The sequence below is a fragment of the Hippoglossus stenolepis genome, chromosome 9, assembly GCF_022539355.2.
Source record: "Hippoglossus stenolepis isolate QCI-W04-F060 chromosome 9, HSTE1.2, whole genome shotgun sequence".
Classification (NCBI taxonomy): domain Eukaryota; kingdom Metazoa; phylum Chordata; class Actinopteri; order Pleuronectiformes; family Pleuronectidae; genus Hippoglossus; species Hippoglossus stenolepis.
The window spans coordinates 21603369-22077555 of NC_061491.1; the positions used below are offsets into that span (position 1 = coordinate 21603369).

Genomic DNA, 474187 nt, shown 5'->3' on the forward strand with positions numbered 1-474187 from the left:
TTTATTTTTAAGAATCACCTGACTCTACTTTACCACAGGTCCTGATAGATTTCTTTCATCTTATTATTTTGTTTTTGTGGCACACAGGCTCCTCTCATGAATCTTGTTTCCAGCAGCAACAAGCAGCTGTTTTGATCAAAAAAGTTTTTGTATCCACTGTACATTACCCGCCAAGCACCAATTAGCAGGCAGACATAGTTAGTGACTACATGGTGTACATAGTTGGGTATTTGGGCCAAGGGGCCAGATATTTTCCTTTGGGATCAAAAGAGAGCCAAAAGTAGAGTGAATATTGGACTTACATTCATCAGTAGCCAGAGACACAACTTCAAATGAATGCTAATGTTGCTACGCATATGTCAGATGTATAAACAGGAAACTGATTACTTACATATTCCACATGACAACTTTATAAGGTGATTTTAAGTCAATATTTAGATTTTAATTTGCTTGTCTGCCCTCAAGGGGTCTTAAAAATCAATCGTTGTAGCTTCAATGCAGGAAGCAAACAATAAACTTTATGATGGTAAACAGAAGTGTCATCTAACATATTATGATTTATTGTACTTGCACGTTGAAATGTTGTTTTGTGTGATTTGCTTTGTCAGTGGTGTGTTGTCCCCATGAGACTTCTCGTATCGAAACTCAATAAGATCCATGGGAAGCCATCACGTGTGTTTTTTTCCTTCCCTCCTGTCTCTTCTTCTGTTGAGCCACACAATGATACCAGCATTGGATTTCATGTCACACTGGAGAACAGGAATGGTTTTGGACCTCTTGGGCTCATCCCAGGTGACTTCACTGATTAATATATCTTCAGGGAACTTGTCATTGAAATTACCTTGGATGAATATCAAATCAACCAATGCCTGGTCAATACTTGTATGCGCCTATTATTGAGAAAATCCTTCCCTAGGTGTCTTGGAAACAAGTATCTTCTCTTAAGAAGTGATTTGTAATGATCACTGATTACTTGGTGCTGTGTGCACAATCAAGTGTGCAGCTCTTCATTTCCATGTCTGTTTAATCTGGATCAGTAATACACCACAATATAACAGACATGATGTCAAGCTACAGTTCATTGGATTTCATATTGTCAGCTAATTGGCAGCTGTTTTCAGTTTTTTGGGGCTGTGTAGCTTCTGGACTCATATTTTAAATGAATTCACTGTGTGGAACTCTTATCTGTGTGACCCTGTGCTCCTTTCAGTCTCTCCTTTAGACAAGCTTCACTTTATCTGCCTCAGCTTTATGAATTCGAATGAGAGGCATGGCCTAAATCTACGAAAGGCTTACACACAAGATCTTCACATCTGTCTCCAGCCAGACTAACATTTGTTCCTCACTGTGTTAGTAATTTTCGTGTCAGTAATTTTTCAAGCAAAAAAGCCAAACCAAATTAAGAGTTTCTGCTATGTCTCTTTTACCCTTTTCAATAACAAGGATTTTTGAGTTTTTGAACATAAATCTTTCCCTTACTATCTTTGACCCTGACTATTTGACCCTGACTATAAAAAAAAGCTTATATATTTATATGGCCTCAATGGTAATACATTTAATATTAAAATAATAATAAATAACAAAAATTATACGTTTCCTCTTATAGCATTTGTTTGTGAATTTTATTTTGAACTTTGTGTCACTTCCGGCCACCATCTTGGTTTGGGTCGTTTCGGACAGGAGTTGGTGAGCAGCTAAAACTTTCACTTTCAGGAGCAGCTGTATTTTATCCTGGAGGAAAAAGAGGAGTTTCTGAGGATACTGGAGGTGAACTGCGGTGAGTTTTGTTTGCTGTTAAATGATGTGGAGGGTTATGAAGTAAAAACAAGGAGCTGTAGTGAAAATGAAATACATGTAGATAGAAGATGGAGGAAGCTAACAGATGCTAGCAGCGCTGCTACCGACACTAACGAGAGACGCGCCATAAGACAGGTGAACACGCACAAGCTAATTGAACTTGTATGGAGAAGGTGTAGTTTGGCTGTTGTGTTTGTTTTTAAATGGTGTTTGTGGCTTATAACCTGGGTAAAGACAAGCTAAACAGTTAGCTCACGTTAGCTGCCATAGCCACGACACTTAAACATTTATTTAACTTTGGGTCGTGGATCTGGTGACACCATGTTCTCTAAAAGTCAGGTTTATTGGGTCACCTCATGGTTTTGGTGTCTTGTAAGAACAGGTCATGGCCAGAGGCTCATTCTTAACGTGGCCAATATACAGGGACTGTGACAGACGTCTGGATGGTTTCGGTTGGTTGGCTAAAGTAATTTGAAATTTGATGGGGAACTGTTTTCAAATCAATAAACTATTAAGCAAATTAGCAAAAGTGTCAGACGCAATTGACATATAGCTGGATCACAGTGAATCCAATATGTAAATACCAATTGAATGTTGCTATTGTAGAATTATTTTATGAGGACATGCAGGACAGTCATTTTGATCTTAAATCATTACAATTTAATTATGCTGAAGAGTTGCTTAAACTTCTATGTGATTATGATAATAAATCAATTGTAATATCCCCAAAGCTACAGAGGCTTGCTTAATTAGTTTTTATCTTAAATTAAAAAAAAGTAAAAGAATGTGGTACATGTGTTTTCTCATTTCATCCATTTTTAGATGATGACAGACAGTCTGGAGCTACAGCTGGCTCGGAGATAATACAACAGCTGCTGCAGTCAGTGCCGAGTCATCCTACAACTGATTTTCCTTTTAATACCTATTATGGCCTATGTTAATGGTATTCTGGAAAGCTCTAAATTACAGCACAATAATAATAATTTTTTTAAAGTAAATGAATGGTTCTCTATAACAGTCAAAGTGAACACCTGCCACTGTTGACATTAAACGCTGGATTCCCATCGTGGCGATTTTAAGTCTTCTGCAGTAGGAAGATGAAGAGATTAGTACTAGGGTGACAGACAGCCCCTATCAGTATACCTCCTACGTTATCATTCGTCCAAGGCCTGTGTCTTCACCTTCACATTACACTCACTATCGTCTTTACTGCACAACCACAGAGATGTGGAGGATAAGTTGCAAAGCTGTGACTGATTAAAAGCTCTGTCTGATTACCTCTTTCTTATCTGCTGGCTTTTGATACAGTATGTTTGAACTGAAAATATTATTCACGTTATTCTGCTTTGTACGAGCATCGACACTGACTGAGTGTAAGTCAGAAACTAGCACCAAAGCATATTGCAAAATATAGAGGTGCTCCATAGTCAACATAAATGAGGACATCTGCCATTACACATTAACTTCCGACCAGTCATGCAATATCACTTTCTTGAAGAAGATGAGTTCTTCTTCATAAAAAGTGACACAGATACTGTAAATTAAACTTGACTCACGGACTAGACACCCTGTATACTTTGGACAGTACTTGGCATTTCTTGTATTTCTTCTATGAAACAATATTTATGTGTATTGTCAACAGTGTTTCTCTGAGTATTACAGCAGCATATAAATCATTGTCATAAAAAACTACATTCAACCAAGAATAGTGGTGGAAAGAAACATGGATACTGTGACAGAATGTCAGATGTAGAAGTATCAGACTATTGTTTATAGACTGAGCAACTTTCTTGTATCATCAGATGTCCAAACTCAATCTCTTTCTGTAATGGTTTTGGCTAGACTGACAGAGATTATATATGAGAAAAAAGTATAAAACATTTACTTTCTGGTTTTTGTCACATATTATTTTTTACAGAAGAAAAAAACAGGCAGTGTCTGAAATGCACTGAGAGGCATTTTCAAAGGTTTTTCTAATACACAAAGTTTGGGCAAGTATGAATCTAATCTGGCCAAAAGCAGCGTTTCTGGAAATTATGATAAATTATGAAAATGTCATTATTGAACCATATCACAAAGCTGAACCAAATGGAACATGACTGGAGAAAAACCACAACTATCAGGGATCTGCTGAAGATGAGTTTGACTAGGCATGAAATATAATATTTACAAATATTCTTATGGACACTAAGCTTTGTTCAGGCAGAATTGTTTAATAAACAACATTAATCATGAGACGTTTAGTTAGTTGGTTTAGTTTCATTACAGTCATTGTTGTAAACAGTATTTTAACCAGTGCCTAATCAGTTTTTGGCTTTTTCACACATTATCCAGCCTATCCCATTCAAAGTCAAATATATGAAGACAGCCTGTAGTTTGGATAGAAAGCTTACGTGTAGCTGAAATCATAACTGCTCCTGCTAAACTCTGCAGAGCTTAAATTGAGTACAGAGCTGATTAAATCTATAACAGGAAGGAAACAATACTCAGCCAGTAAACTTATGGTCTTTCTTCGATCAGGACTTAATTATTAAAGCTGAGAAACAATAATCATTAGGGGCTGCTAATTTTTGTATTTTTAAGTATAGCTCAAAGAAGAAGTTACATTTATATTCATGCAATACTTTACTCACTTAAAGTGAAGCTATATTCCGTATGAGTTAGTGTCCTGCAGGGCTCTCTCTCTGCCATGTGTATGGACAAAAATGCAATGCTACTCTAATTTTATTTTCCCCTGTCCTCATAAATCTGTAGATATACATTTATACTTCCTGTGTACAGAGTTACTGGGGGTATAAATCCTTGAGATAAGCTTCCTGTTTAATATGCTGTACTGCCGCTTTAAAGAGATTGTACATCGCAATTTGACAGCAGTGTCCAGTGTATACATACTGAAAGACAAATACACACAAATTATTAGCCTCACAGAGAGAAAATATTTACAGGATGCGTTACTCCATACAGCCTCTATCCACATACATAATTATAAATAGGCTTGTGTAAACAAACATTCAGAAAATATGGACAGTTAAAGCTACAGTCAAGACTTCAACAACATTTAATCAGCATGTCAACAGCAATTATCAGATCTGATGTCCCACCTGACCTTAGATAGTGTTGCTGCCTAAAACATCGTATTGACAACACACATTTGTTAGCCTCACATTAATGGCTATATAGACTGATTGATGAGGACTTTAATCATTTAAAAACTGACATCAATGTCATGAGATCATGTAAGTAGCAAAATTGCAGCTGTGGAGAAGCGTGGTGCAAATATGCATAACAGCTTATTCTAGTATGAATACAATAGATCAGCCATTCTCAAACTTAAGAATGCCGCGGCCCAATTTGAAAACTGAAAAATGTGTGCGGCCCACCCACACCTTTAATCACAACTATATGATCCACACACAGGACTACAATCATACATATTATAAATTTTATAGCAAAAATAATTGTATATGAACGCAGGCATATGCAGTGCAAATCCAATAACATCCACATTTAAGCGTAACAATTTGCAAAGCAACCAATGTAAAAAAACATGAAGTGCAAATAGTGTATTGTTAAAAATATATTCTTACTGTTTGTATAACAGAGCACAACAAGAATATCCGGGAGAAGATAAACACATTTGAGGTGTAACCAAATATACTTAAGGCTCTCTCAGCGTATTTTTAAAAGATGCTCAAGGCTTGGATAAATATTGTCCATGTTAAGTTTCTAAATGGCGGCGCACTTTACATGGTCCCAGGGTCTCATTAGCTAGCATCTCAGCGCACAGCACACACACAGGCTTGGGGGTTGTCCTCTGGGCCAGCGACAGGTCCTCACTTGAGTCCTTTCTGCGAGTCCTCTCTTTAGTTTTGAATCATTCAGTTTGACTTTCTGATTCCCCTTCGTCATTAACAGCTTTCCTCTGCTCCATCTTGTTCGACCCAGCAGATAACAAAGTTCTCCCTCACCTATGATTCCCCCGCTAAGGATGCGTTCAAGTGTTAATGTGATGGTCAGCAAATACAACGACACCTGCTATATAGGTCAGATAAAATAAGAACAACGTGGAATTTAAATCTCTTGTCTTTGTTTCATTACCTGTGATGATTACTTTTTTTTAAATCAATCATAAATGTTTGGTGGTAATCAATGCTTACTTACAAATCTGAAACTTTTTTATCTATTTATTTTCTGATGACCTCTCACGGCCCACCTGCAGTGGCTTCACGGCCACCAGGGGGCCGCGGCTATGACTGCAATAGATGAATGTAGATGGAGCATTTTCATAACATAAACTTGCCTCGCAGAACAGCATTAAAGAGATAGTTCAAAGAAAAATTTTAATTCACTCATTATCTACTTACCACTATGTCAATGGAGGGGTGGGTGAAGTGTTTGAGTCCACAAAACACTTCAGGAGTTTCAGGGGTAAAGAGTGTTTCAGCGACTTCTTTTTCAGATGTTATAAAACAACAGAAAAAACATAACGCCTCCATACTGCTCGTGTGGTGTCATCCAAGTGTCCGCAAGCCCCGACATTCAAATTCGACTCGAAACGAGGTAATTCACACTGTGTTTTAAGCCTTCAATTGTATTGGATTCGGCTGCAGCACTGTCTACCCCTGAAACTCCAAAAGTGTTTTGTGGACTCAATCACTTCACCCACCCACGAGAAGATAATGAGTGAATTTTCATTTTTCGGTGAACTATCACTTTAAGCTGTTCCCAGAAGACATAAAAAAGCTATTTATATTGCCTTAATTAACTGATAAAACAAAATGAAGTTAAGAAGCAGTTTGGCTCATGCTGATTAATGTCACACTCAATGTTTATTTTTCCCGAAAAAAAGGACTTCACGGCAGCTGGTAAAGAAAATGTAACACCATGGCATACTGATTTAGTATAAATATATACATTTCATAAAGTTTATAAAAATAAACAGATCTGTGCTCTGTGATTGTCTCATCAGTCATTGATAGTTGTTATGATCATCATTTGGCACAAACCTACTGCAGTATCCATGATATTAGTAAAAAAGCTGCTTTGTTTTTAAATAGGTTGTATTGTAATGGGTGCAGCAGTGACGTAGTCAGACAGAAGAAATCATTTGGAAATCAAATCAAAAATGATTCAACACTGCATCACTCAGTTATTTGACACTTTCCAAGATTTCAAAAAACATTTGTTAAAAAAAAAACTCCTGATGTGTGGGTTGAGGCAAATATGAGCAACCAGTAAAAGTGAGAGACATTAAAAGCAGGACTGAGGCCTAATAAAATGTTTTTAAGCTCTAACAGGATCAGAGGTATCATGTCATTTCACCCTCTGATGGAGGGTAGAGAAGGGAAACCTGTGTGTTATGTTGGGACACGAGCTAATCCACATTTCAAGTGCCTGCATGTGTGCATGGGGTGTGTAGCAACAATTGGCAGCAAAAATTCATTTTCTTTATTAAGGGAAAAGTAATGTCCATCTGTTCTGGTTTGTTATAAAGTGTATAAATCAGTGTGTACGTCACATTAAATAGAAAATAATTTGTTCACTGCAGGCAAATGAGCTTTGACTCAGAGGTTTTTTCTCCCTCCCCTCACATCTCCCGTCTCTTCTCTCATTTGTCTTTGCTTGCTGCATTGATGTCTTCCCTATTATCTCTGATTTGGCTTGTCTGGTTGTGAATGCCTAATCATGCTGAAGATGCCACACTATCATCCCTTTAGGGCTTTATTTTTATACCCCTCCTCTCCTCTCATCAGTGGTGTGACACTTATTCCAAGCTGGGAGGGAGGATGTGCCATATCCAGCTCATGCAGCCATAAAGACAGCCAGTGCATGTCATAACCATTCACACGTCTACACATATTTTTGGTAGCAAATAGGATTTCCTAGTAGCCTTAAAACTGGACACAAAAGTACCCAGACTTCCTTATTTTGATTATTAATTGTGTTTTTCTTTTGATATTCTCCATTTTCACTCTGAGATTTCAAAATGGTGTTAATGCTTTGATATTGTTAACTAAGATAATCCTTAACTTCAAACTGTTAACATGTCCTCTATTTCTTATAAGATGGGGCTGAATGTGTAGACGCCAGTGGCCTTCATCAGACAAACCCTGCTGCTGCTTCAGAAAAAGGTAGGACAAACATCCCTATTCCTGTTGCCCACAGCGGACAACAACATCCTGAATGAGCCTTCTGTGGCTTTGCTTGGGTGTTTGTGTTCATATGTGTGAGCAGTGGATGTACTGGGGGCTCCATTGCCTTTTGTCGTTGTTCTCAAGGCCACTGTTGAGGGCCCACAGCTGTTTAACGGAAAACGTACTGAATATGTCACTTATTTGCTATTTTATAGCAATAGTACACATTCATCACAATCACAGAGAATGTGATTTCTGTATCCTGAAGAAAAAAGATCGACTGAATTTTTAGTGTTGCCTGCTGAGAGTTTCTTTCTGCGGAAATTACATGCACTCTGATATTGGATATTAGACTGGTTATTGCTGTACATAAATCGTATTTCTTCTGTAAGGAAAAAGTTGAGCTACTTTATGACACTTATAAAACACTGAAAAGAAAACTGGTGATCTGAACTCTGATGAACTTGGTAGAACAATAAGGATGCCAACCTCTTCATCACTGTTAATCTCTGTGTCTTTGAATATTTTAAAAAGAGTTACATTACAAACCTTGGACAGAGAATATGAATACGGCCTAGTTTTCAGATTTTTTCCAAACCAAGTGGGATATAGCCTATTTGATTTGCATGTGGTACTTTGAAGTGCTGTGCCTTGTGAGTGTCTTGTGTCAGGGGAACTGAAGCAGTGATTCATAGTATCTGGTGGGCAATGATCGCATCCGTCTCCCTCTCTGTGAGTGCTCCTAAGGAAATTCTGTGGTTAGTCCATGCATGTGGATGCGTGTTTGTTAGCTGCGAGTCTTCTCAAAACTCAGTTAGTACCACTCAGGGTTTCCCATTAATTACGTAGACTAATTTGTGCTGCCACAGTTTAAAAAAATGAAACCAAATAGTTTTTCTAGGTAATCATAATTAGGGTTGCAAAATTCCGGGAATATTCAAAGTTGGAAACTTTCCATGGGAATATACGGGAATTAACGGGAATAAACTGGAAATTTTGTGGGTAATTTATACTAACTGTATTTACCTTGTCATATACAGACATAAATATAAACATTTTGTTTTGTCATAAGCTGATTTGAGCCCTGAGGAAACTTTGGGCACTTGACTATATGCTTCTGCATCTTTGTGGCATTCTTAACATAGGTCTTTGCACTTTATTTGCAAATGTACACAGCCTTTCCTTCTACATTGGCTGGGGTGAAATGTCTCCACACATGATAGTGCACGTGGCATTGTTCTGTAGAATAAGATGAGAAAAAAGCTTGTAAAAAACACTAATGCAATGCCAGAGATATAAATAGTTAGCTAAACAATTGGAATCGTCTTTAAAAATATTTTACAATTGATGGATAAATGAATAGAAATAGGCTAGATGAACAGATGAACAATCCTCAATCAGCATGCTTATATATTTTCCCCAGTAATATCATCAAAACTTACCTGACTAGTACTTGGGCTAATGCAGTAGTGTGGCCTCAATAGCCCTGCTGTAGTGTGCAGGATGCTGGGAATTATCTGTGCATGTGATGGAAGAATGCACAGTGCAGGGTTGAAATTCAACGTGCAGCGTGTGCTGCATTCCATACATCTTTAAAATAGAGTTTTAAGGAACGCACACTAGCTTAACTTGTGCGGTAACCATGACGTGTTTTTTAATGGTTTTTGCAAAAGTGAGATGCATAATCAATAATTTCGCTCGCACATCATTAAAACTACAATTAAGATATTATCGTAGATGGTACATATCACACAGCCTTACAGCAATATCAAAGAGCTGATTGTGCCTCCGTCAGTGTTTGTCCACCACAGTCAACTGACACACTACCCCCTTCCTCTCTCGCTCTTGCTCTTCCTGAGGTGTCACTGACTGCAGAACCACAGGAACAGGCTTGAGGGAGACTGTCTGAATTCTGTTTCTCTCTCTTCACTTTTGCCCTCTTTTTTTAATCACCTCAAGCATATGCTCTCACACAAAGCTGGTATTCTTTCCCTTAACTGCTCATCGTGTCACACTTTAGCCTGTCAGGAGACAGTGGGTGGGCATTTACGGTCTTGTGGGTGAAGATGTATCTATAAGTATGTCTTTATCTTAACACCCCAAACCACCACTTCCACCATGTGCCATCATCCACCCCTATCTCTCTCTGGCAAAACTTGTAAACAACTATTCATCTAAAATTGTGATAGAGAAGAAAAAAAGAGAAGAAGACAGAAAGCATTCCCCTCTTTCTTATTTAGTTATTTAGTATGAAGAAAAACATGATCACAGTTATGCATTAGTATGTTCATTGCTCAACATCCTTGTCATTTATGTTGTGTGTGTGTGTATATATATATATGTATGTGTTTTATGCATATGTCTGTAACAGATAGATCACTACTGGTGTAGACATCAAACATTAAGTAATGTGGATTTGCAGCACAGAATTACTTGTGTTTTTGGTAATTACATAGTTTGTCCACTTGAGAGTACTGACAAGTTTATTTCTGCCACTATTGACAAGTCAGTGACAACGGAAGAGAAAGGGTAGTGACATGCAGCAAAGGTGCCCAGCCAGAAACGTCAAATATGTGGTGATGCATGTGGGCTGTAACCATTTGGCTACTGTCGCGCTCCACGCTATTTTAAATAAGAAATTAATATTGATCGATGCAGTTAAGTTAAGATTGTTTTCTTTGGAGCCAAATGTCAGGCTTGTAGATGGATTAAAAGTTTAAACAGTGTTGTTTTGTTTTTTTTAAGTTTTAGCGGCAGTGAGTCCTTGTTGGTGGAGCAGGGCAGGCAGGGCACCGGAGAGGATTAGAGTCCTCAGTTAACTCTGGATACAAAGGAAGGCTGGCAGGCAAACCAGGAACTCTGGGAACAGCAATCTGAGGCAGAGCAACAAGGGTTACTCTATCAAAAAACATGCGTGGATACACTGTATGCTCTTGTGAAGAATGGAGGGAAGAAGCTCTGCTTTTATCCAGTCTTTTGGTGTTGTTGATTAATCCATGAATCACAGGCATACAGGTAACTTGGGGAAGAAGTTAAAAGGATAAAACAGGGAAAAAAGACAAGACGCACAGTAAGGTTGAGACATATATTGTCAGCCCAGCAAACGCATGCGCAGGGGCGGACGCCAGTATCAGCGATTGCAATTATGGAAGAGCTGTGGCCACTCAAATCTCACTTCCCTGCTCTGTTTGCAAATAAACACGACATTTGTGTCCATGAAGATCAAATTATGTTGTTTTAACTCAGAGTTTACAGGTGTCCGATGACATAGTGTGTGTGCGCGCGCGTGTCTGTCAGCGCGAGAGAGAGAGGAAGAGAGTGAGCTGAGTCACCGGACGCTGCCACAATTTCCTGTGGTTTCTATCATTAAACAATGATTAACATGCACATTCTTCTCACATTTTCTTTTACTACATTCAAATGTGAAGTTTTTAACATCTCAGATAATGACCAAATGCACTAAAGATTGAGCCTTGGAGGTAACACATGGCTTAACATGCTCCATATGTATTTAAATGTACAGCTCTTAAATTGGGTGGATCGTGAATAGAATAATCAATCATGATTTTCAGAAATTGTTTGTAGAACAATGGATGATCAACTTTTTATTATCTTGATATGATTTATGTTTATTTTTGTTTTGATCATTTAAGTTAAGCAGTTGGATTTCAGCAGTCTGCTGTCAAACCCTTTCTATTGTCCGAAACAGGCATGATCATGTAACGCATTGTTATGGCTGCATTAGAGAAAAAGACAATGCATTAAATATCTTTAAATATTTAAAACAAAATAGAAAAAAACAAACATCTAATCTCCATTTTGACCAAGGAAACCAGAGCTTTAATTTGCAGCACAGTCTGGTATGGTTATGTATAATGCAGGTGTATGCCGACCCATGGCACTTGTCCCTCATGAACTGTCTCACAGCGCATTTGAGAGGAGCCAAATCAAAAGTGTGTCAAGGACTTGCTGACGTAAATTCACTTCCGCACTGGTGGCCTCCATAAACCAAAGGCCTTTGTGGGGCTTTGTTGGTACATTGTTTTTGCCACTTCACATTGTAGTGCCTGCAGTACTCTCACATCTGCATGATGTGGAGAGGCTTGTAGAGTGTTTATTTGTTTCGATATCCCTGCAGGAGTCTGCTACTTCAATAGTGCATGAGCGGCTTTATACCTCCACCAAATAAACAGTTTAGTGATTCTTTTGTAATTCCCTCTCATTCTACCTCGCTGTTTGCATTTTTTGTTTTACCTTTCCTCTTTGAAACCACCCTTTTACATTTATTAATTGTTGCCATCCTTCTTTCGCTCTCTGTCTTTTTCTAAATCTGAACCTCCCCCTGTCTATCACTATGCTGGCCACTTGAGGAGCTGGAGTGCATTTGCTAGGATGTTTACGCATATCACTGATAATTGTTTGGCTTGATATCGGAGAGCAAGCCTGCAGTTAAAATGGTTTATCTGATTTGGTGTTTGGGGAAACAGATTTGCAATTATTTTATGTAATTAAAGAGATTCCCATGGGTCAGCTTTTCATTTATATAGGGTTTCCTAAACTGCACGGGAGCAAAAACGATCAGTCAATTTGATCTAATCATTGATTATTTTTTTGAACGCAATTAAACAATTTTGCTCTCAGAATGTAAGCACATGATCCAGTCATTCTTTTGTTTACATTCTTTCACACATAGTCATCCACCAAACCATTATTTCCTGCCCTGGCACTGACACGTTATCCTTTTGGGGAAATTCTTGCTGTATTCCCATGATATTAATCAGCTGCTTCACAGGGCTCTCGATGTGCGTGTACACGCCTCAGTTGATACTTTTCTTAGCACACTAATGGCATTGTGCTAAGTGTCATTTTTTATAGACTGTTTTTCATCTCTGTTAGGTTGACGGTTGCTTTTTTCAGCCAAGAATCTGCTACTGTAGGGTGAAATGTTTGATTCCCAGTACTAAAGAATCAGATCTAAAAATGTAGTAGCTTAACATAAGTTAGGGTTAGGGTTAGTAGTTGATGAACTGAATAGGCTTTGCCGGTTATGGCAGTTAAACAAAACCCAATATTTAAGGTATAGCACCCTAAGTTTCCCTTTATTTCAATATTTGAAGTTATTTAATATTGAAAATGGTTGTGATTACAATTATCTCTAAATAATATAAACAAAGCTTGTTAGTAATTTTGGACAACAGACTAATACCTTGTCTACACTACTGTAGATATTTTTTTGAACCAATATTTCCCCCTCCATTTTTATAAATATCTCTGTCCACTTGACCTTAATTTTACAAAATCCAGACGGGAACACAAATGTGTCTACAAATGCTCAAACAACCAAGTAGTATTGGATGAGGCAGACACCTGTGAATAGTCATGTTGTGGTGAATGTAGCCGCAAACTTGCAATTAAACTTGGCATTGTTGTTGTTTCTGTACATGGATACACAGCAACCAGCGTTTTTGAAAAATCTACACTTTGAAAGGAAATCTCAATTTTAGTGACTTAAAACGTCTTTTGCATGTGGACAAGAGGCCAGAATTGCATTAGTGTTCTTTTCAGAGAAATGTGTGATGTTTTTAGATGTAAAACTTTATTATTTTTTTTTCTTTAGCAATTCATGGATCAATTGAAAACATAATAACAGGGACATAATTACACCATTGACAAAACATTACAAAAAAAGCTCATCTCGATAAAATATTGTGCTATGTTTTGGTTCTTCTTTTTCTTTGGCATTTTGTTTTGAACGGATTTGGGTTTAATAAGGTCTCAGTCAGGATAACCACAGATTTCCTTTGCCTATTAGATGCGTAAACTGCCTGTTAGAGACTGAGTGAATAAGTGAAGTAGTTAGGAAGGAATCTTGGATCTTTATTAACTCTGGCTATAGTGTTGGAATGAGATTGTAGGTACAAGCAGTCAAATTATGCTAGATGTAGGGTATTAATGTAGGGGTGTTTATGAGGATAAGAAGTTTACCCTGGAAATCAGACCAAACATTGAGCTCATATTTTTTTTGTTCTACTATATGGGTCTGACCCCCCCTCCCATTCAGATTGTTTACCATCCGTCCTGAAACTGGTTAATCAAAAATTGGTTGGATGACAGATGAGCAATGGGAGTGCTGAGACAAGAAACACTGTATGCTGTTCTGCTTTGCAACTACTGAAAATGCCCCCTTGAAATTAAAAATGAACTGAGGGGTTGCAAATGCAAATTGGTTTGGCGATGCCAGGCTGTAACAGGCTCAGATATCCAGAAGAATCTTTGTTTACAACCATTGTTTCTTTGCATTGAATGCAGTCAATAAAACAGTTTGGACATGGATGAGGATGTTTCTAGGACAGCTCCCTGTGGAGTTATTGTGGACAGGTCAAAATGGAAGCACACCTCGAACATCATCACATATATATTCTTGTAACGAAACATCTCAGGATCCACAAGCCCCAATGCCGAAAAGGTGGAAGAGGAGGGCGGACAAAAGGACCTGCTGCCTTCATAGCGAGGACCTGAATAAGCAGGGGTAATAAATAAAGGGATAGATGGATGGATGTATGAATGGACAGGGTCCATTTGTTCCGAAGGCAGTGCTGGCATGTTAAGAATGCCTATCATTGTCTTCTTAAGATAAAGAAAGCACAGCAGAAACAAAAAAGAACAATCCAGGCCAGTAATTGGGTTTTGCTAATCTTTGTGCTTTTGTGTATTTCTTTGCAGTAACTGTATTAGCCTTGCCAACGGTCCTATGATTGCATCAACATATTAGAACAGTCTTGCTGAAGCAAATTTAAAACTAGACACTTGGCAAATTAATGGTAATACCTGTTTAATGAGCGGACAAATATGACAAATGCAGATGCTTCTATACAGGGCACGGTAAAAGACGACCTGGCCTTTAATGTGTGTCTGTCCTGCTCCTGAAGCAACGGTGGTTAAAATTATGCAATGGCGGGAAATCGCCCAAATTAACATAGTGGAAAACATGAATCGATTATGTTCTGTCTATTCATCGATGCAGAGTCGCCAACGTCCGCATCGCGATGCATAAAAAAAAACACATAGATTTATAGGGCTGCAACAACTAATTGATTTAATCGATTATAAAAAATAGTTGGCAACTCATTAAGTAATCGATTAGTCGGGTCTGTTATAATGCACGGCACACACTGTGGCAACATCTCCTAAAGTGGGGGAAGTAAACCATCCAATCCCGTGCCTTGTTTAGCTGTAATGCCTTTGATGCAATTACGGTATCTGAACAAGCTTTTGCTATTGGGCTGTACAAGCCAGGTATGCAAGCAGGAGAGACTATTTTCCGTGGGGGGAAAGATAATGTGTGTGGCTTCGTCCTCCTACTCGGTCATTAGTCGTAGATACATGTAATTTCATGGTTAATTGGCTTTTGTTCAAATTGAACTTCATTAGTTTTTTCTGGAAAAAGTCCAAGTGTCAAACTGCCATATTCTGTTCCCTCTCTCTCAATCACACCCACATGTGAATTCAGTTCTCTATTCTTGTATGGACAGGCAGTAAATACAACACATGGGCCTGCCGATAACTGTGATGTATTCATAGCTCGACAAGATGTTTAGGGCTGTAGGACAGTCTTACTAATGATGACAAAGAGCATGGCTACTCCCCTTCTGAAGAGCCTCTCACAATATAGCTTCTAGCCATGTTAGCACACATGTGCCCAAACAGAAGTTTTTTTTAATGGCTATATATGTACTTCTAGTAACTAACAAATAATCACCACACTCCCTGTGTATCCAGCAGAGAAACAGAGTATAGCTGATTTTTCTGGGTTTTTAAGTCTGTTTACGAGCTCCACATCTTTGTCCATGATACAGTGAGCAGCTTTCTATGTTGTCCCGCTAATGCAGTCAATATTCCCCTGTGATGCCTGACCCTCTCGTCTTATAGTTCATAGCCACAGGGCTGTGACTCCTTCAGTCATTGCTCTCTCACTCTTCTTAAGCATTTTTTCAATATTCTTGGAGTGATGCTTTTATCAGCACTGGAGTGTGTATTTAACCTTTAACCATTGCAACTGAATGCCTAACCCCAGCCATTATATAACAATAACCCAACGCAAACTCTGAACTTAAACTTAAACCCAAGTCTTATCCTTCAAATGTTTTGAAGTAGTGAGGACAGGCCACTTCACTCATGCCACTGTAGTTACAGCCCTCTGAAAATAATGAATAACTTGAGCTGTATCATCTATGAGATGGATGAACACAGCAAGGTTTTAGACGGGATTTCATATTGTCCCTTATACAGAGTGTGCTGAAGAAGCAGAAAAGCTGTGTGTCTGCTGTAGAATATCCTCCAATTATTTGCTGTTGTCTCTTGTTTCTCTTCTTCCCTTGTACTGCAGTGATTAAGTTGGCTCAGAAATGTAATATCAGAAGTTTTACTTAATTTAATTCTTTGAAAACAGAGGCTGCAGGCTAAAACCACTTCCTTTCAAATAGTAAATTGATGATTGATTTTGGCAGTTTTCATCCCAATAATTTATTTTAACATCTAATGGAGGAGGCATGGTGCAGTATGAACAGCCTAAGGTAGCAGTTTTTACTCCATAGAATAGTATTGTTTTTTTTCCTTGTATTTAACAGCCATTATGAAAGCTTTTGAGGAAAGCTTATTATTCATAATATGCACAGGCTATCCTCTCTGTTGGTTAATTTCCTTTTTCTTATTAGATTTTTGTCAGATTGATATTGAAGTTGCTATTAATATGGATGAGGAATTCTCAGTTGCAGTAGTAGTTTAATTTACATACAATCTTAAGAGAATTCTCCCTTTCCAAGCTGAGAAGCAAATGTGAAAGAGTGGTGTTTGTGTGGAATGAGGGCTGGGAGAAGTTAAACAGAAGTCTATCTCAGACTAACATGTAGACAGAGCAGGGGAGGAGAGAAGCTGACGCAGCACAGATTTACTGAAGAGAGAAAGCAGCGAGGAGAGAATAAGCCTGACAGTAAGGAAGGGAGTAAATCAGAGCTGAGAGGACTGAGAAATTGCAAGGACCCAGAGCAGGGACGGGGGGGGGGCTGTTGATTGATGGGGGAATCACTAGTCTGTTGTTTATCAGTGGAGTTAAGATGGTGTTAAGTAGCTTTACGTAGCGGGGAGGGAGAAGTATAAGACAAGCAGAGGAGGGCTGGGAGGACGGTTGAGAAAGAAATAACTATGGTGAGGTGGAGGTCTGCGACTTAAAGGGGACATAGCATGCAAATTCCACTTTGTTAGTGCTTCTACAGGTTAATGTGGGTATCTGGCATGTCTACCAACCCAAAAACTCTGGGAAAAAAACACTTGCGCGTTTTGTTATGGTTCCTCTAAGTCAGAAACGTCATGCTTGAGCGACTCGATTGAGCTTCCTGGGTTTTGTGTCGTAACAAGGCACTGGAAGTCTCCCTACATGGTCTTGGCCCACCTCCCACCTCACCGTCCCCCCACACTCATTACGCCGGGTTTACACTGGAGGCTGCGAGGCAGCGCAGCGCTGTTCCCAAGCGCGCAGCCGCCTGGCTGTTCACACGGGACGAGCATTTCTCCGCTGGTCAGCCCGCGATTCACTCACATGTGGCATTTGTCTGGATCGTTGGGACTGGGAGGCTGCAGCAGCTGCTCGGGAGCGACCGCTCGCTCTCCCGTGCGTGAGCTGGAATTTGTGTCAGCGCCACACAGCCAGCAGTGTGGAAGACTTCCGCAGTGTTCAGCACTACTGTACCAGTGGGACAAACACACAGAGCCCCCCCACTCGTTATGCCGGGTTACACCGGACGCGGAAGTGCCGCCGGCGGCGCAGCGCGCCGTTTCCAGCGTGCAGCCGCCTGGCTGTTCACACGGGACGTGCCTTTCTCCGCGCTGGTCAGCCCCATAGACTGTGTATATAAGGTCAGCCCGCGATTCTACTTCCTCCGCTTACCCCTTGAATGTCGGGGTTCGGGGTAAATGATGGTCTTCAGCCCCCCACCACCCCTCTCTTTCTCTCTCTGTCTGTCTGCTTGTGTGCTTGTAGTGGATGGGCAGAGGGGGACATTTAATTATGTGATTGGGAAAATTAACTCCAGGACAACAAGGGAATACAAAGTATGGGATGCATATTTGATAATTTATATCATATAAAATATGTAATTTATATCGTTTAAAATCATGGGGAGAGAGGGGGGAGGGGGGAGCTGGCTCATTAGCATTTAAAGGAACAGGCACTCAAAACAGGTCACTCTGTGGAGGGCTGTTTTATACAGGGTAAAAAGGGTGCTGTTTTAAATGATCCTTGTGGTATTTTGACCAAAGTATGTTACAGACATTTCATTAAGACCCCAAGGAACCATATCAACTTGTGGTAAAATGGGCATGCTATGTCCCCTTTAAAGGTGTAAAGCAGAAATCACATACTCGAGAATATTGACAATAAAAAAAATGATACGGTAGAGATAAAGTGACAGAATGATCACTAGGTACAAAGCAATACATCTCCTGTGAGTTATATTTGCTGTGTTAATGTATGTCCATGTTCTGTGAAAATGTGATTGTGACTGATTCCTAAATCTCAAAATAATCCTAACTTTCGTCTATTGTTTCTTCTACACTTTGCACTGCCACATAAATCCCTGTCCACTATACATTTTTATTTTTCATACTGCCAGTAAAATATACCTCATCCTTGTGTGATTTAGCGTAAAGATTTTGCTTCTTGGAGGGATGTTTGTCTCGCTTTAAAGAAAAGGCCCACATAGCAAGTTCACCCTTTGATTTTCTAAAGCCAGAAGAGGAGCTCTGCTAACATTATCCAAGGCACCAAGCCTGCGAGAGAGAAAATGAAATGTCCCCCAGCTAATGTCAGCACAGGATGGAAACAACTAGACCCCAAACCTTGTCAGAGAGAGAGCAGAGGCCACATTAGCAGGAACAGCCAAGAAGAAAATTGATAGCACGACAACAAAATGACCAGAGAACGCTTGAGCTGTAAGGAGAGGAAGGACACCAGGGGAACACATGGAAAATGGCCAAACAGGAGGGTGAGATACTGTATCTGAGTAGGGAAATCAAGACTATCAATAAGCAGTTCAAAAAAGCAATTACTCACAAAAACAATCTTTCCTGTGGGTTTTTTGAGGTTATCTGTTCAGAACAAGAAGGGCAGAATACTCTCAGAGACTGAGAAAAGAGAAGGAGCCCAGGACTGCTCAGTTCATAAAGGATTCATGGAATATTATCAATATTCGGTTGGGTGAAGCAAGATCTGGGAGATTGACCACACCATAACACGTTTCCTTACTGAAGGAATCTGACTTCTCAAGATTAACTACTTGCAGCCCATTTTTCTCCTGAGCATTGCAGGCAATCTCTTGTTCTCTGTCTTGCCCAAAAGCCTGATGACCTACAGGGTGAGAGGACCAGGTATTTCATTACGTCTTGATCGGTGGATTTCCATTTCGATTCAATATTGTTGCAGATATTTCATTGTACAATACCAATTTTGCCTGGATGTTAAAGAAATTCTCAGAGAATTAAAGCTGTAACTGAACAAGGAAACCTCTAACTTGGTACATTAATAAATATATTAAGGTAGGCCTGACACAATCACATATTTTGTTGAACTATATCTTGTCCCAGAAATTATTGCGATAAATTATATTTTTGTCATCATTGTGAAACCATTTTAAACCACTAACATTATAGCATAATCATGCAAGTACACCATTTATAAGAGCAATTAACTTAATTCTAAAGAATATTCAGTCTGACATTTGAATGAGAATTAAAATTATTAAAATATCCAAAATAAATAAAAAATAAACCCCACACTTTTTGTCACACTCTGGAGCCCTAGCTTTTATTTAACCTTTATATAACCAGGAAAGTCTAATTGTGATCTCATTTTCAAGGGAGATCTGGCCAGATATGCAGCAGCACCGGTAAAAACACAACCAAAATGAGATCAAAAGAACCACAAAATATTCTAGCTACACAACCAGGTAAGATAAAAACAGCAACATCTTATAGAATCTGCCTCAAGACATTCCTGGAAAACATGTTCTCCTCGTGCCTTAATTAACACTTAGTATTCTGTTCAACTCCTGTTACTTTTGCTAAAAGGGCGGTAGTGTGTCCACTGTTTTCCCCCTTTGTCTTCTCTCATTCCGGTTCTTGAGTCTTTCCTTATATGTTGATTTTATCACACACGTCTTTTTCAGGGAATGAGTGTTAAAAAATAAACACGCAGTTTTAGGGTGTGTCAGCCAGTAACTACAGATAAATCTTCACTGCAGAAATGACTGTCAGAAATGTAATGGAATTGGTCCTGTGATCCATTTCCAACCCTCAGAGAGGCTTTAGCCTTGTGATCATAGAGATAACATCTCAGTTTGTCTACACAGAATACCAATGTCATACTTATCCTTGTCTCTGGCTGCAGCTCTTCTGCAGAAAACCGTGAGTTAGGAATCCAATATAGTGCAGTGTGAGACGACTTGGGAGGAAAAGGCAAGGTCTTTAAATGTATCTGAAAATCCCACAGGTTTTCCTCTTTGTGAGTTTCCTAATGAAACAGGTGTTCCCCTTATCCTCCTGATATGAGAGCTGGAAATGAGTTCACTCCTGCCTCATTTACATTTATATGGAACAAAGCAGTGGAAAACTAAAAGGCCTTTTCATCACATTTCCTGTAATTTAACTTGAAACAATGTGATTTCCTTTTCTACTTAAGTAAAGATTAAATAATCCTTACTAATAATTTAACAACTGACTGATCATGGTCAAGGGTCACATCTAAACGAGTTACTTTATGTCACAACAACACAGGATTAATCGGTATCGAACAAAAATCCTGTGAAATTTGGTTAATCTGTGTTTGTGTTAATGTTTACAGGTGATGTTTTGTCTGTGTTTGAGCTTGGAGCACTATGAGTAATATGGAGTAGAAGACTAACAGCAGGTTGTTAACTAATTTATCATGTCATGGTGTTTCTCTGTAGAAATAGCCAAGCGATACATATATTCGCCAACAAACTGAAACCAATTAATCTGAGGCTAGCTGACGGCTAGCTGGGGCTTCATCGGATCAATGGCCTATGAATCCAGGGCTCCAAGTGATAAGTAAAATTTTGGCATATTGAGTGTGTCAATTCAATGTTTTCCCAAAGTTTATGTAGAGGTTATATTGATGTTGCCACTGTGAGGCAGTTGATTTTCTCTCATCAGGGTTTAGCCATATAATGCCTCTAGTTATCTACAGTATAAGGGTCTTTATTGATACTTTTATTTTCATTTTAATTATTTTTCAATAGAAACAACAGGATTCAGTGTTTCCCCTAGGATGGAGTTGTACCATCTACTACAATGGTGGACAGAATTGCATTATTAATGAATTGTGGTTTATTTGGTAGCACTTGGCAGTGTGACTGATTTTACTCATTTCATTAGTATTGTACAAAGTTGGAGGAACGCTATTTGATAGATTTACCTTTCCTGACAGGATAACGTAGGACATTTAGGCTGAAAACATGGTGTCAATGACGCCATTTGAGTCGAATTTGAAGGTCGGGGCTGACAGACACTTGGATGACACCACACGAGCAGCATGGAGCCGTTTTATTTTTTTTTCCATTGTTTTTTTCCATTTGAACAAGTGGTCACCATTTACTTCACTTGTATTGAATTTGGCTGCAATGCTGTTTACCCCTGAAACTCCAAAAGTGTTTTGTGGACTCAAACACTTCACCCACCCCTTCATTGGCACAGTGGTGAATAGATAATGAGTTCATTTTAATTTTTGGGTGAACTATCCCCTTAAGGTTTTACATTTGTAAATCGCCTGGTGTCCAGACTGAGCCTGTGTAACCAGTGTTACCCTACTTCATCCAATAGCTCTGTCATGCTACAGTTAGATGGTGAATGTATCAGTGACTTTTCTGCACAGCAATCCGGTGACATACTCTAACTGTTGGACCCCTAGGCCTGTGTATTGTCTGAAGTATCCGCCATGTAGCCGCCTCCCATAGCCTGGCACATCTGCTACCTCCGTGACGGTGCCAGTCTCTGTGTTGCTAATGGTTTCTTTTGGTTTCTTTTCATAAATTAGACATTAAGAATGGTGGGTATGGGCATGTGAATGTGGACTGAGAGGTATATGGAGCTTGATCATTTTTTTCCTATTATTAATACTGATGTCTTGCCTCTATCATGTAGCCAATTATGTTGATTTCATCCGTCAGTCAAGTATTTTACCATGGCGATGAGTATGCATTTGTCTGCTGCTGTAGATAATTAACCAGGTCACACAAGGGTCCATCAGAGGATTTTACCTGTAATGAAAGACTACGTGGAAGCAGCATGTATCCTATTAGGCCACCAGTAGCAGATCCCAGCCAAGTGAATCAGCTTTGGCAGTCTAGAACTCTTGCCCTGTTTAATAGAGTTTAACAGAAACACAGGCTAATTGTCCACATCCCTGTTTGGATTTGCCTGCAGCCGTCACTCTCGAAAGCAGCAACAATGATCAGCTCGATAGAAAAGATAAGAGTTAAATATTAATTAATAAAATGAATGTGTAAATTGGGTGAAGAATTAAAAAAAAAACAGTATGTGTGCTGAGTTAGTTAGTTCTGACATAGAACAATTACATTTATGGAGAGTGACTTGGTGCACTAATACAGGAAGCATCTGTTTTATTCATTGCCTTCAGGAACATTTGAAGGAGCTGCTCCCCAGTATGTGATACATTACTGCCAATGTTTCACAGATGCTTTCCAAAAAGTACAATTTCTTTTCTGATCACACTGTTTCTTATGCTCAACCCTCATCATGTTATCTCACAGTTTTTCATTCTCCCTACCTGTCTATGCCACTCAGCGTGCTGTGCTCCTGCTCTCAGGACCTATGTCTCTAGACACCGTACTTGAATGGCTGATTTGAATAGGGCACATAATGACCCAGATACTACCCACAGTACTGTGACAAAGTCGGATGTGTGGCAGGCCGGAGGCAGAGGGGATGTGGTTGTCCCCTGCAGCAATAAGCTGCCCACCTGTGTAGAGGCAGGTGTTTTAGCTCAGGACATGTCCACACACACCGGAGGAGGTGAAGGATTTTGTTCCTTTCTGCTGTGCCAGCTGGCGCATTGTCCCAGGTCTTGTCAATTTCCAGTGGGGCTAAGTGATTCATTGTGTGGGTGGTATTTGTTCCCTCTGTTGCATTAGCAGATTTATCTTTTAAGACCAACAGTTAACAAAACCAACGATATATCAGTTGGCCAATAAAATCGTGTTGATATGAACCTTTCACAGAAATATCTGAACCATCGGCTATTTTCCTCTTACATATCAGTATTGGAAATCTGTTTCAGCATCACCCCCAAAAAATCTATATCAGTCTGGCGCTACTTGAATGTGGAGAATCTCACCTGTGCCACTGTCAGCTTTGCTTCAGGAGATTTTGACATTTTTAAGTTGTCACATGTTATTGCAAAGTGGTTGTTTGTGGTTGTATTGTTTCTGACATTTGGTGTTGGCAAGAGGAACTCCTTCTTTAATAATAATAATAACTTTATTTGGATAGCACTTATTTAAACAAGGTTACAAATTGCTTCACACAAAAACAATCCATGGCAAAATGAGGAATGAATTTAAATGGAAGGTATTCAGTTTATTTTAGTTTTAAGAGCCAGATCATAACATAAAAAGTTCAAGACCTTAAATTTATAGAGAGACCCAACAGCTCCCACAATGAGCAGCACTTTGGAGACTCTGGAGAGAAAAAACTCGCTCATTAACTGGAAGAAACCTCCAGCAGAACCAGTCTCAGTGTGGGCGGCAATCTGCCTCGACCGGTTGGGGGCGAGCAGAGAAAAAATGGGGAGGAGAGGTGGGTGGCAAAGAGGGAGTAGAAAAGGGAGATTTTTTTCCGTGAATGAGATTCTAAACAGATGGGAAAATATTTTGAACCTCTCAGTTTAATCAATCTTTCATTAGTCTTTTTTTGTGTGTAATAGGTTGGGCGGGCTGCTAGTTGCACCTGAAGCCTAAACTCACAGAAGTGAACACGTGTTGTGATTGATTGCCACATTTTTCAGATTCACCAAATGCCAGTTAAGACAAATCCAGTTTGTTCTATTTAATCTGATTATGTCAATTGACTGACCAGCACATCCTTTAAGAGAGCTGTAGAAATGCTCCATTTACCCGGACACACACACACACACACACACACACACACACACACACACACACACACACACACACACACACACACACACACACACACACACACACACATGCTACATAGAATTATAACAAAAGCACAGAGTCTGTGCTCAGATGTTATTGATATGTGTAATCATGGAGTGCCCCACTCTAATGGAGGAATAGTCGATGCCTCTCAGGAAGTCTGGCCTTTTGAAATGTCACAGTCGTTTCAGAGGACCGTCCTTTAAAAGAGGAGATTTCAGTCCTCCGTCTTCCACTTGTCTTTTCACTCCCTTTTCAGTCTGTCTTGTGTCTTTTTGCACACCAGTCTTCATTGTTCATCCTCTCTGTTTGAATCCATCTTGAATCTCTGAAGAATATCACCATGTGCTTTTTGATTCTGACACAGGTAACAGGGAGCAAAACTGTACTCTGGTAGTTAAAGGTGTAGTGTCACACTGACCGTTTCTGAATGCATATTAATAAATGTGTGAATGGACATGTATTATTATTTTGTCTATTAACTGTTTAATATCAGCAAATGCCCCTCATGATATCCTACTTCCTGGGTGACCTGTTTAAATGTCTTGCTTTGCCAGTTTTTAAGTGTTAACTATAATTCATGACAAAGATGACTCCTAACTCCATCATATTTGAGAACCTGGTACGAGCAAAAGTTCAGTATTTTTTACTCAAAGTTTAAAATGATTATAAAACCAAGTCTAATTGTTTTTCTCACCCCTAATTGCTGCAGACATGGTCTGTTTGTTTTACTGTACATTGGTTTTGAACTAAGGGAAGAACAAACCTTAACATTTCTTTTTGGGGACCGGTTTTTTATAAGAGTGTACAGCATATATTTCTCCTATTCAGACCCAGTGGGACACAGCTGATATGAGTCTCATACACTTGACCTTAACATAAAACCTTTAAGCACTCAGACAGGGAGTGAAGTGCTTTGCCTCACCAAAGGTCACTCCCACAGATTTCTCCCACTCGGGTGCAGCGCTTGGCAGCAAGAAGGAAAGGGGTGAACCCAGCAGGCTGCAGCTTCACGACCTCAGGCTGAATACATTCCTGGACAAATATAGCCTTGATCTCTCTAAACACTACAGCTTCAGGCCTGTGAAAGCAACTTTACAGATATAAGATTGATGTTAGGTTTTTATAGTCATTTACAGTTCATAAACTTTGACTTAAGTGATATTTAATTTAGATGTAGATTATGGTCACATTTTTAAAACATCATGCTGCATTCAGGATATGAGACAAGCCCTTTTATGTGTTTAAGAAAACCCAAAATGCTACCTGGGGTATGTGAATATCTTTTCTATCTGTATCAACATTTTAAGACTTGACATACTGTAAATTTAGGATTTTTTTCATTACGTTGATGGAAAATATAAAGCAAACTAGAGGTATAACATTTTCTAGGAGACAGCGTTGTATGAATATATTGGAGAAGCAGTATTAAAAAAGTCTAATACCATGTTATTAGTCTGCCTGAGAACATGCACATTGTTTCTGGCAGTGAGCCTCATGGGTTTAACAACATTAGCAGAATGGGATATCACATATTAATTTATACTCCGGTCTGTTGGCCCTTTGAGATTGTGCTCTTACTGATCTGTAACGTTCATAATCTGTGTGACCTCGAATGTGACTCCCTCAGTCACTCCTGCTTTGTCTTTGATTCAGTCAGGCGCACACTACGCCCTTCTTTCATCTCCGTCCCCATTGCTTGCTTGTTTTGTCTCCCGGCTGGAGCAGTGTAATGAGATGAGAACATGCAGTGTCACTGTTTACAAAGATGACTGCCAACCTGACATTCAACTGTCCATCAGCTGTCAACATGAATACTTATTACCCCCCTGCTCTGTCTTCTTCCTGTTATTTATCGCTGTCAGTCTCCAGCCCAACATGCCTTTTCCCCCCCGGTGCCCCTCCTCTTCTTTCCATTCTTTTATCAAATCACTCCATCTCAATCTTCCAAGGCTATCAGAGATGTCAGCTTTAACCATGCTTCCTCTTCTATTTCTTCCCCTTTACCTCCTTAGCTCCTACCTTTCCTCTCACATTTCTTCATCCCACTCTCCTGCTTCGAGTGAACTCCGCAGTCGCCTCAGATCTAATAAGATATCAAGATTGTTTGAACTGGAAACTGCTTTTTCTCCCTCCCCCATGTTTCCTCCTACCACTAGATCACATTTATCTTCATCCTCCGCTCGTCCCATTCTCCCTGTGTGTTTCCTGTTTCTTCTTGTGCCTGTTTTATGTTGCTCCATCTTCTGTCTCTGTTGTTTATCTTCCTCCTTTTCACTCACTTTGAAAAAATGTCCATTTCTTACTTGAGATAAATGTATCTGTCCCTCAGTCACAAATTATTAAGAGTGATTGGGGAAGTATATATACTCCAATAACTTAGAAATATCGTCCTAAGTGATGCTACTTGAACTGTTACCTGGATTTCTATTGATCTATTCTCAATTCACTACAGAGGAAGTTTAAAGAAAAGTATCTTTTCACTAGAATAATCACTTGATTATATGAGTGTACCAAAATATTTGCAGGTCTTCCTTGTGTGGACCAAAGATATAATGGAAAGGACCATTTCTACTTTTTTTAATCGACAGAAAACTGGTGTTACTAGTTCTTCTTTCCTCCCAGACTGGGTAGATGAAGACCTTCATCTCTCTGTTCATCTCTTTGTGATGCATTTTCCTGTTCTTCATCCCCCTCTCCCTTATTTTCCTCTCACCTTCTATCACCTTTATCTTGTCATGGTCATTTATCCTCATCTCATTTTCCCCTGTGGCGAATAAAATCAAAATGTCACATCCTGTTGACACATCCTTTGCCTGCCCAGACTCAAAATCCTCGCGAGAGCCCCCCACCTTTGAAAACACAAGAAAATGTTTTCATCCATACAAAATGCCCTCTATGGAAAAGAGAAGCAATTTCTAGTTTGTTTCATTTCCTCTCTCTCCCTAAAAGTGATGCATCCTCAGTTTGCTGACGCAGACAAAAGTTAACACAGAGGCTGAGTTTGAATCTTCCGGGATCCTCCATCATTTAACTGCTCCTGTCACCAGTCTTGATTTGCCTGAACTGATTTGGCACACAAATGTATGGAGTGTATGGAAAATGTGAAAGAGGCCAGGTTATTATGATATTTTGTATTCCTTTTCTGATATTTTTATGTTTTTATTATGTGCAGTTCTTTTTGTGACGCACTCATGCAAAAGTTGAAAAGCCCTACTGTTACTGTGAGCTCTCAGAACAATTACACAGGTCCCCAAACTCACAATTCATAATCAAGCAAATCACTTGTCTGATTAAGTAATTAAAATGGGCTGTGCTGTTCCTATCCCCCAGAAGAGTCCAAAACGTTGTTTGAATTGTGTAGTGTTGGCCTCTGTAATAAAATAAATATAGTCACTGTGTATTGACAGTGAATTTCTGCATTTAACAGCACACTACAATATGTAAATATCATCAATGTGAAGCTGTGAACAAGACGTTAATATGGGACTGTTTCCAATTGTGTGGTTCTTTTGTTATATTAAACGAAACCACAGACAACTCAAACAATGAAATACAATATAGTTTATTGAAATCAAAATAACTCAAACAGCCCTACTGTGTCATTGTGCTGCTTTATATTGTTTGGGAAAAGAATAATACAATGTTATATTACATCAGGACTTTGGAAGACAGGAACTGTGATAGGTTTCATAAACAAGGTAAAAGTTCCTTTGAAACACCGTCATTCAGCACAACTGCCATTTGTCAACAAGCCCAGAGAAAGGCTCCCTTGTGGCATTGGGTTGAGGTTTTTGTCCATTTACTCTGATATATCATTAACTTACCTTCCATTGTCATTGAGCTCTTTTTCCCTCACTGTTGAGGTTACAGGGTGGCAGACAGGTTTCTCACTTGTCTCTTTTTGGAAACGCCTCAGCCATCCCTTGGAGGCATATCTACTAAAAATTAGACATTTCCGGCTGTAGTTCACACCAGACTTCTGTGGTCCAGATGAAACATTTTGTGTCAGCACCCTGCTCTTTTTTATGTTTTTCTTGCCCTTGGCAGATGTGCCAGCAAGTTAATATTGGAGTCCAGTCCAATATTGGTATCTGTATTTTGACAGATTTGTCTCCCTTATCGGTGTTGATTGTAGTGTGAAACCACTTGAGGTACCCCTCCACATTTTGGCAGTTAATACGAGGTCCCCAGGAGTTCAGCAGAAGTTATTACACAGTGGTCATCATAAGCTGAGCTTTCATTACTCGGCAGATCATTTTTTTTCTGCTGGCCAAATCCCTCCGCATGTCCCTCTGAGCTCTGGACCGTCTCGTCCACAAAGTCAGCCTTTAATTTTGTGATCATAATAATGTATGACAGGCAGAAAATTAGACCATTGAATCAAATAAGGACAATCATTTCCACTACACTGTATTATATTATGTGTGATTGACAACATCTTTTTGGATGTTGGATAAAGATAAGATACTGTCAAATACTACGATATCATTGACAAATGAAACATTTTTTAAAAATATATTAAAATCAGCAATCAAACACTTTGCTCTGAGCAAAACTGATCAAGCAACAAATGCAAACTAATGTCTGACAGTAAAAAAGCATCCTGAGGAGGGAACATGCTGCAAATGGTTTATTTCATGGCAAGATGAGAAACAGTTGTTTCAGCATCAAGTCATCTTCAGTGTGAAATGACACAATTTCCAGAAGTACTTGAACGGGTACACATTTTTTGTGTTTGCCAGTAGCTATTCCTATTTTCTCTGTAATTTCCTCTATATATTTTGAGCTAAGTAAATAATAACACAAAGAGTAAAACAGGTAATAAAGAGCCTGTACTGGATTACTGCTATTAACAGGATGAGTGTAATGGAGAACAAGCAGTGTTACTCAGTGTTACTCAGAGTCCAACATTTTTTATTTTTAGTGTTTGGTCCAAACTGTGTTGGCAGCTTCAGAGAAATGAGGTTAGTTATAAAGTGAGTTAGTAAATAGGTTAACTAAAAAATTAATTAAATTTCAATTATCATATACCACCATAAAACAACAACAAGCAATACAAGGTCCTAATGGACATTTGTATTATATCATGTAAGGTTAATTATGGGGATTATTATGATGCAGATCTCAAATTTCCTGCTGTAAACAGACCTGAGTAAAGCTACAAGGCCATATATGCTCTGAAGTAAATTTTATTGGGGAAAAACACACTACAGCTCAAAATTCTTACAACTACTCTCACTCTTCTGTATCTACGCTGCAGAAAACAAATAAGTAAACTATCATTTATTGGTTTTCACAGTTTTATCCCACTTGCAGCTCAGTTACAGCAACATCCAGTAAAGTCAGGTGAAGAAACAAAAAACTGCAAGTTGCAACATATCCAATACGTGGTAGGGTGGATGCTCGGAGTTTCACATGCAACACATCTTGGCAAAGATCATCACTTCACAGGTGAAAAAAAAAAAGCACCCAGTGACTTGTGTGATGGAGGTTGCATGTGTCAGTATGCATCACTTGTGGTTCAGCTTGAGGGCTAGCAGTGAAAAGGAATTTGCTTCAAGCAAAAGTTGATAGATAAAAAATAAACAAGATAATAAAATAAAAACACATTTATCTTCAGCATGAAGTGACCTTTTTGTAATGTAATCTAATTCAAAGTAAAGAAAGAGAATGTTCAGTTTGAATCAGAAAAAATGTTTTCTTTCAGCTGCTTTCATGTGGAATAAAGTAAATAGTAAATACATTTTTTGTATTTCAGGTCGTCTGTAATACAATGCAACACCTGCCTCCAGCCTTGATGGATGTCCCTGAAATAGGCTGTGAAAGTGAATGACATATTGATTTTGTTGCATATTAAAATTTCAGAGTACTCCACTGTTGACAACTGTCAAGAATGCTTCAGGCCACAGAGGATCCCAGTCAATAAGATGCCAGGCTTACAACAGCAGGTCTTAAAATAGTACATACTTGGTAGAATTTACTCAGACATTGCAGCCAAACAACAAAATGACAGCTTAATAGAAGCCATAAGCTGACATGGCTAAAACACTTTCTGGCAGTTCCCACTTAATTCACTGAATTATAGGCTGAGCTTGCCTCTGCACACTTTTTGACTTATTTATCATGTAGTTTCAGCTGTTGGGGTAAAATGGGGATGCTGTACTTACATCACAGTTGTAAACATGGCAAGTTCTTACAGCATTTGAACAATACGTTAAAAGTTTAAGTACTTTGAGTTAATTAATTTCAAGGTTTTTCCTGCATAGAGAATTGCGAGTCGGCCGGCCTCCACCTCCCGACAAAATTCTTGTAATTGTTTTCACGGAAAACATTATAGTTGAAACCGGATATAATGATCAACCATTTATATAGATAAAAGCTTGGGACAGAATTGTCTTTGCATCGTAATTGGGTCTTTTCACACACATTTGGACTGTAAAGTTTATTTTGAACAGTTATTACCCGCTATATAAGTAATGTACTGCTCTTCTCTGTGTCTCCATCATTCGCGCTGTGCACTTCCAACCGAATCAAGTCAAACCGAGCACTCAGCCTCAGTTAACTAATTCTGTTGTTTTTACCCAGTTTGAGTTTACACTTGTGTCCGATGACAGTGTGTTGTGTGTGTGTGTGTGTGTGTGTTGGTGTGTGTGTGTGTGTGTGTGTGTGTGTGAGCAGAAGTATCAATCATGATGTGGTGATCTGTGTTGATATTGTGAAGTTATAAAAAAAATGTTCACGGCCATTGAGAAATTGCCCCCAATTCTCACTTGATTAATGAAAATCAGGAAACATTTTCCTAAGGAGTTTATGGTCTCGATCTTTGGTTTTAAGTCTTCCTCAGCACAGCATGATGATCATTTAGTAAATTATAGTCTCATTTAGACTAAAATAGACGATAAAGCACGGTTTGTATTGGGGCATGGATACTGTGTGATTAATAGGTACCACTTTCCAATGGGCGTGCAGTGTCTTCGACCTCTTAGTCAGACTCACCAGCTGCTCTTCCAAATATGGTTACTTCTGGTTTCAAAAAACCATGAAGTTCCTGACCAAAATGGCAAAACCCGAGCTTTCAAAATAGAAGCTCACACACCAGTGGGTAAAGTCGCAGTGCAGACAAGTGATGGTTGTGGTTTATCTTATTTCCTTGTCCCATCTGTTTGGAAGATAAATGGAAGCTCAAGATTAAAAAGTCACACACATTATCACTCCTTAGTCTTAAAATGGAAAACAATCTGTGACATTTTTTTTCCATTCCATTTTTTATCCTCATTTACCAGAAGAAAAGTTTAAATCAGATGATGAATAGATAATGAAACATTATGAAGATATAAACCTGTCATCCTAATTATCTAGGCCTTTGGAGCGATACCAAGCGTATGAGCACGAACAGCATGTTCAGAGCTGAAGAGGGCTCTTAACATAGACGATCAAAACAAATTTCATTCTCAACCCGCGACTAGATGCATTTAATTTTGCAGGGCAAAGCACTTCACAATTTAACATTGTGTAACAAAAAGCTTTGTGTATAGTAAAGGTAAACAACAGTTTATTAATTTGCTTTAATTCTGTCTTTTTCAGGGAGGGTCAGAACAAATGGAACAAATGGAATAGAAGTTCAGAGACCCGGATGTTTTTTTCCCCTTGTCCAAACAGAGTTAAATGGGATTGTGGGTAAAATACACTTTACCCCTGCTGTTGGATCAGCTTCCACTGGTTTGACAGCTCATGTTTTCCATCACAAGTAAATTGCATGCATTTGCCCTTTGATGCATTAAATAGAGTAAGATAAAGTGAACTGGGGTCAAGCTTTTTAGGGCACAAATGCATGGGAAATTCCATTTAGCCAAAAGCAAGTGCAGGGAAGGGTCTAGCAGGAGAGGAGGGTACAAGGATGGCTGCCCTTTGGGTTAAGCGACAGAATCCACCCACTCTGTGTTTTATTCTTGTGACTAACAATATTTTGTGTTTGGTGACTATTTGATATAATGTGATTTAAAGCATTGAATTGCTGCCTATGAAATATGGAAGAGCACTTTAATGTTGAATTATGCTTGTCTGCGTGCTGTAGGAGGACATCAGCGAGATCTACAGCATTTCTTGTCGGGGCTGAGGAGGAGGGCTGCACAATTAATTTGAATCTTGCTTTTGATTCATTGCAATCCAAGTTTTACTTGACAAGGATTCTGTTGTATTTCTATTAGCAAGGAGATCCTTGAATCAAGCCAACAGTTCCAGATTTTCTCCAGTAAATCACGATTATATGACAAGCTGTGCATGGACAAACAGGGTAGAGAGAAAAGTCCACCATCTGTGAGAAGTAAGGTTGTGTTCAGACCATAATTTTTACTTTTTGAAAAAACACAGAACCCTCGTCTATTTGAGTTGGTCCACTCCGTTACCGCAGTAGGCTCTCGATACAGAGGAAGCTGTCAAAAAATAATCCAGAAAATGTTCTACAAGTCCACTAGCCTCATATTGTACACCATGGACCCATATTTAATGTGTTTTGAGATGCTGTTTGTAAACCTGGCTTGTCTGGTCACACCTTATGTGTTAGAAAGTGAGAAAACTCGTGAACAAATAGCTACCACAGTGGAAGTTAGGGCCTTACCACTGTACTGTTACACTTAACTAGCTGTTGCATATTTAAAAAAGTGAATAAACATCAGGCTTTACCTCAACTTTCCACAATAATACTACGATAGTGGCTATAGACCTAATTTTATCTGTCATATTGGTGTCTAGATGGATTTGCAAGTCAAATCTGGTTTCAATAAATTGGTCATTGGGACCAATCCCGCAAGTGTTCCTGGCTGATAAAGCCCTCGGTCACTTGTTGCCAGCGGCCAACAAAAAGTCCATGCACTAGAGTCTCTTCAGAGCCAAGTCTCCATGGACTGCCAGCTCTGCTGAGCGAGCCATTGTCTCCAGTCAGACAGTTAAGAATGATAACTAGAATGGGCATTAATATGCAGTATCCAACGATCAGAATCGTGCAGCTGTGATATAAATCCGTATTCCTGAGTGGGTGGCACCACACGACTGGTTATACTGGATAGTACTGGCTTCTGTGAAGGTTGTAATGTCAAATGTTTCTTTTCATGCTTCCTTGAAGGGGATTCTTAATACTTTGCAACAGCATACAAGCAGCGGAATAGGGTAGGGTTTATTCCTCTAGATATTTTCTAATGTGACTAATAATAGATTACGGCTTCACTTTCCTTTAGTAACTTTCAATAGTAAGAATTTGTGGTGGCAATTTCTGTTTAATAATACACAATTACACATTGTCTCTCGGTAAGTTCAATTCTAACACCTGCAGGTGGGCTCACCCCACACAGCCACCTAGTGTAACATGTATAGAATGAGCACAGAGCAAGTTAGAATTACTTCAGTTATACAGGAAGAATCTTCTTCACTGTCTGTCCAGGGTGGGTAGACATCCTGTCTCTATCTCTGTCCCAAACCCCTGGTGTGACTTCTGGTGTGAGAACCACATCTGTTCATACATTCTTCTACATACATGTCTGTTCTTCTATTAAACATTACACAAATGCAAAATCTGCCAGTACAAATTAAAGAGGCACGATTACAATATATTTACGATAAAAAAAAAGAAGCATTTATTTATACAGCCTGTGCTTTTGTTGTTCACCACTATGTTTTCTGGTGACCAATAATCAGACCATGTTATACTTGCAATATGTATTTCAAAGCCTATTCTTTTGCTGATTTTCGACATTTCACTATATAATGAATTGAGAAATCCACTTAGCTGTCGTCTAGCTGACTTATAACCAAGTTGAAAACAGCAGCCCTTTGTGTGTGTGTGAGAGAGAGAGAGAGAGAGAGAGAGAGAGAGAGAGAGAGAGAGAGAGAGAGAGAGAGAGAGAGAGAGAGAGAGAGAGAGAGAGAGAGAGAGAGAGAGAGAGAGAGAGAGAATTGCCTGCAGGGCCTTGCTAACTTGGTTCCCTGTGGTATCTGTGTATGTCATCATTTTAAATAAGCTGTGCATCCTGTCAATCTCTATCAGAGCACAGATAGAATTGAATAAATGTGAGTTACCACTAGCATCTGCTTCACTGGTCGTTGAATCTATAGGGGCATTAGCGGACAGAGATTACCAAAATTCAAAAAAAGTCACAATACAGATTTTTTATTTGAGTTCTTTTTGTTTTTACAGTATTCTAGGTACCGACCTGCCGCTGCAGGAATGTTTCCGCCGCTGCTCCGGCATTGTGGCAGGCTCATAGTGCATGTCCAGTGTCCTTGTACCATCCTAGAAGAAACACTGTGTGTGTGCGTGCATGCATGCGTGTGTTTGTGTCTGCATGTCAGCCACTCCTTCGGAGCTGATCAGAACCCGAAAGTAAACATGATTTTTCCTCTCGCTGTGAACTCCTCCGATGGAGTTTTTATTGCCCGTCGTTGGTGGAAATAAGTGGAAATAATGTGTCAGTGGCTCGCACACACAAGCGCACTGCACATACACAAAACGTGACTCGCAAGAGGCAGGACAGCATAGTTATATATCGTAGTTTTAACAATTCTTACGGTTATGAAACCGAGACGTTATGAAACCGCTGTTATAGTAAATCGGTTAATCCCGACATTCCTACTTCGCGTAAAGCGAATATGATGCCTGAGTTAAATATTTCAACTTGAGCATCAGGCGCGTTTCCAAACGCGACGCCCAGGGCTCTGAATTCAGAGTAAAACTCGACAAAAGCTCATCATCTGCACCTAATAGCATCTGAGATAATTCAATTATCTGTGGAGTCATGCAGATGCTGTAGTTGTGAAAGAAATTTCACAGACTTCTGGTTGAGTACTGTTTGTGCAGTTATCTGATCTGACAGGCGGAACTTGCGAACAGGTCTTGGTAGTCTCAGCTCTACAGCCTCATCCATCCATCCATTTATCTCTGCTTATCTGGCTCAGGCTTGCGGTGGCAGCAAGCTAAGCAATGTAGTTCAGATGCCCTTATCCTGATCCAGAGGTGTTACCAGACCTTGTGGAAAGTACAATTCAGGACATAGGACACAGGATATAAGTACCTGCCTAGAATAACAACTTTACTGGGGCCTTGCAAAAGAAACAATATCAAACTTTTAATTGTAAACACACTAAAAAAATGAAGGTCGCTGGTCTAAATACACACTAGGAATTATAGCCTAACCAATGTGTATTTTGGAGGCCAGATGCAGATATTAATATTTGGGAATAAAAAATATTGGCCAATATATTACTCCTAACAAAAACCTGTTATATGGTAAACATCTTTGCTGCCAGTCACATAAAATTCATGCTTTCTTTGTCACTAAACATTATGACTCGGTGCCCCTAAATTAGCCACACTTTATTATAGTAGGTCGAGTAGTCAGTGTAACATGTCATGTCAAGGACCAAGGATCTGATTTGACCCTGCTGTGGTGCTTTGCCTCTGTCTAACCAGTGGAAAGGCGCTCCCTTGTGGCTCACCAAAATAAAGTTACTAATGGAGGAATAATGTGTCACCATGGTGAATAGTATACCAGCACATCTCAAATACTAATGTTAAGGGGGAGTAGTAATCCGACTTACCATTCAATAAGACTGCATGACAAATGGAAGAGTATTTTTGTACGTTGAAAACCTTAATTTAATCAAACATGAAACAAACACAAAGTAAACTTCAGTACTGTTCAGATCCTAATAACTTCTAACTAGTGTTGGTGTTTATTGTTAACATGTAAATTGAGCACAGGTCAGCAGCGGAGGGAGGACATGCTGCAGGGTAATAATGCACGATACAAGGATACTGTAGTGCCCTGGCATTTAGTTGAGTACATCAATTTAAGGTCTTGACCTTCAATGTAAAGTGCCTTGAGATAATGTATATTATGATTTGGCGCTATACAAATACAATTGAATTGAATAGCCGAATTTCAGTGGTTATACCAGAAACCTCACATTGCAGCGCTGCTGCACACACGCAGCAGAAATGCAGCCTGGGTTAACAACAGAGAGCCTCATTGCAAAAGGAAACGCAGGATAATAATCGTTTCATCATGGTCGATTACTTTGTTTTCATAATCGCTGGAATCGTAAGTGAAATTCCATTAATTGCCCAGCCCTACTTCAAATGCAAGTTTCTTGGTTTATTTATAGAGTTAAATTAATTCTCAGACGGGGTCCATTATATCAGCAAAATAAAATGACAAATCACCCACCCCCCCAAAAAACAAACAAACAAACCAAAAAACAAGTGACGATAGATTCAGCCAATCGCCGATAAACAATATATTCGTCCAATCGCCAAACCATAATGTGCAGATAGTGATAACTCTTATATTTATAATTGTGGAGCTCATCTGATCCTTGGTCTTGAGTTGATCATAGCTTTCCCTGTGGTTCTTTCTTGTGGTTCTTGGTTCTTTCTAATCTCCTGCACTCTCCTGCTCTTTACTTCCCTGAAATCAGTCATTGTCAGCTGATCAGCTGATCATAATCAAGGTCACTGCCATTTAGTTCCCCCTCCCTCCCCCCTCAGTGGCCACATACTTTATAATGTGGGCAACCCGTACTACCCTCTCTGGGCTGCACTGACATGCTTCTCATGACACACTTAGTCAGAGCAATTCACAAAGCACTTAAACCAGCTCCCCTAGTCACAAACGTTGAGCAAATAAAGCTCCATGGCTCTCACCAGGCTGCTTGATTGAGTGCTCACACTAATATGTGAACCAAAATAGATGATATGTCTGTCAGCAAGAATAAATATCAACTTCTACTAGCACTTAGAAGGTTGATGAAAGTCACAGTTCAATACACTTGACATTGTTGTCAAGTATCCAGACGGAACCCACGTATCATGTAGCCTGCAGTGTCTGAATGCATTTTAATTTTTAAACTAAAATAATCTCCATTGCAGCGTCTTAGCACTTCCTCAGAAATAATCCTTTAACATTTACTCTCTTGGACTGACAATGAGGTGGAACTGTTACTAAAAGTAAGGGTTAGCAACGCTTAGGATTTATTATCCATTTTGCATTAACCAGTGATAGGGGAGCTGTGACTGATAAAACCTAGTTAGGATGTGAACATGGGTTTCTGCGTCATTGTTTTACAAACATCTCTGTTTCTGCCAGCCCATATTAACAATGAAACCCTGGAGTTTTCAAACTAAAATGAGGTCAGCAACTTTTCAAAACTATAATACTAAAAGTCTGGTTGTAGCCTCAGGCTGCTGTTTCAACAGCATGGATGTCCCTATGGCAGGGCAGTGGTTGTCCTTGCAGGTGGTGGCTCCTCAAGCACATTAGCACTCCTCACACACCTTCTCAGTTAAAGGCAGGGATCATAGCACACCAGTCCTCATACCTGACACTAATAGAATCTTCTCTACTTCAGGAAAAAATGACTTTTCAACAGTAGCTCACTGACTATTGGGAGAACTTTAGGAGTGTTTAGCTTGCACTGAGTGGAATGGTCCTCTGAATTCCAATTTAGGCATTTGTACATCATTAGTGAATTTTAAAGAAAGTCTTGCAATGGTTTGAAGAATCAATACATTTTCAATCCTACCTGATTCGAGGGAGGATTTTCATGTATCCATGTGTTGTAGTTCTTTCTCAAAGATACAGATATTTTCCGATAACTACCACACACACCGCTCAGAATTTATCGCAGTACACTCCCTTTGGCTGTGAGAAAGACTATGGATACCCACTGTGTGAGACTGTAGTTTGTGAGATATTTTGACCTTTTTCTACAAGGCTACATCACTTTATCTTCAAATTTGAAGAATTGTAAATAATTCTTGGACTTTAATATTCTTTCATATCTGTCATACTTTAAATCGGTCTTAGATTTCATTCGTTATGGTCTTAAAAATATCTTTAAAAGTCTTGAGTTCAAAAATGTAACTGGTGAAACCTGCAGAAACCCTGAATGACACAAACTACCATTGTTTCATCTTGGGAATACAGTATTTGTGGCACACTGTGAGTGATTTCGTGCGCGACAGAATCAGCTAATAGGTTTTGTATGTCCTAATGACGCATCAAAGCTTTGAGGTTATCCAACCTGATGTATACACGCATGTTGTCTCGTGTCTTTTTTCTTTCTCTTCTTTTCATCTTACTGGATCACTGTAGTTAATGCAGCCTTTTGTTTTCACCATTTTCTCGAGGCAGTAATGTCCCTTGCAAAACTGGCCCACTTTTTTTTATGAGTTAAGAGGAATTCCATACATGGCTTGTGTCTCAACACAATGAAGAATGCACATATTCTAATATAAAGACCAGTAAGAATGAATGAGCCTACTTTTATTGTATTGAGTGTTGGCTGCAGCTTTTTTCATATAAACTGTTTCTATCATGGTAATTTAATAATGCACATGTCAACAGCTTAAAGATTGTATTAATGAAAAGTGATAAAAGAAGAATACCACAATTAAACAAGTAAAGATTTAAGTTAAAGTTTTATGTAGAAAGTTTGGCCTGTGGTGGAAAGAAATTGCCAAGATTAAGTCGGTGTATCTAAGGCTGTCATGAATTGTCAAAAAACATTTTAAAATGCCCTAGGACTTGCTTTTCGATGTCATAGCTATCAGACCCAAGGTGACTCTGTCAAAAGACCTATCTTCTTATCTTTTATCCCATTTTCTCTTATGTCACCAGTTGTTTCCCTCCACTGTATCCTCTGACTGTCTTTGACTTAAAAGCGGTTGCTTCATGATCCCTGGAGGCTGCATGCAGAGGAGTCATGTCTGCATTTTTAGCACAAGACATATTTTTGTATTTTCTTTAGGAGAAACCTGATCTTGGGATCAAAACGCCAGAAGAAATATGACAAGATCAGTCATCCATCTCAAGCCATACCTTGGTGTTAACTGAATAATCATGTATTGTATAATTGGATCACACAAAGGTCCTGCTCAGTATACAAACATGGGCATTGAAAATTATTGGTAATCTCAATTACTTCCTTACATCTATAAAAATTACCACAAATAATTGATAGGTTTCACCTACTTCATTTACCAGAATTGTTAACATAATGCTTATTATCTTTGCCCTTCTTTTTGAAGGGTGAGTCCTTAGATTTAAAGTCCCCTTGATAATGAATGAAATGACAAAGATTATTAAATAGATGGTTTTGCAGGGAAGCTGTTGAGGCCATTAATAGAGAAGATAACAGAGGTCTTTATTTTTACACTGAGAGCACATATTACTTCTAAGAGAAGCTACCCATGTGTACGATATAGCCGGATCCATGACGCACCTAATGGAGTTAATTTGCTAAACCAGCTGAGCAGAAAAAACAATTGTTGGTCTCGGTACAAGCTGTTGATCACATAATTACAAAAAAAAGTTGGTTTCTTATCTGATTTCTTTACAAAGGGACATGTTTTAATTAGACTAAGTTTCACTGCAGTTCAGCTTTTCTCTACAAGCTTATTCAAACCGATGATATTAATAAGCATTCATCAATTTGATTGCCATTTTCCATGGCGTGATAAACAGAAGAATTTGAATCAGTCAATACATTTTATTTAGTCAGTTTTAGGAAATCAGCCAAATAATGTTGTCTTGTTTTATACTCTTTGGTCATTGCTTACATGTTGCGTAGTAAATGGTAGGGAAAGCAAAGGAGCACAGCTTATCCCAACTGGGCTCACTCTCCCCCATGTTTGAATGGAACCTGAACTGTAGATGTGCAGCAGGCCAATTTCTCAAAAAAGAGGATTTTGCTCAGGGAATCGTTCGTGGCTGATATCCTTTTCACAGCAGACATTTTGACACTTCTCAGTAGGAAGGCCCAGTTGTTTCTGATTACATTAGCAATGGCTCTGTTCTATTCAAGAGTCTCAGTTTTTACTTTCTTTATTTACACCTGTGCTTTTCTCACTAGGACATATCAAAATGTCTTCTGTAAAAAAGGTCTATAAAGCTGCCTTTCAATTGAACTCATGAGCTTGTGGTTATTATGTCGTGTACACAGCATCATTGGCGTTCAAGGAGTTAAGTTGTGAGAACATTGCTGCTGGGCGCCAGCAACACGGACGCTAATTTTACCATTAATGCTTCCGAGAAGCCCCAAATTAGCAAGATAGTAAAGATAGTAGACATGTAATGTGATGCAGGAAATGCAAGGGCATAATGACAGAGGGAAAAGATGAGATTGTTGGGAATAACAACTTTTTCCTCAGACATATGGTCTATATGACTTCCATGGCCTCCGCCATTTCTGAAAATGTCAGCATACACGTCAGATGTGAACTTGGAACTTCTGGAAAAGTCTGAGTTACTCGGCTGTGAATGCCACAAAAGGGGGCTGTTCAAATGGACTCTACTCATGAACACAGTAAACACAAATCCATTTGAAGGCAGCACGTGACAAAAGATAGTGACTAATAATAAGTGAGATAGTGGACATTAGACACCTGTAGACAGCTCAACAGTTTGCTAAAGGAATAATGATACAGAAAAATATTCATGCTACCAGAATTTGTTTATCCTGATTATTGCACCGCTGTAGTATCTTCAGCTAAAGCAACAGATGCTTTTACACACCTAACTAGGTGCTGGGGGATGAGAAAACATCTGTGTATGTGTGAGTGTTTGTTTGGCTAATACTTTGGAGCCTTAAATGAGACACATCCTTTTAACTCCTGCATATCATTTCACTTTGTTTCTCACTAGTTATTTCCCAATGCATCATGGTCCCCACAGGAGTTATACTGTTGTGACAATAACAATGACAATTTACACACCAGTAAGCACTGTTGTTTGAATGGACAGTCTGAGGCTGCTACTGGAAACTGAATCGAAGTAAGTGCTGTGGTGGGTGTGTGCAATTCCCCTCGTGCCACGCAGGGACTCCCACGCCTTGCACATCTAGCACAAAATTTGACAAGCAAATTTGCACCAATGACCAATAGCAAGCTGTCATACTATTGACAACTATTTCATACTATTCATTTTTATATGACACGACTCTGCTGCAATATAAACAGCTCCATAACAACAGCGTGGTTTGCAAACAGTTATGAATGGATGGTACAAATACGTCTATTGAATAAACCATGTAATGTCACTGATTGGTTGAGAGGAAGAGTGAATACCTCTGCTAAGGGCCCTTAGTTAAAAAGAGTGATACAAAATTCCTGAAATAGCCTCTTTGTCTGGATCTGCGGCAAAATTTAATGGGTTCTTTCTTGGCCCGTCCCTCTAGTTTCCTGGAAATGCAATCAGGTGTTTTTGCGTGTTCCTGACAAATAAACAAGCAAACAAACCAACCAACATACAAATAAACAGATGGCGATGAAAACATAATCTCCTTAAACCAGCATGCAAAAATATGTACAGACACTGTTTCAAATTAAAGGTTGCTACAGCCGCAAACTAAAAACGCACCTCTTCCGACTACACCTTGAATAACATTTTTAAACTAACAATTTAGTAGCACTTAAATGGCACTTACTTATAGCACTTTGTAGTTTTGCTTTTTTGAAGAAATTGTACTTTCTTGATTCTTGTTGTTCTGGGTTTGTACCCTCATGGTTGAATGCACTTATTGTAAGTCACTTTGGATAAAAGCGTCTGCTAAATGAAATGTAATGTAATGTACAGCCAATACAACTTCGTTTGGAAAGCATCAAACGAGAAGTTCGACTGAGACTGTAATCAAAAGTTGTGCAGGTGAAAACTACTTTTTAGTCACAGGCACATTCTTTAGGGGTTGCATTTCAAATCTTCCTGCTCTCAGTCGACCTTTTCTTGGCCACAGCACACCCCCTTATCAAAGCAAGCAGCTTCACTAACCCAACAGCCGATCAGGACAGGTGGTACCGAGATAAACATCCACCACGTGGCAGATAGAAGGCAGAACAACTCCTTCCCCAAACTATGTTCTATTGCAACTTTAAAGTCTCTTTTGATTTACATGTCTCTCACACACTGGCAGGGTCAAGAACACCTTGTAAACTCAACTCTTTTATTGTAGCCTCTCAAGGTTCAAAAGGTGGATGAGCACTACAGCTACTATGCATCTCTTGCTATTTGCAACATGTTGACGTGTTGTTGAATCTATGTAAGCTCATACCAAGGTGACTGGCCTGTGACGTTTTAGGGTAACTGGAGCTGTGAAGCTGAAAGCAACATATTCCTAATTAATAAATCATAGGCAGACAGCAGTACAGGCCTTCTCAGTGGACCTCAGGCAGCTCTTTGATGTTATATCCCCTGCTGCATTGTCACTATTTTTTCTGTGAGAAGAGACCATCTCCTGCTTCTTGTGACCCAGACAGGGATGCTCAAACTCTAAGAAGGGGCCTTGGAAAAAGCTCAATATGTGGATGCCTAACATGATTTTGATCCCATAGACACTTATAAAATGTGCCAAAGGCCTAATATTGATGTCTGACATAATTTCAGACTACTCCAAATTCACAGCAAAAGGTCTTTCATGAGACATTTATTAGTTTCTGACTCTGAAAAAGTGGGAATAACAGTAAGAATCCCCAAATCGACTGTACCTCTGAACTATATCGTTGCATAATCTAAACAGTAGCCTGTACTTTATGATCTCATTTTAATAACGAATGAACCATTTTTCACTTTCATTCACTGAGCCTCCAAAGAAATTGTTTTGGGCCCCCCTAGAACCATTAGTGCCCAAGTCTGGGACAATTTATATTGTGCCTGGGTGCTGCATGCACATTTAGTACACCAGCAGTTGTAGTGTATAAATGTAATAAAACTTAATAAAAATGTATCTAATTTAATGTTAGCTAGTTAAATCTAGATTTTCTGTCTCATTTCCTCATTTATTTTTCTCCTCTCTCTCTTTTGCTCTCTTCTGCGCTCTCTCAGCTACCTTATCTCTCTCTCTCTTTATTTTTCTTGGGTGGATTCCACTCCTTGGATCTGACATTGCACCAGTACAGGCTACCACAACAAAATGTATATGCCATTTTTTATACATTTATTTTTACTTGCCGCATGGGGAAATGCTGTTGCATGTATATTTGTTCTTATCAAGGTCAATAGCCTTTGGCCCTGGGGAGAAGCTCTGGAGATGTTTGATGCTGAGATCAACAAATGCATAATTAATAAATCGTAGGCAGCACAGACCTTCTCAATGATCTACAAGCTGCTTTTTGATGTTCTATCCCCCTGCCACACTGTCACAAGATCCACTGTGGGAAGAGAACATCTCCTGGTTCTCAAATTCTGATTAGGAACACTTTGTCAAAAGCTGTGGTTTGTGTTAATGTACAGTTTGGTACTACCAGCATAGTAACAAGTGTCACTGCTCTCGTGTTTTTTCAGTTTCTTCTCAGTATACCTTCATGGGTGAGAGACATCACAATGTCGGTCTTTGTCTTATAACGATTTCTTGCCAGCATTTACATACCAGACCAATCACTCAGCTAGGAATGTGTAGGTCTTGGTGTGACTCAGTTCCCCCCAAAGCCTTGAACATTTTAACAACCATTAGAAATTGTATTGTAAAATGAAACATGGTTCTGCACCTTCAAACCATCTTTCTAGTATAACATTTTCCCATAAACTGATTCTCAGCCACAGCCACAACATGTCATGGTCGTAAACGTGGTTCTGTTCACTTCAAGTGTCGAAGTAAAACATGATTGTTTGCCAGTGAGTCAGCTAAGCATTATATTTTCTGTTTTTCTGATTTGAGACCGGTGGTGTGCCTGTTGAGTCAGGTGCAGAAAGGCTTTGTGTTTAATGGAAGATATACAAGGAATAGAAAACCATTGTCAAATATTCCTAGTATTACATTAGTTTAAAAAACATTAATCCAAGGATTTGCCACACCACAAAAAGAAAGGACCAGTTTTGGGCTGTTTTGTCTAATTGGTTCTGACAAGATTAAAACAGAATCTCTTGCACTTAAACAAACACATCAACGTTTTTGATACAGATCTCTTGAATTTAATTATTCAAGAGGGTATTGGTAGAATCTTTTTCAGCTGTTACTGTGTAGAATTTTTTTTCTAATGTTTTCTAATATTCCTCTAATATAACTATTTCTATTTATTTATTTAGAAATATGATCATGTCATTAGACATTTGTTAATTTGATTAGCATTAACCCTGAAAATCCTGGTTTCTCAGCTTTAAACTATTCAGACAAACTACTGTGATATTATTTTCAGTGAGAAAATCAGACATGTTTCCAGATGGACATCCAATTCGTGTCGCCTCTTGTTTCCACAAAACATGATGCTTACAGTTGAGGCAAAACAGTTTGTGTTAGTTTCAACAGACCAGATAATTGTTTTTCACAGTCTGAGAGTCCTTGACATACTTGTTTGTAATCATTAAATAAGGAGATGCTTCCGTCTGGCCACTCTACCATGAAGCCCAGTCTGGTTAAGTGCTGGAGTCATGCCTCTCCTTCTGGAAGTCCCCCTGGATACAACCCTGTCTCTGAGATCTGCAGGCTGTTTGTTTGACGTCAACATCAAACATCTCAAGGAGGAGTCAGAGAAATGGAAGGCACCTGAGCTAAATGTGTATCATAGCTAAGGCTCTAAATATTTATGTCTATGTGATATTTAAGTTTTTCTTTTTTTTATAATTTTGCACAAAAAAAGCTTTAAAACTCATGGGTAATCAATTATAGTTTGCTGAGGGGATTTAATTAATTTAGCTTAATAATTTGGCAACAACTTGAACCCCATTTTAGTTGTTTACATTAGCAAATTGGCGTTAAATGTTTGCTGATGAGGATATAGCAGGGACTGGGATATTGGCAGTGTTCCCATGACTGCACAAATAACAGTGAATGAATTACTTTTATATTGGAGAAATCTTGGTGAAGAAAGAAATGGTGATTTTTAGGCAGGTTCTGTAGATGTAAGAAAATATTTTTTCTAAGTGGATTAATGTGCATGTATTTAAGTCAGACATCAGAGATAACAGCCTCGGAAAGCTTAAATCACACTGAATCTAAAGATATGCGTATCGTGTCTGTGTGTTCAGATTTGTCTGACTAGCGACTCGGAGAACGAGTGTCAATTTTGCCACAAATTGCAGCAATCAGGAGGTAAGAGTTTTAAAGTACCATCATTTCCTCCATATGCTGTGTGTCACTGCTGTTGCAGTCTTACAGCCTTTGCCTCTGTTGAGGGGGACAAACTACAACAACTAACTTTTTGTTTACAAAGCACAGACACCTTAAAATCCCTCATCTGAACTAATCTGTGATGCCCCAGTTGTTGAAATATTAGATGCTAATGGTTTTATATGTCACAGTCACTGTCATTCTGAACTAGTGGAATTGAATGCTGATACTTGAATAATTCCCCTCTAATTTAAACCACACTCGGTACCACATTTGGCATTCTGATAGCATTTATTAAAAATGCAGTAACCTGTAAATATATATTGCATCTGTTTGCAAAAAGTACACAAGTCTAAGTTTTCCTCGTTTGATCATCATGCATCAGAGAGAGATTTAGAGACATTTACATTACACCCTCTTCTCTTCTCATAAAATCCGTCAGCATCAAATCACCAACTTCTTTTTTAAATTTGACTGTTTTCCAGAGTTGCTAACAAATAATTGTGGAGGGAATGAGGGTTGGAAGACTGAAGGTGGGCGACATGCGCGAAGCATAGACTCTGGTCTCAGCTAAATGAGCTGTTGCTGGTATTATTGGTCAAATCAATCTGAGTGCCAGTGACTGGCTGTCTACCTGCAGGGCAGGAGTAGGAGTTTTATGATATTGTTTTCCTAGAATGGGACACACACACACACACACACACACACACACACATTTTCACTCAGCAAAAATGTACTGATAATTAGCGTAAAAGTTATTGTTGTCTGTAGTGCATGCATTGTATTGTGATTGTACAGAAACATAGAAGTGATGAACATCGAAATTAAGTCCAGCAGTAATAAATAAGACCTTTGTACAAACTGACAGTGTAAAAAAAAAAAAGGTGTTGATTCAGCTTTATGGAAATATTGGGTGCTGTGATTTGTGGTTTTAGTCAGGGTTAGAAAATGAGATGCACATGAAACTTGAGATGTAAATGAATCAGCCTTCCGTATAACACAGTCTTATACAACACTATTACAATGTACAACCTAAAAAATTACCATATAACTGAGTCAGCAAACAAATATGTAGTAGTCTCAATAAAAGCCGGACATTTTAAGGTGGTGTGATACGCAGGGATATTGCATAACGTTGTGCAGGTGCTTAAATTTACTGGTCACTGTGTACAAATGTATATCTGCACTACCATCATCGCAATATCAACATGCGCAATATACGTATTGTATAATTAAATAAAAATACCTTAAAAGATCAATCAAAATTATTTAGATGATTCCCAATCATGTCAATTCAGTTCTGTACATTTTTACAATATATTGTTTTCGAGGTGAATATAATTTGCATATATTTTTGCATGACACAAAGTAAACATGTTATAGTTTCAGATGAGATAAAAAATGTGCATTGATGGACTGTGTGGCAGTTGACCACGCCACCGGGGTCTCGCCTCAGCAGCCAGAGACGAACCACTCAGTCTTCAACATTTTAACTTCCTTTATTTAGAGACCAGGTGCCAACATAAACTTAAATGCGAACATAAATCCAGCACATTCTGCTGGCATACAGCTTTACAGCTCAGCCCGGCTCTGTCGCTCATGAGTCCCCGAGTGTCTCTTGTGTGTCCCTGTTCCTTCTGCGTGTCTCTGTCCTCAGTGTCCCAGTGAGGCAGCTCAGCTTTAAACCTGAGGATCAATCCGCTAACAGCTCACACCTGCGCTCATTGATCCTCTGGTGCAGGTGAAGGTGCTCTCCCAGCTCCCTCCACAGACCGAAATTGATAATTACAACTGTGCACTGGCTGTTTCTGCTTACGTGAGGTGTTCCTCGTCTCTCATTGATACATTCTAACAAAATATACAGTTATTTGTCTTTAGGCCTTAGTTGTTATTGCCAAGAGTAAAGGGATTCATTTGTCAATCAGACAAATTGATGATGGGGCTAACCCTGACCATGACCTGCACCCCATCGATTAAGTTCTAGTGAGTAAAATGTGCTGAGACAAGAGGTTTGAACCACATTTCAATAACAATTGCTTTATCCAACTGTTTTCCTGCCCGTCAGCTCTTTGCAGGAAGCGGCGGGATCCTGGGAATCTTGCTGATGCTGGAGAGCCGCAGTGATTGAGGCTTATTTGATTCATAGTCTCTCGAAGGAAACTTTATGAATTACAAAGTTATGGCCTGATTATCACATAAATTGCAAGTTAAATAGATTTAACTCTGTCTACTTCCTCTGTGTGTATGCATGCATTATTGGTGTGTGTGTATGTGGGTGCATGTGACAGAGAGGGGAAGAGAGTCAGAAAAGCGAGATCAATCCAAGATAACTCGCTCTCCATTACTTGTATCAACAGTGCAGATAATGCCACTGTGGTTCTTTATTACCATCATCAGTTTTATTGGTGTTGTTAATACTATGGTTTGTTCCTCTGGCACTCTAATGCAGAAGAAATGAGTGGATCAATCACAGCTAGATTGGCTCCTGGAGCAGAGATAACCTGCATGAGGCAGAAGGAGAGACGGGCAGAGTGAGCGGCACAAAGAGATAAAAAGCACAGAAGAAATTGAAAGATGATATAAAAGAATGACCAAAATAATTGAACTAACAAATGGGCAGGCATGAGATTTAGTCAAGAGAGCAACCGAGCAAGACGGAAGAAAGATTACGGGTTGCCCTGGATTGTGTGTCCTGTCTCTAAGAAGTAACATTTTTAATTTCTTTCTATTACTTTGCTGATGACAACTGTGGCTGAAGCCTTTATGTTTTCAGGTTTTCCATCCTTGCTAAAATAAGGCAACAATTTATAAATAAAAATATAAAAGTATTTGATATGACAGTTGGTGTGTTGGTTCCACTGCCCAATCCATCATGATGGATAATCACCAGTGCCACATAAACTTAAAGATGGCGCTGTGGATACAGATGCTGTAAGGAAGGCATGATGTTTAGGCTACTAGTGGCTCACAAGATTGGGCTTCTGATTTCATATGCTACAAAATATTGGAGCACAGTTCTTTCTCAGATGAAATTAAGTTTAAAGGATTGTTTTTGCTTGTATCAGTTTTGTGTACACTGACATAATCGAGCTTGTCAATCATTTTTTGTCACATGATTTTGATCCAGTTTTGCAACCAAACACAACTGACCACAGTTAGTCTCGATATCGAAGAGTAGGGTTGGGTACTGTTCACATGTGATCCGATACTGGTACTGGTCCCGGTACCTGGAATTCGGTACCGGTAGCCATCTGTACTTTTTTGGTACCAGGGTTTTTCTTGCATAGAGAATTGCGAGGCGGCCTCCTCTGTCAAATTCCGTGCCACCTCCGCCTCGCAACAAAATTCCATTACAGTGGAAACCACTTATAGTGATCGCGTTTGTCCCAGTCCAAATTCATCAGTATAAGCAATTGCTTACTATAAAACATTGTGTTGCTTCTGTATGATAGTCCCAGAACTTGAAGGAAAGGTAAACAGACCCAAGATGATCACGCTAAGCAAACATAGTGGAGCTGTGCATGGCTCCCTGGGTGTCTCGCCATTGTTCTGACTCTGCACTGATCAGAAATGAGCTTGGCTTGATCACGCTACAGGTGTGAGTCACATGGTCTTGCTCTCTCTCTCTTTATCACTCTCACTCACCCATACATACTCTCTTACCCAGATGTGCTCACAGGTACCGAAATTGGGCACTGATTGATTTAACTTGAATCGGTACCTGTTAGTATCAACGTGATTTGGTCTGTACCCTTAAAAGTACAGAGTTTGGTACCCAACCCTATTGAAGAGTGAGGCTGCTGTACTGTTGAAAGTGAAGAAGGACTAATGACTTAACATTAAATATGACTTTGTCTCCTTTTTGACATTTTTACCAGGTGTGTGAAAGCGTCACATCAAGCAAATTTGTGATCACTCAGAGAGCCACAACCTTGGGCAAGAGACCTGACCAGCATTTTTAAGGTGAGGACAAGATTGGTGAATATAACATGATATAATTACGTCCATGTCTGTTTGGTTTGTTAATTTGTTAGCTGCATTACGTAAAAACTACTGAACTGATTTCCACTAAACTTGAATAATTATTGTCATTATTATTATTGCTGATCTTTTTTATTGTTTGGTCGAATGACACAAAATATTGAAAATGTTTAATTTCCCATAACCTAAGGTGTTGCATTCATATAGTTTTTATTTTAAAGAAAAACCCAAAATATTCAGTTTACTATCCTATTCTGCTAAAAAGCATGAAATCTGCTGAACCCTTTTTATGGTTGTATTTAAATGATAATGAAAATAACTGTGGTTAGATTTTCGGAGAGTAAATGATGGGGACAGAAGGATGGTTAAAAGAAAAAAAAAGCTGTAATGAAAGAAGGAAGGACAGGAGATGATGAAATAATCAAAAACAAAAGATTATGGAGTAAGAGGAGACAGGTGGTGATGGGAAAAAAGAGCCAATGTTGATGGGTGTGAGCAGAAGGGGTCCATGTGTTACATACAAAAACAGATCAGAAAAATGGTTCTTTAGCTCTTTGTTATGGTTGTTAAAGATTCAAGAGAGAGGCAAGAAGTGGTGCAGAGACTGAGGGGGGGCAAAGAGACACAGTGAAGGAAGTGCAGAAGAGAGAGGGGGATAGTTGTAAGACAGAAGAAGCCGAGGCAGTGTTTTGTAGTGTAATTAGAAGAGCTCTTACTCCGGCCCGCCATTGGGGATGTTTCTGTTCTCTACTTGAGTGCCTTGTTGTTTATCTGCCCAGCTGGTTGAGAGGAGGAAGGCAGCGGCGGGGGAAACAACACAAAGTGGGCAAGGTGGAGGCAGAGAAGTGAAAGCTTTGGGGAGTCGTGTTTATGAAGAAAATATGCACACACCTGTGGAGCTCACTCGCTAATGTGTTATGCTATTGTTTGTCATCAGTTGTGCAGTGGTGGATGTGCAAATGCAAATCAGACCCCTTTTAGTTACTTCAGCTCTCTTCTTCCTTGGATGTAGATCCCTTCCCGCCTCACTGCAGCCATCACATTTCACATTTTTTATTAAAAGTGAATGACGAGGTGCTTCTGCCCCCTCTTTCCCTTCAGCTGACCAAGTGACCACATGATTATATTCACATCAATCTGCATTATGCAATAGCTTGAGCACCAGTTGAACAAGGAGTCTTGCAGTATTCTTCAGCACCTCTGTTTTTCACATGCAGCACTACTCTTATTACTAATTAACAGAAATGCCTACATTAAAATGTGTTTTCAGTACATTTGCATGCACCGACTGTCTCTAGTGCTGAGCTGCAACTGTTACTCACTGAACTAAAAATTATTTTAATTATCATAATGCAATATTCTAATTATATTATGAATGTTGTTATTGCATGTTCATACACAAAATGTCTGGGTCATTTGGGGATATGGTGAATTACAGTTTATGGAGTAGTAATGGTCCGTGTGCTTATCCATGCATGGAACTGCTTGTCCAAGCCTTTGAATAATACAGACCTTCAGCAATAGATCTCACTTCAGAGCTTGTATACAGCACTTTTTTTTTATATAGTCCATTTCAACCGTTTCCTTTCGTTCATCGTGTGGAAATTGAATATATGCATTGTGGAAATTGTGGCCAGTTAATTGGAGCATAGGCTGATGTTCAAAATAGTTTTCACAGCCCAGTCCATCATGGCTGCCAGAGCCACAGCACACATTCTCAGTAAGAGTGAAGAAGAAAATGAACTGTATTCGAGCTAGAAAGACCAGCAGTAGAATGTAATAAAGTAAGTGTCAAGTTGTTCAGAGAAGGAGTGCACGGCAAAGGGAAACTGAAGCCACGGAATTACATCTCTTGCTCTTTGTTTTTCTCATCTTCTCATCTCCTCCATCTGTCTTTATGCTGCAACGGAGAAAAAAGAAACGGAAACAGATTTTTTCTAAGAGTTTACTCCAATAAGTTTAATTCCAATAGCAAGGCTTATAACTCAAAATATTTCAAATAAATAATATATCTAGTTAAAACTAAAATAGATAATGCCTGAGGTTTCCAATGTTTAAAGATGTGGAGCATGTAATGTAACAAAAGAAAACTAAATTTAAACCCAATACAGTCCATCCTAAAATTACACACCTCTATTTGAAAAAAACCAAATTACAAAACCACTCTGAAAGCTCACAAAAAACTAAAATGGCATTTGTAAACAAACTACTCATTCAGTCCGGTACCATACCCGCACACTTGTTTGTCCCTCCTGCCTCTCAAAGTGAGTGACTCAAGACAAAAATTGTTCTCCTGCTGAAAAGGAATATTTGTGTGCTTGTTTTTTTTTCCTGGATCCACATGATCCTACATCAGTACCTAATGGCAAACACAGCAGGAAAAATGCAATAAAGGTCAGTCGAAAAAGATATTTCTAGAAAAACAGTGATGTTCTTTCTTCTGTAGACACAATTGTGTTGTATTCCTTAAAACCAACCATTACACACCTCTGCTTCACAAAGACCGACATGTAGCGGCAGCTGACAAGAAAACCGCTCAGTAGATATGGACAGAAGAATCGGTTTATTCATGAGAATACAAATTTAGGCCACTAAGTCCTATAAATAATTTTAACCCTGTTAGGTCTCCTGATGTAACCCTTTGTGACCAAGAGTTTATCAGAACTATAAGTCCGTAACCCCAGGGTGACTTCTACAGATACATCCATGCTGATAGGTTTTTGTTAAAAAATGAAAGCAATCTCTTTACAGACGTTGTAAAGTGTTTCAGCTCCATAGCAGAAGAAATATCAGTCCATATAAATACACTTGAGAATGATCACATGACCATTCACGTAAACTGGACACGTGCATGCTGGTGTAAACAGGAAACAGATCGTCTACTCTGCAGTTTGTTGCTTAGTTACAGAAAATACTCCAAACGAGAAAACTGCAATGGTGAAAAGTAAGAGCAGGGATTTCTTTTCTTAGCTCGATGACAGCTACTGACTGTATTAATGTCTTGCATTGAGACTGAGTAAATCAGGACTACATTATAATTTCCAAACGTCTCAATTTCTGGACATACAGACTAAAATATAGGCGTTTTCAAACTAAAATGGGGCCAGCAGCCAAAATTCTCAGTTGTAGGTGATTGAAGTAGCAGTGGGCATGCAGCCATAACCTTCCCAGTTAGTCTTTATAACTACAACCGCAGCCTATTCCTTTAATTTCAAATGGAGACATTGACCTGAGGAATTGCAGAAATAAGGAAGCACCTTGAGCTTCCTCTCGCTCTTATTTCGCTGAAACTTGCAAGGACTTATTTCTAAATTGTCCTCCACCATAGATTTCTTATGGTCAGATGGATTTCCACTTGAAAAAACATAAATCCCTTTCAGAAACACCTTGAATCAACTAAACTTTGTTCACAAAAAAAGGGAGCAATTTGTTCGGTCTACCGCAAGGTCCGTTTTCAAATATGAAGAGACATCTGTATTCAAGGCCACTGCCTGCGCCTCAGAGCTCCATGATGCACTACTCTATAGTTCCCAGCAGTATGTATCACTACAGGCTGTTCCTACATCCAGCATTATGACCTCTACAAAAACTCCCCTGAAAAAATAACATTGATAGCTTGTGTTTTTACAAAGCCCCCCTGAGCAGGTTGCTCTTACCTTACAGCTGCTGAGGTACCTACCTGACATGATCACAGATGTGGCCGGCTCGGTTTGATTGAAGAAAGAAAAATGAGTTTAGGATCAGTCCCTTGGGAAAATGGAACAAAGTATGAGCTGTGCTGAAACTAAGCAACCTAATCTCAAAGATTGTTTAACTTTTAAAGCCACTTCCACACACAGGAGGCAGACAGATACACGTATATTACTGGCCTGAAGTTGGGTCATATTTGGGTTGAATGCCAAACAGCAGCCTTTGTTAAAGGTTGAAGAAATCTAACACTGAATACTTTGATGTGTGTTTTCAAAGCAACATCATACAGCTACTATAACAAAGCTGGTACAAGGCAAAATTATCCTCTTTCACAAATTGCAGGTTCTAAGAGAAACGCATGCAGTATATATTTTGGTGGTTGACAAATTCTGCTGATTAATTTGTATTCACAGCTTTTCATCAATGTTGTCACTGGTGACTTACTTAGCCTCTAATCTCTTTGAATTAAGTCTTAACATTATTAATTTACCTTCTGTGTTTGTTAATATTTAATCACGTATGTTTGGTTATTGATTATAGACAGCTGTGTTTTCAAATTAGTTTTCCGATGGGATTTACTTGTATAAATGAAGGTTAACACAACAAATGGGATAGGGTGTAGTGCTGAGGTTCATCATTCCATTAGTTACAAACTGGTCATTGTTGTATGAATTGGCAAACGGGAACGATTCATAGTCGTCCCCAGGTTTCATGTGGACAAGAGTAAGTGCTGTGACAGAAGACAGTCCTTGAAAATTCAATAATGTAACGCTCTTTGAAAAAAAAGTGCCCTCTTCGCATTTTTTCATAAAATCAGTCGAGCGGTTGAACATTTTTCAACCTGTGTTTGACTATTATTCATTTACGTTTACTGGCCACAGGCAACCCTGGTAGAAAGTCTATACTTTAAGCATATGCATGGTTGTGCAAGGATCCATATGAGATACAATTTTACCACAGTCCGCTGCTCGAAATCAGACCTGCTCAATAAATCTATATGCTAATTTTGTTGCAGTACTTTTTTTCACCCAATGAAAATGACTTTACCACAATGTATTTTAATTCAATTACTGCAAATATTACGTTTATACAAAAAATTCTAGTATCTACATAAAAAATGTATATGACTACCTAAGAGTATCCCCATAGTTTTACAAAAAAACTAATTTTTTGTTCTGCATTAAACACCAAAGCAGAAGTACAGAGTTCAGGGACTCTTAGCCATTATTCTCTTATGGTATTATATCAAAAGTTGGGGAACAGCTGTATACAACGATAGATATTTGACATGGTTTTTGGGAAAGTTTGTTTTAGTTTGCTTTTCTTATAATATGTAAAACTAACAGGAAACCAAGTCCTGTTAACACTCACAGAATTATTTATATATTCAGCCAACTTCATTAAACTAGGCTGTTTGAAATTAATTTCTAATCTGTTTTAATAAAAAACAAACACTGTTTTCCTCCAGTTTCCTATCTTTGTCTTTCTGCCCCCCCCTCTCTCGATTGAAAATATTTTTGCTGCGTGTGTGCTGTCCCGTTTTCATAAGACTCAAATAAACTATGTTGTTTTGAGAATTAGCCTTGGAGGAACTTTTGGTATTCTTCATTTTGCTAAGAAAAGTGATAGAGCTTCATAAAAAAGGTGAACAGTGACACCACTATGCTCCTTTAACCGTACACCCACAGTGAGAGAGAGGGAGAGGGGGAGGCAGAAAGTCACATATAATATTCCCCCTCAGCCCACAGGCTCCACATAGAGACCACTAATGACCCTCACATGTCTCTATCTCTGACTCTGACATATAACCACAGAGCCCTCAGCCTTGATTGTATTAGATTTATCTGTTGTTAAAGTTGCGATCATGAGACCTCAATAAATTGCCTTCTTTCTCCTTTTTCTCAGAATGCTGCTGAACCATGTGGCAAAATTGCATGCACATTCACATTACCCTTTTAGAGGCTATACACACAAAGGAAATAAGCAAAATTGAACCTATCAACAGATAGACGGATATCAGTGGCATTACGTATTGCATACAAAGAGGCCTTTACTCTGAGAAGGCTTCTCTACGCAACTGTTACGCAAAAATAACTGCAAGGGTAATTCATTTTGCTTTTGTTTGTACAGTGAAGAATTTTAGTTAAGAAAAGGAATAAGACACATTTTAAAATTGCAGCAAAGGAAGCTGATCCCACTCTCTTAATACAACTGGGGGCATGTCTCATGCTGGGGAGTTAAAAGTCAGGTTATTTCTGCCTCTTCTGATATAGAGGGATTTATACTCTTTGGCCATGTTGGAGGCCCTGTTCAAACCTGGTTTTAACTCCCGTTCTTAAAGATCCGATCATAAGTGGACAGCTCTAAGTTTGTTTGTTCTCACCTGGAATAACTTCCTCCCTCTATATGCAATTAAAGATGTTCTTGGTTTCTGTTCACAAAGTCCAAACGAATCATATGTGGGCACTAAGAAGAGTAAAAATTCAGTCGATACTTTGTGAATGTGTTGCGGGTCAGAGGATGTCAGCTGAGTATGCGGCCCATTGCCCAGGATGCATTTGTGTTTACACTGTGAGAAGAATGTGGCCACATACATCTCAGACCGCCTCTGAATGTGGTTTGACTGATCGGTTGAGGACACAAATTTGTACTGACAGATGGACAGATGCTAATATCTCTGCCTGAGCAGGGTCTTTGACATGAGTTTACCTCAAGCCCTTGCATATGGGACTGACCTGCAAACCAAAAATGAGAATCACAAGTCAAAACACAAACAATACAAACAACAGTTTTACCAGTTCAGATTGTAACTGTCATATTTCTGAATGCTCACTTCTACCTTGAGCTCAGGCTTCAACGTCTCACATCATTTCACTCACAAATTTAACAATTGTTGTTTTCGTTTGTGTTCTTGGTTTGATTTAAAGTTGCTGTCAACTTTTTCTTTGGACACCGTCTGTATAACTCTTGTGGCCATGAATACAAATAATTATACACCACTCTGTCTCCCTGTATTCATCTCTAGGTCGAAAAACATTGAAGAACACACACACACACACACACACACACCAGCCTGATCACCAGTTGAACTCAGGTTCTTACAGCATCCATTAAGTTGTACATCATAGTGTAATCTTTCTGTAACATCTATCACACTGTACTTGAACCCTAGTGTCTGCGTATGCGCGTGTGTGTCTGGTTGTGCGTTTGTGTGCATCCACGTGTGAGCGTAAATGTCAGTGTGATCAATGCCTTCATGCATACACAGATTATAGGTATGGCAGTGATTTGTGAGACTTGAATGCACCCCTATCATTCCGGTAAAGTATTTCACCAGCCGTATGCTTGACTAATGAGTCTGTTATTTGAATTATGGACACATCCATGGATTAAGTGCCCACATGAACTGAAGCAAGAGCCTCACAGACTCTGAACTGAACTCTAAACTGAACTTTAAAACATATATATTTTAAGATGTTACGATGGGTACTGCAAACTTGTGATTGGCATTTTATGTTATTCACTGAGATTCTGTACAGCAAACAAATGGATAAAAATATCAATCATAGTTGAAAATACATGTTTTTGTGCAGTCCTGTAGTTTGCATTAGCCATCTGAACTGAGTAATACTTGAGATGCTAGAGATGAGTAATAGTTGGACAAAAACCTAAGTAGCAGATGCTTTTTTCCAAAGAAAAAATCATTAAGTAGTTTGCTAGGTTAAAATGACAAAACCTTCTGTGTCAAACTTTATTACCATTTATTTATTAGGCTGGTTTCTTTATCTCGATTTGTACATCTGGTCACATTAAAGTGGAATTATTTATAAATAATGGTGGGAATTTTCCAAAATTTCCACTATTTTATTTAGCAAATTGGCAGGATAATGGGCAGATTATTTGGTCATTAAAAAAATTGTTTCTTGGAGCTCTTCTTTCTACCCTTCTTCTGGGGCACTCTGCTTCAATGTTTTCTTAGCTATCCTTAATATCAACTATCAATTTACAATACCTGCAAAAATGAAAGATCTAAAAGAAGTGTGCTGCATGTCACTGTTTAAGTCCGACTGTGCTGAAGTCTCTGGTAGACTGACATGGCCAGAATGATTCTCATTTAACATTGGATCACTTTAGAATTCCATGGGACGTAGTCAGCGAACGCAGTACAGTGTTCAGCAGTTGTTTGTTCTTCTTTTATATAAAAAATATATCATCCAGTTTGTTTGATACTGTCTCCATAGCCTCCACAAACATCTTCAGTCTCTGTCTCTTCAGCCTCGGATTCCATGAAGTGCAACAGTCATTCATTCTTTCAGTCTGCCTTCATACAATTCAGTGAATTCTTTTTTTAAGTGAGTCATTCATAGCAGCTGAGGAATTTGACTTACTGTACACTATATATGCAAACACATGAATGTTTGTGTCATGCTTTCAATTGGGTCAGTGTCTTCTCAGTGCTCTTTGCAGCTCATGTGTTGTGCTGCTTGTCTTTGTTGCCACAGAGTGAGGACATTTCTGGGTCAAACATGAAATACATGGTTGTTTAATGTAAATTTAATAAGTGTTTTTTATGGAGTGGTGAATGTTTGACAGATGCACAGATCACATTCACATGTTTTATTAATTATTAGTATTATTAAGTATTGTATGAAAGCTGTCAGGATGTTTTTGAATCATGAATCAATTACTGAATAGGCCAGTTGCATAAGACACCAGGTTGCATCACTCTGTTTGAAGGACACAAGCATCTGAAGCTTCCTGTCTTTGTGTTCTCATATTTGCACATGTTTCAATGCACCTGTTCTCCAATGGTTGGGTGTTTATGTGGCCAACAGCTTGCATCTTTGCTTGTTTTGGGAGTTTAGGAGAAGGTGTAATCGGTATCTCGCTCTTAACGCAATCTTTTCCCACCTGGCAGGTCAGCTCAGATGTCTTGTATCTCACAGTGGTTATCACGGCTGTCAGCGAGAGATGAAAACCTGTTTAAAGGTGGAAGACAGAAAGAGATATAGATGTTTGAAGGGAAAGAGATGATAGCTATTTGACGTGTAATTAGTACTTTTTTCAATCCACTGTAAGATAGAAACCTTTTTATCTGACAGTGTCAGATAGAATCGGCCTAATGATCAGTGTAATGCATCCGGTCCTTTTAGTCCAATACAAGATGATGAGTGTAGATATTGTCAGATTCTGTTAGTCGAAAACAATCCGTCATTTCGTTTTCCAAGCCTGCTCCTGCCTTGTTTTCCTTCAACTATATCTTGTACAGTGGTTATGCTTTAATGTTGTTTTCATGAAAGAACATTAAAAGTCACAGCAACTCACTCTTTCATCTCCACACAAACATGTTTAATCTTTTGATCTTGACCTTTGTGAATAGATACTTGGGGTCAGCCATAGGTCAGACAGTCTTGTGCAATCAAATTTGGAATGTTTATACAGCAGACCGCATTTATCAACCGATATGATCAGCCGTAATAAGTATGAGCAGAACGGACATTACTGATAACGTTAACAATGGCTCTGTTCCATTCATGTGTGAGCTGTGACAGTCGGCCTGTGTGCACAATACACAGACCCTGAAACTGAAGCTGCTGAATTATCCGGATGTTGTTTGTTTTATTATTTGCACTTTTCTTATTGTGACATGTCAAAAAGACTTGAAATCTGCCTCATTAGCTTGATGCAGGTCATGTCTGTCATGGGATTTACTTCTCACCAAACTACATATAACAAACGTAGTAGTAAGTGTTTTCCATGACCTGGAAATCTCAGTGCTGGTCAACAGGACAAAATATCACGTGTACCAACAGCGTTGTATTTCAGGCTAATAAAAAAATAAAGCATATCACATTACTGGTAGTGGCTAAATCTACATGGAAAGGTTGTGTACTGTCTCTGACAATGCCTCTTAATTAATTACTTATGAGATTAAATTAAAGTTTACCACAGCATCATTGCAGCTTTTGATTAGAAGCTGATAGAGATTTGATTTCACACCTGCTGCCTCATTTGCCTCCTGCATCCCATTCAAGTGGGTCTGTCCCCACACAACCATGACTGCAGCCAATGATCAAGGAATACATTTCCCGTCCAGACAGGTGACAAACAAACTAACAAGAGAGTTGAGGAGATGTCAGTCAAGCACGGCACTCTGTACACTGCCACACGGTACAGATGTTTACCAGAGGTAACTACTGCATGACTTGCAGTCTCTTCCAAACTGCATCAGAGAAACACATATTTTTTAACATGAAACTACTTTATTTGGTGTTTTTACTGCATTTAATAAGCAGGTCTGCTTATTTTGGAGAGGAAGAAACCTCAGCAAATAATCTGGGGTAAGGTAATTTGGGAGAAGCTGGCTGCAATGTCACCAGTCTTTCATTATTGTTTTGGTTGAGAGACCCCTTGTGACAGAAAATGACACATTGCCAGTTTGTTATATGTTTTGATAAATAAATTGAATTTGCTTAATTCTAGCACAGTGGAATGAATGTCTCTCACATATTTTGACTCCGTCACCGTCCCTTATTGAAGATTTTTATTAAATGTACCTTAAATGATGACAGTGACTGAGCTGATTTTCATTAAAAAGGAGGTTATATGTTTCTTTAAAGACATTTTGATTCTTGTATTAAAGTTGCAGTGTGTAGAATTTAGTGACATAAAATGGTGAAGTTGCATGTAGCAGCTGAATACACCTCACCTCATCCTCCCCTTCCAAACATGAAAGAGAACCTGTGGTAACCTTCAGTTTTCATAAAAACTCAAAGGGTGTTCAGTTTGTCCAGTTTGGGCTACTACTAGAAACATGGCATGGCAACCAAGCCCTAATTTAGATGAAACACACGTGAAAACATCACTAGGATTATTTTATATAAAATTTCTGTCAATAGATCCCTTTCACCTAAATCTTAAACACTGGACATTTTTAATAGTATTGCACTGTAAGCCTGTTATTAACCATGTCATGTTAAAATACATCTTTATTAATTAAAGGTTTTATGGAATGAGAGCATTAGTCATAGTTGTGTAATGGTCTGTGTGTGTGTGTGTGTCTGTGTGTGTGTGTGTGTGAGAGCACTGTACAATGGACATTTAAATAAAACATGTGAGGCTATATAGAGGAAGAGAGCAGAGAATAAAGGTAAAGAATTCCTTTTGTTGTGGTGAATCAATGATGCTCTCTAGCTCCATGACGCACAACTACTGATTCCCAAATTGATTTTCTCTCTTTCTTTCTCTCTCTGTGTGTGAGTGTGAGAGTGAGAGAGAAAGAGAGGGAGGGAGAGAAACAGACCACCGATGCATCCAGGTGAATAGTTTGTTGTCAACATTTTTACATTCTGTTCGAATAGCCTGGTTAACATCCAAACTGTAAATACAAACCCATCACGTTGACGTCCCTGTGGTATTATCTAATTGCCTGGTCAGCGGAAGCCTCGCTCCCCATTGCTTTGTTGAGGGAGGCTCATAAGCATGTCAAAGACACCCTGTTGATGCTATTCACAAGATTGCACCACTGGATTTCCTAATTTATCCCTATTTTGCACAAGTGATGATTAGATTAAAATGTTCATTTCAATAGGGGAAGACGTTCTCTGCCAGCAGCAAATAGTTGTTATTGTACTCACACATGACTATATTTGTATTCAACACATAATATAAGTAAGTGAACGATTGTTGTCATCGTCCACTAATACATACTGACAGACTGCATCATAGATGTCAGACACACACATTGAGCAGCACAGTGAAGCCCCATTGTGTTGCCATCTACAGCTGCTCAATATTGATGTTTTTACCAATGATTTGGTAACTGGTAGTTTCATGTCATTTGGCTCATATTGATGTGATTCATTTTATTACAATACCACCACATTGACTGTATATAGTAATGGATGTTGACTCTGGTTCCAGAAAGGGAAGCTTATGTGTGCGTTTAACCTGTATTCTCTCGAATGACCAGCAGAGGGGGATCAATCAATAAACATTTTCATACAGATTTTATGATTTCTAGTCTCAAGTCTTCTTCAACACAGCATGATTGTAAATTCATCATTTTGTAAATTATGGCCCCATTTAGAGTGAAATAGATGGTAAAGCACTGTATGCATTGGGGCGTGGATTCCGTGTGATTGACAGCTAGTACCGTCCAATGGGTGCAGGTCTCAGGTGTAGGTGGACGTACGTTGTCCTCAAGCTCTGTCAGTCAAAAAACCAAGATGGCACTGGACTAAATGCCAAACTCCAGACTTCAAAATGGCCATTCACACACCAATGGGTGAGCACATAAAAGCTAGTTTGTGGTAATTGTTTGGAGCTCAGAAGCGGGTGAGTTTTGCCACATGTAATTGTGAACATGGAGTGATGCCATATCTTAGTTTTTACTTTACCTTATTTACTTTGAAGATACTAGCATATATACAGAAGCTATCATGTAGCTTCTGTATCCATAACACAGATTGAAATACAGACCTTGGCCAAACCTTACATTTGTTTTCTTGTCAGTTCAGGTTGTTCTAAGGTTATTTGGTGCAAACATTAAGTTTCTAAATGTGGCTTTACACTGAGTGTCATAGCCACATATTGCTATCACAACTTCAGCTACATTTAGTTTTTGGGTTGTGACATAGAGGTTTTTCCACAGTCTTTAGGCTCTTTGACTCTAATAGAAACTCACTCACTAGACAAATCAAATTTTGTTCTAAATCACACCTGGCCAGCTTATAGAGAAAGAAGTCTCCCACACCCTTAATGTGCAATTGTGTGTATAGGCTTTCCATGTGTAGCTCCCTTTCAAATAGATGCTAAGTGTATTTAAATCCCAGACTAATCACTGAGCAGTTTTGGGAATAGATGGGAATGCACCAACTGACATATCGACTGCTGCTGTGAAATGATCCTCAATCTAATCTGACCTGGCAGCTCGTAATGGCTTCTGATTTTTAATCTTTCCTCATCATGGACCCACTTAGGTCTGGGATATCGCATTAGCCAAACTACAGCATTTTAATTAAAGATGATAATTGATCACTTAGCTTTTGAAGTGAAGAAGAACAAAGCAAGCATAAATATGAGCACAGAGGACCTTGTGGCCCAGATCCTGCCTCATATTCCTTTTCATCTGTGTGTGAAGGAATTCTTATGTTGTATAAGGACAGATAAACCTGTGTGAGGAGTGGTGTGCTGTATGTAACAGTGTGTAGTGTTATAAAGTTGATGTGTTAGCATATTGCTGTCCCTTGCTGTTTTCATGTTGTCTTTTATTCCCTCTGGTGAGGCTTATGTCACCCCATTAGAGACTTTGGGGATTCTTTAGCTGTGTAATATACAGTTTTACTCCCTCTTCTCCCATCATTTGCTGCCTCGTCTTCTCCATCACCCTGTGCACCTGCGAGCCTTGGGAACCACTTATCAATGCCTCCGTTCCCATTGGGGTTGGTAATGAATGTGGGAACTGGTGCTAGTTGAAATGGAGCATCTCCCCATGCGGAAGGCTTATGTTTTGATTAGTCATTTTAATGGGGCAGTGTGGGACGGAGATATAAAGGAAAAGCCTCCCATTGAACCTAGCGATACTCATGAATCTGACGGATGTAACACCAGAACATTTTATTTGAAGGGAGTTGATGTGACAAGATGACAACTTCATCCGTCTGTAGCAGAAACAAAGCCTTTCATAAAACTAAGGGGAATGTTGTCTTTGATGTAATTTTCTCTTTGGAGGGTGTGCACTGAATTAAATCCACAGATGATTACTCGTTTGAGATGCAACGATATCAATTAGGTAACCTTTTTTTATATAAGTCGAATTACATTGTGACCTATGTTCCCACCTCTCATTACTGAATGTCATGGGCTGGGGACCATTAGTTATATAAGAGGTTTTTTTTCATCTGATTGCTCTGTACCCTGGTTTTAACAATTTATTATCCACTGGCGTGTGTCTGCCCCACTCCACCTGCAGGTTGCCCAGCAAGGCCTCGGAGTTCCTCTGAATGTCTAACCCTTTAATGGCAGCTCTGGACAGTTTTCATTCCCACCTGCATACAGACGTGAGCAGAGAACTTTATAGCTAAAGTTTGCCAAGAGGAAATAAGAAGAAGCTAAGACAAAGGAAATCATCAGCAAGATGCTATTTTCCCTTAACTTGAAAAGAATGAGACAGAAGGTCAAGAATTTCAGAGAACGTTGTGATGGTGGAAGGAAGAAAGTGTTGTTTAGGTGGGTGGAATTGGAGCTGTAGGCACTGGGAGATAGATCGGTGAGTGCTGCTGACCCTCCGCTGCAAAGGAACAGAGGACAAAATTAATTTTATGTCCCACTGAGATTGTGTTTGTGTGAGTAGTTTTGTTTATTTTCTTAAACTGGAGTTATGGAGCCGTTTCTGAAAGCTGGGTTTTGTTTAATAATGCTCCCGAACTTGACTTCCCACTCACATTCACATGTGCTCAGAGAACAATCTCTATTTGGGCACATATGAATGTGACTGCCCACTCACACTCACATGTGCTCAGAGAACAACCCCTATTACCCAACACAATGTTCGAAACCCCTGTTTTAACATGACGCTGTATCATACGCTCTTTTCTGTGGTAGGTCTGTGGGTGAAACTGCAGGAGGCTCACCATGGTGCAGGAGAAGAATGACGGGATAAACGAAGACATGGTCCCTCTATCAATTCAACAGAACAGACCTGCAGTAAGAGCACAGCTTGCATCTCTCCCACTGTCCTCTCTGACTTACTCCCTGTGCACTAATCTCAAACTCTTTGTTCTCCACAGTCACAAGACCCATGTGCTTGATTCTGTTGTTTAATAAATCACAAGATGTGATGCATCTGCGAGACATGGAACATTTTGTTAATAGTATGTTAGTATGTACATTTTAATAAGCATTCTCTTTCATAACCAAATGTACAAAATACACCAGTCTCATGTCTTGTGTGTTTATAATGGAGGTGGACCCTGTAGGCATGTTTAGACCACAAAAGCTCACTGCATGTCACGTTGTGCAGTCTAGTACGGTACAATATCTGGTCGGGGCAAGTCAGATTGTGCAGTGAAAAAATCAGGGTGCTACAATCTGTATGTAATGTGTATGAGAGCAGAGGTTCACCATCAGCTTTTGTCATCTATCTGCACTGCTCTTGACTTTTGAAAAGGCAGCTCTGTTTGTCTTTACCAGTCAATCAAACTTTTTTTAACCTTTCATTTTAGTGGATGTGGGTTATCGCAGCTTTGATCTGGGAGCAGCAGTTTGGATTGACAAACAGAGATTTTACAAAGTTTCACTGATAGCTTTCAATGTTTTCCCAAATCTTTCAATGAAAAGCTGCCTATAGCTTGGCATGAAGAGAGAATGGCCAAAAACTCAATGGTTTTCTCAAGAGTTTGACATTTACAAAAGAAGCAGATAGACGTGAAATAACAAACATTTGATAGCTTAAATATTTGGATGTCATTTTTAATACACATCTTTTTCCTAAACTTCATTTCCTAAACATTTGTTAAAAACCAAACAAGCTAAAAAACAAACTGGCAGATATAATCACAAAGAGACTCCTTTCTAATGCACTTCCATTGTTAGGGATGGAGACTACAATTGTTAGTGACAGTACAACAGTTGTGGTGTAGAAAGTGTTTTCACCTTCTTGTCATTGTTCCTCACTGTAACATTTGCTGTGTGCTTTGGCATTAAAAGCCTCACTACTTTGCAGAGCTAAAACTTCTCCTACAGTCTTATCTTATCTGGTAACATTTTTATTCTCCGTTGAATTTTCTGACACCACAGCTCATGAATGCAATTCTTTGTGGCCACTAAACATCTCTAATCCGACCGTCACTTCAACACATGAATGCACCGCATGACACATATGACTCCACAATTTCAGCACTATTAAAACTAAATAACTTTTCACCAGTGCATTTCATTATGATGTATTAGCTACGTTGAGCAAGTTTCAAGCCTCTGTGAGCAAATTTTAATAGCTCACTAAAACGAACTAAATCCAGAGGGCGCCTGGAAGGTTGTAAAAGTGTATTTAAAAATCAATGTGCCATTTTCGACGTTTTGGACATTGTTGGTGAGGTGCTGATTCACACGGGTGCTTATCTTACCGTAATCCTTTATTATCAGTCAAACAGGAGAAGGTTTCATTGATTGTAGGACATTCATTAGCTGATTTGATCTAAACGGTGTAATTAGTCTGACTCCTAACAGATGAAGCAACAGCACTCACACACACACACATATTGTTGATGTCATTGTCATGCAGTTGTCAATGAATGTGTATCATTGCTGTTGTCACCGTGACACAAATATTTGCACAGCTGTCAAGCTGCTGTAAGAGATCTTAAGTCTTGTTGACTGGTAAACGCGCAGTTTCTCCTGTGCTTCAGTGCGTGAGCTCTTAATACCTCATGTGCACTGTTTGCCTGATACTGGGTCCCATATGGGCCCTGTATCATATTTACAGTACTGCACTGCAAACTATTACGTGCTCCCATGGATATAGAGTTAAACCAATCGCAGCAACACAGGAATCATAACAAAAATGATGAAATCAAGAGCAAATAATCTGAGCACTTAAACTGGCTTTTTTTCTCACTTTCAATTCTCCAGTGCCTTTACATCCCCTGAAGAGCCGATGAAATCAAATGTAGCGCACGCTAAGTTAGATAACATTTTATCGACACTGCCATTATTTGTCAACTTGTTAGATGGTACTTTTTCATGCACACTAGAGATCATGTTACTCGCATCATCAGAGAATGTTTATCTGCGCTTTGGCTGGCTGCTGTAAATATGTGTATAAATGCAGCAGGTCTGTGATCAGATTACCCTCTAGTATTAAATCTACTGTGAAACAACAGGTTCTGTAACTTTTCTTCACATCTCAACTCTACAACTGTCTCTTGATTACAGATCATTTTTATTACATATGGTCAATTTATTTAAAGTTTGATTTAGTGGGTGTAATTGATTTGGCTATAAGGATGCATGGCCGTGAGTAATGATCTCATTCCATTGATGTACCTTGCCTACATGGACGTGGTTGCAGTCCTCATGTTTGTACATTTCTATTTTCCTCTCAGTTGTCATGGGAATTGAAGATCAAGAAAAGGCGGATCACTGTACCTCCATGTCTTGGCAAGTACAGACCAGTGGTGGGCCAGTGTTGCCACCAGTGCACCCCGGACAGCCTGGTGAGTGTTGCTGCCAAACAAGGTTAGAGAGAAAAAAGAGAGTACAGGCAAGGCAGGAAGTGAAACTGTTGAAATGAGAGAGGTACGCAGCTTTTTTTAAATCAACCAACAAACTTGTTGCTGTTGAATTTCGTCAAAGTCCAAAATATAATGAAACAAATTATTTCGTTAACTGAACAAATACTGTCCTTAACTGACATGCTAAGCTTGTTTAGTGAATTTCAAGGTGCTTTCATAGATGTGCAACATGCTGATGTCATCCTTGAGTTGCATGTCTTTTGGATTGATGTTAATACCGATCATCTGTCTGTTTATGTTTCTTCTGTCATGGCTTAGCGTAAGAGGTTTGGACAAAACTCTTTGCTTGGCTTCCACAACATTCTAAGTGTCAACGAGACACAAACCAGGTAGTGATAAACTTTCAACATGTTTTAGTCCAAACACACTGGTCCAAGCACGTTTTCTGCCTCTGAGTGGTGTGTCTTCTCTTGTAGGTATCGAGGCTGGCTGGTGCGGAGGGTGTGCTGTGCATTGTTTGTGAGTGGGTGCAAGGTTTACGCGAGTCCAGTTACAAACAGACTGGAGCGAGTCCGTCAGAGCAACAGGTACCTGAGGGGAAAGAGGAGAAGGACAGGACTAGAGATGCCAGAGGAGAATAAATGAATGATAGGCAGAGATACAGAAAATAAAACAGACTCCTGCAGTTCAGGAGAGAGAAGGAGAAAGGAGGGGAGGAGATAAGACACAAACAAAGATATGGAAAATGTGGCTATCATGGGGTCTATGTAGAGCGAATAAAGAGAAATGTGATAAGTTTGGACTGTTATCACACTTTCCCTATCTCTGTCTGTGAGTCCTCAGTTTGTATGTGTGGTTGTCTCTCCTTAGATGTAATTGCGTTTAACCTTTATGTAACCCCTCTACTCGGGGATGATGTTGTTGTTTTACTGGAAGGCGGGTGTTTGTCTGTGTGAAGCACAAGAGAGGCTTTGTGTGGTGTTAACCCTGCTGTCCTGTGACTGTGTTTCAGAGTTAAGGATGTGTTCACAGCAGAGCATAAAGCACCTGAGGGGCAGGACAGCCAAGGGGAGCTCAAGCGCCTCTCACCATTCCTCCCCATCATTAAAACCTGCATCTCCCCTGGCCTCTTACGGTGTGTGGGGTTGTTTATGGGATAGGCACTGATGGCCAAAGGGCGGCATTAAAAGATTGTTGCTTAACCTTCCAATAAGAAGAAACAAGAAATGAAAACAGTATATCTGACATTATTTGTGCGATTTGACCAATAGAGCTCCGGGAAGTTTTTTTAATAGATTATTTTTGGATAGTTTAATGCTACTAGATGTTTATGGTGTGGCCTGCACTTAAATAATTCCCATTTCTTTTTTCATGATTCAAACCCATGCAAACAACTGAACCAACAGACAAGTATCCAGACAAAGCTTGATACAACTTATTCATCTGTGCCATAGAGCTCATTGGTTGTCCAAACACTTCATTACATTGTGGTACTAGGATTTTTAATGGCTGCTCACTAGATCACCACATCGGCCGCTTTTTGTCGCTTATAATTTATTTCTAAAGATTTACTTCCTCAGTCAAAGGTTAACAGAATTTTGAAAAAGTCTGAAAGTTTTGAGAAACTTGAGAACTGCTCTTTTGATGGGAGCTTTATCAAAACACTTTTATTATTTACAGGATACTGTTTGTCCAGTTCTTTCCCCAGGAGCTTCAGCTGCCATTGCTATGGAACAGGAGCAAATTCCGATTTGTTTTGCTGTAACAAACAAAACATCACACCATAGTTAACAGATTTGTCCCAAATGGTGCAAAAATCTTAGAATAACCTGATTTATCGTGATGAATGTGTTTTTGAACATTTTAAGCGTTTTTTTTTGCTGACCCAGGCTTTCTCCTAAAAATACCTCTACCAAGGCCAAACAGTTAGTGACACAAAAATGTTTCATGTACTGTGCTACTTGACTTGCAGGATGTTAGTGTGAAAGCCAATGTTTCATACTTGACTACCGCTTGACTCTGTGATTTATTACGCCTTTCGAGATGACAGTTGTTGAGGCAAAAAAAACCTCTTCTATGGGCAGTTAAGGGCATGTAACAGACTTTGTCGCTCCAGGCAAAGACATGTGCACTGTTGTATTTAAAATAGACATCAGGTGGTATTTCTCTATCAGAGTCTCTCTCTGTAGCAGTGCATGAAATTATGTGAATGACCGTAGAAATTGAGTGGAAACCTCTGTCTCAGACGTCATCGCTCCATCTACAGATGTCATCATCACGCACCGTTCTTAATCACTTTCTTTCTGCTTCTTCCTCTGTGTCATCAGTTTCTTTCTCATCCGAATCCCTTTTATCCCCATTTTGTCTCACATCCATCTATCTCATTTACATGTTGTCACACTTAACTCCACCCTCTCTTCCTCTTGCTCGACAGGCTATTTTTTTCTGTTCATTGCCCTCTCTCTCTCCAGTCATTAATTTTTTTTTCGCATCTTCACATCTCTCCACCTTCTATCCAGATTCGTGGGCTGGGTGATGCTGAAGATGTTTTCTTCCTTATTTGGCAGTATTCAAGTTAACCTCAAACATCTGTCTGATTTGCACAGAGTCTCGCAAGAGGTACAAGTATCAGTAAACATACACATGCATATGTAGATGAAATGTTCTCCCTTTTGTATTCATAGATATGTAAATGTGTCATAACTGCTTCCTCAAAGACTGTCATCTCCTTCTGCAGAGTATGGAAGATACCGTTTTTATTTGGACATAGTTTAGGCACTTTGATATTTTGGCTCCACACACATCCTCACTCAGGATGTGGTTATGCTCAGCCATCTGATGAGATGGTAAACAGCTACACTTCTGTTTGTACTCATCTAGAAAATGTCTCAAGTTAAAGTCTGTACAAAGAAGTACCTACAATTTTTTTATTTTTTTTTTCAATTAATGTTTTTTTCCTACTTTCCTTGTTGTATTTAATTATGTCAGTAAAGACCACACAACTCTAATTACATGGTTGACTGACCAAAAACAAGTAAATAACTGGGCCAGGCCACTGTTTCACAGGTTCAAGATGGGCATGAATGGATCTCGATGAAATGCTGTTCGTGGCATATTACAAGGCAAATTCCCCAGGAAATTAATTTACCGATGTTGATGATTTTCAGTTGGTCGTCGTATATATATTCAATGTGTCTCTGTATACTGTCCTGTCTCCTAGGTTATTTTTTATTTGTTCAAATCGTTTATCCAGCATGTCGGAATTTACTTCACTCGATATATATCTGTGTTTGCGTTTGTAGCTCTTTATGTTTATGTCTGTAATGAAAAAGAATTGAATGGTACACTAGAAAGACCATGTACACAATGACAGCATTGTTGTTGACCTCGAGGAAGGAATCACTGATGGTCTGCTTAAAGCTTCCACAGTCCAAAACACTCCCCACATATCTCTCTGCCGACATCTAACTACTTTTATTTGAGTTGTTTTTAAATTAAACATGTATTTTCTTGATCCCATCCACTGATGCTATCTGAAGCTTGATTATAATATTGATTAAATATAGGGCCACAGAAACTTAATCTGTGCACCAGTCAGCACAGTCCATCTATTGTTTGCCATTATGAAACGCAATGTGAAGAATCTAAAGCTGCCCCTGTCCTGTAATTCAGGGATCTCTGCTGGTTTATGTTTACGTGCGTCAGAGCGTCGTGGACTGTGCCCTCATCCCTCTGGTGCTCTTCTGTCACAACCTGAGAGTCCCATACACTGTTTGTCCTCTTCAGGTTTACAGCTCGCCCCTCAGGTAAAATCACACAAAGCCACATAGAGGCTGCCAGGCAAGTCGCACTGAGATAACAAAATAACACTCTGTACCCCCCCCCGCACTCACACACAAATAATGCAGACACCCTTTTGTTTGCCAGGAATGAGATGCTGAATTTATCACTTACTGTATATTCACAGCACCATATTTAGTCCAGTGGATTTAAATTTAAACACAGTGTGAAGATGCATCACCACACCAAGCTTCTAATGTAAACTCATGTCTGTGATACTGAATCCTCAATTTATCCTATAGATCAATCCTGCAGAAAGTAGGCGTGGTCCTCCTTCCAGCGTCTGCATCGACTGAGCAGGAAGCTGAGGCGGACAGACTGTACTCACCTGTCATGACCTCTGTAAGTAATCTGATGTTTATCACCCCTTTATTGGGAATCTGTTGGTGATTGGATGCTGCAGGTGATCATACTGATCAATAGATTCAGTTGTGTTACTCCCTTTTGGATTTGACATGTTTTTAGATACACAATCAAGTTAAGAAAAACATATCTAGATCTAATTAAGAAAAGAACAATTAACCATAAACTTTCTTTATTCATTAGAAATTATTTTATCTGCATTATCTATTTCTATTCCTTCCAATAGATGCTGAGATACTCGACACCTTTATCTATTTATTTAATTATTTTTTAAAGATATGAATCACACATTTTCATACTGTACATATATTTTTACTTTTTTACTTTTATGTTATATATATATATATATATAAAGTATCTTTTCTTTAACAATACCATTAATTTACATCCTAATACATTCCTTATTTGTAAAAACATACTTAGTAATATACAGGATTCTGAAATTCCACTTGGAGAAACCACATTGAGCTCATTTAAATGTCAACCTCGAATGGAGCTTGTGTTTAGTGATGCATATCAACAACACAGTTTCTTTTTTCCAATTTGTTGTCTCCAACCCCAATGAGAATGAACTTAAATACAGTTACATTTGCAAAGCTCCTTCAGCCAAAGAAGGTTTTCAACAACTGTTTTCACATTTGTAAATGTCCCCTTCAGCAGTCAAAAGTTAATTTGGGTTTCGTGTAGCGTTTCCTCAGAGTAACCAGCCATAAAAACAACCTCTTGGTACAAATCATTCAGGCTGTTGGAGCTGGAGTGTTTCCTCATTAGCTGTCGAAATGAAACCAACAACAGTCTTGTATACAGGAGTGCAACACTGGGTCATGAATCACAAAACATAATGCTAATATTTTTTAGGGTAATTGTATAAAATTGAATGGCAAGCAAAAGATACCTGTTCTTCCAATTTGCCTGTTTAGAGCATGTGCATTCGGTTCAATGGATTCTTCCTCACGTCTGCACACTTTTCTTCGCGCCCGATGGTTGAGTGTTATCACACTCAGCCCCTCAATCAGAATAGGAGCTGTCTTTTCCCCCTCTCACTCATTTCCCAGCCTCATCTAACACTCTATTCCTTCTGAAATTACCAAGGGGCTTGAGTTTCACTACAGAGATTGCAGCTTTGGAGTTGTCTGGAGTAACAAAGCAATGAGGAGAGGGCGGAGAAAGATAAATAACGATGGTTAGTTTGATTGTTTGAGCTTGGAGGGTCTGAGGAGGTTGTGTCAGTGTTTATCAGATGGTAATTTGTGTTTTCCCCGTATTTTTGGGAGGTTTTCATGTGTTAATGGCTCTCTCTTTTGAATCACAGTTTCCCTCCTTGTGCCCTTTGTCTAAGTGCCTCTATTAACTTGATTTTGTGAATAATCAAGGTCTGTTCATCATGACTACACTGCCTGTGTGTCAGGCTATGGAGATATTTGTGCTTTGTATCAGTTTTCCTGAAGATGTATATCATTTCGAGGAGTTACTGGCTTCATTAAGATCAATATTGTGCTACACAGCTCAATGAAATGTCTCAGTGTGACATTAATCTACAAGACTTCAGCCACAGTGGAACATGAACAAGTTGTTTATGACTGAAGCAGCAATTATGTTTTTTTTTCCATTGACCATTTGTGTGAGGAAGCATATTGGCTATGCGTGAGAAAGCAGGCTCGTTTATTGGTTGTATTTCAATGTTAATAGACCTTTATTGTTTATTGAGTAAAGGCCTGTTTAGCTGCTGTTCAATGGTAATTGAATTCCTCCTGTCTTTGAGGGAAAGACAGTACTTGGGGCAAAGGAAATATCTCTGAATATCATGAAGTGTCCCCCGCAGTCCCTTTTCTTCCTGCTTGTTATTCCATCTGCTTCATGGATTTTGACTTCTCCTCCCGCAGCTGCTGTTTTTTTATTTTATATTTATATTTTAAAAATGCAAGGCAGGCATTTTATGTTAATTGCTCCCCTACTGCCAGGACTTTTCAGACCTTTGCCCTCCCCTTCTCTCTCCTCTCTGCTCAGCTGGTACGTGAGCTGCTACATGAGGGCCAGGCGATTAGCGTTGGTGTGTCATCGGAGTCTGGCCAAGGTGGCCAGTGGCTGGCTCGCATCAGACAGCTCATCAAAGAAGGACATGTCCCTGATGTCTGTCTGGTCCCTGTGGGCATCTCCTACGACTGTCTGCCCAATACTAACATACAGGTGAGGCTAATACACTTAACAAGAGCCATCAAGTGAACAGGTTCCGTTTAGAGCAAGGTTTTCAAACTGTGAGATGTGCCTCAGAGGAAGAGGAAAAGACGTGAGGTAAGAATACTGTATGAGGTGTGAGGGACAGGTGCATGTTGGTGTATTAAGATCAAGAATAAGTCAGTTACTGTTGTTTGCCACAGTTATTCATCCAGCTCACTATCAAGGTTAACAGTGGCAGCTGCAATGTTTTTAGTTTTGTTCATTATAAAAGTAGTCTTGTGACAGTTGTATTTACATCTATGGGAACATTGCAGACAGAAACGGACAATACATATTATTATTATTAGTAGTAGTAGTAGTTTAAGAGGCTTAACGAAATACAGTGAACATTACTAATTTTGGAATGTATTGCTACACCTTCCCCTGTTCCCTCATAAAATTACTACTAAATCAATATTTGTATCAATATTTGTGACATAATTAAAGCTCAGAATATCCGAGTGGGGTAGTGATAGTGGCAGCTGCCAGTGGTGATCCAGTGTACAGCTCGAGAGTCTTTTGTCACAGATTTCTTGTCTAATATTGTAATATTTTTTGTAATGTTTTTTTAGTTGAGTAGATTTGCATTTCATTTTTTCAAAGTCGGTGGCCAGTGGCCTCCATTAGTGTTGCCCTCTGTTAGCTTCACTTATGACACCGGAGAGTGGGTGTTACTTTCGGTCAATTACCATAATATGGTCCTCGCTTCATCATTTTGTTCTGCCATTCAGACACATTTCACATACAGTACTGTACACACAGTTCCACTCATACACACACTCTGAGACTGGGTACATGTCCTATTCACCATAGATCTGCTCATTAGTGGTATTGCTTTGGGAATGTTGTCCCCAAAGGCAAGTACCTCATTATAATATAATCACTAACTCTGTTGTATGTATTTGTGTGTGTTTCTGTTTGTTTGTGTGTGTGTTTGTGTTGTATATCCTTGCAGGTTGGCCTATGCACTGTGTTTCAGTGGCTCTTGTCTTTTCTCTGGAGGACACCAGAAGGATGTGTGAGGATCCACCTCGCGCAGCCCTTTTCTCTCAAGGTGCACGTTAGGAAGAGCATGTCATTTAGGACTTGTCATTGGCAAAAGTGGTTCCCATTTCTTTGTCTTGTGACCCTTTAAACCCTTTATTACATTTACTTGTGACACCTCTCCACAGGTCAACAGAGTTAATGTGAACATGAGATGTGAGCAGTTCAACCAAAGAGTAATTTTTCCTTCCCAGGTTGTTTCATTTGACTGATCCCTTTAATCAACTTCTTGGGACCCCTCAGATTTACCTTGAGACTACTTGTAGGGTTGCAGTGCCCAGATTTGACAGGCAAAGATTAAACTTTGTCATAAATCACATTGACCTTTGTAATCTAAAAAAACAAATAATCTCTTAAATGAGTGTTGAAATTGTTCTTCTTTAAACTTTATCCTGACTCAGAAGATTATATTTTGGGCTCGTAAATTTAAGACGCTTCCTACTTGAATGGAGACATATTACAGTACATTTAGCGTATTCAACATCTCAGTATATACATGCAACATGCCACAAATCACAGCCCTCTAAACTAGTGTGAAGATTAAGGCATTTAGCAAACTGGCGTCTGAGTGCAGTCATCATCTGGCAGAAATAATGTAGGAATGAGCAGCTGAAGTAATATATGAAATCAAATGTTTTGAGGCAAACTTAGTTTTTAACTTATGCAAACTAACTCAGTTAATCTGATTGTTGTGATGATGCTGCTGGATGATTTATTGATAAAACTTTAGCAGCTCTGTGTATGCATTCATTATCCTTTTTGTGTGTAGGAGATGTGCGATTCAGGGAGGTGCATGGTAGATGAATGGCTCCCTCTACAGGACCTGTTGCTGCCTGTGATCCTCAACAACAGGTAGTCAAATCACCTGTGTGTGTGCACCTGTATGCTCCAGTGAGTGTTCTTACTGCCTGTGGACAAACCACAATGGGATTCAGATGTGGATTGTGTCTTATCCAACATCTGTGAAATTAAAAAGTTGCCTCCTTTTAAACTTTGACGATCAACTTCCCTCTTAACCGCAAATCTGGCACAGACATGACGCAAGCTCTGATGAGAGTTTTCATCCTCTTAGACTCGGTCCAATTACCACCAGCGTAACACAGTCAGCGCCAGTGGAAAAAGATAACCGAAAAATAACATCCTTGCTCAATGGCGAACAAAGATGCTTCTCTCTTAAAATGTTTAATTCTTCCAAGAGAGAGAGAGAGCGGGACACAGGAGAAACAGCGCCAGAGACGAAGAGAGGTAGAGGGGGATAGATGAACTGGGTTGTTAGCATGTGAGCAGTTGTGGTTCTACATAATTTACATGCACTGTCTTTCTGTTTGTCTGCGACTACAGAAGTTGCAGCTTTTGAAGCCTGGTTTTTGTGCCAATGTATTAAAAATACAGCAAATATCAGGGCTTCCGTAATGAAAATTGAAAGTCCTCACAAGTAGGGCTGGACAATTAAGAGAAAATGTATTGAAACCGACATTTATATCCTCTAACCGACCTAATTTTGCTCATGACAGTTAATTCAGGTAATACTTTCCCCAATGCTTGGATTAAGGAGCTGTTGGGTTTCCACTACGTTCCGTGCAGTTATCACCCTGCTGCCTGTCCTCCCTCCTCACTCCCTGCTGACCTGCGCTCACATTACCCATTAACAATAAACACCTACACCATTTAGAAGTTATTAGGACACGTAGGCTGCAGGACTTTTTACTTTAATTTACTTTAAGATTTAGGAGACACGTATCTAAACACATTGAGAAACAGTCCATCATTTTACACGCACACCGTTTACACACAACACGAGCCGTGACGCGCAAAACCAGGACATCAGGGTTAAAGTGACCGTAACGATCCGGATTCAGGATCCGACAACAACGATTAATAACTAATTAAATGTGATAGTCAGTTTGTGTGAGGCGCGACAGGGACGAGGAGGACACACACCACACACACACACACACACACACACACACACACACACACACACACACACACACTCCTTCAGACAGGAGAGAAGTTCTTCCCATAGATTGTGTTCAACTTCATTGTTGCAGAAGAAGCGACGCCCCACATTTATCCAGGAGCATTAATATTTATTCAGCAGGTTTTGATCAAGATCAGTTCACATGTGAGTGATTAGAAAAGAGCAGAGGAGCAGAGTCTCTTGTTGACCGACACTTAGTAATGCGCCAAGTAATGCCTCCATTGGGGGGGTGTTATTAAATCATTGTTCATTAATCATGATATTGATTTGAAGTCATATCACCGAGCCCTACTCACAAGTCTCGTTTTAAAGAGGTGCACACACTCAGATTATTTATTTTTGTTCTAGATGCAAAGTGTCGCTGTCTGTAGAACATGTGTATTAACAAGGCCAGAAATTACACACTCTGATTCCCGACTCCACAGTGAGCACTAAAGTAAGAGCACTACTACATCTGCTTATTCATGCAATTATCCAATCAGCCAATTGTTTGGCAGCAGCACGATGCATAAAACCATACAGGTATAGGCCAGGTACTTCAGTTAATGTTCACTTCACACATGAGAATGGGGGGGTGGAAATGTGATCTCAGTGACTTTGACTGAGTCGTGATTGCAGGCTGGTTTGAGTATTTCTGAAACTGCTGCTCTCCTGGGATTTTCACACGTAGTCTCTCCAGTTTACTCAGAGTGATGTGGAAAACTCAAAACATTCAGTGAGCAGCAGTTCTGATAATGCTGTTGAGAGATGTTAAAAGAGAACGGCCAGACTGGTTGGATCTGACAACAGGGCTATGGTCACTCAGATAACCACTCGTAACAACTAAAGTGGGCTAAAAATTCTCTCCGAATTTACACTTTAAACTTCGGTCTACAAAAGCAGAAGACCACATCGGGTTCACACTACTTTCAGCCAAGAACAGAAATCTGAGGCAGCAGTGGACACAGACTCATTAACACTTGACAGCTGAATCTTTAGGAGTTGCACAAATGTACATAGACGACCTGCTTGTATTACTTGAAGACGTTGTACCTCTCATTCAAGAGGCTTCTTTAGTTCTAAATGACTAGTGGGAGGTTTCAGGTATTTAACCTCTCTGGATCGTTACCTATCTGTAGAGTTGTTGACCCCCCTGGCCAACTTTCCAGGTGAAGTCTCGATAAGTGTTGCCTGGTCTGATGAATGTGGGTTTCTGCTGAGGCTGCAAATGGTATTGTCAGAATTTAGCATCAACAGCATGAATCCATGGGTCCAACATAACTTCTGTTAACAGTCCAGCCTGTTGTCTGTGTGGGAATTGTGTGTGTTGGCCCTTTATTACCGAATCAATCACAGTTTGAATGCCAACAGTCTATCTGAGTATTGTTGCTGACCATGTTCATCACTTTATGGCCACAGTTTACTGTCTTGGAATGGCTACTTCCAGCCCCATGTCACTAACTAAAGTTCATGAAAATGAGTTCAGGGAGCCTCAATCTGAATCACCACAGAAAACCTCTGTGATGTGATAGAGCAGGAGATCGGCAGCCTGAATGTTCATCTGATATATCTGATGTAATCATGTTAACAATGAAGCCGAAGCTCAAAGAAAACCTTCCGACACCTTGTGGAAACCATACGACGAAAATCTGCTGTTTTTATGAGAACAAAAAGGAGGAACAACCCAGTATTAGTATGGTGTTTATAATAAAGTGTTCTGTGAATGTCTCTCTCTCACTCACACAGTTAAGAGGCGTGAATAATACCTACTTTTACTGCAGCTAGCTTGAGAAAAATAACTCATTAAACACCTACAGCTTGAGGTTTTATACACTTGTGTGCCTCTCAAGAGACTGAACCTAGAGATTTGGTGACAAATCCTGTATTAAAAGTGAATTGATCCTTACTAAACGAATGATCTATGATTTATGACATATGATATTTTGTAATTACAAACCCTTTTTTTTTTCAGCTGGAACAAATACTTGTACTGGGACTCGCATGATTTGTTGTGTAACTCTCTTGACAATGGGTGCAATTTACTGCAACACATTCTAATGGCATAAGGCCAACTGTTGTCGTTTTTTTATTGACTTTTTTTCCGAGAAAATGTGGACCTGGTGGATTCGGTGAAAACCGTGGTAACTGAAAATGGGTTTAATATGACAGTCGTGAATAGGGCAGCAAAACAAACTGGTACTTTCCCACCATCAGTTGGGATTTGTCACCTTGCAGTTCTTCACCCAGTAACTTTGTCGTTTCATTATTTGAAACAAACAACGCAGAAAATGATGGTTGTCTTGTTTTGCTGACGTTGTTCTGATTACCTTTCGTATAAAAATCCTCGTTGTTGGAGTAATAAAGGATTTATCTTTTCTTATCTTCCTAACTGCAGTGATGAATACATTGCGTCTTCTGTGTGTGTTTCACAATAAAAGCTACCCCAGGTTTTTTCTAGTCAAATGCTTTTAATGTTATACAGAGAAGAGAGGGAAAAGGGAATAGTATGGCTGTTATTGAGATAAACTACACTGGATCAAATGGCGGACTCAACCACAATAACAGCTAAAGAATAGAAAAGCAGTCTATGAATGTAAAATCATTAAATAGCTATTGAGGGAAAAACAACATGAGTTTGAGAAGTGGGGTTTGATTTCATGAACATTTTAGGGATTACAACTTGAAGAAGGATTGAGTTTGTCTCTAAAATGAAATAACTGTAAACTCATCCTTCTCTTCCTCTTCTCATGTTTCCTCTCAAGAACTGACACTGTGTTTGGGCGGAGGAGGATGTTGTGGCTCCTGACCTCTTCTCATTATGCATCTGAACTTGAAGAGCTAACTCCTACAGAGAGAGACCTCAGCATCGCCATCATCCTTCACCTCATCTTCTGTAGGTCCAGGATTATGTACCCCTGCTGAATTCTAAATGAATTTTGATAAACTGTTATTTAAATTTTATGCAAATTGCGGCGATTATCTCTGTGTGTGTGTGTGTGTGTTTTTTCTCTCTTTCTAGCTGCAACTTCCTGCAAGGCTGTGATGTCCACCAGTCTGGTGTCCAGTCTTTTGTTGTACAAACACCACAAGGTACAGACATCATCCTTGTGTTGGTGTGTTTGTTGAGCGATTTTCCCCACGGTGCTGTCGGTGTTAAAATCCGCCCCTCTAAGGATCCATCAGTGCTCTAAGAGGCTCATAAACAGAATTGGTTTTTCGTTCTAGTTTATTAGAGTGTGACAGTGATTTCCTGAGTCATACCCAGCAGTCTCTAATTAATGTCACCAGATGGTTAATGCTCACGTCTGATTTTGGAGCTAAACTTCTCCGTCCTCCTCCTCCGCAGGGTGTTAGTGCATCTGTCCTGTGTCGGGATGTGGCTTGGCTCACGGAGGAACTATTGTTCAGGAACAAAGACGTCGGCTTTGGGGGGAGTTTAGCGGAGGTTGTCCACTATTCCCTCTCTCTGCTTGCCCCGCACCTCGTCATAGGTGCAGTGCCATCTAGGTTGGTTTTCCATCTGTGAACCCAGACAACTGCACACAGCACAACTGTGTTGCTTATCAAAAATCCAATTCCCCTTTCAGTGAAACCTCTGTCTCCATTAATGTCATTTCTTCTTCTCATAGGAAAGACCCTCTTATTGTTCCCCATCCCTCTCTCGCTGCCTCACTTCACCTTGCCCTCCAGGCTCAGATTGTCACACACACCTTTATATTAGAAGCTGTTGGTGGTGAGTGACTTTTCATGCATATATTTTCTATTGCAGAGAAAACTTTCTTATAACACTAAAGTTGAAATATCATTTGGAGACCCTGTGTTCTCCAGGCACCTTATTTTCCGTGGGAGGCCTTGGCAGTGGCTCTGACTGTTGGCATGTCAGGACGGAAAATCAGTTTAAATCATGGCATTTCAAAGTATTTCAACTCAATATTCATAATGTTTAAGGAAGACCAAACTTTGAGCCATGTCAAGGTGCTGTGCACGCAACAGATTTTTGTTTCCACTTTTAAAAAAGTGATGACAGATCATTAGTGGCACTGAAATCCTTCAGCTGGTTTGAACTCTTTGTTCTGTCACTTCTTGTTTGTACTTTTCTTCAAAATTTCCACATTTGTCAACGAATGTGACATGTAGAGATTCTTGTCAAAACCCTCATTAATGAATTTCTACACCTGTAACAGGAGAGTCATCTGTGGAAGTCAGGTAGCAAAAATATATGAGAATACAATACTTCAGCAGCAAGATTCAGAAAAAAAACCAAAACCAGCCCTTTTCCATGTTACATTAGTTTTAATGATTTGCAAACCTGTTTTATTGATTAAAAGCTCCAAAAAGATAAATATGCAAACAACACAGAGGACCTTGCCAGTCCTTTAACAACAGAAAACTCATCATTCAATCCGTACTTTGGATTTGGGCGATATTACCTGTATTTTTTTCAGACTCTTAATAAACTGTTGCCATATACCTCAGAACCATTCAATTTAACAGCTGACTTGTAATCACACTCACCAAAGGGTTATATGTAAAGGTCGGATTGTCATCTCTGCAAACCAGTATACCTGTGTTTTCATATATATACCAATGCAATCTCATTCCTGTGAGGGAAGAGGAACATATTTTAATATTTATGGCTGTTTTATTAGTTTGTCTTTGTGTGGGAGCTGTTAAATAAACGTCTACTCAGTGGATGTGGAGCTCTAGCCCAGTTTCTCCAGGAATTATGTCCATATTGGATGATTCTGCACCTCAATATTCACGTCCAGTGGCAACATTGAGATGTAACCAGGCAGAAATTAAATGCAGAGTTTGGAGTCATACATGTATAGTGAGTTAGCTGCATTTGACTTTTGCTTGTTTTTTTACAGTTGATGTTTCTGAACCTTAACCAAGTGTTTTTGTTATCTGAGCTTAACTATAATCTAATCATCGTTAATTTACCATAACCACAATCTTTTCCTTACCACGCTGTAGCTGCCACATGCAGATATTGCAGAAAATGAACAATTTTGGCGCTGAATCTAATCAAGGGATTTTCAGAATCACCCAATTTTGGCAGTCTTGTCTGGCAGAAGGTTTTGGAGAACAGCATAATACATATGAGTAATATATGGTAATGTGATGTTGGGACGCCTAGATCCTTAATCTTCACTATATATTATATTCACTCATCCTTAAAGCAAAAAGCTACTGTATCTTTTGACTAAACTACAGTCAAATGCAGTTTTGTTTCTAGACAACCTGGTAACAGGCAGATTTGGGTGAAAGCATAGAAAGACTTGTACGTCACTAGTTGAGTTAAAAATAAAGCATTGTTGTTTATGAACAGAAATCTTTTTTTTGAATTAGTCTGCTTCCGTGTGACTCATTATTCCTTGTTCGGTTTGTTTAGTGGTTTTGGAAGTGAAGCTGGTGGGCAACGGGCTTTTTATGCTTAAAGCCTCTTTGCAGTAGACTGGGGGCTAACGTCGAGTGATACAAACAAGTTAAATCAGTTCTATTGAAGCTATGAGTTGCCATAAAATAAACTCTGATTTGAGGACACTTGCCTCAACCCCCATCAGGATTTGTGTTCAGTATTCTTCTTGCAGGTTTTACATTGTGATAAAATTTAGTGTGAAGGCAGCTCTGTTTATGGACATGAATGATCAGGATGTTAAGACTTTCCCACCAGCACATCAAAGTAGGATAAAGGGGGATTTAAAGTATAAATAAAGACATAAACTTATGGCGGAAATCGTACATCACACAATATTTTGCTCAATATAGACCCACTTTTCTCACAGCATGTGCATTATGAATTAGAGCAAATGGTCAGATGTTTACGTGCGTTTCTGTCCTTAGCATGCGCGGTGTCTGCCATGCTGTGCGAGGTGGCCATCAGTGGCGTCAGCAGCGGGGTGAGGAATGACGGTGTGGACAGTGCGGAGGTCAGAGGTGACACGGACTTTGATGTGGTGCTCTGCCAGTCTGAGCTGACAGAGCGAGCCCTGCAGCTCTGCCACCTCCTGCCTCCGGGCTTCATGCCAGTGAGTTTGACTTCATGACACACACACACAGTATATCTCATTCAGTGGATGTTAAATGGAGCTGAACAGCCATTCATCCTGCTCTGCTGCCTCTATCTCAGGCAGAGAGAGCTTTTGGATTGTGTATGTGTGTGCGTGCGTGTGTGGTTGTCTATTTACATGCTCCATCAGACTGACTTCAAGGGTTGAATCTGAGCCAACAGTACCATTTCTTTCTCTGTTTGCTCATCTTTTATTTCAGCAGCAGCTCTTTCTTGTCTCTTCTGCTTGCAGCAAAGCTTCTCACCCTATTCTTTATATTGCCCCTGCTCTCATCCCCCTGCCGGCCATCTCTCATTCTCCTCGTCTGATCTCTGCTACATCTCTACTACACACCTCATGCGCTCTGCCAGCTGTCTGTTTCTGCACTCCTCTAGATGCTTGATGGACAGACTGACGCTGTTTGTGCCTCAAACCTGTCTTCTCCATTGAGCTCAGCCGTCCTCTCTCTGTCTCTCTCTCTCCAGCCCTGTCAGTCATCCCAGAGTTTTGCTCTGGACGCCATTGACAGTCTGGTACGCTGTGGCATCCTGATCATGGAAGAAGTAAGAAAACTTCTTCTTTTTTTTAAATGTCCAAACATTGTTTTTTCAAACATAACAAACTACTGTTTTTGAAAATATAAATGCCTCAAGATTGATCTAGTAAAATGTTCAGACTTTTATACGTTTAAAGTGTCTTCAACTCTTGCATACAATACCTTTTGGAAATCAAAGCATTTTCTTAAATAAATGAGTTAAACAATTAGAGACAGAGAATTATCACATGAATCTGCACCTGTGCTCATCTTTACAGAGCTTTAAAGTGAGTTTTATTCTTTATGTGTCCAGTTCTCATCTTCACTGTTTTGGTTTCACTCCAGCAGCTCTCATAGTGTTGTCTCTGGTCACAGCAGGCACTTGTTTATATTCAAGTTTTTTCTTCATACCATCGATCCTGTATAGATTCCCAGAGATGTTCCCATCTGTGACTTCTGGAAGAAAGAGGGCACTCTGACCTGGACCACCTCTGACGACCCTTATCAAAGCGACTCTGACTGTGATGAGCAGGACCTGCGCTCCTACAAGGTAAAACGCTGCTGAGCCCCTCAGGCTTCTTCACATGCCTCAGAGAAGCACCAGAGGTTACATGAAGGAAGAACACTCCACAAGGGGCAGACCCACAAAAGATTGCACCCTCAGTGACTGCTTATGAGGCACGTACAAAATACTAACCACACCACATGAAAAGGAACTTTGAAGTAACTAAATCTCCATCACAAAAGCACCTACACAAATGAGTCCCGTATCTTGAATACCAATTAGCAGTATTAGCGGTATTTGTCTTCTTTAAAAGAAGAGGAACTGTCATGACTGTTGTATGTGATTTTCCAAAGCAACACGAGACAGCTAACCAACTTCCAAAGGGACCAAACAGGCAGAGCTCAAAGTGCACGTGCATCTGTCACAATAAAGCTGCAAAGTGACATTAATGTGACAGCTTCAAGAGTCATAACAGTCAAAGTAAGACTTGAACCGCATTTAACAAAGAGCAACAATCAAAGCACAGCGACGTGATTGGATAAACACTTTAATCGAACCGCTAATAAAAGGATTAGTCACCGTTTTCGATCAGTGATCCATTGTTTTCTCATTTTCAGCAGATAAAAATGAGTGAAAGAATTATCAAATCATGAGGAGCTTTTTTTGTGAACAGATGTTATCACTCAAACGTACTGTGTTCTCGACGTTTAACAGAACTGTTTGATTTGAGTGTATTTGTTGCAACAAAAAACAAATTCAAAGCACCAATTGTCATGAAACCTTTCTTGTTTTGAATTGTCTGCCGTAATTCAAGCAAACATTGAAGTCATTTAACTTGTCTCAGCGTTCAATTACACATGACTATGACCTATGCTTTTGCCCGAAGCACTTTCATATCATGTGAGTGTAAGTGTGCAGATTGTCTTTTTGACCCCTCAAGTTGAAACGCTGCATTATTAAAAATTTGTGAGAGCTTGAAATATTCAGTGTGTGGACTACACTGAATGCTGCTTCTGTTCTTCACCTCCATCCAATTGGGGTGAGATATGCACACTGCCTATCCTCCTTTACTTACAGACATTAAAATGTAACAAACACTGCAACTGGCTGGAGTAAACTACACAGAAGAACAACCAAATAAATTCTGATGCAAACCTGTGCTGCAAGCAAGTTGATCTACCAGTCCAGAAAGAGCAATGCCACCTTTGTGCTGCATAAAATCCTTTCTTTAACTTCATCTTTGTCTACAGAGGAAGAGCCTCACCTATGTTTATACAGTTTTACTCGCTTTTTTCTTTTTCTTTTACCAACTCACTCTTCTTCTCCCGGTGCCTCTGTGCCGCTGCCCCCAGCTCAGGTGCTGAATGAGGACAGAACACACTCTCTACCAAACAATATAAAATATTCTCTCACCTCCTACTCCTCCTCCTCTACTGCCTGTTATCTGTTAGCCTGCATAAATTCACTTGGGGTGGTCTCTCAAAGCAGGTTGGTAGTGATTCATGTTAAGTTGCAATAGTATTAACTTCTCAAGAAGAAGCCTGGTCTTGTGTAGCTTCAAAGTTTGGAGATTTATGCTCAGACACCTGAACTCTAAAACTCCTTTTTGTTTTGTTCGCTGTCTTTGTGTTTCCAAAGGCACTTATCTTATTTTATGTTATTTACAATGCCCAGCAGCCTCTCTTGCCTTGTTGGTAGCTGCTGTATTTGCCCTTTTGTCATAATGTGTTTATCCTGCTCGTACAACCATTTTGATTTTAAAGTTCTACTGTGTATTGATGCTTTTAAACCGTTTATATCCACACAGTTATTTGTTTGAAGACAAATCAAATTAGGCTCAATCGACTAAATGCCCACTGCTCGTTGAAAAATTGGATGTCAGATATCACTGTATTTGTAAGGATTACAGTAGGATAAATAACAATTGGCCTGATACATTTTTTTGAGTTTATATGTGTGTAGATAGCACCGAGAAACTATAACATCTGCTGCAGACTGTTCTGTATGCTGTACTGGTATGGGCGACCATCCCTTGAGAGATGTATAATTTCATAATAGACCAAGTAATACAGGGCAATTCTACAGGAGCAGCTGCTAACCTCCGCTCTTATAGAGTATATTCCCATGTAACAAAATTATAATGGCCCCATCTACACTGTTCACTGTGAACTGTTCAGAAAGTGCTTCTATGAAACCTCTGTTTTTTTGGCCTCCCTCACAACCAAATGCAACTGTGAGCTCAGGTTTTATGGTAAATGTCTGAATACATGAACTCAGAGCAGGAATAGATTTCCAGCTTCTGAACCCTTCAAACAGAGGAAAGGTTTCTTTATGACAGAATTGTCCAGTATAAACTATATGGACATAATGGCTCATTCTAATGATCAGCTTCTTCCCCGTCCACTTTCCCTAGATAAGTCAGCCAAGCCTCTGTCCAGAAATGCTCTTCTTCCTCTGCAGTATGCTGGCTGGACATCTGAGGGCGCTGTGTTGGACCACAACAGGACTGGACCTCATAGACTCACCTCTGCCAGGTACAGTGTGTTTACAGGACAGTGTTCATCTTTTATACAAAATATCTGTTTCTTAAAAAATAAAATATCTCTGTGTGTCTATGTTTCACCCTGTGCCATTTGTACTGACCTGTTAACCACTCACCAGCCTTAAATATACAGTATATCAGCATGTTGCTGAACCATGAATACTCCATATAATAACTGTGCCGGTTGTCCAGAATAATTGCCTCTATATTCATGTATTTCCTGATGTAGAAACAGAGTTTGTGGCTCAGATACACTCTCATCTGTGTGACACGGCAAAGAAGAAGAAACAGCACTATGGTGAACTCCTCCAGACACACACACACACACACTAATACACACACACAAACACAAAGATCTATAAAAGCTTGTAAACTTGCCTCGTCCCACTGATTCCGTGTGGTGTAACAAATCAGCAGAGACTGCTGGAGAAACGCCCAGAGATTCCCCCACTCACATCAAAAACTCCTCTTCTTCTTCTTGTTATTCTTCTTCTTCTCATTCTTCTTCTTCTTCTTCTTAAAAAAACACATAAGACAATCAGAAACCACCCAAATGACACCCTTCAATAATACATAGTGAAAAAAATCCCATCAGTCCTGCTGGAAATGGCTTTGTTCTGTTATCTCAACCTGGTTCTTCTATATTGGATATCTGTCTGTTCTTTTGATTCATGTGTGCCTTTGTGTCCTATCTCACAGAGAGCTGCTCAGAGGAGGCTGTACACACTGCAGTTAGAACACTAATAGACCTGGGGGTGAGTGACAGCCTCAATATGAATGTGTGTGTGTGAGTCTGTGTGTGTCTAAATATGTTAGTCTGTATAGAATTAGTCCGTATCGACTCAGGACTGAAAGTTTAGGCAAATTCCAACTCCTAAAAAGTTGAGCTCAAACATTAATCTGTTTCCGGATGAATGTGAATAAAACCCAAACCCCCAAAATGGCAAACGATCGGTCAATTGCTGGCAGCATTTTTCAACAATATTCTTAACGTCAGCAGGAATACCACCTGATTTTAATGCAACACTCAGCCTGACTTGATCCATATCCAATCATATTTGTGGCGGAAATGTCAATCTGAACTGAGTCACTGGGCCAAGGACGCAAGTAATTTAAAACCAGAAATTGGAAGAGTAGCACAGACAAGTCAAGGTGTCTTAACTGTGGCAGTGTGATCGACATTTCATATTCATGTCTTATAAACAGAACACAGGTATTATTTGTACCATAGACTTTATATAAAGATCAAGAACGCGTCTACACTTTTTCTCTCTACCCAGAATTGAAGGTAGATGATATGAACGCTGCCATCTTGCATATTTGAAGCACGACTCTGCGCTGTAGCGATCAGGGGACAGAGCCGCTGTAGCGAGGACCTGTTGGACGCAAGCTTGGCCAATCAGGAGTCAGTCTCAGCTGTAAATGATGACTTTTCACCTCTTATAGCATCAATAACTATTTAAAACCCAACTTATATGAAACATGAAGACTTGAACAAACATCAGGGTAATAAGAACTACCTGAGACGACAGAAATCATCTTTGAGAAAAATGCATTTTTAGTTTGATCCATGACCCATCCATTAACATGGATGAGGCAGGATTTCTGACCTATACTGCAGCCAAACACTAGGTGGCAATCATGACGCTTTGGCTTCACTTTTGGGGAGCACTCATGTCTTCCATCTTTATATACAGTGTATGTTAAAGACCTATAATCCCATTATTAACATCTTTATCTATTTTACTTCCCCCCCAATGACACTTTTCAAGTGTGGTGGAACTAGATTTAAAAACATTTGAAACATAAAACATTTATTGTCTGTTATCGACATTTAGCAAATGTAGTTATACTGTGTGGGATTAAGTCTCTAAATTCTCTAAATATAAACGTAACTGGGCTCAGCGGTCTTTTGTACAAGTTTTACTAGCATGTATTTATGCTACTTTACATTTTAACATCACTACATTTCCGAATCAAATATTGTGCTTTTTACTTCACTATTTTAATTTGACAACTATTGTTCAAAGTTACTTATATGAAAATAATTTTCAACAGAAAGTATTTGATCATCAAAATAATATAAATAGCTTATAAAATATGATTTGTTGTAACGGATGAATATGCCCAACAAATCACCTCAGTGAGTTATAATATTGAGTATTTTTCAGAAAATGCATGTGTACCCAAGTAATGCATTTCAGACAGAGGACAGATTCTTGGCTGGCGTTATACAAGTAAGGTTAAATAAATATTTCTTTCTGTGGGTTGTGAGGTGACCTGAACGGAAAACAAAGAAAGAAAGGAGGCACCAAATGGTTTGTCTTGCGGAGATATGTGCATCTGTTATCGCTGTCTGCACCGACTTAGCAACCGGCAAGGGCGACCTCGCCGATTGGCACCAACTTAAAAAGCAGTGAAGAGAAATGTCACCTGTCGTTCTAAGAAAAATGGAGAAGTTCTCTCATAAATCAGAACTTTTTTTATTCATAAATATTTAAATAAGTGTTTCGGCACAAAAGCATTTTGCCACTCTGCCTTTCAACTTTGTGAAGTAGGCAGTGTCTGCACCCATCAGTCGCTATCAGTCTGCGGGTTGGGAATCACTGTCTTTAAAAATAGAGCAGCATTGACCCACATATCTGCAAAGATCTCATGAGGTACTTAACTTTCTTATTAAGGCTATTATCCGAAATGGCTGTTATCTCGTTAGTGTTTAGGATTTGACAGATGATTTACAATTCTAATCACAACGGAAAATTTGGGAAAAAAAGGGAAATTTGTTTCTAATGATGCACTCGTAAAATAAAGAATGAATGAAGTGATTTAGTATTAATTATGTTATATCTTTATTGTCTTTTTTGATTTGTTCTTGTTTGGAAAGGTCTTTTTTTATCTCTTTTATTACCTCAGTGTTTTTTATTTGGCCTTGTACAAAGGGTACTTCGCTAAAGATAAGGAAAGCTGCGTGCTCACACTGTCCAAACAAAGGTGACTGAATAAAAAGCACAGTGTTTGCAAGTGTCCTGACTGTTTGTGTGTGTTCACCTCAGGTCCTTTCGGAGGAGCGTCAGAAGGATGGCGTCTTCCTGGGCGTCAGTCCTTTGTTCCAGTCGTCAGAATACAGGCAGAAACTGCAGCGCTTCATCAAACAGTACCTCTACAATTAATGTGCTTGACTGAGCAGTCGGACTCGCGGCCTCAACACGACTCTGTGTTGTAGAGTCTGACCTCATCCTGTGTTAGTATCAGAGAAACTTATGTTTAGTGTTACAAGAAGGAAGATCTGTGCCGAGCCGGGACGCCCGAGCCTTTAGGTTAATTGCATTTTGATTTGTCAGTGATGAGACATTGATTTTAAGTTTATCTTTAGTGATAGCATTAGCATAAAGCCACAGGAGACGGGGATTATGAAGTCCCTGCAATCAGATGTGAGGACTCGTCGTAGGATGATGATGCTCAGTGCAGCTTGTGTTCCATGTTTACGTTGTAATTAAGGCTGCTGACGTTATGTTTGTTACATGTGGAAAATGTTTTAGTTCTGATTTTCAAGTGTTTGACAGATGGATCCTTTAAAATAAATCTGTATTTCATTTTAAATTCAACACTTGCAAGAGAGTGAGTTTCTTGTAATTAAGGTGAAGCATTTTAGAGGAAAATATTTAATTCCCCTTCCTGAAGATCTCATTTCTTCCAGGCAGCTCATCCTTCTGAGTGGCTCCTCTCCTGCATGCAGATCTCCGTGTGCTGACTCAAACCTCTGGAGTGGGTCTATTCCACATCGACCTTTTGACTCCAAGACACAGATACAAATCGATAAGTCTCTTTGAACAGGACATAGCTTCCTCTTTCAGGTGTTAATGATTTTGAGTTCACAGCCAATAGTTTGTACAGTGAAGAATCTCAGTGGCTGTGAAACAGCACAAAGGCTGTGAATCTCTACTGCCACCCAGTGTTGAATCTTGTATGTACTTTCAACGTCTCGATACATTTATCGATACGTATATACATTCAGGTTAGTTTATGAATGTACCCACAGGGTTATATTGTTTTGTGGTGCTGTTGAACTACTTCTGCATTATATTGAAATGTGTTTCTGATATTTTGTTCTGTTATGGTGGATTAAAAGTTTAGTCTCCTCATTATGAAGCAGTACAGTTGAATAGCACCACAAATTAGACCCTTTAAAATGACCATCCAGTGAAATCAACACTTGAATGGCTTGATGGAAAACTGAACTAAGAAACTATACAGAAGGGTTCATAGTCGATGACTGTTTCATTAAACTGTGTGAGTGTACATAACAGTCACCCGAGTGTATTTCTATAATATTCCAGTTAAAGCATTTGCACAAGTTCTTTTTTTTTTTAATTGAAAGTAATTTTATTTTTTTATGATACAAACTAAATCATCAAAATCATAAACAACTTAACTATTTTGAAGATTAAATATATTCATTTTGTTTTCACATTGGGGGGGTTCGTCGTCGATACCGAGCTTTTGTGTCCACGTGTTGTGACGTAAACCCTCATTTTGAATATAATAATTCTTCACATCATTGAGTGACTCGGTGGTCAAACGTAACTACCAGGTTCAACACGTCCCCTCATGGTTGTATAGGGTAATGTAAAGGGCTCTGTTCGGTCGTGACTAAATTAAAGCTCATCTGTCAGTGGAAAAAAATTCCACTGAAGACAGCAGCTCCATTAGTCAAAGTAATTGTATAGAATTTTCTCTCAGGCAACGGAGGACGGTATATTTCCTATTTGATTGAATTTCCACTGTCACGAGAAAACTGCTTTACATTATGAGAAAAAATATTCATGAATCCTAAAAGAGCGTAGAAAAGTTTCATAATGTGATTTATCATACTATCAAAGATAATTAGAAATATTGCCCACATATGGGAATGCGTCGAGCGGCTCATTGTCTCTGCTGTGGAGCACGAGTGGGTGGCCGCTAACGGGGTAATTTTACGGCTGCTGACGACTGTCACTATGACTCAGAACTGGGGTTTGGCTGCAAACACCACATTGAGTCATGTAATTGCACTGTTTCTAAAAAAGATGTTTCCTTCCTCACAGTGTAGCGTCAGAAATACACACAATTTTACACATATTCACAGAATCAGGCTGAGAAAGTTCACCACTGGAAATAGTCATTCATTGTGAAAAGCTAGCGATTAGAAGTGTATTGGGTTTATTGGGTTTATTTAACAGCTGGCAGTTCTTCAAGTGCTGCTGGTGTTTTCAGCGGCTCAGAGTTTAGACGACTTTGTTGATTATAGAGCCCAGCTGGTCAATCTGACACTCCACCACGTCTCCGCTCTGAAAGAAAAAAACGTTCAACACTCAGTTGGAACACACACGATTTTCCTGAAGTCAACTAAAATACTGCTACAGGCAAAACACAGTCCTTTCATCTCTGCACCAGCAGCAGTCGTTGAAAAGTAAAGCTGGAGCTGCAGGCAAACAGCAAACCAGTTCTACATATTTTCATCTGTTTCACTTAGACTGGACATTATGGCCAAAAATAATATCATGGACACTGATGTTTATTATGATAAATGTCTGTAATAAAGACAGATTTTTGCTCCTGAGTGAAGGTTGTGTTTTCCAACTCTTCTTTATGAGCAGAGAATGACAAACACTTGATTTGCATCTATATATATATTGAACTTTTGTTATATTTTTACTGATATTGTGATAATTATTGACATCGTTTTGTTGCCCAGCCGTAGTTTCACACATGACGTCACCTTGAGAAAGACGGGTGGTGTTCTGAAAACGCCCACGCCTGGAGGAGTGCCCGTCAGAAACACATCTCCTGGAGTTAATGTCACGAACCTGATGCAGGAAAAGAACATGGAGATTCAGGAGCAGGGAGGAGACAGATGCTGTAGCTTCAAACTCAGTGACTGGACATTTGTAGCTGCTGGGGAATTGTTTCTCAAAAATATACAGCGTAATTTTTATGCTCATTTAGATCAAATAAACAGTAACTTTCTCAAATGATCCTGGCGCTTATTAAAACGCTGTCACCTGTGTGTTAGGTGAGGATGTTTGTTAAAGGAAACTCAGCTCACGTTACAGTGGCAGAAAGTTCTATATTATGTTATTTATTACTGAAAACATGTGATAGGTTCTCATGTGCAGACACCAAACAGAGTGTGGACTCACTTCGAGACCCAGGCCACCAGCTGTTCCGTCTTAAAGATCATCTGGTCTGTGTTGCTGCTCTGGACTGTGTCTCCGTTAACCAGGCAGCGCACAGCCAAGCTGTGAGGATCTGGAGGGGGTACAAAACAACAGTACAGCTGATCCTCATGTTCCTCACTTTATATCTCGACTTCTCTCATGACAACTCCTCAAGAAGGTAAATGGAAATAGTTACACACTAAACCATGGACAGCAACGTTTGTTTCCCAGTCACGGAAGAAGAACATTAAACACTGCAATAGAAAACCTGCAATAATCCTATTTTAACAAAGTTAAATTGATTATTTGATTTTCATAGTGTTAAATAATTTTGAGCAATTGAAATTTTGTACAGGGATTAATTCTGTAGCACCACTTTCATAATTTTCTCTCATTGTACCTCATACTCTTGTGCTAATAGAGATACTGCACACTTATTTATTATTTTTGAGGTTCAAACTTAATGACTTTTCTTTGAGGAAACGCAATAATGTTGCTTTTAATATCACATTTATTCCCAAATTTATTAAATAAAATGTACATTCATGGGTTTAACATGGCTCATAACGCCACCTAGTGTTATTAAACCATCAGACCTTGCAGGGCCAATGCTTACATAGAGTCCATCGTTTTGGGACGTCTCTACATCATGACATTTATTAATATATATACATATGACTGCTCATGGGCGTTTCTTAGCCCCGACTCCGTGCACTGCGTTCTAAAGGAATTCTTCAGGGAGAGACACTTCTCAGACGTCCTGTTCATGATGAGGTTTTCCTTCCAGTTTTCTTGATTTTACACATAAAGCTCAGCGTGTTGTGAAATTGTCACATTAATGTTGCTTCTTAGAAACTCGCAAATTATAAATCAAACAGTCTGCAGTTATTAAAGTGATGAGTTGAATATGAGAACCAACATGTATTTAACCCACGAAATCCATTCTGACTGATATTCACTGTTATCGCACACTAGTTGCGTCCCTGCTGCTCCAGTCACAGCTTGACTGAGTGAAGCTGCTGAGATCCAAATCACAGATAACTTATTCATCACACTTTCATTTCCCCTTCCTCCCTCGCTCTCCCTGCTCCGGCCTCCCGTTCCCTCACCTTTTACAGAGTCGGTGGTTACCAAGGCCGGGCCGAGTGGACAGAAGCTGTCGAAGGTTTTTCCCAGCAGCCACTGCTTCCCGTTGCGCTTCATCTGCCAGTCACGCGCGCTGACGTCATTGGCCACAGTGAAGCCGGCCACATAGGAGAGAGCGTCTTCCTCCTGCACAACAAGAGGAGCGGAAATGGAGTCTGAATCACGGCTCTGAAAGATGTTCCACCAGATCAAAGCATCGTGGACGTCAGAGGTGATACTCACCTTGATGTGTTTTCCTCTGCGTCCAATCACAAAGGCCATCTCCACCTCCCAGTCCACCTCCTTCAATCCCACAAAAAGACCAAGATGAAGCAAATACAGCATCAAAACAAAATTGATCCAAACTACACATTCAGCATACGCAGGATTGCAGTTTGAAGTGTGCTCACAAAAAAGAAAAACACAATGTGCTTGATGTTTGAGCTGTTGCACATTATTTTCCCTCGATGCAATGTTGAAAGGAAATTCAAGGTTCTGCTCACAGCTGCAGAACTACTGGTGAGACTAAGTATTACTAGGTATTTTTAGTTTTACCATCCAAGACACGCAAACACACGTCTTTGCTCATTTTCTTCTGCAGTATGTGAGATAAAAATGTAAATTACTGCATCATCCCATAAACATGATGCTTCCTGTCACGACCGGTACGAGCGTGGAGGCGTTTAAACATCAGACATAGTTTAAAAACATCTTCAAACACATTTGTTCGCTTCCTTGCACATGACAATAAAGTCTCGAATCTTGAGTCTTCACTTGCTCTCACCTGGCTCTCTGAGGGCAGTGTAATGTCATCGTACGGCCCTGTGATGGCGCTGGGGAACTTGCTGAAGATGATGGGTTCTTTGGGGACCGGGGCGTTCTGCTCCAGGCAGTGGTCGAGGTAATTCATGCCCACACACACCACCTTCTCCGGGGCCAACACGGGAGAGAGCAGACGGATGCCTGATCGCTCCAACACACACTGACCAGACGCCAGAGCTCTGAGGAGGGAGAAGATGGATCAGAGGGAGCATGTTGATCTGGGACAGAAGATAAAAATCAAGAGTTTATAACATCCTTTATAAATGTTGCCGTATTAGAACATGTTTCCCCGAATATGACTGAATGTGAGTGTGTGTCTGACACCTCTGTGCACACTCCAGACCCTTGTCCCCCAGCTCCAGCAGCTCCCTCATTGTCGAGGGCATGGAGGGGTCAAACGCCTTCAGATCCACCACACCGAGCCCCTCACCCTGCTCCACTCCCACTCGGATGCCCCCTCCGTCACCACGGCGATGAAACTGCACCAGGCGCATGGCCGCACCGCTCAAGCTTCTCCTCTGTACGTTTGTCGCTTGCCTCTGAGAGAGCAAACTTCTGGAGATGCAAAAGGAGCAAAGAGGAAGTCTCATCTGTTGAGGAAAAGAGAAATGAAAGTGTCGAGGCAAACAAATGGATAACGACAGACAAGCAGAGAGGAAAGAGAAATCAAACAACAGGCTAATGATACTTTTTTTTTTCTCCCCAGTATCAATTAAGTAATCTCGTCAGATGTCAATAAATAATAGACAGACAGAAATTGAAAGATTACATGTTTTATCCAAAAAGTCAGAGAAAAAAGCAGCATTTAATTTGCTGGAGCCAGAATTAATTTTCCCTTGACAGACTAGAGATCGATTATCAACAAGAGATTCAGCGATTACAGTTTTGTTTAATATTAACTTCTTATGAATGCATTGGTCCTGTTGGGAAGTTCAATGACCTTAAGTGTCACAACAGAAATAAAATCACAAAGACTAGTAAGAAAGAAATGATCAGAATGTGAACTTCTTTATTTCACAAACCAGTTTGTTGAGAGGAAGCGGCCAAAATAAGTAAAGTCTCCTTTGTGTCATTAAGTCTGAGACACAAAGTTCAATCACCAGTGTGTGAGAACAGGTCTGACACATGAACACACCTGCAACAACAACTTATAAAACCCTTGGTAGTAAATATAAGTTAATGCAAAACCACTCTGCAAAAATTACTCTAATCTGAGATATCATGTGTTTTCAGGGTCCGTCCCATTCATGTGAGCGCGTTATCTCAGGAAGTTCTTGAGGGAATTTCTTCAAATTTGGTTCAAATCTTCACTTGGACTCACTGGTTTACTGATTCGATTTCTGTGGACAAAGATCAAAGTCACGGTGTTAACGTCCTCTGCACCGACTTGAGGGAATTTCTTAAACTTTTGATCAGTTGTCTCTTTGGACTCAAAAGATTAAGTGATTCGATTTCAGTTGTAAAAGTAAAGGTTGTATTCTTGTTTGGAGAATAATGTGGATCTGTGGCCTGTACCTGAAAAACCCTGAGGGCTGATCAAAGGACAGATCCTCTCCTGACCCCTTTGATCCCGCTCGGTCCTGAGTGATCCGATGACAGGAGGACAGCTCGGACTGTGAACTTCTCAATGAGTTTACAGATCTACACACTGGCCTGTAGGACAGAGGTGACGTGTGTTTATTTACATACAGAGCAGGGGGGGTGAGATCTGATCACGTGCTCACAGGAGACACATTCAGGTGAGATCAGATTAATTTAGCTCTGTGGACACCAGGAGCCTGAACTCATTACATTAGAGATCTGATGACTTAGGTCTGAGATCCTTGTATCTGTGTGTGAATGTGTCCCGAGCTGTGTTCACTCTCTGGTGCTGACGAGCCTCAACAAACACCTCATCAGCTGACTCGACACTTTACTTCCTGCTGAACTCACACTTCACTGTTTTCCCTCGGTTATTCAACACGTTAGAATTAGACTAAGTTTCTGTCGAACGAGTCAAAACAAATGAGCTTTTAGTTTCTTGCCCTCTGGACTCAGCCGGACGTACTCACCGCTCCGCTCCTGCACACAAAACACCACTTCTACCTGCTTCCGGTCTGTGTTTGTAGTCCACGAGGTCCGACCAATCAGAGGCGAGACAAATCCAACAAACGTGACTAATGTCAAAGCGTTTTTATTATTTGTTTTATTAATGTTATGTTAAACAATTTATAATTTGCTGATGTATTCATCTCGATGCTGGTTTTCAGGTTTTATTTATCAGTTTAAGAAACTACAACTACCATATTCATCCTCGAAGGCGCCTTCAAATACAATGGGAATTTAGCAAACTCGATCACTCAGTTCCACAATTTGTGACACTTTTACATTTACTATCTGAAAAATAATTTAGCCACACATGGTGTTGTCGGCAGTGTTGGAAATTTTGGGGGTTTTTTGCACTTTTGTAATGTCCCCTGGCTGTTTTTGGGCAGACTGGTCTTATGGGATCTCTTTAATGGGATAGAAAAGATGAAGAGCAATAGTTGTGCTACTCACATTTACATTCATGTTTTCTATTTGCTTCTAACCCTTTGAATTAAGAGAATAACTTGATAGTTCTGACCTCTTGGGACTCAAATTGGGATTTATAATGAAACCATGTGAGAAGCATTGATGAAACAACCAACAACTCATAGAAATCTTAAACAAATCCACAGTCATCTATATCATTTGCACAATCTTAAATTTTATATTACGGAGTCGTGGAGGGAAGAGTGCTTGTTAAACTTAGTGGTTTAGAGAGAAAGAAAAACATGAAATTTAACCAAATGTATGATACAAATACTTCAAAACTATAACCAACTACATTACTTGCATAAATGTACTTTGTTGCTCTACACCACTCATCACCTGATGTTATTATACACAACAAAGACCCTTAAATCTGACTTTTACGCTTTGGGTGTTGGTAATCACGAGCCAGGCGGGGGCCGTGAAGGCAGCACGAGTGGGACAGAACGTGTCATGTGATCAACCGGAGCAGGATCCCCGGTCACCGGCTGTAATCCGCCTCTTTCCCCTGCAGACACCGGAGGAGAAGGAGGATCACGATGTGCACCCGGTGAGAACAACCTCCGTCTTGTGTCTTTAAACCTCCTGTTCGCACTTTCTGCTTCTTTCAACCTGCAGCTTCACGCAGGGATGACATCACAGCAGCGGCCTCGGAGCCGCAGAGACGGTTTCTCTTTGTGTTTGATTTATTCATGTCATTTAACTGATTGGGCTTCATGTGTGTTATTCAGTCACATGATCTCATTCATCCCCCCCGTCTGTCACACGACTCAACGAGGAAACATCTCACTGACCTTTGCACTTTGTCACATTTTGCTCTCTGGTGTTCATCTCACCCACATCCTGCATTGTTATTACAGGATATGTCCTTTGTGCTGTTCTTTCTTTGTTGTCTGTTTGCACAATGAGCTGTTGTGCAGCTGCTGTAGCACTTTGGCCCCCGGGACAGTGTCCCCATGGGGACAATAAAAGTATATTTGATGTGATATTGCAACAGAGGTGGATCAAGTTTCTGATAAAAGTGCCTCCACTCATTTTTATTTTGCTTTCATTTCACTTTTATTCTCCTCTGCTCATTGTTTTCTCAGCCGCTGACGTGTGATGTTAGAATAATTAACAAAGTGTTAGAAAACCTGTTAAATGGACTTCATTTGCTATTTACTCTTCGAATTAACACCAACTGCAGCATGTGTGAGTTGCTCTATGTAAAGAGCACACTCTGTACAAAGTCTTGACTTATCCTGCAGTGAGAAAAGAAATGAACCTTTTGCCCTCTCACATTGAAGCAGATCTCAAAGGTCTGGCAGGTTTCCACTCTGAGCATGAACCTGCATTATAATGTCTAACTGCACCGTTCTGTCTGAGATAGCTTATCAAACAATGCTGACGTTGCATATGAGGAAATGACTTGACTTGTTCTCTGTGTCTCTCTCTCTCTCCAGCGTCCAGCCTGTTGAATGGACCACCGACCTCAAAAACCAGAAGTAAGCATGCGTTTCCTCTTTGTCTGCGAGAGCAAGCAATGCATCCTAACGTGCAGCTGTGTGAGATGATGGTGTTCCCTTCTTTCTAGTTTTGACGGCGTCGTCTTGGTGACGCAGAGCCATGACACGTTGCCCTCGGAGCTCGAGTGTCTGAAAGCTCCTCTGCAGGACTACAGCTCTGTAAGTGTCTCCTCTTCTACCTCCTGCAGCCCAGCAACCTCCAGAAAAACTACATTGTCTTTTACGCTCTGACACACACTCCATATAATACACACATCACTGCTTGTAATGGCACTACCAAGAATATCATAAACATGACACAAAATCCTTTCTGAATAGATTAAATACTCCCAAATACCTTTTTAAAACCCCAGGATTTATCTGTGTATCGGAGCCTTGTCTTTGTGAAAATTTATAAATTTGCTGCAAATGTTATGCATCAAATACGTCACACATCAATGTTAATAATAAGGAGATGTGATGTAAATTGGCTGCTGTTTGGTGGGATGAAAAATAAATTTAATTTAGTGAGTGTTTCATCAAACTAAATGTGAAGAATCAGTCTTCAGAAATTAAGATCAAAGTTCAGAATTGAGTCAAATCAGTAGATTTGGGTTAACTCGGCTAACTCGGGCTAGATTCAGATGTCCCACTACAGCAGGGGTGGGTAAGAGAGTTTGATTCAGCCTAAGATAAAAGCAAATAACATCAACTAGTGGACTAACATGTTCCCCTCGGGGGGGTCTCCTCTGGCTGTCACATCACACTCAGTGTCACTTATGGAACATGGTGCTTTCCAAGAGAAATGGATAAAAGATTCTTTGTCCACGATCCAGTGCAGAGAATCAGAGTGGACTTTTCATCTCTGTGACTCTGCGTCACAGAGATGAAAAATCATTACAGCTGAAAACATGCAGCTAAACTGGATCCTTGTCCGGACAAATGCTCTTGGATAAGTTAACGCTCTTCAGAAGAGTTTAGTGCCCGACGAGGATTTTTCACCAGATCGTACTCTGACAAAGACGATGTTATACAGTTAAGTTTTGTAGTGTTGGGACAACTCACTGCTGTGAGACGATCTTTACACTGTTTGTGAAGACTCACTGACCCAAACCTGAAAAACTGCTGCAAATAGCATCATCATCACTACCATCGGACAGCAGATACTTTGCTAAAGAGAAGCAGTTAACGTTAAATTCTCTAATGTGACAGCTGGAGCTGTCACATTAGAGAACTGTGTGATTAATGTTCAATAATATTTTATGGCCCTCGAAGGATGTTGTAAAAAAAGAAATGGACCTTGATAGTAAAAAGATAAAAACACTTATCTACACAACAGGATATGTTTTCAGTAATTTCGCCTGTTCAGGCCTCAGTGGGTCATACACTGTACAACCAGACACTGTACAACCAGTGACAACCAGACACTGTACAACCAGTGACAACCAGACACTGATTCACATAAAGGGAAAATAAGCTGTAAAGGTTTGGGAACACTACAGTAAAAGATTCAACTGTAAACAAAGATGGAGACACTTTTATTCTCTCAGCACTGCTTTGCTTCCAGTTCTCAGAAGTAGAGGTGGTAGAGTTTGTGCTAATTTCCTTTATGGTGTTGTTATGCTTCCAGGTGGACAGCGGTCTGGGGGAGGAGGTGGTCATCCTCAAGGTCCCTGGTCTCCCTGGTAACCGGCTGGTGTTTGCCAGCACCGGCCCGGTAAACCGCGACTACGATGATGTCAGGCGCTTCAGTGATGCAGCCGTCAACGGCATCAAACGGTCAGTCGATGGTCGCTGAAGAACAGAACTGGGATTAAACTCCAGGTTTCTTTGCAGTTTCACTCATCTGTGTTTCCTTCCAGGGCCTTAAAAGCTGGCATGCAGCGCCCCCTGCTGGTTTGCCCGCCACACAAGGACTATAAGAACAGCACCCTGGTGGCTGCACTCGGGGCCCTTCATGGTCTGTACATGGTGAGAAAAGATTCTGTTCACACTTGGCACTTTACGGTCCTTGGTTGATGCGATTACAAGGGACACTTTGGGTAAATTGAACTGATGAATGTTTTGTTTCCCTGTCACGAGAAGTTCTGCTGAGTCAGTGCAACAGTTGTGTAATGTCCTCTGTGGTCTGGAGTTTGAACAATTTGGCCATTGATCAGTTTATTCATATCTCGGCCTCTGCCCCTTCAACTTTGACCATTTCAAAAACTGTCTTGAGTCCGATAAGTAAATAGCAGCACAAAACGTTATCTCTGCTTCGAGTGCACAATCCCTCGTGAACCTCTCACTGCAGGCGTTTGACAACATGTGGTGTTGGAATGGAGTTTATTTAAGATGAAACACAATCGGCTGGAGAAGACTTGTTACATGTTTTATTCAAGGTCCACGCTTGAGGCAAAGCACCAGATGTTTACCACTGACAATTTCTCCAGGTGTAAAAAGCAAATTCTTTTATTTCTGTTGAGCAATTATCACAGTTCCCAGGAAAGTGAAATCTGAGCATAGGCGTGAAATATTGTAAAACTCAACACAATCTGCATGTGTGAAAGCATCTTGTGTCTTCTCTACAAACAGCCTCTTGAAGTGAGGGAGGGGAATGTGAAATCCTCCGACTGCAAGGTGTGTGTCCTGGGCCTGTGGGCTTCAGATGAGACTGAGGGCCGGAGGCTGGTGCAGTTGGCTGATGCCCTGGAGAGCGGGAGGTGAGTCACACCCTTCATCTCATTTCCTGCTGAGACTTTATCACCCACTGCTCACTCACCAGCCGGCCTGTTTTCCACTCCTCAGGTTGGCATGTCGCGACATCGGTGGCTCCGACCCCGAGCGCATGGCCGCCCCTCGTGTGGCCGATTACGTCCAGGAGCTCTTCAAAGACAGCCCCGTGAAGGTAGGAGATATTCCAGCACATGTGCCGACAGAATCACCTGTTTTTCTTCCCAGGAACCAGGAAAATGTTAAATCCCTGTCTCCGTCCAGGACAGTTTGTTTCTTCAGTGACACTTAAATCCACTGTTTAAAGTGTGTGATGTGTTTATTCCCCTTCAGGTGGAAGTGGTGAGCGACCTGAAGGTTCTGGAGAAAGAGTATCCCTGTCTGGCTGCCGTCAACCGCTGTGCCAGCAGTACGAGAGCATGTTCTGTTCTCGTCACATATTAACGTGGCTCTGGACACTGATTTCCAGGACTGTGAATGTTTTGCATACTTGTTCATAGCATCCTCCTCTTCCAGGTGTCCCCCGTCACCAGGGCAGAGTGATCAAGCTGCAGTACTGTGGAGAGGGACCCATCCAGAAGACACTCATGTTGGTGGGAAAGGTGAGAGCGACATGTCACACAAACATTAAAGGAACGCTGGTGTGTCAGTTGAGGGGCAGTTGTTTTGGTGCTGTTAACTTGTCTTCACTTGTTACCGGAGGCTCGTTTGGTTAGTTAACCTTTTATTGGCCCTTTTATTTGGGAAGTAGAAACTATCTGCGGCTCTCTGATCTTCCTGCTCGGTCCCTGACAAGGTCATTCGAAAAATCTGCAGATTATAATTCAGTTAAAGCCCTTTTACACTAATCAGCGAGGAGTTTAAGGGACAATCTCTGTTTAATTGATTATGTATATGTTAATAAATACCATGTACTGTACCTACATGTCACTGACTGGCTAATTAAACCAAGCGCTGTTTCTTGTTGTGGCGTTTCCAGGGCATCACCTACGACACTGGAGGAGCTGACATCAAGGCCGGTGGCTTCATGGCTGGGATGCACAGGGACAAGTGTGGAGCTGCTGCTGTTGCCGGCTTCTTCCAGGTAAATGAGCTCAGTAACAAAACCTCACTGAGTCAGGAATCAGCTCCCAGTGGCTCAGACCTGGAAGCTGCTGAGTCATGTTGACCAGAGAACATCATTTCCTTCTTGTTCGGGAAACGTTAAGTGATATTTAGTTCCAGATAGAGGCTGATGTAGACTCAGTGTTGTGTTTATAGATTTTCTTTAAGTTACAAATCGTAAGCATTATTTATTTCTGTCTTTCTCTCCAGATCTTAGCGAAGCTGAAGCCTAAACATCTGAAGGTTATCGGCTCGATGGCCATGGTGAGGAACAGTGTGGGTTCAGGTCAGTCTAACCAGCTCATTACTCATGTTCCTGGTTTTACGTCGCTCAGTGAGATCTGTGTTGTAGCTCTTTCTCCCTCAGGTGACTGACTGTGTGTGTGTGTGTGTGTCTTTTCTCAGACTGCTATGTGGCCGATGAACTGGTGGTTTCCCGTGCGGGTCGTAGGGTGAGAGTGGGAAACACGGACGCTGAGGGTCGTATGGTGATGGTCGACCTGCTCTGTGAGATGAAGGAGAAGGTCAGAACATCTCAGTATAATTACTTCTCAACTAGTTTCTACACACAGTCCTTTTGTCTTTTATAGAAAAATATTTTTATGACAAACAGTCACAACAATATCCAGTGACCACGTAAACTACACGTCTGACTTAGATTCTTGAGGGATTATGTACATAGCACATGAAATACTCGTAGAGATAACTGCACACACACACACACACACACACACACACACACACACACACACACACACACACACACACACACACATGATGAATTCTATTAAATATATTGAGAAACAAAATAAATATAACCCCTTGTAACACAGACATGCCCAGTGTATTTAAAGAAGTCTTACAAAAATAATCCATTTCAAATTTAAATTATGTTCCATAGGTTTTTGCTCAAATATTGATTTATAACATTGTACAATAATTCTCAGCCCTATTTGGTGAGAATCAGTAAATGAAGTTTAACTGTAAGTGAGAAGTAAACACTGAGGTTCACTGTCAACACGAACATTTAACGTTAAGTTTACCAACATTTTACTCAGCTACTTCTCAGTATGGAAACACAACCACAGAACTGAAACCTCCCACCTCCAACTTTCAAAGCTTTTCAGTCAAACTTTGATTCATCCTGAAAATCTCCATCTCCATATTTGTATTAGTGTTGTTTCATCTTTTTCAAGTCATCAGATCCACTGAACTCATGTCACAAGCAACGATAATTTCAAACCAGTGATCAAGACCGGATTTCTTCTTCTCCTTCTGATCATGTGCTGTGTTCCTGCAGGCGGTTCGCGAGACTTCCCCTCAGCTCTTTACTATCGCCACTCTGACGGGTCACGCCATCAGAGCCATGGGGCCCAACTACTCCGTGAGTTGTGTTCATACATGGACAAAGCTGTGATTTACACAGATAAGTTGATATTTCAACATTAATCATTTGAATGTAGAAAACATGCGTTGAGTTCAATTTTGAATTTGTCATTGTAGATCATCATGGATAACGGACCGGCCCATCGCAGTGGGACCGCTGCTCAGTGGCAGAAAGGTGAGTGTGAAAGTTCATGTTTGGGAACAAAATATTTTTAAATCAGTTCTTCAAACTCTCTTGGTTTCAACTCGAAGCAGTTTGACCACAGCAGCGAGACTCGCACCATAAAATCATGTTCTTGGATTTAATGCCTCTTTACACATGCAATACCACAGTTGTCCAGCAGATGTCGCAATTGTGACTATCAAATGCTTTACTGAAGCACCTGCAGCACAATCAGTGTCATAGCCTCATATTTCACGAGCTAACCCCTGGTCTTTGTTCTGTCTTCATGCAGCTGGAGAGAAGTTGGGCGACGTGTTCGAGATGTCCAGCATCAGACGAGAGGACTACGACTTCCACAAGGGCCAGTCTGAATATGAGGACATCCTGCAATGCAACAACCTGCCGTCCTCCGCTACACCTCGAGGACATCAGACCCCGGCAGCCTTCCTCATCATGGCCTCCGGGCTCGACAAGGTGCTCACACTTATATATTTACTTATAAATGTAACATGGAAGAAGAACAGTCAAGAACTTCTATCAATCCTGACTTTTCTCCACAGTTTGGTGTGGACTCGAACACTCCTCTGCCCTATTCCCACGTTGACATCGCCGGATCCAGTGGTCCTTTCCCCGGGGTCCCGACGGGAGCCCCCATCCTCGCCATGGCAACCAACTACATCCTGTCTGGTCTCTAAACTGATAACCCAAGTACAAGAAAGACTTCGGTCTCTGTGCTCACTCCAAACACAAATCTGTAACCGTCCAAATACAAACAAACCAGTGACCTGCAACATGTGCAGTATTTCGTGGCCAATACCTCAGATTGTTTTTCTGCACGAGTGTCCTCTGTTTTCTAAGATCATGTGACATTTGTCTGCAACACGTGTAAAATGTCCCTGTTCTGAAGTGGCCTGAATCCATTTATACTCAGGGGTTTAATGGCAGTGTGACAATATCATCCTTTTTTATGTGCATCTGTATGTGTGCGACAGACCTTGGCCATGGTTGTGTGCTGAATGACGCTGTGTGACAGAGAACTCCTCCCTGACCAATAAACCTAATCAGAGCTCATTGTTTTCTGTCCATACAATTTATTTTTACACTGGTTTTAATGTTTATTTAGTTAATACAGGGAATCCGAGCAGTTCCAGTTGACAGAGGAACAGAAGAGGCGCCATGGTAACAGCTTGTGTGAGACTTTAAGTACATGAAACCATCTAAGTACACACATTATTATTATGTTATGTAAAAGTCTGACATCTTGTACTTTGAGAGTTTCCACATTTGAAAACTATCTGTAATTACCAGTTACTTCAGAGATCAAGAGTTCATTTTAACATGGTTATGTTTAAAATGATGGTGCCTAACATTCTATAAAGTAAGAAATCGCTCGACCTTGACATGGCTGTAATGAGGGTTTCTGCAGAAATAACAAAGTAAAATCTGAGAATTCTGAAGACTTTTTATTCAACATTGAATACAACTTGTTTTATGATCCCGATGATTTCCTGCTACTTGACGAAGACTTGGAGGCAGCAGGGGCCCGACAGCTTTGCCTTGAGGCCCCCGAAGAGATTCATCTGGCTGTGCCTACACCACTGTCTTTAACACAAAGACCGTTACCTTCAGTTTAGTAGCTCAGTTAAAAGAGATTTTTGGTAACAATGTAGGTCTGTTATTTACTAATACTTGTAGGTTTTCTGAATGGAAACCATATAGCCTGGTATTGATTACAGCTACTTCTATGGGAAAAAAATGCTCACTTAAACTCAATAGAATTTTTATTATTGATTAATGTATCAATGGAAGATTTATTATTTGTATATATAGTGAATGTTATATGTTAACACATCTTGCATGTTCAGTTCTCTTGATAAAAGTCTCTTGGTTGTGGCAGATTAGCTTTGAGAAATAAGCGATCATTTGATTGTGTCTGGTAAACTAATTTGATTATTGGTCTTGTACAAAGTGTAAATTATACAAATGTTGCGTAGAAGGCATTCAGTGGAGTGCATAACATCTCCCAGGCCCAACAGTCTCCTTATGACACTACATTTAAATTCCCTACATCCGGATTTTTATTGTGATCTTCACCAAATTGCACACACTCATAGATACCACCTCCTAAATGTGTAGGATTTTTTTCCCCAGCAAAATACATTATTACAAAATTACAAGTGTTGTAAAATACATCATATCACAACTTTAATGAGAACCATGAAAAATACATTTGCAAAATTATCTGCAATAATATTCAATGGGTTAATTTATTGGCCCATTGTGGAAATACGTTCAGTGGTTTTTGCATAATATCGCAAACAAATAAACAAACATAACAAACATAAACATAAATTTCTCAAGAGCAATTCCTGGAGGGGAACTTTCTGTATGACTCTGAAGTTGATCAAAGGAGGATGGGTGTGTGTTGTAGAATGAAACAGATCAAAGCCAATTAGCTCACCTATTTAAGAGAAACATTTGTCAGTGGAACCAGACACGACGACCTTGAGCCAACGTCAGACACACAAGAAACGTCTCTCCTGCAACTTTGACCGTCACAAGACAAGAGAATACTCTACAAAAACTTTTGTACACAGCTACAGAAGAAAATACTCTACAGAAACCTTCTTGCTACACTGCAGCACCTGTTAATCGACATGGAGAGGATCAACAGCTCAGGAGATGAGCAACACAAGTGCGGCATCCACAAAATGCTGCAGGCCCTCCACCGAGCCCTCCAGGACTCGAAGAGGGAGAATCAGGAGCTGGTGGCTGAAAACGGCCGCCTGAAGGAGCTGGAGGCTGAAAGCACCCGTCTGAAGGAGCTGGAGGGAGTAAATGCCCGACTGGAGGCTGAAAATGCCTGGTTGAAGGAGCAGGGGGCGGAAATTACCTGTCTGGAGGAGCTGGAGGTAGAAAACGCCAGGCTGGAGGAGACAGAAGCTGGAAATGCCTGGTTGAAGGAACTGGAGGCGGGAAACGCTCGTCCGGAGGAGCTGGAGGCTGATAACATCGAACTGAAGGAGCTGGTGGCTGAAAACGCTCTTCTGGAAGTGCTGGACGCTGAAAACGCTCGTCCAGAGGTGCTGGAGGCTGAAACCCCACAGCTAAATGAGCTGGATGTAGAAGATGCCAGGCTGAAGGAGCCAGAGGCTAAAACCGACCTTCTGGAGCTGGAGGCTGAAAACGCTCGCCGGGAGGACCTGGAGGACCTGGAGGCTGAAGACGCCTGGCTGGAAGAGCTGGAGGCCATAAATGCCTTGCTGAAGGAGCTGGAGGCTGAAAACCCACAGCTGAATGAGATTGAGGCTGAAAACGGCCACCTGGAGTGGCTAGAGGCTGACAATGCCTTGCTGAAGGAGCTGGCATTGTCAGCCCGTCTGGAGGAGCTGGAGGCTGAAAACGCCTGGTTGAAGAAGCATATATAAAGTGTAATATCTTTGTTCCTTGACAAACTGCTATCTTATTACATTAATGGTGGAGCGAATGCATGTACTTGATAAATAACTGGGCCTTATTGGATACATAGATAAATAGACAGACAGAGGGAGAGACAGAGAGATGGATAGATTGATAGAATAGTGTCACACAGTCAAACACAAGAACATAAGACTAATAAAAGGTCAAAATGAGTCAAGAATAAGTTCACTGCAGTGAGATGAAAGCCTCGCCACCAGAACTACTACAAAGCTGTCACTGTAAAGAAGTTTGTGCCAATGGAAATATTGACAATACAATATTTGAAGTATAAGGTGTATATTATACATATATTATACATACATAATACATAATAATACAGATTTAAAGGTAAATAACTGAAGCAATAATACAAAGTTGTGCATTAGACTAACATAGCCTGTAAAATGATGGCCCAGCAGATGTAAGTGTATTTAACAAAAAGTGAAAACACTATAGAATTGTGCTCTATGTGGAATTAAAAGTCTTTAAAATCTTACACTCGTTTTGCGTGGGTACAGAGTGATGACTTTAAAGACATATTTCCATAATTAGTTCTAATTGCTGTATGAAGACTGTATCAGTTCACAGTCGTGTCCTCTCCATCATGGCTGAAATCCCCGCCCGTCCTATTTAGCGCTCAGGACGACGGAACCAGGAAGCGGAAATGACGCAACCAGGCAGAATCATTAAAAGCGGACGTTAGCGCGCGCTTGCAGCTCAAACCTCTGCAGTGAGTGTGTGTGTTTGTTTCCTGCTCATCTGACAACACAAAGACTGAACTCCTCCACACACACACACACACACTCTACTTTAACCCACGTCCTCCATCCTGACGCGAACAGCCACCTCTCTTGTTGAGTAATCTACCCGGAGAAGAAGCACCGCCACACGGGAACCATGTTCGAGGCTCGCCTGGTGCAGGGCTCCATCCTGAAGAAGGTGCTGGAGGCTCTGAAGGACCTGATCACCGAGGCCTGCTGGGACGTCAGCTCGTCCGGCATCTCCCTGCAGAGCATGGACTCCTCTCACGTGTCCCTGGTGCAGCTCACACTCCGGCACGACGGCTTCGACTCGTACCGCTGCGACAGGAACCTGGCGATGGGGGTGAACCTCAGCAGGTGCTGCTCACACACACACACACTTCTGCTTCTTTCTCCCTCCCGGATAACACGTTGAGGTCAGCGGGAAGTTTTAGATGAAGGATCCACCGACTCTTAAGTTTGACAGCTCGAGTTGTTGAAGTTTTGTTGTTAAATTCGTTAAAAAGTAGACTGGGTCTGGTTTGTGTGCGCGGGTTTTAATGCGTGAACACAACGTGGTGATGTGAACACACGGTGCAGCTGTTGATCTCTTGGCAGCTGGAGTTAGAAGTCGGTGTTTAATGTGTGAAGAGGGAAAAAGATGGTGAGGAGGGAAAAAGAAAGGAGGAAGCCATCTTGGCTCTTGCCCGGGCATGTCTGCGTAGTTAACTCTTCACTGTCAGTTCTCTAACGCGCAGATTCACGCGCGTGGATCCTGCTGATGTTTGTCATTGTTCACCAGGGAAACTGCGTCTTGTGTTTTAAAATTCACATTTGGCGCAGTTTTAACAGACATCTGCTGCTTTATGAATACGTAGTGACGTCATTTGAGCGCCAATTCCTCTGCAGGCAGGGTTGGCGGGAATTGTTGTTTAACCCGGGAACTTCCACTTCCGGCCAGTGCCTTCTTGTCCCGGTTCACTTGACACTTCGACTTCGATCAGATGCTTTTTTGTTATTCGACAAAATGTTGCAAAACATGAAATGAATCGATTAGTTGATCGGCACAAAGATGATCATGTTTTGAAAGGTGGTTCATGCGTAAAGTTGTCCCAATGCATTTTCCTTTTATATGAGGATAATGTATTTTAACAAGCATGTTTCCAAACCAAATGTTCACCGAACAGTTTACATAATGGTGTAGGTATTTTTTTTTTTTTCAAGCAAAAGTCATTGACCATGATTATGACACAACAGTCTGCGAGTTGTTTTTATGATTAATCTTTAACTCTGTAAAATTTCAGAATAAAAGTCAATCATACATCACATCTTTCTAGTCCCACAGAGCAGAGTGAAATTTTAGACCTTTCAAATAGAAAGTTGGCACATAGAAGCAACATTTATGGCTGCTTCATAAGGCGCTGAATCATTCCCCACTTGTCTCATCCTGAGTGTATTGATTTCTTATTTTCCATTTAGAATTCACTGCCTTCCAAAGCATCTTGAGTTTGACCTTTTTTCTTCAATCCCATCCAGTATGTCAAAGATCCTGAAGTGTGCTGGAAACGAGGACATCATCACCCTCCGAGCAGAAGACAATGCAGACACACTCGCCCTCGTGTTTGAGACACTCAGTAAGTTTCTGACTTATTACAATCAGCAGCAGCAGCTTTAAAATGATCTCCACTGATCTTCAGCATTGTCTTACTTGCCTCTCGTCGTCTTGCAGACCAGGAGAAAGTCTCAGATTACGAGATGAAGTTGATGGACCTGGATGTGGAGCAGCTGGGTATTCCAGTAAGTAATCTGTCATCCGTCCTTCGCCGTTTGTGTCCGACGTGTTTCTGAGGCCCACAGTTCCTGACCCTTTCCCGACCATCTCTTCCTCCAGGAGCAGGAGTACAGCTGCGTGGTGAAGATGCCCTCCGGGGAGTTCGCCAGAATCTGCAGAGATCTCTCCCAGATCGGCGACGCTGTCATGATCTCCTGTGCCAAGGATGGAGTCAAGTTCTCCGCTTCAGGAGAGCTGGGAACAGGAAACGTCAAACTGTCCCAGACCAGCAATGTAGACAAAGAGGATGAAGCGGTGAGCATTAACTTAGAGTTTGAAGACAACATAATATTTAGTAAATTCCAACCAAAAAAAGTCAAGTCAAGAAACATTGACTGATGTTGGTACATTGCTGATGTTTGAATATGTTTCAAGTATTCACTCACCAAGTTTAGGGATCCTTAAAGTAAATTAATTTTAATAACTCAGCATTTGACTTATTGTCATCAAGTAAAAGTACAATTCACAAGCTGTTTAAAACTTCAGAGGCAGCTGGTTCTTTCTATCGACTTAATTGAATACATTAAGATTTTAAGCTGTGGATCAGAAGACGCAAATTTACAGTTAGATTTTTATGTGCTCCTTAATTCAAAAAATGATTTTATTTAAAAGATTTATCACTGATTTAATTTGTGTCTGTTTGTCCCCAGAACCAAAGATTAAGATCTTTAGTTAGGAACTGAAAAAAAATCATTTAGTCAAGTGACATAAAATTTATCTACATCTGTTGGTTATCGTTCATTAGTTCTGATGTTGACAGTTTGAATGTGTATTTCAAAAACCAGTAACACTACTGGAACGTAAGCTTCGACATCGATAATGATGCTAATTATTCATCGTCCCTTTCTACTTGCACTGTTGTGATGACACATGTTCTGGTCCTGACCGTTTCCCTTCTCCTCTTGTTTGTAGGTGACCATCGAGATGAACGAGCCCGTCCAGCTGATCTTTGCCCTCAACTACCTGAACTTCTTCACCAAGGCCACGCCGCTGTCCAAGACAGTCACCCTCAGCATGTCCGCCGACATCCCCCTGGGTGAGTGCATCCGGCGGGTTTCTTACATCACTCGCTTCATTTGGCTTCTCATCATGATCGCAGAAGTTGTTGTGGCCCTTGCATGATTATCATTTTTTTCTTTCCTGCAGTGGTGGAGTACAAGATTGCCGATATGGGACATGTCAAATACTACCTGGCACCAAAGATCGATGAAGAGGCTTCATAGGTTGTTTCTAAAAGCCCCAAAAAAGGAGAATAGAATAAAGCGGGCGACTGGGACTTGTCCTGTGTGACTGAAGGGCTCAGTGATCACATGGTGGTGGAGGATCACTAAGATTAATGAGATTCACAGCGGGAGGTTTAATGTCAACCTTTCTATAAACTGTCCGCTGTCCACTGTATGAATGATGTCATCTGTGATGTGATGAAGCGTCAGCGCTTTGATTCTGAAGACGTGTTCGGAGCCACTGGCTGTTTTCATTCCACACTGCCCCGGCGTAAATTCAGCACTCATTCACTCTGTCTATTTTTGCCCGATTTGGAAAAGCAGATGTCACGTATCCCATTTTTCCTTGTAGATAACGCATTTGTAAATAATTTCTGTGGTTTCGCAATGTCGAGTCGACCCCAAATGTTTTTGTATTCATTGATTCAGTCCAAAATAAATGATTCAAGTTGTTTCCAATTTATCTTTGTTTTTTGACGTTTCCAACTATGGTTATGGAGACGGGTCCTACAGCAGTAACCTGATGAAGCCAGCAGGTGGTGCTCTTTCTCTACTCTAGCAGAGTGTAAATAATCCTCACCTGTCAGGTCTGGTTTGAGGAATAAATCTGAGAAATTTACTGATTTGTGTTTGGTCAGTTTAACATGAAAATAGAAGTGGATTTATTTCTGGAAAGCACTTGGCATCACATTGATAATCTCTTTATAGTTACACAACCATTATCCAGGGTCCAGGACATTTCATTTGCTGTTGCCTCAGTTATTCAACAACACCATGGGGATTTGGACATTTGACATTTCTCCGAATTCAGTTTTACACAACAGTTGCATCACAGAATCCAAAAGTCGGGCAGTTTCAGGTCGGTGGGCAAACGGAGAAACTGCTGAATATTCAGAGAATTCGGTTCATATGCAGCCAGACAAACCTCAGACATATCTGTCTGTCCATCAGTCTGTCTCTGTCTGACTGTCCATCAGTCTGTCGGTCTTTCTATTTGTCTGTGTGTGTATATGTATATGTATGTATATATATATATATATATATATGTATATATATATATATATGTATATGTGTGTATATATATATATATATATATGTATATATATACACTTTTATATATATATATATATATATATATATATATATATGTATGTATGTATATATATATATGTGTATATATATATATATGTGTCTATATATATGTCTATATATATATATATATATGTCTATATATATATATATATCTGTGTCTGCAGCTGGTAGTTGCCGGTCTGTGTTTCTGTCTGTGTGTGTGTGTGTCTATCTGTCCGTCTGTCTGCAAGAGGTAATATGCAGTCAGACAGTTTTAATCCTCACAAAGCTTTAATCTGACACATCTGGCTCTCGTCTGAATATAACTTCTCTACACGCTGCAAAATAATTTGACTTAAGTAGAAACCAGCTGGGACTTTATTACTACATAACAGTGGTGGAATGTAACCAAGTACATTTATTCAAATTGTACAAATTTGAGCTATTCGTACACTTTATTTTCTTTTTATATATTAACTGCACCACAGTTTGTTTAAATGAGCTCCCCCCAATTACAATAATGGTGCAATGAGTTATGATCTTTAATTACATTTTAAAGCATTACTTAGGATAACAATTAGTACTTTTTATTGAAGTAAAAGTTATCTAAAGCAACCAAGAAGAGGCCTTTAGCAGTCAACAGTAAATGTTTTACTGTTTCAATCTGTCAGAATTCAACCAACATAATGTCTTAATGAGTTTAGGGGTGTTGATAGATGGATGGATAGACAGATATATAGATTGACAGATAGACAGATAGATAGATATATAGAATAGACAGATAGATATATATAGATATATAGATAGATAGATAGCCCGCCCTCGCCCCAACCTCTTCCTCCTCCAGGTGTAGAAAACTACGGTGGCCTTCAGGTTCCAATAGAAGAGCACAAAAGTCCTCACTTAGTTTGTCTGTTCTTGGCTACTGTAGAAACATGGTGATTCAAAATGGCCGACTCTCTGAAAGACTGATGCCTGATGTGAATTCAAAGGTCTCATTTTAAGGTAACGAAAACACAATAATACGTAGTTTCAGGTGCTAAAACCCTTGATGTTTACGTTGTGTACGAGAAAGTTACTGTTGTTGCAGGAATAACTTAACTCTGATAAGTTTAACACAACATGTAGGATACAGTTGTCTATGTTTGGGACCCACAGCCAGTGTAGCCTACTTATATTTATTGACTTTTTTATTTCATGAAATTAGTAACATTTGATTAAACACTCATTTTCATTCTCACCAAAATATGTACCAAATATTAGACTTTAGTAAAACAAACGTTATCTGTTCATCTTTCTGTTTCTTTCTCTTCCTTATTCCAAAAAGATTAGATCAACTTTATTGGTCCCACGCAGAGGAAAGACACTTGTTACTGCAGTGGATATTAAACTAGGTAGACATAATGATAAGAGAAAATAGGCACAGTTAAGTAATAAGATATGAAAAATATAGCAATATGTACATACACCTTTCACTACAGAGAGAATATTATGGGCAAGGGAAGTAGTAAAACAAAGTGCAGTAGCACAGTGTAATTATAATTACACAGATGTGAATATACTGATATAAATATATAAGCGGGTATATGAAGAGGCATTTTCTCTTAGTCCAAAATGTGCCTCGTCTGATTGACTAGAGAATAAAAGCATTCCGAGGAAGAGACGGCGCAGCATCCACACAGCAGATTATAACTTTCAGTAGATTGCCTGCCAGTGTAATCCCAGACTCCCGTGGAGTGACAGATTCATCCGCTGAAAGGGCAGGACTCTCATGAGCTGAACCCACGCTGCGGGAAAAGAGGATTTTATTTGTTTATTCATTTATTTTATGGATTTATTTATGCCAGAGACATTTTGATACTATAATAATTCATGTCTGTTCAGGATGTCTAAATATACACCAGCTCTCGGCAGCTTTCTCCTCTGTGCTGAATTATTTCTGAAAACCTTTGAGGGAAGATGTACTCATCCTATTTTATTCTCTGAAACACAATGTACCCGCAGCTCCGCTGTGGGTTTTGTCTGATAGAGCCGATAAGAGAGGAAGTGTTTGTCCTCAGATAGAGAACGGAGAAAAAAGATGGGACTGTCATTTTCGGAGGTGACCGATAAAGCAAAGCGGCGGCGCAGGAATTTAAGATGTCTCAATATTTAATTAACCACTGCCACCCGGGTTAAGATTAATTACTTCCTGGAACAGAGCTAAGAGGATTCTGCTTGATTGGGGTGTCCGCTTCCAAATTGGCCCCGATTTCCGACGGCAATATTAGACATGCGTCATAATGACAAATCACGTCAGATAATTAATGACTTTTATTAACAGTTACAGAAGTTCCAAATACAAGCAGTCAGATAATACAGTCGGTCTTCATGTAGATGGTAGAAGCTCTGTCAAGTTTAATTCACTCACGATATTATTTTGTTTTGTTGTTTCACGTTAAAGTGTGGAATTTACCTGTTCACAATGATGGACAATATGACAGCCCCCCCAAAAAGTGAGGCCAAATCATCTTGATCGCCCCCTGGTGGCTGGCTGCGGTATTGATCACGAACCTTGCCTCTTTCATGTTAGTTGATGGACCAAACTAAAAAGTCCAAATACACAAGATTCAAAGATGTTTTCTGTCATTTTCTGTAGCTCTAATCACACGGATGTTTCTTCACGTGTTCATTTTCCCAGTAAGTTTGGTTTTATCTAGAATATAAGATTGACCGCTGATGCTGACTGGTCGAAAAACTACCCAGACTCTGGCTCCAAAGGAAATTAAATGAATTCCATTTAATCGATAGAAAAACTAACAAATGTCAGTGTGTAGTGAGGGTTATGTACTGGAGCAGTGGGTGTTTGAGTATTGGCAGGAGAACAGTGGAGTTGCTTTTGGGCAGAGCCACACTCGCTCTTCCTTCTTATTTCCAGTCTTTCATATTTACTGTACAGACATGAGAGTGGGATCAGTCTTCTGATCTCACCAAAGGCAGGAGAGCTTCTTTAGATTTTTAATGACCGACACTGGGACGGCACCTGTAGCAGTGAAGCTTTAATAGTGATTTTATTGATTTGGTTAATTAGGAACAGATCCCTCAAAGCCCCGTTTGCACCCACACGTCCTCACACACATCAAATGCATTAAGACATCTTGATGACTCATTTGCTGAGATTTCTTTGGAAAGCCCTGTTCTGCATTGAGACATGTTAACAGTCGCCACATCACACAAAAGGCTCTGGTTTAGCGGCGTCCAGTGAGTTAAATAATCACGATCTTTCACACAAGTATGCTAGTAGAAAACCTGGGAGGTCTGTCTTGTGTTCCCCACACACTGTTGACAGTCCCTCTAGTTTCTTTTATCACTGGAGTCTTCAACACGAAACACAAACAGTGATACTGTTTTTCGGTGCTGAAGTTAATCTCCATTAACAGCTCTCAGCATATGAATGCAGATCCTTTAAAAAGCTTCTTATACTCCTTACACAGACTGTGTACCTAGTAGAAAACAAAAGTATTTCATTCCCTTATTGTTAATGCATATTTTATGTACTTATGCCTGGTTTGGATGTATCCTGTTGTATAGTGAGCCTGAGCTCCACAGTGTTCAGATGAATCCCTCTGACTCCCTCCCTCTCTGTCTCTGTCTGGCCTTTAAATTGCTTTCCGGAGGCTGGGGATTTTGGCCGGGGAGATAAGGGGAATACGGATGAAACCCTCTCTGGCTGGCTGTCTATCTCAGTCTTTCTCTGCGAGGCAGGGGGAGTCTGCCGAGCGCTGTACATTTACTGAGACAGAGGAGAGAGGGAGAGAGGGGAGGGGGGGGTTGTACTCGCTCATCCCTCGGGTCAGTGAGGCCGTGGAGATGCTGGCGACATCCTTTCAAACCCACTTCAAACAGCCACCGGCCTCCACGGCAACAGAACAAACCGCTTGTAGATTACAAATGTCAAAACAAAGTGTATTTCTGTTCTGAGACGACGTGGATGTACAGCACAGATGCTTCTGTTGCTTCTCCTCTACTGTAAACGTGCACGCTCATGTGGTCTTGTCCCCTCGTGTCATTCAGCCAGGTCCCGGAGGATCGATCCCGGCCCGACTCTCAGACCTGACACTCTCTTACATAAGCCCTCTGCGCTCTGTTGTCTCTCCACCAGAGCAGGTCGCATGGATTATTGATGCCAGCGCAGAGTGAGCGAGGCAGCACATGGCAAGGACATAGCACTCAGGTCACTCCTCTGAATACTTCACATGTCATCCTCTCTGCTGAGAACATGTAGGTGATGTGTGAGGATGAGGGGGATTCCTCCTCCAAATGCCACCACTTTACTTTTTATGTGCACACAACCATAGCTCTCTGCCCACATTACATTCACATCACCCTCCTCTTCCTCCTCCTTCTCCTCCTCCTCCTCCTCCCCGATCTTTGATTTTACACTGCGTGCCTCACAGTCGACACACATGTATTTCTGACTAGGCTGCGTGTGTCGAAGTCGTCCCTGCATGGATTAGCATATTAATGGGCTGTCCTCTTTGTCCCTGTTTTCTGTCAATCAGGTTCCACAGCAGCGAGGAAGAGGGTGATGCAGATCAGGAGGAAGAGGGGAAGGAGGTGCAGGAAGGGCGGAGTGCGGTGTAGCTTGGGAGACACAGGTGTGTAATTGGCACAAGTGGGAAAAGAAGAATCAATATGGTTGTGGATTGTTTTTTTGTGCAAGTGACACCAAACCCATTTAAAGAAAAAACTAAAATCACAGTTTCTCTCCCCCTGAATCCATAAAGTATTAAGTCTCTGTATTTTTTTCCAAGTTTCATTCCACCATTTGGAAATATAAAGACTATTTTAAATGTGGTTTCCAAGGGGGATTGTAGGGCTTTGTTGAAGGTACATGATCTACGCCATTCAAATTTGTACGCGTGAAATGATTGTCCCATCAATAGATTTGAACTATTGGTGTAGATGAAGGTGTCACTTTTGACTCTATAGTAGAGATAATAGATTTTTCCTTATATTCAGAATTTCAATTTATTGATAAATCTTTGAAAAATGAATCCATTGAGGGGGAAATAATACACACACACATATATATATTTCCTCCTTTTCCCTGCACTTTGCCTCTCCTCACAATCATATCTTTGTCCCTCTTTGTCAAGGGATGCCTCGGTTCGCTACTTAGCAACTGTTTCCACGGATACAAAGTTGCTCCCCGTCTCACTCGTACCCCTCCTCCGCAATAAGTCGCCAGTGCCCTTCTGCTCCTTTATGTCCACTTCCTAAAGCCCGGGGATGCTGCGAGCCTTTTAGTTATCTTTTTTATAAGCCATCAGAAAAAAACAATCCGTCTCTTTCATTTGTCTCAGGACGTTATCCGGCTCAATATTACATTATTCCTCTGGGTGAAGAAATGGTTGTTATCTCGGTGCTTGTACCGATCTGAGGAGGGTCGGAGAAAGTTAATTGATGAATGTGACAACATCTTGCCAATCACACTCAGCCGCTTCTACTTTTCAAGTGTCACCTTGCACAGGGACCATACACCTCAGCTCCAATGTCACTGTGACAAACTGCTCTTCATTGTCTGCACTTGCCCAGGAAACCGTTCGTACACACCCCCAGGAGGAGAGCAGATGAATGTTTGGCAGTGTGATTTAGAAAAACACGTCCACAGAGGCACATTGCGATAAGAAAATAATATACTGTAAAGGCCGCAGGGTATATTCAGACATGAACGCAAGCATCGGAGCTACAGGAAGATCTATTTATATCACTACTAAAAATAGACTTTCTTCTCCATAGAAACATGAAATCCTTGTGAGCGGCGAATTACTCTCAAGCTGCTGTGTGCATGTGCGCATGTGTGTGTGTGTGCACGAGCACGCGTGTGTGTGTGTGTGTGTGTGTGTGTGTGTGTGTGTGTGTGTGTGTGTGTGTGTGTGTGTGTGTGTGTGTGTGTGTGTGTGTGTGTGTGTGTGTGTGTGTGTGTGTGTGTTATTCTTCTGTTTCTTTTAAAGGTGAAAGCAAATAACTGACTATCATCTCAGCCGTGAGGTTCCTTCTTGGGGTTTCTCTGCTCTCAGTCTACAGCAGACTGGATTTTACACTGCTTTGATGATCAACCCCCTCCAACCTCCCTGCACAGTAAGGGGCTTTAAGCTGACAGACACGGCGTGTATTCATGCATATTATTTTACAGTAAAGATGGGGGGGGAAGTGTGTGTGTGGGAAGACATTGTCTAGTGTTGAAGGAGAAAAGGCTAAATTACGTGAACATTTCAACTGCAATATCTGTTTAAAAATGGTCGGATGAGGAGAAGCCAAATTATGATGAATGTCTTCAACAAATCATTAAGACGTTTTAGCTGTTGCCGTTGGGAAGGTGAGGTTTGCACTTCTTGTGAATTAACACTGCAGTGTGTAGTATCACCCTGCAGCTGTTGAACTCCCGATGTCAAGACACTGACGATATGAATGTGGAAACTCTAATACTCGATGTTACTGGTATGTGAGTGTTGAATTGGCAGAGACACCGGCAGCGTGAGGACAGAGAGGAAAAAGCACAAAGTACAGATGCTAGAAAACACAAACTTAATGACATGCAGCAGTACAGTGATATAAATAGAGAGAGAGAGAAAAGAAGTGCTCAATGCATCATGGGAGTTCCCTCAGCAGTCTACGCCCACAGCAGCAGAACTTAGGGCTGCTTCAAATCTCACCTGAGCCAATCATAACTATGAGCTTTGAAATAGAGTTGAGTTTTAAAGACAAACCTTAAATGCAGAGGGGGCGTCTGCCTCCTGCACCCAAAGGGGGAGCTGCTTCCACAGGAGGAACGATAAGTAAACCTGCGTATGACTGTCATGAGATTTGAGACTGAAGAGGAAGTCAGTTTGATGTTTTAATGCTGGTCTTATGATAAATGAATATAAGAAAGTTGACTTGTGTTTCAAGAAAAGAATATTTTGTGTGTCGGGTTTTAGCCGGGGATAGAAGACACATTTCTTAGTTTGTAATGTAAGAAGTTATATTCATGTTTGACAAATGTATCACCACTGCAACTGCATTTTTCTTATGCAGTGTTCCCTGCCCGAGGGGGTAAGGACGGATGAATCAGATGTTATAATACAAAAGGGGATGATTGATTGGATAGAAAAAATATATTTTATATTATATATTTATTTTATTTCGTCAGGCTTCTAAAAATGATGCTGAAATACATTTGCATCGATGGTAACTGCTGTCTAAAGAAGATTTATCCTTCTAAAACATCTAAAATGTTAAACACCCTGTTCATGTAAACACGCACCTTTGAATCCTGGTGGTATTAGAATGATTCTAATCCATCGTCGTTCCACATCACTCGTCTCGATACTTTAACATCTGTCCCCCCCTCCCACAGTGGATTTCCTGGTTGCTTGATGTTATCGGTCCTCTGTGACAAATGGCTCGACTCAACCAGCTGATGTCCCTCCGTGGTTAGAGAGCCACTGTTGACGTCTAACCACAGCTGTTTCCAACATGTTTATTCTGTGATGGAACTGACTCTCGCACAGATTGTTTCTCCTACTGAGCCCGTAGGACCTTCATTGAATGCAACATGTGTGTGTGTGTGTGTGTGTGACGTGTGTGTGTGTGTGTGTGCATTGGTAAGATGGAGGTTTAAAGAAAGAGAAATTGTGTGTGTGTGTGTGTGTGTGTGTGTGTGTGTGTGTGTGTGTGTGTGTGTGTGTGTGTGTGTGTGTGTGTGTGTGTGTGTGTGTGTGTGTGTGTGTTGCTGAGGCAGAGATAAAGTGGAAAACAGAGAGGAGGAGGGAAGGAGAGGCGGAGACTGAGATAACGTTGAGAAACACAAGGACGAGGATGCTATCTGAGACTATAAAAAAAACCACTTTGTTAAAAGTCACTTTCGAGATAAGGACTTCAAGAACAAGAATTAGAACTTCCTCCTGCCCTATGCTCACATCTCCACCTGATCCTGTTTGTACCGTGTTAAACAATCGAAACATCTACAATCAGATAAATCATTTTCTTATCAAACCGCAGCAAAATGTGCAGATCTGTGTGGGTTGGAGACGTCATGTCTTGATTTCCTCTTATATATATGTAGGTGATCAGTTTGCGAAATTCTAGCTCAAGCAAAACTGAGGTGAAGAAGTGAGGATGTGGTGTTTAAATAAGAAACATTATAAACAAGCTGCAGGCGTCAATTTCTGTAGTGTGCCAGCAGCCCTGGGTGATAATTCCCCACTTCCACCACAACTCTGTAATTCTTTAATTCTGTTTTCTATTAGTTGATCTACTGTAGGCTATACCTTCAAATTTAAAGAGTGTGTGAATGTGTGTTTGTCCTCTGCGTGCTGTCGGACCCGTGTGGACACATGTGGACACATGTGGAAATATGTGGAAAGCTTTGGTGGGTTAATAGGAGGCGGCTTTATTAGACAGATGGCCTTTCCTCATTCATCCTGCCGGCTATTTACATTTTCATGGCCGTTCATTATGCAATCAGGATGATGTGTGAGGATGCTTGACCTGGCTTGATTGCACAGTAGCCCCCCTCTCTCCCTCTCCCCCTCTCTCTCCGCTGGGCAGCTTCACATGGAGACAAGGTCGCTCACACGGATTCTCCAGCAGGGCTTTAATTGCGTTTCTGTACCAATCACTCTCATGACAATTACGTACTGTAATCTAATGCAACACACACACGCGTACACACACAACCTCCTCCTCTTTACTTGACATCCCTAAATTGGCCTCAGTGATCACGGCTGAATGGAAATATTAATGAAAAAGGTTGTTTTACGGCGAAATATTTGTCTCTTTTTCAGATGCTGTTACAATAATAGGTTTAATAAAGCATATATAGCTACTTGTTGTTTAGCATAATTTACTGGCTCAGATATATCAGTCTTCTGGGTTGCCAGGTTGTAAATCACTACTTTATATTAGACCAGCAGCATATATTACTAAGTAATCTATAGGTAAATATAATTAATAGATTTCTCACAATAATGAATAAGTCTGCAGCTCTAAATGTTTGATGTGATGCATCCTAGCGTAACTCCCCCCCATCAGGCTATATGCAGTAATAGTTTATAACAGACACACACTAAATGCTTTATGTGATTAGAAGGGAGCTGTAGTGTATCGCTAATTATTTATGAATATTATTGATTGATAGTTTATACAAACACGCAGTAAACTCCAGGCTTCATATGAGGAATAATTGTTGATAAATATGTTAATATACATTAAAATCTGCTCTCAAATATAGTAGTTATAATATAATACATTGAAAATTATATACATTATATTGAAAACATGAAGTATGTATTAAGTGTGTATACTACTTATAAATTATAAATTATGTTTTCTTTTAATTGACTATTATGTAAGACAAAGACAAACACAAGAGCTTGACATTTAAGAACAAACAAATAGGTGACATGTTGTCTTTAAAAAGTCACTGAAACAATTGTTTGATTCTCAGGATGATTTCCAGTGAAATTTCTGCCAACTTACTATTTGATTAATTGATTAATCATTGCAGCTCTACTTTAAAATGCTGTGGGGGTCGGTCTGTTGAAGGGTTGAGGATCTAAAGAGCTGAATGAAAACATAAAGCTAATATCAATGTTGAGGAAGATAAACACTGTGATTTTTCCACGGTGTGATTGGTCAAACAACCCCCTGTGTCCTCGTTCATTAAATCTCTGTGTGAAGAGGCAAAAAGAGGATTTTCCACAACCTGGCAACCTAAAATATGTTCCTATTAAATATTCAGCCTATTTGACAAAGTCATTATAATTGAGCTTTGTAAAAGGCTGCCTATTATCATGCAGCTCTGTTTGTATGTGTGGAGCCAGCTGTGCAGTTTTCTGATATTCCAGATCAACATCTGTCCAGGTGTTGGTGATTTAGGCAGAAATAAAATGCTCTTCCAGCCTGTTGACTTTATCCTCATTAGGCTGTGAAAGGATGAAGGTCCTCTTCTTCTTCTCTCTCGGCTCCCATCACCCCACCCCCACCCCCTCCATGTGTGTGTGTCTGTGTGTGTGTGAGAGGGAGAGAGAGAGAGAGAGAGGAAACGTGTGTGCGCGCATTCCTTCGCATCCAGTGGAGCGGCAGTCGGAGGTGGAGGGTCCGCACAGAGAGGTCTCACTCCGCAGAAATCCAAACCATCAGTGTCGCTGCTCCAGCTCCGCAAACATGCAGGTGAGAAACACATTCAATGATTTTCTATAGAAAAAACATTTTGTGCTGTCGAACAAGAGGACAGGAAGAGAAACGATGATTATTTTCCTGCAGGTGGCAAATGAGAACAAGTTAAACCAACAAGCCTGGATCTTCTCTCCAGGCTTGTTGGCTGATATTATGATTTTTTTTATTCTTAATTCTTTAAATTCCCTCTCGACCCTCAGCAGCTCCTTCGCTCCCACTTTTACCCAGAGCTGAGTTTGGGAGTGAAGTTATGTAATTGCATCCTGTGCGCTCAGAGAGAAATCCTGAGGACGGCTGCTTCCACCAAGTGTCACTTGGCATCACGTCTTGTGCCACGACTTTCTCCTCCCTCATCGTTAATTTTTCAGCGTGGTTCATGTGTCTCTTGTAGTGTGTGTGGGTGTGTGTGTGTGTGTGTGTGTGTGTGTGGCTCCCAGCAGTTTACGTGTGACTTCATAGTCTGCCTTAACAGATGCACAGTCTAAATCCTCAGTTCTGGGAAGAAGAGAGATCGTGTTTGTAATTCTGCCCGTGCTTCTCTTCTTTACCTCTTGCATGGCGGATGAATCAGTTTAGCAGATCAGTCCCCAGCAACAAGCAGCTTCTGAGTCTGAAAAAGCCCCAAAATGACTTCTTACACCTTTCCAGCCATATGCTTATCAACGCTGCCACAGAGATCTGCTTCTGGTTGACTTTCTTCCTCCATGAATGTTTCTCAGAGCGCTGGAAAGAATATGTTACTGTCAGTGGAAATCCAGTCTCTTTAGGGAGGGTGGAAGCTCTGCCTGGTTGCAGTGTTCACAAGGCAAGAGGAGGCTGCATCGTCTGTGGGCATTATTTAATCTCACCATTGTGTGTTTGAGGACAGATGGAGGCAACAGATCACTGACAAATATTGATATTTGTGACCATGTTGGACAAGAACAACTTGTCACTTCCTGCACACACACACACACATACATTCACACACACACATCTCTTGGTATACATGAGCGTCCGGTGATGATGCTGGTGAGTGAGCCAGTGCTTCCCTGTGAGTTGTGCGACTTATCATCAATCACTCAGTGACTCGGTGAATCGATCAGTAAATCAGTTGATCAATCACAAACCTAATGAGATGGAGAGCTGGGCTCTTTGGGCTGGGTGTCTGTGTGTCTGTGTTTCTTTGGATGCATGTAGACTTGTTTTTCTGTTGTTTTAGTTTTTTTTGTTCATCATGTGATCTGTGCTGGATGGTAATGGTCAAAGTATTGATTTCTGTCAGGGCTGCAACAAACGATTGTCCTCGTTATCAATTCATCTACAGGCAGTTTGTTTCAATTAGTCAATTAACCATTGAATTGTATTGTGAGCAAATTGTAATCACCAATGCCCGGAGCATTTGGTGATGCTTTAAAAATGTCTTGTTTTGTCCAACTACCTGTCGGAAACCTAAAGATATATTTAGTTTTCCTGCACAGAAGAACATAGAAATCTCAAAATATTCGCATTTGAAAAGATGAAACCAATTATTTTTGCTTTAAAAATGACTAAAACTAGTGCAGCTCCCATTCTTAACACGCCTGTGTGGAATGGGCTGGTTGTTCGGCGCGTGGTGATGCTGGCTTCAGATTTGTTAGTTTTTTATTGTTAAAGTGACCTGCAGTAATTGAGCCGCTGCTGGACTCAGTGCTGACGCTGCTCCACTGCTGCTGCACAAAGAGCTGTTCACTGTTGATTCAAAATGTTTTAATATTCAGTGGAACATGTGTCCAAATTGCATCAAATTCGACACTGCACCATTTTGGGCCCTTGACAATACACATTTCAAGTGTGAAGCCGATGAGCAAACGATTCTGGAGATACGCGTGTGAGCCACATACAGACAGATGATTCATTGATTATCAAAATAGTTGCAAATTGATTTCCTATCAATCAACCAATCACTTGATCAATTAGTCGATGCAGCTCAAACCTACTTTAAAAATGAAGTAATGTCTGAAATTTGAGCTTGAAAAAGGACAAACAACTAATCAACCATCCGTCTTGAAGATAGATCTTCTACTGCTCCATTGGTACGAATGTTGAATTTCCGCCTGGCTACTTTTATTATGAGCGGTTTGACCGTGTCACATGCAGAGCGGCGGCTGCACCACCGTCTCCTCCAACATTTACATTTGTTTCGCTCTTTCTTTCTCTGGGTATTGACATGCCGGTGTTTAAATTCAATCATGCTATGAGGCAACTGTGTGCCGGATATTTTGGTGTGTGTGTGTGTGTGTGTGTGTGTGTGTGTGTGTGTGTGTGTGTGTGTGTGTGTGTGTGTGTGTGTGTGTGTGTGTGTGTGTGTGTGTGTGTGTGTGTGTGTGTGTGTGTGTGTGTGTGTGCTCTAGCTGTAGAATGGGTGTATGCTCAGTGGGGGTTTGTCATTGTTCATTCAGAGTCATTTTCAGCGAGATCACAGTGGCTGTCAGAAAGAGTCCCAACATTTTCATTATTTATTCTGTGTATCATCATTATACATCTGCTCTCTGTCATCATACAATGCTTTGTGTTCCACTTTCATCTTCTGCTTCCCTCAAACGATGATATTCCATATTAATGGTAGCACTGTGTGTATCCAGAATTTTATGCCTGTTCTTAATAAGATGGAGCTGGTAAACTTGGAAAGTATCTCGAGATGAGTCTTAATTTATTGTTTTTACTTTACCACGATGTGCAAAAACCTCCAAAATGGGAGTAGACATCAGGCTGCAGCAGCTACAGGAGCTCCACGTGTGGACAGCAGCAACATGAACAAGTTCCTGATGTTTAAGTGGAGATGACATTAAAAGCAGCTGACGACAGGTTCAGCAGCCTTTTCCTTTTCATACTAAATGAATTAAAGCTACTTGGATTCAACTCCAGTCGTATAAATACACAGAGTGAAGCGAAGCCGTTATATATAAACACAGACGTAGATGTCTTTACCAATGAGACTCAGAGGGAGCAGAAGCCGACATTTAAATATTTTAAATCTAGTTTGGGAGCCTGGCTGGAGGACACTCGGCTCTGTGGTCACTGAGCTGAGAGACTCAGACTCAGACTGATTATGTGGCTGGCATTAAAATAATGGAATGTCTGTTTTAATGATGTTGAGTTTACTGATGCTACCGCTAATTGGGATGTGGCGTGTTTTTTTCCTCTGTTGTTTATTTCGCGGTTGTTTTTCTTGTGTTTTTAGATTTTTCATATTAATGTTTAATCTTGTCTGTTTTTCATAGTTTAGGGTTTTAAATTCACCACAGTTATCCCACCCAGGGGCCGCAGACATAAATGAGCTTTTAGTTCCATCTGGCATAATTTATATATATAATATAAAATGCACTGTGCATGATAATATAAGGATTAACACAATGACGATTTGGGTCTTTTGATCAGATTTGTTGACGGCGACAAAAATATGGAACAACCTCATCTTCTTTATTGCATTGACCGTTTCTTAAAGTTGTAGTTTCAGTGGGAAGAGCACGTCAATCAAAGCAGTCACACAAAGTCGACCTGCACAGATCAGTGACAAGACACCAGACAGGCTGACGGCAACACACGCACACACACACACACACACACACACACACACACACACACACACAAGCATCCTTCAGTGAAGGTTACAGTGTTCATCAAACTGTGAACAGAAGATGGCCCAAGTTCAGTAATCAGTATCATCATTCATTATTTACTCAAGACCACAGTTTCCCCTTTACCTCATCCAAGTGTCTTAACACATACTGTCATTCAGTGTTCTGTAAAAATGAACATTGCACGACCTCATTAAAAACATTCCCTAATTATATTGATTAAAAAACATAATTAAACAGCGTATTGTTTATCTGCTGTTGAGGATTAGTTGTACGTCAACATAAGTTATAATAGAAAAAGTTGCATGTGTCTCCTTTACAGATACAGGACTCAAGAGACTTAGAAGAGACAGAGAAGAGAAATGGACGACACTGAAAACCCGAGGCAGATATTGATCTCATGTTTCATAATGGAGCCAATAACACTGGTAGAGCAGGGGGATTCTTAAGAGTCAAGCAGTGTAAACATGTTGGACTTATTTATATTCAATCTCATTATTAATTGTTTAATCTATGTAAGTTTATTAGTCTGTTTATATCAAAACTGTGTAATCCAAATGTAAGGTAGTCCATACAATTAAATGACATAAAGCTTAAATATCAGGCTAAAGCTTGGATCAGCTTGAATACATTTCCTGTTTCGGTTCAGTGCTCACTGCTCTCATAGCGTCATTATCAGCCGCAGCAGGCAGCAGTTTCCAGCCGACTGCTCAGCACCACACAGTCGACAGGCAGAGGTAGCAACAAGCTGGTGAACGTAGCGGAACTGATCTTTCCCTCAGGAGTCGGTAGGGACCAAAACCGGAGCTAAAAGAGAGCGAGGAATGAACCAATGTTTGTCCGGGGGCCGGAATCATGGCTAAGAATGAACGATGATGTTGTTCCAATGCTGCAGAATGTGTCAATAAACTGCTATTTGCGAACAAGTTATTTAATCATTTTAAAAGGTATAAAAAAAGTCAGTCATTGCCAATCTTTCCTTGTGATTAGTAAACTGATAGTGATGCTAAAAAGTAGAGGAAAATCCTTTTTTTCTCCCTTGACTGCCCCCAAGTGGTGGCTCAGTTGGTGCTGTACAATTAAAAATGTAATTGATTTGAATAGATTTGAATCTACCATCTTTCTCATCCACTGTCAGCTTGGATTGGCTCCAACACCCCCCCACCCCCCACCCCCCCTGGACCCTTAGAGAATAAGCGGTATAGATAAGGGATGGATTGACGGTTATCTTTTAGAGAAGCACTAAACTTTTCCTCTTTTCTGCCTACAATCATTTATAGCTCTGGGTATCATTCTACAATTTACTTTCCAAAAAAAAATCTCTTTCATGTTATCTGTGACCACACAAACAAAGTGAGCATATATATTCACACCTGCACGGCAGAGATTTGAGACCCTGCGGCGCTGGCACACAGCTGGGATCCTCGGCAGGAAATCCCCGGGTGGTAGAATTAGCGTGCAAAGGGTTTTATCAAGTATTCACTGTGTCTCTCCCTTCGGGCTGTCAGTGCTCGTCATCATGGTCCTGCAAGAGCACACACACACACACACTCACTCTCACACTCTGCGAGACTGAACCTACCTCCTTTATTTAGGTTTAGATCCCAGCAGGTATTTGTGCTTCACCTGGAGAGCAGCCTGGTGACAGGTGACATTATAGTGAGAGGTGTGTGTGTGGGGGGGGGGGAAGATGTTTGACTGTGAAATAAATTGGATGGAATGAAGAGGTAGGGCGATGGAGGGATAGAGGACAGATTTGCACCGGGTGAAAAGGGTGAAAAAAAACAATAAATATTAATGTGAGCAGCTAATGAAATGTTGTTCATGTTCTCCTGTGTGTGTGTGTGTGTGTGTGTGTGTGTGTGTGTGTGTGTGTGTGTGTGTGTGTGTGTGTGTGTGTGTGTGTGTGTGTGTGTGTGTGTGTGTGTGTGTGTGTGTGTGTTGTTTTCATTTAAACCAAAATTTGGTGAGCTCTTTGAAGTGTAGGTCGGTGGATCAATTCAATCTCAGAGTTTTTTGAAGCAGTGTTGAAACTTGGCACAGGCAGGAATGAATGTGTGTGTTTTTTGGTTTGTGTGCTGTAGGTTATGTGATAATATCTGGACCCACATGAACCGTACAGAGAACAGAGATGTAGGTTTAAATGGTTTTAATGCACAGCAGGTGAATAATGAATTGATCAGGTGCAGGGAGTCTCTGGGTTTGAGGATTTACTGAAGTCTGGCCAGGGATTGTTTGGGATTTCATTTCTTAAAGCAACATTATGCAACCCTTTAATGGCAGCTTCAAAGGGACTTAGTTGAGGTTCACTGACTTGGAATAGTGAGAATGGAATCTCTGTCATTCTCACTCCTCACCCTGAATGTCTGTTCTTTCTCTCTGTAACCTCGGTGAGTGGGTACAATCTCCTGTGAGAAGTGTGGAACTGACTGTTTCTCTCCAAACCACTAACTCACTGGGATGTGGGTTCCAGCAGGATTGATTCCCAGTTCAGTCATTGTTCGGTAAAGTTATGTAGTATTACTTTAAACAGAAGTCAAGGCAGAGCAACAGGGGGATCCAAAATGGAGCGTGTGATGAGAGAGGCTCGATGCTGTTTGGCTGTGGATGCAGGTAAAATCAAAACCCGGGTTAGGTTCAGGCAGACGGACATGATAATGTCAAGAATCTGATCTGGAAGAGAAGACAATTTCCACAGTCCGGCACCAAACATCCACAAAGACACGCAAACGACCACGTCTGTGCCCTGCAGCTTGTTGTATCTTAGTCTGTCCATCACATAAAGCACTTAGGAAATCTGAGGCTTCGATCACCTGCTGTGCCTGGTTAAAGTTGTTAAGCTGTGATTGGACAGTCTGTTGTTTGAACTTATGGAATCATTGAGCTGCAGCCTGAGTGTGTGGGTGTTGTCATATGTGTAATAGATGTAAGCGGAGGCGTATTTGTGTGTTTGTGTGTTTCTGGGTGTGCGTTTGGCTCCGGGTGTATTTATAGTCTTTGCACTGTCTGCTTTTGTGTCTCTCAGATGTCCTCACAAGGAGAGAATGTGCTCACAGTATAAAGGCAGACAGGGATCACACTGTTCAGAGACAGAAACCGAGGAACCGGTCGTTATCTCGACAATAGATACACAGAACATGAGTGAGAAAGGTGTGTGTGACTCGTGTGTGTTGTGGGACTGTGAGGATTCTCCCTGACGTTGTGTGTAATCGAACATTCGGAGCTTGAAGAATCAGTCGGGCAGAAGAGTTTGAGTCACACTGGGAGGAACATGAGAGAGAGAACATGTGAGCTGGGACATTATAGAACATGTGAGAGACATGCTGGGTATCTGCAGTGGTTGGTAGCATGCGAATCACATATTAATGGAAACTCCTCCTCCATAATAAGACATTACACAAGAACACATCTCTCTCCGATGTGTCACCTCCTTTCTATCAGTTTTCTATTGTTTCCATCCCTCACTTCCCTAAAAGAACATTCATGATGCTTAACTGCCTCTGATTATGTTGTAATTTCCTCTCATAAGTTTGCTTTATTGGCGTGAACATTATTAAAATGAAAAACAATTAAAACAATATTGCAAAAGCAGATTGTGCTAGATTTAAAATGTAATATAATATAAAATACAGAATGTAGATTTATAAAGAATTTAACAATGGGCGTACACCAGGGGAAGGGAAATACTCTTAACGCTAACACAACTTCAATTTCCATCAAAGCTTATAATATATCATAAATCTTCTCTTGTTAACAATACATAATTAAAGCTTTGTGTGAATCCCTATAAATTAGTTTTGCATTCTTACTAATTGTTTGCTTAATAAGTATTAAATAAGCTCAACCTGCACTCACTAATGGAAAAGATACATCTGCGTTCAAACCCAATTATAAAACAAACTTAAATTAAATAAAATATAGCTTATTATGTTTAAAAAACAGTTGCAAGCAAATATTTAAAGCTGCTCTAATCAATATATTTATGATCACAGTGTGACTTTTAGCGTCTTCTGACTCGCAGCCTGCAACATTACTTTGTTCTGTCACTTTCACTCCTCTATCACTGTTTTCTGTCTCATCAGCAGCAGTTTGGAATGAAATAAGTCCAAAAACAAAACACACACTACATGCACACATTTTCTTCAAAAAGTGGAAAGTGCCAACAAAATCAGCTAATTCTACTTTTAAAAGATAATCAGATATATTTTAGCAGCTGATTGGACTATAGTAAGAAAACAGAGGAAAGAGAGTCAGTGCAGTTGCATGTGATGCAGCTGGTTTTCCCTCAGGCTCTGACATATTTTCACTGCTTCCATGGTAATGTCACTGTTTTCCATAGTAAATATAGTTTGTGCTTGGAGAGTGCTGAAATCCTGGGTTTTTATTTTTAATCTGCCCGAGTGTCAGCGACAACTGTGGCAACGGAGGCATAATGTTTTCAGTTTGTGCATCTGTCCGTCCAGTTCTGGTGATAACGTGATATCTCAGGAACGTCGGGAGGGAATTTCTTGGATTTAAAGATTGTTGGATTAAATTACGGTGATCACGCCTGTTAATATAGTGATATGGTCCATTTTTTCTAACAGACTCTTAATACCTATATCACTGAATTCCTTATTCTACATGCATGTAAACTGCATTGGTTGGCTGGGGTGTACGACCACAAGGTTTTATCTTTTTCCATCAGACTCAATGGCTAAGTAGATGTCCCTCGATCCATATCAGGTTTCTGTCCATCTCTTGTATTTTCACCAGCGGTACATTAACTTTTATTTGAATACTTTGGTTGTTCCAGATTGTGTCTCTCTCAGGGCGACCTCATGTAATGAGAGTCAGATTCACGCTTCATGTAAACCAACATACATTGAACCAACAACAGGGCGACTGATGTTTGATAATTATGGCAGAGCTCTCTTCTCTGTGTCGCCGCTCCGTGTTTGCTTTGAGCGTTATGGGAAGGCCTATATGCTTTGCCTTATAGAATGTGTGTGTTTGTGTGTGGGTGAGTGTGTGTGTTTGTGTGTGTGGTTCAGAGGACGTTGCAAACATTACAAAAGGGAAGTGTTGCCCCAGGATAAAGCTAGCTGAAGCGTTAAGAAGCACAAGATATTAAAAAAAAACTAGTTTTGTGTGTACGTGTGTGTGTCCAGCGGCCCATGAATAAACTACTAATGTAATGCTGCATTTTCCCGTGTTTACACTGCATCTGTCTGCATCAGTTTGTCTCGAGGCCTCTTCTTTCCAATTTGTGACTCGCACCGAGGAGCCACATGGAAAACAAATTTCCTTTTTTTTCTAATTTACTTCTCTGGAGAAGTGATTCACCGCTGAGCTCGCTCCCGACCTGTTTTCCTATTGCTGCTGTGTGCTGTGCCACTGCTGATCTGTGAATAAGTAGATGTTGGGATGAGTAGAATTGTTTCCGTCACCTCTCTCCATTTCGGTGTGTTGTTGTTCAACCATGTGCGTTTGTGTGTGTGTCTCCATGCAGATCTTCTCGCTTCCTCATAGTCTTCCTTCATTCCTTCCTTCCTTCCTTTCTTCTCGTCTTTTTTTGCTGTTTATAATCTTCTTTTCATGCTCAGTAATAGTCTTGCGGATGAGTTCCCAGCAAAGTGCTTTCATATCTTCATCTCCTCTATCCTCCCATCCTCCTTTCCTCCGTCCTCTGGCTGTCCTTTGCTCTTCTTCTCAGATAGGCCACAAGTCATTATGCTAATTGACTTCAGTTCTTCCAGGAACACGAGTAGACCTTGTTCTCCTCACATCTTTTTTCCTTTTGCTGTTTCGCTATTTTACCTATCTTGCTCTCTTGAAGTGAGGGATTTGCATGGTCAGACTCCCGTGGGATCAAATAGCCGTTTAAAATCCTCCCTGCGTTCTCCCCTCCTCTCCCTGTGTCATCCTTTGCATTCTTGTCCTCCCCTCAGCGTAAACAGAGCCTCTGTTTGTTCTGCCTTCACCTCTTTAATCCTCTTCCTCACACTCACTCCACTGTACATATTCATGTGTGTGTTTTGCATGTGCCCAGCAAGAGCAGCCTCATCGAGCTTTGACTTAAGGCTGTAAGAAAAAAGACATTCTCTCTAAATCGGATCAAATCTGATGGAGCCCAGTGTTTGCTCCGAAAGAAACTGGGAGGACGCCAAGATGTGACAAGAAGAAATTGAAAAATATATTAGAGGAAAAAACTTAAATGTCAAATTTATCTCCAGCGATAAAGGAGGATAAACGCTGAATATGAATGAGTTGAGGAGAATGGTCTGGCATAGTAAGAGTCGCAAAATCATGAGTTGGAGCTCAATGTCAAAATGAACGAAACAGCCTTTTAATTACTCTGGTATTAAACCTTAGGGTTGAAATGGGAAGATATGCTCGTGTTTAATTCACATGTGCAGATTTAGTAGAAAGCTAATGTAACTTTCACGTCTTGGATTGATGATTTATTTATTTACATGAAAAGGAAGACACTAGGGAAACATAACAAACTATAACTCTAGGAGTATATTAGTAAAATAAAGGTGTCCTTATTCTCTCATCCATTCATCCATCCAGGTTGTTGCCATTCAGTTCATCTTATTGTAATAAGTGGGTGAAAATATAACCTCCTAATGTAAATACAGAAAAGACTTAGAGCTGCTCTGGGCTGTGATCACACATTACGTGAAAGGCGTCACTCCAAACACACACACAGAACATTTTCTCCCAACTCTGTAGCTTCCCTCACTTATTTGAGTTATTGGTATTTGAAATGTTCGATAGTCTTTCAGCTCATTGTTTAGGATTTACAACAGGAAACTATAAGGTTTGAGTTCTTCTGGTGAAAAAGCTCTGCTGAACCATGTCGGCGGGTAAAAAGCCAGATGTTTCCCTCTGGAGTTATTAGAGACCGAGTGAGTACTGGACTTAAATTCAACAGGGTTTCAAAAACACGACTCCATGTGAAGGATATATACTGTGTGACTGCTGGCTGTGTAAGTAGGCAACAGGCTCACCGTAACAGCAGTATATTAAGTCATGTTGACCTTTACTGTTTGTGTCCACTAGTGTCGAAAACATCTGTTAATGCAGCTTTAAACTGATCCATCACTTGTGTGGACACTTGCTGGAGCTGAAGACTGTGGTATTATGGGAAATGTTGGTACCCGGTTTTGACAAGGAAGATAAAAAGACAGTGTTTCTGGTTCTGCTGCTTTTAAAAAAAACTGTCCATCATTAGTACAGTGGTCGTGTCTCTGCAGGGAGTCGGGAGGAAGGAGAGGAGGCGAGTCATTTAACAGTGACGCGCTGCTGAACAACAGGCTCTGACTGATTGTTTCCCTGAAGTACAAAGTAAAAAACCTTGTTAAATACGACAGACCAGCTGAAGGGAACTCTCTCTAAACCTCTCTAAAGTGTTCCTGAAACACCCCCAGATCAGAGACTAATCATATTGTCCAGCCACATCTCCTGCTTGACTTATGGATCTCAACCTTGTTTGTTTCATTTCCATATTGACCTGAGCTCTCTTCTCTTCCTCCCTGGCTCATCGCCCCCTGTCCTCCCCCTTCCTCCAGGTGGATGGCAAGGTGGTCGATGGCAGCCTGCTCGGAGACGCCAACGGCGTTGAGCCCGCGCCGGGCAGGGTGAAGGATTCCGGAAAGTGGCAGAAGCCGCGGTTCTCTCGGAAATGTCTGATGAAGTGCTGCCTGGTCAAATGGATCATCGCCAGCACACAGCCACAGGACACAGGTGAGAGGGGGGGAGAGTGTGAGTGGGAATGAGTGTGACGTGCTGGGGGGGACTGACGATGTGGTGGACGCACAACAAAGGTGACTTACAGTGTTTGAATTGATCACTGAATTGACTGGCGGACACCTCCTGGCCTCCTCAGGTCCCTGTGGGCACGACTGACTCATTGTGCCGGGCAGTTGACCTCAGGGTCAAGTACGCAGAGATCATTTAGTTGCGTACACTCATTTATCAACCTCAGCTCCCCATTAATATGCTCTACAGAGACTTGGAATACTGACACAACCACATCTCCTCCTCTATGCCTCCAGAACTGTCTCATTTCTATGTTTCACAAGCTCACATCTACAGTAACATGCACAGTTACTGTGGAAAACAACCAGAAGAGCTAAGGAAACACTTTACAATACTCTTAATGCTCTTAATGCTCTTAATGCTTACTGGTTCATAGTGGTGCTTAAATGAAGTTACAATGGAAGAAAACATTGGGAATAAGGGAGTACAAATTTGACATTTTATTATTTTTGCAAAGACTGTGTACATAAAATACGGAGGAGCAAATCTAAAGAGGAATGAAAACCTGACATTATAACTTCACACAGCAACCATGTTAGATCATCCTTCATTTATATTGTTAACATGTTTTATTCAATTTCTCCCAATAGATCCCTTTCACCTAAATCTTACACACTGAACCTATAATTAAACAATAATAAAAAGGATAAAAAAAGATAACACTTAAGCTTTATTTCCCAGAATTCCCAGTATTATTTTTTTTTCACAAATAATTGATTTCTCTTTGCCTTTTCAAATCCCACAGTTTATTTTCCCAGTGTAATTCAACCCAGGTACCAGTAAATGTTTTATAGAACCTGAAACATACAACATGTGTTTATTTTAACTCTCTGGATCTAGCATGTTGTGGGTTTATTTCCATGGTTTATTCATCGACTTAGTGTCAGTGCTCCACCCAGTGGTCCAGCTGGGATTGTGCATGATTGATTATTTGCCTGCAGGAAGAGCGAGTGTGTTTCTGAATGAAACTGACGGGTGTTTAATCCACTGAGGTCAACAACTTTTATCTCAGTCTCTTCTCATATTTCTACTGATGTGTTATCGCTCATGACTTACAACACAAAGCCTTTCCACTGATACCTGCTTAACTGAAGAATGAGCAGAGGTGGATCTATTATGGATGTTTGGTTTAAAAAAAGCACTGATGGATGTAGAAGCTGTGGGTTGAAATAAAGGCCAGGGTCCAAAGAGTTCTAACAATAAGAAAGTTTATTTAGTATAACATTTAGTGCAAGTATTACAAATAAGCAATAAAAGAATCAAATAATAAAAACATGAGCACAACTTTCTATCAGGCATCTCCTCTTCTCCCAGACGGTCGTTTACCTTTTTAGTTTAGAAGACTTTTACCATTTGAAATCATTGCATCAAACTGATTGGATCAAATGTATTTGGGCAGAATGTGAGAGGCTGAGAAACAGGTCTTGTTCGTCTGGAATATTTAAGAAAGAGGGATCACTCGCTGTGATTCAGCGGAGAAGCTTAGAAGATTTCTATCAGTGTTGCCTCCACTCAGCTGCCAACGTTTCTCTGATGCACCTTAACTCACATAATCAGTCTGTAACAGATTCACCGAAATCCTTCAGGCCTTGCTCTGGTTGCAAAATCTGCAAAAAAGAGCTCTTTGTGCAAGTGAAACGGGAGAAGAGTGAGTAACAGAAACATTTACAGAGAGAGAAAGAGAAGCAGGGCTGCGATGGGATCTATTTCATCTCAGTGGTGCTGAGGGAAGAGGGACTCAGCACTATGTCAGCCGGCAGGCCGTCACCTCTGTAATGGGCAGCAGCTAAAAATAGCAGCACAGAGACGGAGCTGTGTATCATGTGAGAAGTGGGATGTGGTGGGGATGGTGCTGGAGCAGCTGCTGTGGTCCACTTTAGGGATGAGGAGGATGACGGCCCAGTCTGACAGACGGACATGAAGAAGTACAGCTGAGGCTTGATGAGAATAAAAGCAGATGATGTAGAGAGGAACGCTGGTGGAGAAGCTGAGAGGAAGGAAACTCTGTGTCAGGTTCATGTGACCTCTGCAACTAATGATTTTTATAATCAACTAATTGCTCAAATATAAGTTAATTAATCATGTCCTCGCTGTAGTTTCTGGGAATCTGGAAGTTTAATTACACAAGGATTTTACATTCTTCAAGGAAATACAACTTCCACATCATGATTTCTTATGAATGGTACTGATATCATCAACAGTCAGTAGTGAGAAGATTCTAGGTTTACTCCAGGTACAGACTGGTGGGACACATTGACCATAGATGAGTGTGAATGATTGTTTGTGTCTTTATGTTGGCCCTCCGATACGCTGGTGACCCGTCGACGGTTTTCCTCGCATCTCGCCCAACGTTGTCTGCTGAGATTGGCTCCAGTGTGTGTGTCTGGATATAAACTTTAAGATTTTAGAAGAAGGTTTGGTTCAGTTTGCATTTGTAGTATTTGAGTGGTGCTTCCTGTAGCACTTAGTGCTCAGTTATTTCCACTGAATAACGTTGGTGGAAGGTGTTCTCTTTGTCATCAGCCTGTATGAAATATATTTCAGATCAACCTCACACCATAATTTTCTTCTTTAAAAAATCCCACACCCACATTCCACATCTCAAATCTATTCACTTCAAAGCGAGAAAAAAACAGAAAGAAGAGCCTCGTTTGTTATTTTTCTCAACAAATAACCTAAACTATTTATTGTTTATCAAAGTAGTTCCTATAACTTATTTTCTGTTAATTGACTACTTTTTACTACCAGTACTACTTCAAACTTGCAGCCCGCTGTGTTGAATAAGAAAACATTTCATTTGATAGTAAGAATAAGCACAGAGTTTAATCTTTAAATTAAAAGTAGCTTCCACACTGTGGAAGAAGAGTCGGATGACGAAATCATATAAGAGACAGACAGGAGAGATATCAATGACTGTAATATGAAAAGTGTAATATGAGGCGGAGGAGATATGGAAGCGAGACAAAGAACGGAGGGAGGGACGTGAGATTTCTTCACGGAGCTTTCAAATATTCCTTCACCGGCTTAAAACCGTGTGCCTCTTGTCTGCCGGAGAAAGTGGGATGAACTGGGGAGAGAGCGAGCAGCCCTGTGGGCTGATAAAGGCTGAAACGGGACGAGGGTTTGTGTAGCGACTTGTGGTTTGTCAGGTTTGGTCATATGAAACGACTGCGACCAGCGAAATTCCGCTTGCTTCCTCTCAGACGAGAAGAGAGGAGGGAGAAACAAGTGAAAGAGGAGAGAAGAAGAGGAGGAAGAGGAGGAGGGAGCACCACCTGTTACCAAACTGTGACACCAGTTCATAAAGGAGAGTTGGTGTTTTTTCTAAAGGGAAACCGAGTCGTCCCCTGGACACCAAGAAAATACAAGTTCAATAGGAGGGTTTCACTTTTTCTGGAAGTTCCCTAGATTTTCCTTTTTTTGTACTTTTTCAGGTGAATCCTCAAACTCTTTTTTTCCTTGGTCTTTTCTGACTGGCTTTGTGAGACCCCCCACATTGTCCCGTTTGTTTCCCTCTGTTTGGAGCCGGTGGTGCAGGAGGTCAAAGTTTATAGAGGATGGATACGTGCAGGGCCGAGTGTGAAAAAGAGATCACCAAGCTGCTGCGCTGCTTCTTTGGCTTCATCACTGGAACATTAGTTCAAGGTATTTTCTCTTCTGTTCAGCAGCAGATTTTTCTTTCTATGCTTTTCAAAACAGATTAAATATATGACAAAGAAAACTGTATTTATTTCTCCTTCATCACAAAGGGTTCGTTCACTGGTAACAAATATACAGTTATCATTATTAACTGTTATCTGCAGCATATTGTTGTATCAATTGAATACTTAATCAGTAAGTACTCAAGTACTTTAAATTTAGTTTTCAGGTACTTAACTTGAATATTTACATTTTATGCTACTTTGTAATGCTCTTATGATACAATAAGTTGATTCCTGCTTGGAAATTCACTCTCACTTGGGACTGGCTCCAGTTACCCTCCGTGAGAGGATTTATCTAATGGATTGATAGACATTTAAAAACACGGACAAGGCATTTTATGCTTGTGAAAATGCAGTTTGCAGATTTTCCGTCAAGGAGACAGTTCCACTAAAAACCTCTTAAATCGTTTTTATATTTATATAACTTTTCCTTTTTTTTTTTACATTAAGTCTTACAGGGATTAGGCATGAAAGCAGGAGGGAGGAAAACAAGAACCGGACTTTCAGTCGCTGCAGGAGGACTCAAGCCTCTGTACATTTATATGAACATTTTACGCCTAAATATTGCAAAAAGCATAAAATCAGGAAACTTTACAATTTGTGTTGCAGAACTTAGATTTCGGGATCTATTTAACTGAATAATCAAACTTGTATTGAGTAGTTAAAAGTAATAACTTCATCTCGAGCAGCAACAACAGTAAAAAGATGCATTAACAACGTTCTATATATTTGATCAATCCTAGGGGCCAATAATTTTACTTTTTTTATTCTAAGTACATTGTGAGAATACTTATTGTTGTGGAGAACTAGTTATGAGTTGTTTTTGCTGCTTCTTCCTTTGTTTTGCTTGACTTTTTGTTCCTGTTTATTCTTGTTTAACTTCTGTTCCATTCATCTTTTTACCAGTCTGTCCTCCTCGAGTTAGTCTGTGTTTCCCTCCGTTCATCATTGATCAGATGTGAGTCTATCCTCTGTCCTCCTCCTGTGTCCTCTCCTCCGACGAACGCTTCATCAAGCCACCGCCGGCTGAATCAGCATGGTGCCCCTCTCTCTTCTATCTGCTTGCTCTTTATATGCACTCATTCCTCTATTCCCCACTGTCTTTTCTGACTGTGTGATCACCAGTCCACCTTTATCTGACATCTCCTGCTGTTTCTCCTCTACCAGAGGGTGCAGTGGTTCCTCTGTGGTGAGGCGACAGGAGACACGACTGGATTATGAATACTCTTGTCCTCTTTTCCCTCCTGATTTGTTTGGCCTGTCTGCAGCGTGCGCGCCTCTGAACAGGCAGGGGCTCATTTCTCCACTGATCCATTAGCTAAACCTAATTCTGTCTTTAGCGGGGAAGAGAGGAGGGAGAGAAAAAGAGAGATAACTGGGTGTTGGATAAAGAGGAGATAAATATCCAGGACAGAGGGAGAGGAGAGAAATGAGCTTTGATTAAGAAGTCCCTGTTTTAATTACACGGCTAAGTCTGACTTTGAACTTGCCTGGGCGACGTGGTTTTATGAAAAGGAGATTATCTCTCACAAGAAGTGAGACTGTGTTTGGATTTCACTGGAACATCCTCAGCAGTTGAGCCGGTGGGGAAATGCCTGAAAGAGCTGCCTCCCTCTCCCCGGAAGACCAATGTTTGGTATTTCTGCAGCAGGGTTTTAGTGGAGAGGCCACAGAGCTCATTAAGGTATCTGCGGTGTTGTTTACTGAATTTAGAGAGGGCCGTTCATATCGACGCTGAGTGCAACATCAAGAAAAGTTTCCATCTCCTGTCCCTGGAGCAGGTTGTTAGGGAAGAAGCATTAAATAGACATGTGTAATGAGTGTGTTCAGTCCTGCAGGCTCACTGCCTGTGCCCACTGTGCAGATTTACACTTGTGTGGATGATAACATGATGAGAATAACAAGCTTCACTGCTGCAATCCTATATTTCTTTGTGGCTTGTTTTTTTTTTTGTCCATTTATTGGTTGTTAGTGATCAATCATTTATTTGTGAAACACAGAAAATGATGATGTGACAAACCGCAGAGCTTCAACCTATTGGTTTGCAGCTGAGTTTGCTTCTATCGGAAGAAGAATCTGAAAGATTTGATCCCCACTCTCATGTTTAATTTCCTTCAGTGAATGAATGTGGGCTGCTCCGCTCTGTTACACAGTGTCCAGTGTCCTCTAGTGGTCAGGTGGGATACTTACATAGCTGCAAAGGAACAGGAATATATTCGTGTAACCAATTATTTTATCTTTCTCTGAAATGTCAGTAAAAGAGTGAGTCATCAACATCCATCACAAGTTCCCAGAGTGATGTCTTCAGATGTCTTGTTTTGTCCAACCAACAGTCCAGATCCCCAAAATATCGAATTGAATTTCTTAATTTCTCTCTATTATCGAGCACAGAGGTTGACAATTGAATATTCTATGCATAGTAATTTCAAACATTTGTTCAGTCTAGCTTCTTAAATTGTGATTGTTTACCGCTTTGTTTTGTGCTTTATAATGACAAGCTGAAAATTTCCTTAGTTCTAAACTGCTGGTCGAAGAGAACAAAGAATGTAGATATCGTGTTTTTGGCTGGGAAATTACAAAACAGAAAATAACATCACTTGATCAAGACAATAAGTTAAAATAACATATTAACTGACTGCAACAGTCTCTTTTATAGTGCTTGTTTCTGGAGCTCTCTGCATCATCAATGTTTTGATACATTGCAAATTATAACACTAAAGGTGATCAATACAATGTCAACCACAATCATTTAGCCACTGTACGATGTCACCTCAGGGTGTGAGCTCTCTGTGAAGTTTGACATTAAAAAGGAGTTGAATAAGTTGAATGGACCTGATTCAGGATTTACTTAGTTTTACACAAGCACGTTAAAAATGGATGTAATGCTGCTTTTATGTTTTTCACTATTTAACATCGATCTACATGATTTGATTTGAATTTTAGTTTATTTTCAGCCATCATTAGGCCACAGTGCTGCACGATCACAGGGACACTCTCACATTCTGCAGCTGATGTAACCAAGCTCATTTTACAATTTACTGGAAGCACAGAGGAGTCATATTCATGTGTTTATCCCTGAGAGACACTCCCAGGTCTCTGTGCCGGGTCCTGTCCAGGAATACATTGACCGTTTGAACGATTAAGGATTTATTGCGATTTCAATTTGCGGATTGTTAAAACCAGAACATCCACCACGTCCTGGTAATTACAAATGGGATATGAAGGATATTAGTCCATTTGTCATAAACTGCAGCGGTGAGTAGATCAAGATTCTGACTGAAAAGCCAAGCTGTCAATTTATACTATCAGCTTACAGAAAGCAATAAACAGCCGTGATTCAATTCCTTGTAAAACGAGAATCCCCCATTGAAAAAGGTCTTGACACAGATAATTTATAATGGTGAGAAACAGAGACTATGGCTACCCCTAAAAAAAAATTTGTGATATAGATCACTTTGGCGTGTGATGCTCTCCAGTGAGAGAGTCTATCAGAGACGTGCAGTGAAGATGGTCATGTGGAGAGCGGTCAGACGAGAGGAAGGGAGTGAGACAGACGGGAAAAAAGAGATGTGGAGGTGTGTGATGTGAAAGGTCAGCAGCTTCTGATCTCTTTTTTTTTTATCTCTCACTGTGACTTGATGTAAAAAAGTTCAAACAGATTTTCTAACGTGGCCTCTGTCAAAAGCACACACACACACACACACATACAAATACACACTCTCACCCGATGCCTTTTCCACAGTGTTGGGCAGCTGCTCCTGTCAGTACGTGAGATTCAGACTTTTTTAACACTGAGCCAGGAACCAAGAGATTTATAGAACTTCTCCATCTTGGAGCTTTTCACATTTAGACTTAAAAAGTTTGGATCCTCTTTGAGTCTCCTGTTGAATCCAAAGTGTCTCAGAGCAGCTGGTTAGCAGGGCCTGCCTCGTCGTTGTGGTGTAGTTCAGTTGCATCATGGGAGCTGTGATGGCCGCTCTCTCTGTGGAGGCCAGGAGGCGCCTCTCTCGGCCCAGCTGTCTCCCTCACTGTGGCCACGGTGCAGCCAGGTACCATCGCTCAGGTAGGCGCTTGCACGCTTTCACCCCCACGTCATTTGTCCCGTTGTCGACTCATTCATCCATCGCTCTCTCTGTTTATCACTCATTTCTTCTCTCTCTCTTCCCCTAATTAAATAAGTGTATGGACTGGACTGAGCAGTAATTCAAGCGAAATAGTATTTGTTAAATATCATGTCCAAATAATTGATGTGTAGCTACTTAGGGCAGCTGTGGCTCGGGCGATAGAGCGGGTCGACCACTAACCAGAGGGTTTTTGGTTCGATCCCTGGCTCCTCCAGTCTGCATACCAAAGTGTCCTTGGGCAAGATATGTGTGTGTGAAGGGGTGAATGTGGCTTCTACTGTGAAGTGCTTTGAGTGGACACTAGAAAAGTGCTTTATGAATACAGACCATATTCTTATTTCCATTTTTTTACCAGATAGAACAAATAGAATGTGACTTAATATTGTTACTCCAGTATGTGGAGCAGTAGAACATAGTATATTAATACTAGTATTATAATAGAGTATTATATCTCCTATATGGCTTCTTCGCCTTTGCATCTTTGTCTGACAAACAGTCCAAAACTGCAATATATTCATTTAACTTTATATGTAAGATGAGAAAAAGCAAAAAAAGGTCACATTTTAGGAGCAGGAACTTTAAAACGTTTGCCATTTTTGATTAAAAAATTAATTTAAAGACTTGAAACCATCTTGTAATGTCTTTCTGAGAACCAGTTTGAGCATAGACCATATGGAGTCGGGACGTTTTGGGAAAGTGAGGATCCACCTCTCAGTTTTTCAAAGTGCTGTTTGAGGGTTTAAACTTGCTTTTAGAAACAGGATTAGGATTAGGATTAGGGGTTCAGGGCACTTCACTTGAAACACAACTTCTTCCCACAATGCAAAATTCCTTCATTACCAGAGAGTTAGCTGCAGGAGGTGTCGGTATTCGTTAGTGCGTTTAAACATTTGAGAGCAGAGTCATTGTCGTGTGCATTCAAGAGAAGTGTCTCCCTCCTCTCTGACTGTGGTGAAGCCTGAGGTGGTCTTTGATGACGTGTCCGAATGTGAGGAAACATTCTGGGTTCTCTCTCCCTTCTCTTACTGACTGTTGTGTCAGCAGGCAGCGCCAAGCATACCTTTTAAAAAACCTGTTAGTGCCCTAATGGCCTGCCCACACACACACACACACACACACACACACACACACACACACACACACACACACACACACACACACACACACACACACACACACACGAGAAGAAACTCAAATACATCACATATTCTAACAACAGTATGCACAGATATACCTGCACGGTGTGTTGTGTGTTAGTGTGTGAAAGCCTGTCACCTAATCCACTCTCCTCCTCAAAGTGGTAACTGAAATGTAAATTTGACCTTCAGGGTGTTTCCTCTGCTGTAGAGATGCTCCACACACACTGTGGCATATTAAGAAATAGTGACAGTAGAGACCGGATAGATGGATTTATCTTTTTATTTTATGAGTAATGGCTGACCTAGTTTCTTCTGGTAAAATGTCCAAAGTGCAAAAAACGAGAGAAGCTCCACTACCACCACCGCCACCTCACCACAAAGATATTTCTCTCTCTCTCTCTCTCTCTCTCTCTCTCTCTCTCTGGCCTCCCATTTGTGTCTCCTTCTTTTCTCTAACTTTAACCTTAACTTCTACCTAACCCTTACCCCAACCTTAACCTGAACCAAAACTTGACGTAGACCAAACCTTAACCTAACCTTAAAACACGACTTCACCTTAACATATATATACGTTAAAGTATAGTGATATACATCCAGACTTGTTCTTTGTTCCCATAAGGAAGACAAGTTCCTATAATGTGAAAGATGTATGTCCCCTAAATAAGGGTAATAGATTGAACACACACACAGGTGTAATTCCATTCCCATCTTATCTTGATGCATTAGTAAGTGCAGAGTCATCAGTTTTTCTGCAACCACCCCACACTTTATCCACACTTATATTCACACATACATTTTTCTTCCATCTACTCTTTATCCAACTGTTGCACATCTTCCAGGCACTGTGAAATATTCAGAGTCCAGGGTTTAGAATTACGTTAACTGCCCCCCCCCCCCCCTCACTAGAGTCAGAGTTTTACCTGACAAATAATGACTAATAAGACGTAAAAGTTACTAAGAAAAGGTTTAAAACAAACACAAACATATACAAAATAACAAAGAGAAGCAAAACTGTTGCACCTATGTAGTAGTAGTTGCAGCCTCTGGATGTAGAAGGAGAAGACAAAGAGGTGAAGAGGTGGATGTGCTGGAGAAAGGATGGACAATTTGTAGAGGAAAGAGGGAGCCGAGCAGAGAGGCTCCCTCTTTCCTCGGTCGGCCAAAGTTATGGAATGACAGAGGAGATGGAGGGAGGAGGAGGAGGAGGAGGAGGAGGAGATGCAAAGCCCCGGGGTGCAAAAGCAAATCAGATGGACAGACGAAAAAAAAGGAGGAGTGCGGTGGAGTAAGGAGAGACCAAAAAGAACGACGGGATGGGTGGAAGGTTTAAGGTGGACTTTAGTTATTAAACCTCGGCTGGAGCGAATGTGGAAGGACTGAGTCGAGGGAGGTAAAGTTGCAACAGATAAATTAAAAAAAAGCTGCCCTGAGCAGGGAGTGATGGAAAAATATGTGCGGAGGAGGTAGAGACCGCAGGAGGAGGTTTCATTCCCCACGGCTCCTCTCAGTTTCTCAGGATTTCCCTCCCTGGACGCTGCTGCTGCTCTAAGTGCCTTCTCTCCAGGGCCATACTCTTCCATATCTGGACCTGGACTTGGACAGTGAAGCGGACAGAAGCACAACACCGATCCTGAATGTAACTGTTTATACCGCTGGGCTAAAAGGTGCTAGGATGACCAAAGGATTACCGACAAAGGGATTTCTTGCCTGACTTAAATTGTCAGAAGTCCAACAAGTTAATTTCCCCATTTTTTGTTCATCAGAGTTTTCACTTTGCATGGGAGCCTACTTTTTTGCATCATGTCTGTTTTGGAAGATTACCTCATCCTCAGTATTGCTGTTATGAATATTATCCCAGATGCCGTGAAGACTAGATAGTCAGATTGTCCTCAGTTCGCACATAAACAGTGTTTGCAGTATGATTTTGTTCCAGAGCTGAGGTTTCACAAATTGCTTGTGTGATCGGCGCATATAATGGGGTAATTTATTTATACCCGCCTATGTTGTTTTGCCATTTAAAGGCATGGAAGATAAGTATCGCATGTTGTGTTTTCTGACTTTGTGTATTTCAATAAGTCGCTTGCATTCACCTGGACTCTCTCCCACCTAATGGGAGCATAATTCTGAAAATGGACTTCGAGGCTGTAATCGAGTTCTTTGCTTTGCCCAAACGACGTTTTTATTTAAAACCAAGATGTGATTCATGAGTGTAAACTATGAGGCGAGGACTGATAATAGCTGTTTGGATTAAGACGATGAGCAGTAACTTGTGTCTTTGCCAGTCCGAGCTCCTGAGTGTGTGTATGCAGGATGAAAGTCTGGAAAGTGACTCTTAACGTCTCCTTTAATGCACTGTAATAAATGGCTCGTGACACAACCCCCATTTTCCCTCATGGGTCCGGAGAGGGAGGTTTTCCATATATGTCGACTTCCACGTATTTTCCACTTCAGCATCAGTGTTGACATTAGAGCAGCCTTCATCCAGCTCACTGGCCTGGTTCTCATGCTGCGTCCTGGGCCTGGAAACAAACCCATGCTGCCACCCACCAACCAGACTGAATCCTGTCCCGTCCTGGTCCGTCCCTGTTGAAAACCCTTGTTGTTGACTAGCCTGGCCCCTGGCTTCCTATCGTCGCTCTCCCCGAGACCAGGCCTTCTCGTGCAGGCTCGGCCCTGAGTGGGCCCCCCCCTCCCTTGTCCTGCAGTCATGGGGATCCAGGGCATGGAGCTGTTTGCCATCGGAGTGGTCATCATCCTTTTCATGGCAGTTCTCAAGCAGTTTGGCATCCTGGAGCCCATGTCCTCGTTTGAAGGTAAGGGCCCACCTGAGGCCCCTCTACTGGTTTAAGAGGGACCTGCAATTTGGTGCAACCGTTATCTACCTCATGTACTTACTAAACATACCTCAATCCCCTCCCTCCAATATAACCACTAGATAAACATTCAATAAATGGTTAATAAAACACTATAATATAGCCGACTGAGGGACAGCAGTGGCTTTACAATGACACTAATGTTGACAAATGACACTGGGTGGCCTCGGAGGTTAAATTGACAAGTATGTGTTCGTTCAAGTTGAGGAACATTTCGTGATCAAGAAAATTATCCCTGGAGAAATACATGAATAAAATAAATAGAGGAAAAGTTGTTGAAGCTGGTTAGAGTCCCGCTGTAGGGATGATTATTGCAGGTTATCTCTCCTGACTCTGTCCCTCTGTCCCTCTGTCCCTCTGTCCCTGTCAATCCTCTCCTGTAACTACTGTGTTTAGATCTAATCAAGTAAAAATGCCTTCAAACCGAAGAAACACAAACCTAAATGGATATACAATACATAGAATGAGTTTTCCTGTGTGTGTTTTTGTATTTGTGGACCCATTATTAATTACAGACTATCAGCAAATCTATGTATGGCATCGTAGTGGGAAAAGGTTAATGGGATGTTTTATTTTGCCCACTAAGGGGTATATCATAAAACATTGATGGGCCAATAGACTGTGTACATTTGGGACTGTAAATGAGACATCAGACACTGCTCTTTGAATGATGCAGCTCCCTTTGATAAGAGTTTTGGGCTGAAGGCCAGACAGTCAGAGTGGCCTGCAGTCAGTTTGCCAAGACAATTACAGCAGGAAGGCTCCAGTCGGCACATTAGTGCTTCTCATACGGCTCCGAATCATAAGTAGTAAATTCAACAAAAACACCAGTAATGCCCTTTCATAATTTATCACTCTTCTCAATCTCTCCAATTTTCAGTTCTTCAAATCGAGCCCCCCTCCCTCCTTCTCCTCCTCCTCCTCCTCCTTCTCTTCCTCCCAGTGTGGCAGGGCCTACACCCCGGTTTAGCATTACTTCACATCAATTATACATGCAGTATTGAACAGGCTTTCACTAAGGCCGCCTAAATATGGAGCCTGGAGTACTCCTCCAGGACCCTGAAGGACACTGGCCATCCCTCAGTAGCCTCCGAATTTCTCTTCATGCATCTTCATCCTCATTCCGGCCACTTCATTACCTCTCCATCTCCCACTGGGACTAATTTACCAAGTGCAGTGTCAGTAAGTCGCCGGCTTCATTGTCTTCATCATGTTTAACTATCTGGCAGCAGATAGCGGGAGTTAAAACACATCTGTTGTCTTTCATCGCCTGTCTTCATGTAGGGAAACTGAAAGTCCAGATGTTGTGCCCTCTTTAAATAGAAATAGATTCCAAATAGCAGCCAGTGGTGCAAAGTGAAGTTCACTCACTCAAGTAAAAAAATATGAACTTTGTGATTGGTTTATAAAGTATATTATATTTATACAGATCAAATGCGTGGCTCTAAACTTGCCTGTAAACTGGTTTATGCACAGCTGTGGCACCATAAACATGGAAGTTCATCAAAGACACATTTCTGATGGTTTTATTTCAATAACTGCTCAAGGCCAAAAAAGATAAGTAAGAAGTAGTTTAACAGAATCTCTTCAGAATCTCATGAGTCCTCAGATTTACTGTGTGACCCTTTGCAGGGACTCAACACAGAGGTTAGAGTGTGTGTATGTGTTTTAAGTAGCATACAGACTGCTGCCCTCTTGTGGTTTAACTTCACACTTGAACACCATACTATTCAGCCTGTTGATAACTTGACATTTTATGATTTAATTCTACACATTGGCTGATTTATGTGTAAGATTCTGCTCAGGGTTTAAAAATCCTCTAAATAAGTGGCCTCATGCTGATATAATGTCTTATTTCCCAAACATTTGAGGACATGAGACATAGAAAAGTATTTTAAAGATTGTTTGTACTAGGGGGTAAAAATATCAGACCAATCATTATTCAAGCAGTGTAATTTTATCTTGTCTGGAAACAACATCCCCTCTGCTCCTGTGCAGATAATCCACATTTAGCAGCAGTGCATTAAAGGCCATTTATCAATCACCAGGCAGATGAGGTCTGATCACTTATCTGTTGCATTATTTATGATATCAGCACTCGAGGAGTGATGCTTGCACACGTCACGCCTCTTGTGTCCAGTGAAATGGTCCGATGTGAAATAGAAGTGTTGACATTGGCTTGTTGTTGCACTCTGGGGCTCCTCTCCCCGCTCTCATGTCGACTTTGGGTTGAGTCCAGCTCGGTCCTATTTTGGGATGACATCGATGCCAGAGGTAGCCGTGTCTTTAGAGATGTATGAGCCTCATTCTGAAGCCCTGAGATACAACATCTGGTATTTTTACTCCACATTTGAATACAAGATATTTTAATGAGTCGCATCAATAAAGTGCGCAGAGAGTTGGAGAGGAAATCAGTCTGTTGTTTCCATGTTTACCAGCTGGATTATATATCATTTAACAGCTTATATTTTATGTGTGTTTTTTAGTCCTTGGTATTTACCTTTTATTGTTTATAATTTTTTATTAAGAATCAATACAAAGCATATAATAAACATAAATACAAAATCTTTGTGGTCAATTGTGAATCTCCCCCATGGGATCAGTAAAGTCTCATCCTAAATATTATATAATAAATACATCATACTTTATTATGCATTATTTTGTATTACTTATTTAAAGCTGTAAAAAAAGTTATTAACTAAACGTAGTGGAGTAAAATATACAATATTTGTCTCTGAATCGTAGATAAATAACAATGACCTGAACATTAAATGAATGATTCATTATTAATAATATCCTGCTAAAGACTCTGGATTGACCATCACTCAAAGATAAGCCAGTGAAATGACAGCACTGGTGGAATGTATCTATGTATTTAGTCCAGTGAGGTTACTTGAGTTTTTTTAAATTCAGTTTTTTATATCTCAAGTTACTTGTTTCTTTTCAGAATCAGATTATTAATATAAAATACAGATCTTTTTTTTTTTTATAGATTATGATTTTTATTACTTTATTTATCTCTGAGTTGAAATTAAATCAGTCAGGATGATTCAGGAGTTCTGCAGGATGGGTAATTTTACTTTCAGTACTCTTTAATGTTATAAGTAATAATATTTTTACTGTTAATATTTTATAAGGTATCAGGCCTCTGTTATCTATCCATCCATCCATCAATATATTTATCCATCCATCCATCTATCCACCCTCCCTCCCTAAAAATTAGTTGATGAAATGAATAAGTGTCACAGGACCTGAGGGAGCGTTTGCTCACTGTTTCCCTTTATGTCATATGGTGTGAGTGTGTGTGACGGGGCTCCACTGAGTTGATGCCGTATTCAATCTGTGCTACGAAGCCCAGGAGAGACGAGGGAGCAATTAGAAAGTGGATCACAGAGATGACTGGGAGAATGGGATTCAGGACACCTGTTGACCTTTGCCACCGCCCCCATTGGTTCCTTAAAGGCAAACCGTTGTTCTGTACGTCACATTTAGCAAAACATATTCAATCTTTGTCGATCCTGTTCACTTAAATTCACAGTATCAGGTGCACTGATGTATTTAGTGAGTTGTATGTAGTTGTTTTGATAAAAGTGGGAGAAACGTGGCTCTCCTGTGTTTCCTCAGGAGTTCACAGGTTAATTAGATGTGAGATGGAGGGAGGATGTAGACGTAGAGGAGCTCAGTCACTCAGTCAGCGCTCACTGGGAGAATGTTGGCTGTGTTTTTGGTCTTTGATGGGAGGTTTGTCTTCAGCTAGAGGAATAAGAAACACTGGAGGAATCCCAAAACCAACTTCTACATGTGTGATGTGAGAATCTCTGCGCTCTGAACTTGTATTTCCTGTGGATTAAAGCTGCGGTTCAGATTTTTGGAGGGGGATTCTTGCTCTCTCTCTCTCTCCCTCTCTCTCCCTTTCTCTCTCTTTCTCTCTGTCTGTCTCTCTTTCTCTCTCTTGAGGTAATAGGATCCACTTGACCTTAATAAAAGACCATCAGACGCCGCTATTCATCTTGGAGAATACCCTTCAGAGCAGGACGAGAACAGGGGGAGGCAGTCAATTATAAAAAAGTAAAAGGGGAGAGTAAAATAAGAATAAACGAGAAAAAAAGATGAGTGAAGATTGAGTCACGATGTTTCAGAGTCATGAAGGATGAACTGAGAGAAAGGAGTGAAACAAATGTGCGGAGAAAGTCCAATAATGTAGTAGAAGAAGACGGAAAGACGAGAACCCTGGAAGACACGATTGAAGAAGAGGGGACGATGAGTGTGAGGTGGGAGACGGAGGGACTGCAGACAGTTGGGATCGTCTGCCTTGTGATCATGTTCCTCAAACTCATGCACCTGCTGGGCCTGATCGACATCACTGAGACCGGTGAGGCAACCTAGGAGAGGGGGAATGAAGAGGAGGAGGAGGAAGAGGATGAGATGGAGCGAGGAGCGAGGAGGCTGGAAAGAAATGTTTTACTTTAATGATCCAAGTGTGGAGGGTAAAAAAAATCGTATGAGGAGAAGATGTAGTTGTGAGATCCTTCTAAAGATGAGACGAGAACAAAGGATGTAAATAACGAGATCATTTTAGTTCATCAGTCGTGAGCATCTCGAGGCTACAATGGAAAAACTAATCACTTATTGCTGCTATATTTGTTTATTGGCACCCAACCCATACAGGAAATTTGATAGTTTAAAAAAAATCTGTGAATCAATGCATCAGCTGATTTGAAACACACATCATAAACAATGGTATTTGTCAAGGATCCTTTACATTTGGTTATTTGCAGGGGGAGTGTCTGCATCAGCTCTTTCTGTAATTTCTTCTTAATGACCAGACATTGTTAAGGGGGTTAGTGTGTTGCCAACAGTGGAGTGCAATAGTGTCATCGGTAATAAAATAGCTCAAGCTCTATATTCAGCGAACCCCTGCTTTAATTTCTTTTAAATGTTCTTTTTATTTTCTTGGCCGTGATAAAAGCCATAATCGAATTATCTGCAATTACCATAAATCAGCTGATGAAACTGGACGCTGATGTTTTGGTCGGGCTCTGTCTGGTATGTTGGTGCTTTTATAAAAATCTGGATTTATCTTAATGACTTGCTGCGTTACGAAACAGTGGCGTTCCAGCTATGGATAAAAAAATCCAATATTGAAATTGAAATATTCATGCATATTATTTTGTGTCCACTCACTCCTATTTTCTGGATGTTTATTCTCATGGTCTTCCTCATGTTCAGTCATCACAATAGACTGTAGATAAAGATGGACGACATGACAGCTCCCACAAGTGAAGCCAAAGCGTTTTGATTGCCACCTGGTGGCTGGCTGCAGTACATAAATGCAGCCTCCTCCATGTTATTATGGGACAAGCTATGAAGTCAAAGTACAGGTTTTTCTCTGAAATGGTTTCTGTCATTTTAGTTTTTATCACTGATGTTTGTTAAAGTGCTGATTTTTCTGGTAAGTTAGATGCTATAAAGACGGGTGAGATGTCATGATTGACAGCTGAGACTGACTGTGATTGGTCGAGCACATGTATCGACGGGACCCCCATCCCCTGATCGCCACTGCACAGACTCCGCCTCCAAATATCTGTATCTTGGATTTTTTTAGCTTCATTTCTGGATAGTGAACAGAAGTGGAGACACATCTTTATTTACAGTCGATGGTCATCACTAAGCAAATAGGTTTTTGCTTTATGTTTCACAGTATATGATATTTCACTGCTCTGCTGGATGTGTTATCAGAATACCTGAGTTTGGATTACTCAGCGCTCGTCATATAATCCTCTGTGTCCGATCTGACTTGTTATCTTTGTTTTGCTTTTGTTTTTTTCTTCCTCTTACTATCACTCTCCCACTGTTCTCCATGCTCTCTCTTTCACTCCTTCTTGGTGTCAACACTCCTCTTCCTCATCTGTTCTCTCTTGTCTAAAGATGGTGAGTATGGAAACAGGAGAAACCCAAACTATAACTCAGGAAAACTTCCCTCCCTTTTTTTGGAATGTTTTCTTTTTCCCAGTGGTGCAGTGCTTTCTCTTAATGTGTGTGAACTGGTAACCAATGATGCTGCAACACTTAATGGTGATTGCTCCGTGCGTAAAAAAGACAACGTGGCTTTGATTGGATTTCCCAAATTCAGATTTTTTTTGTATTTATTTATTCTAATTATTTAAAGAACACTACGATGCGTGTTCAGTGACATTTCCGCCATAAAGAAAGTACCTCCTCTTCTTTTTTACTCCCTCGTTTGCCTGCCGCTTGCTCCTTTGAAGTTTTTTATTACATTTCTCTGGAACTTGCACGTTCTCCCCACCTCCTCTATGATAAAATGCCTCCCTGTTGAATGTGTGACCCCACCTCCTCCCCAAATGTTAAACCTGCATCCACACACTCAGTCTGCCCCATCCTCCCTCTTTTTCTCCTCATCTTTCCCTCTATACATCACTTCTCTCTCTTTCTTTCTTTCTTCTCAATCTCTTCCTGTCCGTCTCTCCACCCCTCTCTCTCTCTCTCTCTCTCTCTCTCTCTCTCTCTCTCTCTCTCTCTCTCTCTCTCTCTCGCTCTCTCTCACTCTTTCTCCCACAGACAGCAGCGACAGTGACTTGGAGCTGTCGACAGTGCGTCACCAGCCGGAGGGGCTGGACCAGCTGCAGGCTCAGACCAAGTTCACCAGGAAGGAACTTCAGTCTCTGTATCGCGGCTTCAAGAATGTACGTCCAGCTGCTTAATTGCTTCTTAATCTTGATTTCTTAACCACCATCGTTATGCTTTATATAGACTTAAATTATTCTAGTATATAGATCTAATTTTTTTCTCCATCTCTTGAGCAGGAGTGTCCCAGCGGGCTGGTTGATGAGGAGACATTCAAGACCATCTATTCTCAGTTCTTTCCCCAAGGAGGTTAGCAGTTTGAACAATCTCTCCTCTCCTCTCTTGTCAGAGACTGCATGGACTTTATCAGGAGTTGGCTCTGCTCAGAAATACACCCTTTCATTATATCTCAGTGTTTTTACTGATATATTGTATATAAGCAGCATTTTAAATAGTTGATGTGCGGCTAATTTCAAGTTTTTTTATATTCGGTTTTTGACATTGCGAAAGCCATTGACAATTCTGGCTGTAATTGGGTCCTAAAACTTTATTTTATTTTATTTTATTGAAAGTATTTCAACCTGTTTTTAATTCAAAGGCTTCCTGCAGCAATAAAACAGAACCGTTGTAAAGATAAATGATTTATATAGATTTAATTTACAATAAACCTGTTCCAGTGATGGATGATTTGAACATTTTATGGGACTGAAGCGCTCTTTATTTAGACAGCCGGGATAAACAACACCAGAAGTACGATCATTTTGTAGCAGGCTATATGAAATAATTGTTCTGTTAACACATCCAGATCTGGGTTTATTGGAGAAATTAGAGGGGAAGCCGTATATTCTATGACAAGCAAAGAGCCCAGAGCAAGTTTTTATAACTCTTAGTCAAGCATAACACAAGCAACCCTCCTTACCCAAGTACAGAACACTAAACCCCTCACCCCGACTCCTTTTGTCCACAGACGCAAGCACCTACGCTCACTTCCTGTTCAACGCGTTTGACATCGACAGAAACGGTTCTATCCGCTTCGAGGACTTTGTCATCGGCCTGTCAGTGTTGCTCCGAGGTTCCGTCACTGAGAAGCTCAACTGGGCCTTTAACCTCTACGACATTAATCAGGACGGCTACATCACCAAAGAGGTACTGAGAGTGTGATATTGGGATGTGCAGCTTTTTGACAATGAGAAGTGTAATGGAAAATGTTACCATTATACCACACTATATATTATCTCTGCTTATGCATACTATTTCTGCTTGTGTAACTGCCAAGATGACATCAGGGCCACAAATCTGAGACTGTGCTGGTCTCCCAAGACCTTGAAGAGGCCTTCAGCCTGTGTCTGGGTCCTGGCTTGGCCAGGAGGCCTTCAGCATGTATCTGTGTCTTATCCCCTGGGATTTTACTATTCACTTAGTTCACACACACAGTTCACATACATATACACACACACATAGTTCACACACACACACACACACACACACACACACACACACACACACACACACACACACACACACACACACACACACACACACACACACACACACATACATAGTTCAACTCTTCACACACACATCTCTTCACTGCATCTGCATAAAAAGCACACGCCTGCAACTGTTTCTCTGTCATTCCCTCTGCAGAATGCTCTTCACACGCTGTATGATTGTCTGACCTTCCTTGCAAGGAATAAAGTACACTTAAAAGACTATTATTCTCTAATCTCTATATTTTAGAAGGCTCACCAGGTAAAATTTCCATCACAGAAGTTAAAAGAGGACTTGCAGGCAAATTCTACAGGTTTACCTTTATCCTATAAAAGATTGAAGAGAATGTCCGTGCTAGCTTTAATCCACCAAAAAGGTCTTGAAGCAAAGGAAGAGTTAACAATGAAGGGATTCCACTGAATTGTTTGTTTGTGGCCTCCACCACAATATCAACACTGACCGCCACATAATGGCTGGTCGTTTTCTTTCATTGGTAAAATCTTTTTTCACATCACAGCTGCACGAGATCCATTAAGCCTCTCCGGACTCCTCTCTCTCTCTCCACCTCTCTCTTTTCTACATAGCATTCTGGGTAATATCATGTGAAGCGCTCCTGTTTCAGTTCAAAACAAAACTTAATTTAATTTCCCTCTGACTGTGCTGCATCATGCCTTCATGGGAGATCCCACGTTTAACCGTGTTTTGTCCATGTTCGTAAAGGGAGTTTCATTCACATATATTAAATCTTATCACATAGGTGAACAACGATAAATAGCTCACTTCACTTTGCTTCTGTCATCTTCTCTTCAGGAGATGCTGGCGATTATGCAATCAATCTATGACATGATGGGGAGATACACCTACCCGTGTGTGCGAGATGAAGCGCCGTCCGAACACGTGGACAAGTTCTTCCAGGTTCATGTGTACAGTGCTACCTGGCCTCTGTTTAGTCTCTCATCAAAGGAACATTACGAAGTATCTGAAAACGCCCTCACTAACGAGTCTGTTCTTTCTGTCTTTGTGTGTTTTTTCCTTTTTCCCCACAGAAAATGGACAAAAATAGAGATGGTGTCGTGACCATTGAAGAGTTCATTGAGACCTGTCAGAAGGTGACTCGCTAAGAATAATAAGGAAGTTTGCATGTTCTCCTTTTGTCTGTCTGGGTTGGTTGTGGCTGCTCCTTCCACACACAGTTCTATTTTTGCAATTGAATGTACTCAAGTTGGCTGGCACATTATCAGAATTTACAGACTGGATGTTTTTTGTGTTGCACACTATTGCTTTATTACAAAGTTTGGACACTGATAATCAGATTGATTCACTTAGTTGTGTTGAGTTTATTATTAACTTTCAGAGGTGTTTCTGTTAAACAGCGTGCTAAATTTGATCCAGAGTAAAAAATAAATCATATTACACTTATTATTGGAAACTTAATTCCTCATATATGTTGAACTGAATGTTACTTTTAAGATATTGTACAGCCTCAGCTCACTTATTGCTGACTTAAGTCTCCAGGTGGCACGAGGCTATCTTAGCATTTAGAAGTAATTGGTACAGTGTAGAAGTGTAGTGAGTCATCATTATTTACCTGACAAATGTTTGTATCTTTCTTTTTTTCAGGACGAGAACATCATGAACTCCATGCAGCTCTTTGAGAATGTGATATGAGGAATTGAGACGCTTTTTTTTCCTCCATTCGCCCTCGTCCACCACTGACACACACACCCATGCACATCAAAACTCCACACGAAGGCATGACATCCTGGCGCATGATGTAGGTGCTGTAAAGTGTTCTCTTTTTCTCACCGCGCTCTTTTAGCTGTATCTCCCACCTGCGTCTGGATTAAAAAAGGACTGTTAGAGACTGAAGAAGAGCTTCCTGGGTCAAATTCCCATCTAAAACCCAATGGGTTTTTTGAGCTTCTTGTGTTTTTATCGTCAGACAAAAAAGATCAACAACCAACCAGGAGGAGAGATACACACCAGGACACAAGCTTTAACACTTCCACACCTTGTCTTTCTCTCTGACACACACTCACACACATTGTTTCTCTGTCATACACACTCACATAGATCAGCTTGAATTTTCACACTGGATGAAGTGAACATAGAGAAGCACGGGGGGGAGAAAACCCACAGCAGACAGAAAAAAGAGGAATGAATTAAAAGCATGTTTGTCCTCAAATATGTGATGTGGAGTAAGCTTGCACTACAATTTTATGACTGTGTATTATATGTGCCTGAAATGAAGGCACTGTAAATACCTGCACCTGATATACCACTGATGGAAACCAGTGTGTATGTATATATGTATAGTGAATAGTTATATATCCTACATTGTATTGGTCTCCTCTGTACTGCAGTAGCTGATGGAATAGGACCAGAACTGCAAATCTCTGTGTTAATCAGTTTAACATTGTGTTTAGTGGCAGTTCTTCACAGAATTTAAATGCGTTATTCAAAGATTTCCTTTTTTTTGTATTTTGTCCGATTATTTTTAGCTGGTCAGATGAAGTAAAGTGAGTCTGTGCGATACAGTAAAGACACAAAGGGACTGTTAGAGTGTGATCTTTCCTGCTGAATTAAGGCTTTATCTTGGTTCCTGGGTATCTATGAGCATGCTGACTTTAAGTGCCACAGTATTATGTACAGTACAGTAAGACCTTTGTGATGTCAGTTCATTAAAGATGCTGTCGAAAGCTGCAACCTCTCCTTTTTTATGTGTCCCTTCACTATTTCCCTCCTGCACTCGCATGATAAAACAGCATAAATGTGGGTGAACAAAGAGTAAGTGAACCAACAAGAGTAACGCTCATCAGTAGGACAACAGCACAACCACAACTAAAAACAGCAAAAATAAGTTGATTTTGTAAGTGTGAAAGTGTGATATAGAAGATTTCATTCATACTTTCAGGTGATATTACCCTACTCAATACTCTGTGTATTTGACAGCTACAGTATAGTTACTTGATATGTTATATTTGCTTATTGAATACAACTTGTCAACTCTTGCCATATTTCAGATGTCTGAGTGGTTAGTTCCACCAAAGAGAAATCTCTCCTCTGTTAGATGATTTCTTTTGAATGAGAGTGAGGCCCAAAGAGGTCAGGTTATCTCATATCTCATATTTCACACAAAGCAAAGATTTGAGGAGAAAAAACGTGGAGCAGAACTTTTTATTTTTTAATCTTGTTCCCAGGACAAGATTAAAAAATAAAAAGTTCTGCTTTTTATTTGAATTAAAATACCAGACTGTATAGTTTAAAGCAGCTGTACGTGGATCAGCTGCAACAGTGAATTAGTCGTCTATGATGATAAACTGATAACACTTAAATACTTTTACTTGGGTTCATTACCAAATGCAGTCCTGATTAACTATCTATTGCACTTCAAAATTGTAGTGAAGTACAATTTTTACACGACTGTAGCTAGTGTATGGGAGAGTTTCTCAATTTTTTTGATATATCACAGGATTTTTGCACCTTTGATTACCAAATTTGAGGTTAAACTTGTGTTTGCACCTCCTTAATCATTGTTCTCTGTGACTTCAAATGTACTAATACACGTGTGTGACTATTTTCTCCAACTACAAAATGTTGTTTTGCACCAAAAATACCACCACAGAAACCACTGTCCCTTCACCCAACATGAACAAACACTGTGCAAGTAAATTTCACACCTAACATTTACTGGTGCTGCCAGCCGGGTTACACCAGGATCACTGTTTGGTGCAGCCATTCGTTCATGCACTCAGATAAAGGCAGTGCAGCTGAACACACAGCAGATGGCAGTGTTGTGGAATATTTGAGCCTACAGGCAGGAAGGCAATGAGAAAGACGCTGAAGGTCTTCTTCTTCTGGTGTTTATTGGCAGTTGGCAAACCAGTTTATAGGTGCATTACCGCCACCTTCTGAGCTGGAGTGTGGAGCAGTAGATTGGCAGCAAACAGAATTAACAAAACATTTTTTTTCTTTCGGCCTGTATCTCTTAAGAAGTTCATTAGAAGATGATGTATATTCCTTGATGTCTTTCCTAACAAATTTATGGATGTAACATTTAGCTTTTTGTCTTAATCCTGATATTAATTCCCTTCTTTGTTCATGATATCTGTTACACTCGATCAGTACATGAGTGACAGTTTCAGTTTTTTTGCAGAGTCCAGTTGGGCGCTTGCCTATTTTATCATTAAATGTATAATTTAATCCTGTATGACCAATTCTCAGATGGGTTATGATTTTCTCTCCTCCTCTTTTTTTTATTCTGTAAAAATGTCATTTAATTCCCAGAATTCTTTCTATGTTTTGTGACTTTATTCTTTAATGATAGTTTGGATATCTGCTTAGCTTGCTTTTATTGGTTTCTGCAGCAGACATGTAAACTATGCACCCATAATCTAGAGCTGCTCTCATAAAATAAATATTGTAAATATTTAACAATGCTGTTCTGCTAGCTCCCCAATCTCGCCCTGACGTACATCGTAATTGTTGAGGATTTTTTTACCATCCTCACACATTACTGTATATGCCACTATATATTATGTATATTATATTTGACACTATATCTGTACAGGAGAATAGTGCCGGTCTAATTCCAAAGATACTCCTTTCTCCATTCTTTTATTCTGGTTTTAAAGGCGTTTTGTGAGATTAATACGCTGCAGCTTTAAGTCCTTTTACAGTAAATTCCATGTCGCAGGTGCAGAATAAGCAAAAGCCCTTTGATCCATTTCTGTGTGGACATGTGAAACAGAGAGTAAAAAGTTCTGGTGATAAGTCGAAGCTTTACAATTTGAAATAGATCTTCAGGAAAGTTAAACATATGATGCTGGGCAATAGCCATATAAAGGACACAATCTTGTCTTGTCTTTTCCTTTCCTTATAAAATGTTCCTAATATTACTGAGATTATCTTCTAATTTAAAAACAATTTATTTAGTTCCCTGACAGCGCCACCATGTTACAGTTTGTGGTGGAAATCTGAAAATAAAGATCGCACAACAGACCTGTCTTTGTATATTTTATTATAAGAAGCTTCAAACCTTTGCAAAGGGGTCAGTACAGAGACAGAGTCACCAAGAGGACCGGCTATTGACGTAAATATAAAGTAATTAAAGAAAAGGCGCCCTTTCTAGGTTAAAGAAAACAACAATTCATACAATTTAGATTAAACACAATAGTGAAAACATCACAAGGATTATTTTATATTCAATTTCTACCAATAGATCCCTTTCACCCAAATCTTACATACCTAACCTTTAATTGAGCAGAAAGAGAATAGGACATCATAGATTCCATGACAAGCTCTTTTGTTTCCTTCCTTCCTTCCTTCCAGTCAGTATCCTCATCCTGAACCAGTCACGATCCAGATTATATCAAAACCAATAGATTTTAAATAAAACAGGTCAAAACACACTAATTCACTCTGCCCTGCTTTTGACGTCAGCGCGAGGGGCCGCTCGTGATTGGCCAGAGCCGCAGAAGAGGAGGGGGCGGGCTCCCGACGTCACGGCTCGACGTGAACGCTGCGTGATGACGGAGGTCGACCCCGGTGTCTTTATGAAACACAGGATCCGTCCATGAGCCTCCGAAAAGCAGCTGTCTGTCCCCCCGGTGAGAACCAACCTGCCCCGCGAGGACGTCTCTCCGCCGCGGCCCCGCTGCCCTGTGTGCCCGGGACCACCCTCCGGCTTCACGGTAGAGGTTGTGTGTTCGCTCCCCTCCGACAACACGGACCACGGGGGGACGAGCCAACGGTTAGCTGAGAGGGGAAGTGGGCTCCGCGCTCCCTTTCATCGCGCAGGTGAGTGAGAAACGTGCCATTTTTGTCTTAATCCCGTGAGAGACACGCACTTACACGCTGATAGAAGAAAGTAGGTCGTGTAGGAGAGAGCCGTGCTCCGGGTGGCCTCCTCCTCCTCCTCCTCGGCGTAGCAGCCGCGGCTCCAGCCGGCTGGCAGCGGGCGAACCGCGCAGAGATGTGGAGGTAGCTCCTCCAGTAGCTGGAGCGGGACTCCACGGGCCCCGGCGGAGTGACTGCGTGTCTGCTGATGTTCAACAGCGGCCTCGGTCCTCCTCCACTCTGGAGCTCTGCTGTGTTTTTTAATTAGCGCGACAACACAGCGTGGAAACAGACATTTCACACGCAGGGGCTGTCTGGTGAGGGGCTCCATTGTGACTCTACAGAGCTGGAGGTGCATCACTGGAGAACATTGTCCTGTGTCATTCACACCAGTGACACCTCACATGGTGGAGCTGGGGAGAAGCTACAGACACCAGGCAGAGCTGCCAGAGCCTATTTGGCTGTATAGGATTTATTGGCTCCTCATGATGGGGGTGGGGGGTGTCCTGGAAACATGGTGTATCTTTTGGGGCAGGTGTGCGTGTGATGGCATTTGTCAGAGGCAACCACACTTCATCAAAAAGGTTAAGTTCAAATGTGCAGGGTATGGAAGTCACAGCCTGATGTTGTTGGGTAGAGATGCTGCATCACTTCCCCTAATCCCATGCAGAAGTCTGTTTTTTTTATATTTAAACTGCATTCTTAAAACTTTAAGGCACTGCTACTTTTAATTACATAGAATTTGAGATGCATTATGTAACAATTCTTAATTTAAAATGTCTAGAAACAACTAGACCTACTTTATATAATTTGTGCTTGATCCAAAATGTTTCCCCCAATTTTATTCAAGATACTGTCGCTCTTAATGGATCATGATTAGTTATTGTTTGCTGCGTAACATGAATAAAACTTAAAAAACATTACTTTCCCCACGTGAACATCATTTGCACCTGAATCACAACCGGTGGGTTTTCATTGGCAATGTTGGTGAAGATAACAACGCTCATGATCGCTCGCTGCTTCACGATATCATCAAACTAGATCCTTTTCCTGGGGATTGAGAGACCCCCATCGGCTGAAGTTGCACATTGTACATTTAAAAAAGTAAAACAGAAAAAGTTAGGTAGGCATAAGTTTGGTTACTAGAAGTCTGTACTTAGTTACCTTTCATAACACGCACCCAGTCTCTAAGTGCAGCATTTTTACTGCATTTCTTCTGTAATGTGTAATGTTTTGTTAGACAGTGAATCGTAAGCATGGTTAGATCTTAGCACAACCACGGTACATGCCTATTGGCTCACTGATGCCGATGATATTTATCCCTTGAGTTATGGAATGATGAGGCTTTATTTCGATACATGTTATGAATATAGGACAAGATGTTGAATATCCCTTATGTCTTCCGCACAATTAAGGTAACCAACTACCACCAGATGTTAGCAGGTGTTAGAGGCCACCAGCGGATGTTGGGAACATAACTTCCCTTAGCACCCTGGCCTCATCTCGTGTTTTTGCCTTGCAATCAATGATACAGGCCGAACTTGAGGGTACGCAAAAGGTATGAGGCATAAGGTAAATCTGACTGGCTACTGGCTTGTATGGCACTACTATGAAAGCCATGTGGGCCGCTCAGTAGATCAGACATCATTACCTCTTTGCAAATCAAAGTTCAGCTCCCGGCTCTTGTGAACTCGGTCTAATCAATTTGTTTGACTCTTCCATCCTCAGTTTACTCGGTGTTGAGATTTCTAGCTTAACTTGACCTGCTTCCAAGATTGATTTAGAATGAAAACTAGTCTGAGGAGGTAAAAACACTACAGCTGCAGTTTTAGTATGAAGAGTAACTTCACTGTGCGTTTAAGCTTGTGGCCTTCACCCTCAGGGTCATCAAACCATTATACCTCAGATAAAGGCCTCTTTATTCTCAGTTTATCCAGTAGAAATTCTGACATTTGCAGCAGTTAAACTGGGATTGACAGATGTTTAACTGAGGAAGTTGTGGCATCTCAGAGAGTTGATCATAGCTTTGATGCTCTTCTTTTGAATATTTAGACATTTATCTGTGAGCACAAACAACTTAATTGTCTTTGCTTATTCAGGATGTTTTTGATGGAATATTGTACATAGGGAAATGAGGATGACCTTGTATCCCCAAGGCATTTCGGGAACCTGACTGTTTGCCTATCCACTAGGATTGCAGCCGACTTTTCTCATGTATTGAACTTGGACTATGAGCCTATGAATTCCGGTGTCAGGGTTATTTTTACAAACATCCTTTGGTCTGTTCAACATATCAACAGACTAGTGCAGAGTGTGAAATGATAATAGATGGTCAGATGAGTGTTGTTGACTGTATAGTGCTAGTTGTGTTGGTACAGTCTGTGTGCACCCAGTGCTGGTTTTGCATGCTGAGTATTTAGACATGCACCATGTCCATTCACTATGCACTGGACTCTGTGTTGTGAAATTTGATCTCATCTAATGGCAGACTGGTGTGTGAGAGCAAGACCAAAACTGGTACCCGTCCCTATCCACCAGTGCTTATTTTCACACCCCTCCAGCTTGAGTGAATTGTACTGTACACTAAATCAGCCAGCACAGGTAGTATGTGAAGTTAGTGCTGTCAACCGTGTGCCTTAAATTTGACCAGTTGTGGAACGAGGTGTTCTGTTGAGCTCTAGAGTTCAGTCAATTATCGTAGGCTTTGGTATCCTGTTGGAAAAACGATTGAACTTTCTGACCAAGTGTGCATCTCGAACATACAAAGAATTTTCCTCTGGTCTCAGTTGCTCTCAAGAGAGTTGATTTCTGGTTTTGCTGGTTTGATGTAGGAGCTTGAACTTGTTTTTTTTGTGCACCAGCTGAACCAAGATTTGTCATTATGATAGGTTCTGGCAAATTAAAAAGAAACCTACTAGCACAATTTACTGCCGAAGCAACAAGTGGAGACAAGGCAGACTTGAAGTCGTAGTCCAAAAAAAATAGAATAATTTAAACTGTGCCAATATGGCAAAATTTCAGTTGTTAGAAGCAGCTTTCTGCCTCCCGCTTTGTATTTAGTGTTTGTTAAGAAAACCAGCTTATAGGTGCATAACTGCCATCAAGTGGACTGGAATCCATAAACTCATCCATCGGCACTCTCAGTCTGGATCCCAATGTTCCTCTTGAGGACTCAAGGCATGAACCCTCACAAACTGACCATACATTGTGTAAGAGGCTGTAAGGGCTCAAAATGTAAACAGGAATGGAACAACATGTTGCTACATACTATGTTACTGTGGCAAGTGTTACAAGTGTGGACATTTTTATTTTATGTTTACCTTCTTTGCGGCCAAGGTACTTGAGCGACTGACTGATTCATATCATGTTCCAGGCTCTTCTTACATAGTGGATGTTTTTTTTTATATGAATAGGATAAGTAACCACCCAAATTCTGCCTGTGAACCAACATAGTGGTGACTGTGGTTATAATTGCATGAAAAACTTTTTATATTTAAAGTTGTTTGTTAATTGTTGTGTTTCCATTGTTACCCACATCACAATGCTATGAACTGTGGGTCTGTGCAGCAGCAATCGATGGATGGAGCTGCGGTGTCAAGGTCTCGCCGATACATGCACTCAACCAATCGCAAGTTAGACTCTGTTGTCAATCTTGATGTTTCCCCTGGTATTATAGCATATAATATAATACAATATTTTATTTTGGCCCATCACATCTGCTGATATGTGTTAGTCTATACAGAAGCCAGCCATCTGGTGGCAATCGAGACACTTTGGCTTCACTTTTGGGGAGCCCTCATGTTGTCCCTCTTTATTTGCAGTATACTATGGTCAAAACAAACACACAAAGTCAAAACAAACTATAATTAAGTAGGTACAAAACTCAAAGTAAAATATATGTCATAAAAATTGAACCAAACACAACAGAGCTAAATCTGTTTGGAGGGTTTGGGATTTTTATTTGGCCCAGTTATCCAGATATATCAGTAACTGTATTTGTATTGTCTGTAAGGAAGTGGATGAGACTGTAATGGTTGGATCAAAAGCTTTTGTGTCCACAGATGTCTTGGTGACAGATTTTAGTAATTTAAACTAGAAGTAATAACATAATATAATGACATTAGTAATAGCCTTTAAAAAATGATACAATTCAAGAAGTAATTTAAAGAGTGACAGCTCAGGAGACAGAAATCCTTCCCTTAAGGGCAGTAAAGGGATATACAGAGATCACCTCACAGGATGTTGGACCAGAAACTGGCTCACTGAGACAAACTGGGTCACAGAAATGGATTCTTGGCCCTGTTTACAGGAGGCAGCATGTGATTAAGATATCACTGTAGTGCTGGGTCAGGCTTTGCCTATCCAGTGTACGGTGTAAAGGTGTGTGTGTGTGTGTGGTTGCATGGTGGGTGGTTAACTGTTGGAGTTTAACAAGTGGCTCTGAATAGTATGTTCTTAAGTAACATTGACTTCTGGGTGTTTTCAGTTTTACTTGTACGTTCCGAGTTACAAACAATAACAAAACAAACGTTTGTGTGCTAGTCAGATCAGAGGCCTGCACTACGAAGCAGGATTTGCGGATATCGGGGGAATTTCAGGGTTTTCAGTCCTACGAAGCTTGTTCACTTCGTATCGGGGTAAATCCCAATGTTAACTTATGCTGAAAGGTTAACCTGCTCCGGAGCAGCTTAAAGGGATAGTTCACCCAAAAATGGAAATTCACTCATTACTCAGCACTATGCCGATGGAGGGGTGGGTGAAGTGTTTGAATCCACAAAACACTTTTGGAATTTCAGGGGTAAACAGCGTTGCAGCCAAATACAATACAATTGAAGTAACTGGCGACCATGTCCTCAAATGTTTGAAAAACTGCCTGTAAGCCCAGACATTCAAATCCTCAGCCCGAAGCCGCGTTCAAGTTGGCGGACACAAGCTTGCGGACACAAGCTTGCGCCTCTATGCTCTCGCCCAAGGGGCACGTGACGACATCCATGAGGTCAAAAACATATTGTAACTGACCAGCTTCCTGTGGCCGCTTAGCCTGATTGCGATTGTTGGGTTGAGTTCACCCGGATATCGGAAAGATATCCTGGGTATGTTGAACTTGTTTCGTAGTACAGGCCCCAGGTTTCCTATGATGACATTGGCACTTTGTTCAGGATCTATCCGGTGTCAAAATGCCCATCCATCACACAGGTGTGTCCCCTGCGTGTGTGTGCATGTGTGATGACCGCCTATGTGTTTGCAATGGGTCACATCTGGCCTGGTGTTATAAGTTACTGGATAAATGAGCATTCAATAGATCTTTCTTTGCATTTTAAAGATGTTCTCTCTATCTCTATATCTCTCTGTCTCTGTCTCTGTGTGTGTGTGTGTGTGTGTGTGTCTGTGTGTCTGTGTGTCTGTGTCGTATTTGTAAGCAAGGATTTTGGTGCATATTCAAGTGTTTGTCTTGTAAAAACAAAAAAATGTAAAGCTTCTGTATGCTTACCCAACTTGTGTGTGAGATTGTTTGCGCTTGTGGGGTTTTGTAACCGTGTTTAATAATGATGACAAAACATGTTACTTAACCATTTCATAACTTGAACCCGGAGGCACATGTTCAGCTCCATGTGAAGTGATATAATGTGCATCACACAGGGAAGACAGGCTTTCTCAGCAATCCTGTAAGGAACATTTCTTTGGGATATTTGAAGAGGTGAGTAGTAGTTGTTGGTGGTAGTAGTGTTATATTTACTCTGTTAGATTTATTTGAATAGTTGTTTCAATAAATTGTACTTCTGAGATTAGTTGTTTTGCAGAATACTTTTTACTCCTTCTCAGTTACATTAAGGGTGAAAACATTTTTTTTTTACATTGGGCCACACACTTCTCGCTACTTTTCCATGTCTATGATTTATTGAGCTTATTATCTTCTGGTCCTGAGATAACACAAAAGATCTTATTAAAACAAAACCTTGTTAAAACAGCAGAAAGAAAGTTTATGAATCCTGTTTCCGGTATAACTCTGGAAACGCTGTAAATTGACTGCCGTGTGCCGCTCACACACTAAAGTCTATTGTTCTGTTAAAACTGGCTTAGCTGCTTTTCACCTTCAATGAGACCTTGCATCTACAATGTGACCTTGCTGCACATTGAAAACCTTGTTCAAGGTCTGGGTTCTTGATTTCCACCTTCTCCTTTCTCTCGTATCAGCTGAGTCTGTGAGGAGCCTTCATATCGCTCCTCAGCAGTGTCTCCTTATCTCTCTGAGACCTCGCATTTATTTTGTCTGTCCTGTCCCCTGTTATACCAACACACACGAGACAAACACAAATTATCCTGTACTGTGTAAATGTGTTTGGGTGGTAGGAGTGATTATGTTTTTGAAAGTGTGATGTAATGCTGAGAATTAGCAGTTAGACAATCACTTGATTAACTGATTTTACACTAATCTCGCAGTATGCAACTATTAAATAGTTTCAGTCACTTTTTAATGTATTCTAAAAAGATATTTAAAAAAATAACCCCCAGTTTATCAAATGTGAACATTTGACAGTTGTCTTATAAGTGTCTTTAGCTGCTTTCAGACATGCACTGAACTTCGGTGAACCTGCGGACATTATCCCGATGGGCTGTGTGTGTGTGTGTGAATGCAAATGTCAAAGTGAGATTATCCAGACTTTCTGCAGGCTTTGCAGAAAAAGCACTACCATACATAGAAAACACAGATGATGATGTCAAGAGAGCTATTGGTTGATGTGCTGTAAACAACATGTAATGTCCGCAGCCGAATTGATGCGTTGCTGCCTGCCTCTGCCTGCTGCAACACCACTCACCTGAACGCTCCAGCGAGTTCTGTGTTGTCGTGAACGTGTCTGAATGGGGATTCCCCTGCTACCTTGTGTTAATGCTTGAAAACTGCTTTTGGGTTTTTAAACTGTCAGACAAAATAAGAATTAACTTTTTTTATTTTTTGGGAGTCTTCTTTTCCAAAGAAACTGAATTGTTGCAGTTATAAACTTGATTAGTCTGTTGCCCCCAAAAAAATTGGCTATTTTGAAATTTGTTTAGTTGTTCAATGTTATCGACTCGCACGCACGTACGCATACATACACTCATGTCAGCCCCTTTAGCTTGGAAAGTTTGTACGTGATTCTTCAACATCAGATCAGGGTCATTGTGTCTGTGAGTAAGACGTCGTCGACTGAAGACGCAACAGAGATGTACCCAGGACCTGTGGTCAGGAAAATAATATTGATAGGGCATTTTTAGAAAAATTACTTAAATATTCACGTGTTCTTTTCAGGGATCAAAATTATAAACGGGACAAATTCTGTCATGCAAACATTTTAAGTCACCGTTCATTTTTGGGACATTGAAAGTGATAAAGTTTTGCGAATTTTTACATTTTTAAACTTAGCATATTGCACAGCTCCAACCTGTTTTTAAAGTGTAATTATAGTACCATCACAACATTTTCTCTGTGATGACTCACTTTTAAAGTAACCGAGGAACTTTGTTTGCTGTAAAAACACTTTTTGAGTCAGATTACATATGTTTAACTGTCTATTACGAAACTGCTAAGGGGCTAAGGGAAGGTAATCTGTCTCCACAGTTGCTGTACAAGCAAGTAAAATTGGTTGCCCCACTGCGAGCAACAGCAGGAATGTGCCTCAGGCAGGCTTAAAAGATTTCAACAGCTTTAAGCAACATTGAATACCTTTTACTTTCTATGCTGGACTTGATGAAAAAATAATGCCTGTGGGTGGGGAAACGACCTATAAGAAAAGCATATTACTTTTGTATTGTATCTCACTTTTAACGCCCAGTCATGTGCCTTGGGTGATATGCTGTGTGAGTAGGTGTTGCTTTGAGAAAGGGATAGAAATACAGTTCCCCTGCTCTAAATGTTAATGTTTTCCCTGCTGCTTTGGTTTCTTTAACTGAGAAATGTGTTTACATAGCACAGCATGGGAGTCGTCCTGCTGCTGAACTGAAAAGCACAAAAATATTTGTATTAAATAAGGCAACTGCTCAGTGCAAGCTCATTTTTATCTGGAAGGAAATGTCCCAAAGTATAAGGACACTCATTAGTCATGTGTGTTTTGGATAAGGGGGACGATCCAGGGCTCAGTTCTTTCTTTAACATTGCGAGATCTGCAACATTTTCATTGATTTGTCAAAAATAATTCATGGATCTTGACACAAAATCTGGCATATTTATGCTACTTGCTGCAATAAAATTATATGTAATTGAATATGGATGAAAATAAAGTTCAGATACAATTAGTACTGGAATCATTCCTGTGATGGAAATCTTGTGAGGTTCTGGAGACCCAGATGTCATAAGCGGAGCTTTTCTTTTAGCTCGGTGCATTGGGGAGAAGATAGATGTGCAATACAAGTTGATGCGGTGTATTAATGCCATCCAGTTGATGGGTTGGTCCTGCTTGTAGGGAGTATTTAAAAAAAACAAAAAAAAACATCAATACATGGGTGAGGATTCTTGGGTGCCTAGAAGCAATACTCATAGGTCAAGCTGTATCACAAATCTCAAGTGTGGACAGGTCCTGGGTTATGACTAGACTGGATTCTCTCTCCATGATATGAATGACCTTTGTTGTCCTGCCAACTACCTTTGGGAACTGGGGTAGCTGGATCCTAAGGCTATTCTTGTGACAGTTAATTCAATTTTGTATTATGTGGCCTGCCTAATATGAACTGCAGCAGAAAGATTTAATTTACAACTGCCACTTTTTCTCTAGTTTTTATGTGCGGGGCTGCCTGTGAACCTGTGTTCAGTTTCAGCCTTGTGTTGTAACCATTCCACCTGTTTGTGATCAACAGAAGAAAAAGCTGAACAATAAGAATCCAGCCTAAGTCGCTCACCCAACCCACAGAGCTGCTCAAGCATAATTGAGTTGCAAAAGCAGAATAACTCGCACAGGTGCGTCTGTCTTTTGTAAGTTGTGTAAAGAATGTTTTGCAAAGAGCTATATCTGTGTGACTATTGATTGTTATTGGCACTGACGGCTGCCACAGAAATCTGGTGCTTGACTTGTGGGAAAAATGTGATGGGCTCTGTAGTGTCTTCACATTTCTTTTCCAACCATGCACCTCACCAGGTGATTTTTGTTACATGGTTCCTCTTTTCAGTGTGAAGGTGCTCAGATGGGCTAAACCCCAACTCTGCTTCTGAAAGTCCCTTCTAAAGTCGGTGTGCAATCACAGATGCTGAAACCAAGATAGAGGACATGACCTGTGTTCAGACTGAGAAGCTAAAACCAGTTCTGTGCAGTAGAGCTTGACCAGTTTATCATATTGACTGATGATATCAGTCAATGTGAGCCTTTCACTGACATCAGTCTTCAGCATCAGTGTTTTTGTTTGCTGATATGCGCTGATATAAAAACTTGCATATACTACAGAACGAATAATGCAGAAAAGATGTGCCTCTGTTGATTTTGTGTAACAAATATACATCATTGGCAAATTTTACATGTCAGCATTTTAAAAATGTTTTATTTTCAAAAATCAGTCAGCCTCTACAGTGTAGTCCCAACTGAGCAATGAGCAGATTCAGAAAGGGCCTTAATATCTCTTAGGAACTTACTGTTCTCACTCACTTCACTGACAGTGCAGATCAATCATAAATCTTTGATTAAAAAGTAACAATAGCAATAAACAAAATTTAACTTCACCTTCACCAGACTGAAGATTGACCTTAAAGTGCTTCACTAACATTTCTCAGAAAATACACACCTTTTCGATTCTTGAAATGTTACAAATCACATTCAAACAACAAAATGAAATGCAACAATACAAGGAAATGTCTTAAGTAAACCTGGTTCAAAGGGTTTGATGATAAACCCAACCCTTAACTTCAGCCAGATTGCTGTCTGTTCATCAAGTGCGGTGATGTGTGATGATGACCAAAGGCGGATATTTAAAAGTTACTGCATAAAGGTGGTAAACAATTAAAAGCCTTGTTAACCAACAATTTATAATTTAAAAAGCACGAGTGCTTAACTGTCCCAACTTTTTCCAACCTTCAATCCAAAATCCAAAGATATTCAGTATATCATCATATGACAAAGCACATTTAAGAAGCTGGTACCAGCAAACATTTTGGACTTTCGCTTAAAACCTACAAAAACGATTTATTCAATTTATCCAAATTATTTTAGATACATTTTAATGTCTTTTTGTTGTTGCAGCTCTGCTTCATATTTGCACTGTGACAGCCTGTGACTGGGCTGTTGAGACTAATTCTGTTATCTCCATTCACTTCTGCTCCACTGACAGGAAGTTGACCAATGTAAACACGACCTTGCAAGTGTTGTACAATCTCCCCCTCACTCGCCTCTCATGGTGAAATCTGAACCCCTCACGTGTGCCCTGTCATGCAAAGTGTCGCCTACTGTCAGACAAGAGCAGAGCTGCTGACGTACTTTACATCATTTCACCGTCTTTACTCTGATTTATTTCTTATTTTAAATTGTTTAACAACAGTTAAGAAATTACTGTATGGTTGATGGGTTGAACTGTTCATGAAATAATGCAGCACGTGCATGGCTTTATATCTGTTTTGCATATTATTATAGGTAAATTGATGATGCCGTGTATCCATGGAAATGAACAGATTTTTAGCAGCAGGAACCAGGAAGTCCCTTTGTTTTGTGTTTAATACAATCATAGATGATGGTTGAACAAATGGCTCCAAGCAAACTTGTATTCAAGGGCAGTTAATATCTAATTTTCAATGATGGCAGTAGTGTCTTTTCATTATTGTAAAATGGTATGATTTTTAACTGTTTACCATTTTAGTGATGACGCACAGGAGAGTTCTGAGTTTTTTATATCTGATATTCCAACCTTTTTTAAATTGTGGCATTTTAAAAAGAAATGATAAAAATACTTTAGGTTTCAGTTTTGCTGCTGAGTGTGTGAGCGAGCAAGTCGCTGTGATGACACAGACGCATTAGATCAGTGTCAACCATTGGCAATATTTACTCTAGTCATATTTATAGCATCTACATTTTTAAGTACCTTTACAAACACAGGTTATGACTTGACTGTTTTAAGGAATGATGAACAGCATAAATAATAGGGATTTGAGTTGGTACTCTGAGTTCTCTAATGCACAACTTGGTTTTATTTTGTGCATCATGAGATGCATTGTCACATTTTAGAGATTATTTTTGTAAATTGTTATGTTTTTAACGTCTATCTCAGTAAATAAACAAACAGACACGGGTGTTAACAAACTCCTTAGCGGACGTAAAGAAGAAGTTGCCTCGGCTCTAAGAAATGTTTATTTTTTTTACTTTTTTCATTAAACAAGTAATCAAGAATATACTTGACAGGTTAATTGATAATGAGAATAAACGGCTGACTAACAGTTGGAGGGGATGCACACACACAAATTTAGCATTCGAGAGGAAACCGCCAACACAAACATCTGGTGCGAAGCCACTGCACAACCAGTCTGCACAGGATCCACAGATCGTGTTATAATGGTTAACTCTGGACACCAGACTGTTTATTCTGGGACTAGTTCAAATGAACATCGCATTTGTCTTTGTTTCTACCCACTCTTGTTTTTATGTCTATTTATTGTGTTTGAGAGTTCAGATTGTCTCTTACATAATCACATGAACTTAGTTTCAGTTCTCGTCTCCTGTTCCAGTTCCCTATGATCCCCGTGTACGTGCATGTGTTGACGGTCTCCCAGTCAACGCCAACGGACAGGAAAAACAGGGAGGAGATGAGTGTTTCTGTCTCTTTGGCAACAGTGGAAAATTGCATTCGAGGATGTCATCCTGCAGAAGTATGGCTCTGCTAGTGTTAGCACATGCCTCATCAGACCTTAAGTCACCCAGAGGCTGCTGGGATACACTCTGTCACAATCCATCTCACAACTGACTCACAGCACCGAGGGCGCCACAGGCTGGACAATGTTCAGGTCAATGATTCACTGCAGCCGTATCCACCAGTTGGACATGTGGCATTTTCTTTCAGGATGATTCTAGTTTTATTATGTGTAGAGCTGCAACGTTGAGGTATTTTGAAGTACAATATAAAGATGAATAGCCACTGTTTACAACCTTTCAAGTCTATAAAGATTTACAGTTTTTCTCTGTTTATATATCATGGTGGACTTAATATCTTTGAGCTTTGGACCAGAGTTCACATAAATTCAGACATTTGAAGATGTCAACAAGGAATCTGGGAACACGTGACAGGCATTTTCCCATATTTTTGGATTTAATATGATTATCAGGAAAATCAAATGTTTGGTCTGTGCAAATGGTTTAATGAAAATAATCAGTTAGCTGCCCTAATTGTCTTATTTTTGTAGTTTGATCATATTTATGACAACATTGTATGTGCAATCATTTTAATCATTTGGAAACAATATTGGTAAAAAAGATAAATATTTAAATATGCAGCCAATTCAACAGGTTGTAAACAACTCCACATTTTAACATACAATACATTCAAGATTGTGAAGAAATTCACAATTCAGGTAACTGATTGTGATTATGTGCATCAAGTTCCTCCAACTAAACTCCACACTCCAGAAATACTTATTAAAAGCTTTCTTACAAATCGTGTGTTATTGTGGTTATCACCAGTGACCAGCTTCTTTTTTTTTATTCCTACAGTTGCACAGACCCTCTATAGGTCACACTAATAACTTTTGCCTGTGATTAAATGCTGTCTGTCAAATTAACTTATGTCTCACCTCCCTCCTCCTCCTTTACCCTTCTACCTCACTCCTCCCCATCTCTTCCTCTCTTTCTACTTCTTCTTCTACCTCCTCCTTTCCCTCTCTCTTGCCCCTTCCACACAGATGCTCCCAGCCGCCCAGCTTGACAAGAGTGATGGGATGTGTCAACTAGGTATTACAGCTATCCCAACATTTTACACTGCAAGCACGGAGTCCTTGCTAGTCCTGTCCAGCTGTAATGAGTAAAAACGCTCATGATCGGCCTTTTTAATCACTAAGTGTGACCACACTAACGAGGCACACTGACTTGTCTTTTACCCAAAACAAAAAAATAATCATTGGTCCATTTCTCTGTCAGCCCGATATCGCACATCTACTTTTTTTGGACTGTCGCCATGATGCTTTTCAGCAATGACACATAACTGCTACTTGGGTGTTTCACTCAGCCTGGCTGTGACTTGACAGGCATGCAGCCTAAATGGACCACACTGAAGGACATGCCCATTATTTTATCACAGAAAAATATATTGTACGATTTTTGTATTTCTTGGCCTTAATTGCACACGTTCTTGAAGAATAGCTTATATCTCTGACCGACTCCTAAACATGCGTGTGATCACTTGAGAGTTGCTCTTAAAATTGACTTTGCTGAGTGCAGTTATATTGCTCATGCTCGGTGAAGAACTTCTTTTACTCAATACCTAACTATATATATATTTTAGTATAGCTTTTATGAAGGAACATTTTTCTCAGCACTTTCAGTTCAGAGAAATGCAGAGACATTTAATCTGCTCACAGCTTGTTGTGTCTCTATGTTGAACTTTGAAAGGACCTCGATGCCAGTTGAGATCTTGGCAACTATTCCATTTCTCATATTTTTGATTCTAATACATTTGGTGAGTGACTTCTAATCACAAAGTGAATAAAATGCACCGACTGTTCCAATAGGTTTTTACAGTGTCGGCTAAAAGTCAGGTATGGAGCAACATGGTGCAAATTCCTCATTTCACAAAAACACGAGGACCACGTCTGGAGAGCTGTCAATCATTGGTCTGCTTCTTTCCTCATCTTTTCACTCTGATCACTTGTTCCTCTTTCAAAAATCACGTTTTGCTTTGTGCGTTATTTCTGAATTAAAATGATTATTAATAATTGGTGTAGGTCTGCAATTATCAGTTATTTTGCGATTACTTTCTTGATTAATCTGTCAATTGTTTGGCCTGTGAAATGTCAGAAACTAGTGAGAAAATTATAATATTTAAATAACGATGCGATGACTTCAGATTCATAGTTTTGTCTGAAAACCCAAATATGCAGAGTTTACTAAGAAAATGAACAAATAATTTCAACTAAGGGGAAGAACCAGTCAAATATTTGCAGTTGTCCTTAAAAACTGGCTTTGTTAATTATTAATAGATTATCAATATTTGATCAAATTTAGATAATCCCCTGGTCAAGTTTCCAGAGACAAACCAGGTGTCTTTAAAATTGCCTTCTTAACCTACAGCAGGCAAAAAAGGAACTGAAACCTTTTTGATATGAAACAATCTTTGCATTTGTAAATGTGTAAGCAGCTAAATAACTTCTCTATTTGCTTGATAAATGATAAATGTCAGTTAACAATTCTTATGGTCTAAAAAAAAACACACAAAACAAATGATACACCTGAGATAAGTTTCTCATCAACAAGAAGTACGGCCTGGCAGCCTCAGGCTCTCTGATGAGATGAGATCGTCATAGTGAAGACAGGATATTAGAACCTTTAGTGTCATAAATGGAGATATTGATCTCTCTGTTTATCTTTCCTATGTCTCCAAGCAGATGACGCAGTCCTGGACGATGTAATCGGACTGAATACTTCATCTGCATTGTTAACACCAGAGCGTGATCGAGGCGGGACAAAGATAGAGGAGGACGACAACGACATTGAATACACAAGGATGGGCGTGGGGAAAAACACCACCTCCAAGACGATGGACAGCAGCAGTGAGGGAGGAAAATATGAAGAGGAGGGAAAACATGGCGCTGATTTCTACCCTATTCCGGTACATGACTCTATTTATGGGCCTTTTTCATTGTTGTAAACCGTTTTCCCACAGACACATCATGAATGTGCCTAACGCTCATAATGAACACATGACAGACAGTTTTTGGTCAACGTGCATGAAAACACATAATTACTGTTCTGTTCCTTCACCTCCTCCAGTCTCTCTTTCTTTGACTCGCACACACAAGCTGTCTTCTTCATGGCCGGTTGCTGTCTGCTGCTGCGGTTCTGTCCATTCATTTCCTTTGTTTGTCCGCTTGGCTCCATACCAGTGCTTCTTGTAGGTCTAGTTTTTCCATAAATCCACTGGTGGATATTAGCTAGGTACGATTTATTTAGGTTATGTATTTAAGCACTACACAGAGATACTTGGGCATGTCCTGAACCACTTCAGCATTCCAATCCTCACCTGCGGTCATGGATTGTTGGTAGTGATCAAAACCGATAACAGTGAAGATGAGGGTGAATGTCAAACTGACGATTTGACATAGACACCCGCATCACACTGACTGGTCAGCTGTGTGAAGGTGGGAGAGGAGCCAAGGATTGTGCTGCTTTTTTACATTTCACAGAATTATTTGTGGCCTTTTTCATTCAACAACCGACAACACTATGAGCGTCTCAATGGAGAGGCTGTCTGATGATTCATATTAAAACGATGTCACACCTCCCCCTTTTCACTCCATCCTCCAACGTGGCAGTTTTAGAACAGCTACTAACACTTGATTTCAGACAGCACATCTTATTTTGCTGCATGCTACTACATTAAAGTACAGTACTTTGTACTCCACAACATTTATTTATACTTTGATAATAATGGTCCTGATCTCTGTGAAAGGAAATACTCACTTTCTAATAAAACACCCAACTCTCTTTTTTGTTTTCCAGCTGAGCAGTGGTTTAGTGTCACTGCTCTCAACAGTGTCGGAGGCAAACTGCAGTTTTCAACTCAGCGCTTTAATGAACCCACTGTGTGACACCTGCCCATTGTCCAAGTTAGCAGCCAGCTGATAAACACAGTGGAGCATTTAATAGTTAGAAGTTAGTGGAGATCAGAACGGAACTAAAAAGCATCTGCTGTCCATAAACATGGCTCCAAGTAAATGCTACTGGTCCCATATCTGTTCCATGTGCTAACAAACCACTACTGCTACAACATGTCTGCTTCATAAGTTGGTGTTTTATTTACAGATTGTTTCCAAAACCCCCATGTGCCCAAAAAGTCACTTAATGCCAGTTTAAATAGAGTAACTGAACACTGCTTCCACGACGGCATTAAACTTCCCACAGGGCTATGACATTGACCCTAAAGGCTGCGAGGTTCCTTTTGTAAACTAAGATGATCCCAATCCACTTTGTTAAAACAATCACAAGGCGTCGTCAACGTCGTTTTCTGAAGCTGTTTAGAGGAACACAAAGGGCAGAAAATATGATAGGAGCTTCAATTTCCTTTGTCTTTATTATGTCCCAGTGAAGCATTGTGAACAGATCGTCCAACAATAGAGACTTTCAACCCTATCATCCCTTTTACATCTATACAGCCTGCTTCTCAGTATTTTTGTAGATGCAGCAGACTTGTTTGAATGCGCTGACGTGTTTTTCCTCACATGTGAACACATCTGTCCTTTACCTAAGGTTTTTATCAGATAGTCACAAGACTCTGCAGTAAAAACTGGGCTGTAAAAATCACTTCAACAGCACGGTAATTAGACATGTTGCAGTGTCTGAGTTTCTGTGGATCTTGACTCAAATAAGCTTCTTTAAATGTAATTTAAAATTAGTTAGTTATTTGTCAGATTCTATTCGTTATGTTTTTATGAACTTCCCTTTGTTGATTGGCTATACATGACATGTACATTTGAGACTCCCATACATACTCAGACACTTGTAATTCAGCAAGTTCGCATACTCATATTTTGAACCTTACATATGTGGGTTTCTTTTTTCTCTGCAAACTAATTAATATTCTCCTGTATATATGTATTTATGTGTAGGCCTATTAAATGTCTAAATTACATGTGATTGTGTGTTTAGGTGGTGGTCAACGGAGTTGGTGGTGCAAGTGGAGACCAGGATACTGAGAATACAGAGCTGATGGCGATATACAGTAAAGATAATCAGGCCGCAGAAAAGGTAAGACGAGAGAAAACATGCAGAAATTAAGCATAATCCTTGTAATAATAATACTAATCATCCAAAGTGCCTGTTAACTCCCGTATAAGTCTCACTTTAAGCAGACTGACAAATCGTCATATGAGTCAGAATGCTTACTCACACAGTAACGGGCTTTGTGCTGCACCCTGTAATTTAGTTCATCCACAGTCAGCATCACCGTTTGAATGACTTGACATTTCTTCCCTTGACTTTCCCTTACGCCACAAAGACACACTCCCTCCCTCTTTGTTGGACTGTGTTGTGGTCCAAACTTGTCTCTTTGTTCTGATGGTCTGCCTGAGCGTGATTTAGCGTGAAGCTGGTTTTCCGAGTCAGTCTTGAGCAGAACTGAGTTTGAAACTATCGGCTCAAAGCGGTAACTTCAGTTCATGTCTCCTTAGAAAGAGACGTTCTCTAAGCTCGTCATCCTAATGATTTTGTCTTGAAGAGTGTGAGGCACATCGGAGGGGTTAAAATTTTACATCTTTTTAAATATCTACAGTTCCTTTTTGTATGTTGTAAAACCTCTTCACAAGCCTGAAGGCATACTCGCCTCACCTGCATATTCAACTGTCAGTCATGTCAGTCTACCTTTTGGTTTTATAAATGGTGTCATGGGGCAGATTAAATTGTCGAGTTATTCCTGGCTCAACAAACAATCTTGATGTAATCTTCCCTTTATTGCGAACTTTCCTCACAGTGACTGTGCGTTTTGTTTTTGCTGAGAGAATGAAGTCATGTGCTTCACTTCACACTTCCTTGTCTCCCTTTCACTGCCTTATTTTTTTATGACTCTGTTTTCATTCAGCCTTCCTCTTATCTGCTCAGGACAGGCTGTTCTCATGTTAACATTTGACATGATTTGGTGTCATGACGATTGCTGTGTTGTACTTATGTATAAGTAAAATCTTCCAGGATACATTTTGACCCTTTCCATAAAGTAAAGTCCACAGGAAAACGTAAACATGTCAGGAAAGATATGAAATATCTTTCTCTGTATGTGTAGAGCTCGATGTCTGAGACGCTGGACAGCACAGACAGTATTGACGCAAGGAGGATGGATATGATCTATACCATTGAAGACACCCCACCCTGGTACCTGTGTGTGTTCCTGGGCATGCAGGTAAAGCTTCAGACTGATTTATTGTGAAATTGCAAAATGTAACACTGAGTATAGTCCCCTTTTAACTTGTAGTACAATATTAGGGGGTAAAAAAGGCATCTTCAGAAATTTCAGTGCACATCTGGATATAGTGTAGAATATTGTGTTTTAATGCCATTATCCTGAAAATAATCTTATCAACAATGATAAAAACAATCAAATGAAGTCAACCACGCTCAGTCTCTCTTCATACCCTAACTACCAATCAACCTAATGGATCCACACCACACCTGCACAAAACTTCCTGGAAATTGTTTTGGTAGTTTTTAAGTAATCCTGCAGACAGACTCACTGACTGACAGACAGATTAACAGACAGACAAATGGCAAAGAAAACAACCTCCTTGGCGTAGGTAATTAATAATTCAAGTAACCACAAGTGGTTTACTCAGGGGAAGACTGGTCAAAAGTTAACAAGAATTAAAGAACTGGAAACAAGAATGTAGTGTGCCAGGCCTTTATTCATTTTGCTTGTGTGTAGTAGGGTTCTCATGATTTGTTAAGCTCATAACCTACCCTGCAAAATTGTACGGTGATGTAACATCTTAAAATGTTGTTATGGATTTTGCTCTGCAGAGTTTACAGTCTAAGTCAAACAAAAGACACCCACTCTGATTCTGGCTTCTTATCCTTGCAGCACTACTTGACGTGTTTCAGTGGGACGATCGCGGTGCCGTTCCTCCTTGCTGAGGCGATGTGCGTTGGATTCGATCAGTGGGCCACCAGTCAGCTCATAGGGACCATCTTCTTCTGTGTGGGGATCACCACCCTGCTACAGACCACACTGGGCTGCAGGTACACACACAAATACTTATGAATAATGAGTATTGACTGTGAATAAGGCATCAAATTTTATTCTATGTAGTATTAAAAACATCCTATATTTTACTTGTTGAAAACTGCTGAGGTTTTTTTAATCGCTCACTTTCGTCCACTTTCTGTCTCTTGGCATTGAGCGTCACTTCAAGACAAGAACCATTGCTCTGCATGTCATTCTGGAGAGGGGTCTGTGGGCGTGTAGATGTATAGGTGTGTGTTAGGACACACACTGCGCACACACACTCACTCCGCATTTCATTTTTCTCTCTCTCACTCTAAACTGATGTCTCTGACTCGCTTTAGTTAAAACGTTGATTTTTTTTTTCTTTTAAATGACGCCACAATTTCAACACTGATCCCAACATAATAATCAATACTTTTCTTAAAATGGTTAAATCTTTCTTCAAAGCTCACGTGCATTAATCAGCTCGCTCTTTTACTTTCACGCTGACACACGCGCACAAAAACAGTTTCATCAGACACATGAACTCAGACTGAAGTTTTTTAAGGTCCAAACATGTATGAAAACAGCCCAAATCATCACTGTTAGTGGACTTAGTGGAGCTGTGCATGACTCCCTGGTTGTCTGCCCCGGACTTGGTGGCGTTGTGCGCCTTCTACCTCCGTTGTCCCTGCATTTGTTTATCGCAGGTCATATCATCATCGCAACATTTAACAATTTAACATAAATATGTTTTGAAAGTAGCTGACCGTTAAAAGAAGCGAGCTTATATAATATCCCTGACTTTTTGAGATTTTTACTCTAACAGTCTTGTATGTATGTTTTCTATAAGATCATGAGTTGAAAATAAAATAAGTGGTTTTGTTCATGGCTGCAGTTTTCCTATGTAGTTGAAACCTACTTGTTGTATTTGTTAGGACCCAAAATTCAAAAGTAGAGGATAGTTTCTGATTTAAGTCAATAGAGCGGTAGCTAAATAAATTCCAGAAACTAGTGACACGGGGCATCATTCCAGTGCATGCTGTTAGAGTGAGCTTCTTGTGGTCCAACTATTGCATCATTTCTGGGCAAGCAGTGTGTATTAGTTTGAAGCTATAATTGATTAAACGCAGATTTGTCAGATATGTCAGCAGTACCTCATTTGACCTTGTTTCTCAAACACTTATTACATTCTGTCAATCTAAGACCTGTATTTTCACCTCATGTCACCCTGCTGCTGGTCAAACTCACCTCCTCCTCCTCATGCTCTTTTTTTTTTTCCTCTGTCCTCACTCCACTTCGAGCTGTGCAGTCTTACTCGCATTCCTTTAGCCGTTTGATTTTATTGGTTGCATATATTGTGATCGTGTGTGTGTGTGATTCGTAACCAGTGTTTCACCTGCTTTATCAGTTTTATCCCCCCCCCCTCATTAAACAACTGACCTGAAACATTACCTGTTGTCATAAATATTATCCAAACTATCGCAATTATGTTTTGATAAAACACAGATCATGTTGTCATTGGGTATTATTTAGATTTATATTGAATTTAAGAGGAGCAGTTCAGTGTGACAAACTCTATTTTAGAAATAAACCTAATCTTTCCATCGACAAACCCAGAAACACATAATCCCTTGCTGTTCTTTTTGACATAACGCTCTTGACTCATGCCTCAAGGAAAACTGGGTTCAGTGCTGGTTATCACGGCTGGTTTAAAAACAACAAAAAAGGGAGGAAAATGGTTTCAAGAGTTTTCCATAAAAAAGGGAACTTTTGGGAGATTATTGGGCTAAAATGTGAAAAGTGTTGCAACAACAGCCAGATGTCCTCACTTATAGTTTGTAATACAGACAGTCATAATGTAACTCAGCCATATCTGTCATTAGCATGGTAAAAACACTTCTTCAATCCCCACACATAATCCAGGAAGTGAAATATGTCGGCAGGATGAGCTGTATTTATTTCTCCTTTTAACTGACTTCAGTGTAAGCTATAATGGGGAAGAAATCAACTATATTTGCAGAGAGTTCAATTAGATAAACTTCGGTTTTCATCTGAGCTTTAATGGAGACATGGTAGTAAAAGATGGACCTTTTTAAATTACAATGGTTTAATCTTGACAGATCATCTTTATTTAACAAATTTTGATGTTTAAAGTCTCATATTAACTTCAGATAAACCTCTGAATATTTCTTAATGAAACAATGACCGTGAATGACTTAGTCCTTTGAGGAAGTTTATCAGGAAGGGAATGTTTAATGGCCGGTATGAACAGGAAGAACAGCTGCAGCAGGAAGAAAAATTAATAATTTATTTTCATACAGACAGCTGATCCTTGTTCTAAGACTAGTTTTGCCTGGTGAATAACAAGAAGACACAATCCTTTTTTTAATGTTGTGCAGGTAGAGGTTTTGTATATTCAGCAGGGCAATAAAAATCAGGTCACTAGTGGTTATTCTGATATTCTGACCCCGACACTCACATGTGACATCTGGATGCAAAACACTGATTCATTTGGAAATAAACTTTGAACTATGTTGAGGAGGTGGTGAAATGTGGTGAGGAGCATATACAGGAACCAACAGTAGTGGAGAGATGGAGGGAGGGGGATAAACATTGAGCAGTTTCGTGAGTCAGGTTTTTTCCAGGAAAAGTTGAGTGTGCATGTATTCGTCATGTTTGTCCTGTTTGTTTGTGCAGCTGATACCTGCAGACGAAACTTAAAGTTAACATAACAAACTCTTTTACAATTCCTTATTTTTTATATATATATATTTTTTATTATTATTCCAAGGCTTTATTGAAATTACGATACACTGCTAAAGTGTCTGGCACCAAAACATAAAAGGATTCTTCCAAAAACAATGATATTCATTTTTTTATTTATTAACTTAATACCGGGTGCATAAAAACCTAACTAAAATCAGTATTCATTGAGTTAGTAAAAAAAAGTCCTCATGGTAGCGTGACGATAATAATCATCTAAAGTGCCAAAACTTTTCAAAGAACTGAAGTTGCCGTGTAAAAGTGCCCGGCTCTACCTGAGCTTAACTTTCATCTTTTATTGTATCTCAGCAGAAGTGTTTTATGAAGGTGATATAACAGAGGACTGTTTCCTGCTTAGATTATTTTATGTGTACAAAGATTTAAACCACTTATCTGTGTGACTGAGATACATACATTTACTGCCTAAATTCTTTAAACGTGAGATAACCACGCGTTCCTAGAGTATCTTTTCTGTAAATATTTAACTTTTTAAAGCAGATGTATAAGCAAAGGAAATTACACACAGTATTTAGGTGACTAATGAACGCATCATAATCTCATAACCACAGATTTCTTTAGAATTTTCTAAAATCGTTTGATGTATGTACGCTCGAAATTCACTGTAGGTATAAATGCTCACTTCCTTAATATGAATAAATGTCCTCCCTCCCTTTTTTTAAAGCTGATTACATCCATTTCATTTCCTCCAATCTGACGTCATTACAGTCAATTTATTCAGTTGGAGCTATGATCAGATCATATCATATTTCTCTACTGTCATTACTCCTTGTCACGGTTGTAATTTGCAGATCAGCCACTCTGTAGAGCATAGCTGACCGTTATCTAATTTATCAAATTTGTTATTAATGAGTGATCATAAAATGGTGAGATTGGCTGGTTTGAAGTGAAAAGAAGAAAACGGGAGAAGCAGGGAAATCCTTGACCTGTATTTGACCGATAAAAGACCTGCAGGATTCTGCACTTCACACAATGATATGAAGATAGATGGGAACATTTTCTAGTAAAAAAAACTGTGCTGACCCCTGGTGGTCCTACACAGAAAATCCCTTTTTATTGCTGCTTAATTCTTACTCCCTCTGTTGTGCATTTGATTGGTTATTGAGGCTTGATAAACGTCATGTCTAACGATGCTTTCCTTGTGTTTAGGTTGCCTTTGTTCCAAGCCAGCGCTTTTGCCTTCCTCGCACCAGCCAGAGCCATCCTGTCGCTGGACAAGTGGAAGTGTAACAGTACAGGTGACTCCTCTTTGCTTCACTCTCACAGACATCCACATCTGTTATAACAAAGTTATGGAAACTGGGGATTGCTTACGATTTTATCCCCTTCTCCAAATGCATGGTATCAAAGATTATATTGCAGGGATGGGATGAGTAAGATTATTCTCATATAAAGGACAAGAGTTATGATTCACAGGTCATGTTCTTATTTTCTAACCTCTTGCCCTTTTTTACCACTAGATGTTCCCGTGTTTAACAGCACAGAGCTCCTCAACACAGAGGAAATCTGGCACCCCAGGATACGAGAGGTGAGACAACAAAGGACAAATGAACTCAGCCATGCTAAAGTAGTATACTAAGTTAGTATTGTATATTTGCAAAAATGATAATGAAATATGCCATATTAAAAGTATATATTGGCATAAAACAAATTTGCCCTTTAATGAGGTGTTGCATAATATATATATACGCACACAAACCGGAGTCGAACAGATCCTTTTCAAGATAACAGTCATTGTCCGTATATGGCTGCAGGCTTTTGTTTGTGTGACAAGAGCTGTTCATTTCTATTAACCTTTTCTGTTTGCGTCAGCCGGTAGAGTAACTGTTCTTTGTGTGACATGTGAACGAGACTAAATTCAATCAGACCGAATCAAATTGTTGAATGGAACATCGATGAGCTGCCGGCAGCAGGAACGTGCAGGTGATAAAAGTGATGGAAGAGAACAGGGAGACGGAAATAAGGCGGGACAAATGGGATTAACACTAAGAAGCATCAAATGACAACTGGATATCTGGCGATGCTGTAACCCTGTCTCCTCCAACCATGATGCAAATATACCTTATCTCTATTTTTTTATTTAGACGTTTTGTTCCACTCATTACTTGGATAATGAGGACATGAATGTTGTACAGGAGTTCCTCTGGGAAATCTGTCTGCAGCGGTTTTTGTGCCGAGTAACTTCTGCAAAGCTAAACCACAATGTGATTGATCAGTGCTAACACATTTAGTCTCATGATCAGTGTAAATGGAAAATGTAAGTGTTCGGTTACAATCGAGCTGCAGTTGCTTCTGTCAGAGTCCCCCTCAGCCTGCACTGATTCACAGACTTACTGATAATAATAAAGATTAAAAAACATTTTAAACTCCTCCAGTATTTAAGTGGGTAGTTCCTCAATGTTTTTCTTTCTTATAGTTTCTAAAACTATCATTGTCTTTTCTTCACTCTGTCAGATCCAGGGGGCCATCATCGTGTCCTCCCTAATTGAAGTGTGTATTGGAGCACTGGGTCTTCCCGGGCTCCTGCTGAAGTACATCGGACCCCTGACCATCACCCCCACTGTGACCCTCATCGGCCTGTCTGGTTTCCAGGCCGCAGGCGAGAGGGCTGGGAAACACTGGGGCGTTGCTATGCTGTAAGTGAAGACTCTCGTGAAAAGAAATATACATTCATGTGTCAGAAATGCAGCAGTGCATTTAGCTCTAAGGGTGAAAGAACCAGTGAAACCCCTGAGACTGATAGAATTCACACTGCCACACCATTGTTCTCTGTTCTTTTCGGTGTAGTTTCACCTTAAGATAAGAATAGATACAACTTTATTAGTCCTACAATGGTGAAAATTGCAGTATTACAGCAGCAAGAGTCAAAAAGACAGAAGCAAGTAATGAGCAACATGCAATAAGGAATATTAAGAAAATATATAGAAAAATATGAATGTAATTAAACTGGTATATACAGTGTAAAGCTAAAGAGTTTTTCCGCAGTAGCGTGGAGCTCTTTCACGTAACTCATTTATCGTGACTTCATCAGCAAAATTATCTTTCTAGATCTTCATTTTACACAGAATATCTTTGCTGCCCAAGAATGAGCAAATAAGATTTAGTGTGTGATAGAAAGAAAGCCTATTCTACTCAAGAAAAGAATGTATCACCTTGAATATAAAGAGGATTAAGTGATAAACAAAGATCTACAGCCACTCGGTGACATTCAGGTGGCTTGACATGCTGTGTCACGGTTGTTGACACTGTTGCTGCAGGGACTCTTGTCACAAGAACAGAGGATATGAGCCTGTAATTGCCACCGATTCGCTCCTTCTCAGGCAGTTGGGATAATTGATTGGCTCTGGGGGCCATAGTCAGACGAAAATGGAACGGGACCATATATAATATATGTATAAAACGTTCACAACAGTAACAGTCTCGTCAGGATTCAGGCGAGGCGTGTTGCAGCAGGTGGCGGCAGAATGTAAAATATGAGAAAGTCCGCTAGTAACTCCGGAGGCTGTGATCCATCAAACTCAAGAGCGTTTCTGTTTGCAGGACTATCTTCTTGGTGCTGCTCTTCTCTCAATATGCCAGAAATGTTCAGTTCCCTCTCCCAGTCTACAAAGCCAAGAAAGGCTGGACGTCCTATAAACTTCAAGTCTTCAAAATGTTTCCCGTAAGTACACAACTTCAAACATGAGAGTGAATGTATCTCAGATTGTTGCCTTTTGTACCAACTCTATCTGGGCTCCACTTCTTCTCTTCTCTTTTAATTAATTCATCTTGGTTTCTTTACAACTCTCCGTCATGTCACATCTCAGCAGAATCTAATCTTTCCTCTGTAGGAGGTTAAGAGGTTTTCACTTTATAATCCTCTATGTACAGTGTAAATCAGTCTTCTCCCGCCCTCTGCTGGTTGATTAATAAAATGATAAAAACTCTCTTAAATTCACACCGAAGTTACATACGACTCTGACTTATACACGTCTCCTCAAAAGGCTTCCTGTGACTTTTTGTATTTGTATTGGGTCACTTTTAAACTTCACTTGTCTGGAAGATAAAATGTGCTGAAAGATTAGTAAGAATTTAAAGTCATAATGAAATGAAGGCTACAGAGTCTTGAATGAAATATGCAGACGTGGTATATGTCAGAGTACAGTATGGATCCCGGTTGGGGTTTGGCAAAAATAGCCCCACTCAAAGGTTCGAAATAGATTTATTTAATAGAAAGAGAAATATATTAGAGTATGCAAATTTTTTAATTGCTAGAGATTTCTGAACAATTGACACAGGAATGCAGGATTGGAACTGGCAAAATAAAAAAAAAATTCCCTTTGTCTTTATCCTCAGATCATCATGGCCATTCTGGTGTCATGGCTGTTGTGCTTCATTTTCACCGTGACTGACGTTTTCCCGCCGGAGAAGGACAAGTACGGTTACTACGCCCGCACAGATGCACGACAAGGAATCATCAAGGCCGCACCGTGGTTTAAGATCCCATATCCCTGTAAGTGAGGTTTTGGTTGCTCTGACAGAAATGAAAAAATAAAAGCCACATTTCATAGGCTTATTCGGGCCGTTATACAATATATGATCAGTGGACAGTTTCTATAAGCTCTTGTTTGTATGTGTTTCAGCTGTAATAACATTATACACATGGACCACAGCTAAAGCACAGCCAGAAACAATGAGGCAAAAAATAATTATAAAGATAGTTTCTGTTTAAATGCAGTTTCTCTCTGCTCTCACCTCCACAGTCCAGTGGGGTTTTCCAACTGTAACAGTGGCAGGGGTGATCGGTATGATGAGCGCTGTGGTGGCCAGCATCATCGAGTCGATTGGAGATTACTATGCCTGCGCTCGTCTCTCCTGCGCTCCTCCACCTCCCGTCCATGCCATCAACAGGTAACTCCTCGGTTTCTTATACCCTTCCTTATTCGCTCCATAACTCAGGAAGCAAAGTACGATTAATTTACTGTGTCAGATATTGTAATTAGTCTGTTTTCCTCTGTCTCTGTAGGGGGATATTCATGGAGGGTATTTCCTGTGTGCTCGATGGGCTTTTTGGCACCGGAAATGGTTCCACCTCCTCCAGTCCAAATATAGGTGTCCTGGGAATCACAAAGGTATCAGGCGCCTGCACTCAATGTTTTTTCTTTATCCTTTCTTTCTTTTCGTTGTTTATTTCGTTTTTTTGTTGTTGTTTGAGTTTCTGCCTCTTTTTCCATTGTCCTTTCATCATACCCATTTAGAACTGAAACAATAAGCGTCTTTATTGATCCCCAAAACAATTGTCATACACATAAAATAGATGGTTTGATCTCAGCTCTTAATATTCAAAACCCTCCACTTTAACATGCCGATGCAGCATTGGTCTCTAACAGACTGTCTTCCCTCCTCCAGGTGGGCAGCAGACGTGTGATCCAGTACGGAGCTGCCATGATGTTGCTGCTGGGGATGGTGGGTAAATTCAGCGCCCTGTTCGCCTCTCTGCCTGACCCTGTCCTGGGAGCTCTGTTCTGCACCTTGTTCGGTATGATCACTGCAGTCGGACTCTCCAACCTGCAGTTTGTGGACCTCAACTCCTCCAGGAACCTCTTTGTCTTGGGCTTCTCCATTTTCTTCGGTCTGATGCTGCCGAGCTACCTTAAAAAGAACCCGCTGGTCACAGGTGAGCAGGGGGAGTCCCGACAAGCAAGGGTCAACATCAACATGAAGATTCATCGTTACATTTACCACAGTTGATGGAAAGTTAGCTTACGTAACATACATTCTGCAATGTTCTCCACCCTTTCAGTGAATTTGTATTATTAATTATTTGTAGTGAGCAGTAAACACTCATTATCATATTTGTGCAATTTCTGTGGGTAGCCTTTGTTTAATATATTCAGTTGTTAATACATTAGATGTGAATAACACACATACAGCTTCCAGTATGTCAGTTTCTGGAGACTGTTTTAAGATGTAGCATCATTAGAAATGACAGGAGGCCTCTGTTTCTCATCAAATGTTCTATTTCTCTTTCTTCTTGGTCATGCACACGTATCATTGTCTTTATCTGATGGTGCTTTTTTACGTTCAGCTTTCTCACCATCCTATGAAAAGATTTGTCTTGTTAAAGTTAGACTGAAGACTTATTGGTGGTTATTTTATGAACACAAAGAGGAACAATACTGACCCAACCTTCTCTGTTATGATTAAAACCACACAAATAATGTACACATCGTGATTTATCATCTTTAATTTGTCTTCCTCAGGCATTGTTGAGGTTGACCAAGTGCTGAACGTGCTCCTCACAACGGCCATGTTTGTTGGAGGCTCCGTTGCCTTCATTTTGGACAACACTATACCTGGTAAGGTGTTTAATCTTCTGTCTTTCTCGTTTGTCAAAATAATGATTTTAAAAACATAAAAAATAATTAAAATTGTGCTGTAAATTCACTGCTTCATTGAGTTATTGAAAGATATAATGGTAGTTAAAGCAAGGCTCAAGCTTTAACCTGGAGGACTGATGGGCAGACACATCGATAGATTATCTGTTACAATGGATCTATGACTTTTTGTATCTTTGTGTCTTCAAACAGATAAAAAAAAAGATTGTAACTCATGTTGTCCTTCATGGTTTTGATTATTCACTCCTCTTTTTGTCTCGTCAGGTACCCTTGATGAACGAGGCGTCAGGAAGCTGAAGCTTGGCTCTGGTCTCAGCACAGCAGAACTGGAAGGGATGAGATCTTATGACCTGCCATTTGGAATGGACTTCATTCGCAGACACCCCGTCTTCAAGTACATCCCCATCAGCCCTACATTCACAGGCTACCAGTGGGGGAGGCTACAGGAATCCTGCAGGAGCCGAATGGGACATGGAGATGCGGTGAAGGGAGGAGGAATGGGAGGGGAGGGAGGCACGGCACCAGGAGAGAGTCGGGTATAGCCAACAGGCTTATGGGAAGCAAGGGATGGTACACTGGGATAAACGGATGAGAGAGTGGAGGACGGAAGCTGTGCAGGATTTGGTGGAAGAAAATGTGACGCACCAACCCTTCGTCATTATGTGTTTTCTTTATCTTGTGTCTGTCTTTTTCTGCTTCCCACTCCGCTGTTTCTAAAGCTTGCTACAGCAAATCACAGCATGTTACAAGATGTCATCACCACACAGAGATGATTTGGTGTGTGTGCATATGTCCACAATATGCAGCAAGAGATGGCGGCGCGTTAATCCAGAACGAGAGCGATGGCTGTCAAACAATCAAAGCTGAATGTTTGTGGATTCACTGACTCGTTATTACTGCTAACTACTACTGGCCATGTCAGTTTCTGACACATTATTCTGCTGAGACGGTAGATTTGATTATGTCAATTGAGGATTATGCAAAATTACTGTTACAAATCATTTGCCTCAAGACTCATTATGCAACAGCATTAGAGGCATGCACATACACCAACAGCCTCACCAAAAACCAAGTGCAGCAATGCACGTCGGGGGTCATGCCATGCAGACCGAGTGAAGTTTTTAGTCAGGTGCCCTTACTCATGCAAAGTGATTGTGAAATTTTTGTTTTGCACTATCTGCCTCCGGAGTTCAAATGTAAAATGTCACCCCACAGCTCGCGCCCCCATTTCTTCAGTAAAACTCCTCAGAGACCCATTGACCAGCTCATCTCATCTCATGCTAAAGAAACTCACTTATTAAAAAGATATTAGTGCAGATATTCACAAGATCCACAAACCTTCCAGTTTACTGAGTCAGTATTATGCATAATTTATTAACGAGACCGAAACACTTAGTTTACCTGAACATACTGCGACTCAACAGACTCTCAAATGGGAGTTTTTCTATACTTCAGTTTGGAAGAAACAAATTATATTTATCTTATAACCTTGAATTTGCTTATTTCAAATCTCTGCACGCAAATTTTGAAACAAGCTTTTTATAATGCCTGTGCAAAAGCCACAGTAACAGACACGTGGCCTCAAAATTTAATATCTTCACTTCAGGCACGTGTCCTATGTTTAACAGTAAAGTGTGTTAATGTAGGATTTGCAAAAACTGCACCAGAAATATTAACTCACTGCCACTATCCACACCCATGTGGTTTTTCCATCATTGCATTCAGTGAGCCCTTACATAATCCTACTCAGAAGTTAGGGTGGTGATTTTGAGTATTTAAATGTAATAACAGAAGTTTGGAGAGTTGATTTATTTTGTTCTAAATCCAGGCACACATTGTGCATTGTGTGTTTTTGACGCAGCCAATCATGACTGTTACTGATGTCATTAATCATTTAAAAAATTTTTTTTTCAATAGTATACATTCCTCCTCCTCTCAGGCTCCGTACCCCTCCCACTCTCATCTCGCTTAAGTTAGTTCACTGCTGATCTTCAAGTCTGCTGTAGTTCAGACTGTGAGAGCATCAGCAGCCTGAACATTATCGACCCCAGGAGTGAAGAACAAGTCTAACTCGACTCGTATGTGTGCCTCGGCTTCTTCAACACAAACAATACCATACAAGAATTTGCAAGATAAAAATTTTAGTAAATGCAGGAATTTTAAAAATGGCTGAAAATCATCTACTAAATATTAGTAGCCTAGTCTAATTGAGATTTGTACTAAACCAAAATGCTAAAAACTCTTTATTACCACTTCTTATTGTTCTTAAACAATATACCAAAACAAATGTTGCTTAAAATCTCTTCCCAAATTTCTCAGCTTTTCATCTCGTCCGTCAAAGCTATTTATTTATTTATGAGAAAAAAGTGGATGTTTAACGATTGCTTGAAGCAGGTTTATTTGCCTCTTGTACAATGTTGAAAATATATTTATTATTTTACTTCTTAATGCCCTGTTTAAAAAAACAAGAAAAAAAAAAAAAAAGTAGGTTTGGTAATGACGTACTGCTCCTCCCGACACCTTGGCTGCAGTCGGTGCTTTGAGAAACTCTCCTAAGGACAACCACCTTTCATAAAGTTAGTCTCTACTGTAAAGTAAAAAAAGTACGCTGCTTCCATTTCATTCCATTTATATCACATTGTTGATGTAAAGAGACGCAAAGCTTGCAAACTGGATGGTTTATTCAAATTTCAGAGTCTGGGCCTTTTTACTACACGTACTGTTTGCACACTTAATGGTGCCAAGATGATCGGGGTCAGAGTGACTCATTCTCACTGACCTCAAACCCTGTTATGTCTTTATACACCTTCATCATCAGTGTGAACCTTTTTGTTTTTGGTTACCTAAGGACTTAGGGCCTTAGTCTCTGATAGCATTGTTAGCTTTAGCCACATTTAAGACCCCATCTCTCTCTGTTACACTCAGGATTTGACCATTTTTTGTGATCTCACTAATGTCTAGTGTCTGCCTGGAATGATAAAATAGACAAAGACAACCCTGACTAAATATTATTGTGAGCACAATTTTCAGTTATCCTTATCAGAATGCAGTTGCAATGAAGTCAGATGAAAATGTTTACAGTGCTACTGCAGCTAAAAATCCTATTACGGTCACAGATTAAAATAGGAATTTGTTTTAATGTCGGTATCACCACACGTGTTCTCATTCTGGGTAGACCGACCTCAGTGATGATTCCAAATCCCGGAGAAACATAAATGCTGATGAAGTCTTAAATCAGGCTTGGCTACTTCCTGACCATCAATGTGTGTGGAACCTGTAAATCTAAAACCTCTGTGTAAATGTCGGCTGGCAGCTGGACAGCTGTAGATGAGACGTGGTAAAACGTTACCACAGCAGCAGGTGTATTTAAAATCCTTGCTCACGCTGTTTAACCTTGTTCCAGGGGCGATGAGGATCACATAGAGGTCGGAGACACCACCTCCTGCACCTCCTCTCTCTGTGAGGGAGTAGATGGGCGGTGGTCTGACGGCCCCATTATCAATTCTCTTGTAGATGATATGCATACATTAGCACATGGACAACATGTAACTTTGTTTCCTTGTCATATCATGTTTGTGTAACCAGCACTTATTTCTCTCACCAACATCACACACACACACTTGTTTAAAGTCTCTAGTCCTGCAGTGAAAATATATAGGTGACCTCATGTTCAGTGTACCTGGTTTGTCCCTGGGAGTTCTTACTGTCGTTTCTGGATGTAGGAGAAGACACCGGCTGGCCATCTTATTAAGAGCCTGTTGGTCATTGGCAGCTGTGTGAACCTGCCTTATTTCTCTATACCAAGATGAACATTGGATGATTTTGTGCCTCAACACAACTTCCTCTTGATTTAACCCTCCGGTTATGTTACATTCTGTCTTCTTTTTAAAATGTTATACACAAGCTTATGTGTTTCTCACAGTCATTACAGAAATGGCTGTTACATTACAAACACCTTGGATTTCATGTGGCCGGACACTACTCCTTGATGCTTTTCAAGCTTTAGTTACAGAGATGTCGGTTTAACCAACAGATGGCTCTTGAGAAGGTGGTCATCAGGTGTGTAACACAAAGACATCAGTCCCTCTTATTTTGAAGGGGATGCTACATGAAGTATATACTATTTTGTCAAGTGTTTTCTCTTTTTCAATGTTTTTCTTCTTTTATACATAATTTTTATGTTTTTACATGTGAATATTTGTAAGAAACAAATCATAACTTTTAATCTTGAATCATGCTGGAAAGCGCACCCTTTTGTTGTACTGTTTATTTAAAGAGTAAATTCGTTTTGATCTTCTTTTAAATCTGTGGTTCGGGGGAATCGTTTAGTTTGTTTGTTAGGACCTTTTCATATTGTATTTTTTTACTCTAACATTGCTCTTTGTTCATGTTAACACATTACCAGTATATATTATAGACTGAGCTGACAAACTTTAAATAGATGTAAAAACAACAAAAAGAAATGTATATTTAATGGAGTAAAGTTTGCTAAACTAAATTGTGTAAACTAATTGTAGCAAGAAAATGTTTTATTCTTTGTTCCTAAAACTATTTAATATGATGTTACAGAATGAATGCAGTCTATTGTCTTTATTTTTTGCCGACCCCGTTAATGAAAGTTGTTTTTAACCCAAAGTGAATGAAGGGAAAAGGAAAAGTCTTAGTCTCTGTCTAAAACAAGTTTCCTCGACTGAAATGTGTTTATTTTCTGAGAAAGGTCAACGCAGTGTCGTACTATTTGACAGAAATAGGGAAATCGTAGTTTCTACAAATAAGTGAAAAGTGTTACATGAACAGGCGTCAGTTTCCATCAGCATTTCCTAGAAAGTTCCTAATAAGATGAGGAATATTCACTCGGATGCTTTAGGTTGATCTGAGGACATCTATAGCATCTATTATGTACTAGAGTCAATGTGGATTAGTAGTAGAATCTTAGTGTATTAGTATGTGTTAGTATTAGTCATAGTGTTAGTATTAGTCAGTGTATTAATATTATATTCATAGTGTTAGTATGTGTATTAATATTATAGTCATAGTATATTAGTATGCGTACTAGTATTAGAGTCAGTGTATTAGTGCTAGAGTCACAATGTGTTAGTCTGTATTAGTACTAGAGACATACTGTATTAGTGTGTGTATTAGTACGAGTCAGTGTTAGTATGTGTATAAGTACTAGAGTCAGTGTATTACTGTGTATTAGTACTAGAGTCACTGTATTAGTATGTGTATTAGTGATGGCGTCGTACTGTATAAGTATGTGTATTGGTACTAGTCATAGTATATTAGTACTAGAATCATAGTATTAGTATGTGTACTAGTATTAGAGTCATAGTGTATTAGTACGAGTCACAATCTGTTAGTGTGTATTAGTACTAGAGTCATAGTGTTTTAGTATGTGTATAAGTACTGCAGTCATAGTATTAGTACGAGGTAAAGTACTAGAGTCATAGTATATTAGTACTAGAGTCGTAGTATTCTCCGGCGCTTCTATTGTCATGTTTTCATTCAGTGTGAACAAAGGGGCGTCGGGGTCGCTCTCTGATTGGCTCTCGGCCATCCACCCCCCCTCAGTCCCCAGTTTCTCCTCCGCCCCCCTTCCGCGACGCCGCCGTGCGTCGAGCTCACGCGCGACAACAGATGTTCGTCTCGCGCTCTCCTCCCGGATTCTCAGCTCGCGAGGAGACGAACACGCGCCCGGCCGATTGTTTCCACCGGAGAGAAGCGGAGAAGAGGAGTGAATGTGACCGGAGGACTTGATGCGAAGGACCGGGTAGGAAGAGGAGAGGCACCGAGGAGGAGAACCGCAGAGCCCGCGCCCCTGGGTTTGGTGAAGCCCCGCAGAGGAGCCCCGAAAGTCGGCAGGAATCCGAGCGGAGCGTCGCTGTAGCTAAGTGTGTGATCGTGATGTGGACTGGGTGTAGTTTGATATCCTGACTGTTGAAACCAAAAAAGACTGTAAAACGCCCTGACACCCCAAAAAAACACAGACTAGGCTAAAAATTCGATATGACACATGTATGTGTAGGTAGTTGACATACATGTAGTAGACCCGCTCCACGTCTCTTCATGTGAGGATCCATCTGGAATCATGAGCACAACATGAGAGATGATCACATTTGGTGTGTGACTGACGGTCTGTGGCTGTGTTTTAGTCGAACACGTTACATAACGAGCAGTAGATCTGTTCACAGTCAGACCGAGGGAGGACAGACCCTCTGACAAAAAGTCAATACCCAATGTTTTGGCCTGTAATTCGATCCACTCAGCTGGAAGTATTGTAGTTCTATAAATCCCGTGTTCCTGGAGGGTGTAATGTTTCTTAAACATGTCCTGCATCTTAGAGTCAATCCAAACTGAACACACCAATTCCCTCAATATGTCTGATTTCATTCATCAAAGAAATCCACTTCCTGGATCCGCATCAAAAATCTCTGACTTCTGTCTTGACCCACATCGGATCCTTCCACAGAGTTTGGTAGTAATCTGTTCAGTAGTTTTAATGGAATCTTGATAACAAATAAACAAACCAATGCCAATGAAAACATCATCTCCTCTCAGGGCCCAACATTCTCCTTAAACTCAACCAAGCCACAACAAATGGCCTGAATATGACAGATTCTTTTCATCAAGATCCATGAATTATTGGCAAATAGGTAAAAATGTATGAAAAATCCACCCTATCTTACAATGTTAAAGAAAGGGAATTAAAAATTCCTTTATTCGCCCCTTTGTTCAGGTCCGTGTCAAATTTAATGAGCTCCTCTTTTACCCATTTTGATTTGTTGCACAGCTGTTGTACCGGACTGCATTAGTTTAACATGTGTGAACCCAATGAACTAGCTTTAACTTCTCACTAATAATACTAGTCAACTAGGCTGACAACTAACTTAACTAACTGCCAGGGAGGTTTTCATCTGCGTTTGTCTGTTTGTTTGTTTGTTACGCAAAAGCCACCGGGTGGATTATCACGTAACTGGGATGCGATGTGGGTCAGGGAAGAACCCATTAAATATCGGAGTGGATCCAGGTCAAGGGGCGAATCCAGGGTTTTAGTTTTTCCACTTCCTTTAACAATGTGAGATTTTTCAACATTTACACGGTTTTCCTCGGAGATTCTTGCATCTAGATGAATTGTTTAGGGGACTGATATCGAGGAGTGTGTGGAATTTGGTGCAGATCCAAATTAAAAACCTGCATTTAGTGATTTTTAAATGTGGTTTCACAAGGGGACTTTTTTTTTTAACTCTTTTAATGCCATTCTAGTTCTTCTCCAAATCGGTTAATAAACTAATCATGTTCTCAGTTGACGGTTTGGTCTTTTAAAATGTCAGGTAGCCGAAATAGAGCCCGATGTGACATGTACAGTCATAAACCTCTAGATATTCAGTTTCAAACCAAAACGTGTATATATCTATTTAAAAAGCTGCAGTCATTGGAGTTTTTTGACAGTTTTGCTTGAGTGACTCAATGGTTATGGAAACAAACCCACAGATTAGAGGCAGCAACAGCTTCAGCTGGATCTGGAGAACATGGAAGCCATATTTAGATCTAGATCCAGCCTGGCGACATGTTTGACAACCTGAGTAGGAGCAGGAGAGACAAACACACATGAACTATTTTTGGCTCAGTGTTGTGGGATACTTGCTGATCCTCAGATGTTTTTGGGGTTGCTATGACAATGCTGACAATAGAGCGACGGCGGTGGTAGAGCGGAGGCTAAAGACGAGGAGTTGGTGCTGGTGGAGGGTTTGAATGTGAACAGGAGGAGGAGAGGAGCTATTCATCATCCGTCTCCGGCAAAGACATTAACAGAGGAGGTTCACAGGCAAACAGGGCGGGGGGGCAGAACACAAGCCTGCATGTGTGTCACTGAAAGAGAGAGAGAGAGAGTGGAGGGGGGGGTGGAGTAAAGTCAGGAAGTTGTGGTCATGAGTTTTAATAGCATGTTGGTGGATGGCCACACAAGGGCGCATGAAGGAGACGGAGGAGAAAGCTGAAGATCAGGCAAAGAGGAAAGAATTCACCGATCAGCCGCGAAAAAACCGAGCCACGGTGGTGAGGAAACAACGGAGCAGATGAAGGCGAATAAAGATGCAGAGATAGAGGGCAAGATGGAGGCGGGTGATGGGCTGATCTTGTAATGAGGCACAGGGGAGTCTGTGGATCTGTCTGACTTCCTTTAGATTCTGCTGACGGCTGCTAAACTAAAATCCAAGAAGGCCTCATGTCCTACAGATCGTTTCCACAGAGACGAGTCCTTGTGGTTGCAACAGAGAACAGTTATCACTGGTTTCAGAATATCAAGGTATATATGAATACATTCACATGTTTCCAAGATTTCACAAATGTTAAGAGATTCATAAAGAAATCTGTAAATTAATTTATGAGTAAAATAATCATTAGTTGCAGTTAAGAGTATCAACACTTGGCTTCATTAGATTCCTAATTTTGTTGCTAATACGTCAGTAGGATAGTTCCTGCTTTTTGTTTTCTTAAACATTGTGAGTAGGGCAGCTTTGGTGTTTTCAATAACTTCACAGGGAATAATTCATGGATCTTGATGAATAAAATCAGGCTGATTTAGGGGACTGATTTGTGACTGTGTGTGTAATTTTGGTGTTTGAGTACATTTGATACATGTTCAGGCTTAAACTTGCTCAAATATTTTTAGACATATACTTTAAGACACGTATTTAAAAAGTAATTCTGGTCCAACCTAAACGTCACGTAGCCATCACAGTCTGGGAAAGACGAGGCTTTGTCACAGCGTTACAATAAACACAAACCCCAGATAACATCTAGGGTCATATCACAACATCAGAAAAGTCTCCCAGTGGTTTACTGTGGTTTGAAAACTCTGAGGTCTTGATCTAAATAAAAACCATTAAAATCCCCTGTGGATAAAGTCAAAAATACAAACGTTCCAAAACCCTAAATATGTCAGTTTTATTCTATGGTGACTGACAGTCGAGCAACGGCTTTAAAGATTGACTGTTTGACTTGATCTTTATTTCAGAAGGCTCCATTTTAGTTAGATCTGTCAGATAATGTGGTTGCCTTGTCAGACACAGGCGGCCCAAAATGTCAGTGTCACACCACGGCTGGCATCACCCGTTAATGAGACTGTGAGCCTGACTGCCCTTGACCACGACCACAGTATTAAAGGCTAATGATTTCCTTTGTGTAGGTCAGCGGTGACTGTTGAGCGCTTTACAGGCCTAAAATAGTTGCTGAAATATTAATAGAGCCTGCAGGGGGCTGGGCTGATTGGTGTTTAATATTTAATTTGTTCACAATAACTGAGCACACTTTGTTTCAGAGATTGACCGCCTTCGCTTATTTATCAGCATCTTTGTATACTATGTTTTCAAGACGACTGTGTGTATTGGTCTTATCAGATTCTCCACGCGTGCTCATGTACAGTATGTCAACTCTGTGCGTGCGCACGATAACTCAGCTGCGCGGCTTGAATTGAGGAAGTTTTGTGCCGTGTGAGGCAAGTGTCAGTTTCCTGTGTGACTGACTGAGCAAATGAGGAAGTGATTTAACGGAAGGGGAGCACTTCCTTTAAACGCCCCCACCACTTCCTTGTCGGCTCGCCGTCACACTCGCAAGAAAGGGCCTGGTGGACGCTTGAAATCCACACCAGGGTGACAACTGCCGGGGATAGTGTCTGATCGTCTGCTCTCTTTCTCTCTCCACATCTCCAGCTCCATCTCTCTGGTGACTCAACGTACCTCAGTCTTCACTACGGTAAGATCCCTGCTTCTCTTGCTGCAGACAGTTACCGATGTGTTGTTAGTGGTTGTAGACTTGCTGATTGTGTTATTACAGAATAATATGGAGTCAAAATGTAAAGGTCGGCACCAGTGGTTGTTTTAGGCCACAACCACAAACCAAAACCGTTCTGTTTCTTAGAAATGTTTATACCTTGTTCACTGTTCATAGCAGCCACTGATTTCCTCCTCAATCTATTTCCATACATTATGAATGAGCTGTCTAATCGAACACAAGGAGCCCTGATGTTGAGCTCAGAGTTAATTACTGTGAGGAGGCAATTAAACTTCTGCGTGGAAATGATTTAACGATTATTGATTGACGATGGATTGCACAACCTGGAGAAGTCTGCCACTTGATTTTGTCACCATAGGGGAAGAATGAGTCTATAATGGAAATAACTTTTAGTTGCAGCTATAGACATTTCACAAATATGAGCATATTGTTGGCAGAAGATCAGTCAGATTTATTAGGATCAATGTATTCATGTGGAGCCAATCTAAGCTGACATTGGGGGGGAAAGGTGGGGTAGAAGCAGAAATGATTTGGTGCAGCAGGTGGCCCACAACTGTGCATCTCTTTCAGGAGGCTTCTTCCTACACACACACACACTCACACACACACACGCTTGGCAAAGGGGGAGGTTGGCAACGTGCCATTAATAACAGCTGCATGTGTGTGTGTATATTGTGTTTCCGAGTGTTTTTGTGTGACGAGACAGGAAGACATAAATAAAAGAGTTAAGACTAAATGTATTATATTATGTAAAGTGAGGACAGCAGCCGTCTGAATCCATCACACCACAAATGTTTTGATTGTGTACCAGAAACATAGCGGTAGTTTAATATCATCTGTCTGTATCTTGAAGGAAATCGTTGACAGGAAAGTAGATATGATCTGCTGCTGTTTTTGTTTTGCTGTCTGAAGCTTTACCTCCTCCTCCTCCTCCTCCTCTTCCTGCAGCCTCTTTGCTCCTCTCCCTGTTGCTCTCTCTGCGTCTGTGCTGGTCATGAGGAGTCATGAGACTGAATCAGACGGATGAAAGTGATTAACTCTCTGTGTTGCGTCTTTGTCTCTCAGCTCCTCTCATGCTCGCTGAAAATGAATGACACACAGGACGGGGTTCAGATTGGAGAGAACAAGTTCATCAGCAAGTAAGGATTAAATAACAGGCTGTTTGTCATATGAACACATGTAACACCTGTATACACATCTTAGAAAGTGTATAAACCCATTTAAAATCATCACACTTGTTTTGAAACATGTGTATTTAAATATAAAACATCTAATCCGTGTTTTAAAATAAGTGTGTGAGGACTATCCTACTAGCAAACATGCATTTGTAGTATTAATAATATGTTAATACTTGCAGGGGTATAAGTCACTGGAACTAATTTACCAACATGAGTTAGAGCCCACACAAATCCTGCAATTCTGCAACTTGACAACAAGGTCAATTCACCAAACATTCAAAGAGCGAGAGCAGGAATCTGAGAGCAGAAGTTTCATGTGTGTGGACAAGCAGGCGGAGGACAGACTTCAAACTGGAAGCACAGGATATTTAAAAGTCTGCGACAGTATATCTGAGTGCAGACAAACTGTGTTGAACAGGAGAACAGGCGCTGTTTGAGAGAGAGAGGGCTTTAAGTGAAATAAAGAGTAGAAGAACTCACTCTTGAATAAAGATTAGAAGGAAACTCCATGAGGGGGCCCACTAAGGGGGCCTAAACAACCGGGGCCAAGGTTTTTTGTTCTACACCCCTGAGAACTATAGGCTTGCAAGCCAACATAAAACAACCAGTACCAGTTTGCTCCAGTACCCAACATTAATGAGTTGGCTACCAAAACACAAGGTTGTTTGAAAGTCAGGCCCAGGATGCAAACTGGTGGCAAACACACATACAGGGATGGATGATAAAATTATAACACAATTTATTAGTGACATGTTATTATACAAATTAAGACTAATTTGGTTGTTTTGAAGGGATTTAAAAAAATTTCCTGAAAAAGAGTAATTGCTCCGACCACAATTTATATGCTTCTGTAAATAAATGATCACTGTGATTGACGTGATCAAAATGAGCAGCGAGTTCCTTCAAACAGCATTTACCCCTCAGTGATTCAGCCTCTCTGTCTCCAGGGCAACCGTCCTCTCCCATCTGAAGACATACAATCTCTACTATGAAGGACAAAATCTACAGCTCCGACACAGAGAAGTGAGTATATATATATATATATATATGTGTGTGTGGGTGTGTGTGTCCCTGTGCATGTGTGCATTGATCACGGCATCTATCCCCGTTCACATCAGGAAGAGGAGGAGCTGATTGTCGAGGGCCTGCTGAATATCTTTTGGGGCCTGCGTCGACCAATCAGGCTTCAGATGCAGGATGACCACGAGCGAATCCGACCGCCCCCCTCCTCCACATCCTGGCATTCTGGGTGTAATCTGGACAGTCAAGGGTAAGAGGCCTGGACAGATCCAGTCGCACCTCACTGACCGGAAGTGGTGAGACGCTGTAGGTCAATGAGGGCAGATATAGATTATGTCTAGTTTTTCTAATGGGAAACGATGTTTTTTTTAATGTATCTTAAATTAGTGTCATAATTTATTGACATTTTTCAATGTTGCAGATTTAATCCTGAAATTATAAAGTTTGATAAATCACTTAATAAAGCACCAATTGGCAAAGATCCATAAAGAAAAGAACATTATTAACCAAAAGCCTCCCAACCCCAAAGCTCCTTTTTCAGCTGTTTAATCTCATTCATCAAATGAAGCGTTTCTCTTTCTCAGTATAAAGGCCTGCATGTAGATGACTTATAGGAATTTCACAAAATACCATTTTAACATTTTATGGAATGGGTAAATGATTGAATGCTTAATATCTGTTCTTTTTTTATTCTAAAACAGACAAAACTAGAATGACCCTCAGTAGAATGCAAACCTCCGCCAAGGCCCAACTGTCCCCTAATGAAACCACATTCAAATACACTAGATCCAGATTTTATTTGGATCTGCACCAAATTTCACACACTCATAAATATCACACCACTAAATATCAGCACCAAAATGTAATTAGCAGGATTTATCATCAACTAAAAGGTCAGTTTTAAATAATGTAGGGTTTCCTCAACAGTCAGTAACTGTACCTCCCTCACTTTTGTTTCATATACAGCCAATTATTATTAAATTTAACAACATTCTCTAAACAATATTTTCAGCTGCATCTTCACAGTTTGGCTCTTTTTCTTGCACAGCACGTCTCTCACTTCTCTGCTCTCTCTTGTTTTCTAATTTAAAGTTCCCCCAACAGCACAGATGGTGAACAGTTGATAGAGCAGGACCCGCCCACAGTGGAGGTGACGCCACCCGACAGCCAACCAGAGGACAACGGGGAGATGGAACAGGAGACAGACGGTGAGTGGCTTTACTGACGGTATAAAGTAAATACAGTAAACACCTTGTATCGTACCCCAATGGCTGTAACAACATCATACCTCAGTTCTTAATATGCACAGACCAAACAACTGAACTGCTAATCAGGGTGTGTCACTTGTTTTATTTATGTTGTCTCATCAGTTGTTAAGACAAAAAAAGAAAATGTTGGATTAAGTTCAATGAGATCAAATGAACTCGGCTTTAAAACACTGTGCGCCTCATCCCTAATTAACTCTCCACTGCTTTATATAAGCACACTGTAACTGATCGCCATGGCAACTTCTCTTGAGCGAAGAATTAAACCTTATTTTTTACTTTCACCAGAGTTTGTTTTCAAGCCTCTAGAGGAGTTTACTGTGAAGTTCTATTAATTTGGATAAAAACATAAAACCTTCACTAAGACTAAATTACCATCATTCTGTCCTGATCACAGCTTTAGAAATACAAATATGATTTAATTCAGTGTATAGATATCCAACATCTGAGTGTTACAGCTGTTTTTAAGATTGCAAAAACAAATACGACAGAAACTGTCGAAGGAACCGTCGTCACTGTGACGTCCTTAATTTAAAGTCAACATCCTGAAGGGACACTGAATAGTAACTGATGATCTGAAGTCATGATTGTTGATTGGACAGAGGAGAGCGAGAGCTCCGCCCAGCTCCTTCGGACTAAGAGCGATGCCGGATTCTTGAGACGGGGCCAGCGACGCTCACCGAGCGACCAGAGGAAAATACGACGCCATCGCTTCTCCATCAACGGACACTTCTACAACCACAAGGTTATGGTTTGCCCCAGTGTAGCATACATAAGCAGAATTAAAACAATTCATAAATTGTTATTAACAAGCTGTTAATGCACAGTATTCACCAGCAATTATATCTTCTCCTATTAAAACATAATGTAAAGCATCATTATCTGATTATACACCAGTCTCACTTTAGAGTGTCCACAGGAGGAGTTGTGGTGATTTGCAAACACAAATACACCATAGTGTGTCATCATTTATTGAAATGTTAATGTGCTGCTTACAGCTGTTACATGAGGGTATAATTGACAAATAACAAGTGAAGCACTAATTGATTTGGCTTAATACACAATGACTCATGCACGTCTGTATCTGTACATAAATAAATGCTCATAAATCATTAATTGGATTGTTTTTTTCCCTCCTCAGACAGCAGTGTTTACTCCTGCTTTTGGCTCAGTGACTAACGTTCGCATCAACAGCTGCATGAGGACACCTCAGGTGCTGCGAGTCCTCCTCAACAAGTTTAAAATTGAAAACAGCCCCGATGATTTCGCGCTCTACCTTGTCCATACAAGTGGAGGTGAGCGTCACTTACTCACTTGATTTATTATTGGTGATCTTACAATGCAATGGCCCTTCATACCGGATTTCTTTGATTTATTTCAGAGCGCATGAAACTGAAGCGCAGTGATTATCCTCTGGTGCTGAGGGTGATGCAGGGTCCGTGCGAGCAGGTCTGCAAAGTCTTCCTCATGGAAGAAGACCTGGGGGAAGAAGTCACATATGATGTAAATCAACACATTCACTGTCACTTCTTCCTTAAAGGGGACAAACAGAGATCCAGATGTTGCGAGACCCACAAAATCATTGCCTCTGTGTCTCCAACACCTCTTTACTTCTTTATTTCCCTCGGTTTTGTCTCTTTTGTCATGACATGCTCTTCTTGTCCACCAGGTGGCGCAGTATATAAAGTTTGAGATGCCTGTCCTGAAGAGTTTCATCACCAAGCTGAAGGAGGAAGAGGATCGAGAGGTGCAGAAACTCAGGAGAAGGTACAAGAACTTAAATATCCAACCACACCACATCGTCTTGTGTCTTTTTGTTTCTGTCTTGTCTATAAAGACCACAAACATCATCCTGTCCAACATATGTTATGAGCTCACTGACACTGTGACACACGAGTCTACATTGTTTTGTAAATATCCTTGAGTGTAACTTCACTGACACAGACTTTTCTTTCTCTGCCTGTTTGTCGTCTGCTTCCACTTGCAGATATTACTGCCTGCGTGGTATACTAGAGAAGCAGCTCCGTTGTCCTCCAGAGGGGGCGACGTGCATGTGATCGGCTCCCGTCGACGACTCCCTCCAGCACATCAAACTGTCAAAAACATTTCCCAGAGTTCAGTATCCTCCGCTCAGCTGTGACCACGAATCAAGTGACAAGAAATCAATGTACGACTCTTGAGCGATGGTCCTGCTCCTCAGAATTCCGGCCTCTGCATGGAGTCATTCAGCTCGCTGACAACACTCCGACATGCCGTGTTGTGCGCATGTTAACTGTGACCATCTCAGCAATAGTCTTGAGAGTCATGAGGACTCACGCAGCCTTGGAAAGTCTCTTGATTCCGATCCGACCAGTTTTATTTGTCTGTTTTTCTTCCTCTCTGCCGTCACGCTCCTCTTCCCCTGAGTAAAGTCAGTGTCTTCGCAGTAAAAGTACTTTGCAGGATGAGCCTAAAATGTGACCACGGACTGAAAGCTGATCCCCCAAAATCAATTCAAAGCACAAACATCCCATTATACGGTCTTAGCAAAGTGCCTGTTTTAAAGGTTTCTCCAAGCACAAAGAGACAGTTTGATAAAGATATTTTCAAGTTAGTGTGATGTGCAAGATGGAAGGGAATCACTGGGGGTTTGATCGAGGCCATGCTGCAGCCAGAACATTCAGTTTCAGTTGATGTGAAACTGACGTGACCACGAGCACAAGTTCATGTCCTCAAAACAGCGTCCAGACCCGCGTCGTACCGTGTGCCCTTATGCTCCTTGCTGTTTGAGAACGTGTTAAATATTGTGATTGAAGGGATTTATAGACCCATTCCATTTCCTTGCAGCTGATAGTTTCACTGCGGGGACGATTAAAGACCATGTGAGCAGATATATGTTGTTATCATTAGTCTGATGGTAACACCAGTACCATTATTATCTGTAGGCAGGAGTGTTTACTGTGTTTTATGATTAACGTTAAAGGAATCGTTCGGCTTTCTGGGAAAAACAGCCATTAGTTTTTCTTGTTTACACATATCTGAGAATACTGGTACTACTCTGATTTTACATTTCATTTTCAGTGAATAAAATTAAAAAATGATGAAGATGTGATCTGCACCAAACAAGCATGTTCCCTCACCGCTGTAGATTATGGTTTATAGCCCCGACATCTCTGATTTTTATCACTTTAAGTTGAAACATACAGTTTTTTAACTTCGTCAAAGAAAAGAATTGCAGCTCCTGCCGTCATTTTAGAGACGAGAAACAAGGGGAGACACGTCCAAAGGAAACTAAAGCCACCTGCCAGCACCTCTGTACAAAAACCAAAGTGTATAAAAGGATGTTACCTGCTTTAACATGGAAATGTGTCTTTTTTTTACACCTTGATTTTTGTGTTGATTTAAACAAGCACAATATCATGTCAGGATCAGAGACCTTTTAAAAGTGCTGGTAGGTGGATTAGTTTATCTTTTTTTTAAACTAAGCTAACTCCTGGATATGTAGCTCCACATGTACTTTACAGACACGAGAGTGCTACCAGTCATTTAATCAAACTCTCTCCAAGAAATCAAATGTGCACATTTTCCAAAAGGTCAAACCGATTCTTTAAAGAAAAAAAATAATCTTGAAATAATTTAACTCTTTTGAGCCTCTTTGTTTTCTGACTGGTCGGATTTTCCTCCCCAAACTTTACTGCCTTAAATAAATAAATGATGACATTTCAAGCACAGTAAAACACAATTCTGAATCCTCTGAGGTGTTGAAACAGGAGCCTGGTTGTAAAAAAAACATGTAATAATATTCACAGGTGGTTTTTATCATTCTGCATCATGAGAATGACACAAAAAGCACAAAGCAGGAGTGAAATCACACAAGACTGTGAATTATAGTGATGATCTTAAATAGAGAATGTTTTTAAATGTACGAGTGACTGAGCTTTGCATGAGTCTGCTTTTCTCTGTGCGTTGGTTTAGTGTTTCCAACATCAAATCCCGTTTTACGGCAAACAGTGGACCATGTCATCAAGCGTGTGTGTGTGTGTGCGCGCGCGCTTCTGAGAGTGTGCATGTTATATTTTTAGTGACTCTCAAGACTTGCCTGCTTTTGTATTGTGACTTTTACAAATGAATGAAGAAACGTCCGCCTTTAAAATGTTCCGAGGTCATGCCACTATGTAGAAAATGTAGTGTTTTTTTTGTACAATTGTTATTTAATAAAAAAAATTTAAAAAGTTATCTTGAGAGAAGATGCACTTGCACGTCTTCTCCCGTCTCGCTCAGGTCAGTGGGTGAAAAGCTCGTTACATAATGATGTTCAAATCTTGTTTGAATTTAAAATGATGGAATGAACCGATTTCCCCCGACAGAGGAGATGAAACATTCGTCATAGTCGAAGCTTTGTGTTACGTCGTGCCCAGCGGGGGGGTTTATATTTCAGCCACAGAAATTTTATATTTTACTTTAAATTGAATACAGGTCTTGGTATTATTGGTCGCAGCACATGATGAGTGGTCGCTCCAAATGATATGAAAACCTCCTATCGTTTAAAAAGATCAATAAACAATAAATTCCATACAAAAATTTGACTTAAACCAGATTTTATTAAAATTTCATAGAATATTCATGAACACAAACATTAATAAAAATCTCATCAAGAACGTTTAAGTGCAGCACACATTGTTGTGAACAAACATTTCATTAAACTGGCTGCTCTTGTGCTACATCTACATCAACCAGAACTGGTGGGATGTTCTCCATAGATGGCGGCGTAAGGTCTAACACAGCGTTTGCCATAGTTTTACTTTCTCTGTAAGCGCCGGATGCAGCCCTCCAGTTCTCTCTCTGATTCTTTTTCTCTCTCTCTGTCAACTCACTTGACTTGGCATATGGAATCTCTCCCTGCTGTTTATATCTCTTGTAGCTGAAAAAGATATGTAATGTCATGCCATAAATCAATAAGTTATTTTGGACTAATGATAGATGAACATTTTAATGCAAATATGCATTTCGTCCAGTAATGAAAAACACATAAGAGCAATATGTACTCCATGTTGCTTTATTTGTAGTTTTCATTTTTTAAATGTTTTAACATACCTTTCTCTTCTCTGAGTAAGGTTCTCCGCTACAGGGTCAGAATTAACACGCTGCACATGGCGAGCGGTTTTTATTTTGCTTGGAAGTGGCATCTGGTCAAATAAATTTAAACAGTTATAAATAAATAAACACATAAATAAATAATAAATGACTACTAAATTCATAATAACCGAGATAAAATTACATGTTACATTTTTGGGGTGGTATTTATTCATGATATTGTACAAAAATTAAACATAAACCGTTGTTTCTGAAATATTAGAAAAAAATACTCTAATTGCATAGAAATATTTTCCAAATAATACTAAAATAAAGTACTTTATGTATATAAATCATTAATTGAATTTAAAAAAGCCCCAAAACTCCCAATCTAAGACATATATCTGTCATGTAAAACACTCTGCAGTGGTCGCACCACATTTGGTTGCACCACATGATATTTTTCTAGTTCAGTCAAAATTTACAGCCACAGAATTGGACTCCTAAAGAAAACAAACTAGGACAGCACAAAAGGTCACTATGAAATTTATAATCAAATTATATATATTTTGAAATAACTTAGAATTCATAGTTTTTTTGAGGTCATACCACATGATATCCAAATGTGGCAACTACATACCAGCTGTGAAAAAGGTAATTTTTTTCTAAATTTGAGAGACAGTTACAAACCTGTTATGATGCAACTTCCTGTCTTTGAATGGATTTCAACATCAAAGTCCCAAATTGGTCATTTCTTGATGGCCGCACAACGTGATATTTCATAAAATGGACATCATCGGACAAAGTTTGTTTGTATACTATGATGGAAATATAAATGCAAATGCTTTGCAATTTTGTACAGGATTACAAAAGACTATGGAAATCATGCCAAATATGGCAGAAAATAAATTTGAATAGATTTTGAGTCATTTCAAAGAAGTTTTCACATCAGCAGTCATGGCCGGACGGTTGCACCACATGATATTTTGACACTTTAAATAACAGAAACATTTAAATAACTAACGGTTTTTGGAAATTTAAAGTGTGTACATATACGGGACAGGTACTACATATATATATGGTATTTCTTTATGTATTTAAACCTTTTTTTAACAGAAGAAAATGCAGTCAGACAGAAAATATAGGCGTCACGTCAACGACCCATTTATGTGTGATGTTGGCGTTGCAGCAGCTTACTGTGCACTCAGCCAATGAGCAGGGCTGGGTCTAAGTGATCCACTCCACCTGATGGAGATTGTCTGGAGGATAACAGGCTGGCCCTGAAACAAACCCCCCCACAGACGGTCCCAGGAGTCTGAGCTGCAGACACACACACACACACACACACTTTGTGAAAGAGGCTCATCTGCTGCACTGCTTCACTTCTGCTTCACACAGCCGCTCAACAGGTGAGATCGCTCATTCTAATATACTTTATCTTAACATTTGTTTCTTATTTCTCTGAAGATTTCCAGCAGGTTGAAAATGTGTTCCTTATATTCCTTTAATGTTTATGTCAGTGGATTTCTCCTTATTTCGGATGTGATGTTATTTCAAAAGCCTCTCCAGCACAAATTAGGCCCCACCTCTTGAAAAGCACAGTTTTTACTGGGAAACGGATCAGAGTGAATCAAGGTGAATCAAGTTCATAATGGAAAGTTTGGATTTCTCTGAGTTACTGTAGCTGTACGTGAGTCACTGGATTATTGTCAAACTACGTAACCCAGTGTAATTATAGCTTAACTCATCTTTTAAGAGGACGCAGATTAGAGTGTACAGTTTGTTGACTGCAGAGAAAATTATGTCATGCTGCTTACTGGAAATAAACTGAGGTCTGTGGGGGGGAATATATAAATTGTTTATTTAAGTAAAGGTATTAAAAGTCCTGCATTTAAGTTTTAACCTTGTATCAGTACTGAAGTATTTAAAACATAATAGAAAACAAGCAGAACTCATGATTATTTACATATATGACATTTCATTATGTTAATGTATAATTTGTACTTTGCAGTCAGTTTAACTGCTTCATAAACTATTGTGTACTTTAATCTATAATAATGCATAATTTATAAAATGTACAACTTTAATCTGAAAAGTGATTAGTGACTAATGCTGTTAAATACATCTAGTGGGGTATAAAGTTCACTATTTCTTCTGGAAGAATAAAGAAACACAAGCAGAAGTACACCTTTGTATAAATTGCACTTAATTATATTAATTTATACCTAAATATTTTAAAGGTTCTGTCCCCTTAAAGGTCAGAGTTAAATATTTCCAAAATTGTCACACATTTGTAATATTTGTTATTTTTAAACGAAATTATTTCAAAATGTTATATTATATCTAACACATATGTCCTTATATTACATTTAATAGTTTATTTTTATTATTGTATAGTGTTTAAATTGTATATTCTACATATTGGGTACATGTATGTCACACCATATAGTGTAATATGTTATATTTATATGACTAATATTTATTCATATTCATAAAAATGTAAATGGCACATACATTATGGCTGATGGCATTGCACAAATATGTTTGTTAATGTCTAAGATGTAATATTATGTTGTTTGTATCTTTTATGTCACGGCTCTAACTTCCTTGGTTTCATATTTTATTGTATTCATTTCATACAAGTAGTTCTTTGAGTGCGGACTAAACATTTATTCAATGCAAACAACTGTTTATCTCAAGCAGTAGGTCTGAATCCAGCCGATCCCAATTAAAGGGCATTAGAGATTATGAAAGCTATCTGATCCCAGGTCAGCTGCAGTGATGACGCTTGTGTAAGATGTGTTTGTCAAAGCTGGATTAGGAGCCGTGATCTGTTCTGCTCTAAATTTATCAGAGAAGTAAAAATACAACGCAGCAGGAACAAAAGCTGCAATGAGAACATCTCCTCAGTGAGTTAATGTGTTGAACACCACGTGGCCCGGGAACCAGTGGTGGAATATTATTAAGTGCTTTCCCTCGAGCTCTTAACTGAAGCACTTCTGCTGCACTTGAGTACGTCCATTTAATTCTACGTTTGACTGAGATAGATTGTCATAGTCCTTCACTGAGCTGACAGCTGTGGTTAGTAATTCATTCAAAGACGTAAGATTTTATTCCTAAAAAATATTATACACTTTATACATTAAACTACTCAAAACCACGTCTTCCATCACGGTCCAGAGTCAGTTGATCATTTCAAAACATGCAACAAACCTAACCCAACACCAGAGAAGACAATGAGTCCCTCTAACATGTTCACCTGCCGGTGATGGTTCCTTTGTCTTATTTTCACAGAAAGCTGTGATGTTGATCCTTCAGAAGATGCCCCTCACAGCGGCCCTGTGCCTGATGCTCCTTGCCACACTTCTACCCAGCTCTGAGGCCCGGCGTGGAGGCGGCGGCTTTGGCCGAGGTAGAGGAGGCTCCAGCCGGGGCTGGGGCGGTGGTGGTGGCCAGGCCTACAGACCCGTCCAGAGCGGTGGTCCCAGTGCAGGGAAAATAGCAGGGGCGGCTGCAGTAGGCGCCATTGGAGGATCAATGTTAGGATCTGCTTTGAGCCGCCCTGGGTATGGAGGAGGTTACGGAGGATATGGTGGAGGGTATGGAGGAGGGTATGGTGGAGGGTATGGAGGGTACCCACGATATGGAGGTGGTGGCTATGGCCGCAGGCCTGGCTCTGACCCTGAGGGCTCTGGAGATATGGAGTACTACGTTGGAGCATCTAGTGGCCCCATCTACAACAGCATCATCGTTGTGATTGGCTCCCTGATGTCCCTGCTGATTGGCCACTGGGTGGCAGTCATGTAGAGATGGAGACAGCAGGTTTCACAAAACAGACAAGGAACCCCTAACCAAAAATACCCCATGACCTGACGGTGAAGACGACTGTTCCTGGTTTCAAATTAAATATGACCCTTGATTTACGAGAATCTGTGGCCAGTTGGTTTTAGTGAGTCGTCGGTGACCCTCCACACAGACAAGAAGAGGAGCTCCACTCATTTCACCTCAGCAACATGTCGCTGGGACACCAAGCTCCCGTCTGCAGCAGCACTGGTGAACTCAGAAACCACTTCCTGTAGATATTTGTCAGAGTTGTGAGGTAATTTAACTCAATGAATAACTATCTGCATTATATCCCACACTCTTGTTTCTCCTTTTAATGTGTCCAGTGTTTTTATACTTTTGATGATTGCAGTTATGATGATTTTAGTGATGGTGACTCTGTGTATTCTGGCAAACACATTGTCCATAAACAAACTGTGAAACAAGAATAGATTAGTTGTGTAATCTGATTAAATCTACCTCAGGGACCAGAGTTTAAGAGCAGCTGTAAACTTCATTTGATAACCACCATCTCTCAGTCTATTCCATAATAACAGAATAATTGTTTTCTCCTGATTCACAGTCTACTCTGCATATGTTACATTTTCAGCTTATTATTTGTATATTTACAGTATATTTGACCTAATTAAATACATGTTTTATGCCATTTTGTAGATTATTATGTAAAAAAGCAAAATGCCCCATGTTTAATTGTTTTAAAAGTAAAAAATAACTTAGAACAAACATTTCTGTTGATTTTTTTGTGTCTATTGTGATGAGACGAGAACACGTGTTAGTATGAATGATCCACTGGGGACACACATTTAGATCCACACGGTTAACCTCCACAGATGAGGTTGATTTCACTCCTGTCCCCTTGTTTGTTTGTTTTTCAGCAGGATTACGTAAAAACTACTAAACCGATTTCAAATGAACTTGGTGGAAAGATGGGTAGAGAATTTAATTTTTTTGCACTTTTACTAATTTTACATTTTCACGTATTTTCAATGGAATAATTCATGGCTCTCATGGATCAAGGATAATTAGGGAACTAATATCATTGAATGTGTGAAATTTGGAGCCACTTGATTTAATTCAATGGGACTAATGGGTATATGCCTTTCTAGTTAGTTTGTTTTTAAGGGTGAGGGGGTTGGCTGCGTGACTCAGCCATTAACAGTCTAATTTTAACAGACTGCAGACTTCACATCATGTGCTCAGAGTTTCTTCCTTGTCACGCCTCTAAAACACAGTGGTAATCATCTCAGAGTCTGACGTTGATGTTCGCACTTCATTTCAGGCTCAGACCTGAAACACAAAGGGGCTTTGACACAGCCCTCATGTTGTTCTTCATTCTGAGAAGTTGCCACAACAGACTCGACCTATGAATCCGTGATAGTTCACACTTAACCCAGAGCTGTCGTCTGTGTCAGATGAAGTCAGAGACTCTACCTTTTAGTTTCCAAAATCATCAGTAAACTGCAGGTTGCAGAGGTGGAAATAAGATAAGAACAATTCTGATAGTACTAAGTATAGAGTACATGAGTATTTACATCCTCTGCTATTTTATATGTTTACCACTTTACATCCCTACCTATGTGTTTTACAATGAAAATTACCACTGATTCAAATTACACAAGTGTATGTTTTGACACCCCACTGCATAAACTATTGATTTGAGTGAAAAGAAGTAAACAAACATTGAAAATTAAAGAACATTTTCTCATTAACATGATCTTAGGATAACGGGATGAGATAAAAAAACATCGTAATGGGTCATTATTATGATTTTATATAATGAATTTCAAATTGCTTAATGCTACTCAGCTTTTACAGTTGCACAATTACAAAGATCTGTCAATGTCTTGGACCAAATTTCTTTGAAAGTTTTTATTTTGAATTATTTACGTCCCCATTTTTTCGGGCTCACACCATATTAGAAACAACCAATCTACCTTCCCATCAATAAACATGTTGAATTACTTCCAAACAAAAGCACACGAAACATAAACTGCACCAGGGACACAACTGATGGGTAAAAAACACAGTTAAGTAAGAGAAGACACACTAATTAAGTAAAGACTGACATTGTTTCTTTCTTCAGCTTTCCTTGAAAATCAATTCAGACAAATGAATTAAACACCAAATGTCATTTTGTGATATGGTTAACAAGTGTGAAGCAATTTGAGCTTGAGCTGTTAAAAAACTAATTTACTCAGATTATCTCAATTTCACTTTTGGTTTCACAGGAGTTCATCAGTCATCAAATGCATCTCATCAAACGCTTTTTCATTATCACGCTTGTGAGTAAAGATACGTCTATTTGACCAGGCGAGCATAATGTGCATCTCACGGGTGAGAAGACATTCACGTCATGTGCGATTTTACATCCAGACACAAGATAACACACATTTAACAACACATTAAAGCTACACTGGAGTTTTTCACCACTCGTCCCCATCCACTGTTTGTCGGTTTTAACTAAAATGTGTATATTGTTATTATAGTGATGAATTACCAGAGGATGGTGAGTGAGAGACGTGAGATTTTATTTTAACAGAAAAATCCAAGGCTGGTGTCACTGGTGCCGCTTCTTCTCGGCTGAATAATCTTAAATGGAGGAGAAATCTTCTCATAAGCAAAATGTGGATGTTCCCTTCAGCCTCATCTTTTCTCTCTGTCATGTCAAACTCACAAGTTCCATGTGACAACAGGATTTATTCCAACACAGAGGTGTTAGGTTTTTATTGGACCAGTAAATTCATATTTATTTACCCACATATCACAGTAAAAGCTTATATGGTTTTTGTACTGTAGGTTCTTAAAAATCATCCATGTTCACATTAAAATCTTGAATAATGCTTATTAAGAAAAGTTTTTTAAATTTCTGTGATGCCTGCTTGTTTTAGAAAATTAGAAAATTCTACTATGAACTGTTTGTGATTAGAACTTCACACGATACATATAAATAGTTGTTTAATCATTTTACATGATTAGAAAAGTTACTGTGCATATTTCGATATCCAAGCTTGGTGACAATACATTCAACAAATGTGAGACGACACTAAAGAAAGGCAAAAGTTGTGGGTAGATAAGAAGAGGACAAGAAGGAGGGAAGGAAGTATATCTAGAAAAAATACGAAAAAGTTGGAAATATTCATAAATATTAAGACAAAGATCTGAGCTTCTCTGAGGCCGAGGCCCCTCACTTAATATATGAATAATGTTAAAAAGCACTGTTAGAAAGATATGAGGAAGAATATTGTTTCCTCCTTTGACATTTCAAGAGTAAATTTGAAATGCTGAAAATAAGTGGATCTAATTCAGCAGTAGACATTTTTTTAACACCGATCACCACAAGTGTTTATGAGCTACAAGAGAAATAAACTCTTGTTAGGGGCGTATGTGCTGACGTTAGTAGTTTGATATATTCTCAAAAGTTCCACTTTAATCTTGAAATAAAAAAGAATACGTTTATTATCTACATTTCAACTTTATTCTGCATATGCACCTTTTTTTTTAAATCTCTTATTCAGTTGGACATTTGAACTTATTTCTTGATATTGTGACAAAATTATCAAAATGAAAAAAATAAAAAATAAACTGTGGCTCTCTGATCTAACCTCTTACATTCACTTTGGAAATTCAAACATGGAACTTAAAATTTTAATCATTTTCCATCCTCCATCACCCCCCCGCTAATGAAGGCCTCAGTGCAGCAGCGTCAGCATGTTGCTGTTCAGTAGCATCAGTAAAGCACTGGTGACCACTGCTAAAGACCCTCGATATCCCATCTCCAGTCCCTCCGCCCCTCCTGTCTCTCTCTTCATGTACCTTTCAGAGTAAATCATGTACAGCTCCAAACACCTGCGGGCCTTCACCTGCTTGATCAGCGCCGGGTACCCGATCTCCATGATGCTGACTGTGTCATCGTCCTCCTCCTCATCGTCACCGACGGCCTGTGAAGCTGGAGGCCCGGGACGGGCTTCAGGCTGATTAGGAGCGTGAGGAGTGGAAGGTGAGGGGGTCGAGGAGTTGTCCTCCGCGGTGCTGTTGGTGTCTGACGTCTTGTTATCTGTGACAGTGTCCGGTGCTGAGGTGACGACAGCAGCTGTTGTGGTGACTGTGGAATTAGCTGTGGTGGTGGCTGTGGCAGCCGGGTTGAGTTTTGGCTTTCGATTCTCCACCGGCAGAATGTCTGTTCTCTTCATGCACGAGTCCATGAAGCTGTCGTAGGTCTGAGGGGGTTGGCTGTACCTGTAGTCTCTGCCATAGTCATCGGCATCAGTAGACCTGACACCATATCTCCTGTACATGTAGTGGTTGTAGTAGTACTCCTCCTGGGGGCTGTGGAAGGGGAAGTGAGGACGAGGGAACCTCCCCAGCCCGTAGCCCAGGGCCATTCCTGCCATGGCGCCTCCAGCTGCTGCTACCACTGCACTGCGCCCAAACCCTCTGGATCTATCTTGGGGATAAACGCCCATCCCCTGAACTGAGTGGGAAAAGGGAGAGCCGCCCCTCGCACCGTGGCCCCCGTATCCAAAGCTGCCTCCATAGTGAGGGCTCAGGATTTTGTTGTTTGGGTTTTGGTTGATATATCCACCTGGATAGCCTCCGTAACCTCCATAACCTCTTCCATACGGGGAGCCATGTGCTGGATACCCCACTCCACCCTGCTGCCGAGGGTAACTGCCCGGATACGCAGGTCTGCCTGACTGCGGCGGGTGGCCTCCTTGATTGTTTTGTCCAGACTGTTTGGGGTATCCACCTCTCGAGCTGGAGCCCTGATTATTCTTGTTGCCTGTATTAGTGTTGCCTCGGTTCCATGATGGGATCTTCTTGGAGCTGAAGCCTTTCCCAAAGCTGCCGCCTGCTCTCTTAGCCAGTGAAGAATGGGCGTGAAACAAAATAAGCGACAGACACAGCACAGATAATGAATTAAGCTTCATCTTCGCCCTGCAGGAAGAGTCAGGGAGAGAAAAGGAAAATTGGGAAAAAAAGGGGAGAAAGGGTGAGGAAAATATGTCATAATACTTAACTTTTTATCATGTTACAAAGTTTTGTGCCATTTGATGAGAGCTGTCTGCCTTTTTCCAAAGAGTAAAATCCTTAAGTTGCAGCTCAAACTTAAACACACACAAGGACATGCACCTTTCAGAAGTTACACTGAGCTGATAATAAGTTCAACTTGACCATTTCTGCTTTTATATTATGTAAGCCAGGTCCTCCGTTCACCTGTTTACAATCTATATGGAAACTATATAGCATAGCATCATATTCATTAAATTTTTGAGGTGATGAGGAACTATTTTAATCATTGTAATCACAAATAATATAAATATGATGAATAAATAGTTTCATTGTCAATTAATACTTTTATTTTATATAATTAATTCCCCGAAGAAATATGTCAAATTGCAAGAAATGCTGATAATAAACTCACCGAGCACAAAGTGGCATCTCCAGTTTGACCAGACCATCAATCCAATAACCAAACATACTAACATTTTTAAAATATTCTGTGAAGCCTGCTCATACATATACACACAGATATTTCAGTTTTTATTATCAATAAAAAGTATCGATATCCATATTGATAATGGTGATATGGAATATTTTTATAGCTATAGGGTTGAAATCAAATTTGATATGACGCTATAAACTGATCTGTGTAAATCTACTCTGATTCACGTATTTTATACCCCAAATATTCCTTTTAAACTCCTTAAGATTCTGCTTTTCTGGACCCGGAGATATATTTTGTTAGTGTGGGTGTGAGAACAAACCCCTGTTAAAGCTCTTGCTTTTTTATTTTGAGAGAGGAACCTTTTCAGTTGTATAAAAGTCTGGAGTCAGTTTACAACCTATTTAAGGCCTAATTGTCTGTCAACAATAAAAACTGGGCTCTGTGTTTTAACAGTAGATTATTTACGGTCCATGCATTCTGTTTGCATAGTGCTCATCTGAATTATAACTTGTGTTTCCATCTGTCATGACCTGTAAATCCTGCCAATGTTCTAAATAAATTAATACACGCATACATAAATAAAGAGGAGTGATAATACGATGCTACGAGAAAGAAAGACATAACTCTGGCATGTTTATCATATACTTTTTCATCATATACAACAGCTGTATTGATTAAAGCCTTACATAGCCTGGGATTAAATTATATTATTATTATTGTAACATCCCCATCTCGTCCTCACGAGACGAGGATGTGATGACAACCCTGAAAAGAGATCACAGGTCAGTGTATTTATTTTTAGATCGCTCTGTTAGCACCAATACATCACCTGGAATTGGACCATTTCTACAATAGAAGGTGGTTGTCTTTTCTCTCTATGCACAAACCTGAAGATAAACACAACAGATGTGTCAGTGACCAAACAACAACAACCTCTCACCTGAATCACAGACAGCCTGTAGATAAACACAGACAGTGTTCAGGTCTGAAGCTTCACTGACAGCAGTGAGCCGTGTGCTTCCTCCACAGAAACACCGATGGCTGCTCTCTTCTTCACTCGCATCACAACTCACCGTCACAAAATCGATGGAGACGATTCCACCTCTCGGTCCAGGTGACGTAACGCCGCGCGAGGCGTTCTGGGTATGTGGCGCGATGCGAGCTGAGCTGCTAACCCGGGTAAATTCAGTGACTCGGTGGTTAACCTGTGTTACGACGGCAGGTTAAGTTAAACCCGAGATTTGACTCCATGACTGAATCTGGTCCGAGCGCTGTTTGTTCATGGTTAACGCGATGTAAGCCCCGCCCCACTGCTCACTGTCCAATCACAAGAGTGCTGCGCGTGTCCAGGAGCCAATCGGCATCAGCGCGAGGACTGTGATGCTGGATCAGCAGGAGAGACTGTTTATATAAACACATGGATTTAATCATGTTTTATATGTAACATAGATTTAATCATGTTTTATATGTAACATGGATTTAATCATGTTTTATATGTAACATGGATTTAATCATGTTTTATATGTAACATGGATTTAATCATGTTTTATATGAAACATATACTGTAGATGGAACCATGTTCTTTATTTGAACATGTGTAAAGGCAGGTGTACAAACAGAACATGTTCCTCTAGAGGAGTGAGTAAAGCCCCCTGGGAACGTGGATTATATGATCATCATCACAAACAGAAGCTTCACCTAACCATCTGCCCAGCGTCTTCAAACCACGTGACGATGTGGCAATAACAAGGACACGCCCACATTAACCCAGGCAACTAGGTCCTGCTCCTCACTCACAGCCCTTAAAGGTCCAGTGTGTTGTTTAAAAAACAAAATTACTAATACTTAATACTATTAAAAGGGTCCAGTGTGTAAGATGTTGTAATTTCATCGGGAGCTGGTCCTCTCCCACTAAGGCTGCTATGTTGCACCACCATGTCTCTACAGTAGCAAAAACCTTTTGAGTTTTTCTGATGCCTAAAAACAATTTTAGGATCTCCTTAGCTGCTGATCTCCGCAGTTTCTCCAGAAGTGGTGTATTTGTGAACATGTCACAGTGAGAGCCTCCAGAGTGGGCGGACATTCTCCCCCTGGCCCCCTGGTGTACAGGGTTGATGATTGTGGACCAAACATCAGCCACAGCGCTGGTTGTCTGTTTATTCAAAGTTTATTAAAATAAAAATCATAACAATCACAAACACTGGTCTTCAATCGGCCTTTGAATAAAATAATGTGTGTAGCTGATAAGAAGAACAGTTCTTGAGATATACAAGTCACATACTGACAGAGATTTCTGGAATCACTAGACAGAGGAAAGGTCACTGTTATTGATAGATCGTTCTTTTTTATTTTCTAACACATACAGGTAGATGGAGGGTGAGGAGGGGAGGGGAGGGGGTTAAGGTGTAAGGGAGTGGGGGAGCTGGGATGAGGGGATGATTGACAGGGCAGAGGGAGAGAAAGGATGGGAGAGGAGATTAGGAGGGTTTGAAGTTGAAGAGAAAACAGGGGAGCCTCCTCCTCGTTGTCCCCTCAATCTCCTCCTTCTCTCTCTTCTCCATCTTCTCCTCCTTCCCGCTCTTCTTCCTTTCTTTCTTCTCCTCTTTCTCCTTCTTGACCCTCTCCTTGTAGCTGTCGGTCTTCAAGGCCTGTTCCTGAAAAGACAGAGACAACATAAGTTTCACTCTTTTCTTTTTCAAAGTCTGAATCGGAAACAAATCAACAATCCAATATTATTCAATTAGAATGAGTTGGTGTAACGTACCTGAAGCACAATGTTCTGCTGGATCGGGAGTTTTATGTCGTCCTCCAGCTTGATTTCCTTTTCTAGGGACTCCTTGTGCTCGGTGGACCACCTTTCATCTAAGTCTCTCATTTTTTTATGCAGCTCCTCTATTTCCTCGGGCCTGCCCTCATTTTCGAGGATGTATCGCTGCAGCTTGTCCTCCTGGAGCTTCAGGTCTGCATTCAGGGAGACGACCTCGACCTCTTTTAGTTTAAACCTCATGTTCATGTTCCTGAGCTCCTTCTCCAGCTCCTTCTCTTTGGCTTTTTCAGACTCCACGAGCTGAATCAAGCTGGTCAGGTCGTCTTTGGACTTCAACAGAAGTGAGGCAGAAGACTCCAACTTCTCGGCCACCTTCTTCCTCTCTTCTCCCCAGGAAATATTTTTCATGGTGATCTGCTTTTTGAGAGCAACGTTTTCAGCCCTCAGCTTCTTCAGCCGTGGGTTTTCAGCCTCCAGGTCTTTCACCCGGGCGTTTTCAGCCTTCAGCAAGGCATTTTCAGCCTCCAGTCGGCCGTTTAGTACCTCCAGCTCCTTCAGCCAGGTGTTTTCAGCCTCTAGCTCCTCCAGACGGGAGTTTACATCCTCCTGCTCCTCCAGACTGGCGCATTTAGCCTCCAGCTCGTCCAAAAGGGCGTTTACATCCTCCAGCTCCTCCAGACGGGCCCTTTCAGCCTCCAGCTCCTTCAGATGGGCGTTTTCAGCCGCCAGCTCCTGGATCTCCCTCTGCGAGTCCTGGAGGGCTCGGCGGAGCATTTTGCTCAAGTTGCACTTGTGTGGCTCATCTCCTGAGCTGTTGATCCTCTCCATGTCGATTAACAGGTGCTGCAGTGTAGCAAGAAGGTTTCTGTCGAGTACTTTCTTCTGTAGCTGTGTACAAAAGTTTTTGTAGAGTATTCTCTTGTCTTGTGATGGTCGAAAGTCACTGAAGAGAAGTTTCTCATGTGTCTGACGTTGGCTCACGGTCGTCGTGTCTGGTTCCACTGACAAATGTTTCTCTTAAATAGGTGAGCTAATTTCCTATGATCTGTGTCATTCTACAACACAAACCCATCCTCCTATGATCAACTTCAAAGTCATACTTTAATCACAGATGAAGACGTAAAGAGAGTTTGTTGTGAGGATAGCCGACACCGGTGTCGATGGGGTGTCAACAAAACCATGTGATCGCTGCAGCGGAGTTATTACGTGATGTACATTACGTGATGTATATTTTGATGCAGAATAATAAGCAGAAAAACTAAGTAAACATACCTTAGTTAAGTAGATACATAGTCTGTCAGTGTCTTTCAAAATAATATAATTAAATCTAATAAAAGGATAGTGCTGCAGAGAATGTGTGTTTTCCAGCTAAATTACAAAGGAATAAAATATAAATAGATATTTAGTTTTTTTTACATATAAATGTTTGGTTTTCATCATTTTGATTGTGGACCAAACATCAGCCACAGCGCTGGTTGTCTGTTTATTCAAAGTTTATTAAAAAAGAAATCACAACAGTCACAAAAACTGCTCTTCAATCGGCCTTTGAATAAACATGTGTGTAGCTGATAAGAAGAACAGTTCTTGAGATATACAAGTCACATACTGACAGAGATTTCTGGAATCACTAGACAGAGGAAAGGTCACTGATATTGATAGATCGTTCTTTTTTATTTTCTAACACATACAGGTAGATGGAGGGTGAGGAGGGGAGGGGAGGGGAGGGAAGAGGGTGAGGAGGGGAGGGGAGGAGGGAGGGAAGAGGGGTAGGGGGTTAAGGTGTAAGGGAGTGGGGAGCTGGGATGAGGGGATGATTGACAGGGCAGAGGGAGACGAAGGATGGGAGAGGAGATTAGGAGGAGTTGAAGTTGAAGAGAAAACAGGGGAGCCTCCTGTCCGTCGTCCCCTCGCTCTCCTCCTTCTCTATCTTCTTCCTTTCTTTCTTTTTCATCTTCTCCTCCTTCTTCCTTTCTTTCTTCTCCATCTTCTCCTCCTTCTCTTTCTTCTTCCTTTCTTTCGTCTCCATCTTCTCCTCCTTCTCTCTCTTTTTCCTTTCTTTCTTCTCCAGCTACTCTAGACAGGCACTTTCAGCCTCCTGCTCCTTCAGACAGGCGCTTACTACCTCCAGGTCCTCTAGACGGTCGTTTTCAGCCTCCAGCTCCTTCAGCTCCTTCAGCCAGGCGTTTTCAGCCTCCAGCTCCTTCAGACGGATATCTTCAGCCTCCAGCTCCTCCAGATGGGCCTTTATTCTGTCAAGCTCCTTCATCCAGGCGTTATCAGCCTGTAGCTCCCCCAGACAGGCCCTTTCAGTCTCCAGCTCCTTCAGTTGGGCCTTTACTCCCTCAAGCTCCTTCAGCCAGGCGTTTTCAGCCTCCAGCTCCGCCAGACGGGCGTTTTCAGTTGCTAGCTCCTGCGAGTCCTGGAGGGCTCGGCGGAGCATTTTGCTCATGCTGCACTTGTGTTGCTCATCTCCTGAGCTGTTGATCCTCTCCATGTCGATTAACAGGTGCTGCAGTGTAGCAAGAAGGTTTCTGTCGAGTACTTTCTTCTGTAGCTGTGTACAAAAGTTTTTGTAGAGTATTCTCTTGTCTTGTGATGGTCGAAAGTCACTGGAGAGACGTTTCTCGTGTATCTGACGTTGGCTCACGGCCGCCGTGTCTGGTTCCACTGACAAATGTTTATCTTAAATAGGTGAGCTAATTTCCAATGATCTGTTTCATTCTACAACACACACCCATCCTCCTTTGATTAACTTTAAAGTCATACTTCAATCAATTACTGTACATACCAACAGGGGCGGAGAGTCAGAGGGACAAAGAGTTGTCCCCCTCAATATCATTGCAAAACAGCAATGATCATTTTAAATAGTAACACAATATGATGTCTCAGACATGTTGCTTTAATTCTACCACTTAATAGAATAAAACACATTTACATTTAACCAGACTTCATACTGTTTGTTTTACTTTAAAGTGGAATCTTGAATCTAACTTGGTCACCTTGGGGTGCAGCTGCGTCTTCTAATGCACAATTGAGGCAGGATGTTTATATATTATTAAAATTAAACATAACTCAGAAAATTCTTAACTGACTTTCAAGCCGTTTGCTTAAAGGATGCTTAGCAACTGTCTTATTAAAAACTTTCATTCCTTTTGAATGTCAATGGTAGAAGGAAGAAGGAGACAACATTATTTCCATTATCCATTTCCAGTCAATCTGAAAAGCTTCCAGCTGCTCATAGAGCTCAGATGATTCCACCTGCTGGTCATTGGGAAAGTACACCATTGAACATTTTTTGTGATGGATCTTTCAATCATTCTGTGAACCCATCAATAGGTTGTAGTGGCTTCTTTTGAATTTAATTCAGCATTTTTACAATTACAGCTCAACAGAGAGAAAAAGAACACAAAAACTGAAGGGAAAAGTATATACAAAAATTCAATGGTGCAGCATTGTTAGCACATTGCTGTTCAGTAGCATCACTATGGTACTGGTGACAAGAGCTAAAAACCCTTGCAAGCACATCTCCAGTCCCTGCACCCCATCATCGACACCAGGCTCTGTCGTTTTCTTCAAGTACTTTTCAGAGTAAACCATGTAGAGCTCCACACACCTCCTTGCTTTCATCTGTCCGATCAGTGCCGGGTAGCCGATCTCCACAATGCTGACTGTATCTTCATCATCATCCTCATCAGAAGCTGCTTTTCTGAGAGCCTGTGGAACTGGAGGCACAGGTTTGGCTTCAGATTCATCAAGAGGCCTTTGAGTTGAAGGTGAAGAGGTCGAGGTGTTCTCTGCTGTGCTGCTGTTGCTCTCTGTTGTGTTGCTGCCAATGCCAGTATGTGGTGCAGCAGCTGTTGTGGTGGCTGTGGATGTAACTGGGATGGTGGTTGTGGCAGCTGGGTTGAGTTTTGGCTTTCGATTCTCCACCGGCAGAAGGTCTGTTCTCTTCATGCACGAGTCCATGAAGCTGTCGTAGGTCTGAGGGGGTTGGCTGTACCTGTAGTCTCTGCCATAGTCATCGGTATCAGTAGACCTGACACCATATCTCCTGTACATGTAGTGGTTGTAGTAGTACTCCTCCTGGGGGCTGTGGAAGTTGAAGTGAGGACGAGGGAACCTCCCCAGCCCGTAGCCCAGGGCCATTCCTGCCATGGCGCCTCCAGCTGCTGCCATCACTGCACTGCGCCCAAACCCTCTGGATCTATCTTGGGGATAAACGCCCATCCCCTGAACTGAGTGGGAAAAGGGAGAGCCGCCCCTCACGCCGTGGCCCCCGTATCCAAAGCTGCCTCCATAGTGAGGGCTTGGGATTTTGTTGTTTGGGTTGTAGTTCATGTATCCACCTGGATACCCTCCATGACCACCATACCCTCCATAACCTCTTCCATATGGGTAGCCCTGTGCAGGGTAACCAGCAGCTGGATAGCTTCCTGCTGGGTTTCCCGGCTGCTGGGGGTGACCTCCTTGGTAAGGATAACCTCCAGGTCTGTCTGGCTGCTGGGGGTAACCTCCTTGGTTGAACTGTTGTTTACCCTTGGACTTGGTGTCCACATTGGTTTTTGTTTTGGGAGTCTTTTTAAACAGATTAAGCCCTATTCTTTTCTTGGCCATGGAAAAATGTATGTTGAAAAGAAGAAACAGGCATAATGCAGCGATCACAGTCAGTTTCATGTTTGCACTGCAGAGGAGGCAGGGAAATAGACGCGAAGAGAACAGTGAAAATATGAAGGAAAAAATAATTACATCATTAAAAAACATTCGTTCTAAAGAGCTATCGTGGAAAAAGTTATCGCACATTTCTACTGAACTGTTGACACACAATCTGAATTTTCTTGATTATTCATTTGGCCTACGAACAAGCAGTGACAAACACCCGCACAGAGTTCCCATGGCCCGATTAAACTATCACATATGAAAAAGAGTTATATTGTTAATAAAATGTGTTTTCTTCTATCAACTAAATGACCATTTGTTAAAGGTCTGACACATCGAACTACATCATGCAGCACCTGTTCTAGCCAATGGGTTCAACATGAAGCAATGGGTCTGAAATAGCTGATGGGTTTAAAATAGCACAGACTCTTCAGACTGAGCTCAGTGCCGGCAGCAAAATGTTTGTGATCCATGTTGTTTTCAAGGCTTTGCGCTTTAAACGCCTCTGACCACCTAAAGAAACACAGTAAGTAGTGTTTATGCATGACGTCATTAAGGCTGAGGGTCGATCACTGAGAGAAAGTAACATTCATAAAAATAACTGAGGGTTTTAATGACTCACTGTTAAAACATTTTCAGAAAAAAGTTCCCCTGATAAAAGCTGTGTACATGACAAATGATCTGAACAGTGAATACTCATAAACACATGGCTACATACTGACCTTGTGCTGTCGGTGCGTCGCCAACACTGCTGTTTCTTTCTTTAGATCACGTAGGTTAAAAAAATATTTAACTGCCCCCACTCCCCCTCCTGCCCCTTCAGTGGGTCAAGTATCTGCGAGATTCATTTAAGTTAAAGTAGCAGCAACATTGGGGTAAAAATACTCCATTACAAGAAGAGAAGTACTAACAACAAATTGTAACGACCATGTAAAATGGCCCAGTCAGTGTAATGTTATCAAAGCGTTGTAACTGGATTTTAAAGGGAGTTGGTCAAGGTGGTGCCTTTTTAATCGAAGCATATTTTATAAATGTGTAAATTAATCATTTAATCTGAATACTAACTACAACTGTCACAGGTCTAGTTATATATGTATATTTACACACAGATGCATATATACTTAGAAACATACGCACACTCACACAGTGGAATCAAAATCAGTGACATCTGTGACACCAGCACGAAACATCAACAAACAATATGATGCTGCTGAATGAAAAGGAAACAAACACTGTTCCATTAGTATTAGATGAGTTGTATAAGAATACATCCTGTCCAATAACTGCTGTAAGAATTTTTCACAATAGGTGTCAAAGCGAAAATATGAAAGAGTCATTGTCGTTTGCGTCATTGCAGCACAATCTTTTAATCAGGCAGTACACAGTACTGCAGCCATCAAAGAAATCAGGAAACCTTCCAGATCAACAACATGAGACGTCTTTCTCAACCGGTCGGTGACATGTGCAGTTTCAGAATAACTCAACACCTGCTGAAAATCCAGGTTTTTCTCACCTTTAGATCACAGGGACTTCACTGGTTTACTTACAGGTTTGTTTTTATGACCACAATTAAAAACCAGATGGATGTCAAATGCACTGAGTGCTGATGGCTGTGGTCAGAAGTTAAACTGAGCTGAAACTTTCAACCAGAAGAAGTAAAGGGGAAAAAACCCTGCTTTTCAGCCTGGTGTTAAGTCACCCTTTAAAAAGCACCATTTGTTTCTAAAGAAAACTGCTATAAAAGCTGCATGAATCAGTTCACATCCACTAGAATCCTCGGGAGTAATCAGAATCCAGAAAACACAAAGATAAAGCAACTCGTCATTTTTTAAAATTTATTTTCTTGATCTCCTTCACACCACGAGTGGAGATCTGACTGAAAATGTTTTTCCATCAGCATCAACACTGGCGATTATAAGGAAATAATTTGGATTTGGATTGAAAATTGGGTCAAATGGGAAAAGGAGACATTCCACTCAAGAAAAAAATGTGCAACAGGGCGCTTTTAAACTCACTGAGGCGAATGATCAAAGTGCAAACTGACAAAATAAGAGAGAATCGGTTCTTTGATGAAAAATGCAAACACGAGCCCAATCGCCCTTTAACCTTAGGCACATATGTAAAACCAATTATTTTAATCTTCATTTGCCATCAGTGTGCTTAAGAAGGATCCTTTTATTTATGGCCTCCACCTGTGGGAGGTGCCTATGGATAAATAGCAATGAGCAAAAATGGTGGAGACACAAACTTTCATCGAGCTGCGACGAAATGAGTTTCTCCGATGTCAGATGTATGAAGGGGAATGAGTGGGTTACAAACACACACATAACTGTTTCTGTACAGTACACATCTATGCGGTAAACCTTCCAAAAAATCCTGTAGGGTCATATAGTGTATTATTACAGCTTAAAGAAGGAGGACAGTCGGGTGAATCAGTCATAATGCTACACATTGAACTCTTTTAGTGCCACAACAACAAAAATAACAATCTCATGTGTGGCTTCAGGGTTTGAGCTTCTCCCCCACGTTAGTAGTTTATCTTTATGGATAACATCAAGCATTTACTCTTTTTAGATTAGAGAAATCTTAGCATCATAACATTAAAAACACAATCCATATATGCAAATAAAACGTGTCATTATTTGTTTTTTTTTTGACAGATTGTCCGTTCAGTGGTTTATCAGTGGGAGCAGACTTCACTTTACCACAGTCACCTCTGAGTTCAAGGAGTGACACCTCTATTTATAACATCCCTGTCTTCATTTGCTAATTAAAGCAGCAAGAAACTACACTATGTTCAGAGGCAGGGCCAGTCTGCATCAGCTGCTCCACCTGCTGACTAAATGAGATTATGACATTCTGCCTGAACAGTTGCAGGTTCAGAATGTGCCGTCTTTTAGCGTCTACTTCAGCATGACGTTGGGACACAGCTACTAAACCGAAATGTCCAGCAGAACCCGGGTAACTTCTCTTTCGTCCTGAACAGGAGTTAAAATTGCAAATAAAAACAAAGTAAAACGGCTAAAAGAAAAACTGTCCAAACATTTTGAAGAGACATTAGGCCTTTTCATAGCAAACTGTACAAAGCTGCAGCTGCTGCAATGTAAGACGGGGGAAATATACAAGATATTTACAAATTTACAGGAGGAGGAGGAAGAAGAGGATGAAGAGGAGACCCACTAGACCCCAAGGAGACACAATCAAACAAGACAACTGACCAGGATCAGCCATGGGCAGTTTGAACATTCCTCCTTGGACATTAAGTCAAACAAACTCATAACATCAGTGGGCTGAGTCCAGTGAAATTTCCGGCTGGTTTGTCTCTAATGGACAGTGACGGAGAACGGACTGCACAAACGTGAAAATAGATGGTTGAGGGTATGAAGAAGCCGCTGCTGAGGCGAAGCAGATCTTTCCTGGTGTTAACAGTGAGAGTGATGAGAAGCCAATGTGACTCCTGGATGAGTTGTTTCATCTGCTGTTTGTCAGAGACGCTTGAATGAGAGGTATTTTACAGAGGAGCTTTAAATTAATTGAGGTCTGCTGAAATATAAACTGTTAATGGCACCATCACTCCCCCTCCCTGAGGACACCGGTCTGAGCAAGTCCATCTCTCCTTCAGTCCTGAGGCTCCCGCTCCTCTTTACACACCGTTGGCACTCATCTTGCTCTTCTGGGACACCTCTGTCGCTGCTTTAGCCTGTGGGACAGATGTCACGTGGCTTAGTTTAACCACAATATGCAGAATTTCACTTTGAAAAACAGTCAGGGGTGTTCTGCACAGTGGGATAATATACAAACCCTCATGTTTCTCAGAGGACAGAATTCGGATGCTACTTGGCAGAAAATTTTAGTATTTTAAAATGTATTTGACCAATTTAAGTCTTTGTCTTCAGCCTTATATCTGAGAAAGAAACACACCCTAATATGAGGAATGGACGTTTAAAAGAAATGACAAAGACATAAAAGTGTCAGTCAGATAAACAACTGAGTGAGGAAGAGTGAATAAAATACCTTTTTAGAAAAACCATGGCAACAGACTTTAAATGTTATTTGATGTCATGCAGTATCTCTTTAAAAGAAGATGATGGTTGGTTTATATAAAAAAGAAAGTCACTGACAGGTCTATATTTAACAGCTATTTTTAAATCCTCACACAGTAACTTGCTGATGATCAGTTCCTATCTGGCCAACACTTTCTGCATTTGTGAGTGTGACTCTTTCAAAACACATTTCTTACATATTTATTCTGCATGGATAAATTACTAAACAGGTTCCCAACCGGTTTCTGTACATAACCCATTGTATGGGAGTGCTTAATGTCCCCAGGAATAGCTTCCGTGAGAGTTTAGCACATTAGGAAGATCACGGCCAGGAAGAACTAACTGGATTCTGAATCAGTAAATCCCTCACTGGTTTCTGTGGGTAACAGATAAAGAACAGTGGGTGCTCACCTGAAGGACTTCAGCAGCGGTCAGTGGTTTGTCTGAGACCACAGGAGCCTTGTCCCTCAACTCCTCCACCTGCAAAGATTCACAAGTTATTAACATGGAAGAGTCCTGCAGGATTTTATGGTTCTTCTACACAAACTCCCCCTCAAGACTTTCTTGTATGTAAATAAATAATAATGGATGAATATCATCCAAATTTTATATTGATTCGTTCGTTAATTTCAAACAATCCAGTTGATAATGAATAAATTAATAAATTAATAAAATCACCAGATGATTAATCGTCAATTGTTAGTTTTTATGTATTTGCTTTGTTGGGAAACTTTTAACAGTTTGATAGCTTGATACTCTATAGGGAGCTACTGGAAGCAAACCTGTTATCTTAGCTTTGTAAAACAACGAGAAAAAGAAACAATAAAGAAAGCAAATAAATGTAATTGCCTACATGCAGAACTATTCCTTAAAGAATCTGGTGAATTTCCTCAACCAAGTTTTCCAAAATAAACAAAGAACAGCTCAGATCAGTGATTGAGAAAATGTTTTGTATACGTCCGTGTTTCATGAATTTAATAAATCTGGTATGAGTCTGAGTATATGAAAATACCTCAGGTCTCCACTGTGATTAGAAACAGCTGTTCACTTGCTCTCATATGAAAAGGACATCTACTGTTATGGCAGAAATCTATTCTTTACTGCAGTTCTGAAGTTTCCCCTCCACCATCTAAACTCCTCTCACTCTGCTGTGTTTGAGGAGAGCACTGACCGATCTGTCTTTGATGATGAGAGCAGGGTCGGCCAACATGTCCGCACTGACTGAGGCTGAGCTTGTTCCTGTGATCTCCACAGGAGCAGGAGTAGCTTTCTGCAAAAATAACAACAAAACATCTGATAAGAAGACTAAACCATTAATAAACGAATGAAAATAGTCATTACTAATTAAGTGACAGGTCAAGAAACAACGTAGTTATGAAACAGCTTTTGGTAAGGAGAGCAAACACAGAGCATACAACAGTAAGAGGTGTACCAGTTACTTCCGAGCTGGAATGTTAATCTGGGTACAAGTTTCTCTAATCTGTACATGAGGGAATGTGCAGAGGTTTGTAAGATTTGAAGTACATTGTAAAGTTCAAACCTCTAGTTTAGGAACAGGTGGGATGACGGGGGGTTTTGGTTTGAGGTCAGTCAGGTACATGGCTCTGGAGAGCAGCAGCAGTGACGGAGGAACGTTCTCCTTCAGGTGCAGGTCCAGCCACTGATGGACGAGAAGAACATTTACTTAAGGAGATCATCAACAAGACATAAGAGGTTTGCCTCTTTAACTTGGCATATTTTGCAACCATGCCTGCTGGTACATTTAAAAGACATTGATTTGTTTTAATCGTATTTATCCTTTGCTAAGACACAGAGGTCGTCACTGGTCCAACAGCTTTTGGTTCGCTGAAAAAAGAAATTGCATAATTCAGTTGCTCACCTGCTGAATCTGCAGACGTAGCTGATCGGTGGTGAGACCCAGAGACCTCATCCCACGACTACGACACGCTGCCTGTAGTTCTGACACACTCATAGCTGGCACGCCTTCTGCTGCAATCATCTGTGAAGACATGAGGAGAGAGAAGTTACAAAATGTGGCACAAGTGGGACAAAAGCTTCACATCAGGAGGGACTGCAATGGCTCTTTATCTGAAATAAACTAATTAAGAGGACAGCAGAGGTGAACCACTGTTCTTTCTTTAAAGTGGTGAAGTAGTCGACAGCACAAAGTGTTACAACATATTTGCATGAATGGACTTCTAAAGCATGTTTGCCTGAAAGATAGACACAATTCTTAAAACTGGTCCACTTGTGACAATAAATAGCAGCTGTAAAGAAAAGAAAACAAAATGGGATGGTGTGACACTTCATAGTTTCAGAGGCTTTGTGTACTTCTTGTCCTTTGTCTCACCTCATCGTCTGCTTTGATGGTCCTGAGCTGCATCATCAGCTGAAAACGCAGCAAGTTGTTGGTGCCGATGGGCTGCAGCTCCAGCAGTTTGCACAGAGCCACCAGCTGGGGGCGCTCCAGGTGCTCCAGCGTCAGTTCGTCCTCAAACAGCTTCGAAAACCGGACAATGTCCTTCGTGGTGGGCTGCTCGCCTGTGCCTCGGACCTGACGGGGACGCACAGATGTCACTGACTTGAAGCAATGAAACCATCCTGATCATGTAGCCATGGTTAACCAACTGGTTACAGTTTTAGAATTAATTAATTGTTTAAGTCATTATTTTCAAGAAAACAGAACTATTTTCTAGTTTCTTAGTTTTCTGTGACAGTGAACTCAACATGCAGGTTTTCGACTGTTGCTGGCTGTATTTTACCTTTTGAACGTATGTGGAGAAGCGCTGGGTTTCATCATCTGTCTGAGCTTTAGCCTTGTTTCTTCGGGCCATCTCAGCGATGGTCTCTTGGAGAAACTTGGCCAGTTCGAGCTTCGCAGCCAGACCCTTCTTCTGCTTCTCCTCCTGCAGGAAGAGGGGAGAGGAGATGCAGGTTAGCTTTAACAATATACTGTAGTTCACATACAGCAACAGTGTGATGTACTCACTGGCTTCACAACCTCAATACATTGTGTTTATTACATATCCTCTATGGTTCGATATAACACTGTTCACGTTTTAAATGTGGCATTTCAAATATGCAGTCAATGGCTGAGCAGTCATGTACCAAAACCTGTGGGCAACGGCAGATAGTAAAAAATTAAAGTAGAAATATGATTAAATTTGTTTGAATTGCAGGTTGTCAGGAATATTGTTTGTTTTCCTTCGTGTTTAGCACAGACATACATATACTGTTGTGTTTATATGATTTTTTTAATAGAAAGGCAACAAATAAAAACTTAATTATTATAAAAAATATAACTAAAATATTCATATTTTAGATATTGTTAATAAGAATGCAGTTATAAGTCATGTAACAACCATTAATGAAAGAGGACCACATACATTTCCTAATAGAATTCATACAATAGACACTAAATTACAATATCTAACTGACATTTCTCTCTGGTATCTTCTGCTTTGTTTTCACCACTGTATTATAATCTAGTATCACAATGGGCTGCTATTTTAAGCTTCAAATGCAAAGGGGCTGGACACCTCTGTGTTGACCAGGAGCATGAAAGCATATCTGTGAATCACTCAGCCGTGCTCCAGTCCGGCCAGGGAACATCACATCTGACGGGCCGACTAGACCAAGTACAGAAACCTGCTGTTTACAGTAAATGTAAAATTTAAAAATACATAATTACTATATGATCATGAAGTTATTATAATTACAGATAGAACTGCCCAATCAATACGTTTTTAAAGGATTAGATCCAGTGTTTATAAAGCTTTGTTAAGCATTTTTGCAGGTTATTCACATCACGGATCTGTAAGTCAATTGCCACGATAAGACAAAGTCAGCTGCTTGCACGGCCAAAGGTTCTTAGTAAAGCAGCCACAGGCACTCCTGACGAGTTACATAATCATGAACCCTGTCGTTCTGGAGCCAGTGTGTGTGTGTGTGTGTGTGTGTGTGTGTGTGTGTGTGTGTGTGTGTGTGTGTGTGTGTGTGTGTGTGTGTGTGTGTGTGTGTGTGTGTGTGTGTGTGTGTGTACATATCCACATGCCTTTTTGGATTCCGTCTCAAAGGTGGAGGGCAACATCTCTGGGAAGAGTTTAAGGAATACGGGCAGAAGAAACTCCATGAAAGGAACGATGATAAACAAAATGAATGGCACCAGACGGAACAGGTCAGCACAGGTCCTCAACAGCTGTAAACACAAAAACAATAACAATGCACGTGAGCCAGTATTCACACCGGGGCAGTGCTGCCACTGCCCAAGTCTGTAAGATCCATTACACAAGCCCTGAAGATCTGCCAGTCCTCATCTAAAATAGCCCAAATATAATTTTACCATGGCATGTGCACAGCTTGAATCACTGAGCCTGCCTGCATGCACCAAAACCTCAATCAGTCAGTCAGTGACACGTACTCTAAGAGTTTGACCTTTTTCAATGAGCTACCACTGTCTTAGCGTTTGACCAGTTCACTTACAGTGGAGCTGCTCAGCAGCTTTTTGTAAAAGCAACTAAACAGTACAGGGATTAATTGTGTGAATTAAAATAAATAAATAGAAGCTACAGCTGAACCACCAGGAGATGTGTAACACTCAGCACATTTGAAATATCTATCAACCATGTTTAAAGAATGTTATATTGGTGTCCCAGAATCTGTTAGGATATAATAACTATTCAATTTTATGTATATTTCATTTAAAAGTGGGTGATCTTTCCCCAAAACATACACATTTTTATAAAACACACGATCACGATCCATCACAATTGAAGTCTTACTTCCCAGTTGGAAAATGTATAGTGGAGATCATTCAGAATTAAACCAGCCCATATCAGCTTCCACCATTTAAAAGACCCAGGCAGATCAAACAGGGAATCTAAAGTGTGCGCATCTTAAATCCCAGATCTGTGGCTTTGTTCAGAGAACAGAAAACTAGTCTGCTGATGGAACACACTGAACACACTGCTAAATCCTGAATAATAATTTACAGAAAGGTCTATTCAAACAATTCCAGACACAACTAGTTACCTGCTCTTACTCACATTTGTATGAGCTCTGGGACATAATGTGTACATTCCTTATTGACAGTCAAGGGTGTGAAACATTCACAAGGAACACTTGCGTCATTTTTACACCCTTTTTACATACATGAGTGCAAGAAAGAATTGGAAACACATTTCTAAATAATGTATGAGTATATATAATAAGGGGGTGTTAAGCTACGGTCTGCATGTCGGTTGAGAACTACATGCCCATCATGGCACGCACACAGCTACTGTGGAAACTACCAGTGTTGGGATGAGTAGTGCTGCAGGGAATGGCCCGCTGATGCTGCCAATGGCCAGTCTGACTATAACAGACGGGTAAATGTGTTTGTGTGAAAACAAGAGGGTGAGTGTAACAGCAGTGCATCAGCCCTTTACACAGCTCCAACAGGAAGTACCAGCACAAAACACCAACTTAGAGATCCTTTATATTACTGTTTGCAGTTTTTTTTTTTAATTGGTCAGGCATCTGTGACAATGGTTGGCCACCAGTCTCTAGGATAATTCACGTGAAACACTGCAGTAAAACACTAACCTCCATAATAAACATAATGGTTGAATAAACAACTCCCAGACAGTGTCAACAAAAAGTGCTGCAGATCAGTCCCCACAACAAACTCAAACACCACTCACCTACTTTAACATCTATGCAAGAATCATGTCAAACACCACAGAGAGAGTCGACAGATGAGGGCCACAAAAGTGGAGAGCTCAAAACAAAACCTTGACTCAGATGTTGCAAGAGGGTTTTGCCTCTGGCTCATCATATGGCAACAAATCATGAAGATGGATGGAGAGAACAGCTGCTGTCATAAAATCTTTAAAGTTCATGGCCCTGATTTTAATGGGTTGGTGCCAGTATTTATATAAACTGTTTATTTATCAAATGTACAGAGCAAATGCTACATGGAGCTGTCTGGAAATTAAATGACCTACTGTATATCAGGATATGAGATTTTGCTCATATCACACAGCCCTGCTTGGCACTGCAGTTCAAAGCTTAAGAGAAAATAAACCCTGTAAAATGAAAAATACTGAATAATCACACCCCATAATAAACATTAAACTTCTCTTACCCTTCTCCTCTCCCTGCGTGAGAGCAGTTGTCCATGTAACAGACTCCACACCATCGTCCCTGCTATGTTAATGTCAATCCCAAGTAACCGGAAGCCATTGTAGTAATGCTTCATCTCATCCACAATCCTCTGATACAGAGACTTTTTCGCGACCGCCTTCTCCTGCACGGGAGGAGCAGTGGCTGCTGTGGTGGCGGTGGTGGATGCTGGAGTGGGAGCTGATGGGGGCTGAGTCTGGGGAGCAGTGGACACAGGGTCCTTTTTCGTCCCAGAAGAAGCATCCTGGTCAGCAGCTAATGGGGCCTTAGTGTCCTCCTGTTTTATATCCTGGAGCCAAAAACCTGAGCTGTGTAGCGAGCGGGCGAGCAGGGCGGAGCTGTGGCCGCGTCCGAGGGCGTGGCCTCGGTAACAGTGGGGGTAGCCATAGCGGGAATGCCTGAGTGGGGATGAGGACAAGAGGTGGCGAGGAGGGTCTATGTGGAGATAAGCTTTGGAAGACAGAGAGGAGCAGCTGTTCCTCTTGGACAACAAATATGATCCCCTGTTGACAGAGGCAAGAAAAGCTGGTTAGATATTACTTCATATTCTGCAAGAAAACACCAGAAAACATGCACATACATACTCCCATATGTATCTGATTACCTGACAAGTTGATCAAAAATGCACAGTGACAGTTTTGATAATTAATGCATCAGTTAATAGAAAAGGTTAAATATTTTTTTCAGAACTTTCCATGTTTCCAAGTCATCTCTATAGATTAGTGTATAGCTTGGACAAAACAAGATATTTAACAGACAACATCTAGGGTTCAGATAAATTTCCAAAAGTCACTGTTATAAGTGCTCAAAAACTAAAAAATGTCTATATATCTAAGAGAAGTAGAAACAGACAGATATGGAGTTTTGGGGGTTGATGCCATTACCAAAATTATTTTCAATACCAATATATTGGCTGATAAATGTATTTTTAAAAAAAATAGCAATGAGTCCTAAGATGTCATCACCAAACCCTTATGACAAAGAAATGTAATTAAGTCTATATATTTTACAGTTTACCCAAAACCTTTATTGTAAATAACTATAATTAAAAAGAAAACAAATACAAAGTGTAGAACTTGAATTAACAAGATAAACACCTTTTTATGAAAAATGTGAATCCTTCCTGGAATGCATTATTCTGTGAAATACAACTTTCATATCAGCAAACGTAAACGCTGATACTGACGTTTGTGAAAAGCTCTTATCAGCCGATATTATCTCCAGACTGGTTGGGCTCTAATAACAAGTACGTTTTGTACACTGACATTAGCAAAATCTTGTTTTAGGCCAAAGCTTCTTTCTCATGAAAACATGTCCACCTGTATCCTAACACTATAATACAGGACAGCAGTACATTCAAACACAACCTCAGAAGAGTTGACCTAAAACACAGAATACAAATAAACTGCTGTCTGAACGTACTGGTGAGGTCAGAGAAGAGAAACAGCTGCTACTTAAACAAACTGAGCTTTGGGGTTGTTTCACTGTACGTGTCCGACTCTAGTGGCCCAATCTCTGATCCTATGTGTGTGACTGGAGTCAAAAGGTCTCACGGCAACAATCACAATGTAAAAAGAGACACCCTGTGCTTTTGATTCCCCTCCCCTGTAATTGCCGTCACTGAACTTTATGCAGAGAACTATTTGTACATTTTGTCAGTGTGCCCCAGCCTGCCCTGCGTGGCCAGAGATCTCCTTACATGCAGACAGGTGCGGGCAATGCGTTGCTTACTAACCTTGATCTAGTGACTGCCACGATCACCTGGTGACTGAAGACCGCCATTGTGGGGCAAGATTACAGGATTCTGTTAAAAACACATGGAGAAGGAGACAGGTGTCAAATTACAGTTCATTCACATGGGGCTGCTACACGCGAACTGGAAAAATACAGAAGCTGCGCCGCTGAGCTCAGGATCCGCAAGTTCTCCGCGTGAGAGACACAATAACACAAAACATTAGCATGTGCACAACACGTGTTCCTCAAATCTACACCAGTGTGAAGACTGATCCATCTGGATGAGTGGAGATCGAATATTTGTATCTGGAAATTAGTTTGTGAATGACAACATTTCTTGTTAATGATTCAAGCTAAATGTCAACAAGCTAGTATTCATTAGATTTAACGATTTGTTGCTTTTGACAGTTCAAGATCGTTTATAAACCAGCTTAAAAAACCACATAATCCAGAATCATGTCATACTAGCAATTAACAGTATGACCGGTACAAGTTACCATTACGTAACAACACATTGACTACTAGCATGACACGTGAATTACTCATCAGCGACGTGCATCGGCTTCGTTGCGCACAAACACAAACACAAACATTACACAAGCCTCCATGCTTAGGTTCAGTAAACGATAACACGGGAGACTTTTAAACAGACGCAACTTGAGGCTAAACTCGGGGAGGAAACCCGCAGCGTTTCGGTGTTTTTCCACTGACGCAAGCTAACCGTGTAGCTGCTACATCAACACGGTCAAGCGATCCCAAACCAGGGGGGGGGCAGTAGAGATTCTACCCACAAACAAAACACGAAACACATTGCATGTTACCGGTGCTAAATTAGCATCACGCTCGCAGCTGCATTACTAGCCTAGCTTAGCCCGTTAGCTTAGCTTAGCCTGCTGTTGGCTAAAAGCTAACCAGTGAAAATGGCAGCTCACGCACCTCCAGCGTCGAGGACCCAGCTATGGCTGCCGCTGCTGCTGCTGCTGACTGGGCGTAGTGAGGCTTCTCGGTGAGGCGTGAACACCGTGATCCATCCACAACAACCGGCCGAGGGAAACGTGAGCGACGAGAGTAACGACCGAGGTGGGGATAAACCCATTTACGGAGGGTTCATGGTGTCCAGCGCCGATCCTGAAACCTGTCGTGTTGGAGTCCGCTCGGTGTGCGCAGCCTTCGCAGGCAGCTGCACTGGAAGGTCAGGTTCCGCTGCACATGCGCGGAGGAGCTGCGCGGAGCTATCAGAGATCATCCGATCACAGGCAGAGCAGTCACATGGGGGGTTTGAAAAAAATAAATAAAGAAACTCCACCTACTTCTCATACAAGTGGGTGTGAACCTCAATTCAGACAGTTACCTGCTGTTAGTGCTGCCTGGAGCGTCTTCAACATGGGAGCGTTTGCAAATGAAAGACACACAGAGTCCAGTTAAATGATCACATGTGCACAACGAAACACCAAGAGCCACAGAAACACTATCATGAAGGAGAAAAAACAGCTGCAATGACACAAAATGATCACCAACATACTCTCAATGTGATGGGATATTATTCCAATGGGAATAAAAACACAATTACATGATTATAATGACAAATACTGGCAACAAATGCTGAAATGTGCAACAACGGATACACACAAGGTGCAATAACTATAAGATGAGATAAGAGAATCCAGTATTGGTACCACAATGGGGACATTTGAATATTACAGCAGCAAGAGTCAAAAATAGGCATCAGTAAGTAATGATAAGACATGCAATATACTAAAGTGTAAGGATAATAATACTTATATATAAAAAAACTAGAAAAATATGTGTAGTGTGAGAATATGTACAGTGACTGGATTGCACACCTTTCATTGTACTGTTGACCCTGTGTTTACTTCGACCAGACATGCAAAACAGGCACAGACACACAATTTGACATAGATAAGAGTATCTTTTGTTAGTCTCACTACAGGGAAACATAGAGAAGAAAGAAAACTACAAAGAGACAGAGAGAAACTACAGATGCAAAATAATTACAACGATTAAAATAACCACAAGGAGACAAAAAAGACCACAAAATGACTACAAACAAACAAAAAAGGACCATAAAGAGATGCAGAATGATCATAAAGCAACACAAAATGACTACAGAATGATACAACACCACTATAAAGAGACACAAAGTGACCAGATAAGCAAAACACTAGATACAAAACAATCCTTAAAAGAGGAAAAAACTATCATAGTGACATTGAAAATGACAACAAAGAAACACTAAATACTCCAAAAGAGACATAAAACAAACATAAATACATGCAAAATGACAACAGAGACACAAAATGGCCACAAACAGATGCAAAACAACCCCAAAGAGACACAGAATGTAAAGATATAATCTGACATAAGAGGGCTGGGGGACCTTTAGCCATTTTTTAATAATATGAGTCCTGTGTCTCTGTATTAAGACAAATTTAACATATTGATATTGAAAAAACAGAAATACATGTTTCCAAATCAGGACTTCTGAACTGGGAAAACACATATGGAACCAGTGGCCCTTCACATTTCACAGTGATGATCCATGAGTGTTGTGGATGTTGTATTTGTTGAAATGTTTTATTTTTGAGTATGTTATAGTGTTTCAGTTTGTTTTAGGATTGTATTTGAATGCAGATGCAGTTTTTCCACTATTGAATGAGGGCTAACAGGGCTACAGTTGCTTTCTCGAAGGTTATAATGCTCTCTTTTTATCATAATTGTTTTTAAAGAAGTGTTTGATTAATTCATCTTTCTTCGTGGGACTGAATGTTGTTGTTGGATGTTTCGATATGGTCCCCAGGCTGATATTTGTCCGCCCCTGCTGTTGGCTGCCTACAACATTTGTGGTCCGAGGGAAGAGAGACACAGTGAGAGTTTTGTTTTTAATATTTGCCCTCCTCTTGGCTTCAGATCACGCGAGGAGGCGTAGAAAACTCAGCCAGGAACTCTGGTGCCAAAAACATCTGCATCAGAGTGGGAAGAAAAAACAACAGTTATTCAATACTGCTCACAGCCTTTATCCACGCTGAGTCTAAAAATCCACTTTTTGCCTTTTTCTGGGTATCCCCCTCCATCACATGCATTTCCCTTTTCTCTTTGGAGTAGGTGTGACTTAGATTTGTTTCCCCCGCACACTTCTTCTAAATGAATTACACAATTCGTATGTAAACCGATGACGCTTGTTTGATTTCATTTTGAAATGTTTTCAGTTTTTTGCCTGAGATGTTGTTCAGGAGCAAATTCTGGTCCAGAGTTCATTTCTGGATTATCAGTGAAGAACCAAGTCAGAAAACATGGTTTCACCGGCCTCAATGAAGCACCAGTTCAGTCCGTCTACAGTTGAAAACAGCAGCAAGACTTCTTACATGTAGAGAACAAACCACACCAGTGCAAGCTGAACTTTAGTTTCTATTCGTCAGAGAATCAAATGTTGGCTTTGGTATGATTTGCTGACTTTGCACTTATATTTTACTCAGTGAAGCATCTTGTAATGCTGGTTTTGAAAGACGCTATAGAAACAAAGTTTATTATTAGTAGTATTTTATCATTTTTGTCATTATATTTTACACAATACCACACATTAAATACACACCCTGTTTCTGTTGACCTGCTCAATTCAGTCTGGATCTGTGGGATTAGGCCTGGACTAGATACCATGATACTTCTGTTATCCCAGAGGAAAATTAGGATACATTATTATTATGATTATTATTACATTTGACACAATACTACACACGTACACTACACTTCCTTATGACCTCTTCAATTCAGTCTGGATCTGTGAGATTAGGACTAGATACCAGGCTTTTGTTAAATCAGACAAACATTAGGATACATTGTGATGTATAATTATGATTATTATGATTATTATTATTACATTTCACACAATACTACACACACATACACTACACTTCCTGATGACCTGTTCAGTTCAGCCTGGATCTCTGGGATTAGGACTAGAAATCAGGCTTTTCGTAAATCAGAACAAACATTAGGATAAATTATGATGTATAATTATTATTATTATGATTATTATTAGATTTGACACAATACTACACACACAGACACTACACTTCCTGGGGACCTCCTCAGTTCAATCGGGATCTGTGAGATTAGGACTAGAAACCATGATACCTCTGTTAAACCAGAGGAAAACCAGGATACATAATGATTCATTATTATGGTTATTATGATTATTGTTACATTTGACACAATACTACACACACATACACTATACTTCCTGGTGACCTCCTCAATTCGGTCTGGATCTTTGGGATTAGGACTAGAAACAATGATACCTTTGTTAAACCAGAGGAAAACTAGGATATATTCAGATTTATTATTATGATTATTGTGATTATTATAAGATTTGACACAATACTACACCCACACACATACACTACACTTCCTGGTGACCTCCTCAATTCGGTCTGGATCTTTGGGATTAGGACTAGAAACCTCGATACCTCTGTTAAAACCAGAGGAAACCCAGGAGACATAATGATTTAATCCTGATTCTTATTCCGAGGATCATTGTTCCGGACGGTGTGCCTGTAGCAGGGTTCTCTCTCCATGCCTCAGTCACCACATTGAGGAAGAGCCGGGCTTCGGGATTGGGCAGCGGGCAGATAGCGTAACACCCCCCTCCTCCTCCTCCTGCGTGTGGAGAATTGCGTTAAAGCAGAAAAGGAAAGGCCTGCGCTTTACCCACTATCACAGGATTATTTTTTTATTTCCCTCCTTTTCTTTCCCCCCCCAGATTAAAAAACGAGGAGACGTCGCTGGCTGGTGTATGTGTTTAGAATGGGACACGCTGAAGGTACTGACATTTTTCTTTCCTGTGTAATTTCCCTGCATCTCTCGGCATCAATATCCGCGCTGCCCCTTCTCTCTCTCTCTCTCCTCTTTTCTAGCGATAAGCGTGTTTGCCTTTAGCCGCCGCTGTCGATGCCCGTGTCCGTCCTCCCCTTCCCTTTCCCCCTCCACGCACCCCGTTTTCGGTCCCTTATTCTCGGGCACATTCTTCTCCCCTCGAACCCCCCGGTGATGGAGGTATAATCACGCCAGACAATTTGATTTAAAGGGGCACAGGCAGCCATGTTGGCGAGTGAGCGTTAGCCTAGCCAACGTTAGCGCTCTCCCCTTTCATCTCTCCCTGCGCGCGCGAGGCTCCTAAAATGGACAAGCGACAACTGGAAGCGTTTATTCGCGTGAGGCAGGAAGACGAATGGCGGCGTCTCCGCTTCGTGTTTTGTTGTCTAACAGTGGACGGGGGGAAACAAAAAAAAATGGCTCAACACAGCCTCTGTGATGTCAGGTAGCTTTAGGCTAACATCGCAGGGAGCTATAAGATCATTCACGAAACAGTGTTTTGTCTGCGCAGCCGTTGAGCTGAACACAACTCCTCAGTTTGAAGAGCAGCCATGAAAACACCAGATATGATCCCATGAATAACACCACGACTCCATATGGCAAGGCTGGTGACCGTTAGCTGACACTTAATGGATGTTTACATCTCCGTTTTCCGACCTCCCCCCCGGTGCTAGCCATCCTGACTGTCCGCAAATTAAAGCACAACCACTGGATTAGTTTGTTTCTCTCCCCCCCCCTGCGAGCTCCAACACTTTTAACCTGATGAATTCCTCTTCATCACAGCTATTAAAACGTGTCAGGTGGAAGGGGACACAGCAGCCACCGGTGGCTGCTCTTTGTTTATGCTTGGGATCGCTCATCCCACCATGTGTTGGGAGTTAATGGAATTAAAAATCATCTGTAACTTGGGGGGCCTGCAAAACTTCTCAGGCCTCAGAGCAAGTTCAAGACAAGTGGTGGAGATGTTGACTGAGGATTTGTCAAAGTTTGACCATTGAAGTAAACCACACTCGCTGAGAAAATAACCCTATTAAAACGATTGAACAAGCTTCAACTCATTTGACTTCTGTGTTAGGATGAAATAATAACATTTCTAGTTTTGTCCGTCCAGGTAAGGCAGAAACCAGGGATTATTTTGGCCCCCTTTATTTTTCAAATTCCAAAGGTGATGATGACTGATTACGTGACATTTCAATCAATCTACTAATTGTTTTAGCTCTTGAGTTTATTAGAAGCTGACGTTAGATTAGACTAATGATGTATTCTCAGGACGGTGCTACAGCATATCACAAAATATCTTCTGATGAAGCTTGGTGACAACGTATCATGCTGCTCTGGATCCCCGGCAGTTTGTTTGCCACACATACAAACGTACCGACAGTGTAGATGCAGACCTGTGATGCAGCGAAGGTACCTGGCTGGAATCAATACACATATTTAGATTGTGTTATTCCTACAAGTTGAATATTCCTAAATACAGTATGTTTGATAACATTACCAAAAAATCAACTGACTCACTGAAAAGCAGAGGCAGGATCATCTCCCAGAGAAGCAGCACCGGTAGGTTTCTGGGCCTCTGGGCAAAGTATAATGGAGCCGCCATGTGTAGTCTTTAGTGTGTACTGCACCTGATGGATACTAAAACCCAAGCAAAATGTATGGACCATGTGTAGAGAGTGGTTAGAACTGGGGGTTAATATATGTCCAAAAAAGGTGACGCAAAGATACATCTCACACATGCAATATCCACCTGGTCCTTTCATTTTAAAGTTAAGGATATAAGAGATGATCTTGAGCAAAGTATTTGGGTGATTTCTTTGTCTTGGTTGTGAAAACTCAGCCTCCCAGTCTCTCATTTGATTATGTCTCTGCTAACAGGTCCAGTCAAAGAAAAAGACAGTTAAGGATGCAGGAGCCCAACAATGGATTTCTCCTTCTCTTTCATGCAAGGGATCATGGGAAATACAATTCAGCAACCCCCTCAGCTCATTGACTCAGCCAACATCAGACAGGAAGGCACCTGCGACACCGGCAGTGACCCGGGCGAGGATGGTGGTCCCTCCTATGATGCTGCCCTGGATGCAGAGTTCTCCTACCCGCCGTCAGCCTCGGAGGACATGCAGCAGGTCTCTAATGGCTTCCCGCCTGGCCTGGGCATATACGAGCCGCAGGCCAAGTTTTCCATGTACTCGCAGTTCCCCAACGGCTCGGCGAATGGCTACGGGGCCATACGGAGCTATGGAGACCATGGTCTCCTGCCCGGGGAGGGGACTGTCCTGAGAGGCCCAGGTCTCCAGGAGAGGCCTTTGTCTCCTGTGTCTCCGCCGCTGCCCACACATCACCCGCACCTCCACCACCACCATCATCTCCCCCATCATCACCACCACGCACACCACTTCCACTCAAACCCACCTCATATACAAACACTCCCGCACCCACAGAGTCCCCCGCCACCGCCACTGCCCTTACAGCACCACCTGTCCCAGACGCCTCACATCATGACCCACACTCTCCCCCTCCCCTCCATTACACCTGCCTTCCTCCAGTCCTCCCCCCTCACTTGTGGACAGTACCCCCTCATCTCAGCCCACCCACACCCCGTCCAACACCCCTGGTGGGGTGCTGAAGAAAACCAGCTCTCCAGAGATCAAGCTAAAGATCATAAAGACGTATCAGAACGGAAAAGAGCTGTTCGAATCTGCGCTGTGTGGAGACCTACTGCAAGAGCTGCAGGTAATACATGCGTATATGATTGCTTTGTCCAAACAATGGTTTTTAACCCCCAATTTTTTATAAACTTAGTTTGCTGTTAGTTAAAACCTTTTTAAAAGCAAGAAATCTCCCCATTTTCCAGGCTAGATACAATTTCATACCTTACATAAAATGATTAGGCAGTGTATACTGATCTACAGAAAATGTTTAGTTCACACTAAATTAGGTCTAATCAGTCCAATTATCAATCATATAGAATTGTTACACTGTGTGGTTTACTTTTAATGATCTTCTTAAGAGCTCCTAAGAAATTGATATCTGAGGGAGCTCTCAGCTGAGAGAGATTTTTGAATTGAGTTTGTGGAAATGGCAAACAAAAACTAACTGATGTCTCATCACCACTTTTTTTTTTACATTTTTCTAATTTTCAGAGCGAGTCTCAGAGGAACGATTCTACTCCGATGCAGCGCAGACATGAGAGGAAGAAGGAGAAGCGGAAAAAGAGTGCAAGGCTGCAGCTGCAGGTCCAGGAACAGAGCCTGGACGAGAGCCCAACACAGGCAGGTACCACGGACCAGACAGAGGACACCCACGTCCAATCCCCGCCGAGAGAAACACCCCCAGCCCAGACAAAGAAGCCTCAGAAGACGGTTATCAAAACTGAACCAAAGACTCCAAAGGCAAGAAACCGACGGTTCACTTTTCAGAGCAGTTTTAGTAGTAGCAGTAACATACTTATCATGGTTTGGAGAGTGAAAGCAGATCAGTGACTGTTCATTTTTATGTATAGGTTCCGAAGGTCCATCATCCATCAGTAATCCAAGAGACGGGCTTCTGTAAGGAGTTTTTGATAGGAGATCTGGTGTGGTCCAAAGTGGGCACCTACCCCTGGTGGCCCTGCATGATCTCATCTGACCCACAGATGAAGGTCCACACTCGCATCAACACCAGGGGTAAGGGAACACGTACGTCCAAACAAAAAAAACTAAAATAAGCTCTTAATCTGCCTGTTTTGTTTTACAAATTGAAATAGCATAAACACCACAGCTTGTTTCGCTGACTTTCTCTGTTGCTGTGCAGGTCACAGGGAGTATCACGTCCAATTCTTTGGCAGTGTCGCTGAGCGAGCGTGGATCCATGAGAAGAGGATCGTCATGTACCAAGGGAAGCAACAATTTGAGGAACTTCAGGCCGATACTCTGCGCAAGACCACGAACCTTGTAGAGAAAAGTAAAGTAAGTACAAATGCCTCAAAGAAATGTTGTCAAACTGATCCAATATAGAGATACATACTGTGTAGTCACTTTTAAGGGGAGTCATTAATGTTAATCTCACCATCAATCTGTATGCGAGCAGTGAATGTTTTTTTTTATAACTTATGCATCCAATTCTCTTGGCAGAGAAGTTAATCTCATATGTAATGGGTATCAAAAAAGTAATAACAATATATTTGCTGCTTTCTTTAAAAGAAATAATAGCAGCTCTGTAGGATTTTATTCAATCTCTGTCAGTGGAAGCCTATTCTAAGCTGCTCTCTTCATAGTACATATTTGAGTCAGCCACAATTAATTGACAGTGAGACCAGTTCTTTATTTTCATATCTTTTCCATGTTTTTCTCAAGCTTCTGAAGCCTATCCCTCAGCGGGAGCGTTCTCAGTGGGAGGTAGGTGTGGGCCACGCCGAGGATGCCTTCCTGATGACGCGGCAGGCGCGAATTGACAACTACACCTTCATCTATGTTGACCCCGATCCCAGTGAAGGCCCGTCAAGCAGAAAACCCACTGTCAGGGCAGAGAAACGAAATCGGCGCTCGAGCGGGTCAATCAGTAAGAAGGAAGGAGGAGGAGTGAAGTCACCAGACAGAGAGCAGCCACCGAGAAGGCAGCTGCCGCGCAGACAGTGTAGTGTTTCAAACACAGATGACAACACAAACTCCCAGGCCTCAAATGAAGAGAAGAACCAGAGGGGGGACCAGCGTAAGACCAGCTCCCCGAAACAGAACGCTGATTGTGATGCACAAACACGGCAGGACTCTCCACCACCAGTTCGGGCCTGGAAAACAGCAGCGGCCAGAAAGCTGCTGCCTCTTTCCATCACCATGAAGAGGCTGAATGTGGAGATCACAAAGTGTGACTGGCCTCTCTTGCAGAAAAAAGCAGTTCCATCCCCAAAAAGAGACAACGAAGAGGAGAAGGAGGAGAGAGTGGAGAGGGAGGCCAGGCAGCCTGACCTGGGATACTGCTCTCCTGAGGTTGGTGTAACTTCCTCAGACAAAACAAATTACAGAGTTATCATGTAAGGTGTGGGATACATGTTAATGCTTTCTGCAGGACAGCAGAGCTAAACCTGAGCCGAGTCCAGAGGAAGAGGAAGACGGAGACGAAGGGGAGGAAGAGGGAGAAGGAGAAGGCGAGGGAGAAGGCGAGGGAGAAGAGAGGCGAGGGAGAAGGCGAAGGAGAAGGCGAAGGAGAAGGCGAAGGAGAAGGCGAGGGAGAGAGGGAGAAGGAGAGGAGAAGGAGAGGAGAGGAGAGGCTCCCCCGCCAGTCGGAGGAGTGAGGAGGGAGGAATGCAGCAGACCTCCTCTCCTGGGTCCCACCACAGTAGTCCACATGGTTAGTAAAACACAGACACGATGAAGGATGTGTAGAATGACATCGTAAAGTTGCTAGGAGATGCAGCTCAACATTTTAATGTGTTTTCAGGTTCTCAGGAGAGAAAGCTGCAGCGACGGTCCGTCAGGAGCAGGTCTGAGTCCGAGAGAGGCAGTGATCCCGTTCCCAAGAAGAAGACCAAAAAGGAACAGGTAACGCCACAGTTAACCTGGTGTTCTGACCAAAAGAAGCACACAGGTTACACACAGGTTAAGGCGGATGGTTTTTCTAAACCTTCAGCTATCAAATATTTACCAAATATGTCCAAATATTATTTTTTTACCTGAATGTAACATGCGTTTTTATTAGGACTTAATAGGTTAGACTGGTTAGACTAGTTACACAAGTGAAAAGATACAACAACACTACACTGTAATATTGTGAGATAATTACAACATACAATATATTACAACACTGGAAAGTTACAGCTACAGTCCTTTTTCCCACCAGACAATCTTGAGTGTTTTTTGGCTGTAGCCCTCTGTGTGTGTAATCCATCAGTGAATGAGGGGGCTTCATTATATTATGCAGTAATGTGGTTGATCTGAATGTAGTCAACTAACCTGCAATCACCTGAATAAGAATGAATGAACAGCACTACAGCCTCAACTTCCATGTTTAACCTCCTCACAGGCGGAGATGGCTCCTGAAACCACACTTAGGACAGGTTCACAGAAAGGTAGGATAATCCTTCTCCTATACTTCCCGTTAACCTCTGGGATGGGACCTCTCTTTACTTCTAAGAAAGTGAAACTGATATTTTTTTACTTTCCCCTATGTCGTTCTCCAGGAGCCAGTGAGATCTCAGATGCCTGCAAGCCCCTCAAGAAGCGAAGCAGAGCGTCAACAGATGTGGAGATGGCTTCATCTCAGTACAGAGACACCTCTGATTCCGACTCCAGAGGTCTCAATGATCCACAGGTACATGTATAGAAATACCCTCATACACAAGGGTACATACATACATACATACATACATACATACATACATACATACATACATACATACATACATACATAGCTAATAATAATTTGTTGCAGCACCTGTCACATGTGCCTGGTACTTGTGAGAACTCATTTGGTGTCGGTTCTTCACAAGACTGTATTTCTTCACACAAAACACATCAACACACTAACTCTCTTTGTATCACAGGGTTTATTCGGGAAGAGCCTCGATAGTCCGGCAGCAGCAGATGCAGACGCCTCAGATACTCAGTCTGTAGACTCCGGGTTATCTCGTCAGGACAGCAGCACCGGCAAGAGAGACACTGTCTGCCAGGTCAGAACTGCTCATGATTCATCTTTGTTAAAAGGCTCTTTCTTCTACATTATGTAGTGAGTATATATATTTATAATTATATTATGTTGTAATCCACGTTCCTCTTTATGTTTTTGTGTTTGCGTGTAGATCTGTGAGGTGTATGGAGAAGGTTTGGTGGTGTGTGAAGGTGACTGCAACAGACAGTTTCACCTGGAGTGTCTCGGGCTGACGTCCCTTCATGAAGGCAGATTCACGTGTTTGGAATGTAGGAATGGTGAGTGAATCGGAGCGAGTCGACTGCATCTCCACCATCACATCGTCTTTGTTTGGCTCTTTACTATCAGAGTCTCTCTCATTCTTCTTCCAGGCAATCATCCGTGTTTCAGCTGTAAAACAGCAGGCCAGGAGGTGACGCGGTGCTCTGTGTTGGGATGCGGTTGTTACTACCACGAGGATTGTGTCCGTAAACTCCCGGGCACCACCAGCAGTCCGGGTGGAGGCTTCTGCTGCCCACAGCATAGTTGCTCTACCTGCTGCCTGGAGAGAGACGTGCAAAGAGCTAGTAAAGGTAAAAAGAGCGCCTGCTTTGTTTTTCAGCTTCTCTCAAGTCCTGTTTGAGTCTGCATTGGAAGCTGTGGGGCAGTGAGCCAGAGCTACATCAGCAAAATGTGAAGAAAATATATGAAAAGTTTATTTTTTCATTATATCTTTGGCTTCTAGCTGATTTTATTGACCAGTGGCAGTAGGAAAGAGCACCAATATGAAAGTGCGAAAGGGTCAAGGCTATGCTCTCCTGTTGGAATATGTAAGAGAGGAGCGCAAGAGGAAGCAAAAAGACGGAATGTTGAAATTCGATTCAGAAAGAGATGACCGACCCAAAGGTGCCACTTTAGGAGGAACACTTTGACTGAAAGGTACACTGCCCAAAGATAAGGTAATTTCCATGTTGCTGGAAATGACTTTAGATGATGGTGCATTATCCTGTTGGAAATGAGAGAAGAGATGCAGTTTTTATATCAAAGTGTGAGTATCTGGTGGTGTAAAAGGTGCTGAAAATGTGGTGACACCAGGCTGGATTCATGCCTGATTCTGACCACACTGGAAAACTCGACATATCAGTAGTTTAGAAAAGCTGGAAAGCAAGTAAACGCAAAACCTAAAACATTTTAAAATAGTGATGGAGAGGAAATGGCTCAAATTTTTCTTAAACCCTTCAGGAGCAGTTGTAGTGTTGTGGCTGCTTGCTGTGCTATGTATACTGTTGATTGTGTTTTTTGTTGGTACAGTCCAAAATTGTTGTGCGTGTTGTACTGTATCACAGCTACATGAGCAGTTTACAAACCTGTACCTGTTGTAAAGTGACTCACTGAGTTGTTACTGTTTCCCTCTGGTCTGCTTTCCGTCCAGGTCGTCTGATGCGTTGCATACGCTGTCCGTCGGCCTATCACACGGGAGACAGCTGCGTGGCAGCGGGTAGCGTCGCCCTCACCCATCACATCATGATCTGCAGCAGCCATGGCAGCGCCAAGAGGAACGGCCTCCTCACCTCACCTGTCAACGTGGGCTGGTGCTTCCTGTGTGCCCGAGGTAAGCTTTCACTCGTGTGCACGCTAACGGCCTTCCTCTCCGACTGAGATCCAGCAGCGACGCTGAAATGACGGAGCACAAAAATGCAGAAGTTCTGAATTTCCTGCACTTTTGCTGATTTAGCTTTAACTGACTTTTGACCTGAGTATTGTGGTAAAACAATAAGAATTGTTTTTACTTGCACTTCACACTGAAGCATCATCCTCCATGTTTGTAGGTTTTTTTATATAACCATTTTGATACATTCACAGTTGAAGTAACATCTCATGAGTGAAAAAAAACCCTCACATACTGACGTGTATATATGACGTGTTATATATGTTTGGATATTTAATCTTAGATATTACATGTTTCATGTTTGGTATTGTTGATCATGAACCCCAGTGCTGTGAAATGTAATGTTTGTTTTCCATCACAATACTAACACTACCAATGATCCAGGCTGTCACACTGCACTCCACTTAAACAAAGCCCTGGATGGAGATGAGTGGGAGGACACACGATTTAGACTTGAAACAGTTTTGATCTGATGTTTTGTCTGTTAAACAATAAGTTGAGTGCACTGTTTGGCCTTGTTGTGTTGGGACAAACTTTTTTTTACTTGTTACTTCCTTGTGTTATAACTGTGTGTGTGTGTGTGTGTGTGTGTGTGTGTGTGTGTGTGTGTGTGTGTGTGTGTGTGTGTGTGTGTGTGTGTGTGTGTGTGTGTGTGTGTGTGTGTGTGTGTGTGTGTGTGTGTGTGTGTGTGTGTGTGTGTGTGTGTGTGAGTGAACTGCGTGTTTGTTCTTTCTCTTTTTGTGAATTTTGGGTAATTTCGAGTTTGACTGCGGCTCACCCCCGTCTCTTCCTGTGTGTCTTGTGTAGGGCTGTTAGTGCAAGACCTTACTGACACCATATTAAGTTCATATGCCTATAAGTCCCACTACCTTCTGACTGAGTCAAATCGTGCTGAGTTGAAATTACCTATGATTCCCTCTCCTTCGTCAGCTACCAAAAAGAATGTTGGGAAAGGTAACTGAACAGTTTTTCTCTTTCTCCATTGTCCCACTGGTCTTTGTTTGTGTTGTGCCTGCTCCCGTTCTGATTTAGTTTAACCCCCCCTCTTTTGTGCGCATCTTTCATTTCAAAGCCTGGAGGTGCAAAAGTTAATTAACTGGTTAAACCTGCAGTTAATTTAAATGCAGAGTGGCGCTAGGTAACCTCAGCCAAGATCCCTAACACATCAACAGAAAACCGTGGGCCTCATGCAAGAACATTTCTCTTTTTGGGGTTATATGAGAAGTCGGATTTGCCAAACAGAATTTGTAAACTCTTTTTCACTAATATTTTGACATTTCCCAGCAGGAAAAGTTCAGGTGTAAATAACAAAACAAATTCATTTTAGCTGCCTTAGTTTCATGGTCCTGGTATTGTATGTGCTGCCATGGCTTACAGCGACAACAAGATGAAATGATAAAAATTGAATGATTGCTCCTCACTTCTCGATCACCTGAGAAAGAAATGGTTCTGGTCCTTCATCGTCAAGGCCAAAGCTCTTATTTCTGCTCTGAGGAGTCAGGAGCGAGAAAAGATCTCTGAGGAGCCATAAGTGAGGACACATTGGGACCGACCTTTACATTCAGCTGAACGCCGTGACTTATAAATAGTCCACTGTGCTGGTATCGCAAGAAGCAGACATCACCTGAGGTGACGGTTCAGAAGAAAGGTCGTCTCATTTCCCCAAAAAACATGTTTCCTATGTCCTATGTTTTTTGTCTTGCATTTTTCTTCACATTTCTCGTGAGGAAAAACTAAGATGCAAGTTAAGAAAACATGGATCCAATTAACTGAAATTTACCTCGAGCACCTTGGCTTTTCCTGCTGTGACAAGTTAAGGCTTGTTGCTCATTTCAAACTGATGAATTTCACTTCATCATCATTAGTATAATTGATGCCCCCAAACCGGCGTTCATGTCCGTCTGCTCCACTCCCTTTATGGGCAGTTTTTATTCAAAAGTGACAAGAAAAGCTTCAGGTCCTGCTGTTGGAAATCAGCAGACAAAAGCAGAAAACATGCAGCAGTGTCTGTTTAGTATTAGTGTAAAATTCTACAACAACCTTGTATTGAGACAGAAATAATAAAACTTTAATAATATCGTAATAATAATTTTTCCTGAACAATACATTCTCTAAAATTATCAAAAAAAAATGTCAGACCTCTCAGTAAATTGGCAAATCATGATTTAAAAAATATATATTTAATTAGTGATAGCTATTTTTGCATCATATTTAAACCTTAAATATATTTAGATAGTTACTTAATTGATTCCTAATTCACATTATAATTCTGAAAGTCACACAATAGTTTTTTTCTTCCTGTTAATAAAGACAATCTATCTGTACGTCGCTTGTACAACAAATCTGAACAGCTTTTTAAGAAAGATTCTAATTACAAGGAAACCATATTCAAGTTAAATAATTTTATAATTTGTTTATACAAGTTTTTCTTGCACGAGGCCCATTGTGAGATTGTTTTGTGCTGTGCATGAACAGTCAAAATGGGAAAATATAATTGGTCATCAAACCTCTGGCACTGAAACCACTGTATGATTCCCTGATGCTCTGGATTAGTTCAGGTTCTGTCTGTGGTTTGTGGAGCTTCTCGCTGCTGGAGGTGCACTGCTTCTCTGCTTCAGCACTCTGGGCTTGTTTTGTTTCCTTTTATTTGAAAGGCCTTTTTCAGCCTCATCTCTTTTTCTCATCCTGTTTTATTTTTGACTGGGATTTTTTCAGATTCAATAAAATTTTGGCTTACCTCATTTTCTCGAGCTTTGACCTGCCTTGGATGGAATGTTATCCCAAACCGCACTAGATTTGTTAAATGACTCTTTCAAGTTCTGATGTTGGTTCTGCATTTCATTTAAGAAAGAGAAAAACCTTAAAGTTCAATATTTTGAAAGTATATGATTCCATGCAAGCTGGTCTGTGCAGGATGTGTTATGTGTGATGGGAAACGTTTGCTGTACTGGCATGCCTGCTTTTTTGCCAGTAATTTGTTAGCCGAATATAACCCTGATTCGGTGTTAACTCGCTGGCTTATTTTACCGCTGTGCTGCCGCATGTATTTCCTTTAGACTGGTCTTGGTACAGTGCTCTGAATCTGATTGCCAGACATGCTGTTGCTGCTGCAGTGAAAGTAACCGTCCTGAGAATCAGACGCAGGCGTTCATTCCTCTTCCTGCTTTACTGTCGCAGGATCCTTCACTCAAGCAAAAAGCTCCTGGCCTCAGTTTTTCATTTCAGGCCAGGTTTTATTCTAGCAGCTTTAGATTGAAGAGTTCCCTACAAGATCTCTTATTTTAATATCGCTCTTCATGTTGAAAAACCACGACTTGCACAGAGCCCTGTGTATTGTCTGGTTTTCTCCTCAGCTTTTGTTTAGTTTATGCTTTTCTTTGGCTTGTCTGCAAATGAGATTCAGAGTTTGTCCAGGTTTTACGGTGCATCACCTAATCGTACACTCCTCCTCTCTTTGCATACCCATTTCCCACAAACGCATGCACACACTCACAAATATACAAACACACACACACCCATGTTTACATCTATACAAATGTAGGAGGCAAGTTGCTGTGCTGCGACTCTTGCCCAGCTTCCTTCCACCCGGAGTGTTTGGAGATCGAGATGCCGGAGGGAGCGTGGTCCTGCAGTGATTGCAGGGCAGGGAAGAAACCTCACTACAAACAAATTGTCTGGGTTAAGCTCGGCAACTACAGGTACGCAGAGACAACTGATCATAGACGGCTGAAACACTGCAGCTGTCAGTTTATGGTATCATTACTTTTAAAGGATAAGTCTGGTGGTATTAAGTGTGTCTGACATGGTTGTGTAGACAAAGACAATGTCTCTTCCATTAAGGAAAAAGGATTATGTGCTAATTGATTGATTATGTGGGCATAGATAAAAAAACAAAACATGAATTCTAAAACTGTCAAAGCAAAGTTAATATTTGCAAAGTACATTGAATACATGTTTTTACAGGTTGAATTATTCTTCATACTTTCTTCCTCTGCCTTGACTTTTCTATCGTCCCTTTCTTTATGAACAATGTCCGTTCTTTTTGAAGGTGGTGGCCTGCAGAAATCTGCAACCCTCGCTTGGTGCCATCAAACATTCAGAGCCTGCGCCACGATATTGGTGACTTCCCCGTCTTCTTCTTTGGCTCCCACGACTACTACTGGATCAACCAGGGCCGCGTCTTCCCCTACGTGGAGAATGACAAGAACTTTGTCTCTGGTCAGATCAACATCAACAAAACCTTCAAGAAAGGTAATTTTGTTTGTTTGTATTGAAGTTTTCTTCCGCTTCAAGTCAAATCTGTTGGCCTCAATATCTGAAATATATTGTGTTGTGTTTTAGCTCTGGAAGAAGCAGCTCGGCGGTTTCAGGAGCTCAAGGCACAGAGGGAGAGCAGGGAGGCTTTAGAGCAAGAACGCAACTCTCGCAAACCTCCACCATACAAATGTATCAAGGTAATGTCACTTTAGAATCTCTCTTAAGACAAAAAGTGACATTATATTCAGGAAGTCTTCAGTGATTTTACTGTGTGGGTCTTATTTCTTGTGCCAGTCCAACAAACCCGTGGGGAAAGTGCAGATGCACGTAGCTGACCTGTCAGAAATCCCGCGATGCAACTGTAGACCAACAGATGAGCATCCTTGCAGTCTTGATTCCCAGTGTCTCAACCGCATGCTGCAGTACGAGTGTCACCCACAGGTTTGTGTGCTTATCAGTTACTGTTCCTTTTGCTAATATTTTTGAATAAAATTGAACTTTTTAACTTATTGCCTTCATGTTGCTGTTGTCAGGTGTGTCCTGCAGGAGACAACTGTGAGAACCAGTGTTTCACGAAGCGACTGTATGCAGAGACAGAAGTGATAAAGACGGACGGCCGTGGCTGGGGCCTCAGGGCAAACCAGGCTCTCAGAAAGGTGCATGTCGACCTTAATATACATCAGCATGTCACTGTAAAGCTGGATTTGTATTCCGTGTTAGAAATGTTTTCTAATCTAATATTGTGATTCCGGGTTAAACTTGTGAAATACATGAAATATATATGAGAAAGATGTTCATCCAAACTAAGACCTAATATTACAGATTTTTGTTCTATTATTAATTAAGTGACACAGATTTAAGGTGCTATTATTTCAGCAGTTTGCAGACATGTCAAAAGACAAAACTTTACCTTAGCTCTCTTCCTGTGTGATTATACTTTAACTTGGAAATGACCTTGGTCACAGTTTCAGTGGTGCCTACATCCACGTGTCCTGTTGAATCATCCTTGACGTTAATACCTGAAGTCATATTAAATGTGAGTGTCTGTGTGATGCCTGAAACCATGTACAAATGGGATGTTTGTTCTGCAGGGTGACTTAGTGACCGAGTACGTGGGGGAGGTGATAGACTCAGAGGAGTGCCAGCAGCGAATCAAACGTGCTCATGAAAATCACGTGAGCAACTTCTACATGCTCACCCTCACCAAGGTATAATCAGTGACACTGATACACAACATTCAGAGGTGAGAATTCCACCGAGCATTTCTCAATGTCGGAATATCTGTATCGTCTCCTAGGATCGTGTGATCGACGCCGGCCCAAAGGGGAACTCGTCTCGGTTTATGAACCACAGCTGCAGCCCGAACTGTGAAACCCAGAAGTGGACGGTGAGTGGGGACGTTCGCATCGGACTCTTCACGCTTTGTGATGTAGATGCTGGTGAGTTCACGTGGAAACATGACGCACATGCTTACATATACACACATTTCTATATGTACAGGCGTTCAGAGAAAGCTAGATGATCCATTTGATGTGAGTCTTATCCCTGGTGTTCCTGCAGGCACAGAGCTGACGTTCAACTACAACCTGCACTGTGTGGGCAACAGGAGAACATCCTGTCACTGTGGATCAGACAACTGCTCTGGATTCTTGGGGGTGCAGCCGACGGTGAGGACATTTACATCTCATCGTCCTGAGTCCAGTTCCACTTCCAACGTGAGCGCTATCCCGGCTTTATGAGGTGTGTTTCATAACCAATCTCGTCTTCTTGTAATGTTTCCTCCAGAGTGCCGTGGTGATGGAAAAAGAGGAGAAGGCCAGGAACGCCAAGTTGAAGCCGAAGAAGCGGAAGCTGCGGCCGGAGGGGAAACACACACACGAGTACTTCTGTTTTTGTTGTGGAGAAGGAGGAGAGCTGGTGATGTGTGACAGAAAGGACTGTCCGAAATCGTACCACCTGCTGTGTCTCAACCTCACCAAGCCGCCATACGGTAATGACCACATGAGCGTGTGTGTGTGTGTGTGTGCGCGTAAATTCATTAAAATATATTGATGCACAACATCAAAATCTTGCTGATAAAATTTTTTGTTCATCTTCTGAGATGATGCAGGTTTATAAAATTGTATTTCTACGCGTCCTGACTTATTACTGAGTCAGGATCTGTTACTACAAACTCCCACACACATCAGTGACTCACTCACTCTTTATATCTCCATAATCACCTCTTTTCCTGTCTGCAGGACGCTGGGAATGTCCTTGGCATGACTGCAGTGTTTGTGGCTCGTCAGCCTCGTCTCTCTGTGATTTCTGCCCTCGCTCATTCTGCCGGGACCACGAGGCAGGGGCGTTCACCGCCTCTTCCCTGGAAGGCCGCCCCTGTTGCTCCAGTCACAACCCCCTCAGTCCCTTGGGCTCCAACTCCAACTCGACCCAGCAGCGCCACTCTGCTTTGAGCCCCGTCAGGGTCAAAGAGGAACCAGAGCCAGAGACGGGCCAACAGTCCGCAGAGTGACGCCGCAACTCCTTCAATACCTCATTCCCTGTAAACGTGCACTCTTGTTGGCCTCCTGCGCTCCGGTCCACCGAAGCCACGCACTCCAAAAGGGAATACAGTGCTTTTTGACCAGTGTGATGGCTGCTGTTCAGCGTCGAGACACACCGACGAACACTGTAGAGTGACTGGAGTGTCGGCATAGGAAGCGACCAGGAATCATTGTGCGCCATTTTCCCTTCTCTCTTGCCATAAAGCACCACCGATAACACTCTTCCCAGCACGCTTGCGTCCATCGGAGGGCCCAGACCACCACCTCGTTGCGTTTCCTTTTTTTTTAATTTTTTTTTTACAGCTGTGGAATTTGTAAGTGTTGTCACGGCCGTCAGTTTCCGGCACTTTGAAGAACTCATCGAGTGAGGTGGAGGGAGGTGTGAGGCGGAACCTCCCCACCACCACGCTGCTCATCTCCTCGTTTACCTGCTGTACGCTGTGGTCGGCATCTCCAAAACAAGATGGCTTCACGGAAACGAGCCGGCCTTTTGTCCATCTCTCCCTGACGTGATCTGTCATCGTATTTTATCTCTTCTTCTTCTTCTGGCAGAAAAGGAGTGGGGGTGAGGGTGGGGGGAGGGAGGGAATGATCGATTTTGTGCAATTTTTTCAGGACCACACTACATTCCAACCTTCCTTAAACACGGTTTTAGTATACTTATGGGTATAGATGAATATAATTATATACAGTATCTATGTTTGTTAATGTTTACAGGCAGATTCTCTCACTTCATCTCAGTGAGTGGTGTATTATGTTTGTTTGTTTAGGTGTTAAGCATTACGCAGACCTCTTTGTGAAAATAGTCCTATTAAGGTGAAATATAATGGTATATAGTGTAATGGTATGACATTACAGAAGTACTTGTGATTTTCATATTGCCAGTCTCACTCGCCATTGTGTACATACTTGGCTCATAATATTGTAAAGTACTTAAAGATCAGGAGGGACGGAGCCTTGCCTCTTTGGTTGTTCCTGGAAGAAGGAAAAAACGCTTTTTTAAACAACAAGACAGATCCTTTTTATTTTCCTTTTTGGATAAACGTTCCGTTCTCACATTTCCTCCGAGCAGTTACTGTTATTTGTATTGTAGATGGAGGAGCCCAGCTTGTGATCACTGGTGCTGTCTTAAAGTATTGTTAACCAGCCTTAAGTTTGATTCTGGCTGTAGCAACTACTGCCCAGATGGAGTCCATTTCAGTAACGCTGTGTACTGTGACCGCTTTAATGCTCGTTTTCCTTTTTCTTTCCTTTGTATTTTTGTTTTCTTCCGTTGGTTGTTTTGCCAAACTTTTCTGAAAAGCACTTTCACACGGCTTGTCGCTACACAATTTAGCTAGGTCATATACAGAAATGTATATTTAAAGAACATAGGACAAGTGTTTCAAAATGGATACCTCTTCTTCTTGTAGTAACGTCGGGATTTAAACTGTGTTTTTTGCTCTCTGTCAGAGACGTGGTGAGTGCTGGGCGTAGATTTTTCTTTTTCGTTTTGAGGAAAGTGGCCTAAAAGCTGGGTTTTTTTTGTTGTTTTTTGGGCGGCACAAGTAGAAATGACTGCCAGTCTGGCTTCAAACGAAAAAGTCCTCAGTGTCCTCGGGAGACGCTTCTTTCCACCTGGAGATTCTCCTCAAGGCTGGGCTTTATATAAAGACATGTCAGTATAGCAACAGTCCAGTATGATGATGTACAAAATACAAACTCCTGTACAGTGTTTTTAATCACTCATCTGTCAAATCCAATTCTTTTGTATTTATTGCACCACATTTTATACCAGTTTCTTTTTCAAACACCAGTACAGTAACCTGTCTCCTCTCCACCACGGTGTAAGTGAAATAGACTATTTAAAAAAACATGGGGAGTTTTACATATTATATCTGTATCCAGTCATTGCACATGTTAGGTTTATTTTTTTTGAAACTTTGGTGTAATGATTCCACATTTGGTAACAGCTGCTGCTCATCGACCTGTATCGTGGCTCACTGTAATCGTGAAGCAGTTCAATATTGGAATGTGAAGTTTTCAGAGCAGGTTTTCTGTACAGTTTTAGCCTGGACTCAAGTGATCATCACAGGAGGAAGTGTTCCTGTCATCATGCCTCAGCCTTTTGCTTGTGATTCCTCCTCGGTTACACAACTGCTTTTGTGTTTCTTCTCCTTCCCTGAAGTCTTTTTTTTTTTTCTTCTCAAGCCTCCCGCAGTGGTGGGTGTTTAAAGCCGAAGCCACAGGGTGAAACGGTGCCAATGTTTCCAAACCATTTCAGTTCATTCACGGTCTCTTAGAATGCATGAAGTAGATTCACTTTGTTGTCAGTTTATTAGGCACAGAACTAATGCAGTTTATCACAGCAGTCCTGCATTGAATCCTTCCTTTTAATAAGGTTAATGTTCAGTTCTTGTTTGTAGGTATTAGGTTGTTTGTGAATGCATTGTGTTATAATGACAGGTGTGTCTTTAACAGAGACACAGTTCAGCTACAAAACAAACAACGAAACATTTGCTGCAGGAGTGTTTTATTAGACTGCATCAGTTTCAGCTCAGTTTTCTTAATACATTTAATCATGAAGCCAAAAGCCTTTCAATTTAAAAAAAGAGGTGGAGCCAGTGAGAGCAGAACATAAAAAAGCTGAATTAATCAGAACTTTTCAATTAAAGTAATAATAATAAAAAACAATTAAAATTACATTTACTCCTTTACTCTCATTGGAAAATCCAGTCCACTCTTCAGTGTATGTGCATCGGTGGTTTCTTGTTACCCCATCGCAATTATGTAAAGTGTTTATTTGACATCAAAACTAGTTCATGTGTTGAATTTATCCATCAGCAAATTAATTTAAAAACATCCTGTAGTGTCCAAACTCTGCTCGTGTATTGTTTCTGCACAGTGAATGTCAAGCACTGAAGTCACATTACAATTAGCCAAACGGGTTTTTGAGATAACAGAGATTTCATTATGCCAAATATATGCACAAAGACGGACCTTTATTTGGAGAAAGAATACAAGAAAATTACTTTTTCCTGTGTCTTTCATGCATGTCTGTATTTGTGCACAAATTTAGCACATTGTATTTTCTGCGGCTTCTCTCCTTGTTTCTCTCTGTGATCATGATTTGCTGATTTCCTTGTGCAGCTAAGCCCAATTTTCCAAATCTTGCCAAACTTTTTTATTAATGATTCATTATTCTTTACCAGATAGGTGCATAATTTAGAGGTCTTTCACTTGCATACTCGAAACTTGAATTTTCTATATATTTTTCTTTTAATTTATTGATGTATTATTATTTTTTAACACAGGATTCATATACAGTCTGTGATTATCAGGGCGCAGGCATCTTTGACATGTTTGTGGCTTCAGAGGAAAAAGTCTGACTAAATGAGTTGTCATGACGAAAAACTGGTCTTAAAGTCTTTTTCAGCCCTTTTCTTTGTTCCTGCTTCCAACACCACACACTGGTTTAATCCACTTCTCTCATCATTTGGAGATTCTTTCAATGCCTAGTTCTAGTGCTGATGTTTGTTTATGTCCTTTACTCGTTTTTTGTTTTCCAGTATTGCACAGAGATTCTGTAAAACCGAATAGCCCTTACTTTTTATTATGTCTTTTTTTTGTTTGCACCTGCAGGTCGCATGATGATCTTAGTTTGTGCCAGTTCGTCCTCTTCTGCCCCTCTCAGCTGAAACAGCAGCAGTATTACAGAAGGCCTAATTTAAGTGTCCCCAGCGTTTCATTCACTTAAAATACTATCTGATGTATGTGTTTTGTTGGTTTACTCTCAGTATCGTGCCCACATTTTGATTTTGAGAAGACAGCATGCTTGTTCTCATTTAAGTGACCCTTACATTCGTCTGGGGAGTGTCCAGGAGTTTGCTAATTATAATTTTTTTAAATCTAAAACTAAATTTAGTATGTCAAAGGGTATGTTTATGTTGACTGTGACGTCTTTTTAGTTTTCGTGCAATGTCGCCAACAGTCGATGAGTTTCTAATTGACATGCTGTCAGAGGAGAACTAGTGTTGGAATAAATAAATGAATTCACCTTCATTAGCACTCATCTCTTTTTTCTCGTAGTAAAATTGCTTACGGTAACTCTAACTGGGGTCATATCTATCTCGTGGTGTTGCTTCAAGTAAAACGTGGATGAACACAAAATTACCATGTTTATTACTGTTCGACCTGTGTTACTGCATTACTGCATATTGTCGAGGAACCTGTAAATAGTTTGCATTGAACTTGCATAGAATCATGTTACTGTGGCGTGCTCTTTTTGCTTGTACAATTCTGCTTCTAAATGTGTGTGTGACTGTTGAGACGACACTCTTTTTGTACATGACTGTCTTTTTATTTGAGAATATTGATTCTGTCCTTTTTCATTTTAAAGTTGAGTTTGAAGAGTTCAGACATGCCTGAAGTTTGACTTTAATAAAGCTGTACTCGGTCTCAGTGAAACACACTCACTCTGTCATTTTATTTATTTATTTATTTGTTATCATTTGGAGAAAACGGTGATCCAGGTACAGATTGACCTTCTTGTTTAAGTGTTTGTAATGATTTTCTTACTCGATATTTACCAAACAGGTGACCGATGAGTAAAACTGACACCGAAACCTGGCACTGAATAGAGCGGACACCTCTGCCAATGCCGGACAATCCTACACATAATTATCTAGTTCTGAAAGTAGAATTATAAAAGAACAAAGGGAAGTGGTCTGATAACCTAAAGGATTTATTTGTCCCCCAAAAGGGAGAAAAAAATGTATCTGCTGGTCTATTTACAAATGCACCAAAATGTTTGTTGGAAATCTGTTTGGTAGTTGTTTTGTAATCCTGCAAACAAAAACAATCACAGGTGAAAACAAACTCTTTGGCTGAGGTAACAAAACAGCTCACATAAATTACAGCTGCAACATTAGTTGGTTAACACATGTTGATGACAAAGCCTCTTGAGGATTAATTGAAAATGTAATAGATAATTAAAATAGTTTTTAGTTGCAGCAGTAAAATAAATAAAAATGTGTATTATAACGTATTGTAATTAAGTGGTTTGTGTGGAAAGGGTGAGGGATTCATCTAAATTAAAAGTCCTACATCACTACATTACTTTATACTGTGAATTCTAAGCTTATTCAAAGATAAATGTGAGTAAGGAATAAAGCAATTCAAACTATAACAATCTATGAGGATCTGGAAAACAAAGTTTCAATGCATCCATCTCCATTTAATTGATTTTCTTTCTTTCACCTCTAGACGGCGCTCTCTAACGTGACGTGGCTGCTCGCATCCACTTGTCAAGGCGGATAAAATCATCTGGGAGACCATTTCCGGTTGTGTAAAGCGTTGCAGAGTTTCAAAATATTTTTTCAAACTCCAAATATCCTCATCAATTGAAATAGACGAAACACTGGTTCACATAAATATGTATTAATCAGACCAAAGGAGACTAGAAACATGTGTTATCATCCCACACTATATATATATATATATCAAAAAACAAGAAAATGTGTCACAACCATAAACAGTAAACATACTAAACACATTCTATGATCACAAAATAGAAAGAAAACCACAGAAATACTAATACAACTGATAATATACTCGTACATATGAAGAAAATGTGTTCAAGGCTCTGTTCGTCTCTAAGAATATAATTATTATATAATGATGTGATGAAATTCATTTGTTCTCAGCCTATAGTCATATGTAGAAAGAAAGTATAGTCTCAAGTAAACCATTTTATTATCTGTTTAGTGTCATGTACTGATAAAAAAACAGGGAATAGTCAAATTATCCAGAACAAGTGAGTAAGTAAACTATGAGTTGATATTTGTTTAAGGACGTGCCTTTAATTTGAAGGTCCTGAACCAGAAGTAGCTGTGATGCTAACAGCTAGCATCACGCAGAGCTCCTCTCCTCCGTGGCATCTCTTCGTCTCCCCGAATCCCACTGATGTGCGACTTCCTCCCGGCGGCTGAACCGGAGGATGTCCGGGCCTGTTTCGCGTTAACGTTAAGACAAAGATCCAGGAAACATCCGCATTTGTAAGGTCCGTAAGCTTCCTGAAGGTTGTCAGGGCGGAAATGCTCCAGATGTCTTATTTGACAGATGTTGCTAGCTAGCTTAGCTCAGCCCGCTATCCTCCTGTCTGTGCAGCACTCGGTGTTAGCTCGGTTACCTTTGCTGTGTCTGAACGAAGATGACAAGCTGCTATATTTACTCTTCGTGTCGTTTGAGGCGTATTTAGCTTGTAATTATCTGTATCAGCCGGAGGCGGAGGACACAGGTGCTTCATGTTGGCCTTTGTATCAGGTTTTATAAACCGGAAATATCTCAAATCCTCCACAGTGTCTTGACTCCGAGTGACAGTGGTGCGGGTTTATTGTGGGAGGAAGAGCAGCTCCTTCATTTGTCTGGTCCGAGTCGTTGATTTTCCTTCTTTCAAGAGGGATTTGAAAAACTAAGGGACAAAGGTCAGTGAGCCCAGCCGAGGGGAGGCGGTCACCGCTGGATCCCCGGGGCCCCTTCAAGCCTCCAGGTGTATATCACCTGGCTGTGCTGTGTATGAACTGGAGCCACTACAGAGCAGTAAAGACGAGGCCCTTCATCACCTCATGCTGTTGTCCTGTTCCTAGAGAGGTTTAAAGGTTCAGAGTGTAGAATCTAGTGACATCTAGTGGTGAGGTTTTGTGTTGCAGCTGAATACCCCTCACCTCACCACCCCCTTCCAAACATAAAGGAAAACCTGTGGTAGCCTTCAGTTGACATAAAACTCATAAGATGTTTAGTTTGTCCAGTCTAGGCAACTGTAAAAAAGCATGGCCTTAATATTAGTACAGGCCTCAAAGAGCCAGTGATATCCAGGCGACTCCCATCCCAACATGACTATCAGGAAGAAGTCGGATGAGTTTAGTCTATGCTGACTTACCTGAAAAACAGGTCTGTAAGGCTAAAGGTGTGAAGTGGAAGATATAATGGCTAGACAAAGGGACAGCCAGTTTATTGTTTTCCTCAGATGATTCATCAGTAGTGCACTTTGCATGCATTTCCTGTCCTGACAGTAGTGATTGCTAAAGAGCAGGGTGTGCAGTGTTTACGACCCCACAGAGGAGCCCTGCAGGCAGCCGCTCCCACAGAGGGGAGAGGTGAAGGGCTGAGGGCTGTGACACAGGGAACGAGTCCGGTGGCTCTATGACACTGTTGGATGTTTGAAAGTAGACTATTTGAAATGCAAACACTAAACATACAGTTGATGATAAGAATGCAAATATTTATGAAGACTAAGGGCATTTACCTCTTTAAAACGAGGGCACAGTCCTGTGTCTGATCCCTGCAGGCTGCGCATTTAACTTCGTAGCTGTGAGACCTCGTGTTGACCGGGCGTTTGCCGTTAGTGTGGTCCAGTAGAGTTAGAAACATCTCAAAGATGATTGGGGGAAAAAGTGTCATAGCAACATAATTTTCCAACAATCTTTGAAAATCAGTTTTCGTTTTGTCATTATTGGGTTATAAGTGAGGCAAATTAAAATATTTTAGATGTTAGCATCGGGCTGAATACATTCAGAATGATATGTATAAGCCTGGCCTCTCAGTTTGGCTTTAATTATATTTGTACTAAGTAATAGAGCTCGACTGATTTATCGGTCAGCTGATAAAATTGGCTAATATGATTCTCTCACAGACGTGTTGGTATCAGTGTTAGTGTTTGCCGATATGTGCTGATATGAAAACTTTTATTTTCCAGAATAAACAGTGCAGATAATATATAAGTAAGATATATTTATGTTCACATATAATGAAGATGTATATATTTGGTTGTATTTGTTTTTTTATTTAGTTTATGTTTTTGGTTAAACTGCAAAATTTTAAGCCTCAATTACAAGGGTTTGAAAATTACATTTTAGGAATCATTTAGGAAACATTTTTTTATCGGTATTTTTAAAGTTACTGTTTTTTTCCACTTGCACTTATCCTTCAACAAACTATCTTGTCATCTGCATATTCTACTTTAGCCCCCGTCAACTGAACACAAGGTGGAATGAGGATGTTTGCTGTGGACTGAAATCCATCCCGAGAAACAAAATGAAGCAGAAGCTGCTTCGTGGTTTCCTTTCGGAAATTTCCATCCGAATAGCGTTGTTAGTGGTGTTCCTGTAAGTATGTCCTTATTTGAAACACTTGAAACATATATGCATTTATCTGTAACATTGCTTTATTGATCTGTTTTCTGAATGTAACATATGTTACCGTTAGTGTGACGGAGCAGCTTCCTCCTTTCTTCCGTGAGATCCAGGCCGAGGAGATGTGGTTGTATAAATTCCATCGTGTGGAGAATGACCACGTTCCCACCTCGCTAATGTTTGTAAGTAATAAATTTTACGTGTTTTTGAGTGAAACTTGGACTAATAAATCCCACAGTTTAGTTTTTTTTTTATATGACAAAGAAATGTACTGAAGTGAAAAGACAGTTTACTGTCCAGGATGAGGTTGATAATATTATGGGATTGCAATGCTGAATCAGTGGAGCAACTTTTAGATTTTTTCAACGGTTTCTATGTTTTTTGTCTGGATCAGAGTGTTGCAGTTTTCACGCCACTGATTGTCATCGTGGTTTTCACCTTCATGAGGAAGTCGGAGCGAGGAGATCTGAAAGAAGCCTCCCTGGGTACGAAACCGACAGCTGCTAATGAGTTTCTTTTAAATATTTAAATATGTCAACTGTTTTTTTTAAGTTGACATGTCTTTGTTTTTAATGATTCACTTCTGTCTCTCCCTGTCATCCAGCTGTGACTCTGACTCTGGTGCTGAATGGAGTTTTCACCAACGTCATCAAACTGGTTGTTGGCAGGTAAACGCTGCACCCAACGTAGCAGTGCATAAATATTACCCATGTTACAGTGGATTAAAGCCTTCATGCTCCCTCTGTCTATGTCCTCAGGCCGCGACCGGATTTCTTCTACCGCTGTTTCCCAGATGGTCAGATGAACCTGGAGCTGCACTGCACCGGTGACCCAGATACGGTCATAGAGGGCAGGAAGAGCTTCCCCAGCGGGCATTCCTCCTGTAAGAGAGGCTCCAATGTGCAATTATGTCTCTGTAGCTGGTACATTATCATCTGCAGGCAGAAAGGAGAGCAAGTGAATGTAAAAGTAGGGCAGGGAGAATATCCTATGTTACGAATGTGTGTATATGAATGTATTTTGGCCTCTAGGCTTTTATTTTATTATATGAGAAAGCAAGTCTCTCCACCTCTAATCCCTGCTCCTTCTCTTTGTTGTTCTCTCCTTTTGTTTTTGTTCTCTTCATCCACCCTTGTGTTCTTTTCTCTCTGCTCTCAGTTGCCTTCGCAGGTTTGGGTTTCACAGCGTTCTACATCGCAGGAAAGCTGCGCTGCTTCAACGTGGTGGGCCAAGGCAGAGCGTGGCGGCTGTGTGCCTTCCTCGCCCCTTTGCTCATCGCGACTGTGATCGCCCTCTCCAGAACCTGCGACTACAAACACCACTGGCAAGGTCAGAGTCCCAGTACACGTTTAGATTTGCATTACATTTGTGGCCAACAGCAGAAGCTGGTTTAGAGGGATTTCAGTGACAGGTTCAACACAACTGATTTGAGTAGTCTGTTAACCACACTGGATTTCCAGACAGTGTATAAAAAGATGAACGACACCAAAAGTGAAGCCAAAACATTTGAATCACCTCCTGGTAGGTGGCTGCAGTAAAGCTCTCCTCAATATTACATTCCTGCATGTAGTTTCAGAACCACAGTTTCAGAACCACATTTCTAGGACCCTAAGTTTTTGTGTCTGTCACACGTCAGCCATTTTACCAAACCCAGCTCAGATTAAACAACAGCCACTTCTGAATGATGAAACTGTGGAATCAAACTCCTCATAATCGTTTCTCTTCTCTTCTCTTCTCTTCTCTTCTCTTCTCTTCTCTCTCATTGCAGATGTGTTAGTCGGTTCTCTGCTTGGTCTCGTCTTCGCCTGGCTGTGTTACCGGCAGCACTACCCTCCACTTCAGGACCCCGACTGCCACAGACCTCTGCGTCACAGAGAGATGGTTCCCGCTGCACAGGAGCGCAAGCTGGCCAACTCCAACTACATCCTGCCCATGTAGAGCAGCTGTAACCGGAGAATACTCTTTGCAGGTGTAATCTATACTAGGTTACATGGTAATCTTTCCTACTCTGGTTTTACACCCTTCAGGCCAGGCAGTAAATCAGTATTTATTGTTAGTCGTCGATCATTGTAAATGTATGGTGGCAATTTTCTTTTTGTAAGGTGACACACAGTATGTTTTCCAAACTGAATTTCCAAACTAATTTCTCTCGGGTGTTTTCTGAGACACATGAGTTGCGGAAAATAACAACAAATTTTTAACAGTCGCATGTGATGGACATGAACTATGCGGACAGCCTGGGAGTGTGTGTTTCCAAACCCTATAATGATGTCAATACCTTCTGGATGTTTTACTGGAGGTCTTCTGATTGTCATGACATCGTTCTCAATATGGCTCAGCCCCCCCCACACACACACACACCCTGTGTATTGTGCCTATGGATGACATGACTTTAAATACTCCGAACAGTTGAGCAAGTCAACGAAACAACCACTGCACTAATCGTCCACTGCCCATCAAACTCTGGCTCAGCTGCTGTGACACAGTTTCTCCTGTAGGGCCACTATTTTGAGATTCTTTTGTAAACTTGCAACTTTCTAACCAAGCAGGGTTGAGGTTAAAGGGAAACGCCTGTAAATATATCTTATAATTTTATTTCTCTGCATGGCAGTTCATTCTTGACCTCTCGCAACAATATACGATGAGTGTAATGGAAGTTCAAAAATCCTGTTTTCAACAGCGGCTCCTGGTGTCATCACGTGACCTAAATGCGAAACAGCTCCGCAAGACACTGAACAAGAGTCGAGAGTCATGAGCAGATGATATAATTTCTCTCTAAGCACCAGAGCAGCCGCAGCATTGGTTGACATTGACCATGAGTCAGTGTATGGCAGGAGAAAGGTGAAGGATGTTGCCAGAGACCAAAACAGAGTTTATGGACATCTGCCCTCATCGAGAGCCAGGCTTGTCTCCTGAGCGGCTCCATTCGAACATTTAATGTCACATGACGACACAAGAGAGTGAGATGTGATGAAAAGCTGCAAAATAAGTGGAACTAAAGGGGGAAGAGAAAATGTTGATGTGGGATGTTCATATCTGGGAGGGATGGGTGACATGGATAAATATCATAAAAAATCATGGCACATGTGACTTTATATCTTGATATATTGCAGTGATATTTTATCTTTTGAAAGATTATGACAGGAAGGTCTTTGTTGATCCAGAAAGTTATACATGACATTATATGTCAATAATGAACTACAATCGGAGCTATGAAGGAATAAAGATTGCAGTATTCTGTTTTTCTTACTGTCAACAAATTCCCTTGATTTGACCCAAACCAACAATGTGTATCCGTCTCAAAATACTTTCTGTGGCACTTTGCCTCAAACACATTCACTCCTACTGACAATGTAAAAAACAATCATGAAATTTAAGAATAATATTTTCAAATAAGCTCTGTGCCACAGAAGAATCAGCTACATAGACAGATGTAGTATTTATTAGCTTTATTGACTATAAGAAAATGTAGCATATGCTAAAAGTGGGATTTTTTTTTATCACAAGATATATTGTCACATCACCCACCCTGATCTGACATTAACCACATCAGCTGTATTTAAAGGCAAAAATAACTTCCCTGCACCTTTGGCCTCAGCAGTTTTTTTTTCTACTGCCGCCTTCTCTGTGCTTTAAATCTCTCTGTCATCCTTTGGTACATTTGAATGTTTCCACTCACAGATTTTGGTGTTCACATTTGGAAAAGGCTTCATGAGCCCAATCCTTAGTAAAACATCCCAGTGTAGCAGTGCCACTCGACTCTTCTTAGTATTTTAATGATTGTATGACAATTGATCATTTCCTTGTTCTAACTGCACATCACATCTGCTGATATCAATGTTCATATGACCCTAAAGCACCTATGAGACAAATGTGTTGCTGCCTCAGTGGATCTCAGGGGGACTGTAGGTCTGCTGCTTGTCACTGCACACTCCTCTGGCTCCTCTGCCAACAGAGCTAACGTGAGGAAGATGAAGGTGCACAGGGGTTGGGTTTTTTGTCATCACAGTGGAACCTGATCCTTGTGATGAACCTGAGTGGGGTCGGACTCTAACCTCTCCAGGTGATGGTGCTAGCCTCCCAGTTCTGTTGCTGGTCAGGTTTCCTATCCCATCAATAGTTTCGCTGGCACATTAAGATTTGGTAATTTTTTTAATTTTCCTCTGTTCAATTTCATCAACTTTCATTCCAGTCATTCCAGTCAATTGTATTTGGATTTTTACTTATTTGTGATTTTCTGTTATTTTCTTTAATTATGTGAAATTGTTGCTTTCACGTAGAGACGACGCACATTTTTACTTTGATGTGTTTATGCAGATTGAAACATGAGAGCCGACCAAACCTCCGTGTTTATTGTTTGTTTGTGAAAACAGCCAACGTGTTGCAGGGTCAAAGCACCTTCCGTTCATTGCTGTGAATCCGGCTTCAAGTGGCTGGATCACAGCGGTTTCAGACCAAACTCGGCAGAAAAAGAAAATCATGAATTTGTGCCTTTGTTTAATACATTGCTTTACGACTCTGTCCATGAATGAACTGTAAACTGCATGTTTCAGTGTCTGATCTCTGTTATTTATAGTTTGCTTTAAATTTTTACTTTTTATTGTTTTACAGTTTTTAGGATTTACTTGTAAAGATTTGGTTTGCTGCCTCCCTTTACCTCAGAAAATAACACATGTAATTTATTTCCATACATTCAACTGTTTTTGTGAAGATATCTGTGTGCGAAGTGAACAATTTACAACTGATGGAAGAGGACGAAAAAAAACCTTTTTACAGACATTTGAGAGAAATGATATCTTACCTTACTGGGTCTTTCTCACAGGTATTTATGAGATGATGTACAGGTCTATTTGTATTTTATTTTGGGGCATGTGGGAGTTTACTTGAAGTTTGAATATTCGTTTCTTTACCTTAAATGTGATAATGTAAGTAGGAACCATATTTGTTGTGGGCACACAAGATTCTGAAGGACCTTTCAGGTGTAAAAAAAAAAAAGAAGGAAATTGCATTTTCCTGCATGTTTCACAGCTACATATAAACATTTTCCTCATTATTTCCTTTTAAATCTCTACATCTCCATTCAAGTCCATTAACTTATGTAATCATCAGTACACATATACTCTATCAGGTTGTTGATCGGGTGTGGTCTTCAGATCTACTGTCATGAGGGATTATGTGAAAACCTGCCAGTTTGCATCATTGATGTCATGCCCATCCTAATTTGCCTTGGCTTCTAGGACCATTTTGATCCTGATTGTACATGTGACGCTTTAAATGGATCTTTTAATGGCACAAAATTATGTTTCTAAATTACCCTGCACCACAAAATGTCCTCTGGTTCTTTTCTGTTAATAGCGGGCACCTGTTTATAGAATATGCATTTTAGAGGATACATTGAAAAGTGATCAATAAATGATACATTAACAAAAATGTTTATCGTTAAGGTCTGAGTTTGGTTTGCAGCAATACAAGTGTGTTGCTTTTCAAATGTATTTTCTATTTCAAAGCTGCAATAATCACATTTATGATGTACTTCTTATTGTTTTAGTAACAAGGCTGAAATCCTTTCCTACTTTACCTTTTAAGAAGAGGGAATGTCAAACCTGAGATCCAAACATGATCCGGGTTTAACAGGAGGTGTTGACGGAATGTAAACCAAGAACTGTTCAATTCTTTCACTTATAATTTTGTAATTAACTTTATCCCTCTTTACATTAACAGGGACGTAGTTCATCGACTCAATCCTTTTCAATTTACAGTCCAAATTGACTGATTGTAGAATTTGTCATTGATTAACAAATAATATTACTTTTATTATTGATAAACCATTCTTCTTATAATCCTACATTTCATTTTCTTTACTTAAAAGCTGTGGCATTCACAAATGTTGGCTCTGTAAAAATATTATCACAATCTGGCTTATAACATGCACCACATTGGATTTATTTGTAACTATGTGGCCACTTTTCCATGTTGTGAAAAAATCTAAAAACAATCCCACATTTCCACACACACAACTCAAGTGGATCAAAGTAACATTAAAGCTCATTCATTTATCTTTGCATTGTTCGTGGGATCATATTAAAACCTTTAATTTACTGTTTCATTCATTTAAAATCTCTGTTGTAGCTTCTGTTTCTAATTATCCACATTACCACGTTTTAATCTCACAGGAATCAGTAGAAACCGAACTCGCGTGTTGACGTGATTGCATCGTGGCTGCTTTCTCTTTCCGTAGCGCCACTTTGTAACTCGACGTGATGACGTCGCGTGAAACGTCCGACGTAGGGCACTTTTTCCTCCACACCGATTGGTCCGATGTGACGCCTGCGGATTTGGCGCCACATTTCTGAAGCTGCGCTCCTGACAACAAACCGGAATCAGCCGCAGATCTGTTCGTGACAGTCGAGCGGCGTTTTTAAAAATCTGCCAACATGTTCGTCACGGACATCAGGAAGGAGTTTTATGAAGTCGTCGCCAACCAGGTGAGTTTGTTCCGAGGGTAAAGTTATGTTCGCTAAACCCGAGAGGAACCATGGCGGAGTGACGGGGAAGTTTGAACTCACAACCCGGAGCCGCCGCTTCTCGGTTTCCTGCTCCTCTTCCTGCTCCTCTTCCTGTTGGGAAGGAGTCAGACATCGTAGTTAAAGCTTTGGATCATCCAGGAACAACACAGGAAGTTATTATGTTTATATTAAATCATCAAATACAGAAAGAAACACCGAGACAACATCAGACCCGAGACAAACACCAGGACTTGTTACACCTGCACCCGAACAGCCTTCAACACGAAATGAACATTTACTTGTGAATGCAATAAAAATAGTACATTTTATTTGTACAGCAACTTTCATACATAAAATGCAGCTTAAAGTGCTTTACAATAAAATCAAAGATAGATCATCACGTTAGCAATAAAGCAGAGACTTAGGATAAAAACATGAAACTAGCAAAAGGTACAAAAATAAGTAATCATGGTGTTTAAAAAAACACATCAAGTTAATTCAAAGCAAGATCATAGAAATAGGTCTTGAGTTGTTTCTTAAAACTATCAACACAAGTAGCTTGTCTGATGTTTAGTGGGAGTTTGGTCCAAAACTTTGGTGCAAAGCAAGAGAAAGTTCCCCAAACTTTTAATAGTTCATTTTTGGGATGTTTGCAAGAAGACCTCAGGGAACGGTTAGAAAAACATCCTCAGATAAACAACCAGAAATGAGTGAGGGTGCTGTACCATTAAGAGACTTAAAATCAATCCTCAGTGATACTGGAAGCCAGTGGAAAGACGCTCAAACCAGAATAATGTGATCTCTTTTCCTGTTTCTGGACCTGGTCTGATGTGGTCTAGATCTGCTAAAGGATTTGACATCAGCTACAAAGGAGAGTGTGTGGTTTGTCTGGGATGACGATGATTTTTTCTTTTAACTAGACCTAGTTAGATGTGATTTAGATCCATTTAAAAACTCTAAAATCAGCATTTCTTAAAAAGGTTTGTACATTTTCGAGTTTGGGACAGTGTCAGTCTAACAGTATGTATTTTATAAGGTAACTAAAAACTACTTTGCTTTCAGAGAGTCGCCCTCCTGGTGGCATCAGACATCGACGCGCTCTGTGCCTGTAAGATACTACAGGTAGGATAACACACTCAGCCGTCAACCAACATGAGCTCCTGTTTGAGTTAAGACCTAAAGGGAATTTTATTTTGTGGAGGAAGCTCAAAGGATCGCACAGTCACTGAAGTGTTTGTATTTAAATGGGGCTCAGGAGTCTATAACATCTGTTGAAGCATGTTAGCTGAGAGCACGGTGATTATGTGATGATGATCAGCACATTTTACTGGGATGATGTAAAAGATGCAAAATTAGCATTTATAAATAAACATCTCAAGAGATCTAATAAATGAAGGCTGATAAAATGTTTATCGTGAGATTGAACGTTAATTAGAGGCTTCTTCAGTGGCTTAAGATTCAATGTTCTTGTGTCCTAATTTGTCAGTGAGGGGATAATGATTAATTTGTCAATTAAAATATGATCTGTCTCTTTACCAGGCGCTGTTCCACTGTGACCAGGTCCAGTACACACTGGTGCCTGTCACAGGCTGGCAGGACCTCGGCACTGCCTTCCTTGAACACAAAGAGCAGGTACGGTCAGATCCCACCTCAGCTTACACATGAATATATGACAGAAGCGTAAATACATTTCCTCACTGCCTCGCTGAGCTAAATTTATTTAACTGTGTCTTGTTCTAGTTCCGATACTTTGTTCTCATCAACTGTGGGGCGAATGTCGACCTCCTCGAGATGCTGCAGCCAGACGACGACTCCATCTTCTTCATCTGTGACACTCACAGGCCGGTGGATGTGGTCAATGTCTACAATGACTCGCAGGTGATTGATAATGAAGGAAGAAAATTTGTACAAAACGTAAAGAATTTCACTTTTGAATCGGCTGCATCCGTTGATTTTATTAGTTTGCATCTTTGTAAAGTTCTTTAACCTGTTTTAAGTTTATGAGCAACACCAAAATATTTAACTGCTGGAATTTACCCTTGAATAAAGTCCTGTCATGTCATCCGCAGATAAAGCTCCTGATCAAACAGGACGATGACCTTGGTGTGCCCACGTACGATGATATTTTCAGAGATGAAGACGAAGAAGGAGGCGACTCTGGAAATGAGAGTGACGAAGGCTCGGAGCCGTCTGGCAAACGGAGGAGATACGATGAGGTGCGTGTTGAACAGAATCCGTGAACTCGACTGAAATGAATCAGAGCTGTGAGGACTTGAGTGAAGTGGTTTTTATTAATGTCTGTGATAATGTCGCTGCAGGGCGCGGTGGAGAGGAGGATTGAAAGGCAGCGAGCGAAGAGGGAGTGGGAAGGACGGAGGTGAAGTGTTTTCAAGGAGATGTGGAGACTTTGTCACATTGCAATTCTTGACTAATATTAATGTTTCACTCATTTCTCAGGAGGGAGATCTTGTTTGACTATGAGCAGTATGAATATCATGGGACCTCTGTGAGTAGACAGTTTTTAAAATTAAGAAAAATCCTTTTGATTATTTTGAAATGAATTGACTTCCATTCCTTGTTGCTATTCTTTAACACAAATATTTTCATCTGTGTCTTTTGGTCAGGCTGCAATGATGTTTTTTGAGCTCGCGTGGGTGTTGACTAAAGACACCAAGGACATGCTCTGGTAAGATGTCTAATAAAAATACAAATAAGTACATTTTTAAATACCACGAACAAGAAGGAAATGCTCAGTGCGATGTTCAGACTTTGAGACGGAGGTTCTTCTTTCTGCAGGTGGGCCATCATTGGGCTGACAGACCAGTGGGTTCATGATAAAATCACACAGTAAGAATTTCTTCAGTATTTCAAATCCTAATTTGCAAAAACTTGAATAGATTTTCTTAGAATTTGACAATGGAACTTCTGCTGTAGAGAATTCATTGATATGTTTTATTTTTTTAGAAGTTTGCATCAGTTTTTCTTTACCTGCACTGAATTAATCTTGTCTTGTTACTTTAAGTATGAAGTACGTAACAGACATCGCCACAATGCAGCGACATGTCTCCCGACATAACCACCGAAATGAGGATGAAGAGAACTCGCTGTCCATTGACTGTATGAGGATTTCCTTTGAATACGAGTATCCTTAATTAGTTTGATAAGCCATCACTATTAGATCTACAGCCCATCTCTTTCCCTGCAGTGTAATCGCTACAGAAACACATTATGCATGTTTAGTTTTGTCTCTTTGCGTTCTCCTTGACCTGCTGCCTCAGCCTGCGTCTCACCCTCTATCAGCACTGGTCTCTGTATGAGAGCATTTGTAATTCATGTTACACGTCGTGCAGCTTCAAGCTTTGGACGTTAAATGGACAAAAGAAACTCCAGGAGTTCTTAGCCGACATGGGGTAAGTGCCAGGAAGTCAGTGCTCTGTGGGAGAGTTGACTTCTTCTACGTGCTAAAACTTGTTGATGTTGCTCGTAACAGGCTGCCCCTGAAACAAGTGCGGCAGAAATTCCATTCCATGGACATGACAATCAAAGAGAACCTGAGGGAAGTCATTGAGGAGTCGTCTAATAAATATGGGTATGTATCTAGGAAAAATCTGCAGAAATACATGCCGTCATTCAGTTTCCTTTATCGGTGTCACACAAATGAAAACCTGAAATGATGGTGTTGTTTCCTCCTCTTCTTCAGTATGAAAGATATCCGTATCCAGACGTTTGGTGTCCACTTTGGCTTTAAGAACCGTTTCCTGGCCAGTGACATGGTACACGCCTGTGCTGCCTTGCTGGAGAGCACAGAGAAAGACGACAGCGACAACTTCATCACTGCTCTCGACTCCCTCTCCAGGTGCGTAGAAGAAACTAAAGTTCTGGTTTGTTTGCAAGTTATTAGAGACGTTCAATCTGTGGTCGTCAATAAAATAAACTTTTCCTGGATCACTCTGAGAAACACATCCACAGATGATCGAATTAGTAAATTTCACAATTAAATAAAACAAAATTCAAACTCTACAATATTAAAAATAAATTCTCACAATCTATGTCTATTAAAGATTACTTACTACTTAAAGATTATGGACAGAACACATGTTCATACATAAACTAAACAACGGAGCCAGTAGACAAGTTTGTGCGAATGCGGCAGTGCAGTGTTTGCAGAGCTACATTTTCAAAACGTACGAGTTTCTCAGATGAACGACAGAAGCAGATGATTTGCCTCTGGTCATCTTTGTTTTTCTCTGTACAGCGTAGAGCTTAATTTGATTTTGTTTAGTCTGACAGATTGAGACAGATGTTTTATTTGAATCATCTTGGACAATGCGACTTGCAGTAAACACGTTTTTAGTTTTAGGCCACTGCCTAAAATCTAAATGCTTAGCTGTGTTTTAAAGTCTGAGGTTTTTTCTAGTTATATGTATCAGGTGTTTTTCTCTGTGCAGAAGTAACATTGATCGTCTACATGCTGGTATTGTCCTGGCGAAGAAGAAGCTGATAGCCATCCAGCAGACTGTCGCCAGCTGCATCTGCACCAACCTCATCCTGTCACAGGGGCCCTTCCTCTACTGCTACCTCATGGAGGTACGAGTGTCCGTTTGACTGTTTCTCTCTGTGTGTTGGCAGCTCATCCTTCTAAGGTTAATCTTCTGCTCCTTCATCTCTAGGGAACTCCTGATGTGAAGCTCTTTTCTAAACCCGCGGCCCTGACTCTGCTCTGCAAATACCTCCTGAAGGCTTTCGTTCATTCAGTGAGTTCCCGACTGCTCTTTGACTGTGACTGTGAATAACGGTGTCATCGCTGTCTGTTCACTCCTTCACTCATTCTGTGTTTAGACGAGGAATAAACGCTGCAAACTGCTCCCGCTCATCATGGCGGCTCCCAAAGATGTTGAGAAGGGAACTGTGATTGTTGTGGGAATCCCACCGGAGTCTGAGACATCCGACAAAAAGAAGTAAGACCTGAAACATGAGGAGCTGTGATGAAAACACACCTTTCATAACACAAACAAACAACATTAATGAAGTTCAGAAAAATAATATTTGAGCTCTTGAGTTAAATATTTCATATCTGATTCCATTTTTTGGTATTCACTTTTTTTCTGCATTACTTTCTGTTGTAGTTGTAATCCAATTTTCAGACTAGTTAAACATATCCCTTACAATTGATGCAAATTGACCAAAACCCACAAACCCAGATATTCAGTTTACTATCTCAGAGAAAAAAGAATAACCAAAGACCTTTTCTATTTGAGAACGTAGAACCCCTAAATATTTTCCATTTTGCTAATAAAGTTACTGAAACAATTGGTAAACAATCAAAATTAATGTTCTTTAATTTATTAATGGGTTATTTCCCATTTCCTCGTTGTTTTCTCTTGTCTCTATAAGTTTCTTCGGCCGAGCATTCGAGAAAGCTGCAGAGAGCACCAGCTCCCGAACTCTTCACGACCATTTCGACACGTCAAGTAAGTTCAAATAGTTAACTATGAAATTATCTGTTGACTGATTAACTGAAAAATCATTGCTGCTCCCAGTTATTCATCTGTTTATAATGAGAAAGTGTGAGTTTCATAAAAACAAATTTGGATTATTTAACTGTTTCATATATGCAAAATTTCTTGCAGGTGTCCAGGTTACATTATCTATACTATGAATTATGTTTTATGTACAGCAGGGGAGCACAGACATAAATGTAAATAAATTCCATGTGGTATTAAGTGAGTCTTAAAAGGCCGGCGGTTCGATCCCAGTCTTCTCCATCTGCATGCTGAAGTGTCCTTGGGCAAGATACTGAACCCTGAATTGCCCCTCATAGGAAAAAGTGCTGCCCATAGATGCACTGTATGAATGTGTGTTTGTCAATGTCAATAAACTGTACGGTGAAGTGCTTTGAGTGGTCATCAAGAAAAGCTGCTATATAAATACAGAGCAGACTACATGTCAGTCTCTTCTGTGGACTCTAGGGGGCAGCCTTGTATTTCTGCCATTTACAGTCCAGCTTTGACTCATCCAGACTTGTGCAGCGGTCAGGTGTGTGACTGAGGTCCAGACGTCATGAAATAGATATGACACTCATCATGTTTCATGTGTAGAATAATATTTGTGCATTAGTTCTACACAAATGTCAGCGAGCAGTGAGAAGCTCTGGATATTAAGAAACATGATGTTTGCCTTTTTTCAGATTGTTGGGGGAAATCTCCCAAATGAAAATGTGTTGCTGGGAAATGAGAGTTCTCTCATCTTATGAATGTTCTCACCTCTTCCTTGTGTTTGTCCCTCCACAGTAATTGAACTGAAGACAGAGGACAGAAGCAAGTTCCTGGATTCACTCATCACCCTCTTGTCATGAGAAACGTCAGCACTCAAAGGAACCGTGTGCACGAGTCCAGGTTCTGAACTTCAGACGTGCACAGTGTCAACAACACAAGAACTTTTATCTGTTGTCTTGTTTTTAAAGGTTTTAACCTGTTTGTGTGTAAATTGTACAGTTTCCTTTTTATGTGTTAGAGATTTTATTTTTGTGCTTTTAATGTTTTATTCATGTCTGTACATGTAATTCTCACCACATTACATTTTAAACATGTTTAATAAATCATATTCAATGACCTAAATGTGTTGATTTCACAAATATCTTGACTTTTTTTTTATTATTTGAAATGTGGGATCTCATCTTATTTATCTTTTAACTTCTTAAGTGTTTCCTAGAAAAGAAGCACATACAGGTTGATTGTAATTGTTCATTATTGACTTCGAAACGACGTAAAGTGCTTGATTTAATTTCAAGGTAATATGTAAACCTCGATCTTGGAAATACTGGGATTTGAAGACATGTAAAACTGTTATTTGTTTGTACTTTTACTTCTTAGATTTCTCAAATGAGAAAATCCCTGTTGTGCTTCACTTCAGCAGGACTTTGCCTGTTGCCACAAAAGTTTAAGGACGGATCTTTACACAAAATCGAAAGACAGAAAACCATAGTCATAGCGCTATGGATAAATGTGAGTGAGAGCTGTTAAAGGAAATTAGTTTTGAGCATTGTAATCATACTAATTCAATAGACACAGAGTGAAAGATTTCTCTTGGAAAAACTAAATGACACAAGTTTTTATTTTCACTTCATCTCTCTCAGCCCCAGTGACGCATGTGGAGCAGCAGCACTGTAACCTGACGTGGACAGAGAGGCTACAGAGACCTTCACTGAATCAGTTTGCAGAAAGGAAGTTGAAACTTTCTCTTGTGCCATAAAACAAAGCTCTGGCAGCGTGTTCGCTGTTTGGCAACAGTCCCCGAGAGGGATCCGAACTGATTACTCTTTTCATCCTCATCCAATCTATTGTTTTGCTAACGCACAACTTGGTCTTCAGAACAGAAAACGAAATGGCTCTTACTGTATTTGTGAGTTACAGTAAAAGTATTTGGGTTTATTCAACTGAACATCATCTCCTGAGGAGCTCTGATTGCTCATGTGGGACAAAGGTGAGGGCTGTGACCCTAGCCCACATCGGAAAATCTAGGCCAGGCCTCCTGGTGTTGATCTGCTGCCCGGGTCCAGAAGGGTGAGTGGAGGGTGGGGGCTGAGCTGCTCTCTGAGGGGTGATCAAGATCCTTATCGCTCCTGGATCAGGATGAGATCATGACCTTCAGAGTGAAGGGTGTTTGTTTGGGTCTTTTTTTCTTTTACAGGAAAGTGTTGAAAACGTGACCTGATCTGCATCGAGCTGCAGCAGGGGATAGAATTCTCCTCCTCTTCCTCCATTCCGCTCCTTTCCTCTTCCAGCTCTTTCTTTTGCTCGTCGAGTTGTTTCTTGTTCTCATTGAGTTCCTTCTCCTCCTCCTCCTCCTCCATTCCTCTCCTTTCCTCTTCCACTTGTTTTCAGGGGTTTTCCTCTTTCTTCTACAGCTCACTTGTGGCCTGCGTGAGCCTCTCGGACAGATCCTCCTCCTGCTGCTTCTCTGGGCTCAAGATCTCTGCGTCCCTCGGTCGGAGCTGCTCCATCAACTCGCCTGCGTTCTGCTGGTTGATGGAACCACACTGCTCCTCACTGAGTTGGACACTGGTCTCAAGGTGGGAGACCTCCATCCCATTTCTTGAGATGGTCTCATTCGCATAATCAGAACTGGACTGCTTCTCCCTGGTCACCAGAAACTGTTCAGGGCCATTTATCCTCTCAATCTTCAGCTGATTGATTTTCTGTTCGTTGGTGATCAACAGGTGGAGCTTCTGGTTCATCACAATTTGGAGAAGCCTGATTTAAATTGCTTCCTTTTGGGTCGGTTGTCTCTCCTGTGCTTGTTGCTGTGAGATGAAGATACCTTGTTGAAGATAGTTGATCGATAAAGATCTCTGTTGTAGATTGCAGCAGAGTGATACTTCACGATATGTCTGATTAAACCAAAGGTAATGCTCGGAGCGACTGAATACTGAACAAAAAGCTCTGTTATTCCCTTTAATCTCTTTCTGTCCTCGTGTTTTTTGGAAGTTTTAATATGATTTACTTCTCATGGCAAAGTCGTTGTAATAACTGTTTTGGAGCTTTGATTGTAATTGTATAATTGTCCAGTTGTCATGAAATGGTTGCTATTAAAAATATGTTTTCTGAGCTCTTTTAAATCTTTATGGGTCGTTTTCTCTGAAGCTAAATGTGGTTTCTGGGGAGCGGGGGCGATGGTCTGGAAGGACCAAGGATAGTAACTGTAAAAAATGGAAAAATTGACACATATCATGAGACTAACAGAAACGCCACCGGAGGAAAAATAGACATTATCCAAGACTCAGAATGGCTTCATCAGAACAGAGTATGAAAAATAAATCAACCAACAGGACTCTATAAATGATGTGGACAAAAGAAAGTGCACGGCCGAAACTGAGAAACTCTCTCAACAAGTTACATTTAGTCGCTGTTAAGAAACTCTCTGAGCTTTATAGTCAAAATGGAAGAGAGGTCCAGGTGGAGGTGATGACACAGACGTCACAAAGGGCAGTGGTGAGTACTGTATTTATTATTTGTGACATACTGTCTGCAGGACAACAACATCTAAACCAGACCCAGTGGAGATGTGGCATCAGAACCTCTGAGGGTGTTGAACTCAGCAAGTTTATGTTTTTTCCGCATATGAAATCAGATTTTAACAGAAAACCTGTGAAATAAAAGATTCAAAGGTGGAAATTTGAATATTAGATCACTTGACAAAATCCTAATAGTGATGATCAAAAGTGTGACAGCTACGAAATGGACATTGGAGTGAGATTTGTGTCAAGGCTAAACTTCTGTACTCCATGTTTGAGGGAGTCTTAACAAGATGTTTTCCACAACAACACTAACACTTGTATTGTCTCTGTTGGTTGTAGTTTGACGTAGGATCCAACTGTAGCTTTCAATCAGCTGACACTCCCCTGGTCAGTGAGTGGATACAGGTGTTAGCATCGTTCTGTTTGCTACTGTTCCAGTGACAGATCAACCTGTTCAGCCCATCAATCGGCCTTCTCCCCTCAGCCATCAATCTCTTTGCTCTCCATCCCCCCTCTTGCACCTCTGGTGAAGTGGGGCCACTGCCCTTTCCAGTGCTCTGCATCTGAGGAATGTACACACACACACGCACTGAGGGGAAACATGCCCCCATGGCAGGATCATACAGCCGATGTGCAGAGCAGCATTTTTGAAATCTTTACACTCAAACAAGTCATGTTGCCTCAACACAGGCGGCTGCTGAGTGGAGTTTTGAGGGGTGTTGGTGGTGATGGAGGGCTGATACAGTATCACATGAGTTTTATGATTCAGTGTGGCAAAATCATATCTAATATGTTCTGTAGTCTTTATAAATTCGAAATACTTGAAAAGTTTTTATTTTTTATGTTTAAGGATGAATTCAAAAACTTTTCACTCACATAATCAGCCACCCAATTCAAAGTATTGGAACTGCCAGGTAAATTTAACAAGGTGCACTGAATTTCTGAGAGAGATCATTTCCAAAATCAAGTAATTTTGGCCAATATACAAAAAACGTTCGGTCATAAAATCACGTTTTGTTAGTTTTAACCACAGTACAAAAATTCAATGAGGATGGAGGAGCTAGGAATCCAACCATGACCCTCTGGTCAGTGGACGACCCGCTCTACCTCCTGAGCCACAACCGTCTGCGATCGTAAGGATGAATCGTAGGGAATTTGGAGATTCCAACTTTTCACTTGATGCCACTTTCTGTACGGATGGTGATTGTTGTTTCCCCATGAACTGACATACTGCACATTTATAAGAACATTTATCTTAAGGTTTTGAAAGCTGTTATACAATCACAGTGACGATGACAACATCCCCTCTTGAATTCAACAGTCATGTCCCTCTCTTTTTTTTTGGCTTCCCTCTTCAACTGTTTTCCCCCGACTTGCCTCTGTGTCTCTAATCATCTCGGAATCCACACAGGATTAGTTATATTGAACAGCCAGAGACAAAGAACCGCAGTTGACTGCTTCTGCCGGCTGCCTGTGTCCGCGTCATGCTGTGAAAGGATGATCACACAAACACCGAAGCAGACACACACACACACACACACACACACACACACACACACACACACACACACACACACACACACACACACACACACACACACACACAAGCAAAGTACATGATCATTCTCATACAAACATAAGTTGCTCTAAAATCCACAATCATCACAAACAAGAAAATCCCTCACCCACTCACGTTTTTTATTTTCTGTTGTGCTTGGTATCTGCTGTCAGCCTACAGATGCCCTTAATGACCCCTGACCCCTGTGATCTCCAACCCCTCGCGGCCTCTCACATTTGGGGTGTTATTCCCTGAATGAGTCTCTCCTCTTCCATTGTTTTAAAGTGCTGTCAAGCAAAAGAGATTAGTATTTACTGGAAAAGATGCATGGATTTGAAATGGACTGATGTGACTGAAACTTGAAGTTTAACTCTAGTCTTATAAACCATCAGTGACGGGCATCAGATGAGTTAAAGACATTTAAAATGAAGCATTCTGTGTGTAAACATGTTTTCCATGGCTTATTGTTTCACGTATTTCAAAAGGACATTTGGGTTTGCATACACTGGAGGAGGCTGGGCTTAAATACATTAATGAATGTGTCTTTTCCTTCATCCTCTGTGGTAGGTGGCTCAGTCATGCAGGACTCTCTTTAATGGGAAACATGCACTGGGACTTTCATTCTTTGAAATACACTGGGGTGTCATGCACAATGAAACAGATATATATATATATATTGCTTGTTCTCGAACAGCCTTGAGAACAACAAGCAGACTTTTCCTGCAAGATGCAATTAGTGTGGAAACAATACACCTCAAAATCCTGATTGTGTGTGCGTGTGTGTGTGTGTGTGTGACAGGCTGTTTGTTTACTCACACACTGATTGCTATATCCTATGTTAAGAAGAGAGTCAAAATAACTCGAGGCCAAAGCTAAAAGCAGCACCACCTGTATCACAGCTCTTTAACTGATTGTGTAAATGCTGCTGTGGGTTACGGCTGCAACCCTCCGTGTTAGAGAAGGGTTTTTTGTCTCTTCGTCTCGGTCGAAGAGACAGACTGGCATTGCATACATTTTGCTCACCATGCCAAATCAGAAATGTCTCTTGATCCCACCCAGACATTCCTCATGTTGCCAGGCCCCCGCCTCATCTCAGCAGAGGGTCGTCACTCACCACTTTGTCTGGTCTGCCTTCACCTGTGTGTGTGTGTGTGTGTGTGTGTGTGTGTGTGCACGTGCGTGCGTGCGTGTGTGTGTGTACAAGTCAATACATGTTTTCAATTGTCCAAGTACTTATAATGATGATATGATGATATACATGATCTCACTCAGGCATGAGAGGAGTTGAAACTCCCAGTTTCACCTCCTCCACTCTCACATCTTGAGATAGAGCCGTCACTGGACACTCTGTTAATCACTCTTTAACGAAAACACTTCATCTGTTGCTGTAAATCTGCGGCGATCTTATCTCAAATTACATATCAATACACGAATATTGCCAGTTTTTGGGGAAAGTTTTATTGGATTTTTGGCAGCACTTATTTTAAATACATATTTCAATGTCCGGTTATGGTTAAGGTTAAAACTCCCTGTTTTGTTTCAGGTGTGATTCTCAATACTTGTGACCTTGCATTGAAAAGCAATATTGTGAATATCATTTATAATAACATTTTAGGTGGATTTTATTAAGTTATTTACACATCCAGCAGTGTTGGAAGATTATTATCATTCATCGTTTACTCTCTTTTAGCTCTGATTTGTTCTCCTCCAGCTCCTGAGAGAAATATTAGGCTCTAATCGATCAGTGCTTCACTTTACAGGGTAGTCGCTAACTGTCTTTCTGCTGTTTAGTGCAGAGCAGGTGGAGTACAATGGGTTTTGAGAGCTTTTTTTTTTGTGGAAACAGCTGAGGCCAAAAATCGTGACATAAGAGCGACAAGACTGAACCAAGACATTAAATTTGCCGGCCTGAGAGCTAAATTCAAAAAACATATGTGGATTTGTGTGTGCAGAAGTGTCCAAAGTCCAAAATGTAGACTTGTTGTGGGCTCAGAGACACAGCCCTGTTTTCAGCTTTGTGAGAGTGCACGTTTCAGAGAGTCCCATTTATTTTGTATTGGTTTATTTAGCTTCAGAAGGAAGAACATTTTTTGACCCACGAAAGAACCATTAACGGTTAAATCCCCAATGCAATGCAAGCACGTCATCTTTTGCAAGTGTTGAATCCAGCGTAACCATAAATGTGACTAAACAAATGACAACTATAGAGGCTTGTGAATGTTGTGCACAGACATATAAACTACCTTGGAAGGCGTGTATATTTTTGGGAGTGATTTAACCCAACCACCAGGCTCTCCAATATCTCCTGAGACACATACACTGCACCCTCCTCCTCCTCCTCCTCCTCCTCCTCCTCCACACCCTCCATGTTCCTTCCTGTTTCCTGTTCCGCTGTCCGCTGCACAGGATGCCTGGTCGTGCTACTGGGCTGCAACAAAAACTCGCGAGTCACCAAGCCGTAAACCTTGCGGACGTACAGGAGAAAAGAACATGTTTTTCTTTCTGATCTCCATCTCCAACCACTCGAGCTCGGACATTGTTTCACACACAAACGGCTCACGGGGTCTTTAGCTCTGTATACAAAGCCATATTTGTCCTCCACTCTTAACCACCTGCTGACTCTTGGCTTAGTTATCTGTGAGTACGCTATCCAGCTGGGGTGTCTGCAGAATGTATGCACCTGCTGACTCTGTCGCACATCTGAGTGAGTCAGTACAAACACTAATTACGTCTCCTTTGTTTTATGAATCATCCTGAAGAAATATTTTTATCCTCCATTATGTTAAGTATCAACAGGTTAATGTAGCTACTCATAGTTAAAGTGTTCATTCCATAGAGAAATTTGTAATAATCACTTTTCTATTAGCCCATATCATTGGATGGTTATTATTAAGCATTACTGTGTAGAGAAGCTAATTTGAATGATACTAAATATGTTATTACATTTATTGGATACATGACCTGTTTTGCCAGTCCCATTTCTCGGTCACCTCTAAAGTAATCTTACTGCTGCAGCAACATAATAAATACAAATGTCAAAGTAACAATTATGACGATTTAATTATCACTATATCGTTGAATCAAAAGTCAGATTTTTCTTTCTCCTTACTTGTTTAATGTATTACAATGCTTTTTATTTTAAGATTAAATCTTAATCTGTAAATTGACTGTAACTATAGCTTCCAGATAAATATAAGTACGAGCTCAACATGTCATTAAATTGGCTCAGGTAAGGTACAAGTACCAGAAAAATCTGCTAAATACAATACTTGAGCAAATATAATACTGTTGTGGTTGCTTTGTATCCACGCCATATGAAATTATATCTTAAAATCAGCTGACCGTGCAACCAGTTCTTTTTGAGTGTGACGATCTTGGGGGTTGAGGGTTGTGACCCATATCAAATGCAAGGGATTCTGCTTCGATGAGATCATGCCTGGTCGGTGAAGGGAAGAGCCTTTCGTCTTGTCTGACCTGAGGCTAGCGTCATAGTTCAGAGTTCACGCCATGAGAAACGACTCGCTGAGCCCCGCCCGACCTTCCCCCCCAAAACACGCATGACCCTCACAGGCAGCTGCACACATCTGAAATCAGTGCACAGCCTGGCTGAGGTCTGACGTGACCGTAGCCATGTGGCCCTCACTCCGCCTGGCTCAGGGAGGTCAAGTTTAGAGGTCAGAATGGGTCTCTGTGTGTTACATCACCTGTTTCTATGGGAGACAATGATGATATCAGCAACCCATTTGTTTGCATTCATGTTTTATGCTTCCTTTGGAGTTTTTGTTCCCAGTGGGCAACATTTATAGCGTCACTTAACACTTGCTCTTAAAACGAAACACAATGAAGCCGGCGTGTTTCTGCTGTCACAGCTCTTTTTGCAGTGATCATTACAGGCTTGAGGTAAATCCCTCCAGACTTCTGTACATAGGTTGTGTGTATGTGTGTGTCCATGCTGGCAGGAATGTCTGCTGGCCAGCCCTTTTATTAGGGCTCATCCATACCACCACATTATAGGGTCTCGTTACCAGGCAACAGCAGGTCCTGGCTGGTTACCATGGCGAGCACCCATTGAGTGACGTCGTTGGCCCTGTTTGCCTCCCTCCTCATTGGAATGAGGGCCTTTTTAAAGGTGCACCCCCACAACCCCACCCCTCCGCCCCACCCCGCGCTCCCAAAACTCACACACACACTCACTTAACCCCTTGCTCACACACACCCCCACACAAACACACCCGGCGCTTCGTCACCCTCTGTGCGGTGACTAGAGGAGTGGAACTAACAATCCAACAAAAACATCTCACTGAGGCGGACCAGACTGGACCTTCCAGGGAGAGTCTTTGTGTAGAAAAACCCATAGAAAGCCCAACGTGGAGACGCCTACTGTAGACAACTGAGCAGCAAGTGTGAGACAATGAAGTCTCGTGAAATTATATATTTTTCGTATTTTCAGCAAATCTCATGGAAAGACAGAAAATCTATCAATCGAGAGCAAACAGATATTGTCTGCGTAGCTAAAACCTGATTATTCCACTGTGCCATAGAATTCCATTGTTGGTCAAGAAGTATTAAAAACACACAGGTGAACCACACTGTTCGTGCTACTTCATAATGATCAATGTGATCACTATATTTTTTGTTATGAGTCAGTCCCACATACAGTATTAAGATCACTAAATGTGTATTTATCCTCTACTGAAAATAGTCCCCAAAACATATTTTATAGCCTCCTCGTGTCTGGGTAATTTTTCTAAACCACACCCATCTGCTTTAAGAAAACATAGAGCCACTTAAAAAATGAATCTCTATATTTGTGACTATCTTTTAAAGATTATTGTCTTCAGAAGGATTGGGCCTCAGGCTGAGGGCCACAGACAGGTTGAGGAACCCGTAAAGTTTTGAAAGATGGTCTGACATGTGGTTGGTTTTGGTCTTCAAATTGGATTTATTAACAATAACAGTAGTACAGAATTTCACCAGCCTTATGTTTAAAATACACGATCTCTCAGCTGCACAGCAGCCAAACATACTGGGTGAATATAGCATGTAATGTATCTTATAACAGCCAAGTAAGTTAAGCGATAGAAGTAGCAAAAAAAAACATTTCTTCTTGATAAATGTCTTGATAGTTAAAATTATTGCTGATTAATGTTTTGGTTGATCAACTAATTGAATAATCAATAGATCATTCTTGAATTCGAAAATAGGAAATGTGTAGTTTGAAATTATGATATTTTGACCAAACAATTTAGGCTCAAGCCACACTTTCAAGTTTTCTTCAGACCCATCACCTATAAATCATATGGTTATAAACGTATGTAAGTGGACCTTGAGTTGGAATTGTTGTCTGTTGTCTGAGACACGAGTGAACTTTCATGCTTCTACATGCCAAAGAGTCCTGAGGGTGGAGTGGATCCAATCATAAGAGCTAAATGAAGATGAACAAATCCATCTCCATGGCAACTGAAAAAATGGTCACTGATGAAGACCATGACATATGATTAAAAGCTCCAGAAAAGGGAGTGGAACCTTGAGTTAATTTTGTCACAGGCCTGAGTCTCACATCATACTTTGAATTTTAATTTCGTGTTCCATGTGCAGCAGCTCAAGTCAAATGTTAAACAATAGCAAGTATAGGTCCAGAGCTATTTGTTGTGAATGTATAGAATATTCTCGGGTGAATAACTTCAGCCTTGGCTGAGATTCTGACCACACTCCCCTGACTGTATGCAGATTTTCTGCGTGGCCATATTTTCATCTTTTAAGAGGCCATATGACCTGCTAAGATTCTTAAGTCACCAGCAAAACAAGTATGGATAAGCTTTGTTAATCCAGTCACAGTTTAAAACAAGAGCGCTGTTACTCACAGATTGAAATATCTTGTGTTAACCTTAGTTTTCTATTGTTTCCACCAATTAAACAACCCTGTTAGATCTTTATTATAAAACTGCAGAGCATCATCACCAGTGTTTCCATATTGTGGCCTTGAAGCAGCTGTGGATAAACTAGTTGCCTCACAGTGATGCTGTGGGCTCTCAGCAGACATGGGGTCCATCCTGATGGAGGGAGATGGTGACGCCAAATGGAGTCACTTGCGGGAAGACGATTCCAGCAGCTTCTCCATATAGCTCTAATTTGGACGCCTTTCACTGACTGCGGATGAGGAGGGTGGGGGTGGTCTGAAAGGGCTGGTGGTGGGGGCTGTGGAGTATTGTGAGCTGAACAGCAGAGCCCCACTCTCGCTGAATGGGCATTGTCATCTGGATTTCTATGGCTAACCAAAATACTTTCTCCCGCCGTGGGGGTTTATGGATTCACGGTGGGAACGGTATGCGTTACGCACAGCCGCCGGTGGCTCGCCTGCCTCTGCAGACCCCTCTGGTTGATTTGTTTAAGAACACACTTCAGATTTCAGACAATATATTGGGTTTAATCTTAATAAAAATGAAACGATATTGCATCTTCATACATGAATAATGAATCATTACATCAAACGTCAACAAACCAACAGAAAACGTTTATTCCTGCAGTGACAAAAGGTGGAAAAAGAGACATAGCAGGTTGAATGCGGTCGATAAAGGACTGTAACATTTCATGTTGTGGCCCATATGGTTCCCAGAATTTCCGGAATCCACAGGTCCAAAAATAGACTGCAAACGTCGAAGTCACCTCCATCAGCTTCTGGACAACACAAAACGCCTGTCCGGGATTTATTAGGGCTTCTCCATGCATGAACCTTTCTCCATCGTTCTTTGTTGCAGTCGGACTCTGTTGGAGTCCTCAACATGTCGGCGTGAGAGTGCAATTATTCTCAGTTACAGTAGCCTACACGTTTGTGCTGACGACGCACATCAGGGCAAGAGAACAGTGTAAATATACTTGATGGCAAGAGTTCCTCAAGAAAAAAAAAAAACTTTAGTTACAACAGTAAACAATTCAAAACACTAATAATTTCGAAGACATACAAAAGCAGGTACCTAACACAGATACTCCTTTTTGTCGTGAGCTACCTCTTGTGGTTCATAGTCTTTTCTTTAATCTCCTGTAGATACAAAAAGGAAGTGTGAAGTTGCGGTCCGAGCGTAAAAAAAAAGCAGAGGTGCTTCCATTGATTTTTCAAAGTTCATATTTCTGATTTAAAAAAAATGCTGGTGCAAAGATAACGTCTTTTAAAAAAAAGCTGCAGATCACTTTTACGCACTTTTACGCACCGCCTGCCCCGAGCCACACAGCTACACGTAGTTCCTCTTGTCATAGTCCCCGTTCGGAGTGGCTCTCTTGGTCTGTGCGTATTTTACCGAGTATCCCGAGTTCCCGCTGGAAGGACAGGAGCAGCACAGCAGCGTCCCCCCGATCAGCAGCATCGCTGTGGCCGCCCAGCCGATGTACAGCGCAGCGCCGATCTCCCTCTTCTTGGATGCGGGCACCTGCGGATTGTAAAAGTCCGATATGATGCTGTTCGCCAGCCAGCAGAGAGGCACCAGCACAAACAGGCCACTGAGGATGTAGATGACCCCTCCGGCGTTCACCACACGGGCTTTGACGTACTCGGTGCGAATGCAGTTGGTGCACTGCGCCCCGGCGATCGTCACCATGAGCCCCAGCACGCCCATCACCGAGGAGATGATGGTGAGCGCTCTGGCCGCCTGCAGGTCGTGGCTGAGGGCGAGGACGGAGTCGTGCACCTTGCACTGCATCTGGCCCGTGCTCTGCACCACACACGACATCCACAAGCCGTCCCACATTGTCTGAGCCACCACGATGTTGGCCTCGATGAAAGCCGTCACCTTCCACATGGGCAGTCCGCACGCCACCATCACCAGGAGCGAGCCAACTACGCACAGCGACAGTCCCACGATCTCCAGTCCGGCAGACACCATTTTCGCACTTTAACGTTTAAGTCTTTTAAAAAACTTAAAAACTCCAAACTCTCCCCTAATTGATCTTCTTCTTGAAAGCCAAGTGTGTTTCTGCTCTGTATCTCTTCCCTTCGTTCTCGCCTCGATGTACAATCAAGCGTCAGATGTTCATCCCTGTGCTCGGAGACTTAAGAGGCTGCAGCTCTGCGTCTCTTTGTTAGTGAGGGGATGTGAAAACAACTGGAACCACAGTGGCACCGAATCACGAATATCTGCGGGGTAGGGGGGGGTGTGTGGACTGGAAGAGAAACTTTCCTCCAATCACATGTCGCCGCATCCTCACGGGACCAATTGAAACGCAGGCAAGTGGTGAGGCTGAATAAAGCGGTCCAGAGCGCATTGTGCGTTTGAACAGTTATAGCAGAGGAGAGGGGGACGAGGCACGCGGGGGGTGTTTGATGGTATGTCGCTGAAATGCAGTGGTATGGTGAATCAGGGCGGTTGTTATGGATTTTTCAGACATGGAGTTTAATGGCACTTGTCTGCGCCGAGAATGGCCATTTCACACCCATTGCGTTAAATGTATGAGGCTCTTAATTGGCTCACACACAATGTCAGAAATAAGAATAATAATAATAGAAGAAGAAGAAGAAGAAGAAGAAGAAGAAGAAGAAGAAGAAGAAGAAGAAGAAGAATCATAATCATAATCATAAATAAAGTAGATGCATTCATTTTCCTCAGTCTCTTAGAAAAAGGTGACAAGAAGAATGGTCGCTTTGATTTGACCAAATTTACATCACACATTAGTTACAAAAGTTGTATGATGACACAAAAAAGTTTTTGTTTCAATACAAATGCGTGTTTGCTTTGATTATTCATTTGGTTTAGTTTTGAATTCATAGCAAGGATTGTGTGATAATGAATGTTTTTTGTGTTTATTATTTATTATCTAACTTTTATATTATGTTCTTGTGTATATGTATTTATTTGTGTTTTAATATTTTTTCGTAGGGTGGGCAGTGATGCACCACCCACAGTAGAATAATGATTTGTCATGACCCCTAAAAAATAAATGTGTTTAAATTTACAGTTAACTTACATTTTCCACCATTGGATTTCAGATTGTAACACATTCTGTGAATTTATATGGTTTATGGACATATTTTGGGCATATGGTCGATATCAAAACATAACAATACATAATTCGACATTGTGAACCAATACGAAATGTATTTTTTCACTTTGTTCACTCTCCAATTTAGGATTGGCAGCTGGAGTTTTCCTGTTTTAATAATACAGTTCATTAAACTTATAGTATTTAGATGCTTTAAATAAAAGCATCAATACCACAGTGTAAAATTACACCATTACAATTCAAAGATGCCACTCACGTAAAAGCATGTAAGTAAAATCAGGAAAATATACTTAAAATATCAATCACTATTAGATTTGATATAATTAGTTTATTATCACTCAGATGTTGAGAAATGCAGGGATTTGGGGTTATAGCTAGTTTAAGTTGTCCAATCTTCAACTTTCGTCCAAAGGAAAAGCTGTAAATGGTCATATTTGAGAAACTGGAACAACTGAACGTTCTTCATCGAGAACAATTATCAGCTGATTGATTTCTATGGACTATAATTGACTTATTTATTGAGTTGTGCTTATATAGACTGTTATATATCTGAGATAATGCACAATCTCTCAATATAGGAATAACAAGTCAGCTACAGTCCCACTGAAAAGAGGAATAGAAAATTCAAAATAAAAAGAATATATTCTGGTAAAATACCTTAAAAATGTGCATCCTGCTTACTTCAGTCAATTACTATATAAGGTTTTCCATGAAGTTGGCGGGCAGAGAGGAGTGCGTGAAAGAAACTGAAACACTTCAACAGCCATGTTGGATCTGACAATCAATGTGTCTCTACGGCTCATGGGCACCTGTCGTTGAGCCGTAATGGCGTCGGTGGCGCAGCTCGACGGCCGTTGGCGACGAGAAGCTTCGCGGACGAGGGGCGGACGCTCGGGAGCGGTTTCCGGGTTTCCCTTCCTGGGCTGGGACGGCGGCGAGAGTCCAAAAAAAAAAAAGCTCCTGTTGATTAAGAACAATTCCGCTGAGGTAAGACACTGTCCGCTGGTTACTCCATGTTGTCGTGTGTGTTTGTGACGGAGCTGTGAGGTTCAGTCGGAGCCGGAGGAGGAAGATTCTCCGGAGCCGAGCTGGCAACAGGACACCAGGCGCGGTAACAACTGCTGCCTGCTAAAGTTTTGACATGTCAACTTCCCAGAGCTGAGTTTCTCTCTCACTCCGTCTATTAAAAAAAAAAACACGTTTCATAGAGGAAATGGATGTTCTTCGAAAGGAACTATGGCGCGTAACTGATGGTGCAAAGTTTAATGTCATTGTCCCAGTTGTTGTTGTGGTAAACTCAGTGACAGACAGACTGGGTGTGGTGGAGCAGATCCACAGGCCTCCACACACACGTTACACACACACACACGTTACACACACACCAAGTGGGACTGAAGCTCATTATTTGTACATGTCTGACACAGTTAGACGAGTGAAGGGCTCCTCCTCTTCACATATTCAAATCCATGATCATAAATCCAGTACTTTTTAAACACTTAAAGGGATAGTTCACCCAAAAATGAAAATCCACTCATTATCTACTCAGCACTGTGCCGATGGAGGTGTGGGTGAAGTGTGTGAGTCCACAAAACACTTTTGGGGTTTCAGGGGTAAACAGCGTTGCATCCAAATCCAATACAATTGCAGTAACTGGTTACCACTATTTCAAACGTAAAAAACAACAGAAAAGAACATAAAATGCCTCCATGCTGCTCCTGTGGTGTCATACAAGTGTGCGTAAGCCCCGACGTTCAAATCCGACGCGAAACTATTTAATTTACACCATGTTTTTAGCCAGACATTTAGGCTACAAACTTTGTGTAAATGACGCTGTTTCAGGTCGATTTTGAATGTTTGGGCTTACGGCCTTTTATACTTAGTTCTTTTTACGTTTGAAGAAGTGGTCACCATTAACTTCAATTGTATTGGATTTGGCTGCAATGCTGTTTACCCCTGAAACTCCAAAAAGTGTTTTGTGGACTCAAACACCCACCCCCTCCATCGGCATAGTGCTGAGTAGACAATGAGTGAATTTTCATTTTTGGGTGAACTATCCCTTTAAGTTTCTGTTGCCTCATTGTCTCAGTTCATGTTCTCATCGGACTTCACTGGGCCCCCATATTCCCAAACCCGTTTCGTATCGAATCTGCATGAGAACAACCATTCTAAACATGAACTTTCACGAATTTCCTGTTTAGTCCTCTTGTGAAACATTCCTGGCCTCTGGAATAACTTTCTATCATCGATCAGTTCCTGACCTTTGGTTGAAAGGCATATTTGCGCAAAATGAATTTGGTGTTTGGACAACTTCACAATAACACTGGGAAACAATAAAGTATTTCAATGATGTGTCTGTGGCGGAGGGCCACCATTGAAGAATTATCATCAATCTTTGCTTGTGTTCAGTGAAAACGCACATATTTCACTTCCTTTCTCGCTGGGATGTGAACATTATGGGCACCATGGTTGACTGGGTGAGCTGTAATCTCCGGCCAGCAGTTTCCCTTTTTATTTCACAGATGAATTTGATATCAGAAGGACAACCTCTCTCGGTACTGAAAGACGCCCCATGCCTCTGATCCAGCACCTTCACCCCTCTCTGACCTTTCCCCTTCCTGCGACCTCTTCCCACAAACACTGGCACGGCACAGAAGCGCTGGGGAAGACATTTGTCTGACACTGTAAACCACAAGGGGATGTTTCCTCCCGTTTTTCACTGGGGTGTGAATGGAAAAACAAAACTTGATTCACGTCGACAAACCCAAGTGGACGTGCGCTATTGTGCCAAAGGCTTGAATGATTTTACACAGCAAGACATCTTTATTCACGAAACTATATGTGGAAAAACCGGAGGAAGAAACGCACATTAGAAATAACTTTGATCCCTCGTTTTATTGTGTTAACAGGAAAACGGTCTTTTTGAAAGTTGAGTTATTTTCGCTCCACTCTATGCTGCAGTCGGTCACGTAAATTCTGTGAATATTTCTGGCTGTCAATGGGGCTAGTCTTCAGTTTAGGTATGCAACTAACACTTTTTTTTTTTTTTAAGCTGAAATTGTTCAATTGGTGTTGATCAAATTTGAATTTTATCAACTTTTTTAATGACCACTTCGTTGTTTAAGTTATTTTGTTTTATTTATTTTAAGTAAATTATCAATCTTTTAATGAGATAAACTTCTAATTTAATACTTTTAATGGCCTTACATTAAAGTCAATTCATAGTTTGGGGTTTTTACAACATAGCTGGACAAAAAAAGGACAATTGATAGGTGCCACCTTGTGCTTGAGGATAGTGTGATAGTGTTTTTTACAGTTTTCTGAATGTTGTAAAAATCAAATGACTCTTTGTGTGATCTAACTATTGAGATCTTTTAGTTGTATCTCTACATTTCATTTTCTACATTACTGAATCATGACTGTTATCAGCCTTGGGGTTGGATAATATGAACTTAGTCTTGAGCAAATATAATTTTATTTGAATAAGGTATTGTGAGAAAAAACAAATTGTTTTCACGGAAAACCCAATGAGTAAAAACGTATAACTGTATCTAGTGATGTATGATATACAATAAAGTAAATAAATTAAAAGTTAAAGTACATCATCACATTGATGCAAATGTTTCAATATTGCTGTAAATCAGTTCAGCTCACTCTTGCTAACTGATTTAAATTTGCCTACAATATTGATATATGTATCTATGTGTGTACATATATACATGTGTATATACAGTATATATACACATATACTTCTCCGTTGGTTGGCAATAATTACCTTTTGACCAAACCTATAAATTTTACCTGACTTTCAGTTTTAGTTTCACATTTAATCATTTAACCTTTTCCACCTAAAGTCCATTGTACCAAACAGCAGCTGGGATAGAATAACAAATTGTTTCTATTCTATGTTTTTAGTCATTTCCTTTCCTGTGCCCATTATCATTAATGTTACATCCTGTGCTTTAAACTCTGTGTGAGCTGGCTGCTTTCCTCCTGTTTGAAAGGCTTTTTTATTCCGCCTATTGTGGCTTTTTTCCTCCTCTCTATGGTCTCATAATTGTAAGTGTTTTTAAAAGCACGACTTTAACACCAGCATAATATATTTATTACTGTTGACTATTGCTACTGCCTTTGGTCTCCAAGGGCGACATAATTACAGCCAAGGCCCCATATCAATGGGTATTGTTGTTTATGTCTGTGTATTTTACATGGGCCAAACATCACTTTATTATGCTGAGTAGCTCCAGGGTCCTTGTTGCCATGATCACTTGCCAGTAAATTACCATAATTGTTGTGATGCCACTGAGTTAACAAAATCTCCATGGTGTGAAATTATTGCTTCAGTGTTTCCAATAAGAACAGAAAGTTCTTAATCCACGGAGGGTGGGTGTTCGGATCCTTGACACTGCCTGTCAGGAAGGTGAATAGTTCTGCTCATACTGCTGCCCCCTTCATGGCTTCACTCCAGCCAATAAATCAACTGTAAATGCCTTACATGCCAACAACTTTGGCTTTACTAAGGTGGCATTTTTCCCTTTTGGCTCAAACAGCTTAATCTCCCCCATGTCTGGCCTGTTGATAGACGTGTGTATGTGTGTGTAAGCAGCTCAGCAGCCTGGCCGGTTAAATGGCCATTATTAAGAGAGTATTATTGAAGTGTGCCTCCCGCCTGTCTGTCCTGTTGTGTTGTCTTTGTGATATTACAACTGCGATATTTGAACGTTTTAATTAATCTGCTGCTGGACTAATGCTGGTTCCCACAGAGCCGGTCAAAGAATAGAAGGGTGTGTATGTGTGTGTGATACACACGGATAAGCTTGTGTGGGCCGTTACATTAACTTAGATGTTCATTAACAATGAAAACACATTTTTTGTCGTGTTTCAGGACTGAAACCAATGTTGTGGCTCAGAGGATCGAAATGCTGGTTGGTTGGTCAATCCATCACTTTGTTTCAGGTCGGACTTGTTTTACAGTTAAAAGTCTGAAAAACTATTGAATGGATTTCTATGAAAGGTGATAGAGATATCCATGGTGACCGGAAGATTCATCTTAATGACTTTGGTGACTTTTCCTCTCACACCAAGAGCAGGTCCAAGTTTTTATTTATCTAGTGAAATATGTTAACACTCAATAGATACATTAGCGCAGCACATTATTCTGTAAAGAGATTCATGCTCCCCAGATTCATGACTTTGGTTTTCTCTATCATGACTGTAAGGCTGATATTTTAGATTTACCCCGACATATGTTGGATGGATTGCCATGATATTCTGTCTATACATCAAAGTTCTCCTAAGAATACATTTTAATAACTTTGGCGCTGCTTGGACTTTTCATTTAGTTTCATCATCAGGTCAAAAAAGTGGTGGAAGATGATGAACATGACAAATATTTAAGCTGCCAAACATAGCTTGACCATAGACTCGTAGTCTTGTTTTCATTATTCATTTCATTATACACTTTTACAGATATATATTTCTACTTTTATCAAAAATAATATTAAAACCATTATATATAACAATTATATTTCATTGGGTTATCCCTTCGGCTGGTGTCTCCCCTCGCTGTCCTGCTTGTGGCCAGTCCTGAATGTGGTCAGGGGTGAGGCACGTGTTCTCCCTCCTCCCCAGCTGAGCTGCTCTGTATAGGAAAGGCTTCAGGAACCAGAGGGATAAACAGCCATTGTTCCACTTGTGGGCTCGATGAAACTACCCTGTCAGTATGAGAGATCTCTGGCCTCTTTCATGTAGATACAGAGGGCCCCCCGACTACTGCCTAATGAATTTAACAGTGTGAAATGGTTCCCCAAATGAGCGAGGTCAGTTCGGGTTCCCATGCCGCCTTTTTTACCATTACGTAACCAGAGTGCATCTCCGTTTGGCAGCACACTGCAGCCTGCCTCTTTCTAATGCTTATCACACTCCACCTGTCAAGGGCCAGTGTGTTGGTGATAAAATGGAGCCTGTTCTTCCTGCTCAGTCATTATGTAGCTAATTTATCAAGCGAGCTTGTTGCTCTGTCGTCTGCTCAGGGTCGTAGATTTGGGCAGGAGCAGGGGGTTCTCTAGGCTGCGACAGTTTAAATGGTGTATAGGAACAAACCTGTTGCCCAGAGCTCTTAATCTCTGCTCCTTCCATATGATAGTATTGCAGAACAGTGTCGTCATCGGCCTGAATTAACGTGGACTCGATGTGCAGAGTTGTTCAAGTCACAGTTTACAACATAAATATCCTGAGGAGGAGCTGTGCTCTATTATATAATATAGGATAATATTAAGGAAGATTAGTAATGGATAATTAACTGTGGGTCTTTTGCCTATCTGATTGCTGACTGTATGGTTGGGAAATATTATGATGTAAACAAAGAGACAATGTTAATTGGGTTGGTTGGGTTTTATTTTTGTTAAATACTGTAATTGATTTTTAGCGATTTTTACCCATTACTAATCTACTGTATGTGAAAGTTGTATGAAGTTCTCAAGTATTGCTGACAAGAATTTTCCTGAGAGTCGGATTAAATGCCTATTTTAACAGTTACCTTTAAAGTGACCTCTTGAGAAATGATTTCATCAGGATTCCTGGAAGAAGTGATTTGCTGAAGCAGTTTTTATTTTCCTTCTAGGTGTTTTTACCAGTAAGCTCGTCAGACGTCCAGTAAACAGTAACGATGTCTGAGAAAGGGAAAGTAAGTAACAAGATGAAATTGCATGAAGTAATTGCGAAAGTATGAAACATCGACAGAGTGAACAAGAGGGTTCTGGTAAAGCCGTGGTGATTAAGACTCATGGTACTTGTAATCTCATGCACACACACTTACACAGGCATCCAGGGAGGATATCCTGTATAAATGCTAGTGTTTCATAGCTTGGCTTTATTGCCTGTTTCAATTTCTCAATGATATGCATCATCATCAATCTCACTTCACCTTTACAAACACACTTTCCCTCATAAACTGATGGAAAATGTCAGGAGAGAGTTGGTTAGTAGATTTACTGAGTTAAAGACACTGTGAAATATAGAAGATGATATTAAATGACATAAATGCTGTCCCTTTTTTACTCAGTCATTACTTGTTCCTGAACTTTATTTTTAACAATATCCTTCTATCTTCTGCAGTTCCCAGATGCGACAGGTTATGTAGGTTTTGCCAACCTTCCAAACCAAGTTCACAGAAAATCTGTGAAGAAAGGCTTTGAATTTACCCTAATGGTTGTAGGTGAGTGACCACTCTTTTCTTATAATGGAGACTTCAGCTAGTGTTCTTTTGAGAATAGAGCTTTATTTGTCATTCTCTTTGGTTTTCAGGGGAGTCTGGTTTGGGCAAATCGACACTTATAAACAGCCTGTTTCTCACTGATCTCTACCCTGAACGCTACATCCCCGGTGCCGCAGGTACACTCCCCAGTACACACACACACACACACATACATGAACGTGCACAAAAACACACACTGTAATAATACAGAAATGTCTGCTGCAATGTCTCCAGCAGAGCAGTGCTTCAAGAGGAATGCTGGGAATGCTTTAGTCTCAAAATATGACCCTGCCCTTCTTATGACTTGACTTAGATTAGGACTTGTTCTGGCTTGAAAACAATTATCCGTGCCCCCCCGGGTCAGTATGTACAGATAAGAAAACATGTAGTCCTTTTTAGGTGTCAAAAACCCATGATTTATATATATATATATATATATTATGTATTATTGTTACTATTTTGTAGTTGTGTTGTGTTCTAGTTGTGTTGACTCAGCCATTGGACAGTGGATCATTTAATCATACTTTTACTTCCTTCCCTTTTCTTGAGCAATTTCCCTGCAGTCATTAATAAAGTTGAGAGATTGTGATTATTATTGTTCCTGGGCTCCACAGAGAAGATTGAGAGGACGGTGCAGATTGAAGCATCGACCGTTGAGATTGAGGAGAGGGGAGTGAAGCTTCGTCTCACTGTGGTCGACACCCCTGGATACGGCGACGCCATCAACAGCCAGGACTGGTGTGTTTGTGTACTGTGGAGGAGTGATAATAACTTGGGACGTGCTTCCTGTCCAGTGTGGAGACTCATTCTTCTCTCTTGACCTCATACTCCCTTTCTTAAGTTTCATCTTAGACTCCTCTTCCTACATCTTCTTCCTCTGCATGCTCTATGTTTAGATTTCCTTCAAGTGTGTGTGTGTGTGTGTGTGTGTGTGTGTGTGTGTGTGTGTGTGTGTGTGTGTGTGTTTACGCCCACGTGTGTGTTTGCGCCCACGTGTGTGTTTGCTTGTCTGGTATCCTCATGCCAGCGCTGTCAATGTGGCCTCCCTGTCGAAGCTCTATTTCCTGTGGATGGACCTGGTGTTGCTGTATTTTTACACTATACGCTATGCTAGAAGAGTACATAACTGAAGATTTATGGTACAACAGTGTCTTTGTGGTAATTTCGTGTGACTAATGAGGCTTCTATCCATTTCTCATCTTGTTCGCCTCTGACGTCAGCTTCAAGACCATCATCCAGTACATTGACAATCAGTTTGAACGGTACCTCCATGACGAGAGCGGACTGAACCGAAGACACATTGTGGATAACAGGGTGCACTGCTGCTTCTACTTCATATCTCCATTTGGACACGGGTAAACAAACAAAGATATCCACACACACACACTTGTATTCTTCCCAATTGAGTTTGTCATATCTACAGCAGTACTTCCAAAATTACCTGTAATAAAAAGACTGGGAAGTATATTTAGATCGTTCACATTGTGCTGTAGAATATATTACAATGATCACACGATAACACCAAGCAGATACCAAGGCAAAATCTCTGTCAAAATAAGGTAGCTGTTACATGCAAGTAAAGCTGCTGTTTAGTGCATTAATTTTCACTTGTAATGAAGAGAAGTGTGTTTCGATGAACTTTGTTCCCTAGCTACACATATACATTTGACCTTTCAACCTCTGTCTCTCAGTGCTCCCTCAGTACATAATCCAATTGACCTCTCTGATGGTTTCTTTTTTGCTGTCTCTTCTTCTCTTCTTTTTTTTCTTTTCTTTTCCAGTCTAAAGCCGCTGGATGTGGAGTTCATGAAGGCCATCCACAGCAAAGTCAACATCGTTCCAGTCATCGCCAAGGCTGACACACTGACACTGAGGGAGAGGGATCGCCTGAAGAGGAGGGTGAGTTGGATGTACACATGCACAGCTGTCCCCTTTTTCCTGGATACAGTATACCATAATAAACTTTCCCCTAGATTAGACATTTAGATTTTTTTTTTTATGTCTATGGTTTAGCCATTAGAAAATGGAAAAGCCAAGTGTCTGCCTGTCTGCACGTGCACACCCCTAAGCTTCCTACTGTTCCTGACATGAGTATCTATGAGTATCATTTAGTTGTGCTCTTGTTGTGTCGTCACTGTAAGTCTGGAAACCAGACCAATCAGGAAGATCATGTTTATTCTCTGATAGCCAATAATAAGAGTTACCATTATTTGCATCATGTCCTAGGTCAGAAGTATGTGGGTGGTGTGTGGGGCTTAAGTTGCAAATTACTTTTTCATCTCAGCCGACTCCACTGTGTTTTTTAATTGGAAGTCAGACTGTCTCCCCACCTGCTCCTACATGCCCGGACCTCCCACCTGCCTCTCATTCAGCTCTCGGAGCTGGTGGTCTGGCCGGCTCGGGCGGGTCGACTCACTGGAGTCCAGCTCTGGAAGTCTGTTTTGTTCAAAGCAGTCAACAGCCAGAATACTTAAAATGGCTGATGCAGCATTTTAGCAAAATGAGGGGTCACAGTTTAAGGTTTTACAAACACACCTTTCTTCTTGTATTTCCAAAGACAACAGGATGTCACAGTATCAAAAGCTGAGAGCTCAGTGATTAAGCCTGTATTTTAACCACCGTGAAAGTTGAAATTCCTCCGCTGCGGTGACCTTAAGAGGACCTACCAGTTTAATTGTACTCTGTAGTGTTGTTTTGTGTTTTGACCTTCCTCAAACCTTGTGTGAGTGTTCCTTTGGCACTTAAGATGAACAAAAACCATGTTTCCTGCCAGTGCTGACCCCCTCCCCAAACTATAGAAAACCCCCAAGCCTGTTGGCTGTTTGATCCAGCTGGCAGCGTGCAAGCAGGTCAGCTGTGTTGATTGGACTTTTGGCACACTTTTTGTTTAAATCTGTCCATGTTTTGCTTTTCATTCAGATTATTGTTGGACATCATATACTGTAAATGTGTAGCCAATAACAGCAGAGTGGGAAATTACAGTGTGGCAGCGGAAGACACTGCAACAGTATCACTCTGATCTGACTTCTTTGCTGCCGAACTGTCCACAACACTATCTGTCCAGCAGAGTTTATCACGTGCACTGCTAAGTGTACCCTTAACAGACATTTCCCAGTGTACACCAAGAAGCAATTAGCTGCCGACTTCAACAAAATGGACACACACACACACATACACGTACATTTTCCATAAAATTCTCTCTGGGAAGAAGACATGATTATTTTTGAACTACATTTTGAATTTCTAGAAGTACTGATGCACATTCAAAGACTTGTTTGAATTTAGTTTGACTGTATTTAATGAGTTCCTGGACAAACAATTATTGTCAGGAAATACAGAGGGTTAATTGAGCAATCTGCCCCCACATTTAGGAATGGCACTGTCCCCTCAGGAGTGTATATTATTCCTGCAATTGCTTTCTTAGTCACATTCTTGGCACACACAACTTTTATCTTCATCTCAATTTGTTAAAATAAGTATCCTGCAACGGAGCCTCTGTGAGGATTAACATGTCTGTCAGTGTATTTCAAATACCGTGCAATTTATTTATGGATATTTTTAGTTTTTAACAGTAATCTAGTACAGATAGGAGAGAGGTGTGACATTAAAATATTTACTTTACTATTCAGGTACATTCAGAATTGATTTATCCCAGTTATTTATTTTTACATGTTAACATAGTTATAATCCCCATTCGTCTTGTTAAGTGTCTCTCAGGAGAACAAATGTATCTGTCTTTAGTATTCGTTGGTTCGATCAGATTAACTGAAGTGGCTCTTAGGTGTACGTGCCTGATTCCTGCCATTCAGTCTCGTACAGTGCACTGAGGCACCAGGCCTTCCTTTGAGGTCAGAGCAGCCAAGAACCTGCCAGAAAGCATGATTGATATCCCCCTGTGTTTCTCCCATAGTTTTCAACAGTTTGTTTTTTGTAGGTTACTTTCTCACCGTTTTAAGCCATTTGTCTCCCAGTAAATAGGTCCCCCCCCTCCTCTCAGGGCTCGTCCAGTCTTTTGTCTTATTATTAAGGGGGAAACAGCTTTTACAGAACAATAAAAGTTTCCTGCAAAGTGTGAAGACTGTTCCACTAACTAGATAGAACCTGCTGTCCCGTATGGCTCAGGCTCTACAGGACACCGTTCAGCCTTCATCCCCTTAGTTCTGCTTTCTTTATCCCCCAGACCTTCCTCTGCTGGCAGCGCCTCACTCAGCTACCTCTTACTTTCTTCCTCTGCCTCTTAGTGTCCTCTTTTTTAATTTTCTCTAATGCCAATTTCCTTCACCAGGGTCTCTGTAGTCACCGGCTCATTAAATGCCCCGAGGAGGGTATATTGAAGGGCTGATCCTCTCAGTCTGGGACCTTTCAGTCATATCCTGTGTGAGGCTTTACTCTCAAATTGCTTTAGATTTTTGTTTTGTATCTCAGTTTGAACATAGATGACAATATGCAGCTGGTTTATACTAGAATCCCAATGGAAGCAGGTAAACATTATTGCTGTTGTCTGAACTAAAGAGTTGTTTTTTTCAAATAATTCTATAACTACAACAATCAAATCAAATCATATCTTTTGGTTTGGGTAAAAGTACATTTTCCGATGTGAGATTTTCTTACTACAACTTAGTTAACCCATGTTAATTTTTCTCATGCCGGTGAAATGCATCAATAACAAATAGCCACAGCCTACAAGTGGGAAAAAGCATCTTCAAACATCTAAAACCCTGCTGTGTGGTTTTTAAAATGATCAGCAGTAAAACAGCTGCATTTAAAGCAGTGTAATACGCCTTAATTCTGATGAAAAGTTTGCAGGCTGTTCTTTTAAGCCAGAGGTCAGTAAGGGCTGGAGAACCCAGCTCCTCCTCTGTTCTCGCACCAGGCAGCAGACAATAGTCCAGACCCTTTTCTTCCCTCCACTCCCTTCTGTGTTCCGTCTGAACCTCCTCCCCACATCTCTTGTTGCTTCCCTCCATCTTCTGAATCTCTTCTCCCTTCTTCTGTTGTCTTTCCGCATCCATCTCTGCTCACCGTCTCCCATCCACAGCCCCATACGTCCCCTATGTTTGTCTCCTCAGCGGCCATATTTCACCCCTGGCCGAGGCCCTGTCATGTTTTCCCCTCATTGTCTGACTGGCTGTTGTCTCCCCCAGCCGCTCCACCACATTCCCGCTGTGTGAACCAGCTCTCTACGACCCCACTGGGACACATTATCCGTGGACTGGACTGCTCGAACTGCCCAGTATTGTCACCAGGTTTTCTTAAATGGAATTAACAGAAAGCGAAGCAGTTTTAACAAGGAAGGTAAACAGAGGGTAAAAGTCTGTGGTCGGATCTGTTGGGCAAGGACAGGAAATGATAAGGCAGGTAGAGGCGACGGATTAATGATATGTGAGCTTGATATTCATTTTTTCTTTGTACATGTCTCCACTGGTGCCCCATGAGTAAAGGTGTTGACGGTCATTACCTCAGTTCTCCCTCACTGCTCCTGTGTGTGTGTGTGTTTGTGTGTAATGTGTATGAGTCCCTGGTCAGCTTGTGCTTTTCCTGCCTGTGTTTCAAACACGCGGACATATTTATTTTTCTGCCCCCCCAGCAGTCATTGTGCCAGGGCATGCTCCAAGTCCCTGCAGATTTTAAAACAACAAATATTTTTGCCTCATAGAACAAGCAGCTCTATTACACACAATCATCGGCTCCCACTACACTGTGAAAACAGGGGGGGGGGTCCTTGTTTGGAGACCGACCTGTAGCTATGGTTTCTGGACTTTTGCCTCGCTGCTAATGAGTCACTTTTAGCTGTTGGGTTTACCGTTGAGACCCTTTTGATTGCCAGCTCAAGTCACAAAACGTGGTGTGTGTGGATGAAAAAATCTTAAACTCGCACTGTCCCCTTCTAAATCGTACTTAAACACAAGATTACATGAATAGCCCGATTGTTCCTCTCCATGCTTTTTGATCAGTGGGAGAGGTGGGTGGTCTTAACTGTTCTAATACTTAGCCGAGACAATAGCAGTGTGGGTGTGTGTTCATATGTGGCTGTGAGTGTGTTGATCAGCGTTACTCATATGATGCCTTCTCGTTGCTATGGTTGTGGGACTTCCTCTGCTGTTCCAGTCAGGATCGTCCACTGGCAGATAGACCTGGAATTCCCGTACATGTATCCAAGTATCTTTAATCCTCTAAACAAAAAATGATTGATTTTTCCATGTGCCGCTTATGTGTATTGGTTCTTTTAGTAGAAGATTGTATCTGAGCAGCCAGAGGGAGTCGCTCTGTAGACTCTGTGGACGTCACAGTGGCTGAAGATGGGAGCATATTTTTGACCTCTCCATTGTCCTCCTGAAGCAACAAAACTCTGCACACTCAACACCGAAACACTTTTTTCTTCTCCTGGCACCAGATGATACCAATTCACCAAGCATATGAGAGTGTGTGTGTGTGTGTGTGTGTGTGTGTGTGTGTGTTCGATCGTGTAGGAGGTGTAAATCCTGCCAACCCCCTTAAATTAGGTATTGCTGGGGCTCTCTGACCCCCTCAGACTCCCTGCAGGCAGGAGTTAGTTGAAAATGCATGTAAATGTTTTGTTGATAGATGATGGTGGAGCAACTTTCCAATCGTTTCCCACTGTGAGAGTGAAAGAAAGCAGCCTGCGCTTGAAGCTTTAAATGCTTTCTACCATTCAGGACCTAGATTTACAACGGGAGAGGATGATATATCTCTCTTCTAAAGGGATTGGATTTCATGTGGGATGTGAGGCCATATTCCTGCTTGTCCAGAACTCATATTTCACATAGTTTATTGGCTTGGCACTACAGTATTGACTTACAGATAAATTCACAAGTGTAATTTTTATTATGTTGACCTGAGGTGATCTTTTGTATAAAACATTGTGGGGAATCCATATTGTAACTAGAGTTGTGTTCTTCTACAGATTATTTTTCTTATTTTAGGAAGTGGGACGCTATTGGTCACGTGGACAATGCTGCATGCTAAACTCTCTGGAAGTTAGTTTGGGTGGTTTTATGCAGCTGCTTAAATTCTGTGGTTGCATCACATCTCATTTTAGCTCTTTCCACTGTAGAACAATTCTGCATCAAAGTAAGGACATGAAAGAGGACAGAGTAATCACTTTTTATCCACTGGATTGGAGACACAGTTTGACCTACAGGAATCTCATAAAAGGACAGAGAGCGCTCAGGAAAAAGGACTTAATGCTCACCGTGGTCAATTTTCCTTTAATAATAAACTCTGCAGTCTTGGAAAAAGAGGGCCCCTGCCCCTTAAGGTGTTTTCTCAGTATGGAACAAGGTTTAAAACTGACTGAAAGCTAATCAGAATTACTACTTCTAATTGCAGCGATGCACCGTTTCAGTCCCCTGGCCGTTCTGCAGAAGCTGGCAGGCAGCAGTGAGGTTACATAAACGTTACGTAAAAGGGCCGCTGCTCTCGCCCCCCTGTCCCCCTGCGTCCCCCTGCGTCCCCCTGTGTCCCCCTGCGTCCCCCTGCGTCCCCCATCCCTGCTCTTCTCAATCGGAGTTGATTAGGTGCAGTTGGATTGTTTTGTTTTGTAGATGTTTTTTTTCTCTCTCACACTGCATTGTTGATTTCCTATGACTGTTCTGGTACATGTTTCTACTTCCAACTATTGTTCGCGGTTACAGTTTTGGTCCGCTCTGTCCTCAGCTGTCACTGTGTAATTGCGACTGTGTGTGTGTTTGTGCACGTGTTCACCACAATCCCCTCCTTTTGTCCCTATGCTTTTTTCTTGGGCGGCTATTTGTTTTCTTGCAATGTTGTTTGTCGAACATTAATTTCTCGGTGCTTAGCAGGTGTTTGAGTCATTCATATTTTTGTGGGTTCGCTTGTGAGAATGAACAAATCCTGAAAATATTGTTCGCTCGGCAGGTTGACGCGATGAAACGGTTGATCCCTGTAATGATGGGTTTGCAGCCCGCTACATTATGATTTGAGGTTATGGTGCAACTGTAGAGAAAATCTGCTTAGCCATGTCCCCCATGACTTCACCATGTGTAATTATATCTATGTATAGAACCACATGTATGCTATATTTGGGCTGCACATAACCACCACGGTATGTTTAATACAGCTATTCCTGGAAAAGAATCAGTCCGACTTTTCACTGGAATCACACGTCTGACATGATTCACCTGATCTCACTCCTAACCCATTTTCTTACTGGACGGCATCAGCCTCCGCCCTCACACTCACCGTAACTGGCCAACATGACGAAACATTTCCACAAACAATGTTTCGAACCCGACGATGTGAGCCAGAAACATAAGCCGATAAATCTCAGGCTTCCTTTTCTAATTAATACTGAGGCAGAGTGTTGTGTGGCATTGTTTGTCCGCCGCCCTGACAGCCCTGAGTGGACCCTGCATGGCCAACCATAACAGCACAGGGAGGGGTGGGGGTAGGGGGGAGGTATTATAGCCCGACAGGATGATCATAAAGTCAAAATGGCCCCCACTGCCAGCATCTCTGTGCCAACAAAAACACACAACTACAAGGAGGAGGAGAGGCCAGTGTTACATTAGGGATTGAGGCTTACATTGTGTACAGTAAATCAGAAGGAGACAACAGGGATTTGAAGCAGGCAGTGATTTTGACATGGGATGATCCCTGAGAGGTCTTGATTATAGGTGTCAGGCCGTACTAAGCACACGTTACCGAACAGAGTACTTCAGGTAAACAGCCATTTTGAAGCTTTTGGCTTAGTTAGGTCTGGAAACAGATGATGGCAGACAGACTCATATCTGTGCAATGACCAGATGATGTTTCTGGATGTTTAATAGTAATTTGAAATATGTTACTGCTCTCTCAGTTAGCTACGCTTACAAGGTTATATTTTCAAACGTGTCCGGTTTTCTTTTGATTGTCGGCTCGATTGTTTGTCAGCAGAATTACTCAAAAACTACTAAACAGATTTATACACAACTTGGTGTAAGGATGAGACATGAGCCAAGAAAAACAACAAATAAAGTAAAAAGGGGCAGTTCCAGGATTACTTTGGTGAGAGGTGGTTTTTAATATTTTCATCGATAACCCATGGAACAAGTCATGAGTAATTTCTCTAAAGATGTTTTTTGTGCATTTCACCTTTATTGATAGGTCAGTGAAAGTGTGTAATGCGGAGATAAAGTGGGGAATCAAAGGGCCAGGTCGGAACCAAACCTGCGGCAGCACAGGATGACTCAAGCCTCAGTATGTGGGGCGACCACACTACAATAGTTATGAGAGAAAATCAGGCACATTAAGAGAACTGATATGTATGAATCTGTGCAATTTTGGGGCTTCATCAAATGTAAGGGGACTTTGGGCCTTTGCTCTGGTATCCGCTCTGCTGAGGGCCAATCCAGTTAGTTGTTCATTTAACTGATTTCTCAGTGTCCTTCCATTTAGGTTTTTCCTGTTTCATTGCATTTTATCTGAATTTATCAGTCTTATCTTCATGTGCGACTAGATTTGTTGTTTGCTTAGTTTTTTCCTGCCATTGTATCTCATGTGTTTATTTTCATACAACTTCCCAAAATTCTCCGCGCTCTGCCCCGCCACAGTGATGTTTATCCAGCCCCCATGTTAGAGGGATCTGTAAATTGTGTTTGAGCAAATGAAGGAAAAAGAGGGTCTGGTCTTAGGTCACGTTCTCCTGTTAGTCCTGCGAAGCCTGTTTGTTTTTAGACCTGCCCCACAACAATACCCGACTCTCCACGGCAGACACACTATCTCACACACACTTCGCACAGAGCTCACTGAGAAAACAAGCAGCAGCCATAACAAGGGCTCAAACAGGAGCTGTGCTCTGTAGGAAAACCTGCGCTCACTTCCCAGGCTCCTGGCTGACTCAACACTGTCCTATTATGCACTACAGTACATGAAAGTCCCCAAAAAGTCAGGAAAACAACATTTGACATTTTTGGGCTGCATTACACAAGACTGCATTGTGGATTTAAAAAGTCTGCTCTGGAGAGCACAAAAGAAAAATGCAGCTTTGATGTTTAGAATAATAAATACTGACATCTGTCCCTGAGGGTCGCAGTGAAGAAAGCTCCTTTGTTTTAACTTGTTTCTTCACCGGTCGGCCTGCGAGGGAAGCAGGGTGAGAACTCTGCTTCTGACTGTTTTAGAACTATTTCAGAACATACACACACACCTACACACACTCACACACACCTACACACACACAGGCCGTTATTATTTTTCACCTGTCTAACCTTCTCTGTCTCACCCCTCTTTCCTCCGTGGGGTGCTTTAATTAAACGTGTTGCTGCAACAACAGGTACTCACTCACACCCTGCCATTAGTCTGTTGGGCCATCTTACTTTCTGTTTATGGGTCAGAGCGGCAGCTGTCATTTTGTCCGTATGACACAGGTTACAGCGAATGCACCCATTTTACGAGTATACACAGTATTTAGATAAATTACAGACGTCTCTGACATGTCGGAATTAAAGCAGATGCACATAGTGGATATAGAACTTTGTGAAAACAGAATACAGGGGCCCACATGATAGCTGTTAGAGCGCACGCCACGTGGTCGTACCGCAGGTCCCTGGTTTGATTCCCAGCCGGCCAGAAGATTTACTACACCTCAATCCTCGTTTCTCTCCAACACATTTCTTGTCTCTCCATTTTCGCTATCGATCAAAGGCAGAAAAAAACCCCAGGAAATGAAATACTTTATGAGCATCTACCATACACAGAATTAAAGTTACAAACAGAGACTTTTAGAAGGAAAATAGACCTTAGTGGTAATGACAGTGACAATGTTTTACTGTTACAGTTTTTAAGTTAAATGGTTTACTGATCGTTTGTCTCTAGACTGTTGGAATCTGGACTGAGAACAGGGTTCAGGACTCGAGTTTTCCTCGTTCAGTGGGACATGTCATGGAGTCTGTGATGAGGTCACAACACCGCCTCCCTCACCCTTCATGTCTCTCTTGTTTCCATTTCTCAGATCCTGGATGAGATCGCCGAGCACGGGATCAGAATCTATCAGCTGCCTGACGCAGACTCCGACGAGGACGAGGAGTTCAAGGAGCAGACAAGAGTCCTGAAGGTGAGGGAGGGGCACACAGCTGATGTCAGCTGCTCAAGGGCTACGTCAGACATCTTTTCTGGTGTAGTGATGGATACCATTCTCTCCCCATTCATCCTTTCTTCCTCTCTGACACCTTTCTTTTTCTCTGTATGTGTTTCTGTCTGACTTTCTCTGACCCCTTTGTTTTCCACATCTCTTTCCATCTGACTTTGTTTCTCTCTGGGGATCCTTTGACCTTTATCTTCCTTCCCCAGGCGAGCATTCCCTTTGCTGTGATCGGCTCCAATCAGCTGATTGAGGTGAAGGGGAAGAAGATCCGTGGTCGTCTCTATCCCTGGGGAGTGGTTGAAGTGGAGAACCCTGAGCACAATGACTTCCTCAAACTACGCACCATGCTTGTGTGAGTAACCCCTTAGTGATAAAACTGCTTCAGCAAAAGGGTAATCTGAAGGGAAGTCTTCTGAAACCTCCTGAACTTCTTGCTCATTAAACTGGTTTTAAAGGTTTGCTGGAGAAACAGATCTATACTGCCTTCTAGTGTGTGAGGATAGGATTGCGTGTCTGTGTGTTGCAGGACCCACATGCAAGACCTGCAGGAGGTGACTCAGGATCTGCACTACGAGAACTTCCGCTCCGAGAGGCTGAAGAGAACGGGCAGGTGAGATGTGAATCTATATCAGGGAAACGGCAGATGATCTGGTCATGATTTAAGCAAAGTTAATAATATTTCATGTTTTTTCCTGCAGGGCTGCGGATGAGGAGGTGATGGATAAGGACCAGATCCTGCTACAGAAAGAGGCCGAGGTAAGAACTCCCACACACCTCATCTAAATTTTTGAAAAGCTGCAAAAACAGAGGTTTAAAACATACAAAATGATAGGTTTGGATTTTTAAACTTGGTATTATTGAAGTTCTCACTTGCCATAAGAATGTTAAGGGAGTTATTGGTCACTATAATCAATTCCCCTTATACCAGGTGCTCCCTTCTTAATGCAAACACTACTGTAAGAAATGAGGGATAAAATCTACAGTTCTTCAATTGTTCTGTGTAAGAAGAGCCAAGCTGCATGAAGCTGCGTCACTTTGAGTTAGTTTAGTACACAAATCACTTTTTCCCTGTGTTTTGTACAAGGCAACAGGAACATACTGGTGCTATCGTTCAATCAGCCCAGTAAAAACCACTTACATCTCTGACAACCGGTTCCCAATTCATGCAAGAGGCACTGTAATTATTTTAAGTATATTTTTCTGGCATTTTGCCTTTATTATGATTTCAACACTGGATAGAAACAGGGAAAGAAAGGGACATAGACTGGGAATGAAATAGCAAAGTTCCTGCCTGTGCTGGATTGGACCTGGCTGCTGTTTTAACAACTCAGTCTTACTAGAGAGTACATGCTTATCAGAGTGAGCCCAGTGCTGTCAATAAGAATACAATTATTTATTTACCTTTCAGAGACTCATTGGTTTCTGTTCATTTAGTGAGATATCAGAATCAACACAAAGAAACTTAAAACCTGCTCTTATAGCTGATGTGTCTGAAACACACATCTGCGCAGGTTTTTGTTAAAGTTATGGATTTACACGGAACAAATGTACATCTCTGCCATTGAAAGTAATCAGATAAAAGATTGTATTACAAGTAAAATCATAATTAGCATCAGCTACATGTATATTTTCACAGGTAAAATATCTCAAAAAGTTAAAATATGGGCGATAATGACGATACAAGCATTTATTCAACGTGTGACCCATTTTTGCGTTTGCATTTTTTTCTTTGTTCAATGCATCTAAAAACGTCAAGGTCAATCCAGGCAAGCTTTACATTCTTCAGTTTGCTTATGGTCTCTTTCACTGCACTATCTTCCATATGCATTGCTTTCCTGTTGGGTCATGGACCCTGCACGTCATTGGGCAATAACCAGCTTCCTGATTGCTTTTGATTGCCCTGTTTGTGTTGCTGCTGCAGCTCACCGTAGTGAGTGGGCAGGGTGCGGAGGAGCTGTTTGTAAACACTGTGCCCAGGCAGGAAACGCCATCACTTCCTGCCTGGATGTCCTGGCCCAGTTTTTATGGTGGGAATGACCTCAGTAATGTGAGGATCCCAAAACACAAGGCTGCAGAGACAGTGGTCCATTTGTTTTTATCAAGGTCTTGAGTAGGAGGAAATATTACTGCCACTTAGACCTGCGCAGAATGACGTCACGTTTTATTCTGAAAGTCCCTAGTTTACAAACGATTTCCTACAAAGGAAATAATTAATGAAAGGGAAAACACAGACTGTTCAGTGTCAGTTCACAGCAGGTCAGCTGAACCTGTCATTATGTCGAATCTGTCTTTCTGTGTACATGTAAATTACAGACAAAATAAAACTCTGTAAATATTTAGGAACTCTGCACATTAATAATCAAACGGTGCCAGATTTGGTGAAGAGGCCAATTTTCAGCTGCTGTTTTCTGGTCAGATGTTAAGAAGTCATTGATACATTAAAAATTATGAAAGACTAGAGTCTAAAAACAGTTTCATTGGTTTTAAATTGATATTCATACATTTTTCCAGCCATTAAGATTATAATCGTTTAGTTAAAAAAGAGATAGTATTGTTCTCAGGAAATCAAACCGTTAAATGTCCTGTCTCACTGTCTTATGGGTTAATGTCTCTGTAATTAATGGCAAATTACAAAATGTTCATGCAAACACATAAAACCATGTGAAAAACGGGGTAAATAGTTTAATTGAGTATAATAAGTACCTCAAATGACCCGTGTGCATTTATATCTGGAGCCACAAGATGGCAGTAGACATCATAGAGAGCAACGTTATTGTTTATTAGTCTGACCTGTGATGGCTTTCAAATATAAAAGCTTCCTGTTAAGTTGAATCCTGTAAATTCTGTCTTATGAAATTTATATGCAAAGGTATGAAAATATAAATTAAAAAAAATATATATATATATATATATCATATAAATTAAATTAGTCAGACTTGATTTAATCTGACATCATTACCGCTGAGTTGGCTTTATGAACCCGATTAATCTTGATTATGTTTGTATTCTGGGAGATCTTCTGTTTATTAGAGACATGAAACAAGTCTCCTCCCAGCAAAGGAATTTTCCCTGGAACGATCTGCCTACTTCTATATTTTCACCACATATAAAGTTTACTGGGCTGAGCTGTTTCCAGCTGGTTCAAGTTCTCATTACTCATCAGCCATTAAAGCAACAAAACACTGAGCGAAGAAATAAACACGGAACCTTGTTTTTCTTCTTTCTTGTAGCTGAGACGCATGCAGGAGATGATCACTCAGATGCAGGCGCAGATGAAGATGAAATCTGACGAGTGAAAAGTTCGAAAGGAGCAGAGAAGAAAGCACAGTGATCTTAATAAGCACACACACACACACACACACACACACACACACACACACACACACACACACACACACACACACACACACACACACACACACACACACACACACACAGTCCTCCTCTGAATCCGTCACTGCCTGTGGCCCCCTGCAGACCCACCAGGAGCCCAGGATCACATCATCTTCATCTGCACACCCAATCATCATCATCATCTTCCCTCCAAACATCCATCAGGTGTTCACAAGTTCACCGTATTTTTTTCTATTTTTAATTTGTTTTCAAAACCTCAAGACTCACTTTTCAAAAGTACGACCTCAATAATATTTGATTACTTGACAACATTGACATTTATTCATCATTTAGTTGTTGACCTTAATCGTGATCCACAGAGCTGCCAGTGACAACGGTATGAAGAGAGGAGACTGTTTACAAACAAATATGCAATAATCCTGCATTTTGTTTAAGTCGAAGTCTCAGTTGACACATTTTCCAAGTATTTTGCTTTCATTATAAGTCTATTTTGAACATTTTTTAACTTAAAAGTGAAAAACAGTTTACTTATCATGCTTTTTATTGGATTGTGAGTCTTTGAGAATCCATCTTTGAACGGTTTCAAACTGTCAGAACGTGTTGGCTTCAGTCTCATCACGCGAAGCCTTTTAAATATCACCACAGTGAAATGTAAGCGTGGTTGTGAACGAGGTAAACTGTCCATGTTTAGAACGAGGAATCCTCTAGTGTCCGGGTTTCTGGGCAAAATATTTGCATGTAGTTGCCTTAGATTGGAAACCTTTATTTTTTTTAGAGACATTCAATTTGAGGTGAATGTTTGTCTTTTAGTTTGAAAAGCTGTTAAACAAATTTACACTCCGTGACACAGAGAAACCACCATTCTGTAGGATCATGCATAATTAAATTAAAGTGCCATGTTGTTAATATTTTTTTTATTTATCATCAACGATCTTAACGTCGGTGCCAAACCACAGACTTAAAACTAATCAAACAAGTCCAGTGGTTTATTGTGTATTTGGTTTAGTAACATTTGTACACTACATGTGCAGTTCTTAATAATACTGTGTGTAGCTTCTCCCATTTAAATATCCACTACTATAATATTTAACTGCTATTCGTGTAGACTCCCTCCAGCCTTCTGACTGTTCTCCAGCGGTGCCATCAAACCGTCGTGGACGTTCCATCAGCATTATTTTGTTTCTGTATTTTGCTCTCATGCATATTTGTCTGTTGTACTCACGTAGAAAACACAATTATTATTTCTTAATCAAATGTCAGTAAAGTCTTGTTTTTTTAAATGTCAACATTTTTTACATTTCTCTCTGCAATAAAAATGTGTTTAGAGAAAAAAAGCTTCAGGTACTGTCAGTTAATTTGTTTTTATCAGGTTCGTCTGATAGAAAGAAAACAAAGTTCACATCTTTCTTGCTGAAATCTTCCTTGTTGTCCTCTTCAAAGAATCTAAATATTAGAGTTTAGCAGATATTATTTGTTTTTTATTAATAAATTCCATGTTTAATGTACAATAGAAAATGGACCAGTATCTTCAGTGCAATAAATGGCACATAGTGACTTGTGGTTTATTTACTTCGGCTCATCAGACTTGTGAGCACATTTGTTTCTGATGTTTTTATCTTGACATTTAGAGATAAATATTTATCAATTAGCTGTTTACATGTATTTCTGTGGGAAAGATTTTTACTGTGTGTAAACTTGAAGCTTGGCGAGAACAGCACAATTTAAATGAAGAGAAATTCAAGATGTTTTTATTCATGTTCTCTCGTGTTGAGCAGCTGAAATCACCACAATATCATCTCAGCATCAGGGTTTTATTACAAAGCCTTTTCAAAAAGCAACGACATCTTTGTGAGAACATCTGTAAAGTCTGTGATCTGCTCTTTACTGTAACGACACCATGGTTGATGACATATTACCGAGGCTCCACGTCACTAACTTTCTACCAGAATCACAATTTGACATGTTTGCTTTAAGTCAAAACGTGTAACTGTAATGTGCCTGGGCTGGTGGTGGGGTTTTACTGCCTTTTACTATTACAGTTTGCACTTTGCTTATAATTTGAATGCTAAAATAGTGGTTAGGTGTCATGTGTTTCTTTTGGGCGGGGCGACACAGTCCCTTGAAACGCTGCACCGGCTTTGTGGAAAAACTAGAAAAGTAGAAACCCCACAAAACAACTCAGTGGAGCGCATACCTCTACACAAAAGTCCCCTTACACTCAACCAGACTGCACCAAAATGCACACACTCGTCGATATGAGTCCCCTGAATATGCCTTGGTGTGTGGGGAATCAGTAAAAAGTTCTCTGACCCACATCCACCAAGTTGTGTGATAATCTCTCCTGTATATTTTGCATCATCTTGTGTACAAACAAACACACAAACCAACACAGAAAGGGACAAAGAGAAACTTGAGCAGGATGAAGCTAAGTGGTGAATATCATAATCCAACAGATTTATTAGATTAATAAGTAGAAGCAGATGTTTTGATGATTTTAAGTCAAATATGTGATCGACGTTCATACTTTAAGTTTTGGGACAAACCTCTGTCCTTCAACACGTCCATGTAAACCTTGGACAATAAGATGAAGACAGACAGTCAGTGAGGCTGCTGTGGACCCCCCCACCCCTCATGGCGTCCTGTGACAGCCTCAGCTGGTGGTTAAACTCTGCAGTGTGATTGGCTGAGTGGAGGAGGGGGGAGTTCCCTGTCGGCTCAGCCCGCCCCCCCACCCCCCCTGCTCTGTGTCCGGGCTCTGGAGGCGAGGGGCCGCTGTCAGTGAGCGGTGCGACCCAGGGAGGAGCGCGGAGAACATGACGAGCAACATCAGGTACAAGAGCCGGATCCCGGTGAAAACAGGTGAGGAAGATGATGGTGAAGAAGATGCAGATGATGGTGTGTTTATCCGTGTTGCATTGACCGCTTCATGTTTCTGTGTCTCTGGGCGTCGCTGCGCATCCCCGCACCTGCGCCTCCTTCTCTTCTTCCTCCGATTCCTCCTCTTCCTCCTCATCCATCATAATGGCCAACAGAGGACAACGCGGAGGTAAGAAACGCTCGTGTGCTCATTTTCTGTGTTTTGGGGAAATATACGTGTTTCTTGTGAGGTTTTGTCTGAGATCAGCGTCGCACAGCGTCGCGTCTTCTGCAGCATCATCGGTGGTGTTGACGCTTCTGAGCTGATGTATTCGCGTGTGTTTTTATTCGATGTGCTCGTTTTGTGTGAGAGATGCATGGAGGCTGCTGAGAGCAGCCATGCCACCACAGACTGAGCCCTGGTCTCCACACTGACAGGAGGAGGAGGAGGAGGAAGAGGGGGAGGAGGAGGAAGAGGAGGTTAGATTTCATTTTTAGACGCATATGTGGAGCAGGCCGGCGTCACAGCATCAGCATCCCTCCACCCCTCCCTCCTTTCCTCACTATCCATCCCTTTCTCATCTCCATCCCTCCTCTCCTTCCTCTCCATCCTCTCCATCCCTCTTCTCCTCCATCCTCTCCTTTCTCTCCATCCCTCCTCTCCTCCCTCCCCATCCCTCCTCTCCTTCCTCTCCATCCCTCCTCTCCTGCCTCTCCCTCCATCCTCTCATCCTTCTCCTTCTCCTTCTCCTTCTCCATCCCTCCCTCCTCTCCTTCCTCTCCATCCCTCCTCTCCTCCCTCCTCTCCATCCCTCCTCTCCTCACTCTCATCCCTCATCTCCATCCCTCTTTTCCTCCCTCCATCCCTCCTCTCCTTACTCTCCCTCCTTACTCTCCATCCCTACTCTCCCTCCTCTCCTTCCTCTCCCTCTTCCTCCATTCTCTCCTTACTCTCCCTCCTTCCTCTCCTTTACTCCTCTCCTCCGCTCCCTGACACAAATATTAGCCATTATCTGTCCTCAAGTTGATCTAATTGTCAACGCTACATCAGCACGACTTCAGCATTATTTCAGTCGTTGCTGTTGGTTGAATCCTTCCTGGTGAAGGTTCAGCAGAAAAACGAAGCTGCCACATGAGCCTTCAGTGGAGGTGATGCTCACTGATGACCCCGGGCCTTCCTCCTCCTCCTCCTCCTCCTCCTCCTGCTCGGTTCATGGTGTCTGGTGACAGTAGATAAGTGGTTGCATGTGGGTTTGTTTAAATGATTCAGTGATTCCTATTATTTTGATCGGCTAATAATTCAACACATTTAAATACAACAATAGATTAAATGTCTATAACCATTGTAGCTCTAAATAATATATAATAGTTAATGTATGAAGTAAATACAAGTACCTTAAAGCAAATGTAATACTTATACCTGCGCTCAGTTATTTTCACCACTGGTATTACAACATGCTTTACAATAAACCTAAATTAAAAAGTTAAACAGCAATAAGAAGCATAAAAAAATCATTACTAGCCCACTTTATTTAATTTAATGTTGTAACTTATTTCATTTTTGTTTCATCCCTTTGTGAAGCATTTTGTTAAGAAAAGTATAGAACATTTATTATTATTATTATAATATACAATATATATATATATATATATATATATATTCATATTGGTCCAGTATTTACTCTCCGTTGTGCACGTTGTCCATCTCCTCCCACATATAAACTGGTCAGGTTGACTACAAATTAATTTTCTCACACAAATGTACTATTGGACCAAATCCAGGGGCTGAAATCATTGTGGTCACATGCATCATCACCACACACACACACACACACACACACACACACACACACACACACACACACACACACACACACAGGCACACAAGCTTATGAGTAGATTTGCTGGGAACCTGGATTAGCATGATTCTTGTAGAGTTGTGGTTTGCAGCATTTTGCGCGGAAACAGAAAAAAAGATCTAACATTACAATCAAAGCAAATGTTTCTCTCTTCATATTCATTTTCATCCACGTATAGTGGTTCACTCACGCTCAGATTACTACACAGTTTTCACACCTTGTGGGTTTTGTTGCGCTCTGTGAAACGTTCGTTACTCCCACATACTCCACTGCATCTGACCCTGTTGGACACTTTGAGAAAAATATTTCATATTCTGGACCATCCAGGCGGAGGAGGAGGAGGAGGAGGAGGAGGACTGACTCAATGATTTGATCATAGAGTTAAAGCTGATAATCATTCCTGAATCAATATTCTCACAACGTTCCCAGTCTCTTCTCTTCTCCTCTTCTTCTTTCCACGTTTCCCTCCTCCTCCTTCAAACTCCCATCACTTCATTCGCTGTGATTTTGCGTTGCCAGGCAACAGTCTTTTTTTAATCTGTTTTTATCACTTCTCTGATACGAAGGACTGGACGACACCATCTGCCCTACCCACAATCCTGTGTGGTGATTATTCTCGGTGTGTGGGAGGATATTCATGGAATATTTTTCATCACAGAGAAAAATCACAGTTTTATGGACAGTTAGCTTGGATATTATATCACCTCGATATAGGGATCAAACGATGTAGCACCTCTAAAATAACAGCTATAGCACTGTAAGAACATCCTGACCTTTATGACCACATGTAATGACGGCACGCTCCGGTATTTCCAGTGTTGCTGCCGTCATCTCAAAAAGTAAACATTAGTTAATAAATGAGTCTCACATGATGAACTGAAAACATTTTTCTGAGCACTTCTCCGCATCAGATTAAGATTAGAATAAAAACACTTAAATCTGTCCTTGATCCTTGTAACAACATATACAAATGAAAAGTCTCACCATAAAGTCCATTAGTGCTTAGTTTATGAGCCTTTGATCAAATCACGTGAATTTCAGTTTTCGTGAGCTTTTCTCCTTCACGTCAGATTAAGAGTTGAAGGAAAACTGTTCATTCTTGATCTTTGAAACAATCTCAGCACACGGTCCAAGCTGTTCAACTTCACATTTGTTTTTTAAAAATAAGAAATAAACAACTGCTGCCTGGTTGTAGTGTTTTTGTTAGAATGTTATAGTCATATAGGCGTGCAGACCTGATGGCTAATTAGAAAGTGAGACACTCTTTAGTAATCACAGAATCTGTTTATTTGTATTAATCCAAAAGGCACAATGCACATTAATTAACATGCGTCCAACAGATTTAGCCATGTAAATTTTCTCCTGCTTGTTTCTGGCAGTTGTTTCTATTAAAAACATACAAAGACACACAGAAGTACACACACTTATTATGGATACTTAATAAATCAATGATATAACTGTTTGACATATGAGAACGTAGACAAAGTCACATGAAAGGTCACAAAAGTACAAATAATTTAAAAAACAGTGTAAAGACAGGAGGTGAATAATATATAAACACAAAATAAATAGTAAAATGAGGAGTAATACAAAGACATAGTCTATAATCACTACTCCAGATGATGACATGTTTGAGTGTCTAATATCATTGTTTAATAAAAATTGTATCTTAATGACTCGGCAGCCAAAAAGTTGCCAGTACAAACTTTTATAAAAGTGTTTTTAAAAATTAAAGGTAATTGATATTTTCCACCTTATCACACCTTGTTGTCTTCATCGTCACTTCCCAGGATGTCTCGCTGCAGCAGTGAACAGATGTCAGACGTATAAAGCACATGTGTAACTTCACTTCAGATACACTCACTCCTCCTGTCACACCTCCTCTCACTCCTCCTCTCACTCTTTAAACACACTCTCGCTGCCACAGATGGGACCGTCACCGGCTCCTGGTGAGGACCAGCTGCAGAGCAGGAACAAGCGCGTCTCGGGGGGGATGGGTGGGGTAAGGAAACTGGGGATTTGAGCCCCCTGTGGCTTTGTCTCCTAAACAGAAAGCAGAAAGAGTGAGTGGCCGACCCAAGAAGTTTTGATCTTCTTAACTTTTTGGGTGGAAATACTGATCCTCATTATGGTGTGAAGTTCGGTTCAAGCTGCAGCCAAAAGCAGGTCCCAGTCACCAGAGGGGTGGTGATCCTCGCAGGCGTATTGCCCAAAAATGTGGAACTATTGTTTCAAATGATCTTATTCTACACTTTGAGAAACTGACACAGTTTGAACACAGTGCGTGACTTGTTCAAATTCAGAGTGAAATTTTAAAAATCACTCTTTTCTGTTGCTGAAGTTTGGAAAAGCAAAAGAAAAGCAACCAATGAGTCTCCAGTGGTAAACAATATTAGTAGTAGAGCCCATTAGAAATAGACAAATAACAATACAGATAAAAATCCATAGATTGTGGCTTCATGGTTCTCATCCATGAGTTTGTCACATCTGTGCCTTTAAACATGTTATTATCCATATGAAAGAGCAAAATGAAGTAAAGAATCACAAAAGACAAAAACTGAGCAAACTAGATGTTCTGATAAAGACTGTGTGATATGGTCCAAATAGGAACAGGATTAGATTTAGAAACTGTATTAAACCCAGGGAGACCCATCTGAGAATAGAGCAGGAAAATGTGACAGACACAAAACTGGTAGAATACAAATATCTCCGGATGAAAAAGAGCTGTCGTACACATAGAAGATGCCGATAAAGACGTCAACGTGGAGCGACAACTGGATTCAGGAGGTTTTAACGATTAGTGCCAGCGCCATGTGGATGTGCTGCAAACAAAAACAATGTGCTTTCTGCAGTGGAATTAATACGTCACGTGCTGCTCCGCCCAGGCTCCGCCCCTCGCTTGGTCCTGTTGCTGTGAACATGTCTGAGCCGGAAAATCTCCTGCTGCATTCTACTAATGAGAAAAAAAAATTCCGATCCAATTTTCGCGACATTTTCCAGAGTTCGTGTCTGAAAACGGATCCGGTGTCGTCAAATCCCAAGAAGAGGCCAAAACTAACACAGAGTTGGTTCATCTCCTAAAACCATGACGTAATCACTCGACCCAAAGCCCGTTCAAACCTCCTGAAAATGTTAACCTTTCGAAACAGGTCGTAAATATATTGTTTCATTAAAGAAATCTAGATAATTTCCTCTAACAGCTGGCGACTGTACTTTTAAACAAACAGGAGTAAATGGTGCATTTGGCTGAAAACTAACTAACAGTGAAATCGGCTAAAAATAAACTTCAGTGCTCCTGTTTATTGTAACGAAACAACCAGAGCAGCACTGTCGCTGTTTGATGTGTTTTTAGATTAGAGATCTGTGACACAGACCAATAACGAATGGATCAGTTTGTTTGTGATGAGAAAAATCTGTTCCTCTAACTTCCGTCCTCTCGACACACTTTCTTCTGCCTTTTGTCCGACAGACATTTAACTGACTCGTTTGTCTCATTCAACATTGAAAAGCCTTGTTGTTCCCACCAGTGTCCGTCGTCTCTGAGTGGGCGGATGCTAAAACTGGCCTCTGATCGCCAAGTGTCCTTCACTGAAGCTATTTTATTGTTGCCTGAGCAATTACATGCTGTCAGATTAGCATGTTTAAGAGCCAAGTGCACGCAGGCCTCTGCATCTCCAAGGAGAGAAAACACAGGGGGGAGGAGGGAGGAGGGAGGCCAGAGACTTTGGGTCCATTTATGTTGTTTTGACACCCCCCTCTCCGTCAGTCCCTCCGACCCTCACCCCTCCCATCACCCCTCTACTCTCCTGCCTCACTCACTGTTTGCAATGTGGAGGAAGCGGTCAGGGTTAATGGTGTGAAAGTGCCAGCTGGAAGGCAGGGAGATGCAGAGAAGTCGTCGGTAAAGGTCACCGCTCTTCACCGCTCTTCACTGCTCTTCACTGCTGCATCACAGGACGTCTGGCTGCTGCTGCAGAGACTCCACATGATTCTAAACCCACCATTTTATACCACTTGATGATTGATTTTCAAGATCATGTCTCCGTTCTGAGGAAGGGTGGAAAGCAACTGAATACAGATGTTCTTATTTCTCTTGAAGTGGAGAGGATTTGTCATGTACATATTTTAATATTACAGTATTTTAACTTTTCCAACTACCACTAATTCCTCTTTCAGTTTCACTTTTACTCACACCTGTGCTGTGGCTCTTGGGGGAACTAAGGGTCAGTAGGTCTGTGATCGTCAGCCGAGAACAAAATATTCCAGCAACTTTTAGACATTTATATTCACTTCAGGATAAATTGTAATAACTTCAAATCTCTTATTAACCTTTTGTCTCTCTCCATCATCAGGGTAAATTTTGGAGGATTATGACCAAATATCTGCAAAACTAATGATACTCTGACCAGCTTTAGCTTTAGCTACACTTTGTGTTTAGTTATTTAGCAAATGCTACAATTTTGACACACTAATCTATGATGGTGGAAATGGTCTGTACAGCTAAAGTAAATGTAATGTGTTTGGCGACATGTTTTTTTGTTTTGTACCAAGCACATAACGGTCACAGCAGAGTGTAAGTTTCACACCCACAGTCACTTGGTCTGTGGTTTCCACGATGGAAGCAGCAGGTTTGAAAATATTGTCGTCGTTTTACTGCAAATAGATTATGATATTTTCTGTCACAGTTTAGTTGTACAGGAACTTAATTAGAAGGAGACAGGTTTAGAACATAAAGCCTTCAACATGAAGATGTCAGCTGTAGAATCATGTTGATATGAGCATTTAGCTCAAAGTCATAATGAATATAATTCACTTACAGTTAATTTAGTTAGATTTTTGAAACATTTTCATTCAGGAGGCCCCGATTACAGAGACAATAAGATACCTCATTCTTTCACATTTTCTAATTTGTAAGGAAATAAAACCCTGGACAGATCACCAGTGCATTGCTGTACCGACATAAAGAGACCAACAACCTTTCACGCTCACATTTTGCGAGAAATTTAGTCTCCAATTATCATAAGCCCAGTCTGCATGTCTGTGGACCTGGAGGAAACCCCCACAGACACGGGGAGAACATGCAAACTCCACACAGAAAGGATTTAAACCCACAACCTTTCTTGCTGTGAGGCGGCAGAACTAACCGTTGCACCACTGTGCTGCCTCAGCCTACGTTATCTTGTACAAACATGTTCAGCAGTGGACCAGTCAGTTGATCCGACAGAAACCTGAACCCGGCGTGTTTGTCTGAGACTGTTTAGTGTGAACAAGCTGGACTGTCAGATGTGTGATTCTTCTCATGCTGAGTTTAGATTTTTAAATTCTCTTTCCGCCCGTCCTCTGTGTTTGGGTTGTGGTGTCTTGAAACTGTTTGGCAGTGAGGAGTGATGTGTCCGCTGCTGGACCAGAGTCATTTGGATATTGTCCTGTATTGTGTGTGTGTGTCTGTGTCTGTGTGTGTGTTTGTGTGTGTGTTTAGCCTGGCGGTGAAGTCGACCGCTGTGGCCTTTTGAGAGTTGCTTCCTTTAAGGCCGCAGCTTTGTAAGAAGTGAGAGGAAGAAGCTGAGCGCTGCCCGCTGCCCGAGTGGCTGATCTCTGGATCTGTGCCTCTGCAGAACTGACAAACAAACACGGAGAGAAGCGCAGACTCATAGTCACATAGTGAAGAACGGAGTTTGAAGATGCTTTTAAAGTCGCCCACACATACAGCAGCTTGTGTTTCCAGTCATTAGTCCTGACTCATGGTTCCTCCTCGATGTCTCTTTGCACCTGCTGTTCTACATCCGACACTCTCTCTCTGTTTGATCAGCTGGAAACGAGCAGAGAGGTGAAGCCGACCTGCAACTTTGAAGCTCTTTATACAGATGTTTGGGCAGTGAAAGCCTCAGAGTGCATTGATATTTCATGAGTTTGACCATAATTGTGTTCACAAATCAAGAGGGAAGGACATACTATAGTATTTAATTATTCCAAATCTCTTCTGGTACCTTAACATTTCCCCCATTCATCCTTTTCCTTCGTTTTGGCATCACTTTCATTCATCTCCGTGTGGGTTTGAACAAAATAACTTAAAAGCTCCCTGATGGATTCCCACTAAACTTGTTATAGGAACATTACTTGGGAGGGCGTCTCCAGGCAATTCATTTTTGGAGCTGATTGGTCAAAGGTCAAGGTCAAGGTCAACAATATGGTCTGAAAAGCACATTTTCCAAGATATCTCTGCAAATGATTGGACCAGAGAGACGATCTAGAGCTTTTATGGATCAGAAAGCGATTCCCCATCATAATATATCACATGACATCATGAAGAAGTCACAAAGAAGTCACAAAATGACATCATACACAGTTTAAAAAAGACATTTTCTGAGGGATCTCTGCCTCCTATAGGATTATATAGACACGACCTGAATCTTATATAGACCGTAAAATGATTCATGATGATATGGAAGGAATTACGTCATCACAAAGCGAGAAAATTACATCACACACTGTAGTAATGCATCAACTTCTGCGACCAATAAGATTGTATGAATGGATGAATCATGATGACGTCATCGTAAAATGGCCTCATTACAATATGATAGCTTGCATCCCTTCTTTAGGTTACATATACGTCCCCTAACCCTCTGATGCTGTTCATTGAACATAATGATCTCATTAGACTTGCAGATTATATTTAGTGCATCTGTGTGTGTGTGTGTGTGTGTTTGTGTGTGTGTGTGTGTGTGTGTGTGTGAATAGACAGCTGGTCACAGAGAGGTGCTGGAGGTGGGGGTTTAGTCGGGGGTCTATTGTAATACCATTTCATGGCATCTGTTCCCTTTTGCAATTCAGATTGACCCTCCTCCCCTCCCCTCCACATACACCAACTCACTCTTTCATCACCTCAGCTCTTCTTCTATCATCAGCCTCACTGTCATGGCTGAGAAGAGCTCAAGTGTTTCTTCCCCAAATCATGAACTTTTTTAAAATCCGAGTTGAGTCCTCTGTCTCCCTCCTGTGGAGTGACGTGGGGACGTTTGCATCCTGTACGTGGCATCACCGCGGGGTGTTGCCTAGCTGAGGAGCAGGAAAGAGGGAAAAAAAAAACAGCTTCAGCTTCTTCTATTTCAAAGAGCATTTAAGCTCTGCTGCCCACATCATGTATGAGGCGGACACACCCACGTACACACACACACACACACACTCACACACACAAACCACCATCACATCTGGAAGTTATCAAGTTCAACCTCTGCCATGACATGTACCTCATTCACCTCTACACACACACACACACACACACACACACACACACACACACACACACACACACACACACACACACACACACTGAGAGTAACCAGAGTAGACAACATGGTGGCTGATTTCCTTTGCATCCTTTTCATCAAAGTCTCGAGCTGGGCTTTCTAAACTTTAAGTGAAATGACATCATAGATATCCGCTATAAGAATTTTAATGACCCAACAAAACTGATTCACGTGCTGTAAGTTATAGTAAATGTGTTAAAAATGTTGAACTATTACTTTTGATAAAGGTTATTCCTGACGTGATCAAAATAAAACAACAGTTAACTGTGTTGTTGAATGGGTTTATATAGAGAAATATTAGTTTCAAAATAAAGCATAAATAAAAACCAGCATGCTGATTAAAGCTTTATATATGTTTTAAATTTGTTCAAAAGTAGAATAAGCGTATCTTGGTCATCTGGAGGAAAAATATTGGAAAAGAAATGAACTGGAAATGAAAAGAAAAACAACCGTGGCTCATTTTTGAGGTTCTCAAAACGAATAATACACATAATACATTATAAATCAAGACACGAATCATTTAAGTAAAACCGAAAGTTAGGAGACACAAACACTTTTCAATACAACACATGTGACACGAGAATATGAAGCTCAGGTGAGGGCGCGTGGACAAACACTCACAGCCGTCACCAAACATATTGACATGTTAGTTCACTTGATAACCTGATTATCTCACTGCTCAGGCCTGTTCCTGCAGCCTTTTGTGTCTTTATCTGCTGCGACTTTGTCACAGTCAAGTTCAAACCAGCTCTTCTATTGTTTCATATCTTTTAAAAGTGAATTCCACACTTTCTGTCCGTCCGTCTGCTCCTCCTCGTTACCGTGGTCACTTCACTCAGCGCAGACTTTTATTTTTCAACTGTCGCAGCTGGGGGAGGGAGCACAGGCCGAATGAATGAGTTTCTTTTAGACTTTCGTTGCTTCCATCCCTGCCCCGTTTCCTCCCTCAAATTGCCACCTCTCTCTCGTACTCCCTCTCTCCGCGTTTCCCTCCCTCTCAGACAGAATTCCTCTGTACCTGTCTGGACAGGGAGAGTCGGAGCGCCACAGGGCAAAGGAAAGAAAGGGATCGGAGAAAGGAGGAGGGAAGGCAGGGGAAAGGAAAAGAAAAGGGAATCCAGAGAGAGAGAGAGAGAGAGTAAGAGGAACAACGGGGTCCGATTTAAAGAGCACAAACAGGAAAGAGGTGCATCAGAGACATTTGAGGAACAGAGAGAAAGTGACAGACGAGTTTATAAGCTTGTATAGTCTTTGCTGCATCCTGTTTCCTGCTGGGTTTATTTTTTTGACTTTCTGAGACCCGTGGCTATTTTGGTCCGTCAGTGTCGGAGCGGTTTGGGATGGATGCCATCATGCTGCAGGAAAAACTGGTGGAACGGCTGCTGTGCCCACGAGTGAGAACAGCCAGACAGAAGGTAAAGGTTTGGATTCGTCGGAGGAGATAAATGCAGGATAAACAAAAAAAGAAGATCTTTCAGAATACACTGAAATATAAAGTCTCAGAGTTCAGGATTAGTTTCGGAAATGCAGAAACAAGAAGTCCTCACACCTGTAAACTCACTGTCAGCATCTTTCTACTGACATTCTGGCTTTTCTCTGGACGTCTCTGAGTTCAGTTTACTCTTGGGAAATTTCTGCAGGGTGACAGATTCACTGCTGGGATAATTGAATGCTCTATTTTTATGATTACACACTGATTTATATGCAGCATTCCTCATTCTCACTCAGTTGGCTGTTTGAGCAAGTGTGTATGATTGCACCATCTGAGTGTGTGTGTCTGTGTGTGTGTGTGTGTGTGCGTGTGTGGGGGTTTTTATGAAAGCGATCCTCACACGAGGGGGCTGTCGGAAATGCCTGTGACAAGTTATGACAGCGTATATGGATTCTGACTGCGTGTTGGACCCGTGTGTTTGCAAAGTTTAAAAAAGAGCTTTTCAGTTCTGTTGAATGCAGCTTCTGTGTTGTGTGTGTATGTGTGTGTTTGTGTGTTTGTGTGTGTGCACTCGGTGGGGGCCTCCAGTGTGTATTTCTATCTCCACTTGTCAGCACTGCGGGGTAAAGATGACGTTCTGCCAGATGCGGCAGTGAGACCCTGCAGGACTGAGAGCTACTGTCCGACACAGTGAGAGCCTGGCATCCTGTGGTTCCCTTTGTGAGAGACTTAGTGGAAAATCTGAGACGCTGGTTATTCTCAGCTGGGAAGAGGAGGAATGCTGCTGTTCACGTGTTTTTCCACGCAGTTGTAGATTTTCTGTATTTTAAAGGCATCCTGTCTGTTGTGGTCATTTTTAAAGCATCAGCCGGAGCCAGATTCATGTTGTCTCCACATTAAAACGGTTATTTGGCGTCTGCGTCTATTTTTAAACTGCTGACTTTTGATGTTTTATTGTAGAGCTGAAACAATGAGTCGATTCTCCACTTAGTCAAATTACCTAATAACTTCTTATAACTCTTTTAACAAGAAGACCAAATAATCCCATGTTGTTGTTTCTCAAACGTGAGCATGTTGTGCAGTGGTGGAAGAAGTAGAGTAGAAATACTCTGATACAAGAAGTCCTGCTTTCAAACAATTGCAAAACGTTTATTATTGGTTTTGAACTGGTCGTGAAAGAAAAAGAGAAATTTAGAGACAGTAATTTAAGGTTGCAGTTGATTATTTTTCCTATTGATGGAATAATATTTTTTTCCTAAAGCCTAAAGTGAAGTCCTCCTATGAAGCTGTAACCAGAGAATGATTTGCCTTTTTCTGCTTGAGAAAATATTGGGAAAAAATCTAAGAATTTATCAAAATAGCTGCCAGTTACTTTCCTGTGTGATCCACTCGTTGTTTCAGCTCAACAGCAGCTGTCAAGTGAACTGATTGAAACATCACTGATTCTTTCACAAAGTATTTTTTTACTAAAACTAAAAACCTTCTCCTTCCTCTTCTGTGTCTTTTGTTTCCGTCTCAGGAGAAACAGTATGTGGGTTTTGCAACTTTGCCCAATCAAGTCCACAGGAAGTCGGTGAAGAAAGGCTTCGACTTCACACTGATGGTGGCAGGTCAGTCTGGAGCTGAACGAGCGAACGTGACAGAAAACGAGTGTTTCTCCTGTAAACATTGGTGGACAAGATTTTAGAAAAACAATATAATTCAGCTGCACCGCGAGCTGCAGCCTCTGAAAAGACCAATGAGGTTAAATCAACACATCTTTAACCAGAATGAGTCTCAGTACAGCACATACTTCACATACCTCCACCAAGGCCCAACAGTCCCCTTAAATTAAATCAAGCTGCACTAACTTAGACACACTCGTAGATATCGGTCCCCTGAATATAACAGATTTTGTTTAATCAAGATTGTTGAATTATTCTCTGTGAGATCAGTCAAATGTTTTTGGGAAATTCTTTTGTTGTTGTGTTCCTGTAATCTTGCTTCCAAACAAACATTCAAAACAAACAAACAGGGGTGAAAACATAGCGTCCTTGGTGGAATAATAAAACAGCTTCAATACAAACTGATGGATTTATACAGGAACATAAGGTTAATTTTCTATCACTACAAATAGTTAATTTGTATCTGATATACACACATTATATTTGTGTGTCTGTGTGTTGCAGGAGAGTCTGGAATGGGTAAATCCACCCTGGTCAACAGCCTGTTCCTCACAGACCTCTACAAAGACAGGAAGTTACTGAACGCTGAGGGTGAGTCTTCCTGCTCTTTATCGTCTCACTCTGATGTCTGTTATTTTGGTTTTTCACATCAACGTCTGACCTACATCTGCAGCGACAAAATCTATTTTTGTACATTTGTACTTGATTAACTGGCGATGTGTACCGCTGGTGATATTTAAGATTTTTGTTGTATATGAGAAAAAACTGATAAATCTCTATACAAGATTGTCCTCTATATACTGTTAAAAACACATGTGGGTGACGTATCAATTATAAACATCTAAAGATCTAGAGCTAATTTCAGACCAGTTATTTATTAAATCAGAGCACAGAATGAAAACTTAGCTTGTAAAGATTTCATATAATGTGATGCAAGGAAAAATCTGCCAATCCTTCATGAATGTAGATGTGATGTAAGTCTGTTTTAATTATATCCTTGTATTTATACAATAGATGTATGTGTGTTTCATGTGTTTCATGTTTGTGATGATATTCATGGAGTTTAGAGTTTACTCATTTTTGTCAAATATTTCTGATATCCTCATATTTCTTATAGTATTTACTCCTAAATTTGAAATATAATCCCACACTTCCCAGTTTTCATGAGAATAACAGGTCAGATGTGTAAACTTTATTGGACATTAGCTGAACATAATAACTAGTGTGTTGTGTTGTGTGTGTTGTTGTGCAACCTGGGTTAACATGTAATAACAGGTTTGAACCTATGAACAGTTGGTGCAGCGTCCTCTAGAGCTGCAAATGTGTATTAATCCATCATTAAAAATTGTCCCCATCACATGCACTAATTAGTGCTGTTAAAGTCATTTTTAAACAGCTTTTTAATAAGTTGCATAATGATAATCAATCATGCCACCATTGCTTAATGAATAGAAAAACCATCAAAATCCTCCATCCATTATCTTCCTTCATCTGTTGTATCCCCTCATTCCCTCCCTGTCACTCACTCACTAACTCTGTGACTCCTTCTCCGTGCCAATGCTTTTCAGAGCGAATCAACCAAACAGTGGAGATCATCAAGCACACGGTCGACATCGAGGAGAAAGGAGTCAAGCTCAAGCTGACCATCGTAGACACGCCGGGGTTCGGAGACGCCGTCAACAACAACGAGTGGTGAGCCTGAGGATCTGCTGTGTCCGACTCAGCCTGAACTCACAGTGTCTTGAGGAGCTGCTAATGTCGTCTGTTTCTGTGTGTGTGTGTGTGTGTGTGTGTGTGTGTGTGTGTGTGTCATAGCTGGAAGCCGATCACAGACTACATAGATCAGCAGTTTGAGCAATACTTCAGGGATGAGAGTGGACTGAACAGAAAGAACATCCAGGACAACAGGGTCCACTGCTGCCTCTACTTCATCCCTCCATTTGGGCACGGGTAAAACACACACACACACACACACACACACACACACACACAAAACACCACACACACACTGAGGCACCTTTTCTGACTCATGAAGTCAACGATTAAAACAGTATTGAACTTCTCTCCACAGGCTGCGTCCGGTCGATGTTGAGTTCATGAAGGCGCTGCATGAAAAAGTCAACATAATTCCACTCATTGCAAAAGCTGACTGCCTCACGCCCAACGAGATAAAGAAGCTCAAAGACAGAGTGAGTCACGGATCTGTAGATCTGCAGCTCGGCAGAGAATTCAAGATGTTTGCAGTGTGTTTTATTATTCACTGTATAACACTGTGTGTGTGTGTGTGTGTGTGTGTGTGTAGATACGAGAGGAAATAGACAAGTTCGGGATCAAAGTGTACCAGTTCCCTGAATGTGACTCCGACGAGGATGAAGAGTTTAAACAACTTGACAAAGAGCTGAAGGTGAGTCGGACACTTCTATTAGGAAATTCACTGATTCACTGTGAATGGAAATATCTGTACGTTTTGCGACAGATTGTGAATCTAAGTAAATAAAAGTAGGAGAACAAACAATAATTTGCATTGATAATTCATTTGACATATTTCACAGTCTTTTTATTCTGTTTTAATCCCTGTTTTATATTTTATCTAACATATTAAATGATTATACATTCAGCTTGATTAAAGGATTAAAGAAAACAATGAGATGCAATGGAAAGCTTAAAAAAAAGTAGTAGTATGTGAACCTAGATGATTTCTTATTTTCTTATTCCTACCACATGCAGATAGTTTCAGTTTCAGGTAGAGAGATTGTAAGATAAGATCTAAATTTCACACCGAGTTTAGTTTTTGTTTCCTCACGTTGTGAAAACCTGAACAGGAACGTGTTTGTGCTGAAACAATGTCCTCGTTTCACAGGATAATCCACCGGCTTCGCTGTGAGCCACTTTCACAGGGAATTAACTTTTGAATGCAGCTGTAGTATGAAAGCTGTTCAGTGAGGTCTGTGGATTATCCAGACTAAACGCTTCAGTCTGTTTCACCTGTTTCTGAACTTTTGCAGAAGTTCAGGAGTTTACATGTGTTCTGAATGGCCTCATACCGCTGATTGCCCTATTGTGTTGTGATGAACAGAATGAAAAGTCTGAAATGAAGGGGTAGTTTTGTGAAGCTATGAATTTAAATCTTGACAAATGCTGCTTATTTTGATTCTGCTGTCGGAAAGAGGGTGTCGGAAACTGACCGGCACATTTTCTTGAAACACACTGAAGAGACTTTCACTGGGAAACTATAGAAAGATGAGTTGAGTGAGGTTTTAAATCTCAAAACCTGGATTAATAAAACTAGATTTGTCTACATGGCGAGAGACAAAGTCAATAAGGTTAAGTGTCTTTTTGTAATTTGGGTGAACTGACCCTTTAATATTTGCTCTCTTAAATTGAAGCGTAGCTGCAGCTCAGAGGTGATGAACGCAGGCCAAGGCTTGTGATATGAATCCTCTGATCAGCCGGGAAGATCAGATCAGATCAGATCTTTTACGTGTCTCAACAGTTACAGTCAGGTTCGTCTCGAGCTGCTCAGCGTTTCTCTTGTGAATGTGTGTAACTGTGAATGTGTATCAGGGCTCAGTTTGCTCAGTCAGCTTCCTCTGGGTAGACAACAGTTAACGCTGCCCTCGTGTGTGTGTGTTGCAGGAGTGCACCCCCTTCGCTGTGATCGGCAGCAACACGGTGGTGGAGGCTCGGGGGCAGAGGGTCAGAGGACGACTGTACCCCTGGGGCATCGTAGAAGGTACGATGATCTTCGTGTTTCCTCTCCCGTCAGCCTGAGCATGAGTCCGACACAGTTTGTGTGTGTGAAACTGAATCTTTGTCTTTTGTGTCTTTCAGTGGAGAACCAGTCGCACTGTGACTTTGTGAAACTGAGGAACATGCTGATTCGCTCGCACATGCACGACCTGAAAGACGTGACCTGTGACGTCCACTATGAAAACTACAGAGCACAGTGCATACAGGAGATGACCAGGTACGTGTGTGAGGGAACACTGATGGAGTTTTGTAAACATAAACTGCTGATGTTGCTGATGTCGTCGCTACAGATGTCAGATCAGATTTGTCTCGTTGACACCACCTCCGTTTCCTCCTCTTCTCTCAGTAAACTGGCTCAGGACAACCGAATGGAGAGTCCCATCCCCATCCTGCCTCTGTCCACTCCAGATGTGGAAACTGAGAAACTCATCAAAATGAAAGACGAGGAGGTACGAAGCATCATTTGCTGCTTCAACAGACGATGAATGACCATTGTTTTTATATCTGATACCACTGACAAACCCTGAATGTATCAAGGTTTAAATCTTTGCCTCAATCTCTGCACTTTTATACATCTTCTCTTTAATCTTTACAAACCTTGATAAGTTTTACCTTCAAGCTCCAAGTCCTCTGTCAGTCTTTCCCGGAGAATTGTTGAATCAAACAAAAAACAAATCCTTAGATGCATAGAGAGGAAAAACACGAGGTGCTCAGAAATGCAAAAGCAGCAAGCAGAAACGATTCAAAACAATAACTCAACACTTTTATTGTAGAAAAACAAGCTGTGTAACCTAAAACCTTTGCAAAAATTGGTCATCATGAACTTAGCAAGCATGATTTGACACTTTATCATTCCTGGTTTGGAGAAAAATGTCCCCATGGCATCATCATGTGGAAACTTTGCCACTAGATATTTCGTTAGTGTTATTTAGGGATTCAAGAATATAGAGCAACAAACCAGCAGGGAGGAGTAGGATATTCAGATCCATGCCAACATTTTATGGGATCTTTTTGGCCCATGTCCCATCCCACAACGTTTTGCGTTTTCTTCTTAAGTAATCACATAAAGCATGAAACATCTTCTCATGAGCAAAGAGCTGCCTCATCAGCCACGTGCATAAACCAACATAACAGGAAATCCCACATTTTCCTAAATGTTTAATCTGTTTATGTGTGAAACCAGTGAGAATTTTAAATGCATGAGTTGAACCGTCCAAACCTTCCTCTCCGCCTGCAGCTGAAGAGGATGCAGGAGATGCTGAACAAGATGCAGCAGCAGATGCACGACAAAGACCAGTGACATCTCCCAGAGCAGAGCTGTGCTGTAGCGCCACCTGCTGTTTCCCCCTGAACGACAGTGAGAGACACCTCCAGACAAGGGAGCGATGGACGTCAAGTGTCAGTGGCAACTCTGGTTGTACATTTATCTTCAGTTTGGTGCTTTGTATAGTTTGTTTGCCCGGAGACTTGTTTCATCAGAGTTGTATTTTTTATTTTTTTTTGTCTTCTCTGAAAGTATTTGTTTGAGACCTCCCTCCGCCCTCCACCTTCTGTGGTTAAACAGTCTTAACATATATAATATTAATGTGTAATTTAAATTACTAGTCAGTGTATCTAATTTATAAATGCAATGCTAGACCTTTTTCAATATTCTGTCAGGGTATGAACATGTGTGACATAAGATGTTTTGTAAAGAAATTTAGGTTGTTGGTCTTGAACCTGGATATTGTTTTTTATTATGTGTTTGTGTGTGTGTGTGTGTGTGTGTGTGTGTGTGTGTGTGTTTGCGTGAGCGAGTGTGTGTATTTCATGAAATTTCCTTAGACAACACCAGGTATCCATCCATAAATCTCCCATTTGTTTGACAGCTGAGGTACAACAGTGACTTTACTTTTTATTAAGATGTTTATTTCCTCTCTGATCCTCATTAATATCTTCATGTAACCTTTTTTTTTTTCTAACATATGGCAAGTCAAAAAAATCCTCCTCCAGCATTTTTTTTACGTGTGCTGGTGGAGCTGAAAATGCACTTATTGCCAGTGGCTAACTGTGAATGGAGAGCCTTTGACGTAATGAGAGGGTTGGTACATGTGCGAGCATGCTGCCGTTACTCGTATCCGCTGAATGCTGTGGACCTATTTTTACTGCTTTATAGCCAATGCCCCTGTGCTTGTATTAAAATGCATCATGACCCACAGTTTGCTACTGTGCTACGATGAGGTGTTGAAAATAACGACGAGCAAATGCTGTGTTTACGCTTCTGTTTTAATAATTCTGCCCTCGTCAGTGAAGGTGTGTATCCTATGATTGCTTGAGTGTGTGTGTGTGTGTGTGTGTGTGTGTGTGTGTGTGTGTGTGTGTGTGTGTGTGTGTGTGTGTGTGTGCGACCGTGTGTGTGTGTTGACTCTGCTGATGCTGAGACACAGAACATATTTTGCCTGAAGGCTCTGAGCTCAGCCTGTGCCCCTCTTATATAAAGGTGTGACAAATAAACCCTTGTTTCTCGTCAGTCCGGCTCCGCTGCCTCTGTCAGTCCGAAGTCCCAGAGAAGAACGCAGCTCAGCATCCTCTGTCACTTCCGGAGTCCGAGCAGCTTGGGGCTGGAGCCGCTGCATGGACATTATCTGCTGATTCATGTTTATCTCCTGCAGACATTCTTCCTCTGCACGGCACACAACATCTTCTCCCTGTCAGTCAGAGGAGACACACGTAACGTTAGTATATGAGCAGTGGTGGGAAGTAACAAAGTACAATTTCAGAGTACTTGTACTTCTCTTGCGTGCTTGTAGATTTTTGCTGATACAGATAATTAATACAAACAAATAAATTATAATGTATTATTACAGTTTAGGCAGTTTTAAATGATCTCCATTTTCACATGAAGGCATCAATGATCATAATACAATGATATCATTCTGGAACTAATCTGCATAATGAGTATTTTTACTGCTATTACTATTTCTGCTATTATTAAATTAAATATCTGAGTAGGAGTAGACGTTTTGCATTCAAACTTTTACTATAGTAACTAAAGTTGACAAATAAATGTAGCTGAGTAAAAATAACAGCACTGTGGTCAAGCACTTAAATACAGTTCCGCACATCTGTGTACATTCATATTTGACAGTGGTCTTTATCAGTGAGTGCCAGCCGGCAGAAACACACACACACACACACACACACACACACACACGCACACTGCTCTCAGAGCGTCAGTCAGAAACACAGTCTCTCTCTCTCCTGAAGACGCGCAGCACTGAAGGTAATTCATTCTCTTTATTGAGACTTTTCTGTTCTGTAACTTCCATTAACATTCATTATGTTATTTACATTAAATCTAAATATATCTAAATATAAATTGGTGTGCAGACTACATGCTATTGAGAAGTGAAGGAAAGTGAAAGAGAGTTTTCATGCTGTTAGTTTACTGCACCAACAAAATATGTTGTATGACGCAGAATGTCTACGCTATGTGAATGCACAAACTACTTCTATGTTAATTTAGTAAAAATCACATGTAGTATCACATATGTATTTGTATAAAATCTGTGTGGAAGTAGCCTTAAAAATATATTACTTTAAGACATATTACCCAAATAATGTGTACTCATATACAAGGCTGGTAATGTAGTTGTATATTTTTTAATATATAGACCAGAACAATAAAAAAACTACACATTCTAACACACCACATTTACAGTGTAAATTAACACTTAACTACCTCAACACCACAAAGTTCAGACACACAACTTACTACAGAGCTGAATCAACTTCTCTCAGACATCCTGATAAATAAAGATACGTAAGCATTCCTGTCTATATTCTTGTAGACAGCTCTTGTAAACCATTTGATTTCATTTATAATATAATGTTTTATTAATGTTAATGACGTATTAGTTATCATCATGAAATTTATCAGTGTTTAAAGAAAGCAGATACTTTTACAATATTTATTTTTACTTGCATGGCAGTTGTCAGTTTGGAATAAAGGGATTTATCTATGTTTATGGGCGTGTTTTAAAAACTTTAAATGTTTAAAGTTTATTTTTTCCTGTAAGAGTTGAGTGACCTTTTGTTTGGAGGCTCAAATTGAACCAGACAGTAAATTGTGCGAGTGTCTGTATTATTTCGTTTTCCTACAAATTAATATGGTGTGTGCCAAAATTCCTCTCCTCTCCTCTCCTCTCCTCTCCTCTCCTCTCCTCTCCTCTCCTCTCCTCTCCAGCATGACGGGGCTCCTGCTCCTGTGTCTGCTCCTCCTGTGTCAAGGTCAGGGGTCATCAGCCTGCCCTCACCTCTGCTCCTGTCACGGTGGTCTGGTGAACTGCAGCAGCAGGTCTCTCACCTCCTCCTCGCTGCCCACCAGTTTCCCTGCTGGGACCACCTCCCTCCGTCTCCACACCAACCTGCTGACCACGCTCCCTAACGGCCTCCTGGACAACTTGAGCTCCCTCCGCTCTGTCTCCCTTCATGGTAACCCCTGGGTGTGTGACTGTGGCGTCCTCTACCTGCGAGCCTGGCTGCTGCGTCAGCCCGCCAGCACATCCCACCTGGGCGTCAACTGCAGCTCCCCTCCCAGTTTGAGAGGGCGACTGGTGGTGTATTTAACTGAGAAGGAGGTGCTGGAGTCCTGCCACTACTGGTACTGTGACCTGGCTTGGGCCTCCCAGGTGTGTCTGTTTGTGTTTGTGGTGGTGCAGGCGATTCTGCTCGTGGCCCTCATCGTGTTCCTGAGGAGATTCGAGAGGTTGTCCAAAGAGGCGAGGAGAACCAAAGAGGAGAGCTTCACAGCCGGGGAGGATCCGAGGGAGAACGAGTACTCACTTATGAAGGACAGCAGCATCTGAGCATGTTGACATGCACAACTTCCCTTCTTTTTTTCAGTCTTATCGTTTTTCCTCCGAGTGTTATCATGTGGGGAAAACGCTTCCTGTTCTTCATGTGAAATATTCGTCTTATCATATACATAATGATATCAAGAATAATATTTGGTGAATAAAATGTTAAATATGTAGTGAGTGGTACATTTAACACTTCTTCTTCTCTAGTGAACAAACTATGTAAGACATTTGAGAACTTAATTTTTGTCATTAACCAGTCAAAAATATTCTTTAACAGCTGATAATCGTATTACTGGGATTGTAGTCACGTCAATTTGAATGCAATTATACAGTCATGCCTCTCCTCTCTGTGACATGCATTTAACATGTTTAAAGCAACATAGTAAATTTAGACATGTACAGTAAAGTCTATACATTTGAACTCATTTCACTCACTTCCATTAATATATTTGAATTCAGATGTGAAATATGTAATACCACATGTTAAGGCCACACAATGATCACACAAAGAAACAACACTGAAACTTTCTACCTGAACCAAAACCCACGTGTTTGAATGATCAGATTTCGGTTTTCTTTCTTCATAGGATGTCTCGGGTTAAATTACTCTTTTTCTGTGCTCCTACTCAAGACTTTCAGTTGCTTTATTAATGGATGTAAGAGGAATTCAAATAATAATTTAAGCTTGAATAAGAAATGGTTATGTCAATTTTATGTTTTTCTGACGGCCCTGTATTTTATTTCAGATCTAGTCATTTGCAATTTTCTATTAATCTTTTGTGTAATTTCTTCATCATAAAAATATCAACTTATATTGACTGTACCATGTTTTAACGTTTCCCACTTATAATATTACATATTTGAATTCGAAACTGTTTTCTAATCGATTTCATTGCATTATGGACTAAATCAATAAAGATATTTAACAGAAAATAAAATGGATTCTTTTGTTTCATCTAAATCAAATTGATATATTTGCTGGTCGGCTGATTTTTCATTCTTCATGTGCTACATTGTTATTTCCAACACATAAATACACACTAATCCATAAATTCTATATTAATGATGATTATGATGATTAAAAACCACAAAACCAATATGTCACGTAGGAGGATTCTTTTGTAATCATTTGTGTTCGTACCGGAACCTTTCTTCCAAGACGACGTTTCATCGGCGGACACTTTTAACTGACGGACACACGTATGTTTACACGTGATATTCGTGCAGAGCAGGATTTCCACACATGGGAAGTTTAAATTTGTGAACTTGTTGTTTGACCTGCTGAAAAACTAAGGTTTGTGTTTTATATCAATCACAAAGATTCACTGTAGCGTGTGAAATCCGTTAAAAGACATTTATAGCTGGAGTTAGCTCGTTAGCTCGTTGCTTTGTTTGACAAAGTGTCAGTTCAGCATTACTAGTTATTAAGTACGTGTTGTTTTTACGTGTTAATTTCCAGACGTCGGTGTAAAATGGGTAAACTGAGGAAGAGGCACAACTGGAAGGGGAGACAACAGACTGACAGTCCACAAGCAGCAGAGGAGGACAAGGCTGATGAGGTTGTGGTTGAACTACAGGGTAAGACTTCATCCATAGACCTGTCCAAACATCTGGGACCTGAACTGAACTGAGGATTGATACTGTGTGTTTAGAAAAATATATATAATATTTATAAGTTCTATTTGTGAAAACAGATTTATTCATAAAGCACCTTTCATACACAGATGTAGCTTCAAGGTGCTGTACAGGGACATTCAATAAAAACAACACAGAGACAACATTTAAAGAAAAGTATAAACAATCAGAAAGCACAGTTTATAACAATTTCAAGCAAACTTAAATATTAAAAAGAGGTAATAGCAATGAATCTGTATCAAAATCTAGTTGTAAGGGAAGAAAATACAAATAGATCGAGGAAGGGGATAAAATTAAAAATAGAATGAAATACAATGATGACTTTATAAAATAGCTTAGTTAAAGGCACTTATGAATAATAAATCGTTTTAAAAATTGCTATGGGTGAAGTATTCCTAAGATCATCAGGCAGTTTGTTCCAGATCTGTGCTGCATAGTGACTGAAAGCTGCTTCTCCAATTCAATGTACCGGGTCCAGATGAAAACCCCAGAACTTTGACGTGTAATATCATGTTGGATTAACAGGGAGATTTTGATTACACGGTGTCATATGTATGTTTATTCTTCAGATGGAGACAGACGCAAAGGTGTAGATAAGAGCAACGCTTTGGTCCTCCCATCCAACAAAGCCAAGAAGAAGAAATCCTCAGTGACGCAAGTTTCCAGAAGAAAGCCCCTCACCAAGAAGCAGAAGAAAGAGCTGCAGAAAGTGCTGGAGCGCAAAGAGAAGAAAGCTCAGGTGAGAGACAGATTTAAAACAGCAGGTTCCGACAAAACTGAGCGGCTTTAAGAAGAGACTTGTTTCTTTTACAATGGTGTACAAGCAGTATTGTGTTGTTTGTAGTTGTCCTTAAATTTCACACATCACAACTGTCTAAAATACAGGCGCAAAAATGTACAGGTTTGTGGTTGAGATCAAAATGATGATGTTTGATGTGTGGTTTGACCTTTGACCTGTGACTACTGAGAACTTATGTAATAATGTTGTAATGACTAGTTGCAGATTGTGTGATGTTTTCTAGATATTTATTCTTTGATCATAGTTTTAAGACTTCAGTTAGGAGTTTTTGTGCTTAGACAACCTACCCATGTGTTTTGTAGAGAAACATGTATTTTCTATTATTTTTGGTAGCAGTTTATAAATGTGTTACAGAAAATGAGAGATGATCTGAAATGAGTGAGAAAGAGAAACAAAGATATAGATTTTCGGTGACGGTACTTAAATTCAGGTGTAATTATTATGTGCTACTGTAGAAAACTTCTTAAATCTATTCCTACTCGGTTATTCACTGTAACTCACTCTGTGTAAGATTATCATACATTACTGGAAATGTTAAAAATGTAGTAATACGATCAATTCAAATGACCAGATCACAACCAGCTAATGTGTCGCTCTGTGTGTCCCGTCCAGAGAGCAGACATCCTCATCAAACTGGCTGAGGTGCAGATTCCAGAGTCTGAGATTAAGCTGCTGTACACCACGGCCAAAATGGGAACAGGGGACAAAATCTACCAGTCTAAAAAGTAAGTGCATGAAACCAACATAAGCAGGAGGAGGATGTGTTGAAAGTGAGGTCGGTGTTTTAAATTCTTTGGGTAATTTTCAGTTCACTGGATGAAATAAAAGAAGGAGACTCAGGTCCAATGGTCAGCAGCGTCAGTGGAGCGAACAGGAAAAGAAAATGGAAAATAGAAGAGGAAGATGACGAAGAGGAACAAAAGGCCGAAGAAAGCAGTGACCTGGACACTTCCTCTGATGATGATGATGTGGAAGGAGCGGATGAAGACGTGAATAAATCTACAGAGATGGATGAAGCTAAGGAAACCACACCTCCATGTCAGGAGCCAGAGGACAAAGAGGGAGCGAAGAAAGAACAAGCAAAACCAGAAGAAAATGGACAGAGTGAGAAGAAAGTTTCAGATCAAGAGAAAGTCCAGAACAAGATACTGTCGCAGCCAGCAGTCTTCATTCCTGTTGACAGATTACCAGAAATACAGGTGTGTGCTCATTGTGTGTGGGTTTGTTGTCTGTGTGTGTATGTGTGTTTTGGCTGATCGCTTTATGTGTGTTTCTATCTGATTCTGCAGGAGGCTCGTCTGAAGCTTCCTGTGTTGGCAGAGGAGCAGGTCATCATGGAGGCAGTGAAAGAAAACCCCTGCATCGTCATCTGTGGAGAGACAGGAAGTGGAAAAACCACTCAAGTGCCTCAGTTTCTGTATGAAGCTGGTTACGCCAGGTAGTTTATCCTCTTAACCGGACAATCCTTCGATGTTTCACTGGGGTGTTGTATAGAAAAAGTTTACATGTGGATATATTTGAATTTAAGTGTGACACATGTGGTCTTCATATTTTTTATCTTGTTTCCTGCAGTGAAAGTGGGATTATCGGCATCACAGAGCCGAGACGAGTTGCAGCTGTCAGCATGTCCCATCGAGTGGCCAAAGAGATGAACCTGTCCACACGGTAACAAAAATAATGCAGATTTGAATCAAATGTATAAAGGAAAATCTATTTAATAGTCTTTAATAACTGTTTATTCTGTGCTCAGCGTTGTGTCTTACCAGATTCGATATGAGGGGAATGTGACGGATGAAACCAAAATCAAGTTCATGACAGATGGTGTTCTACTGAAGGAGGTCCAGAAGGTACCATCTTTACTCTTTAGTTATTTAAATAAAATATGGTGATCACATGGTGGCAGATTATTGGACCTACTGATATTTCTAACTCTAAAGGTGCATTCAGGTAACTACTGTTGTCCTGCATTTCTTAGGAGAATAAGTTTGTGTTAGATTTCTCAACATTCTCAAGTGTATATATCCAGAAAACAAATCCCCTAATATCTTCACCAACATGGTACATTGATATTCATTTATCTAAAAAGGTTTTTTGTGTTTCCTGTGAGTGTTTGTTTTATTGTCACTATCATAACTTTAATACTATCTTGTAAAAAATCAAACAATGTCCTGACAGGATAGTGACGCAGTAGTAGCTTAGTTCAGGCCGACTAGTTTAAGTAAGTTAGTCAGTTTGACCAGTCACCAACAACAGTAATAGACTTTGTTATAATACACTGTACATTACATCTATGTGAGTCTTTTTACTGCTTTGATATTATTTCTTTCTTGTCTCTCAGGATTTCCTGCTGAAGAGATACAGTGTGATCATCATAGATGAAGCTCATGAGCGGAGCGTGTACACAGACATCCTCATCGGACTGTTGTCTCGCATCGTCCCACTCAGAAACAAGGTAAACCACAGTCTGACGTGTGAAAGCTCAGACTCAGACTCACAGATTTCTGTTTCATCAACTGGTTGTTTCACTCTCCGCAGAAACAAATGCCCATGAAGCTGCTGGTCATGTCCGCCACTCTGCGGGTTGAAGATTTCACCGAGAACCTGAAGCTGTTTCGGACGCCTCCACCCGTCATCAAGGTGGACGCTCGCCAGTTCCCCGTCGCTATCCATTTCAACAAACGCACCCCGCTGGACGATTACACCGGAGAGACTTTTCAAAAGACCTGCAAGATCCACCGCATGCTGCCTTCAGGTGCACATACACATGTTCACTTTTAACAGATTTTGTAGGTTTTTTAACTTTCACGTTTGTTTACTACAAAACTCCACCGACCTATGGAGGTAAAATTACAGAATCTGAGAATAACAAACCTCTTTTTTAGTCTTTTTTAAATGTAGTCAGGACAATAAACAGGAGTAAAGAAGTCAAATAGTTACACACACTAACTACCACCCTGATGTTGGCGTCCTTCAGGTGGAATCCTGGTGTTTCTGACAGGTCAGGCAGAGGTTAACGGTCTGTGCAGGAGACTGAGAAAAGCTTTCCCCTTCAGAAAGAGTAACACAACCACTGGTGAGTGTAACACACACACACCTGTGTCCTTTCACGATCTGACATATCTGTGGGCAGTTATTTATTGACTTGTTTTTGTGTTCAGGTGAAGATGAAGACACCTCAGAGGCCACGGGGAAGTTTAAGAAGAACAAACAGAAGAAGAATGTCGTAAGCCATCTTTTAATAGAATGCCATATAAAGTCAAAATTCCTTTATTTGTGTTTTTTTTTTGATAAATATTGGTTGTGTACATATCTTAAGAGTTCTCTCTGTCCCCAGTCTCTGCCCCGTATCCACCTGGATAACTACTCTGCTCTGCCGGTGGATGAAGGGGACGAGGACCGAGAGGCGGGGATCAGAGACGAGTACGACTCGGACCTAGAATACGGAGACGATCCTGACAATGCAGGTGAGCTCCTCCGGTCCAGAGCGAACATTCTTCCAAGCCAGTTGTTTATATTTCACATCCTGACAAACTCTGCCCTGTGTTTTGTGTCTGCAGAGGAGAAGGCTGACCCGTCCATTCCTCTCTATGTCCTCCCTCTGTTCTCTTTGTTGGCCCCAGAGGAGCAGGCGAAGGTGAGATGAAACTTTTGGAACTAAAACATGAATGATGAAGATTTGAAGAGTGAAAATGAGAACAGAAAGATTGAAGATATTAAAGTAATGATGTAATGTTACTGATAATCAATAGGATACAATAGAAAATGTGTGTTCTTCTTGACTGTAGGTGTTCAGGCCCCCCCCTCCTGGTACTCGTCTGTGTGTTGTCGCCACCAACGTGGCCGAGACGTCTCTGACCATCCCTGGCATCAAGTACGTGGTTGACTGCGGTCGAGTTAAGAAGCGTTTCTACGACCGGGTGACTGGAGTGTCATCCTTCAAAGTCACGTGGACCTCACAGGCCTCCGCCAATCAGAGGGCAGGTAGATCGGGAAGAACAGAGCCGGGACACTGCTACAGGTTGAGACTTTGAAACCTTGTCATAACACAAATGTTTTCTTTAGTTGAGGAGGATTCACAAACCTCTGTGTCTGTTTCTGCAGGTTGTACTCGTCTGCAGTGTTTGGAGATTTCAGTTTGTTCTCAGAGGCAGAGATCACCCGCAGGCCTGTGGAGGACCTGGTTTTACAGATGAAGGACCTCAACATAGAAAAGGTCAGTAAAACAACTCAAACATACCTGCAGGATTCAGAGTGAAATGCTGCTGGCTGATTCAAAGACGGCTTCATATATTCTGTTTGTGCAGGTGGTCAACTTCCCGTTCCCCACGACTCCCTCCACTGAGGCTCTTGTAGCAGCAGAGCAGTTGTTAATCTCATTGGGAGCTTTGAAAGAGCCGCCTCACAATGAAAGGTGGGTCTGTTCAAGATGATAGGATAGTTGTGTGGCTCTTACAGAGAAGCGAAGTAATATCAACTTTGTCCTGATCAGATAAATTGAGCCAATTATTCCTCATATCACATGTCCACACTTTCTTTTTACGATCAGGGTAAAAGAGATGCAGCGAGCGAGGCTGAGCTCTCCCATCACCCCCCTCGGCAGAGCAATGGCTTCATTCCCCGTGTCACCCCGTTACGCTAAAATGCTAGCACTCGGGAAGCAGCAGGATTGTCTGCCATACGTCATCGCTGTGGTAGCAGCCATGACAGTCCGGGAGATCTTTGAAGACTTTGACAGGTGAGGACACACACGAAGGAGTAGGCACTTCCAGTGCCTTGTTAAATTTTAACCTGGAGCTTCAAATGTGTATAGATTAACTGAGTTAAATATGAAATGTCATATCATGCAGCCTTATCTTGTTTTTATACTCATGTCAAGTTTCTGTTTCTCAGACCTGCAGGAAGTGAAGATGAGAGCGCCACTCTCGCACAGCGTCGAGCTCGGCTGGCCCAGATGAGGAGGCTGTGGGCTGGGCAAGGAGCCTCACTCCAACTGGGCGACCTCATGGTCATGCTGGGTGTGTTTGCTAGTGTGAATTGTCCTGTAACTTATGAGAAACTGCATCAGGTTATCTGTTCAGATGTAAAGGTTTTAAAGGAGGATCTTTGTTTTAAATGAATGAACTGAGACTTGATTGAGGAACAGTTGTTGGGAATTCATAAAAATCTATGATCAGATTTTATTTAACAGAAGTTTGTGAAATGGTTTCGATTTAAGTGAGATATAAAAAAATCTATATATACCAAAAAGTTGTCGCTGTTCATAACTTTTTATAGTATGATAATGTTGTTTAACCTTATGTCTGTATTCATGTGACTGCAGGTGCAGTTGGTGCTTGTGAATTTGCCGGCTGTACTCCCAAGTTCTGTGAGGAGAACGGCCTGAGGTATAAAGCCATGGTTGAGATCAGGAGGCTCAGAGGGCAACTCACCAACACAGGTACAAACATGCTACAAACACAGAAAACCTAACACAAACACCTGCTGCAGGAACACAACAGAAAATCATCCGTGTTCTTTTCTCCAAGTGAACGCAGTTTCTCCAGAAGTGGGAGCATTTGTGGATCCTAAGATGACTCCGCCGAACGCGCAGCAGGTGGTTTGCTTGCGGCAGATTGTTCTGGCTGGACTGGGAGACCATCTTGCACGGCATGTGCAGATGGAAGAGATTCTGGATCCAAAATGGAAGAATGGATATAAGGTAATATACACTGGAGACTGGGATTTCTGTGTGTTATCCTGTTCCTTCACCCCCTCATCTTTATGTGCTTTTGTTCTTAGACGTGTCTGATGGACGACCCAGTGTTCATTCATCCCTCATCGGCACTGTTCAAAAAGCTGCCAGAGTTTGTCGTCTACCAGGAGGTCATGGAGACCAGCAAGATGTACATGAGAGGTAAAACATCTCGGAGAGAGTCAGTAAAGCTGCTTTCAGACATGAACTCTGCAGATCCTCCGAATTTTAGACCTGATAGACAGAGAAACATGATCTTGATTGATGTGCACATGTTTTGGGGGATTCAGGGTGACTTCAACTTTCTCAGGATATCAACTCCAATGTCACAAATTATGTCCATATATATGTGTATATATAGATATATCTCATGTGTAAATTGCAACCCAAACTTTTAATGCTGCTGCTAATTGTCCAAAACAGTAACATAATATTGATAAACAGCAGGAGTCAAGTTGAAGCCAGCAGCAAATGTCAGAATAGTAATAGGAGAGTAATGTAAATATATTGCACAATAATATACACCTGTTTTTCCTCAAAATGTGTCAACAAGCCACATTTCTACACTAAAATAAAGTTTGTATTGTATTGTTACAGCTGTTATTGAAACTTGATTTGCAGGCTGATAGTTTCACCTTGTTACCTTCCTTCCTGTTTCTGTCAGGTGTCTCAGCAGTAGAAGCAAATTGGGTCCCACAGTTCCTGCCTCAGTACTGTCACTTCGGCCCCCCCCTGGAGTCTCCGGCCCCATGGTTCTGCTCGTCCACCGGCACCATCAAATGTCACCGTTCAAGCACCTTCTGTAAGTTCTCAACAGCTGAGCACCACAGCTGTGTTTCTGCTGAAAGTCGTGTGCCTACATTTGAGTGATCACTGTTGTCCTCTCCTGCAGTCCGTGTGGCGTGGCAGCTGCCAGCAGTAGAGATGGATTATCCCGACAGCCTGGACCGTTACAAACTGTTTTCCAAGTTTTTCCTCGAGGGACAGGTACTGCAGCAAAACCTGAAAGTTCAACATCTCTGTCAAGTCGTCACTTAAGACTCAACTGGGCGTGAAAACTAATCTGTAACTGTCCTAACACTTCAAAAAGTATTTGTTGCCTTACCAACTGTTATTTGTAGCCTTAATAACACATTAACACTCACCTCACTATAACAACTCATTATAATTATATCCACCAAATATAAATAACTGTCAGTATAAAACAAATCAATCCAAAATGTGTTTTCTAACATGTTATTCCAGGTGCATTGCTCTGTGTGCTAAAACAAAATGCACTAGAGTTAAATAGAAATAGGAAAACATTTTATAAAAACCTCAAATCTGAATCTGAAATTCAGAACTGGTCCAAAATCTACAAAAGAAGCAAAGCAGTGGAATTCAGAAAGGAGCTCTTGTGTTATGTGAACTGATGTTTGCTTGGTCCCGTCTGCAGGTTTGTCCTAACCTAAAGAAACACACTGGTCACCTTCTCTCAAACCCCTCCATCATGTTGAAAACATGGGCAAAGTAAGTTGATTCTCTCCCACACATACAATCATTTCATGATTTTGATCAATTAACAAAATGCTTAAGATAAAGGACTGTTCTTTTATTATTGTGTCTTATTATCTGTTGTAGACTTCAGCCCAGGACGGAGGCTCTGCTGGGGCCGCTCTTGACAAAGGGAGTGGACTGCAGAGACGCTCTTCTCTCCGTCTGGAAGACTGAAGATAAATGTGAGGATTAAATATGTTTGTTATAACTTGTCTGATAAACCCTCTCGTTATCTAATCACGTTTTTTCCTCGTGTATTTTTCTTTTCTTCCAGTTCTGTTGTCGGCGTACTGTCAGTGGCTTCCGGAATCCGTGCATCAAGAAGTAGCCCAAAGCTGGCCTCCTGTATAAAGGCAGAAATCATATCATGGTGTTTTGACCTGAGACTTGTATTGACCTGCAGATGGGTAGAACCCCTTTCTTCACTGTGGAGGGGCTTCTTCACACTCATCTGTTTTGTTTTAGTGTAACCGCCACCCCACAACAAAGTCTTTTCACCATTTTGTATTTTATACACTGCATCTATGATTTGTACAGTTCTGTCAGGAAGACAGTGTTTCACCTAGAGTTCTATAATGACTTTTAACTTGTTTGTCAGAGTGCTGCTGTCAGTTCTAAATGTCTGATCTGGTCTTCATAAGACTCATTAAAACTAAGAAGCTCTGACCCCAACTAGCGTGTGATTCATTCATACTGTGTGTAAACTCTGGTTGAACTCCACCACTCATACACATCACTTTATTATTCATAAAGAGCCACTTTCACCCTGTAAGAACAGATGTAAACAGTTTGTCTTTGGAGGAGCTTTGTCAACAAGATCCTTATGATGTCAGAAGAGTTATAACGGCTGAGTGTCAGAGACATACAATTGTGAAGCTGAAAGACACTACCAGGACATTTACCATTCGGGGAGTGACTAATGAGATTCCGCTCAGAAATCAGTTTTAAAGTCAGGAGCAGCAGCTTAAAAACAAACTCACAAGGTCAATTATTATCATTAGCTGTTCTGGACCTTTTGATCATTTCACATGATCTTCAACACACAGTGTTTACCTGGTTGTCATTTGCTGAGAACTGTATACATTCATGTTCGACTTAACCTCTGATCGTGGAACGAACTGAGAGTTTCAGAAACTAAGGGCCAAATTAATCATTTGCCTTTAAAACAGCAGCAATTCTCTTCTTGTTCACAGTTTTTAAGAAATAAATGATATAATCCTTGATTGATCAACATGGGTAAAAGTCTGCTATAACAGCAGCCCAAGTACAGAATGAATACAGCTACAAAAAAAAGAGAATAGAATGAAATATATATACACAGCAATTAGACACTTTACATTACATCATTTTTATCCAAAGCAATTTACAATAAGTGCATTAGACCACGAGGGTACAAACCCAGAACAACAAGAGTCATGAAAGTACATTAGATCAAAAAAGCCAAACTACAAAGTGTAACATATAAGTGCAACTAACTAATAACTTTTTATTGGTTGTAACTGAAATATAAAGTAGTGCAAATGCAACAGACAATATACTATACAGAGGACGTATAGTGTTGTATAATATTGAATATATGTGTTCTGTGGAAAATTTCGAATCAGCCCAAGCCATTGTAATGTTCTTTGGTCTCTCATCTTTGTTATTTATATAATCTACAATGGAAATTTATTTTATTTTTATATTTATAAAATAAATACATTTCATATTTATATTTTTTATATATATGTTAATTAAACTAAACTACAAAGAGGAAGCAGTTTATGAGAAAGTCCCCTTTTCAAAAGCTTACTCTGATTGGCTGCCGACATCTGTGTCGTCATTTCCTCTTTCCGGCTCGTACTGTTTCCGGAAGAAGCAGAAGAGAAACAGTGCAAAAATCCGTAGCTCCTGTGTGATAGTTTCTAAAAAAAGGCAGAACAGACATTTCTCCAGTGGACTGAGCAGCAGAGACCAGACCTGTCAACATGGTGAGTATCCGCCCGCCCGTGTTCACCGCTGAAGAAGAATCAGTGTCTGAACTCAGCGTAGTTCAGAGTTTAGCTCGTGAAGCTACAACATCAACAACAACATGACGACAGCAGCAGGAAGATGCGCTGTCATGGTGAAACTAGTCCAGTCAGCTCCACTACAGCAAACACCGTGGCTGTGTTTCTACTGTCTGAGTTTGATTTGTTTGTTCCACAGTTTTCCTTCCAGGTCTTCGACCACCCGATGTCCCGGGGCTTCCAGAACCGCTTCTCCACTCAGTACCGCTGCTACTCGGTGTCCATGCTGGCGGGACCCAACGACCGCTCCGACGTGGAGAAAGGAGGCAAAAGTGAGAGTTGCTGGAGGAAATGTGGAGAAATGTTCACACATCCAGTCACTTTAAAGGGACAGTTCACCCAAAGATGACAATACACTCATTATCTAATCACCACTGTGCTGATGGAGGGGTGGGTGTTCACTTCTGGAGTTTCAGGGGTAAACAGCGTTGCAGCCAAATCCAATACAATTAAAGTAAATAGTGACCACTTCCTCAAACGTAAAAAACTACAGAAAAGAACATAACGTGCCTCCATACTGCTCCTGTGGCGAATGTGAGGAATGTACCATAAGCCCTTTAAATTGTTAAATATAGCTACGTAAATGATAATAAGTCAGAACCCCTGTGTGAATGCAGGGATTCCCAAATCACACTCCAGATTACAATTAAATAAATTATTCAAGTTTTAAATGCCACTAACAAAGTAACTACGTATGTCAGTTAACTGTAATGGAGTGAAAAAGTGTGGTATTTCCCTCTTGACATGTAGTGGAGGCAAGTACAATCTAGTTCTCGTATATTTTGACCAGGATTATACTCAATGTAGAACTATGTCATGATTTTTTTATGCTTTCATAATTTTATCTCTTAGTCATTATATTTATGGCTCAATGATATTTATTAGAATGTATGTTGTTCCTGTCTCAAATATTTATTTGTCTTCTTTTCAGTTATAATGCCACCGTCAGCTCTTGACCAGCTCAGTAAGTGCAACTGAAATCAAACATCTCCTAATTAAAAAGTAAAGTCCTGTATGTATGTATGTATGTATGTACAGTTCATGTTTCTTATCTATCTCCACCTTTCCCCTGTACAGGCCGGCTTAACATCACGTATCCAATGTTGTTCAAGCTGACCAACAAGAACTCGGACAGAATGACACACTGTGGTGTTCTGGAGTTTGTGGCAGACGAGGGAATCTGTTATCTGCCACACTGGGTAATAAACAGAAACAAACTCATTGTTGATGTCACAGAGATGAAAGTGTCTGTTGTCACCAATGGTTCAGTGGTATTCTTCATAAGTAGAAGAAGAGTTATATCGAATTGCTATTTTATATTTTATGCAAATAGCAGTAAAGATATAATCTTATAAATCTACAAGTAAAAGGAAAACATACTAAATACAAAAACTTGGAATTTAGGTAACTATGAAAAATGCTGGATGGGATTTTTAGGAGTATGACTGATGCAGAGAGATAAAATCTTAGTACATGTTTTTTATTGTGTCTGAACTGTTCTCTCTTTATTAACTGCATTAAGCTACTATGTAAAGCAGAACTGATATTTGCTTTATTTCCTTCACTGCAGATGATGCAGAATCTCCTGCTGGAGGAAGGAGGATTGGTGCAAGTGGAAAGCGTGAACCTCATGGTGGCCACCTACTCAAAGTTCCAGCCACAGAGTCCCGACTTCCTTGATATTACGAACCCAAAGGCAGTGTAAGAATGATGAGTTGAGGAATATAAGTTCACCCTTCGTCACATTTGGTGTTAAACGAAAATGATCAACTGAGCTGTCATGTTATTACAGACTGGAGAATGCTTTGAGAAACTTTGCCTGCTTGACAACTGGTGACGTCATAGCTATCAACTACAATGAAAAGGTAAATCAGTGTATTCAGATTAGTGTATTCCGATTATGTGAATCTGTATTTGTCTTGTTAGTACTGAATAAAGGAACCTATGTTTGTTTCAGATATATGAGCTGCGAGTAATGGAGACCAAGCCAGATAAAGCAGTTTCCATCATTGAGTGCGATATGAACGTAAGATCCTCCGTTTTATTACAGACAAGAGTAAATTATTCAGTTTAGTTAATTGTGTTTAACTCTGAGTGTGACTCGGTTTCTCAGGTGGATTTCGATGCTCCATTGGGTTACAAAGAGCCTGAACGACGACCTCAGCACCAGGAGGAACCAACAGTAAGGACCAAACATTACCTGTACACTTACTGCGTTTGTGCTCTGAACAGTTAAATAAAGCTCTTTACTTCACAGGAGGAGGAACCAGATCCCAGCAGTTATGCAGACATGGACATGGGATTCAGAGTGAGTAGATATGGCTGTTGGTAGATAAAAATCTTTATGATCAATGATAACCGGATGCAATCTAACTTTGAATGTGTCTCTAATGCTCAGGCTTTCACGGGTTCTGGTAATCGTTTGGATGGTAAATTAAAGGGAATCGAGCCCAGTCCCGTTCCTCTCGCTCCAAGTGACATTAAAAGGTGAAAAGATGTTCAGTTTGATATATGAAGTAGCCTTACAGTTTAATATTGTAACACAATGATTTAACTATTCAACATGATAAGATTTATTTTATGCCTTTAATACACAACTGATGATAAACACATGATTTATAGAATGATTATAATGTTTGTAGGTAGATTGGTGATCTGAATTGAGACAATGTGATACTTTGATGCATCTCAATTCTGATGCACACTGTTGTAGATGCTAACAAAGTTCTTATGGTCAGTGTGTGTGCTCAACTGTCGCCTTGTTCTTATGTCATATGACATGGTCGATTTAACAGCAGATGTAATTCCCAGTATGGTGATTTAACCAACTGCAAACTGCAACAATAAACTCAGCCTGGCTCGTGTTGTCTGGCTTCTAGGAATCATCATAATATTTTCTTTTTACTATTGCACTGTCTTAAAATCATATCTTTTATCACACAGAGGGATTCCCAACTACGAATTCAAAGTCGGCAAAATCACCTTCATCAGAAACTCAAGGCCTCAGCCCAGGAGATTTATAGATGATGTAAGAAAGGAATGGATGATGTTATTGCCTGTTTAACATTTTGACTAGTGTGTATTTGTAGTATTTTAATTCCTCCTAAATCATTCTGCTAATTAACTACATTTATCTCTTAATTCTCTCAGGATGATGCATTGAACAGATTCATCGCCTTCTCGGGCGAAGGACAGTCACTACGCAAGAAGGGCAGAAAGCCTTAAAGAAAGTGGAGAGCTGGGTTAGAATGATCATATGTATTATCACCTTTAACAGTAAAAATAACTGGTCTTCAGACGCATTGGCGTAATATCAGATTGATTTCATATATATCAGGTTGATTTTTTTTTCCCACTTCATAATTGTTTCAATTGTAAAGCTCAATTTGAATATGATAAATGGAAATTTGGAGCAATAATAGCTCTAGACTTGCATTGTAATTATACAAAAGGGGATGTTTGATTATTTTCACCCTGAGTTATAGGGATACATTACAAGTTGTTTCCTATTTTTCCTGGTTTATTTATAGACAAAATGAATAAAGGATTGTGTTTTGCAGTTAATTCATTGTATCCTCTAATTAATTGTTTGTTATATTATTTCTGTAACTCTGGCATTTTTCTAAACTGGCGTTCAAGTTATTCATTTCAGAATAAACAGATGAAGACTGTGCCTAGTGGATAGAAGTATTTAATTATTAAATACTTATTTAGTTTTAACTAAGTAAGTAATAATGATGTAAGTACTTAATAAAGCCAATAGATGACAGAAGAAATTGGAAAAACCATTAAGTGTCTTTACTTGTCCGGCACAGGTATTTAACTTAAATTAAAAGCAGAGAACTTTAAATAAATTGGATAAATCTTCGTTAGTAATTAAAAGATCTCATGTGATATTTAAATTAGCTTTCTACAGTAATTTATTGTCCTGAGTGAGTTTCAAAGTAAGTGTCGCTGAAGTGTGTGGTTTGTGCTTTTACTGTGAAAAGAAGTCACACCGGAAGTTCCCTTCCATTCAATCTTCCGCGGCTAAGCTAAGTTAGCAATGGACCAATCTGGAGCAGCACCGTGGAGGGTAACGAATTAAAAACATTAACTATATTGTAAATTATGCTCTTAGCTTAATGAAGTGATTCAGTGTCTCCTGCCTTGATCTTAATCCCGAACTAAACTGTTAGCAAGGTGAGAAGCTAACCGATGCTAAAGTGGCAAAGTAACCTTAGCTAGCTGCCGATCACCAGTGTCAGACTCAGCAGGAGGTTTAAACAGGAACCCGCTGTTTTTTACCTCGTGTATTATAAACTGTGACATTTAATGTAGCGCGTCAAATAAAAAAATGCAAACTAGATAATTGTAACTGAAGACTGGCGACCTTTGGTGACCTCAGGGGGGCGCTGTCAGAAAACAGTTACACACACATCAGATTTTGCATTATAAGCAAAACAAATATTGCCTGATTTTTCAATACAGCTTTTTTTGCATGTTATTTGTATGTAATTCCAGTTCTGTTTCAGAATGGCTCATTTTCAAAGTCTCTTCACGATGCCAATATCCACTAAGAGTTGTATCGGCTCTGGTTTAATCACATTTGTTAGTGAAGACAATTAGTTTTGAATAATGCTGGAAACCTGCTGCACATATCAATCCCACTGCAGGTTGATGTGTATTAAACCCTGAACCCGGTCGCCCACTGTCTCCCATGAGGGATGTAACCAGGGAAGAGGAAGTTGTGCAGCCGTTCAGAAACACAGCAGAATCGGGTTAAAACCGAATCTTAACAAGATAAATCGGTAATGATCTCTGCCCTTGTCCGTTACCTGCAGCCCCCCCGGGAATGTGATGACTACTGGAGTGAATTCAGACACTGCAAAAGCTTGTGGAATCGCTTCCACCACTACTACACTTATGGAACCTTCCCATCCTGCAAGCAGTGGAAGGAGGACTATCGTAACTGCAGTCAGTGGGAGAAACACAAAACCATCGAGGCAAAGGTACGAATGCTTCCACCAAGTCTGCACATCACTTTTGAAACTCTTGAAGCTTCTCATGCGTGTACAAGCCAACTCATAAGTAAATATTCTTTCCAAAATATTTCTGTATTGCAGGAAGCGTTGCAGGCGAGTGAAAGGTGCAGAGTGGCAGAGCAGAGAAAGTTCACCCCGGTGTGGAACCTGAGGCAAGGCCCTCCCAGAGACTGGAACCTGCCCTTGAACCAGGGGAGGCCTCAGGACTAATGGATTTTAACCTGCTGCCTCTGCTCTGGCCGAAGCAAAGTGAACTGAACATACGTAATATATTTAATTTCATGGACATAAAATCCCTATGAGCTACATGCTGGAGACTCTTGGTCACTCACTGCCATCTCAGATTGAGTTCAGAGAGCTGCTGTGTGGAAGCAGATGTGTACAGTATATTCAAACAGTGAGGGCAGCATCTAGTGGCCAATGATGAGGATGGCAACAAATGAATTACATTATAATACCTGTTAAAGCACTTCTGTTTTTTACAGTCATAAGTAATAAGGTATCCACAGCTTTCGTAAACAGAAGCAGAGGATGACTGCACTCACACTTGATTTAACACAGTTTAATATTAATTGTTCCTTGTTAGGGAAGAACAATATATGGTTAAATCATACAGTGGGTACTTACTCAGGATTGTATTTATGTCAACTAAGTAACGGATTGGCTGTGCATGGATTAAAAAAAATTCTACACGAGAATGTACCAAGACTGTTTTGCATCAAGCAAAGTAGTCCTCTCTAAATTAACTCGTTTGGCTGTTTCTGATACTGTAGGTGGTCGTTATTGATGCATTAATGTGGCAGAACTCAGCTGTTATGTTTCAACCCATCCAGAGCTGTGCACTATATTTCAGCCTTATATGATTTAGTTGTGGATTTATCCTTAAATCACAGAATTATTCTGAACAAATTGGATCAATAAAAAAAAATTCAGTTTTATTTTCTTTTTATGTTATACACAGAGATGTGAAAATGGGGGGGGGGGAAACAAGTGGTAATACAGACATGAGAGAGTGGAGGTGACGTCAGCTTCATACGCTTGATGACCATTCACTCCTTCATCTTCACTGTTAGAAAAGCTGCATCCTGATTTATTGAATCATGTACAAACAAGGAGACACTAAATAAACAACAATACACAGTCTGCATCCACAGCTGTGCCCTGTCCATCACTGGGTGTAAACTTTAGTGATGTCATTGTATTTCCCATCCGGAGCTTCATACGTCTTCGGCGGTGAGTAGGCAGGACCCTCGTGACTGAAGGGGAACAGGAGGGGGTCTGGCTTCAGCGCTGCCTGGTACAGCTCCTCAGACTCCAGCTTCAGCTCCTCCAGCGCTTCCCTCTGTGCCTCCAGAGCAAGATCAACAACCTGCATTTCAGCCATGTGCTGCTCCTGCAAGATTAAAGGCAGATGAGCAAATCAAGCCTCCATTAACTGTACATGATGGAGAGCAGAGGCCAGATGCAGCATGTTCTTTAAAAGCATTAGTGATGAAGGTGTAATCAGTAAGTGGTGACCTGTTTGTATAGACTCCACTCCTTCAGCAGCAGGGCTCGACCCTCACTGTGTTCAAATGTCAGCCTCGGTGTAGAGCGGTCCCTTTGTGAGATATAAAAAAACAGTTATAGCCCTTTAGAGCAGCAAGGAAAGAACAAAAGGGTGAGTCGAAGAAAAACAAATTATACAAGAATGCATGTCCATAAAATATATTAAAATTAGTCATTTAAATGTTATTTGTCAGCCTTCAGCTGTTTAAATCCTGTGTACAAAACCAAATTCATATCAAAACAATTGTTTTAAATTTGTTTAAAAATGCTAATAAAAATAATAATATAATGTTCCTCAATACAGTAGTGATTTGAACCCCATTGCAAAATTAGTCTCTGGTCACTGAGGTCAGGTTTCCAGCTGCCAACTGTCTACAACATGTTGACTGTGGATCCAGGGGGCAGAGAATTAGGAAAGTCACATCCTTGGATTAATGAATTTGCTCTCCCTGCTGTTTTCCTTGTGCAACAGGAGTTTCACACTGTTTCTAGACTAAGCACCAGCTGAGGAGTGAGAACATGTATCAAATGATCAATATGTGGCTTCTATCCGTTTTGCAGTTACAATGTCTGGAAATAGACCAGAACCAACGCACCGCCCAATGCAACAGAGATGTTCATTGATACAATTTGGATAATTTCTATTTCTAGTATTTCAAATAAGTTACATCAGCCAGGCATTAAAAACAAAGGCAGTATATTTTCTGTTTGTAGAAGAATACTACTGCCAGCCTTATTCTTTGAAGTACAATTTACTGTTACCACACCCAACACTAGTTAGGGCGGCACTGCCTCAACACAACACACATTTAACCAGCAAAACAGTAAAATATGATGTACCTCGTTTCATCCAAGCATTTGGTTGGAGTGATGAAATCCTCTATTGGGATGTATTCAGGAGGAACCTTTTCCAGCTTCTTCAGCTTCTTTTTCATCCGTTCTCTCAATAACTGGTCCCTTCTTGGGTCCACCTTCTTCTTCTTCTTGGGCTCCGCTCTACAGCACAGAACACCAAGCACAGCGCTGTGTGAGCACTTTCAATCACAAGGTACATGTTGAGACACTGATACTGTGACAGGAAACAAGATATTGTCTGGGCTGTAAACTGTAAAGATTTCTTTGTCGCTGACTTGGAACAAAACTATTTGTTGTACACAGTCTGGACTAGACACCATCATACTCACCATCAAAATATTAGTTTAAAAAAGGTTCAGTGTGTAAGATTTAGGGGAAAGGGATCTATTGGCAGATTGTGAATATAAAATAATCCTATTGGAGGTTTTCACTTGTGTGTTCCATCTAAATTGTACAAATTGTTGTTTCCTCTACCCCAGAATGAACCCTTTATAGTTATATACTTTATATTTACATCAGGATTGGGTCCTCTCTACGGAGGCTGCCATGTTTTTTTTTTTTACAGTAGCCCAAACTTGACAAGCTAAACACCTTTTGAGTTTTTTATGACAACTGAATGCCACAGGTTCTCTAACATGTTTGGAAGGGGATGGTGAGGTGAGGGGTATTCGGCTGCAACATTGAAAGTCACCACTAGATGTCACTACATTCTACACACTGAATCTTGAAGTTCACAGTGACAGTGCCTTAACGTTTGAAGACAGATTGGTCATGTCTGTTTGTTGCAGAGTTTGTATATTTAGAAATGAACTACACATGTCCTTTCCAGACCAATGTCTGTATAGTTGAGTCTGGATCTTACCTCAGAGGAGCAGATGTCTTCAGTGTCATCACCGAAGCAAACCAAGGACTCCTGGAGACAACATGGAGAGGTTCTCCCGACAGGACGCTGCAGAGACGACATACAATGAAGGAGCCAGTGTGTTTGTCGAGCACAGATCTGACAGCAGACACGCCTCCACTCAATAACCTTAGCTAGCTGCGTTAGCTCCGTGTAGCTAACTTCAGTTTTCATCACACTTACCTTGACGCGGAGCCCGGTCGCGACAGAACCCTGCAGACACAGCGCGATAAAGACAAAGACATGTTTCCACTGCGTCTGCGTTCAATTTGAACTCATACTGAAGAGACACAGGCGCTCACATGTAGCCTCACATCACTGGTTTGTCCCTTTGCCTGGGTGAGAGGTGGCGCAGGGTGATGACGTTTGACAGTTTCGCAATTTGACAAGACGCACTTTCGAGTGTTTTATTCTGCTCATTAAAATAAATAAAACTCGTTAAATAAAAAGAAGCCTCACATCAAACTTTGAGTAAAAGTCAAAGAGGTTCATTTTTTAAATTTTGCATTGAATATATCAAGCAAAAACATTTTTTTATATTGAATATTGCTGCACCTTCTATCGTCTTGTAGATAAAAACTAAATGTACTTTATTCTGTCACTAAACAATAATGTTCTGGGGGTGAAATTCAAAAATGTATAATTATTCAGTTTCAGGATAGAGACGTGTTTCTATGTTTTGACAGTGATGTGGTAAAAAGATTCAACATTCTTCGTGGAATAAATTTTTCCATTGGGAAAATCCCACATAAATTTTGTTCAATCATCCGAAGAAAAAAACATTACACTCCAGCCCAGAGGGTGGCGGTAATGCGCCAATAAGCTGCCTGACGACCCTGAAAGCCTTGATAAGAAGAAGAAGCGGTGGTAGCAGTAGAAGAAGAAGAAGTGAAGTGTGTCGGCTGTGGTTCAGTATTTGGGGGAAAGGTCGCAGCAGTGTCCGGCCCTTGTATTGACTCTGGACGGCTCCACAGTGTCACATCAAATAAAGCAGAGGAGAAGGTTGATCGTGTCAGTGGAGGTTTGTTGAATCGTCCTCCTCATCATGGCTCTTCTCAGAGGTTAGTAAACACGTCCCAGCTCTGCTACAACCATAGACTGTGTAGGAGACACACAAGCTGCTGCTGCACCTGGTTAGCAGCTCTGCACATGTCACATTTGCTCATTGGCGTTATTATCAGTGTATTCACACGAAATGTCCTCACTGTAAACTGTTTTATAAAACTTAAAATACATATTTGGGATCACGTCACAGCAATATAGGTAAAAGGTGACAAGATGGAGTCATTCACAGGTCTTTGGTCATTGCATAACTTTCCACACTTATGCAAATTAAAAAATGTGAAACTGATTTATATCCTCTTGTAACAACATGGACATAAAAGCCTGTTAACTTATCACAAAAAATAAAACCTCACAATCACAAAAATAAATTTGCTCCATAATCCCTGAACAATAATACTTTTTATATTCATGTGAAATACTGCGGTTGTATACTTTACTGTGACAAATGAAAATTCAGAAGTAGTTGGTCCCTGTATTCCTGTTTCATGCATCTGATGTTATTTCCACTTTCATCCACTCATCTCAGTCAACTGGCTGCTAGTAAATCCTCACTACGTGTCCTGGCTGTGGTTTAATGGTGGGAGCTGCTGTCACTGCACTAAACTGCTCCTTTTCTCTACAGGTGTATTTATTGTAGCCGCCAAGCGCACTCCGTTCGGTACCTATGGTGGCGTGCTGAGGGATCACAGTGCCACAGATTTGGCCGAGCATGCCGCCAAAGCTGCCCTCGCTGCAGGGGCCGTCGCACCAGAGCTCATAAACAGTGTCATCATGGGGAATGTCATGCAGGTAACTCAAATTCAACATGCCAGTGGTCCGATTCAAAAAGATCAAAAGTGCCTGTTCATACGTACTTGTTTGTATGCTGACTAGTGTTGTGTCTTCTTCTAACCCTCTAATATCAGAGCTCATCAGATGCACCATACATCGCTCGTCATGTGGGTCTGAGGTGTGGGGTTCCCATCCCAGTTCCTGCACTCACTGTGAACAGACTGTGTGGATCTGGTTTCCAGGCCGTCATCAGTGGTGCTCAGGTAAAAACAAAAAAGGAATACAAATGTACAATAAACCATAGTATTAAACACTCAGTGGCCACTTTATTACATACACAGGTACACTCTAATAAAATCCAATACAACTGGTTTACTTTTATATTACTTATGTTGTTTAGTTTTTGTTTATGCTGCTGTAAAAGTGTTGTAAAATATATGTTTTTGAGATGAGGTCATTGTTTGAGTTGATGTTGCACGGGACTGCATTATATCAAGTGGTGTTCCTGATATTTTCTACACAAACACATAATAAAGAAATATTGAAAACACAATAGACCATTTCCAATGCTTTTAATTGTGACCTAAAAAAAGTAGAACGTATCTTTTGCCTTGGTGCTCCAAAACAAAAAACCTTTTACTTTGTGTGTTTGCAGGAGATTTGCCTGAAGGAGTCGGAGGTGGTGCTGTGTGGAGGTTCAGAGAATATGAGCCAGGCCCCGTACGCTGCTCGCAACATACGATTCGGTACAAAGTTCGGATTCGATCTTAAGGTTGGCTTTTGATTGATTTCTTCTAATTAATATTCCCCAAATATAAATGTACATGGACCCTTGTGATTTTCATAGAAACAGCTTTTTTTTTTAACCTCAGAAACTTAAACAATAAGCTCCCCTTTGTCTGTCTGACAGCTGGAGGACACTTTGTGGGCTGGTCTCACTGACCTGCACATCAAAATCCCGATGGGCATCACCGCAGAAAACCTTGCAGACAAATACCAGATCACACGAGAAGAGTGTGACAACTACGCATACCAGACGCAACAAAGATGGAAGGCCGGTAAGATGGTCTTTTCATGGCCTGCTCGCCTTCCACATAATAACATTGAAATATATTGTTTTCCAGAAGAAAGACTGGTATTTTGCTCAAGCTCAGTATAAACAGCAAGATGTTTCTATTCACAGCTCATGAAGCTGGTCACTACACTGCAGAGATTGCTCCCATTGATGTGAAAGCCAAGAAAGGCAAAGTTTCCATGGCTCAAGACGAACACCCCCGGCCTCAGACCACGTTAGAACAGATGGCCAAACTGCCGACTGTCTTCAAAAAGGGAGGGACCGTCACTGCTGCCAATGCTTCGGTGAGTTAAAGCCTGAGGTGCTGTCTGCTGTGTACATGTATATATGGCTCTGATCTGAACACTCTCTGCCTGACCTCCAGGGTGTATCTGACGGTGCTGCTGCGTTGGTGATTGCAAGTGAAGATGCGCTGAAGGAGCATAAGCTCACTCCACTGGCCAGAATCGTGTCCTATCACGTGTCAGGCTGTGACCCGAGCATTATGGGAATTGGTGAGTGACACCACTGTCATGAAGATACAGTTTAGTCTGTTAGAGGCTAATAAACTGTTGTGGTATTTGACATGATCTCTTTTACTAAGTGTCTGGTTTCCTTTGAATCATCTTAGGTCCCGTCCCAGCGATCACAGAAGCTCTTAAAAAAGCCGGTCTGACTCTCAACGATATGGATCTAGTGGAGGTTTGTTACCTGTGACAAACATCTGTGACATCCTCTGTGTGAGAGTAAAAGTAACTCAATATGGAAATACTCAAGATCAATTATACTTGATAAAATGTTCCACTGATGTCGTTTGCTTTGCACAGGTGAACGAGGCGTTTGCTCCTCAGTTCCTGGCCGTTTCTAAGGCTCTTGGACTGGATCCAGAGAAAAGCAACGTTAACGGTGGTGCTATTGCCCTTGGACATCCTCTCGGTGCTTCTGGAGCCCGCATCACAGGTCACCTGGTTCATGAGCTCAGGTAGCCTTGTCATTCGTAATTATATATATATATATATATATATATATATATATATACTGTATATACAGCGAATCATTTGAGATGTTGGCACTTTGACAAGCTTGGAATAATGATCTTTGTTTTTGACAGACGACGAGGAGGCAAGTACGCTGTTGGCTCCGCCTGCATCGGTGGAGGTCAGGGCATCGCCATCGTCCTGGAAAAGTACTGAGGGAAGACGCTGCCAGTATCAGAAGAATTTCTGTAGAAGAATGTTAAACACAATTTCTCCACTCCAATAAAAATTCAGTCGACATATGCTATAAGAGATTTTCTTCCACATACACACAAAATGATCAATGGGCCAACTTCATTTTTTGTGATTTACTCCTGACTTCCTTCAGTCTTTTTATACAAAATGAACAATAAATGTTTCAGTCCAGTGTTGCCTGTGAAAACAAAACACTAACTCCTGTGTGAGATTATTTTACCAGAGTGCAGCAGGAGTCTGTTTTCTTTATGTGCCTAAAAGACAGGGGTGACTCCTTGTTAGCAATAACCCATGTAGCATATTAATAACTTACCAATACAGTTTGTGTGCGGTTAGAGTGACATTTGAAGAAACTCAGAAATCTCATGTTGGACTCTTTATGCTCTTTATTTCACCTTTATCAGGGATTTTTACTGTCAGAAAATATGTCTGATGTGTGGTTTTGTATTTCTGTGTCGACCTCAAACAGAATTTTGGAATAATAAATTAAGTTTTCATCTGCACCTCTTGATTGTACACTTTGATTTTTTTTTTCATTTAACAGAGAACCACAAAATTGCTATTTTAATTCCGTAAACATAGGCTTATACAGTCAGAATTATTTGTATCTATTATTATATTGTTATTAATACATCGAACATCAAACTCTTCACAATACGCCCCTCAAAAAAGAAAAACACGTTTTGATGCTTTGCTGTTACCCAAGGATTTTTAGTAAGGTATCTTTTTTACTTTAGGAAATATTGAAAATCACAAATAATTTAGAGATTTTAATTTACTAAAGAAGAAGAAAAGTCAGTTGATAGTCTTCAGTAGAATTTTTTTAAGTGTACATAAAATATAAATCATTTTATTTTTAGTGTACATCAAATATAAACATTGTTTTATTATTATTTCAAGTGTACACTGAGGATAAAGGAGAAATGTGAATAGGACTACAAATACCATGATGCTTAGAGATCCCTGAAAGGCGACGCACTTACGTCAACGTTATGCTGCAGCGTCCTTATAAACGTCACATCCCCGGATGTCGGTCTTTTTTTCATAGCTAAGGTAAGACTGCCTTGCTTTCGTGTTACTGTGGGAATCAAATCTACGTTCATCTGCGTTACAGAATAAAAACTACAGTTGAAACCCATCAGGAGACGAATCTGTGTGTTTAGCTGATGCTTCAGATACGATTATTACAGAGATTAATCCGCCGTGTGTCGGTAAAATGAAGAGTTTGGTGCCTCGGCAGCACCAGGCCGGCGGCTAGCCTTCGTGCTGTTTGTAACGTTAGCTAGCATGCTAATAGAAACGTGTTCTGCGTGTTATTCGGGTGGTTTAAAAACTTCCACGTCTGCTGTCACACACTTGGTTCTTTAGGCAAAACATTTAATTTCTGCTGTTTTTCAGTCAAGTGGCTGTAAAACCTGTTCAGCGACTGCACTGTCCGTGGTGCTAGCTGCTAGCTAACAGAACTTGTCATGCCCCCGCTGCACTGGCATGAACTGTGGTGCTAAGAAACTCACCATTATTATATTAGTGGTTTTATTTCCTGCTCATTAATGGACACTGTGAATATTTACTCTCAGGCTGCCATTCATTGTAGTCATTGGTACAGTGGTAGTTTTCTTAAAGCTCTGTACACAGTGTAATGTGTGTGTGTAGTGTGTTTTTTATTTTTAAGCAGCATCCAGGAAGTGCTTTTTTTTATATATATATATATATATATATACAATGATAATCCAGAAATGCTGTTCTATATTTAGTGAGGACATTATATTTAGACTTGGAAACTCTTTGTTGTGGAAAATCCTACATCAACTCCAATCCTGTGCCATTGCTGCAGTTGTTAAAGCTAACTTCTGTTTTTAACTTTGCTTCAGATGGCAGAGGGTGACAAGGTTGCCAAGAGGAAGCACGGGAGCCGGAACCCGGTTCTGGCCCGGGGTATCGGCCGCTACTCCCGATCCGCCATGTACGCCCGCCGGGCAATGTACAAGCGGAAGACCAAGACCACTGAGACCAAGGTGAGGGCAGCTACATGGACGACCTGCTAAACGACCTGCAAAATGTAACAAATGGACACGCATCAGCTGTGATTGTCCTGTTTTGATCATCATTTGCTCTTGTTACAGGTGGAGAAAAAGCTTAAGGTGAAACCCCAGTTCACTGTTGTGAAGACTGTTGGCGGAGACAAAAATGGAGGCACCCGTGTTGTCAAACTGCGTAAGATGGTGAGTGACGTGTCTAATAGTCTTTCCTTTCAGAATTGATTCTGTTCACATCAATGATAGATTAAACTCTAGATATATTTATGTGAACAGAAACAGAAGGCAAACAGAGTTGTTACACACTTAAAGCAATCCACGGCTGCTTGGCTGGATTGAATACATTGTTTTCCCATCAATCTTCCAGATTGATGGGGGAACAAGTCCATATTCTACACACAAGTGCATTCAGATCTGCACTGGTTTTCATTTAGTTTATAATCAGTTCATACAGGGCTGTCAATTTGTGAAGGAAAAATTTGTAATACCTTTTTATTTGTTCCACCTGTAGCCCCGTTACTACCCCACAGAGGATGTTCCCCGCAAACTGAAGAGCCACGGGAAGAAACCTTTCAGCCAGCACAAGAGGAAGCTGCGTGCATCCATCACCCCAGGAAATGTCCTCATTCTGCTCACTGGTCGCCACCGTGGAAAGGTGAGAACCATTGAGCACAGGCCTTGATATCAATTCAAATGTTCTCTTGAATTGGCAGAAATTACTCGCATAGTGGTTGTAGAGGGTTGGAACAACTTGTCAGGTCAATATGTAATGCCCCTTGTATGATTGTATGTAGAGCTAATGTTCTAAGTTTAAAGTCCAGTGTGGGTTTAAGGAGCAGGGAATCTGTGTTTACAGAACTAAAACCAGATCTCCAACTTTCATATATTACACAATTGTTTGACTTGATGCTGACTTGCATCATAAAAGGATTTAGACTGTCAAGGAATGATCTGATCCAGATGTTAACAAAAGGACTGCTCCAGTCGCATATATACCTGAATGGATTCCCACGTATAACAATCGTACTTAATGCACATGATTACTGTTGGGTATTATAAACTCATTACATCATGGCCAGGACTTCAGTGATCTAGCACATGTTAAGTTGTATGTAGGAACACCTAAAACGATTTGTGACGGTGAAGTAATTCATTTTTTGTGAAAGGTGATTGTAGTTGATGGCTAGTTTTATAGCAAGACTTCTGATTGACAGTTTCATGGATATACTGGCAGTTGAAGTCAATAGTCCCCTAGAAACGTGGTTTGGAAAGAAGATTATTTTAATATTGAATAAAGGACATGGGAGTCTAAACCAAATTTGCAACACCAGGCAAATAAAACCCCACTTGTGCTGTTTTTTAACTTGATTCATTATCTGTTCCCTGACACTGGACATTGGCTGTGCAAATTTAGTCACTAATTGTGATTGACTTGTATTTTTCCTGAATGTCCTTCTGAATGTCCCCTAACTCTAACCCTAGATAAAACTGTTTCAAATTTACATCACAACAGTCCTGTCGTCACAATGCGTAGAACGCACAGTATCAGAAGACATTAGCCGGTTATAAAAAAAATGTGCATCTCTATTGTGCATGAAAAATTTCTGTTGAAGGACACATTGTTGGTTTAATATCAGTGTAATTACACACCCACGGTACCACAGACGTACCTCCCACACTCGAACACTACACTGGCAAGTTGTGAAGCAAGCATGCCCACACAGACTGAGCAGTGGCTGACCTAGATAATGTTTCAGCTATTAAACTGACAGGCAAAGAGCCCCCTCAATTAAAACCAGTGTGTCAAGTAGGTTTATTCTTTTTCCTTTTCTAAATAGCCATGCATTGAAGTGGTTTGCAGCCATTGTCTCCAATTGGCACGAATGTGACTTCTTTTTTGATTATTTTTTTTTAGCTTACTACATGAGTTGTGCAGTTAAAATTGTTTCCAAGTTGGCACTAAATACTGTATACAGTGGTTGATGCATCAATTGTTTGCCTGTGCAGCTTAAATCAATGACACTGTTCTCTTTTAGCGCGTGGTCTTCCTGAAGCAGCTCTCAAGTGGTCTCCTGCTTGTCACTGGTAAGTGGTGGTTAATTGAATTTTGATTATTCATCCATATTTCAGAGTAGTAGCACTGTTGGCTCAATGTTTATTTTGCTTTATTGTTCCTCTTTTAGGCCCTCTTGCTTTGAACAGAGTCCCCCTGCGCAGGGCTCACCAGAAGTTCTGCATTGCCACCAACACAAAAGTCGACATCTCTGGCATGAAGATCCCCAAGACCCTGAATGATGCCTACTTCAAGAAGAAGAAGCTGAGGAGACCCCGTCACCAGGAAGGAGAGATCTTTGACACAGAAAAGGAGGTGAGCTAACATGGATGTTGTCTCAGAATACACGATTTCATTCATTTTCTATGAGACGTTGAGCTTCCAGTTTGATTCCTACCTGACGTTGGTCGTCTTCTTCATTTGTAGAAGTACCAGCTGACAGAGCAGAGGAAGGAGGACCAGAAGGCTGTTGACGGTCAACTCCTGCCCCTTATTAAGAAAACCCCTCAGCTGAAAGGGTACCTGCGATCCAGCTTCTGTCTGTCTAACGGTGTTTTCCCCCACAAGCTGGTTTTCTAAATGTGTTTAAATAAAGAGTACCACCATCTTACACCATCTCCTGCCTTGTTTGTCCTGACTTTTGTGCAAATTTGTGTATTTCCTACCCCAACCTTTACTCTGCCATCAGCTTACAGCTGTTCTCCCAACATAAGTGTTTCCAGAGCTGTAGTATATATATTTAAATTAACGATTGGCAAGATTTAATGTCACGTGGAAGCAATTTGAGCCCATTAGCAATCTGATGACAGTAGCTTCTGGGGGCTATGGCTAATATTTTGGGGCTTCTGGTATAGATGGTGGGTGTCTGGAGTCCATCTTCTGTTTGCTGATCAGTTTACAGTCAGCATAGTTTTTTGATCATGTGTTTTCATAAAAGCACCATACTTTTTTTAGGTGTTCAGTGTCCAGATGACTCCTCCGCTCTCAGATTTACCTGTAGGCAACTAAAGCCTGCTTAAACGTTTTGGCCGTGGGCCATGAATATAAAACCAAATATTTAAGGTTAAAGTGCTTGTGTAAAAACAAAATTCCTGAAAGATGCAGTGGCTCATATTGGGTGTATGAAATATTCAGCTCACATCAGCCTTATTTTATACTCCCGTATTTGATTATACAGATATTGTGTTAGCATGTCATGGACTCATTAATGCAATTTGATTATTTCATCCTACAGGTAATGTTAACGGTAATGTACTAACTGTAAATATCAATACCACCACCAGATCTACTTCCAAAAACAGAAGTACCTGGTCCTATGGGATTATAATCATTGGTATTTAATTCAATGAAGTGACCACACCAGACATTGGACCCAGACAGCTTAACAGCTATGCTTTAATTAAAAAAATGACATGTCATGTAACAAGACAAAAATAAATAGAAGTGTTTTATCTCTTTAACATGGCCACGTTTTTTTAATCCTTAAAAACAGAACAAAGTAGAAAGCAGCACAGAAAAAGGCAGCGGCCCCTTGCCAAGGAATGATAAGTGCCTTTGTCGAGTCAGTCAGTACTGTATGTATGGTCAGCTGGTGTTAAAAAAAACAACACGTCCATCAGCCGGACTTGAACAGCAGGATGGCCACCTGACCCAAGTAGAAGTAAATGAAATGCTTGGTCTCATGAGTCACGTAGCTCCCGAAGTTCCTCCCGACGATGCAGTGCCAGGTCGGGTTGTATTTCTTGTCGAACTCCTGTAAGGGACATTTTTGGAAAAGGGTTAGGGTCGTCTATCTCCAAGCAAGAATACATAATTAAATAAAGCATGAAATACAGAAGGTGGGTGATCCTTGAGTGAATACAACTGACAAACCACATTTGTCATTAAATATTTTAAAGGTTACATCGCAACGAACAAGTCACACTTAAGATTGCTGCTGTGTGACATGAACTCAGTACATCCTTCCTTAACTAAACATCAAAACTAATGGTATTTTCCCCAGGAAATACAAATCTCTTTACAGCCAAGACTAAATTCTACATGTGATCACACCCAACATATTTTCCTTTCATTGTCAGTGATGACGCCCCCGAGTGGAAATATTTAGTTTTAGCTGTGTGTTTAGAGCTAGACACACTACATTGTGGTAAGTGTGCCCCCCCGAACTGAAAACGCATATTGTGACCAGACCAGATTGCTGGATTTTTGCCATTGTGTGGTTGTGATCGTAATTCTAAAAGGTTATTTAGGTCTGAGCAGCTAAATTATAGTTAAGGGACCTTGAATTTCCTTTAAGACTAACTAAAGCATCACAACATCAACATCACAAAATCCACTTAATGTGTTTGTTTATCAACACTGAAAGATAATAAACACTAAGTTATATCCATGTGAAAGTGTCTGTATGACCGGGGGTGTGTCCCTTCCTGCTCAGGAACAGGAATGTCATCACGGGAGAGAAAAATGTGGCTTGTTCCTCGGGAAGTGCTGAGAGACAATTGGTAATACCAGTTTGGGTGTGTGACATGGATGATAAGCGAGGGATAGTAAAAGATAATAGATTTACATCACTGGCACTTGGAGCAGAAATAATGGGTTTGATGAGAGTTGCACGGTGGCAACATATTTCCTCAAGGGATCTGAATGGAGGATCTGCTGGATGCAGAGGCGGCCTCTTTTGTTTCTGTACCTTCTTGATGAATGCAGCGATGTCTTTCTCGATGTTGTACTTCTCCAGGGCCTGAGTGGCACACTCCACCGCGTCCTGCTGCATGTCCTCCGACATGTCGGCGTTCTTGATCACTGCTTTTCTGTCAGACATGGTTGCCCTGGGAAACCAAAACACAGCGGAGGATTCATCATCATCTTCTCAGGCGCAGTTTTTCCCTCTCTCTCTCTCTCTCTCTCTCTCACACACACACACACTCTCTGAGATCGACTCTGCCCCCCCCCCCAGCATCCCTGCGGTTGTCACCATCGATGGATTCAAATGATCGTGTAACGAGAGGGTCTCATGGGCGAGTAAGGAGGAGGAAATAAAATGGCTGGTGACGATGTAATTACATAACAACGGACACACAATATCTTAACTTGCCATTTCTCCCAAGTGTTGCGTAACAACTTCCATCAGCTGAGAGCTCCCCGGGACGCGCTCTCTGCGTAGTTTCTATAGATACGCACGACATTTGCGATGTTCGCCTACGATCCACCGGAGCTTTTTTTAATTTATTTATTTATTTGATTTAAACGCGAAGCCTGTGAAATACGATTCTGCGAAATGGAACCACGCTGCTGCGACTGCATCGCGTTAGAAAGAAGCAACGAAAAAACACGCCAGCGATACTTCGAGGTGCAGACGGAAAATAACAAATAAACACCGTTTGACAAACACGGGACTTTACGCTTTCTGATGTAAGGCGTCACGGGGGGGGGGGGGAATTGTTTTTTGCTAGCAACACATCGCCACATGCATTCGGAGCGATGACTGGCTGCTCATTCATCCAGCAAAAGGAAGAAAAACACCATCAAATTTTTACCGTTACGACTTTTAAAGAGGATTAAATCGGACGTCGTGTAATTCCCCGCATGTTGATTCCGTATATTTACCTCCTACGCTGCTGATTGCTCGGGTTAAAGAGAGATGACCGCTGCTGTGGTGACAACTCCCGCGAACTGCTTGACACAAAAGTGATGTGGGTGTAGCGGCTGCAGCCTGCGAGGCTCGCCGCCTTCCCATTGGCTGGTATTAATGCACGGGGCCAGTTCATTGGCCGGACGGCGTCTATCTTTCGGGTGTTTGTGGCAGCATTTTATTTCAACCCGTCATGCCTTGCGACTCGACGGTTGCCGCGGCGACCGTAGTAAACAGCTGCACCGGAGTCAGCGTCGTGTCATGTTTTCCTCACCACGTAGAAAACATTTGATTGTTATTGTTTTGTTTATTTGTTTGTGTGTTTTTTGTTGTTTTAGAGCAAATTTCTGTAGAAAATCTAAGAAATAAAATAACATGAAACAGCTCAAATTAAAAAAATACTAAATTATATATAAAGGATAAACATATCACTTCCGGCGTCCGTCACGCGGCGCTGGACCACGCCCACTAATCACGCATTACGGTACACGCCACGTCAAGTGTAGACCACACGGTAAAAAATTGAAGTTTTAAAACGAGTCTTACCTTCTTTTGGCAGTAGGTGGTGCTATCACTATCACTATATACAGACTAATAGATCTGTTCAGGAAAACACTGAAGTCAGTCAGTGGGGAATCTATGACCACTGACACTGTGAATTCTTGGCTTAATGAATCCTTTGAAGTGTTATTTTATATAAATTCTTGGTGGAGTTAAAAGTAAGTCACAAACAAGTGTTATTCTTTCAGCTTAACTCTTTGATACCAACACGGGTCAAAAATGACCCATATTCATTTCCTGTGTTATTTCATGCATTAGAGTTTCTTTGCCATATGTTTGAAATAAATGTATTTTATCATTTAATATTCTAAGTATTCATTAAATATCTTGTTTTTGATTACCACAAATCATAATAGTTTTTCCTTTCTTACTTTATAAACGAACGTGTGACCAATATGTATTCACTATGGAACACCTACCATTCGCACAGCTGCTTTTGCACATCTGATGCATTTAAGTCTTATTTTACAATCCATTACTAGTGAGAAAGAGAAATATGCACAATACTAATTAGCTGTTAGCTAGCTGGCTTCTTTTCTGGCTAGCTAACCATAGCTAGATCAACAAAATAAAACTCGAAATATAACAGTATATACTTAATAGACTGATTAATATGCATTTGAAAATATACTTTTGATTTTTCTCTATCCAGAGTGTAAATGGGTGGTCGATATCATTTCAGACTTACGGTTGCTTAAAGAACAGGATAAGGAAAATGAGGAGGCAATTTTTGGTCTTGATTCTGAGGCAGAAATCTCTGATGCTGAGGATCTTGACTGAGGATCTTGAATTCCAGCTCTCCTAAATATAGAAGGCTCCTTTGATGACATAGAGGACTCATCTTCTATGTCTTCAAAGGAGCATTCTCCTTAATGAAAAATGAAGAATAAGCTATAAAAGATTATAGCAAAGAAACACCCAGCCATGCATGAAATAAAATGAAATAAATATGGGTCATTTTTGACCCATGTTGTGCATTATAGGGGTCTGCATTAAGAAATCCTTTATTAGTCCCGCCATGGGGACATTTGCAATGTTACAGCAGCAGAAAGACATCAAATAAGTAGCATGCAGTACTTGGGTGAAGGAATATAAAGAAATAGAAATAGAACAAATATATAGAAAAAATATACATGTAATTAAACCGGTATATAGAGTGTACAGAAATATATTATGTGTCAGAATATGTACAGTGAATGGATTGCACATAACTATTGTGGAATATTCATTGCACAGTTGAGAAGCATTGAAGTGACAGTCCATAGTGGTGGTGCATGTAGTATGCATAGCTCGTGTATCAAAGGGTTAAATAGTAAGTCACAAACAAGTGTTATTCTTTATGACCATATCAACCGTAAGTCTGAAATGACTGGTTCTGGTGATTCAGAGTAATCACCTGAGCAACTAAACTCAACAGCGCAGTAAATCGAGGAAATGACCATAATGGCACACAAGATTAATGACCAACAGCTGGTACATTTTCGGCTGTACCTTGCAGAACTCAGGGCAAAGAAGAATGAAGAGAAGAGCAGACAAGGACTGCAGAAGATGAAAGAAATGTTCATCACGTTCGATGACTTTCACACTGTCGGTGCTCGGGCCCTAATAACAGTATTTAAAAAACAATTTGTAACATAATGGAAAAGTGTGTCAATGTTTAAAGTGTTTGCACATAAGAAAATGTCTAATAGAGATGAAGGGAGCAGCAATGACGAATGAATTGAAGAGTTATTGAGTATGTGAGTAGGCATAAATTAAAAAGCTAAAAACAAAAAATTGAAGGAAACAACTGTTGACTACCTTGCTTTTCCAGAATTATGTTCACCACCAGAAAAGTTCCACCCTGGATCAAACATGTGGCTTTTATTCTCATTGTGAAATGGTAGTCAGCATTCTTTCCTGCAACAACTTTCTCAGCAGTGAACCAGAAACACCACAGCTATATTTATATGGTCCGGCTATGCTAGCAAGTCAACTGAGCTTAAGCCGCAATAAGTTTAAAAAACACATGTATCTACCTAAAGATCCCGGACAGACATGAAACAGATTTTTCAGAAAGGTTGAAAAGCAAAGTAAAAATGAAAATTAAATAAAAACATGACACTGTAATTTTACCAACCCATTTATTTTACTCATTCATAAAAAGACCTTAACAAACCCACTCTTTGACATTGTTTTTTCTTAAATACTTTATGAACTAAAATACAACCACCCACATTAAAAACTGACTTCAAGTCCTAATCCTAACATTCACGTTTTGTGGAGCAGATTAAAACATGAACCAGAATTTACTCCGTAGCTGCATTCCTGTTGCCTGTTTACTTTTATTTAATGCGTTCAAATGCCCCCCTGATAACTGGATCCCATAATTCCCTACACGTAAGTTTTCACACAAGCTTGTACAACATGTAACAGTCTTTTTCACATATCAATCAAAACCTGAGAAAATGTGTATTCTTCCAATTTGACGAAAATTTGTCACTAGAACTAAAAACTGCACCAATTGACGACACGTGTCTTCCAATATTTGTTAACTAGCCCAAAATGGTAGAGAAATATTACATGTGTAACCCCCCCTCCACCACACACACACATTTCCATGGTGAATGATATTTTACAAAACTACTAAAGTAGCAATCTCATTTGTATGTGTAATAAGTACACATTATACCACATTTTCACATCCAAGCCAAAGTATTACACATCACAACTGTCCTGATTGTGGAGATGACAGAGGTCCTCTGTGTTTATGATGGTTGAGTACAAACTGTATCAGAATCCAGGCCTCTTTAAGACCGATCCTCTTAGGTTATGTAAACAAAATAAATTACTGTTGAGCCTAATTAAGAAACTTGCTGAAAATCTTTTAAAGCCCATAAGATTTCATGGAAAATAGATTCTTAAAATCAGGATAAAAATTGTCCAAAACAAGTGAGTAAATGACTTTCACAGTTGTTTTCATTTCAATAACATTGCTGAATGGTACATGAAAGACGAACACACATTTGTGTACGCATGTGTCTGATCCTCCAGCCTTTAATACAGATGTAACTGCAACTTCACTGGCTGCGTTCCTTTGGCTCTTTGTATTTGTACTGGATGTACTCAAAGATGTCTCTCTCACTGTCCACCAGAAGAGGCTCCCCAGCCATACCTGAAATAGATCCACACAGAAGAATAGCTGATATTAGAAGCTGAACGCATGTGAAGTTACTGACTGATGATAGAAGCGGCACATTGCTGGAACAGAGTTCACAAGGTTCATGTCATATTTGACTGAGACTCACCAGTGACCCCAAGTGGTCGGATGGTGTACTCGTTAAGGGTGAAACCTTTCTCCAGGGCATGAGTTCTCATATTTTTATTGAAGATATCACTTCCAGTGAAATACAGGACTCCACAGTAGTACTGGTCTTTAGGAATTAACCTTTGGGAAAATGGGGAAAGGATAATTACAAAGCAGGATCAAACAGATTGTAATAAAAACTAAAAATGAAACCTCACTGTTGTAGCCATGTATCTAAAGTTTGGTGTTGCAGTAGGTAGAGGTAATGTTTTAATTTAATTTATTAAATCACATCAGTATCCTGACCAATGCACTGACTTAGCCCATATTGTTCTGTATAAACATATACTTAAAACACCTAATTTTGGAAACACCGAGCAATATAGAGCAGGGCACCTGATATCAATACGCCTGTGAAGGTATTCTTCTTCTTCCTCCTCCTCCTCATCATCACTCTTCTGCAGTTGGCAGACTCCCTAGAAACACAAGAGTTGGAACATTGTGACCTCAGTCATGCGCTTCATGGGTTGGGTATGGTTACTGTACTAACTGTGTTACCAGTCATATCAGACACACATGGCTGAGCACATGAGTCAAAATAAGCACAGGCCTCACCATGAACTTGGTGTCTCCTTTGGAGAGAGTCTCGGTCACAAACCCTATGGACTCAAAATGACTGACCACGTCGTGGAGGAGCTTGGGCTGGAAAAGAATGAATGAGACAAAGTAAAAGCTGCAGATCATGGCAACACACAATGGTGAGGTACAATGGAGAAGGGTCTTACCTGTTTCTCAGTCTCAGAGGTGTAGTCTGGATGTGTCAGCAAAATATCAATATCACCACTCGAGGCAGCACCTGGAAATTATGAACATGTGAATCAATATCATGATTCCCAGAGTCGGAAGTCCCGCCATTGACTGAACATCCGCTGAAATAATCATCAAGGGAAAATTTTACCTCTCCTGTAACTTCCACAGATTGATCCGATATATCCTTCACCAATTATCTTCAACTCTGCAACAATCAGAGTCTAAAAAAAACATTTGCACACAGATTTAGAAAAAGCTAAACGATATTCATCAGAAGATAACAGAAAAATATAAATGCTTGATCACCTCCATCTTTTCCATTTCAGCACGAGGGATCCTTTTCTCAAACTCCTCAAAGTACCTGAAGGCAGCAAAATAATCCATGAAACACAGCTCATGTATCAATAGAAGGACTTTTCACTTTTCACTTTATCTGAGAGCACTGAGCAGAACTTACTTGATTCCAATCTGTTGATGATGGTTTAGTTTGTGCTCGATCTTTTTCAGATCTAAATAAGGAAAGAAAATAAAAGACCATTAAAACCGTAATGTACATTTATTGAGTATGTGCTATATATGTGTCAAAATATGACAAGAGGTCATACAGAAATATATTTTTACAATTATAATGTAAGTCAGCTTCAAAACAAACCTTCTAATGTCTTCACCCCTTCTTCAAAAAACTTCCTGGCAGCAGCAGGGCTGAAGTCAAGAGCCAGAAGATGCACTTTGTTATATGAAGCACTTGTTGGAAATGTAAATGAAAACAAAAATATGCGATGTCCCTTTGGCAACTGAATTAGTCTTACAGTGATTTTAATTAGCCTTGATGCATTTCCTTGTCCATACACAATATTTAATAGGTTTTTCATTTGTATTAGCACTTAAGACGTACCCAATTCCAGTAACTCTGGTGAGGAAATTGATGGAAGAGCTGGTGTCATCATTTCTGATCTAGAGAAAAATATAAACGCAGCACATAAGTCTGTGTAAAGTGTTAAATTGAGCTATTATAAAAACAAAAAACAGCGTTTCATCAATCGTGTGTTCTCACGCCAAATGATTCACCTTTTCCAGTTTGCGTAGAGTCCCAGTTTGTAAGAACTCATCAATCTTTTCTGCTATTTTAGCTCCCACACCATCCTGTTAAAATGGGAAAACAAACAAGAGGGTGCTGAGGAGTGCGAGCTGCAGCGGTTACGTAAGGTGCCCAGAGTGGCTGTTCAGGCTAAGCAACGGGCATCACTTCACACACAACCACAGCAACATCAGTACATAAGTGTTGAAGACAAACAATGATGCGGCCATTTCCAAACATCTTACACCACCCTACTTTCAGAGTAGCATTATCCAAACATAACAGAATTTCTTTATGAAGCACATTATGACACAATACAAACACTTTAGACTGACCAGTATTATATTATCAGTGTTTTCAACTACAATTACTAAACACTGTAACCTTCATAAAGGTAGATTTTACAACAGGACTTAATACTGCATTGCACTGTCTATGTTTGTGCTTGTACTGGACAATTTGCAACATGTGCCACAAATCAGCTAATGAGTTATTTATACGAGTTACTCAATAGAGACATTCAATTTGTAAAATTGTATTCAATGCACATACCAGTTTCTTGGCCTCTTCCCCATTCTTGATCTTGTTAGGGTACTTGGAAATGGTAGATGCTGCTTTCCTAGGCACAGAGCACAAGACCAGTGGTTATGTAAGAGCGAAACAACATAGTAATAAAAAGCTTTCACTGAATTCCTGCTATACTAATGTAAAAAAATCTAACCCTAACCCTTTTATCAAAAATTGGCCATCAGTTTAATGACCGCCCCCCTCTCAGTAATTACTGTATTATACACACACGCTGGTTATCCAGCACATCAAGCTAACTAATGCCATAAATCCTGTCCTCATGAAGCTCATATCATTTAGTAACAGTTGAACCCCTTTTATGGGGGTGCTAATCCAATAATATGGTTACTATACAGGCGGATATATTGTATTTTACTGTGTACCAAGTGGTTTACGTATATACTTGGTCCATCCTCACTTATATAAGTGGTGTTATTGATGTACAAATACATCTCAGTACATTTTAATTCTAGCCACTGCACAAACTATAGTCATCAAAATGACCATAACACAATAATCTTAAGGAAGGTAGGACTTGTTACAGGGTTGTTGTAATAAACAACATTACTTTTATCTCTGTGAGCGTAACAGCATAACATTTCATTTATTTCTGTATTTACACAACATTTAAACACGTCCGCCTCCAGAGCTTACCTGTAGGCGTTGGACTTGTGTATGGCCCTGTTGACATTTTTCTCAAAGTTGGCCAGCTCTGCAGAGAGAAGTAAGACAGTACAACGCTTAATAATTCATTCACAACCAGTCCCACCCACTGCAGGACACCATCACAGCACTGGGCAGCTTAAGGAGAGGAACTACATGCACCCATTATGGACTTTAACTTAACTGTGCAATATTCATCCTGTCTGTGCAATACAATGGTTCAAGTGCAATCCGGTCACCGCACATATTCTCACACTGTATATATGAGTGCTTATTCCATTCATATTTTTCTATATTTCTTACATTTCCTCACACTTAGGTATTATTATCCTTACACTTGCATGTTACATATTACTTACTGATGCCTATTTTGGACTTTTGCTGCTGTAATATTGCAAATATCCCCATTTCAGGACGAATAAAGGATGATCTAATCATATTTGACCTCATCCAACCACTGTGCTTTGTTGCTGCTATTTCAGGAAGGCATTTAAATGGCAGTGACCATTAACGTCCCAGATTTACCTTCCAAACAATTATTGAGAAATGCAAGAGAGGAGGAGTATCGTTAAACATGGTTTGAGAGATGAAGCACACATGCAATACGTTGTTTTAAGGGTTGTTGTTGTTTAAAAACAGAACATAGCAATCATGCTAGCGTCTGTTAGCTGAGAGCAACTGTCCGATTCTTTACGTACCGACAAGAAAGTCTGTTATTCCCTCGTTGAGAGATTCCTGCGGCGCTTTCCTCTTGCTCATCGTGGACGTGACAACCTCTCAAAAGTCCTCTGGGGATTCAAACTGTTTTATATGAGCGTAAAGTAAAGTTACGACCTCTTAGTATTCTTGGTTAGCCTTTAGCACGTCAGCTAGCCCACACTGAACAATGGCCGCAGGACGTTGGAGGGGGAGGGGCTTGCGTAACACGTGACAGACTGTCCGAGTGATTCTCTGCATTGTTTTTTTTATTTTTATTTTTATTTAAAGTTTTAATTCATAATTATAATACGCAGCGACTTTACAAAAAAATAACCAACAGTCAGTTTTACACAAATCAGTCAATGAATAACCATGTTTTTAAAACGACAACATTCTGTTACAAAAATACTTTAGGATCTAATGGAGGTAATTATTAAATTAACTTAATGTACTTGGCATTTGCTTTTTTCCTCCAAGATAAAATTGTAATCATTAGCTTTAAAATTCACTTCCCACCCCTTTAAAAAACAATAAAATAAACATGGTTCAGTGTTATGTTACATTAAGCAGCTACAAATGAAAGATGAATCTCGATAAAGCAGTGGATTTACAGGTCCGTCTCCTCCTCCTCTTCTTCATTCCTCCCTCTCCTCCTCCTCTTCTTCTTGTGTGTTAGGAATCTATTTTTATGTAAACTTTGTCCCTTGAGAATATCTTAATGGCCTCCTCGATTTCAGAAAGCCGACAATCAAGCTGAGTCCTTCTCGAGCGAAGACTCAGATTGTCAGCTTTGAGCGGAAGTGACAGCAGCTCAGTCACCAGGGAGCAATGGGCTGTGAAAAACCAGCAACAACAGAGTTAGACTCCGCACACACATTACTCTGAGTGACTGTTGTCATTGTGAGTATCAGGACAGAGATGAAGAGCAACAGAGGCCTACACTCTTTGAGGGACTTCAGCGTCTCCTGTCGCTCACTCTCAGGCATCAGGGTGTGACCTGCTGGGGCTTTGGGATCAGGTGCGTTCCTCCTCCTCTCCTCCTCCTCTTTACGCCATTGCTCCTTCCTTTCTTCAAGACTGGGAGCGTGTGTTTGAGTGACAAACAGAGCAGGAGCAGACATAAGCAGCAGAAGTGACAGAAAGAAAAAAACTGGCTGAGATACGCTATAGGAGTACTCACTACTGAGGCACCTGTCCCTTGACTGCACTGGGCACAGGCTTGTCTCTCAGGTTGGTCAGTGACTGGGACCGACGCATCACAGCTTTTCCTGCAGCTCGGGCGTTATGTTTTATGAAGTCAATGGTCTGACCTTGCACCTGTAACTGTATCCACATATAACAGCGTATGGAATTAAACAAACAGGAAATATTACAGATCCTATTCAAAGCAAGTGAAGTGAAGTCATGTTATTTGTTTAATAAATCATTTTGCAGCACAAGACAATAATAACAAGGCTTTCTCTTGTCTTCTCTCTTTTCTTTGACAGAAAAAATACTTTATACACTATTCCTCTTTTTGCCTGATCATGTGTGTGTATCAGTAAGTATGTGTGTATGTGTTGGCGAATCCTCACTTGCAAATCCAGGTCACGTGCAGAGTTGCAGGACGCAGGGCGGTGCACAGCTACAGGAGACGTTTTGGAGCGTGGTCTTGTTGGGGTAGTAGATCCCCCATTAGAGTGGGCCTTCAGAAAATTCTGACACCCTGGTTTAACAGATGGACTTGAAACCTGTGCAAAACAGATTGGATTAACAACGACCCAGAGGAAATGTTCATAACTCAATGACTTAACATCTCAATAAAATCCTTACCTGTAGCTGGACCATGAGCCTGGATGGGACAGTCTCGTATTTGGAGGAGGTCCAGAGAGCTTTGACTGGAACCGGACGAGACTGTGCTCTCTCAGCCTCCTGCTCTTTGCAGCGTCTCTGGATCTCCCGGAGACGACGTACATTCTCTTTACTGAAGTCATGAATTCGCTGTCCTTAAGGGACAAATAACAAAAGATGTCTTACTTTAAATCAAAATCTCTTACTTGCTATAGCAAATTAAAAAAACATCAAATAAGAAAAGATTGTGAGACGACAAAACAAGCTTCTCCTGTTTTCTACAACCAGAAGATGTAAAAAAAATCTATTGCGCTCACTCTGTTTGGGAACAGGGGTAATTGAAACACCGTCTAGTTTGAGGAGTTCCCCCATTACGCCTCTTCGTCCTCGCTCCATAATATGGGTGGCATTAGGCCCGATACGGGATGGATGTGCTGGGCTACGAGCACTGTAGTAGCCAGGGTACAACACAGGATCTGGAGCAAGAGGCCCTGAGAGCAGGCCCAACGTCCCATTGTAGTTCCCCTCTAAACGTCCACGAGCTGGGGGAGGAAAAAAACGTAAATAAGTTTATAACAAAGTGTGGATGTAAGTGGAATTCAATACGCTGCCAACAACTCAAATCTTGTTGCTGTAATATCAAACAAAAGGAGACAGAAATCTAAGGTTTGTAGATATTAGATTTACGACCCTACATAAACAATGTGAAAAGTGGGGTTTCAGTAAAGCATAATAACCACATGGCTGCATCTGACCTGAAGCAGGTTGTTTGTTGTAGTACTGAGGAAACAGTGAAGGATCCGGGGGGATTGGCCCAGATATCGATGATGGCCCCTCACACATCTGAAGTTGTGTTTACAACAAAACCTGCAGTTTCTGCTGAGAAATTCAAACACAAACCAAAATGTTTCACAGTGATATCGAGCCATTGATTAGTGTTAGTAAATAAAAATCCTTGGGCCTGCAGGTGGTGGCAGAATCCGTTTAATATTTAATACATGTGATTTAACAGTCTGCAATTTAATCAATCAATATCTGCTGATGGGTTTTCAAAATGTCATGTTGGAGGAGGATTTTCCACAACCTGGCAACCCATGAATTGTGTTTATGAATGGCTTGACACACCTAAACCATTAGTGATATTATTTATTAACTCATAAACCCTTCATACAAAGTGCCTCATCCCAGAGATGCACCCACACAGGCTTTTAGTACAGTTCTTACACCACCGACAGGAAATAATGTCACCATGAACTACACGTGTCTCATCAGAAGGTGGTAACACAACATTGTTTAGTGCTTGAGGTCAAACAGCTGATCACACAGACTGACTCTACCTGTGTTTGCTTTATGTTTACATCTGTGGTCAGTGTGTCAGTGTGTCTGTGTGTGTGTGTGTGTGTGTGTGTGTGTGTGTGTGTGTGTGTGTGTGTGTGTGTGTGTGTGTGTGTGTGCACGTGTGGTTTTATTGTAGCTACACTGCAGGAAACAGCATCACTCAACCAGTCGTTGTTTTGAATGAGGCTAGCAGCACCTCTGATTAGCTTAACAGTGTCTAACAATAGCTTATTGTTAACTAGCTTGTTGACTTGTCTGATCATCACAGACGAAACACAACCGACCGTTAAACGGTCAGTTTCAGCTTTAACGCACGTCGACCAAACAACTGTAACCGGTCAAGTCGAATAAAGTTGAACTCGTTTACCTTGAAGATCGTCTGTGTTTATCTTGTTGAGATTATTTTGTTCACGCGCGCTGATGACGCCGAGGTGTCAACGCTTGTTTCAGTAGTCGTCTCCATGGCAACGGCGCGACCGCGCATAGAACTAGACACGATAGACAGGAAGGACCTGTTTATTTAAAACCATTCCGACAATTCAAACAGTAACATGATTACATTAAATATTAAATCATTGTGAACACATTGAAATTACTTTTGAAATAATATATGACACGCAAAAGTGTTTCACAGAGGCAGATAAGACTTGAGACACCCTTAAAAGATAAGATAAGATAAAACTTTATTGATCCACATACTGGGGACATTCAGTTGTTACAGCAGCAGGCAGCTCAGAATGAGTCAGACAAGAGAATACAGATATATAAAAAAAGGCAGTTGAATAAAAAGATGCTGAGTATGTACATAATGTACATAACATAACAATTGAAGGTGTCGTGCTCACTTATAGCAGGTGTACTTCTGTGTGAGTAAAGGTTTATGACCCTGAGTGTTGCCTTCCAGGCTGTCTGGAAATCCCCTCCTACTTCACTACAACCACAACTGCGAAGCTCCATCTATAGCCTAGATTATCAATATCATAAATATAATTATATTTATAATATTATTATACTATTGTCTTCGTGCAGCCACTGAAGCGTGCAGGGAAGGTGCACTGCTTACAGCCTGACAAATTGCTTCAGGGCGTAAAATTCCTCAATAACGCCATCAGCGATATTTGCCAGGGGTCACTGCCCCCAGGCGGTGGACGAGTCTCATTACACCAAAACAGGTGCGGTAGTTCAGTAGGCCTATAATAAAATGTTCGCAGTGATTTCCTTGTAAGCACATTCCTCACACTATTGTGTTGTTCCATATCTCATTTTATATTAAAAAAAATCATACATATATACTGTATGTTACCACAGTTTAAATTTCAGCTCAGTAGAGTGAATTTGGGGAATCTGGGACACTGGGACACAACGTGCGACACCTAAGATTCAGACTGTTTATTTCCTGTTCCAACAAAATCTAGTCAACAGGACTTTTACTATAGGTTTGCATGGACATCATGTGACTGACATCACATGACTTCGTGTGATGATGTCACAGAAAGAGGCGGGGCAATTGTCAATCAGAACCCACCCCCAGTCCCCTGGAATTGCAGGACAAGGTCAATGATATAAGATTAAGATTAATGTGGAGGATATGAATCTGTCATAAATAAAAATGTTCCTTATTGTTATCAAATTGTGTTTGTGATGTATTCAAGCAACAAAATATGCAGTGAGTTATTTTATTTTTTTTTGTCCCACATTATCAATCATGCTTTGGGTAATCTGGGACAGCCATTGAAGTTCTCTAAAGGAGGGAAATATGCATTTAGTGACTTCCTGAAATAAAATAAAATAGATAAACTACAGAAATGTAGCATATGATCTGCAGTTGTCAGACAGGATTTAATAGTAAATACATATAGGTATATATACATATAATCTGGTATTGTTATTTTTTCTTGCTGTTGATTGATTTTTATATATTTAGTTTAAATGGATACACCTTTAATAGATAGATTGAAATTAATTTGATAGTTTTTTTATTTAGGCTACAAACATCTTTTATAAATAGCATGTTGATCTAATGTGTAAAACAGAGATCGGAATAAATCGCTATATGTTTGGATCAAAATACTATTGGTCTTTATCTTATTTTATCACACAAAGGCCCCGCCCTCATCCGGAGGTCTTGCGCCTGCCCAGTGTGCGTGTGTCTGTTTTCTCCTTCAGTTCCCCGCTGCAGCCAAACAGCCTCCACCAAGTCCGCTCACTCCGAACCTCTGACACAGGTAAGAAACCACTCACTTCACCTAAATGTGATATTAAACAAGTTTTAATCTCATGGTCTGATCTGCTCGACAGTTTAGCTCCTGTCATTTCTGGTTTTTAACTACTAGAATATGTGAGTCACACGTAAAGGGGTGGGAGTGCAGCAGCAGCAGGAGCAGCAGCAGCAGCAAGGTTTCACTGCCAGTTCAGGCCTGTGTGAGCCTTTACTTCACTGAATTTCACAACTGTAAAACAGCCTGAGAGTGAATATACTTATACAGAAAGTCTACTGGAAGTGGTTTATTTTTAACAAGGAGTCCTATTTCCTGTAAACTGGCATATTGTTTTTAACACTGTGCTGCAACACACAGTTTAATTTACTCAGATATATAGAGAGAGTGTGTTCATAGATTGTTTACAAGAGTGTGTAACACAAAGGTAAAGGTGTTGTGTTGGTATTCATGCACACAATGGAAGAACAGGGGCGTCATCCACTGACTGACAGGATGACCTGAGGCCATAAATCTCGTTGAAACACTTTGGTTTACGAGCAGACACATTACAGGGATCTCTATCTGTGTCTGTCACCTGTACGCATGCTCTTTACCAGGTAATTTCACAATCTGCTCAGTCTCATCAGACACAGAGAGGTAGTGACCCACACTCAGGATTTAACAAGGGGACTAAAACATCAAGGTCAGCTTGTATGGACAAGTTAAATTATTCATTTATTATTATTCTTATAATATTTATGTTTATATTTCAACACACAGACAAAAACAAAGCATTTAGAGTACAGAGCAAACATACAAAAGCATAAAAAGACAACAACCACAAAAACGCCAGACTAGACAGAGATAACTACAAACGTTACAGTCGACATCAGTCAAGCATTTAATGAAAATATAGCATATGGAGAGGAATTGCCAGAATGGATATCATGGTTATTATTATTGTGGTCATTTATCCTCTTACTTAAGAAGTCAGGCCTGTGGATCAAACACCAGACTGTCTCCTGGCTGGAACAACTCATTAATAACAACACAACATGATGCAACAGACATAGAATGACCCATGCCTCCCAAAACACACAAAGCAAATACACCCCCTCATCATGTGCTTTAAATTAAGGCTATAAATTGTCTAAGGTGTAACCTGACTGCACTTGAACTTATCTCACAGCCGCACATTCCTCCAGTTCTACGCCTCACACACTGGCCTTGGTCTCATGTTATCTGAGGGTTCAGCCAGGGTTGGGCAACTGCCTGTTTACACAGTTCAATGTTTAGTATCTGTCCATTAACAAGGACTCGATTATCAGCGTCTTCCACAGAACTGAATGATTCATTAAGATATTGTACACATCACAGGAGGTGCGGTGTTTTTGATAAAGGTAAAATGTGTCGTGCCTTCTTATAAATGCTACAGAGATGCAGCGGCCTACAAATCATGTTCTCCAAACGTAAGGGAACATACTTGATTAGTATAGACCCCCCTCTGTTCAAAAATATATAACATTCTATATTTAGTTCATTTATCTTTTGTGAAAATTGTATGTAAAAATTACCGTTCTGACTTAATTCATTTAGCACTTTTCAAAATGCCAGTATACAAAGTGCTTCACAGATATGAAAACAGAAAAGGAATGCAGTCACCCAGAGCCAGTCCTCAAATTAAGTTGCTAAATTATTGTTATTAGTCAATTATTTTATATATGTTACAATAATTGCTGAAATCATATATTATATATAGAGATGTATGACCTTCACCAATTGTCATGTTTGATTCAACATTTTGAAAGTCAAAGAATCAAACACTGCCTTAGTTTTTATGAAAGAGCAGGTTTCTGTTATAAGAAGTGAAACTATGACACAAAATGTTCTGTGTTCTTCATAAATCAAGATGTTGAACTTCTTCTTTGTGATCATGTTTGAAGATGAAAACACACAATTAATTAGTAAATCCACACTCTGTATTTTCACACAGTGTTTTTTAAAGATACTATTTGTGTGCTTGTTGACGATCACCACTGCTGTTTGTACTTTTACTTTCACTTACCTCTGTGTCAGTTTGACCTCTGAGCCGCGTGATGGCTGCCATGAGGCTGCAGCTCATGCAGACGAGAGGCAGGAGAGCGTTTGTGGAGTGATTAGTGAACAAGGGTTAAAGTCAGTTCAGTAAAGAATACAAGTGTACAATACAGAGAAATACACTGATGCTTGCAGGGGCTTTAACAGGTTGAACTCGGATAAGGACACATGTTTGAAACTTGGTCACATGTGTTGTAGTGTCATGTTCACCTGGGCTAAATATAGAGACTGAGGGAGGAAGGCTCGGAGGGAAGGAGTCAAAAAAGGACGTTGTGCTGCAGGAGGTGAGAGGGTACCGAGCTGCGAGGTAGTGAAATGACTAAGGCAGTCCAGTGGTCAGTAAAGTGCAGGTCAGCTGCCACACACCGGCTCAGTGTTTGAGAGATGAAGAGCGACACTAAGCGGAGACGGACAAAGCTTTGTGACACGCACTGTGACCGGATGTCAGGTGTCTGTGTCTGAGGGATCTTATTGGTCCGATGAGGTCCCACAAGATCACAGTCAGATCAGGGTTATTTCATTTGAGAGATTTCTTCTTTCCTCATTTTAACTCAGCAGGACACATTTGGGAAAAGGTTTATTTTTTATTGTGCAACAGAGGATAGTGACATCTGAATCAGATGCTGACAACAGGTGTGAGCACGTTGTCTTGTGTTTTTTGTTAATGTTAAACTTATAATAATAATCTCACATTTCACCAGCACTTATTGTCACTGGAAAAGCTCTAAAACCGCGCCGCACTACCCCCCACAGACACAGTTAGAGTCAGATATTTTCATCATCAGTTGGTTAAGAACAAAACTGAGGTAAAATTGAGTGAATGTTGGACTTAAACTCAGCAGGGGGCCTGAAAAACGACTCCAAATAAATTATAATGTTGTTCCGACACTACTGGATATTTTAACAACTTCACCATATTAACTTTAACGGTGATGATTCATCAGTGTTGTATTTGTGTCTGCTGCACAAACTGGCCACAAAATAATTTATTGCAGGATTAAATAATAAATGAGAGCGAATGATTGTTTCTAAACTCATTTAGTCACACATGTTAAATGATTTAAAGAAATATTTACGATTTGAAACCAGGTTTTCAGGGGGTTTAAACACTTCACCACCTCTGAAAGTGTAAAGTGTAAATCTGGAGAGAGAGAGACTGCTGCACACTGGACTCTGCTCACGTAGCCCACGTACATGACAAGCCAGAGGTCAATGACACTGTACTCTAAGGTGCCGTTGATGTAACACTTGCGGACAGATGCTGATGACAGACGACAGGTTTATGATTTGTTGTGCTTACTGTGCTCTTGTATCAGGGACACAGGGACTTCAGTATTTCACCAGCTCATCTTCAGTATTTCACCAGCTCATCGTTTCATGCAGCTAATCAGTATCCTTTGTCTGATAAAGATGCAATTCTCTCCATGTCAAACGAGGGCTGCACACGGGTCTTATCCTGTTCAAATACAGTGCACAAAGTACAAGTGCTCCTACCGCTGACATTTACAGCACAGAGTGACGCAATAGTTGGGGTCTGACTGCATGCGAAGGAAGAACAAAGATGATCACTGCCATTCTACGAGCAGCCAGCATAGTGTGCACGGTTGCTGTCTAAACAGAACGGGACTGTTTGCCGAAGTTGATCCATTGTCCCTCCTTGTGCTTCCCCACGTCTGAAGAGACATGGCAGAGATGGGGGATGTGGTGAAGCAGGACAAGACAGGAAAAGGCAAGCAGGCAGAGAACAAAGGCCACTGTGGGACATGTCAGCACCACGCACCCAAAGGGCATGGTGAGTGGGGGGGGGTGTGTGTGTGTTCATAGAAAGAGATTATGTATCATCAGGGTCCCTGGATTGCATTTTGGCTGCACCATCCTAAAGATGATGAAGTCTTGGGGGTCTGAATGATTTTAAATATATTTTTACACGCTGATCGTCTGCACTGGGTCAATCAGCGATGCATCTGCTGATAGAAGCTGCTTCGCCCTCCTTGCTCCAACCTCTGCAGAGAAGATGTGACGGATGAGATTAACAGCGGAAGGGACAGAGACGCACGAGAAGGAAGGGAAGCTTGTAGTAAACCATTAATCCAGGTTTAGGTTGTTAGTGAATGCAGGATATTCTACCTGCTCCTGCAAAGTCACCTTGTCAAAACTACCCCACCCCCCCTCCACACACACTCACATACGCACACACTGACCCAGGGGACCCTGATGACTGACAGAAGCATTACGGTGCAGTGCAGTGGTTTGCAGGACTCGCACTTGCTGACTAATCAAACCTGCTACTGCTCACGTTATCTCTACTGCATTGGCTTGCACACTATGTCATTACACATTGTACATAATATATCCCCCTCTCTCCACAAGCATTGCATAATGAGGATGTTATTAATATTAAAATACAGTAGTGACGCTTGCAGCAGAATTTCTCTGTATTGTGTCTGTTTTTTTTTTGCTTATTAACATTTCCTGCAAGAGAGTGGGTCCCATTAGTTTAACAAGCTCTGCAGCCTGCTAATGGAGCGCTGCCAGGCAATCAATAGGTTTCACATGGACGATGGGGGGGGGGAGGAGAGAAGCAGGATATCACCAGCACCCAGACAGGTCCTCTCCAGAGAGCCTGGGTTTCATCATCAGCATTTATTTATTTATAACCTCGGGAGACACATTGAGGTAGATCCCTCATTTTAAATGGTGCCAACACACATGGTTATACAAATAAATATCTATATTTCCCCAACTGAGGCAGAGATTTGAATAATCTTACTTTATATACGGATTGCTACCTGCAGTGCTTTTAGTGTGAGGGAATACAGCTCTTTATGTTTGACTTGGCCTTAGAGCTGCTGCCTGAGTTGCATTGCTTAGCTTCCACAAAGGTGCAAAACTCTGTGTATTCTGTGTGATTGTCTGCAGCATTTTAATTTGAAGGGGCACTCCATCGATCATCTAGTTCTAATGGGCAGCGCTACTCTCTCTTTGATAACACTGATATCTACAATCATGTCCTTTAAAGCAGGATTGTCTCAGTTCAGACTTTATGTGTGTAACAAAAAATCTGGCAAAGGGTGTGAGTGACTAAGATGCTATCACGCTGCATTATGGGAAATGCAGGCTCCAGCATATTTGGAGTTTGGCACTAAAATCCGGATATTTGAGCCTCTGCTGCACATTCTGCATCTTTCTTGCAAGCCCTGCAGCTTCATGGAGGTGCTTTACTAATTTGCTGGAGTATCCCTCTGACTATGCATCAGCCAACTGCTTTTTTGTGGTGTTGTAGTTTCTCTCTGTTGTTGTGAATAAGACTAAACAGTATGTACATGTGTGTTTCCTCAGGAACAATGGCTGTCCCTCCTGCATACGCCGACTTGGGGAAATCTGCCAAAGACATCTTCAACAAGGGCTATGGTAACTTCACCAAATTTATAAAATGTTTTGAATGAAGCAGGACTGATATTAGAGAAATCTCTGTTGCTCAGTGTCACTTTGAAGTGCAGCTGTTTATTTTCACTGCAGCTGTGTCAGAGCCCTGCTGTTATTTTCCATCCTTTTCTTTTTTAAATTTCCGGATGTTTCTTTCTTCCCAGGCTACGGAGTTCTTAAGCTGGATGTTAAGACCAAGTCCCAGAGCGGTGTTGTAAGTACTATTTTATTCCCTGAGAGCCTGAAGTGTTCAAATTTCTCGTGCAGGCCTTTCTCTCAGCGTTCTGTGGTATAAATGGTATGACTCATAATGTTTGCCGCCCGAGATCAGTCCAACTTACAGACTCGGTAACGTCGTCTGCCCAACAAGCTTCCTCCTAACTGTTGTTTCTCAAGCAACATGTTGTATCCTGATGGGGATGAAGGGCTTAATTTGCTGTGTGTGTGTTTTGCCATAAACCGGTTGCCATGGTAAAACCATAATGAACGCTGGTGTTTAGTTTCCCACACGCCACAAACCTCACTGAAATAAACACTGAGAATGTTTTCGCTCGGGTTTCCACTTTCCGTCGCTCTGATTTTCATTTTTCCCGGTGAAATCACTGCATGTGAGTTCAGTGTGGTTCTGCCTAACTTTATCTATTTTCTCTTTTCTCTGCTTCCTCTCTGGATGCTCCTGTCAGATGGTAAGAGGAGAGTGTGTGTGTGTGTGTGTGTGCACATATGTAATGATTAAACACACGGGGGCACTGCAGGGTAACACATTTAGATGTTTGTGTGCAGACAGTGTGTGCAGGCTTTCCGCCATGTGTTTTCTTTGCAGCAGTAATTTGTCCAAGTGACAAAGTTCCCCCCCCCCGACCTCTGCAGCCGTAACAGCACCGATCCTGAAATGCAACCACAAGCTGCCTCTCCCTCACAGTCCAGACTCTATTTTCAGTTTTCCTCCTCAACTCATGTCTCCATCTTAAATAAATAAGCAGTCATACAAACCGGAGAGGGATTGTGTGGCAGAGGAAGAGCAGAGGAACAATGCTCCCTTCCCCTCACCTTAGTTTTCTTCCTTCTTCTCTCTCCCTGAATGCTTCTTCACTCTTTCTCGCTCTCCTTTTATTTGAATAGCTGGGCTGTAATGTAGCAACGTGCCTCTCTGCTTCCCTTCACGCCTCATTTTCCATATCCCCCCCCAAACCCCTCCATCTCATTACTCCATCCCTGTCCGACCTGCAGGAGTTCGCCACGTCCGGCTCCAACAACACAGACACGGGGAAGTCCGGCGGTCACCTGGAGACCAAGTACAAGATGAGTGAGCTGGGCCTCAGCTTCAACCAGAAATGGAACACAGACAACACTCTGACCACAGAAATCACCATTGAGGACCAGGTATTAAATATATATGACAGGAACTTACTATACCTAGCTTATTAAACATTTCCAAAACCTAAATTCAAATGATTATCTCACAGTCTGTGTCTCCTGCTTGTCTCTCTGCAGCTGGCGAAGGGCCTGAAGCTCGCTCTGGACACGTCATTTGTGCCAAACACCGGGTAAGAGCATCTTCCTCATGCTGAGTAGTTTTTAATGTCTTCAATAAGTTTACAAACAAAGTGAATATAAATGCATATTATAAACATATTAATTATGCAGTGCTTTCTAAAGGATTTTCCCCTCCTTCTCTTCCTTGTTATTCCATCTGCAGGAAGAAGAGTGCCAAACTGAAGACTGGCTACAAGCGTGAGTTTGTCAATGTGGGCTGTGACCTGGACTTCGACATGGCCGGCCCCACCGTCCACGGAGCTGCTGTGCTGGGCTACGAGGGCTGGCTCGCTGGCTACCAGTTGGCCTTTGACACCGCCAAGTCCAAACTGACTCAGAACAACTTTGCCCTCGGATACAAGGCCGGAGACTTTCAGCTTCATACCAACGTGTGAGTCACCACGTCACAGTGTCGAGAGGCGGGGAAATGGAAGTGATGCAGCCAGTGAGAGAGGAAGCATTTCCCCAGGATGAAACCGAACGTTCAGACTAATACCCACTGCTGCTCACCTCTACCTTTTCTGTTTGTGTTTTCTTTTGTATTTAAGCAATGATGGCACAGAGTTCGGTGGCTCCATTTTCCAAAAGGTGAACAGCAAATTGGAGACAGCGGTGCACCTGGCCTGGACAGCCGGCAGCAACAACACCCGCTTTGGAATCGGGGCTAAATACCAGCTGGACAATGATGCGACCCTATCTGTAAGAACTGACTTCAAAACCTCTGAAATGATAAAGACAATTTTCTATAGTATCGTCAACAGTGACCATTACTGCAGTGAGGAATTATGAATTACAATTTGGGAGATTTTAGATAAAAAAACACTAGAAATAGATTATAACCTGGAAATATCGCCCTGCTGTTGTATCCCTCCACCAACCAGTGCAGCTTCAGTCCCTCCAGGTGTTCTTTGCAAAGTGCATTCACAATAATATAATGTCACCGTGAATTTTACCTTTGACCACTGAAATCTAATCTAATCTGAAATCTCATCTAATCTTTGAGTCCTAGTGACAATTGGTCAAAATATGAAGAAATTAGACCTTGAGATATCGTTCTCAAATGGCCAAAAGAAGGTTTTGTGAGGCCACTGTGACCTTTGACCATCCAAATCTAATTGGCTAATCTGTGAGTCTAAGTGAACATTTATACCAAAGTTGAAAAGATCCTTTCAAAGCATTTTCAAAAAGGCAAAAAATGGTTTCGAGAGGTCACGTGACCTTGACCTTTGACTGCCAAAATCGACTCAGTTCATCCTTGAGTCCAAATTTGATGAAATTCCCTCAAGGTGCTCTTGAGATAACGTGTTCACGGATGCGATGGATAGACAGACAACCAGAAATCTTAACGCCTTCGGCTGCTGGTCGTCTCCGTCCAGGAGGAATAATCTCTATGAGCATAGCTGAGGCCAACGGGGAATGTTATTAGCTTTGCTGGTGTTTGGTTATAAACTTAAATATCTGATAAAATCATTTTTTGACCTGATAATCCTGATAAAGGGAAAGTCAGGGATCAACAAAGTTATAACATTTATTTAAATATACACAGAAAGGTCAACATAGCCACTATAGAGCCACACCACTCTCTAAACCTACTCACTCTGCAAAACCACTTGACTTTCAAAGCCTAACTCCTCTGCAGTCGTTGATCTGAGGCTGCTTCAAATATATGAAATAAATTATGTAACTAGTAAAGTACATTTCAGCTCCCTATGGTCACTTCACCGTCCATGTTTGGTTTCTCCTCACAGGCCAAAGTGAACAACGCCTGCCTCGTTGGAGTTGGATACACACAAACCCTCAGGCCAGGTTTGTTAACTGCTTTCTTTTTGTTTCGTTTCCTGTTTCCTGTTTCCTGTCACGCACCAGCACGATTTCTTTACATGATCTGACCTCTCTTCCCTGCAGGAGTGAAGCTCACTCTCTCAGGTCTGATCGACGGGAAGAACGTGAACGGCGGCGGACACAAAGTGGGCATGGGTTTCGAGCTGGAGGCCTAAAAAGATTCAGTGGGAGGACGGACAAGAGGAGAGAGAGGGAAGCAAACGCAGGGGAAGAAGACACAGCCCAAATGTGACAACACCACAATGGTCCACTCAGCGACACATAAACACATCTTCCCTGCACACTGAGTGCTACACACATATCTACACAAATACACACATTCTTTGGCCTTAACCCTGAAACCCCGAGCAGCCTCCAAGACCTCCAGTACTGTAATTTTTAAAGAAGCAAGTGTTATTTTTAAATGTTGCATTAGTTACAGGTCCCATATGTTATATGTATCATGAAAATAGTCATTCTCTGAATAATGTGGTACTTGTGACCGGTTCGACTCGACAAAGTGCACTTTGTCTCAGACACATCTGTATTTCTGGAACACGACATGAGGCCCCTTTCTTATTTTGACTGTGTTCAGATATATTCTGTGTTTCAGACGTGAATCAGATGATTAGAAGAAGCTTGTTTTGGTATGTTGTGGTTTTGGTGCATGCTTTCAAGGCTTGAGGGAAGCTACTGACTTCAGTACAATGACGATAAACAGATGCAATAAAGGCTGGAGAGCGTTAAGCAGAAAACACACCGAGCGGCCGGCCACCCTCAGACTGAGTGGACCGACTGATTCCACCCTTTGACCTCAGTGACGCAGTTAGAAACTGTGACGCTTCAGTTGCCAAAACATCGATTTTTCAGGTCCTGTTTGGTAAAAAGGCTCCGAGCCCCGTCGTCTTGTTTGGTGTCCTGTACCTGTTCAACCTTTACCACTACATTTCACTTTATCTGTGCTGTGCTTTGTATAGGAGAGTTAGTCAACAGTTAGGAACTCAATCGACATTTATTGAATTGATGGAATAAAGAATGTAAAACTTTATCATATCAATGGGTGTTTTTTTATTTTATTTTGGTTGACATGAAACAGCAAAGGAAGAAGAACTTGTGCCTCATCCTTAGAAAAATTGGAATGAATCGAAGAAGACGTCATTTACAGAAAAATAAAACACTGTTCAAGATAGAAAATTCAATGAGGGATGTCGTCTAACATTCTGTTATTCTGACATTAATACAATCGTAACAGTATGTACACAAACAACCATCAGGATAATGTAACATCTGTCATCACTGTGAATTATCTATGTACAGTACAGTCGACCGACAATACTCAGGATACAGATTGGATGTGTAAGTGTGAAAAATCTCATGATGCAGCTGTACAACATTGTGCTGTAGCAGTCTTATCTAAAATTCACAGATTCAAATGCAATACAAATAAAAGGCCAATACTGCATAAATCTATTTAACTTACAAACTGTTTTCACAGTTTTACAATAAATTTGACCATTTTTAAAATCAACAAAGAACATTTTCAAAATCAAAAGTTATGCTTTAGACCATGAATCATCTGTACTCAACACCATCTTGAACCAGGCCAAGGGAGTATAACGGGATATGCATGTGTCGTCTCCACAAACATTGAGTCACACTAAAAACTTTTGAATCTCTTGAAATCACTGCAGGGAAACTGGACTGCACCACACTGTGCTGGTGCTCCTGTTTTTGTGTTAAACCCCTTTGTCATTATCAGAGGATGTAGAAAAACAAATTCACATTCATATTTACTCATAAACTTACATAATATTCAGTGAAAATAAATTTTGCAATAAAAAACAATGCTGCATTAAGAAACAAATAAAATCTGATAAAAATGTTGTTACCTGACACACATCTTCTTTAAAATACTACTGAAATATGTTTTTTTAACTTGTGATTAATGTGCAAAAGTATTTTCAAATAAAGAGGATGGAAATATTTCAGATCACTGCAATGCATTATTTACATTCATGTATTCTCAAACGAAAATTTGTGGTTAAAATATATTTCTGGGATATCGAGCAAACTTCTCCTCATACTGTGAATGTTGTAACTGGGATTTTATAAACATTTTAATTTTAATTACACATCCTACACCTAGGATCATCTGATGAAATCAGTGGAAGGGTTGAACTGTGCAATTCTACCCCAACTCATTTGATGGTTCTTTTAAAACGTACAGATAAGGTCAATAAATAATTATATTAGAAGTTTCTCTGATGTGAATCATTATTGCAGTAATAATTGGCTTCAGTGCTCTGATGATCGGCAGTGAACAGATGTACCTACTCTCTAATCCCATTCAGCAAATATGTGCCAGCATCTATTGCATTGTTACTCCACTCACATTGACAGAACAGCTGGTACCATGTCTCCGTGCAGTGCGACCTCCCATCCACACAGAGGCAGCACAGCACCACATGTAATCCATGAATGAAACTGAATTTAGGCGAGATCACTGGAGAAACTCTGGCCTCCGTTCAGCCACGTCCACTCACTCAACATCTGGGGCAAAAACAAAGGGTTTTAACTTTAATAGTCATCCACATAACTCAGAGAAAACCAATTAAAGCTGTTTGACATCAAAACAAGATGAGAATAAGAGCTGAGGGAGTCGTGTGTGTGTGTGTGTGTGTGTGTGTGTGTGTGTGTGTGTGTGTGTGTGTGTGTGTGTGTGTGTGTGTGTGTGTGTGTGTGTGTGTGCGAGGACAAACCTCCATACTGTTTTCTGATTCCTGCATGGTGTCCTGCAGCAAACTCTGCAGTCGACTCTCGAACGTTCTGCTCTGCTCCACCAGAGACTCATCCCTGCAGACACAACCAGGGTTTGACTCATGAAGATGCTACTCACGATAACATAAAGAGTTCATCAAGTGTTTATACTGTAAAGTCTCTGGTGATCATCAGTATACGAAGAAGACTCCCACAACTGTGTTTAAAAACCTCAGAAATATGTAAAGAATTCTCAAAGCTGTGCCAATATTTGAGTGGCTCAGTGAAATGTCAAGTAACATTTATTTTCTGTAGCTCATAATAATATTTCAGAAAATAAGTCTTGTACCCTGAATACATAACATCTTTTAAACCCCAGTGTGTGTGTGTGTGTGTGTGTGTGTGTGTGTGTGTGTGTGTGTGTGTGTGTGTGTGTGTGTGTGTTTGTGTGTGTGTAAGTGCACTCACAACTGCTGTAAACTTTGTTTGGGGGTCAGCAGAGGAGGCACCGACGAGGTGGTTCGTAATCCATCAGGACTCCCACTCACTGGGCTGCGAACTTTACTCTACAAAAGAAAAGATGATGCACTTTCTTAGTTAACACAGCACCTGCTTATCATGGAAGAGAAAGGGACATACATTCTTACGGTCACTGTATAGAATTGACTCAGCTTTTGTCATGTGACTGTTTGACATCTAGACTATTTTAGAGTCACGGAGTGTTCATTGGAAATGGGTAAATTCCACCTAATTTGAGTTTATTATAACTTGTCAGTATCTGTATACTTCCTGCAACCCTATGATAATTATTACTTCCACAAAAGAGTTATGTTTTTGTCCATGTCCTTTTGTTTGTTTTTCTGCAGAATTACACAAAAACTACACAGATTTCCAAAGAAGTTGGTGGAAAGATGGAACAAGGGCCAAGAAAGGACCCATTCAATTTTGGCTTTGATCTGAACAAAGGGGCGGATCCAGGATTTTTCCCCACCACTTTCTTTAACATTGCAAGAAATGGCATTTTGATGTTTTCCCCAGTTTCCCAGGGAATAATTCACGAATCGGGCATATTTAGGGGACTGATATTTGAGTATGTTGAATTTGGATCAGCTCTACTGAGTCACATTATAGTTTGTGGATGTACTGGTGTTATATACATTTATATGCAATCAAGAAAGCAGTATGTCTGTGTATGTGTGTGTGTGTGTGTGTGTGTGTGTGTGTGTGTGTGTGTGTGTGTGTGTGTGTGTGTGTGTGTGTGTGTGTGTGTGTGTGTGTGTGTGTGTGTGTGTGTGTGTGTGTGTGTGTGTGTGTGTGTGAGCAGTTCATGTGTCCTCACACAGGCGACCTTGAGCAGGTTCCACAGCTCCCTCTGTCGTTTCTCCTGCAGACTCATCAGGACCTGTTCGCTCTCGGCCATCTCCTGGACCACGCCCTCCACCTTCGGCAGCAGCTCCATCACACGCTGACGGCACACGGCGGTCTTACTGCCAAACACATGCACAGTGGTGTGGCAGCGGTGAACAGTGGCTCAATACGGAAGAAATGTACCTGTTCATCATGAGTTATTATGGATAACGTGTAAGCCGTTTTAAAACACTCATTTAAAACCGCAGATGTGATGGTGTAATGTTGAATGAAATCTTTCATTAATATAGGGTTGTGATTTTTTACACTTGATAGTAAACAATCAAATCTCAAGTTGTAAACGTCAGTTATGCTCTTAATTAAATGTTACAAATCTGTCACCTTTTGCACTTGGCCATCACAATACAGTTATAAATATGAATCAGTGTTTTCCATTATTCAGCCGGAGCAGACCTCGTCTCAGGGCTGTGTCTACACCACACACATTTATAAATACTTCACTCTCCTGTTTGTGAATATGTTATTAGTCACATCTCTGCTTTTCCTACAATGAAATTTTAAAATATGTGATTTGGCAAATCTTTCAGAGGCTACAAATTAATGGTCTTAATTGTGTATTATACTTATTTATCTGAATCAAAAATAATATATCATTGAATGTTAAGTCACTAGTATTGGCACCAGCTATGCTCTACACAGCCTCAGTAGGAATAGTAAGTTTTAGTATTGTGGCAACATCATGTTCCATAATTATACAAATACACAGATTCTCAAAAACCAGGTTAATGCAGTGCAACTCTTGAGTTTGTCAGGACTCATTCAGTTCTTCAGCCCACATTTTCCCCACACAATAACATCATTTATTGGTTATTCTGGAGAAGAATGGCGTGCTCGATTTTTGTAGGTCTGGGAAATGAGTCCTGTTTTGTGTGATCTGGGGATTTTGTGTGCGAGTACCTGAGGTGAGTGTAGAAGTCCTTGAGCTTCTTCTCGTAGAACTGCACAGCCTGAACCACCAGGCGCACCACGTCCTGACTGTCTCCTGGACACCGCTGGTCTGAAGGAAGGACGGGAAAAGGAAAGACAGAAGAATAATAAAAAAAAAAGGAGGTTTATTTTCAAATGGAAACACCATAACGAGTGTTAGGTAAAAAGTGAGCGGAAGCATGAAAAATCCAAACCTCTGGGTTTCTCTCTGAGTTTGCGTAACATCTCCATCGCCTTTCCCTCTCTGAGGATCACAGCAGCGACGTGAGCATGATCAAAGATCACAAAGCAGTTGTTTTCATTGCTTTTACAGTTAAATTTGGTTCAGACTTACAATGTGTCCAGGGCCTCTCCACTCCTCCACGGCTGCCTCTGCACATCCACTATGTCCTGCTGCAGCTGCATCATCTCTTCCTCCAATTCACTCACATTGGCCTGGATACACACACACACGCAGGTTTTAGTCTTTTTACAGCACAAGTGAATACTGCACCCGCACACAACCTTGTACTTCTATCTTAGTGAGGACCTTCATTGGCATTATGCATTCCTTAGCCCCTTACCCTAACCTTTACCATCACAACTAAATGCCTAAACCTAACCAAACCTAATCCTAACTCACAAAGCAAATCTTAACCCTCGAACAGCCCATTGAAAAAGTGAGGACGGCCCAAACTGTCCTCAGTTTCTCATAGTGTCCTCACGCCATAAGGTCTATGCTTAAAATGGTCCTCACAAAGATGTAAGCACAAGTACACACACACATACATGCACGCACACTCTACCTGACCACAGCCGGCAGCAGTTTGCTCCATCTCCCTCCACACACAGAGGAGCTTCTCTGATGCTACAGATGTAAAAAGACTATCATTAGTCGGTGGTAAACTGAATTGTTCGACACATTCACGTGCACTTTCTGCCTGGCTCTCAAGCTACCGACAGTAGTTTAAACGCAGTTGTAATGTAACTCCCTTCTATCTATCAAGATGTTTTGGTATATATTTGGGTATAATACCGATCCCGGTGGCTGTCTGCTCCTGGTATTTGTCCATGTCTATGTGAAGGCTGGTGGTGAAGAAGTCAAGCTTGGCCATGAGCCTCTGGTGCATGGACACCATCTCATTCTTCTGTTTGGACAGTGAAGAGTTGTGCCTCAGCAGGCTCATGCTGAAAGAACCAGAAGAAGAAATGTGTTTGTTTTATCCAACAGTTCATAGACGTGTGTGCTGTGTGTGAGAGTTTTGTGTATGTCCTACATGGCAGCTTTCTGCCCCTGCTGCAGTCTTTGCCAGTCTTCCTTCAGGGAGAAGATGGTCTGCCACGCCTGGCCACAAGTCCTCCTCAGAGGGCTGTAAGCCAGAGGGTGCAGGGGATTCGTTTCTATGAGAAAGACAGAGACAAAGAAACACACACACACAAACACACACACACACACACACAAAAGTTAGAGAGAAGCAACAGATGTTTACTGTTATCTTATTTCAATCAAGAGTTTGTAGTCAGAGTTTTGCCTCAGAGAAATTTCAGTTCTGGCAGATAAGAGAATTAGATAAGATCAAATGTATGGTTCATATAAAAACCCTTTCTACAGCTTATCTCACAACTATAACTATACTATTCTACTTAAAGAATTTGGATCTGTCCAATGTTTATTTTCTCTTTGTATTATTAGTGAATGTGGAGCAAATACACCCAAACCTCCGCTGATTTGTGGCGATTTATCGTATTGAACATAATTTGTCCATATCCAAAACTTGCTTGTTTATTTACTTAATTTATCACAAACCCAAAACAAAACTTCAACTGGAAAAAAATGCAAAAATGCAAATAAATGACACAAAGATAAAAAAAAAAAAACATCACAAAACAAGACATTGCTAACATTGTACTTTTTCAATATCCGTAGTTGAGAAAAAACAAACTCACGGGCAAAGCGGATGTTTTCTGGGAGGGTGCGAGGAGTAAACTGAGGCTCATAACTGCAAGAGGAGCGATCAAACAGGAAGACCAAGGGCAAGTCTGTCCGTCGCCCATCTATTTCCTACAGATACATATATACACACATAATTATACTATGACTCAATCATTATCACAATGTGTTGTTAAATGTGTGTACAGTGTATGTTAAATATTACTTTGTAATCCACGGCACACTGCGTGGCCAGTCCATTAGGCTCCAAGACTAATCCCGCCTCCAGCAGCAGCTCCTGATTGGCTGCAGGGATGTCAGTGTCGTCTTTTATTCTCAGCTGCAGGTCGGCCACAGTCTCATCGTCCGAGACCGAGTATATCAGGATCTTAGCGGACATCATGTTCAGGACGTGAACCAGCTGAGGGAAGCGAGAAGGACAACGCACATGAAGACAGTACAAGTACATGTGCTGTTCTGAGCTGTTGGCTGCATATAAAGATGGACGACATGACTGCTCTCCAAAAGTCAAGCCACCTTGACTGGCAGCAGTATAGGTCATAAATCCTACCTCCGCTATGTTAGTGGATGGGACATGGAACAAACTAAAAAGTCAAAGTACGCGTCAAATACATTTTTATCAAAGATGTTTTCTGTCATTTTAGATCCCATCCCCTAATTACTACTGCACAGAATCAAATGTGCAAGATGGTGGCATTCAGATCCAGGACATTTTAGCTTCATTTCTGGATAGTGTGAGGAAATGAAGATGATTCGTCCATCATCATTTTACAGTCTAAAGCAATAAAAAAACAGGTGAACAATCCCTTTAAAGGCAACTCTTCTAAACTTTACATTTCACTACAGCTGCACCATCAGTCCATGAGGTTTACATTAAATAAACATGTTCACACAGAGGAAAGTGAAAGAATAAATTAATGAATTACTTAATCAACCTTGAGCTGCAGGATAATCTCCAGCTGGGAGAAGCAGTCGCTGGGCGTAGCTTTGGGGTCTTTTCCTCTCTCCTGAGGCGACCACTTAAACATCAGCTGCAGCCACTTCTCCATCTTCTTCAGCAACAGACTGTCAAACAACAGTTATCACATTAGACTGAGGTAATTAGAGTCATGTTTATGTGCATGTGTTGGTGTGTCACAGATGAAACCACCTGTTGAGGTTGTTGGGCTGGGGCAGAGATTGGGAGAAGCGGACCTCCCCTGAGAGGGCCTCATAGACAGCAATATCATGATCCTCCTTTAGCCTCAGTTTGTTGTACCTGAAATCACACAGGTGGGTTATATGAGAGAAAAGCTCTAAAAATGAGGCCTGGAGTTGCATATCTTTGTCTTTTCATCAATTTGATTTCTAACCTGAGAACGTTTCATGTAATAAACGGGGAGTATTTTTCCTCTATGTAACCCACACCCCTGTGGAGTTGTATATTTTTCTTCATATTATAGAGGCACCAAGGCCATTGCAGTTGGCACAACCCACATATCCTGCAATTCTTTGCTCTGGCAACTCTTGCTTATTTTTGTATTCAATGTTATTCATTGTGTGTCAAAGTCCTTCACGTAAAACAATAACACTCCTTTGGAATTAAGCTTATCATTTCTTAACATTGAAAAATGGCATTGTTCTGCTTCTTTCAAAACATAGACTATAGTGACAGAGGTGCAAAAGCAAAAAAAGGGAAATTTGAGACGGGTTAAATGGTGGAACTTTTGAAATGAGTCACTCTGAAACTAGTTTTGGAAAACATTACTTCATTTCCTTTGTGATTTTGTGAAATTGTTGGAAAAGTGGTACTACCAGGGGAAGGGCTGCCAGGTCGGTAAGAAAGGACGATATCCAGTAATGCACTCAAACACCAAGGTCCCAAAGCTCCAGTAGTCCACAGTGACTGTGTACTTCTGCCTATCAATGAGCTCCGGAGCCTGAGACATGGGAAAGAAAAGCACCAGGTAAAGGTATTTCTGTCGAGAAACACAGAAGGAAAATGATGTGTAAAACATTTCCAACGCTTACCAAGTACTGCAGAGTTCCCACAAATGATGTGCACAGGCTGCTCTGGTCCAGCTCTTTGGCATAGCCAAGATCTATAATCTTGTGGATCAACTGAAATTAGGGGAAAGTGTAAAGAAAAACATGTTATAAGCAAACTACAGTAGGAACAGTTTGACAATTTGTCCTTTAAAATCCCGAAACCACAAAATCAACGTCTGTGTGTTGGATTTGCTGTTGCTCTGGTATGCAAGACAAAAAGAAGTCTTCATGCAAAACTATAAACTTAGTGCAGATAAAGTTTGATTGGTTACATTTCTATAAACTATAAACCCAGCACTGCGCATAAACATGGATATATGACCTTTTTAATACGTCTAGCCTCAGTTCTATAACATTTTTCATTTTCCTGTGTCGTGTTACAGGCTGGAGAATAACATGATTTATTACATAACAAATTAGAAGGGGGCCCCACGGAGGAAGGTAAGGACAATGCAGCCTCGTAACTGCAAGCATAAGTTAAGGGATTCAGTTTTCCACAGTAAATATTCAGTGCAGCAACATTCTGCTCAACTGGTGAGTGTTAACATGTGGATGTGAGAGAGACAAGTCCCCTGCACTTATTCCACATAAGCCACATAGAAGCAAATAAGCCTTTATATGACCTCTTTGTTGTGGTTTGGGTGTAGTTGTCATAAGAAGATGGTTAACAGGGTCTTTAACTCACTCTCTTCTCTCCCTGCTGCAGCACAATGTTTTCTGGCTTCAGATCTCTGTGGATGATCCTTTTATTGTGGAGGTAGGTCAGAGCCGAAGCTGCGGGAGAGCAGGGGGAAGAGACGAGAGCGGAAAAGAAAAAGACGAAGGCAGAGTTAGTGCTGCCTGCATTCCACTTACATACACGCCAATTAATAGAAGAAGTACACTGTAACATGGACCGAAAAACTGGCAGTTAGAAATACAACATTAAGCAAAATGTATATAAAGGACATAAATTGTAGTACATCAATGCCAAAGATATGTTTGAGGTTATTTATAAACAGCGTCGCAAATACATAGTCACCTAATTTAGAAGGTAATAGGTAATAGTTATGTTTCACCCCATTTTTCTAGCATCGAAAACTTACCGGAAATATTAACACTTGAACAAACATGGTTGTGATAAGAACCACATAAACCGACAGGAACTGTCTTTGAGAAAATGTTTTTTAACATGTACTTTGACATTTATTTTGTTCCTGTCCCATCTACTAACAAGGAGGAGGCTAGGTTTATGACCTACACTGCAGCTAGCCACCAGAGGGCGATCCAGATGTTTTGGCTTGTTGGCATGTTGTCCATCTTTATATAACTTCTCACTGTACTGCAGTGATGTAAATAGGTATTCCACTCTAAAGAGGATAAGACTCGTGTATATACACATACCTAAGTCTTTAGTCTAGTGAAACCCAAGTTAAAGGCTAATGGGCTTTGTCTGAATTCATGCAGTAGTGTCACCTCACTTGCGTCAAAGAGTGACTCGTGCGTGTGCTGGCAATGAGAGATCAATGAAGCGGAACTCGTAACCTTAGGGCAGCTAAATGTATGGGTGTGTAACTGTGCGTATCAGTGTGTGAGCTTGAGGGTGTGGACGGGCAGTTAAAGGGGATCACTCATTATCAGGAAACGAGTGGGTAACAGGAAAAGGTGGTTCTGTGTGAAAGTGTGTGTGAAAGTGTGTGTGTTTGTGTGTGTGTGTGTGTGTGTGTGTGTGTGTGTGTGTGTGTGTGTACATCTCACTGTACTCTCCATTCTAAACATGTGTGATAGCTACCATATGTGTCCTCTCTCCAACCTGTTTATAGAGCATGTAATATACAATGTGTTGTTGATGCGAGCGCTCGTACTTGAGTGTCCGATTGTTGACGCAAACCTGCGAGCGCCTGAGCAGATGCGGCGGCGTGACTAAGAGGGTGGTGGTTACCGGTCATTGGTGACATCATAATAGTGTGACGACCATGATGACCATACTACAGGAAACTAATCACACTGCCAGCTTATTCAACCAATCTCTCACTCTAACACATGCACAACGTTAAAGATCTAATCACAGTCATGTTGAAGCTGATACTCACAGATGTCGCGTAACAGAATCAGAACAGAGCCCTCCCTCATTCCACAGCAGTTCTCCGGGAGGTTCAGATACTGCAGGGAGCACAAACACATACACTTGATACTTGAATAATATAAATCACGGGAGGAAAAATATAAAAGGAGACAATTTAATAGTGTTTTGGAAATTGCTGCCCTTTTATTTGGCGATAAAACAGCTATTTTCTTGATTTATAAGAGTTTTCAGGACATCAGCTTTTTTTTTTTAATAAGGTAATTTTGTTGGAGCATTTTTATTCATCTTTTAAAAAACATGTTTCCGCTACTGGAAACTTGTGACAGTCCTGACAAAAACGGATGGTGCTGTTTTCCAATCTGCCCCCAAATTGGCCGCTTACTTCTTGACCATCCGGGATGCTTTGAAATTTTTATGACACTGTGGTTTGTAATGTTTGGCTTTTTCCTCTTCTGCTGGCAGATGGGCCCCAACAACGCCTCAGGCTGCACATTCACACAGTTTGTTTAAACCTGCTCTAGATTTCTCCTCCGTGAATGAACAGCAAGCAATCGCCCGAGTATCTTAAACTCAGTAAAATACAAAACATTATAAGCAATAGTGATATTTATGTTTTTAGTTGTGATGTGGCTGAATTTATTTCTTCTCAGAAAAATGCTGTTTTTTAAAAATTATATTTTAACGTTTTATTAAAATTTGAGAATAAAATAATCAATTGAAGATTGTACTGATGTGTTTGGTGATGTGGTTTATCCCAGACTTTTACCTTTCTCAGATCTCCTCCCTGGCAGTACTCCATGGCCAGCAGGGGCAGGTCATTGTTGGACACCAGCTCATGCATTCCCTCAGGAACCTCTCTGGCTGCAACAACGTTAACATTGTCCAACCTGAGAGAGACGAGATGAGCAGACTTCAGTCAACCAGGCGGCACAATGTCTCATCTCGTTAGTCACAAGAAAAAAGAAGAAATTAAAGAAGACGTTGAAAAAAAAAAACAAGCAATTTTTCCCCCCAGTATGTTGCTCTTCATTTGACCGCTTTGGAATCGACTTTTTGAAATCAACAAAATCCATCAAATTTCATGGTGAATAACTAACAGTTAAAAAAGATGACCCCCTTTCCTCTGACCTGCTGTATAACTTTGTCTGTTTCAAATTTCTTGTTTTTCTGATCGTCTCTCAGCAACACCCACTTTTAAGCAAAACAGAGAAATTTAAAGATGACAAACTCAAAGTGATTCCAGATCCAGCGGGAAAACTGTTTTCCACTGAAACCATAAAATTTGAAAACGTGATCAGTGCATTGCAACAGTTTCAATCTTCACTAGAATAATGAGTCATCAGTCGTTAAATTGTTTTTATTCTGTATAACTGTAGTGTTTGGCTATATGACCATCAATCAAATCTAGACAAGATTAGAAGTGGAACAGTCAGTTTGTGATAGGATCCTTTCTAAGTGCTGCCCATGTGAAAAATATTTCTCTTATCTTAGTTCTGCCTCTCTGAGGATTAATAAAAAACATTTTGAAGAGTGGATAGAGTCACAGTTTAGGAGAGTGGGATTAACTGTGAACCTGCATGAGGTCGTGGGATAAATAAATTGTTTTTCTTTCTTGGTTTTAGGCTTAAACATTCAGCAGACGCAATTCACTCTCTATAAACACGTCACAACTCAAAAACACTGTGAGAGGGATGTGTTTTTAAGTGTATGTGCATGTTACCATCTTTTGTTAAGTAGCTGTAATAATATAATGGTGGGTTGCCATGTATTTGTCCCCTGCCCTGTGGTTCTTCCACGAGTCGAGCGTGGGTGCACGTGAAAGTTGCGGTTGTGTCAGTCTGAAAACAACACACTTGTTAAATTGGGATTAGAAAAGAAGTGGGTTTATACTCATGGCTGCACCAACAAATGATAAAAAACACACAAATCTTACATTTCACAGACAATAAAAAAAACCAGCATGAGCTACAATTCAACTCCAGTGACCCAACACCAAAACTGAAAGTGCTAATAGATGTCACAGACGTGTGTGGAAACACAACACACAACAAACCAGAGTAAAATGAGGAGGCGGCTCATTAGTCAGTTAGAAATAACCACCAAATGACCAGAATAACCCAGACTCCACGCTGTTCTAACTATTTTATGTCTTGTGTGATTTTCTTTTCTATTTCGGTGAAATAGAAAAGAAAACAGTGGTTTCTAAACCGGTGTCACATGTGATGTCAAACTCATAAGCACCCAGCTTGTCATGGAATATACAACAGTGAGTCACAACAAGTCAAACCAAAACTCTTCTTCGTCTCACATGCCAAAACAAGCTTTAAGGCAAAGTATGAAGAAGTTCAGACGGTAAAACGTGATGGGGAAATCACCAATTTCTTCAGACAAGCTGAAGAAACAAATGTGTCACACATTAAGGTGCTGTGGAGAAAGACACCTGAACCTTCAGTAAACAGAGACAAGCTTGAGTGAAACGCCGTCATCAAACAAAACAGTTGGTAAATCTGGTATATTTTACTCTCTGCAGATCACAGAACAAATATCTGAAGATTGATTTGAAAGATGTTAACACATAAGGTCACTGCCTGTAAAGCTCTGTAAGCTTAAAACTGTGAATGACAGATTAGGCCAACATATTCAATATACAACATAGATAACATTACATTCAAGTGTGTTAATGATAGGGACATTTTTGTTTTTGGACACTTGTCCCTGCTTGGTTTTCTCCTCCTGGTCGTGTGCGCTGCTGGCTGGGTTTGACCCCCACTTCCTGTTTCCTCCCACCAATCTGCCTTCATACTGGCTCCTCATCAGGAAATTTAACTCCACACCTGAATGCTGTGTAGGACCGGCTGGATCACTACCTCTTTGCTAAAATGGTGTAGTATTCACTCTTTGGCCAAAAGGTTACCAGTTACAGTAACCCGCTTGTCAACCTGTCTCCTCCACCTGCCAGTATCACCAGCTCCACACTAATCCCCTGCACTCCACCTGGACCCTCCCCAGATTCACTCTTCCCTGAGCCTAGTTTTTGATCAGCTCGGCTCATTACACACCTCTTGTGAAGCACACGCACATTTTTGTTTAAGATAAATTCATCATCATTTAAACCTCCTCGTCTTTGTGATCTGTTCTGAGATTTGGGTCTGACCTGTTACACATGACATCAGTCTGACTCTATAAAAACTACTGTGTTGATTTACTTATATGGTTCATGTCTGTTTATGGGTCAATGACGTATAAGGATTTTCAACAGGCCAATTTTAAAATACAAAAAAAAAAGAATATCTATTATAATTATTCAAACATTAGGAATGTTGTGTACACATAAAATCATATAAAAATGTCAAATTATTTGATTTTAGTGTTTTTCCATCTAGATGAATTGGCCGTGGCCTTAAAAAATGTCATGTGGTGCGACCGTAATTTATCTTAAAATGAATCAATTTCCTTAATATGCTTCGATTTTTTTTACAATTTCTCAATAATATAAAGTCATTAGTAACAAAGTAGTTGCATTTCTTTAGAGTTTTTGTAAATAATGATCTCATATTTTTGTTCTATAATGTCACCGTCCCCTTATTAAATGTGGTTAACAGACTTATTTTTCCGGTAAAGTGCATAAAATTGATAAAAATGTTTAAAAAATACCATTCATTTAAGCATACTGATTAATATTTCAGCCACAGAAATTTTATATTTTACTTTAAATTTAATACAGGTCTTGGTATTATTGGTCGCAGCACATGATGAGTGGTCGCTCCAAATGATATGAAAACCTCCTATCGTTTAAAAAGATCAATAAACAATAAATTCCATGCAAAAATTTGACTTAAACCAGATTTTATTAAAATTTCATAGAATTTTCATGAACACAAACATTTCCTAAACATTTTTTTAAATAAAAATCTCATCAAGAACGTTTAAGTGCAGCACACATTGTTGTGAACAAACATTTCATTAAACTGGCTGCTCTTGTGCTACATCTACACTACCGTTCAAAAGTTTGGGGTCACCCAGACAATTTCGTGTTTTCCATGAAAACTCACACTTTTATTTATCAAATGAGTTGCAAAATGAATAGAAAATATAGTCAAGACATTGACAAGGTTAGAAATAATGATTTTTATTTGAAATATTAATTTTGTTCTTCAAACTTTGCTTTCGTCAAAGAATGCTCCATTTGCAGCAATTACAGCATTGCAGACCTTTGGCATTCTAGCTGTTAATTTGTTGAGGTAATCTGTAGAAATTTCACCCCACGCTTCCTGAAGCACCTCCCACAAGTTGGATTGGCTTGATGGGCACTTCTTGCGTACCATACGGTCAAGCTGCTCCCACAACAGCTCAATGGGGTTGAGATCTGGTGACTGCGCTGGCCACTCCATTACAGACAGCATACCAGCTGCCTGCTTCTTCCCTAAATAGTTCTTGCATAATTTGGAGGTGTGCTTTGGGTCATTGTCCTGTTGTAGGAGGAAATTGGCTCCAATCAAGCGCTGTCCACAGGGTATGGCATGGCGTTGCAAAATGGAGTGATAGCCTTCCTTATTTAAAATCCCTTTACCTTGTACAAATCTCCCACTTTACCAGCACCAAAGCAGCCCCAGACCATCACATTACCTCCACCATGCTTGACAGATGGCGTCAGGCACTCTTCCAGCATCTTTCCACCTGTTCTGCGTCTCACAAATGTTCTTCTGTGTGATCCAAACACCTCAAACTTTGATTCGTCTGTCCATAACACTTTTTTCCAATCTTCCTCTGTCCAATGTCTGTGTTCTTTTGCCCATATCAATCTTTTCTTTTCTTCTTGGCCAGTCTCAGATATGGCTTTTTCTTTGCCACTCTGCCTAGAAGGCTAGCATCCCGGAGTCGCCTCTTCACTGTAGACGTTGACACTGGCGTTTTGCAGGTACCATTTAAAGAAGCTGCCAGTTGAGGACCTGTGAGGCATCTATTTCTCAAACTAGAGACTCTAACATACTTGTCTTCTTGCTGAGTTGTGCACCGGGGCCTCCCACTTCTCTTTCTACTCTGGTTAGAGCCCGTTTGTGCTGTTCTCTGAAGGGAGTAGTACACACCGTTGTAGGAAATTTTCAGTTTCTTCGCAATTTCTCACATGGAATAGCCTTCATTTCTAAGAACAAGAATAGACTGGCGAGTTTCACATGAAAGTTCTCTTTTTCTGGCCATTTTGAGAGTATAATCGAACCCACAAATGTGATGCTCCAGATACTCAACTAGCTCAAAGGAAGGCCAGTTTTATAGCTTCTCTCACCAGCAAAACAGTTTTCAGCTGTGCTAACATAATTGCACAAGGGTTTTCAAGGGTTTTCTAATCATCCATTAGTCTTCTAAGGCGATTAGCAAACACAATGTACCATTAGAACACTGGAGTGATAGTTGCTGGAAATGGGCCTCTATACACCTATGTAGATATTTCATTAAAAACCAGATGTTTCCACCTAGAATAGTCATTTACCACATTAACAATGTATAGAGTGTATTTCTGATTAATTTAATGTTATCTTCATTGAAAAAAACAGTGCTTTTCTTTGAAAAATAAGGAAATTTCTAAGTGACCCCAAACTTTTGAACGGTAGTGGACATCAACCAGAACTGGTGGGATGTTCTCCATAGATGGCGGCGTAAGGTCGAACACAGCGTTTGCCATATTTGTACTTTCTCTGTAAGCGCCGGATGCAGCCCTCCAGTTCTCTCTCTTTTTCTCTTTCTCTCTCTCTCTGTCAACTCACTTGACTTGGCATATGGAATCTCTCCCTGCTGTTTATTTCTCTTGTAGCTGAAAAAGATATGTAATGTCATGCCATAAATCAATAAGTTCTTTTGGACTAATGATAGATGAACATTTTAATGCAAATATGCATTTCGTCCAGTAATGAAAAACACATAAGAGCAATATGTACTTCATGTTGCTTTATTTGTAGTTTTCACTTTTTAAAAATGTTTTAACATACCTTTCTCTTCTCTGAGTAAGGTTCTCCGCTACAGGGTAAGAATTAACACGCTGCACATGGTGAGCGTTTTTTATTTTGCTTGGAAGTGGCATCTGGTCAAATAAATTTAAACAGTTATAAATAAATAAACACATAAATAAATAATAAATTACTACTAAATTCATAATAACCGAGATAAAATTACATGTTACATTTTGGAGTGGTATTTATTCATGATATTGTACAAAAATTAAACATAAACCGTTTTTCTGAAATATTAGAAAAACATACTCTAATTGCATAGAAATATTTTCCAAATAATACTAAAATAAAGTACTTTATGTATATAAATCATTAATTGAATTTAAAAAAGCCCCAAAACTCCCAATCTAAGACATATATCTGTCATGTAAAACACTCTGCAGTGGTCGCACCACATTTGGTTGCACCACATGATATTTTTCTAGTTCAGTCAAAATTCCCAGGCACAGAACTGGACTCCTAAATAAAACAAACTAGGTCAGCACAAAAGGTCACTATGAAATTTATAATCAAAATATATATTTTTAGAAATAACTTAGAATCCATAGTTTTTTTGAGGTCATACCACATGATATCCAAATGTGGCAACTACATTATTTTTTTCCAAATTTGAGAGAGAGTTACAAACCTGTTGCTGCTTCCATGGGTCCTTGGCAAAATGGTTTATGATGCAACTTCCTGTCTTTGAATGGATTTCAACATCAAAGTCCCAAATTGGTCATTTCTTGATTGGTCACCACATGATATTTCATAAAATGGACATCATCGGACAAAGTTTGTTTGTATACTATGATGGAAATATAAATGCAAATGCTTAGATTTTGAGTCATTTCAGATTTTTAGTAATTTCAAAGAAGTTTTCACAACAGCAGTCATGGCCGGACGGTTGCACCACATGATATTTTGACACTTTAAAAAACAGGAACATTTAAATAACTAACGGTTTTGGGAAATTTAAAGTGTGTACATATACGGGACAGGCACTACATATATATGGTATTTCTTTATGTATTTAAACCTTTTTTTAACAGAAGAAAATGCAGTCAGACAGAAAATATAGGCGTCACGTCAACGACCCTTATAGAACATTGTGTCATGTCATGTTTCTAGTGTGGTGGATTGTGGTTTGATGCAACTAAAGGTGCCACTCACCTCTTCATGATCTGGATCTCCAGACACCATCTCTCTTTGTTTCTCTCGCTCAGCTCCTGGCGACACTGCTTTAAAGCAATTTGCTCCTCTGTGTCCTGAAATCACACACACACACATGTACGCAACTTAAATACAAAATAAATGATCATTTTGTATGTCCAATTTGGCTGAAAACCCTTATTTTCTTTTTGATGATAAACAGATAATAGATAAGAGATAGAGAAGGGAGTTCATACAATGACAAAAAACATAACATGCATTGTTGTTCGCAGAGCACCAAACACACACTGGGCATTTGACGGCATGTATTCCGAAAAAGATGAGTAACACAGTTACATATCATTACCGTGTTCTCATGACATCATTAAGGAAAAGGCACTAACCCCACTTCCTATAATATGACCTGTAAACTAATAATAACCCACAATATTGTTGGAAATTTCCTATACAGGAAGTTTAGTCATCACAGCAGTGCCCTCTTCATTTCCCGCATTTTCTTCCTGTGTTTCCCATTTCCTCCACTACCCAGTCTGGAGTGGCACCGATGATCAGCACAGTGAGAACTTTTGAAATACTGTTAATAGCAGTAGAACAAATTATATGACAATGTAAACTAACTGATTTAATAATTGAGTGACACAATATCAGTTTATGAGCTCAAAAACAGATTTCAGAAAGACAAACTCTGATAGAGCTAAAAGTTAAAAAAAAAGAGCAGTCGTCAACAGAGATTGTTTTTATAAAAAACAAACTGGGGATGAGAAATTCCATTTTTATTTTTGCATATTTTCAAGCTGCCTGGATCAAGGAAAGTTCTAAGTTTGCTGTGAGTGTGAGTAACGCCATCGATGATGATTCTTAGAGAGGAAAAAGGAAGCTCCACTAAGCAGGCGTTTTCATATTCCCATGGTTTCCCCTGACTCTCATCCGGTGATTACAGTCAAATCCTAACAATACTGACACTATTTCTACTGAGGTAATTACAGAACTTCCTGGACTGATGTCATACTGGTTTCAAAAATCATGCAGGTGAAAACCCAGTCTTGAAATGTAGCAAATTCTCTAAAACAGAGATTTCAATTGAAAGTTATGTCATTGTGGTTATGTTTATGACAGTTTGTCATTTAGATTGGGAAATTTCTATGTAACCCATACAACACACACTTGTGAAACAAACAAGTGATTTGAGTTCTCACAACAATTCACACAGTGCAAACTGTTCTCAAGGTTTAGCAAACTGAACTCAACGAGGAAACATCTGTCCAAGGATTTTCAAGATGGCATTTTAAAGTTACAAGATTTAAATGTAAGACAATAAAGACTTTAATTTGTAATGTGTATGGCTTTTTATTGTTTGTACTAGTTTTATATAAATTGGTTTACCTGACAAAATGTATGTTTAAACATGGCAATGAACCTGAAAGGCTGGAGTGAGAGGTACCATCGGGTAAGACGACCAGTCGTCTTACCCGATGGTACCTCTCACTCCAGCCTTTCAGGTTCATCATCCGACATCGGTCAGGCAAGACCAATGTGGTGGCAGACTACCTGTCCAGATTGCCGCACAGCACCAATCTCAGGGAGGAGGGGGATAATGTGACGGAGCTGCTCCGCGCACACACACTCGCACACACGTACACACAACCACACACACGCCGACAAGCATTTTCGCGCTTCCTGTTACAGTTCCTAGTTGATCACTATTTAACCATCACCAAGCCCTTGACAGGGGAGTCTGAATCCAGTTACAGCATTAGACAAGAGTTTTTCCTGTCGGTTTGATTTTAAATTATTTTGTTTTGTATTTCTTGTAAATGTCCACGAGCACCTTGGAGAGCCGGCTGAAAATAAATTGAAAACAACACTTTTTTTTTTTACTACGCCTGTGTTTTCACACTCTTTGAGGAGTTTTTAAGAGAGACCCCGCCACAATGTTGCTGACGTCTGCTGTGGAATGCTAAGGCGACTTAATTAATCATTCATCTGAGCACAGTCAATCTATGTTCATTAAACATCGGCATCTCAGAAGATTTTCCAGTCATTCGTTCCACTATCACTGAAAAGCGTGCAGACTGTGTACCTTATTCTGCCATCTTGTGACATTCCCAAAGCCTCCAGTTCCCAGCCGCTCCTTCAGCTCCCAGGACCCACAGCTCTGCTGCTGCTGCAGGGGAACTCGATTCATGGCCTCCTCAGCTGGTCCTACAGCAGCACAGCAGATAACAAGGATACAACTCAGTACACAGTCACACTAGTGGCTCTGTGAGGCTCGCACCAGCAATAAATAAATACAAATACAGTGGATACATGAAAAATGGGGATGTAACTTTGCCACAGTCATGAGGATTTATTCTGTGAAATCTGCTGATATGAGCCAATTGCAGAATAGACCATAGAACTGCAGGTTGTTGCTATATGTCATTTTGATTCCTCACAGTTGGAAAAGCACAGGTAGAAATAAATCATTAGGAATAATATTGATATTTTATCCACCTTTGTGCCTCATTTTCAGGGTCTTGGTGTTCGCATACTGACACGACTTTGACACTTAAAATAATGGAGTCTGCTTTAATGTTGTTTTTCTTTAAGATTCTGCTGTATGAAAATAAACTGTTACAGTGAAGTTTTTCATCTCCACAGTCACCAAAGTGCTGCTCATTGTGGGGCCTGTTGGGTTCCTCTATACATGTTAAGGTCTTGATATTCTATGTTATGATTTGGCTCTTAAAATTGAATTGAATACCATTTTTGCTATGAATTTCTGTGAAGTACTTTGTAACCTTGTTTGCTATACAATAAAGTTATTATTATTATTACAGTGCAGAAAATGCCTCAAAAGTGCTGCTATAACATAATTTATTTGTTCATCATCACTGACATGGTGATTTTGTTTTAAACACTTATAGACACATACATACTATAAACATTGATATTTCCTCATTTCTATTCTAAAAGATGTTTGTGTGGGTGTGAAATGATCTCTAACAGTATATAAGGTGCTATAGACTTTATATACAATCATCTAAATCAGTTATTGTTGTTTCTGCTGCTGCTGTCTGAATTAAATGGTCTGAAAAGCATTATAAAAATACAATAAAAACTGTTTACAGTATGTGTTTAATAGGAATACTAACATTACTAACAATATTAGTAATAATAGTAACAATAGGATGGTAATGATAATATAAATAATAGCTGATTTATTACAAATATTCTGTATAGAGTTGATTTAATACCTCATCTTCTATTTAAAAGTCTACAAACATGACTGTGGTTGTGTATGAACTGAAGCTAAGCTAAATGTTGTTTGTTGCATCAATCGCCATTGAACTAAATACAGTTCACACGATGTAAAGAACCAGCATGAACCACACCGCTTCCTCTTCACCTCCATGTTTCATATTGATATCACCGCTCTGAACACAAACATCACTTTTCTTTCTGTTGTTGTTTCCTGAAGTTTAAGTTCTTGTTTTCCCCGTTTTTATTTGAAAGCAGATAACCGCGTCAAAAAGGTAAATACCACAAACTAAATCCTACCTTAGACCCCGAAGGTGACGTTTACACCTGAGTTTCTTTAACACGGTGTTTATCCGGCCTCTAAACCGAAAGTTAAACTTTGAACATTTGAAAGTTTGGCGACACAAACAAATCTCCACAAACTTTCTACTTCCTGGTTCTCGTGTTTCCTGTAAACCTGCAGAGAACCGCCCACAGGAGGCAGAGTCCTCCGCGTGACGTCCAGGAGGGGACTACTTTGTGCAGCGGATTAATACACAGTCTGAAAGATGAGTGTGACCCATTCAGATTTATTAATAAAACATGAATCATGTGTTTTCATTGTTGATTTGTGAGCCACCACAGCCAAACTTTAAAAGTACAGACATACATATTGTGCAATTGAAGTCTGTCGATCTCAATTTAGCAGATTCATCCAACTCCACCATGTTACCAGTTGGTTATTTCCCTGCCCCAACCTAACTTAACTTAACCTAACTAAACTAAACTAAACTAAACTAAACTAAACTAAACTAAACCTAACCTAACCTAACCTAACCTAACCTAACCGAACCTAACCTAACCTAACCTAACTTAATTTAACTTAACTTAACTTTGAGAAGTGTTTGAGTCAACAGAACAGAACTTTTGAAGTTATTCTCCACCCCCCCCCCACCCCCACCCTGTAGTCCTTCAGTGTTCTTCAGCAGGTCCTGTAGCAAAGTAATTATTAATTTTAATCTCTTGATTTGAAAGTGGAAACATGAGTTTATTGTAATTCCCCCCCAAAAAATACACACATTTTTCATGTTAGTCCATAAAGTGCTGTAATGGATTAGATGTATTAGTATCTAATGATATGATTAAGGAGACCTGGTGCCACTATCTTGGGAAAGAAGGTACCACGTTCATACAGGAGGTTCAGTTTTACGACTTGATTGTATCAACTTCCCATTCAGGACAGTCACCCTGTATCTGCTTTCGTGACCTCATCTTCAGTATTTCCTCACGCCATGTTTTGGAATTGCATCATTTGACTTGAGAAAGCATTGCTGTATTTCTGGCTGGATTTAGTACTTAATCATTACCATATTAATGTTTTTCATGTGTTATTCAGATACTGTACCTCAGATGATTTGCTAACACTATTCTGTAATCGTTATGTTTGGAGAGGATTCCTCCCAGAATACCAGAATTAACCAATGTTGTTTTTCATTTCATCATCTGCTTTTCTGGAATCCGGTATAAACAGATAACTCGTCTTTTATACAACCAGAAACTGGATCTATTTGCTGATGCTCATCTGATGATGCTGATGTGAAGTTTCACTGCGTAAGAACCTACGTTATCACATCTGAAGGGTTTTTAAGAAAAAAACATTCCTGTTTATTCTAGCAAATGGTCCTGCTTCCTAATGTTTTCCAGTAAGGCTTGGGCACAACAGAGAGAGGGAATCATGGAAGTCGTAATGACAGACGTTTGTTGTTCTATTTAGCTTCGTTTAGTCATATAAACCTAACCTGTGGAACTGGTTTGAATGTTGTTCTTGATTACATATTATTATACAGGAGTTTATGTTCCACTACATTTATCTGTCTCACTGTAGTTTTTTTTATTCAGATTTTATTCAATCGAACACTGTTGCTAGTAGCAACAGTTACTAAGGCAATGGATTAACTGACACCATGTTGTCGGTTCCAAATGGTAGTGATCTTTTATCATAGTAATATTATATATGTTCCTAAAATATCCCTTTTTGGGGAATTATTTTCTTAATTTTTCTTCCAAACTGCTGACTATGCTGACATTAAATCAGCTTATCAAGGTTAGTGCGTCGCTGATACAGAATTCTAGTCCCAATAAATGTCTTTTAAACATGGCCTACGGTCAACAGCGGGTTAAAAAAAAAGGCTGTATAGTATTTTATTTTCTTTCCGCCTCAATGCTAATAGTTTTTTTTATATGCTAGAGTAATGTAAGATAGGAATCTCTGAAATGTGTCCCTGTCACACATAGTTTCTTGTGTATTCAATATAGTTGTTGATACTTTGTTTATGCATATGGAGCATCTGAGTGCAAGGAACTGAGGACGCATTCATTCACACATTAACACAGTAAACAAATAACAGTTTGTCTCGTTTCTGTAATTCTCCCACAGAGTTTACAAATGATTGTCATTCAAAGTGTAAATAATGGGTCAAATGAGGATAAGTGAAATACTTTCTGCATCATTCAAAACCAAAACAAGGGAGGAAGTGTGCCTTAAATGGTCAGTTGTATTTAATGAAGTTGTTTGTAAGGGAAAATGGAGAATAAATCAAGAGACTATGTTGGAGGAGTTGTGTGTGTGTGTTTGTGTGTGTGTGTGCGCGCGCTCTAATCTAAAACAAATGGAAACACAGAGGACAGACGCCAAGCTAACAACCCCTGACTATTACATACTAAAGTGTTGCATTCTCTGCTGTTTAATGTGGATTCAACAGACAGTAAAAACAATGAACATTAATTATCCAGCGTGAAAAAAAGTCCCTTCAGCTCTAACAAAAGCTTGAATGATTCTTGAGGTTGTGACAACCCTGGAGTTGTCCTGCTGTGGGGTTGTGCTTGTGTCTGTGTTTCAGGCTCCTGTCGGCGGAGTCAGACCCTAGTGATCAGCAGGGATGTGGCACACCTGGGCTGACCAATATTTAAGAGGCCTGCAGACTGGGCTCTGGCTCTCTCTCCTTCACCAGGTCTACCTCCACATGGACATCCCAGCTTGGCATTTGCGTGACTCTTACTTCTATACACCCCCCCCCACAGAACTGGTTACCATGTTTAACTTTAAGTTAGTTTTCTTTGTAAAATAAATACTGCAACTGTGACCTTCCTTGTTTCTTGTTGCACAACATGAGCCAATGGGTAACAAGGTTGATTGAATGACTGATTTCCTGAGGAAGGGATGGGTTCAATAAAGAGGATAGTGGTTGTGACAAATGGATCCTGGTGCTAAATGGTTCACCACTCAGATATTGAGACTGCCAAAAAGCACAGACAGTGAAAAACACATAGTAAGTCAGTGTTAATGTCAAATAACACAAATTAGAGTCGCTTTAAAAGCACAAGTAACTCGACTAGAATTATATCACATGCAAATAACTGAAAATAAAGGCCAGAAACACCCTTTGCAGACGCCATTAACTGAACTGCTTTAGTCTTCATGCAGTGCATTATACCATTATGATGTTACTTCTCTTATCTGCCATACATATTTTAGTTATTATTACTTGTTGTAGGCTTATAAACTGTCAAAAACCCAAACATGCTTTACTTTGAAGTTTATTAAGGTAGAAACCAAACCAAATATTTATGCAAAGTATAGGAAAAGGTATGTCATGTGATGTTTCTCCTTCAAAACAAGACTTAAATGATTAGTCAAATATTAAACCTGTTAATTAATTTTCTGTCAACCAGTGTATCAGTTAATCAAGTAATCATCTCAGCTGTACTTCTGGTTGGTTTCTGTGGGAAATAATAAAACTGCAAGCCTGTGTATGGTGGGAGTCGATGGGGGCAAAACAACATGTTGCCCTGGGGTCCTGTAAGAGATTAGTCCGGCCCTGGATACAGCAATAGTTAACTTATATTCAAATAACAATGAATTGTACCTTTAGTTATATTTTCTTACAGGTGCTGACAAAAATCTAACTTCAGGTGATGAGTCTTAAATTTGCTACAAGACTTTGAAACCCATACGCATAATACCCATACCCATAATATGTATTTCTAGTTTCTAGTTAAAAACGTGATTTCCTCACCCAGCCTCCAGGGAAGTGTTGGGACGCCCTGGTTCCGTATCGGCACCACCCAGCCGGCTGCATCATCATCCGGCCGGGCAGCCACGCTTCCCCCCGCTGAGGTCACAGCTGCAGCCCTTCCCCCTGGAGCCCTGCGATAAAAGCTGGGAGCGGAGAGATACCCGGCACAGTCTGAGAGCCTCATCCCAGCGACACCGAGCCGTCTGCCGCAAACACACTGAGAAATAACCGCTCCAGAAGACTTCACACTTGGTAAGAGCATTTTCCTCTTTGTTTAAATCGCATGCTGTCGCGTTTAAGATCCATTTAGACGGAGCAACGTGCGGTTTTCTCGCAAAATGACAAGTTGAATAGTGTAATCAGAGCATCATCATTATCTGAGGCTGTAGAGTTTAAAGTTAACACTCTTAAACATTTTGCAAAGCTGCAATTTGATGCGTAAAGGAGTCTTATACATACAGTTGGATTGAAATAGAAACAATAGGAATTGCAATCCTCAATAGTAATAAACCTAATGATAATAAACTTATAATGATAATAGTCACTGTAAAGGGTAACTTGTAAAAAAAAATCTTTGATTACGAAATGTAAATGTGATTGGAAAATGATATAGAGTTATGTTGACACAGTTCTCTTGTTTTATATAATGATAATCAGCAAAATCTATAGTAAAGTGTTTGTGAATGGGAAATAAGGTAAGAAATATTTATGCATCTTACATGTTTGCAGACATGGCGGATTGAGGCTTGTGAATTGTGGTGGTTGGGATTATAGTATTAATTTCCCCTCATTGCACAGCCATGCGGTTCTCACATTACCCACAGCGGATGTATTGTTGGATTACTTTGTGCTTTCTAATTCGATTATTTGGCGTCGCAACTTTGACTCACTGTGACTCCAGCGGCTCTTTATCTACCTCCCTCCATCCACCTGTTACACCTATGGTGAGAAAATACAAATTCACCTACAGTCCAGTTTTAATCCCCAAACGCTTGAACCAGTAAATCAGGTACTTGTTGTTATCAATGTTGTTTACGACACGCGATCATACAGTGCTCTGTGGCTGCTTCTTTGAATGTTACAACAAAGAACATTGTGCTCTGCTGCTGGAACGTCCCTATAAGATACAGTGATTCTCAGCATGTGTGTGTTTGTTCTTCATTGTGTTGTGGGGACCTATATCTGTTAACACAATACATTTGCATAGTGAAGACATGTTTTAAGGTCAAGGTTAGGTTAGGTTTATGTTAAGGGTTAGGGTTAGGGTTAGGCAACTAGTCACTATGGTTACGGTTAGACTACGGTTAGAGTCCATGTCCTAGGCATTGTGTGTGTGTGTGTGTGTGTGTGTACTTGCACCACTCTGGCCAAACTCTGCAGGATCACTGGCAGGCTCTTATCGAGTTAATGAGGTGGATTTGCGCAAAGGCTTGCATTTCAGGAATTCTCCTCCCCAGCATCACTCAGCAGCGCAGACATTCTCCGTCACTCTGGAACTCTGTTGCGTTGCGTGTTGAGAGATTGTGGAGTTTGTATGCATTCCCTGCAGTGTGGTCAGCTGTGTTTGGTGCCTCACAGTGATGGTTGTGACTCATGGGGATCAGTGGTTTTGGTCCTAAAGCTGTAAGTGGAGAGCAGGTCAGACGGGATAGAGCTGGATCAGACTGTGGGAGCGATAGGATGACACTGAATCCTTAATGAATGTGGAGGTTGTGTCTTCTTCTAATGTTCTCCATTCTTGTTGTAAATCCCCTCAATGCCTCCATCTGTGTCTCTTTATACAGCTGCGTCTGTGCAGTCCTGGAAGCTTGGGTGACTCAGGACGACTCACCCTCTTTCTGCTGACCTCCGGGATTTCATTTCATTTTCCCTCCTCTCCCTCTTTTCATCCTTCTCCCCTTACCTTCTCTCTCTCTCTCTCTCTCTCTCCATCCTTTCATCTCTTCCCACATAGTCATCTCAGCTCCATTATCTCCCACAGTTTATACCCATTTCTAATGTCAGCACCTGCTTCTTTTGGTTTGGTTTTTTCCTGATAAGGACAAGGCCTCATATTGTGCACAGGAGGAGGCTGGAAGGCAACAATGCTTCCCTTTGTTCTAGGGGACTTTACAGAGCCAGATCACAGCTGGTTCACTGCATCGGACTGAAACCCCCCCTGTTAAGAGTGTATAAAGTCCTCTAAGTAGCTTACTTATCAACACGACATCACATGCCAGAACACATCATCAGCAAACATGATGCACACATGAAGGAACAACACCTAAACTGAAGAAACAAAGAAAGAAATACAGGTTTATGGATCCCAGCAGGTCGAACCAGTTCAAAATATGATGTTTAAACTTGCTGCCTGGAAAATGACACTGCTAGAATGATGTGGCACGAGAAGGGAAACTCTATATCCCACAGTTGAGTTCTCGAAGAAATGTTGTTAAGAAACTGACCACAGGTGTTTGCCAGTTACTCACCTGGGTCACAGTGTGAGCAGTCCATCCTCTTTAGGAACTTTATCAAGTACCAGTTCTGACATTTGCACATGAAACGGGAAGTGAAAGCCCAGCGATGCTTTCAAGTGCCAACAGTGAACCAGAATTTGAACTTCACAGTCAGATGAAACTATGCTCACTGTTTTAGACTTTGACATTTTGGCGTTGCGGTTGGAGGACGAGAATGTCTCACCTCAAAACTTTACCAACCCAGCTCGCCATCATCATTACACATCCTCGCTAATGGTCCCCTGAACTCACAGCCAAGAAGTCAAAGTTTGTGTTCAGCACTTAAACCAGTTCCCAGTTTAAACTAATGGGAAACTAACGGCCTTGTCGGAAAGCCGCTTTTGTTTTAGGTCTCGACATGTTTTTTTTGTCTTTGTCTGCCTTTTTACGTCGGCAGGATCTAAACTGGATTCACTTAATTGGAGCATTTTAAAACCAGCGGCTGACTCACAGTCTGGCTGCTGCTGCTACTCTGCTGATATTTCCATTTCTTCCATTCATATTTGACCTACTAACTGAAGGAACCACATTCTCCGCAGGCTGCAGACTTGGTTACACATGTTTCAACAAATAACAGATTGGGTGTAACTGATGAATGCTTTAACCCCGGCAGTGCCAGGGGGACGTCGTTGTCCCGCTTTTAAGAGAGGCTTGATCATGAACCTTACATCTTAGTGTCAGTCAGCACATAGCTCTGGTTCTTCTTCTTGGTCGTGACCCCCTCATGCACATAAAGTTGTATCTCCTTGACCTTAGTGGGGCGAGAAGAGTTCACTGATTAGTATTATAGTAATGTGTAGTACATCTTATATTGGTTATGAAGTCATTTTCTTAAGTATTCTAGGTTTTGACTATTGACCAGAAAGGTTAGGAAGACATGAGAAAATCTGAATAAAAAATACTTTTGCTGTTTTACCTGATCATTTTTACCGTAACCCTGTAGCTGTTGCCAGTTTCTTAAAAGAATCTCTGTTTTGTGATTGGTCGTAATCATGTTTGCATTTTAATAGAAAGTCTCCATAATTTTAAGTGAAAAACATCTATAGTCAAGCCAGTTCTAACAAAAAAACAAAACAGTTTGGTAATTGTAGGAAAAAAACTGTAGTTGGTCAAAGATTCTGAGTTGATCAGCTCTAGGAAGTTGGTCCCTCTGTATCAAAAATTTAAAGAGTTTTACTTTGTTACATGATGTTAATGAGATTTTGATCCATACTTGTTTAATTGGCGTGTTTACGTCTGTTCATATGTATTAGATTTTCTAAGACAGCCCTCAAAAACAGCTTAAGATCAGGCCCATTGCATTGTGGGATTGTTTACGGAGCAGTGATCATGGCACCCCAAAGGGGCCCCTGCATGTCAGATACCACTGACTGTAAAAAGGGTGGAATACACATATGTTCGAGTCTGATGTGTGCGTGTTTGGACGGGTTTCTGTGTGTGCGTGTGTTGATATTTGCACACATTTCCGCCATGCAATGCACGGGCCACTCACTGGCAGTGTTTTAGCAGGAAACACATGTTTTTAGCTGACAGGGCCTCAGAGAGGGGCGACTGAACAGCTGCACAAAGGAAACAAAAAGAAAACTGGTTGCTCGGTTGTCACCCTGCCAGTGGGGCTCTGTTGGGGGGGGGGTGAATGCACACCAGACAACAGGGTTCCTATTTGGTTGAGGCAAGGATCGCTATCAAGGGAGCTGCCCTCTTAATGGTGAGCGTGTGAATGCATGTATGTGTCTGTGTTTTCAAGGTGAAGCCCTGAGTGGGAGTCTTTGTTCCAAGGACCAATGAGCAGAATGGACAGTAAAGCTTTTTACAGGGCTGTTGATTAGCTCCACGTTCCTTGCTGGCTTATGTCTCTGATATATCAAAACCCAGTTCTGTTTTCTATCAGCTCAGTCAACCACAGAAGGTGAGTCAGTGGAGAACCATCCGGCGTCTACAAACCTCCCCGAGAATAGAAGTGTTAGTGCAGGCATGTATGCAGACGGCTGTAAGTCATGTTATTTGCATGCATGTGTCTGTAGAAGTTTCCCACCATTCTTTTGTAAACCCGCTTTGAACTTCTTCATTCTGAGGCCATTTGTACATTTCTGCCCCAATCTTCTTTTTTTTTATTATCCTCTCTACTCCCCCTCCTTCTTTTGTGACTCATGTTAACTCACACTTGACTGAAGAGCAACAAGCCCCCTCATCTACACCTCCTCCTCTCATAATGTGACTCCCATAAAACAGAGAAAAGGAACAAGTCCGATAGCCACAGCTTTTTCGAGAATTACAAAAGGGAAATATGAGTTTAGTGACTTTTTCTTTTGCTCGAGGCTTTTCCTTCTGTTTCCTCCTCTTTCCCTTTTAAGTCCTGAGTCACTTTATCCTCCTCCAGCTGCTACTTTGCTCTTTCGGAGCAGGAGCTGTCTGCTGTGTGTTGCTGCCTTTCCTCGCTGCAGGGTTTGTCCAGATTGGGCTGTTTAATGTGATGGTCAGTGTCTCACTTTTTTGGCATGAAGATAATCTGGTTCCTGTTTACTCCCAGTGGGGAAGAGACAGATGAATTCGTGGATTAGTGTTATGACATGAATATAAATAAGTTGAAGTAGTGGGCTCGTAGGAGGAATGGGACAAGATGGGAAATCAGGGGAAATAATATGTATAGAGCACAAACTTGAACAGAAATGACCTCCGCTTTCCCATAAGCACCTCGCCGTGTCCACCCTTTCCTCCCGAATGGGCTCCCTCACTCCAAATAAATATTTTCAGAGGCAGACATAGGGATGGAGGAAGGAAGTCGAGCACAGAAACAGAAGTCGACCGGTCAATCGCTTTCCTGCAATTGTTGGCTCAGTATTGATGACAAATTCATGACTAGGCTTTATTGCACCGAGAGTCACTCAACATTAAACAAAATTTGCAAAGGAAGTTGCCAATGTTGTCAATGTCAGTAGTGACAGTTTATGTCATTACAATGGAAAAACACTTTGCATGGCTAGAATCTGATTTCACTCAATTTATACTTACATTTTTTGTCCAAAAACACTGTTGAAGATGCATTATAATGATTAAGGGAATACAATTATTATTGTGGTTTCATTGTGATCCTGGTCATTGTCTTTGCTTATCATGGTATCAGCGCATTCATATGTATTTAATATTTTTATTTTTCTACTTCCAGTAAAGTAAAGACCACTTGAGGAGGCATGACCAGATCCCTTGGACTACTCATTCTCCTATCTGCTCTCTGCTGCGGCCTAGCGGACAATGTAAGTACAACATATTCATAAAGAGGATTGCAGCCCATCTACCTCAAATATATATATATTTTTTTGCTTGAGTGTTTTGTTGCAATGCAGTTTTGGGGGTTGTCTTATTGGTGGTGGCTTCCCAAAATGTCAACATACAAGACTGAACAGCAATATTTAAAATGCAAAAAAAAATCATAGATCTACATAATAATTATTCATTAATAAAAAAATTATTGATATTGGTTAGACACTCACTACTGTCCTGCAGCCGACTTTCAAATCTTGCATGTATGCACCAACATGTGATGTTTGGCTAAACCGTAAAGGCAGCTCAATGTTGGTCAGGATGGATTCATACCTCTAACTCTATGTGCAGAAAGTTTCCTCTGCACGTTTATTTTCACAGTATCCTGAAGAGAAGATCCCTGGCTGCCCCGGGTGGAAACCAACACCATGCAACCATCCTGGGCCGCTCTGAGTTTAACTTTATCTCCTGTGTTGCAGGTGCGGCCACTCCGCTCAAAGAGAGGGACCCGTTTTTACAGAGGTGAGCCCAACAGGCAGCCGGCCAGACGGACGCTTTTGATTATTCATGTCCAGAAGTCTCCATCTTCCTTTGACACCTCCTGTGAGCACCAATCACACGCTCTTTCTTCTCCAATCACACCATCACCACCCTCACCATCTGCATGTTCTCCTTTTAATTCTCTGTTGTCATTCTCGTGTTTGCGCTCCTCTCTCTGTTTTTGTATCTTCATGTTTATAACTTATATATGTGACAATGATTCAGATTTCTCTGTGTTTGATTGGCTGTATACTCACTGTTTGTGTTTGTGTTTGTGTGTGTGTGTGTGTTCTCAGTGCATTGTGTGGATAGTGAGACATCAGCAGTGCGTAGTTATGGCGACACTTGGCTGCGATGGAGGGGACAGCGTGTGGAGTATTGCCATTGTGCATTGAGAGGACGAGAGCGTTGTCATATTGTGCCCGTCATCAGTGAGTGTGAAATGAACGCACAGACACACAAACACCTGTGGACTGACTGACTCCCTCGTCTCACTTGTCTTGTTTGCGATGAGCAAGTCACGATCCTCTGTTTGTCGGTTTGTCCGTCGATCTGCTGGCCTGCCCTCACCGGCCTCTGTCTTCCATTACAACTTAATTTTACCCTCTAACTTACCGTGAAAACCTCGGATGATTATTTTTTTGTTGGCTTTCCTCGCTCATGTGTCCAAATCGCTGTTATTTCAGTGCATCCCAATGAAGATCCGCTTGGTTTCTGAGTGGGTGTAGTTTAGTCTCAAACACTGCTGCCAGACCAGCCCTCATACGCACTTTCACCCTCATTGACGAACTCTGTGAAGCACGGTTGCCCCTCCCTCTGACAAATTGCAACCACGAGTGGGGTGTTGTTATTCTGAACGCTAACCTTTAGGAAATGTTGAAATATTAAATGACGAACCTGACCGATGATGCCATAAAACCAGTTCTGCTCTACAAATAAACCCTCTACTGGATATTATGTTAGGATGAGCACAGATTTACATGGAACTCAAAGTTTCGACATCACATGTGACACATGAGACCAAACCCACAAATCAAATTCCCCTAGAATAAGTTGTCATGGTCAATCAATCATATTCTGATTATTCAAATTGTTCATGTACCAAAGAAGTGGTTGATGTGGGACTGACTAACAGGATCCCTGTCTGCTCTTTCCAGATTGCTACGTGTCTCGGTGTTACAATGGAGGAATGTGTAAGGAGGCTGTGTACACGTCCGATTACATTTGCCAGTGTCCTGCAGGCTTCAGTGGGGCTCAGTGTGAGATCAGTAAGTACACAACACGCCACAGGCCACGGATATTTTTGTCACTGATTCCACTCGAGGTTTTGCTCAATTGACTAAAAATACTTTAATTGTTAAATATGAACATCATAGATTTTGTTTGACAAATAGTCTTGAACCCCCAAATTCAGTTTAATATTCAGTTTAATAGTTAAAGTGGGAAATCCACACAATACTGAAGCTAAAAACCTTTAAATATTTTTTTTAGTTAATTGACTAGATTAAAGCAAACACTAAACTCATCCATGTCCATAACAGTGTGTCTGACACTGATTCAAATACTCTACGAACTGTCAGTGACTCTCGATCAGGTCACAGTTTGACTGCGTGGCTCATACTGAGGTGTCATTGGCCTGTGGCTTGGAGAGAAGAGGAAAAGAGTATAAACACTGGAGAGACATCCTGGGATATGAATGTTTGTGTTTCTGCGGCGGACTCTTCGAGGCTTTAGGGACACCCCACCCTCCCAGTGGGATAATTACGTGAACCCCAGTGGTCACAGTCAAGTGATTCCAGCGAAAGAGTAATGAGTTGGGATGGTCCGACTCACTAAATATGACGCCATTTACAATCATCATAGTTTATGTTTGGTCCGTGTTTTCAACCACTAATTGGAAAACTCCACTATAAAGACACAAGTTGTGAATTTAGTGTTATTTAAGAAATAACAATGTTTTTCATAATTCGCCCAAATATTTTGAACAACCGGTTCCAGATCCAATAAATGTACTTTATTGTGTCGGGTCAGTTACTAGAATGACATCAGTCTCACATATAAATAAGTGACGCTATATTCAGTTTAACTTTGTCTCTCCCTCCTACAGACACCAAGGAGAAGTGTGTGGTGGGACGGGGCGAAGGGTATCGTGGGACATGGAGCATCGGCCACTCAGGAGCAGAGTGCATCAACTGGAACGCCACGTCTCTGAGGGGAAAAAGGTTCACGGCGAGAAAAGTGGACGCCACCAGTCTTGGACTGGGCAACCACAACTTCTGCAGGTATGGGACCGGAGGAATGTGTTCGGAGCTGGAGCATCTGTAGGAATAAACTGCAAATGTCCATTGTGTCCGTGCAATTAAATAAAGGAGGGGTTCTGGTAGTTGACCCCACATTTTCAAATGCATTCTGGCATTTGAGTCAATTATCTTATAATAACTAGATGTGTCTTACTTTTTAAAGACATGACTCATAGACTCATCACAGACCAGGCAAAGGTCCAGTGGGTATAAACTATAAAGAGGCAGAAAATCAAAAATCTGTCAAAGAGCAAAACTGGATGATGTGATATTCCGTCTAATTTTGCAAAACCTTGTTTGACTACTGCATTTTTAAAACTGTAAGGTTTTTTAATCATTTATAAGTGAGCCATGGACGTGCAGCATTTCCTCATTGTCCTTGTCTTTGTTTTCCCCCTCAGGAACCCAGACAACGACAGCAATCCTTGGTGTTATATCTACAAAGGCACCCAGATCGTCTGGGAGCTCTGTTCTGTGCCCAAATGTCCAGAAGGTGCAACTTCACCAGAATCGAAACTAATTAAACACTCAATTATCTGTGTTCCAGCTCGGTTAAACCCTTGTTTTCTGTGTGTGTGTGTGTTTCGGAGCAGATAAGTACCAGGAATGTACTCTGGGTTCTGGTCAGTCATACAGAGGCACAGCATCTGTCACTAAGAGCGGCTCTAGCTGTCTCCCATGGGACTCTCCTGCTGTCAATCGTAAGCACAACAACGCCTGGCGGTCGGATGCGCTGGAGCTTGGGCTCGGCAGCCACAGCTTCTGCAGGTAGAGATCCAAGCACGCACAATATCCTAAAACATACATGAGAGGTTCCCCCCCCTGCATCTCCCCTGCACTCAGGATTGGGTTTCATTTTCCTCTTCCTTTACCCAACAGGAATCCAGACGCTGATGACGGTCCATGGTGTCACACCTACAAGGACATGAAGCTGATCTGGGAGCTGTGCAACATACCGAAATGCTGTGAGTTCGCATATTTTCATTGTTTCATTTTGAAGGAAAGTTGAAGTAGGTGGTGGTGGTGGTGGGTTCAAATCCCAGTTTGGCCTGTTTTCTCTGGGTACTTCCTCCCACAGTCCAACCTCCTGCAGATTGGGAATAGGTTGATTGGACACTCTAAAGTGACTGTAGGTGTGAATGTGAGAATGAATGGTTGTTTGTCTCTGTATATATCCCTGTGATACCCTGGTGACCTGTCCAGGGTGAACCCTACATATTATACATATTGTAATACATTTTAAAAGTGCAGGAACGTATATTGGTGTGCTAATCGTCTGCCCTTTCTTGTCACCTCTATTTTAACAGTATCTATCACTACTCTCTTCCCGCGGGCCCCGACCAGGAACAACAACAACGGAGGTAAAACATCCTCCCATCCAGTGAACGCCCATCAGAGGAAGTCCATTTCTCCTGATGTGTTTTCAGTTTGTTATTTAACCGTCACCCTGTCCTCCCTGCAGCAACATGTGGCCAGCGTTTAGATAACTCCCTGAACCGCCCGGCGTTCCGCATATTTGGTGGCAGAGAGACCGACATCACGGATCAGCCATGGCAGGCGGCCATCAACGTCTACCAGGCCCGTAGCAAACACCACTTTCACCGATGCGGAGGGGTCCTCATCGACTCGTGTTGGGTCCTGTCTGCTGCGCACTGCTTCGAGGAAAAGTAAGACGGACTCACACATCCTTCACCGTGCATAATTTAAAACATGCGTCGTGCAACATACAAACACATTGCCTGTCTTTTTCAGGGATAAAGCAGAAAAACTGCAGGTGATTTTGGGAAGAACGTTTCGGAAACAGAATTCAAGCAGTGAGCAGATTTTCGAGGTGGAGAAGTACTGGAGCCATGAGAAATTTGACAACGAATCATTTGACAATGACATTGGTGAGTGAACATTTTAAAGGAGACTAAAATCAAACAACCTTTCACCATTTCATGTCTTTCTCTCATTTTATTTTGGCACTTTTGAGTTTTGGCGTGCTATAAAGTGAATGATGAAAATTCCACATTTTCCCCCCAGCGGTGATGAAATGGAAATTTAAGTGGGCTGCAAATGCTTGTTAAAACCTAAAACAGTCCCTCAGCCATTATCCCACATCCCCCCGTGCATTACCCTGACTTTCCTGTGGTCACTGTCCACTTGCAGTTCTCTTGAAGCTGAAGACAGACATTGGCATCTGTGCTATAAACTCTCCGGAGGTTCTTCCCGTGTGTCTGCCCGAACCGGAGCTGTCGCTGCCCAGCTGGACCGAGTGTGAGATCTCAGGCTACGGAAGAGACCAAGAATGTAAGCAAACGTCTTTTATAATTCATGGCTCTCACTAAGTTTGCATGATGACTGACCAGTGGAGGGCAGTGTGAGCAAGCTCTTCCACAGAGCTCGGTTTACGTTTGAATGGCAGCTGCTGAAGTATTAATTCAAACCCTCTCCACAGTTGCTGCAGAGTACTCCAAGCGTGTGAAGAGAGGTTATGTTCGCCTGTGGCCCAATGAGCGCTGCGTCCCAGATGTGCTGTCTGGACGCCCCGTTACCCCCAACATGTTGTGTGCAGGTGACACCCGAGGCCTTGATGATGCCTGCAAGGTGAGAACGCCCCATTTTTCCTCTTAACCTCCTCATTAGATCAGTGCTGATGACATTACTCACTCTCATTCTCACTCTTATCCCACAGGGAGACTCTGGCGGGCCGCTCGTCTGTCGGAACAAAGACAGGATGACTCTGATGGGTGTGATCAGCTGGGGCGACGGGTGCGGGCAGAGGGATAAACCCGGGGTCTACACCCGTGTCACCAATTACATCAGCTGGATCAACGGAATAATGAAAGCAAACCCGGTCTAAAGGAGGAGAGGGTGCAAAGAGGATGATGTTGGATAACTGTACCCATTAGCACAGTGGGTAAAGCAGCAGATATGTTTATGAGTGAAAAGATGGACATTGAGGTCCACAGGACTCTCAGGACTCTGTTGATCCGAACTCATGGAGATTTTGAAGCCGCAGGGTCACTCCGACAGAGACGCACAGATGCAACGTGTAGCTCCATGTTCTTTGTTCTCTGTTCATTGCTCTGATCATATGACAGAATATGTGGACAGAACAAACTTTTCCTCCTTCGGGGCCATCTTCATTTTTAAAAATCTTTTCATGCGTACAAAGTTTTCAGGTGTATTCACAGTTCTGCCTCCACCTCACCGGAGGTTTAGGTAGTGAATGTAACGGGAATGATAGGAAATTCCTCCCATCTCTGGCTTTCTCTACGCTGGTTTATACAAAGAAGTCACAGGGACAGACTTCAGATCAGTAGCACTTATAATCCAGAAGAATTCTCAGTCAACACAGGACGTTTACTTTGCACAGCTCAGTAAGTCACATAGGAATGTTTTCGCTTATCTTCTAAAGGTTTTGTGCAAAGATTGTGTCACAGACTTCTCGATAAGAGGTGACGTTGACTTGATTTGTTTTTTAAATGTAAAATGTTCATGCATTTTCTTACTTCGGGGCTCGATGAGTTCCATTCAAACCACAAACATATCTGCCGGTTCAGATTCAGCTTGTTTTGTCTCTTAACGCTCCCGGCTGTCTCGTGTAGATTTGAACAAGTGGAGGCAGTTCAGATTTGTGTCAGATTATCAGAACAATATCTCCACCAGATACTTGGGTTGATCCCAGTGTAAATATAACATGTATATTGTCTGATTATTGATTTTATATTGAAAAAGACTGGGGACTGTTTGGTTCTACATTAAACTGCTTATTGACTGCAAAGCCTAACACACACACTCACTTTGTCCTGTGATAGATTCTCAAGGGTTTTAGATGTTTTGTGCTAAGTTAATATTTATGTTTGTTTCATATTGCTTTGTAGAAAATGTCATGTGTTATGTACTGTAGACTAATAATTTATTGTCATTGTCACTATAACCACTTTTGTCAACATATTCGTTTTTCAATAAATAATATTTGGAATAAACCTCGTTGGAGCATTTTATTGTTTCCAGTAAAGTGCAGATAAATTAGTTTCCTCCTGACAGCTGAGATAAAGCTGATACTGACGGCTCTTTCAGCACATTCCTGCGTCACCACTGATGAAACACTGAGCTGGAAATTCTGTCAGCACGTTGGTGGTGGAGTTAATGTTTTTTATCATAACATTTTTGTTTCAGTAGTCACACATACTGGAACATGAGCTTCTTTATATTACTCCCACATCCATAAACCAGGGAAAAAGACTGTTAGGCTGCAGTGCGTGTTTGCATTTTGACCATCAACATGCATAATGAATTCACAGTTTAATTCATATCTAATAACATTTTTAAAAGAAAAATAAATCCATGTATATAAAATTACATTCAAACAACAGCATAACTACACTTCAAACTTCAATTACAGTTTATGTCCTCTATAAAAACATGTCTAGTACGTAGCATTTTCTTTCTAAAGGCAAATAGACTCACTAATAATTAACCATGGGGGACAGTAGTACTTATTGGTTTTCATTAATTATTGATCAGTAATACATTTAAGGAAACATATTGGGTTAGTGTCATAAGAACAACAAATCCTCCCTTCATGAGTTTTTATCAAGTGGAATTTTTATTGTAGGTGTTGATCCAAATGTGTGGTCGCCCTGGAGGCTGCACTTTGTGGTGCTGAACATATAAAAATAATAAACTGGTTACTGAGTGTGTGTAGCCGATTGTTATAAATATGCCCTGCACTCTTTTTGTAGAATTTAATTCTCATAAAAAACGTCATTGTTGTCTGCATTAGGAGTTGATGTGTGACTGTTAATAACGTTGGTTCATGTGGAGCCATGTCTGAGCTGTGCACTGGCTGCAGCTCACTTAAAGGCACAGAGCAGCAGGTGAAGGGGTTTTTCTGACACAGGTATAGGAAATGCAAATGAGATCAGTTACAGCTGCTCTTCACACTCTCTCTCTCTCTCTCTCTCTCTCTCTCTCTCTCTCTCTCTCTCTGTCTCTCTCTCTTTGTCTCTCTCTATCGCTCGCTTTCAATCTTTAAATACATTTGCATTAAAGAACAGCGACAAAGACAAATCTTCATGACTTGAGCTGCGAGAGTCGTCCCCAAACTCACGACGATGGTAAAGTGCCATTTCATTTTTGTCTTAGTTGGTTTGACAGTTTTGTAACGTTGTGGTGGAGTGTGATGGAAGTAAGCGCAAGTAAGAGGTTAGTTTTATTATTTCAGAGTTCTGAGTGAGGCGGGGGGGGGGATATTTTAGAAGCCACATTGTGAAAGTGGTGATTGTGGGGGAGTGTGAAGGTGAAACTGTGAAAATGACCCATAGACAAATACGTGATAGCCTGAGAGTAAACACGCTGACAGGCATCAGTCGAGATAAAGTTCTCTGAGAGGTCCAACAAGTTTGTTCAGCTTCCTCTTCTGTGCTCTTTGTTCAACAGTTCTCCATTAACTAACTTAATTAGCATTTATTCAAACATGTTTCAGTGTAATTTACGAGGATTTTGATTTTAATAGATAGAAAAACCTGATACAGGCGTGTTATTCATTTTCCAGTTTTGTGTGAGATTAAGAGTTAAGAAGTTTAAGCTTCCGCAAGTTCAAAATGTAGTTACTTTTCTTCTAGTGTCACTTTCTCATTAAATATCATCTTTCCTGACTCTTTCAGTAAACACGACAACACAGTTTATGCTTTGGTTCACTCACAGATGGAGCTGTGTTCATTTGAAAATGTATATTTTGGTGATGACCCTCTTTGTGCCAATATTCCCAGCTGTGCATCAGTGTTATATTTCGCAGTGAGATCTGAACATAACATAGTTTTCACCATTTGGTAACATTAAACCTGCCCCTTGTGGTTCTGTCTGATGGATTTCTAACTACAGAAGAAAAAAATATTTAGTTTGGTTAGAGCCAAGAACTTGTTTAGATAAATGTTTTATCGCTAGAGGAGATATGCTCACGTCCTGAAAACAAAACAAAAAATATAACAATTAGTACTTTTATGGCTCTTGGAATATCTGTGAATTATAAAAATGTAGACTATAGTACAGTAACTCATTCATTTTTATACATATCCTATAAGATATGTACTTGTTATTAAACATATGCACTATTTAGTGCAACATTTGAATGTTTCACTTTTCACACATGCTCAGTGTGTCTTGTTCTTTGTATCAGATTTCCCTGGTCACACAACTTTTTCCTTTGTCCTCCTGTTGGTTTCCTGATGCTCTGACACTTTGGACACACACACACACACACACACACACACACACACACACACACACACACACACACACACACACACACACACACACACACACACACACACACACACACAGTCAGCAGAAGTTCAAAACGTCGTTGTTGTAACTTGACCCGACTTTAAACTGCAGATATTTTTGGAGTGGTCAGGTGACACATAGGTCATGAATAGCAGAACACCTCTCACTTATCAACAGTAAACCTTTAGAACATTTTCACAGAACGACACTGTTTTAATGTGGTGTGAGACACAGAGACTCTGCAGTTCCTCCCTCTCTACCTCTCAGTCGATATCATTTGGTTTAAACCCAACACTTCCTCATGTCTACTGGGCTCTGTGGGAAAACTGAGCCACTTCCTGATTTCACTCAACGTGAGTTTATGTTTATTCATCTCCTCCCCCTGCAACGTGACTCAGTCACATCCCTGCACGTTTAGTTTTAATGTTAAAGAGTGTCGAGTTCAAAATGGCATAGATTTTTAATGAACTGCTGCAAAGTCAGAAGTCATAGAAATAAGATCATGATAAAATTTACAAGGACAAAACAATGAGAAAACTAACACTGCACCTTCACTTTTCACATTTATTAGAACAAATAATCAGTGGTGGAGGAAGTATACTGAGAATTTACCAAAATAAAGTACCACAATGAATACTCTTGTGAACTTGTGAATTTCCACCAGGGGGTCATACAGTTATCTATTTGTCTATTTTTTTCACAAATCTATGTCAATGTTGTTAACTTATAGTTCCAGTGATTTAATATCTCATGAAATGAATACTATTTTGATTGAAAGATTTATATTTTTGTTGATTTTTTATTACATCATGGTCACACATGTTATAATGAGCATAAACAATAAAGTGAGAAAGTCTAAACATTCTTTATTATTTATTATTATTATCATTATTACTGTATTATTGTGTTATTATACTTAGTTCATTTGTTTCCATGGTTTAATGTTAGGCAAGACTATACAGACAGTTTTTGTGGTTATTGTAGTTCATTTAAACATTTGTGTCTTCGTCTATCCCCTTGTGTGTCTGGATTCATGTTAATTACATTGATTAATTACATGAATTCATCTGAATCTGCAAAGTAATTAGTAAAATACGAATATCAAAACAATCTGGAAGATGTCAGAAGTACAACTCTTCCCTCTGGACTGCAGTGAGAAGTATTATAGCTCTATTGTTATTGTGCGACTTTCCCCAAAAAGCAGCCACTGACTCAGACTGAATGACAAACCTCATAAAATCCTACGAGCTGCATGCCGGGCTCGTAATCATTTACTTTGAGTTATCAATCTGTGTTAAATCTCTGAATCTGAGGTTTCTGTTTTTTTCAGAGCTTCTTTGGGAAACGGAAGAACTTGTAAGTCCAGTTCCCAGCAGGAGAACCTCACTGGTGTATTATATCATACATGAAATCAAATGCTTCTGTAGCATCTGACCTCTCCTCTTTCCCTCAGACACACTGGACCTCCAGTTCCACCCAAAAGAGAAGGTGGGATTGAACCTTGGTGTGAAGGGAGGATGTTTGGATTCTGTCTTCACTGGATCTCAGACTAACTACCATTAGTTTATTTTCTGTTTCAGATGACGATGCAGAGTTCAGGTGGCCACAGGACGAGTTTGTGAGTAAAACAGTTTCTGAATCTGTGCCTTTACAGGTTGTTTCTTATAATATTGTTTCCACATTTCCTCTTGTATGGATTCTTGAATGAGCTTATTGAGCACAGGCCCAGGGGCCAAGGAGGTTGGTGAATCCTATTTATATTTTTTGTTGGATAGTTAACTAAAATACTACAAAGAGACACAATGACAAAAATATGCAAAAATGAAAACAAGCAACAGCAAAAATGTGTAAAACAATTAGAAAAATGCACTGAACACCTACAACCTCATTTTAAAACTGGATACATTTGTGTGGAGGAGGGATGAAGGCCCCACTGTCTCAATATCCATTCATTAGCTCTGTTGCTAATAACATTAGGCATTTCATTTTTTTATTTTGTTTCTAAATTAATCATAATACATTTTTTCCGTTGCTATGTTGGTTATTTTGAACTTTAGCAGATTTCCTGCACAAACCAAACTACTTCAACATCTCAATAATAACAGTCTTGAAGTGGTGGTAATTCTTTCTTGAAATGCAACATGCATGTACCTTTGAAGCTATTTCATATTCCTATGCTCTTATGGCAGGATGATGAGGAGGGTAACATGTATGAAGCACCTCCCTGTGAACGTCCGCCTGTGAAAGTCCCACAGAGAAAAGAGGAGGAGGATGTTTATCTGGGTAACAGTATTTCTTATTACATATCACATATTACAACTAGGTTAAACAGTTCAAAACCCTGTTCAGCATATTTACTTTGTACAGACAGGACGTCCAGTCCTGCTGTTCAACAGAGGAAGGCTGTTCCTCCACCCAGGATGGGAAAACCCTCGGTAACTTATCTCTGTGTCGCTGCAGCCGTCAAAGAGGTTGAAGATGTTGCCTTTGTTTTAACTAACCATCTCACCTCTGTTCTTCAGATACCTCCACAACGTCCTGACGGTTTCTCCTACGAATCCAACACCAGGAAACGTCCGTCATTAATCTGTGTCATTTACAACGACACAAACTACTGATTTTGTTCATTGACTGTGTTGTATAAACCACCTCACTTGATCTCTCCCATCCCCTCACTCAATACAACTACACCTGTTCCCTCCCAGCACCGGAGATAGACAGAAATGAGAAGCCAGGGAGAGCCAAGATGATGCCTCATCCACAAGTCCGCTCTGTTCCTGCTCCACCTCCTGAATCCAACACAGAGGAAGGTGAATTGAACACTTCCACCTACAAAACTAAGCCTTTCACAGAAGTTATTCACCAGACTGTAAATGACTCTTGCCTGAGAGGATGGCAAAGGTCTTAGTATTCATTTTATTAGCTATTTGTGAAATGAACAACATGAAAGATCTTACGTTTGCTGTTACTGCTCATCTGATGCATGGTGGTGCACATCATTTTCTAAAAGACACAAGCAACATCATTTAATTTGATATGAATAAATTCAATTAGAGCTGGAAAGTTACTGTATTTTAATCCACAGAAATCAAGGACAGGGTGCCACCTACTGTACTCCCACTGAGCTGCACCTGAATGCCCCAGAAACTCAAATATGTTGTATCAGTCTGATTGCACAGTGCAGATTGCAGGAATAGAGAAGATCAGGTAGTTGTCATTGTAACACTGTAAGTAGTATTTGCAGTATCACAGTTTCAACCACTGATGTTGTGTTTTAAAGGAAGAAGGAGAAGTTTAGGGTTACACATTCAATTTATTTATTTATTCAACTCATGCATTTTGATCTCCTTTTCTTATTGTTATAAGACCTTTCCACACCACTAGAGGTCACAATACAGATCCCTGTCTTCTCTCTGCATTCCAGATGTTTACCTGGATCCAAATGAAGAGCAGGTGAGTTTAAATTGCAAACCTTCAATCTCCTTCTTTTGTATTTTGCAAGAGGCACATGGTTTATTTTTGTGTCAGGTACCATGGATGGCGAATTAACGGCTACAACAGTTGGAATTAGACTGTCCACGCACATTTTTGCAAAAACATTCCTAGTGATCAGGTTAAAGTAATGATGTCCAGATAATGAAAGAAAATTAGATCCTGCAACTAAGCTTTATTTTCTGTAATATTTACTTAAGAGAGTAGCAGTATTGTTTATAATACAGCATATCCACTGTATGAGATGTGAAATGAATACAAACATAATCTCTTTTGGTCCGAGGGTCTTGCTGCTATGTATGAGGTGCAGGAGGTCTGTGCCATCAAGGGCACTGTTTCCATAACAGGCCCACAGAATGTAGATGTAAGGCCTATACTGCTGATTATCTTCTGATTGCTTGGTTGAGGGGATATTAGCCATGGACAATTAAGTTTAGTTGTAGGTTTGAATTACATAGTCTGATTCCTGCTGCAGGGCATTAAAGACCCTCTATCATTAGCTCAGTCAAACACACTTAAACCAGAGAAAAGCAGAAAAGGCTCTGATCCGAGAGGAAACAGCAATGAGAGAACGATTCACACCTTAACAAACATACACAAATATTAAATCTTAAATAAATCAATAATGACAAAAGGCTGAAAATACAAGGAATGGGCAATCTGAGCTAATCAGTTGAGTAATGTCAACTTGTAATGGCCGCACACTGTAACCTGCATATGAGTGGATGTTGCTGTAAATGAGCCGGTCACTGTCAACCATGAGACAGCTAATGTCAGTAAAACTAAACGTGATTAGAAATGCTAACTCAACTTTTGGCACATTACACCTTGTGTATTGATAAATATGCTGCTATGAATTATCGGGATTTGACAATATTTGTCATTTTGTGTTTCAGGAGGACGATGACGACCTGTATTTAGAGCCAGCAGCAGGTCGGTTGAGTCCCACTTCACTAGATCTTTCTCAGGGATGTTAAGTGAAAACACGCCTCATGAACAGCGTTGGTTATTTGAACAACTTTAAAATGTTCAAATGAAAAGACCAGCAGATTTGATTTACAGATATTGGAAAGCATGATTTAAAAAAGAAGGATTTCCTTTCTCCTCAGCTTGTGCTCCGGTCCCACGTGGGCCGAAGATGATGATGCATCCATCTCCCATGGCAGCGCTTGTACCGTCTTCCATACCCACGTGAGTAAAAGCTGCTTTCAGCCAAGCTTACCAGCATATGACGATATGAAATGGAAATGAAGTTTCCCTCTATCTGCAGGATGAAGCCTCCTGTTCCCAGAGCAAAGCCTGTGAGTGTGTCTATTCATCTCAGTGCCAGTCGAATCAGCTCCTAATGCTGAGCTCTGTCCTAATTTAAAGACAAACTGTCAAGATAAACACTGAGTTAGAAGGTTTTCATTTATTAATCTAAGCTTGTCAGTATGTCACTGCACTAACATTTATTTCTCCCTTTCAGAATTTAGTCTCGTCCTTAATGAACGAGGCCAAACCAGGTAAAGAGCAGCTTCTTTACAAACGTCAGAACAAACCACATCTGCAAGAAATGATGATGATGATGATGATGATGATGAAGAGTGCATATCTCTCCTTTATAGCTCCTTCACTTGAGCTGAGACGACCCGCGTTTCAAAAGAAACCCCCTCCACCATCTCCAGGTGCTAATAAACCCCCTCTTCCAGCCCCCCTGAAGGAAGCTAAAGCCCTGAAGGAAGCTAAACCCCTGAAGGAAGCTAAACCCAGGTAAGAGATGACTGATGCAGAGAGGCCGGACAGGTTTGTTAGTCCAATGAAAGATCCTGCATGATTGTTGTTCCCATTTGCAAGTGCATGCGTATATCAGAATGAATTACAGTGTATGATATATGTGATGTATCGTCTTGCTGCCTTCACTCTAGCACTGCAAATCATCCTGCTGCAGGAGCCAAGCCCGTGGGTAAGCTCACATGTTGAGGTCATTTGGGGTCAGCTTCCATATATGTATTTCTTCTGTTTCTTGTCTTATATGTGCCCGTTTTCTATTTTTTCCAGCCTCTTTTGGTGGCATGAGGGCAACCAAACAGTCTGACAATGAGGTATGGTGTCTATCCCAAGTGTCATCTATTTATTAGTTTTAGCCACTTCATTTGTTTGGTGGTATAATCCATTCAGATTAAAAGGCAGGAAAGAAAAATAATCAAAGTTCTCATGCACACGTTTTGGAAGTTTGAATCTAATATTTTCTTTTTCCCGAAAAATTGGATTATTCAAATATTTAATAATATTGAAAAGTACTCATATGCATCTTTATCTTGTAACGAAGGGCCATAACATAACTGCTTTTTAGGAGGGGTTTTGTGTTGTACGACCATTGAAAAGTTACCACAGTTAGGAGGGGAAGTCAAAAGTTCAATATTTACCTCAAGCATTTCAAAACGCATCATAACAGTAAAGTACATATTTGCTTTCCACCATTGTTTGTCACATCCCAGGACAAAGAATGGTTTGCTGGAGACTGCAACAGAAAGACAGCTGAGGACCTCTTACAGAGTGTCAACAAGGTAAACCAGATATGTAATGCTTTACTTTATGGTCGTATTAACAGCCAATGACGTTCATTCTCGACACGTTTCCAAAAGATTTTCCTCCAGTCCTTTTTATTCCCTACTCCTGGTCTCAGTTTTGCTCTGATTGTCGTGTTTGTCCTTTGTTTTGTCCGTGTTGCAGGACGGTGCCTTCCTCATCCGACACAGCTCGGCCCAGAACGCCCGGCAGCCGTACACCCTCGCTGTGCTCTACCAGCAGAAGGTGTACAACATTCCCATCCGCTTCCTGGATGAGACACGAGGCTACGCCCTCGGAAAGGAGGGCAAGAGGAACGAAGAGGTGAGAGCAAATAAGGCCGGAGGGAAGGAGACAGGGAAACAGGAAAACAAAGAGAACAGGACTCTGAAGGGATTGAAGCTGAATCAGAATTACAGGCTTTTCATTTGTTAACCTTTCTCCCCTCATCTTTATTTCTCTCCCTCAGGCATTCCCCACTCTCGACGAAATGATTTCTCACCACAGAAACAACCAACTGCTTCTGATTGACAGCAAGAGTCAGGCCAAGCACACGGCGATTTTAACCTACCCTGCACGCCCTTAAAACCACTACATCCTCCTGTGTTGTGTTCGTGTGAAGATAAATGCACAGTGTGAAAGTTTCCAACTTGGAAATGACATAAGCTCATTGTGTGTCAGTCATAAAAGTAAAATTACAACTCTGAGAAATCAGTCGTGCAGCTGAAGTAGACAATGCACTGAAACATTAGGGGAGATGCTGTAACGCACGACCCTCAGCTTCCACATGACCTGAGCATTATCCAACAACATGAAGCTCAAACATTATCAAGTTGCCAACTGTGATTTTTTGTCTGTTTTGCACCATGACTCATCATTTAAGCAACAATTGCACAAAGTTAGCAGTTGATTAGTGCGAAGGAAAGTGAGTCACTGTTTAACTGTAACAATGGTTCAGTCAGAGGATGATAACCGTCATAGAAACAGTATATTTCTGCATGTTACACATAAATGTTGCAGTTACAATCTTCACCACTGCTTTGAGCCTCTTACTCATTTCCATGTTATGAACCATTGAGATAAACTCTTGTACGAATCAGTTATTTTATTGTAATCCTGTTTGGCGTGTATATTTTCCCTATGATCTTTAATACACTGTATATCCCATGTGTCTTTTTGGTGGTATAATGTAGATGTTATGCAACATATATATTTATTATTCTAGCATTGTTTTTCCATATTTACTGTTGTTGACCAGTAAAAGTTAATGAACCTGGGGAAAAAAAGACCCAGACTGTATATTTGGGGTTTCATTTAAAGGGTTAAGTTTTGGTGCTTGATTATGTGTCCTATGAATAAACACCATCCTCCACTGATGTCTGACTTCCACTTGTTATGAATCCTTAATCCTTGTGTGTGTGTGTGTGTGTGTGTGTGTGTGTGTGTGTGTGTGTGTGTGTGTGTGTGTGTGTGTGTGTGTGTGTGTGTGTGTGTGTGTGTGTGTGTGTGAGCTGTCTTCCACTGGCCAAAGACCACACACTGGTGGTTACATCTGCTTCCTGTCAGGGTGAGACCACCTCCTCTGTGGCCAAACCATACATCTTGGACCTGCCAGAGGAACACATGGCAGAATAATTAGCACATGCAAAAACAAATCAGCTTGTATCAGGACAAAAAAAAAATAATGGACGAAATCCAACCTTTAAAAAGTTACAACACCAAAGTACGGCTGTAAAGTGTTTAAAAATCAAAGAACATTTACAGTATTTTGTCTGTTGACTAGTGACCCCATCAAATAAATAAACAAATGAATGGAACTCTGTCTGATTATGTCATACAGCAGATCCCAATCCTCTACAGGCTGAAGGTGCAGAGGCCTGTGAGAGCTGCTGTATTTGCATAGTGGTGTAAATGAGTAGTAAATAACGTCCTGGAGCCAGTGTAATGTGGCAGGTGGGTGTGGGGCATGTTGTTGCTCCGTTTATTACTGATTACTGCTACGATGACAAACTGATGCATGCTCAGGATCCCGACCCCAACAACACAACGTGTGAATTGTAATGTACAGCAGCAGCTTAGCATCAATATATTGGAGAACCATTTAATGTACCAGTGCAGTTTTGAATTTGCTCACTGATACTTTTATTTTCAACTTAGATATTTCATTTTGATTTGGGTTTTAGCCTTTATTTCACAGGGTGAGCAGAGATAACAGGAAGTGAAGAATGACATGCGACAAAGTTCAAACAAGTTCAATTAAATTACTGTGTTTTTTCCTTTTTTATGACATTTTCCTTTTATTTGATGGTCAGTGGAGAGAGACAGCAGAGCAGGGGAGAGAGAGAGAGAGAGAGAGGATCACAAGCAGAAAAGGGCAGATGCAGCAAAGACTCAACTTAGATATACGGGATTAACCTGGTGAGCTATAGGTGAATACTCCCATGGTTGGTGTCTTAAACCCCCACAGTCCACCAGGATGCCCCCGGATTAAATATTCTCATTCATCATCAGAATTTACTTTATCGTTCAAGTATGTGTACACATACAAGGAATTTGACCTACATAGAAAAAGACATATGACCAAGGGACGAGAACAAACAAACCCCTGAACAAATAAGTTAAAGAATGGTACAATGGATAGTGATGGTCAAGACAATATCATTCAATTCAAATTTTTAATTAATAACATGTGAAGCATTCTAGTCTAAATACAACTGTTTCTAATTAATAATAATACAGAATTGAACTTTTAAAGTACGTTTCATGTTTAAATTACAAAATGATTCACATTTAAAGCTGGAAGTTGTGTTGTGCATTAATGACTTTTCACCCTTTATGTTACAACTGTCTGCAGCTCATTCCATTGTGACCATTAATGTCTACATAGCACTTAGTTTATTTCCCTTTTTTTTAGTATTTTCCAGTAATCAAATTGTATTGTGAAAGGCAGATCCTCGGGAACAGCAGCTCCTGGAGTTCAAACGTCGTCTGTTCAGGCCACATCCTGTGTATCATGCTGACTCACATCTGCAGTGTCTATAGACCATCGCTAATTAAAACAAAGCATTTTACAGACAAATAATAAACTGACAGTTCATAATGTAAACGATTGTGATTTTTAAATACACGCAACATTGAATTTTACACCTTTTTAGTCTTTTTAGATATTAAAGGGATAGTTCACCCTAAAATGAAAATTCACTCATTATCTACTTGCCTCTATGCCGATGGAGGGGTGGATGAAGTGTTTGAGTCCACAAACATTTTTGGGAGTTTCAGGGGTAAACAGCGTTGAAGCCAAATCCAACTGGTGATTGGTGAAATGTCAGGCTGAGGATAACAGAGGAGATTTAGGCTAAGAACATGGTGTAAATGACACCACAGGAGCAGTATGGAGGATTATATGTTTGGTCACCATTGAAACTCCAAAAGTGTTTTGTGGACTCAAACACTCCCCCCCTCCATCTGCATAGTGGCGAGTATATAATGAGTGAATTTTGATTTTTGGGTGAACTATCCCTTTAAGTACAATGCAGGTGTATAATCATATTAGTTGTAAACTTAAGTGACTGGTGAGAGTGTATTATTTAAAGGCGTGATAATGATGATGATGATGATGATGATGATGATGATGATAGAAAACCATGAATGAGACCCGGTATAAATCAAAAAGGTGCAGTGTCAGCTTCTGGAACTGAGCTCAATGTCATCCGCACAACACACTTGTGGAAACGTGTGTGTGCCTGCATGTGCGTGTGTGTGCGTGTGTGCGTGTGTGCAGAGATCGAGGAAAGGTGGGGCGCTTGTCACGAGCCCGGATTTCGAAGTTGGTGGAGAGGAAGGGGGGAGGGGGCTGCGGCGGAGGGGTACGAGCTGCACACCCGACCTCTCTGACAGGTCTGAAGCGGGGAATCAAACCTCCACACGCGGGCTGCTTCTCTGCGACTTCCCCGCTGACAATCCCCCAGCTCGGTCTGTTTTCCCAGCGCTGCCGCGTGCGTCCTTGGAGGAGGAAGCTGGTTGCGGGGCTCGGCACTAGTGGGAGTGGACTAGTTTCCTTGGCGGAGGCGCGGAGTTGTTTTGCTCCAGGACTGGTGTAGGGGGGCTGCTGAATGGGAGCAGTCGCCGGATTCGAGTGGTATCAACGCAGGCTGCCGCGACCACCCACCACTGTCCATCGCCGTTGACTCCAGGGGACGTGTCGGGGGCACAGAACAGAACAAGACCACCACGACCACCGCCAGCTCCTCCTGTCGTCCCCCCCTCTCCCCTCTCCTTCCTCACGGATCCTCGGGACCGACGAACCCTGCAGACATGGCTCAGATCCTGCCGATACGCTTCCAGGAGCATCTGCAGGTAACGGGCGGATTCAAGCTAAAAAAACAAAAAAACATGCGGCCTTTTTAACATCAGCTCATTTCGTGTCCACGCTGCTCCATGTTCGCACCCGGCACATGTCGCATTTCACCCGGGCTGCGGAGCCCTCCTGCTGCAGGGAGGTGCTCGATATAGCCACAGGCCTCGTTCTGCTCCTGCCGGGCAGATGATGACTTGTAAAAAAAATTGAGATGGTACAACAGCTCCACTGCGGACTGTAGTGTGTGTGTGTCTGTGTGTGTGTGTCTCTCTCTCTCTCTGTGTGTGTGTGTGTGTGTGTGAGGGGGGGGGGATATGCCGCAGTTTTCATGTGGAAAAACCGCCGCTGTCATTTTCAATCCGCGCCGGTGCAAACTGCGGCGTTTTGACACCTTAAGCTGCGGAGCTCAGCTGTTCACTGGTTTCTGTGTCCAACCCTTTTTGCACCGGAGCTCCGTGGGGCTGTAACATGTAGGTGTCATGTCCTCGCAACAACAACAACATGTCTGCTAATGTCCAGGTTCTGCACTGGGCTGACAAAATACCTGCTTCTGCCACGATCCCCGTTAGAGACGATGTGTGACAGGAAGTGGACACATTTGTCTAATCACTGACAAATGTCAGATAAGTTCAGAAAACAGCACCACTGCAACATCATCTGTATTAATATATATATATATGATCTTGATGACAACTCAAAGCTATTTACAGGACATTTATTTTTGTCATTTATCAGCCGTTCTCACACACATTCATTCATACAGTGCATCTATGTGCAGCACCTTCTCTGTCACACGTCGGTCAAACACCCATCAGGGGCATTTGTGGGCTCAGTGTCTTGCCCAAGGACACTTCAACACACAGAAATGGTGGAGACTGGGATCGAACTGCAGGCCCTCATGCTGGCGAACGACCCACAGCCGTCAAACCCTCTCATTGAATCTAGTTATATACGTGCATCAATGTTTTCTTTTGATTCAGTGTGTATTCTAGCTCTGCTTATTGGTATTTTCATGCCAGAGCAACGTCTGTGCAGCCTCACAATGATCAACATGTAAGGGTATCAGAGGCCCTGGTCATAGTGTCTTTTTAGTAAACACAAAATGTCCTTTACTCCCATGTGGGAAAAACAGCAAACAAGCAGCCATTTATTTAGTCATATATGGACGAACTATTTCCACTATGTTCCGCTTCTTTCCTCTGCTGGTTTGGACTTTGATACTCGTTGTCCCACAGCAGCCCCAGTGCTCGGTGTCTTGCAGCCAGAAGAGAAACTTTGTGACGCACCCCTCCGCCTCCCTTGGTCTGTAGCCTGTTGTTATGGTAACAGCAGGCAGTGAAATGGCCTTTCACTAGGAAAAAAAAAACCGTACAGAGCCCCCACCCCCCCTCTGTGCTCCCTTCCTCTGGCCAGTAGCCCCACTTTCGTTAGCCAAAGACCCTTTATTCACCAAAAAAAACAGTGCTGGCCAAGAGTCTCTGCAGGCCACCAGGCCCCTCTCCTCACTGGCGGGACTCATGCTGTGTTGCTCCCTGATGGAGGGTAGCGCAGTACCTGGAACTGTCTGGGTCATTGGGATAAATTGCTTTGAACAGTGCATACCTCTCGCTCATACATCTCTTCAGTAAACCTCTCTGCCTTGAGACAGTGATATGCAGCAGACTGCTTTTACGTTCCTCCTCCAGCGTGAAATCCCAGCTCTGCCCCGGTCGTATCCCCCCGTGAATCTAGGTGGCTCCAGCAGAGTCAAAAATGCTTGGAATTTGCAAACCCAGGACTTTGGGCCTCAAGTTGTTTAGCTTTTTTTCTTTATTGGCCTGGTATTTACAGCTCAGTGTCTGCACACTGGGCCTGGTTTCAGGGATGTAACATGGACTCTGGCTGCACAGTGAGGCACCAGCCGGTTGAACCACAGAACGGTTCTTTAACGTAACACTGGTGTTTGATGTTGATGTGGAGGATGAGGCCTGGATCAGAACTACTGTTCTAAATGTGAGAGATTCACTAGTAATCATTTTTACACCCAATACTAGTAGCTATGGTCATTAACCTCATGGTTAACTAGCTCAAATACTACTCTGAAGACTTCCTTGCTTTGGTTGTTTACTATATTGTTTTTCAGACATGCAGCTGTATATGAGGATGCAGATATCTACATTTGTAGCTGCGGACATTCTCCAGAGCTCTTCCTGCCAGGCCCCTAGTAAAGACTCTGTATAATGTCAGAGTGAGCCCATGTGAGAATACAGCAGGAAACTATCTGGAAATCCATAAGTTAGAGGGTGTGTTGATGACATTTCAAACACACGACGGACCCAATACTGAAAAAAACTAAAAGAATAAACGATGATGTGTAGAAGACACCGACAAAGATGTCAACTTTGACATTCGAGAGCTTTTGATGATGGGGCCCGACGCCAGTGTAATTGTCTGTAAACACATCATCTCTGCAGCTGAATTTATGTGTCACATCCTGTCTCTTGCAAGCCGCGTCACCCCTCACCTGAATGCTCCAGTTATGTTGTTGTAAACCATCTGATTTTCTCCTGACTTTGTGCCTGAAAACAGTTTATGATTGATGAGCCAGGGTCCAGGTTGTCATGTCAAAATGTGTCATTAATTGACCCAAACTGTATTTAATTAGTAGAGGATGGCACGTTGAATAATGAACATGCTAAAGTGATAGTCATTCGCAGCTTATGTTGGTCCCCTGCCGGCTGTCGGGTGCAGCGGCCTACGTTCTCTAGCAGCTTGTGTAAGTGCAAAAATGTCCTGCAGCTCGGAGGCGCCTGAACATCGTCCTGTCGAGTTGAGTTAGGAGAGTCCAACCTGCTGCTCTGCGGCTGTTTGAGGCATCCTGGTGTGCTGCTGGATCTGAACTGATGAAACGATGCCACCACGTCAAGCCAGCAGCTGTGAAAAACAGATGAGCTAAGCAGGCCCAATTTAAACTCAGCAAATCCAATCAGTATAGGAAGCAGGTTGACAGAAGACTCTATCTCCGTCTAGAAGAACACATCTGTGAGTGCAGCAGTGGCTGACAGGGGCCGGGCGTGTGCATCTGTGTTCCGTCACCAAAACCTAATCTTGAATGCTGTGAAGAAGCAGCTATTCTCAAATACAATATGAACAATAACACACAAACTGTGAAAGCTGTAAGAATAGATTCAGGGCTGCAACTCATTTGCAAAATTATCGTTTGTCACTTGTTTGTCCAAAGCATAGACTGTATATCTACTATCCAGAAACGCCGCGAGCCCGTCAATCTTGATGTTTCACCCCATTTTACTGCATCAAGTAAGTAAATAAAAACAAAATGACTGGAAAAAGCCGGCATTTTAGTTTGTTCGATGTCCCATCTGCTAACATGGGGAGGTCGAGTTTATGACCTTTACTGCAGCCAGCCACCAGGGGGTGATCGAGGCGTTTTGGCTTCTCTTTTTGTGAACCCTTTAGCTACTAAATGCTGCTCTTCATTTACCAGATAGTCACTGACTCAGCCTGCTGTTTTGGGGTGTTTTCACTGAGGACAGCTGTCAGGAGCTGTCAAGTGAACCAAAACATTAAAGTTGTGAGGAATGAAAACAAAACAACGAGCGGAAAGAGTCTAAAATCCCATCAGGAATAAACCATATGCACAAATCTAATTGATCAATTGTAATATAAATACGTTTTTTTATGATCACGTAAATTGTAATCCTTCCACCATTTGGTGCAAGGAGATGCAAAAAAGCAACGCCACGTCTTTTTGCTGCATTCGTCATTTTAAACCCTGTTTGTGTAATCTCCTTACAAACCCCAAAACCCTCAGCTGCTGACGCGACGTGTCAGTGTCGGAGCAACGCGTCCACCCAGTCTATGACTCACCAAATACCGTCAGCTCTGTATCATCAGTGAAGTTCAACTGCTGCTGTTGTTATTGTGATATTAGTGCTGTGTTAGTTGGGGAGGATTCCTCTAGGAATCTGTATGTGTGTGTGAAGATGCTCTACTAGAGGCAGTTTATGGGTCAGTGGAGACAGTAGATGTAGCTGAGGTGTGATTTTAGTCTGGAATGTTCTTCTAAGAAGGAGTGCGAAGGGGGATGTTCTCTTCTGGTGAGTCAGTCGCACCACCCTGAGTTGTAAATTGCCAAAGGCCCATGTTACTGGAACTGCACTGTGCGGGCCTCCCTCTCATCCGTCACTCTTCATTTCTAATAAAAGGTACATTTATCACTCTGGCTTCACACCGGTTCCCTCCTAACAACCGCTCGCTCTGTTTATATCAGGATGCTGGACTGTGTCCGGAGCTCCTCCTTTTCACTCCCATGCTTATCTTCTCCCTCACTATCGTTCTTGTATTCATGCCCTCCCCGAGATCGTTCTGGCAGTCGAAAGGAGATGTAGCATATGGCTCCAATCCTCCCTCAGGTCTTCTCTGTGGCCTTGTCGAGAAGCCTTAATATTGCACGTCCCCATAACTGCACAGAAACCTACTGAACATTGAGCTGTGGCGTAGAGATATGTATCATATGATATATATTGTTGGAGAAAAGCGCGTCTTCATATTTGAGAGCCTGGGAGCAGAGAGTGTTTGGTGTTTTTCTTTGTTATGTTGTAAAATAAACTCATCAAGTGTTAAACAAAGGAATAAAGACGTTTTTAATTTTAATATTATACGATCTTGCTATTATTGTATTTTGGTAACATTTTAAAGTTGAGAAATAATGACATTAATGCTGCATTAATTGCTGCGGAAATTAGGTTCTTCAGGGTTGGGTGATCGTTCTCTATTGGATTCTGCTGAAAGTGACTCTTCACATGCACGTATAGATTTGATCCACTCAAATATATAAAAAGCACTTGCTCGAATGTGGCGTCTCTTTCTTTCTCTCTCTCTCTCTCTCTCTCTCTCTCTCTCTCTCTGTGTTCGCCCCAGGCTGCTGACTTACTCCTTCCTGTTTTGTAGTTGACCTTATTGAAATGGCTCAGCTGTCATGATTTGTTGTCCTGCTCTACCAGCCAACTGCGAGATACTATAGTCCTTGTGATGAGCGTAAGGATTCCTTTCCGCTTGCCTCAGACTGCATAATGCAGGCAGCTCAGTCACCGGAGGGAGAGAGAGAGAGAGAGCATGTTTTGGTCTGCCCTCTCAGTTCATAGTTAGTTGGACAATGTGCACAATAATTCCTCTGTTTGACAGCTGCTAACCGAGGTGGAGCGTTTCATGTTTGTTACTTGTACCAAGATTTGACATCAGCTCAGTCATTCAGAAAATAAATATGCTGAGTAATAAATCTGATTCACCTACGCTGCTTTATTGAAGAAACTAGGATTTATACTTAGTTTCAGTGGATGAGGATTTAGTGTTGTCTCAAACTGGTTTAGGCTGAATAATTAAGTGTTCATTCTCTAATGGCAGCTCATGTAGATGGCTGAATGCATTGGAAGGATTTAATCACAGGCTTAGCTTAAATTAATTACTGCTGTTCTTTTTCAGTATAATAGAGTTTTAATGGTGATTACCGATTTACGGTGGCCCTGAGGGTCCAAACAACATTTCACCAAACACAACATTTCAGATAACATCAAGGGAAGGACACACACACTTCTTGTTTGTGATTGGACAGAACCCAAGTCCCCGGTGACAGTTCAATGCCATTTCCTGTTTCTGTTCCATGCTCTTTATTATTTGTGACTTAACTGTGAACTATTTTGTCCCTGTCAGGATCCTGTAGGAATGATCAGTAGTTTTGGTTTTGATCTGTTCCTCTGAACTTAACCTCCTCCAGTGCAGGTTAGGGGTCGTTCAGCACAAGTTACCATTGTGATTTAGTACCTCTGCATGAAGTAACTACAAATCCTGCTTGTTGTACAGGTCCTTGGACAGATGTTTGGTTATAGATATTAACAGAAACAATTCTCTGTGTCTGTGTTCTCTGTGGTCAGCCATTAAAGGGACTTCTGTGTAACCAAGCATTCTAGTCAATTTCAGACATCGAAACCACCAATCACAGGTTGTCCCTCTGTCTTAATCCAATCCATGTTGTGTTTTGACCCTCAGGGCCACCGTACTAATGGCATTGCAAGTAGAGCATATTTCTGAAAATGCTTCAGAAAATTCAGCTTATTATTAGCAGCTATAATAAGAGTGTAAAATAAAGTTCTGTTGGGTTAACACCCTGTTGTCCGCTGTGTGCCCACGCTTGTTCCCTGGCTTCATGTAGCACCAGACCTCCTGTCTGGGAGACCACCTTCAAGAATTTCCCTGGAAAATTGGAGCAGACCTGCGACTATTTTTATCAAAACACTGTTCTACTCTCCTTCTTGCTGCCTTTTTCCCCTCGCAAGTCAAATGTCAGCTGCTGCCATGTATGTTTTCCTGACTTTTCTTTTGGTTGAGATGGAGGCATGACTCCTTAAAAATCTGTCCAGCTTCTATTAGTTTAACTTTTAGTCTAAAAGTAGAGAACTGTCGGCAAACTGTCATGGAGAAGTCTTCTATGTTTTGTTCATTTAACATGTTTTTATTCAATATCAATTAAAACAGTCAAGTCCTCTTATTTAACTCTTCTATATAATCCTGTATATCCCAAAATGTCAAACTATCGTTTTGAACTGTAATGAATACTATAACTGTGTTAGTGTGTTAACAGTCATTTAACCCTCAGTTAGAAGTTAATGCTGTAACTATGGACAACTACACTAATAAACTCTCAAACATTTACTTTATTTTATACATAATAGGCATTATACCACAAAAACATGCTAAACAGGGTTAAAGTAAAGTTACCTGAGTTATCAAGATTCTCATTTTTACTTCATTCATATTTACAGTTGCAGAACCTGGGCGTGAACCCAGCCAACATTGGCTTCAGCTATCTGACCATGGAGTCGGACAAGTTCATCTGCATCCGAGAGAAGGTGGGCGAGCAGAACCAGGTGGTGATCGTGGACATGTCCGACCCCACCAACCCAATCAGGAGACCCATTTCTGCCGACAGTGCCATCATGAACCCCGCCAGCAAGGTCATCGCCCTGAAAGGTAATGTATGAGATGTACCGCAGCACATTCAGGCGGCCACACCTCTGGTTATTTAATAGAAAAATGCTGAGTTGTTGTGAGGAAAAACAGTTTGCTGGTATTGCTAGTGGCCTACCGCCAACCGCCGAGCTTATTATTGTTGTCTCAGTTCCCAGAATAAAGTCTGCACTGTTTGTTTGTCTCTAGTTTTAACAGATTTAACCATATACCAAGAGTGCCATGGGAATGCCACGGTCGTGCAATGACTAATGCTCTGTCAATGCCATAAATATGTAGAGTGCACTTAGTTCTATTGCCTGAATGTACTAAATTGGTTGTGTAAATTGATTTTCTGCCTCTGAATCTTGCCCTCGGAGCACAAACACAAGCGCTGATCAGGATGATTTGCCTGTAATGCTCCCCCTCCCTCTGAGGATACCATGCCCCTGTTTGCCCTTTCCCGTTGGGCTATCTTTGTCTTTGTCCTGATTGACACTTTGCTTTTTTTCTCCCTTTGCTGTCTGTCCTTTTTCAGACGGTGAGTTGCTTTCTGTCTGTCTACCCGTCTGGCACTCTGTTGTGATGATACAGTAGCCATGTCTCTCTCATAAAAGCTTCCCACATCCCCCCTCTCAAGTACGCAGCGCTATTTCGACCCTTAATCAATCAAAAAACAGAAAACTGTTGAGAAATGGCTGCTACGGCCAGTAGACTGCATCAGATTCACATACCTCACAGAATCACACCTCACCTGCAGGCACATACACCATCCTACTTTTATGAGAACTACACATGTGTTAGCATGACTTTTTGTATGCTGGTAGAGTGTATGTGTTGTATGCGTCATCAGCTAATACACAGTGGGTTTGGTACTGTGTGTTGTTGCACGTCTGTGTGAGCGTGTGCCAGCAGCCACATCAACGCTCAAATCTTTCCTTGCTGCATATAAACGATGCCATTAACGTATCATTATAGCTGTTTGTGCTGACGGCGGTCTGTACAGCAGCTCCAGTGATCACCTGAATCATGCATTTCTTCACGTTTTTATTCTGTTTTGTTTCTATGTAACTTTACTGTTAAATGGAGGTTGTTACTGGTCATATTTACAATATTCTGGAGAACAGAATCGGTCAAATGGCTCAGCTAAACCCATACTATATACAGATGTGTTCAGTAAGTCATTATGACCTTCATAAAGCTGTAGTCCGCTTTCAGTAGCCAGAGGATTAGAGTTGGCCAGGTTACTGTTTTAACAGATTTTTTACTTCCTTGCCCTCTAAAACACCTTTAACCTGAATGACGACAGAACAGACCTCCTCAGTCCTCTAGTGGAACATAAATATACATGTCTGCGAGTTTCCCACTGATTCATGATTACATTGGAGGTTAAAGGTTCAGTGTGTAGAATTCAGAGACATCTAGTGGTAAAGTTACATGTTGCAGCTGAATACCCCTCAACTCACCCTCCCCTTCGAAGAAACAAAACCTGTGGTAGCCTTCAGTTCTCATCCAAACTCAAAAGTGTTTGTCCTGTCTCCCCCTCTGAGCTGCTGCCTGCCCGTCTCACTTCTTCCCTGTGCGTCATCCCCCTCAGCTGCCAAGACACTGCAGATCTTCAACATCGAGATGAAGAGTAAGGTGAAGGCTCACACGATGACGGAGGAGGTCATGTTCTGGAAGTGGATATCAGTAAACACTGTTGCCTTGGTGACGGATACGGCCGTCTATCACTGGAGCATGGAGGGGGATTCCCAACCGACCAAAGTATTCGATCGGCACGCCAGTCTGGCAGGATGTCAGATCATCAACTACAGAACTGACGAGCAACAGAAGTGGCTACTGCTGATAGGGATCTCTGCACAGGTACGAGCATGTTTACTGTACAGTCAAAAGCACAGGAAAGGAGAATATCTGATCTATCACTCTCTGATCCTTTGTTTACATGCTCGTAACACAAAAAGTCCCCACATCATCTCAGAACACATCTTTCTCTCTTCACACTAACTCTGCATTCCACAGTGGATAGACGCAGAAATACCAGCCTTCCATTTTAATGTGTATGTGAAAAAAAAAAATGGATTTGACCTATTAAATGACGCAGGCCAACTTCTGGCCACATTTAACTTTCTCTGTGAACTCCTAGAGTATTTGTCGGATCCCCCGCTTTGTCTGAATGATTCACACCAAAATTGAATGAGTTCTCTCTTGTCCCATGTCCCATCCTTTCACCAAGTTTCATATAAACCTGTTCTGTAGTTTGCATAATCCTTCTAACAGACAGACAGCCATTTGTGAAAACATAACCTATGGTGGGGCTACAGACTGCAGGTCAACAATTTATCTTATTCCTGTTTCGTCTCTTTCTCCTGCAGCAAAACCGTGTAGTTGGAGCGATGCAACTGTATTCTGTTGACAGGAAAGTGTCTCAGCCCATCGAAGGCCACGCTGCTGCCTTCGGGGAGTTCAAAGTGGAGGGAAATACCAAACTCTCCACCCTTTTCTGTTTTGCTGTGCGCTCCCCTGGTGGGGGAAAGGTGAGGGCCCCGGGATTGATTGCACAGATTTGACTCACAATGCTATCAAAGTGTATTTAGCATCTGAATAAAGACCTCTGAGTTGCACAAAAAGACAGTGTTTGAGTTAAGACCATAATGGAAACAACCTTTATGAAATGGCTTTATATATATATGTATGTACTCCCCTCTGCTGTCCATCATTCCTCATATTTATCATATTGGTTGTTTGCTTCCTCCAGTTGCACATCATTGAAGTTGGTCAACCAGCAACAGGAAACCAGCCCTTTGCTAAGAAGGCAGTGGATGTGTTCTTCCCTCCAGAAGCTCAGACAGACTTTCCTGTAGCGATGCAGGTGAGGAAACAGCCCTGGTTCTCGTCAGCTTTGGATAAACTAAGTGTGACCGCTGAGCACTTAAATTCTCTCTCTCATCTTTCTCCTCAGATTGGCAGTAAGCATGGTGTAATATATTTGATCACTAAGTACGGTTACATCCACCTGTATGACCTGGAGTCTGGAGTGTGTATCTACATGAATCGAATCAGTGCAGAGACCATCTTTGTCACTGCTCCTTATGAAACCACCTCAGGAATAATCGGGGTCAACAAGAAGGGACAGGTGAGAAACTAGCAGCCCAGGGGCAATTAGCAATTATTTTCTCACAGTGTCTATTTGCACACAGGTGAAAATAGCCACAAGGCCATTTGGCTGCATGCACAAGTATGGAATGTGGAAACACCCATTGGAACGCCTAACACAACCAAATAAATATGACACAAATAAGAATATAAACACAACTAAAATACATAAAATGTGAACATGAATGCAGATGTTTTCTGCATTGTTTATTCTGTAAAATAAAAGTTTCAATATTGGCAAACATAAATGCAGATACTGCTGTTTTTATTTGCCTACTGATACATTTTTCAGGCTCTTGTGTAAATGGCCACCTTGGCTCTCCACCCTGTGTGCATTGACATTGTTTGTTATGGACACCTGGGTGCAGATAGCATCTTCTATTACTATACAAACAATGGGTGTAGCCACATTGGCGTTTCATCCTAGGTGAACATTTTGTACAAGCTTCCTTTTATGGCGTCTCTACCTATGTACATAATATTTATATGTTCATCTATGTATCTATTTTTTCTCTTTCAAGGTCTTGTCAGTCTGCGTCGAGGAGGAAAACATTGTCAACTATGCCACGAACGTCCTTCAGAACCCTGATCTTGCCCTGAGGATGGCTGTGAGGTCAAACCTCGCTGGGGCTGAGGAGCTGTTTGGCCGGAAGTTCAACACTTTGTTTGCCCAGGGAACTTATTCAGAGGCTGCGAAGGTTGCTGCATCAGCACCAAAGGTACGGCTGTGTCTACTGCTACAGAATAGTGTTTGTTCATGCTGATACGGCACACATTTTACATTTGTACTTAACATAGATCAATATATAATATCATTTGCTCTCAGTTTGACTCTGCGGTGAAACAAATAAAACACAATAACTCTAAAGGATCTACTAAATATTTTTATAGTCATGTCATATCATCATGTTTATACACTAGTTCATATAAAAAGGTTCAATGGAATTACTTTATCATTTGTTCTGCTACTATATTTGTATCCTTTACCCATAATTCCTCCTTTCTTCACTGTCTTTCCTTCCCTCAGGGAATCTTGAGGACGGCAGAGACCATCCGTAAATTTCAGAGTGTCCCGGCCCAGCCAGGTCAGGCCTCTCCACTGTTGCAGTACTTTGGTATTCTTCTGGACCAGGGCCAGCTGAACAAGTTTGAGTCTCTTGAACTGTGCAGGCCTGTCCTGCAGCAGGGCCGCAAGCAACTGCTGGAGAAATGGTTGAAGGAGGACAAGGTAGGACTGGAGGATTTTATAACAACAGGGCAGCTTTAATACCCTGGGCTTATCTTTAGATGTACAAAAGAGACCACGCAATCATCATTAACAATGTTGGTGATTGTGATCACACTTGTGCTGTAGCTGGAGTGCTCAGAAGAGCTGGGAGACCTGGTGAAGGCCTCTGACCCCACACTCGCTCTCAGTGTGTACCTCAGAGCGAACATCCCCAGCAAGGTCATCCAGTGCTTTGCAGAGACTGGCCAGTTCCAGAAGATAGTGCTGTATGCCAAAAAGGTAATCAGAGAACTCACTGTCCTTCCTATCTGTATTTAGTTGGATATTTACGATAAAAGAGTTACAAATTTATTCATTGCATGTATAATGGAAAAACCACAAAAAAATGTTTGGTCAGAGAAAGAAAATACTTAAAAGTAACATCATGTCAGGTTAGAAGCATTGTTGAAATGAGGTGATGTAGTAGAGTTGCTATATATTTTTGTATATTTCTATATTGTATATTGAGTACATAAGAAAATACTAGTTGTCTATGAGTCTGTTTGTTTGTGCTCATTGAGAATTGTGTTTTATTTAACTATGCTGTTGTAGGTGGGCTACACCCCAGACTGGGTGTTTTTACTGAGAAATGTGATGCGTGTCAATCCAGACCAGGGACTTCAGTTTGCCCAGATGCTGGTCCAGGATGAGGAGCCGCTGGCCAACATCAACCAGGTAAAACTCACAGCAGCATTACCACCTTCACTCACTGGAGACGTACAGTATTGCTTTTACACTTTCCCTCTGCACCTTCATCCTCACACATGCATGCAAACACACAAAGAGCCCAGTGTGGGAGCCTCCATCTGTGTTATTCCAGATGTGCCAGCAATGCCAGGAATTCACTGAGTCAGTGACCCCCCCCCCTCCTTGTAAAGTCGCGTCATCGCTCTGCTCAGTTCAAGTCTCACATAGAGAGACCCTGATGACTAGATGCTTCTCCAAGTGAAGACCCCCACCCTTTTCTGTTGTGGCCTCTACAGATGTTGTTAAATATGGAAAACAGAAACATGTGGTTTCCAGGCCCCTGGTGCTTGATAGTGTGCGACTCTAATCTTACTTTGCATGCTAACTCAAATTATGGTTCACAGATGGCTGGAAATCAAATTTTTTTTCTAACTGAATTCTTTCCTTCCATTTCTCTTTTTTCTTTTGCCCTTTGGTAGATTGTAGATGTTTTCATGGAGGGCAACCTGATCCAGCAGTGCACCTCCTTCCTATTGGATGCGTTAAAGAACAACCGCCCAGCTGAAGGACACTTACAGACACGTCTGCTTGAAATGAACCTCATACATGCCCCCCAGGTGAACTTTCAGGCCTATGCTCCTGATTACATAAAGCAACTTCACCTTACTTTACTTTAATTTGTGTTTTCATGTGTGTCGCGAACTGTTTTCAGGTGGCAGATGCGATCCTGGGGAACCAGATGTTCACACACTACGACCGTCCCCATGTCGCTCAGTTGTGTGAGAAGGCAGGTCTGCTGCAGAGAGCTCTTGAACACTACACCGACCTGTATGATATCAAACGAGCTGTGGTGCACACGCATCTGCTCAACCCTGAGGTATGCCTGCAGACGTTTGGTCACGCTCGTGAATATCACACCCCTGGGAGCAGCCACTCTTCCCTTTTTGTTTTGACGATACATGAAAATGCCTGAACCTACTTCCTTTGACCTCCTCCCTGCTCAGCCTACTGTCTCACTGTCTCCCCCATCTTCTCTTTTCTTATTCGGACTCTGGTTTTAGTGGCTGGTGAACTATTTTGGCTCTTTGTCAGTAGAAGACTCGTTGGAGTGTTTGAGGGCCATGCTGTCGGCTAACATCAGACAGAACCTGCAGTTGTGTGTCCAGGTAGCATCTAAGTATCACGAGCAGCTGGGAACTCTGGCATTAGTGGAGCTCTTCGAATCCTTCAAGAGTTATGAAGGTAGGTGTGTCACACACGGGCTGGGGGGGGGTATGCAGACCTGGGTCATGTTGGATTAAAGCAAGAGAATGTGTCAAATAGGATTTACTTGGTAATGAATGAAGCTGACTGTTTCTCCCACTTCCTTTTCTATTCCAGGATTGTTTTACTTCCTTGGGTCGATTGTGAATTTCAGCCAGGAGCCCGACGTCCACTTTAAGTACATCCAGGCCGCCTGTAAAACGGGTCAAATCAAAGAAGTGGAGAGAATATGTAGAGAGAGCAACTGTTATGACCCAGAGAGGGTTAAAAACTTCCTCAAGGTAAAATTACCCCCCTAGAGTATTAATGATGTTTTTTTATCATCCAGCAACTATCTGATATATTGTACATTCCATGCAATTTATTAACACAAATGAACCTTGTGTTTATTTTCTTTGTAGGAGGCCAAACTAACAGACCAGCTTCCGCTTATCATTGTGTGTGATCGCTTTGACTTCGTCCATGATCTCGTGCTTTACCTCTACCGCAACAATCTACAGAAATACATTGAAATCTATGTACAGAAGGTAAGACCCCCCAAAAAAACTGGTTTATACCTAATCCAAGTGTCTCGTTATTGAGTCTACATGAGACCCTTTTATATGAGGAATTTGTTGCCCTTGTTTTCAGGTGAACCCGAGTCGTTTACCAGTGGTGATAGGTGGGCTGCTGGATGTCGACTGTGCTGAGGATGTCATTAAGAACCTGATCATGGTGGTCAGAGGGCAGTTCTCCACTGATGAGCTGGTAGAGGAGGTAGAGAAGAGAAACAGGTAAGATGATGGATAAAAAAAATAATTTGTTGTCTTGCATAGTTTTTTCTCTGTGAATGATTAAAACATCTTAATAATACTTGCATATAAATAAATATTACCAAAAATTGTACGATTGGCACTTAATGCATTTCAGATGCTGAAGAAGATATTTTAATCTTAGCATGTGCTTTCAATGTGGATTTTCTGGGCACTATTTCCCTAACACATTCCTCATGGATTTTCAATTGAGACAGATTATCTGCTCCACATCTATCGTAGGTATTTCTAGTATAAATCAACCATCAAACATGTGAATCTGAGAAAGTGTAAATATGAATAGTTTGGGTACTGAATACACAACAGTGACATCTAGTGTTTCAAAACATCAGTCTAGAAATAACATTCAAGCTTAATAACAGAAAGTCAATGGCATTATAATACATGCAAGTTAAAATCCTCTGAATGTTATCTAATGGAGCAGATCTTTCTAAACACTGTTTTCCTTTATCTTTTCAGGTTAAAGCTTCTGTTGCCGTGGCTGGAGTCCCGTATCCACGAAGGCTGCGAGGAGCCAGCCACTCACAACGCCCTCGCTAAGATCTACATCGACAGCAACAACACACCTGAACGTTTCCTGAAGGAGAATCCGTTCTACGACAGCGCCGTTGTTGGTAGATACTGTGAGAAGAGAGACCCCCACCTGGCGTGTGTGGCTTATGAGAGAGGACAGTGTGACCTGGACCTCATCAAAGTGTGTAGATCGCAGTGTAGCATGTAAATGATCAGTCACATCATTCTAATATTGATAAATTGATTTTCATTTACCTTTTATATGATTTAATCTCAGGTTTGCAATGAGAACTCGTTATTCAAGAGTGAGGCTCGATATCTTGTACGACGGAAAGATCCCGAGCTGTGGGCGAACGTGTTGGAAGAAGACAACCCCTTCAGAAGACAACTCATTGATCAGGTCAGGTTTCACCCAGCTCCCCACCTGCAGACTGTAAATCAGGGGTGTTTTCTATATGTTTATATTTGTTTTCTCCTTATCTGATTTAATTTCAGGTGGTGCAGACAGCGCTGTCAGAGACGCAGGACCCAGAGGAAGTGTCCGTCACTGTCAAGGCTTTCATGACGGCAGACCTGCCCAACGAGCTGATTGAGCTGCTGGAGAAGATTGTTCTTGATAACTCTGTCTTCAGCGAGCACAGGTACAGACTTGCTGCTTGTTAGCCATCATAGTAATTTACTCACAATACCTCTCCTGTTTTTTAAGAATCCCAGTTTTTCTCCCAGAAACCTCCAGAACCTGCTGATTTTGACAGCCATCAAGGCCGACCGCACTCGGGTGATGGAGTACATCAACAAGCTAGACAACTATGACGCTCCGGACATCGCCAATATCGCCATCAGCAATGAGCTCTTTGAGGAAGCATTTGCCATTTTCAAGAAGTTTGACGTCAACACCTCAGCCATACAGGTGAAGGAAATAACACATCGGAAGTTCTAAGTACTTCAGTTAATAGTATTTGCTCGTCTGAGCTGAGTTCTGATCAACTTGATGTGTTTAATAGTTGTTTAATGTTTATGGTTTTCTCAGTCAAGTTGAATTTTATGAATCATGCTCCTTATTATTAACCCTGATGTTTGTTAGATAATATAATGCAGCTCTTTTCTTTCCTCGTGTCTCTAGGTCCTGATAGAGCACATAGGGAACTTGGATCGTGCCTATGAGTTTGCTGAGCGCTGTAACGAGCCTGCGGTGTGGAGCCAGTTAGCCAGAGCTCAGCTGCAGAGAGACCTGGTCAAGGAGGCTATTGACTCGTATATCAAAGCCGTGGACCCGTCAGCGTACATGGAGGTGGTCAACGCAGCCAGCAAGAACAGTAAGCCTTCACTTTGCTGCCTAACTCAGCTCATACAACGTCAGTCCCTGATGATCTAAGCGGATCATCAAGGTGTTGGTTTCATTTTGCAGATAACTGGGAGGACCTGGTTAAATTCCTTCAGATGGCTCGAAAGAAAGCGAGAGAGTCGTACGTGGAGACGGAGCTGATCTTTGCTTTAGCCAAGACCAACCGTCTGGCCGAGCTTGAGGAGTTCGTCAGTGGACCCAACAATGCTCACATACAGCAGGTAAGAGAAACAGCACAGGTGCAGTGTTCTTTTCCACGATGTTCACCTGCTCATCATGTAACTGCTCATTTCTCTTTCTCCAGGTGGGCGATAGATGTTACGAGGAGGGCATGTACGAAGCAGCCAAGCTCTTGTACAACAACGTGTCCAACTTTGCTCGACTTGCATCGACACTTGTCCACCTCGGGGAGTATCAGGCGGCTGTGGACAGCGCAAGGAAAGCCAACAGCACACGGACATGGAAGGAGGTAACTGCCACAAGTTTATCCTCAGTTCAACTATCTTTTACCAGTCTGTGTGTTATTTGTCTTTTTCCTTACAGAAGCTGCATTATAATTCACATTGTAAGATACATTTAAGTTTATCTTAGTTTAATGTTTTTCTTTCCTCTCTTTCCCTCCGACCTTCAGGTATGCTTTGCGTGTGTTGAGGGCGAGGAGTTTCGGCTGGCACAGATCTGCGGCCTCCACATAGTGATCCACGCTGACGAGCTGGAGGATCTGATCAGCTACTATCAGGACCGTGGCTACTTCGAGGAGCTCATCGCTCTACTGGAGGCCGCGCTGGGACTGGAGCGGGCTCACATGGGCATGTTCACCGAGCTCGCCATCCTCTACTCCAAGTTCAAACCTCAGAAGATGAGGGAGCACCTGGAGCTGTTCTGGTCCAGAGTCAACATCCCAAAGGTAAATTATGTCTGTACGATTATGTGTGTTTGTGTCTCAAATCCAATTTTTCTATTGTAATAAATCAAAGAGTCGATCACAAACAAGGAGGCTGCTTATCTTTTGATTTATTACCCTGCATAGATTTCTGCTTCTCATCAGCAGCCTAGAAGGAAACTAATACTGTGCACTGACAGTTTTTTTGTTTCTTTGCTGGCTGACACTGCATTGAAATATTACTGTTATCTTGTGAGAATCACAGCTTCGATTTTGGTGTTTTCAATTTAAATATAGGATGAAACATTCCTCTATCAGGTTGCCCTCTTGCTTTTATAATACCCAACTGAAGACTTGAGGAAATCTTGTCATGAGAATTCTTAAAATCCTTAAAATCTTTGCAGAGAAGTCTTCATAAATATTTTTCGCCTTGAAAGTGCTTAGTCTTGGAATTATTTCTATTGATGAATTAACATTATTTCTCAATCTGGCAAAAACAGGAATAAAATCACATGGTTTGACAGTTTCTGATGTAGTGCTAGTTTTTTTTTTTTCTGTCTTTGAAAAAAATGTTTTCATCTTGTGAATAGGCAACATAACAAAAATGTTGGAAAAACACCTATGATGTCGTAATTTATCCTAAATGTGCCAAATGTCATTCCTTGAAACATTGAATCTTGAATGTGGTTCTGTGTTGAATATGTATTTCTCTTCCCAGGTCCTTCGGGCAGCGGAGCAGTCTCACTTATGGGCAGAGCTGGTGTTCCTTTACGATAAGTACGAGGAGTTCGACAACGCTGTCCTCACAATGATGTCTCATCCTACAGATGCATGGAAAGAAGGGCCGTTCAAAGACATCGTTGCTAAGGTAAAGAGCAGTGTTTGTGACTAAGTCATTTATTTTCCTTTTTAAAACTTTTAAATATCTTAACATTTCTTCTTGTTTTGTCCTCAGGTGGCCAACGTGGAGTTGTACTATAAATCTCTGTCCTTCTACCTGGATTTCAAACCTCTACTACTGAACGACCTGCTGACTATTCTGTCTCCACGGTTGGACCACAGCCGAGCGGTCAACTTCTTCAGCAAGGTAACAGTGACATCCTCTTTAATGAATTACGCCCTCTCTATTTTCCTTCTTACAGATTGTGCACAGTGTCAAACACTTCTGACATGACATTGATTGTTTTTGTTTGAGCAGCTGAACCAGCTGAAGTTGGTGAAGCCTTACCTGAGATCTGTCCAGAGTCACAACAACAGGTCCGTCAACGAAGCTCTCAACAACCTGCTGACAGAGGAGGAAGACTACCAGGTCTCTCAACCATTCTGATACTATAGAAAGTGGACATAATATTACAGATATTATAGATGTTCACATTATTTCATAAAACAGATGTGAAATCCTTAACAACATGCACAGTTGATTTGACTCTACAGAACAATCTTATTTGTCATATTTGTTTTGGAAACTTGGATTATATTTAATCTGATGTGGTTTATTTTTGTACATAGCAATGTTTGAGTGGTGTTTGTTTTAGAAAGCATTTGAGGGGCACATTTGAAATAGTGTAATATATGTAATAGTAGTAAATATACCCAGATTCTATGATTCACCATTGATGTCCAGTTATAACAAACTAACTGGTTCAGGTTTCTCTGGCCTGTGCTGTAATATTTGACCTGTTATCCACAGGGTCTGAGAGCATCAATCGACGCCTACGACGACTTCGACACCATCGGCCTGGCTCAGAGGTTAGAGAAACACGAACTGATTGAGTTCAGACGTATCGCTGCCTACCTGTACAAGGGCAACAACCGCTGGAGACAGAGTGTGGAGCTCTGCAAGAAGGACAAACTCTACAAGGTGAGATTATTCACAGGCATTAGCTAATAAATCAAAAAGAGGTCCTCTTAGACAGTGAAAATGTTTGTTTCTTGCACGTACCCCCGTTCCCCTATAGATGGCACTGTTTGTCTATACTTCAGATATACTAGCTGTATTTGGAGATAGAACCATCTAGCATCAAGTACAAACCAATAACATTTTCAGTTGGCAATTTCCTCACAAAAATGTATATATGAGGACTCAAACTTTTATGTTTCCCATAATGAGTCGTGTAAATGTGTCTTTCCCAGGATGCCATGCTGTACGCTGCAGAGTCAAAGGACGCTGAGCTGGCGGAGACGCTGCTTCAGTGGTTCCTGGAGGAGGGCAGGAAGGAGTGCTTCGCCGCCTGCCTCTTTGCCTCCTATGACCTGCTTCACCCCGACGTGGTGCTGGAGGTCGCCTGGAGGCACAACATCATGGACTTCGCCATGCCGTACTTCATCCAGGTCATGAGAGAGTACCTCACAAAGGTTAGTACTTCACTGAAGAGCAGGAGAAAGAGTTCCTGTTATTTGCTGTTCATTTTAGTTTCTCTTTTAATATAAAAGTAGGTTTGATTACTTTATAGTTTTGAAAGTTTGAAATTCTGCATTTTTCTTACATTGTTAAATTTCCTGTTGAAACCTGTGAGAGTTGGACAAAAGTCTGGAGAGATATTGAAAACAGGTCATACCAACAATTTAAAATAACACACATACGATGAGACGAGAAGGTAGAGAGAAATGCTCTTTTCACGTGATGGTAGTTCTGTGTACTGTATATTTACCAGTGAACCACCTCTGGTCATCGTGATTTCCCTTAATGCTGACCTGTAGACACGTGAGGTCACTTGAGGTCATCTCTCTGGGTTCTTTTCCAGGTTGATGAGTTTGCAGCGCAGGTGATGGTCTCTGGCCCACTTTTTATTTCTCCTCTGTGTCCTGTCTGTTTGTTTTTGTTGTAACTTATCTCTTAGGTTTCTTATGTAGGAACCTAGCATGGACTGTAGACTGAGTATGGCCTAACTAGCTCTGGTCCTGCAGAGCTGCACTAGTGTGTGTGTGTGTGCGTAGGCTTTTGTTCCACTTCAGCACCAACACAACACATTTTAATGAAAAATTGTAAGTAATTTAGTAAGTGTAATGACTGAATAGCCACGTTATCTTAAAGACATTTCAAACTTATCGAGTGCCTCAACTTTTTCAAACCTTACTCAGCATTTTTAATAAATGTTGAGTTTATCTCCTCGCTTGTGTAGGTAATGAATTTACGTTTTCAAATAAAGTCTTTTTACATTCAAGCAGAAACTAATTCATAAAAAAGACTGAGGGAAAAAGACAAGCAACCACAGTTGATTATTAATCTTCAGTGCAAAATAGGAAAGTGGAAATAGAAACCAATGTTTAATGTTCTGATTAAAGAACCACTATTAGAAGGAATATATCTGCTTATAACAGAAAAGCATTATATTAATCAGAAACTACTTTTAGGTTCATATGCAACAGCTATAGAAAGATGTTTGCTGCTGATGGGAGATTAAAATCATTCAACATGAGCACTAGTTTTGCAAGTTATAATAAATTAAGTCCTACATTTCTGGCAATTAATGATCACTGGTTGAGTAAACTTTCATTTTCACGTCACCCAGGAGATATAAGGTGGTATTGAAGAAGTTTTGGACCAGTGCAGAGCCCATAACTTTAAATACTGTGTTGGTGGCTGGAGCCAAAAGCCTGTGCACCTTATTGTTCCTCAGGACCAGGGTTGACCTGTTCTGGTCTAACAGAAACCTCTCACTTTCAAACTCCTCTCTCTTGGGGCTGCATCTAGCGCTGAGTGGCAGATTTGTAATTTTGACGAATCATGAGATTGATGTTACAGTCGGCCACAACATTAAAACCAATTAGTGTTTTTTATGTTGTGGCTGATCAGTGATGATCTGATGATCTGAGAAAAACGAGGACATCTCCACCTGGCTAATGCTCTGAATCAACCAGAGATGAAGGCCGGTGAGAAGAGGAGGCCACTCCACACTTGTTAGATGCATCCCCATGATTCTAACTCCAGGTTCAAAAGTTTTAGTCTCAAATATTTACCAGAGTTAGATCAGAGCAGGGCTTCAAACACTAACTTCTAAGACGCTGGAGTTCTTTATTTTTTAGAGACTAAATACTTTGTTCCTAGTATCCCTGGTCAAACCAGAAGTTTATGAAGTGAACACCTTTTTTTTGTTTTAGTTAAGCACATAACAAGAAACAGAAATAAGGTCATACTGATATTGTTTTATATACTAAATTAAACCCCTTTGTATTACATGGACCTGGTGTTTTAAATATGCACTTTACAAATAATAGTTCATCCACGCTCTATATAATATGTAGTCATCATGTACAGAAAAGTGCTTAGTTTGGGCAAAAGAGAGGAAACATTGAACAGCCAATGACCGTTCAATGTTTCCTCTCTTTTGCCCAAACTTCTTTCATCATCTTCTGAAATTATTACTCAATAGAAATTCTATATCTTAATTGAGCTGAAACACTGTTTTAATGGATCTCCACTTACATCAGAAACCTTTTGCATTCAGCTTCATCCTCAGTTGAAGCACAACGCCTGAGTATTTCTTTGCACTAACAATGATTTCTAGGAAAACCTGCAACTCAATCAACTCACTGCGTTAATACTGAATGCCTGGATGAGCTTTAACCTGCGAGCTTCTAATCTGTAGCTTTATTTTAGTAGCAGAACGAAACACACGTTTTTTATTGCAGCCATGAATGGGATGCATGTGGAAACTGTGATTATAGTGAGATTAGACTGTTAACTGTGAATGGCATCAGCACATAGGCATGTATAGCTTTTCTTCTACTTAATACACAATGTAATAGTTCTTTTAACCTTCAATCCCACTACAATTCTTCTTGTAAAGAGCCAGTTCACACAAATGAAACATTGTTTCCCACAGTGGTATCTGCCATGATGTAGTTTTGCTGTTGTTTTTTAGAAATCTGTCACCGCCCTGTCTCATCGGTGTTAATAATCTATTATTACTGCTGCTCAAACCATTTAAAAATGACATATTTAACCTACAGTTCTGTTCTCTTGTTATGAATGATAAACCACAGACTTTGTTGTCAATAGTTCTCATTTGAAACAGTTTTCTACCTACAAAAACATCTGTCAATGATAATGTCTATTAATTATCTGATCAAGTATCTGGAAGGAGAAATTGAAAAGGTTTTCTACTGTAATTTGTCAGTGCTGTGAGCTGCTTCATTCCTCTGTATCGAGTTAGGGTGATAACAGGAGAGAGTCGCTATATTCATGGTTAGAAATCACCAGGGTTTTATTTGTGATTTGTGTGAATGGACCCTTTAAATGTTGACTGAACATTTGTACTGGAAGCTGTATTAGAAATTCTCACCTAACCTGCATGGCATCTTCTCTTAGGTAACCTTAGCTGTGAGGAGTTGTGTGTAGTTATGTCTTTGTTTAACTAGTCTTATTTATCAGTATTTCTTTTTTATTTATTTTAAAAAAATGTTTTTTTGTGGCATTAGAGTTTATGGTCTGATGTAGTCCATCAAATAAGAAATTTAAATTTAAATAAAACTGCACTGTGATCATTACATTGAAGGTATCCAGCAAAATTTTATTATATAGAACGTTTTTGTTGTTTTTTACAGCTGGCAGCTAGCATCGTTTTATGTCCAGGATTTTAACATTTCAAATATTTGGTTGAATTTTACTTTTAAAGCCTGCAAATGTTTCTGCAGGATACCTACAGTGTATGAAATCAGACTTTCTTTTATTCTGTACGCCTGTGTGAGTGTGTGCGTGTGAGTGTGTGCGGTGTGTGTGGTGTGTGTGTGTCTGTGAGTGAACCGCGTCTGATCGATGCTCTTTTCTTTGTTGCCCCCAGGTGGACAAGCTGGAGGAGACAGAAAGCCAAAGGCAAACTGAGGAGGAGGTGACGGAGCCTCAGCCGATAGTGTTCGGTACGTTAACAGGAGGAAATCCCCCTGAAGGACAGACAGTGGTGGATCCTGAATAACAGGAGGACACATTCTGCTGTTTTTATCTGACCTCTCCTAACCCTCCATTCTCAGAAACTATTTGTGTTTTTGTTAAAGGTATTTCATAAAAGAATGGTTAGTTTATCCGGAACAAATTGTGACACTTGTGTCTTTGGACTCTGTATAACTCAGTGTTCTGTAACAAGTGATTTTGCCTTGTGGTTATTTTCAAAAAGCTTCAGTAAAAGATTTTCTTTTCCAAAACATTAACATCTCTCAGTTTTGAATGAAGTAACTTGAGTTAGATGGACGTTTGCATGATCAGTAACAAACACCATTTCTGATACTGAAAACAAGTAGAGCTTTGTCATCTAAAATCTTTGTCGCACTATAGACTAATAATTACGTTTAATGTAACTATACAACACATCAGTAATAAAAGTAAGTAATAAGTTAAGTGACATTTCTATTGTTTTTCTGAATTACTGTTACATCTTTGTCTATAACCAGTTAAAGACTGTGGACTAACAGTATGTGCTGGACTAAAGGCTGATTGGTTGCTTTAAAATGTGGTTGGATGTCATTGGTTGTTATTTCATTCTCAGTTTAATTTTATTGGATTTAGATTTAAGTTAAAAACTGTAATTCAAGTACATTTTATCTGGTAAGAGATTCACAATGTTTGCAGTTAAAAGATCAATTCTGTCAAGTCTAACATCGAGCTGTTAGTGAAAAATGGTAAAATACATTACATTGAATGAGAGCTAGTTGTAAAAAGTTAATTTGTATGTCCCATGTGACCCTGTGTTTGTGTTTGTTTGTATGATCAGGCCAGCAGCTGATGTTGACTGGCGCTGCTGCTCCAGTGGCGCCGCCGCCAGCGTACTCAGGCTATGGCTACCCTGCCAACGCAGCGGGCTTCCCTCCTCAGGCCGCCGCCGCCGCCGCCGCAACTGCTGCTGCTGCTGCCGCCGCCGGCTATCCTGCACAGCCTGCTTATGGCTTCAACATGTAGAGGCCTGACCCCGCCTCGTCCCCACTCCCACTCCCCTCTGTCCCCACTACACACACTCACACAACTCAGACCTGAACCAGACTGAACCGTGCTGCTCTGAGTCTCAACCGGCCAAATGATGGCGCAGAGAAACCTCCCCAAAACTTATCTGGGCCTTCATTTCCCAACGAGACTCCTCCCGAATTCACTGAAACTGCAATAGAAACCCTTCACATGGACTCTCACTTCAGAAGCTCTGCATCGAGGCTCATGGACCCTCCCCTCCCCTCCCTCCCCCTCCCTCCCTCTACTCTCCACTAGGATGTTACAACTGCATCACTGATCTACAGCGCATGACGTCCCCTCTCAGCTCCCAGAGGAATTAACATACTGAAGATAACATAGTGACACCAGACCACTCTGTCCTGTTGCTGTTCCATGTAGACGTAACTGACCATAAAGCAGCTTTTTTCCTTTATTTGAAATTCTTTATTTCTATAGATTCAGCACTGACGAGGAAAAGACTTATTGAGGAGTGGAGGGGCACGTGTGTGTGTGTGTGGGCGCGTCTCCCCCTCCCTCCTGAAGCGCTGCTATGGCCTTATTTACTCTTGAGAAGGTGGCAAAAAAAAAAAACAGGCTCATTTGTTCATGTTTGATTTCACAACTGTCTCATGCTCTGATTAGAAAGACAGTTACTGTGCAATAGTTTTGATTGTCCTTTCACAACAGGTACAACGTGTTTGCTGTATACGGACTAAGAACACTTGTTTATGAGGTTACGGTACTGTCCGTCCGTCCGTCCGTCCGTGTGTGTGTGTGTGTGTGTGTGTGTGTGTGTGTGTGTGTGTGTGTGTGTGTGTGTGTGTGTGTGTGTGTGTGTGTGTGTGTGTGTGTGTGTGTGTGTGTGTGTGTGTGTGTGTGTGTGTGTGTGTGTGTGTGTGTGGCCTCTGGCGCCTTTGAGGGATACATCACCAAACCTAGAGGCACTCCATGAAATGTCCACTCCCTTTGCAACAGCAAACGTTTCGCTGGCTCAGAGCAGTTGATCTCGTCGGATGACTCTTCTTCTTTTTTTTTTTTTTTTTTTTGGACTCTGATACCGGACACCTGGAGCTTCAGGACAATTGAGACAAAAAGACAGAAAGAAAGAAAGCAGGTATAATAATAATAATAAAAAAAATGCTATATGCCGTAGTCTGTGCATGTGCTGCCAAACTATAATGCTGCAACCAGGAGCACAATTTTCATGTTACACTCAAGTATATCAAGTATTAACTAATGTTGTGTCAAAAACTAAGTGATGTTCGAGGAAAGTTTGTCACCTGACTAAAAACTCAGACGGACTCGAGATGAGAACACGGGGGGGACGTTAGCTCACATCCTGGTGCCAGTTGTTTCAAAGAATAATCATTATTGTACTGAAAAGTGTATAATTTAAGATATACCTAATCAAAGAAGTCAAATATTATGGATTACCATATGTATTGTCTATAGTGTGTTGTTGTAGTCTTAAAGAAAAAAAAGCATAATGATTTTTGTAAGAAAAAGGACAAAATGCAAAAACAGCAGGTTAATAAATGGCTAAATCTTGAGGTAAGGCTGCTGGACGTGGTGACGGTTTGCTCGACTGTGAAGCTCCTGTTCCGCTGTGGTGTCAACTTGGGATTGATCAACATGGAGAGGAGAAGCCTGGGCTGCACATGAGCACTCCCTTTATCTGCACAAGTCATGGAATACAGAAAGAGGAATAAAGTTTACACACAGTGGTGGTGGTGCATTTTTACCCCCAGTAAGGAGTTTATGTTTTCATCCCAATCCCTTGTTTGTCGGCAGGATTAGGCAGAAAAAAAACTACTTGATGGATTTTCCACAGAATTGAAATTAATGGGGATACACAGAAAAAAAGGAGCTAGTAAAATGAGATATTAAGGTTTTCATCTCTTCTTCTCGGATTTCCTAAAACTTGGTTGAAGGATGGAGTTTGGGCCTAGACATTTTGGATCAGTACAAAGTGGCTGATCCAGGAACTTTTATCACTTTCTTTAGGAAAGGATTTCTTTCAACAATCTGAGCTATTTCGTGGGAAATTGTTCACAGATCTTGATTTAAAATATATGACACCTTAAGGGAACTCATGTCTATGAGTGTGTGCAGCTTGATTGAATTCAAAAGGACTGATGGGGTCCTGGCTGGGGTATGAGCTCTCCTCAGTGCCATTAGTTCTCCCACGTATTCACATCAGGAGACATGTAGACGCTATAAAACCTCAGTGGAGGACTCAGCTTCTGTTTTTCTGTGTATTTGCTCAGTTTTAACACTGTAATGATGGTTTATGATAAAGACATTTCCTGCTGCACCTCAGACACATGTTGGTGACCTTTCTGTCCAGACCTGATAGATGGATGTTTTTCAGCCTCTTTCACCCCCTTTTACCGTCTGCTGCTGGGGAGACGCTCCCGGTTCTTGATTTAAGATTAACCAACACAAGGGAAATCCGGTTTTTATTCAGCCTCACTGGAAGGCATTTTACTATTAGTACAGACAGAGATAAGCTGAGCCCCACCCTTCTTCTGCTGGGAAACTGAAGTGGCCAATCCCCTCTCATAAAAACACCCAGTATGACACACACACATACACACATACACACACACACACATACACACACACGCCTCTCTGTGGCTTTTATTCAAAGTTTTCTCGCTTGACGCACACGTCTCCTCTCCAAGTTCCAGGCGGCTCCAGGACTGCGCGCCCCGCCTCTCTTACGCACCACCGTCGTGATAGCGGCGTTACCACAGCTACAAGTAACGGCCATTGGATTATACAGAGGATCCCAACTTCCCTGACAGTCCCAGTATCCGCCCACTGTCAACACACACACACACACACATCCGCCGGAGTCTCCGGACACACCAGAGGAGATCACCTGCACACAGAGAGGCGCGTCCCGGCAGCCGTCCGCCCATGTGTTGCGCGCAACAAAGAACCAAGCTTCCCACCTGAAGATACAGCTCCTCGGACTCCTGCAGATTTCACTGGGAGCTGTGTTTTGCGGTGGTCATGCAGGACAGACGCACATTCACCAGCGCCTTCTCCACACCGCGGTGTCTGGCCGCAGCGGCGCCGGCGGCGGGGAAAGCGAAATTAACGCACCCGGGGAAGGCGATCCTGGCTGGTGAGTTCCTCCCGGTGACGTGTCTCACGGAGAAAAAGTCCCAGTTAAACTAAATATGGTTTGTTTTATGAGTTATAATGAAGCTTAAGTTTGATGAATAGTGTTACTGTTTTAGAGATAGTTTGTGTGAGATGCTGCAAAGATGAGAGCTGTGGACATTTTTTTTTTAGTTAAGAAAAACTCTTATATATACTTCAACGTGTATAAAATACTATATTTGGATTGGGACTAGGTGAGTAAACAATATCAATAATTATCGCAATAATTTACATCAATAACAAAAGTCCAATGTATCGATTTATCGCTTGTAGGTATTGTGAAAACATATTAATTGATCTATCTCCGATTTATCTCAGAAGTGTTTTTCATTCTCTGCTCTTTAAATAATAACGTGACATTTGTTGTCATGTTTATTGATATAGACAGATGTGAACATTATTTTTATCATGATACATTACAATTTGTACGCATATTGTCCACCCCAAATGGGTAAATGAAATATTTTTAACAGTTAAAACTCATAAAATAAGTGATCAGTAACTGACTGCTTCAAACAGGATATTCACATCATACAATGTTTGTTTTGAGTCGTTTTTTGTTCCGTAGCAAGAAGCACAATTATGAGGTTTTTCCTCCCAAGTGACACGTTTCAGTTTACGCTTTTGGAGCCGGACATAACGGAGATGCCTCTGGCCCTCAGACCTAGTCGACCCTGTGACCCCTGACGCGGCTGCAAAAGAGAAATGGTCTTGAGGACATTTTATCAAGACATTTTCTTCCCTGTCCCTGTGTCCCGTCATGGTCGGATCTTCTACCTGCTGCTGCACTGATGTGATTAGATTCACCGTAATCTAAAGATACCCCCCAGTGCACTTTACTTAATGCTGCAGAGTGATGCAGCCAGCGGTGCAGCACAGACTGAAACAATGACTAGAGTCGTCCCTGCTGGGTTCCAGGTATAAAACATCCTTATTGTTGAGCTTTAATGATGAGTTGTTGATCATATCACATCGTTCTTGGCAAATATTTTTTTACACAAATTTCAACTTTCATATTTTCCTGAGCACTTCAAGAACGTCCTGTTCAAAATTTGGCAAAATCTGTCCGCCAATATGAATGAAAGGCTCCTTACAGACCTGGTCGTACGCTGGTGTTTTCACATCCGTCACTGTTGTTCCTTCAATTTGTAAACAATGTATTTGTAGTTTTGTTTTTCCTGATACAGAACTAGAACAAGTATTCATCCATTCAGTCATTTCAATGCTTCGTAAGGCTGTAACTAATTACTGTCTAGATTTGAAATAATGGGTAAACCATGTATTAACATAAAAGGTCAAATATATCGATAAATACCTAAATGCACAAACCCCCACAAAATGATATATGATACACAACATATAATTTAGTCAACAAGATTCCTTTTACTGATGATTATTTAATCAGTCATCATAACAGATCATTAATTTACTGATTGGTTCAGTGCTGCTTGTTTTTTAGCCACGTCTGTGATTCATCAGTGTATCCCTGCTGAGGCTCAGACCCCCCTCCATCTTTCCTGTTGCTCGGCTGCTGCTCAGACCGGTCGACCCCCTCATGTGATGATGATGAGGATGCAGCAGCTCCAGTTGATGAAGACGCTCTCTGTGTTCCTCCTGCATTAAGGCTCCATGCTGGTGTTTGGCAGCACACTCTTGCTCTGGCAACTGTCACACGCTGAATATTTCATCCCTCTGAATGAATTCCTTTTGATTGAAGTTTCAAAACAAACACTTTGCCAGCTGATTTTTTTTTTTATTATATTGATTATTGTTTTTTCAATGAAATCATTGATCATTTTGGCTTAGTAACCTCCTAAAATTGTTAAAAACCCCCCAAATATTTAGTTTAATGTCTTACATGACAAATAAAAGCATCATATCGTCACGTTTTAGAAGCTGGAACCAGCAAACGTTTAGTATTTACTTGAAAAATGATGAATCAATTATCAATTAACAGTTACAGCTCTGACCTGTTCATATAAAACCAAGTGAAGTCTTCTAAATTCAATTTAAAGATTTGGTCAAAGCTGCAGTCGGCTAATGTAAAAAGGTTTATGCACATTTACACTGCTCCATTTAATTCAGATTGAGATTCAGATTCAGATCATTTATAATTGCCCCCAGTGATTTATGGTTTAACAAACAAGAAGCATATACGACACAATCATTTCAAAACCATAGCGACAGTAACACAAACCAAGTGCAATATAAACAGGGTCGATATGCATCATGAAGGCCTCTGATCTACACATTTTATCTCACAATAACAAAATAAATGTTCTTTTATATTTCACATTTAGCCTTCTGTAATTTATTCTATACATTGACTACAAAAACAACTGAACAAATTTAAATAGATCTCCTCTCCTGACTCATGTCACCCTGTCAGCTGCCGAGAACTGGAAGCGTGGCTCTGTTGAGACCTCCCCCCCTCAGTCCTGTGCAGCCTGATTGACTGGATATGGCCCAGTATTGCTCCCTGTGGCGTTTAGCTCGTCTCAGACCTGTCTGTCCTGTTTTGCAGCAGCAGCATGATTACACTCTCTGTCTCAACTCCCTGCACCCGCTGACTCCTCCCGGCCTCGCAGTCGAGAAAATACATCGATTTATCACTGTCTCTCAAAGGTTTTGGAAATGAGAGTGTGTCCGAGCATCACTGGGGTGACTCAGCGATAGATATACTGCCTCTGTGAGTCGGAACTGACGTATCGTCCATTAAAACACCACAGCTGATCGTTTACCTCGCCCTGGATATCAATTCTACTCACTATTTCAGCTGCATGTGGCGCTTCATAAAACCAGTTGACACCTCTTGTGGTTTTCCTGACGTGCTGATGCTACTTCAGATTTATCTGTTATGGTTTGCAGTGTGTTTATGTGGAGGGAGCAGAGCACTCTTACACGCCCGAAGGCTGCCAGTAGACAAAGCAAGAAGTAGAAGGTCAGAGCTTAATGGATTAGAGACCCCTCATAGATGGCGAACAGGGAGGAGTGATGCCCGCTGCACGTTTTTGCAAAGCTTTTAGAGGCCGGTGAGCTCATTCTGCTGCCATTGGTTAGTCTCTCCACAGCCACCGGTGATGGCCGAGGCTGAGACATGGAGAGAGGGAGAGTTTTGTCTGTGTGAGGCCTGAGGGTGAGACACTGGTCTAAGTGGCTTTCTGCTCCTGCTTTGCTTGGTGTTGCACATTCATACACTGCTGTGGCTCTCACACATGACCCCCTCTGCTCAGGAGCCAGTAGAGTCGGAGCAGCAGAGGGACGGACAGAGAGCGAAAGTTCCCTTTTAATCTCGATTTCATGATAGATTGGATCTTCCTCAGACACAGACGGGTTTTATGTCACTTTTCCTGTTCTCTTCTCATTCCCCCTCTCACTCCCTCTCCAGCCTCAGGGCAGCCGGTTGGGTTTTGTGAGTGGCTGTCTCTTCTCTGCCTCGCAGGCCTCATCAAACGACGGCTTACTCCCCGGTTCCCTGCGTCACAGGCAACGCGTACAGTCCACTCCCATGCACTGTTTCTGCTTCCTGCAGACCCTGAGCACCAGGAGGCCAGATAATAAATCACTGTGCACTTGCCAACCCCCAAACTGCCCCCACTGTAACAGCCTTTCAGCTGGATGTCGGTGTTATGCAGCCACTGACACACACAAAAACAGCAACATAGAAATCAGAGCTTTAATGTAAAACACAACAGGCCTATATGATAGTCAGATTCATATTTTCAGTCTATTTCAGTGTTTTATAACAGCCCCACACTGCTGGTTTTGCATGAATTTGTATTTGCCCCTGAGTTAAATTAATTTTAGTTTGAGAAAATCAATCGCAGCAAACATGCAGTTGCTCTAACGTCTTTTGTCAAAGTTATGTAATAACAGCAGGCTAATTTATTTTCAAGTAATTACCCCGACTTAGATGTGAAAGCTTGTCGCCCAGCATCAATCTTCTAAAGACCTCAAAGCTTCAATCAATCAGCTTCTTATTATGAGCGAGGGGGGGGGGGTTAAGTCCTGAGGAAAATATCTTTCTCTTCAACAAAGACGAGTAACTCACTTTTGTGTTGTTTCGTCTTTAGAAGGTCGCGCAAAGTGTTTTTTTGTTGTTGAGCTTGTTCACTGAAAACAGCTGCTGAGAGAGAGACGGAACCAAAACTGTGGAAGTTGCCAAATGAAAACAATGAGCTGAAAGAGGATGAAATGCTCTGTGGAGCTGAGAGGAGCTGAGTCAGGGGAGGTTTCTGTGGACTCATCACATAGACTCTATATAATATGGACGATGGGTCTCCACTTCCTCCCAATAGCCAGAAGTGAAGTCAAAACATCCTGGATATCGATGCTGCCGTCTTGTGCCGATGGAGGGATGGAGGGATGCGGTCGGGGGAAGAAGCTGTAGCCGAAAGGTCCTACCGATACACGTGCTCCACCAATCGCGAGTCAGTCTCAGCTGTCAATCATTACGTTTCACCGCCGATTTATTTCATCAAATGATAAACGTAAACCAAACTCACAAAATAAAAACTTGGACAAACATCAGTGAATTAGAACTGCTGTTAATGAGACAGAAACACTTGTCACATCTGCTAACATGGAGGAGGTGGGGTTTATGACCAATACTCCAGCCAGCCTCCAGGTGGCGATCAAGATGCTTTTGTTTCACTTTCGGGGTGCAGTTATACCCTCCACCTTTATATACAACCTCTAATGCCCACTTTCAAAAACAGATAGTTAAGTGACCTATTAATATCAAATTATTGATTATTTAAGTTATTAAGTTATTAATTATTACTACAAAATCTCTGTTTGTTTATTATTTGTTATGATGGCGATTTTAGTTTGTGATGTCGTAGCAGTTCTTGTAACTGCATGAACAAGCTATCTTATCAGAAAGCGAACTTGATGCTCACACTGTCGTTACTCTGTTGTAACTGACTGATCATTAATCAATAGGAAATCAATCAGCAGATTATGTAAGTTGTGTAATTATAAAAGATGAATTCCCACTGGTCTCATTCCTGGTCTGCATCAGTACACACTGTCAAAACAACCTGTGTGTTGCCGTCCTCGATGTAAATCAGTGTACAATCTGTGTGCTGCAGGGTCGTGAGCAGTTAAAACAGTTTCCATGTAAAATTAATCAACATCCCTTCTGTAATTAAGCATCGGTGCAGCATCGGGGAGTCTTGTTCAGGACAGAGGAAGCCTAAAAGGCCAGGCGTTAGATGAATTATTCTTTTCATGTTTCGCACGAGGCAAACAGAAATATTACGGGATATTAATAGGACCCATCATGTTTGAAGTACATCCGTCCTCTGGCTATACGCTGTTCATATGGACTGGAGATATGGACACGACATCTTCTCCTCAGTATCCAGATAATTTACAGTGAGAGATAATAATCCAGCTAAATAAGGAACATCTGGATAAATAATAGATGCCTTCTGTTGAAAAGCTGCTTAATTTGCACCACCACGAACACATATGGAGATTGTCACTGTTTTATGTGCGTTTTACAGTTTGAATTGAACTCAGTGGAAAGTGGAATCACTGAAATAGAAACTTAATTTTACCGCAACATCGCTTAAAAAATCCACAGCCGCTTTATGAGGCAGCAGCCGGAAGCGTTTGTCTTTTCTGAGAATCAGAAATGTTTGTTTCAAAGGAACCTGAGCTGCTTGTTTGTTTAGAATCTGCCACATTCAGAGACCTGAGTGTCGGTTCTTCCCTGGAAAAGAGAAGGTTCTTATTAGACCAGATGTGCTGGGTCCTCATTAGAGTCACTGAAGCAGACAGGACAGGATTTCAGGAGGTGCCCCTCCTGTCAGCTGGCTGCCTGCCCGCTCACACGCCGTCCTCTGGGGCTGTGCACTTGTTTGTTTGCATCTTGCATTCATTAATATGTGTGTGTGCTCATACGGTGAATGCACTACTGGGAAAGTTAATCAATTTTTTTTGATAATTGATTAACCATTTAAGACCTTTTCAAGCCCAAATGCTAAACGTTAGCTAATTTCACTTTTTTTTTGTTGTCGAGATTATCTTTTCTCATTTGATTGAAAATTTAACATATTTAGGTTTTGGTCTGATGGAAGGCAGGAGATGTGATAATGTTTGGAAGTCATTCTTGGACAGTTTTAAAATCTTCATTAATGAATAAAGAAAAAAGAGATGACAAATATTTTAACTCTGGCTTCTTGCTCACCTCCACATGCTGCTCAAACATGGTATGAAATCGATTTATATGTCAGATTGTCAGTTCTGGCATTTTTCATAATTTCCTGGCATCTTTTACACCAAATAGCTTCAATAAAAAAGGGGAAATTAAATCATTAATAAAACTACTTTAGTTGAACCCCTAAAGTGAACACCCCTGTCCACATATTGGTTTGGTGCTTGCTTTATTCTTATATGCCGTAGTCCCAGTTCATGGTGTTATATCTTTGATATTTTATGAGTGTTTGGGGAAATAAATGTTCCTGTTATAAAATATGAAGTCACCATGCATGTGCAAAAAGTGATGATGTGGAGCTAAACCCAAAGCAAACACGCTCGTTATGAATTTATTGCGATTTAAGTGTGAATATAAACTGTGAACCAATGTCAGATCCAAAACTCAGCAATGCTCTTGTGACATGGAAGCTAATCCCGATATAATCCTGATATAATTGTCAGGTGTCCACATACTTTTGGCCAGGCGGTGTAGCAGCAATATGAGCTGAACTCCAGCTGTGGAGTCGGAGGGGTGTTGATTAAATGATTAATTTAGTCTGATCAGAGAGTGAGAGTTATACCGTTAAGCTGCACATCTACTTAGTCAGTGTGATTTATTAAACTGCTGCTTCACTTGTAGAACATTCAAGTGTTTTAGTCTGTAGAAACACTGCAGCGTTTTTCACGGCCTCTGGCTTCTAATATCCCTCCAGTGCCATTTCCATTTCTCCCCGTGTTGTATTAAGTGTCAGAGACCTATGTGGATGAATTGATTTCATGACACGGCACAGAGAAGAGTAGTCGGGGGATGAGGAGAGAGGAAGGAAGGAGCTGCTGAGAGAAAATGAACAAGGGCAGAGGAGAGCCAACCTGTGGAGATAAAGATTAATGACAGTTTCAGCTCGTGTAACCTGCGTTTGGCAGCTGCACAGAAGTCATTTAGGATGTTGTGTGTAAACGTGCGCGTGTCGGCTGTGAAATGGACTAGAAGACAAACAAGCTGCTTCTCCTCCACGGGCGCTGTGTGTCTGATGAGGATTGATCATGTGTCTGCTGCCTGGGACTGGCCGCTGCTCGCTTTTCTCGTGCGGCTCCGTCTGAGCTGAGAACTGATGAATGAGGTTTGTTGTTTCTTCTCTGAAACACACTGACCCACTGATCCGGCTCTGGAATGAAGCATGTGACTCCTGTGACGTCTCAGCTGGACAACGTTTACTTACATTTCCACCGGGATTAGGAGAATTACTGCTCATTGGCCTTGTGTGTCTGTGTGTGTTTGTGTGTGTGTATTTCACATGACTTTCATGAGTCAGTACTAGATATTCCAGGATTACTAAACCTAGCTATTATGTCAACGTTGGAAATAACAAAATTTGAATGTTATTATCAGACTCATGTTTATTCTCAAGTTGATTTTCACATACGAAAAAATTGTGTTTGGTGCATAACAAACACAGTAAGTGGAAAAATAAGTAAATAAAAAAAGCAAGGACGAAAAATATAAAAACTAAAAAGAGCAACTGATAAATCAATATGATAAAATTTTAATAATACTAAACTAAAATGTTTTTAGAAATTCAGTTGCACTCACAGAAGAGAAAATGTAGATAAAAAGAAACGAGTCAGGAACTTTTTTAGTTTTATAGACAAATAAAATGTGGGTTGTGCAAAAAAGGCAACAAGCTAATATCAGGAAGATGCACCTAATGTTTTATACATATAGTGTGTTGGAAACCTTTGGTGCCTGCGATACGCTGGCGACCTGCAGGACCAAGTCAGCTGGGATTGGGTCCTGCCTCTTGCGGCCATCAAAGGATAAGCTGTATAGATAATGGATGGAAACCTTTGGTATTTAGCTTTGCAGTGCCGCCCACTTACAGTCCTCTCCCGTGTGCTATGGGTTAAATATATGTTTTTATCTTAGGTGGAGGCGATGCTGCGAGGAGCCTTGGTGATAAAAAGTCATGGTGGCTGCAGGGACATAAGAGAGGTGTCACACTGCAGCGATAAATGTGTTTTATGCACATGGACACTGCAACTTTTCTTTATTTCATTTACAGAAATGACTCCTTGAGGGGTAAGATTTCTGCACTTCCATAGTGAAAAAGGCAATTTTACATGAGAATAGTTGATTTGGAATAGAAATTATTTTAACATTTTAATTCCTGTTGTTTAGGAAGATATTCAAAAAATGTCTCAAAAACCAAACGTATGAATTATTAAAAGCCAATATGTACAGGAATATGTTCCTCTTAATTAACTAGACAAATTCTATTAGATTTCTCAGAGTAAACACGTGACTAGGTGTGTGTGTGTGTGTGTGTGTGTGTGTGTGTGTGTGTGTGTGTGTGTGTGTGTGTGTGTGTGTGTGTGTGTGTGTGTGTGTGTGTGTGTGTGTGTGTGTGTGTGTGTGTGTGTGTGTGTGTGTCTCCCAGTGCACAGTATGCTTGTGTGCATGTGTGTGTCTGTGTCATTGAGTTAATGGAGGGTCTTGGCCCGGGTAATGGAGCCCCTCCCTGCAGGCTGAGCGGATAATTGAATTAATGTCAGCCCTCTCTCCATCCCTCCTCCCTCACTCGTGACTCATCGGTGTTTAGCATCAGCTTTGCTCTTGGACACTTGTCCTCATCCACTGTGGCGGGTTTCGAGCCCCTGGAACCCTCCAGCAATCAGTCGCACGTTCATCCATTGATTTGATCTCTGGCTTTTCTCTCTGCAAACAAATGTATGGTGCAGAAATTAGTCCGGCATTTAAGAGGCAGCAAGATTTCCTCCCACAACCTTTTGTTGAGTTGAGTTTCCGCTCGTTCCTCAGACAGCGCAGTCACTGTGCAGCTCAGTTGATTCATCTTCGCCCAGATCGTTATTCTTCCTCCCACAGCAGCAGTGCTTTTAATGTTTATGGAGGGAAAGGCATTTGTGGAGTCACTGTAATGATCCATGACGGGATGTTACCTCCTTGTAATTCATAAAGGGGCCCGGGCATCGGCTTGGCGAGGCTGCAGCCAGGCAGACATGGTGGTGCTTAGTTTAGAGAGTATATCAGCAACGCTTCCAGACCAGTGAGAGAAGTATTTATTTTTCATCTTTTTAATTGGTTCCAGTTTTATTTATGACTCTTCTTTATGTTGTTTTTCAGGTGGACTTGCAGGTGGTATAGAAATCTGCATCACCTTCCCAACAGAGTACGTCAAGACCCAGTTACAACTGGATGAGAAGGCCAATCCACCTAAATATAAAGGA

The 474187-nt window shown here is 40.9% G+C and overlaps 34 protein-coding genes and 1 long non-coding RNA gene across 67 annotated transcripts in view; 24 read left to right on the forward strand and 11 right to left on the reverse strand.

Annotated features, from left to right (window-relative positions):
• The first annotated feature begins 1648 nt into the window (after window positions 1-1648).
• gpat2 (glycerol-3-phosphate acyltransferase 2, mitochondrial) lies at window positions 1649-88835 on the forward strand. Of its 3 annotated transcripts, XM_035166247.2 has the most exons (25): window positions 1649-1777; window positions 7863-7928; window positions 49147-49231; window positions 63545-63646; window positions 66043-66153; window positions 66490-66560; window positions 66648-66758; window positions 67184-67306; window positions 68691-68790; window positions 69844-69977; window positions 70254-70353; window positions 72382-72561; window positions 73547-73645; window positions 74405-74487; window positions 78358-78488; window positions 78615-78685; window positions 78942-79102; window positions 79225-79328; window positions 81443-81627; window positions 82134-82211; window positions 82611-82733; window positions 85102-85222; window positions 85460-85528; window positions 85930-85985; window positions 88284-88835. In XM_035166247.2, exons 4-25 carry the CDS (start codon window positions 63575-63577, stop codon window positions 88398-88400), a joined length of 2400 nt encoding a protein of 799 aa, XP_035022138.2. In that variant the 5' UTR covers window positions 1649-1777; window positions 7863-7928; window positions 49147-49231; window positions 63545-63574; the 3' UTR covers window positions 88401-88835. The 3 variants fall into 3 exon arrangements, with proteins under 3 accessions (XP_035022138.2, XP_035022142.2, XP_035022140.2); XM_035166251.2 differs by lacking the exon at window positions 49147-49231; XM_035166249.2 differs by lacking the exon at window positions 7863-7928.
• Window positions 88836-90412: 1577 nt separating this feature from the next.
• On the reverse strand, window positions 90413-95536 carry fahd2a (fumarylacetoacetate hydrolase domain containing 2A). Of its 7 annotated transcripts, XM_035166181.2 has the most exons (10): window positions 95426-95468; window positions 94890-95027; window positions 94696-94714; window positions 93699-93964; window positions 93337-93553; window positions 92796-92855; window positions 92537-92699; window positions 91410-91518; window positions 90989-91076; window positions 90413-90557 (listed from the first exon to the last, which is right to left on the reverse strand). In XM_035166181.2, exons 4-10 carry the CDS (start codon window positions 93962-93964, stop codon window positions 90495-90497), a joined length of 966 nt encoding a protein of 321 aa, XP_035022072.1. In that variant the 5' UTR covers window positions 94696-94714; window positions 94890-95027; window positions 95426-95468; the 3' UTR covers window positions 90413-90494. The 7 variants fall into 7 exon arrangements, with proteins under 7 accessions (XP_035022072.1, XP_035022073.1, XP_035022069.1 ...); XM_035166182.2 differs by lacking the exon at window positions 94696-94714 and having other exon boundaries at window positions 93699-93929; window positions 95426-95467; XM_035166178.2 differs by lacking the exon at window positions 95426-95468 and having other exon boundaries at window positions 93699-93929; window positions 94890-95029.
• Window positions 95537-96358: 822 nt separating this feature from the next.
• Window positions 96359-103847, forward strand: zgc:152830 (uncharacterized protein LOC767682 homolog). Its single transcript, XM_035166174.1, has 16 exons — window positions 96359-96477; window positions 97370-97411; window positions 97501-97591; window positions 99042-99190; window positions 99274-99382; window positions 99986-100113; window positions 100199-100298; window positions 100457-100532; window positions 100640-100725; window positions 101103-101207; window positions 101438-101513; window positions 101633-101751; window positions 102528-102611; window positions 102731-102788; window positions 103069-103250; window positions 103337-103847. Exons 1-16 carry the CDS (start codon window positions 96467-96469, stop codon window positions 103469-103471), a joined length of 1551 nt encoding a protein of 516 aa, XP_035022065.1. The 5' UTR covers window positions 96359-96466; the 3' UTR covers window positions 103472-103847.
• A 3067-nt stretch (window positions 103848-106914) lies between these two features.
• Window positions 106915-110488, forward strand: pcna (proliferating cell nuclear antigen). Its single transcript, XM_035166749.2, has 6 exons — window positions 106915-107353; window positions 108512-108609; window positions 108705-108772; window positions 108867-109061; window positions 109719-109842; window positions 109953-110488. Exons 1-6 carry the CDS (start codon window positions 107133-107135, stop codon window positions 110027-110029), a joined length of 783 nt encoding a protein of 260 aa, XP_035022640.1. The 5' UTR covers window positions 106915-107132; the 3' UTR covers window positions 110030-110488.
• A 1506-nt stretch (window positions 110489-111994) lies between these two features.
• LOC124852457 lies at window positions 111995-116960 on the forward strand. The gene is made up of 3 exons (XR_007032971.1): window positions 111995-112105; window positions 115154-115360; window positions 115642-116960. It is a non-coding gene; the product is annotated as an uncharacterized LOC124852457 (long non-coding RNA).
• A 3738-nt stretch (window positions 116961-120698) lies between these two features.
• LOC118115403 (calsenilin) lies at window positions 120699-155324 on the forward strand. Of its 5 annotated transcripts, XM_035166522.2 has the most exons (9): window positions 120703-121297; window positions 132459-132633; window positions 139917-139919; window positions 151125-151249; window positions 151370-151439; window positions 152098-152276; window positions 153432-153536; window positions 153668-153730; window positions 154242-155324. In XM_035166522.2, the coding sequence occupies exons 1-9, from the start codon at window positions 121061-121063 to the stop codon at window positions 154287-154289; spliced, it is 1005 nt and encodes a 334-aa protein (XP_035022413.2). In that variant the 5' UTR covers window positions 120703-121060; the 3' UTR covers window positions 154290-155324. The 5 variants fall into 5 exon arrangements, with proteins under 5 accessions (XP_047197370.1, XP_035022413.2, XP_035022416.1 ...); XM_047341414.1 differs by lacking the exon at window positions 139917-139919 and having other exon boundaries at window positions 120699-121297; XM_035166525.2 differs by lacking the exons at window positions 120703-121297; window positions 132459-132633; window positions 139917-139919 and adding exons at window positions 140058-140472; window positions 150474-150476.
• A 2833-nt stretch (window positions 155325-158157) lies between these two features.
• slc23a2 (solute carrier family 23 member 2) lies at window positions 158158-191032 on the forward strand. 4 transcript variants are annotated; one of them, XM_035166500.2, is made up of 16 exons: window positions 158158-158420; window positions 171298-171346; window positions 172993-173219; window positions 175256-175354; window positions 176382-176498; window positions 177174-177331; window positions 181230-181318; window positions 181541-181608; window positions 182535-182716; window positions 183621-183741; window positions 184416-184572; window positions 184823-184970; window positions 185086-185191; window positions 185469-185736; window positions 186323-186418; window positions 186722-191032. In XM_035166500.2, exons 2-16 carry the CDS (start codon window positions 171298-171300, stop codon window positions 186997-186999), a joined length of 2163 nt encoding a protein of 720 aa, XP_035022391.1. In that variant the 5' UTR covers window positions 158158-158420; the 3' UTR covers window positions 187000-191032. The 4 variants fall into 4 exon arrangements, with proteins under 4 accessions (XP_035022391.1, XP_035022392.1, XP_035022393.1 ...); XM_035166501.2 differs by having other exon boundaries at window positions 172996-173219; XM_035166502.2 differs by lacking the exon at window positions 171298-171346.
• Window positions 191033-192061: 1029 nt separating this feature from the next.
• On the forward strand, window positions 192062-203927 carry rassf2b (Ras association domain family member 2b). 2 transcript variants are annotated; one of them, XM_035166413.2, is made up of 11 exons: window positions 192062-192348; window positions 196168-196210; window positions 197315-197388; window positions 198375-198450; window positions 198546-198697; window positions 199540-199655; window positions 200315-200457; window positions 200854-201007; window positions 201094-201215; window positions 201382-201479; window positions 201700-203927. In XM_035166413.2, exons 3-11 carry the CDS (start codon window positions 197336-197338, stop codon window positions 201767-201769), a joined length of 984 nt encoding a protein of 327 aa, XP_035022304.1. In that variant the 5' UTR covers window positions 192062-192348; window positions 196168-196210; window positions 197315-197335; the 3' UTR covers window positions 201770-203927. The 2 variants fall into 2 exon arrangements, with proteins under 2 accessions (XP_035022304.1, XP_035022303.1); XM_035166412.2 differs by lacking the exon at window positions 192062-192348 and adding an exon at window positions 194325-194762.
• A 2088-nt stretch (window positions 203928-206015) lies between these two features.
• Window positions 206016-209330, forward strand: prnpa (prion protein a). Its single transcript, XM_035166399.2, has 2 exons — window positions 206016-206173; window positions 208059-209330. Exon 2 carries the CDS (start codon window positions 208068-208070, stop codon window positions 208569-208571), a length of 504 nt encoding a protein of 167 aa, XP_035022290.1. The 5' UTR covers window positions 206016-206173; window positions 208059-208067; the 3' UTR covers window positions 208572-209330.
• Window positions 209331-210461: 1131 nt separating this feature from the next.
• On the reverse strand, window positions 210462-215363 carry LOC118115314. Of its 2 annotated transcripts, XM_035166398.2 has the most exons (3): window positions 215127-215363; window positions 214883-214940; window positions 210462-213542 (listed from the first exon to the last, which is right to left on the reverse strand). In XM_035166398.2, the coding sequence occupies exon 3, from the start codon at window positions 213533-213535 to the stop codon at window positions 212297-212299; it is 1239 nt and encodes a 412-aa protein (XP_035022289.2). In that variant the 5' UTR covers window positions 213536-213542; window positions 214883-214940; window positions 215127-215363; the 3' UTR covers window positions 210462-212296. The 2 variants fall into 2 exon arrangements, with proteins under 2 accessions (XP_035022289.2, XP_035022288.2); XM_035166397.2 differs by lacking the exon at window positions 214883-214940 and having other exon boundaries at window positions 214994-215363.
• Window positions 215364-216452: 1089 nt separating this feature from the next.
• On the reverse strand, window positions 216453-217347 carry LOC118115317 (protein PXR1-like). Its single transcript, XM_035166400.1, has 2 exons — window positions 216818-217347; window positions 216453-216707 (listed from the first exon to the last, which is right to left on the reverse strand). The coding sequence occupies exons 1-2, from the start codon at window positions 217226-217228 to the stop codon at window positions 216531-216533; spliced, it is 588 nt and encodes a 195-aa protein (XP_035022291.1). The 5' UTR covers window positions 217229-217347; the 3' UTR covers window positions 216453-216530.
• A 2806-nt stretch (window positions 217348-220153) lies between these two features.
• prnpb (prion protein b) lies at window positions 220154-222665 on the reverse strand. The gene is made up of 2 exons (XM_047341157.1): window positions 222199-222665; window positions 220154-221501 (listed from the first exon to the last, which is right to left on the reverse strand). The coding sequence occupies exon 2, from the start codon at window positions 221492-221494 to the stop codon at window positions 220259-220261; it is 1236 nt and encodes a 411-aa protein (XP_047197113.1). The 5' UTR covers window positions 221495-221501; window positions 222199-222665; the 3' UTR covers window positions 220154-220258.
• A 153-nt stretch (window positions 222666-222818) lies between these two features.
• Window positions 222819-234634, reverse strand: letm2 (leucine zipper-EF-hand containing transmembrane protein 2). The gene is made up of 11 exons (XM_035165204.2): window positions 234352-234634; window positions 233417-233485; window positions 231644-232184; window positions 229574-229717; window positions 228282-228425; window positions 227870-228073; window positions 227399-227518; window positions 227060-227179; window positions 226691-226789; window positions 225931-225999; window positions 222819-225176 (listed from the first exon to the last, which is right to left on the reverse strand). Exons 2-11 carry the CDS (start codon window positions 233461-233463, stop codon window positions 225120-225122), a joined length of 1545 nt encoding a protein of 514 aa, XP_035021095.1. The 5' UTR covers window positions 233464-233485; window positions 234352-234634; the 3' UTR covers window positions 222819-225119.
• Window positions 234635-238041: 3407 nt separating this feature from the next.
• nsd3 (nuclear receptor binding SET domain protein 3) lies at window positions 238042-257820 on the forward strand. The gene is given in 27 exon segments (XM_047341318.1): window positions 238042-238252; window positions 240184-240817; window positions 240819-241038; window positions 241449-241697; window positions 241808-241970; window positions 242098-242252; window positions 242640-243269; window positions 243349-243427; window positions 243538-243630; window positions 243721-243821; window positions 244303-244348; window positions 244460-244590; window positions 244823-244948; window positions 245078-245204; window positions 245298-245498; window positions 246338-246517; window positions 247382-247528; window positions 250116-250272; window positions 250623-250825; window positions 250916-251028; window positions 251126-251272; window positions 251365-251487; window positions 251923-252039; window positions 252129-252270; window positions 252392-252498; window positions 252617-252821; window positions 253072-257820. Coding segments are annotated over 26 exon segments (4824 nt in total). The 5' UTR covers window positions 238042-238252; window positions 240184-240227; the 3' UTR covers window positions 253344-257820.
• Window positions 257821-259245: 1425 nt separating this feature from the next.
• Window positions 259246-266975, forward strand: plpp5 (phospholipid phosphatase 5). Of its 2 annotated transcripts, none has more exons than XM_035166518.2 (8): window positions 259246-259409; window positions 261378-261518; window positions 261619-261727; window positions 261940-262030; window positions 262150-262213; window positions 262304-262428; window positions 262704-262874; window positions 263314-266975. In XM_035166518.2, the coding sequence occupies exons 1-8, from the start codon at window positions 259318-259320 to the stop codon at window positions 263481-263483; spliced, it is 963 nt and encodes a 320-aa protein (XP_035022409.1). In that variant the 5' UTR covers window positions 259246-259317; the 3' UTR covers window positions 263484-266975. The 2 variants fall into 2 exon arrangements, with proteins under 2 accessions (XP_035022409.1, XP_035022410.1); XM_035166519.2 differs by having other exon boundaries at window positions 259271-259414.
• A 913-nt stretch (window positions 266976-267888) lies between these two features.
• Window positions 267889-274662, forward strand: cdc45 (CDC45 cell division cycle 45 homolog (S. cerevisiae)). The gene is made up of 18 exons (XM_035166517.2): window positions 267889-268030; window positions 269114-269173; window positions 269591-269683; window positions 269792-269929; window positions 270121-270267; window positions 270370-270428; window positions 270509-270557; window positions 270676-270737; window positions 270848-270898; window positions 271074-271193; window positions 271330-271461; window positions 271542-271640; window positions 271752-271907; window positions 272500-272638; window positions 272722-272805; window positions 272891-273009; window positions 273446-273522; window positions 274342-274662. Exons 1-18 carry the CDS (start codon window positions 267980-267982, stop codon window positions 274404-274406), a joined length of 1701 nt encoding a protein of 566 aa, XP_035022408.2. The 5' UTR covers window positions 267889-267979; the 3' UTR covers window positions 274407-274662.
• A 10374-nt stretch (window positions 274663-285036) lies between these two features.
• Window positions 285037-286770, reverse strand: cldn5a (claudin 5a). Its single transcript, XM_035165082.2, has one exon. It carries the CDS (start codon window positions 286500-286502, stop codon window positions 285855-285857), a length of 648 nt encoding a protein of 215 aa, XP_035020973.1. The 5' UTR covers window positions 286503-286770; the 3' UTR covers window positions 285037-285854.
• Window positions 286771-288458: 1688 nt separating this feature from the next.
• Window positions 288459-310896, forward strand: zgc:63587 (uncharacterized protein LOC393431 homolog). Its single transcript, XM_035165081.2, has 12 exons — window positions 288459-288603; window positions 294236-294298; window positions 294730-294829; window positions 294919-295005; window positions 295483-295606; window positions 296089-296223; window positions 296650-296767; window positions 305841-305942; window positions 306179-306324; window positions 306499-306582; window positions 306671-306728; window positions 309203-310896. The coding sequence occupies exons 2-12, from the start codon at window positions 294281-294283 to the stop codon at window positions 309266-309268; spliced, it is 1038 nt and encodes a 345-aa protein (XP_035020972.1). The 5' UTR covers window positions 288459-288603; window positions 294236-294280; the 3' UTR covers window positions 309269-310896.
• A 1173-nt stretch (window positions 310897-312069) lies between these two features.
• On the forward strand, window positions 312070-330706 carry sept5a (septin 5a). Of its 2 annotated transcripts, XM_047341366.1 has the most exons (12): window positions 312070-312185; window positions 312359-312372; window positions 324303-324393; window positions 324952-325038; window positions 326016-326139; window positions 326263-326397; window positions 326519-326636; window positions 326750-326851; window positions 328084-328180; window positions 328279-328414; window positions 328544-328646; window positions 329435-330706. In XM_047341366.1, exons 1-12 carry the CDS (start codon window positions 312140-312142, stop codon window positions 329495-329497), a joined length of 1116 nt encoding a protein of 371 aa, XP_047197322.1. In that variant the 5' UTR covers window positions 312070-312139; the 3' UTR covers window positions 329498-330706. The 2 variants fall into 2 exon arrangements, with proteins under 2 accessions (XP_047197322.1, XP_047197321.1); XM_047341365.1 differs by lacking the exons at window positions 312070-312185; window positions 312359-312372 and adding an exon at window positions 322291-322766.
• A 521-nt stretch (window positions 330707-331227) lies between these two features.
• gp1bb (glycoprotein Ib platelet subunit beta) lies at window positions 331228-333971 on the forward strand. The gene is made up of 2 exons (XM_035165083.2): window positions 331228-331459; window positions 332423-333971. The coding sequence occupies exon 2, from the start codon at window positions 332424-332426 to the stop codon at window positions 333042-333044; it is 621 nt and encodes a 206-aa protein (XP_035020974.2). The 5' UTR covers window positions 331228-331459; window position 332423; the 3' UTR covers window positions 333045-333971.
• A 213-nt stretch (window positions 333972-334184) lies between these two features.
• Window positions 334185-343411, forward strand: dhx37 (DEAH (Asp-Glu-Ala-His) box polypeptide 37). The gene is made up of 27 exons (XM_035165080.2): window positions 334185-334332; window positions 334498-334616; window positions 335243-335412; window positions 336085-336197; window positions 336281-336671; window positions 336762-336910; window positions 337045-337137; window positions 337223-337319; window positions 337811-337924; window positions 338008-338224; window positions 338447-338545; window positions 338631-338695; window positions 338807-338936; window positions 339030-339106; window positions 339258-339490; window positions 339574-339685; window positions 339777-339883; window positions 340019-340207; window positions 340363-340487; window positions 340793-340909; window positions 340998-341170; window positions 341251-341365; window positions 341868-342005; window positions 342096-342190; window positions 342639-342712; window positions 342824-342921; window positions 343014-343411. Exons 2-27 carry the CDS (start codon window positions 334511-334513, stop codon window positions 343088-343090), a joined length of 3474 nt encoding a protein of 1157 aa, XP_035020971.1. The 5' UTR covers window positions 334185-334332; window positions 334498-334510; the 3' UTR covers window positions 343091-343411.
• Window positions 343412-344552: 1141 nt separating this feature from the next.
• Window positions 344553-348351, forward strand: ufd1l (ubiquitin recognition factor in ER associated degradation 1). Its single transcript, XM_035165876.1, has 12 exons — window positions 344553-344709; window positions 344927-345059; window positions 345719-345751; window positions 345865-345986; window positions 346358-346488; window positions 346580-346652; window positions 346745-346813; window positions 346901-346969; window positions 347045-347095; window positions 347186-347274; window positions 347731-347815; window positions 347938-348351. The coding sequence occupies exons 1-12, from the start codon at window positions 344707-344709 to the stop codon at window positions 348010-348012; spliced, it is 933 nt and encodes a 310-aa protein (XP_035021767.1). The 5' UTR covers window positions 344553-344706; the 3' UTR covers window positions 348013-348351.
• A 398-nt stretch (window positions 348352-348749) lies between these two features.
• c9h22orf39 (chromosome 9 C22orf39 homolog) lies at window positions 348750-350749 on the forward strand. Its single transcript, XM_035165878.2, has 3 exons — window positions 348750-348862; window positions 349611-349778; window positions 349893-350749. Exons 1-3 carry the CDS (start codon window positions 348833-348835, stop codon window positions 350019-350021), a joined length of 327 nt encoding a protein of 108 aa, XP_035021769.1. The 5' UTR covers window positions 348750-348832; the 3' UTR covers window positions 350022-350749.
• Window positions 350726-353485, reverse strand: mrpl40 (mitochondrial ribosomal protein L40). The gene is made up of 5 exons (XM_035165877.2): window positions 353299-353485; window positions 353077-353163; window positions 352200-352355; window positions 351330-351411; window positions 350726-351204 (listed from the first exon to the last, which is right to left on the reverse strand). Exons 1-5 carry the CDS (start codon window positions 353358-353360, stop codon window positions 350980-350982), a joined length of 612 nt encoding a protein of 203 aa, XP_035021768.1. The 5' UTR covers window positions 353361-353485; the 3' UTR covers window positions 350726-350979.
• A 486-nt stretch (window positions 353486-353971) lies between these two features.
• Window positions 353972-357740, forward strand: acaa2 (acetyl-CoA acyltransferase 2). Its single transcript, XM_035165875.2, has 10 exons — window positions 353972-354176; window positions 354803-354969; window positions 355086-355214; window positions 355607-355723; window positions 355862-356009; window positions 356135-356310; window positions 356391-356520; window positions 356637-356707; window positions 356833-356987; window positions 357117-357740. The coding sequence occupies exons 1-10, from the start codon at window positions 354161-354163 to the stop codon at window positions 357196-357198; spliced, it is 1191 nt and encodes a 396-aa protein (XP_035021766.1). The 5' UTR covers window positions 353972-354160; the 3' UTR covers window positions 357199-357740.
• Window positions 357741-359084: 1344 nt separating this feature from the next.
• rpl6 (ribosomal protein L6) lies at window positions 359085-361936 on the forward strand. The gene is made up of 6 exons (XM_035166170.2): window positions 359085-359252; window positions 359361-359459; window positions 359785-359928; window positions 361310-361358; window positions 361457-361641; window positions 361753-361936. The coding sequence occupies exons 1-6, from the start codon at window positions 359109-359111 to the stop codon at window positions 361903-361905; spliced, it is 774 nt and encodes a 257-aa protein (XP_035022061.1). The 5' UTR covers window positions 359085-359108; the 3' UTR covers window positions 361906-361936.
• Window positions 361937-362697: 761 nt separating this feature from the next.
• dynll1 (dynein, light chain, LC8-type 1) lies at window positions 362698-365048 on the reverse strand. Its single transcript, XM_035166172.2, has 3 exons — window positions 364933-365048; window positions 364016-364154; window positions 362698-363079 (listed from the first exon to the last, which is right to left on the reverse strand). Exons 2-3 carry the CDS (start codon window positions 364145-364147, stop codon window positions 362942-362944), a joined length of 270 nt encoding a protein of 89 aa, XP_035022063.1. The 5' UTR covers window positions 364148-364154; window positions 364933-365048; the 3' UTR covers window positions 362698-362941.
• A 2579-nt stretch (window positions 365049-367627) lies between these two features.
• polb (polymerase (DNA directed), beta) lies at window positions 367628-372821 on the reverse strand. Its single transcript, XM_035166578.2, has 14 exons — window positions 372621-372821; window positions 371914-371971; window positions 371245-371311; window positions 370683-370757; window positions 370510-370568; window positions 370267-370316; window positions 370072-370123; window positions 369921-369975; window positions 369763-369835; window positions 369590-369660; window positions 369420-369506; window positions 369201-369280; window positions 368806-368945; window positions 367628-368672 (listed from the first exon to the last, which is right to left on the reverse strand). The coding sequence occupies exons 1-14, from the start codon at window positions 372679-372681 to the stop codon at window positions 368578-368580; spliced, it is 1023 nt and encodes a 340-aa protein (XP_035022469.1). The 5' UTR covers window positions 372682-372821; the 3' UTR covers window positions 367628-368577.
• Window positions 372822-372888: 67 nt separating this feature from the next.
• enkd1 (enkurin domain containing 1) lies at window positions 372889-376262 on the reverse strand. Of its 2 annotated transcripts, none has more exons than XM_035166576.1 (8): window positions 376157-376262; window positions 375207-375330; window positions 374769-374993; window positions 374434-374606; window positions 374196-374351; window positions 373802-373944; window positions 373562-373698; window positions 372889-373454 (listed from the first exon to the last, which is right to left on the reverse strand). In XM_035166576.1, exons 2-8 carry the CDS (start codon window positions 375292-375294, stop codon window positions 373294-373296), a joined length of 1083 nt encoding a protein of 360 aa, XP_035022467.1. In that variant the 5' UTR covers window positions 375295-375330; window positions 376157-376262; the 3' UTR covers window positions 372889-373293. The 2 variants fall into 2 exon arrangements, with proteins under 2 accessions (XP_035022467.1, XP_035022468.1); XM_035166577.1 differs by having other exon boundaries at window positions 375207-375327; window positions 376157-376241.
• Window positions 376263-377913: 1651 nt separating this feature from the next.
• On the forward strand, window positions 377914-387915 carry vdac3 (voltage-dependent anion channel 3). 4 transcript variants are annotated; one of them, XM_035165160.1, is made up of 11 exons: window positions 377914-378014; window positions 381764-381876; window positions 383424-383495; window positions 383675-383724; window positions 384194-384196; window positions 384741-384893; window positions 385005-385057; window positions 385210-385437; window positions 385595-385745; window positions 386795-386852; window positions 386952-387915. In XM_035165160.1, the coding sequence occupies exons 2-11, from the start codon at window positions 381768-381770 to the stop codon at window positions 387041-387043; spliced, it is 969 nt and encodes a 322-aa protein (XP_035021051.1). In that variant the 5' UTR covers window positions 377914-378014; window positions 381764-381767; the 3' UTR covers window positions 387044-387915. The 4 variants fall into 4 exon arrangements, with proteins under 4 accessions (XP_035021051.1, XP_035021053.1, XP_035021054.1 ...); XM_035165162.2 differs by lacking the exon at window positions 381764-381876 and having other exon boundaries at window positions 377915-378014; XM_035165161.2 differs by lacking the exon at window positions 384194-384196 and having other exon boundaries at window positions 377967-378014.
• Window positions 387916-408863, reverse strand: ikbkb (inhibitor of nuclear factor kappa B kinase subunit beta). 2 transcript variants are annotated; one of them, XM_035165159.1, is made up of 22 exons: window positions 408700-408863; window positions 407240-407361; window positions 405160-405254; window positions 398769-398889; window positions 398010-398079; window positions 396623-396711; window positions 395920-396009; window positions 395704-395828; window positions 395060-395167; window positions 394845-394974; window positions 394115-394309; window positions 393906-394020; window positions 393236-393359; window positions 392995-393146; window positions 392765-392826; window positions 392314-392414; window positions 392174-392223; window positions 391950-392049; window positions 390973-391111; window positions 390093-390190; window positions 389627-389720; window positions 387916-389417 (listed from the first exon to the last, which is right to left on the reverse strand). In XM_035165159.1, exons 2-22 carry the CDS (start codon window positions 407342-407344, stop codon window positions 389358-389360), a joined length of 2223 nt encoding a protein of 740 aa, XP_035021050.1. In that variant the 5' UTR covers window positions 407345-407361; window positions 408700-408863; the 3' UTR covers window positions 387916-389357. The 2 variants fall into 2 exon arrangements, with proteins under 2 accessions (XP_035021050.1, XP_035021049.1); XM_035165158.1 differs by having other exon boundaries at window positions 390964-391111.
• Window positions 408864-412557: 3694 nt separating this feature from the next.
• plat (plasminogen activator, tissue) lies at window positions 412558-425024 on the forward strand. Of its 5 annotated transcripts, none has more exons than XM_035166779.2 (15): window positions 412558-412706; window positions 418116-418203; window positions 418690-418813; window positions 419047-419181; window positions 419908-420018; window positions 420858-421032; window positions 421452-421543; window positions 421644-421818; window positions 421930-422015; window positions 422358-422411; window positions 422513-422717; window positions 422803-422939; window positions 423202-423342; window positions 423491-423639; window positions 423728-425024. In XM_035166779.2, the coding sequence occupies exons 2-15, from the start codon at window positions 418141-418143 to the stop codon at window positions 423893-423895; spliced, it is 1815 nt and encodes a 604-aa protein (XP_035022670.2). In that variant the 5' UTR covers window positions 412558-412706; window positions 418116-418140; the 3' UTR covers window positions 423896-425024. The 5 variants fall into 5 exon arrangements, with proteins under 5 accessions (XP_035022670.2, XP_035022673.2, XP_035022674.2 ...); XM_035166782.2 differs by having other exon boundaries at window positions 418690-418732; XM_035166780.2 differs by lacking the exon at window positions 412558-412706 and adding an exon at window positions 416576-416657.
• Window positions 425025-426029: 1005 nt separating this feature from the next.
• Window positions 426030-434735, forward strand: si:dkeyp-117b11.1 (B-cell linker protein). The gene is made up of 19 exons (XM_035165092.2): window positions 426030-426158; window positions 428657-428682; window positions 428780-428814; window positions 428907-428944; window positions 429516-429609; window positions 429694-429761; window positions 429849-429900; window positions 430032-430136; window positions 430751-430779; window positions 431715-431751; window positions 431928-432009; window positions 432089-432119; window positions 432287-432323; window positions 432426-432570; window positions 432726-432763; window positions 432859-432902; window positions 433299-433367; window positions 433534-433692; window positions 433838-434735. Exons 1-19 carry the CDS (start codon window positions 426156-426158, stop codon window positions 433952-433954), a joined length of 1209 nt encoding a protein of 402 aa, XP_035020983.1. The 5' UTR covers window positions 426030-426155; the 3' UTR covers window positions 433955-434735.
• Window positions 434736-437175: 2440 nt separating this feature from the next.
• cltcl1 (clathrin, heavy chain-like 1) lies at window positions 437176-463293 on the forward strand. 5 transcript variants are annotated; one of them, XM_035165200.2, is made up of 33 exons: window positions 437176-437724; window positions 444544-444751; window positions 445266-445268; window positions 446325-446593; window positions 447103-447264; window positions 447486-447599; window positions 447690-447863; window positions 448405-448602; window positions 448911-449111; window positions 449238-449390; window positions 449703-449825; window positions 450317-450454; window positions 450550-450714; window positions 450899-451079; window positions 451218-451381; window positions 451502-451627; window positions 451731-451873; window positions 452372-452606; window positions 452703-452825; window positions 452921-453066; window positions 453152-453335; window positions 453549-453741; window positions 453834-453991; window positions 454075-454239; window positions 454402-454677; window positions 455372-455521; window positions 455609-455740; window positions 455852-455962; window positions 456344-456514; window positions 456787-457008; window positions 457398-457424; window positions 460437-460512; window positions 461361-463293. In XM_035165200.2, the coding sequence occupies exons 1-33, from the start codon at window positions 437683-437685 to the stop codon at window positions 461543-461545; spliced, it is 5118 nt and encodes a 1705-aa protein (XP_035021091.1). In that variant the 5' UTR covers window positions 437176-437682; the 3' UTR covers window positions 461546-463293. The 5 variants fall into 5 exon arrangements, 4 of the variants coding, with proteins under 4 accessions (XP_035021091.1, XP_035021092.1, XP_047197080.1 ...); XR_004697483.2 differs by lacking the exon at window positions 461361-463293 and having other exon boundaries at window positions 457354-457424; window positions 460437-460456; XM_035165201.2 differs by lacking the exon at window positions 457398-457424.
• An 879-nt stretch (window positions 463294-464172) lies between these two features.
• The window catches only part of si:dkey-178e17.1 (tricarboxylate transport protein B, mitochondrial), an 18699-nt gene continuing 8684 nt past the window's right edge, over window positions 464173-474187 (forward strand). Inside the window, exons 1-2 of the mRNA XM_035165203.2 lie at window positions 464173-464702; window positions 474084-474187. The exon at window positions 474084-474187 is cut by the window's right edge and continues 4 nt beyond it. Coding sequence (XP_035021094.1) covers window positions 464588-464702; window positions 474084-474187 — 219 coding nt within the window. The 5' untranslated portion in view covers window positions 464173-464587. The remainder of the gene's footprint in view (window positions 464703-474083) is intronic.

Bases quoted from the DNA above. Each gene is read 5' to 3' on its own strand.
- prnpb (XM_047341157.1), bottom strand. From the start codon at position 221,494: ATGAAACTGACTGTGATCGCTGCATTATGCCTGTTTCTTCTTTTCAAC.
- acaa2 (XM_035165875.2), top strand. The intron at 356,708-356,832 runs GTTTGTTACCTG...TGCTTTGCACAG, and splicing joins ACGATATGGATCTAGTGGAG to GTGAACGAGGCGTTTGCTCC. The intron at 356,988-357,116 runs GTAGCCTTGTCA...TGTTTTTGACAG, and splicing joins CACCTGGTTCATGAGCTCAG to ACGACGAGGAGGCAAGTACG.
- vdac3 (XM_035165160.1), top strand. From the start codon at position 381,768: ATGGCAGAGATGGGGGATGTGGTGAAGCAGGACAAGACAGGAAAAGGC. The intron at 381,877-383,423 runs GTGAGTGGGGGG...GTGTTTCCTCAG, and splicing joins CCACGCACCCAAAGGGCATG to GAACAATGGCTGTCCCTCCT. The intron at 386,853-386,951 runs GTTTGTTAACTG...TCTTCCCTGCAG, and splicing joins CACACAAACCCTCAGGCCAG to GAGTGAAGCTCACTCTCTCA.
- cdc45 (XM_035166517.2), top strand. From the start codon at position 267,980: ATGTTCGTCACGGACATCAGGAAGGAGTTTTATGAAGTCGTCGCCAAC. The intron at 271,194-271,329 runs GTATCCTTAATT...CTGCTGCCTCAG, and splicing joins AGGATTTCCTTTGAATACGA to CCTGCGTCTCACCCTCTATC. The intron at 271,641-271,751 runs GTATGTATCTAG...CCTCTTCTTCAG, and splicing joins GAGTCGTCTAATAAATATGG to TATGAAAGATATCCGTATCC.
- prnpa (XM_035166399.2), top strand. From the start codon at position 208,068: ATGTTGATCCTTCAGAAGATGCCCCTCACAGCGGCCCTGTGCCTGATG.
- enkd1 (XM_035166576.1), bottom strand. From the start codon at position 375,294: ATGTGTGAGGGGCCATCATCGATATCTGGGCCAATCCCCCCGGATCCT. The intron at 373,945-374,195 runs GTGAGGATTCGC...ATGTGGATACAG, and splicing joins CACGTGACCTGGATTTGCAA to TTACAGGTGCAAGGTCAGAC. The intron at 373,455-373,561 runs GTAGGCCTCTGT...GGTTTTTCACAG, and splicing joins GCTGAAGTCCCTCAAAGAGT to CCCATTGCTCCCTGGTGACT.
- gp1bb (XM_035165083.2), top strand. From the start codon at position 332,424: ATGACGGGGCTCCTGCTCCTGTGTCTGCTCCTCCTGTGTCAAGGTCAG.
- rassf2b (XM_035166413.2), top strand. From the start codon at position 197,336: ATGAATGACACACAGGACGGGGTTCAGATTGGAGAGAACAAGTTCATC. The intron at 198,698-199,539 runs GTAAGAGGCCTG...TCTAATTTAAAG, and splicing joins TGTAATCTGGACAGTCAAGG to TTCCCCCAACAGCACAGATG. The intron at 200,458-200,853 runs GTTATGGTTTGC...TTCCCTCCTCAG, and splicing joins GACACTTCTACAACCACAAG to ACAGCAGTGTTTACTCCTGC.
- zgc:63587 (XM_035165081.2), top strand. The intron at 305,943-306,178 runs GTGAGGGAGGGG...TTCCTTCCCCAG, and splicing joins AGCAGACAAGAGTCCTGAAG to GCGAGCATTCCCTTTGCTGT. The intron at 306,583-306,670 runs GTGAGATGTGAA...TTTTTCCTGCAG, and splicing joins AGGCTGAAGAGAACGGGCAG to GGCTGCGGATGAGGAGGTGA.
- plat (XM_035166779.2), top strand. From the start codon at position 418,141: ATGACCAGATCCCTTGGACTACTCATTCTCCTATCTGCTCTCTGCTGC. The intron at 419,182-419,907 runs GTGAGTGTGAAA...TGCTCTTTCCAG, and splicing joins TCATATTGTGCCCGTCATCA to ATTGCTACGTGTCTCGGTGT. The intron at 421,544-421,643 runs GTGCAACTTCAC...GTTTCGGAGCAG, and splicing joins TGTGCCCAAATGTCCAGAAG to ATAAGTACCAGGAATGTACT.
- ikbkb (XM_035165158.1), bottom strand. From the start codon at position 407,344: ATGAATCGAGTTCCCCTGCAGCAGCAGCAGAGCTGTGGGTCCTGGGAG. The intron at 398,890-405,159 runs GTGAGTGGCACC...CGTCTCTCTCAG, and splicing joins GAGATCCAGATCATGAAGAG to GTTGGACAATGTTAACGTTG. The intron at 394,310-394,844 runs GTTGATTAAGTA...CGCTTCCCTCAG, and splicing joins AGATTATCCTGCAGCTCAAG to CTGGTTCACGTCCTGAACAT.
- LOC118115317 (XM_035166400.1), bottom strand. From the start codon at position 217,228: ATGAAAAATATTTCCTGGGGAGAAGAGAGGAAGAAGGTGGCCGAGAAG. The intron at 216,708-216,817 runs GTACGTTACACC...CTGTCTTTTCAG, and splicing joins AGCAGAACATTGTGCTTCAG to GAACAGGCCTTGAAGACCGA.
- sept5a (XM_047341365.1), top strand. From the start codon at position 322,692: ATGGATGCCATCATGCTGCAGGAAAAACTGGTGGAACGGCTGCTGTGC. The intron at 326,852-328,083 runs GTGAGTCGGACA...TGTGTGTTGCAG, and splicing joins AACTTGACAAAGAGCTGAAG to GAGTGCACCCCCTTCGCTGT. The intron at 328,181-328,278 runs GTACGATGATCT...TGTGTCTTTCAG, and splicing joins CCCCTGGGGCATCGTAGAAG to TGGAGAACCAGTCGCACTGT.
- plpp5 (XM_035166518.2), top strand. From the start codon at position 259,318: ATGTGCGACTTCCTCCCGGCGGCTGAACCGGAGGATGTCCGGGCCTGT. The intron at 261,519-261,618 runs GTAAGTATGTCC...TGTTACCGTTAG, and splicing joins GCGTTGTTAGTGGTGTTCCT to TGTGACGGAGCAGCTTCCTC. The intron at 262,875-263,313 runs GTCAGAGTCCCA...CTCTCATTGCAG, and splicing joins CTACAAACACCACTGGCAAG to ATGTGTTAGTCGGTTCTCTG.
- cltcl1 (XM_035165200.2), top strand. From the start codon at position 437,683: ATGGCTCAGATCCTGCCGATACGCTTCCAGGAGCATCTGCAG. The intron at 449,391-449,702 runs GTAATCAGAGAA...ATGCTGTTGTAG, and splicing joins TAGTGCTGTATGCCAAAAAG to GTGGGCTACACCCCAGACTG. The intron at 453,742-453,833 runs GTAAGCCTTCAC...TTCATTTTGCAG, and splicing joins CAACGCAGCCAGCAAGAACA to ATAACTGGGAGGACCTGGTT.
- LOC118115314 (XM_035166398.2), bottom strand. From the start codon at position 213,535: ATGAAGCTTAATTCATTATCTGTGCTGTGTCTGTCGCTTATTTTGTTT.
- dhx37 (XM_035165080.2), top strand. From the start codon at position 334,511: ATGGGTAAACTGAGGAAGAGGCACAACTGGAAGGGGAGACAACAGACT. The intron at 339,884-340,018 runs GTGGGTCTGTTC...TTTTACGATCAG, and splicing joins GAGCCGCCTCACAATGAAAG to GGTAAAAGAGATGCAGCGAG. The intron at 340,488-340,792 runs GTGTGTTTGCTA...ATGTGACTGCAG, and splicing joins CGACCTCATGGTCATGCTGG to GTGCAGTTGGTGCTTGTGAA.
- fahd2a (XM_035166175.2), bottom strand. The intron at 92,856-93,336 runs GTGAGAGCAAGT...GTGGGATTGAAG, and splicing joins CACTGCCCTCAGAGAGCCAG to GAGGTGGACTGGGAGGTGGA. The intron at 90,558-90,988 runs GTGACGTCATGT...TTTTTCTTTCAG, and splicing joins CACCACCCGTCTTTCTCAAG to AGCGGAGACGTGGTGGAGTG.
- polb (XM_035166578.2), bottom strand. From the start codon at position 372,681: ATGAGCAAGAGGAAAGCGCCGCAGGAATCTCTCAACGAGGGAATAACA. The intron at 370,317-370,509 runs GTACGTCTTAAG...TCTTGACTTCAG, and splicing joins ACCAGAGTTACTGGAATTGG to CCCTGCTGCTGCCAGGAAGT. The intron at 369,507-369,589 runs GTAAGACCCTTC...ATTCTTTTCCAG, and splicing joins CCTCTGAGACTGAGAAACAG to CCCAAGCTCCTCCACGACGT.
- cldn5a (XM_035165082.2), bottom strand. From the start codon at position 286,502: ATGGTGTCTGCCGGACTGGAGATCGTGGGACTGTCGCTGTGCGTAGTT.
- letm2 (XM_035165204.2), bottom strand. From the start codon at position 233,463: ATGGCGGTCTTCAGTCACCAGGTGATCGTGGCAGTCACTAGATCAAG. The intron at 227,180-227,398 runs GTGAGCAACTGA...CTCGTCCATCAG, and splicing joins TACGTCTGCAGATTCAGCAG to TGGCTGGACCTGCACCTGAA. The intron at 225,177-225,930 runs GTGAGCACCCAC...TCTGTCCCACAG, and splicing joins CCGCTGCTGAAGTCCTTCAG to GCTAAAGCAGCGACAGAGGT.
- mrpl40 (XM_035165877.2), bottom strand. From the start codon at position 353,360: ATGTCTTTGTCTTTATCGCGCTGTGTCTGCAGGGTTCTGTCGCGACCG. The intron at 353,164-353,298 runs GTAAGTGTGATG...TCGTCTCTGCAG, and splicing joins CGACCGGGCTCCGCGTCAAG to CGTCCTGTCGGGAGAACCTC. The intron at 352,356-353,076 runs GTAAGATCCAGA...TCTGTGCTGTAG, and splicing joins AAGACATCTGCTCCTCTGAG to AGCGGAGCCCAAGAAGAAGA.
- gpat2 (XM_035166247.2), top strand. From the start codon at position 63,575: ATGGTGCAGGAGAAGAATGACGGGATAAACGAAGACATGGTCCCTCTA. The intron at 82,734-85,101 runs GTAAAACGCTGC...CACTTTCCCTAG, and splicing joins AGGACCTGCGCTCCTACAAG to ATAAGTCAGCCAAGCCTCTG. The intron at 85,529-85,929 runs GTGAACTCCTCC...CCTATCTCACAG, and splicing joins GAAGAAGAAACAGCACTATG to AGAGCTGCTCAGAGGAGGCT.
- LOC118115403 (XM_035166522.2), top strand. From the start codon at position 121,061: ATGAAGGTCCTCTTCTTCTTCTCTCTCGGCTCCCATCACCCCACCCCC. The intron at 151,440-152,097 runs GTTAGCAGTTTG...TTTTGTCCACAG, and splicing joins TCAGTTCTTTCCCCAAGGAG to ACGCAAGCACCTACGCTCAC. The intron at 153,537-153,667 runs GTTCATGTGTAC...TTTTCCCCACAG, and splicing joins ACGTGGACAAGTTCTTCCAG to AAAATGGACAAAAATAGAGA.
- slc23a2 (XM_035166500.2), top strand. From the start codon at position 171,298: ATGCTCCCAGCCGCCCAGCTTGACAAGAGTGATGGGATGTGTCAACTA. The intron at 184,971-185,085 runs GTAACTCCTCGG...CTGTCTCTGTAG, and splicing joins CCCGTCCATGCCATCAACAG to GGGGATATTCATGGAGGGTA. The intron at 185,192-185,468 runs GTATCAGGCGCC...TCCCTCCTCCAG, and splicing joins GTGTCCTGGGAATCACAAAG to GTGGGCAGCAGACGTGTGAT.
- rpl6 (XM_035166170.2), top strand. From the start codon at position 359,109: ATGGCAGAGGGTGACAAGGTTGCCAAGAGGAAGCACGGGAGCCGGAAC. The intron at 359,460-359,784 runs GTGAGTGACGTG...TTCCACCTGTAG, and splicing joins TTGTCAAACTGCGTAAGATG to CCCCGTTACTACCCCACAGA. The intron at 361,359-361,456 runs GTAAGTGGTGGT...TTCCTCTTTTAG, and splicing joins TGGTCTCCTGCTTGTCACTG to GCCCTCTTGCTTTGAACAGA.
- pcna (XM_035166749.2), top strand. From the start codon at position 107,133: ATGTTCGAGGCTCGCCTGGTGCAGGGCTCCATCCTGAAGAAGGTGCTG. The intron at 107,354-108,511 runs GTGCTGCTCACA...AATCCCATCCAG, and splicing joins ATGGGGGTGAACCTCAGCAG to TATGTCAAAGATCCTGAAGT. The intron at 108,610-108,704 runs GTAAGTTTCTGA...GTCGTCTTGCAG, and splicing joins CCTCGTGTTTGAGACACTCA to ACCAGGAGAAAGTCTCAGAT.
- si:dkeyp-117b11.1 (XM_035165092.2), top strand. The intron at 429,901-430,031 runs GTCCGTCATTAA...GTTCCCTCCCAG, and splicing joins CGAATCCAACACCAGGAAAC to CACCGGAGATAGACAGAAAT. The intron at 433,368-433,533 runs GTAAACCAGATA...TCCGTGTTGCAG, and splicing joins TCTTACAGAGTGTCAACAAG to GACGGTGCCTTCCTCATCCG.
- dynll1 (XM_035166172.2), bottom strand. From the start codon at position 364,147: ATGTCTGACAGAAAAGCAGTGATCAAGAACGCCGACATGTCGGAGGAC. The intron at 363,080-364,015 runs GTACAGAAACAA...TGTCCCTTACAG, and splicing joins TCGCTGCATTCATCAAGAAG to GAGTTCGACAAGAAATACAA.
- zgc:152830 (XM_035166174.1), top strand. The intron at 100,533-100,639 runs GTACGAGAGCAT...CTCCTCTTCCAG, and splicing joins CGTCAACCGCTGTGCCAGCA to GTGTCCCCCGTCACCAGGGC. The intron at 103,251-103,336 runs GTGCTCACACTT...TTTTCTCCACAG, and splicing joins TGGCCTCCGGGCTCGACAAG to TTTGGTGTGGACTCGAACAC.
- c9h22orf39 (XM_035165878.2), top strand. From the start codon at position 348,833: ATGGACCAATCTGGAGCAGCACCGTGGAGG. The intron at 348,863-349,610 runs GTAACGAATTAA...CGTTACCTGCAG, and splicing joins CTGGAGCAGCACCGTGGAGG to CCCCCCCGGGAATGTGATGA. The intron at 349,779-349,892 runs GTACGAATGCTT...TCTGTATTGCAG, and splicing joins ACAAAACCATCGAGGCAAAG to GAAGCGTTGCAGGCGAGTGA.
- ufd1l (XM_035165876.1), top strand. The intron at 346,489-346,579 runs GTAAGAATGATG...ATGTTATTACAG, and splicing joins ATTACGAACCCAAAGGCAGT to ACTGGAGAATGCTTTGAGAA. The intron at 346,653-346,744 runs GTAAATCAGTGT...TGTTTGTTTCAG, and splicing joins CTATCAACTACAATGAAAAG to ATATATGAGCTGCGAGTAAT.